The sequence below is a fragment of the Amblyomma americanum genome, chromosome 4 (genome assembly GCF_052857255.1).
Source record: "Amblyomma americanum isolate KBUSLIRL-KWMA chromosome 4, ASM5285725v1, whole genome shotgun sequence".
Taxonomy (NCBI): Eukaryota; Metazoa; Arthropoda; class Arachnida; order Ixodida; family Ixodidae; genus Amblyomma; species Amblyomma americanum.
Genome location: NC_135500.1, coordinates 136783939 through 137360654, shown reverse-complemented (window position 1 = coordinate 137360654; position 576716 = coordinate 136783939). Strand labels below are relative to the sequence as shown.

The following is a 576716-nucleotide window of genomic DNA, read 5'->3' as shown; positions in this document are numbered from 1 at the left end:
GGGTGTTTATGTCAAAATGCTGATATATATATATATATATATATATATATATATATATATATATATATATATATATATATATATATATACTATATATATATATATATATATATACACTGCACAGCTACCATATTCCTCCATAAAGTCAGCAATAAAATTCCAATAAGGAAGGGCGTCAGGCAAGGAGACACGATCTCGCTAGTGCTATTCACCGCCTGTTTACGGAGGTATTCCGAGGCCTGAATTGGGAACAGTCGGGGATAAGAGTTAATGGAGAATACCTAAATAATCTTCGATTCGCTGATGACATTGCCTGGCTGAGTCACTCAGGAGATGAACTGCAAATCATGATCAATGACTTAGACAGACAGAGCATTACGGTGGGCCTAAAAATTAACATGTAGAATACGAAAGTAATGTCCAACAGTCTAGCAAGGGAACAAAAGTTCACAATTGGCAACGAGGTGCCGGCAATGGTAAAGGAATACGTCTACTTAGGGCAGGTAGTGACAGCTGATCCGGATCATGAGAGGGAAATAACTAGAAGGATGAGGATGGGGTGGAGCGCATGTGGCAGGTTCTCGCAGATCATGAATAGCAGGTTACCATTATCCCTCAAGAGGAAAGTGTACAACAGCATAATCTTACCGGTACTCACCTACGGGGCAGAAACGTGGAGGCTAACGAAAAGAGTTCAGCTTAAGTTAAGGACAACGCAGCGAGCCATGGAAAGGAAAATGATAGGTGTAACGTTAAGAGACCGGAAGCGGGGAGAGTGGGTGAGGGAACAAGCGCGTGGTAATAACATCATAGTCGAAATCAAGAGGAAGAAATGGGCTTGAGCAGGGCATGTACTGCGAAGGCAAGATAACCGCTGGTTCTTACGGGTAACGGAGTGGATTTTAAGAGAAGGTAATCGTAGCAAGGAGCGGCAGAGAGTTAGGTGGGCGGATGAAGTTAGGAAGTTCGCAGGCATAGGGTGGGCACAGCTGGCTAATTGAAGAGACGTGGGAGAGGCCTTTGCCCTGCAGTGTGTGTAGTCAGGCTGATCATGATAATGATGATTTATAGTGTCAGTATGGTGTATTGTGGAATATCCTTTACGAAAGTCTGCCAGACCATTTGGTTGATTGAAGTCTAGGGATTGTCTTCACTCTATTGATGATTATCTTAATAAATACCTTTTAGGCAACGGCGAGTAAGCTGATCGGTCGGTAATTTTTTAAGCCCTTGACATCTCCCTTTCTATGAATTCAGATAATATTAACGTTTTTCTAAGCTCTTGGTGTGCTTGAGGTCATAAGGTATTGCGCATACAGGGTGGCTAGCTTTTCTAACACTATCTCCCCTGCGTCCTTTCAAGAGGCCTGCTGTTACCTGATCCTCACCAGTTGCTTTCCCTCTTTCCATTGCTCCTAATGCTTTCTTTACTTCCGATTTATTTACTGACGGGATGTCCCATTGCTATGCGCTGCTGCCTCTATCATTAACGCTCTGATTACATTGGCTACGGTGCAGATTTGTGTAGAACTCTTCGGCTACTTTACTATCATAACCATATTATTGATAATGACATTGCTCTCTTTGTCTCTTAAAGCATACTTCCGTGCTCCTTCGCGCAAGCACAAATACTTCGGCTCGCGGTCGAATCTGCCTCCCCCCGCCGCACACGTCAGCTGGAACACTCGCGCTGCCCTTCTCTCAAGTCCGCTCACTCCGCGACGCACTTCGACCGCCATCATTTCTTCGTGGCCTTCCTGCGTCTGTAGCGTCTAGAGCTGCGTGTACCATTCCGCGCGACACCGGCACAATAATAGACAAACGGTTTTTGAGCCGAAAGTGACAGCTAGGAGACCCACTTAGCTTATTCCAGAAACTGTTTTACACCCAAGAAACTGAAAGACAAGCCAGACGATCAAGACTCTAAAATTGACGAAGGGACACGCTGGCCGCCAAACTTACGCGAGCAGAATAGTATTCGCTCTCTCGCAGTCAGGTGTGCAGTGCGGTGCTCACTTTAGGTGGCCGCGAGCAGCAAAAAGAAGCACAAACACTGGAGGTCTGTGCATTAAGAGTCGTCGGTCGCTTACAGAGAGCGAGGACCCGGTTTACCTCATCCCGGCAAGGTTGAAATACATTTCACCGTTTAAAGTCGTCTTCAGCGTCGAGAAAATCTAGACGGCGCCGCACACCACCGAACTACGTCAGTTGGCTCCGGGGAGATGTCCTCCTGTGCCCGGGGAGGAGCCGGAAGGCCATCACGGTGTCCAGTGCTTTCCCTGGGCTTCGGAGAACTGCAGACGGCGCCGGACGCGTCCAGCTGCCTTAATCCGCTCTCGAGAAAGATCCTCTTGTCCCCTTTGACGAGCTGTCTTCCAGATCAGTGACTGTGAAATCCGTTCTACCGGGTTGTTTTCAGGGATAACGTCGTTGGGAAGCTCCAACGGTAGATCTGCGCGCTCCATTAGCTGCCCCTGGCCAGCGCGATGGCACACGACGCGTCTGAGTGCAAAGCCTCTTTCATCCCACATCCTTCTCGAGAACTGACCCCGAGAAGCAAAAAGAAAACGCGACAGTAGAGAGAGAGAGACAGAGGTTTGTGCAAGAGGGAAAGGTGTCGGCGACGCTACGGCGGCGGCAAGGAAGCGAACGAGTTCGGCTGTCTCGTTTTTTTATTACTTTCTTTTCCGTTAGCTCTTGTCGGCGGCATTGTTATCCGTCCCGTTACGGGCAGGGGCCGGAACAAGTACATTGGCCGGAAAAAAAAAAAAACAAGGATGGCAAGTGAAAAAAGGCTAAGCGATGATACGCTTGCCAACAGAAAGAGCGAGATTCAAAGGTGTGTGCTAAGCCCTCAAAACAGAAAGAATCGGGTTCTTCTAGAGCGAAATAACTTCTATTCTACGCCCAGCAATTTCCACAGTGTTTCGCGCGAAGGAAATGAAGCCTCTGCCACACTTCATATTGGAATCGGAGTGCATGGCAATAGACCAAGCATAGCTCAATTTTGGGGATGGTCCTGGAGGTTAAGGATGACAACGAATGGTAAGACACAGGAGCCGTGTCCCAAACATGATCAGGACCACTCGATAATCGATCTTGGAATGATCTTGGCCGACTTAAAGATGTGTGAGACACAAAGATAAGCTGAATTTGGGGATCGCTTTGCAGGGTAACGCTGGCAACACATGGCATGGCCCACAGAGGCGTGCCAAAAATATAGATAGGACACGCGAATTTCTGTCCTGAAATGACCTTGGCCGAATTTGAATGTCGTGTGCTCGGGCTGAAGAGAGGCGTGACCCAGTCTCAAAATGGAATTGGCTCATCTGCAAAAATGGGCTTGTCCCGCCCCTGAAGTTTTGATGTGCCTCACCCGAAAATTTAGCATTGAGTTGAACGATGTTCTGAACCGAACTGGGACATCCCCAGAATGGGCTTGGCCTAACCCTAAGATCTCAGTGGGTCCCTAAAATTCGGTTGGCCCCACCAAGCTTTCCCTCAATATTTCGTGCTTATAGCAATGCTAAACCACCAGCGGTTTCTCCTAATGCCCGCCAGCAGTACGGCCAGCGTCAAACGCGTAATTCCATACGATCTCGTATCCAGCGTCGATTCCGGTTGTCTGGCCTTGTACGTATCTAGCCGGGTTCTCTCAGACCCTCTCGCTCAGCCTTGAGATCATCAGCCGTATGTACCGGAAATTCACACACTTCGTCCGCACCCTCGATGCTTAGTCCAACTGTTTCCGTGACGTGAGAGAGTCAAAGCGGTTTCGCTGTTACTACGAAATCTGTTGCTAGGACACGAGCCCGTGTGGCAGTGTAAAATGAAACCGTTTGTAGTATAGTAGCTAGAGTTGTGAATATCAGCAAGGAAAGGCCGACCAAGCCAAGAGAGCAGAGAGAATACAAATTTTGAAATTATGAGACAGGGGCCAAATGAAGTGAGCGAATAAGAAATAAAAAATGAAGAACAGGAAAGAAGAAGCGAAGAAAAAGGCAGAAGCGAAGCCAAGAGAGAGTAGAAGAAGAGAAATTGAGATGAGAAAAAGGAAGGAGAAAGCACCTAGCCTAGATTAGCCACTTTTTTTCCCAGTAATTTGTGTCGTATCGTGGACGAAGGTAGGTGCGTTAGAAAACCAGTATTGGCGAAAGTACCGGTAGTAGGAGCCCATCGAGTTCCTAAATATTACATAGAGGGAAAGCTGGCGTCACTGTCTATGAGGGTTTCTTGAAAAGCACTTCATTCACTGCGGGAAGGCCGCGAAGACGAGGTTTCGGGCTTGGCTTCGTCTGTGTTAATCCGAAAGCGTCGATCGCACCTCGAAATTGGCAGTTGCGCCGCGAAGCTCTTCTCTGTGCACAGATGAAGTTATTTCGATACTACGTTTTTCGCTTCTTCAATGGGTTTAACTCCAGTGAAAGTTCGGTGTTAGGCTGGTATGGAAACTGTCACTGCATTGCTTTAAGGTTTGCCTCGAGAAGAGTGGCATCTTAATGTCTCAGTTCACGTTTTATGTCCAACAATAGCCAAGTCAAGTAGGAAGCCTCGTCTTTACGGCATTCCTCGGCCTCTCTGTGGAGGATGATGTGCAGCGCCTCCAGTTCTCCCTCCGTACAGTTATATCATGAAACTAAGGGTAAGAACCTGGATGAAAATGAAGAGCGAAGTGCATGATCCCTTATGAGCACTCCATCCAGGGAGGCAGCTATCGCAGAGAAGCAACAGTCACCTAAGCTTTTCTAAGAGAAACATAGCGGCGCAGGAGTGAGCGATGTTTCTGTTTTAACGTGTCAGCGTCAAGGAGCTCGTGTCGCAAAAAAACCCGGCGTCACTGTCGGCTTCATCGGCGTCGTTGACCGTGAGCGGAAAATCCAGGTAAAATCCCTAAAGAAACAGTCTAGGAGGCTGATGGGCCACCTATGTCATGTAGCCTTGTGGCTTCATTACAACCTGTCCACCGGATTGTCAGCAAACTGTACACCGTGGCAGGCGGCTGTTAAATTAATGATTAGTCGCAAGAGACAGCCCGCGAAGGGCAACCTTGGTAGCACAAGCCCCACCGATTGCACCGCCTCTATTGCAAGTCTATTATGTCATTTGGTGACTGTCTGCAGAGGTCAACTTTTGTGTTCTACGTAAAACCAGTGCAGGGCATGCCTAAGGAAGCGTAGACTGGGATCCATATTTCAAGCAGACATTAGTAGGAGCCGTTGTGAGGTGTTTTATGATTGCAGATGTTGGTCTCCTGATACAGTCATAAATTGTTCCGTTGACCGGCTTGGAAAGTCAGGCTTCCTTTTAAGGTACTTGGTGAAGTTGGCGGCAGTATGGGAAGCTATCAACCCTTGAGGGGGTTAGTACCTTTTTTTTTTTTTTGCATGGAGTGTAGTTCGGCCTTGATCTCCTGTGTTGTGCTGAGTACTCCATGTGGAGCTGGCCCGACGAGAGCTACTCTTTGACTTGTGCACAGCAGTTTTCACTGTAGATATTTCAATGCATTCAACTGCACCAGTAAAGTTCTCGAACATTTTTTATCAGACCTATGTTTTGGTGAACGTAGCTAGAGTCATTCACTGTGGCTATACTCTTGGCTATGTTCAATTATTTGCATATGCTAGCGGCCAAAACTGGCTTCATTGGCAAGAGCAAATTCAAGACGCTAGCTACGCGATATTCTTCACTTGAGCTCTGTAGTTGGCACAATGCATTGACTGACGCTATGTTTACTATTTAGATGCCTAACATGAAACAGACGCAAGGAAACATAACGGGGAGGGGAACTTCATTGTCAGAAAAGAAGAATACGCTGCATGTTGTCACTCGTGCATGTATTTGTTTAATTTCGGGCTGCTTTTGCTAATTGCCAAGTTTATGCAGGATAATTAGATTTGAGTTCAAGTCGCTGTCGAGTTTGAAGTTATGTTATCACCATTCACGCAGTTCGCTTTCATACATTTCGAGCCGGCTATTTATGTTTATGGTTGCAGAGTTTTTTTCTTAAAGATTGTTGCTGACCCTGTGCTGCGAATCCCCGAGCAGGACAATTCACTGACATGCGCAGCTGCTGCCTTTCTACCTTTCCTGCACCTGCTCGCAAAATGCCCAAATTTGCCAGATCTTGTTAGGTAAAATTATGTGTTCTGCTGCTAGTACTCCGACAAGCCACCACAAGCGCCTGTCTGTCTACCCTGCATTACCTATTTCGTTCCGAGCCTGGGACGCATCAGGCAAGTTGGCCTGGCCCAGGATCACGGCCCTCAAGCATCGCCAGTTTTGCCTACGGTGGTTCGGGCCGAGCAATTTCCTTTTTAGTTCTTTTTTAACTGCCCGTTCCACTCTTTGTCCTCAAGCATGGCGCTTAATGTAGGCATAGCTGGTTTTCCTTCGCACTGTTGCATGTGCAAATGCGTGCTTTAATATGTGGTCATTACAGAATGACCTTATATTTTAACAAACGTACAATACCTCTTCTGCAACATGAATTTCAGGCAGCCGTATTATTGAAAGCAGCATTCCACATGTATGTACCCCCCCCCCCCCCCCCCCCCCCCGGTCAAACGTCTTCAGCTACAAGGTTTGCTTTTAGCCCTGTAGTGGAGCGTTCAAAACAGCCGCCAAGCTCTAAATTTATGTGGGGCGAGAAGAATTCTTGTGCTTGCCCTTTAGTGCCCTGCGGTGTTCAATGGTCCCAGCAGTTCGCCGCTATGCGGGTTAAAACTACCTGTGGGGGCCGAATACTTTTGATCAAGACTGAACATTAAACAAGACTAGGCCAGAGTAGTCTAGAGTGTGCGGTGCCTGAAGTAATCTTTCCCCTCTAATATTCCAAATGCGTCAAATCTTTTTGCATTTAAGCTGCGGTTCAGTGGAAATGCTCTGTATACTGACGTGAAATAAACCAATGTTCGGTCTGTTAAGTTTCTTTGACACAATTATCTCTATGAAAGACATAGGCATGGACTTCTCTGGTTAGCGGAAGTCACGGTATTGTTGCACCGGAAATGCGTTCTTGATTTCAGCCACCACACAGCGTAGCTGAACCTTACGGTTTCTCCTGCTCTTCATCCGGCTGCGCTGTTACATCCAGTATTCATCTGTACCAATTGCAGTATCCTTTCCCAGAAAAATAGCAGTCAAGAGAGCTTTGATGCGTAATTGGGATGCGCTGCGTTAACTGGAAGGCATACAAATGCAAGCGCTGATGATGAATCACGACAGTCTTGCAGTGCACCTAAGGCGTTCATATGTATGGCACAGCATAGCGATACGTTTGCTCACTGAACCAGCAAGCAATGCATGTACGTTAATTCAGACACCCAGTTGCAAAGATTTGGTAGTCTGTCACGCATTGCGCGTTTCCTGTCACGTGGGAAGCCACTTCCGGGATTTATTTACAGCACGCCAATTTCATCTCGATGTCCATAGTGCGTCAGCGGCCTGACACCTACGATAAACATATGCACAGTTTAGTAGTCTTCCTATCGTATCTCTCAAAACTGCTATTCAAAGCCTGTTTTGTACCGTTGCGCCCACAGATCAAGCCGATTTCATAACAGCGTTTTTCAGACATATGTACTGAACGCGCTTTTGCAAGTAGTGCGTACGATCGCACGCGGCGATACGCGTGAAAGCAAAGGAAAAAAAGGCGCAATCGAAAGGGCTGAGAAGTATGTGAGCGGCATGCTGTGGGCTAGAGCGGGCAAATTATTCCACTACAACTATCGGAACAGCAAACGGCCACGGTACTACATGCGAGAGAACATATGTGCAGATGATTTAGGGAGAAACAGCCGTGAATTGTACGAATAACGGCGCGGTGTTTGCTGCAGTGCCAAAATTACTCACCTCAGCTGCGCAAACAGCTTAGATTGCATGCACGCGCGAATACACTTGCGAATGGCCTGGCTGTTTGTGTGTCACGATGTTGCAGTGACGACAGCTGACATAATATAAGAAAAATCCGACACTGGTTGGGACGCCGTAATATTGCGAACAACGAAAACTGTTCCCTAAAACCCGCAGCGAAGTGGTACCTCAACCATATATTCCCCTGCACTCCGCGACCGCTGACCTACTCAGAACTCCCTCAGGCCTGGAACGCTTGCTTCTTAGAACTCGCTGGCAAGCGGGTCGAATACCACCGTCCGGTTTGGAACCGAGGCATCTTCATCCGCATCGTCCGCATCGCCATCTTTTTCTGGCTCAAAATCTCAAAATAAAATTCCAACCCTTCTTCGAGTTCGAACTTACACGCACTCGACGACATTGTATCAGGTGGCTTGCGCGCGCTCCGTCTATCCTTGTTCACCTAAGCCCGCTATACTTAGTGGCACGGGCAGGGACACTTTATTTTTCGTTCTTTTTATAGTCCCACAATAGTTTTTGTTCTTGTTCACGTGGTGCGGGCTGGGCAACATTATTTTTCTTTCTTTTTTTCTCTGCCCACCTACGTCACAGGGTCACTGATGCGCCAGCCTGCTTATGACTGTCACCACTTCGCGCACTTTTACGTGCGCTCCCAGACACCATTAGAGCGTGTGGGGTTGCGGTCTCGGTCACAAAGGAGATGCCCTCGACTTGGCGTGGCAAGCTCAGCCGGAGACTAGCCTCCAAGTGACGGGGGGGATTGGTCGTTTGGTGCCCAGCTTTCGCCGGTCGCAAGCCAGAGAATGGGTCGTAGCCAAAGGTTCACAAAACAAAACAAAGTTTATACAGCAAAGAGACAATGCAGGGGATTTCACAATCACTCGTACGAGCCGATACGAAGTGATTTAAAAATGCAAAGCAACTCGTGCAAAGTAACAATAGAGAGAGATTACAATTCAACAGAATCTTTGAACCTAAAGTGCACTAACACAGAGAGAGACAAATAAACAAAACACAATTTGTTCACCGGGCACTGCGGCAGTCCGACGACCCGAGGAGCACGACGGGGCCCTATCCGCAGACTGACACACGTTGCCTCGCTGGTCCGTGGCTGGGCGAGTGGTGTTCTCCCGGGAGTCGAGCGGGCGCGCTTCTCGGAAGCTTAAACGGCGGCTCGGGCTAACAGACAGCGGTTGAAGCCCCAGATTATTAGGCGCAGTCCGCGTCTGTTTGTTCTTCGCGCCAAGGCAGACGCGCGCATACACGCAGTATAAACTGCACAAGCTCCTTCTCCTTCTCGCGCCGGGCGCGAGACCCCATTGGTCGAGCGCGGAAACCGCCTTCCAGAAAAATCTGGGTCAGTCTCAGCGAAGGGGAGAGGTCATCACGTTAGCGCGGACAAGGTTACGCCCTCTCCGTCGACGATGAGTAGGAACTACTCGGACGTTCTAAAGAAATCGACGCCGCGCGCGGCCATGCCTCCTATGGCGCCGCGCCGGCGAGCTGAGTGGAAAGGGCAGCAGCACACGCAAAGTTACGCGCTCTCCGGGGATCCTTTCCCGCTGTTTTTTTTTTGTTTTATTTTACCGCGCGTGGGCGCGATTGCTTACACGCAGCGCCGTTGTTTCGAATATGCGCCGAATTTTGTGACAATGACATTCGCGTAAAAACCTAGCAACTACGAACCGAAAGGGCTGACTACAACTAACACGATATTAAATTACATGACGGAAGCCAAAGCCACCGAAACCAAGGAGCATAGGGGACGTGTTTTTTATTTGTAGTGTTTCTTCAATGGGAGGTTAATAAAAGCAGAAGAAAAAGCATTCACATTCGCCGGTTGGATCCAAACCCACGACCTCCAAATTCCGCGTCCGGTGCTCTACCCTCTGAGCTACCGCGACGGCTTTCCAATGTTCTGCTTTCGGGGGGGTATTTATGTGTACTAGTGTAAGCGAACCTTGAGAGTGTTCACCAGCGCCACTCTCATCCATAGCTGTGGACGCAGCTACGTCCTGTATGCTTCTGTCATGTATGCAATAACGAGCACCACATATACCTTCACTTGTATGCTTAATACAATATTAAGTTATTTAAAGCGTGTATGTGCTTCTTACACTGTGTTTCATATGCTTACGACATATCACTGCTCAGCACTCATACCCACAGGGGACATTACATGAGGGGTGTGCTGACAAAAAAAAAGTATTGGCATAACAGATGATCTTGTATGGCAGATCTCATGTGAACGGGATTGATGATGCATGCTTCTGCGCGTACTTTTTCAAAGCAGACGGCATTAGGGTGATCACTGCGAGAAATGAGACAAGCGCGTGTGATAGGGGATATTCACGGTGGAAAGTGTGATATAATTTGTGATGCAAAGAAATACGGGCCATATTGTGACGACAGGGCTAATTTAGAAAGATGGAGCTGAGACTTTGCGGAAACGCTAGTATGATAAGTATAGTCGGAGCAAATTAATCTGGCAGCGCGGTTCTGGACCGATTCGAGCATGGTGATACGGTTAGCTAATAGGGATCATGTACGGTACATTCGAACTCAGGTTTTGATTGGATAAATATTAGGCAAGCAAGAAGTTTTACGGAAACGGGGGGCTAAGGAAAGGTTACGATGTAAATACCCTAGAACTTGATTAGCTGAATTGGTGACTTGGTGAATGTGATCCGACCAGGTTAAATCTTTGGTTAAGTGAATACGAAGGTACTTGTAGGACTCAACTGACATAATAGGACGGTTGGTTATTGTTTAGGTAGTGTCCTGGTCATTTAGCCGGTGATAGAAAGACAGAAAGGACATTTTAGTACTTGTTAGCGGCATGCGAAGTGCTACACGACTCTTCGACAAGTGCAAGATCTTCTTGAAGGATGGTGATGTCATTACATCTGATGTTTATGTAGATAAGTAATTTAAACTAGAACTACCCTAGGAAACGCCAGACAAGACAGGGGATACTGAGGAAATCGTGCTAAGTGGTACAGGATGACGTACACACAGACAGACGAAGCGCGTACAGGGGAGAGGGTCGATGAGGGGGAGTTGGCATGAACGAATTGATAACGACCAGTTAGGGATGCTTGAATCCAGTCCTTAACTGAGGAATGCTGATTTAGGCGTGTCAATTTAATAATTAGGCGCACGCGAGGGACTTTATCGAATGCTTTTTGAAAAATCTAAGAATACGGCATCTGTAGGAATGTTACGGTCGAGGCGTGCATGTACATCGTGAAGGAAGAGAACAAGTTGTGTGTCACAAGAACCAACTTTACTGAAGCCATGTTGGTTAGCATGAAAAAAGTTGTGCGATGAGAGCAACTGGGCAGTATGCGAATATATTACATGTTCCATGATTTTACACCAAACAGTGATAAATGAGATTGGCCTATAGTTAAGTGGTGAAGACTGGTTACCTTTTTTGAAAGCTGAAATGACCTTCCCAATGCGCCAGTCACGTAGTAGAGAGCACGAAGAAAGTAAGTGCTGAAATACAAAAGATAGCATGACACTAGAAAGGTATTTGGTCTTTTTTAGGATTTTAACGTGATGCTATCAAAACCGGCGGATGAAGAATTTTAAGTGAGTCTATAATCTTTGCGCCACCGGGCCGCTCGAAAAAAAAAAAAACTTTCCATGGGTGGGTGGATAAAACTTGGAGCTTCATGGAGGCTATCAAGAGGGCCTGGTCGGATACCTGAACAGAAAGATCTCAGAAGACGGCACCAGCTTGCGCATGTCCTGTTCGACGAGTGGACACGAGAGCGCAGCCGACGAGGGGCAGACAGTTCAGAATTCGCCTTCAACTCCACCTGGTCAAGTATAAATACACAGATATTCTCGTGCACTTGATTTTTGTATTAAAAGAAAAGAAAGCAACGTTCCTTCATTCACTTGGATCCTTGCGGACATCGCTCGCCATTGCTCATAAGAAAAAAAAAACACACTTCCGCCTAATATGCCGGCGTCAAGAAAGCAAATTACTGTTTTCCGACGGAATACACCGACGGTATTTTTTCAGGCAGGTGAAAAATTTCGGTAAAGGTGCCACGTTTTTTGGAAAGTCCAACGTCAAGACACCATTATTTTCTAAATGTGCAGGAGCATGTCAGAGGACATAATTTTATAACACGCACATGATGTTTTCAATCCAAGAAAATTATATATCTTTGCAGGTGACAAAATATGAGTATGCCGAAAGGGCATGTTACGAGGTGCAGTATTTTAATGCGATAATTTTAGAAGCCTTTCCGGCAAAAAAATAAAAAAAATATGGAAGCCTTCTGTAACTTAATTCCAATTGTTTGCGGGGCGTGACGTCACGCACCACGCCATCAGTGGAGGCTCCTGGCGGGCGAGGCGGCGCATGGCATCTGTGCTCGTCCGCGTGCGGACGGAACATGCTCTAGGTTGCCATGAAGAGAGAGCCGCGTACTGTGGAAAATCCCCGCAAGCGGAGAGCGCCCGTATGTGTGTATTGCGTGTGTTACATTATCAGTGCAGTAACAGTCACACGGAGGCGCTATGCGATCGCATTGTTACACGTAATGATAATGAAGTGTCCCCCCGGGTTTTCACGCGACAGCGTATACAGGTCATTCGGTCGAAAAAGCGTCGGCATAGTCGGCACCGCGTGCCGGAAATAATCGGGAGTTGCGTAAAAAAAATCGTATCCTGCCAACCGTTTGTCGCAGAATGTTCCGGATGGTGTCATACGATTCAGCGTTTCGTGCAGCATACACTTGTTACGTTAGAGTCCACCTCGCGGCAGGGATTCAAACCGGCGATCTGTAGTCCGGGCCTGTGTAAAAAAATCGTATCACGGTAAAAAAAATTGAAAATTGGCTTTTGGGAAAGGAAATGGCGCAGTGTCTGTCTCACATCTCGGCGGACACCTGAACCGCGCGGTTAGGGAAGGGATAAAGGAGGAAGAAGGAGGCGCCGTAGTGGAGGGGAGAAGAAGAAGAAGAAGAAGTGGAGGACAACGGAATAATTTCGAACACCCGGGGATCTTTAACGTGCACTCGCATCGCACAGCACATGGGCGCCTTTTGTGTTTCACCTCCATCGAAACGCGGCCGCTGCGTTCGGGTTCGAACCCGTGTACTGCGTGTCAGTAGCTGAGCGCCCTAACCACTGAGCCACCGCGGCGGCAATGATAATTTGTGGTTTGAGGAACGGAAAGGCACATAACTGGCTCCCTGTTTCAGTGGACAACTCAATCGCGCTTTGAAGTAAGTGGGGTGGTGAGAGAGATGTGCGCTGCATGCGTTGGCGTTGACCATGTTGTGGCAGAAAAGCCGCGCTGGAGCAATAGGCCTCCGGCGTTCATTGGGCTCATTGGCGCTAGCGCCGACAACGTTGTATGCTGATAATCCAAACACTAACCCATTACACTATTGCGCCATACCCCAAAGGCGGAGCTTAAGTGTCCTCTCCAATTTTTAAATCTATTAATTGTTGCTCTCGCTACAGCGAACTTGAAAAGAACATTCCAGTTGCTATATGAAGAGGCTTAATGTCGCCTCGAGAAATAAATCACTGGTAGCTGCGGCACACTAATTGAAAAAGCTGGGAATTCGTAATATAGAAAATAGTATGCATAGCGATTCAAAAGCTTAGAAGTCTACCATCGACTGGTATGAACAATTTAAGCACTTGAATTTAAAAGTAGTGTTTTCTAAACGGTCAATATTTCAGTCATGTGTATGCAGCATACGCATAACCTAAGAGTATAGCCACGAAATACAAGGTGCCTCTCATATCTCCGTGCCATTGAAGTTTGGTAACTTGTGTGAGAGAATATCTGATGAAAGGACAGATAGGAGGATGTATCAAAAGAGATTTGATTAGAGATTTTTTTTATGGCGCAATGGCATCTGTGGCCAAAGAGCGCCATGGCACAAGGTATTTTTTTTTTACCCAAGGTTGGGTCAAAGACTCATTTCCCTAGCGTTTCACCCCTAATAAGCCGAGCACCAGACAAGGGGAAAGCTTTTACCCATTGTGTGACCGGTGGGTACCCGGCGGCACTGGGGATTGAACCCCGCACCTTCCGCATGCGAGGCGGGTGCTCAAACCACTAGGCCACCGATAAGCCAAATTTAGAATGTGCATAGGGAGTGGTGGACAGCATTCCACCCATATTCAGAAAGTGTCAATAATAGGCTTGGTGAACACAAGGCGCCATTAAAAAATGGCACCGGATCCCACCTGCTTATACATTGCAAGAAATGTGATGAAGGACGTTGTAGGGCGCAGTTGGAAGGCATCAGTATCTCGAAGAAAATTCAAGATGTGTTTGCACAAAACTAATAGAGGCATATTATATCGAGAAAAAGGGGGCTAATTTCGTGAATGCTGCTTCGTTGATGATGCATAAAACTGAGTTTTTCTCGCACGATATAGAAGGATGTAGCACGTCATGTCATGAAACACTTTGTCACCGGCAAGCATATTTCGCGCATTTTCTTGAAATAAATCACTGCTGAATGTCACTCCTGTTTCCTGCTCCTTGTCGGCTCATAGAGCTACGAAAGACACTATAAAATCTTAGATGAAGCTATGTGGCATTACAACCTCTCAAGGAGTTTTAGAGTGGAAACGCTATCTCACCAGTTTCGTTGACCGCCGCGGTGGCTCAGTAGTTTTGACGCTAGGCTGCTGACCCGAAAGACGCGGGTTCGATCCCGGCCGCGGAATTCTAATTTCAATGCAGGCGAAATTCCAGGGCCCCGTGTTGATTTCAGTGCACGTTAATAAACCCCAGGTGGTCGAAATTTTCGGTCTTCTTCACTACGGCGTCTCTCATAGTCTGAGTCGCTTTGGAACGTTCAATCCCCATAAACTAAACTAAACTAGACTAAACTAAAATAAACGCCGCCGCGGTGGCTGAGTGGTTACGGCGCTCGGCTGCCGGCCCGAAAGACGCGGGTTCGATCCCGGCCGCGGCGGTCGAATTTCGATGGAGGCGAAATTCTAGAGGCCCGTGTACTGTGCGATGTCAGTGCACGTTAAAGAACCCCAGGTGGTCGAAATTTCCGGAGCCCTTCACTACGGCGTCTCTCATAGCCTGAGTCGCTTTGGGACGTTAAACCCCCATACACCAAAAACTAAAGTAAACAGTTTTGGTGGCCATGTACCTCGCAGAATTTGGCTGAATACCAGGAGAAAAAATGTAGAAAGGAGAACATCATTACAACCAATCTGGCATGACGATGTATTCTCGTTCATTTTCATATCATTAGAACTTGCTTTCAATATACAGTAGTGCAATGTAGCCTTTCAAGCTTTGTCAAGAGCTCTGCGTTGAAACCACATTGCACTACAGTTAATTGCAAAATGCCACGCAATTTTGGTCGAAAAAAGCTGTGAGAATGAGGCCAAAGCAGGTTCATCGCTGCATTCAAAGGGAGATGTATCACGGGAACACGGCAGGGGAGTGATAGGCCAATAATCCAATCTCTTGTATCACACAGCAGGTGGCCGTCGAGCTAGACAACTGAGCAGCGAAGGTAGCGATAGTCGCTGCCGTTATAACCCTACAAATTAGTTTTCACTAGTGGGGCTTTCGCAGCTCAATTTGTTGTATAGAGAGTGTTGAGAATACGAAACCCATTTCAGAATTAGGATTATATTGTGTTGTATATTAGAGTTTGTGGAGCTTTACAACACTAAGTAAAACATGAGCTGTGAGGGACGCCGTAATAAATATAACCTCTGAATGAATTAAGCCACAATATGCTGACATTGCGCAGCACGCATGCGTTTTTTATTTCGCCTCCATCGAAATACTTCCGCCGCAAGCGCGATCGAACCCGCGACGTTGGGGTCAGCAGCCGAACGCCGAAGCCACTGAGCCATCGTGGCGGATAGGATTAGACGTAGGTAAATCTTTCATTTTGCGCCAGCATTCGGCGATGGGCGCATAATAGTGCCTTTTCTCATTTTGTAGCGACATTACGGTAGCATTTCGAGCCTTCAGCGTGGCTGCGCGGCCACGCTGTCACGTGGTTGGTCACGTGGTGCGGAGCAGCTGCTGGCAACGCGGCGCCGTGACTGATCACGTGGTTCGTCACATGGTTGGTCACGTGACCAAGTTCCATTCGGCCAGCTGTAGCTATCGCGTCACTCCAGGTTTAACCACAGCTAAACCACCGCCAATTTTTTTTTTATCCGTATATGCAGGGAATTTTATTGACGTTTAAAGGGCGACCGGAGCCGTGCAACCTACCATCACGGTTGATTCCTCTTCACAGGGCTGCTCTTAGCGGCTCTATGACACCATGGCGACGAGCTGCCTCATGTACAGTCATGGACAGAATATGGACCAAGCTTCCGTGTTCAAACTCTTCTGTCATGTATATGCGTAAGGGAAATAGTAATGTTCGATGGCTTTTTTGCGCAAGGACAAAAGTAACTATCACTTGCTTTTGGTTTTGTTTATGGAGGCTTAACGTCCGAAAGCAGCTCAGGCTATGAGGGACGCCATAGCGAATGGCTCCAGAAATTTCGACCTCCTGAGGTTCTTTAACGTAAACTGGCATCGCACAGTACATGGGCAAATATTACTTGTATATATGTATATAACATCGATTACGTTTCGCTAGGTAGCGCGTAGAAAGACTTCGACTGCCGAAGCGTGGTCCATATTCTTCTGCTCACGACTGTACATACGCGCTGCTGCTGGCCCCACACACAACACGTCGACGGGAGTACAGTGCTTGCCTTTTGTTGCCAGGCGACGTTCGCAGAGGTGCAGGAAGCCCTGCATTACCACCAAATCTGGCGCCCTGCTGCATAAACATAGCATTGCTCGCTCTAAGCTTTACCCATTCTCCCGTGGACCCCTGGTGGTGCACCTGAAAGAACGCGCCGTGTCGAGGCGACCGGCTTCCTCTCTCGCCCGTTGCATCACACCGCCGCAGGGAGAGTTCATTCGCCGTAATGCCAAGGCCCTGAGTCGGTCGCTGGCCGACGAGCTGCCCTCCCTCGTTGGCTCCCTTTCCGCGAACTTGGCTCTGGGGGGAAGGGAAGTCGAGCTCAACGGTGATGAGTACGCTACGCCCGCGAATGACGCCCTCCAAGGACGCCGGCGTAGCGCGGTATCGCGTTTCCAGACGCGTTGAATGCGCGCGGCGACGCGTGCTCTTCTTTGCGTCTCCTTTCTAAGCTGCTCCCTGTAATCGGATGTGATAACAGACTCTCCCGTCTCTTATTTCTCGTCATTTTTACTTTCTTAACCTTCTTCCGGATGGCTGTGTGCTTGGCAGCACAAACTGACGCACGTCTTAAACGGTAAACACCTTAATTTTTATGCCGTTCTAGCCAGCTCATGTCTGGATTTGGCGTACGACGAACGGTGATGTCGCTTTTCTGTGCTAGCGCGCTTGACAGATGTTGTTAGCCTTTCAAAAGATGGCCCATACCCACGCTGGAAGATCGGCCAAGAATCGGGAGGCAGATGTTGCTATTCACCTGTACGAAAGAAGAGCAAGCGGAAAGCAACACCGGTGTTGTTGTTGTTGTTGTTGTTAGCCTATCAAAAGATGGCACATACCCACACTGGGACCCTTTTTATGGAGGAAAAACGCTAAGGCGCCCGTGTGCTGTACGATGTCAGTGCACGTTAAAGATCCCCAGGTGGTCGAAATTATTCCGGAGCCCTCCACTACGGCACCTCTTCTTCCTTTCTTCTTTCACTCCCTCATTTATCCCTTCCTTGACGGTGCGGTTCAGGTGTCCAACGATATATGAGACAGATACTGCGCCATTTTCCTTTCCCCCCAAAACCAATTATTATTACCCACACTGGGGGATCGGCCAAGGATCGGGTGGCTATTCACTTGAACGCAGTTAATAAAAAGGAAAAGCACGTGGGAGCGCAACACCGGTGAATTCTTCGTCATGAACAGAAAAGGGATGAGAGTTTTGATTTCAAAATTATAAGAATAATAATAAAGAGAGGGATTAAATAATAATGATTAAGTCAAAATGTAATAATTGATGGAAAAGAAAAGTTTGGAACACTTAGCAAGGCAGTCGGTGAGATTCTATCAGGAAATTTAGAACAGCGGTACAAACAGATCTGTGGCTGAACCCAAATGTGGTTAAAACCAAATGATGTTGTTCGCCTTCTTCTTTAGCTTCTTCTTCACCTTAGTAAACATGGCACATATCCACGCAGGGGGATTGGTCAAGGTACAGTAGAGAATGCCAATGAGGTATTTGCGCGGGGACAAATAGACGTGAGAAGACTGAATCCAGATAAATTTTGGAAAATTCAAATGAATTAAAGAAATATGAATTACCAGGATTAGAAGCAAGCACTTTTGGACATGCGACAAATTTTGTATACAGCTAACAAGGCAATCGATCAGTTGCACTTATGTAATCATGAAGGTAGCCGAAAACACTGCTTAACAGGAATCCCTTTGCGCTCGCACCGAACGAGAGAAGAACTGGAAGAACCAGAGGGCGTCCTAACCTCGAAACAGGGACCTCCAAATACTGCTTTCCTTGCACTGCGAACCACCGGCAGGAGAGGAGAAAATGATCCATTGTTTCAACTTGCCCACATGATACACAAACATTTGTCGCAGCGAACCCACATCTGCATAAGTACAAATTTAAGTGTGGGATTCTGCATCGCAGAAGCGTCATTGACACCTCAGAAATCCTTGATTTACACCGCCGGATATTCCATGGGTGGTGAAAATCCATGGTATTAAGCAATGGATCACTCAAGCTGGCTGAAATATGTTGGAACCGCTGGAAACGTGAAGTTTCTAACAGAATGAGGTGAGGGACGGGATAGATTACATTAGCGCCCAGAGCTGACCTTGCCAATAAATCAGCCACCTCATTAAAATAGACGCCCGAATGCCCAGGTACCCAGACAAAGCAGATCTCACGCACTGTGCGCGGAACAAAAAGCCTAAGCGAACGATTCAATAAAGATTTTCCCGAATTTTGGAGAGAGACTAGAACTGAAAGGCAGTCTGCAAGAATAAGAACCCGTGCTACATGCCTAGGAAGTTTGACAAAAGCCAAACCAATGTCCAGAAGCTCTGCGAAGAATTTAGGAGTATAACCAGGGGTACGAACGGAATAGCTCCAAGCCAGCTCCTGCGAATATATCCCAATCGCCGCCTTCTCACAGCTGCCGGAGGCATCAGTGGAGATAACAGTACGATGAGGAAAATTCAGTAGGTGTTCAGAAAGAAGACCATTAAGGATATTTGGGGGCATTTGTTTCACATGGGACGGGAAAATATGGTCGTAATAGAAGACGGGGTTAGCCTGCGTATCTGCAACTTGTTGCAAGATCAGATCAACCTGAAGCGGGGCTAACTGATTCTGCATGAACCTAACTTGCGGAAGCTGATAGCGTGGTCAATGATTAGTGAAAATCAGGTGTGGCTGAGATAGAAAAACGGAAATACTAACGCCGGGGGCCGGGTCAAAGGACCTGAGCTTGGTGCAGAATCTGCACAGCAGAGGCTTTACTCTATATTTCCAATGGGTGCCCCCTCACATAAGCGTCAACGGTAATGAGGTGGCAGACAGTCTCGCCCATAAAGCTCTGTCAAGGAATTCATCAAAAAATGTACCTCAGGATTGAAGAAGTCTCTACAGAAAAACGGTGAGCGATCATTTCAGTACCCTGTGGAGTGCGCCCCACAAGCCATGTGTGACCAAGGAACTGAGAAAAAGAGAGAGAGAGAGAAAGACAGGGAGGTTAACTAGGCAGCGCCCGGTATGCTACCCTACACGTAGGAAGGGGAACGGAGGGAGAGATAGAAAGGGGAGAGGACAAAGCGAGATGATCACTTTATCACATGTCCGTTGGCCGTTACTTGAAGGGTACACAGGGCACACACTGATAGTTCACAATCTTGCACTCAGTCCTGAGTCCTTCAAGAACTTGAAAAGTGCCTTGAAAGCTGTCCTCTGCGGTGAAGGCTTACTCCAAGGTCCCAGAATCTTGACTTCAGTAAGGGGCCGAGGACCTAAACGGCGGAGTGTTGCAGCCAGCAGTGCACACTCACGCTGAAACCGAGGGCACTTACAAAGAAGGTGTTCTATAGTATCGTCGCACCCACAGATCTCACACGAAGGAGAGTCTGCCATTGCGATTAAGTGGGAGTAGGCATTTGTGAATGCCACTCCAAGACACAGGCTACACAACAGCGTAGCATTGCAGCGGGAGAGGCCAGACGGAGGAAGGAACTGAGAAGATCCCGGGCGACTCTACTACATCGAATTCGCACGGCCTCAGCTCGCACTCCTGCCTAGATGCGTAAGACGGCCATATCATCGTCTCCGCTCTGTTCTTTATGTGGTGTGTGCGGGGATATCGAGCATTATATTGTGTGCTGCTCAGAGTACAACGCGGAAAGGTATGTGATGTTCGCTTCCTTCAAGAAGACCGGAACCGGTCACAGTACAGTTCAGGACATTGTCTACCCGAGTGGAAACCAGACATGCATAAGGGAGGCTGCACGCCTTCTTTTAACTTTTCTGCGGGACACGGATCTTGTTTCTAAATGGTGACAGCAGGAACGGACTATGGCCTACTGTGATGGAATGTGTGCGTGAATATTGTATTCCGGAGTGGACTACGTTATACTGTGAGTGAATGTGTGTATGGATTGTAGCACTACAATGGTACATGTTCTAATATGTGCATAGATGGTGACTTGTGGAGTGGACTGTGATGTGGACTGTGTGGAGTGATTGTGTGCATATATGGTGACTGCGGGAGAGAATGTGTGCTATTATAAGAGACTGTACGCATAGCGGGGTAGATGTGACAGGTTTTAGGACATTATTAATATAGAAGGGACGCTACGGTGGAGCAATTGCCGGCAGAAAAAGCAAGGCTAACCCCACCTGTAGCATTCAACACCTCAACTCAACTCTTGTAGAAGTTTCTCGCGGACGGAGTGGGGGCATGCCCTTAGCTACCCCTTTCCATTAAATTCGCCCTTGCTCACAAGATTAGCCGTCGCGTGGCATGGGGGCTCCTGTATGTGGCTACGCGTAAGCTCCCTATAATAACTCGAGTGAGGTTGGCTGCTGTGGTTGTGTCAGCTCTGGCGTATGGGGAATCCAGATTTCATAATGACTGTTGTGAGAGAAACCCCGACTCTATGGGTAAGTTTTACATAACATGAAATTCGTTTATTTAGTAGTGCAAGGCTGTGTTACTAATGGTCTTACGGCTGTTAACTGGTGTTCTGTTTACATGCTGGTGTGGGCAGTTGATGATGAAGCCAGCACTCTCCACGGTTTGAAATGGGGTAGGAATCCAAAGTGTGAGCTAATCACCATGTTTCATTGGCGACATAAGTCTGCCACAAGTGTTGTAGACCAAGAGACTTGATTAAGGAAATTGCTTCAAACGTGGCATGCCACTCTCTTGATTCCTATTTACCATGTTGACAGGTCATCCCGGTTTTTGGAATCTTATACAGCCCGTTTGATTTTTTTCCGCTCACAGCCCACGTCCTCTCTTTCATATTCATGCCGCTGCTGCTTGTCTCCCGTGACCCTTCTGTTATAGTATAACGTGACCAAACGACTCGCGAAATGAATCGAAGTGGCAGGTTTCTGTCAGATAGACATGTTAGTGGACTCGCAAACCAACCTCGTCTCAGTGTGCACCACATTCCTTCAGGCAAAGTACCACTTGAACCGATTCGTACTCTGATAAAAAACATGGTCAGTATACATATGCTCTGCAAGGGTGACATTTGTTGCATTTCGAAGTAACCTGGGAAATAGCTCACTAATGCTTTTTACTTAACGACAAAGGTTGGTTTTATTAGTTAAACGCGGCGAGACTGGGCGCCTGTGCTCAAATTCCGTTAAAGTGCACTTCGCACTTCCGCGCTTCGCGCGCACGTTGAGGAGGGGGAGGAGGAGGAAGAGGAGGAGGATAAACTTTGTTTTCATCGACAAAAGTATCAGATGGTGTGGGGTTATAGCCCCATCAAGTGGCCATGAACCCGTGGCGTTCGGCGACTTCTAGGGCTCTTGTCACAACCCGGATCTGTGTGTCCGAGTCGGAACTGAGCAATGCGGCCTCCCACTGTTCTGGATTCGAGAGCTGCAAACCTCGCGGAGAGGAGTCCTGGGGACAAGCCCAGAGTATGTGGGATAGAGTGGCATGTTGGCCACGTAGTTGACAAGAGAGAGTCGACCCCAGGATATATGGGGGCATAAATCGCGGGTTATGTCATCAAATGTAACAATACGATCTCTCGCCGTCCGCAGGACGGGCGACACAACATCCCGGTCGACGAATCCTCGGGCATGATTGTGGGCCGCCTCGTTTTCTGTATGGGATGAGTGCGCTGGGACCCAGATCAATTGGATCGGGCGGAGTTGGTCCTTGGTGGAGTGGAGGAGAGATGCGTCATACCAGCACGAAAATCAAGAAATATGTGCCGAGGCAAAAGGGAAAACAGCGTGGCCCACCTGTAATATTCTACAAACGGTTTTGCACTCACACCGCGCAAAAACCAGTGAGAAGCGCGACTCCGCAATTGCTGTATGGACACGCCTGGCCCGTAACACTTACCCGAGATAAGTGGAGACGTTGTGCGCGATCTCGTAGCGGTGCAATGCGGCGCAGCACGCAAGGCGCCGTCACAGCCGCGCGCACGGCAAGAAATAACACAGACCCTGGCGATCTCGGCGGTCGAGTGGTTTCTCGTGGACAGCGAGCTACGCCCTATTTACTCCACACGTTGATCGCACAATAAAAGAATGGTCGCGACAAGGTTTGAAATGGTCTCTCACTCTTCAACGTCATCGACGGTGTCAAAGTCCAAACGGCGCCGTACACTCCGAGCTCTTGCAATGCGCGCCGCAGACCGAGTCATTTGTCCCCGGCGGCGAGCTGCCTTCCAACGGAGTACCTGTGGCACGATTTCTGGCCTGTTGTTCCGATCGGGGGTTCCATCGATGCCGATGTCCTGGTGGTTAATGAGGTTGTGGACGTTTTCTTCTTCCTGTACTTCCTGTTGCATGGGCCTGGCGGGGGGATGCGTGAAGCGGTTCTCAAGTTGCTGTGGTTGATGTTCATCCGCCATCGTAGTTCCAAATAAATGAGCGTACAATGACGCAACAACACCTCGTGAGCTGACTGCGAGCGGCCCTTTCTTACTCTGGTTCATGCGTATGCGCCAGAGCGCGCCGTGAGAAAAATGAAAAACGAAGGAGGCGAGTCGGCGGCGCACCTATCGGATGCGAGAACGGCCGCTGCATGGAAAAGAGACGCCACCTTGCGGGGGAAGGAGGGACTGCGTTTAGAGCAGCGCACGGGCCGCCGCTGCATTGTAGTCTGTAGTATTAACATTTTATTACAGTGCAAAAATAAAAACTGCAGCCCATGATCCTGGCGTGTTTTGCAGAAATTAACTGGATCATGCACAGTGAAATCCTTATGACACTACAGCGCTCATGGAGGAAGGCATAAATTTAGGAGAGGCCTTTGTGTCACTGTGTTTTGAAGTCGGAAGCGACGGCTCTGGCTGTGCCAGGCTGGTCGGTTCGTCCTCGCAGCAGTCTTGCTTAAGCGCCGATAGCGCCGCGTAGGTCAAGCTGAGCAGACGAGCGCCGCGCCTAGAAGCCGGCAGCTGCGCAAGCGCCGGTAAGCTTGTGCAACGTCTGCGTCGATAGAGAACAAAGGCGCTGCAATGCCCACCTATAGTGTGCCTGGGTGTCACTGGAGCACGCCGGCAAGAGAGCCGGGCGTGACCTTCCACACGTAGTATGTTGCATTTTGCTTTTGTCTTTAACTGACCATCGGCGTGTGAGTAATATGCACGCTCGCAGAACATACCGCACCGCAATGCATGAACGTGGTATTCATACCTCCCCGGCCTGATTCATGCTTCTTGTCCGAGTGCTGTGAATATAAGAGAATGTGCGTATGTCTTATTGTTTTCAAACAGATTTCCCAACGTTCCACGGCGAAGAAAGCAGTAGACTGAGGTCATTAGTTTAGATCGTCCAAGTGACTGGTGTTTTAAAATATTTTATGCGAGAGTCCTTCGACCGGCCATTGATGCTTATAGTTGGCTTACGCAGGGATGCCACCCCTGTCCTTGGGAGAGAGAGAGAGAAGTGGTAGAGGAAAGGCAGGAGGTTAACCAGTAAAATGTTCCGGTTGGCTACCATGCACTGGGGGAAAGGGATGAGGGGGGCGTAAAAGAATAAGAAGTATAGAAATTCGGTCCGTACAAAGCACGACAGGCAATGACACAAGCACTGTAAGTCACAGGCCGCCGCAGCTGTAGCCTGCACACCTTGAGGGCTGCCGACTGCTGCGACCTGAGTGGAACACATCGAGGGCCCTTCATCACAAGGCAGCGCAGACGTTGCAGTGTCAAGAAAGGCTGCTTGCCGTTGAGGCTGATAATGCTAATGACAGCATAAGCATCGGACGTCCTCTCGGAAGGATGAGGCTGGAGGATGCGTTGTGCCAGCTATTGGGCAGCTGCAAGCACGGGATTCAACAAATCCAGCATCTGCAGTGCATTATGTGCAGCTGGTATGTGCACGCTGGAAAGCAGCACACGCATGGCATTCACGGTTGGGTTTAGCATTGCAATCACTTGCTCGTCTGCGACCTGGTCCGGTTTCTGACCTACTACCCGACCAGCAGTAGGCTCAACACACTGGGTGTGCGGTGCTGGGTGCTTCGGGAGCGATGGCCATGTCACTTGGCGGTCCCGGTCTTGGACCGGGGTTGTGACTTGTGCTTGATTAGCAATGGGCTCGGTACTCTGAGTACGCAATACCTGCTTGGTCACTGCGGGTGTGTGTAGATCAGGCAGGGATGGCCAAGGCCTGTCTGCGACAACAGCCTGTGCCTGGCCACTCATATTGCGCCCAGTCCTTAAAGTAGCATGCGGAGGGGCAGGACAAGTTGCGGAAATTCTTGGACGATCATTTCCAATGCTCGCTACACATTTAGAAGGTCTGTGATGAGGGTGACGACGTCATCGCACCTTAGCGGCAGCTTCTCTGTGTGCGGAACTGTCTCTTGTCATTTGTTTGAGTATCGCCCTTTCCCTTTTTATGCGAGGACAATCTTTTGAGGCAGCGTTATGAGGGCCGTGGCAATTGGCACACGTAAGGAATGTTGCCCGGCAAGAATCGCCGCTATGTGGCTGTGTACACCATGGGCACACGATAATTGCACACACTACTCACGTGTCCTATCTTCATGCATTTCCGGCACTGGAGAAGCTTTAGGACGAAAGGCCTAACTGCACGCCGAAAGTGCCCAACCTTCACGTACGTTGAAATGCAGTCCCCTTGGAAGGTAAACTTGATACACTTTGTCCTCCCAATGCGCTGAGCTTGCAGTATGGCTACACCGTCGGTAGCTGGTTGAATCAAAATGGGCAGATCAGAGTCGCGGATGGCTACGTCGACGTCGTAAATGACGCCTGCCGTAGTGCCACTGCCTAGAACGACATGGAACGAGCGCTGATGCCGCCGAGAGTTCTGATGTTGCTCAAACTCTCAAGCGCGTTCCGGTCCACGACATCAATGGCGACGACATTCCTAAAACGATTCACCCTCACATCTTTAATTGCTCCCGGGACGCGAGCCTCCAGGAACGCAGACGTGGCTTGCCTATTGATGTGGTAGAGATTGTCGGTGGGAGTCTCTGGCACAAATAGGACAGTATGTGCCGATGATCCTCGCTCCGTAGTGATCGTGGACGTACTCGATTATGACGAGTCCTCACCTTTGCGCAGTCTCCGTTTGGCATTGTTGCTTACGACTCTGATGAAGCCGTCGTCAGCCGAAGAGTCATCATTTCTGGCCGAGTACACCACGGTGGCCTGGCTGCTTGCGTCATTCGGGAGGCCAAGACGTTTCCTCTAGGCGGCAGCGGCTGACCGACCGAACTGGAGATCAACATCGCCCACTTCCATCACCGCCACCAAAAAAGAAACAATGGTTTCTTGGGAGCTTAATTACATGCTTTCAATGTGCCATATTTAGGTTATTGTGCTAGTTTCGTACCCAGTAGAGAATAAATGGTGTTAGACGTTATATGTGGTACGACTGCGCTGCTTTCGTCGCATGCTGATCGCAGTTAAGGTAAGCGTTGTTACACCTAACTTTAACCTAACTTTACTGCGGTTTATTACTGAGAAACGTTCTAATGAGAATCTAATTGCTGATACAGGCTCATTTATTTCCTTGCGCACACCCTAATTTTTCGTCAAAATAAAAATGTATGAAAAAATTGACGGTGGTTTAGCTCTGGTTAAACGTGGAGTGACGAGGTAGCTACAGCTGGCCGAGTGGCACTTGGTCACGTGACCAAACACGTGACGAACCACGTGATCAGCCACGGCGCCGCGCCGCCGTCAACTGCTCCGCCCCACGTGACCAACCACGTGACAGTGTGGTGGCGCAGCTAAGGGGTGGCGCGCAGCCTCAGGGTTGCGCGCCGCCACGCTGAAGGTTGGAAATGCTATCGTAATGTACCTATCGCTACAAAACCAACCACTGTTACCTAAACTTAATGTGGTCCTTCATCGTAACTTTCCAGGACATGATATCCTTACGCGGGTGCGAAAAATGTTACATTCACCTGACACTGAGACTTTTTTCTGCAAGTTACATACGGAAACATTTCCCCTGAAGACTTGGCTTCAGAAAAAGGGCATCTTTGCGTCATCTGTGAACTGCCGCCTCTGTGATGTTCCTGAAACGGTCGAACATTGCTTCAATAATTGTAAGAACGCAATTGTGTTCTGGTATGTCTCACATAGGACCTCGAAAAAGCGCATCTATTTGCCTTCTCATACCATTCGATACTTCACCGGATTGCAATGTGTTGATAAACCTCTTGATATGTCTTTTTTTATGGTTGGACTACATAGCTTATGAAAAACTAGAATGTTGGAACGCCATTGTGAATCACCTGTTTTGATGAAATATTATTTCTGCCAAAGATTGTTCAACTGAGAGAAGTGTATGAACAGGCCGAATTTAAACCGGATTGACACTCCCTCTTGGTGATGTGCTCTGCCTGAACTCTCGTCTAGTCCTCTGTTGCTCTGTCTTCTTGAGGTCTTTCGTGGCGTTTCTTAAAATCTTTGTAAATAGTTCATGTAAATAAATGTATTTTCAGTGTAATAAATACCATTAAAAAAGCGGTGATGGCGTAGTGCTCTAATGAAATGGCCAGTGAAGCTGATATGCCTCGCCGGCCCGGTCTCGACTCTCAGTTCGGACGAAATTATATTTTTTTTCCTGATGATGTAGCACTGCTGATGATGTCATAAGGTCACGGGGTGTTTCGGTCCGTTTTTTTGTGGACGGTCAGCCGACGCCGGACTTTCTGTTTGATGAACCATATAATTTTTTTTTCGCGTTAATAAAATCAGCCGGCCTGAAGCGTTTTCAACAACCCTCGTATTTTAAAACTTATAATGCATCCCTCCTTCACGAAAAAAATAGCTTCTTAACGACTGGGCTACAAACGCTTGGGCAACACAAGCGCAATCCGGCTGAAAAAAATTTGCCTCTTGTGCTACGTTATTCAAGAACGCGTCGTTATGTTCATGTCTGGCCGGCTATGCGCTAATAAATGCAATAAAGCGGCTCCTAATTCTGATCACAGGCAACAAAGACTGATCCATGCCTGAATCTAAAAGCCAGCCACCTATAAAGCTTTGTGAAAAGTCAGCGCAGGAAGCCAAAGCTGTGCACTGGTCGGCGTGCGGACACAAGGTTTCTCGCGTGACGTTTGGTGTTACGAAAATGGTGGCACGGAGTAAAAAAAATAAAAAGCGGGAAGCTGAAACTTGTCTGGTTCCAGTGCGCATCGTAGTGGCCCCGCACAGTGCACAGCGTAGTGCAACGGCACATCGCCTTTTCACGTTTCAAACAAAGTGCAGCCATTTTAACCCAATGCTGGGCAGCGGTTTCGTTTTCTAAACCGAACCAACATGGCGGGCCTAGTTCTCGGAGCGCCAAGAGATGACGCTGCGCATTTCGCATATGCGGTTTTCGGAATGCGGTTTTGTGCCTTGTGGGGACTCTCCTCGCTTCGTCCTCTTTAGTTTTCTTCTCCGCGGTGTCCCTTCTAGTTGCCTTAACTAACAAGGGAGGGCGCCGGCGTCGCAGCGACACGAGCGCCACGGACGGCGCGATTGCTGCGCTCGCGAGGGAGAAAGCTGTCTCGCTCTTCGGCTAGGGAACTAGACGCACGTTGACGTTTCGGTGTGGTGCTTAGCTCTCCACCAGCGGTGCGAGGCCTCGTGGGGTGAGCGTTTCCCGCGAGCTCGTCCCGCCCGGTCTCCGAGTATCTCCCTTACCCTAGCGTGGGCGAACGTTCGCTCGTAACTTCGCTGGTTAGTCGGACGGCCTTGATTCCTTTGCATATTTTTGTTGCTAGCCGGCGTTTTTGTTGTTGTAGCAATAGCCTTGTTTGTGTCATCCAGTGTCGTTCCTTACCTCCCAGTAGAGCAAGGCCTGCCGGGGTCGGCGTGCGCTCGGTAGCGATCGCGATCACGGGCTGGGGTCCGGACGGCTTTGAACTGTGTCAGCCGTGGATAAGTCGCAAATACGAAAGCTGTTGGAAGTTTAGGCATAGGCGCCCACGACAACTAAAACAGGGGAACATAGGCTGGACATCGTTCTAAGTACGGAAAGCTAAAATATTAATGAAGAACGACTGATGAAATTGGCCAATAACAGGTGGGCAGCTAAGGTATTTAAATATTTATGTGGAAAAGGCGTTGAATCACAATGGCGAAAAAGGACTAGAAAACTAACCTGGAGAAAGGCGAGGCACCTTCCAGAACCGAGGCAAATGGGGGCGGAGTTTGACGCCCAGCGTTAGCCGGTTTTTGTTGAGCGTTGTGTATGAGACGTACATCTGATATTTCAAGCAACACCTACCAATATATTCTCAGGAAAACACACACGCACGCAAATGAAACAATGAAACGCGTCGTTACGTTAATGAATATGAAATGATAGCTGCTAACCGAGTACTATATAACCGGCCGTGGTACTGCCACAGCGGGCGTGCCGTGAGCCTCGACACCGCGCTCTGTGGCGGCAGATGGCGCAACAATAAAATTTCACTTCTCTCCGCCAAGTATCGCAGATCCCGCAAACTTTTGCGACCGACAGCACGTGCAGATTACACAAAAGCAGTTTCAATCAAAACTAGGGATAAATAACAGAGTTAAGAGAAAAGTTGAAATTAAAAAGAAGTTGAAAACAAGCATACAGTGGCCGAAGGCGCAGCAACAGTCCATTCACCACGATACGGAGCGGTGCTCGAAGGTAATCGTCCTTCTAGAAGAGCAACGGGTTTGCAAAGGGAGATGCGGTGTCGTCAGCGGTTTCGAGTCCCTGGAGTGCTCGACAGAGGTTCTACCTACCAAAGAGCGATCTGAAGCGGGTAACAGTCGAGACTATCTTTAAAGAGAAAGCCGTAAGCTGAGTGAAGCCTCATGGCGGGTCACGTGACTCAAATTGTAAAGGCTCTAAAAGCAACTGAAAAGATTTGGCAATGGCCCTCAAGGTTTTTTTAACGTTGAATTTGCCCCACGGCATAAAAGGTGGTGTCAGTAGGTAACGTTATGAAGCGTTACGAAAAATCACGTATTCCGATTATGCGTAGAAGATCACATAAACTTCGGTCATAAATGTTTTTCGTTGACCGCAAGTGGAAATGCGAATCATTAGTGGAAGACAGGCCTTTGTTTCGAAGAACACGAGCGCGCACCCGCGAAGTTCTTGCGCATGTCCACGGTAGGTGGCACACAGTGATGTCGGAAACGGGTGTTTCGCAGTGAGGGCATATTTTTCCGGCGCTGGGATCTTCTCAGCTCGCCAGCGGTGCTGAACTGCAGGTACAACGGCCACTCCGACCGGCAGGCGCCTCAGAGAGACTTCCTCCACCCGTGATTGATTGGGGGGGGGGGGGGGGGGGGGGTGTTATGTACATGGGAGTGTGACAGTGCGTGTACTCTGCCTGAGGGACGCTGAGGATATTAAATGCGTCAGAAGTTGATCTGGGGAGAAAGAGGCGGGAGGGATTTGTGGCACGTCTATTGCACGATAGAGCACAACAGATGCGATGTAATGGACATACGTTATCTTGAACCCAGTGAATGAGTATAGACACCGGGTAAAATTGACAAGCTGTATGTATGGCTTCAGATGCTTCAGAGTTTCTTGAGAATTAGTAAATATAATCACCTGATTATAAGGAGAGTCGGCAGGTAAAGCTGCGATTTCATTTAAGATCGCTTGCAGTTCGAAGGCAAGAGAAGATGAAGTGTCAGTACAGAAAGGGCTATGCAATGCGTGGGCAAGATAATTGATAATCCCTTGGGGTAACGGATTGGATTCCACGAGAAGGGAAGCGTAGCAGGAGCGACAGAAAGTCAGGTGGGCGGATGACATTACCAAGTTTCCAACAATAAGGTGGCTGCAGCGGGCACAGGGCAAGATTAAATTGGCTGGATATTTCCTACTGTGGGTGTAGTTCAGCTGCTTATTACACTGAGGATGATGATAATGATGATGATATAACGAAACCCGTCACTCCCGCACAACAAAAACTCGGATTTTTCTAACGAAAACACTCTTTTCTAATGGTCACCTGTCCACACCGGGTGTTCCTTTACCTACCTTACCCTGACAGCCCAGTTCTTTTCACTGATGTGCACGTTTTGAGCTGGGCTCCTGGTGTTTAGCTCAAAACATTATACATGACGTCCACAAGCTATGGAGAAACTGTAGAGTCCGATACTATGCTTGGGGACAGCTTTATGTGGCTGTCCAGTGGAAGCTACGAGCGCGAAGTGCCAGTTTCCACGAGCGCACTGTTCGCACGCACTCACGATCCAAAGAGACGGGCCTGTGAGCGTGCTCTTAGATTCCACTGCATAGTCATAGAAAGCTGTCCCCGAGCATAGAGCCCAATTTTTGAAAAAATCGATAAAGCGCGCTTCAAACGTGGGAGCGCTTCGGGGAGGGTGTGCGATGGCCTCCCCTGGCCGGCAGAACCTCCTCCCTTGCTCCCTCATTCCCAAGGGCGGCGGCAATAGCGGCGGTAGAGCGTACTAGAATACGTTAGACTCAGTTTTGCAAACGTTACAGAAAATCAGTAACCAATTACAATTACTCCGTCTGAAATGTAACTGATTTCAGCGGTCAATTACAGGCCCAGAATAGCAACTGAACAGGTAGAGCAAAACGGTGGGTCTAAAATTAGTATGCAAAAAACTAAAGTAATGGTCAACAGAAGGGAACAGCAGTTAAGTATCGGTAACGATGTACTGAAAGTGGTAAGGGAATACTCAAGTAACACTTGCTGCTGGGCTAGTTGGTGCACAGTTCTATGTACAAACGTTAGCGCAAAATAAAACACATTCACAAGAAAGGTGGACAAGGCAACGCGCTTACGGGAATACGTTTACTCATGGCAGGCAGTGACCGCAGGAGATCCGAATCACCACAGCGAAATAACTGGAAGAAAAAGAATCGGGTAGAGCGCATTTGGCAGGCTCTCTCAGATCATGAATTGCAGTTTACCAATATCCCCCAAGAGAAAAGTATACAGGGTGGTCACCCAAGGAATTTGCACCATTTCCAAATATAGGCTGTTTCAGTTAGAAGAGCGCATTTTTCGGCATAGTATTCTCAGCGGTGCAGCACATCAGAATACAACTCAGACGTGCTAACTAGCATGCTGTTAACTAATATTGAACTATTAACTTTTTTGTTTATTCCTGTTAGGCTCCTCAATTATTGAGAGGCGTGTAGCCCTCGGTAAGTAATATCCATATCAGTTTTTAGATTTTAAAAAACGCGGTTACCCTCGGCGCTGTGGCCCGACAAATTTTGGCTACAAAGCGTCAAAATACATGCGCTTTCCAATATCTTGGAGGAAACGCAAACTCTCCAATGCACGTAAGTGGTCGAAATAGCCAAACTAATGCTTATAGTCAAAATAGTCAAAATGGTGCCAAGGTGATCCCTGCAGCGTTGGTCGCTATAGGAGATGGTGTGGTTAACCTCAAGAACCCTCACATTTTTCAGGAGTGGCCGAATTCGGCCGCTGTGACCAGCCGTTACCTTGAAATTGCAGAGGTTCGATAGATAGGAGAGAGGAGAATTGTATGCAAGTCATCTTATTTGGATCTCGTCGCAGACTTACTCCAGTGCGCGTCTTTCACCTTAATGCCAGTCAAGCCATTTATTCCCGAACAACTTGCCAGCACTAAAGATATCATCCGCGGAGTGGATCCTTCAGCTACGCCCCAAGAGATTCTTTAGGATTTTCAAGATGCCAATGTTGGCATTATCTCCGTTTACCGCCGCAGCAGGAAGGATGGTGGTTATCGCGTGCCTACCAAATCAGGTATTGTAAGTTTTGCAGGGTCCTCTTGTTCGTACGAGCTCAAGGTATGGCCCACAGTATATCGTATCGACCCACTGCAGTGCAGGAATTGTTGGCAATTTGGTCGCAGCAGCAAATCGTGTACGTCGGCAACGTGCTGCTGTGTTTGCAGTGGAGACCATCCATCAGGTACTTGCACTTTAGAATCACCCAGCTGCTGTTTCTCCCGCTGTGATCACCCAGCTGATGATCCCGCCTGTCCTAAGCGTGCCGATGAGCAGAATGTCCGGAACATTATTCCGCGTGACAGGTGCTCGCGACCGCATGCCTATGCCGTGCTTGTTCAGTTCCGTTCAGTTTATTACCTTAAATGTCCCCCGGAGGGACATTACATAAAAAGTGGGTTCTTATGCATACAGTAAGGATAATGGTAAATAATAATTGAATGAAATGGTCATGCAGAAGCTGCAAAAAGGAAGATGGGCAGGTAGTAGTAGCGATTTCGTGGGGAAGGCCGATCCAGTCGGGTGCGGTTCGGAAGAAAAATGAGGCAGTGAAGGTGGTGGTCCGGGCGCGTGGGCGCGCAACTTGAAGTGAATGGCTGGTCCGATAAGATGTGCGTGCTACTGCTGTGATGTATGGGGCTTGATTAAGTGACGACAAAAAGAATTTGTGGTGCAGTGAAAGGCTGGAAATGCGACGTCGACATAAAAGCGTTGATACTCAAGTAACATTTGTTGCTGGGCTAGTCGGTGCATAGTTCTAGGTACAAACGTTAACACAAAATACGAGACATTCTCTGTCCTATCCACCTTTCTTGTGAATCTCTCGTATTTTGCGCTACAGCGTTGATAAACCCGATTCGGTTTTAGAGATGAAACGTGATGTTATACGAGTACGATGCATGAATAAATCTAACAGCGCGATTTTGAACTGATTGTAATGCGTTGGCGATATGCTTGGTGCACGTTCCAGAGGGTTGACGCGTATTCGGGTTTTGGCCTAACAAGTGATTTATAAGCTAGGAAATCACATTCCTGGTCTCTCCCCTACCGCTTGCGCCGCGCAACCAGACCAAAAACGATTACCACACATCCACTTCACTGCAGAGCTACGCTGCGTGTGGCAAAGCCATCCTTCAAAGAAGCTGAGCTACCTTGCATTTTGTTACCTCCTCCCCAACTAAAAAAAAAAGGAAACATGGCAACTCGGGGTTATAACAAAACAAAGCAAGCTTCGTGTATACAGTTTTCAGGAGAAAAAATTGTGAAAAAGCGGAAGGAAATATAAGTATCGAGAAACTTACTTTGCACCCTTCACAAGTGATAACGCTGTAGTGGACTCCAGCAGACATGTCGCCGCATTTTACACGTGCCGGAGCGTTTCGTAGATTGCGTTTCAGAAAGCCTAAGGTTTTCTTAGCTGCAGAGATAATGTTAGTGACATGTGTGCTCCAAGACAAGTCATGAGATAGGGTTACTCCTAGGTATTTGTAAGACTGCACCACTTCTAGGTGTCTGTTAAGAATTGAGTAAGGAAAGTAAACGGGACTGCGCCGGTGGTAGAAGGACATACATTTACATTTCTTGGTATTTGGCGTCATTAGTGAATTATTGCACTATTCTTAGCCGCAGATTAGATCGTCCTGGAGAGCAGATTGGTCAGATGAGTTATTGATTGTGCGGTAAATGACGCAGTTAGCGAACATGCGTATATTCGAAGAAATACACAGAGGTAAATAATTATAGTATACTGAAAACAACAGACGACAAAGGACAGATCCTTGGGGCACGCCGTAAGTTACTGGTAGGGGGCTAGATAAATTACTGTTGACCAAAACCATTTGCGTACGATTAGACAAAAATTCCTGTTGTAACGGGAGCTTACGTCAGCGCTCAGGCGGCGGCGAAACAACGGCGGGGGCAGAGTCTCTGGTCTGACCAGGTCAGCAGGCTCTCGCTCTGAATGATGGCAGTGCGGCTAAAGCCCTTCTTCTTCTTCACAATGGCCCCGGGAAGAAAAGGAACCATCCTGGCGACTCATGGTGCCGACAACACAACCGGGTCGTAGTATGGCTTGAGTCGTTGGACATGCACAGTCTCGCGACCACTTCGACGGAGATCGGAAGACGGTGTGAGGGGCTCAGTAGTGTAGTTGACTGAACATATGCGCTCCAGGACGCAGTAGGGGCCATGGTGTTTCGAAAGAAGTTTCTTTGAGAGGCTAGGAGCAGTGGAAGGGATCCACAGGCAGACGAGTGAACCGGTAGGGAAATCCGGATCAAGCTGACCTTTGTCATGGCGGTGTTTTTGGCGCCCCTGAGTGTCTGCCGGAAGGGAAGAAGGAAAGTCCAGTGCGACGCAGTGCGACGGTCCAGGTCTTCGAGTCTAGGGAGGCCAGCTGGGGAGTACGGCAGCCTCATGTGATGTCGTCCCACAGCAGTGGCGAAAAATGTCGGAAGGCTGAAGCGCTGAAGCAGTCGACCTAGTCGGAGAGGACCCGGCGTGCTTTTCGAAGACGTTGTTGGTACCGTCTATGTTGGCGCCGTCTGGATAGAACGCAGTTCCAACACCTCTGGTGTCCTCTAGCTCGTGCTTCACTTTGCAGGCTGCCATCAGGCCGGCTAGGTGCTCCTTGAGCGTGGTCGTGTCCTCGGCGAAATTGATGGGGATCACATTTCCTGCACATTTTGCGGCGCTGCCTTGATGGGGTCGCATTCCTTGAGAAAGGCATCAAACTTGTCCCGATGAGCTCGGGTTAAGGTTCTTCTCACCAGCGCAGCTTGATTTGCAGTAGGCATCATCACGCTGTGATGACGTTGAAGTGTCGTCTGACACCAAACTGTCCCAGTAGATCTCGGGGCTGCTGGTAGGCAGTTCCTCACCACACGACAACAGCGAGGGCTCCTGCTCGCCTTCGGAAAGTGGGTCCAGTAAGCCGTTCATCTCAAGCTTAGCCCGACTTTCGGTTCCGGCGGCATAGTCGAGCGACGGCGCTTGTATTTGCTTTTGCGGCCTCGTGTTAGCGTTTGGAAGAGCATCGCCGCGCTTGCCCTTGTTCAGTTTTCCCGTGGGCGACGGGGTTGCTTCGATGTGCGCAGTTAAGATGGACACACCTCTGAACTTGTGATAGCGCCCATGACACTTATGGGTGAGGACGTGGGAGCCAATAAGCGTGATCCGGGAGCCAAGTCGGGATCACCGCGGGTGCCGGAGACATATCTCTGCATGTTCGAAACATGTTCTGGAAAAATGTTGTGCACACCGCGCTGGCGATGCTCAGGCAGATCTTCGAGTCGGTACGTCACGGGGCCGAGCCGGGCAACAACACGGTAAGGCCCGCGGTACCGGGGCAAGAACTTCGTGGCACGGCCAGCAGGGCGGATGGTGCGGCGAACGAGGACCAAGTCGTCGGGTCCGAAGGAGGGGGGTGGCGTAGCTGCCTCATTGGCCGCTTGCACACGCTCATGGGCCCGGAGAAGGTTGCGATGGGCGTCGAGGAGAGCGCGCCGATGTCGTTGGGCAGAGTCCGGTGGTGACACCATAGGATGGGGCAGGCCAAACTGCGTATCGAGGGGAATGGAAGACGTTCTACCATACACGACCGAGAACGGCGTCGCATGCGTTGTTTCCTTCGTCGCAGTGTTGACGGCAAAAAGTGTGGCAGGAACTGGGGCCAGTATTCACTGGAACCAGTAACGGGGAACTTGGGATATTGACACACGACGACGGCAAAGCCAGGCCACATGACCAGGCAATACGCAAGTGTAACATATAGGCCGGTTGTCACTAGTACGCCAGGGATTGCCGAGTTGTCGAAGCGGTCGGAAAAAAAGGCGTCGGTGCGTGAGGGACATGAGGCTCAGACGCTTGAGGTGGATCGTAGGTTGGACGGTAGTTAGGCGGCCGCGGTCGTCCGACGGCGGCAGCGTTGGTCAGGGGTGCAGCGACCGATGCGGGCGGTGGTGCTGGTGCGGGCGGAGGGACCGGTTGAATGCCCTCAGCCACTTGTTCACTGATGGCAGTGCGAAGGTCGGGCGCCTGGTACTGAGGCTGCACGGAGTGGGATGGTAGAAGCGATAGTTGACGTGCAACTTCCTCACGCACAAAATCTTAGATATGTGCCAATAGTTGCGAGTGGTCGGGTGTAGCCAACAGGCCGGCAAGCGACTCGACAGCCACCGCGTGCTGGCGAGTGATTAGCCTCTGCTTGCGCATCTCGTCGTATCTCTGGCAGAGATTGGCGACTTCGGCAACGGTGCGGAGATCTCGTGACAGCAGCATCTGAAAGGCGTCATCCTCAATGCCTTTCCGAATATGCTTGATCTTGTCAGCCTCGGACATCTGGGCGTTGACGCGCGAGCACAGTTTTACCACATCTTCAATGTAGCTAGTGAACGTCTCACCCGACTGCTGAGAGCGCTCGCGCAAGCGGTGTTCGGCGCGTAGCTTGCGCACAGCAGGACGTCCGAACACTTCGGTGAGGCCCACATTGAAAGCAGTCCACGTGGAGAAGTCTGCTTCGTGGTTTCGAAACCACATATTGGCAACGCCGGTGAAATAAAAGATGACGTTGTTCAACTTGGTGGTATCGACCCACTTGTTATATGTGCTCACCCGCTCGTATGATGTGAGCCAGTCTTCAGCGTCATGATCGCCAGTACCGCTGAAGAGGGCGGGGTCCCGCTGCCGGAGGAGGCAGCCGGAACAGAGGACGGGGGAACCCACCTACACGGCTTGGTGGCTGGAGTTTTCGGGCGGGCATAGCGGGGGTAGGTAGCGTGCGGCTGCGGAGGTCCAGGGTGGTACGGGGATGGAAAACCGAACCTCCACCAAATGTAACGAGGTCAGCGCTCAGGTGGCGGCGAAACAACGGCGGTGGCAGAGCCTCTGGTCTGACCAGGTCAGCAGGCTCTCTGAGCGATGGCAGTGCGGTTAATGCCCTTCTCCTTCTTCCCTCTGTATCCATATTATAACGTTAGGGTCCAGGTTCAGCTGTTGAAGTTTTAGTAGCAAGCGCTGGTGAGATACTTTATCAAAGGCTTTCGCAAAATCCAGATAGATTGCGTCAGTTTGCACATTGGTGTCCAAGTTAGTATGCAAATGATGAACGAAAAGAGTTAATTGGGTTGCACAAGAGAAACCTTTGCGGAACCCATGATGCGAGGAAAAAAATAGCCGTTTCAGTCTAAGAAAGAAATAATTTGAGAGCAGACGACATGTTCCATGATTTTGCATGACACGCTCGTTAGTGAGATAGGTCGATAATTTAAGAGTTTCTGTTACCTGTTTTGCAGACTGGAACGACCTTTCCCACTTTCCAATCATCCGGCATGGTTCCTGAAGGAAGTGACTGTGAGAACAGCAATGACAAGTATGAAGCAACCGTGTGTCTCGTGTTCCTTAGAACTTTAGAGTTAATACCATCAATGACAAATGATGGAGATAGCTTTGTCTTTTAGATTATGGATGAAATTCCGTCTGCATAAAATGTAATGCTTGGCACTGTACTTTCCATATGGGCAAAAGAAAAAGAAAAGGGTGTTGCGATTTCTTTCGTGAAAACAGTAGCAAATGCGGAATTGAAAGCGTCAGCACAGTCAGTATCGGTAATCGTTTCGTGTATATCATTGGTGAGAGTAATAGCACGTGTTGGGTGAGGGTTTATCACTTGCCAAAACTCTCTGTAGTTAATTTGTACGCAACAAATTTGGAAGTGTAGTAGCATAAAATGAACGCTTTGCGCTGCGGATCGCGGTCAAATATTCATCTTCAACTTCGTGGTAAGCTTGCCATCGAAGTGAGCTGTGGTTGTTTTTAGCCGCCCGATAGAGACGCTTTTTATAATTTTCTAGTATTTTTAATGATTTAGTAAACCATGGTTTTTGGTTGCTGGTGCGGATTTTGACATCTGAATGTGTCGCATTCAGGCGTGACGCGCGTTTTTTGTGAAACTAATTCTGTTAAATTAAAGTTCAAACAAATGTCAATGAAGTTTCTTTTCTCTGCTGGACCTATTATTGAAGAATATGGGGGGTTACCCTAGTGAATGTTTGGGAAGTTAAAATCCCCTAAAAAGGAGAATGGAGGCATTTGGGTAGCTTGTGATAAGTTGTATTAAGTTATTGTTCAGGTCGTTGCAAAAGTCGGGTGTGGAATAGGGAAGCCTGTAGCAGACTCCCAGTAGCACTGTTTTTGGTGATGCGCGAAATAGTAACCACATTATTTCGAGCTTAGATTTTACATTTACCACAGTACATAAAATTTGCTGTTGAACTGCTGAGTACGCCACCGCCCCTTGATCCTTCGCTGTCAGTTCGAGAAAAAGACGCTCGTACGCAGGTGTTTCCGCAAAACGGGTACTGCTTTCTGGTAGGCTTGAAAACCCGATTGGTGCTGCTGCGGAGAAGGCTTTTGCTTGTATTTTCAACCGTATACGTTCAGCATGTTCAGCGATGCCCTGCCGCAGGTCATTTCAGCGCAGGTTGCAACCTCTGCTGTAACTAACAAAACCTCCCCTAGATGTCCTTCCTCTTTTGTAACTGTTGATTCAGTCTAACCTACTACCTGTTCTGCATTGATGCCGGTGTCGACAAACGGTACCGACTCACTTTCACTAACACTTACCATTCCGACAAAGAAATGGCGCGTATCTCTAAGAAGAGTCGCGCTTCGTCCTCCTTCTAAATCTAATCATTCTCATGTCGACACCAAGAGAACTTCATTAGGCATCACAAAGTCCGCTGTGTTGAAAGGCTGCTGCTGCCTAATTTCTTAAATAACAATCATGGCAAAATTAACAGTCCTTCATTAGAATTGTCGCTCAATCGCATCTTCTTTTCATGGCTTACAGCAGCTTATACTTAAGCACACAGCACAGACATTATTTTACTCCAGAAAACTTCGCTCTCTCCTAATCGGCCACTCTCACTAAAAAAATTCCGTGTGTTTACAGCTGATCGCACCAATGGTAGGGGTGCGGGCTTGTTAACAATTATTTCAAGAAAAACGTTTCATCGCGCGAATGTGTCTCAGATAGTTATGCGACCGGATTGTGAAGTTCTTGCAGTTGATATTTTTGTTTCGTAACGTGTCTCTCTTACGGTTTCGAATATATACTTCCCAGCAGGTATTCGTAGGACGCATTATTCGTAGGGCTGCGCAATAAATTCAACGTAGTTTTTTTTTTTTTGCGGGAGACTTCTATTCGCTTCATTGTATATGGGGTTTCCAACAAACTTTAATGGGCAACTACTTCACTTCGGTCTTGGATGCTCGCAAATGATGTGCGCTGGTACAACAGCCGCGCCATTACTTTTGTGAGGGGTGCACATTCTCGCTCGGAGATTTATTTAACATTAGCAGTTAATGGGGTTAGGGTATCCACATGGTCTACTTTAGACTGTGGTATGTCCAGTGACCATTACCAGATAACTTCCGTCCCCTCAGGAAAAATGGTTCAGTACAAACATTCGTCACCATTGTAATGTGCAAGAAATTTTCAGGTCAAGCCTTATCCTCCACTATCCCCTAGGTGACCGGACTCTCCGAGAGTTTTAACTTCTCTGTTAGAAGTCACTCGACGTTTGGTGTTTACGGTTCATTCAACTGTCAAAAACAAGATTCCTTCGTGCTGGTCGAATGAAGCATCCGAAAAGCCTATCATCGAAGGAAGGCTGCTTAGAAGAGCCTAACGCGTAACCAGTGGCCGAAGAAACGGATATATTGCAACTTATTTGCAGCTTCGTTTAAAGGGGGAGTGCAATGCAAGTTTAGACATCTATTGGTCTAGAACAGGATATCTAAAAGCTTTCTTCAGATACATGGAACGCAATAACTCTTTTCCTTCCACTCACGTGACCCATTCTATAGTAGGGATCTCTTAAACGATAGATATTTCTTTTGCAGGGAGAGTAATTTAGATTCCAACACACATGCCCAGTCGGTAGGTGCGCCTCACGGTTCGGTCCTCTTGCCATTCCTGCTTAATATACTAATGCGAGATGTCCCTACCAACGCGGAAGACACTGAATTTTTCGCTTTTGTTCACGATATTCATTTCCTGTATCAGATGTTGTAAGCGTATCTCAGCGCTCTGCAAGTTTGGACGGATAGTGTAAAGTTAGTTTTAAATCTAAATAAGGGCGCCCTTCTTGTTCTTCCACCGGCATCCCCTCTTTGCATCTTCTGGCTGTATGGCTGCAACCAAATCCCACAGGTTGATGAGATAAAATAACTGTGTATTATCTACGACCCGTGGTTAGCCTGGCGACCATAAATTAAGAGCAATGTGCTGAAAGGTTAGCGTGCTCTTGGCAGATCGGTGAGAATCAGCAAGACAAAACTCGGTATGCGTCTTGACATTTTGCTGTTTCTTTATAAAACTTATGTAGGGGCGATATTTGCATTTGGTTGCGTTCTCTTTTCTGTTTGTCCTAGATGTAAGGGGAACGTTTGTTATTTTGGAGAGCGCGCTGTCGTTTTGCCTTGGACTACCAGAGACATTGGCAAACATACTACAGCACTTGGAGGAGAGGATACCTGATTTGAATTCACGGTTTCATCTCCTAACTTTTCTTATTTTTCAACAGGCTTTAGAGTCTATTCCTGAATAGGCCAGCCCTGTATTTAGGACCAAACCGGTTCTCTTCTCCGGCAATATTTCGCCTAGGTATAAGCTCTCACAGATTGTGTACACCAGTTCCCTTCTGTAAAAAAAATCAGTCACAGTCAGGCCATTAGTACAGGTAAGGAACCTGCGGGCTGAATCTGTTGTCTGACCCCACACACCGAAGGAATGCAAATAATTTTTTTGCCAACGTGTTAAATGGGCTGGGTAGAGGCGCATGTGGACAATTTTTTTTAACTATAGTGTAATATTCACAGATGTCACCCAGCAGAACGAAAAGGTGGCTATTGGCATTTATTCCAGGTCTATAGACTGAAGCTACTCACTTCAGGTCACACATTTGACCCCTATATTTGTTGGTGAGTGTCTTGCAATTGAGTTGGTCTCATAAATATTCCCTGCAATATCTCTCAGGTTATTTACACTTGCTGACAGCCTTTATACCTTGGCAGCGCTCGAAGGCTCTAGGGACGCTTTTCTGAGCACAAGCAAACGAGGTTCGTTTTCACTGGGAACCTAGGCATTGTGGCATTGCATCTAACGCGATGGCTGATTTTTTAACAAAGACGTCTTTTTGTGGATCTGTTGTCCAGTTTATTCCGAACACTTCGCACTGGGCAATAGCACGCTCTCAACGTTTCCAGCATGTACACTCTTTGAGCAATGAGCCTCTCCTTGCTACAGCGGATTTTCAGCATTGGCATACTCTTGAAGTGTCCGCCTGTGCAACTCACGGTAATGCGAGGAGTCCATGGCCCTCATGCGCCACATGATTCCACGATTGAATCTTTATTTATGCCATTTGAGATTCTCTCTGTTGAACCTTTGTGAGACATGTGGTGAAATTGAATCACTTCATCACTTTCTGCTTCCTGCCGAAGATTTGCTTCTCTGCGAAGAACTTGGAGATCTCCCTCTCTCAATTAGGGCTCAACCTTTCTATTCCGGTTCTCCCCTCCTTTGGTGCAAGCGCCAGGAGATATGTCCTGAAACCAGTGTGTGATTCTCTCCATGATTGTGGCGCTATGACAAGATATTCCTGCATTAGTTATAATTTTCTAAATTGCATCCCTTTAGCTCAAAAGCTATCCAATGACTCGCCAACTTAACTGTAAGTAAGTGTATTTCTCCTGTTTTAGTTTGCAAACCACCTGGCCCATCCCCTACCGTGGGCACGTGCCACTCCTACAGAGGCTAACAAGAACAGGCACACAGGGAACTTGGCATCCAAACCCTATTGTTCCTGAAAAACGACCTTAATGAATATTGAAGGATACTTCGGAAGCCTCACGACGTCTTTCAAAAACTTATGGCATGCATACATACGTGAATTGAGGAGGAGGACACTACTTTGAAGTGCCCTGTGAGTGCGAGGACTTGTCTTGAAGGGAAGCTGAAACGGTTTTCAAATTGCATGAAACGCTGTGGTTGGGAAGAAAGGTCGTTGAAAATTACGTGTGTAAATTTTTTCCCGATTCTGTCCGCAAAAAGAGCTGCAATCGCTTCTTAAAAACCCTCCGCCGGCACGCCCTCATCGCTTCGGAAGCATCGGGTGGGGGGGGGGGGGGGCAGAGAGGGAGAACTAGCGGAAGTGACGCCATTCACGGAGAGTCGGCCGGCCGTCCGGCTGCGCGTGCTTCGCTGCGGCCCGCGCTTTGGCGAACCACAGATCAACGTAATCATCTGCCAGTGCCGTTTGCTCTCTCTGGTTCGGGAGTTCTGTGTAATGCTTGAAGCCTGTATATAAACCAGTTTTGGCATGGCACTTCTTTCGAACAGCGCTCAGCACACAGCTTGGTAGAATCCGTCGATTGTTCTCCCTCAGCCTCGTCCACGTTAAGCAGACAATCTGGTGGTACGCAGCATGCCGAAACTGCCTGCACAAAATATGTGCATCAATATTTTTCTTTGCGCTATATTACTTTTTTATCTGTTTGTAAACTATTTGCCTTTTCTAGCTGGTTCACATCCATGCTGAGCCAAGACCACTTCCAGCACTGTCTTTGAGGCACACACTCTTGAACTCTTTTGAGCTGGTTACGCACTGTGTGCCTTTTTGCTTGTTCCTGATTGCTTGCACGTCCTGGCAGCACAAGCAACTCTCTTAATCTTTCACCAGCGCGCAGCACATGCAGCTGCACCTAACTGAACAAAAAACCGATTATATAAGCCTAGTACACGTGAGCAATGCAAACATTTGCATTCATGAGCGCCTGGTCATGGCTGACAATCGACAATGGCTCCGGAATTGATGTAAATTTGTCCCTGAGTCAGAATGGAAAAATTGTCGAGCCGAGGTACGCATACATGTATGTCATCCACAAGTAATTCTGATGGTTATCTCGATATGCTCAAGCAGCAACTATATCTCGCAGCACACTAGTTTTGATGAGCAGCACTGCGAGCTCCGAAACGCAGCCATAACTTTTGTTCAAAACCGTACGTTCAGCATGCAAAAAACAACGCACGGGGGCAAGTGCAGAAGTTTCGTGGTTGAACAGTAGTAGCCCGAACATGCGACAGAAGGAATAGCGCGCACGAGAGCTTCCTCCCGGTCGCCTCGTCTCTTCGCGTTGCAGTACAGCAGTGCACCCAATCCAACTCATACAGTTTGGCATTCTTGTGTAGTTCTAAGAGGCCTTCGGGCGTAATTAGGCAAGTAACTATAAATAAATGAACAAACAAATGCTTTACCTCGTACGACTCGTGTAAGCGTGCCGGTCTAGATCTTGTTTACAGGTGTTACAAGAAGTTGGTGGCCAGGCATTTATGCAGCAGCGGTACACGTTTCGGCGCAATTTCCTTTTTTTTATGCCACTAGCACATGCACCTACATAAAAGGTATGAACGCGCATGCACCTACGCAAAACATGCGTATCAGTCGAGATTCCGTTTTCGTGTTACCCTGGTAGGACGTGAAAGACCCATACTGGGTTAACGAAATTTCCGGCTTGCAGGCGCCGCCATGCGGTCGCTTCTCTATTACTTAGCTTCTTATCTGGCGGTGGCACCAGTTTTCTGTTTTCTGTAGTTCTCAATGATTTCGGAATAGGTTTGCGCGCGTTCATGCAGGTTCCGACAGTCCGGCGGTTCCACGGTTACCCGGAAGTAGAGAATATGGGAATGCGCCGACTACCCCGGAGTCGATGAAGATATTGATAGCAGTCTAGCAGAGAAAGCTGGGAAGCCCTGCTGCGCAGCGAAGAACCCACTCGGCAGGAACAAGCCAATCCGCCTGGCGGCTGAGGCCGCGAAGAGATAAAATCTCTTTGTTAGCCTTTAGTCGCGGAGGCTCCGGCACCCGCCCACGAGGCCTGCGTGGCGGGGGTGGTGAGTAGTTAGGGGTCTCCATTACCGGTAGAAATAAAATCTGCCATCCATCCATCCATCCATCCATCCACCCACACACACACACACACACACACACACACCCATCCATCCATCCATCCATCCATCCATCCATCCATCCATCCATCCATCCATCCATCCATCCATCCATCCATCCATCCATCCATCCATCCATCCATCCATCCATCCATCCATCCATCCATCCATCCATCCATCCATCCATCCATCCATCCATCCATCCATCCATCCATCCATCCATCCATCCATCCATCCATCCATCCATCCATCCATCCATCCATCCATCCATCCATCCATCCATCCATCCATCCATCCATCCATCCATCCATCCATCCATCCATCCATCCATCCATCCATCCATCCATCCATCCATCCATCCATCCATCCATCCATCCATCCATCCATCCATCCATCCATCCATCCATCCATCCATCCATCCATCCATCCATCCATCCATCCATCCATCCATCCATCCATCCATCCATCCATCCATCCATCCATCCATCCATCCATCCATCCATCCATCCATCCATCCATCCATCCATCCATCCATCCATCCATCCATCCATCCATCCAGTCGAGATTTGCAACACGTGAACATGACGCGACTTGACGTTCCCTGCCGGCGCACTCCGCGGCGTCGTTGGTTCCGCCGTTTTCTGAAGCTGCTGATGGCTCGAACATGCGTGGTGAGTGTCCAAACTGTTCAACACTAATTGAATTATCCATAATTTCCAGAACGTAGTCCTTAAAAGCCAGATGAAGCAACGCGCTACGCAGCAACGCCGTCGGTGCCGGCCCGAGATCGCCGTGGATGACGTCACGACAGTACCGGCCTATAGCGGGCAAGAGCTGCGTTCGCTCGGCGCCCTGAGGCGATGGGGCGCGTTTTCTTCTAAAAAACAGCTTTTTGCATTTATTTCCGCTCTTTTTGAAAGAGATATTCTTTTTCAGCGGACTGAAAGCTATAAAATGACGTAGGGAACTCATTTTTTTTTTCGAAAAGTGCTTAAGCTTCCCTTTAAGCCCCATAAACCAACCGATATGAGAAGTCCATTCACAACGAACTTCGGATACAACGAACGCCATATCAGCATCACATCAGGTTCGTTATAACTTGGCCGCTCTGGAGAGAAAGAATGCACATCAGAAAGCTGAGCAAAGAAAAGAACGTCTTGCCAAGCGGAGACGCCACGAGGCGGAGCGTAACAAGCGGCGCATAGCAGCTCGCATGGTTCCTTCTCAAGAAAATCAAGATGATGCAATGACAACAACATCATCATCAACTACAACTGAAGAGGAGGATGTAATGGCTCGTCGTATAACTGGCCACGCGATTAGACCAGTGGGAACTGCAGCTCTCGCTACGTATGTCCTGGCATAGCTGAGCTAAGCCACTGCCAATTTTTTATTCTATATATACGCTACTTTTTTCCTTAGGATGACGGACCTTCCGGCAGGGCAGGAGAAGTCTGATGGTGGTAGTCGGCTTGAGTATTGTTCGCATCCCTTCCTTTCCGAAGTTAGGATCCGAGGTTTCGCTGATGTCTTGTACGTGTGGAATGCTTACTGGTCTTACCCGTTGACGTATCCTTGTGTAAGGCGTGGGACTGTTTTGGTTGCGTCTTTTTGGTTTCAGGCGACACGTAGAATGAACGAATTGGGGTATCCTTTTGTTTAGGGGTCAGCGAAAAAACCGTCGCCATGATCACTTTTACAATACCTTGGAAAGCTGCTACCTGCACTCAACACAGCGCCGGATTCGTATCGGCCGTTTCTCCAGTCCTAAATGTGTCGTCACGACCTCTTGACCAATCACAGGCAGCGGCGAGACCAACGGTGTGCTCCTAGGCACTGGCTGCATATTTCTGCTAAAAAAGATAGTTCGCGCTTGTTTTTTTCTTAATTTGGGTTCGATATGCGTGTAGGCAGCGTTTAAAATTGTATGATGCCGTTGCATGCCCGATGTTCACAAAGAGTGGTTCAGTGTTCCTTTAAATCTGGGGCCACATTCAGGCTTATTTGCAATGCACAGTGCCAGGTAGGGTGCCCATGATGTGACATAGAATTGTGGCGGGCCATTTTTAAAGCATAAATGCTAAATCGAAAGAGGGCAAGCGCCACAAGAACTCAAGGTGTTGTTTGGGGGCATTCGACGAGGAACGTCAGTACGCGGCGCTGGGAGAGGAAACATAAGGCTGAAATCCTGTTCAGAATGGCATCATCATCATGCTTCTCAGCATAACATCAATTTTTCAGAAGAATCCTGCACGCCATCGCGGCCAAAGTCGCCATTCCCATCACCGCTTCCAGTAATAGCGTAAACAATTAACATAGTTTACCCAAGTGCTCCGTACGTTCTAATACGTAAATCGGGTCGTATTGACAAAAAAAATCACTCTTGAATCCTTTTAAGTGATTCCGGAGGTGCGACTGCCGACATAAACTCTAAGCCTAACCGTGCCTGCTCTTCAGCTATATTTCCCACATCCCGCTCTATCCGAATGGGACCGGCGGAGAAGCCGCCGCCACGCACCCGAACTGCCGCGATTCTAACAGCAGTCACACAATTCCTTTCGCTTTCTTCATCTGGCATGCGCAACAATTATCAGGAAAATTAGAAGCAACCGCTACATAGGAGAGAAGGCCGTTGCTCCTCATAAACACATTATAATATATTCGTAATGTGATAGACTAAGAATGGACAACAGATCTTTCATTCCCAATTACTGAGTGAAGAAACAACAGCTACTGATTTCCGCAATAGCAATCCAGCATATGTGAAACTGGAACTGAACCATTTCTTGAAAAAAAGGGGAAAAGTGGTAAGTGTTTAACGTAGTTAAATCGAGTAGGCGTGCGAAAGCAGACGTTAATTCTTCAATTGGAGGGGACACATAAGCGCCGCCTTAAGGGTATGACGCGAGAGCTTTAGTGGGTAAACAACCATACATGCAGAATTGGTCATTCTCTGCTTAGCATTCATTGGTAGCGGCGAGTCCTCATACCACACCCAGCGCAGTCGCGCCGCGGTTAATCGATGCGCCACTGCACTGGCAGGTGGCTGTTCCTGTCACAGCCACGGGTAGAGATTGTGCGACCCTTGCTGCTCTTCCCTAGCAACCTCTCGCAACCAATGATTAATTTTAGCTGCTACCAGGTTTGGATGACGCCACAATGTTACGTGGCCTAGGTGGCGTGACGCCCTCCTCCCGTTGGCTACAGCCGGTGCGGCGCTCCTCCGAACTTACCCGAGCTTCCTCCCATTGGCTGCAGCAGGCGCGACGCTCCTCCGAAGTTACCCGAGCTTACCCGAGTAACTCGGGTGAGCTCGTGTTAGTTCGGAGCGCAAGACAAGATGACAGGACTCTTAATTGCTCGCGGTTTTTAGGTCTGGAATAATGTTTTCGCAATAAAACTTTCCCTAGCAGGCACTGATGCAATAATCCATGTTCAAATGAAAAAAAAATCACAACAGCACAGATTCGATCACTCGTCCTTGCGATCCGGCAGTAGCAGCCTAGGACAACTCGGATAGAGATCAACAAACATATGCGAGCGGACAGGTTGCCTAAAAACCCTACTGCGCTGGAGTTATTGAACTTGCTCTGAAAATGTGAAGTTTGGACACTGTTCTCCGTTGTTCAGACAAACAAAACCTTGAAGAACAGAAAGCTGAGTCCCTGTTCTGTCTGTTTCCGCCGGCAAAAAAAGAAAGAAAATGGCGGTGGTTTATCTCTGGTTAAACCTGGAGTGACGCGATAGCTACAGCTGGCCGAGTGGAACTTGCTCAGTTGAATTGCGAAGTCAGTCTTTCGCCGCTCCGTTTCGCTGGGCGTTCCTCTTTCATATTCGTCCCACTTGACAACGCGCGTGCGCATAGCTGTGGCAGCTCAGTTTCACCGGCGCGCCGCGCCGCCGGCAGAAGCGGCTGCTCCGCACCATGCTTCCTCCATGGCACCATGTGGCTGGTCACGTGACCAACCACGTGACGAACCACGTGATCAGCCACGGCGCCGCGCCGCCGGCAGCTGCTCCGCACCACGTGACCAACCACGCAGAAGGCTCGAAATGCTACCGTAATGTAGCTATCGCTACAAAACTCACAGGACGGTTACGACTGTGTAACAAGAGGTTCAGCGATAGCTGTTTAAGCGTGTAGTTTTGGGGACATTTGGTGGCGCACTAGTGTAGAGGTCACGTGATGCACCCCTGCACTGGCAGGCGGCTGTTCGAAACAGAGCCGTCCGTAGGCTTATGCGACCCAGGTTGACTGGCTCAACCGGGGGGTGCTAGCGCACTCCCCGGTTGCGCCGACGACGGTGGGCGACTACGACGAGAAAGCCAGGGACGGGCGCCTAACAGCTATCGCTGTAAAAGCTATCGTATCATCAGGTTCTTGACAAATCATGTTTTCGTCTATCAATACGGCTTCGAATCTCAGTCGTTTCCACGGACAATCATCGTTGAAACTTTCGAGAGCGTGGGAACAAAAACTCGACCGTACACTCAGGCGTCACTGCCTCTGGCCTCTCCGGAAGAACACCAAAAAACATCAATTATCTGGGAAAATGCAGGCTGTTGTCCTTGCGATCAGTTATCGGAAAACATCTTTTTCTCACATTTAGCAGTACTCGCTCAACACTGTCCCGAATTCCTGCTGATGTAGTGGTAAGGGGGCCCGCAGAGGGCAGGAGGTGACGCACTCAAGAGCACCCTGTTCGCGATGAGGGTGCCTCGATGCCCTCTGCCTTCCCCCTACTCCGACAAACAAGCCTCTTCCCGGTAACTATCTTTTGCACCTTTGCGCCTTTGCGGCCTTTGCGGTAACCTTAGACGCGACTGCTGAACACCTTAGCCTGGTATACTGCATGTCACCTGATTTCGAGGCCACCGGCCACTGGCCCCTCCTCAAAGGCGTTGTCGGTGTAACGGCTTTTGTATCTCGCTCGCTGCTTTCTTTGATGGGTTAAGGTTAATCACCGTCCGGGCCAAAACTCGCGTCGAGAGGATGCGCCCACGGCAGACACGCCTTCGAGCTGACCGACCACTGTCATAATCAACGTTTTTTTTTTCCCGTGCCTTTGGAACACTTCGACGCTATTTCTTCTCTGAGGAGGACATGAGGGCAGGGCATGTAATGCGAGGGCAAGATAACCGCTGGTCATCAAGGGTAACAGAGTAGATACCAAAAGAAGGCAAGCGTAGCAGGGGGCGGCAGAAGGTTAGGTGGTCAGATGAGATTAAGAAGTTTGCGGGGATACGGTGGTTGCAGCTGGCAAAACACAGGGTTAATGGACAGACAGGGGAGATGCCTTTGACATGCAGTGGACGTAGTCAGGTTGATGATGATGATGACGATGATGACGGGCGGCCTTCTTTCCCAAGACTACCAGCCGCGGGGGATCAGTGGGTTTGGCTTTATGCCACTGATCCAAATATGGTCGGATTGGAGCTCGGCCGGGCTGCCAGCATTATATTGAAGGCGATATCGAAAAACGCCGGTGTGCTAGGAATGAAAATCGCCCGTTAAATAATCCCAGGTGATATAAGACACTGCGAAGCCATCTAAGTTGCGACTAAAATTTCCTTTTGGCAACAAGCGCACTCACAGGTGGCCAATGCTTTTAAAAACGCATTTTAAGTGTTCTAAGTGGTCTCATGCTTCCATGAGGGCGCTTCACCTCAGCCTAAACGAGAAGAGTGCTTCGCCGCATAGCATATTAAATTGCTCTTTACTCCTAAAGTAACGCAGCGATTTTGTTGATATGTAGCGTGGAGTGAGGTTGTGATATGTATTTTCATATCCTGTTACAATGGGCTGACTGCAATGCCGCGTTTCAGAGAAAACATTTTTTTTAAAGAGAGGACCGTTGAAAATACGAAGCTCTCTAGAGCAAGCGACCAGCTGTCGACGTCCGAGATTTCTTGACATGAATTGCAGCAAGTTAATAATTATATAGAATAGACGGAAACTGAACACAATAGGAAGCATCCACGAAAGTACGAAACTGAATAAAGGAATTAAAGGCAAACATTTACGCTCCCAACAACTCCTTGCGGAAGAAGGGGCCATTATTGCATCAAAATTCACTAATGAAAAGAAAAGAGGTATTTTATTTCCGTGGTATTTCAAGCTGAAAATAAATTCCTTTGGGGCCTTGTTACCCACATTCATAAAGAAGAAAATACGATAGCATTTAGGTTGGTGTCTAATGTTGTTCTTAAGATTTGCCCGCTAATACCCCTGTCACACGGGCATTTCGAGGGCCCTCGAACCGATAGTCTATCGACTCAAAGGCGATCGAGCGCTGCCACACGGGCAGTTTCAATGGCGATCGAGTCAATAGCCTATCGAGTCAACGGAGCCGCGCAGAACTCCATCGAGATTTCGAGGGCCTTCGAGCGCTGCCCAAGGTTGCTAGCGTTGCTTCGAGCGGCGCCAAGCGCACTTTCGTACACGACACATTCACGATGCAAAAGCATGAACAAACATTATTCGCATAAAATTTAATGCAAGCAGCCTGTAAAATTATTTTAAAATTATATTAGACTGGTTTTAAGCGTATTAAGCGCATTAATTTTGCGTTGCAGTCTTTGCGTTGCTTGCGTACTTAACGTTGACAACATGGCGGCACCCTGCCCGCCCGCTTCACGGCGATAACAGCTTCGTCGCTAATCCCTCAAAGCAATATCGTGTTCTAAGCTGTTGTATTCGCCTTCGATTTGCCCATTCTTACCCTCGCATAAAGTTTCAAGAGGCAAATAGCTCTTGTTTTTCAGATATCACGGCGATTTCCCAGGTCTTAAGCCTGACGAAGCAGCGCTCCGACGCAGTTGGACTGGCTTGGTTTTGGCTCGTATTGTATTAGTGTGGCCGGTGTGGCTACAGCAGTGTATGCATTTGTCCGTCGCGTACGTGCAATTAAAAGGGTTTTGAACGACTTTCGCGTATGCCTGTATTTCAGCATTTAGTATACATTTATCAAATATTTTTGTTATTTTTGCAAAATCCAAAGTAGCGATTGTGGCGCCACACATCCGTGGCGTAAGACACGAGAACCATTTCAATGGCCATTGAGATTTGCCGTGTAGCAGCGGCGAGTTCGATGGCGATTGAGAATCTCGAAGACCCTCGACTCGAGGGTGATTGAAACTGGCCGTGTGACAGGGGTATAAGACTCCGGTTAGAACCGGTTCCACTGCCCATGCATGGTATGTATGCGTCCTCTCCTTATAGAATGTTCGAGTACTTTCCGTTGGGCTATCGTGTGGGAATATCCTCATCCGACCCACTAATCCACTTTAATTCATTTGTTTGTTTGTTTGTTTTTTTTTTTGGGGGGGGGGGTACCCTACTGAAAGTTTCCACAGGACGAAATGCATAATTCCTTACTTTTCGATATGGATTATATTGAGCCTGTATGCAGCATAAGGAGTCAATATAGACTATGTAGAAAGCGCTTATGAAAACCTGTCAAATCCATAAGACGTCATGACCACTAAATGGAAATCGTATAAAAATTACATTAATAGTTGTTAGACATCACACAGAAAGCATATGGATGACATATGAATTTAAATATATTTCTTTATATGATGTGGACTCCATATTTCCAAGATTCCATATGAGAGGCTCATATGGCACGTTTGAATAGGGTTCTTCCAAATAGGGCCCTTACCAATTTTTGGGGATGGCACAAGTTCCAAATTTTTGGGGTCCTTTTATTTACAACCTTGGCGGTGCCCTATGACAGGTCCACTGGTGGTCAGGCGGTACTGATGACGTCACGACCCTCTCAGTAGCATTCGTAGATCGCTGGGAGTTCTCATCCCCCCAATGGCGCAGGGGTGCAGCGGTTAAGCGATGCGCCACTACCCCGTGTGCATTAAACACAGCCACCGGCGGGGCTTGTGAGACCCAGGATGCTCTTCCCGACCTCCCGTAAGGCTCACTCGCCACCACGGTGGGCAGGTGGCAACTTAATTGAATTTGGCAACGGTGAGCAGTTTGCACACAATCCGGTGGACAGGTTATGACGATGTCTCAAGTTCGATTGACCTATTTCGATAAATGAGGGAATTTCTTGGGCATTTTCAAATTTCGCGATGCTGCCTGATTGGCTAATGAAGTCACGTGGTCCTGATTACGTAATCAGGGAATTTCGTTAATGAGAAGCAGGATATTTTGGGGGGAGACGACAGCCTAAATGTTATCGCATTAAAATAGAAAATATCAAATCTTTTTGTTCAATAGTGCATCTTACCTTTTGCACACGTGCACTTCGCGCACATGGTTGGTACACCAGAGAAGGAAGATTTCTGCAGGTCCTCACGTTGAGGAACGCTAGTTGAAAACAGCGATTATATGCAACTGAGGGCAGGTCGTTTTATAGAAAGTGCCGCTGACTGAACATGTAATAGAATAATCAGTGGCCTAGGAATCAGGGAGAGTTTACTTTCGGTGTTTTCAGCGTTTTAGAGCACAGCTCTTAGGCATCCGCTCCTGCGTTTCGCGTCGTGGTCGGCGTCGGCGTAACCGGTTGTCCGAGTAACAGAGCTAAGCGCCACCTGGAAGGTGGCTGTTGCGGGAAGACCTCGAGGAAGCCGAACCTGTCCCTAGAGATTACTCGGCAATCTTAAACCACTACAAGGGCTGCAGGAAACGGTACCCCCCACCACATAAATCTCTCTCCAGGGAAGACGCCGTTGCCTGGAAGCTGCTACAAACGGGCTCATGCCCGAATCTAAATACGCTCAACAAAATACAACCCACACAATACACAGACAAATGCCCATGGTGCCATGAAACATCCACGCTCTATCACATAACGTGGGCCTGCCAGAAAATAGAGGTGGCACCAAAAATACCAAACCCGAGTGCGGAACAATGGGAAGGAATGTTCTCCAGCGACCGTCAGGACGTCCAACTTGGGCTGATCCGGCGAGCACAGCTGGCAGCGGCATCCAGCGGAGCCCTGGACCAGGGGCAGACGACCATTGCTAAGAAGACGGAAGACACACCTGACTCCGCCAGTTTGCTCACCTACTATCTAGAGCTCAATAAACGTTTTCCTTCCTTCCTTCCTTCCTTCCCTTCCCTTCCTTCCTTCCTTCTTTCCTTTCTTCCTTCCTTCCTTCCTTTCTTCCTTCCCTTCCCTTCCTTCCTTTCTTCCTTCCTTCTTTCCTTTCTTCCTTCCTTCCTTCCTTTCTTCCTTCCCTTCCCTTCCTTCCTTTCTTCCTTCCTTCCTTCCTTCCTTCTTTCCTTCCTTCCTTCCTTCCTTCCTTCTTTCCTTCCTTCCTTCCTTCCTTCCTCCCTTTCCTTCCTTCCTTCCTCCCTTTCCTTCCTTCCTTCCATCCGTCCTTGGTTCTTGCTTTCTTGCTTCCTTCCTTCCTTCCTTCCTTCCTTCCTTCCTTCCTTCCTTCCTTCCTTCCTTCCTTCCTTCCTTCCTTCCTTCCTTCCTTCCTTCGGTGTGTGGCTAGCAGCTTAACACGCCACCTGCAAGTACGCGTCGGCGTAACACCCAAGGTAGAAGCAGAGCGAAACACCACCTGCCAAGGCGAAAGCGGAGAAGTGGACAGTTGGAAGGTGGTGGCCACAATCCCGAAGGGCGGGAAAACTAAAATACGCGTAGAGCGGCGTCCTGACCCGAAAGACGCGGGTTCGATTCCGGCATTGGCCGCTGAATTTCTACGGAAGCGAAATTCGAGAGACTCGTGTACTGTGCGATGTCAGTGCACGTTAAAGAACCCCCCAGGAGGTCGAAATTTCCGGAGTTCTCCACTACGGCGTCTCTCATAGCCTGAGTCGCTTTGGAACGTTAAACCCATCATAAATCAAAAATGTTTGGCGTTCTTGTTTTCTTTTTGTTTATTTTTGTCAAAGTTTGATATCTGAAGTGAAGCCTGTTGCTGGCAAAGATTGTGAGTTCTCGAGTTCTCGTTGCCTGTCATTTTCCCACGTTCAAACGGCGGGCAAAGATAAGCATTGAAAAACGACTACCGTCGGTGTGGTTTCCAGCGGACTTGCTCGTGGGAAGCCCACTACCTGAAGTCAGCAATACCACACAATAGAGGACAGACCACTGTGAAAGGCGGTAGCTCGATTGACAAGTGGCGGGAAAACCCGTCGCTTATTCACAAAGCGATAAGCGTCGGTCTTATCGTTTGGTTTTTCTGTAGGACACGTCGCCTATAGTTGACTTCCGCCGCGGCCAGCGATAAGAAGACAACGATGTCGCAGGCCTGCCTATATATACACCGGCGAGTCTCTCTGCTGGGAGGACACCTCTCGCAATGGCCCTCTACACGGTGAAAGTGCTTTTGCTCTGTGCGGCACTCGCAGTGTCGACAAGCGCTCAAGATGTGGTGCTCAGGCATGCAAGAGCCAATAATGATTTCGGCATTTCCCTCTTCAAAGAAATCTGCTTTGGGAATCGGGACAAAAACGTCTTCTTTTCTCCGGCGAGCATCAGCATCGCGCTAGGGCTGCTGTATGCCGGCGCCAGCAGCAAAACTCTATCGGAGCTCTCTGCCGTTCTCGGACTCACGGACGCTGGACTCGTCGACCGGGACGTAGTGCTGCCTGCCTATAAGTCGCTCATCGAGACGAGGTCTGAAAAAGCCACATTGGACATAGCCAACACGGTTCTCATTCAGCATAGCACCGAAATACTGGACCAATACAGGAAGGACTTGGCCGACTTCTTCCACGCTGAGGTGCGCTCCGTGGACTTCCTGCGCGATGGCTCCAAGGTGGCTGCCGAAATCAACAGCTGGGTGAGTGCCAAGACCGGAGGAAAGATTCCTAAGATTCTGGACGGCCCCCTGCCGATGAACACAGTGGCGTTCCTCATCAACGCCGTCTACTTCAAAGGAACGTGGCTGACCAAGTTCAAAGCAAGCCAGACCAAGCCGCTGCCTTTCTACAACCACGGCAGGGACGAGGTGAAGGTAGCGACCATGTCGCTTCGTCAACGCTTGCGGTACGCGTTCGTCGACGAATTAGGGGCCCGAGTCGTGGAGGTTCCTTACGCAGGAGACAGGTTCAGCATGATCATTGTGCTTCCCAGAACCAGGACGGGACTGCCCACTGTCGAGTCTCAGCTGACAGTTGACGCCTTGGAGAAGATCACCAACGAGCTCGCGAGTCGCAACGTCAATTTGTGGCTCCCAAAGTTTAAACTGGAGACAGACTACGATCTAGTGACTCTACTCCGTAAGCTCGGCCTCGAAAGCGCGTTCGGCGGCGGTGCGGACTTTTCAGGAATCAGCGCGAGAAATAACCTCCAGGTGTCCGACGTCAAGCACAAGGCCTTGGTCGAGGTCAACGAAGAAGGGACCGTAGCAGCCGCCGTCACCTCGATTCGTATGAGGATGAAAAGCTCCAGGCGAGCGCAACCACCACCGCCAGTGGAATTCCGCGTCGAGCATCCTTTTGCTTTCATCATTTGGGACAGAATCGATAAACGTGCTTTGTTTATGGGGGCTGTTAGAAAGCTATGAGTGGCCTGTTACCTTGGAGCAGAGCTCGTTCTGAGATTGTTTTGAACCTGTTTGAGACTCCTCGAATACACCTAATGGCATGCTCTTATCATAGATATTCAAAGTCAAAGCATTCTTTATTTTGAAAGTGCAAGGTATTACATTTGGCATTACATTCCTTTTTGTGTTGAAGTTGAGCCTGTATGTATCTGAACACTGAAATAAATCGGCTGTTTTGAGTGCTTAACTGCTACGTGCCTCTCAGAATGAGTTTTTTATTCTAAACATGACAGCGAGGATGGCGGCTTTGATACGGCTTTGTGCTGTCGTACACCTTTGCAGTGTACGCTTATAATCCTTTGCAGTGTACGCTTATAATTTTTACTGTTTACTTATTGTCTGCGCATTATAACAACTAGCAATGTTTCAACATTTTGTTATTCTTTGTATAATACTACCGACATTAGCCTTATTTTATGTGTTACTTGATTGTTTTCGTCACAGCTCGGTTGTATTTTTGTTTTACCGTTTGTTGTTTTTCTTAACATGCTGACCAGTTGAATGTTCCGATTATGCTTGACCGCGTTCTGTTAACCTTACTAAGCCCTCCTGCCACAATCCCAATTGGGATTAGCAGTATTTGTAATAAAATAAATAAATAAATAAGCATTGAACCAATAATGAATTGATATTTTTGCATTATAAGCATATGTATAAAGTGCGTCAACGTCCAGCACCGACCCTCTTTACAACATCCAAAATGCGACCGCGCATCTGCGTAGTTGTGTAAAGGTCGCTCAGCTAACAAAACGGAAGCAGCTTATCTTTCTCTTTGTGTCAACCACAATACCTTTCAGAGCAGCCAAGTGCAGATAACCAGAACTGAAGGTGCAACGACCTGTATGAACCATGGCTCCATGCAGCCATTGGAACCAGAACGTACGAGATTAGTACCAGCGCAACAATGCTGCCTATATATGTCCACTCTGCCTTACCAGGTGCTCCAGGGAAGACTCCAAAGTTTTCAAAAATAGACTTTTGGGGGTAAAAATATGGCTTTTGCGGCAAAGTATTACTACCAGTGTTGACGGACACCAGAAAAACAGTGAATCGTTTTAAGTAATAATAAGGTTAACTATTTTTTAATAATTAACTTTATGACTATTAAAGTTAGGCACCTAGTTGCAATCAGAGACTTGTAGCCGGTCATTAGTAACAGCCATATCAGTTTCTAATAATAATAATAATTGGTTTTTTTGGGGAAAGGAAATAGCACAGTATCTGTCTCATATATCGTTGGAGACCTGAACCGCGCCGTAAGGGAAGGGATAAAGGAGGGAGTGAAAGAAGAAAGGAAGAATTGGAGGTGCCGTAGTGGAGGCTCCGGAATAATTTCGACCACCTGGGGATCTTTAACGTGCACTGACATCGCACAGCACACGGGCGCCTTAGCGTTTTTCCTCCATAAAAACGCAGCCGCCGCGGTCGGGTTCGAACCCGGGAACTCCGGATCAGTAGTCGAGCCGGAGTTCCCGGATTCGAACCCGACCATATCAGTTTCTAGAATCTCGAAAACGCGATTATCCTTGGCGCTGTGGCTCGTCAAAATTTGGCTATTTCGGCTAGTTATGTGCACTGGAGAGGTTGATTAGCCTGCATGCTTTTCGAAAGCTCATGTATTTTGACTCAATGTAGCCAAAATTTGTTGGTCCACAGCGCCGTGGATTATCGCGTTTTCAGAATTCTAAATAAAAACTGATACGGCTATTACTAACGATCGGCTACAAGTTTGTAATTGCAACCAGTTGCCAAGCTGTCATCGTTAATTATGAGAAATTTGTTTACCAGCTCACTTCTTGAGACGAAGTGTACGCTAACACTGGTAATACTCTGCCTCAAAAACCATATTTTTGCCCCAAAAAGCCTTTCTTTTTAATTTTTGAAAAATCTTTCCTGAAACACCTGGTATTATGTCCACGCTTGATAAGGCAAATTCGAGAAACAGCCTTAGAAGCAAGGCCTAAAATTATATTGCAATTGTAAAGCGCTCAGTGACGGGTCTCAAGAAGGATGCGGAATGGAACAGCAAAGAAACGCCCCTCGGCTCGCTTAACGCCCATTACGATGACTAAGGTGCGCTTGCCTGTGCTCTCGTTCCGGTGTTTATCTCGGTATCGATACCATATCTTCTCGCATGTAGCTGCATGGCGTCACCAGTGGCCTTGGGTGTCGCTCGATCATTTATCAGGTTATAGTGTCCGTGACCGTACCTACGTATGCATAGATTATTGAGGTAAATACAGATGGCCCCTGGAGACACGCGGCTAATAAGTGCTGCTTAATTGGTGCATCATTCTGAATTTTCACCGACGATCCCCTCTTGACATCTCAGCGGTATATACAGAAATATAATCTGCACGAAACCCACGCAAAGAGGATGTTTACTACAAATGGATGTCGCACACAGGTTTCATAGATGTCTCGAAGTCGATGTTTTATATTGGACAATTTGTAAACATCACATGAATATCTTTGGTCACGTTGCTATCCTCGTCCACCAACCTTCTAACCTCTTTTACTTAATTATTTGCGTAGATTAACTCTAAATTTATCGTTCTTGAGCCTCTTAGTACACCCAAGCTATCATTCCGTATATTTGGGGCAAGAGGATCTTTGTAAAGTTTCGCGACAACTGTTGTAAATAAGACTGAGGTGTAGGTTGGCAGAGTCGGCGGTCAGAATGTATTTTTAAAAAATACCTATTACTGTCGCTTGCGTATGCCCGATAAGTGTGCAGAGATGTTTCAGGCGAAGCGTCACTCAGAGAAAATCAAAGAAAAAGTTTCCTGCCTAATTACTGGCTTCTTCGCGCAGAGGTGGCACTTAGGGGTTACATGCATGCGTGTTTTAAACTACTCTTGGATCAGGTTCGGGAACTGTCTGAATCGGTGACAATTAATCGAAAATTGGCAACGTATGCGGCAATGCTGTACCAAAAAGACGGTTTCGCAGCAGATGCACTGGAAGCGCCAGAAGATGTTGGCGGCAGAATGACAGAAACAGACGAACGCGAGACGCGAAATGAGCACTCTCCCAATATTTAGGGGGCAAGAGCCCCTGAATAGCCCCCGGAGCCCTCCACACTACGGCGTCTCTCTTGAACCCGCCGCGGTGGCTCAGTGATTAGGGTGCTCGGCTACTGAGCCGGAGTACCCGGGTTCGAACCCGAACGCGGCGGCCGCGTTTCGATGGAGGCGAAACGCAAAGGCACCCGTGTGCTGTGCGATGTCAGTGCACGTTAAAGATCCCCAGGTGGCCGAAATTATTCCGGAGCCCTCCACTACGGCACCTCTTTGTTACTTTTTTCGTTCAGTCTCTCCTTTATCCCTTCCTTACAACGCGGTTCAGGTGTCAGCCGATATGTGAGACAGATACTGCGCCATTTCCTTTCCCCTTCCCCCACCCCCGAACCCCCCCCCCCCCCCCAAAAAAAAAAAAAAAAAAACTTTCACTCCCGCCTTCCTCGTAAACACTGTGACGGATGTGCGACCATGGTACACATGGTCTGGACATGCCCATGCTACAAAGACTACACATGCACACCAGACACATGGGAGGCTCTGATGCGCAACCCAGACCCAGAAGTCCAAAGAAATATTGTCAGTCAAGCTTTGGCCGCCGCCGAGTCCGAGGGGGTCACGGCCGACGCCTAGCGAAAGGGAAGCGCACAAAATCCGGCGACCCTCTGATCGATTGACCCAGAAATATATCCACCCTTCCATCCCTGACGGCGCAGTCTAGGTGTCCACCGAAAAGTGAGAGTTACTGCGCCATTTCTTTTCCTCAAAAACCACTAATTTCGGAATAATTTCACCACCTTGTGATCTTTAAAGTGCACTAACATCGCACAGCTCACGGGCGTCTTTTGCGTTTCGCCTCCACCGAAGGTTGGAGGAAGGAAATCCACCGAAGGAAATCAATTAGGAAGCATAATCCGTGGGTTAGCCAGGAAGTAATTCACATGAAACGTAAAATTAAGAGATTACGGAAAAGAAACAAACAGCACGCAAACACAGAATAGAGTATTAGCATAATAGCTTTTTCCCTCCCAGTTTGTACGCCGGACATGCCATATACTCATTGCGAAAAGCATAGATAAGAACCGGTTGAGGACTATAGAAGGGTACCGCAACGTTATCAGCCTGACTACGCCCACTGCAGGACAAAGACCTCTCCCATATATATCTATTTAATTCTCCTGTTCCAGCGGCGGCCACCCTACCACCATAAACCTCATAATCTCATCCGCCCATCTAACTTTCTACCACCCCCTGCTACGCTTCTCTTTCCATGGAATCCAGTCTGCTACCCTTAATGATCATCGGTTATCTTGCCTTCGCAATACATGCCCTGCCCCAGCCCATTTCTTCATCTTGATTTCGACTAGGATGTCGTTAACCCACGTTTCACCCCTGACCTACTGTGCCCTCTTCCTGTCTCCTAGCGTTACACCTTTAATTTTCTCGCTTCTCGTTGCGCTGTCCATAAGCTGAACCCTTTTCATTAGCTTCCATGTTTCTACTCCATAGGTAAGTACCGCTTAGATACAGCTGTTGCATATACGCTTCATCTGTCTTCCTAACCTTACTAAGCCCTGTGACATCCCATTTAATACCCGATAATTCATCTGAGAGCACTGCTAGACTAGCTTCGCTGGATAAGGTTCTAGCGATAAACGTTGCCGGGTCCAGTTTCCAATGGCGGCCTGTCCGGAGCCAGAGATTATTAGCGCCCTCCGCTATGTCACGGGTCTGACCACCGCCTTGGTCAGTTGCTCCGCTGCCGCTGGGGACAGAGGGCCGGGGGTTAATTGGTTTGTTCATATAGTAGGTTGTGGCCAAACACTACACGAGGGTGGCCAAATCCTGCTCTGGTGAGGGAGTGCTGTCTAGGTTCTGGTCCCCGAGCTATCATTGTATAACGCAGAGTATAAAATACTTAGAAAAATCACTTCCGGCGTGCAAATTGTGGCACTGGGCTTAGGCTCTCATCAAGCATGTGGTATTCGAGGCGCGTTCGGTGTTGAGTTAGTAACATATGAGGCAGGTCAGGTTGCTTTAATTCAGATTGATCTTGCGAAGGCCTTTGATAACGTAAAGTCTTATGAGGGCATAAGACTTCGCTACGAACAGTCCTATACAATGTTGATCGTAAATGAAGAACTTACCAGATCGATTCCGCTAAAGTCTTCCGTTTGACAGGATTCCCCACTATCGCCTCTGTTATTGAGTTGAGTTGAGTGGTTGTAAACTACCGGTGGGATTAGCCTTGCAGTTGCTGCCGGCAATTGCTCCACCGTAGCGACACTTAAATAGAAATCACAGAAACACTGTCCACAAAAACCCAAATAGACACTCCTGAGGTCACCATGTGGAGGCCAAATCCGTGTCCTGCAGGTAAAGTAGAAGAAGGCGAGAAGCATCCCTTCTACTCGACTGGCTCCCGCACGGGAAAACAATGTCCTGAAGAGAACTGTGAGGAACTCTTGCCTTCTTGAGGGATCCGAATAACACAGCCCGTTCCGCGTAGTACAAAGTACAGCACAAGAGGTAATGTTCTATGTCACCACACACACCACACGTTGAACACAATGGTGACAACGCTAGGCCAGTCTTATACATCCACGCCGGCGTACGAGCAGAATCCGTGCGAACGCGGTGCAGCAAAGTGGCTTGGTACCTTTTGAGACCCTTGGTCACACATGGCTGATGAGGAGAGCTCCAAAAAGAACTGAAGTGGCACAACACCACATCTCTGAACATTTGCTTGACTTCATGAGGGACTCCATGTACTGGAATCCCGGAGAGAGCTGTATGGGCGAGGTTGTCTGCTATCTCGTTGCCTAAGACACCTATGTGCGAGGGCACCCATTGAAAACGTATAGAGAAGCCTTTGCTATGTAGATTCTGCACCAAACGTAGGGATCTAAGACTCAAGGCATCCGTGGGGAACCCGTACTCTAACCTCTGAAGGGCAGATTTTGAATCCGTAATTATGACAGTAGGTTGAGGCGTACAACACCGTAGCTTCTTTAGAGCTGCCTCAATGGCAACGCTTTCGGCCATTGTGGAGGACACGACTTTAGTAAAACGAACAGACCAATCATACTTCAAAGACGGAATATGAAAAGCAGCTGCACTAGATCCTCTGACCTTGTCCAGAGAGCCGTCTGTAAAAATTTGAAGATGACTGGCATATTCGGTCTCAAGATGTTCCAGTACGAGCGAACGCATTGCCGTTAAAGGAGAATTCCGCTTAGCGCGAACGTGGGGAATTGTCAAGGAACAATCGAGGCTCGGAAAGGACCAAGGTGGCTTCAACGCCTTAGGTCGATCTCGAAGGTCGAGACCCAGAGAACGAAGAGTATTTAAAGCCAACTACGCCCTGGACTCATATCTCTTTCGAAGGCGCTGTAGAAGCGCTCTCCCGGCAACAGTCTCTCTGAGGCGGCCAATTTGCAGCAAAAGTCTTTGTGAAGCGGCTAGCCGAAGAGGTTTCGATTGAGACTCATACAGTACTGCATTGTTTGGAGCAGCCTGCGGAACGCCGAGAGCCCTCCTTAGTCCCATTCTGTGCAAAACGTCAAGGCGTTCCAGCTTCGATACCGAGGGGGAAATTAAAGGGAGCTGGTACATTATGCCACTTGTCACCAGGGCATCGTGAAGCCTGATCATTGAAGCAGGATGGTTTCCCCATTGCTCACTAGCAACTCTACGAAGCACGTTGAGACGCGAAGATAGTGAAGCCACAATCGAGTCCACAGCTCGTCGCCACTGTAGACGTGAGTAAATAGTGACGCCCAAAAAACGTATGCGGTTAACCTGACGAAGGCAAGACTGATCAAGGTCTACGCTCAGCCGCGCATACCGTCGTCCCCTACCTGGAAACAGGACGAAGCCAGATTTTTCCACCGAGAGAGTCAACCCAACACCTTGAAGGTAACATTTAACTGAAAGCACGGCCTGTCGCGTAATAGAGCTAAGCGTTTGTGTTGATATCCGGTTAACCAAAGACAAATGTCGTCTGCATATATCGACATATCGACATGCCTACAATGTTCATGCACTTTTGCGGGAAGACCAGCCATGACAACATTAAAGAGCGTTGGGGACAGGACACTACCCTGAGGTACCCCTCGCGATACCGCCCTTTCCGAGCTCATTGTACTGCCTAACCGCACTCGAAATTTACGATCACTGAGAAATGAGTGAATGAATCGCAGAAGATAGCCCTGTACACCTATGACCTGCAGACTATTCAGTATTGAGCTCTGGAGGACGCTATCATAAGCCTTTGATACGTCTAGGAAAATAGCTAGTGTTAAAGTCCAAAAGCACTCTGATGTTCAATGTGGCTTATCAAGTCCAGGACGCTATCTTGCGCGCTTAAACCTGTGCGGAATCCAGTCATGCATGTTGGTAGTGCCTCTGTTATTCACATTACATCTCGAACCCTTCTGCTTTACCATCATTAGATCCACAGATATTCGAGGCTTCCCACATGATAATAATAATAATAATAATAATAATAATAATAATAATAATAATAATAATAATAATAATAATAATAATAATAATAATAATAATTGGTTTTTGGGGAAAGGAAATGGCGCAGTATCTGTCTCATATATCGTTGGACGCCTGAGCCGCGCCGTAAGGAAGGGATAAAGGAGGGAGTGAAAGAAGAAAGGAAGAAGAGGTGCCGTAGTGGAGGGCTCCGGAATAATTTCGACCACCTGGGGATCTTTAACGTGCACTGACATCGCACAGCACACGGGCGCCTTAGCGTTTTTCCTCCATAAAAACGCAGCCGCCGCGGTCGGGTTCGAACCCGGGAACTCCGGATCAGTAGTCGAGCGCCCTAACCACTGAGCCACCGCGGCGGGGCAACCACATGATCAGTCTGAAATTAAGATTATAACCAATGCTGATGACGTCGCCCTCTTCTGTTCAGATGAAAACAGCGTGTTGGAAGCTTTGCATTTATCTTCGCGTTTCTTAAAGACTCTGGTGCGGCTCTAAATACGGATAAATCTGAAGGAATCAAGTTGGGTTACCCGGGTACAATACCTCATCTTTTTCGTGGCATAAGCTGGGACTCAGATTCTTTACAATGTCTTGGGTTCCCCTCCATCAGGTCTGGAACAATGGATCTCATTGGGAGTCGCAAATTCGATCTGTGAGACGCCAGACGCACGCTTGGATGAGCCGGGAGCTCTCGATTTTTGCTCGGGCGAAAATTTGAAACATGTTCTTGATTTCAAAGCTCGGCTATGTATTGCAAACGAAGCATTGTGCGAGAAAGACGGCACAAGCGCTGCACAAACTTTTCGCGACCTTTGTGTGGCGCCCTCAGTGGTAGCATATGTGTCGAGACAATTTGTTCCTTCCTCTGGAATCTGGAGGAGCTGGCCTTGTTCGCTTGTTTATTCACCAGCTTGTCTCACGGTTTTCCTTTTTCAAAACTGCAAGCCACCTTTTTCTGCTGTTTATGCTTAAAAGACGACCCAGATTCTACAAAGCGCATTAAAAAATTCTTGCTGGAAGACATTCGCTGAGCGCCGCCCTTTTACATCCCAGTCATACAAAAAAATTCATTAAAAAAATTCACGCACATCACTGCTCCTTTAAGGAGCAGTGATGTGCGTCCTAAGTGGTTCCTCTTAAAGGACTATATACACCAAATTTTTGCTTGCGTGTTTTCTTCTTTCAACCGATGCGTCAGAGGTCAAAATACATGGATTAAAGGGTGGTAGTTGCCTACAACCAATAAATAATTTATAATTTAATTTCTTCTCCCATGCTGTTTCGATATCGATTTCATCAACCAGACGACGACTGTGACGTCAAGTTGATGTTTTGGTCACGTGATCCTCTAGAAAAACTGCGATATAATCACTTAAAGGTCATTTTTTTTGTGTTCTAGGCCTTGGAAGAAGCTGGATTAAATGTCGTGGTGGATTAAAACTACACATCAGCGGTTATATTACAGTTTTTCTAGTGGATCACGTGATCAAAACATCAACTTGGCGTCATAGTAGTCGTTCAGTCGATTAAATTGAAACCGAAACAGCATGAGAGAAGAAATTCAATTATAAATAATTTATTGGTTGTAGGCAAATACCACCCGGTAATCCATGTATTTGATGTCTGACGCGTCGTATGACAGAAGAAAACGCGCAATAAAATTAGGTGTCTATAGTCATTTAAGTGTCTCTTGTCTCCCTCACCTCTCTTTCCTCATTCTTACCTCAAGCTCATCGTGTAAATTTTTTTATAAAGTTTTGTCGTTTTCTCGTCGCAACCACACCTCCGACCTCAACGTCCCTTCTAAGGCCCGACCACGCTACCTGAGATTCCAACATTAAGCAGAAAAATGTTCGTGGCTCAGATCCTGCCTATTCAAAATGGCCGAGATGTAGACATATAATACTAGCGCGTTGCCAAACCAAAATAACATGAAACGCGTTATTCAGAGCAACCCGGATTTCGAAGTAGAGCATCCGAGTAGTGTCTTGTACTCCAAGAAAGAAACTGAGTGACAACGAAATATTTTACTACAGCTCTTTTGTTTACATGTCCGGTAACATGGCGTTACCTGGTGGAACAAGGTAGTGCATTGGAAGATCTAAATTAGCTAACTATACGTTCACTTCCATGACCAGTTCTCCGTGAATAAAAACGCCATTGTCACAGGCCTTCTAAATAGCAAGCCAGGATTCGCTGCTGGAAGACAGCCTCTCCTTCAGGCTGCCTCTATCCGTATAGCTTTAATCTTGATTCAGAAAGAGCCCGCAGCGCCAAGGGCATTATTGTGAGCGGAAAACAGCTTTGTAAAGCCACCCACCGAGTTTTGTTTCGCCACTTCTGCAGGTAAGCCATTCCAGTCTTCAGTGATCTAAACAAAATAATTTTTGAAAAGATTTCTCCTGTAGGCGTGTGGTTGGACTTGACATCTTTTCGAGAACCGGATCGCACACAGGGCAGGCATAGGCCTGACATAAGCATCTTACGCGGCATCTTTCACCATTTTTCATGCGTCCTTTAGACTACATTGTAAAAAGGTGAGAGATCGCCCGTCCATACTAAACATATTATTAACGTGTACCTACCGGCCTGTGAACCATTTTCTGAAAAAAAAAAAGCGCTCGTAAATACTTATGCATACATTCTTTTTAGGACCTCTCCGTACAGCGAACATTGCACAGCGAACATTGAAAAGTTTGTATCGTTATCGCGTGAAGGGTGCATGCACACATTTCTTCACGTTCAACGACATTTGTTTTTAAAATACCATAGTTTAACACGCTTGAGAGCATTAACTAACACGTGTGATCCATTTCCCCCTGACATTTTAGCTTAAAGAACACAATCAACGGCAAACAACCGCATCTTAGGCCGAATGCCTGAAGAAACGTTAACATAAATTAATAACAAAAGTGCGCCAAAAACAGAACCTTGGCGCACTCGCGACGTAACAAAGAGCAGATCTGAACTTATGCCATTAATTACTAGCTGCTGTTTTCGTAATTTTAAGCAGTCATCAGTCCTATGGCGGCGCTATATCCCACCCTATCTTTCAACAACGTTTCATAAAGTTTCCAGAAATTCTTTTTGTTGGCATTGATAAAATATAAAATCACAAAAAACTTTATTCCGGCCCTCCCTCACATTGAGCTTGCAACGCGACGTTAAATCCTGCAATTTATTAAAGTTATTCAATGACTTTTTTTTTCTGGGATATTGCGCGTATAGGGCTTTGCATCGGGCGAGGGAGTTGTCCAAACGCCTCCTCTCTGGTCTGTCGGAAACCGGTTCCGCTGCCGCTTCCACCATGCGCACAGTGTGGCTCGACACCAAACTAACCAAGTTAATATCTTATCAATACTATGTTCGCTACTTGTGAAAGTTTTTGACAAATATGGAAGTGCTACCACTTCCATTGGTCGGTCTTTGCGATAAACATTGCAGAGAAACCGGAAATACCTCGGTATCGTTTATTGTTGGGTCTAGCTATGATTCTGTGCCGATTATCACATTAGGCCCCTGTTTAAGTCCGATATGGTGTCAACTTTGCTTTTAACGCTTCTTCAAATCAAGACAAGCTACGCAATTTATCAGTGGCTCTAGCTTTAGCAGTATGGCCGCCTGAGCAGCACCACTTCCCAAATGAAAGGCTTCCCATCTGTAAATAGTTTGTCGTGAGAGAGTTACACAGAGTGCGCACTTTCATCTTTCTTTGCTTTCGCACAATCTCGAATAACTGTTTTTGAACAGGACGTCACGGCAGTAGTCATCACTAAGGTACTACGTATACCTGTCTAATGCGCCATAAAAAGTACAGTCCAGTCTTCTCGTAAGTCAAAAAGATAGGCTATGGGTTAGCTCAGCTTCTCTGGGATATACAAAACGATAGCTGTCGGCGTTCATTGTGTTCATTAGCGCTGGCGTTGACAACGTTCTAGACAGCGACGGTCCTGAGGAAAGGAAAGGCGCATAACTGGCTCCCTGAGTCAGCGGACACCTCAATCCCGCTTTGAGGTACGTGGCGGTGGTGAGAGAGAGATGTGAGCTGCATGCGTTAATGCTGTGGCAGACAAGCGGCACTGTAGCAATAGGCTGCAGTGTTCATTTGGTGACCAACCTCTCGCGATCAATCATTAATTGCGACCTGCCAGGGTGACACGGTGGGCGCGTTGCCTATCCAGTGTGCGGAACGCCCTCAACGTTACAGATGCCAAGCCGCGTCTACTTGCTCGACACACCACAGCTTTCGCTCTCTAACCAGGTTCAGCAGTAGTTGAACCGCAGCAAATTTTTTTTTATCCAGCTGAGGCTCGGCTAAATCACGTGATCAGGCAGCAGCCGCACCGCGGCTGTGGAGCCCCGGCGCAACGACGGCGAAGACTTGGCTCGGCGGTGCGACGAAGTCACGTGATGCGTTGCTATGGCAGCGGTGCCGCAAGGACGTTCAAGGTCAAACGTGCGGAGACAGCGAAATCCCTCCGATTAAAGTAGTAAGCGCTTTCGCTTTTAAGAGACTGACCTGAGGAGGAGGAGGATGAGGAGGAGGAGGAGGGACTGACCTGGTAGCTTCTATCTGCCAATACGATGGCTTCTTTCTATGCTAGAAATTTTTAGGCCCATCATAGTGGCAAAGATTGCTTGAATGGCCAGTTCCGGCAGTGAAGCAAGTATTTTGTCACCGTTTTCCTAAAACCTATGAGAACAAAATTGTGCTTACTGCATCTGTCTAGGTTATTACGTTGAACGCGCATTTCTTTTACAGCAGTAGATAGACTTCGACCATTTTTTCTTTGCAATGCTGTACTTGTCCAGTGCACCCGGTCAAACGCTTTACCTTGGTTTCAATTGAGTCAACTCTCAATCTGTGCGAGCTATGGTGTCAAGCTTTTCGCTAACTGGCCAAACATTCAAGTATAGTTTTCTGGCCGTCAATATGCACCTGAACATCACCAGCCCTGGGCAATTCAACAGTTATGTTATTTATATTATTATTATTATTATTATTATTTGTTTGTTTGTTTGTTTGTTTTGTAAACAGGAGACGCACATTCGCGACAAAGACGAAGATCAACATGCACTTCAGGTGCCACTCCACCAGAGGCCAACAACACCATTCATGCCATATATCGCTCTCTCCAGGACTACCTCAATGCGCTCGAGATTTGGCTGGATACAATAAATTTGGTATTAAATGTGCACAAAAGCAGTGTGCTAGTTTTTAAAACCAACATGCCTTTATATATATCGCTACACATCGCTCGGAAAGCGTGCCTCAGGTGGAATCTTTGAGTTATCTAGGCGTCATTTATGATGCCAGTATGGATTGGCGGCCCCACATCGAGACTAACGTTGAGAAAGGTGAGCGTGCACTAGGAAGGCTACTACGAATAAGTAATAGAAAATTTGGCATGCACCGGGACACGCTTGTACTTCTTTACAAAGCCTATGTCAGACCCATTTTGGAATTTGGCTTCATACTCTTTTCTGGCTCCCTTAAATATAAGCTTCATCAGTTGCTGCTGTTGGGCGCGCACTGCGCCTCTGGCTAGGTCTACCTAGATCAGTTTCCACCGCAGTTCTGTACCTGGAGGCTCGTATCCCCGACCTTAACTCCCGTTTTCACCTTTTAACTGTCAGGACTTTTTTGCGGGCATTTGAGTCGGTTCCTGGTGTGGCTACACCTATTTTCATCTCGCACCCAGCCCTCTTTCTCACTCCTCATTGGCCAAGGTTCCGCTTCCCTCAAGTTGTTTTTACTCAGAAAATTTTATCAAACATTGGTGTGGATCTCAATTTTGTATGCAGAGTTGGTTGGGCAGCGTCCCCTGTGGATACTGCTTTTGATTATATTGCCCCACCTAATGCGAAGCATCTGCCTGCAAGGACATTAACTGGACTCCTCTTTGATAACCTTCCCATTTCCCGCACCATATTGTGATTGCTACGGATGCGTCTGGGGCCGGCCAGAAGGCAGCGGTTAGTATTTTTTCAGTCTCTCTCTCGAGCAGCTTTTCGGTTAGAGTCCCGGATTACACAACCATATTTCTAGCAAAGTTTATGGTTCTTGGGCTGGCCGGTTTGAAAATTCCCCACAACTGTTTCTCAGGCGATATTCCTCTCAGATTGTCTCTCTGTTTTGTTGGCGCTGGAGTCCACACGAAACGCTTTTTTGAGACGCTCACTAAAGTTTTTTTTCTTATTCCTGGATGGGTGAAAGAAGTGGGCTTTTGTTTGGGTACCAGGTCACTGCCGTATTTTCCAAAATGAAGCAGCAGACTTTTTGGCAAAATCAGCTCTAAATGCACCTGTTGCTTGTAGCGTCCCTAATCTTGTTCTTTTCGGAATGACTCGATTTCAGCGTTTTCAGTTTATAACCGCCGCGTGCAACGATCCTTTACTGTCTACTGTTGACTACCAACACCTCATGTACCCATGGAAGCCTCGTGTATGTAAAACTCGGCAGTGTGAGGTAGCGAAGACACTCATGCAGTTCAGGATTCTCCGTTTAAATCTTTGCTTATGTAGATGCGGGTTCAGTCCCACAAACCTTTGTGCGGCTTGCGGTGAAGTCGAAACATTGGAGCATTAATTTCCTACTCTCTTGCCTGAGGTTAGCACATCAGAGGAGAGCACACCTAGAAATTCCTATTACAAAGTTGGGACTCACTTCGTCGGTTCCCCTCCTCCTCTCTTTAGGCGCGAGCGCCAGGGGTTTTGCATTACATCAAGTTTGCGAATACCTCCACAATTACATAACAGCCACCGGCAGATTCCCTTGCTAACTGTTTCCAAAATTTCCGCATTTAAAAGAGCATTTGGGTATTTTCATATATTTAATTCTCAGATATTCTCTCCCGATATTTTGTTTTCTTCTTTTCTTTTTAATTACTCTGAAATTTCACCCGATGCACAATCATTAGCTTCGCATCAGTTTACCCTATTCTATGGGATCTCCCCACTGAGCCCTGGCGAATCCTCCGCCGTGGGTATGTGCCATGTCACGAAGGCAACAACAACAACAACAACAACAACAACAACAACAACAACAACAACAACAACAACAACAACAACAACAACAACAACAACAACAACAACAACAACAACAACAACAACAACAACAACAACAACAACAACAACAACAACAACAACGACGACGACGACGACGACGACGACGACGACGACGACGACGACAACAACAACAACAACAACAACAACAACAACAACAACAACACTGCTATCGCCGCGTGTCTCTGTGCTCGACCTGGCTGATTTCGTACTGTTTTCACCGCTCCTCCCGATGTCTCGGTTCCTTTCAATAAACACGGCCCCGTCTTACATTTGATGGACATGCCGGCTAACAGCCTTGGAACTCCGCAGCCGTACTCTCCCGACTCCTGCGATGCTTGAGGACGTTCTACATCAGGCCGTGCAAATGGGCCCAGCTGTGATCTGTGCCGGCTCCTTTCGCCAACAGGACCCGACCATATGCAGCGGGACCGGTGACACATCTTACGAACGGTTAGCCTCTACAACAAATGGGACGATGAGACCAAATTCAATAACATTTTTTTTTTATCTCACCGGCGTGGCTAACCTGTGGTGTGGATCCCCGAGGTGGATATCCAAACTCGGTCTGCCTTCAAGACGAACATCTCAGAAGTATTTGATCGTCCGGCTGTCGGGAAACTCGGCGCTGAACAACACGTGTGCGAACGGTCGCAGCAGGCCGGCGAAAGCTTTACAAGCTACTAGAAGATGTCCTTGACTTATGCAAGCGCGTAAGCCTCCACATGTCGGAAGCTGACAAGGTCAAATACATCTTGAAGGGTATCGACGACGACGCCTTTCGGATGCTGTTAGCGCCCGGCTTGCGCACCGTTGCTGAAGTCGTCATCCTCTGCCAGAGCTTCGAGGAACTCTCGTCAGCACCCTGGCAGGTTGAGTCGCTTGCAGTGCAGACACCTGCAGCTGACACCTCCTCGCTGCTGCAATAGATCAAAGACTTTGTTCGCGGGCGCATTAGCTCCTGTCCCCGCTCCGCTTACATACGCCGACGTCGTCACCAAGCGCCGCCTACCTATCCTTCGCATCCAGTACCTGTGCGAGCGCTGGCACCTTATCTTTTACCGGCACCACGAGTCAACAATCCCCGGCGCACCCGCTCCCTTGCCCACCAAGCCCTTTCGACCGCATCGGTATTGATTTCAACGGCCCGGTTCCGTACAGCCGTTGGCCTATCGTTGGGGTTGATCGTCTGACGAGGTATGCAGAAACCGCCGCCCTCCTGGCTGCCAAAGCGACAGACGTCGCCCCCTTGCCTGTGCAGCGCTTCATTTTTCGTCATGTCGAACCTCGTGAACTGCTTAGTGACAGGGCCTTTCGTCTTTTTGTCCGATGTTGTCGAAGCACTGCTCAGCCAATGCACCCTAATTAATCGAACCACCTCCACCTATCATCCGCAGACCAGCGGCCTCACCGAACGATTTAACCGCACCCTAGGAGTCATTCTCTCTATGTACATCACTACTAACCACTCGAATTGGGGTCTCGTGATTCTTTGTGTGGCTTAGACTTACAACACCGCTCCGCAGTTCAATACCGGCTTCTCTCCTTTCTTCTTTACGGCCGTCAGCCGTCTGCTACAATAGATACCATTCTCCCTCACTGCCCTGACGTCTTCGAATATACCCTTGTTTCTGAAGCCTTGCAACACGCAGAACACTGTCGCCAAATCGCCCGCTTCGTCACGACTGCCACCCAGTACCGCTAGAAATCCCGCCACGAAATCACACCCCACCGCACTTCTCTTCTGGTACCCTTATGTGGCTCTGGATACCTTCACACACTCCTGGACTGTACTCGAGTTCATGCCGAGTATCACAGCCCTACCCCGTTCCGGAGCACACATCTGTTAACTACGTCGTCGAACCCCCTCACGCAGTATCCCGATCTCCGCCACCGCAGACGAGAGACAGTTCATATATAGCGCCTCAAGCAATAATTCTACCCCGCCATCTTACTATCGCCGGAAGTCACCAGGATGGCTCCTCTTCTTCCCGGGGGCGACAGTGAAGAAGACGCACGTTCGCGACAATGACGAAGATAAACATATTTCTCGAATTTCAGCCTGCTGGCGATTTCCAGGTTTCAGCGGTTCCTACATATATCAGCCAGGTTACGAGATACCTTACTAAATACCACTGACTATCAGCATTTAGCATATAATTGGAACGTCCGTTCATGTAAATCCAGGCTGTTTGAGGTAACAATGACGCGGTTGCGGTGCAGGATTCCAAGTTTGAATTTATATCTATGCAGGTGTGGGTTGACACCGACGAACCTATGTGACGCATGTGGGAAAGTTGAATCTTTAGACCATTTTCTCCTCTACTGCCCAAAGTTCGCACTTCAGAGAAAGATTTACCTGGAGGTCCCTCTCTCCAGGTTAGGGCTCCCTTTATCTTTGCCAGTATTACTATCGTTTGGTGCGAATGCCAAGGGATTTGCATTGAGCTCTATTTGTGGGTTTCTCCACGATTACATAATTGCAACTGGTAGGTTGATGTGCTAATTCTTTTAAAGTTCTACGAGCTCTTCTTTTTTCACCAAAATGCTGTCTGTTATTTAACTATCAATATTGCTCTCTTGTTTTTATTCATTGTTTTTTCAAAATTCACGATTGGTGCTACATTTTTGTCATCATCTTCCATGGAAACTTTGTTTATTCAACTACACCTTGGCCAATCCCCCCGCTTGGGTATGTGCCATATACCTGGGGTGAAGAAGAAGAAGAAGAAGAAGTTTCAGCGCCATTGCTATCGCCACGCTGCACTGTAGTGCAGACTCACTTCACGTGAACGTGGAACTGAAGTCTTGTGCGCCTCCATAGTTTTGTTCCTAATTTACGCAAAAATATTTCATTGTGTGTGAGAACAGCGTCTGCCTGCAAAAGGTATTAGGGATGCTGTTTTAAGTACGTCGTCAGCACGTCTGTCTAGAGCGCTCGAACGCCGCCCTGTAGCACAAGGGGAAATTTTTAAGCAGGTATGCGGTTCTAGGGACAATGCTTGCGCTGGAGCGAAGCAGCATATTTATTCCAGGGCAAATTATGTGTCTAGGCACACAGTTTGCCCTGGAAATTGCACTGTATCAGCAAAAGATGAGCTGCAGTGAAGATTTCAGTTTCGGTTCCGCAGCCAGACAGGCGTGCTGATGACCGTACGTTCTCAGTGGTTTGCTTTGATGCAACTGTTGCTGTGCGCTCAGCTTGAAATGCTGCGTTTCTTGCCTCAAAACACGGTATTCGGCAAAAGAAAGAAATTAAGCTGACGTGTAGCCAGTCTGCGCTTATATGTAAGTTCTGCTGAAACCGGAGAAAGACTGAGAGATACTGCAGTGTTTCTGCCATTCTGATCATTGAGTAACAGTTACCATTACGATCAATGTGAGCACCAACCTGATTATAGTTTTTGCAAAGATGCCGAGAAGAGTTTTATAATAATAATTGGTTTTTTTGGGGGAAAGGAAATGGCTCAGTATCTGTCTCATATATCGCTGGACAAAGTTGCTTTTGCTTCGTGTGGTTATAATACTGCCCAGCTCGCAATTAGACATTCTAAAACGCTGTGCTCTCCTCTTTGGGTTTATCACACCTGCTGATGTACTGTGGGTACGCCGAAGAAATCTAGCAGGCACAACCGGACCTTCAAGACAGAGACTTGGTGTTCGGTGCCGAGGCTTATGAACATTCTGAGGCCGGGTGCGACATATGCCTACGGGAACCTTGTAAATCCACAGATTAGAGAAAAAATATATCGCGCGCACATCTAGTATGTCCGCGAAGAAGTGTATGCCTGCACATAAGCCACCCCAGCCGAACGAGGAGGGACCATGAGCTTCGTGCAGCAGTCTATCGTCTACACGCACGGACTGTCACGTGCCACGGCGAATAGCACCTTCGATCAGTGGCCAGTTTTAGCCAAAGGAACAGCGGCCGGAGGAAAAGAAAGTGGGCGTAAATGAGAAAGAAAATGGCAGTCAGTAAGTTATAAAAAGGCTATATAAAAGTTCATCCTGCGTATTTAGTCGGTATACAACAATTATTCTTAACAGAATTCACAGCAGCGCACTTGATAACTGTGAATGATTGTGGCCCTTACACGAAACAAAATTTGTTTTTTTATTGCGGCGGTGACATTTTAAAGTTCTCACAAGATGAGTTCACGCGCTAATAACGGCCGCATCTTAACATAAGCACGGAGGTCATCTTACAATGAAGGGGCAGGGAGAAAGGGCGAAGTGAGTGACTTCTCTTTGCTTAAAAGAACTGTTGTATGTGTGCAAAAACCCTGCCTTCACAGCGGTTTTTGTTCCATCAAGCAAAACACATGATCAGTGGAACAAGAAGTTGTGATATGACGTATTCGAGCAAAATTCTTCTACGAGAAAGAGGACAGTTTGCGCAAAATACATCCCTAATTCGCTGCTTAATTTCGTACAAGTACAACCAGTGCGTCAATTTTTTTTCTAAAGAAAGCTGTTTTGAGGCACCGTTTAATGCGTTCGAAACAGACGATAAAACTAAAAGAAATGTTTAGAGCCTCTTAGAAAAAGAGCGTTTTTTTACCGTGCCATTCAAATGAATCTAACAATGTGTACACTTTTTCAAAAACAAATTGCTAAACTATTCTTTATACGCACTATCAGTTGGACAGGTGAATTTTCCGCGTTATATAAATGAAATGCATTGGTTTTTTTTTTCATCTACATCTGGTGCTATGATTTTCATTAATTCGGTTGATTAAAATTTCAGCAAGAAGCCGCCAGACACGAATGCTCTGAAAGACGCCGAAGCGGAGTCTTTCTAGATGAAGGAATCATTTGCTTTCGCAAGATTTCTTAACACTGCTCAGGGGTAGCGCAGCAAACTAAATTACCAGCATTCGCCTTTCAAAAGCTTACAACGAAGCAGCAATCACGACTCGAAGACTGGAATTTTTTTTATTGCGAAGAAATATCAACTTCCTACATTAACGCAAAACACGGCATCATTAGTTCTCGTACTGCGCTAGTTTTATTACTCCGAGGATTATTTAACAGGGTGAGCGTATCCAGGTGAAGCAAAAGCCCAAATAAGAAAATGTGCACTGCCTTCCTCAAACACGGCCTGCGCACAACAAAGAGTCCCCGTGGGCACCACTCGGTGAGCATACTTTTTAAGGCCCAACAGATAGCGGTGAACTAAGGAAATCACTTAAATAAAGCCGGCTAAGAAGCGCCACACACTTTAAGGGGGAAGCATCCAGCACTTTTTCGATGGGTTCATCGGCGAGTCCCGAGGACAGTCGAACACCCGCGCAAAGTCGGCGCTGTGCCTCACAGGCGTGTTGCACAGTTCTTTTCCACCATTCTCGCCGCACAGCAGGTGACATCCGAATATGAAAGGAAGCTTCTCCGCCCTGAAATGCGGCGTGTCCATGAACAGCGGATCGCCGTCTGCCGCCTTCGACCTCGCCAGCTCGAAAAGGCGCAATACGATCCCTGCGCATGCTACGGCGACCTGAAGGTTCGCGTCGACGGGCTTTGTTACTTTGCCGAAAAGGCAATCGTGGTTGGCCCGGTAGACCTCGTTGGCTTTCCCGCTGCCCTCGATGTAGTCGCAAAGCAGGGCGGCTGCTATTCGCGCGCCGAGGCCGCCGTACCGGATCGCCCAGTGAGCGTCGCTGGCGAATACAGGGAAGAGGAGCTCGGGCATCATAAGGCGAAAGCCTTTGAACTTGACATGGTCGTGTATGCTATGCTTGAGGTAGGGAGCTTCATGTTTATCGACCTTTTTGCCGTGCTTTACCACGAGCATCCAATTTCTGAGCGGGTCATTCGTCATGTCCGGATAGTCTGCGTACCGGGAAAGATAACCGCCGGGCCGAGATCTCTCCATGACGCCAAAGACAGTTCCGAAATTGCTTCCGTTCGCTGCCCGTGTCAGAAGAGAAGAATTTCCGCTAAGTAGCTTGGGCAACTCTTTGCGAACGTCTTCTGCCAGTTGCGTTACTTGTTCATAAGGCACGGTTTTCGACCTCAGGAAAAAATGGTTCACGGCGTAACCGAAGATGTCGTAACTGAATGCAAAGCAGTTGCTCTGCACGGCTCTCCTAGCCTCTTCAGCGTTCCCGTAAAAGCTCTCGAGAATGCGAGGTTCAGTGAAGGCGATGAGATTTTCGACGGCAAGTCCTTCAACGATGTCGTTCATAACTGCGTCTCCGTATTTTTGGTGCAGCCGGAAAACGGCCGCAAAGTACTCAACGCCCACGATGTAGACTCCTCGGGCGCCGCCGACACTGACACCTCGGTAGCTCTCGTACAGCGAGTTCCACTTCTCCAGCGACACTGTTGGCGTGAACTGGAGGAATGCCGTTGAGTTGGAATATCTCTTCTTGTCCCTCCTATAAGATTCGTTAGAGTAGCGGACGATGAATTCGGTCATACCTTCAAACTGCTTAATCAGTTCGCTGAGACGAGAATGATCCGTGCCACCGAAGCTTTCAAACAGAACTTGCACGTGATTAGCCAGTCGCTTTGTCCTGCACATCATGGCGAGCGACATCATTTTTTGATTGAACATCGCCCACTGGCCGAAATACAATAGGTACGCCGAGGAGTTGGTTTTTACGGTCGTGAGTTGTATGAAGACAGGCATGTTGGCTCGCTCTGACATGAAAAACATCGCACGGAGGAAATCTGGCTCGGGACTACGTTGCGGCCAGGCAATGCCGGCTCCTTCCAGTGCCTGCTTGACACCGGGTACGTTGGAACTGTTCAGAACGCTCAGGCACGCCTGCCAGTAAAGGGCCGCCTTCTGAACGGACGCCTGCTCTTCCTTGGGCACATAGAGAGTTTGAAACTTGGAGGCCACGGTGAGCGCGAAGCTATCCCAGGCTGAAAGGAGCACAGTGTTTCCACTATCGCGAGTGCTAAGCCACGAACCGCAGACGTGCTGGTAGAAGTCGTCGCACGGATTTTCGTCCTCGTCCATGGCGTCGCGCAGTAGCTTGGTGTAATTCAGGCAAGACTCCGTCGTGCACACCGTCGCGACAAGGGCCTGCGGTCGCCTGCTTCTGTGCCACATGACGTAGAAGGTGGTGCCGACGAGAGCCATGCAGACGAGAGCCACTGCGACAGTTGCAACGAATCTGGAGGGTGCAGTTCGGGGCGATGTCGCCTGCGTAATACAGAGTGATAGCAGATGTTAAAGGAAACCCCGCGAACACAACAAGGTTCTTTGATGCGCTAGCATTACTGGCCGCGGTGAGCTATTTCAGCGATGTGTGTGCGGCTCTTTTAATACACAAACAGAAAAAAAAATCCCAGAAAAAAAGTCACGGATCGAATTCGAACCCAGGAATTTCCCACGGGAATAGATAGATAAATTTAATGAAACGAAGGCAGAGAGGTCGGCCAGAATTGAGATCTGGCCTCGTATACTCTGCGCTGGGGAATGGGAGGAGGAGAAGAAAGAGGGTCGTGATGGGTGACGATGTGGTGAGTAGGAAAATGAGAGTATGTGCACGCACATAAGATGGCATATCACAACCGCGAGTCGAGGCCCGTGTCATTCAAAAAACGCGAAAACGTCCGCATTGCCTGGGCTACTTGCCAACTCTGCGGCCAAGCTCCTAGCAGTAAGTCGTCCAAGAGTGGCCTGCTGTCCACAGGCTTGAAGGAATAAGCCGACTCTCCTCTTTGGCGCGCATCTACCGGACAAACTACTAGCACATGCTCTACAGTCTGGGTCATGCGACAAGTGGAACAGTCCATGGGAAGCGAGTACGGAACCTCATAGGCAGTATGAGTTCTTTTTTCTTTGTTGACCTCATCTGCCCGATCAGTACAGCGTTACTTGGCGGATAGAGGTGAACATAGTCTGTGCGTAAAGGCAGCAGCAGTGAAAAACAAAACAAAAAATAGAGAAATGTTAAAACAAAGAAAAATAAAAACGGGTGGAGGGGGAGACACACTCAAGCTCCACTTTAAGGGTACGACGCGATAACGTAATGTGTTAAATGATGCCCACATGTGCATAAATGTTAATTGTCTACCTTGCATTATAGATCCCTGGTACTCATCATACTCCTCCTGGCACAGTGGTGCAGCGGCTAAGCGATGCGCCACTGCCGTGCGATGGCAGGAGCTTCCGTGCTCTGGTAGGGCTTGTGCGACCCAGGTTGCCCTTTCGTAGTGACCAATCATTAATTTAACTGCCACCTGCCACTGTGGTCAGTTTGTGATTACGCCACAAGGTCACGTGAACTATAGGTAGCCCACCTAGGCTGCTTCTCCGGGGATTTTTCGCTCACAACGCTGACGACGCCGTATTTTTTTGCACAACGGGAACATTAACGCTATCGCGTTAAAAGCAACAAAAGAAGAAGAATGAGGCGGTGTGAACAATATGGTGGTGGCGGTGGTTCAGCTGAAGTAAAGGTGAATAAAAGCAAGTGTCTGCAATTGCCAACAAAATATGGTTTGAAAAATAGCCAAGCAGTCGTTAGTGTGGTCAGTTGGTTGCTAGCGCATTCAAACCTCGCTCTTGCAGAGCATAACCTGTCGTTTCTTTTTTTTTTAATGCGGAAGGCGATACAACTCAAGTCCGACTAAACCCATGCGCTCCGCCTTTCGCGATAATCAGTTTGATGTGTCCGCTGAGAAAGGGGCAAAGTGGGAGGAAGGTACTGCCAGAAGCCGTACCAAAATCTGCACATCCTGTTATGATTTCCTTCGGAGAAAAGCTTATTGCCACCAGGCCATGGGCGAATCGGCACCGCGATAATATGGGAGACATTATGTCGCGAGTGATAATAATAATAATAATAATAATAATAATAATAATAATAATAATAATAATAATAATAATAATAATAATAATAATAATAATAATAATAATAATTGGTTTTTGGGGAAAGGAAATGGCGCAGTATCTGTCTCATATATCTTTGGACACCTGAACCGCGCCGTACGGGAAGGGATAAAGGAGGGAGTGAAAGAAGAAAGGAAGAATAGGTGCCGTAGTGGAGGGCTCCGGATTAATTTCGACCACCTGGGGATCTTTAACGTGCAGCTGGCATCGCACAGCACACGGGCGCCTTTGCGTTTTTCCTCCATAAAAACGCAGCCGCCGCGGTCGGGTTCGAACCCGGCAACTCCGGATCAGTAGTCGAGCGCCCTAACCACTGAGCCACCGCGGCGGGTATGTCGCGAGTGAAGTGCATGCAGTAGAATGTGCGAAGAAACGCTAAACGCAGCGTGTTCTATAGAAGGCAGCACTGGCGTGCGATGCTTCACGGGCTAGCAACATATGTAAGAAAAAAGAACACGGCGACTAACTTAATTCTCAGAGTGGTTGAAGAGCAAGAGTTACCTGATTGTCAGTAATTTTTTGTACTATACAGTCTAGGTGATTTTGGTAGCAAAACCTGGCAGATTGGGGTTCAGCTTCTGAGCTCAAGGACGGAGGGTTCTATCGCGGCCGCGTTTCGATGGATGCGAAATTCAAAGGAAGACACTCGCGTGTTGTGTGACGTTAGCGCACGTTCAAGAGCCCCAGAGGGTTGTAAGTAATCCGGAGCCTTTCACTACGGAACCACTTTTTCCTTTCCTACCACAGACGCAAGCGATCACACTTAGATAATCTTATTCTGCGGCGTCCACCCCTCGCGATCCGAGAAACTCGCGTGTATCGCAGAATTTAATTGTAATTACTCCTAACCCGCGCTAGGCTATATGCCTGTATACAAACTTACCCCTTTCTCCTACGCCGATATGAAACACTGCCTCTTATCTTGCCCCATCTCTCACCTCCCCAGTCACGCGGCGGTTCCCCAGTCTCAGAGTCGCGTGGCGACTTGCCGCTCTGCCATCGGCGGAGTGATACGTAAATTAAAAAAGCCCACCCGTATTACTGTTTCCTAATTTGTGGCTTAATTTGCAGCTATGTTGTCTGCGACTGAAACTATTTACTCACGGACACCTAAGAAACAACTAAAAGCGAAAGCGAAGCCACCACGCGACTGGCTGGAATGCACTCCACGCGTTTGTTGATTCCTCCTACTTTCGGAGGTGAACTAAAAAAATAATAAATAAATGAGGGAGTCGGGATGTTTAATTCAATTTAATAGGGAAGTCTGCCACACATGACAAAAATTCGAAGTTTGTGACAATGCTCGGAGCGTGCAGGTCGAGCTCCCGTGGTAAAAAGACGAGCTCAGAATCCTACTTAGTGCACGTTTCAAGATACCTGCAACTAGGGTCCAGATTTAGAATCAGTGTGTGACACAATAAAGCAGCGTCTCCGGAATAAATTTGGAAAAGCAAACTGCAATAATGCCACTTTTGTGCGAGGGCCGCCGCACCCCGCCAAAATAAAGAGAAAGTGCGGCCCTTAGTCGAATGTATACAGGCTGTTTCGATCTACCTGTTTAGCAGTATAATCAAGTTGCACCACTCTCAGGCCTACCTGATACATACTTCAGAGAGCATCCAATCCTGCAGGAGGTACGTTATCCAGGGTTATCCCTGGTGTAGGACCAGGGTTGAGACACGTGGAATGTGTAGGACCAGGGTTATCCCTGGTCCTACACATTCCACGTGTCTCAAGCGCACTTTGGTCACAATCTTTTTTGGCGAGCAGCTGAACACAGAAGTGCTGTCGGGGTCAAAAGTCTCTGGAACACGTGTTACTCAAACGAAGCCCGTAGCTCTACTATTAGCCTGCAGCTGGAGATCACACTTGTGTAGATGAAAGAACAAAGTCTTCCCTTTTCACCTCCGCTAGTGTGGTCTCCAGCCGCCGACTAACAGCAGAGCTATCGGCTTCGTTTGAGTAACACGTGGTCCAGAGACTTTTGACCCCGACTGTACATAGTCGGTGACGGCACTCTATGCCGACACCAACAGCGGCCGCCATTTACCCCTCATTGCTGATTACCCCAGTGGTATCCCAGCCCTCACACGGCCGCCGCATTAGGATCCGCTCGTCACCAGCCCAGCACAAGTTCCTGCCTGTGAGCGCGATGCTTGTCGCGAGCTTGTCCTCCAAGCAATCTCTCCTGCGGAGGAAGTGACTAGCACCTCCTCTACCTAGGACGTAAGTTCCCAGTGTGTTAATTTTATGTGACCAGTCCAGCCCCAAAGCTCGCATTATCAAGTGTCTCGCAAACTGTCGCTTTAGACCATATTCACTATAGCATATAGCATATAGCTATAGCTTGCTCTAGCATATAGCAAGGCCCTCACCGCCTCGGCCGGAGCGCTTTCTAAGGGAATCGACGGAGAGTGAGGAGGTTCCGGGTAGACGCGCCCGGAGAATCGCAGGAAGCGCAGGGGCCAGTCGACCGCCCGCGGCGAGGACGGAGGATCGGGTGAAGCTGACCGGCTGTACACGGCAGGGGACAGCGGTGACACCGGCGACCTGTGTGCGAAAACGCAACAGGTGAAGCAATTACTACTGATCCGGAGTTCCCAGGTTCGAGCCCGACCGCGGCGGTTGCGTTTTTATGGAGGAAAAACGCTAAGGCGCCCGTGTGCTGTGCGATGTCAGTGCACGTTAAAGATCCCCAGGTGGTCGAAATTATTCCGGAGCCCTCCACTATGGCACCTCTTCTTCCTTTCTTCTTTCACTCCCTCCTTTATCCCTTCCCTTACGGCGCGGTTCAGGTGTCCAACGATATACGAGACAGATACTGCGCCATTTCCTTTCCCCAAAAACCAATTATTATTATTATTATTATTATTATTATTAAGCAATTACTAACACAAAGACATTCTATAGAAGTGGCTGCGCTGTAAGGTTACAGCTGTACGAGACGAGAACGGAAGCGGAACACGAAGACACAAGAGGGGCAGGTCATGTCATCCTAACTGACCCGCTACAGCGTACTCTCTAAAAACCACGCAGCGGTAAAGCGATTAGTTTTCGCAACGGCGAACGAGAACAATGGATTTCTTGGGCTGTGTAGGGGAGCTATGATCGAATATGATCTGCATATTGATAAAGGCTTTCGTACATACTCGTTGCTCGGACGTATCAGCGATAAGTTCCGCCGTCAACAACGTTAAATCCGCCTCGTGCGGTAGAAGCCCATTTGTGGCCATTTTTTCGATGACGCAAGATAGAGTCAAAGACCCATTTTCCAAGCATTCCACTCTGAATAAGCCGAGCACCAGGCCAGGAGAAAGCTTGTACCCATTGTATCACCGTTGGGTACCCGGCGGATACCCGCCGCGGTGGCTCAGTGGTTAGGTTAGGGCGCTCGGCTACTGATCCGGAGTAACCGGGTTCGAACACGACCGCGGCGGCTTAGCGTTTTTATGGAGGCAAAACGCTAAGGCGCCCGTGTGCTGCGCGACGTCAGTGCAGGTGGTCGAAATTATTCCGGTGCCCACCACTACGGCACCTCTTTCTTCCTTCACTCCCTCCTTTATCCCTTCCCTTACGGCGCGGTTCAGGTGTCCAACGATATATGAGACAGATACTGCGCCATTTTCTTTCCCCAAAAACCATTATTATTATTATTATTATCATTATTATTATTATTATTATTACTATTATTATTATTATTATTATTATTATTATTATTATTATTATTATTATTATTATTATTATTATTATTATTACTACCCGGCGGCACTGGGGATCGAACCCCGCACCACCCGCTTGCGAGTCGGAGTTCGTCTGCACTCGAAAGTGCCCAGGGCACATACTGGACTAAATCTACTAGAGACAGGATGAAAAAAAAAAACCACGCATGCTCCCGCAGTCGCTGCGTAGATCGTTAAACTGAGCAAGAGCTCGGTGTGCAAAGCGCTAGCGCGCTGCTTCCCGTAGTGTCCACGGTGCCGCACTGTGCTCCTTATTTTCGTGCAGTGAGGTCACTTCTATCATGTTCATTCAGCGTACATCGTGATTCAGCAAAAGCTCCCCCGTGCGCCACCTCACTATCGCGGTCACTCGATCCGCGCCACGGTGATCCGCGCTTAGCCGACTCCGACGTGATACGACGTGAGAGCCCACAACACCATCCCGTGGCGGCGCCGAGAAGTAGTTGGAGTACTGCTCCCGCGAAACGTGTTAAGGGTTCACGCTTGTGTACCCGCCGCGGTGGTGCAGTGGTTAGGGCGCTCGGGTTCGAACCCGACCGCGGCGGCTGCGTTTTTATGGAGGAAAAACGCTAAGGCGCCCGTGTGCTGTGCGATGTCAGTGCACGTTAAAGATCCCCAGGTGGTCGAAATTATTCCGGAGCCCTCCACTACGGCACCTCTCTCTTCCTTTCTTCTTTCACTCCCTCCTTTATCCCTTCCCTTACGGCGCGGTTCAGGTGTCCAACGATATATGAGACAGATACTGCGCCATTTCCTTTCCCAAAAAAAACCAATTATTATTATTATTATTATTATTATTATTATTATTATTATTATTATTATTATTATTATTATTATTATTATTATTATTATTATTATTATTATTATCACGCTTGTGTCCGTAGAAGCTCCCGTTAAAGATCCTTCGCTCTAAAACGAATGGGCCTTTTGTGCTACCTGGTTCGTTGGGAAGGAGGCTGACATGCAGCCAGGATTTTTATTGCGAAAGCAATACTACGCCAGGTCTGACCGCTCGTCGCGTGTGCCGCGGTCCCCGAGCCGGCGCCGCGCCTAACTGGTGGTCTCTCCGTTGATATGACGACCTCCTCGCCTTGCGCTCGCTCCGTGGCGGTTTCACTGGGATATATAGCGGTGCGCTACACGTTCGTTGGTCAGTCTCGCGATGGAAGTTACCGACGAAGAGTCTATATCAGAATCTAGTTGCTCTACTGCTTCGGAACAGTTAAATTCTAAGACAGAAGCTAAGCAAGCTAGGAAGAATGAGAGAAAGAGGTTGCAACGTTCCCAGGAAACAGAGGAACAACGAGAGGAACGATTGCGAACACGACGAGAAGCCGAAGCAGCTAAGCGAGCTTTCGCAATTCAACCTGGTTTTTAACTAGACCATAACCACTGCCTATTTATTTCTTTTTCGGGAGGGGTCCAAGGCGATTTCTTCTAGCCGGGGCGGGGGGATGCTGGCAGAACAGCAGGGTGGGGAGATGGGTGAGCTTGATTTCGGTGGGCCTGGGCCCCCCTACGGCCCCCCTCAGATACTTGCCTGGAAGCAGCATTTTCTTTGTCGAAGACGACCCTTGTGCGGGGCTTCTTCCTTTTGCCGTGGTGGGGGCTCCGCAGCGGGTCGTGCGCTCGGTGCGAGTGCGACGACTTGTGGGGCAACCTTGGGGATCTTGGAGACGAAGGACTCTTGCCCGCGTCCGCCATGGCTGTCCGACCTTTCCTTCTTTTCTTCTTCTTCTTCTTCACCCCAGGTATATGGCACATATCCACGCGGGGGGATTGGCCAAGGTGTAGTTGAATAAACAAAGAAGTTTCCATGGAAGATGATGACAAAATTGTAGCACCAATCGTGAATTTTGAAAAATCAATGAATAAAAACAAGAGAACAATATTGACAGTTAAATAACAGACAGCATTTTGGTGAAAAAAGAAGAGCTCGTAGAACTTTAAAAGAACTAGCACATCAACCTACCAGTTGCAGTTATGCAAACGTGGAGAAACCCACAAATAGAACCCAATGCAAATCCCTTGGCGTTCGCACCAAACGATAATAATACTGGCAAAGATAAAGGGAGCCCTAACCTGGAGAGAGGGACCTCCAGGTAAATCTCTCTCTGAAGTGCGAACTTTGGGCAGTAGAGTAGAAAATGGTCTAAAGATTCAACTTTCCCACATGCGTCACATAGGTCCGTCGGTGTCAACCCACACCTGCATAGATATAAATTCAAACTTGGAATCCTGCACCGCAACCGCGTCACTGTTATCTCACACAGCCTGGATTTACACGAACGGACGTTCCAATTTTATGCTAAGTGCTGACTGATAGTCAGTGGTATTTAGTAAGGGATCTACTAACCTGGCTGATATATGTAGGAACCGCTGAAACCTGGAAATCGCCAGCAGGCTGAAATTCGGGACGGGATGTGTCACTGACCCGTCAAGAGCCGACCTTGCTTTTCGCGATTGGCTCGTCGTCGTCTTCTCAAGCCTGGGAGCTGAGCACGAACCTCACAAATGATAACCTCCCACAACAGCTCACCATGCCAGGGACTGAGAACACATGAAGTGGTCGTAGGTTAAACGGACCATGAAACGGTTCTGAAGATTGCTGATAAATGCGTTCAATGCGTAGAACAAATGTTTTTGACCATTCTCACCAAGTATCAATCTTTGGAACAAAGTCGACGATTTACTCTTATTCTCGAAAACCGCGCGCCGATCGTTTGCCGCGTGCGAGGTTCACACGAAGCAGAAATCCGCCCCTCTCGAACGGGGAGCTGTGCAAACGTCACCGGGCGCCGGTGCTCCAGGCCTCAAACAAGGGGGAGTGGGGGCTTGGCTCTGACGTCATGCCACGTCACGTTTCGCAACTAACGAATCACGTGACTCGCTGCACCTCGCCACAGCTTCGCATGCGGAGCCGGCGGCACTCTCGCAACTGCCGGAAATTGCGAGCGCCTCCAATCGCGTGAAGCGCTCTTCGCTATATAAAAGCGCGTGGCGTGTGCTTACCTTCACACAAAGCCACGAATGGGCAACGTGCCTGAACTAGTGCTTCGACGATGTAGCGTCGCCGTGGAAAAGCGTCAGATTGGGATAACCATGCCTAACAGAGCTTTCGCTCGTCTTACTACTAGTTCAGCCCAGGGCGCCAGTGATGCGCCCTTCCTTTCCTTAAAATCATCAGAGTCTAGAACGTTGTCAACGCCAATGCCAATGAACGCCGACATAATAATAATAATAATTGGTTTTTTTGGGGAAAGGAAATGGCGCAGTATCTGTCTCATATATCTTTGGACACCTGAACCGCGCCTTAAGGGAAGGGATAAAGGAGGGAGTGAAAGAAGAAAGGAAGAATAGGTGCCGTAGTGGAGGGCTCCGGCATAATTTCGACCACCTGGGGATCTTTAACGTGCACTGACATCGCACAGCACACGGGCGCCTTAGCGTTTTTCCTCCATAAAAACGCTGCCGCCGCGGTCGGGTTCGAACCCGGGAACTCCGGATCAGTAGTCGAGCGCCCTAACCACTGAGCCACCGCGGGCCGACATCTTTCGCTTTGCATATTCTGGATTAGCTGAGCGAATCCACAGCCAAATTTTTTCGCTTAGAAGCCATTTTTTTAACATCAATTTTCGACAATTTTGACCCTTTTGCTGAAGAGTAAGAAACACCTAACCTGACCTAACCTAACGTAGCAAACGCCGGTGGGAGTGTACTGAAGCAAAGTTGTTGAATGAATGCACGGAATTTCAAGCAAGCAATGACTACACGTAACCACTAGTTCTGCCATATGCACCATTCAAGCAACGGTGTTCCTCAGTGAATGAGCCTGCCTTGTTTCTTAATGAACCAGCGAAGCGAGCAGTCGATAACTAAATGTCGCTGCCGCATGTATTGTGATTTACCCTTTTCGGTTACGGCTGTGATAGTTCACCCCTCCAGCAGCGCTGCACCGTACTCCAGTGTGCTGTTTTGTCGTCCTGCTGTTTTGTCGCTGTGCTATTTTGTCGCTATGTCGTTTTGATGCGTGCTGTTTTTTCCTTGCGCTGTTTTTTCGCTGTGCCGTTTTTTCCCTGCGCTGTTTTGTGCGCTGTTTTTAAGTAGTAGTAGTAGTAGTAGTAGTAGTAGTAGTAGTAGTAGTAGTAGTAGTAGTAGTAGTAGTAGTAGTAGTAGTAAGTGGTTTTTATTAAAATAATAATTAAAAAGGAAAATATTCTTGCTAGCCCCGGCATCTGCCATCGATACTGAAGCACTTGAGCTGGGTCAGCGGAAGTAAAGGATAGCAGGCAGAATGGAGAAATGAAATGAAAGAGGTGAGGGGACAGGGAGAGAGGATAGGGGGAGAGGTAATATACACAAACTATTTACACAATAAGAAATGTGTCCAGGTTGTGCGCGTGATTAGTTCATGATGGAGCAATAAAAACACACGCGCACAGCACTATGTTGACTACAACTGAAGTGGGGCGTCCAGTTGCTAATCGTCCAAGGTAGAACTCGCGGAGCGTTGGTTTTGACGTGTGCTGTTATTTCGTGTCCCACACATGGACACCCATGCTATAAAACCCATAGTGTGACCTACTCCCATAGACAACCTTGCATGTATTGGTTGACGGTTCGACGCCCGGCCGATGGTTGGCTCAAGTTGCGATTAGCAGTTCTGTGCTAGATGTTACGCTGATTCGAACGCAGTCAGTCCCGTACTTTTTTTGTGTGTGTGTCTCACCGAGTGTGACAGCGACACAGCACCGGAAAAACGCCTCAACGGTCTCCTTGTGCTTCGAAAGAGTTTGTGTTGTTGGTTCATAGCGTAGGGGTTGCAAAAGCCGACGGAAGACGACACACAGACGGGAGACACGACGCGAGGCTGACTTGTTAAACTGTGCATGAGATCTACCTCAATCTGCCGTCTACTAGAAACCAGGAACATTTATGTCCTCTCCTATGGGATAGGGTTGCTTAAGGTCTTTCATTCTGAACGACTTGCGTTCTTCGCTAGATGATACGCTGACCTCACTTCCAGCTTTTAGCATTTTAAGATCAAGGCGCTTCATCTCATCTTTTTTGTTCCCTGCGCTTATATTAGCTCTCTCTTCTGCTTCGCGCTTCCGTTTTTTCTCTTTCCTCAATTCTTATAGATCGTTCTGATAGATCATAGTCGCCTTCCTGAAGTGCTTCAATAGCCTCCATTGCAGGCGGCTTTTCATTTGGTCCCGAACCTCCAAACCTGCAGCATCCAAAGGACTCCCGGAATAGGGGGACCGAGAACCAATTTTAGGCCCAATTAAGACGTTTTCATCACCATCATCATCCAAGCCTTAACTTTTGGCCGACTCCAGGAAAAGCGGCTTTCTCAGTGCCTTCAAATTCATAGTTGCCTCAAGTGTAGCTAATTCCTTTCATAAACCTTCTTGACGTACCTTAAAACTATGCGCCACACAACCAACTGCACCTTTGTTAACACGACTCAAACACAGCCATGGTAAAATCTCATCGTGAATTCTAATCTGCGAACCAGGCCAAGTTTTCCTGCTCCGGGAAACGAAAATCTGTTTCAATGGGCGATTTAGATTCAAATCTTGAGTTCTGATTGGACCGCGACATGGTCTCCAGGCTCCCTAAACATCTTGCTCCTTAGAGGATTCGGAGAGCTCTCCGGATCGCGCTGTCTCCGGAGAGTACCCATACTACGGAAAATTGTTTTTTAAGTGCACATTAAAGATCAGTGTACGTTAAAGGTCAGTGCACGTTAAAGATCCCCAGGTGGTCGAAATTGTTCCGGAACCCTCCACTACGGCACCTCTTTCTTTCACTCCCTCCTTTATCCCTTCACTTGCGGCGCGGTTCAAGTGTCCAACGATATATGAGGAAGATACTGCGCCATTTCCTTTGCCCAAAAACCAATTATTATTATTATTATTATTATTATTATTATTATTATTATTATTATTATTATTATTATTATTATTATTATTATTGGGGAAAGGAAATGGCGCAGTATCTGTCTCACACCTCGCCGGGCACCTGAACCGCGCCGTAAGGAAATTGAGAAAGGAGGGAGTGAAAGAAGGATGAAAGAGGTGCCGTAGTGGAGGGCCCCGGAATAAATTTGACCTCCTGACATTGCATAGCACACTGGCGCCTTAAGGCGCGCTCACACTAGCGGGGAACTTCCCGCAGCGGCGCAGCGTCAACGTCGACGCTGCGCGCAGCTCCTCGGAATGACGCTCACACTGCGCGCGTTTTCTCACTGCGGTTGTCTTGGAATGTAGAGAGAGGAGGCGTTGAGGGAGGACCCGAACGAGCAGAAAGAGAAGGGAATAGTCACGTGACACCAGAGAAGACTGGAAAGCGCGCTCTTTTCCCGCGTCGTCGTCTTGGTCGTCTGCTATAGCTCTCCTCCTGTCGCCCTTTTTGTCACGAGGATGGCTGGTTCGAACGATGAGCTGTTGGCTACGGTAAACGTACTTATACTTGTTTGTTCGCTGCTTCTGCACCATCGCTTCTGCACCGTCTCAAGTCGCATGTTCATGCTGGCAAAGCAACCGCCAAGTGCCCGTCAGGACGCGCGCAGCCTCCGCCGACGGGGTCACTTAACTGGGACCGACGTCACGGTTCGCGGTCGGCGCCCATTGGCTGTTCTCATCAGCGGCACGGGAAAACTAGCTGCCGGACCCATCGCTCTGCGGGAGAAAAACTGGCTTGTGCGGGAAGCGGCGCGCGGAAAACGTTCTGCGTTGCGCGTTTCCTTCCAGTGTGAGCGCGCCGTTAGCGTTTCGCCTCCATTGAAACGCTGCCGCCGCGGTCGGGTTCGAACCGGTTAGGAAAGAATTAGTAATGTAATTTGTCTTCAAAAGTAGTTTTCCATGTATGTAATAACCCGCCGCGGTGGCTCAGTGGTTAGGGCGCTCGACTACTGATCCGGAGTTCCCGGGTTCGAACCCAACCGCGGCGGCTGCGTTTTTATGGAGGAAAAACGCTAAGGCACCCATGTGCTGTGCGATGTCAGTGCACGTTAAAGATCCCCAGGTGGTCGAAATTATTCCGGAGCTCTCCACTACGGCACGTCCTTCTTCCCTTCTTTCACTCCCTCCCTTGTTCCTTCCCTTACGGCGCGGTTCAGGTGTCCAACGATATATGAGACAGATACTGCGCCATTTCCTTTCCCAAAAAACCAATTATTATATTATGTATGTAATACCCGTCGCGGTGGCTCAGTGGTTAGGGCGCTTGGCTACTGATCCGGAGCTCCCGGGTGCGAATCCGACCGCGGCGGCTGCGTTTTTATGGAGGTGAAACGCAAAAGGCGCCCGTGTGCTGTGCGATGTCAGTGCACGTTAAAGATCCCCAGGTGGTCGAAATTATTCCGGAGCCCACCACTACGGCACCTCTTTCTTCTTTCACTCCTTCCTTTATCCCTTCCCACACGGCGCGGTTCAGGTGTCCAACGATATATGAGACAGATACTGTGTCATTTCCTTTCCTCAAAAACCAATTATTATTATTATTATTACCTCAGGAATACTCGGCCATATTAAACAATTACAAAGGCAGCAGGATGCGGTACCCGCCACCGCACAAATCCTTAAACAAAGAAGCTGTCACATGGAGACCAAGTACAAACGGGGTCATATACCTCAACACACGAAGTAAATTCACCCCACACTTCAACACAATTGTCCGTGGTGCCACGAAAAACCTATACTATATCACATAACATGGGCGTGTCAAAAAGCCGACGTCGTTTCAATTATACCAAACCCAAGTGCGGGGCAATGGGAGCTAGGGCGTGCTCCCCAGCGACTGCCGCGATGACGAGGTCGGTCTGATACGGCGAGCTCAGCTTACGGCAGCATCCAGCGGAGCGCTGGAATAGGGGCAACCGACTGTTGCGGAGATGGATTCATCTGAACCGCATAAAAGCACTTGCGCTAGAGCTAAATAAAGTCATCCTACCTACCTACCTACCTACCTAGCCGCAGTGGCCGCATTTCAATGGAGGCAAGGCGAAAAGGCGCCCGTGTGCAAAAGGCGCCCACTACCACCAGGCCTCGACCACGATGCCCTCGGCCCCATGGTCGTTACAGTTACCGTAAAACTCCCAAGAAATACACAGAAGTAAAATAAATGTGAGAGGAACCCTGCATCGAACCAGAAGTTACCGCGGGCAAAGCCAATTGAAAATAAAAGGGGCCAACGCCCAAAAGAAAATTAAAAACAAATTACATGAAGAAATAGAGGCACAAATGACGTCCGAGCATGGTCGTTTATAGGGCCGAGAGGCCCCGAAAGGATTAGTAATTAACAAGGAGGAAATGAAACATGGTTAGGTCCAGCGTGCTCAGGAGCTTCTGACGTGTTTGCAGGTGGCCAGGAGGAGGGATCGAAGGTGCCTCGATGGAGCCCACTCTCCTGTCCTGCTCCATTGAGCGCAATGTGTGTGGTGCCGGGCAGTTTCGAAGCGTGGAGGCTACGCGTGGAATTTAGCAAATTCGGTATCCTTCCAAGTCAGGGTAGTACCAGAGACTGTTTAAAAGACAATGAATCGAAATTAGTTGCACTAAAGTACGACACCTTTCGCAGTTCATCTGCCGACAGCGCCTTGTGAACAGTTACATTCTTAAAATGGGCGTAGCACACTCCAGTTCGATATGTTGACCCGGATTCGCTACATTTCGATTACTTCTCCAACAGTCAGGATTAATCATTTCGAGCTGCCCATGCTGCGATGCTCCCGCTCCAGCGGGTGGGGCAGAGAATGTTACGTGATACGTACACCATGAATAATATTTGTTTTTTGGGGAAACGAAATGGCGCAGTATCTGTCTCATATATCGACAGACACCTGAACCTAAGGGAATGGATAAAAGAGGGAGTGAAAGAAGAAAGGAAGAGGTGCCGTAGTGGAGGGCTCCGGAATAATTTCGACCACCTGGGGATCTTTGACGTGCACTGACATCGCACAGCACACGGCCGCCTTTGCCTCCATAAAAACGTAGCCGCCGCGGTAGGGTTCGAACCTGGGAACTCTGGATCAGTAGCCGAGCGCCCTAACCACTGAGCCACCGCGGCGGGTACGTACGCCATGGAATGTCCCAATTTGATTGGTTGCTTTGCGCTCCCCGCCGGTGTGCGCGGTTTTCGAATGGGGCAAGAAATGGCCCAAATTAGTTCAGCCACAGCGGCGAGGGTAATCGCGTTTTCGAAAATCTGAAAACTGACGTGGCTGTTACTAATTTGCGGCTACAAATCTCTAATTGCAATCGGGAGCCTCTCGATAATAGCTAAAAAGTTCTTTAGAATTTAGTTAAACCACATTACTAGTCAACATGATTCACGTTTTTTTTACACCTGCCAATACTGGTATTACTATGCCGAAAAAAGTTTCCCTTTAGCTCAGAAATTCTGCTTTTAAAAATTAGTGCCAGGCTTCTCTGAAAGACCTGGTGCACTGAGTGCTCAAAATTAGGCCTTAATTATTAAAAACGAAATACCAATAGGAGTACACAAAGGTGAATATTGTAAATGGGTGATACAGCCAGGTGGACACACTGAATAAAATTGTCATCATATTCATTAACTTTTTATTTACTGCAGTTAGTGTGTGCGCTTATATATTTAAAACCTACAGGAAGTGGCATTCAAAGGCCATTCTATATTTTGTGCACTTTTAGTACACACCTTGGTCCATAGTTATGCATGTTCAAAATTTCAGCTCGGACCGTGTAATTACGCGCGCGGGACAGCGGCACTCAGCATGAGGCTCCTCCCTGGCATGATGCAACTGTTTGCGAATGGCACACCGCCTGACAAAACAGTGGAGTTGCAAGTGACGGTGATAACGTTTCGTTCCTGGCCAGTGAAACCGAAGAATCACTGAGAAGACGGCGTGGTAATAAGACGTATGAAATACAATATAATGGAAATACTTCCCTTTCTTCTAGCTACAACGCTAAGCACACACACATACTAGCCAGCTTCCGATCACTCTCACCGGCCAGGTGTCACACCGTGGTCCTTGGAAGTCCCCTATATGACCATAACAGTTAAACAAGTGATCTCAATAATCACACACAATACAGTGCACTCCAGGGGCTTCGTTTTATTAGGCGCACACGAAGCTTGTCGCTTTCAATACATTCCCTCAGGTTGCAGCTTAATGGCAGTCTCGAAGTATCGCTCTTCCACGGCTTTGCAGCTGCAACCGCTTTGCATAAAGGGCCACTGCGGTGGCGTACTCTCTCTATGTACACAAAGAGTATTGCGTCCGTGCAAATTTCACACCTGCTTCCCACATTGTCGGTGCACTTGCAAAATCCTATTTGCTCAAGGCAGGCAGAAAAGAAAACACAAAGGAGCAATAACAAACCGTGATGCACGCATTATAATATGTACAGGCTGCGTGCTGGTTTGTCAGCTTTTGTGTACATAGCTCCAACCACTTTAAAAGCAACAGCAACATTAGTAGCTTACACTGACTGGCTATGCTTAACCGGAATACTGCAATCTGTCCACCATACTTTAAAATAAAGGCCTTCGTGAGCTCTTTTCTTTGTCAATGTGACAGTTTACACACATATTTTTGCTGTATGCGCACAGCAGATAGTCTCAAAACAGCAGGTGTGTGCAACTTTTAAGAAACTTGTAGTATAAAGTACCCACATATTATATCTAACTCAAAGCAAGGCAGGTGTGTAGTCAAGCTTTCATTTCTGGTATGGCTTAGAACTTAAGCATAGCAAAGCATGACTGCCACATCCTGAGGGCTTTTGTACTATATTTACTACAAAATCTCATATACTATAAATATTATACAGGCCCAAATAGGCAATTCCAGTCACTTTCAGGCAAGCAGAATGTACGCTGTAACTATGTGCATGCTTCTGACGGTTCCTCTAAGACTGCCCTGCTAATAGACAGCATTGCCAACATATACAATCAGTGACCTTACTACAGCTAATGGTCAAACTTAAAACTTCCGCAACATGTAAGCCAGCAAATTACCATTTAGCAACCTTAATCACCCTGGATGCTTGATAAAAAGATTGCAGTATTCTGGTGTGCTGTATGTCACTGGCACAAAGCAAAAGTTATAATTTCCAAGCGAGTGGTCTAAGGAGAGCAATGAAAGACGCATTGTTTCTATTTTTTCCTTTCATTTCAGAGGAAGCAATCAAGAAAACAAGGGAAATGGCCTTTTAAGAACTGGAATGTCGCCGGGCAATATTGGGTCCACAACAAGGTATCATTCATAGAAACAAAAAATAAACAGTGCATACTGACGTCAGCAGCTAATGCAGAAACGATTATCGCCTGGTAGTAGCAGCAAGAGGGGTCGAAGTGATTGGCCCACCGGTACAACAGAGAAAAAAAAATGTACATAAACACAATAACAAACACAAGCTATCTAAAGAGTGTCCACTGCAGTGACAAGATAGAGAGTCAAGGTCTAAAACTTAAAAAAGTCTAAGGCGCGCACACACACACACACACACGCGCACACACACACATAAGGAAAGAAACACTGGTGCAGTGGCACATTGGACTAGCGGTCTTGTCGGGGAGGTCAATTCTTCTTCTTTTCTTTTTGTTCACTTCAGCCCTTCCTTCTCCTTGGGTAGCCGTTAATCTCTCAGCAGCCCCGTTCTTCCCGTGCGTGCTGAAATCATCGTGGCTATGCAAACCTAGCAGAACCGTTGGTCTGAGAGCATGCTTTTGTTTGTGTGTACCCTGCAGCAGAGCAGGCTGATTTTGAAAATGGCATAAAAGATGTTTGCATAATAGAAATAGGCTGACACACAGATGCCTAGTTTCTCGCTTTCGTTCAGGTCAATGTTGCTGATGTGCTACAAAGTCCTCATCCTCTTCACCAAGTAACTTCTCAGGATGGAACACAGGATCGCATGAAGCCTTATCTTAGAACCCTTTTGAAAGCAGCCCGACGGTTGTAGGAAATTGAACGTGGCGAAAGTGAGATGGCATGCGGCCATGTTTCTTCAGCCATTTTTCGCTTCTTCTTGTCACTGGCACTCCTTAAGCCTGTCGTCTCTCTCGCCCGTGAATTAGTTCACGAGGAACAGCTAAAGTGCAGTGAATGGCGTGATCGCCGGGGCATTGCTGTGAGCATGCTGCGTGACGCGAGAGCCTCGCGGAAAGAGATCTGTGCACAGCTTTCGAAGGAGAACCGGCTGCAAAGGCAGTCGCAATATCCGTTCTTCCCTTCACTGCAAGCAGGACTGAATCTTCTCGATCCATTCTTGTGCAGCAGCAGCATCCGCTGCCATGAAGTTGTACATGCGTTTGCTTGTCTTCACCTGCGCAAAAGAAAATTAAGCTGCGATAAGGAAAGAAAACAGTAGTATGTCTGCTCAAACACTGCATGAACGACACAAAACAAGGAAGCAGGGCTTATTTTCCTTTCTTTTTAACTTTTTATTTGCTTTCAAAAGGCCCAGCAAAACAAATCCTGGCAAAGCACAGGGCTGCGACCCTCCAAAGCTAAGAATAACAATGAATCATCCCTTTCTTCCATCCCACATGAGCATGCCTGGGCTGCCTTCCTTGAGGCATTTGAAACGACATTAGACATATCCTTGGGTAGCATGGCACTACATTTGCATACCGTATAAACGCATGTAAGGGAAGCACCCATGTATGGACCACACCCTGTTTTTCCTAAGGAAATATTAAAAATAAATATATGTGTAAAACCCGCATTTAAACTTTCCCCGACCCACCAGGAATAGCCTTCGAAATGCACATGTCGTGGCCGCCGCAATCAGCTCCGGCTGTGAGCAACGGTGCGCTTGATTGTGGAGGTGACGTATGCGCACAGGAGCTTCCAACAGCGGCCCACGGATGGCACCCGAGGTCGCAGCTCATCATCATCATCGTCAACTTTTTCCTCCGCCGCGAGCTCCCGCTATCCATATCGACATCAGAATCACCAGCTCGAGCCTTTTATGGCTGTCAAAGGCACGGGAGTAGTGATAGCGTGTTAGTTCACCGCAGTTTTGGCTTTCGCATGCTGCCGCAGAGTGTTGCAGTTTTAGCACGATGGGCAAGCACCTTCATGGCTACACGGCTGGGAGTTTGCTGTCAAAAACGACAATTGGGCGGCGGGCAGGAAATTCGACGTGGCCGAGAAGTGCGTCCGATGATGGTGCAACAAAAAGGATGCATTGAGAAACACAAGCTGCAAAATGCGTGCTTTCCGAGGCAAGCCGTGCAAGTTTCCCGAACTGGAAGAAGAGCTGCTCTGCTAAGTGATGGAAGCGCGGAACAACGGCTACGTATTGACAGCGGACATGCTGCGCGACCTGCTTGTGGGATGAGCGTGCAGCAGAGCACAGCACCAGCTCGGAGTCAGAATACTCTGCGAGTGACGACTGAACGTAGAATAAATGCCGCTCATGTCTTGACTGGTGTGTTTTTACTCAAAAAAAAAAAAATTTGCACATCGCGTGTATGGGCCACACCCCGAAAATGGGAAAATTGGCCTTCAAAACTGGAAAAAGAAGTGCGGCCCTTACATGCGTTTATATGCTAGTATAGTTTGTTGGAATAAGGTGGCCACAGTTGGCGCAGGACAGGGTTAATTGAAGGGGATATGGAAGAGGCTTTTGTCCGGCAGTGGATTTAGGGCTACTACTGCTGCTGATGATGATGATGAGATAACCTATGATTAGGGATGTGATATTTAAGTTTTCAAATACAAATCGAAAACCAAATATCCATTAGTAGGGAAAAAAAATTTTCAGAAACAAATAAATAGGCAAATTCCGTTGACCTAATTTTTTTCAAAGTACTGTATGGTCTCTGCAACCGAAATAAATACGCAAATGACGTTTACCTTATCTTTTCCAAAGTACTCTATATGGTCCTTGCAACCGAAATGAACAAAACTAGACTGACTCAGCACCGTAATTAAAAAAACATGCTGTCCACAGAAACATATACTGCTTTATTCAACAGCATAACAATATACAAGCTGTAACATGGTCATGCATCCATGAATTAACACCTGACTTGCAAAAAAAAATAACATGATGGGTAGTAAAACATCATTAAATCAAACTGCAAGGAACTGAGAGAGATGCAGAAGCTGTCCAAAGGTCAAGTTACAAAATGCGCCCCCACCCCACCTCCACCCTCGCATCCTGAAAAAGAAAAACTGCCAAATATGCAAAATGTGCTGAAGCTTTGTGAGGAGGCTCCATTGGACAAATAGCAAAAAGCCCACAGTGAGCACACAATCTCACACGTCACGTGTATGGTCACGTGTATATCCCGGAAGAACAACGCTGACAAAAGCGAGGCAAATGCACGTTGGTCGGAATGGCGAGACTGCTTTAAAAAAAAATGATAAGCAACGAACAAAATCGGTGTTCAGATCGGTTTGGACCGCTGGTGGCGAAGCTCAGAAACTGAAACTACACTGCCAGGTTTTTTTTTTTTTTTGACCAAGGGAGAGAGGTCCTCCTATTGTGGCGACATTTACCGTGCCTCAACTCAGCCACCTTGCCCCATGAAAAATTAAACAAGTAACTTTTATTACTCTTTTTAGATGCAGTGAAGGTAACAGTTTTATAAAACCATTACATATTTGTGCTGCAGAGAACACACCACTGAAATATTATGGGCCGAGCAAGTGGACTGTTTTCTCCTCATCGGCTGCCGCAGGGGTTGGGTTTGGTTTGGTTTATGGGGTCCCAAAACGACTCAGGCCATGAGGGACGCCGTAGGGAAGACTCCAGAAATTCCGACCACCTGGGGTTCTTTAATGTGCACTGACATCGCACAGTACACCGGCCTCTAGCAATTCGTTTCCACCGAAATTCAACCACTGTGGCCAGGATCAAACCTGCGTCTTTCGGGTCAGCAGCCGAGTGCCATAACCACTGAGCCACTGCGGCAACAGTGCCACAGGGGTGATGCGCCCAACCGTCTGCAGTGAACACAGTCCGACCAGCAGGTTAAACATTTTCGAAGATCACCCCAAATATTACTCCCCCAAAGGCAGACTGAAAGACACTCTGCACATGTTTTCCACCACGGCAACCATATTGGTTGACTCCTACTCTCCACAGTGAGTTAAAAAAAGGATGACAGCTAGGACGTTTAATTTGACTTAATAGACAAGGTGGCCACACAGGATAATAATTTAAAGTTTCAAAGAATGCTAGGTGGAGCTGGGATGTTTAATCTGACTTACTGTATTTACTCGAATCTAATGCGCACCTTTTTTCCGATATATCGGGACAAAAAATTGGGTGCGCATTAGAATTGAGTACAACACTAAATCTCCGATATCATATTGCCATCGGCATTTCAAAATGGCCGCCTCGTACGCACTTCGAGCCTAGCTGTCTATGCCTAGCCAGCCTAGCTGCAGTAGCGTCCTCCACGTGCTTAGTCTACCCGTTTTCTGCGTTTGATCTACCAGCATGGACGTGCGGACAGCGAAGATACGTCGAGTTCATCATGATGCCGCATTTAAAAGGAAAGTCATCATGCGTGCAGAGACAGACAGAAATCGGGCTGCATCACGTGCATTCGGAGTTCCAGAAACATGCCTGCGTGCGGGACTGGCGCAAGCAGAAGGAAAAGATTTTCGCCAGCAAGGCTACACGAAAGGGTTTCAGTGGACCAAAGCAGGGCAAAGCAGCGGCTCGCAGAATATGTGCAAGAGCAGCGAGCGGCCAGTGACGACTGATCTGCTCAAAGTTCGGGCGATGCAGTTAGCCCTACAAACGGGGCTCACGCGGAGCGACTTCAAAGCGAGCAGGTGCTGGCTGTCAAATTTTATGAAGAGAAAAGGGTTTTCTCATCGAAGGCGGACGGGGATATGCCAGAAGTTGCCCGAGGAGTATGAAGAAAAGCTGCACAGTTTTCAGCGGTACGTTTTGAATTTGCGCCGCAGGAACGGCTACCATCTCGGCCAGATTGGAAATGCCGATCAGACACCGCTCTACTTCGACATGTCTGCCACCACAACTGTTGAAAAGAAGGGGGCGAAGCAAGTGCACGTGTTGTCTTCTGGCCACGAAAAAACACGAGTCACCGCAATGCTTTGTTGCACCACGGATGGACACAAGCTGCCCCCGTATCTTATATTCAGACGCAAGACGCTCCCCAAAGGAATCGTGTTTCCGAGTGGCGTGATTGTGCGCGCAAATGAAAAAGGTTGGATGACGACGGACTTGGTCGCTGACTGGATCGATCACGTCTGGCGCAAGAGACCCGGCGGCAGTTTGGGCCCGCGTGCGATGCTTGTGCTTGACGCGTTCAGGTGCCATCTCGACGAACGCATCAAGGACAAGCTCGCTGCATGCAAGACCGACCTTGTCGTGATACCCGGCGGCATGACATCGCAGCTCCAGCCGCTAGATGTTTGTTTAAACAAGCCGGTTAAAGACAGGATTCGGGCGCTCTACACCGAATGGCTTGTGAATGGCAGCCATGAATTCACTCCCAGCAACAGAATTAAGTGTCCCTCGCTGCAAGACTTCACTGGATGGGCGAAAGATGCGTGGTGCACTATACCGTCTGCCATGGTCAGCAAGGCCTTTAAAAAATGTGGTATATCGAATGCCATGGACGGCACCGAGGATGAAATGCTTTGGTCCGTCGACAGTGATAAGGAGTTGTCTGACAGCGACGACGAGTGAAAACAATCTTGGCAAGATAAGCCGTTTCCTTTTGTGTGTGTGTGTGTTTTATTATCGCAACTTTAGCGCATCGAGATTAAACCTTTGTTTTTCCAAACGAGACAAAGTTGTATTCGTGTATGAAAGCTTGAGGTGCGTGGTACTTTTTTTTTTTTTTTTTGCGAAGGAAAACGGGTGCGCGTTACAATCAAGGAGCTTTTTTTTTTCGGGGGGGAGGGGTCACGAAAAACGGGTGCGCGTTATAATCGAGGGCGCGTTGGATTCGAGTAAATATGGTAATAGAGAAGTCGGCCACAGGGCACAACAATTTAAAGTTTCTAAAAATGCTAGGAGCATGCAGGTCTAGTTCCTGCGATAAAGAGATGAACTCAAAATCCTCTTTCGTGCACCTTTAAGTATGTGACGCATTATGTTAGGATGTGATACGATATGATATTATCTGATATGCGAGAAAGCCCACTCATGGAACTTCATGCGAGGTCCAAGCATAGCAGCGTCTGGATGTGATCGGTCCACATGATAAACGACGCAGAAGAAAGCGGATAGAGTGCCTTTGCATTCTGTAAACTCAATCTGCAGACAATTTTCCCAGCTACTGTGCTTTTGCAAAGGTCAGAATTATGAACGTTGGTGTGGCATTTGATCGCTGCAAGTTATTTGGGAAATTCTCGAATGTAAATTTCTGAAACTGAATATGAACCGAATAATAAACAGATTCGATTCATATTCGAAATTTTGAATACTCGTACACTCCTACAGGCTCGTCATCATCATCATCATCAGTCTGCCTACGTCCACTGCAGGACAAAGGCCCTCTCTTCATATCTCACCAGTTCACCCACTCCTGTACCAGCTGCGGCCACCCGATTCCCACAAACTTCTTAATCTCATCTGGCCACCTAACTTTCTGCCACTCCAAAATACTACATTATTACATCAGTCACCATAGTCACCATGCAGGCAGCCCACCTTGCACAAGATTCAGCAAATGAGGCTCAAGCAAGAAATATGAGTGTTATTTGTCAGCCTGTATCTGACTTGAATAAATATGTGCAAAAATAGGAACAGACCAGTATTCTGTCCCAGCTGCAACAAAGGTGCAGATGAAGGTGAGGCAAAATAACTTTCTACGATCCTGCAAGCTGCATATGACGCACTCTGTACATCGAGTTTTCCCAGCAACCTTCCTCTCCTACACAATGGTTTCTCCAGTGTTATCTGGAGCAACTCTAAATGAAACAAAACAGGACTTACATCAAAGAAGGACTTTTCATCAGCCCTCTTGGGTGCTCCCTGAATAATCAGGGACGGGGTCACCGAGATAACCTCCGACAGGTCAATCAGCCCCTTGCAGTGTGAGTCCTCCACCGCGTCATAGTAGCGCAACTGCAGAGGTGGGAAAGGAACAAAAAAAAAAGCACTCACTCACAAACATAACACATGTTCACGTGCGCTTTACATGAACGCCTTTAATGTGATGAGACAGGCAAATACGAATTAAGGCAAGCTTTAAGTTTTAATAAAGCATGTTTCGCAGAACTGTGGGTGTGCACATGCAATATGCTATGGAACATGCTGTAGAACATAGCACAGGGTGCAAACTGTCAGCATATAAGCGCTCACTCCTAAAAACACCGCGTTGAATGGCAAAGTGAGCGGTGGCATTGGATGACAATTTAATATAGCACGAAGCACACTGCTAAGATATACAGTTAATCCTTGATATAATGAACATGAATACTAAGAATTATTGCATATATCAAACGCTTTTTAAATATTTTTAACAAACAGATGCAATTTATACTTCGTATTCCGAACGTGGTAAGCCATAAAACAGACACATCAAACTATCCCGCACCAAGCAGTGTAATGCGGACAAGCCACCCTAGATGACACTTGGACTTCCGCTGCAGCGTGCTGATGGTGTTGTGCGTAGAAGCCAATCTAACGCCTTCGGCGTTTTTTTTTTTGTGTGGTCTCCGAAATTTCCACGAGCACCTTCGAAACCACATTAAAACTTCTTAAACTTCGGAAAAGGCATTTCCCTGCTGTCTAGTAATGGTAACTTCAGTTGCCGACCCTTCACTGACTAAACTGCATAGCCTTGCGTGTGTTTCTGATGAAATTTTAATTACAAATTTCAGCTATATAAAACTCTTTCGCGATTTTTTACCTGCGTTATAACGAGGTTAAACTGTAGCACAGTGAACTTGTTTTTGAGAAAAACTTTGTCATTCTAAATTCTATAATAAGTAGTAATAAGCAGCATGACCATTTGTTTATAATTTACATAGTAAGGGACCATAGGCTCCCATGTACACAATCCAAAAAAGAAACACAGTCAGCACAAGCCATTACACCTGTGTGCAATGGTAACCAAGTAGTTAAAATAAACCTTTTCAGAGCCACAACCACATAACTTGAGTGAGTCTGTAAAGTCAGGACTTTTGCCTGGATCAGCAAGACCTATGGATGGCCTTAGAAGATAGTATCAGCTAAGGAGTCGAGTTCAAAACACCACATATTACACATGAACAATATGCAATTGACTGAAGCCCCTGTGAAAACCAGTTGCTGCTTGAATTGTCTTAACAAGGCCCCTGATCAGCTGAAGGTTCAGTACAGACACTGTTCAAAAGCTCAACATTGGTACTTTTGTTTTGATGCTTTAGAAACATGATATTTTTCCTCTTCAGCAAAAAACATTTGTGCTACACAAATGTTCTTTCACTGAGATCTTCACATCAGCATAGCAATATCTACTGGGTGTGCCAAAAGCTGTGACGATCCGTATGAAGAGCGGACAACACCAGCACAACCACCACCACCACCGCTTATTCTGTTTTACTCGCTCTTTGTTTCTGCAAATGTGCTCAATAAATGCTTTAACCTCGAAGACAAGCTCTTCCTTGAACAGTCATCATTTAGAGCCTGTAAATAAACACAGCCTGACCACATCACCCACCTGGTGCTTGGTGGAGTCGAGAACAAACCAGCGCTGCTTCCACCCCTTGAGCAGGGCTCCCCGCTTGAAGAGGTAGCCCTCGTGCGTCCGGTTCTCCGGGCAGTTAGACGAGAACTGGTCGTAATACTGGCTGGTTGTGTGCATGCCTGCATCAACACATGGCAACATGGGCAGATATGAGCAATGTTACATTATTCTTGCACGAGCACAATATTTGGTGTGACATGAAAGAGGTAGAAATACTGGCTGGCTGTGTGCATGCCTGCATCAACACATGGCAACATGGGCAGATATGAGCAATGTTACACTGTTCTTGCACGAGCACAATATCTGGTGTAACATGAAAGAGGTAGAAGAACTAAAAAATGACTACACTGACTGCCCCACCACTGAGTCGGTTTTTTCACTGCTCTGCGACGAAATGAGGTGCCACACAACAACAAGGATCCATACTTTTGCGCATCACTGCTGTTAGCGTGCCCACTCTGCCTAATAAAATAAAGGACACCATTTTACCCTGGTCAAATTTCACACTGTATGGTACACACTTACTGCAATTTTTCACAAGGCCAGCCTGAACCAACTGTGCCTCTCCGTGCTTTTAGGTGATGCTTCACTTGTGATTCACTCACTGATGTTTCACTTTTTAGGCATAGCAGCCACACCACAGAAATGCAACCAATACAGTGGCGCTCCGATATATGAAATTACTGCTTATGAAAAAAAAAATGAAAAATGGTTGTTGGGGAAAGGAAAAGGCGCAGTATCTGTCTGACATTTCTGCTATTGCTTATACGGGGTGCTTTTTTTTAACCTTTAGAGATTTTTATTTTAAAACCTGGAAGAGATACGTCGGTGTGATCTGTTGAGCTGGATTGTAAAGCCAGGCGGACATTATGTACCTCATATGGATCAATAATTAAACTACTAATAAACCTAAATTATCTAATAAACTTTTTTCACTTTTGATTTTAGGAGGCAAGGTTATGCAAGGTCATATTGCATAATTGATGGCCGTCAACACTGAAACCGAGTCCTGTTTTTACATTTTTGTAATCAGCACGGGGTTCGAAATATCGAATGTGAAAAATACACACTTGAAAGCTCGTTGAGTTGGCTTTCCTGCATTTCATGTTTTTAAAATGCTGTCTCTTGCACTTCTTATGAATGAACTACAGGTGCATTTGATGATCTAAAAGAAGTCAAATTGATTTCGGCGATGATACCACGTGCAGAGTGGCCATTTTATAATTACGTAATGCAAAAAAGCCAACTCAACAAGCTTTGAAATGCATATTCTTGATGTTCGATATTTCAAAGCACACTGCCAATTAAGAAAACAGGGCTCACCTTCGATGTTAATGGCCATCAATTTAGCAACATAACCTTGCCCCTAAAATCAAAAAGATTGTTATTTAATCAAGTTAATTAGTCGTATAGTTATTGATTCATATGAGGTACATATTTTCACCTGGCTGAGCAATCCAGCTCAACAGACCACACCAGCATATCTCTCACAGTTTCTAAAATAAAAATCTGTAAAGGTTAAAAAAATCACCCTGCATAGCGCAATCAGAACATTTCCTAGAAAATACCATGGACAAGTACAGCGCTAATGTTCGCTTTATTGAACTCTCGTTCAGTGAGACATTTGATATACTGATAGGTGCGCCCCTGAAGGTGGCACCTGCAAGGGCAGCAGGGGCAAAGCAGAACCAGGCACTACTATATAATCCAACATGACCAACAGGTAGTTTCACATACTGAGCAGTAGCTTTTTTAAAGCAAAAGCTTTACTGGCCTAGCAGCGCCGATCTCGCCGTGGGTTGCAGTTTGACCCTCATTTGACCCGAGCTACGCCGCCGCCAGCTGGGCGCATGCGCTCTCCGCAGCTGGGTTGCCGCCTGACTACGTCACTTGCCGCGCGCCTGGCTAAGAGGAGCGCCGCGCTGGCCTAGTCAGTGGGAGCTTGTCCATGCATGAGGGCGAGGCCGGGCCGTCTTCTCTGAGCGTTGCGCGGGAGCAGGAGGCTTTGAGCCATCATCAGAAAGCGGAGTCTGACCACCTCGCGGATATCGCTCGGCGAGCTGCTTCACTAAAGAGGGTCAGGAATGCAAAGTGCATGAAGCTGGCGTCAGAGACTGAGCGAGCTGGCGCACCGAGGTGTGCGAGCACAGACGCCATGGGGGAGAACGCCGAAGAGCCTGCGTGCAGTGCACGTGTGCAGTACTACCGAAACCAGGCAGAGTCTGATCATCCAGCTGACAAAGCTCACCGTGCACAAGCCATGGAGAACAAGAATGAAACTCGAAAGGCTAAGAGAAGCGCCGAAACGGCGGAACAGCAAAAATAAAGAGTGAGACCACAGCTCAACGACTGTGTTAACAATACTCTGTCAACAATACTCTTGCAACTGTGATTAACCAAGCTTAACCACAGCATAATTAAAGCTGTCGCTTGTACATCCAGGCTTAGCCACAGTTAAGCCACAGCCATTTTTTCTTTAGAAATATAAGATGACCCAATAGACAACACATCTAGGGGCATTAACCTGTTTAACTATTTCAGTTAACAGCCTGCATGCGCATTGTACATCTAACACCAGATGGTAATTCCAAGCGCCTGCAATGTTTTGTATTGCAGAAGAAAAAAAATAAAGAGCTTGAATTTGAGTATGTGCTCTTCCCCTCTCCCCTGTTCACAAATTTTTTTAATAAACAAGAAGCTATATGTCAGCACAGGAGTTCAGACTCTGAAGTTCAGTGGTAGGGAAACCACGTGAGTGCAACGGCCGCCTGCACTTGCCCACAGCACTGGCAATCGCAGGAAATCGGCTCCAAGAGGTAAGCTGTCCTTCTGAAAGACGAAATGTTTCACAATGCTCTAGAAAGAGGTGTACCCACCGGAGGTGATGGCAGCATTCTCGGTGCTGGGTCCCTTGGCCATTGCCGCCGAGGCAGGATCTGGGACCACATTCTTGTACTTGGTGCAGTTCTTGGGCACCGACGGCAGGCACCGCTCGTGGCAGTTGTAGCCACAGTCCACGCAGTGCATGCCTGCATAGATCAGAGGCAGTACACAGTGCATTGCGTTAGGTAACAATGATAATGGTGAGCAGAAGAAGACGAAAAGGAAAAAGGAGGAGAAAAAGAACAAAACAACAACTGTGGTGGTGATGATGATGATGGTGGCAATGTTCGCATTTGAAATTGGTTTGGTTTGGTGTTAGTATGTGGTTTAACAACCAAAAGTGACTCAGGCTATGATGGACACTGTAGCAGAAGGCTCCGGATAAATTTGACCACCTCAGGTTCTTTAGCGTGCACCGACATCGCACAGTACACGGGCTTCTAGCATTTCGCCTCCATCGAAATGAGGCCACTGCAGCCGGGATCAAACCTGCGTCTTCCGGGTCAACAGCCAAGCACCACAACCACTTTACCACGGCGGCAGCGCATTTCAAATTAGAAGCCGCTTCTTACAAAGTCAGCTCGATTGGAGCCCACAAAGCAATTAATGTATTGCACAAAGAAATTGACATCAGGAAGTGTTTCACAGCTGTAGACATGAGCAACCATGGATGCTTACATAAAAGCTACAGCACAAGTTTAAGGGGCACTGAGGACAACTCCATCTAACTTTTTCTCATGGTAAAAATCAAGTCCATGACTCTTTCTGGTTATGCCGTTGTTTGTCCGGGGGCAAAAAAATGAATTGCCAAAAAAATTGAATTCCTCCCACCACTCGATTCAACCTCGTGACATCTACACCGAGAAGGACTGCTTACCGCCATTCTGAAGTGAACAGCAGTGTAGCAGAGCAGCAGCGATCTGACCGAAAAAAACCTGTCTCGATGCACCAAAATTTTGTCGAAAAAATAAAGTAGCATGTCATGATTAGGATGTGGTACTTTATTGATAGAGGAGGCCAGCTTCAATTCACCCTCAGTGTCCCTTTAAAAAGGTGCCAACGTGAACAATTAACCTTCTGCATCCCACTTTAGAGCTAAAGGCTCTTCACAAACTTCCTAATGCCATTGCAACATGACAGAGAGCAGTGTTTCTGCTCCTCATCTGCATGCACCCTCACCGGTCTTGACAAGTCCCCAGAGAATGCTGGAGCAGAGGTCACAGTAGGTGGGCGTTGAGTAGCTGCAACGGTCGAATCGGTGTGGGTACGCCTGCGGAGGCACTGCCGGTGCAGCTCCGGGGGCACCCCCAGATGCCTCCAAGGCACCACCAGCCATCTTGCCCCGCACCAGGAACTCAATGGTGGAGCGCTTGTGCAGCGCCCGCCCATGGGCCCGCACAAACTCCGTGCTGAACGATGCTTGGCGCTGCAAAACATAACAAGGTGGCCAGAGATGCACACGCTATGTCAGCAAATGACCAACTCGTGTCGTAGATGTCAGGAGCATCTTCCCATAACATAGCAGAGCTGTACCAGCCAAGCCATTTCAATGGCCATTGAGATTTGCCGCGTAGGAGCGACACAACTCCCTTCGAATTCGATAGCGGCTGAGAATCTTGAAACCCCTCGACTCGACCATTGAAACTGGCCATGTGACAGGGGTATTACATAGTATATATAAAAGCACTACTTTACTGCGATAGGTTGGTGAAAATCCTGGTGTCTGTACGTCCAAAGCCTCCACCCATTTTCACCTTCAGAAAGCCCACTCACCCACTCACCTAAACTTCACCTTCCAGAAAGCTTCCCTACCAACTCCACTCTCTAGAAGCCTCCACCCCCCAGAAGCCCCTACATACCAGAAGCATGCGCAGCAGTGGAACGAAAAAGCAATGGCGAAATCAGAACTGCTATTGCAGATTTGTCGCATCACTTCGTACGATTGCCTGTCAGTTTCTTTGCGCTTGAGTTTCGATTTTCCTTTCTGTTAGTTATGATATCAAAAGTCAGCAGTGATGCTTTAGTGGCTTTGTCATTTGCTTTGAGTGCATGAGACTTGTGGTGGGTTTGTGATTTGTAGCAGACGACAGAGCAGCAAATGTGTCACCATTCTATGAGTGCAAGTGACTTGTGGCAGTTGTATGGGCTGTGCTTTAGCGTCAAAGCCTGCAGAAACCGAAACAAACTGTAGGAGAAAAATGGTGCTGTAATAAACCGTGCGAAGCATAACGGAGCCAGTTATATTGTTTCCAAGACCCTGCATGCTGTTATCAACAAAGAAACAGAACCTGAAAATTTCATGTCAATATACTGCTTTCATAGCATTAAAATGCCTGTCTGGCATGCATTTTTAGAGCCCTTTCCTTTCAGATGTAATAGCTTGCTCCCGTAAATACTAATCCAGTAGCTAGCTAAGTTTTTTCTATCTCCTCTAACCAAGACACACCAATGCCATGCAATCACACCAACTACATTGTGTAGCCGATTACACAACCCCCAAAAACACTCCTTCCTTTCAGAAGCAGTCTTCACTGTATTCCTTCCCTTTACCAGCTGCTCTCCTCCCTGTTAAAAATATTTTAACTAAACAGGCGTATGGAGCAATAAGTCCACTTTGTGAGTAAAATCTTGCTAACAAGAAGCCACAGTAAGAGTGCAGCTTCCTTTCATTGTTTAAAATTTTAAACACAGCAGTCCTCCGTCTATGTTAAAACATTCAATAAAGTCTCCTCAATAAAGTGAAACTTCCTGAAGTTTGTTCTGGAGTGCATTCGTGTTAAGGCACACCCAGTTATAACTCTAAGCAAACGATGACTGCCAACATTAGCCAACAGCCGCAAGCAGACTTTTCTCAGCCTGAATGCGGGTAACATAAATGTGCTATCTCACAAAACTATGCTAAAATGTCATGAAAACGGTCAAGAATGTTAAAAAAAAAAAAGTTTCATGGTATGTTTGTATTACCAAAAGCAACTGTTCATGAAAATATGAAGACACTATTTGTTCGGTAAGGACATTGTAAGAACTGCACTCACTCAGCTGCAACCTGAAGGAAACAAGTTAGGGCATCACAGCAAGTCACAATTATTCCACCAAAAAAATCCATCTTGGTGCAGATCTGTGGAACCCTACCAGTACATCGTCATTAGCCTACCTATGTCCAGTGCAGGACAAAGGCCTCTCATATATCCCTCCAATTAACCCTGTCGTGTGCAAACTGCAGCCCCCTTGTTCCCCCAAAGTTCGTTATCTCATCTGTACATCCGATTTTCTGCCCCCCTCCCCTGCTACATCTGCCTGCTCTTGGAATCCACTCAGTAACCCTAAGAGAGCATTGGTTTATCTTCCACAGTACAATACGACCCAAATCATGCCATGCGTAATGGTTCTACACTAAGCATCTAAGTGACCCCATGGAAATCTGGCAGCCCCTGCAGACTACAGCCTTGCACCAGAAATACAACTTGCCTGCAGGTTGCTTTTTGAGATCCTGTTAAAAACAAGAAGGACAAAATCAAGAATGCAAGGCAATGCCAACACAGAAGTTCTGAAATCAATAAGCATGCTTCTGCACCCTGTACAGAAAACAGTGGTAAAAGTTTCCACAAAAGCTGTTTGACAATTCAATGTTATGATGAATTTATGATAATTACTACATGCACAAAGGGTAGCTAAAATATAATTTACATGGTGACTGCCATAAAAAAAAAGTGATGTTCTTGTCTTTTTGAACTAAAGAAAAAAACACACTTTGGGAATGAGTGCAGTTGAAAACAACCGAAACAACTACAAGGGGGGGGGGGGGAATGGATTTCCAGCTCTGCCAGCTTAAAATTTTTTTTTTTTTACAACCTGCTACCATTCATCATTTCTGTATTTGCTTAAATATAAGTTGGCCATGCTTTTCAGAAATATTGCCAGAAACTAGGATAGCTGACAAAAAACTGTGCCCAATTACAAGTAACCTGTAATAAAGAATCAAGAAGGGACACCGTTACAGTCAGGATTAAGCACAGCTTGGCAAAAATGCAGCCCTTACCGCCCTAGGTACAAACACCAGTCATTGTAAGGCCAGTTTTGTAGAATAGTGTTTCGTTTCTAGCGCGTCAATATCCATCCAATCTTTAGCATGGATGTGCGGCCTATTCCTTGTCTAGTAGCAAAAATTCACTGCTAGAGGCACCACTTGTAGAAGGGGTACAATGGTCAGCTGTCCACCAGACGAACAGGGATCCTCACTAAGCGGCCCCATAGATACTCACCCACACTGCTACCTTACTCTGGCAATAGTGCAGTGCAAGCCATGCTTTGAAACTGAAATTGGTTTTGGGGAAAGGAAATGGCGCAGTATGTCTCATATATCCTTGGACACCTGAACCGCGCCCGCTGTAGGTGAAGGGACAAAGGAGGGATTAAGAGAAGAAAGAAGGAAAGACGTGCCCTGGTAGAGGGCTCTGGTATAATTTCGACCACCTGGGGATCTTATCTTTAACCTGCACTGACATCCCACAGCACACAGGCGCCTTAGCCTTTCCCCTCCATAGAAACCAGGCCTGCAGCAGTCGGGTTCGAACCCCAATGCAATTCCCAACTGAAAACACGACTGGAAACCATTTTCCAGCAAGAATGCACATGTGTATAGTTTGTGGCACATGTGAAGCGCCCCATGTTTTGCAGCATCTAAATAAATTCCATGATCATGCTTGAAATACATGCCATGTTCTTGCATGGAAAAAAATTTTTGGAACTCAGAAATTATTCCACATTCACTCGTCAATGAGTTCACCAAAAAAGAGCTCCAATCTGTAATATTTTTCTTTTCTCGTCTCATGTAACTGCCCCTTTAAACACTTTCCTCTTTTGGTGAAAAATTCAGTTAAAGCAAAATAAAAATTGAGCCTATTTTTTTTTTCTTCCTGGTTTGAACGGTTTCACCTCACCTAAGGAGTTACTTATCCCACCAAATAAACCCGACCATTCAACACAGACAGGAGAAAGTATCGGTTGCCGTGGCAACCATCAAGCTAAGAGCGGGGCAAAAAGCACTGACCACCAGGGTGGTGTCCACGACGGGAATGTCCAGCTTGCTCCAGAGCACATGCCACTTCTGTGGGAGGTGGCCAAGGGCAGCCTCCTGGTCGTGCAAGCCCTGGGAAAGGAGAAAACAAGCACGCCAAACAACAAGGTTAGAAACACAGGACACACAGCAGAATCAGAGAGACAGAGTCCAGGTACAAGAAGCAAAGTACACGAGAAAAGCGAGGCATAAGAAAGATCAGGTTATTTTTTCCAGGCCTGTGTACAACACAGCCTAACCTTACACATGAAGATAAGCGCCCCTAGTACGAGACTAATCTTAACTTGTACACTTAACAGCAAGATTCTGCCTTTCGAAGAAAACAGCAATGCACAAAGCTGTACAAAGCTGTATGAAACATTAACCTTGTTCAGCCAGTTCAGGCTAAAATAGTTTCGAAGCAAAAGAAAAAAAGGACATGGTGGAAAAAAGTATAAAAGACTCAGCAAAGACCTAGCACTAACTCTTCTTCTGCCTGCACCTGCATTTTCTTCTTTTGTACAGTCATCCACAGACCTGTCTAGAGCACTCGAACTCTGTGCCGTCTGTGCTCCGCAGCGCGCAGAGCAACGTCTAGCAGCAGTGCCTGGTTTGAGATACAGTCGAGCCTGCTTATAACCAACATCAGCGTCATGCGGTGTCCATTCGTTATATCCCAAAGTTCGTAGTAAGTGGACCACAGCTTTAAAGACAGTTGCTTGTCAAAACACCAATTTTTTTCTTTGCAAAAAGGTCCGTGATGGACGTCTGTTTTTGCAGCGCAGATCCGATGAGGGAGGTTTCCAGCTTATTTAAAGCAGAAGCGTGCTATCGCCGAGGCCCTCGGGAGACAAGTTGTCTGAGGCTGCTCTCTATGTAGTTCATTGCTACAGGCGCGCTTATGGGTGTTGGCTCCGAAGTTTCATCCTCATCCGATTCCTCCGTGTCACTCTCATCCTGCACTTCAGAAACGATGCACTCGTCCGTGCACGGTTCCGTGGTGTCGGCGTCGTCATGACCCCTCCAATGTCGGAGTCGACGACGCGCTGCCACAAATCGCCGCCGGGCTGGTCATCTTCTGAAGCATCAGGCTCGGTATCAGACACTGTGTCGGCGAAGCCAGCCTTGCGAAAGCAGTTCTGCTCGCCAGCATTGCCCAGGCTGCTTTCATCATCTCTACCGCAGAATAGAATGGAAATGGGCATGGTACTCCCGTCCGCCATCCCGAATTACAACCAGGGCCCGAGATTTGAACAAAGCCAACGAAACGTCCGCACCACAACAAGAGTGACAAAAGCGCGCGATGGGGTAGACGTGCAGCGTGCACAGGCAGCAATCAAGCCAATCAAGCTAAAGGTACAGACACACAGTGCCAGCGGAGAGACCAATGAGGGGTGTCCGTGAGCGTCAGTGCAGCCACCTCTTGGCTCCCACGGAAGGCCTGCTTCACGGAGCGTGGCATCCGCGATCGGCACCAACGGCAGCACGGTTGATCGCGGAGGCAATGCGCGGATTTGCAAGAGAGTGTGAGGAGATGGGAGCGGAGTTGCAAGGAGGGGCGGGAGGGGATCTTGGAAGGCACGTCGGCGGGGAAAGGGTAGCTTGCTTGACAGCGGCACAAAACGGGGCGGGCAGTTTGCCTGCGATGAGGCTAGGAAAAACAATACCGCTCGCCGGGCGCACAAAGGGGTTGGAGGCAGGTTATCTCGCATCGCGGCGCCAGGTTTATGCCATCCGTTCGCTGTAACTGATCAGCAAGGCTTAATGACGTTCGCTATACGTGTGATTTTGTGCCATTGAAACAGTGTATATTTTTACGGTCGCGCAGGTTTCGTTCGTTATATGAGAAAGTTTGTCTTAAGTGGAGCTGTTATATGTGGGCTCGACTGTAGCACATGTCTGATGCTCAGACGACACTCAAAGGTGTGCAATCTCGAACCAGGCGCTGCCGCTAGACGTCGTTCTGCATGCTGCACAGCGCAGATGGTACGGAGTTCAAGTGCACTAAACAGGTCTATGAACGACTGTACTGCAAAAAAAAAAGAAAAAAAAACAAACACTGGACATTGAGGGATGGCATGTTTCATATTGTATCATGACTAAAGCTGAGGTCATATGTTGTGCACTGAAATCTAAATTCCTCATCCTCACTTTCATAACTTGCTCTTCTTGAAATGTAACCACTATCCAGTTAGGTAGCAATAGAAAAAAAAAAAACAAAGGCTCACTTTCAGCAGAGGCAGATATAGGTAAGGCTTGGGGGGAGGGGGTGGGGGTATCCGCCCCCCACCTCAGCAATAAATTTTCTATGTGGGAACTAAGAAAAACTCGGTTTTTTTCGATGAGCAGTTCTAGAAACGCATTATAGTAACAAGACCACTCCGCCCCAATTGACTCCTCCGAGAGTTACCGATAAACCTCAACTTCAGCATCCACTCAAAATTTCCATATTCACACAAACATAACCAGAGATTTTTTCTGCAAATCATATTTTTGAGAACGCGCCTCGCGTTATATTTGGAACCAGGGTAAGGATATAGAGCCATTTTTTTTTAGCTGTTTATCAAGGTAGCTTTACCACTAGGCTCGCGAGTTGCAGGGAGAGGCCAATGTTTTGGCAACCTTGGGTTGTAAAAGCAACCTGCGTGGCATGCACGGGCAAAGCAAGGAGTGGTTATGAAAGTGGAAAGGAGAGGCAAGAGTGACATGGATAGTTGAAAATGGCACTATGGTTGACCCGGAAGGCTCAATCTCGTGTTGTAATTGTAATAATATTTTTCTTTTTTGTAAGGGTGCAAACTCCCCCTCATGTTATACTCTTGGCTATCTTATATGCATGTAAATAAGGCAGTTTGGTACTAACAAAGGTGAACTTGCAGCCGACATCATCTCTTGAATTTTTAATGCCGAGCGCCATCTATGAGGAGCAGGTTTTTATAGGCTGCATGTATTTTTTCCAAACATTACAGCCAAATATTATGCAACAATTCCATTCAAATTTAATATGCTCATTCCTTCCACCTTTCACGACAGGTTAAAGCACTGCCATGCCATGGCTACTACAAGGATTAACCAGTCACAGCTGTGAGTGATAGGAATGAAAAGCACCACAAAACACTAAGCCTGATCGCTACACTGAATCAAGAATGGAGTCTCCTACACTAAACTCAAATGGTTTCAGTCACTTCAGCCATGCGCCTACTACATCCTTTTGAGGCAACATTCTTTGTTTAACAGCAAAGGTATACCTCTGCATAAAAGCAAGTACTGTGCTTTTAACATGAGACCATTAGTGCTTTCATTTCAGAAAAAATTGTCCAGCATCGGCGACCTATGTGGGCCATCTAAGTCACGTGACCTTGCGGCATCATCAAAACCTGCCCACCGGATTGTGAGCAAACTGACTACCATGAAAGGTGGCCATTAACTTAATGACTGGTCGCACGAGGTTGCTTGAGAAGAGCAACCTGGTTCTCACAAGCCCCCACCGGTGGCAGCACCTGCCATCGCAGGGCAGTTGCTTAACTGCTGCACCACCGTGCCAGGCGTGGTATAAGGACTCCCAGTGGTCTATGAATGTAAAGTTGAAAGTTACCAATTCTGCATATATGAACATTAACCCATTAAGGTTATCGAATCATACCCTTAAGGAGGAGCTAGTTTTTTTGCCCCACAAGAACACCTTTGGAAGCTTGCAAGCAAGCGGTTCTGGTCAGTTAATGAAAGACGAGTATTGCACCCACCTCGAGCAGCTGCGTGAAGACATCAGGCTGTGCATCAGCCACGTCGTCGTAGCAGGGGTGCAGCGTGCGGCGCGCGGGGGCATTGCTGCTGGAGCCACCCCCCACCCTCTGCAGGGGCATTGGGTCAGGGCCCCCCTTAGGCCCTCGTTCGAGGACAACCAACTCAGGATCATAGATGGGGCCATGGCAAAGGGTCTCCTCCAGGTAGTACTCCCACACCTCCAGGTTGGACAGGTGTGAGTAGGGACGCAGAACCTGGCACAACCAAAGACACGTCCAGTTAATGGCAGATTAATGAATTTTTACTTGCCAAAGCAGTCACTGCATGCTATGATTCACACTGTAATGGAGGACGTTAACTTAAACTACCTGGGGTGTTTTAGTATGCAGGCCATTTGCATTTCACCTCCATCAAAACATGTCTGCTGTGCATGGGGGTAATGCCCAAAACTCATGCACAGCAGCTGAACATCACAGCTGGTGAAGTACCATGATGGGACAGCCCACTTTCTTAAGTACTTCACTCTCGTGATCAACCATGTACAGTAGCACCTCAATATAACGAACGTGGATATTATGAATTATTGGTTATATAGAACTCTTCCTAAATATTTTTATCTACAGCAGAATCTCAGTGATACAATTTTCAAGGGGAGGCGAAAATATTCATAGCACCACCCGAGACTTCATATCACCAAAAAAGGAGAAAAATCTGTTTTCAAACCATGGGACGTGCACAAAACATTTATTTCCGTGGAAAGAAGTCACACATGTCCCTCTGGGTCTTTTTCTCGATTCGATTCGATATTCGAAGCCATTTTTTCTTCATATTCGTGTTCGAAAATTTCAATATTCGCACACTCCTAGTTTCTTATAATGCTGCTTCAAACTACACAAACTACACACCATAAATGTGGCTGCTCCAACTCATCAGCGACATTCCATAGCACACAGTCTGCATGCTACATCAAATCCAAGTAAACCTTACGTACTCACTGTGACACTGACAAAGCGGCTTGTTTTCTAAGCCGGCAAGAAAGCACTAATTAAATAAAGACCCAGAGAAGACTCAAGTGTTTTTGCCCTACCTGTGGGAATATGAAATGTGCCCATGAAGCTGATATTGATATTTTGGAAAGAATAGCAAACAAGAAGTCCAAGTCCAACTTCAGAAAATGTGAAATATGCTAAATGTATGCTCATATGAGGTGTGTATGCAAATCTAAGTGCCCCTTTCATGATCAATATGTAATGCTGGAATACTGAATAAAGCCTTCTAGAAAACTGTTGCTACAAGTAAACTGCACAGGCACACTTGCCGAGCTTTCAACCCAGCAGCATTGTGCTCACAGTGGTGACAGGACAGAAAAAAACTGCAAGAAAATGAAAGTCGCACCTCATCCTCCAGGTTGGCTTGGTACCAGAAGTTGTAGAAGGCCGACGACTTGCACCACAGGCGGTCAGCGTACTCCCAGAAAGACGGTGCTGCAGAGGCACGGGCAGATGACGACGCAGCCGCTGCAGCGGCCGACTCCTCGTCCGACCCACTCTCAGCTGAAGCCAGAGCTGCAGCAACGTTGCGGCCACTTCGGTGTAGGCTGCTTGCGCCGCTGGGCGAGGGAGTCCAGCCAAGCTCGACACGCTCCAGCTCCGAGTCGAGCAGGAAGGTGCGGAAGCGGCAGGACACATGGTGGTACGCCAGAAACCGCAGGAACAGGTCGTTGAACTCAAACGACATCGGGAACTGCCGTAAAAGCTGCAACAGGGTAGAGGAGAAGGAGCGCGCTGGGAAAAGGCTAGTCTAGGGTATATGGCCCAGGTAGAGTTAGGCGTCTAAAGAAGAAACAATTGCAATAAACAGTCGCAATCAGGAATTGTGCAACAGTTTGGCCTTGAAAATTAGAAGGTACCTACTGCAAGCATCTCTCCAGTGTTACAACCGAACACTAAGCCATGGGCAGCACAGCCCCAATAAAAAAACAAAGCTGGCAGACGACTATGATAGTCGGCAATGCGACGTTTGAGCACACTCTTCACACGCTGCCTGCCACCGCTGAAGGTGGCGTGTTAAGCTGCTAGCCACCCCCAGAGATCTTCCCGTGCCAGCCACATTCCGGTTGTCCACTACTCCGCAAGTTCAACATTTCGGAAAGGATGATGCGGCTGCAGCGAGGCAAAATTTTCAGCTGTTCCAGGTGATGTCGTGGTGCGGTTGTTTGCGAAGTGCAGGATTTCGCGGGACGTGGACAATGGCAGAAGTGTAAACGAGCAGTCTAGCGACTAATACATTTTCGCAGTGGAATGTGCCCATGGGCATGCCCTTCATTTTTTTCCTGAAATGTGATGCGGGGGGTCAACTTACATTCGAATCGACTTACAATCGTGTAAATACGGTAAGACGTTTGGGCTCAATGGTGTCAGATTTCACAACGGAGATAAATATGCAATAAAAATATTTCTGAGGTGAATGATACCACACAATCACTATTTTATAAAGGTCTAAATTACTATTAGAACAACCAAGGCAGAATATAACATCTTAATGCCAGCATGTCACTATTCTACTGGGTTAATAGACAAGCAAGCAAACAAAATTACCCCCGGACATTAAGAACTATTTCCATTTGTCCTGTTGATATTCATGTAATCGCACATCTGCAATTCATGCATAATGACTCTGAAACTGAGATGATCAAGCAAACAGAGTCGTTCAGCTTGGCTAGGTGCTATAGCAAGTCAGCAAAGCTTTTTCTTTGCCTCATTAGAACTGCTGTTTTGCACCATTTAGAAATAAATTAAGTTTGTCATTACCTGATGAACAACGTCAAGGAACTGGAGGAAGATTGGCGCGAAGCCACTGGCAGCAGCGGCAGCAGTCTGGTTTCCTCTGTAGGAGAACCGGTACCCAAACGCTAGCCATTCCTTTTCAATGAGCACCCGGAAGCCCTCATACGTCCGGTAGTATGGATCCAGGCACAGCTGAGCTACAGACGCCACCTGTAGTGCACAAGACAGGATGCATATCTTGTACATGACAGCAGTGTATAAAAGAAAAAAAATGGACATGTGACCATACAATGTGACATGGCATTCCTGCATCAGCAGTATAATTTTAATTTTTGTTTTGCTGCGGTGTCACTAGTCGAAGGATCGGCAGGCTCCATCACAAATGCTAGAACATGACTGAGGGCGAAAACTAGCGCTATGCTGCTTTAGTCCCTACAGCAAGGCCAATCGGGGCAAGGCTTGGCAGGAACCAACCAGAGTGCGCCACACTCTGCTCAAGCGATCGGCACATGTGCGCCATGCTCTTGCCACGCGCACTACATCATGCAGCACACCTGTGCATCAAGCACCTCGTTCTGCATTCCGCTCTATAGTGGTGCTGGTGCAGGCCGACAGCGATGGCTCCCATGCGAGCGCTGGTTCCTCAAGCTCCTACTAGGGGCACGCAGCTGCGTACCTCCTCCTCCGGCTTTCCCTCTCATATTCTTTCGATTGCTCCAACGGCAGCAGCTCCGATGCTCTTGCTCATATCTTTCGCTCCCGCTACGGGCACTACTGCTGTGTGCCTCCCCTCGCCCTTTCTCCTCTCCTCCTCACACTCATCCGCTCCTGTCACAATGCCCACAACAGCACGTTCTTGAGGAAATGTGAGCTCTACTGCTGATGCAGTAAACATAGGGAATTGGATAGGGTGAGGATAAGAGGTGTATGGGAACTTTCCACTGACATAAGCCCAGAGCCCGGATTTGATTACAATCAGACTGCCTGAACAAGCAGCACACAACTAAATCACACACCAAGATGAATGATGAAAATTTTACAAAAAGAAAAAGCTCTACTACATGCTAGTCAAATACTGATATAGCATGTTGATACAGAACGAAAGTAGAGTGCAAGTCAGTAGGAGGCCACTGCGGTGGCTCAGTGGTTGTGGCACTCGGCTGCTGACCCGAAAGATGCAGGTTCAATCCTAACCGCGGCGGTCGAATTTCGATGGAGGAGAAATTCTAGAGGCCCATGTACTGTGCGATGTCAGTGCACGTTAAAGATCCCCAGGTGGTCGAAATTTCCGGAGCCCTTCACTACGGCGCGCCTCATAGCCTGAGTCGCTTTGGAACGTTAAACCCCCATGAAGCAAAAAGAAAAAAAGCAAGTCATTAGGACACCTGAACCCATTTGCACGATACCCCCGCTACTCAACACCTACACGTAGTGTGTATAGACACACGTACGACCATACAGATTGGTCTCACTCAGACTTAAAAGCAGTGTTTTTTACAGATGACTCTGCATCTGAAAAGTGCAAATTGTAATTTACTATACATCTGAGACAACAGTTGAGCTACCAACCTGGCAGGTGAAGTCCCAGCCATCTTCAAGGCACAGCATCACAGAGGAGCCCTGGACGTCAATCAGGTCTACAGCAGCACCTGACAGCTGCAGGATGCACTGCAGCTAAAGGGAGAAGGAAAAGAAAAAACATGAAGACAGTTATAGCCAACTCATTGCAATGCAAAATGCATACATTGTCAAACTCAATGCCAAGCGTAGTGCCAAGCATACAAAGTAGAACTTCATTTATTAAAACCACCTGTTTATTTGAACTGATCGTTTAATCCCATAAGCACCAGGTGCTTTGCAAACGGTTCTCTTTATCTGAACAAATTTTAAGTTTCTTTATCTTTAAAGTTTGCAAGACGAGTGTACTACCACACAGTCTTTCTCTGCACTGACACTGTTTACCAAATGATGCTGTACAGTAAATGGAATTGGCAACGTGCCAGTAAAGCCAATATGATTTTTACGCCTGAAAGGCACTAAGTTCGAATGATCTGAAAATGTCCTCTCCTTCAAAGACAATGGCACTAACTATGCAAATATTGGCTTTTTGATCCCTGTTATCATCCCCATCTTTCAAGCCTGAATCACCCCTTCTCATCACTCTATTCCCCCCCAGTCTCTCTATTCTATTTTGCATTAACTATATTTATCCCGTGCAGACAGAGCTTCTTTACAGCATTTTCTTAGCAACTGTTTAGAGTAATGCATGTTTTAATGAGGTTATAAATTCCAGCCTAAAAATTCGAATGAAATACTGTATTTACTTGAATCTAGGCCGATTGTTTTTTAAAAAACACGGGATATGGAACTCTTATGTCGGCTTAGATTAGATTCGAGGATTTTGTCGTTGCATTAATAAGATATGATAACAATGCATAAAAACGAAAAAAGAAAATAGCACGCAGGTGGCGCCCGCACGAAATGGTCAACAGAAAACGGCACTGTAGCTGTTACTATCTGTAGCTTATGCCGATAAAAGCACACACGAGCATTGGCTGCCATTTTCACCCCCTTTCCTCTTTCTGTGGTGGCGTGGGCACATGATAAGAAGGTTAGCGCTGACGAGGACGAGCGGAAGCAGGTTTGTAGAAATAAATGCTGCTGCACGTTGTTCCTGCTGTCATTCTCAATTTTGTTTTTCGGCTGGCTTACACTCGAGGAAAGTTTCTTTTCTTTTTTTTTTTAATTTGGCCTTCAATTTTCGGGTGCCAGCTTAGAATTGAGGCCGGTCTAGATTCAAGCAAATACGGTAACTGGTTACTTAATCTTGTTACTAAGGAGAGACAGGTGTTCTCTAACAATAAGCAGCAAAAACAAGTTTGCTGACAATAATCAGCACGTCGCTTGCCCATGGTCCTATAACCTGCCAAATAAAGTCCCATGCTTTCTGCATATTCATCACCCAAAGGCAATTCTGAAGATGCTACCATATCAAAGCAGTAACTGGCTCACAGTTCCCACAATCGGGCCCATCTTCCAATCTGAATGTGCAAGTTAAGTTGCAAGAAACGATAAAGCAATAGGTAGGCTATACGGAGTGACATGGCAGGCAAGCTTACTTGACTGAGCCACTCAGAGCCCTCGACCATTTTGTAGAAGCTGAGCTCTGGGCTGGCAGGTGGCGCACTGGGGCAGCAGGCACGCAGCAGCTTCTTGAAGCTGGCCTTCACCTGCCGCACTTCAGGGTACTCCACGGGAATGAGGTCACAGTTGGCGTACGTCTCCGGCTTGATACCCTGCCAACGCCCATGCCACACCCCAAGACAAGCCCACATTTGAGCTCCACTGCATCTCCACATCTCAAAACACCACTCAGACTGTCAGGAACACAGTGGTGCTGAACAAATGTTTTGACACGAAAAGGCCCTTTAATGCACTCTAGTGTTCCAGTGAAAGTGCCTTTTCTGCATTTAAATCTCAACCACTGCCACAGCTAAGGCTGAAAGCTGACGACTCATGGTCACTGGCAGAATCCTTTGCCGCAATGAGCTCTCATCTTGGCCTTCACAACTACTGTGTTTACTCACAATGAATTCACTTTCTTTCAAGAACAGTGTTCTAATTCAGGAGATGCGTTTATTACACAAGGTAAAATTTACGCTACAGTTGAACCTTATCACAGCAAAGTTGAAGGGGCCTGGCGATTACTTTGTTACAGCCGAAGTTTTGTTATGGCCCGTGTTAAGAGCTTCCAAAAGGAACCACCATTCCTTCTTTATAAACTGTTTCATTATAACGAGGCTCAACTGTAAATTAAAAATTTTCTAAAATTTTATGAATAATGTAGAGGAAGCATTTATTACGCGAGTGCGTTCATTACGCAAGTAAATATGGTAATAGCTTAAGACAAGCAGGCCACATTTCAGCAAAGACACTGTGAAGCCGATGAACAATGACCTTCAAGTAAAGGTGCACCTGTAAAGATGGGCACAAAGTCTTCTGAAGTGAACAGCACAGCACATATGCACCTTGATCTGGGACTTCTCTCCAAAGATGTACAGCGCCACCTTGTGCAGTGTGTGCACACCTTCCTGGGAGCCGCCCTCGGTCAATCTCGACGCTCGTAAGGCAAACTCTGGTGCCAGACTGCCTGTTGAGCCGTGACGACGGTCCTTCAGGCTGCCCCAGCGAGACTCTGCGCAGCCATTGTGACGGTGCTCAGTGCCACCATAAGAAAGAGGCACACAAGGGCCGGCTACACAGCTCTGCAACCTTTTCATAAGACTGTGCAAGTGTCTACCAGGTAGTTATTTGTTGTGTTGTGTTGGGTTAGACAACAGGTTAAAATGTTGTGTCAAAAGAAATAAAGGTTTTCAATGTTTCGTGATAATAAAGACGTACAACAAATCTGCAACTGCATTTTCTCCTGAAATGATTTTTTCTGAGCCTGTTAAGTGAAGTAGATGCACCATCGGGGGCCAATGTAACAGACCCCTCTTCCAAGTTCCGACCAGTGCCACTCTTCAAAAGGGCACCACCTGACAAAGCCCTTCTGGTGTCAAAATGGACCCATTGCGCTGGTCTCAACACCAGGAGTGTTTTGTCAGGTGTTGCCCCCATGAAGAGTGGCACGGGCCAGAACTTGGAGGAGGGGTACCGGTATGTTACTTTTGCCCCGATGGTACATAAATTGTAGTTTACTATGACATCTCTGCGTGCTTTGCATAGAGATTTGTCTTGATTCATGTGTATGGAGTTGTATGTGACCAAGGAGAAGGCGGTATAAAGCTTCAATAAAATGTTCTTGGTGTAAGCACGAGTTTTATTTGTCCAGGAGGTTGATTTGCTCCACGTATCTAAACCAGAACAGTTGAAAACATTTAGCACCGCTTCACTTTGTTGGTATCCACTGTTCATTGCTGCTGTGTGCCCATGAGAAAAAGAGACCGGCATTACAACTGTGCTCAGCACAACCTTAAAAAAGAAAAGAGCAGGAACCATTCTCTCCTTGCCTTGCATGAAAGAATATCCTAGCATGTGCTCTGCACGAGTACGAGCCCTTGTGCTGTCTGCTGAGCTCTGCTCCATCAGGCAGCGCAAACCAACCAGCCAATCGACACTTGTGCAATGTTGTAGGAGAAAGTAACATATCCAAATGCGCTTATTTAATGACAAGTTCTTTGTAATTCAGTTGCTGGTGCTGCAGAGCACAGGAGCTGTTAACATATGGTTCTCAAGTACGGTGTGGAATGGCCTTAATGGCACAAAAACAGGGTCCCAAAAGCTGTGTTTCAATGCTAAACTCTTAATTGTCCCTCAGAACTCTTCATTTGTCTGAAGTACTGCTTGTGCCAACAACGGCACAAAGTGAATTCAGCCCGACCAGCAAAGAAAAATAAGATCAGTACAAAATGGACCCATGCAAAGTTTAAATGCATTTGGGGCGATATTTGCCCCATGAAGCTATCATTTATTTGCACACTAACTACTATAAGCTGCATTCACGAAATACTATGCCTGCCATAATTTGAAAACCAGCAAGACTCTTATGAGCACAACATAGTTAGCCTCAAGCACCCAGAACCTAGGCTTTAAGTTTGCGTACTGTAGAAAGCATTTGGCGGCTTTAGTGATCCTGAACTCTGCCAGCATAGAAAATGGTTGATTAAAGCAATAACAGACAAGAGGCATAATGTATAAAACTGAAAGCAAATGAAAAAAACATAGGGAAGAGGCCTTTCGAGACACTGTAAGGGGTGAGCAAGAGGAACAAAATAAAATCTATAACAGAAATATCAAACCAAGGGTCACTCACTCTGAGATGGTAACAGGCCTCGATTTAGGTTCATGAACATTTGGAAGGAATCGGTAATCTCTAGAAAACAAACAAAAAAGAAAGTAGGGGAGGGGAGAGAAATTTAGGAAAACAGTGGGGGCAGAAAACGAAAGAAGTTGGGGAGGTGGGAAATAATCAAGAGCAGGTTGAGTGATAAAAGGGAAGAGGAGGGTGAAAGAAGTAGGATAAAACCTCAGTAATGCAAAACAACTGCACAGGTTTGGGTTCCAATAAAAGCACACAAAACATAAAAATCCCCTACCATCATCACAATAGCACAAAAAAAAAACAAATTGCAATATGCAGGTGGTAACAAATAAGTGCAGCAAAAATAAGAAAAGAAAAGCTGTGAGCTTCTTTGTGCAGACTTGCCCCTCCGAGTTCCTAGCTACATGCCTTTAGATGCAAGGCTTCTCATGGGCCCTTGTGCCTAAAAAAATTTTGAGAACCCCTGTAAAACATGGAGAACCTGACAGGAAACATCAAACTACGGGCTAGTCTGCAAATTCAGGTTTGACAATTGTTTCTCTGAACAGAGAGGCCTCCCTTTTGAATGGTAAGCACCATAGTATGTTTCAAAGTCTGATATGGAAGTAAAGGAGGCTTTGGCTATTAAAAATAAAGGGACACTCCCTTTCACATTACACCACAAAGTAAAAGCAATTTGTCTTGACTGCGAATTCCCACAGCTTTAATCAACGAGCAAAAATGGCCATTAGTGTGCGGGTAATGGCGATGCGATAAATTCAGGAAACCCAAGTGCCGCCAAAGCAAGGCAGCAACTCAGCTGATAAAAGAGGAGCCACAGTCGATTCCCTCGATGGGTCAATTTCAGCTGTGAAGTCGTTCTCTTGCCCTCAGGGAGGCTTAGAGATCAACTAAATGAATGCTGCCCGAACACATGAACCAGGATGCAAATAAAGGGCCCAAGATTAGCTAGTCGAATCTAGGCCCACTTTTGTGCTCTTGCTTCCATTATAACAGTGCTGCTGTTGTGGCTAGGCCTTTTGGAAAACTTGTGAAATGTGTCTGCACACAAAACCTGTGTGTACGTCATGTGATCCATGTAGGGCCAAATGCAGTTTTCAATTAAAAGCCACTTGGAGGAAATTCTGTCATACAATGAATTACGGTTAGTTGGCTATAAAACTTTCTTGGCTGCCCATACACGCTTAAAGAAAAAAAATGTCTGAAAATCGAAGTTATATATCAAGAAAAGTAGCTGTACAGTCTAACATTGCAATTTACTGCAGTGAAGAAAACCAGTGCCTGATACTCCAGCAAGGAGTGCTGACGCAGGGCAGACTATATATAGCACAAAGACTGGCAAGCTAAGCGTTATGTACGACTTTTCTTGGCTAACAAGTTGTCAGCCAGTGTTTGTCCTGTGGTTCTTTTCTCACCCAAAATCTCTTTTGCATTGTTCACAACAAAATGGGTCAATAACTAGGGATACAGGAACTGCACGTGACGTTCACATGACAACGTGTTGGCCACGTTCAACTGGGCTTCCAGAACATCTATGCAAGAGAAACGACTAGATTTCTCATGAGCACCATTTCATTCTCTAGTACGCTGTTGATTGAAAAGAGCCCTAAAATGCCCTTCCTAGCCTTTCCATCATTCATGACTTTCCTTTGCACCATGTTATCACCTGCTGAGGCGCTGACTATGAACTGACACTATGGGCACCTCCCCTGTTTTGGAGTAGAGGAGAGCTCACTCATAGGTGCACTGGCACAAAAGGCACAGCAAGAACACATGGTATATCTTGCAAACCACAAGCACCGCTTAGCCCGCCCCTGCATACCTTCCAGCACACTGGCAACTCTAAATTTAAAGACAACAAAAGCCTCAGAGACAAAGAGATGGCAGCCATGACGTCCCATAGTACTCCCCCACAACCAAGATCCCCTCCAGATGTTTGACTTATAAATTTAAGGCAAAGTGCTGGCACTGAAACCCACCACAAAAGCAACGCTGAGGGGAAAAGCCAACTGAAGGGAGTTCAGGGAGAAACACTCACGTTTTCCCCCCTTTGCCACCCGAGGAGCGCAGGCTGTTGACGGCCTTCTGGAAGGGGTTGTGCGATCGGCGCGCCGTCTCGGGTGTCAGTGTGGGGAAGTTGTCCTGGGCCCCTTCGAGCACCAGGGAGCTGATGCTGAGTGACGAGTCGTGCACGCCGGGCGAGGCACGCGACGGCTGGGACAGGGGGCTGGCCCGCACCAGCGCCGCCACGAGCTTCTCCTGCTCGATCGAGGACGACGTCTCGCTCGCCGTGCCTGCAAGGAGTGGAACCACAACAGCACACTGCATTAAGAGTGCCCCTCTAACTCGTGTTTCTCCGTGTGACTACAAAAGCACTTGCACTGGGGTGAAAATCCCAACATCATGCGCACCATGGGTCTTATTCCTATGAGCCCGATTTATACCAGTGCTTCCATCTCTCAAAAGGATAAAAAAATAAGATGTAGGTGAATGATGAAGATGCAATAGTTCGTGTCTTCGATTCTGTTCTGTTCTATCCTAATATTCTAAGCCAGGCTCAAGGTTGTTCTGTCACCTCTCAAAAGAACCCGAAGGTGACATATAAGTGAGCACTGATTAGCTCTAAATGCTCCTGGAAAAGATCAAAAATGCCAGAAGAAGTGATACTTGTCCTAAATGGATTTTCGCACAGTTCTGGCTGTCCAAAATGACTAAAGACCTTCACTATACCAAATACCCAGTGGGCCAACTGAAATATCGAAGTTTCGTTTGATTCAATTTCAAAAGTAACATTTACACACATTCAAGCTGTCAGGATCTGGCTACAGCTACGATGTAATGGCACTGCAGGCACCGTGCGGACTGACCGACAAGTTGGCCCACAATGAGGAAGGGGGAGAGGAGGAGAGTGGAGGGTGAAGGAGACCCACTGGAGGTGGTCGGGTGACCCTTGAGCATGCCCATCACGCCCTTGCCGTGGAAGCCACTCGCCCGGATCAGCAGTGCCTTGGTGCCTGGATGCCGCCAGCACACCGAGGGAAACCTGCAAAGCCATGTGCAAGAGCATCATTCAAATGTGCATCGAAGCAAGCGATCATATTCCTGTGTGCATATATGCACACAGGAATGTTCCATGGGCCTGACTTTCTTTTCAGTGACACAATATCAAACATTTAGCTCCTTGGCCAATGTTCTGGAAGTGTTTGCATAGTAGAAATGTTCACTAAGGTCTGCACCAGTTTCAAATGTGGAGGTGACACTGGGTGGATTCTAACTATGAGAATCAAAGCTCTCCCTTGGAACAGAACTGACCTGCACATACCTTTATACTTCAAGACGTTCTGTCACAAACTCTGCACTTATCACATCAAAAGTAATACTACACCCATCAGCTCAGTATGACCCTAGAAGCACACCAAATGCAAGAACTGTTACTTCCTAGATGACACTGTGAGAACAGCATTAATAACAATGTCAATTTAGACACACTTTCAATTAGCGAGCAAAGCACAAAGAGTCGTTCTGTTCAGGTGGTTCACAAGTTGACTCAGGTTGCCACAATAACCAGTCCACTTACTTTCCTCTGTTCAGCATCCTGCCAACTGCATTTAATCAATACCTGATGGGCACGGGCAATCTCAAGGTCACAGTAGGACACCAAGCCAAAAAGCAAAAAGAACGAAAGTGCTTCCTGTTAGACCAGGGGTTCTCAGTCTCAAGGAACCCCAATGGCCTCCTAAACGTGCCAAGGAACCCCTATCGTGTCTTGGCTTCTCTGTCTACCTTCCTAATATGATTGCAAAAAAAATGCCTACAGATGCAAAGCCCCTCAGGAAATGCCCAAAAAATGCACAAGGGTTCCGGGGAACCTGGCTCATGAACCCTTCAGTCAACCATATGTGCAGAAAGCTCTCACCTTGCATGCCTGTAACAACGAGACAGCTTGCGGATGCTGTCGTCGGGAACACTTTGCGGGACCACCACAAGTGCCGGGTAGCTGTAACATGGAAACGAGGAAAAAAACAACATGTACTACTGAGCACTCTGCCACACCATATCTGCGACTGCATAATACTGATGAGCTCAAATTAGATGAAACGATAATAGCAATCTTAACGATGCATTCCCAAAATTCCGTGGACTACATATGCCAGTGTATGCAAATAGAGCCCCAAGCTTGTAGAGTATGGTTGGCTATTCAGCTGAGGGAAAGTGCAACAGAAGGAACAAGAGACGCTGTATGCATCAGAGATGACATAACAATCCACCTTTATCACCCACCAAAAAGACGGTGGTGGCATAAAAAAATAAAAAGGGCAAGAAATTATCGATGTGCAACCCTGTAAAACATTCAGTTGCAAAGAAAATGTGAATAATAAACACTGGGCAAGACTTACCTGCGGCACACTGTGTAGCCCAGGTTGACGGAACTAATTCGAAAGCCCTCAGGGCGACCCCGGGACATGGTCGAATTTGCACCCAGTGCACCCAGGTGCAGTCGCTGCCAGTCCCGGCTGTACACTGTGTCACTCATCTTCTCCAGAGACCGGTGCGGAAGGTGTGGCACGGCCGGCAATGGTGGAGGAGGTGCAGACTCTGCGTCATCTGAGAGTAACGAGTCATAATTATCAAATTCAACTCACCACTGCATAGTGTGCAGCTTGAAAACAATTCAGCATCAAAATTGTTAGTCAAACTATCATAGCCTTAAAATGTTTGCAGCACTGCACAGTCTCCATGATGCATTTGCCGCATTGCAGTTTCCCAGATCATTACACTGCATCAATGCTAACTCACACCGAATGGGGCTTTTTGTTAAATTTTCTCCACAAGAACGTGCAATGCATAACTACCAGAGGTATGGCAATAAAATCCATTCCACTGGCAGCAAGCGTTGTAATGAGAGCACTTGAAACGGTGACTTGCCACAGTGATTACCATGCATCATCTTCATATGTCTTTTCCACACGGAGGGCACCTTGATGACTCCAGTAGGTGCGATCACATTTCGTGCAAATGAACACCGTAACTATGTATAATAAATAACAATGTCATGCATGCCTCCTTTCAAAGTCATCATCAAAAATTTTACAGCTGGACCCTTTTATAACAGACACATTCTGGAGAGAAGTTATTCTGTTACATAAGCAGTCTCTTATAAGCAGGGTTCCATGTCTTCCTAATTTACTGATCTCCTATATCAAGTTGTCACCCAGTGGCTAAGATTTCCACAAATGAAGGCTATATCCTATCGAACCAGTTTAATAGCTGCAAAAGAAGCTGTCTGCTTTCAACTGCTTGACATACGGTGTTCCTGAGGACACCATATGTCGAGACACATGTCTTCCTGCTGCCCTGCAGCTGCACATGTTGGCAAGCTCAACTTATCTTTAGACAAATTTGGTGCAACAAAGTACAGTTAATCCTCCATAAGTCAGGGGTGTTGGAAGCGCGCTTCTTCCTGTGTGCCAGCCATTGTTGCCTTGGGAAGCGGACTCTCCTCATGCCCAGCTGTCAGATCTCCACGGTCTCCACCGTAAATTCTCCAAGCTTCAAAGCTGTGAGTGGAGGTGGCACGTGTTAATATCAGTGCAGCACAAAAATCAGCTGAACCTAGAATGGTGGCAAGGGCTGCAGAGCAGAATTGGAGGCTTGCTTGATGGTTTGTGGCACGACCTCTGGACCATGAAAACCACTGGCTGATGGCCCTTTTTTCGATTTTAAAGCTTCCATATCATGGGAGGGTCACAAACAGGTCAGCCTGCCATGCGCTCCTGCTGCACATCTCCGCAATTCTCAGAGCATGTAGACGCCCACACACTCATGCCCGTACCCCCGCCAGTACGTAGGAAGCTTTTCTTTACGTACCGTTCACAACCAACGTGCAGCTAGCTGGCCGCCCACTCTGCATTATTTTCAGTTGTAACAAATGCCACATGAGCGATCGTTCATTGGCATCTCCCTCAAGCACGGACATGACTGCGGTTTGCGAGTACAGAGTGGAGGCGAACAGCCACAAGTAGTTGAAATGTATATTTTAAGTGAGGTTGTTGATCAAAACTTAAATAACTCATCCATCATAACCAAATATTTTCTATTCCCAATATCTGTTGCAAAAGGGGTCCACTTAATGGGAGAAATAAAGCAGCCAACCATGTGCATGAAAAATGTTCCTTATTCACAGCTGTCTGTCACCACTGTGCCTCTTATAACGGGGTTCAATTACTGCTGGGCTTAATTAACAAGGCCACCCACATGGTTTAGCTGCAGAGTACCTTGCGCCTTTCAAGGGGATCACGTGTTAAGCAGCATGCTTGCGGAACTGCAACGTACCAGCATGTCAATCTCAGCATGTGCACATCAGTCACCCGCCTATCATACAGATGCGGTTTCCCTCTTGTTCGCTCAAAAGCAATCACACAGCCGACCACACAATCAAAACCGAAGCAAGGCACTCACCCGAGCCATCGTCGTCCTGCAGAAAGGTGAGGGGCCGGTCGGGAGCCTCGTGTTCATAGGGCGGTCGTGCCCCGGCCGGGAGGGTCCTGGCAGCCATGGGCCCCTGCACCACATACTTCTGCTTGCGAGACGAGGGACGCGGCTTGAAGCCTGCCCTCATGGCTGTCTTGAGCAGCTGCCGTTTCGCTTTGCCCCTGCAAAGAATGAAGGAGGGCCGGACTCTGTATGGTGCTTCCGTCCTTACGCTTCTGACAGTATTCTGTGCCACCAAAGTCAAAAAGCATCTGCAATTAATATGAAACAAGGGATCAAATGCACTGCAACTAGTTCAAAAGAGCTTTGCTTATTGCATCATAGCATGAAATTTCATGCCTTTGGTGAACTGCAGTTTTCCAATACAAATAAATGAGGTAGGTCAATCAATCAGACAGCAACACGAGCCGAATAGAGTAGAACCTCATTAAAATTGTTATGAGGCAGTATTTACAAGGAAATGCATCCCAGCAGTCAAAAGCCAATGGCTCATGCACCAACCTACTCAACCTCACAGTTGTCAAGGCTCACTGCCTAGTGGCTCAGTGCCCGTACATAACAATACATTTCCAGCTCATGCGACTTCCCAACTCATACGCTCAAAATCGTGAGCAATAAAGAGGTCTCATACATGGGTCGAATACAATTCAAGAACAAAGCAGCAAACACCCCTCGAAGGAGCCCCTCCAGCCAAATGTCACGATGTCGAGGTTAACTCCATTTCATAGAGGTGCCCTGCCAGCAATGTTAAGCAAGGGGATTAACTGTGACATCATGATAACTGATCAATGCCATTGGCTGGAAAGCTTCCTTTAGGGGTGTTTGCTGCTTGAGTTGTATCCGACTATAGAGTTACACTGTTTTGTAGCGAGAGCTACACTGGGCTGCCAGTCGAGCATTTCGCGGTGGCCAGGAAAGGCCAGTTGTGCGCATGCGCCGTCATAATGGCAACCGGAGAGGAGCAGCAGGTGCAGCGTGCACTTTGCCATCGCCACGGCTGTGCCGCCGCTGCACGCTCCACCGTCGGAACGAAGCGCGCCGTGCACTTCGTCGCCACCTCGCGGCACTCTCCTCTATCACCCGAACCATGCGTCGCATGCGCGGTATTGCGTATAAAAGGCGGAGATGTAATGGGCGGCTGTATCACAACGTATGACATGAATGCACAGAACGAGAGTCCAAGCACTGCTAAATGGCAGCATAGACAAGAGAAGATTAGCTCTTCCAACCCTGAAGTTGTCGCCTGGCACCTGGCTACTCAACAAAGAGAGAATGAGCGTAAGGTGAAGAGAGCAGTGGAGACGCCCGAACAGAGCGAGGAACAGCTTGCTAAACGGAGATGCCAGGCTGCTGAGCGTAATAGACTGCGCATAGCCGCCGAGATGGAGCCCAATGTCTCTCATTGCTAAACATACAGTGACCACAACAAGCTCAGCCAGGGAAACGTACCTCTCGCTATATCCTGGCATAGCTATCCTGGCATAGCCAAGCTAAGCCACTGCCAATTTTTTTTCTTCTGGTAATATGTTGCCAAGTAATACAAATTCCCAGAAAGCACGTTCGCAATTTTGTCATCCCGTATATCCTGGCATAGCCAAGCTAAGCCACTGCCAATTTTTTTCTTCTGGTAATATGTTGCCAAGTAATACAAATTCCCAGAAAGCACGTTTGCAATTTTGTCATATCTCGATCTTATGACACATATAATAGCACCTGTCCCATCCACATCTGTGTCGTTCATGTCCTTTTTTCGTTAAGTTCTCCCCCCCAAAAAATGATCAAGAGATGGTGCACTACCCCACCACAATTTAAAGTGTAATGTGCACCTTTAAACATAAATTTATTTCGTGATACTTCAGATGTTTCTGCGACAATTCCTGGCATTTTGATTTTGCAATTTAAATCAATTATGACATTTAGAGTGAAATTTTGCACATCCTTGTAATATATCAACCCCTAGAATTCTGCACTGGACAACTAATAAATTATCTTTCTTGAGGCCTTAATTTAATATTTAAATGTAATGTGCACAAAATATTGTGCAAATTTATTCACTGTTCCCCAATATAACATTCCTTTCCTTAACTCATGTTATCATGTCACCTAAAACCTTTCACAGCTGGTATGTAGCACTTTCAACATTACCACACCAAGAGATGTCTAGAATGTATTCTGAAAATTAATACTTCCCAGAACGTCTCACAGCCATTCACAAACACCCAGCGCTCATCCGATGCGGCCAGTCATTACTGCACATGCCTTAGAGGTATGAAAGACATCCAGCTCTCACATAGGGCATTATGAGTCCCATAGAGGTACCATGACAGAGTGCAGTTACTTGAGCAGGAATGTGATGCAGGGAAGGAATGTGCAGTACTCACGTAAGCGTGGCGTGCTTCTCCTTCTTATGCAATGGGGTTGGCGGTGTGGCCATGTGGCCACTGAACGCAAAAAGCTGAAACAGGCTGGGTGGGCAGTGGGCTCGCCCCAGCAGCTTGCGGAAGGCCTCTATGCTTTCAGACGTCACTTCATCCTCGAAGGCCACCTTCATTAGCTGCAGTCAGAAAAAGTGGGCACCCACTCATATCTTTAAAAAAAAATTTTAGGCCATCAAAAGTGCACGTACACATGTTCTTCCGCACATTTAGTTCATTGTTGTAGTGTTAAGACACAGTGAAAAAAAGTGAAAGAAAAAGAAAAGGATGATTGGCACTGCGCAGTGAGTGACAGCACCCTGCAACTGTGCTCTAGTGATGAACAAAACAACACTGAACATTTACGCTAAGAACTCGTTTATTTTTCTCCCTGAGAAAGCCCCTATGGCTTCAAAGTCTTTATACCGTAGCAATGCCACTGCTTCATGAAGCAACAGCGTGGGTAATGGTAACAGGTTATGCAAAATTATATACAGAAGCATCCATGCCGTACTGTCAAAGGCCCATGATCTCATACAAGCGTCTGTACTTGCACTCAAAAGTCTGTTGCAGAGAGAGAACAAGCAGGATGGCTGTAAGAATTACGAAAACAAATAATAACACAGCAAGAAAAAAAGAGCGAGGAGCAGGCACACCTGGAAGGTGTTTGAGCGCAGCTGGAGGCCTTCGGGCAGCACCTGCTCCAAGTGTTGCAGGTACTGGACAGCTATCTTTTTCTCCTTGGTCAGTGTCGACACCGGGAAGCACCGCACCACCGTTTGCTCGCATGCTAAAACCGCGCACAAAACGGAGCTTGAGAATCAAAAGTGTTATGAATCAAGGGACACAAAACACATCCCAAGTGCTTCTCAAATGTGGTGCCTAATCCACCTCGGCCACATTTGACATAACCAATCTTTTCTGAATAGATTAAGGCTGAAAACCTAAAGCTCATCGTTGAAAGCGATATGGCACACATTCTTAGGCATAAAGAGAAGAAACACACATATATGGCATAAAGCACTCTTATCCTCTCCTGTCCATCTGACCTTATTCTTTGAGCACGGTCTAACACAAACAGCAATGTATTTTTCAACAACAAACTATAGTAGCGGACCGATTTTTCTGACTTCACCGACGAACTGTCACGCACCTTGTATATATTCACGACAAACAGTTTGGACCTTTAGGAGTCCAAAAGTAAAATTTTTTTGGTCTGAAATAGGAGTCAGCAGTACTGGGGTAGTTTTTACGACCTGAAGTTGTTTTTTTTTACCACACTTAGATGTAAATGGGCATTGCTATCACCACCAGCTGGCCCTTCGCCGCCATGAAAAGTGTGACCTTGGATTTAAATGGTGTCAATAGGCCAGATTGGCTTGAATAGGCTTGCTCACTGTTGTCACTTGAGTGAATGATATGCTCTTTGTTGCCATCAAGGTTCCCTACAACAACAACAAAAAAAAGCACACGAGCCAGGGCGTGCGGTCGTGTTGAAAATGGGACAATGGCAGCATGCACCATGATTAAAACAAGACCAACCATGCTGCAAGGCAGATGGTTCTCTCTCTCAATCTACGGAACTGTCATTTCCCCTTGAAACAGACTGTGTTCTCTCTCGCAACGTGAGGCGTGCATTGCGAGCATGACCCATGGCCACATCGCACAGACGTGAAGTGGTGCGGAAACGACAAATGCAAGACTCTAGCTGAAATACGAGTACAGTCTAATATTATAGCTTGCAGATGGAATGTGAGAAACAACAAAGTTCACAACTTTTGAGGCCACTTCTTCACAGCAAAGTTTTTTTAAGCTGACAGATTTTTCAGACCATTTGATTATTTAACCACTTTTCGGGTCTCACTGAGTACGAAAAATCGGTCCGTAAATAATCTACAGCCCCTTGAAATACTTTTGTTGAAACTCAAGTCTTTCAGCTTGCATCAATCTAAACCGGTAAAAGAAGAAACACAACAACCCCAGTTTTTTTGCAGACAAAAGAAGAATTTGTTCTACAGAGCTGCATCCAGTCAAGAACCTGAAGTGTTCCATGTGTGGGCATGTTATCAGAAGCAAAAAAAGCGCGAAAAACCATGGACACAAAAGAACTGGAATGCAACAGCATTAGATTCCACATTTGTCACAGATTCTAACGTAATTTCTGTGCACGTTGCAATTGCCAATCTATTAACCACCACAATCTGACTGCTAACTGCAGCAGCAGGTATCCACTTTGCTGTGACGGTGCCAACATTTGCAAATATCACATTTTTTTTCTGGTTTCTGATTTCGATCCTCTATCTAGGTAGCTGTCTAAGGTTGCAAGGACATCACAAGGCCATGTGACTACTTTTGACCAATTATTAACTGAAATGCCACCTGCCATGGTGGGCAGGCTGTGATGATGTCACAAGGTCACGTGACCTCTCTTGACCAATCAGCGAATTTTGCGATACTAGACACTGGCGGGGTTCTGGTGTGACAACAGTACTGCTATCGCATTAAAATCGTACAAACAAGACACACAAAGCACTTGTCTGTTCCAATTTCCGTGCTGATGTTTTAACACTGTGTTTGCACAACAATTCACTAGCCCAAACAGGAATTTCAGGCTGTGAGCGCTGAAGACCCATGGAGGCATAGCAGCCTCTGTTCTGCAGTTCAGATGACAGACTCACCGTATGGGTCGAGGGGGCTGCCCTTGAAGATGACGCGGTAGTTTGTCAGGAAGATGGCGCCCTCTGCAGGAAGCAGCGAGGGCCCACCCAGGGTTGGGGCCCCCGTGCCTTCTTCGCGACCATCTGGAATGAGGTAGGCCCGGAGTCCTTCCATGGCCAGCTCCTCTCCTTGCAGTAGGCAGGGCACCAGCATCTTGGGCTGGTGGTGTGAGGAAGCACAGGCACAGAGCAAAGAATGACATTCGCCACTGAGACAAAAGCAGCTCCAATTAGAAGCAAATAAAGGAGGAGACAAAAGGGAGAGAAGGATTTCCCCTTTTCATTCAAGCTACTCTGACTATAATATGAACAAGTAGAATAAGAAGCTGAAGAGAAATCAGAAACAGCACCAGGGATGCATGTCCCCCACCAGGCTGACATGGGGAAAATTAAATTAGTTTTCTGTCCATTTAATTTGATAAACACAAGTACCTGCTGTTACAGCAACACAGCAACAAGCAACAACTAGTCAATTCCACTGTGTGCCAAAAATTTGGGCCACTCCTACACTAGCTAGCAAAATATCTGTACAAAACACGCAGAGGTAACACACACAAAAAAATGTCAATTGCCAAACTCAGTGCTTCCTAACTGATGGTCGACAGACTCAATGAAATTCTTACATTTCTGAAGTTTCAGAAGTTCTTGTTCTTTAAAGGAATCACAAACACCGATAACAAGTGAATCTAGAACAGATGACCTTTCAGAGATGTCAAATATGCAGGTGTTAGCAGAAACAAAGCTTCACTGACAGAGGAGATAGTGCAAGCGTCAAGTACAAGCTGGCAATTTACTGCACACTTTCCCGCATTAAGGCTAGAGATAATTTTGTGACATAACTGGCTGCACCTCATAAATAGTTGACAAGAAATAAATACCCCAAGAGTGAAAAAAAAAGATCACTTCTGAATAGAAGCATCCTTTTGTCATTCAGAATAATGCATAGGTAACAGAATGCAAACCAAAAAGAGATGCAAACGATGGAGAGAGGTCCTAGTGCTATCAGCATGCACGGCTAGACCAATCATAGCTCATGGATTTGGGACGTTTCACTTGGCACCATTAATCTAACGTCGCAGCATAGAATAAAAATCTGTCTATTCAAACAAGAGTTCACTGGCTAAATAAACGGCTTTCCGCTCTGATCAGACAGCAGGATAACTAACCTGCCACAAAGAAATGAGGTGATCAGGCGGATTCCCGCAATAGAACCCCCTTCCCCCCCCCCCCCCCCCCCCCCCCCCTTTTTTTCCTAGAAGATGATGACAAGACAAGATGGACCAGCAGGTATGCATTAAAGCACCTCAACCTCAAAAGTGTTCTCAACCTTTTTAAACATTAGGGAACCCCAACGGTTTTTGAAAGATGCTGAGGAACTCCAAATATGCATGTCATCTCAAAAATACCCCAATCAAATAATGACTGCTGTACAGTGAAAGCCAGCTACATGCAACTACAGCTATGATTAGTCCCAAAATAAAGTGAGTAAAAAAAAAGAGAGAGATGGGTTGAATTTGAGTCATGCAAGGATTTAGGTGCCTGCATGGAGAGCCCACTGTGAGAACCTTTGGTTTAAACCCTTTGTCCTCAAAACAATTTTGCTTTTTTCTCCTCTCTGTCTATCTCAGGCTCACCTATCCCCCGTCTGGTGTGCACATTGGCTGCGGCCGCAACTGCACCTCACCTTGGGAATGGGTGGCAGGCGCTTGCTTTCCCGGTGCACAGCTTCGAGCATTTCCTGCTGGATGGCCACCACGCCAGGCACCATCTGGTGGAGGGCACGCACGTGCTCCTCCGTGACACCGCTTTCATGGCACACCTTGTCCACAAAGCGGCCCACCAATTTGGTGACACCAGCTCCCACCGCTTCCCAAGCCTCCTCCTCTCCAAAGCCACTCTCTCCATCGCAGGCGCTGTCCGTCTCCGCCACACTGTAAGTGATTACCAAAAGTGGCATATCCAGCATCCAGAAACTGAAATGACTGACCTCTGTCTTAACAGACCGATTTCACCATGTGTTTCCTCAACATTCATGCTATAACAGAATTGATGACTGGCGAGGCATCCTCCTTTTATATACTCTTCCCTTCTTTTCAAACCAGAACTTAGAGTAGCTTGGTTTTAAAATAACACAATTACCACAATATAATTTTTCGAGCCCCTCATGCAAATGATGGAAAAGTTTATGCATTAAAACATACTACAACATGAACACCACGAAGAACAAAACTAACAGATTCTGGTGAAGCCCACAGTGTCAATAGTCACAGCACTTAGCCTCAAGATTTCCACCCACATCCTAACAAAGTTATGGCCCACGAGGCCATGAAAACTATTGATGTCATGACTCTCCATTAAGAGCAGTGCTTATATGCACTAAGCATGACGAAATCACACAAACACGCACGAATTCGTGTTGGACTTTTACAAAGTAAAGACGATGCAGCCAGACAGTTATACATGTTGCAAGCCACTGCAACAAGCCTCGCATTTCAAATGCACAAACAATGGCACATTAGAAGTCAAAATAGATGCAGAAAGAAGGTATAAAAGGTACAACAACCCACCTGAAGGAATTAACTGACCCCATCTTTATCAATAGGCTCTATGCCTACACCTTTTAGCATCGAAAATGTATCAAAAGGCTGTTCACTTTGTTGCCCCGGACTCCCCGCCCATCCCCTGTTTGATTAGCCAGGACAGCTCTGCCCAACGGTGTGACCGTTTTTTTACCAATGGCTAGTTGCCCTAGAGACTGAGGACTCTCCTTGGCTGACCTCACATTTTCGGTCGGACTAGATCAGACAGGGAACAAACGATGATGTGGTTTGTGCTACTTAGTACCATACTGAGAGAAAGTCGTAGCTAAAATGCTTCTTGCTGCGCACAATTCCCTTCCAAATACAATCCTATTGCAATGGCAAGTTATTAAAGAAACTTTTATATCGTTCAAGGCTACTTTGGCACACATTATGTCACTGCAGCAGTCCCAAGCTGTCTGAAGATAGTTCACAATTTGGAAAATCGAATAGTCAAGCAGTGACCTTTCGATGGATTTTGCTGGTGGCAGATTTCCGTCCCAAATGGTTTTTGCCGAATGAGAACGGTGCCAATGTTCTGTTTGAAATTTCATGCTCTACCAAAGATGCATGCTCATGGGGAGGTGCTGTCACCATCTAGGACTTGCAAGAAGCGTGGGTAAATTGCTTATGATACAGTCTTGCAGAGAAAAAGAGAACCGACTTTGAGCTTCAATGTGCAACGCGATTTACGTTCACCTTGCTCTCTAAGTTTACAGAGTTTACGAATGTTAATTTATATTTTAAATAATGAAACTCTCCTTCTTTTAGTTTTTGCTGATGCTCAAACAGATATTTTTGCTCTCAGAGTTCACTGAGTTTCGAGTTGTTCAGATGCATGGTAACACGGCATTACGGCAGCATGCGAAGTCTTGTCGCTTGACACTGACAGCGATGGCTCTACCGACTTTTTGCATTTCTAAGTGATCGTGTAGCCAAAACACTGTCCATAATTTTTTTCCTATTTTTTTTCCTGTCTCTACTCAGTTTGTTTACCCAAAATCTGCAATAAAGTAATTTGACCATCTGGGAAACTTTTTTTCGAGAGAATTCAACCATCAAAGGGTTAATTTACTTAAACTTACCTAAACAACACTGACATAATTTGGCTAGCAGATAGCATAGGCTCTTATTTTATTCAATAATAAAACAATACTGACTGCAGATTACACCAAAAGAATAAAGGAATATTGACCTTAGTTGAGAGAAAACTGACGCCAACCAATAATCTTAACTTTACCCAACGTTTCGGGACCAACTCGGTCCCCTTCTTCAGGGGTGGACTATAAAGTGTGCAGCAGCAGTGGGTTGCTGCCTTCGCCCTCCCTTTGTTAGCACGTGGTGCAGTCCACTAACGTACGCGGAGGGGAGCGTTCCTGCAGTCCTATTCATCGCTCCTTTGTGAGCCGGATGTGCCATGACTCCACATGTCGCCTGTTGAACAGGTTTGGCTCCACGGCCAAGACGCTCACCTCCCCGAAGGCTATCCGGTGGTCGGCGCGCTCGCAGTGTTCAGCGAGGGGGTTGGATTCTGAATTCATTAGCCGGGTGTCATTTTTGCGCTGCCTTATTCTTTGGTGGAGGTTTTTTGTTTCACCGACGTATGAAGCCGGGCACTCTGAGCATAGGATTTTGTAGACGACACCCCGGCTGTTTTTCTCTGGGGACGCGGTCTTTCGATGGAGGCGATGAATAGGACTCCAGGAACGCTCTCCTCCGCGTACGTTAGTGGACCTGCACCACGTGCTAACAAAGAGAGAGCAAATGCAGCAACCCACTGCTGCTGCTGCTGCTGGCACACTTTAAGTCACCCCTGAAGAAGGGACCGAGTTGGTCCTGAAACGTTGGGTAAAGTTAAAAATATTGGTTGGCGTCAGTTTTCTCTCAACTATCCCAAGAACCCAAACAGACGGACTTCCATCGAAGATGTTTTCGTGCAAATTGACCTTAGTGTATTACTAAGCACTTTTATCATCAATGCCTTCACTCCTATGCTACCAAGAGAGAGCACAGAGCAAGCGACTCCTGACCTGTTGGTGATAATGCTGTTGGAGTTGGAGCGTCCATCAGCAGCAACATCTGCAGGGGCAGCACGGCGGGAGGCGTCAAGTGGGACCCGCAGGGCAGCCATGCGGTTGGCGTAATGGATGGCCTGGCTGTACACCGTGGACTCCTCTCGGCTCGAAAGCTCTTCCATCTCCTCCTTGCTCAGCTGCCCACTTTGCTGGAGGCGCATCTGAAGGACGAGGGAAACCCTACATGCAGCATCACACCTGTGCACCTCAAACAAGGAGTGAGGATCAACACACTGAGAGAAGTCACATGCACCAACAGCAACAGGTAGCACAGAACACAGGCTTCATGTGCTTCACTTTGCTGTAAAACCAACGGAAAAACAGATCATATGAAATGCCTTCGAGCATGGGAATGGTTGCCGTCCTAGCCACCCCATGCAAGCAGCATGTGACTACCTCCAAGCTACCAAATTGACTAAAGAGTGGTGCAGTAGTGTTTTCCCCACAATGTATCCTCCTTTCTCCACGCTCAATTTTTTTTATAGCACAAACTCACCCTTTGACATAAATTAAAGGAAAAGGTACAGGCTCATATAAAAGAAGCACTGTGGATTTGCATAGTGCATTTCTTCAACTTCCTTCATCTGAAAAAAGGGTGCCAATGCGGTTTTTCCATATTAACTTCTTGCTTGGGGACGGCGGTCAGCTTCCCTCCCCCCGGCCTCCCCTCAAAGGAGGGGATGAAGCTTTGAAATCCCAAAAAAATGGTCAAGAAATTAATTTTTGGAAAATTGTTATAATCGATTGTACGCCTCGTTTTTTTATGCGGCCCCGGTGTATCACTGCTGAAATCTACTGGAAACTGCACAAAAAAATTGTTTTGTGAACTGCGCAGGCTCTGCATTGTGGGGAAACACTCGATTAATGGGTTTTTCTCCATTATAATTTTCAGCCTAGATCCACACCTTGCGGAGCCAAATTGTTCACGACTGTTTTATCTATTTTGACCGCATTTGTTTCTGTGCACTCCTAGGACCATACAGCAGGTAAAGGCATTCTTTGTTTCTCAAATTTGTGAATTTTAAATTTCCGGCGTGAAATTTTCTTCTCACTCTAGATTTATAAATGGAAACTGTATTGCAAAAGCTCGAAAACTAAAATTTTTTCTTTGCAAAAAAATATTTTTAAGAATGTCTTGACCTGTAGCATTCCAGTAGGAATTCAGTGTATGTTAAACCAGCCTTCAGCCACATTTTATTAAATTGCAGTCTTTTAACAAGATTTGGAGAAAAATATATATCAGAAAACAATTTTCTGAAAATATAACAAGAAATTTTGCGAAAGTAGTCCAAAAATTATTTTCATGCTAAAAAATTCATGAAAATATATCAGGAAATATAAAAAAAATTCAAAACGCTGCATTCCCCCTTTAAAGAGACACCGATGATAAATTGAAGTTTGCCTGTATCCACAAACTACAGTATTCTAACAATAAATAGACAATTCTCAATGAAAATAGAGCTTTTATAAGCTAGAAAATTTAAAAAATTAAATACAAGTGTCACCACCACCAGTCGATTTCGCAATAAAATGTACGCATTGACACAATTTTTTTGGCTCAGATCTCACAGGATATGCTTCATCACCATTCACTTCAATATTGTGGCAACTGGTTTTCCGTAAGGACATCACAAGTTTCAATCGACTGATGGGAAGACTTTCTTAATCCAATTTTCTCACCGGTTAAATGCACCTTTTGCAGCCGGACAAACGTAAACATAAAAGTTCGTATTCCTGCTTCCGAATTGGCAACTTCAAGATCCTACAACTCAATATTTATGACATGCAGGATGACAATCTTATCCTTATTACATTCCTTGATGTCAGGAGAAACCAATGGCATGCACTGTGGCAAGTTCCTTGTGGCAAAATTTCTTAAAAGCTCTCGAACAACAAACCTGCATAACAAATTAAACAAGTGCATAAGGACTTGTTTTACATTAAATAAATGACATAACTTGAATCAGCACATAGAACTTCATGTTCCTGGAAACATTCACAATTGTAACTTCATTAATGAAATTTTTTTCCTGTCCCCCCTCCCCCATTAATCCACTCCTGTTTGGATAGACACAGAACACAGCAAGGACACACCAACCTGTTCTGCAGCAATCTCCAATGCACTCGGCTCGGGTGGCTTTATTAGTGTGGCTGAGCGGCGACTTGATGAGTCAAGATTGTTCCTTGAGTTGTCTTGCCTCAACCAGCTTGATGGGTAGTCTTTGTTCTGTGGGCGATGGATTGACAAAGCAAACAATCAGATGCTTTCAAAGAGTGTTCGTTTAATCACCCAAAAGGTGAAGCTAAGATTTACTTCACAATCTGCGAGACAAACTGGCAAAGAAAGAAGAGATCTCCGCAAAAAAACTAAGTAGCATTCATACATGTGACACGCAGGCAAGTGCCAGGGCAACGGTGTGAGAAATAAAGCTAGCCTTGCGAAAACCGTGAACCTTTCCTGACCAAAAAAAGCACCAGCCCTATGGAGATATAGAGCAGGGAGGCAAAAAGTAAACTACCATGAACGCCGACTGAGAGAAAATTCTCTTGGTTTAAGACTGCATGTCAAATTTTGAAGAAAGACTAAATATTCCCCTTTTCTTTTTAAATATCAGTGTTGTGCACAAACCTGAACCATCAACAAATGAATATATACTCCCTATTGCGTTTCCGTAAATAAGGATCTCAAAGTGGTACCCTCAGTATTGTCATCGCACTGTTGCACCACCTTCAACTGAGACATAGAGCTACCCTATTTCATGCACCAGCAGTGTGTATGCTACAACTTCAAAGTGTTCACATACTACTGTTAGACACCCAAATTTTTCTTCCTTTAAGGGGGGAACCTGGTCTTGAAAACAAAACTCAAAACTTTATTAAAGTAGTCATAATTATTAAATCTTCACGGAACATGCATTCTTGCACGCTGATTCTAAATATGTCATTTAATTTCATGTAAAACAATTTCTTGAGCACTTATGTAATTTTTATGCAAGTATTTTGCGAAGAGCTTTGAAGAAGATATGCTGTGCGAAACTCGCTGAAATGTATGCCACTGGATTCTCTTGATACCAAGGAATGATATAAGGGTAAAATTATCATCCTGGCTATCATAAAACTTGAGTAATAGTGTGATGAAGCGGCCACTTCAGAAATGGGAATACACACTTTCCTTCGCATTTCTGAAGCAACAACTTCCAAACCCAATAACTTAAGCTCTATAATAGGCAGAAAGATAATTTTACCCTTATTGCATTCCTTGGTATCAACAGAACCCAATGGCATACATATCAGCAAGTTTCCCACAGCAGATTTTTTTTAAAGCTCTTCACAAAATACATGCATAAAAATGACATAAGTGATCAAGGGCTTGCTTTACATGAAATTAAATGACATATAGAAGTACGGAAAGCTGAGCAAGTTGGTTACTGTTATCCATGGTAAAACAGCGCGGAAAAAACACGAGGACAGCGCTCGTGTCGTCGTGTTTGTTCCGTCGTGTTTTTTCCGCACTGTTTTACCATGGATGACATATTTAGAATCGGCACGTGAAAATACATGTTCCCTGAAGATTCCTTACCTGTGACTTCATTACTAAAAATTTTTTTTTTTCAAGACCAGGCTCCCCCCAGCAGCCTTAAATTTTTCTAAACGCCTTATGCATATACCTGGCCCAAGTAAATACTACCCTATACACTACAAGATAACATGCACTGCCATCTAGATAAATAATATTACAGCCAAGGACAACACTACAATGCAGTCAACAGCAATTTCAAAATGTAAAGTCACAACCAAGAAAACGCTTTCTGCAAGAGCACGCAATGCAAGTGGCCGGTGGATGTTACTTGAGAACAACCATTTTAAGGCACACAGTGCCAGTGCCACCAAAAGACCAATAAAATGTGTTGCAAGAAAATGACAGGCCACGCTACCACAACCGGAGACTTGTTCCAGGTGTTCCTGGGACTGACTCCATTTGCATGCTGTCTAAGTTCACATGCATTTTCCCAAGCCGATAGAAAGAAACTCATCCACGTGCCAGGGGAGGAAGGACAAAGTACAATCTTCACCACAAAGGCATCTGACACACAAGTGTTTGGACAAAGCGTTCAGAACATGGCTGTTAGTAGTTTACACTCATTGTTCAACATTTTAATGCACAATAGTGAACACAGTTAGCAGGAGCTGTGTTGACAGCACCCTTTGCCATACGTTGTATGCACAGAACTGTTAGCAATATTTTCAGCGTTGCCTGAAACATATAAACCATCAAGTTTCAAACAACACAAAGTGTGCAGTCTTTCCAATGACTTTACACAAAAACTGGAGGGCAAATATTAGTAATAAATAAATGAAAAAAAAAAGCATTCCCAAATTATGCCTGCATTTTCACAAAAATGAGGATACTGATGAGTAACCAGCCGAAAAACTACGAGGCATTACAACTGAAAAATTACTTTCGGATGAAAGTCTGGAAGAAATCTGGTAATCTTGCAATCAAAAATAAGCTTACAAGCTTTATGCTTAGTACCGTTACCCTTCCAACTTAGTTTTAAATGGGCTTCTCATTATGCAGATTAAAATTTCTGCAAGATGCTTCAAGAACATGCCAACGAATTTGAAAAATGCAAAAAAAGAAGCTTTCACCTTAGCCGCATACAGGAAAATAAGGCTTCATGTTTTCAACCCATAAATGCTACATGTAGCCCTATTGAATAACAAATGCATATATACTCCACTCTAAAAGCAGAAACCATTGCTCAAAGACCAGACCACTAGCACTGAAAATCTTGCAAAAACACTTTGAACTCCCACGGCCAAATGTACTGTCGCAACTCAACACATGCTACTCCTCTTGTCGCTTCAAAACTATGTAGAAATAAGGCGATTTTGTAAAGTTTCACCATACGTTTTTTTCACGATAAGGCACCAAAAGTAAATGGCAGACAGAAAAGAACACACGTCATACACAGAACATTCGAGACTCACATGTGTGTCTCGTGTGTTGTTCTTTGTCTGCTGTTTACTTCAAGTGCCTTATCGTAAAAAATGTCAAACCAACTCGCCCAACAGTACATGTCAAGCAATTTCCCCAAATGCCCCTGACTGATAGACAAAAAAATATGGGGACACTTAAGTCATCTTAAGAGTGGAATGTGATAGCATTAGATTTCACATTTGCTGCAGTTCCAATTGCAACTTTTGTCTGTGTTTGCGTCAGTTTCTTTGCAATTTTCACTCCAACTGTCATATTCAGCCTACTAGCTGCAGTAGCAGGTATATGCTATGCTATGACGGTGCCGACGTTTGCATATATCACATCTTTTTCAAATTTTAATGCAAGAGCGTTATTACACCCATGTCAGAAAAAATTGTCCAGAGTTGGCATTGGCGACCGTTTGAAGCCTCGCAGCCGGAGCGAGCGGTCGAAGCAACGGGCCGCTCCGGCAATCTAGGTGGGCCACCTGGGTCACCTTTTGGGGTCATCACAACTTGTCCACTGGATTGTAAGCAAAGTGACCACCGTGGCAGGTGGCAATTAAATTAATGATTGGTTGGTAGAGGTAGCTTGGGAACAACAACCTGGGTCTCACAAGCTCCAGCGGTGGCAGCACTTGCCATTTCAGGGCAGTGGCGCATTGCTTAACCACTGCACACCACTGTGTCAGGAGTGGTACAAGGCCTCCCAGCAATCTATGATGTAAAGTCAAGTACTGTCAATTCCGCATATATGGGCATTAACCCATTAAAGCTACCACGTCATACCTTAAGAAGGAGCTTGAATGTCCCCTCCATTTTTTTTTTATTTCGATTTTCTATCTAGGTTGCTGCCTAGAAACTAGGTTGCTCACAACCCGGCGGGCAGGTTGTCACGACGTCACAAGGCCACATGGCCTTTTTGACCAATCATTAAATTGCCAACTGCCACAGAGGGCAGGTTGCTCACAGTCCGGTAGCCAGGTTGCCAGCTGCCATGGTGAGCAGGTTGTGATGACATCACAAGGTCGTGTGACCTCTCCCAACCAATCAGCAAAATTCGTCTAGGTCATCCAGGGACAACTCAAGCTATCGCATTTAAGGAAAGGTAATGGCACACATAACAACCCACACAACAACAAAAAAAAAGAATACACTTTCTGGCTTTGTTTTGTGTTCCAACCATACAACTCATCACCTTTCCTTTCAAAAGACAGCTACAAGCTGCATGAGGACTACGATAAGAACTACTGTGCCCTGGAAAGCCTTTCATTCCAGTGCTGAGAGAGCTTCACCCATGATGCGCTCTAGATGACTAGACCTACACTAGCATGAAACTGCCGTGAAAAACAGCCACAGCCTGCACAGTAAAAAGAAAAGATACGAAAGCAATTTTCGACAGCTAGTAAAATACAGAGAACAGCCAAAGGTGCATCCTGAAAGCCACATATCAGCTGGCCCTTCATAATGCTGCTTAATATTATATTCTGTTCACTACACCACATGGGCTGCACATGTACACACTGTTCACCATGACCACCTAGTGCTGCCCATGGCATGAATCAGGTAATCACCATTAATTCAAACTTCCAGTATGCTCTAACCGAATCTTCAGTCCTGTCAACATCAAGTGTACTATCAAAAGGGCTCCCATAATTCAAACTCCGTGCAATTCAAACAAGTTTTCTGTCCTCAATGAAATCAAATTATCAAAAGCTGACCGTAATTGAATTTTACGTTTCGAAAATAAACCCTTGTGTCAAAATTTTTCACTAACTGAACTCGCCTGTCTCTTTACCTGCATCATACCATGGTGACCATTAGAACTCTGCATGCTCCACAAGACACTGTTTCGTACAAGTTATTCAGGCCTTTCCTCTAGTGTTGACAGTGTTTAATGAGTTAGTCCATTAACAGATATATGAAATTACAATTAGCCTGGCTTCACTTTGTATGCACTTTGGCATGCTGAGCAATTTACCTTCTGCTTAAGTTGGCTCTTAAAAAAAACAAGTGATGACCTCTTTATGGCCCCATCTTACTCATAAGGAGCAACAATTTGCAGAAAATACGGCTACAGGACACTGCAAGCAAAGCCCTCACGGCTGATGAAAATAAAATCCATGGCCAGATGGCATAAGCAAGCTTCATTTCTTCTTTCCTGAGAACATTTTTGTACAAACGACAAATAGCAGCGCAATACTCTTCACCCAGGCTGGAGATGGACAACAACTGGAATGTCATGTCACTTATGCAATGTAGCAAAAAAATACCAAGCAAAGCCTCTGTTAAACACACCACAAGGGGTTAAAAGAAGTAGTACACATGCCAATCAGCAGTTGCTAATGCTAGTAATAAATGCTGTTAGAACTGCTCACATAGGCCAAGTGCTAAGGGACTATAATGAAAAATCGTAGGCAGCATACTGTTAGCACGTGACATGCGTGGGTGGAAGGAAATGCTGAAGATGGTAGTATGCCACAATTCGGAGGAAGAAGGTGAGAAGAAGGGAGGAAGAAGGTGAGAAGAAGGGAAAGATGGCGAGCATAGAGAAAAAGAAGGGGGGAGCCGGACGTCAACGCACAGCAGAGGCAGCGGAGCCAGTGGCAGCAGCAGCAGCAGCTGCAGCGACGAAAGGGTAGAAACGGTAAAACCTGGGCGCCGGGGCCTCTTTGCATTTCTGGAGGTGCTTCAGGTACCTCTGCATGGGACATACCGAAACCCGACAGGTGCAGGCGGGGAGGATACTGAATGAGGGCAGCCCAAAGGAGAACTACCCCCACAAGGGTACAAAACACAAAAAAAAATGCAAAGAAAATAAAACATACTGAAAGAAAAAATACATCTCATTGCCAACAGAAGGCATAAGCATGAAATGCATTGCCGCAGGTAGCTGAGAGCAATCCAGTACGACAAAAAGAGACTTGGCACATTTAAACCCCCCGTCATCGCCACGTCACTACCGAAGCTCCAATCAATCAACATTTTCTCAAGCTTAATTCTTATCCGCAAAGAAACAGCTTTTTTTCTTTTATCAACAATAACTTCGAGCAGCAATACCTATACCCTCAGAGAACACAAATTCACCATATTTTTTTTTTTTCCATGGGCTGCAGTAAGCGCACCTAATAAAAATAGAAAGCTGGCAGCACATTTCCATATTTGTGGTATCAATGTTTCTTTAAATATAGCTCCATGTCGGACAATAACAAAGGCCTTACTTTAAACACTTAAATTTAAGGTGCAGTAAAATCACTAATATTTGCCCATCAAGAAGTGCTTCTGGTTACTACTTCCCATGCTCTTAAGATATTCAAACACACGTGCACATGCTATATACATATAATCTGATATCAAAATGAGTACTTTCCTCTCATATCGCTTTCCAAGTTAATTCAAACTAGTCTACAAGCATCTACAGAGTGTTGAGGAACAAAACTATAGCAGTAAGCTCTTCATATTAGGCCAAGAATATAGCAAGCATACCAACACGTCATGAGAACAATGGAGTGCCTTAAATTAATTCTGCTCTCCAAAGCCCGCGGAATGCTACCCGTAAGCATTTCATGCTTAGAAAGAGCAGGAAAAAGTTGGGAACACACGAAGGGAAAGGAACACCAACACAATACGATGAGGCCGTGCTTATTCAAGGCATCAATGGCAAATCGACCCCACCTGATGATGTGGTCCCCCACGACACCAAACATGTACACCCATGCAAAGCAAGCAGCTTAAGGAGCACCACCACTCATGGCCCAAATTTTACAGCAATAGCACTGATACAACAATACAACACAATGGCTCTAAAGACGGCAAGAGTGAGACACCAGTGCTGAACAGCCCTTTCAGCTCACAATGGCAAAAGAAAGAACCCTAGTAAAAACGTGAATTTTGCTATCAACAACAAAGATAAGGTTATAATTTCGCTTCGTCCCCTCAGAGTTGCAGAATTATGCCTGCTTGTTCAAAGTTCCATGTACCGTATATACTCATGTAAGGCCCACGCACTTACCTATCTGCAGTTTTGACAGGGAGCGGTCCTTACACGTAAATTTTTCCGACTACAGCAGGGCACCGATTGTGCATCCCTTTTTTATGCTGCCACATGCATTTTTATGACAAATTAGTGCAGTCCCGGTGAAATCTTCAAATACATGACGCATTGAAAGTATGAATGATAGGACGTGTGCCCGACAACTGGCGCAAATTAAGCGCATAAAGTAAAACAGGTTGGTGAATCTGTTTGCTGGCGAATGTCACGTTTTCTTAGTTAACATCAAGATCCTCCGAAGAACTGGCACTTGACGATGCCTAGACCAACAGTTCTGAGCGGCATGCCATGCATGCAACCCGTGATCATCAGTGTAAGGTGGCATTTGCCTAGCCCGCTTTTCCATGTATTTCACTTTCCATATCTAGCGGAAATCAGTTATATGTTCATTTTAATGTGAGGTTATCACGTGATGGTAAACTGGTAACACGGTTCGACCTTTTTAGTAAGCCGTGACTAGATTCAAATTTACCACTGCTGCTGCAGCTTCATGCGAAGCACACTGGGCCTAGCGACACTGGGCAAACAGCGCGCTACTACGGCGCATTGCCGCAAGGAGCACTGCTACCATGGGTAGCAGTAAATATGGTACTAAAAAGCTATTTCTTTCCACACAGCCAGTTCTCAAACTAAGGAGTTCGAGAAATGGTGAACTAAGAGTTTTTCATGAATGCTGTCACTGACCACTTACCCCTTTCCTTGCTGTAAGGAGTTACCAAAATGTTCAAGTGTTTCCAAAACTTTTCTTTTCTTCACACTTCTGTCCAACCACTAGGAGCAGGCACCACAGTCACCGCGGCTGACAACATGCATCCAAAATTCCGAAGAACGAAACCTCTGCTGGCATCTAGTTTTAAGACCCACAACAAGAAGCCAAATGATACAGCAACCTCATAGCCAGCTTAGTTTGGGATAAATGCCAGCCTACGAGAAGTTGAGTGGCGGTGCCACTTCCTTTTAATGCAGCAACTGAGAGTGTGCAAATGAATATTATCGCAATATGCAAGCCTCGAAGCAAGCACTTACAATTATTCCACGTTTGTAGACACCGCATCTCAAGACACAATTTTTCTTCTTTTTTTGCAACCCACAGCTAGACTACTGATCAGATTAAAATCTGCTGGCCTCAGAATGCACAGGTCTCAGGAATAAATGTACATAAGTTACACAAACATTTAATCTTGTCAAGCCAAAAGATTTGTAAAACATCTGCAATCCATGGAAAGCACCAAGAAAGATGAAGCCTGCCACAAGATCTGGAAACAGCAAGCCCCAGATTTACAAATTTCTCATAAAAATAACTCCCGACACACACCTAAACACCCCAGAAGGTTTCTCGGTTCAGAAAAGCTCTTGTGCGGTTAAACTTCACCGTACCAAGTTTGAACTGCATAGCACTCGAGAATGCAAGGTACGGCAATGAGGGGCTCCAACTGCTTAAGATGCACTGCTGACGCAAGCAAGTACCTCGCGGGGGCTGAGTGGGGGCGAGGTGTTCTTGTGCTGCCCTCCTCCATTGGGCAGTGCTGTTGTACTGCCGTGCTGCGGGGACGAGGTGTGGGGCAGGTACAGGGAGCGGATGTCACGCTGCACGTCCTGGTAGAAGGCAGACTCCCAAAACTGCAGCTGCCCCCAGACGGCGTGCTCTTGGATGCACGTGTATGCAAACTGCATCACGCCCGTGCACAGCTTCTGTTCACCCCACAGAGATGGGGTGGACGATGAAGAAGGAATAAAGAAAGAAAAGAGATGGATCAGAATAAACCTCTTAAGGCTCCTTGCCATGCCAAAGAAATGATACTGGCAGCAGCCATTATACTGCATACGCATGAACGACAGTCCTCGACATAGCCCTCACACAGCCCAGAACAGCGAAAAATAAGAATATCTGTATTGCTAACTTATGCATGCAGGCATTGAGCAATCTGGGCTTGCATATGCTATAAACAGTGTGAATCTATAAACTCGAGCACACCAAATTTGCAAGAAACGTGAATTTTTTTTACAAGTCCCATGTTATAAAACATTTCTCGTGAGGCCTGCCAGTAAATCTTAGTGGGCACTCTGTAAAGCAGCAGGGAGACATTACCTAATACGGTGATATACAGCAAGTGACATTTATTTGAGATACAGTGTGAGCATACAAAAAGATGACATGAAACAGGGAACTGCTTGCTGCTCTGCTGGAGAGTGAAGCACGTTCCCTAGAGACATCTACAATTCGTAGCCAAATCTGCAGCAGTGAGCTTCCAATAATCTATGCAAACATATGATGAATATGGATGCTAGACATATACTAGATTTCATTTTTAATATCCAGTGAGTTACAATATGTATAGTATTAAAAATGTTCAGTTATCAAATGTATCATTATCAATCCCACTCATGAATGAAAACCAGCTTTGCAAATGGCATCATATGTAATCAAGACCACCAAGAAAATTCCAATTACCACTTGGCATGGGGACCTAGCATAATAACAGTTCCTACAGCATGCAAGCTCTAAAGCTGGGGGCGATTTATTAATAAACAAGGTTTAATGTAGGAGGTGCAATCAAGATTCATGTGACACTACAATTTGACCCAAATGTCAACATTAATCGCATGAAACTAAATTTGCACTGCAGACCCAGATAAGCCCAAGTGCTGATGGCTTTTGGGCCTCCGTAATACAATGGATTGGAAGTTCTCTGTAAAATGGTTTGTTGAACCCCAAATGTCACTCCCAGTCTTAACTTCAACGAGAATGCAGACTTAAATTCAACCGGAATGCAAAGGTTGGTTTTCAGTACATCCTCAGGTGAGCAGGCATTTCAAAATGAAGACTTCTTCCCACTTTATTCTCTGTCACTTTATTTGGCTACACTTCCAGCTATATTAAACTTTCAAGGCTAAGAAATTCAGCAGACCACATGCCAGTGACTCACCCTGCAAAAGGCATGCGAGAGTGGAAGAATCCCCGCAGCCACGCCATGTTCGTCCAGTGCTGAATCATCCTGAACAAAGAAACAAACCAGGAGGTCAGGCTGGGTTCTGAATGCGATACCTCACACATTAGAGTGATTTAGCAGCACCCAGATATCAAGAACATACATAAGGAAGGAAGAACTCTCTTCTCCAAAGCATCGTGACAGCCGCTTGTAGCCAGTCGCACACTGGCTCCGGCGGCTCAAAACACTGCTGCTTCAAAAGATGTCGTGCATTTATGGTTCCAATTTTATACACTAATGATGCATCAAAACAAGTCCACAGGACTACATTGCTCCCACAGCAACATGTATTGTGGGAAGTTTGTACTCCATATTACAAGGTCATTGCATACACTTTAAAGGAGTACAGACAACAAATTTTTTTTGTTGCACCTTGTCTTTTTTCGAATGGTGCACAAGGCATTGATTTATATGAATTACCACCTTGGTAAATAATTTAATACTGAATTTTTTCTCTTGTGTTGTACTGGTTTTAGTTTTAACACTCAAATGGTGGTTATGACATCAAGTTTGACTTCAGGTGATGCAAAGCATAAAAGAAATATCGATAAAATTGCTGCTTTAGTGCTTAAATTCTTCAATTCAATTCTTATGCCGGCCTTCCCCAAGCCCAAGAGCAGGAATGGCAACATATGAATTAAAAGGTTTAATTTTTTTTTATGCTTAATCCACTTTAGTGGCATAGCCACCATTCGGCTGTTGAAATTGAAACATGAAAGAAGAAATTAAATTATAAATTACAGCCACCGACCAATTTTGCAGACTTGAGGGGACCCGAAAAACGATCAGAATAATCAAACTGTATAAAAAATTTGTGAACTTCAAAGAAAATCACTTTGCTGTGAAAAACAGGTTCAAAAACCACGAACTTCACTGTTCCCAGTGTTCCATTTGTAAGCGATAATATCAGATTGTATTCAAGCCAGATACAAGCTTTCATCATGTTCTCAACACCTTATACCATCAATACCAGACTGTGCAATGCGGCCGCGGATCATGCTGTGAACACGCTGCGATGTACGTCCTGTGGCGCGCGAAGCGAAACCACAGTTTTCCGGGGCAACAATGGTAACAAAGACCGAGAGAGGGAACCTATTGGAAGAAACAAGATGAAGCGAGCCCCTCCAGCTGCATCTCCGCCCTAACATTCCCCCCCCATCTGCACCGCATCATGTGCGGGGTCGTCTACATTGCGGCAGATGCTACCATTGTACCGTTTTCGAAAGCGAGCGCTCTCTTCTTTCTAGGCCCTCCTGATGGCAACGAAGAACGTGCCATCCTTTAACCCAAGTGGCAACAATGATGAGCAAATAGTTAAGCCTATCCAAGCCAATCCACCCTATTGCCTCCGTTTAATTCCAAGATGGCACCGGTTCCAAGAATGCGCCGGAGCGAAGGGCCGACTGTTTGCGACGGTGATTCCCAGTCGTGTCTGTGCTGGGTTGCAAGACAAATGCTGGGCCAAGAAAACGCTCCCCAAAGCATTTCTGGCGCGTATTTTAGTCCAGAAAATCGAGCTTTTGGGCCCCACAGGGTCTGAAATATCGGTCAAGAAAAAAAGCACACATTGTCTACGACGTGCCTGACAATTCCTCAGTAAAGTGTGAAACTTCATGAAAGCCCGAATTATCGGAGTTTGAAAAATCGGTCAGCTACTGTATTTACTGGGGCATAGAAAAATTGCAAGTGGAGTTTATTATTATTAATTACATTCTTTATTCATGGAATGCCAGGGCACACATACAGGCCAGCCCAAGCCAACAGAGGGCTTATGGGGCAGTGCCCGGCAGCATGGGTAAGTCACAGCACACACCATTGTCAGGTAACATCATGAAAAATAAGTGAAGTAAAACCACAAAATTAACAGGAAGCCAAATGGAGGAAAAAAAAAGAAAATTAAGCATGCAAATCTCGGATAACAGACCTCACGTCTTTCCGAACCCCTGAAGAGAAAACATTTGACTTGCAAATCATTCAGAATACTTGGCACATGGAAAGCACGAATATGTTTACCATATCTAGTCCGTACTCTGGGCAAAATGAAATGAACATGCGGACGCAATGTTCAAACAGGGACTAAATGGAAGGCAGAATTCATTATTCCACAGATACTTAAGGATAACGTGAACGAGGGCATGCGAGAGCTCAAAAACAGATTGAAATTGTTGGAAACTGGCCCAACATACATCACAGCACAAATTAGATTTTAGAAAGCAATCAACCTTATTGCACCAGAACAGTGAACCCTGAATGGTTAATATAATGTCTTGCATATCATTACAGAGATCAATCACAGAACCAAAATTTGGTGTATGCTGCACTTATGTGGCACCACTTTTTTTTTTTCCCATGCAAAAATTCAGAAGCGGTGAGAACAGGTAGGAAGGGGAGGGCCTTGCCTGAAGGGCACAGTTGATGAGCCGCACAACCAGGTCAAACTGCTGGTGCTCGAGCACTGCCTTGTTGCCCGTCACGTGGTGCTGCAGCTCTCGAGTCAATGCTAGCCGAGCCGCCTTGTTCTTCAACGCACGCAGAACCGCTGGCATGGCCTGCATTGCATGGCAGAGGGCAAAGAGAAGCTCCACTCTAAGAAGACAGCCTCAAGCAGCTAAACTAGACAACAAAAGGTGTCCATGCTTCGTCACTTAGTTGTATGCATCAGCTTTTGGGCCATAATGAGTAAACGTCATGCCATGAGATATGGCACAGACCATTACAAACACTTCAATAATATTAAAGAACTCTGAGTAGAATCAAATCTTCACAAAAAGAAATTACAGATATAGCACTAAAAGTACCACAAAACATTGCTGTGCCTTCGTACCCTAAAATGCGCCTCAGCAGAAGTAGGCACACACTTCTTTTTTGAATGCACTGTAGAAGTCAGTTTCATCTACAATGTTCTCTATTAGCATAGAGGCCATAAATAATGACAGACAAAACCTATAAATCGAGAAGCTTCCTTGCATGTGAACTTCGGAAAAAAATTTGCAATACGTGTCAGTTCTGCATGTGAAGGCTGAAGCAGTTGGGGAAAAGGCCAACAACATGAAGAACAACTCCTTCAGGAATTAAGAATAGTGAGCCTGCTTCTCTATGCAGAAAGAGCACACTTCCTTCATGAACAGCTGAAGTGGTTCACAAAGAATATACAATACATAACTTAGCACCCCAACAGAGTTTGTTTTCAATAGGGCTCAATAGTAGTAAGGCCTTTCCTATTTACTGCACCTTATTTGTATTATATGGGGTTGAAGTGAATGTAGCACTTGGCTGAGAACCTCAGATCCCCCATTACCTTGCGTGCGTCAGAGATCTTGTTGTCGAAGATGTAGTTGATGCAGTTGCAGAGAACTTCGAGGCGGCGTGCAGAGTTGTTGACCAGCGACCGAGGGTCCTGGGAGCACACCTGACTCATTGGAGGCCCCGCAGGGACAATTCGTGGAAGCTGGGGCCGCAGCGATGACAGCCTGCATGAAAACAGCAGAGGCACTTTAATTGCAGTTCCTGTAGTGAGAAAACATTCACTTCATGTGGCATGCAGTGAGTGCATGTCTCGCAAGGCCTGAAGAGTCAATATTATGCAGGCCTGTACACTGCCATTCATCTCAAAAGAGGCACCTTCCCTACAGCATCTTTTCATCTTCCCTACAAAAGCAAGCATATGATTGATGTGATTAAGAATCCAATTTAAAAAAATTTATGACAATAAAGCCTGGCCTGCTTCTTTTGATCCTATATACAACCAAAAAAGTTTTTCTTGTTTATTTCTTTATGCAATCACTAAATACTAAACCAAATCATGGAACAAATGCATCCACAAAATATACAGTGGCAAATTTTTTTTTTTTTTTGACGAGACAAGTCATACGTTATGAAGTGGGTTTGATTACCTATTCTCTATTCAAGACATCTTACCAATTCCAGTGAGCAGTGCACCTACTTGGATCCCAGGTGGTTCCTGGAGAGTCCCGTGTCCATGATGGATTTCACGAGTGCTCCATCAAGTGTTGGGAACGGAGGCTGGTGGATGCGTGTGAAGGCACCTTCAGTTGGCTTAGGAACCTTCTCTACATATGGCTGTGGATTTGGATTCTCCTGCAAGAGAAGGGTCAATGGTGACTCCACAAGGGTTACTTGGTTTCTACAACACACAAGGAACTACCTAGCCAACATATTTTTTTTCTTCACCTGATACTTACTGTAATCATGAAATCAAGGCATTGGCATTACATTAGAAGGACAACGAACACAGCCTTTCTTTCCATGATATTATAGCTGCTCTGCAAGAGGCAGCCGTTGCCTACATTTCTTTTAAAGCTCCCTTTAATTTCACAGTATTCCATTCCTATTTAGTCCTAAAGATGTTGCCTACCACTGCAATTTGCAATCACTGCTTACATAATAAATACTACAACACTAATGCAAATTTAAGAGGTTCTTTCTAATAATAATATTAATTGGTTTTTTGGGGAAGGAAATGGCGCAATATCTGTCTCATATATCATTGGTCACCTGAACCTCGCAGTAAGGGAAGGGATAAGGGAGGGAGTGAAAGAAGAGGTGCCGTAGTGGAGGGCTCCGGAATAATTTCGACCACCTGGAGATCTTTAAGGTGCACTGATATCGCACAGCGCATGGGCGCCTTAGCATGGGCGCCTTAGCGTTTCGCCTCCATCGAAACGCAGTCGCAGCGGTCGGGTTCGAAAGCGGTAACTCCGGAACGCCCTAACCACTGAGCCACCGCGGCGGGTAGGTTCTTTCTTCCAAATTACATATACCCAATACATGTATAGGCCCGGTGTCCAGTACTAAGGTGTGTTTACATTTGCAGATAATATGTCCTTCAAACAGTAGTAATGCTGCTGCCATATCCTCCAAATATACATGACCACAGGATACTGAAATTTTGTACACTGCTGCCACAGGAGCTAGTTCAGTCTATTTTCTTTCAATAGCTATTTTAACATTGCCACTGAGATGCAGCAAAGATGATCACTGAAAATGGAAAAATCTTTAAACTACAGCCAAGCAACAGAGAATTACAAAAATTTCCTGGAGCCAAGCGCACCCAGTCTAATAGTACACACAATAAGACACAGTGGTGATCTACGCATTGAATACATGAGGCCGCAAATCACAAAACAGCCAGGGTGCAAAAGTGCTCAGCACTGGTGCTCATCCATCAAAATAAGGCTGCCCTGCACCCTCGAATTTGAGCCATTATGATTCAATAGCATCTGACTTCCAGGACAATACTAGGCATTACAAGAGTCAAGGCAGTTCGCCTTTGCCCAAGATATGCTACTACATTCATAGCATCTAGATACTAAGTATAACGAGAAGCACTTCAACACGCTAACTTGCACACCAATTAAAACAATGGAAATGAAACCGAGATTGAAGCTGTAAAGATGTCACGATCCTGTCAGGAAGTAATCCATTTGTGAAGATCACATCTATGTTTTATTTACTCTTTATTTTACTCTGTATAAAAACTAAAGGCCCCTTTTATGCATCAGAATTTTGAGGTACAAGCATTTTCGAGCACTTAAGCCCAGTTTAACCATTTATGTATAATGCCCTCCACTTAACAACAAACATGCGAAATGCAAGAAACTGCGGGCTTCCCACACTTGCAACATCAAGAGAACAAGATGGGCAAGGCCTGGAAATTGGATGGGGTGAAAGAAAAAGACTGACGTTGAGGTAGAGCTGTTGAGCAAGCTGCCGTATGTGTTGCAGGGTCAGATCCGGATCTCGGGCTTCAGTCTTCAACAGGTCATTCATACTGGCATACAACTGCAACAAGCATAAACACAAATGTGCGTGTAAGCTTCTTTCTTTATCCTTCGGACATGACAGCCATTGCAGGAGTTTAAATCCAGTTCACGGCAGTACCTTTCTTCCCCTTCGTTTTTTTTTTTTTCCAACTTGTTCTCAGCTGTAGGCACAATCTTCCATATTGGCAACTCAGATAAGTTTGCACGTGTCCACTGAGTCAGGTGAGTACAGTTGACGACCGATTTTTTGGACCCTCTAGGGACCAAGAAAACGACTGAAAAATCAAGCAGCCCGAAAAGTCAAATTTTACTGAAAAAATTACGACCTTATTACCAATATGCCGGAGGAAGGGGTCAGTTGTATTGCACACATTATAAAGCTCCTCATGACTAAATTTCGCCGCGTGACATGTGCACACACGACGGGCGGCGACCGCTTTCGCGAGCTCGGCCTCGCTATGCTGCCCTCGGCATGTCGCCGATGAATGCACGGATTGGACAAAGCCTAAATGGGAAAGCAAACGCGCTGCTGTGAGAACTGCGCTGTGCCCACAATATGATGGTCCCGGAATGAGATAGCGAAGATGGCGAAACAATAACCGAGAAACAGCCGAAGCAAGCACTGCATCGGCATTGGCCTCGTCATTAGGCCTAGCGACAAGAGCCAAAATCGGCACCGTATCCAGTGATATGCACTCTGCGGTGGCTTGTGTATAATGAGAGGCGTCTTGCCTGTCATCGAAACGCCAGTTGTTTACGGTTTTATGATAGAAAATTCAGGTTTGCGGTGTTTTGCCGTGGGTACGCTGACCTCACTTTGAAATGCACCACCAATTCCTCTCGCGCTCGCCGTGGCCGTGAAGCCTACGCCTCCCACGCACTTCGCTGCTACCTCTTCTCGTATTCGAGATAAAAGACTCAGCACAGATGAGTTCCGTGAACTCTGACTACTGTTTAAGTTCGTGTGGCAGAAGACATTCAAGAACAGTTTGAATTCGAAACCACGCGGGCACAATGTGCCGACTTGCGTAGAATTTCAGCATCACAAGTTAAGAGGCTCCCTTCAAGCTTGAATTTCGTTTCGTTTGATCAAGTTTTCGATCTCTCCTGCAGTTATGAATTAATGAGGTTCCACTGTACACATTACATGGCAGCTTCGGTATTGGCGGCGAGTGCGAACGAGGACCAAAAAATCGAGCAGTCAGTTGTGGTGCGTCCGAAATTTCTGGCACTCTTGTACATTGGCTCTTTGGACCATGTCGCGGTGCTGCGAAAAAGTCTGAATAATCAAGCATGTCCGAAAAATCAGGCGTTCGAATTTTCGGTCGTTGACTGTATTACAGTAGAAGCTCCAAGATACGATCACAGCTAATATAAATTTGTAAATTCCCTGGTCATAGTGCATTGAGTACACTGTGCAGAGTTTAATACGTTCTGAGCACTCTCCCGCGCCACTACAGAACACTCGCCCAAATTCTTGAGCACTAAACGCTGCCCATACATTATCACTGACATCACGGTCACCAATCATACGGTAGTGCAATGAGTGGTGGCACGGCCGTAAATAAATCCCATCAGTCGTAAACATATCCATATGAATGCATTTCCCATGCTTCTGCATACGGGTTTTGTTCGTTCTGGATGAGACTAAATTTAGATAAAAATATTTTTTGTCACAGCGTGGGATTCGCACCATAGAGATTCTTCCGTACATGGCAGTGTGTACACACTATTACATTTAGTAGTGCACATCGCTCTTTTACTTACCTCATCAAATATGTCACAGACACGATACGGTGGGCCCCTCTCAGCCACGAAGGTGTTGAAGAACATGCAGTCCAACAGCTTGGTGACAAATTCGCTTTCGGTGAATCCACGCTGCCCCAGAAAGGCCGCCTGCATCATCAAAGGACATCACCCCAGGAAATTGGTTGGTATTAACCAAAGTTTACATCACATGTATTGGTTTGTAATAGCTTTCACTGCATTAATATGATGCATCAGATGCAGCCCAACACCACTGTACATATGAATGCGCCATTGCCAGGGCCCATCCCTGTTACCTTGTGGAACGTGATGAACGGTTTCGGGTGAATTCGCACAACAGTGAGGCAGGACCGATAACCCTGGAACAGCTGGGCGAAGATGCGCAGGAAAATGGCACGGATCTCCTTGTCCAGCATGGCAGCCTGCGAGGTTGCTGGCGGCGGCGGTGCAAACGCATCATCTGCCGACATCAGTTCTGGCCGAAGCACCTGCGCAGGCAAGTCAGTGGCACTTTTATTAATGATTCCAAAGCACTTTGCTGCAGGAGTGAGTATACATAGTGAATACACACAGACGCAATTTGATGCGCCAACTATCAATAACGATTCATAATCATAATCATCATCATCATCAGCCTGACTACGCCCACTGCAGGGCAAAGGCCTCTCCCATGTCTCTCCAATTAACCCTGTCTTTTGTTAAAGATTATTAGTCACTCTATGCTAAGGTGCTTTCCTTGTTTTCCTAGCACGAGTACACTGAATGAAAGGAGTCATTCCCAAGAATACAGAACCATCCACTTATTGTTTACGTGACAATGTGAACAAGTGAGGTGAGCAGTGTGACACCCACCATACAGAGCTGTGTGTACAGCTGTGAGTGAAGGGGCTCAGGCAGTGTAGACACCGTGACACATTCAGGCACCAGCACCGAGCCTCCGTCCAGGTCCACGAGCAGGACGTCCAGCTGTGAAGAACCCAACAACAGAAACAGGCACGCATTAAAGGAACTTGATGGTCTATCTCAGCACCAAGTGTAGCACACAGAGTAAATATGTTGGGCACATATATGACATTTCATGTAAACTGCACAGCAAATAATGCTAATTAGATGTGTGGATACTCTGCCACCATTTTCGCCAAGCTGCAATATATACTTCCAATTAATCTTATGCCAAATACTAATCAAAGGTACAACACATGCTTCTACACGTTTTGGTTAGAGACCAACCCAGTGCCGCAAATACAAGATAAGCTCAAAACGAAATAATTTTTTTGCTCAAACCTCGTACTACAAGACCAGAACAGGTGAAAATTATATGCTTTTTCATGATGCAACGCAGAAATGAGAATTCCTTTCAAACCATCACGTTATCTGCCATTGGAATGGTAATCACCAGTTTCTGACTCGTGATACCATAATGACTTGCTCTTTGATAACTTTGTGCCAGACACAAGCACCAAACGGAACACCTTCCCTGCTCCATCGCCGATGTTTAAGGCGGCGCAGTTTTTGAGGCTGCCATCAGTAGTCACCTCACAAAATATTCACTGCTACTGAATGTAAATTGACACTAACCAGCTGGTTTCGTCTCGTTTTTGTTTCCACACTGTATTCAAGAGAACACTGTAATAAATTAATGTCTTGTGTTGCTTGCAGGCTCACATTAATTGTTATGATCATTCAACCACCCAAATCAGCAATATTATCAGCTTACCAAGCCAGCATAGCAACAGAAGCAATCTGGGCCTCTGCAAGTAGACTTTCCGAGCTCTACTGACACTGACAGCACTCTATAACCAGCACATTCGCATGCAAGTAACTGACCCCCATTAGTACGCACCACGATTCATAGTATGTGCGTACAAGTACCATAAAAACAGGCGGGGCTCACCAGCTCTGCCACTTCAGAGCGAAGGGAAGAGTGGACACCCATGATGAATGGTGTAGGTGTGCTGAGGAACTCAATCAGGCTTGCCGGAAGTAAGGGTATGTACACATGGCTGCATGGACGAAGTGCCATGTCATGCGAGGAAAGAAGTGCGACATGTTCATTGGTGACGACACAGCAAGTTTCCTTTTAAGTTACATATGCAGTAGGGAATGGACATCCAACCCTTCAGAGCACCTTCCTTCACCATTATTCTTTGTGCCTTTCTTCTTGGTGCTTGATATTCCTTTCTCTCAGCTTGACTAGCCCATCCCTATCCATGCCTCCGCTACTATTTCCATTACATCTTTCTCACTTTCTTCCCACCATAACTAAGAGATTAAGTGCCGCCATGACCTCATATCCCTTTCCCTAGAGGCGCAGGGCACTTATAAGCCACGCCAAGGATGACTACTAATGCCTTGACGCTAACAATGACAAGTCCACATGTCGAAACATTGACAGCTGGCTGCAACACCTAGTTGCCTAGTTGCAGTAGACATGTGATGCCATAGCCTCTGCTGAGGAACATAAAATATTTTAAATTAAGTTCACAAACTGACTGCAATCACCCATGCATGAAAAAGAAAACACAAATAACAAAAACTGAAGTATCCTCAGAGAGTATATTAAGCTATATTCTAGAACATCAGAAAACTTTTCCCCTATAGTGATGATGTTATATAAACCAGCAAAAACAGTAAAAACAGTTTCAAATAATTATTGGGCAATGTCACAAGATTTTAGAAGTTAGAGCCACAGCTACTAAATTAAGAGCAGGAGGAGGCCTTACCTGTATTTGAAAGGAAACATGAGGCTAGTAAGTGCCGAGCAAGCATCGTTAAGACGGCAGTAGCTCCGAGAGTAGAAGAGAATCTTCAGCTCCGTCATGGCAGCGCAGAAGAGCGTGACAACATTGTGAATACCTGGGCAGTAGAGATACAAGGTGTATGACTGCTTACGCCTGTCTATAAAAAAAAAACCTCAACTGATAAATTACAACAAGTAGCACTATTCTGCAATGGTGTTACTATAGGGCTTTTATGAGAATGCACCGCATCCAATGTAGAGCCTATCATTCATGATATATACTGAAAACAATTAAAAAATGTATGCTGTATATCATGGACACCATATATGTATTATTACTGGGCTGACCCCTAAGACTCCACATAGGCCTGCAAAATACCTTAATAGCAAAACTCATTTTCTGAGGGGATCAGTCAGCGCTTCAGGGCTGATAGCACCATCCTGTTTTATTGAAAAAAACCTGCCAGCATGTAAAAAAAATTCAGGCAATTCCTCCATAACAAACTGGTACTTCCAAAGCATTCATTGAAGGAATACTGAGGGCCAGTCGACTGACTGCAGTGTTCTAGTGACAAAGAGACCACTATTATTGAAAGCAGGGCTTTTACGGGATAGAAAAGGACAAAAAATGAAACAAGGGTATTGCTGCCACCACGCATTCTCAGAACTAAACTGCAAAGGCATCAACACATTTTTTTTTTGTCATTGATCACAAACCATAGCCTCAATATCATCATCAACGCCACAAATTCGAATCACGCGACTAGAAGATCCGTTCCATTTTCAGCTCCAAAGTTTTTTGCAGTAAATACGTCTCTCACTGTCCAACAGATGGTGACAGTGCCAGAAAAAGCCAAAACATAAATTGTAACCAAGAACATAAACTGGATGGTGGATGGAGTTATTCCCAGAACCCCTTAAAATCATTAAGGTGTGCATGTGAAAACATGCATGTCCAAACAATTGTTGGCAGGGCTATGAATTCATGACATGCAAAGCAGTCACTTCTTACACTTCATAAATGATGCCACTGATGATTATGCAAAACAGTGTGCATAACTTGCAAGGCGTACAGAGGAACACAGTAATCGTACCCAGCTGCTGGAAGAGCTCGTAGACAATACAAGAGGTTATGGGGAGCAGAGCACTGAGCGGAGGTTGCAACGCCTGCCGGTCACCTGCTCCAATGGAGAAACGCACCTGGGGGCCCCCTGGGAGATAGAGAGAGAACAAGCTCGTAAAGGCGCGGGACATTCACCAATAAAATGTGCATTGCTTGCCATAGCTGCATGCGCGGACACTGCAGAGACAGGTTGCACAGGAGCAGAAATTGCCCTCAAGGGTGATGCGACCGAGACTGTATGTCAGAGATGCTTCGAGCAAGATGAATGCTGGCGGTATCTGGCGAGCAGAAAGGCAACCATCCACGTGTAGCATGCATAAAGACGCTTTGAAGTGCGCCTAACTGCATCCTGCCACTGGCCGAATTTGTGCAACTCAAGCAATACGTTTACGTGTACATATCACTTCACATCCTATGGTAGTCATTTGGTGAGGACTGCTAGGAATACGGACGGGCAAATCTCTAAACCTAAAAAAGCAAACCCAAAGAGTGTCTCTTTCACCTAGCATGAAGTTCCATCAAAAAGGCTACGATTGGCCCCATTCAAAAGAATGGCCATGCAAAAAAGAAGAAAGCAAACAAAAGGGATAAGAACAGGAATAAACAGAGAGAGAGAGATAAAGTGACAAAGCAAAGGAAAGGCAGTATAACTTGTTCGGCTAGCTGGATCATTGCAAAGAAAGCAGATGTGATAGATATGATCATCACAGTGGCATAAGAAAAAAGAATAACAAGATAAAAAAGGATGGAAAATCCAAGAAATGGTGGTCACCTGGTGCTGGCACCTGGACACAACCGAGGATGTTGCCCACGAGGGTTTCAATCTGGACCGGCAGATTGTCTATGTACACTGTGTAGATGATGCCTAGGCAGTTCTGGCTCCACCAACCGGGATGTGGAGTAGGATAACAACGCAGAGCCAACCGGAATGGGAGGAGGTGGAAAAAAAAAAAGAAGCAAGTGGCAATCAGGATCGAGTAGTTCAGCATTTTCCTCCACCTTTGACTTTGTGTCTTTTCCTCTCTCTCTCTCTCTTTTTTAGCACTAGTTGCCAGCAAAAAGTGAGTCGCTTTCATTCAATCAAGAGTAATTGCTGGATTCTAAACTAAACCCTACCATACAAATAAAACCAGCTACTGCCTGCAAAAAAAAAAACAAAAAAAACACAGTACCATAACTAGCTTTTAGTCAAGCAAACTACAGGACAAGGTTCGGCGGCAGCTAACCTAGATACATGGTACAAGAAGCTAGCCGGAACTACTTGTTTCAACGGTTCTTACATAAAATGTTGAAATAACTGTAGTTTCACTGCTCTAAAAAATCTCTTCCATCTCGATGCACTTCTGCTAGTACTTCAAAAAAGCGTAAATAGCTTGGAGAACAAATTCAGACAGTGTACAGCCACACATGCACCACCATGAAAAGCCCGCAATTGTTCCATAACTGCACACTTTGCACATCTATAAAGATGAACCAAAGATAAAAGTCTGAGGATGTGATGTCAAGTGAGTACAGCGTGCAGGAAGTGTACAGCAGCTCCCCAGTTGCTGACAGTGTTGCTCAACCAGTATGTGAACCCCATTGTTGTGGAGGAGGTATAACCCATCTGTCTCAAATCCTAAGCTGTTTCAGAAGAACAGTTGGATACAGATTTTTCTTCCTTCAGTGGGTTTGAGCAGGTGTTTGTGGCCACTGTACTACCTGTGAGCATGGGTGCTGTAGCACTGGACCCCATGATCCTCCCCAGAAAAAAAAAAATAAAACGACTCTGTGTAATGATCACAGTAATCACACTTCAGTTTTGAAATCTCAGTATGGCATCACACTAGTATTACTTTTGCTATGTCTCGTATAATTGCACTTTACTGTTATCTGGAGTGACCACAAGTAACAGAAAGGCTTCACTATTAGCTTCATACTGACACAGAAAACAAAAAAAAGGCTATACTAAAACTCTGATGGGCTCTTATGGGAAAGTTTCCAATAGTAATCCTTGCGATAGAAGCAGTCTACTTGGCTTAGCTCAGTCATATCAGCCTTACTAACATTACAAGATACTGCTTAATTAAGCATTTGGAACATGTGTACACTTAACTGACGTATTCAGATAAAGGAAATAAACAACAGGAGAGTGGAACATTTCACACCCCAGCACACTCACGCCATCCCGACTAATATGACGCTTGCTTTATCACTACACTCTATGCAGTCCATGTAAGCAGTGACAGATTTGCCAAAGAATTAACAACATGTCTACGTTTCAGAAAAAAACTAAGGCAAACGTAAGTTTGCAAAAAAGGTGCTACAACATACAGTCATAATCGAAACTGACTTCAGTATTCCTAAAAAGGGCAGCAACGGCAATCCTAGGAGTGAATTTCAAAAGTATGTTGCAAGGCCCTGCAAACTTTTGAGAGGGAGAAAGACATAACAAAACTGCGTAGGTTAGCTGGCCACAAATACATTCTTGCAGTATGTCCAGCGCAAACTGTTGAGAGCACATGCTCACCCTGAAGGCCGGAACACAGTCAAGGCGTGAGACGAGCACCAGGCACTTGGGCGCATACATGAGCGAGTGGTGCTGCACCAGCGTGCCCGTGCCCCCGCCACTGAGCCCTGCTGCTGTGGCAGCCAGCTCATCTTGCTCATCATCTTCGTCTTCTTCGTCGGGGCGCCGACGCTGCAGCGCCGCGGGCGTCAGGGCCACTGGCTCGTTGAAGGCCAGGCAGGCACAGTAGTGCCGCTGTGCGTCGATGTCGGTGAGAACGGCCACAAAGAAGCTTGGCTGGCGACGCGCCGTGACCAAGGCCCATCCTTGCGGCTGGCAGAAGGACTCGATGCCCTCGATGAAAGGTGTGTCCTTCCAGTCCTCCTCGGGAAAGCGCTGCTCGATGCGCCCACTGCTCAGCCCACTCCCTGCACCAGTGCAGAAGACAGGAAAGGAATTGACAAACGATGTCAGCATCACCCAAAAGGTGGCCCCAGATATCTTACTGCAATAAAGCACATAAATCTTCTTAGTGACTGCACTATTCCCATAAAAAAAAAAAAAAACATTCTCTCATTACTTGTATTCACAGGCATAAAGACAAAAAGCAAATAGGACAGGCTGCAGCCTTCCACCACCACCAGTGGCCAACCTGGCAGAAGTTTTGACATTTACTGCCAGAGAACTAATTTCAAAGTTACGTTAGATAAGCATTTATTGCTAATCAAAAATATCATTCCCAAAACATCATCATAGGTATTTAGTGTTTAAGAAGAACGTGGTCATGCTACATTTCTGGTGGTGGTGTACCATGTAATAACAGCTGCAAGTGGCAGCAAGTGAGAGCAGGGTGCGATTTCATAAGCAAATTACTGTGCTAATAGCCAAAACAATAACACGTCCATTAGGTTGTCCATTGAGTTTGTTGGCATCTCACTGTGGTAATGCTCAAAAGAGATTGAAAAGGCAATTTCAGCAATCAGGCTTGGATGTAATTTGAATCACTAAGTCTAATGATGTATGTGCATATGTGCTAGTAAACAGGAAGCATTTCTATTAGCAAGATTCCTGCAGGCTGATGAAAGGTGCCCGTATATTATCGTCTACATTAACAGAACACAAATACAAAGTACACAAAGTACACTACATGTTTAACATTACTGGTTTAAACAGAAGTAGCCCTAGGAAGGTAAGCCTCGTAACTTTCCTGGTTATGCCCCTCTAGCCAAAATGAAAACCCTCAGTGTAGATTAATTTTGCAAGTACTAATAACAGTGAGAATGCAAATCATCATTAGTTGCAGAGTGTGCACTTCTTCAGGACCGAAAACAATTGTGTAGCACAAAAAACACGGCTGCTTACATTATTTCCACAATACCTCAATAGCCTGCGGCTGCTAATGATGTCACACTAATAGAGTCGTTTTCCGTTAATACGGACAACTTTAATTACAGAAATTTTCTGGAGACCAAACTTTTTCAATGCCTTTACACCTCGTTAATATGGAAACTCAATGTCCCAATAATGGACAGGGTGAAAATGCATAGAACCCGGCCATTTAGGACCATGTGTTTTTGTCGCATTAATATGGACAGTGATGAGAACAAACCTTGACTACCCTAGACAGGTATTTCTTTTCCTATATTACGAGTGCATGGAACCAAGGAAAGGCAAAGCAAAAGCACAAATGTTTGAGCAATAGCCTAATTTTTTGTTGTTTCCTGCTTTATACTGCCAACTTACTGGACGACGCACATTACCTTCTGTCACATTGCATGAATACGCTGTCTGCAGGTTTTGCTAGGTTGAGGCCGACTGAGCACAGATATGTACTAGCGGTGCCTAGAGTGTGGAAAATCGTAGTAGGAGATCCACCATCACACCTCTGATGGACCACTAGGTGGCCCATACTACGCCACATTATTTGGAAGATAATGACTATTAGGATACTACACTTGGAGCTCCTAAGAATTTGTCTTCACTGCTGGTCAGTATGCACAGAAGCGTACCTTAGTCATGAAGCGTTTTCAACATTTTTTTTCTGCACAATTCGTTATTATGAACTCGCTTTATGTAGTTTCGCTTGGAAACCAAGGGGTCCATATTAACGATGCATGACAGTACAGGCTAATATCCAGGGTTAACACAGAGTGATAAGCCGTTCTCACTTTGCAATTACAGAGCCTGCTGTACGCTAGATTGAACCCTTGGGGCATTGGTGCACCGTTGCACACTCTAAGCCAGGGGCGTAGCCAGGGGGGAGGCTTATGAGGCTTCAGCCCCCCCCCCCCCCCAAATTTTTTCTTTTTCGAACTGTCATGCACCGCTGACAAAAACAACCCCCGGCGCTGGAAGTCATTCTGGATTTTGTCACCTACAGTGTCTTTTTCAGAGTAGAAAAGATATTTTGGCGCGAACATTGCTAACTCGGGTTGGATTTCGTGGCAGCGCCCATGCACCTGGAGTCATGCAACGCAAGGGGCCCCATCCTAGCACAAACTTTCAAGGGCCTATCGGTGGCTCGCTGTTGCAACTAAAATTTCGGTGCAATTACTCGCAATACATGACTGGTGACAGCTGCTGCTGTGCAGTACACTGGAACGAAGGACAGCGCCACTAAGATTACGTTTCTCATGTCAGCGGCATGCACTTCTTTGCTAGTTCCGGACCGATATAGTTCTAGACTCCGTGTGATATTTTCTTTACTTATTAAATACATAAAACTGAGCAGGGGACAAGACACAGAAAAGCAAACAGGACGAGCATGATAACAAGACATAAAACTGAGCAGGGGACAAGACACAGAAGAGAAGCAAACAGGACGAGCTCGTCCTGTTCCCTTCTCTCCTGTGTTGTGTCCCCTGCTCAGTTTTATGTTTTGTAATCATGTCTGCCATGATTTTTAAGACATACCAATACATTCTTTTATTTTAAAAATACATACTTCACTTGTATAGACAGTGCATAGCGTTATCTAATACACAATAGCATTGTCAATGGCAATTTCACTTGTCTAGAGAGTGCACAGCATTATCTAATAGACAATGGCGTTTTCAATGGCAATGGCAATGCAGTTATTATTGTTGCGTTTGATCCTTCCACAACTTCTATGAGGAGGCCGTCCTGCAACATGAGCCACCCCCCCCTCCCCCCCGAACAAAATTTCTGGCTACGCCACTGCTCTAAGCACAGGTACAGTAGCTAAATATAGGTACCAAATAGAGCTGTTTAAAAATGTTGAAACTCTAGTAGCCTTATAGCACTGAACACTGCATACGCTTGCTTCTGAAGCTATCAGAGCATAATGCAATGTTGTACACACACAAACGCAACATCAACCACAAGAGCACGATTTTCACATCATCTGGTACAGCCCACCAAGGCAGGACCTGCTGGACCTTGTGTCTGCACCATGCTAAGTAGGACAACCCACTGGAACCATGAGCGTAATTAAAGAAAAGAAAAGATAACCAAGTGGCGACAAAGCAAAAAAAAAGTTAAACTGTAAGGAACATATTAACAGTGTGCTTTGGACCAAGACCAGCCTGTATGTGAGGTAGGAGAGCATTAACCATAAACAGAGATTGGAAGAGTGGGAGATCCGGAGTTCCCAGGTTCCAACCCCAACGCCGTGGCTGCGTTTTGATGGAGGCAAGGCACTAAGGCACGGTGAGCTGTGTGATGTCAGTGTGTTAAAGATCCCCAGGTGGTCGAGATTATTCCAGAGCCCTCCACTCCAGCACCTCTTTCTTCCTATCTTCTTTCACTCCCTCCTTTCTCCCTTCCCTTATACTGCCCTGTTCAGGTGTCCGCCGATATGTGAGACAGATGTTGAGCCATTTCCTTTCCCCCAAAACCAATTTTCATTTTCAAAAAGTGGGACAGAAAGAGAAACCGGGGATGGAAAGGGAGGCGAGGTGGGGGAAACAAACTACTGACACACAACATGGAATGGTCGTCTTGGGTGGCTGGAGAAAAGAAAGAAAAAGGAAGAGGAGGTGAAAAACTAGAAAAGAACAAAGGAATGCAATGAAGCAGGACAAAAAAAAAACGCTGACCACAAACTGACAGAACCCAAAAAGAAACCAAGACGGCTGAGAACGAGGGCGCTGGTGCGGGATACAAAGGAAAACCGGCGCCGCAAGAAACAAACCACATTCTGCAAAGCAAACAGCAAAGCAAACGGAAGCCAACGATGTACGCAGGCAAGCACCGACATGTGACCGCCAGGGCTGCTCCGCGGTGAAGCCGGTGACCCGCGAACACACACACGGTGGAGAGGGAATAGACAACGGAGCACAAAACCAAAACAGCCAAGGTCGGTCGCTCCCCCTCCGAGACAAACGCACACACACAAAGGGGGAAAAAAAGCGAGAGGGGAAGAAAACCGCCGCCCGAGAGCGCGTCGATACGCGTCTCGTCGGCTTTGATGCTCGGTCTTTTGCCCTCATTGTTTCGCTCTGTTGTTTCCCCTCCCTTACGACGACGCGCCCTTTCGTTGGCGACTGCCTCCGTCCCGCGCTGCGCGCACCGTTCGTCTGTCTCTGGGGTCCCACGCGCGGGTCCAGGGCACTTCATTTCGGGTAAAACCCATTTTCGCCCGTTTTTAACGCGACAGCGTTAAAGGAGCTCGTGTCGCAGAAAAGCCGGTGTCGTCGGCGTCTTTGGCCGTGAGCGAAAAATGGCGCATCTCGGTGGACACCTGAACCGCGCCGTAAGGGAAGGGGATGTTCCTTCCCTTACGGCGTGGTACGGGTGTCCAGCGAGAATTGTGAGACAGGCGCCATTTTCTTTCCTTAAAACCAATTTTATTCCGGAGGGGGAGCCCTCCACTACGGCACCTCTTTCTTACTTTCTTCTTTCACTCCCTCCTTTATCCATTCCCTTACGGCGCGGTTCAGGTGTCCAACGATATATGAGACAGATACTGCGCCATTTCCTTTCCTCAAAAACCAATTATTATTATTTCAATTTCCTTCCCTTAAGGCCCAGTTCGGGTGTCCACCGATATATGTGGACATCGAGCGGCGGCTGCGTTTTTATGGAGGCAAAACGCTAAGGCGCCCGTGCACCGTGCGATGTCAGTGCACGTTAAAGATCGCCTGGTGGTCTAAATTATTCCGGAGCCCTCCACTGCGGCACCTCTCTCTTCCTTTCTTCTTCCATTCTCTCCTTTACCCCTTCCCTTATGGCACGGTTCAGGTGTCCCGCCATATATGAGACAGATATTGCGCCATTTCCTTTCCCCAAAAACCTATTATTATTATTATTATTATTAGTCGTTTCCTTAAAAATTTTCATTTTCCTTGCCTTGCGACGCGGTTCGGGTGTCCACCAAGATATGTTTCCTTTCCTTAAATTGTCCGGGCAAGGAGTCGCACCCAAGGACGATGGCGCTCCGTGGGTTCCTTGGCAATGCTGCAACACGCTGTCGCGTCCTGCTCTTAAAGGCGAAGCTTCAGCGCCCTCGAAATTTTTTTGCACCTGGCCGCCACCCTGGTCAGACGTCCGATCAGTACCCGCGTTTTAGCCTCACCTTTATCAACACGCATACTTTCCAAACTTATCTACAAATTATAAGATAAAAAACAAGCGTTAAATGAGTTTAAAATCGTCAGTTGCATCAATTAACTAGACAGTTCCTCTGGTATAACCGCATAATATCCGCTAATTTTCGCATAGGTGTCCATCTTAATGCACTGAGAAATTACCTTCTCTTGAAGGCGCATTTACGGATATAAATCTAGGCCAGATTACGCAACTGTGACAAATTGTGTCACAAGTTATTGACAGTGACGTCAGAATGACGACACGATGAGACGTCACCACGTGACGCAACGAGGAATCAGCCAATTACAGCAGGGCGGCGCCCCAAGAGCATTCGGGGGGCCGTCTGTTTAATTTTTTTTAAACGAAATAAGAAATGAGCAACGATGAAAATTACCAATATTTTATTTTGCCAAAACATTTTGTTTGAAGTTTGAAAATATTAAGCAAAACAAAAAGCGTTCGAAGTCGTGCTATTAAATTGGCTGGTGGGTAACTTTTGCTGCCGCGGGGATGCGCTGACGGCGGTAAAACGTCAAGCCGCTTTGCACAAAAGCAGCCGATTCTACGCCGTGTTTATTGTTTGTTACGCGGCGTCTGAAGTCAAGCTACTGTGCGATTGACCTAAGTGCGTAGAAAAATTTGAACGAATGCGGTGAAGGCTACGTGCCTGCCGAGCGAACTTGCAAGAAGCGCTTGGTACGAAATCGACGAAGACAACTTGTTGAAGTCTGTGTTTTTCGGCTCTTTCGATCGATGACAAAAATGCCAAAAGGTGAGGTGTTGCAGCACGTGACGTGTGGCTGTCTGTTTCTTTTCCCTTGGGAAACAGAAGACGACCACAAAGTGCCATTTGCTGAGAAAATTAAAGTGCTTTGCCGGCTTATAAGCGTGTCTTATTTATATGTAGCTGTGTGTCAAAGAGGTGACGACGGAACCCACCCCTTCTGCGCACTAACTTTACAAATTGCCTCCAATACCTGCCGCACGCATTTGCTCACCGTCGGCTGTGCGATGCCGACGTGCGCCTCGCTACCAACGGCAGCCAGGAAGCCGCCCGTGGCAAAGAACCGCAGTGCACACAGCACCTGCCGCCGCACCGACAGCGCACTCTCACGCAAACCTCCCAGTTCAACAGCCACTCCACAGTCTACTTCTGCAGTCGAAAAATGCGTCGAAACAGCTCGTCCGGCAAGTCAAAACCCGTCTTCGTGCGCCCTCCTTCGCGGTTGGTCGCCATTTTCTGTCACAAAGGCAACGGTCAAATTGACGGGCTCAAAACTGACAAAAAACTGTCAAATAGCGGCTGCATAATTAGGTGTGCAATGTCATCACCTCTGCCACATCCGTGACGTCATCTGCAGCCACCCATGACGCAAAAAGCGATATGGCCGCCGGCCACGACCGACTAATAGGAGCGAGGCTTATTGACACCTTTGTGACAAGTTTTTGACAATTTTCCTAATTGACATTTACGTATAATCTGGTCCCTGGTTTAACCCGATTTTTAATAAATATGTTAGGGGTGCAAGAATCGGGTACAAACGGGTTTTAGCCCTAAACGAAGGGCCTTAAATATACAGGACATTATTCGATGTAACCAGGCGCCTTTGGCACCTCGTGGGGGTGGACAGTGCCCGGACGAACAGGAAGTTGCACAGAAACAAATTGCGCAACTAAATTCAGATCACTAAAGGAACCAGCCCAGACAGAACGTCACACGAGCGCTGCTCTAACGAGAATTCCATAGACTTTTAAACCCGCTCACAATCATTTCGGGTACGGCGAATTGTGTTAGATATCGAACTGGACAGTGTGAAAGGTCCCGTGAGTCGCGACTGCTAGCGCAAAGGAGAACTAAACTTCCTTAACAGCCCCCCCCCCCCCCCCCCCCCCCCCCCAAGAAAAAAAAAAGAAAAACCTGCTCCCGCTCATTTTTCATTCTTTTTACAGTCCCACGATAATGTATGACCCCCCCCACAATTTAGCTCAATTTTGCGCTGTTTCGGTTTTGTTAGGATTTTACGCTGAACGCTCTCTATCGCTGGCTGCTTTCCGAGAAACAAAAACGGTTTGAAATTGCGCGCTGTATACATGTATATAGTGCGCGTTCCTCACCATTTGTCCGTGTCTTTTCCGCGGAAGCTGCGCACTTCCAAATGCACAAATTTCACACTTCTCGGAACTTGCACGGTGAAAGAACGATAGCAACGCAACTCTATGAAGCAAAGGCACGAGCTGAAAACGTTGAACAAGTCCAGCGGGCGTCTGCTCGCGAACATGGGTTGTGCGAAACGCATATGGCTCAGATAACCAGCAGAGTTCCCGAGTGAAGAGAACCGGCATCTGTGAAGTGCAAAACCCTCGTGTCGTGTGAGACGCGATATAGATAGTGGTGTTTAGAAAACGAAAAACCTCGCACGATAACGCTCCGTTCGCGACACCGAAGCCGCTGGCGCTGATTCAGCTCTACTTTCCATTTGCATATGCAGTCAACAGCATATACACATGCTCGGGCTTACACACGACCGCGGGCGATAGGAGAAAACAGAATCAAGCCTGCAGAGTGCTCGATTTCCACCGCATTGCTCAAATGCGCGGCATCGACACGACAGACCAACGAGACAAGCAGTTTCAATCGGCCACGCTCGGTAATCGTGGCAGAGCGGAGGTGCGTAGTGCGCATGCGCACTCTTTTTCCGGTCCCGCAACTTTTCCTGGCAATGAACGGAAGGCTACAGGTGCCCGGTGTCCGTAACTAAGTGATTCCGCGAAATAGTTCTACCGCATGACGGTGCGTTGCTCTCTGCGCGGAAATTTCGCTCCATCGCTGGTAGTAGCTGGCACCATCTATGAACAGACTGGCGCAACAAAAGGAGTTGCGCCAGTTTTTGTGTTTCTCCCGTGTATGTGGTTCGTCGAATGTTTTGCGCACATCGTTCATCTGTATCACCATGCACCAACTAGGCCCAACAGAAGTGTTATTGAAGTACCATCTATGAACGCTTTTTGCAACAAGAGGCGCCTAGCCAACGTTTCGCCTAGCAAATTCGTCGTAATCAATAAAAGCGTCTTATCCTTCAGTTTCCCAGTTCGAAAACAGGGAGTCAGAAATATGCCATAAACTGACTAATACTGACAATATACTATTATATTCCGGTGAGTAAGAAGAGAGGGTGCGTTTCGGCTGCATGCACTTCATTGCCAGAAAAAGTTGTCACGGAGTATATAGTATAATTCTATCATCGAAGCTGCGAAGCGTATACCCGTCGTGCGAAAGCCAGCAACCCAAGACAGCAAAGCCGAGCAACGGTTCTGAGAGAGGAGAAATAAAATATTCTGGTTACGTTCAGAAAATGTATAAAGAGAAAACAACAACAAAGAGACGAAATTTCATTCGAACGGCACCGCGTAGCGTCTAGACACGCTTTCGCAAGCCAACGCAGCTGCTCGCAGACGAGCCCGATGGGAGAGCGAGTTCCGCGCCTCGCTTCGGGCCGATGCGAAGTGAATCACAATGAACCGCCACCAGCTGCACGGCTCGCACGCGCCGCTGCGCCCAGCTTCGCACGTTGCGCCCAGCTTCGCACGTTGCGCCCAGCTTCGCACGTTGCGCGCATGGCCGAAAACTAGCGCCGCGGCCCTCGCTAGTCCGATGGAGTGACTCAATACACGCATGAACCGTTGCGCCTCGCGCCCAGTCCCCCAGCCCTTCCTTTTCCCGAGTTATTCGTTTTGAAACGTCCAAGATCCAAAACTCGTGCCTGAGGAAAACGGAAGGGGGCGGAAAGTTTTGAGCCGAAAGCGAGCGGAGTGTGGCTTCAATTAAATTCGTTTTCGCCAAAAAAGTTCGTGCCTCTCGGCACTGGGAACGGAAGGGATCGCACGCATGCGCACAGAGCCACGCTGTCAAGACAACGTTGTGTAACGGGTGGGGGGCCGGCGAAATTCGCTTTGATCTGGGATAAAAGTTCTACGTGCGAAATCTTCAAACGAGGTCTCACACAGAACGTGCAAGGTCCGTTCCCCTGAGGCTACTGTACTTCGCAATTAAAGTGTGCCGGGATGCAGTCACGCTTATACACCTGCGCCAGTGCGTGAGTAATTAAGTTTACCTTGAAGGTGGGTGATGGAGAACCTTTTCGCCGCACAGACATTTAAACTAGCGATTCTGCTCAATGCTCAGGAATCCAGAGAACAGCGCGAAAATCGAGGCACGTGTTCTCGCGAAAACAATGCACTTGCAAGGAAGTCGTCGAATTGAGACAGACCTTCCGTACCATGCCTCGGCTTCATGGGACCCCACGCTGTTCCGGCAACGCGTACTGGCTCGGCTAGCAATGCTGCCCGGACGCCTACGAGGCGACAAGGACGCGAGACAGAACGAAGGTCGTGCGAGGCAGTCGGGTGAGATGTGCACAACTGCCTCGCCCCTGTCGCCTCAAGCAAGGCGGGTGCGGCGTATCAGAGCAGCTCTCACAACGGTGCACGGAATGGCGTTCGAACCGAAAAATCAAATAAACAAACACTAATTGGTATCGAACACTAAGTGGCACTGGCCGGGACGCTTTATTTGTAACTATTTTTAATAAGCACCACCACTGTAAAACAAAATCGTTTCGAGCACTTAATTTCCAACAGTTTGTTGAGATTAGTTCACGCCAAAAATTAACTATAGCTTGCCAGCACGAGAGGAGGACAGACAAACGGGACACAAGACAGGAGCGGCCGCGGTGGCTCAGTTACAGTGCTCTAGAACCCAAGGTTCTAGAGCACTGTAGCTCAGTCCAGGTTATGGTGCTCGGCTGCTGACCCGAAAGACGCGGCTCCGATCCATGCCGCGGCGGTCGAATTTCGATGGAGGCGAAATTCTAGAGGCCCGTGTACTGTGCGAAGTCAGTAGAACCCCAGGAGGTCGAAATTCCCCGAGCCCGTCACTACGGCGTCCCTCATAGCGTGAGTCGCTTTGGAACGTTAAACCACCATAAACCCATAAACCCGTGAGCAAGAACGTTAAACCCCCATAAACCTGTGAGCAAGACAGGAGCCCATGGTTTCCCGGATAAAGGGCTCGTGCCCACATATAGGTGACCCTACGCAAGCGATGCCTCTAGAACTTACATCGCTGCGGCTAGATGTCTGCGAAGCAGATTACGCAAGTCTGACTCTGACTGCGCAATCAGTCAAACAACAGAGAAACACAGGAGAAAAACAAACTCTGCTACAACGCCGCGAGGCGTGGCCCGAGACGGGCAGCGCCGACACCCGTTCCGGTTCACGACCGCGCTCGCAGCATCCAGCAGAACACGATGTCGTCGTTACGGCCGCCGACAGACGCAAGCGCGCCCATCGTTGGTCGCGACGCACGCCGAGGAGCCGGAACGAGATCCTCGGTCTGCGCGGAGGCCACATCATCGCACGCCCCATTGAGGAGGAGCAGAACCAGAAGCGGCCGCGCCCGCACTCGCTGCTGCTTCGGGGGCCGCCTCGCGTTATGTATGTAGTACGTACACCAGCGTCGATAAAGCGCGAGCGCGGACCGCATTCCTAGAGCATGACGGCGACGAACCAACGACGAGCCGCGCTTTGCGGCTGAGCGCACCGCCGCACGCGCCGCTCCGCACCGGACGGCGACAGACTTGCGGGCACTTATTCTGATAGAGAAAGTAATACTCTGTCGTATTTCAGTACGTTTAATTCTGCCTCAGGACACAGGAATCGACTGATTAAAACTACACGGTGAAAGGTAGGCTATAGGCGAGAAGATGCGCAGTCCGACCAACATCCCGTCGTTGCAGTGCGCTGGATTCTGGCTAGACGCACATGTGGACAAGCTGGCACAACGACTGGTGGATATCGGCTTGTGTACCCAGTGGCGATGGAGAACACGTCAGGGAAATCCACAGCGAGAAAGCAACCCTCGAAAGTGCTCGGCGTTGGCGGCGAATGAACCCTCGGATCTAGTAGCTCCGTGGCACAAGACACAGGGTAACGGTGGCCGCACGACAAGGTGGCTGCGGTTTTCCCGTAGGACGCGGAGGAGGTGGGGGCTTTCGTTACCCCATCTCCCATATTCTTCGTTGGAAATGCTTCAAACTAGTCGCACGTTGTTCGTTTTCGACCAGGCTTCGATTAACGGGCTTGCCGCCCTGACTTCGCAACGCTGCGGCAAAGGTTATAGGTTGCTGCGCTGTGGAGGCATTAGGAGTAGGACGCACAAAAAAAAAAAGGCTTAAAAACAACTTAAAAAGCCATCGTGAAGCAACGCTATTTACCCCACACACACCATTCACGACACTCTTTCAGTTTTTTGGTAATTACTGGTAGACTTAACTGGGCTTTCATCGAATTTTTTTAATGGTCCCAATGTTCCGTAACCTTTTATAAGCGAATGTACAATAAAAAAAATGATATGCACCACGCTTAGGCAGTCAAATTCTTCACACGCGTTACTTGGCGAATATTAATGGCCATTGGATACTTATGCAAGTAAATGAGCATTGTGCATCAAGGCTCCGAACATTTCCATTTCCCTTACGCTACGCAAGGGAAAACTTTGGGAAGCCGCAGGGTGGCTCGTATCATTCCGTCCGCGACTATTGTGCCGGTGGCTCAATTCGCAGGACCTTTACAGTGTAGGGGGCGCGAGAATCCAGATCAGATTTAGGTTTGGCTGGCCCTCGGAAGGCCAGACTCAGTTCACGACTCAAGAACGAAGCGGCTTTTCCCCAACAAAGGATAACCCTTCCAGCCAATGGCGTCGGGCGATTTTCGTGGACCTGTTAGCGTGGCAATGCAAGGAGGGGACTATCCCCTTTCATCTGCCACTCCCTGCTTTGTTCCGCTAGCAGGATCATGAGAATCGGGCGACGCCATTAGCTGGAAGAGGGGTCGCCTTTGACGAGGAAAAGCCGGTTCGTTCTTGAGTTGCATTCGACTATAGTGAACCAATCAGTTGGACGATGGCTGGCTTCACAGTGGTTCAAAATGTGGCAACAGAGGCGCTTATTCATGTTCCTTGTCGCTCAGTGTTTTAATTTAGTTTTTACGCAACACCCCGGGCAGTGAGATACGCCGGGTAACTGAGAACAATAACAATTCGTCACTAGAGAGAGAAAGAAGAAGAGTGGGAGAGACGTCATTCTTGCTCCCGGGTGAACATGTATATCACGTGACCCACTCGGCAAAAAAAAAAAACGCGTCATTTGTCTCTGGAATCAACTTACGCCCCGTCGCCTTTTGTTCGCGCTCTCGCAGCAAACCGTACAAGGCGTCGGTGTCGCGTTCGGGCAACGCCTACGCGTCACACAAAGCAATGGCCGCGGCACGGCATTTCGTACACGACCGTTTAGACAATCGCCCGAGAAAGTGAGACCACTTCGCTTCTCGTGTCAACCAAGACCGCGCCGTTGCCCTCGCGGAATTCAAAAGCAGCAACGACGCTCTTAAATGAACTAATCACGCGCACAACCTGGACACATTACTTATTGTGTAAATAGTTTGTACATATTACTTCTCCCCCTGTCCTCTATTCCTGTCCCCTCACCTCTTTCATTTCATTTCTCCATTCTGCCTGCTGTCCTTTATTTCCGCTGCCCCAGCTCAGGTGCTTCAGTATCGATGGCAGATGCCGGGGCTAGCAAAAATCTTTTCCTTCCTTTCTATTATTATTTTTAATAAAACCACTACCACCACCACGACGCTCTTTCCCCGTGCACTGCTCCTTTGCCTTCCACGGTGCTCCGCATCACGCCAAGCCACCCGATGGTGGCAACAGCGACGGAGGGATCGCATTCCCCCACCCGCGCGCGCGCCGCTACATTGTTTCCCCTTAAAAGGAGGAAGGATGAGGGGAGGAGGCCTAATGAAAATGCGGGGGGGGGGGGGGGGGGGGGGAAGCGTGCCGTGACCGCGTCGGCAACAAGCTCCGCCGCGGTCACGGAGAGAGCGACGAGACACGCTCCCGCTCTCCCGTCCTGCTCCGCCGGAGAGTGGGTCATCCCCCCGAGCCACGACCGTCGGGGCGAGCAAAGCTGTGTTGCGGTGGGAGAATCTCAAGGAAGAGAGGGGGTGAATTATAATCGGGAGAAAAGGACGAGAAAAGGAGGGGGGGGGGGGAGGGGGAGGAGCACGCACGTTCGCTCGACCGCCACGGAAAGAATCCGACGAATCGAAACCAAAAAAAAAAAAAACTAACGTCCCCCCCCCCCCCTCTACATTTCGCTTTGTTTCGAACTACTGCAATGCGGAGTACACGTACAGACAGACCGACTGCAAGCAGCAGGTGGGGAACGGTGGCGGTAGCGCTTTGAACACGGAGGACTTCAGTGCGAGAAACAGCGGCGAGGACACAGGAAGATAGACGGTACACTCCTGCTATGGGTCACTACGTCGACGTCACTAAAAACGACGAACAGCCTCCACCCCCCGAGGCGACTCGGCCTAAGTGTTACGCGCATAAAAAGTTGTACACTGGGAATGTGCTTACAAGAGGGACACAGCCGGACGCTGTCAGACGCTCGGTGCAGCACACCGCGTCCACTTGAGAAACAAAGCCGCCGTAGCCTAATCCTCTAGCCACGTCGCGCATTAGCCACCGAGAGATAACGCCTCCGCCACAGAAGAGGCTGGTCGCAGCTGCTATTCCACGCTTCTGTCAAACGACGCTTCATCTCCGTCCCGAGTTCGCTTTAACGCGAAGCCAAGTTCGCGGCGCCCACAGCGTAGACACTGTGTCACCTCGGCAGTTACGTAGTCGATTGTAGATTGTAGACAAAAATCCGCAATTCGAATCATAGACTATACCTGTTGACGGGACTAGCATCAGTTCGTATAAACCGGAAGTTCGAATTAAGCGGGCTCCAATTAACGAGCTTTCACTGCATCAAGCAAGCTCGAGGCAACGGGGCCGGCTATCGAGGGAGCTTCCGCCGGACAACCCCCCAGGCGGTTGGCGACAAAAGTGAACAGCGCGCCTCAAAGGCACGCGATGCCACAGCGAGTTAAGGAGCGGAAGCGAGCCTTGGACGCCCCTTATCGCCAGCCATGAAAGAAGCTCCCGCGCGCACATTTAACGCCGAGGGAAGAGGCGGAGCAGGCATCTGGAGGACGCCGACCAGCGCGCGCATTGCAATGCTAGCGATGCCGCCTCCCGCAAATGACGGAAATGGCTGCGATGGGCGGCAGAAGAAACGAGCAATCGTCACAAGGAGAAACTGCGCCGCCAGCCGCAGAGCGCAAACGCGACGGATGAGACCCGGGGAGCGAGGAGACACTGCGCAGACCGACACGGGCCTCAAGAAAAGGAGTGCCCGAGCAGAGGCATTGGGACCGAAAAAGCGGGAAGCCTACGGGCGGGGCAGCGGGCGGAAGGACACCCCGTACGCGAAGGAAACGGCAGGACGAAGAAATCAGAGCGGCTAGGCAAAATAGAGAAGGAAAGGACGACTTAAGAAAGAGAATAGACCATGCGGAAGCTTTAGACAAACAAGGACATCCAGGGTCCGGAATAGAACAAACACATTTCACAATTTCACAGTTACAGCCGCACAGCAGACGACAACCACCAACTTTGTGGCTGCTGAGCAGAACCTCCAAGGAGCGCGTGAGCAGAGAACACCCGTTGAAGAAGCCAGAAGGTTGTAAGGCAGCGATTGTCCGGACCCGTGGAGTATCTGTTACGGGTCCAAGTTGGACTTATTTTTGGAAATGTGGCGGAGAGTTTGAAGAATGCTTCACTCCCGCCACCGGTTGGCCCGGTATTGCACTACCTCCGGGATCGGCCTGGGTCTTTAGCGCGTCTTTACTATCCTGTCTTCTATCCCATCTTCCAACTCTCCTTCTATCTGCACGTGGTAGCGATTGTGGCTCGGCTTGAGCCAGTGAGCAGGCCTGTGCACTTTCTTTTCTTCCTGGCAGCAACAGACAGACAGACTGAAGGTTGTCTCCCCGCGGACCCTTCGCAGTGCGAAAGAAAGCTCCTCGCCAAGGTCGCACGTGCAGGAGGGGCATCGTGAACGACAACAATGAATGCGCTCGTTCCTTGTCCCCTCCAAGCGACCCGCACCACGTGTGCCCCCCCCCCCCCCCCCCAACATGGTGCTTCTCGGAACCGCCCCAGTCGCTACCCCCTTCACGGACAACAAAGGGCACGACAAAAAGCAGGTAGGCACAAAAGCCCCTACATAGTAGGCACATGCTCACGAACAAGGGGGGACCCCCGGGTAACGACCTTTAACTGGCGTGCTAAGCGTAGTAGACTGCGGGGCCAGCTTTGACACATGGCCGACCAATCAAGAAACCGGTGGCAACAAGACGCAGAGCCCGGGGAAAAAAAAAAAAGAAAGGTGCCTCTTTCTTTTCCTCAGCTAGGTCCGGGCCCTACTGCGAGTCGCAGACGTCGTGCGTTTGGCCCGACTGCGGTCCATTAGCTACGGTTGTGGAGCGCTCGGAATTGGGGGAACGCAGCGTAACGAATCGGCTAAAACCTGCCGCGCGACCTCTTCGACTCGCCACTGTGAACACTTGGAATTACCACGCGCGGTTTGGAATCGCTTTTTCGCCGAAAACGTTTTCCGCGCCATTCGCAACATGAAGGTCAAGTCTTGGACAAGGTTCTTGCAGCGGATACATACAGTCCCGGAGTAGCACTGAGGCAGCGCCACGCAGACGATCGAGGCTCGAGGTACACCGAAACGCTAGAACTAGCGTGAATCGCCGCACGTGGATCACTGGCCGTGATATTATAGATTTAGCATACCAACGCACCATACAGTGTTACCGATAACGGAGTACTAGGAGCCCGCCCACCGCCAGTGAGCACGCGCCGATTGGTCCCGATGCGGCGTCCGCGCAGCTTCCCGGTACGTGGCGCCATCTGGCACCTTGAAGACGATCTGCGCATGCGCACTGATGGCGCAAGAGCTCCCGGTACTCCGGTAACGGTAACACGATACGCTAAAAGTGTCACTGCAAAATTTTGTAGCCTGTTCGTGCTAAGAACGAGCTGACATTACACCAGATGTCAGGTTTAACAGGTGCGGCCAAAAATAATACGGAGGCCTGCTGAAGGTGGGGATCGGGGTCGCGGCTCGACGGAACCACGGTCAAGACGCCGCCCTTTCCGATCAACACCAGGACAGGACTGCCGTCGAGTAAAAGGAGTTGGGTGATGGGAGGAAGATTACGAGTGGGTTTATTTACATTTTTACAAGTGTAAAGATCAAAAGTGGGGTTTCTTCAACTGCACTCGCTGTCGAGTTTTATATCGCTCCTGAAGACGCCCTTGCCGGGGTGGGAGTGGCCTGAAACTTGGGCGCACAAACTCACTCCACCGCACACATGAACACGCCCCCTTCACATGTTGAGCCCGAGAGAGAGGAGGATGCCGTCGGGGTAGCGTCGACAGCGGTAGGTGATGTCATCTGGCCAGCCGGAGGTTCTTTCTGCCGACGCCTGTTCTTCATCAGATGACAACCGACGCGCAAGGCCGGAACGCAAGGTCGGGAAGAGAGGTCGAAAGTGGTCCTTAGCCCTTAGAGATGCTTGCCAAGGTTGGGGGCGATGGCCGCCAGCCCGCCGCGGTACTTGGCACGCCAAAGAGCCACCGGAAACGAGGCCCTTTTGTCCCCCGACATAGTCACGGCGATTGGGGAAGATAGCGTACGCTTGCTGCGGCGTCGGAGACTTCGGAAAGGGGTCAGGTTGTGCCCAAACTTCAGGCCTCCGCTTTTTTCGGGTCCCACACTCCGACCGGGCAAAAATCGGTAATTGGAACCAGCTGACACCTGGGTCCTCTCGTGTGGTCCTTGACGGCAGGCCTGGCAGCGATCATATCGAGTTGCTCGGAGCCACCCAGTAGAAACAGAAGTGTTGGCTGCCAACAGGCGAGACTTGCTGTCGCCGTTGCTAATAACTAGACTTGCTGTCCGTGTTCTTAAGAGGCCGCTTAATAATAATTAATAATAATTGGTTTTTTGGGGAAAGGAAAAGGCGCAGTATCTGTCTCATATATCGTTGGACACCTGAACCGCGCCGTAAGGGAAGGAATAAGGAAGGGAGTGAAATAAGAAAGGAAGAGGGAGGTGCCGTAGTGGAGGGCTCCGGAATAATTTCGACCACCTGGGGATCTTTAACGTGCACTGACATCGCACAGCACACGGGCGCCTTAGCGTTTTTCCTCCATAAAAACACAGCCACCGCGGTCGGGTTCGAACCCGGGAACTCCGGATCAGTAGTCGAGCGCCCTAACCACTAAGCCACCGCGGCGGGGCAGGCCGCTTCGGTGTTTGAACTTTTCTCACGCGTTTCGTAGAAAACAGAAAACCTCCTAATTTTCGCTGGGTAAGGCGTGAAATGAGTTTTGTCGAGCGAACACGGTTCGCGGCCGCTTCGCATTCGGGCACTTGACGAAACCAAGGTTTACGAATAACTATACAACTCAAGAACGCAGCGGCTTTTCCCCGTCAAAAGACACCCTTCCAGGCAATAGCGTCTGTCGATTTTCATGAGCCTCCTAGCGTGACAATGCAGGCAGTGGCAGATAAAAGGAAATAGTTCCCTCCCTTCATGGACGGCGATGACGCCTGCCTGCATTGTCGCGCTAGAAGGCTCGTGAGAATCGCCCGACGCCATTGGCTAGAAGGGCCATTGGCTGTCGGGGGGAAAAGCCGCTGCGTTTTTGAGTTGCATCCGACTAGTATAGTTACGGGACACAGAGATTACGCCTGACGGAGGATGCTCTTTTTTGTTTCGTGTTCACCGTCCGGTCCATGCAGCAACGGAAGGCCCCGCAGACAAAGACCTGGACCAGCGGGCGTGCGGGGATCGTTCCAGTCAACGCGCCCCGGCCGGTAGCAGGGCGCCCCCCGCAAGCAGCAGGTGGCGGCTGCCGGTGCGCACATGCGCGCTTGGTGGCTCACCGATGAGTCATGCGGGCCAACAAGCGAGCGGGGTCACGTGAACGCACGCCACCCATCTCAGGCCCGCGCGATCGCCGGATGCCACCACCGCGGGTCTCCTCTCTCTCCCGAGACACACGCGAAGTAGGGAGAGGACGGCACGAAGCCGGAAAGGGAGAGGGAATAAGAAAAGAAGCCACGCAACGACAAGTAATAAGCGGAGACCCTCGAGATTGGGCGGAGGGAGGACAGGCTCATAACCTGGAAACGCCAGGTTGCCACAAAAGGAAGCCGAGGAGGAGAAAAGAAACAGATGAGAGAATGAAGGAAAGGGGGGACACCCTGCCCGCTCGCGTGTGTACATAGCAAGGCCACGAAGACGGCAATAATACACCCAGTCAGCTGCCTGCGCTTGGCCAACACCTCCCCAAAAGACAGCTTCAACAATTTTCTTTTTTCCATTTCACACGCGCATGCGTGGTGGCGTTGGCTCGAGGCCATGCAGCGAATGAACGAAGAGATCCGCACAGCGCACGCCTGACAGGTTTGTCCGACCCTGGAAAGACTTAACGGTGCGCCCCAACACGGCCTGACCAAAGAACAGCGCGCACCTTACGGCATAAACGCACGCACGAGCCAGAAGCATGTGGATGCCCCGACTCACCGACCGAAAAGCCCGCCAGGCAATCAGCTCGGGAAGCTACAGCTTCCATTGCAGTGGATGCCGGCCACTCACGCGTCAGCGTACAAGCACTATGCAAACACACGCCGGCTGAGGGCAAATACCACGGCGGGCACTCGACAGCGACATTAGCGGATTACTTATCACAGTCTCACAGACCGCTTGAACTCCTCCAGGTTGTTGCCCACCATGTCCCGAAAGGAAACACTCGCTGAGGCGCGCGGCGGTGTGCGGTGGAGATTATCCCGTGACTGACGTGCGTAAGCAACAGCGGGCGCCCCCTGCCGTATAGCATGCACATTCAGAAACTACACTCGGAGCAGCGAGGAAGCGCCGAATATCCCGCACAAGCTGAAATCATACTACTGGCGAGCGAAGTCTGAGCTTGGTCATGGTATTCGGAGGCTGAGCGCGAGAAATGGTCAGCCATGTTGCAACCGGCCGCGGCGGGCCGCACTTCGATGGAGGGGACATGCCAAAAGGTCACTGTATTGACATTTCCGTGTGCAAGCTAAAAGGAACACGAGGCAGCCCTAACACACAGCTTCTCCACAGCCTACCGCGTTACTATGACATGCGAACATCCGTCAGTCAAAACCATGACACCATTACTGTACCGTTGAAACTTGGGCTCGTTGATTCATTTTTTTTCCAAAACTTGTAGCACGTCAGAAGACAAAACGGACGGAGTCTAGCTTTATTTGGAACGCACATAGATGTTTGCATATAATTGTAGGATCCACAACACAAGGTGACATGCGTGTATGTAAAGAACGAGGCGGACTGCTTGTACTACACACTGCAACACGTGTAAACAATGTAAGCCGCTTTTCGATAAGTGTGCTATAATCGGAAAGAGCAAGCCAGATAGTAGGAGCGAGAAGTGATACCACTGAAGCCGAAAAAATAGCTGGATTAGGAAGCGCTTGCGTATGCACCCCATCCGTCAGACAAGGAACTTGCTCACCTTCGCTCCAGAGCGACTGCTCCGGTGAAGCGGTGGTCCCGGGTTCGAACCCCGGACCAGGACGAATTTTTCTTTAACTGCGAATTTTCTGAGAAAGCTGTATAGCTTTCCTTTGAAGTTATATGGCTGCGCTTGGGTGGATGCCAATGAGTAATTACTCCCTTATTACAATCCTAGAGGAGAAGAGAACAACCTGCATTTAGTATTCAGTAGAATCGGTACAACAAAAGGCACATCCCTCACATTACACTGACGCTCCAAGAGTTACCTTGGCTTGTGTGTATACACTTATACACTGCGATGGCGCAGCACACTGTAACATCGAGCTCTAATGGATAGGCACCAAAGATGGCCGTAACCTTAGCGCACGAAATGCGATCTCCCACCTCGGTGCCCCCGTAACGGCGACGCTAAATGCCAGATAAAGCAGCTACACAGCAGTCGCCAACGGGCTGAGTTACGGGCTTGGCCGGTCGCGTGGGAATCCTGCGAACCACTCCGACGACCCACTCGGCTGCCGCTGTCGGACTGTCGAGCGTGACAGGCAGCGCGAAAATGGAACGACCCACGGAGACGTCGCAGCGGCGGCAGCCTCGAGGAACAAATTAAACGCTGCCCACAAGGACCCCAGCGAAGAACGCGCTTCTGTTCCTTCCACTCTGTGAAGCCCGCCGCAAAATACGAGGCGGTAATCGGGGCAGATGTGTCGGCGTGATCTGCCGGAGACGAGGGTGTGCTCGCCAGCCAACCAAAGATCTGATAACTCGGCACCTGCATTACGCATACGCGCCGAACATGGGCTCGCTATAATATATACTATATATAGTTATAACCCCTGGCTGCTTCGCGCCGCTGCGGCAGCAATTCTCGATAACAGGGGGCGCTTGATGCAGTTCGATAAATGCCGAACGGGATAAAAGCAAGGAGATGATTGGTGCGACGGGGCGCGCATTTTCATGCATATGAGCAAACAGGTATATCTGCGGAGGAGTGGCCGGAAACCGCCCGAGTCGTTTTAGTCCCAGGTCTCGTCCAGACAGTATCGCCGTCGTCTCTTCTTCCCACCGCCGTCCACAAAGCTCTCTGGTGAGGGTAAATCCGCCGTGGGGCCCTTTTTCGACCTGCAATCCTCTTCAGCCTTTCCTTGTACACAATAAACAATTTCTCGCCCATAAAGGTGCACATCAGCTGCCCCCAGACGAACCACCATGAAAGTTTAGAGGGCGCGCATCAATCCAAGCCTTTTGCTTCATGGTGAATCAATGTGGAGCACCCTTCCAACATGCATTCTTTCTAAAGTATCATTAAGTGCACTTTTCCTTAAGGGTGTTGATCTCTGCACCCTTTTTAACACCCAACAATTGGAAATGGGTGTTCATCGGAGGACAGCTGATCTGCACCTTTATGGGTGAGAAATTGTTTCGTGTGTAGGTATGTATGCAAACAACGCGGCTACTTCGCGGACTGACAGGCGTCCGTTCCCCACGAACTCCAAAGGCAATGGAAACAATTATTACGCAAGCAACAGTCACTCCCCTAGTGCCAGCGGGAGGCGTACTACGTTTCTCTCAAATCGGCACTAATGATTCCCGCAATACTTTCTCAAGCTCCATGCAGAAGCAAGAAATGAATCGGCGTCTCGAGCGGGAAAGCCAGCATACAGCGCCCGTTCTTGGGAGGGCACTGGCTGCAGTTACACCCACTGTAAACGCGAGCCGGGTGTCGCCACGGACTTTTTTTTTTTTTTTTTGGGGGGGGGGGGGGGGTGTTCAGCGAACCATGTATCACTGCATCGGGAAGGCCGCTCTCGGTTCGCTACGCTGCTCACTGCATCCGCGACCCCCTTCTCATCAACGGAACTGGTTTCTCTCCAGCAAATCACGTTTCCTCTTACGCCAGAAACACCACGCGAACACATTCACCGACAATTAAATGACACCACATACGTTCCAAACCGATCACACTTCATATCTGCTGGTGTTGCGAGGGGATAACATATAAATGGCGGGGTTAACTGTCCCGCAGTGGCGCACTGGCTATATTAGGGAGAAAAACGCCAGGCGACAGTCGAGCTATAAGAGCATAATGAATCGCCGACAGAGAAAAATGGCCTGGCTTAGCTAAGGTTAAGCCTAGGATGCGAAGCATAATAGATTTGTGAAAGGATATAGCCTGGTAACACTTGGATACACTTGGTTTATGCTTGGATATACTTGGTAATATCTAAGCGGGAGGAGCGGGAGTTAGCCTTGGGTCGCGGCCGCGCGAGTTGAGCCCCGTCTCTCCTCAGCTGTCGTGACGTCAGACCACGTGCTCGGCTGCAGCGCCCCTAGCGGGAGGAGCAGGAGTTAGGCTATGACGTCACACCAAGCGTGTCATTAAAGGTCAATGGTGGTCGCGGCCGCGCCAGGCTGGGCTATGGTTGAGCTAAGTAGTGTCCCTATTATGCTTCGCATAAAAGTCACGCAACTGGCAACCACGCAACCATGCTTCATTTGTTACACCTTCCTGCGTTGTTATAGCTGCGGTTCGACGCACGCGGCCACGGTGTTATCGCAACCAAGAATACTCGAAGCGCTGCACTCGCGCCTCACCCAGCTTCGAAAGCAACAGCGTCGACGCTTTACCTGCGGCTGTGCTTTTTACCAGGCACCTTCCTGGTCGGCGCGAGCAAATGGAGGGGACCCTCGGCACCGCGACTGTCAAACCCGTTGGACACCTACCCGCGGCGCCTCCGGGGAGGAAATGGCCACGGTGGAGGAGGAGGAAGAGGCTGCGAGCAGACTGACCTACTACACTTGGACGCCCGTAAACGGGGGACCATGCGTCGGGAACTGGAGCGGCGTGAGAGGAAGGCAGGCAGATAAATGTATATACACAATGCCGAGCTGGGGGGAGTATCGACACTGCTTGCGAAGAGGACGGACGAACAGGCAGCGGGAAACGATCGGCGGCGGTCTCCGCGTACAGTATAACTTTATTCGCTCATCGGAAAACACGAATGAGGTCGAATAAAAAAAATAAACGGAACGGAACGAGCAGCTACGAGCCCGTTTCAAATCGCACTGACGTGCGAAAAACAAAGTTCACCGCAGTCTTTATTTAACGATCAAGACATCCCTACTCACTCTAAACAGAAGAGAGCAAATACGGAGTAAGCTGCCCTCTAGCGCAATCCGCGCTAGAGGACAGCTTCGTCGTGATCTAATGGCGTTAGCTCGTAGCCGCTTTTCGAGTATTAGCGGCGACATTCTGATTGCACGCCAAGTGGAAACCGAAACTTTACGCGCTCCGGCGCCACGGGTGGACATCGCGCTCCAATGTTGCCAATTAGGGTGTAGTGAACTAGAGCATTCTAGTTCGCTGTTAATTAGGGCAAGAAGTGGTGCCACCAGTGCTCGCGACCCGCTACCCTGAACGATACACGAGACAAAGTGCCAAATGAAACACTGCATATGGAAGAAGTCGAACTGCCCACTCCCATTTTCCCACGTGAAGTTAATAAAACACGTTGCGGGGTTAAGTGACGCGCTTTATTTTCTTGATTATAATTATGTCTGATGATAATCTTTTTTTTTTCAGTCGCTATGTGAATTCCCAGCGGCTCTTTAACGGGATACAGCTATAAATCCACTTGTAGCTCAACATTTTCCCTTGAACCATTTGCGTCGATTCGGCGCAGTGCAAGTCAAGCTAGTAACTTTAGCGACGGTGGCGACACCTACCGCAATGGTTATTTCATTACGATGCAATATCGAAATAAAATAGACGACGGTTGAACTTTCATTTAACTTACAGCGTGAAGAAGTTCAATGTTCGCCTGAACATGAAGTATACATAGTGTTTTAGTGTCTTTTCCCGGGAAAGTTCGCCAAAAACATTCGATTAGGCTGCACTTGCTACACCACTTCAAGGAGTACAGCACTTCCGCATTCGTTTTGCAAGAGCGTCTTGGCAGCCGAGTTCCTGGCTGGCTTGCATTTTCGGAAGGGGGGAGGGGTCCGCTGTAGAGCAGAACAATGGTAGCGCCCGGGAAAAGGCCGTAGAAGACATGACCGCATTGTGAACGCAACCGTGGCAGTTCTTTCTTGAAAGGAGGAGGCCAGTACTGTAAGCCTGAGCGGTCAAAGTCGAGCCCTGCGGGCAGCATTTCAACGCATACTCGTAAATCGTGTATACTTGTGTGTAATACGTGCAGTTACTTCTTTTAGGAAAACGACGATTTTCTGCGGCTGTTTTATCGCAACGCTTCACTGCGATTGAATCGATATTAATGGCCGTTGATGGGTGATGGCATGCAACTGGATGCGATTCGGTGGCGACGCCGAAGCAGACAACCAGGCCTGCACTCGAACACTCGTTTTGGAAGAAACCAGTGCCAAGCTGCACTTTGAGCTGCCTGAACTGCCGCTGCACACTTACGGCACCGCCGAGGGACTTACGGAACAGATGCGGCGAGTGCAGCCAAATCGAACACACAGTCAACTAGAATGTGAGTTTTTCGAGCGATGCGCTACATTAATTTAGGGTAAATGAGGTTGAAAGGTCAGCTGCCAATTTTCTTTCGATCAAAATAAAACATTCGTCATAATGACGTATTCAGCGCGGCGGTAGATGGCCTAAGTGACAGCGCGGCGGATCGCTGAAACCACAAGCCTTACCGAGACTGTTCCGCATCGGCGCTTTAACTCTCTCCTCATCACAGCCTGGTTCTTCTACTGTGTTTTAAATCAGTTCGCACGCAAGACCAACGCAAAAGAACCGATACGGAAAAAGAAAAAAAAAGTCGAAGACAAACGCTATGCTGGGACGGATTAAATGATGAAAAATAAAAGCATCCCAGTACGTGCCAGTCTGCATGACCAGCAAGACACGACACTGATGTGTCGTGTCTACTACAGCCTCATAAGACCCAAACTAGAGTATGCTTGCACAGTCTGGGACCCTTATACCAAAAAGAATATTGAGGCACTGGAGGCTGTGCAGCGGAAAGCCGTGTGCTTCATCTTTTCCAAATATCGCACATCTGACTCTCCTTCCATTTTAATGAAAGAAAATGCCATCCCACTACTGCAAATACGTAGAAAAATCCAGACTAAAATTTCTATTTCTGCTGAAAAACAACAAACTCGCCATGAGTCCCGATGTTAACCTTGCACCCCTTGCAACTCGTCCCACAAGACATCATTATGCACATTCTTTAACGCCGTATCAAACTAAGATTAATGCATTTAAATATTCTTTTTATCCACGCACTATCGAGGAATGGAACAAGCTGCCTTCTGATGTCATCATGTCCATTGATTCCATTGACAAATTGTTGTCGACTACCTCACAGTCGTGTTTCGTGTTTATACATGTTTTATTGTAAGAATTGAACATGTCTCAGTGTATTTTACATACTTATGTTTCGCGCGATGAATTGATATTCAAAATGCTGTATTTCGCCCCTCCTGCTAGGGCCCACTTAGGGCCTGCAGTATTTGTTAAACAAAAATAAAAAATGATGTGGACCAACTGAAGCGGGAACGCCACGCATACGGTAGAAAAAAAGAAACTCCGCACGGAGTTGGCCGTTCCTATCAATACACGCCTACAACTGTTTTCGTAGCGACGTAAATAACGATGAGCGCCGTGCTTCGGCCCGAAATCCGCGAGAGAGGCAATCAGGGCAGCAAAGAAGATTTGCTGAGCTACGCGCAACGGGCAGAAACAACGAACAAACGCCAATCGACGTCCCCAGATAATGGAGAGAACGGGCTCCACCATCCGCGCTACGAGCGTGTGTGTGTGTGTGTGTGTGTGTGGGGGGGGGGGGGGGGGCACATACACATATTCGGCCGCCTTCGCAAAAAAGACTGGCCCCCAAGAAATCAAAAGACAAGGTATCCTCGCGCAAAGACCGCGAACAATGCCTGCAGCCAGCCTCCGAAGGCGAGTCCAGAAAGAGCGCCCCGCGCCGAAAGCGGAGAGGGTCAGCGCACGCAGCCAACAAGCGAGATCGGACGACGGGGCCCAATATAGGCGGTTGCGCCGCCGGCGCGGGACCTCTCGGACGCGCTATAAAAGGAGGGGGGGGAGGGGGGAGGGGGGGTAGAAGGCGGAGCCATATATCTTTTTTGGTCGTTGCGCCGCACGGGATGTGGGGGTGAGGGAGGCTTTCGGCGAGCGACCCGTAAATGGGTCACAACCGAGCAGCAGCAGCTCCCAAGCAAGGACCGGCGAATGACCGAACGCGCGGCGGCGGCTTTCGAACAGCCCACCACCAACCACCCCGCCATTACAAGCCCCGTCGACGACCCCCTCGAATGAAGCCGCCAGCCCGGGGCAGAGCGCGTCACCCCGCGGTTTCTGCACGCCTTCCCACCTCTCCGCCGACTTCGACTCGCGTTTCCCCCCTCCGCTACACATCCTCATTTTGGGAAAATGAGTTCGCCATCGTAACGCGAGCGCGATTATTACTGCTATATTACCGCGGAGCTGACTTGCGTATACGACAGCGCCACAGATTGGCCTGCGGCGGTTAATGTAGACAGCGTATGTAGGGACTCGCAGTAGCTGGCAAATAACTGTGCGCTTACTACACACACTATACACACGGGCGTATTATTGGGGGCGCAGAAAACAGCCAGCCAGCCGGGGGCAATCCAGGTGTGCGCGAGCTCTCGGGACAGCCGAAAAGTGTGCCACTGCCTCCGTGTACGGCCGATTTTTGACGACGCGCGGTCACACGAGTTCCTCCCGAGTAGAAGAGATGTAAGGATAGGTCGGCGAGACGATTAACCAACCGAGCGAGACGCCACTGCGACTCGTCTTCCCGTGGGAGCGACCCGGTGCAAGCGAACGGGTTACCTCGACGAAGCATTGCCGAGCGGTGTCAGCGTCGCTCTGTTGCACTAGTGGCAGCAACGAGGAAAGCGAATGTGAGGAGTAAAAAAAGAAAAAAGATTGGAAGCACGCAGCCGCATATCTTCAAAGAATCGCAACGGTGCTCTTCTGGCTCATGACGGGTGTCCACCCATCGCGGACTGTATACACATCCCTGTATAACGACACAGACGAGGTATACTCCGAGGGCTCGTTAAGCGACAGCCCTGCCAGGTTTCACGTCACACGGTGCAGCTGTCGGTCATATGGGAGCTCCACCTCGTGCTTTCTCTCTGTCGTATTAAACTACGATGGCGCACGCTCGAGAACGCCAGGCGTACGAAGTGGTAGGAGTGTTCACCCCGGACTGTCCCCACCGCGAGCTTTTAAGGCGATGAAACCGCTGCGGGACGAGGCAGCAAGAAACCCGGCATGCCTCGCCACGAATCCGTGTACTGTCGTCTTCATAACGACGCCTGTGGTCCACAACCACTGCGCTTCACTGCAGTACCACCCTCTCCCTCATGCCCGCTTCCGGACGTAGCTGTTAGAAGCGGGCGCGAGCGCATGCTCTGCGATGATCGCTACTCCCGGCGACAAAGAAAATAGAGAAGAGGACCAAAAATCAGTGAGAGCTTTGGGGTGACAGCGACCAGCCCCGCGAGCGGAACACAGTCGCATAACGCCAGCAGAAAGCGTTCGCGCGCGCGCGAGAGAGAGAGAGAGAGAGAGAGGGAGGGAGAGCAAGCATCGCGGAGCATACGCATTCCGGCGGAGACGACGACAACGGGGCCCGCGAAAAAAGAAGGCGGAAATTCGACGCACCCGCCGCACGCGGTTCGGGTCGAAGATGGGGGGAGCGGAGGGGGTGCCGGAACGGCAAGAAATACTAAACGCCGGCGCCGAAAGACGACAAGAGTCCCGCTCCAGCGATGTGCAAGAGCAGCAGCAGCAAGGGGAGAAGAAAAGGGGGGGGGGGGGGGGGGTACGGACGCAACGGGACAAGCGAAGAGCGAGGAGGTGAATGGAGAGGAGGAGGAGGACGGAGGAGCCAGAGCACCGCTTCGGGGCCAGCAGCGCCCCCCAAGTTCAACGGCCTCCCACGCCGGCGCTCGAACACCGGCGCGAGCTCCCCAGGTCCATGACTCCTCGACTGCGGAGTCCCCTCCTTCGGAAAGCGGGAAGAGCAACCCTTCCGCCACCTCATCATTATATCCCCTGATCACATCGCGCACGTGGCATGGAAATCCGGAAAAATGATCAAAGGGGAGCGATGCGGGGTATATAGTGAGTAGCAGTTCTTCACAAAGTGCTTCCATCGACTGAAGACCGTTTATTTCTAGTTCGGTTCACGTTCTGGAAAGTTATCGATCTTTATTTCGAGCAGGCGTCCCAGGCGAAAGCGCCGAAAGAGCTCACGCTGAAGAACCGTAGTGTACAGTAGACATACTGAAGCGGCGAAGTGCTGGAACCGAAATACAGCCCGAAATGCAAGCAGGTAGCCACAGGTTCTCCTTTCTTCTTCTTTGCTAATTTTGCGCAGGCGTTTTGTTCAGTGCGGCAAGAACTTTCGTGAAAGCGATGTTTTCCGATGTTGCGAAGCGACTCCTTGGCTTGGTTTATGGGGGTTTAACGTCCCAAAGCGACTCAGGCTATGAGGGACGCCGTAGTGAAGGGCTCCGGAAATTTCGACCACCTGGGGTTCTTTAACGCGCACTGACATCGCACAGTACACGGGCCTCTAGAATTTCGCATCCGCCGAAATTCTACCGCCGCGGCCGGGATCGAACCCGCGTCTTTCGGGCCAACAGCCGAGCGCCATAACTACTCAGCCACCGCGGCGGCCTGTAAGCGAAATTCTGCGCGCATAGACTTCCCCACATATCACAGTTGGCCAAGATGGCGGAGCTCTCTCACCGGAAGGGTTACGAATGTTAAACGACGATATGAGTGTGAACGGGAAGTACTAAACGGACAATGGAAGGTTCGAACAAAAACCTGCGCGCTGTCACGTTGGGATGACCCGACGCGTGGTCGCGATCACCTTGTGTGAGCCAAGAGACTCTCGCGGAATACCCTGCTCGCATGATTTCGGTGAAGATTCGTCATAAAGACAACTATGCGGAAAACGAAAGAATGCTCAAAAGTAATGGCCCGAACATCGTGTTCCACAACACGCCGCGCTAGTTTTAAGTCCTGGCAGCGCTTATCATTTCCTTCAATAAAATGCGCGTTCTCCTTCTCGACCCCTGGAACATCCCAAGTCACCGAAACTATGAAACGCAGAAAGGATATTCGCGCATACCAGGAAATCACACTATACTACAGACTAAATCGACAAATTCATCCGCCAGTGGACAGAACGGCGCTCACTAAGGAAGAGGAGGTTATGTGGACAAAATTTGAGGCGGGGGTTTTTCCCAACCGAGTACTCTACAGCAAGTGGCACCCTGAAGTCTTCAGATCACAGGGCAAATTTTGAGACGAGGCGGCAACTTTGGTCCACATGGTGTGAACATGTCCGACTAGGTGCGATATAGCTCGCGCACCCTAGAATCCTGGGAGGCTTTGCTCTGCAGCCGAGACCCTACCGTCGACGCTACCATCATCAGTCACGGCCTAGCTACTGCTGTGTCCCAAGGGATTCCGGCCGACGGCTAGGTTCAACGGAGGAGATGGACTTCTCTCCTGGCGTCCATTGACTGGTAATTTGTTTCTCCCTCTCTCAGACGGCAGGCGCACGCCACGTATAAGAACCACATGAACAGATCTCCGAACAGTATCCGAGCGCGTCCTTCGAGACGTCTGCCACATGATAGACAAACCCTTACGTGACGCAGGGCACTGACAGACAACGTCATCGTCAATGACTCTCCATTGATGCCAAGATGACGACGGCCCATCGGCGGCTGCGCTCTTCTAAAGAGAAAGCTGTGGGGAGGGAGGAGCAAAGAGAAGGGACCTCCGCCCGGCAACCCGTCTCGAGAAAGAGACATCTTCGAGCCCTCGCACATACAGAGAGGGCAAGAGAAAGTGTAGAAACTGAGGAGGCACAACGCTCTACGAGCGGTCCACGTGAAAACCAATAACAACGCGCGGCAGCAACGTATCACAGTGCGGCGCCGAACCAAAAAGGAGGGAGGCACACACGGAAGCCAAGACAAGCAGCGCTCGTCCGATAAAAACAAAACAAACAAACAAAAGGAAACCGCGAAGGAAAAGAAAAAATAGCAGCGAGACGCGATGAGAAGCAGGAGCCCAGAGGATGCGCGTACTATATGCAAGCCCGCTCGCAGAGAGCGGCGGGCCCCTGTGATCCAAGCGCGCGCACAACATGAAGGACCAGCGGCGGAACGTCCTTTCCTTCCCCCTCCCCTACTGCAGAAGCCGCAACAGCCACGCGCCTTTGTGTACATCGATCGGGGCGACCGCCCGTCTGAACCGCAGTCTGCCGGTGCTGTCGCCAACGCCGCAGCCGCGTGGTACATTGGGAGACGCGCTGAATTTGGCAGGCCGCGACAGGGTCGCGAGTTCTTGGCTACGTCACAAAAACGGCGCATTACGCCCATTGCACAATGAACGGATAAAAGTGGCAAGAACAGCATGAGGCTCTCAAATGAAGGGTCTGCGGGGACACCTCTATACAATGGTCGTCGGCAGTGGCAGCGAGCCAAGAGCGAACATTACTAAACCGTTGTTGTTGCATTTTTTGTTCAGAGTTTTAAGGACCATAAGAGACATCGCAAGAGAAGCAATGGATCTTCAGTCGAAGGCTGAAAATCGGTTCTGAGGAAATGAAAGGCGGAAGTGAAAGAAGAAAAAGAGAGAGGTGCCATATGGTGGAGGGTTCTTTAATGTGCACTGACATCGCACAGTACACGGACCTCTGGCAATTCTCTTCTATAGAAATTCGACAGCCGCGGCCGGGATCGAACCCGCATATTTGGGGTCTAGGGTGCTTATATGTCCCCTCAAAGAGCCACCCTTTCGGGCCAGCAGCCGAGCGCCATAACCATTTAGCCACCGCGGCGGCCATTTTGGGAGCAAACCAGGAGTCTTCTATGTGGACGCCTCCGGCCCGGACCCCAGGGGATGGTACACGGCCGCGGTCGTGCACGAGGGCAAAACAGTAGACGGCCTTACTTTCAAGGCCCAGTCAGCAATTCACGCAGAAGAGGTTGCCATCGCCCTGGCAGCCTCCGACTGCTCCTCCAATTATATAATCACCGACTCGCGAGGGGCTTGTCGAAACGTCGAGCAAGGGTGGGCTACTACCCTGGCTTATTGCATCTACTAAAATTGAAGCCGAGACTAGGATCCTGCGCACCGATCTCTGGTTGGGGCTCCAAGTCACCAAGACCACGGAAACGAGGCAGCCGACGCCGCCGCCCGCGCTCTCTCTCTCCGGGCATTTCCCACGGGACCCGACGCCGACCAGGACTCCGATTTCAATCCGGTTTACCCTTTTAAGGAAATATGCGATTATTACAAATCCACGCACCAAACTCTCCCCACCCCGTTGCAAAGGAGGGCTGGGGAAGGCCAACGAGCGGGTACTCTCCTGCGGCTGCTCACTAACACGATGCTATAGCCGGCAACTGTAAAGCATTTCAAACCTCAATTCGACGGGCGGTGCTCGCACTGCGGGGAGGTGTCTGACACCTACCACATGGTGTGGGCCTGCCAGCAGAACCCATCCCTACCTCCCATCCCAAACCCCACCCGAGAGGACTGGGAGGCGACCCTGTCCGGCTGCTGCACCCTCGAGACCCAAAGGGCCTTAACGCAGCGCGCCCGGGCTGCGGCAACCGCCAATGCGGTGCTTAACTAGACATCCCACCTAGTGGTTGTAAGGTCACAACCCCCAACACCTCTCTCTACGATTACATAACTGTTTTAACCCCCCACCATCACCAGGGAGCACCTCTACAGGGAGAGCTCGCGATGCCTACAAACAAGGGCGACGAGAAGACAAGAGGTCCAGCGAAGCCGCACAGCAGCAGCCTGAACCAGCCTAACAGCCAAGGCCAGCACGAGCGACTCCAATCGCCGACACAACGGGGCCGAAATCGAAGCGAAGGGCGCGCGCGCTCAACGCATTCGCGACGGCCTCGCGCGCATGCAGTGCGCGGCCGCCGTACCACCACAATGAGAGCGGACACACACGGGGGCCTCCGGACCGGTTTCGCCGCGGCCGATCGGTGGGTCGTTCCAACACCTAATAGTCGACTCCTCGTCGCGGCGTCGGCCGTGGTGTCCGCGTAATGCGAGACGCTGAAAGCCATTGTCGCGTGCCGCTCGCCTCCGAAGCCCGAGCAAGGACACGCGCAATGGGGCGCCACGGGGTGGCCACGCAGCGAAGTGCTTCGTGACAAAGTAGCCGAGATGACGTAATTCTCGCGTCTCTACCAGACACGCCGACGCTGCAGCAGTATAGCAGACGGCAACGCCCCAACGAGTACCCGCAGCAAAATAAATAAAATAAGAGGAAATCGCAGCTTATGCAAAACAACTAATGAGCCATTTGCGAGACACGCGAGATGTGTCCTTGCATGCAGCGGAAGTTTGTGTGCAGGCGGAAAAACACTAACCGCTTTAAGGAGAGGGAAACTAAGAAAAAGCGCGGTTGCGGCGTTCGGATCGTTGCGAATGGCTGCGGACAATAATAATAATAATAATAATAATAATAATAATAATAATAATAATAATAATAATAATAATAATAATAATAATAATAGGTTTTGGGGGAAAGGAAATGGCGCAGTATGTCTCATATATCGTTGGACACCTGAACCGCGCCGTAAGGGAAGGGATAAAGGAGGGAGTGAAAGAAGAAAGGAAGAATAGAGAGGTGCCGTAGTGGAGGGCTCCGAAATAATTTCGACCACCTGGGGATCTTTAACGTGCACTGACATCGCACAGCACACTGGCGCCTTACCAGTTTTCCTCCATAAAAACGCAGCCGCCGCGGTCGGGTTCGAACCCGGGAACTCCGGATCAGTAGTCGAGCACCTAACCACTGAGCCACCGCGGCGGGTGCTGCGGACAACCGGGGAGAGCATTCCGGGGTAAATTTAGGCACAAACATTCCTTTTTACTCTTAAAACGTGGGTCAAAGTGCCGCTGTGCAGAGATAGAAACATTCAAGCCCGCTCTCATTACACACGTGCATCCGGCCCTCGGATTCAGAAACACGGTCGAAGACGTGTATGGCGGCGCGAGATTATCTGCGAGAAGGTTATCTGCTGACTGCCCATCAAGCACCAAGGGGGAATAAGAACGCGATTAGACGGAACCTAGAAAACTGACTATTCGACCAATGGAATTTTAGGAGCCAAAGCTGCATTAAAAAAAATGAAATCAGCAACGAAGCGGAAAATGCCCCCGCCGAAGGAGGCCCTCCAGCCAATGGTGTCGGGCGATCCTCGTCACACCGTGTTTGATCCCCCTGGCATCGGCTAGCGTGACGTCTCAGGAGTGGCAGATGAAAAGGGATTGACCGCGTCGCCATGAAAATCGGTCGACGCTATTGGCTGGAGTACCTCCTTTGAGGCGCTTCCACCGCTTCGCTTTTGAGCTATATCCCAATGATCCCAATATAGCAGTGTGTGCCGGCTACAAGCGGCATGCCGTGGCGGAGGCAGCTCCAGAGTGACAAGACCCTCCGGGCTAATTTTCTCTTGCACCCAACCCGTTAACTCGCGCCCGGAAGCCCAATGAGCCCAGGAAACGTCGCCGCGATGAGAGCATGCGGGCGACCTAGACGTCGCACACGGACGACAGCCGGGATATTCCTCCCAAGGTGACCCATCTGGAGCGACAAAAGGGGGGGGGGGGTATCGGAGCAAAGCTGCAGCCGCCGCGGGAGGCGCGCCCTCCGGCCGGCCTTGGGCGAGAAGAGGTGACGCCGCGGGGCGAGCAGCAGCAGCTCGCGTTCACGCGCCCCCACCAGCATACATCAAGAGCGCTCCTCGGAGAGGGACAGCAAGGCGCGCACTACTACACAGCCGATCAGATTTGGGCGAGGACAGGGGGGAAAGGGAGGCAGCAATCGGCGGACGCCCAAGGCACGGAAGTAGAGTGCAGCCGCCGCCGCCGCAACCGCCGCATAAGTGCCGATTGCGTAAACGTGGTGCGCGCGCTACGCGGAGGCAGGGATAGTAGCACCGGTGGAGGAAATAGAAAAGCAGGCTGGAGGGCGTAGCTGGGCGGCCATGCTGCCGCCGCACTCCGGCGCGAAACGAGGAAGGCGCCACCGCGGAAGAAAAAAAGCCTTTGTCCACGCACGCCTGCACGCCACAGACCGGTGATAACAAAAAAATAAAAAAGAAAAGAACATCGTGCAAAGGACGGAGAACAACACGCAGCGGACACCGATTTTCGACCTCAGAGAAAAAAGAAAGGGAGGGGGGAGGGGGGGCGGCAGCTACTGCACCAGCGCCGGCCGTCACAATAACGACGTCGCTCCACGATGAGGTTAACTAACATACTAGCCCGATATGTGGGACCTGTTGTGAGCGCCGACGAGCCCGTCACGAAGCTCCCCACAGGTAAGGGCCACAAGGCACGCAGCGGAACCGGCGGGGGCGGCATTACGCGTGGCTGCATTTCCGGGAACTCGACGCCGCGCGGAGCGATCGACAGCCGTCCGGCCCACTTTCGCATAACGTGTGTGTGTCTATGGATATGGCGCACCTTCTAACGCAAGTTCCAAGTGTTAGAAGACCGCGCACGAGCGGGTGCACTTGAATTCATGGAAGAAGCGACGCGAATACTAAATCGCCTTCAGCCCTTCACCCGCCGCGGTGGCTCAGTAGTTAGGGCGCTCGACTACTGATCCGGAGTTCCCGGGTTCGAACCCGACCGCGGCGGCTGCGTCTTTATGGAGGCAGAACGCTAAGGCGCCCGTGTGCTGTGCGATGTCAGTGCATGTTAAAGATCCCCAGGTGGTCGAAATTCTTCCGGAGCCCTCCACTACGGCACCTCTCTCTTCCTTTCTTCTTTCATTCCCTCCTTTATCCCTTCCCTTACGGCGCGGTTCAGGTGTCCAACGATATATGAGACAGATACTGCGCCATTTCCTTTCCCCCAAAACCAATTATTATTATTATTGCATGGGGTCTGCTACCACCTCCCTTCGGCGCGAAATTTTCCAAGTCCGAAGGATTCAATATGGAGGCCCCCACAGCAAATCGATATAGCAACCGAATTGGTGATTGATTGGTGACATCATTGATATATCGAACTGGTGATTGATTGGTGACGTCACTTACAAATACAATATGCCAAATTCGTATTTTCATTGGTGTCCGGAATAATTTCGACCACCTGGGGATCTTTAACGTGCACTGACATTGCTGTGCGATGTCAGTGCACGTTAAAGATCCCCAGGTGGTCGAAATTATTCCGGAGCCCTCAACTACGGCACCTATTCTTCCTTTCTTCTTTCACTCCCTCCTTTATCCCTTCCCTTACGGCGCGGTTCAGGTGTCCAAAGATATATGAGACAGATACTGCGCCATTTCCTTTCCCCAAAAAAACAAAAAAAAACAATTGGTGTACCGTGCTTTGATCTCATTCATAACAATTCTAGTAAACCAAACTGCTAACGCTCGTTACTTCAACGTCTTCCAGACGGTGGCGGCATCTTTTTTCCATTTTAAATCAACAGCACTGCTATATGCTACGTCATGAACTCTGGGCAGCACAGTTGAATAAATTTACTGTGTGTGTGCGTGTGTGTGTGTGTGTGTGTGTGTGTGTGTGTGTGTGTGTGTGTGTGTGTGTGTGTGTGTGTGTGTGTGTGTGTGTGTGTTGGCCATGCTCTACATCTCTTCTGGACCTCAAATAAGGATACACGGCGGGGGGGCACCGCAGTAGCGGCAGTAGTTCCGGCTCCCTATCCGATAAGCGCGCAGACGCGGCGACATCACAGGCAGAGACGCGGCGAAAGTGCCACTCAAGTCTACAGAGGAGCCAGGGGGAGAGGAGGAAGGAGCTCGAACGGAGCCTGTGAGAGCAAATGCACTGTGCCGAGTGGGAGGCCGCCTGATAGAGTTACGGTTCGGACCGAGAGCAGTTTGTGAGTCACGTTCAGCACATCGCGAGCAAACGCAGCTCCCGCCATCACGGTGGAGTCGCGCTGCGGAAGGGACTGCGATCGACCCTGTATAGTGCTCCGGCCGCTCCGTCCCCGGCACCGCGCGACGACAGTCTCGCATTAAGGCTGTTTTCACATGAAAGCGACTGAGCGGCGCGGCGAGTAATTTCCGACTTGGAAACTGGTCGACCCGACCGCGGCGGCTGTTTTTATGGAGGAAAAACGCTAAGGCGCCCGTGTGCTGTGCGATGTCAGTGCACGTTAAATATCCCCAGGTGGTCGAAATTATTCCGGAGCCCTCCACTATGGCACCTCCTTCTTCCTTTCTTCTTTCACTCCCTCCTTTATCCCTTCCCTTACGACGCGGTTCAGGTGTCCAACGATATATGAGACAGATACTGCGCCATTTCCTTTCCCTAAAAACCAATTATTATTATTATTAAACTGGTCGACCCGCCGCGGCCGGAATTGAAACTGCGGACTCGTGCTCAAGTGCCGAACGCTACAGCCCAGGCACAGCAGCGAGTACCAGGCGTGCATCAAGACGGACCGCTATGCTCAAGGGACAATTTCAACCCCCCCCCCCCCCCCCCCACACACACACACGTCTTTTTTTTTTTCCTGGACGGTTGCTTCCTTCACGACACAAATGTTTGTTTAGGGCAGCTATACCTGTTGTTTCCTGTAATATTAGGAAAAAAATTGGAGGACGCTTAAGCTTCATGTTTAAGAGTGAGACGCGACAGCGTGTTGCAGCGTTGCCAAGTTGCAGCGTTGCACTGAACGCCAACACCCGTTCGGCGCGACGCCGGGCCCGTTGGACAATTTAAGGAAAGGGCGCGTGTCTCACATATCTCGGTGGACACCCGAACCGGGCCGTAGGAGAAGGAAATTGAAATGAAGATTGGTTTTCAGGAAAGGAAATAACGCCTGTCTCACAATTCTCGCTGGACACGCGTACCGCGCCGTAAGGGAAGGAAAATCCCCTTCCCTTACGGCGCGGTTCAGGTGTCCACCGAGATGCGCCATTTTTCGCTCACGGCCAAAGACGCCGACGACACCGGCTTTGCGACACCAGCTCCTTAACGCTGTGGCGTTAATAAAGCAATTTTCTCCACTCTCTTTCTCTGTCTTGAAAGCCTTTCGTACTCGTTCTTAGTTGCCTGTAAAGGAAAAAAAAATCATAGCTGTATTTGCACTGGGCGTTTAATTTTAATACTGGTCCGTCCAAAAGCAGGAATTGGGAATTACAACGCGTTATGAGATTATAAATGTATAATTTGCAAGTATATCTGAAGAAGATATCTGCCTGGTCCAACTTCAAAAGCGGCGCTCCAGCTTTCGTAACGTCAGTATTTAAAAACATCGACTGAATACAATGAAACGTCCTGTACGCCTCTTCCCTTCCGCACCATGCGCAAAGTGCATACGCCCGTATCCGCTCTGACGGAAGGGTTTGAACAGAAAACACCGACGGAAATTAGACATAACGGCCCAAGTTTCGACGCTCCATGGATTATATACGAAGCATACCGTTTCGACGCCGAAGTTCGCCAGCAAGCACTGAGAGGTATAAGCACTCTGCGATTTTGTTTATGAGTGCTACATAGTTTCGATTAATCTTAGCTACGCAATACCCAAGTCGTTAAAGTACGTGAATAAATGAAAGCGTCGACGCCCCGACAAATATCCCGAAAATCGAGCTGTGTTCGTGCGAGCATTAGGAAATAACAGGGGAAAGTAACTCTTGTTATTATTGCATGCGTGTGGCACGGCCCGCAAAGGGGACGGGGGCGGTGGCACGGGAGGCCGAATGTGACGCATGCGCGTCAGGGCACGCATGCCTGAGCAGCAGCGCCGGCTGCCGGCCGCGGTCATTAAATGCACGCGTTGCACAACAATGCTGCGAGAGGGACAGACAGAGGGAGAGAGGGCGAAGGAGGAGGAGGGAAGGGAGGAGGAAGAGGGGGGGGGGGGCAAAAGCAGCGCGCGTGTCGGACGCACTTTGTGCAGTACACGTACACAGCTGGCTCGATACTGCAGACGTCTAAAAGGGACGCCATTTAGCTGTGCGCGCCTGTCGCTGGTGCGTTCCAACGGCCCGTCTTTTCTGGCGTTACACGCAGCTTTAATTCGATCACCCTTTTTCGAGCACCCCCCTCCCCCTTCCCCATTATCCCTCTCACGATTCGTGCGCAAAATACTTTCTTAATTTACGCTGACCCGCCGCGGTGGCTCAGTGGTTGGGGGGGCTCGACTACTGATCCGGAGTTCCCGGGTAAGAACCCAACCGCGGCGGCTGCGTTTTTATGGAGGAAAAACGCTAAGGCGCCCGTGTGCTGTGCGATGTCAGTGCACGTTAAAGATCCCCAGGTGGTCGAAATTATTCCGGAGCCCTCCACTACGACACCTCTCTCTTCCTTTCTTCTTTCACTCCCTCCTTTATCCCTTCCCTTACGGCGCGGTTCGGGTGTCCAACGATATATGAGACAGATACTGCGCCATTTCCTTTCCCCAAAAACCAATTATATATATAATTTACGCTGAGTTTACACGCTCCGGTGTACTCTTGAGGAAAACAAATTACACAGCCTTCCGTCCGTTTTCATCTCTTTTCATAAGGCGCGTCTTTCGAGAACGCCGGCATTTACAAGACGCGCATGCGCGCAGCAACAGACACGAGTAACTGTTACAAAACACAGCGCGGCCGTGCGGTGTTTTGAAAGCAAGCAGTATCGCGTGGCTGCGGTACGATACAGCGTGCGGTTGCGGTACGCCGTATATCATCAAAGCGCGTAAACTGCGCTGCATGCATGGTGAAGCGCGGAGTTCAACCAGCGGTGGCCGCAAGCAGTGAACGCGCTGCTGCCGCAGCCACCCTTCCCCGCGCACGCATCGCTACTTGCGCAAGTGTCGCCAACGCCAGCTGCGTGTGCAAAACCTTTTCAAGGCCTGTTACACGCGCACCGACGATAGCTTACGCGTGTCCTGTCGAGATAACGCAAAAATCGTGAAAGACAAACAGTTCGCCATGGAACACAAGGGCACCACATGCGTCAAGTGCGCCACGACAACATAATCAGCTTCGTGAGCTGTGCTATAAACGAAGCACGCTGAGTGCGTCAAAACAATATATACATATATAGGCGCAGCTAGGCCGCAAGCAGTGAAGCAGTGTCCCAGCTGCAAGAGCACGCGCGTCTCTCACTTCTTTGTCCTCTAGGCGCCGCCCGGGGACACCTGGAGGCAATATATATATATATATATATATATATATATATATATATATATATAAAGAAAGCCAACAGTCACCGAAAACAATTAGTTGCATATGGGAATGTTTCTAATTTGTTTTTGTTTTTAATTTGCAGTACCAATCAATTAGTTTAAAGAAAATTACTTATAAAGCAGCAGAAAAAACAACCATGCAGCCGGTGGGATCCGAACTCACGACCTCCGAATATCGCGTCCGGTGCTCTAATTATATTCGGAGGTCGTGGGTTCGGATCCCACCGGCGACATGGTTGTTTTTCCTGCTGCTTTATAAGTAATTTTCTTTAAACTAATTGATTGGCACTACAAATTGAAAAACAAAAACATTAGAAATATTCCCCTATGCATCTTGGTTTCGGTGAATGTTGGCTTCCTTAATATGTTTGTCAAACGAGCCCCTCATTTCATATGCCTTCTGTTATATAAGTACACCTATCTTTATCGGGCGACCACGTTTCGCCGCCTAACAAGTGTTATCGCACAGCGCGGGACGCGCCTGCATCTATCCGAAGTTTCTGGCAAGTCAACTTGCCAGAAACTTCGGATAGATGCAGGCGCGTCCCGCGCTGTGCGATAACACTTGTTAGGCGGCGAAACGTGGTCGCCCGATAAAGATAAGTACACGTATATGTATATATATATATATATATATATATATATATATATATATATATATATATATATATATATATATATATATATATATATATATATATATGTATATATATATATATATATATATATCGTACATGCAGCCATTAAACGCCCGTTTTTTTTCATCCTGGGTCTGGGTCTCGGCCCGCTCCTGTGTGTGGTGTGTGGCAACAAGAGACGTCAAAAGCGCAATACAGATAAAGAAGTATACAACCTTGGGGAAGTCAATGGCTGTACGTACTTAAAAGAGCGGATATGAATACAAGGAAGCAGGAACACGGCCCGCGAGCGCGCACTGCGTCCTTATCTTCGTTCGCACTCTTTTAAGTATACGATCAGATAAACAAGCCTGCGCACATCCACACAAGTTCCGCTCTTGACCTTAATCAGTTTTCGTTTAAACGACGCCGACACTAGTATGCGGTGTACCTCGATGAGCAACAATAACGCTGACATCGACAAACACCGGATGCCTTGAAGCCCATTGTTCGGGGACTTGGGAATACCCGGGAGAGTTACGCCGTCTAGGGTTGCAGGACAGAACTATAACGGTAACAATGGGCCATGTACGGTATGCGGCTTCCTGTACTCCCCTGGGAAACAAAACAGTAAACGAAACCAGCTTTTTATAATGTTTGATTACACAAACAAGACAGAATCACCAAAATAATACAGTTTGGAGATCAGCTCCTTGTTTACGTGATAAGAAAAGCTTTAACAGCGGCCTACTTTTTTTGCTGCGGTGGAATTCTGGGTCGTGGCCTTGAACATGGACGGAGCTTCATTGCTGAGTTGTATCGGACGTGGGACACATGAATTATGAGGGAGGCCGTACAGTGGAGGGCTCCGGATTAATTTAGATCATCTGGCTTCTTTTTAATCCGCGCTCACATCGTACAGCACACGGGAAGCCGTTTTGGGTTTTCGCCTCCATGCCCCGCCGCGGTGGCTCAGTGGTTAGGGCGCTCGACTACTGATCCGGAGTTCCCGGGTTCGAACCCGACCGCGGCGGCTGCGTCTTTATGGAGGAAAAACGCTAAGGCGCCCGTGTGCTGTGCGATGTCAGTGCACGTTAAAGATCCCCAGGTGGTCGAAATTATTCCGGAGCCCTCCACTACGGCACACCTCTCTTCCTTTCTTCTTTCACTCCCTTCCTTATCCCTTCCCTTACGGCGCGGTTCAGGTGTCCAACGATATACGAGACAGATACTGCGCCATTTCCTTTCCCCCCAAAACCAATTATTATTATTATTATTTCGCCTCCACCGAAATGCGGCCGCCGGTGCCGGAGATTCGATACCGCGACCATGGGATCCCCAGCCGAACGCCAACAGCCACCGAGTCACCGTGACGGTTCGGATGCTGGATGTAAGGTAGGAGCATCCCCTTTGAAACGGGGCAGTGGTTGTTGCCAATATGCTCAGTTGTTTTTCGTTTATTTTTGTTTACTCTGCTGTAAGTTGTTAATACAATCCGCCATTTCCTTTTAAAAAAAAACGTCTTCCTACACTTTAAAACTGATGTCACCTCTCTGCTTTTGTACCACCAATCCTCCAATCGCTTTTTGCTAACTTCCACCGCAGATTTATTTACATGACTATTGTTATCTCTAAACCCTAAGGCCTCAGGAAGAGTGACTGTGCCTGCATCGACATCGGGATGGATACCATCGCATTTTAAGATGAGGTGTTCTATTGTTCCTACAGATTTACTACAGACAGCACATGTGTCATCTTCTTCGTTAAATTTTTTTTTTGCAACATGCGACAACAGCGCCACCGCTGGACAAGCGCGGATCAACGTGTGTTCCTAGTTTTCTGTTCCGGTACTCGTTTAGTTTTCATCACTGCCGCAATAATAATAATAATGGATAATAATAACAATAATTGGTTTTGGGGGAAAGGAAATGGCGCAGTATCTGTCTCATATATCGTTGGACACTTGAACCGCGCCGTAAGGGAAGGGATAAAGTAGGGAGTGAAAGAAGAAGGGAAGAGAGAGGTGCCGCAGTGGAGGGCTCCGGAATAATTTCGACCACCTGGGGATCTTTAACGTGCACTGACATCGCCCAGCACACGGGCGCCTTAGCGTTTCGCCTCCATAAAAACGGAGCCGCCGCGGTCGGGTTCGAACCCGGGAAGTCCGGATCAGTAGCCGAGCGCGCTAACCACTGAGCCACCGCGGCGGGTATTACGCACTGGAGTCGATCTGCTTTTCGAGCAAAACAGGGCACTATGACGAAGGTCAGTGGCACATCACCATGCCTCTGCTTCCGAGCCGTTTGTTCACATGGGTCCCCGCCAGGTGTTGCCTTCGAAAACAGCCTCCACCTCCTCACCGCATGCAGCTACGTCCAAAGACGGCCACCAGGAAACGGCGCGCCTACGTGCACCCTCCACGGCGGTTACCACGATTGTCTCGGCCGCATGAAAAGGCACCGCGGTTTCGGAAACGACACACGGCGCCACACGCGGTCGGCCCCTCACTTGGCGCTTCCCCTGTCCATTAGCCGCCCTCGAGGAAGGCATACTCACGCGGGCCACGCTCTCGCAGGCTTTCCCCTTTGAGTAATGGAGCCGGTACATCGTCAGCGCTACTCACGGTCGCTCTTCTTCTCCGCGCAGTACAATGTGGCCGCCTATACATCCCCTCGTTTCAGCGGCGGACTCGACCGGCACGGCAGAGACCCGTCGCGCGCCGGTCCAGCGGCCACGACGCTTCGGAACTATAATTCGTAGCTAGAATGATTTTAGAACAACCCGTCCTCTTTTTCGCCTCCATCAACCGCTACAGGAATCATGGTCAATGCTTTCAGAACCTGCCTACATACACACCGCCGCCATTTTAATGCGCATTTAATCGCACTTTCGCAAGTGGCGTTCTTCGCCCTTAGTTAATTGCCCCGGAGAAATAAAATCGACCACCATAATCTTTTTTCAACGGAGACGAAATTCAGTAGCGCCTGTGCACTGACATTGAAGCGCGAACGTTGCATATAACTCCCCAAAATGCTCGCCCCAATCTGAGTCGACCCGCCGCGGTGGCTCAGTGGTTAGGGCGCTCGACTACTGATCCGGAGTTCCCGGGTTCGAACCCGACCGCGGCGGCTGCGCTTTTATGGAGGAAAAACGCTAAGGCGCCCGTGTGCTGTGCGATGCGAGTGCACGTTAAAGATCCCCAGATGGTCGAAATTATTCCGGAGCCCTCCACTACGGCACCTCCTTCCTTTCCTCTTTCACTCCCTCCCTTATACCTTCCCTTACGGCACGGTTCAGGTGTCCAACGATATATGAGACAGATACTGCGCCATTTCCTTTCCCCCAAAAACCAATTATTATTATTATTATTATTAAACCTGAGCCGCTGTCTACCACACACCCCTGCTCCACGGGTCCTTTATGGCTGATGGCTCTGGATGTAAAACTATTTATCCCAGAGTTCCTTAACCCTACCAGTTAACCCTACCAGTTAACCCTACCCTATATGTTAAAAATCCGCCCACGACTAATCAAAGCTAGCCCCGTTTCCAGAAGTCAGCTGATGGTGGCGCCGCCTAAACAAGCTGGGCAGCCAGCTATTTGTGGAGCCCCAGAGCTGCTACTGTTTGGCGCTCAGCAGTTGCTCCGAATGCCGCAGGTGGCGAGACCAAGTCTGCTAACCACCCGGTTTTGGGCTCAACCACAGCGCGCGCCGGTTTTCAGCACACGGGCCCTTTAGCGGAGATACTAAAGGGAATAATGGCGCAGCATCAAGTGACTAGGACAGCGGGAGAGCACACACACGCACAAGCGCCAACATACAACTTAACTCTTTGGCTATCACTATGCCGAATTTCTACGCCATTGTATGCCATTATTCCCTTTAGCGTGTCTGACCAACTTGCCCAATCCTATACGCTTATTTAGCGGAGGGTTTCGCAGCCGGTACGACCCATAAGCTCGGCGCCTTTGCCAGCAGGAGAAGGAGGGTGTTTGCGATTACTACATACGACGAACAAGAAAAAAAAGGAAGAAGACGCAGTCAAAACGACAACGCGTGCAACAAGGCACCTAGCGGCCGCGCTGCCAGGCAGACGACACGACGCGTATCAGGCGGCGGTGGCAACGACGAGAAGGCGAGAGAGCAAGCGCCAGCAGCGACGGAAGGCGGCGGCGGCAGCGCGCGCCGCCGTTCGTCGCCGCCCGAGGTCCTTGGTCGGGGTGTGCCCGCGACACCACGACACACACGCGCCTCCCGCGCTATCTGAACCCGTCCAGTACATCCGGCTGCTGCTGCTCCCGCTTGCAGCCTGCCGCGACCCGCAGGGAGGAATCTTTCCGATCGCGATCTACTGACCCGACATGCGGCGTCGGCGCAATCCCGCAGGATATGCCACGATTACGCAATACACGGCGCGCATCCTACTGGGCGGAAGGAATTAAAAGCTTATCGCGGCGTGGCTCGTTTAAACAGTTTCGACACCGTATACTCTACACACGCGCCAAGTAAGAGATTCCGCGCGGCTCACTCCAGCGCCTGCCACAGCAAACACCGTGCACATCTTGATCCCGCTGGGCGTGAAGGGTTGCCAGGACAGCATAGTTCCGATGGCCTGGTGGTAGAGGATCAGCTACGTACTCCGGATGTACCGGGTTGCCTTGGCGCGCAGGCCTCCCGATGGCTAAAAGGTCCCTCGGGTTCGGTTCTACCAGGGCTGAAAAAACTTTCCGGAAAAGAATCCTGTGCCCGCCGGTCTCTCACAAAACTCTCTTCAGCCGAAGAGGCGTCTGACCACGCTAGAGACGCGTCACATTGTCTGCTTCTGCGTCGACTAGTTTCCTAAACCGTCCAACTGGCGACTAGTGAAGGCACCGGAAGGACCTTTGTTCCGGGCTGGGCCGTTCGAACAAACCCGACGTCGCGCCGCTCGCCCCTCTGACACATGCCACACGCTCATCTAAAGATCCCCAGGCGGTACAAATTATTGCGCAGCTCTCCAGTACGACGCCTCTTTCTCCGCTCCTCCTTTCACTCCCACCTTCTCCCACGGCGCGGTTGAGGTGTCCACTAACATACGGCGAAATTATAGACTACCACCGCCTTAGTCGCAGGGAATACGCAGCCCCTCACCAAGACCTCACTTGTCAGGAAGCCACACAATACGATTCGGCCCGCGCAATACCCAGCAAAGGCATGCCCGGCCTGCGGAGAGATTTCAGACATCCTCCACATGGCTTGGAAGTTCCCCAAGCAACGTAAGGCGTTGTAATGAATGGCCTGTTAAGTCGGCGGAAGAGCTGAAAAGTACGACATATGGTGACAGCACGAACACCAGTGCATTTCCACGGAAGCCAGCGGATCGCAACCAAGGCCTGGAAAACAACACGCCTCAACGGCTGCCGCGCTTTGGAACGTGTGGACGGGACGCCAGTTTGCGTCGTTTCCCGAACCCGTAAGCGGCGGACGCTACCGCGGGTGACCCAACGGACCCCGGTGCGGCGGGGAAAGAGTGATGGACAGCATCGCCGGCTTCGCTTGGAGGTCGGTTTACTGTTACGTCCTTTCAGCGGAGCCGACACGCCGCAGAGGAGGCGCACTCAAGAACGGCGGTGAAACGGACCGACATGCCAGGAAGACCGTGGTTGCCTGCGGACTGCTGGTTGTGTTTGTTTTACGCGGTGATATACGTGCTCGCATCTGGGAGGCGGGTCTCCGTGGCGCCGAGTGGATATGTGCTCGTTGATTGGTCCGCGCCAATTCCCTTACTAGGGACCTGGGGAAATTGAGAGGGGTTAAAAAAAGCCATGGTTCAGGACCAGAGAGCATTCTTCTGAATCTCGCTAAGATTGCAACATGTAAGACGAAAATAAATTCGTTCTGTTACGAGAGCTCCTCTTCTCCGTGGTCTTTCAACGCCGAGCCGGTCTTCACTACCTTCGGCTCAGGCCCTACATCCGGAGTCGCGACAGCGTACAGTTTACAGGAACTCAGCCATGAGCAGTGTGAGGCGAAGCTGGCTCTCACAGAGCTCTCCTTCAGCGCCAGCCGATCTGTCAGGCCTGGAGGGCCGTATTCGCCAACGGCTTCCCGGACCTGGGTGAGCCACCCGCGTAATTACTCTATATAACCAAGTTTATTCTCCCTCCCTCTCCACCGAGAAGTGAGACAGTTACTGCGCAATTTCCTGTCCTCAAAAACCAATTTTTCTTTCGTCCTTCCACCCGCCGCGGTGGCTCAGTGGTTAGCGCGCTCGGCTACTGATCCGGAGTTCCCGGGTTCGAACCCGACCGCGGCGGCTGCGTTTTTATGGAGGCAAAACGCTACGGCGCCCGTGTGCTGCGCGATGTCAGTGCACGTTAATTGGTTTATGGTTTATGGGTGTTTAACGTCCCAAAGCGACTTAGGCTATGAGGGACGCCTTAGTGAAGGGCTCCGGAAATTTCGACCACCTGGGGTTCTTTAACGTGCACTGACATCGCACAGTACACGGGCCTCTAGAATTTCGCCTCCATCGAAATTCGACCGCTGTGGCCGGGATCGAACACGCGGCTTTCGGGCCAGCAGCCGAGCGCCGTAACCACTCAGCCACCGCGGCGGCTCAGTGCACGTTAAAGATCCCCAGGTGGTCGAAATTATTCCGGAGTCTTCCACTACGGCACCTCTTTCTTCCTTTCTTCTTTCACTCCCTCCTTTCCCCTTCCCTTATGGCGCGGTTCAGGTGTCCAACGATATATGAGACAGATAGTGCGCCATTTCCTTTCCCCCCAAAAAAACCAATTATTATTATTATTCTTTCGTCCTTCCAGATATCTGCAAAACCCCAACCCTTCTGCGCAGTCGAAGAACTAGGGAGGACAACCAAGAGTCGCTGGCCATGCAGGACTGTAGCAGCAGCAGCAGCGCAGGTGCTCGCGGAGAAAGGGTTCCCCGTGGCGTCTGCAGGGGGTACTGCCCTCATGCGGCGGCAGTCCCGAGAGCCAGGAAGTGGGGCAGAGAGACTCACTCCTCGTCACCCGGCGAGCAAAGAGGATGGAGAGAGAGCGCGGGCAAGGTCGCGCCTCCAACCAGCGAAGGAAGGGTGCAAGGCGGCTTGGCCAGAGCCACGCGTCCGATGTCTCGCGCATTACACGACGAGCCCATGCGAGAGGCAAACAGAGGAATACGACACCCGGGATGTCGTTCGGGAGACGGGACGTTTCGCGCGTGACGCGACGCGACGCAAAGAGCGGCCCATCGGGGCTGGCCCGGGCGGCGCCAAGACAGGCCGCGGCGCTGCGCTGGTGCATGGGGAGACGCCAGTGGAAAGCTATACCAGGACTGCGTCTATATACACGCGACACGCGAACCGGGGCAATGACAAGGGCAGGAAGCGGATCACAAGTACGTGAGTCAGGCGCTATCCACGCAGGGCCAAAGAGCATGTGAAGCCACGCCAACGATAAAAAAATATCACCGCTGCCGATGGGGGCTGCTGTGCACCATGCTGCCGTTCGCTATACGACGGTGCGGAGTCCGCTTTGTCGTAAAGTGACGTAAAGTGGGCAAGGTCGCGCGGCTATCTGTGCATCATCACAGTTCCGCGCCTCCTTTGTTTGTAGTCTACTCTCCCAGGTTAGCCTATAGTCGTTAGAGCTGACGCGTTGTGCGGCAGACGAATATTGCATGTTTGCAGAACTTTCACGCATTTTGCGTGCCCCGTCTTTGTGACGTCCTCAGCACGCACTCTGAATAACAAACACCAGCTTAACATAACACTCTGCCCTACGCAAAGATATACACGCAAAGGGCGAGGCGGACGGTCAAGGGGGGGGGGGGGGGGGCAGCATGGAAGGGGCGAGTGGGGCGGAGGAGGCAAGGCAACAATTCTTATCACCGGCTGGATAGGGTGGGCATTAAGGATAGAGACAAAGCACTGCACCGCTAACGGATTTAACATCACCACGGAGTCCCCGAGTTCAACAAAGGACTGGCGGTACTGCGACAGCAAACGAAAGCCATGCGCGCCAACATGCGCAAGTGCACCCGAGCCGCTAATATTGGGGAACAAGCGCTGACACGTCCATCACGTGACAGAGAAGACAGCCGCGGCGAAGAAGCGAGCGATGTGGAAATCGTTCCGAACCTCGGCGAGTCTCTCTCTCTCTCTCTCTCTCTCTCTCTCTCTCTCTCTCTCTCTCTCTCTCTCTCTCACACACACACACACACACACACACACACACACACACACACACACACACACACACACACACACACACACACACACACACACACACACACACACACACACACACACACACACACACACACACACACACACACACACACTGCTAGCCCCCCATCATGAGCCTCCGGCACATGAACGTTTGAGTGCAGTGGGGCCGTGCGGGGGCCCAAGGACCTGCGTGTCCTGAACTCCCCTGTGTCCATTTAAGTTTTCACCACCACCCCAATACGCAGTAATACAGCGTACACACATCGCTAATATCGGTGTTTACAAAGATGGAACGTAAACGACAGGCGGTCCCATCAACTGCAGCAAGCCGCGAAACTTCGCCAGTGATGACGTCATCGCGGCTGCTTCCGCGTGTTCCCCTCGCCTACTCATGACGACATGGCGAGTGACCGAAGCGGCAGCGGAAGCGGGGGAAGACTCGCGAGGCGCGTCATCCGTCCGCCCCCGTTGCCACCCGGCCCCGCAAATACACACCGCTGCACTGCGCACCTCCGCCAGGAAGGTGTACAGCGTCGTCATCTTTGCCGGCTTCAGCGGAATGCCGATCGTAAGACAACGCCGTGAGTCACGCGCAGATGGGCTGTTGACCCCGCTCTTCGCCGTGCAAACAGTACGCGCGTAAGCGACATCGGCGACGTATGACAACACAGACTCCCGGAAATTTTCCTCGGTGTATCAACTCCCTCGCCGAGATACGACGCCTCTGACAGTAGAGACAGAACAACGAGGCAAATCAGATAAGAGGCGGCTTGACTGCTAATTGATACCTGGCGCTATGTACAGCATCATTCACGCTACACGAGTTGTCCACTCCCAAGCGGAGTGGGCTTACTTATCGGTGTCTGTGTGTAGAGAGAGGCGCCCCACTTCTCAAGCAGGGCCAGAAAAGTGTCAAACTAGAACAAAGGGATATAAAACGTGGAATGTTTCCTGCCACGCGAGACTGACGCAGAAAGGGGTCCTTGGAGGTCAGGGTGCGGTTTTCAGTCCACGCTTGCGGAGGCGGCTATGAGGCGGAAGCTGTGGCTGTGAGCTCCACGGTCGATATGCTGTTCCATTCCGTGAACGCGTTAAACGCTCCTGAATACAATCAGCTGTCGAGACACGCGCCTTGCTTGCAGGCATCGTACGCATATCTCGGCATATGATTCACAACATACCCGCACACGTTCCCACAATGCCCGAGCAAACTTGACCAGTTCGCTCCAACCTGAAGCGCAGAGCAGTCTGCACGCAAGGCATTCTGCCAGCGCCTTATCTTTCACGAACCTATATGATCAGGAAATTCGTGTCAACCGTGGCCACGTCATCGAAGCACTTCCGTGACTGTACGCCGTTCACACGGTGCAGTGATTACATAATAATAATAATAATTGGTTTTGGGGGAAAGGAAATGGCGCAGTATCTGTCTCACATATCGGCGGACACCTGAACCACGCCGTAAGGGAAGGGATAAAGGAGGGAGTGAAAGAAGAAAGGAAGAAGAGGTGCCGTAGTGGAGGGCTCCGGAATAATTTCGACCACCTGGGGATCTTTAACGTGCACTGACATCGCACAGCACACGGGCGCCTTAGCGTTTTTCCTCCATAAAAACGCAGCCGCCGCGGTCGGGTTCGAACCCGGGAACTCCGGATCAGTAGTCGAGCGCCCTAACCACTGAGCCACCGCGGCGGGGCGTGATTACATTTGATAATAATTGGTTTTGGCGCAGTATCTGTCTCATATATTGTTGGACACCTGAACCGCGCCGTAAGGGAAGGGACAAAGGAGGGAGTGAAAGAAGGAAGAGATAGGTGCCGTAGTGGAGGGCTCCGGAATAATTTCGACCACCTGGGGATCTTTAACGTGCACTGATATCGCACAGCACACAGGCGCCTTAGCGTTTTTCCGTCTTTGTTTTCTCGCTTCCATCAGGAGATGAACGCACTATTCTCCTCCGCATAACATGCGCGGATAGCTAGTGCGCTGGCTGCGGCAAGTGCGTCACACGAAATTACACCGGGACACCGATTGTCTAAGAAGCCTCCACGCAGGCGTGCACAGCATACATAGAACAAGGAAAAGGCACGCACAGCACAGAGTACGAGAGAAAACAAGCAAATTATGAGGACTCGAGAAAAGAGAAAGCTAAGCTTAAATATTTGAGGACAATTCAACAGACGCCAGCGAAACACCAGTCGTTTGAGCACGAAAATTTCAGAAAAGAATGGCAGGAGAGGCGGTTTAGGTTTTTGTCCGGACACGCTGAAGCTCAAAGCAATGTTGCCATAGCGACTACGAATGCGCACGTTCATTCCATCATCCCCGTGGTTGAGGGACGGAATGTCGGCTGCGTGCAACACGACGCGCCGACGTAGGCGACACATATGGCGTCCAATTAAATCCGCCGTCCCGCTTTGCCCGGAACGAAAGAGAACAGTGGTGAGGCGCCATCAGAAGCGAAATGCCTTCGCCAGTTTCAGTTTTAACCAGCTTACTTCCGTCCCATACCATCATGTCATTCGAATGTCGCGATAAGCCAGGCTCAATGAACTGAAAGGTTTCGGGTTCCTTGCCAATCTTCCACACATCTCAAAGCAGCGAACTATGTCTCTTTTACAGGTGCCTGCGGCTGCCGAAATGAACAGGGCGACCGATAACCTGCAGTAGCGTGTGAACGCCTATTTCATTCCAGCAGGATATAGAGTCGGTCCGGCAATCATGCCTGATAATCCATAACAGCGCGACAGACGGGACAGAGAAGAGAGGACACAAGAGGTCGCGCTGTATTGTGTCCTCTCTTCTCTGTCCCGTCTGTCGCGCTGTTATGGATTATCGTCAGCACCAACTCGCCCAGCAATTGGTATTGCCGAATCATGCCTGGCCATCCACACGGTGTCCGAAGGCCGACCCTAGGTCTACACAAGAACTCGACAAGTTCTCCATGTCCGACGAACAGTCTCTACTCATCGGTTCTCTTGAATGCCACAAAACGGGCCCAACGGCTTTCCGGGTTGACATTACACATTCTGCTTCGCGTTGAAGAAGCCATTCATTGCTACGGGTGTAATGTATATATAGTAGCTTCTTTTAAATCTAGCGATAATGCTACAACTCTGAACTTTAAAAGTTTTGAGGTTCAAATAACAGCGGAAAAATCACACAGGGACAAAACTGTTTAACGATAACAAAAACATTGGCTATATTCAAGAGGCATTACACACGTCTTCTTCCGACGACTGTTCTTTTCCCACTGGCCCCGTCCACACACTTTTTCAGCCTCAATACACGAGGCACTCTTTCTCTCTCACCCGCACGTGCACATGGTTTGGTGGTCGCGTCCCCACCCCCACACTTGCGCGGTGTTTGACATCTGGAGTTCATTCGGGAAGGAGACCGCTTGCGGGCGTGTAGCAGAAGCGCCGTCTGTAGCCGACCGCGCGGCTCTCCCCAATGTCGCTGCCAATTAAAGGCGCAGGGCTGTTGGTGGTCTTTTGTCCGCTCTCTTCGGGGCGCCGCCGTTCGGGTGTCTCCAAGGGCGCCCAGGTGTCTGATTCCGTCTGTTTCTGCTTTGTAGCACTTTACCCAGGCTTGGCGCTTCTTTCCGCGGAACTACTGTTTTCTGCTTCTCTGTTTCCTTGTTTCTTTACAACGGGGTCGTGGCTTTCCGGCATATTGCGCAAGTGGTCGGTGGTTCCCCTGAATTGTTGCCAACATTTCACCTTCGTTGAACCTTTACCGCTCAGGGCGGGGACATTCCCAGTTTCGTCGAGTCCGTGCAAACGCCGCTACACTTCCCTTCCTACAGAGACCGCGGCGGAGGCGGCAAGCGACCTTCCGGGAGAAGATGCCATCAGGCAACGGATGCGAGGAGTGCTTCCCTCCTCGTCTGGGAAAAAAGATATACTTCTCACGGCAGCCGACTCGAAAAGGTCCGATCCGCGGACAGCGACATGGGTGACCGCTATAAGCGCACGACACCCCAAAAAGCGCCATCCTGCAGGCACACGCGCCACTATAGTTAAAGGAGCAGTCCGAAAGACACCGATTTGGAAAAGGTAGCGAAAATAGCCTACCACCCCGCTTCTAACGAGTCACAGTTCTTGTCTAAAAAGGACTGTTCGCACTGAGTTTCTATACGATCTCTGTCAGGCGTAACTTGCGCGCCACCAAATGGCAACCAAGTGACGTATACTGGTGACAAAACTCACAAGCTTCTCCGAGGGCACATGGGGGCCTCGCCTTGTCCGGATGGCGCACTATACATCCGGGGAAAAAAGTACCAGAGACGCGTGAGCGCCAACCAAAGCGCGCTCAGCTATGTTATGTGCACATCGCTCACGGCCACATTATATAGATGATCGAGATGCGAGTTTAGCCTCGCATGGACTCTGGATCCCGCGTGCTGGATTCTCCTGTCCCCGACAGTGTACACAACACATGGCAGGCAATCTAGAGGGCGCCCAACACCCGGAGGACAATCTCATAACTTACAGAAGAACGCGTTTTTTTTTTTTTGCAACACGGTATGCCGACGACGACGCGATGTACCTCGGAGAAATGAACGTGTACAGGTATCAGTACCATAAAAAAAATATTATGAGGCCGCTTAACGCACCTTGCGGTACAGCGGCGTATTCTGCTGGATACACGCACAGATGAAAGTTGATGAACACGATGTTACTGATCCGGAGTTCCCGGGTTCGAACCCGACCGCGGCGGCTGCGTTTTTATGGAGGAAAAACGCTAAGGCGCCCGTGTGCTGTGCGATGTCAGTGCACGATAAAGATCCCCAGGTGGTCGAAATTATTCCGGAGCCCTCCATTACGGCACCTGGTTCTTCCATTCCCTCCTTTATCCCTTCCCTTACGGCGCGGTTCAGGTGTCCAACGATATATGAGACAGATACTGCGCCATTTCCTTTCCCCAAAAATCAATTAACAAAAAAGACGACGACATATCCAAAGCACAGCGCGAGACTGCCAGTTAAACACGCGGGACGTTCGGCTGCGGCGATGGCGTGGTGGTCTAATGCACTGTGGCCAGCGAAGATGCTTTGTTCGCGCCGCCGCGGGTTCGAAACCCACTCGCGGCCGACTCCGGTAGCGATGTAAGATACTGCCGCAGCCTCCAAGCTCCTCCGGATGTGAGGGATTTTGAAATTTTGCGCCTGCACGTGATTGGTTCCTAGATGTCACGTGACTGATGACGTCACAACTACATAGACCAATCACTGACTTTCATGACAGAGAACGCCTCGATGAGAGCTTAAATGTTATCGCATTAAAAAGATGCGACGAAGTTACAATTCTCACCGCAAGCTAGGATCGAAGAGCACGTGCACATGATCGAGGGCAGTATATGTAGCGCAAGCACGGGCTCCGTTGCACGTCGACGCGTGCGAATGTCCGGACCCCGTAGAGTGTTACGGGTCCAATTGGACTTATTTTTGGAAATGTGGCGGAGAGTTTGAAGGATGCTTCACTCCCGCCACCGGTTGGCCCGGTATTGCACTGCCTCCGGGATCGGCCTTGTCTTTAGCGCGTCTTTACTATCCTGTCTTTCTATCCCATCTTTCAACTCTCCTAATATCTGCACGTGGTATCGATTGTGGCTCGGCTTGAGCCAGTGAGCAGGCCTGTGCACTTTCCTTTCTTCCTGGCAACAACAAACAAACTCCGTTGCACGTCGTTGAAGCAAGGCAACGGGTCTCAGGAGCGACTACCCGCAGGCACCGGATGCCTGCCGACTACACGGTTCCCGCAAATTAACGGCCGCGTCAGAGCACCCACGCACCGCCGAGATATCAGGAATTGCCACCGCCGCACACGGCGAAAGCAGCGCGAGCGACGTTCGTATCCGCTACGCGTTCAAACTGCGCAGATCTCTTGTCGCCACCCTCTCACCGCTGAACATCGAACGCCCGAAGGCTCGGTGTCATCCAGACAAGCTCTCGCGCAGTCTCGCATGTTGCCGCACTCGGACAGGCAGCCCTCGCGAACCTCGCTCGAGCGTCGTCGCCTATACAAACACGGTCCCTTACCGCATCAGCCGAAAAAAAAAAAAGCGCGCATAAACACGTCACCGCTCGTCTACCTCTTTGATTCAAAAGTAGCACTCAACTGATCATGCCCCGTAGAACCCTGTAGTCACTACCCCCACAGTAATAGTAACAACACCCACAGGAACGAAAAATCGCCTATAGATGTATATCGCTTCTACACACACAATCGCAATTTTGGACAAGGCGATCGAACAAATTGCGTATTCCAATCGGCGATCCGGAGTCAATTTTCTTGCTCCGCGAAAACGAAGAGTGTGTTTCAATGGACGATCTGGATTCAGATCCCGAGTTCTGGCTGGACCGCGACGGTATGGCCCCTAGCCTCCGTATAGCCTATCTCGCACCTTTGCGGATTCAGAGAGGTGCTCCGGATCGCCGTTAGGAATTCGACACAAGACAGGAGCCGTAGTGGAGGGCTCCGGATTCATTTGGACCATCTGGGCTTTCTTAACGTACATTGACATCGCACAGCACGCGGGCGCCTTAGGTATTTAGCCCCCATCGAAACGCGGCCGTGATTTCAGATCCCGCGACCTTGGACTCAAGTAGCCGAATGGCACACAGCAATGCTCCATTCGGAGAATTTTCCCTTCTCACGAAATCTGAGGGGGGGGGGGGGGGGGGGTGGGTGGGGGGGGGTAAAATCTGGAGAAAAGCGAATTTTTACGCAGTTTCAGGGAATTAAGAACCGAAAGTGTGGCACTTTTTTTTTCCAAACTCCTATCACCAAAGAGAGGAGGGTCGTGACATGCGCGACACATCCAAGCCATCCGTTATATATTCCTGAGCCCATGCCACCCCAACGTGTCTTCCAAGCACGTGAATAAAGTTCAAAGCGACTCATGTCGAGCATCTCTACCCTACATGACTTTACATTTTCGCTTAATTAAAAACCCAGCTTCTTATCCTAATCGCACAGCGGAAGGCAGAAAAATCGAACGAATTAAGGCGACAGCTCCTATAAATGCGACTTAAAACACACCACACCGATCGACGCACGAAGCTCGCCCTGCCAACGACACAGTAATAAATTTGGCTCACGCTCCAACGGCAGTGCCAAAGCGCAGTTGTGCCAGCTTGGATGAAGAAAAGAACAGCAAAAAAAAAAAACAATTAAAGCGAGGAAAGAGAGGGGGGGGGGGGGCGTCTCTTCCTGGCCGGAACTCAATTCAGTCTCCTGACTCACGCGTGGCAATGGGGCGACAGCGGACTAGACACCGCCACAGACGGTGCGGCGGGGGAGGGAAGGGCTCTCCCCCGTGTGCTCTTGTCTAACAGCACGCACACGACCTGGCGCAGGTGCGGGGGAGGGAAGGGCTCTCCCCCCGTGTGCTCTTGTCTAACAGCACGCACACGACCTGGCGCAGGTGCGGGGGAGGGAAGGGCTCTCCCCCGTGTGCTCTTGTCTAACAGCACGCACACGACCTGGCGCAGGTGCGGGGGAGGGAAGGGCTCTCCCCCGTGTGCTCTTGTCTAACAGCACGCACACGACCTGGCGCAGGTGCGGGGGAGGGAAGGGCTCTCCCCCCGTGTGCTCTTGTCTAACAGCACGCACACGACCTGGCGCAGGTGCGGGGGAGGGAAGGGCTCTCCCCCGTGTGCTCTTGTCTAACAGCACGCACACGACCTGGCGCAGGTGCGGGGGAGGGAAGGGCTCTCCCCCGTGTGCTCTTGTCTAACAGCACGCACACGACCTGGCGCAGGTGCGGGGGAGGGAAGGGCTCTCCCCCGTGTGCTCTTGTCTAACAGCACGCACACGACCTGGCGCAGGTGCGGGGGAGGGAAGGGCTCTCCCCCGTGTGCTCTTGTCTAACAGCACGCACACGACCTGGCGCAGGTGCGGGGGAGGGAAGGGCTCTCCCCCGTGTGCTCTTGTCTAACAGCACGCACACGACCTGGCGCAGGTGCGGGGGAGGGAAGGGCTCTCCCCCGTGTGCTCTTGTCTAACAGCACGCACACGACCTGGCGCAGGTGCGGGGGAGGGAATGGCTCTCCCCCGTGTGCTCTTGTCTAACAGCACGCACACGACCTGGCGCAGGTGCGTCGCAACAAAAATTTTCAAAAATAGGCTTCTTGGGGTAAAAATGTAGCCTTTGCGGCATATAGTATTACCAGTGTTGGCGGGTCACAGCGCCGAGGGTAATCCGAAAACTGATATGGCGCTATTACTAACGACCGGCTACAAACCTCTAATTGCAACTATGCGGTATTTCTGCTAGTTAATTATTAAAAATTAGTTAACCAACTCACTACTAAAGAAGATTCACCGGCTTTCCGGTATCCGCCAACACTAGTAATACCGCGCCGAAAAAGCTCTTTTTTTTTAATTGTTAAAAAAAGTTCGCTGAAACACTTGGTATATACTATATACCTCCAGCGTAGCGACGCATGATACTGACGACGCATGATACTGAATTTCATTACCCGGCGTTATCGGCCGGTTTCCGACTAAGGTCATCAGCACAGGACGCCGCAGTGTGTGTACACCACTCCGATTACTCGCGCATCAGCAAAAGCGCGCCGCACGATTTCATTGGTTATCTCGGTCACATGCCGCTTATTCACCGGGCGTACGCGAAGCGGATGTAGAAAATTTAATCGCCATTGTGGGCTTTTTTTTTTTCCCACAGTGATAATAACAAATGAGATCCTCTCGCAGGGGTTACAGCGTCGGTGTTGTAACCGAAAGCGTCATCTGCTTTGTCAAGCGCTCTGCTGACCAATTAGGAAGCTATCCGTGCTATCCACGTGGGCCGGGATGTTTCTATGGGTCTATGGAAAGCCATGTGGCCCAAGGAATGGGTGAGGTGCGCTGAACAGGGAGAGGGGTCGGGGGTGGGTCATCGACAAGTATTTAAAAGCTCTTAGACCGCGATTTTACGGCACAAGTCGCCCGCAGCTAATAGTTGGCTACATATCACTTCCTCTCTAAACCACATCTACTACCCTCTTTTTATCTCTAACCTGGGAACTAATCGCACCAAGTTAATGACGCTAGAAGCTATTAGCAGCAGCGGCAATACTTTTTTTTGTCCGTGCGTGTTTAATCTGTAGGTGATGTTAATTGACTGGTCATACTGGCGCGAAGCTTAGTAACGCTTGTTTGTTCATGCTCGAAGCTAACTGCTCACGGCCTTATCACTTTTGTTCTATAGTGTTCGAGATTGCCGTAGGCGCTTTCCGTGCCTTATCTCGAAAGCTCTTCGTCAGCTTTAAATGCATGCGAGCATCAGTTTGTCCTTCAACTAACTTTGGGCACGCTTGCCCTATCGCCGCCGCCGCAGAGTTCAGTTCTTCGCGGATGCTAGTCAACCCATTAGAGAGCTCGTTTTCCACGCCAACCTGCCTGTCCATTGTTCCTGGTGTTTAACCACAGGGTGACTATTTTTTTTTTTTTTACGGTGACCTCAGAACTCGGCTGCGCGGAGGACGCCCTGCAGCGTCACAAAAATTTCCTTCTAAGATATCTTCGGACTGATGTCTAATATACCGTTAAAAATCTCCATTCCACTGAGAAAAAAAAAAGTCCCTGAAATACGAAGAACCGAAGAACGATTCCTTTGCTTTCGATTAAACTCCGTCCTTATCGTATGCCATGTCGTCTGCCAGAAGGAGCCGATCTGAACCAATGGCGAAAGGTGAAATGGATATAGACCGCAGCATTTTGTAACAATTCACGTTTCCAAATTACCTCTTCGGCTATCTGCTAATGGCCACTCCCTTCTTGGAATATTCCGACAGCCTGACAGCATAGCCCACAACGGACACGTCTTGCAAGCTACAACGCCCCGACACCGCAGGCCGCGACTACCAAATAATGACGTCAAAAATAATAATAATAATAATAATAATAATAATAATAATAATAATAATAATAATAATAATAATAATGAACAGAAATAGCGCTGCAGTCACGGCGCGCACTGTCGACTGTTATCTACTTTTTTGCATGAGCATCGCACCTATCGCCCGCTCCTCGCAGGAACCTCTTCTGAATATCTTCTTAAGCCGGGGTACACACGGTGTGTGAACACGATGGCATCAGCCGATCTATCCTTCCAGGGACCCATTTGCCCTCCATTTACGCTATCAATTCACGGCCGCTGACTCTTTCAGTAGGTCATTAATGGAGTGCTCAAACTAATGAGGCCGCGTCAAAATGACGAGGGCGACCCGGCGAAAGAAAGAAAAAGTTCGCTTACGAAACAGGGCGTACACATATACTGACGCTCGTGTCCAGAAGGGCCAGCAAATAGGGCTGCCTGCACGCCGGCCGAGTCTCATCTCGTTCCCAATCTCGTACTACGGCTTGCTAATAATAATAATAATAATATTAATTGGTTTTTGGGGAAAGAAAAATGGCGCAGTATCTGTCTCATATATCGTTGGACACCTGAACCGCGCCGTAATGGAAGGGGGGAAAGGAGGGAGTAAAAGAAGAAAGGAAGAAAGATGTGCCGTAGTGGAGTGCTCCGGAATAATTTCGACCACCTGGGGATTTTTAACGTGCACTGACATCGCACAGCACACGGGCGCCTTAGCGTTTTGCCTCCATAAAAACGCAGCCGCCGCGGTCGGGTTCGAGCCCGGGAACTCCGGATCAGTAGTTGAGCGCCCTAACCACTGAGCCACCGCGGCTTGCTGCTGATATTGCGATGTTGCGTACATACATATACGCTCACCGCAAAGACACTGCGTTTCGCTGCATTCGGGGTATCCAAGGGCGGCTCAAGAGATGCCTCGTGATTCGCCCTGCCAAAGCGCACTCTTTCACGGTCTCGCCACAACCAGCTGTTCCCCGCCGCCGCCGCAAAGTTAGAGAGCGGTTACGGACAGTTGTTCCTGTTTATCGTCCTTTCCCATGCGCTGCTCCTTCGTTCTGCTACATCAGCCTTCGGAGACACGGAACCTGGCTCGACGAGTTTGACCAAATTACCCACTATGCCCAAGCACCCGGAGCAATGTTTTTCTGCGCCTTCGACGGCTGCCCAAAACAAACAAGCGCGCATGCGCAGGAAGACAGAACGGAAATAAACCGCTGTTCCCATCATCCCCTTTGTCACACTTTTTTTCCTTTTGCACTGTGCCTTCGCTGGTTAATAATTGGGTTTTTTTTAGGGAAAGGAAATGGCGCAGTATCTGTCTCATATATCGTTGGACACCTGAACCGCACCGTAAGGGAAGGGATAAAGGAGGGAGTGAAAGAAGAAGGGAAGAAGGAGGTGCCGTAGTGGAGGGCTCCGGAATAATTTCGACCACCTGGGGATCTTTAACATGCACTGACATCGCACAGCACACGGGCGCCTTAGCGTTTTTCCTCCATAAAAACGCAGCCGCCGCGGTCGGGTTCGAACCCGGGAACTCCGGATCATCTTCGCTGGTTACTTTTTCCAAATTCGCACGCACGAGCCGGCTGAGCCGGAGTTCCCGGGTTCAAACCCGGACGCGGTGGCCGCGTTTCGATGTATAGGCGAAACACAAAAAGGCGCCCGTGTGCTGTGCTGTGCGATAGCAGGGCACGTTAGAGATCCGCAGGAGGTCGAAATTATTACGGAGCCCTCCACTACGGCAGATGGACCCGCCGCGGTGGCTCAGTGGTTAGGGCGCTCGGCTACTGATCCGGAGTAGCCGAGCTCGAACCCGACCGCGGCGGCTGCGTTTTTATGGAGGCAAAACGCTAAGGCGCCCGTATGCTGTGCGATGTCAGTGCACGTTAATGATCCCCAGGTGGTCGAAATTGTTCGGGAGCCCTCCACTACGGCAGCTCATTCTTCCTTTATTTTTTCACTCCCTCCTTTATCCCTTCCCTTACGGGCGCGGTTCAGGTGTCCGCCGATATATATGAGACAGATAATGCGCCATTGTTTCCTTTCCACACAAAAACCAATTATTATTATTATTATCCACTACGGCACGTTCACCTTTCACCCTTTCTTCTTTCCCTTCTACCTTTCTCATTTCCCTTACGGCGCAGTTGCGGTCTCCAGCGAGATGTGAGCCAATTACTGCGCCATTTCCTTTCCTAAAAAAAATGATGACAATTGCTTTTTGGGGAAAGGAAATGGCGCAGTATCTGTCTCAAATCTCGGCGGACGCCTGAACCGTGTTGTAAGCGAAGGTAGGAAGGTATGAGTGAAAGAAGAAAGAGTGAAAGGTGCACGTGCCGTATAGAGGAGGCCTCCGAAATAATTTCGACCACCTGCGGATCTCTCACGTGCCCTGCCATCGCACAGCACAGGGGCCTTTGCGTTTCGCCTCCATCGAAACGCGGCCGCCGCGGTCGGGTTCGAACCCGGGAACTCCGGATCAGTAGCCGAGCGCCCGTACCACTGAGCCACCGCGGCGGTTTTTCCTCAAAAAACAATTTCCAATTTTCAACCGGCCTGTCTCATTCGCGAGCCGTTTACAACAGGGGTCTCAAACACGCGGCCAAGTGGTCCTCAATATTTAAACATTTGTGCCAGAACTCTCTGGCCGCCTATAGGGCAGAGGGGACAGCACATGTCATCTGACATGATCACTGCGGCTGCGCGCCTACCCTCTCCTTTCAGTCTTCTCCCCCTCCCCCACTTCCTTCTATGACACGCAGGCAGTGGGCGTGGAGGCTTGCCCTCCAGTAGACAAGCCCGTGTCTTCCCACTTTTCATCCTTCCTACATCGACAGAAGAAGAAGAAGAAGAAGAGCTTGCATCTTCGTTCCTTTTCCATCCACATCGCGGATCTCTTCGTCGCTGTCAACAGTTCTGACACCACCCTGTCGCTCACCGTCTTGTGGTTCAGCGCCCAGGCAAACTCTGTGTGCAAATCGATGGACGGTGTAACTTCCTGTCTTAGCAACATCCGCGGCTGTGGGTCACCGTTTAATTTTCCCAGACTCCGGAACGGCAGAACAATCGAAGTAATCATAGGCAGCACGAGGAGTGCGCTGTCACCACCCCTTTTCCTTCCTTCTCTCCCTCCCGGCCATTGACCCGCGGAAGACCAAAAATTTGCCAAAGCGGCGACCCTGGCAGATTGTGTGAGCCTTCCAGGGGATCTTCTTTCACATGTACATACCATCATCATCCCGCGGCTCCGCCTGTGGCACGCGCCTCGGGTCCACCATTAAAATAAACGCCAGGCGCGGCCTAGCCTTCTTCCACAAACGTCCTGCCGTCTCGGCTTGGCCTTCCTTCACAATATGCGCACCTTCAGGTCAGAGTAAAGCCACTTTACAGCGTAACAACCTCCACGCGTGGGAACGTCGCACTGCCTAACGTATGGACGGGGAACACCGAAGGATACCCGCGCCGAAAGAATCCTTGCCCCCGGAATGCCAGCGGTATACCCCAGGGGAGGTTCCCAGACGCGACCCGAGGAAATGCGTCCTTCCGCTCGTCCCCGCGGAGGGGAAATTTATGGCAGACGGCACCGGTGCGGATTCTGGGGCGCCTTTCCAATTAGGGGCCCGGCCAGCTGCCCCGCTATGACCGCAGGTCGTGGCTCTCGATCGGGGGAAGACGAGTCTGCCACCTGGAAACCACGAGGGAAGAAACGGTCACCCAGAAGCGAGAGGGCAACAACGCACGCTTTTTTATTTTTTTGCTTTAGGTCCTGGTCAACAATCGCGGTAGCCTTGCTCAGGTTGCCGAGCCGGACTCGTCGCACAAAAAGAGCCGCTCGACCAAGGACCGCAGAGCGCAAGAAACCTCGCGTGGCGCCGATTCTAATCAAAGCAGCGAAAAGACAGGGCAAAGCTTGGTGCTAGATCTTGCCCTTTGGGCTCCTCACAGGTACTTGTTGAGTGCGAACCCTGGCTTGACATCAAAGATTAACCCTCTCCCCCTCTGCGCTCAGTCTGTGGAGTGGTCACCCCACAGATAAGGTGGTCGAAATTATTACACAGCCCTCACACTACACGGTGCTGCTTTCTCTCTTCCTGCTTTGACTCCCTCCTTCGTACTTTCCCTCACAGCACGGTTGAGGTGTCCATCGAGAAGCGGCACAGCTACTGCGTAACTTGCTTTCCTTGAGATGATAATAATAATAATAATAATAATAATAATAATAATAATAATAATAATAATAATAATTGGTTTTTGGGGAAACGAAATGGCGCAGTATCTGTCTCATATATCGTTGGACACCAGAACCGCGCCGCAAGGGGAGGGATAAAGGTGGGAGTGAAAGATGAAAGGAAGAGAGAGCTGCCGTAGTGGAGGGCTCCGGAATAATTTCGACCACCCGGGGATCTTTAACGTGCACTGACATCGCACAGCACACGGGCGCCTTAGCGCTTTTCCTCCATAAAGACGCAGCCGCCCGCGGTCGGGTTCCAACCCGGGAACTCCGGATCAGTACCTCTCCTTGAGACCAATTTCCATTTTAATCCCCCCCCCCCCATCCCTCCAAAGAACCCACTTGGAAACAGCCAACAACAAAATGCGTACACGGTGCGCTCAATAGGAGGCCCCTTCGCTTCATGTAGCGCGTCGCTGCCGATCAACCTGGACCATTCACCCATGCCCCAACCCCATCAAGAACAGCCGCCCATACACCATCCACCTAATGATTCACGCGGCCCACTTCAGCTCTTCTCAACCAACTCTCTCTCTGCCGCTGCTAATGGAGCAGAAGTTGTGACGCAACGCTTTCACAACGCTTTCCACCTGGTCTTCTAAACAGCACACCGAGTACTGCCCCTCCCAACAGTAAATGACCTTCACAATGATCGCGCTGCACTTATACACTGAGATATAACGCAGATACGACGCAGTGGCAACGCACAGACACAGCCGCGCACAGGTCGAACACGCCGCTCTCGCAAGTTCACGGGACGCGGATGTGTCACGAATGGCCGGAGAACCTTACGCAACAACCGCGAGCCGAGGGTCACGTCGCGACGTCCGGCAACGACGCAGCTGACGAGCTTGCGCAAGCAGTGCAACAGCCAACAGAAATAAAGCTCATCGCCGTAGGCAATCGGCGCTGTCTCGCGCCCTCAGCAGTATGAGCATAGAATCGGGTTTCGTCTATTTTTTCCCCTTAAGTGCAAAAACCAAGTTTTAACATCGTTCTCATGGTTAGGGCGATCCCCAGGTGGTCGAAATTATTCCGGAGCCCTCCACTACGGCACCTATTTCTCTCTTTCTTCTTTCACTCCCTCCTTTATCCCTTCCCTTACGGCGCGGTTCGGGTGTCCAACGATATATGAGACAGATACTGCGCCATTTCCTTTCCCCAGAAAACCAATTATTATTATTATTATTATTATTATTATTAACATCGTTCTCATTAATCGCGTCAAAGCACTGCTTGCCGTCTGCCTATACCAGTCCTATACCAGAGCTGGGACAATCACTACATAAACTAGTATAATCCACTGCGCGGATTATCTGCCGTTGAGAAAGAGGTTGCGGCTTCGTTTTCCGGCAGCGAAGGTCGCTTTCCAAGGCAGACGAAATGCAAAACAATGTGTTCCTGTTGTTAAAGGCTAATCCGCGGCGGTGGCCCAAACTTAATCCCGGGGCCTTCCACCGCACAGTTCCCCGTATACCCCTCGAACTTTCGCTTCGCTATACGTTAAAATAAACCGCTTACCGCCTTTCCCAATATAAACACCACCACTCTTCCTAATTAAGCGCCCATACGTTCGCTACCAGCAGTCAGGCCCCGACAGTGCACGCGCTCACTTGCGACATAGCCCTACGAGCGAACGCTTTCGGTTTTTTTTTGTCTGCGTGTTTTTTTTTGTTTTTTTGTTACGAGCAACTCAACACAGTGGCTGACGCTGCAAGCGCACATGAAACGGTGCGAGCGACTGAAGAACGTACACGTTCGCTTATCTCACCTCTCTTATCTGAAACACCGCACAGCTGGGCGCAGGAGTAATACGTATACTACCACACTGCGGTGCAGACGACGTGGAGCAAAAGCCGCCCGTACGGAGCAACCACTGCCGGGGATGCGTACTGCATTGATAGCGAAACACGAAGAAATGCGGGGGCAATGAGATGCGTCAATACGGGCACTCATTCGGAGTTCATGGTTCTACGATGGCGACCCCCGACGGGGGACTCCCTTGCGCGTGCAAAAAGGTGTGTGTGTGTGTGTGTGTGGGGGGGGGGGGGGGGGAGATGAAAGCACGGAAAACAGGAGTTTGAATTTTCGGCAAACGGCCGTTTCAGTCCCGCCCGAAGGTGAGCGGCGTACAAACGTTGTCCCGCAGTAACGTTGCCTATTCGTTGTTAAGGACTCTTCAGCGTAACGAAACTGCGCAACAACGCTGTTGCAAGTACGGTAAAGCCGCACACTACGTCGAACAGGCGACGGTACTACAGCGTGTTCACGGTTATGTTCATACATAACTACGCGTAAAGACACTGTACTGCCTTTGTGCGTAATACACAGGCCATCGGTATTACTATTACGCAGGCACCGGGATTCGAACCGCGGTCCTTTTGCACACGAGACGGATGTTCTACCTCTACGCCATCGCTGCGATTTCCCATCCTTACAAACCCTCAAATAAGGGACTTGATCCGCACAGCACACGGGGCGTCTTTTGCGTTTCGCCCCCACCGAAATGCGGCCGCCGCTGCCTGGATTCGAACCTCTAGCTCGGAACTCGGCAGTCGAGCGCCAATAGCCACTGAACCATCGCGGCTAGCCTCTTGCGTTGGGGAAATTTGGAGAGCTAGGAACGCAAAACAAGCCACGCGGAAGAGCTGGTACAAAGCAAACCAGATGGCCCGTACACTTTTGAAAAAAAAGCCGTGCACACACCCCTCGTCACAGGCGTGTATACATAACCACGCGCCGTACGCTGAGAAGCTTTCTTTTTTCACCGCCAGCAACCACGCCATAAACAGCAACCGACCCGGTATACGTATACCCGCAAGTTTGGCAAACCGCAAAATCGAACGGCTTCCAAGACAGAACCCGTTGCCAGCGACGGGGCGCAGGTAAATAAACACGCGCGCCGTGCACGCGAAACCGAGGCGCATTTAGGGCTGCCCCCGCAGCACCGCTGCGGGGCACGTTTTTTTCGCAGTACGGGGGAAACGCGGCTAAAAATAACGCGCTTCGCTCCAGACGCACCACTGTATACGCGTACGAGCTAAGCGATCCCGATAATTATCCCCGTCACGAGAAGAGAGAGAGAGAGAAAATAAAAGAGGCGGCAGTTCCACAAACGGCAAAGAGGCAGCAAGCGAGCGGCCGAAACAAGCACAGGCCTGCGCCACGCTGTCGCAGGTAAGTATACGTGTGCTGACGAAATGCGTCGAACTGCAGCTGATGACCGTCTGATCGGCAGCCCGTCTGTTCTTTGTTCGCCTCCACGAAGACGAATCGACGTGTCTCCGCGCGAAAATAAAAGAGAAACAACCTTGAGCGATCTGGAACGATTTCAAAGTGTGTGTGTGTAGGGGGGGGGGGGGGGGGGGGCACGTACTTGCGATTCTGCTGCAAGCAAAACGCAGTGCGCTCAGTGCTACAACATTAGGCTTTCCTTCGCTCGCATGTGCCTTTTTTTTTTTCCTCCGTAATCCGAAGCTCCGAGCGGTTCGATAAACCGGTCATTTTTATTTGATTATTAGTAGCATTTCCCTTATAACAAGCCGGTGATGTGTAACTTAACTAATCATTCCCAACTTATCCTCTAATCTACTCTGCCAATTTTCTGCTCCCCCCACCTCTTGCTTCCACTTTCCGAAGAAAACTGACCTCATCCTGGCTAACGACGGCTAGTGGATTTAGCAGTGCGCTTTAGATGCCCTAACTTTTCTCTTCCCGCAATAAATGTCTTTGCTACTGCTACTTAGTAGATGCGGGGAACGCCGGTCTGATTCCAGCGTGCTGCTCCAATTTTTTCTTCCAAACCAATAACGCAGCTCCTTTTTCTATTTATTTATTTTAACGCTCATAACTGGCACTGCCCATTAAGAATTCCTCCAAGGTGTCAGTGCACGCTAAAGATCCCCAGGTGGTCGCAATTATTCCGGAGCCCTCCACTACGGCACTTCTCTCTTCCTTTCTTCTTTCTCTCCCTCCTTTATCCCTTCCCTTACGGCGAGGTTCGGGTGTCCAACGATATATGAGACAGATACGGCGCCATTTTCTTTCCCCCAAAAAAACCAATTATTATCCAAGGTGTCTACAAGCCTACACCCTGAATTAACGAACTACGAGAAGGATGCGCTTGTCGTCGCTTGGGGGGGTAGTGACGAAGTGCGAAAAGAGTAATAAGGCGCGGAATGGGAATAGAATCGTTATGTCACCCTGGCCCCGGAACCTGTGCTCCACCTCGCATTGAGCAACCTAACAGGTTCGTCATCGCCGCTGCTTCTGGAGGATGGCCAAGCACACCTAGATACAACACAGAGGGGAGAGAGAGAGGGGGGAGAGCACGCGCACAGTTTTCGACATCAAGGGCTTCTTCCCCCGCACAGACAGACAGCATCTGAGGCGCAACATACACGGAATGTCCGGTGCGTTTTCTCCGCAGGTGGACGCGCCGAGATAAGGGGCCGAATAACGCCCCGGTGAGAGAGCCAATTACGAGTGCTATTTGTCACATCTCTCACACGCGCACAGAGGGAAAGCCGGATGGATGGCCGCCGTCATTTTGCACGCTCATACGAAGAGGATGGCCAGCGGTGAGTGCGGTGTTAAAGCCCCATAAGCAGTGACGTCCCGGACACGTAAACAAAATGATATGCAATGCAATGCATGCCATATACGCAGCCTGCGGAAGCCCGCCGTTCCCGCACTTGCGCCTATATTCGAACTCCTCGACGTCACGGATGCAGAGGCGCGATTAAACACGCAAACCACCCAACGACTGCAACCATATATACGAAAAGCAACGATCAAAAGACGCTAGCCCTGGCCAGCAACTGCATTACGTTGATCGAATGCCCAACACCACTATACGCGAAAGAAAGGCCCGGAGAGAGAGAGAGAGAGAGAGAGAGAGAGAGAGAGAGAGAGAAGAGAGAGAGAGAGAGAGAGAGAGAGAGAGAAGAGAGAGAGAGGAGAGAGAGAGAGAGAGAGGAGAGAGAGACGAGAGAGCGAGAGACGAGCGCTGAGAGACGAGAGAGAGACGAGAGAGAGGAGGAGGAGAGAGAGGAGAGAGAGAGAGAGACGAGAGAAGAGAGAGAGAGTGAGAGATGAGGAGAGAGAGAGAGAGAGAGAAGAGAGAGAGAGAGAAGACAGAGAGAGAGAGAGAGAGAAAAAGTACACGAAGAAAGCGATGAGACGACGCTGCTAAGTGTGTGCCAGCGGTAATGTCTAGCTATTTAAATTCCCACCTACTTCTAGCTGATTCAGAGGCTTCATCATTTTCGTCTCGCTTGAGCCACGAAAGTTTGCTTGGGGAAAGGAACTGGGGATATAATAAACAAGATAGAAGGAGAAAAACGCACAAAATTATGAAGATGTAAAAGGAGGAAAAACGAGTAATAAAAAGAATAAACGGGAACTGAATTTTGCTGAGGTGCATGAAGGAGTAATGCTACTAGACGTTAAAATGGTGAAGAGAAAAATAGGTGCGGACAAACTACACCTTGAACTTCTCCAACCGCCAATTCCCGAGCGCAGGGGTCAGCACTATGCCACTTTCACGCGCTAGCAGAGCACCCCTCTCTCTCTTCCCCCCTCTCCCCCGCTCCTCACCCCGAACACGCTGAAAATGCATCGACTGCACAAAATACGACAACAGCAATAACGAAATCAGCAATAGTGGAATAAACTGACACTTCTTAGATAGCACAGCACCTACGCGGTGCTGCCTATTCCGGAACCTATACCGGAGTCTCCCATAGTGGCCAGTATATGTATACTGGACAACACTGGTCACCATACAACGTACTGGTCAATATTCTGGCTTCTTGCCGAGGGAGCCAAAGCGAGCAGGGCAGCGGAGACGGTAAAGTCCATTAAACTTGCGTTATTAATTTAATAATGATAATAATAATAATAATAATAATAATAATAATAATAATAATAATAATAATAATAATAATAATAATAATAATAATAATAACTGGTTTTTGGGGAAAGGAAATGGCGCAGTATCTGTCTCATATATCGTTGGACACCAGAACCGCGCCGTAAGGGAAGGGTAAAGGAGGGAGTGAAAGAAGAAAGGAAGAGAGAGGTGCCGTAGTGGAGGGCTCCGGAATAATTTCGACCACCTGGGGATCTTTAACGTGCACTGACATCGCACAGCACACGGAATTTTTCTCCCTCTCAATACTCAAGAATTTCTTCTCACTGACCCCCCTCCCTTCAATCGTTCTCCCTTCAGCAGACTTCGGACTTGGATTCGGCGGAAATTTTCGTCCCACTTCGCACAACTTCGTTCACGAAATGTCCGCCACAAACGCACATCGTTTGACGATTCCCGAAAAGAAACGAGGTTTGACTGGATTCGATAACCACCCCTGCCTTCTCTTGGAATCCACTCCACTGGTCCTTAGGGCTAACGGAGTGGATTCCAAGAGAGGGCAAGTTTACAGCATGGGGCGGCAGAAAGTTAGGCGGGCGGATAATAATAATAATAATAATTGGTTTTTGGGGAAAGGAAATGGCGCAGTATCTGTCTCATATATCGTTGGACACCTGAACCGCGCCGTAAGGGAAGGGATAAAGGAGGGAGTGAAAGAAGAAAGGAAGAATAGGTACCGTAGTGGAGGGCTCCGGAATAATTTCGACCACCTGGGGATCTTTAACGTGCACTGACATCGCACAGCACACGGGCGCCTTAGCGTTTTTCCTCCATAAAAACGCAGCCGCCGCGGTCGGGCTCGAACGGCGGGCGGATGGGATTACGAAGTTTGCAGGAATAGGGCGGGCGCAGCTGGCAAAGGCCGGGGTTAATGGGAGGGACATGGGAGAGGCCTTTGCCCTGCAGTGGGCGGAGTCAGGCTGATGATGATGATGATGATGAACCACGATGAGGACAAGCCTTCCAAGATGTTTCTTGGCGACAAACGGAAAAGAAATTTCACGTCTGCACACGGTTAGGCCTGCTCCTTTATCCCCCGCCTCTATTTGTTTGCTTCTACTTCTGCCACGCCCGAGTGTACAGTGCGTGCGTACGACAATGCGACTCCTTATGGAGGTCCACATTCGTCATCGCTAGCCCCGCGTGCTAACAGCGCCAAGCTGGACGCAAGAATGCAAGAAAGATAAAATAAAAATAAAACAGACGAATAAACCGGAAACGAGGCTTCTGAACTGATAGGTTGCGAGCCAAACCGAAAACAGGGATATGGCGCAGTACCTGCCTCCCATCGCGGTCGACAATACTAACTGGTTTTGGGGGGAAAAAATGACGCAGTATCTGTCTCATATATCGTTGGACACCTGAACCGCGCCGTAAGGTAAGGGATAAAGGAGGGAGTGAAAGAAGAAAGGAAGAGGTGCCGTAGTGGAGGGCTCCGGAATAATTTCGACGACCTGGGGATCTTTAACGTGCACTGACATCGCACAGCACACGGGCGCCTTAGCGTTTTGCCTCCATAAAAACGCGGCCACCGCGGTCGGGTTCGAACCCGGGAACTCCGGATCAGTAGCCGAGCGCGCTAACCACTGAGCCACCGCGGCGGGAAACGCGGTCGACACCCGAACCACGCCGTAAGGGAAGGGATAAAGGAGGGATTGAGAGAATAAAGGAAGAAAGAGGTGCCCGTAGTGGAGGGCTCCGGAATAATTTCCACCACCTGGGGATCTTTAACGTGCACTGACATCGCGCACAGCACACGGGCGCCTTTTGCGTTTCGCCTACATCGAAACGCGGCCGCCGCGGTCGGGTTCGAACCCGGTAACTCCGGATCAGTAGCCGATCGCCCTAACCACTGATACACCGCGGCGGGGAACGCGGTCGACACCCGAACCACGCCGTAGGGGAAGGGATAAAGGAGGGATTGAGAGAATAAAGAAAGAGGTGCCCGTAGTGGAGGGCTCCGGAATAATTTCCACCACCTGGGGATCTTTAACGTGCACTGACATCGCGCACAGCACACGGGTGCCTTTTGCGTTTCGCCTACATCGAAACGCGGCCCCCCGCGGTCGAGTTCGAACGCGAGAATTCCGGCTCAGTAGCCGAGCGCACTAACCACTGAGCCATCAAGCAAATTTTCGCGATTTTCTTGCACTAACTGCAGGTGCGAATCATCAGTTCTAATTACAGCCAGATGGCCGCGCTGTCTGAAGACGAGAACAGGAAGTTGAACAGGCATAAAAAAAAATCAAATAACGATTGTAAAGAACAAGAGAATACTGAAAATAAAGCGCCGTTTGCTAGACACCGCCTAGCTCAGCTCGTGAAGGCGCACATCGGAAACAAGTCCACAAGAAATGCTCTTCTGCCGCCGTATGGCTGCATAAGGTGAAGGCATTCTGCCTTAGAAACAGAAGTGTGATACATATTACTTGCAGGTTAGAAGCGAGTACACAACCAGTTATTCAATTTTTTTTCTTCTTCAAGCTGACGCCGATCAGGAAGAAGAGCTCCTTCAATCGATGCATGTCGCGAGCAGGTTACGAAATTACGGCACCTTTTCCAGCCCCTTCATTCACTCGAACATTTTCACCCGCTGCAAATACAAGGACACACAAGACTCAAATGAGAACGGTCTTCCACGGCGAAGGAGCCGCTGACAACTAATGGACGCCAAAGAGTTACCTTAGCGTGACTATAAGGTTTGTGCAAACATATGCGCGACTTGTCGCAATTAACCTCACCTACACTCCAGCAGCGTGTCTACCATCTTACTCTTCCCAAATTTTAGGATACTCAAGTACTGAACGTATTCTTTCTCCCTTTATAAACCGGATCTAATTTGATTCAATTTCTTTCAGTCTTAATCTCCTAAGCGAAACGTGGCTTAATATTCCTAGATTCATGGGAATAGGTATAAAAGCACTGAATGCATTAAGACGGATTTGAACCTGCGACCTCCCACGATCCCGGAGGTGATTATTCACGAAATCACGGTGCCATGGCGGCATCACTGCTTGTGCGACCATGTTCGGATGAGCTAACGGATGTGTGCGCTCTGTCGGGCTCTGAAAAACGGCGGGAAAGGATACAAAGATAACCAGGCCAGGACACTGACGTTGCAGTTGGCCGCCTACCAGAATGGGCATCTGCTAAAGAATACGTCGAGATAACTCTCGGCGAACCAATGAGCCCGCATGTCTTCTATTTACTGCAACGGACGCCAGTCGTTTATCGGTTTAGTTTGCCAAATCGCGTCGACGACGCAACGAACACGCATGTCTTGCTGCCCACACTATAGTAATTACCCGCGGATCGAACTGTGCGCGTGACTCACTGGTGCTCAATCAATTATCTGCGCATGCCTTCCATTACAGCCATTTCCAACTCTGTTGTCTTGAAATCCGATCAAGCATTTAATGATACATTCTCTGTATTTTCGCCCTCCAATGGCCGGCGATAAACGCATTTCTTCCCTATCGTTTTCAATACAGAACTGACGAAAGGCCACAGCTATGTGCTTAGTAGAACAATACGTTTCAATTAAAACCCCATCTATTAATTGAAGCACGCAGGTCTGTGAAACAGTTACGCATTCCGAAGCGACTGTATGGCAGCAATTAAAATGGCCTCAGCTTTCAGTGCCCTCAACGACGCTACAAATCGACACAGTGGTTTTACACATCTCGACACGGTGTATTACGCTCACAATTCATGACATTTTACCAACGCCTTCTGCAACTGACGATGCTCCAAGCAACTTGCCAGTCGCGGTCAACAAGTCTAGCGGCTGATGCGAAGGCTGTTTCTTGTTTCTGTTTTTCGTTGACGGCAAAGTAGCTACAGTGTGTGCACGAAGGAAGGTTTTGCACATTCACGGGTAAGCGGAATTTTCCGCGGTTTATCGGCAAACGCAGCAGCCATCCAAACCCTGGGCTATCTACTTCAAGCAGTCTCATGATTTCAAGACAACGAGCCAGAACTCTGGCCGCTATAGGCATCGACAGCAGCCGCTATCTTAAGGAAAAAGAAAACAGTGACAAGGGTCGAAAGTTTAACCCGTTCCCGACGAGACAAACAGCTGGTAGCCAGTTGACGAACGGACCCGGCAGCGACGACGCTCGAAAGAAGCCGTCGTCACGGCTACACGGTGTCCCGGCACACAAAACACATGTCGATGGGAAAGACGTTACGGTCTCGCGGCACTCGACCGAAAGAACCCTTCCATCAACACGAGTCGGCTGACCCAAAACAATGCTAGCGAATGTCGACGGTAGCAGAACAGCTACTGGGTCCAACCGACGAAGCATCGGAGGAGTGGTGACGCGCGGCGAGCGGGTTCTCGACGAGCGAAAAAAAAAAGTAATGTATAAAAGCACGAAAAAAAAAAACGGCCCGCGAACCATGCACGAACAGGAAAGTAAGACAAAGACAGGTCTGCCGGAGATCTGCCCAACGACCGACCGCGGAGCAGCCAGACCTCTCGTCCGACTCGGGAGGAAAAAAAAATCACACACTACCAGTTAGCTCGGACAATGGGCTAAATATGCAAAGGAAACTCAGCAAGATCACCACTTGCTCTGGTATTACGTGCGTGCGCGCGTTTCGGGAGTGCGGATCGACGCTCATTTTATTCTTTTTCCGACGTCGTCTCTCCACGCGTCCGGCCGGATCGTCGCCGCGATAGACCGCACCTGCCGCTGAAGGTCGGTCGGAGAAGCGATATACCGGATGATTCTTTTTCGCCCCCGGACATTTCGCCGGTGAAGTACCGGTAGCGGAGAGGCGCCGCGACGGCGCCGAGTTCACGTCGAGAGCACGACCTGTGTGGGCTAGCGACTGCGGTACAAAACGTCTGTCCAGCTGTGCGCGATGACGACGGGGCGAAGCTGCGACAGAGGTGTGGCGACTACCGGCGAGTCGGTCACACTTGCCGACGGCAGATGCGGCCCGGAATAGATTTCTCAGCGTACACGCGCGGAATGACGCTGTCTAGACCATTCACTGCTGACACGCCCTTCGGTCTGGTCGCTGTGTTTGCGCGCGGCGTGCCGCAATCTCGCCTCTGTTTGGGGGCAAGCCCACTAAGCGCGGTCTGGTCCGAACCAGCACCGTCCCGCAACAGCCGTTAGCAACCCCCGCAGGAAAGGCGAAAGCTAGCGCACACACGAAACTTTACGCAAGCACTAAAGTCCGTCCCTTTTGAGGCGAGACGAATAGAAATCCAACTATCCAAGCTGTGCCGAGAACGGCGCTACGAAGCGAAAGTGCCCCGAGCCTACAGCAGCGGGCCCGCTCATTTGGCTTTGCGAGCAAAGCAGGCCGAAAGCACCCCTCGGCACCGCACGCCGCGGACGCAGTTAGCATGACGCCTTACAGATTGAGTGAGAAACGAGTACTCACGCTCCTTTTCATGATCGAATCCGACTACCACAAAATAGTCCGCCAGCCGGGACATCCTATGTTCAGGTGGAATCCGAAATCCATCGAGGTGACAATGACAACCAACACACAGTCTCCATGTTCCCCACCGAGATCACTGGTGGAAAACTAGAGCGCATGCGCCGCGACCGCGTGTCGGAAGTTGTGAAACGCGTTCAGCTCTGCCCGTTTCCTGTTTCGGTTTTGTGCACCTCACTTCAAAGTTTTTTATCATTAACAAAATAAAAGTAATTGTTTAGTGTATTTACTATTAAACAAACTTTGACAGTTTAAAATGATGAGTTGTTTGAGAAATAAACAATAAAACAACACAATTCGCAACTGAAGTATTCGACAAGAGATGGCGCGCAAAATAACTTTTATATTGTGAACAAAATTATAAACTTATATAAAATTACACACTTTATTAATATTATTAAAATATTATAATAAAAACATAGTATATTGAAGTATTTAATCTGCACGTTATCGTAACAAACTTAACAGCTTAGCAGTGCCCCCACACAGCTTTCTTTTGGAAACTCGCACAAGACTCGTCCTGTTGCCGGTTGAAATGTTCTTTCTGTGTTCGATGTGAGCGAGGCAGGTCGCAAAAGCCACGTGTTCCGATACGAAGAGCTGATTACCCTACTCGCCAGGTGAGACCACAAGTAATCCTTGTGGCACATTTCTCCCAATTATTATGGGATTCGTCAAAGTTGTCAAGAACAAGGCCTACTTCAAGAGGTTTCAAGTCAAGTTCAAGCGAAGGCGAGAGGGTAAGACCGACTATTATGCCCGCCGCAGGCTAGTTGTACAAGACAAGAACAAGTACAACTCGCCCAAGTACCGCATGATTGTCCGCATTACGAACCGCGACATCATCTGCCAGATTGCTTACGCTCGCATCGAGGGAGACGTAATCGTGTGCGCCGCCTACGCTCACGAGTTGCCGCGCTACGGTGTCAAGCTAGGCCTAACAAACTATCCTGCCGCCTACTGCACCGGCCTGCTGCTAGCGCGCCGCATGCTGCAGAAGTTCAAGCTCGACGAAGTCTACAAAGGCTGCGAGGAGGCCACGGGCGAGGACTACTGCGTCGACAGCGAGGAGGGTCAGCCTGGCGCCTTCCGCTGCTACCTGGACGTGGGCCTGGCCCGCACCACAACCGGCGCGCGCATCTTCGGCTGCCTGAAGGGGGCCGTCGACGGCGGCATGGACATCCCGCACAGCAACAAGCGCTTCCCGGGATACGACAATGAGACCAAGGAGTTCAACGCTGACGTGCACCGCCGCCACATCTACGGTCTGCACGTGGCCGAGTACATGAAGGTGCTGCTCGAGGAGGACGAGGAGGCCTACAAGCGGCAGTTCTCCCGCTACAACAAGATTGGCGTGACGGCCGACGAGATCGAAGAGATCTACAAGAAGGCACACGCCGCGATCCGCGCCGACCCGTCGCACAAGCCCAAGGCTCCGCGCCCCGACGTCGTCAAGAAGAGGTGGAACCGCGCCAAGATGACTCTGTCCGAGCGCCGCAACAGGGTCGCCCAGAAGAAGGCTTCCTACCTCAAGAAGCTCGAGGCTGGCGACACCGAGTGAGCGGAATAAAGCGGCGCTATCTGGCTGCCACCGCGGTGCCGAAATGCACTATGTTGTCATTTGTCTTTTTTTTTTGCCATCAAGCTCACCGCGTTTGCTGTTCATCACGTGGTTCTATCCTTGCATATGGCCGCAGGCAAGTAGCGAGACGCGCGTTTTTAAAAACGCGCGCGACATGAATTGTCACATTGCGCAGCTGTTGCTCGCGTTGAGGCGCGATGCTCTATTGCATGTCCAGGAATGCGAGCCCTTGTTAACTTTGTTTTCATTGTCATGTGCGTTGGGAGTGTTCAACGAGTTTTGAATACCGCATTCAGCAGAATAGAAGATGCGGCCGATATGTATGTACTTCCGTGTTAAGTATCGCCAATAACTTTTAGCTTGTAACGTAACGGAAATCGGCACCTGCTGCATGTTTTTGTTGACACTTGAAGCAACCCAACCATGTTAGGGTTACCTGAATCTGTCATGCATGTTATACGCAGTTCCAACATTTCCTGTGGGCTTGAGTTCTCATGCTTTAATATTGTAGCTGTGGAGAACTGGCTTATTGGTTGTTACTTGTAAGCTTCATTTTTGTTTGCGTAACCAGCTACAAAGAATCATCTCTGTGCCTTTGAGCAGGTTCTAAGAACCTGAGCTGGTATGCTTAATTGCAAGGTGCATGGTGTTTTGCAAAGCAGTTTCGCTGCGCATCTGTGCCTGCTTCCACCTGCATCAATTCCTAAAATTTGCAAAGCATGTTTTCCTCTTCTGTGCATGTGTTTATCTGCAGTATGATGAATTCTAATGTAAGCATAGGTTGCCTTGTCTGTAGTGTGTCATGCATAAAACTGATCATAGATGGTGGGAGAGCGACATTTTAAATAAAAGATTCCAAAACTTCATAAGACCTACATATTCCTACAGGCTCAGCTTGGATTGAATTCATCTGCATAAATTTGTCTGGTGCAGGGCAAAGGTTTGTCCCACATCCCTCTTTATTTACCCTGTCCTATATTGCTAATCTCGTCCTACCAACGGACTCTGCTGCTCCCTCCTATGCTTGCCTCTTGGAATCCACTCTGTTATCCTAAAGGCTTATCAGTTATCTTCCCTTTCCATGCTCATTTATTTGTTCCATATAGGACATTAGTGATGGTTTATTGCAAAGAATAACAGGCACGATGATGGGTCCCAAGCATAGCTTCCGCAGTACAGGCCGAAGCAGGTGCGAATAAGTGGATTAGAAGGCCTGTTTTTCACTGCTTGAGGTCCCAAATGTGGCGGCCACCATGACACCAGTGCAGGCCATCTGTTGTATGCATTGCAGCTAAGTGTGAACCCAGTGATGATAAAAAGAAAAGCTTCCTCTTCACACGTCAAGCTTGCCTTCATTTTAATGGCATTGAAAAACACCGTTTCAGTTGGTAAAAACAAACCCATGTTGGCAGAGAGTGGATTCTGTGCACATCACCAGCAGTTTTTAAGTGAAATTGAGAAACTCGACCAGTTTTTGCATTTCCAGCAACCGAGCCGATACAACAGCATGTGGCGAAGGCGTTCTCGAAGGAAGTGTCCAGAAGCTACTTACGCGGATCATTGGTGTAGCGCGGGGGATCGCCAATGTTCAACGTGGGCGTGCCAACATTTTAGTGACCGACTTGCAACTCGGGCTTGGGTGCTAACACTGCCAGCTGGTCGCGTTCTCTAAGCCACTCTGCCATTGAAGTGTATCGCATGCAATGTGTGGGACAGTTTTGAACACCTCCAGCTGAAGTGCTGCAAAATTTCCTTGGCAACATGCCCCCTTCCTTTGTGTATACCCGGAAGCCGGCCATTTATTCCAACATTGGCAGTAACAGGAAACTTCTTTTGCTGTTAGGAGCAAAGAACTGCTGGCGAACAGTGTAGGGTATGTATTCTAGAAAAAAATAGTGTTAGCACGTGCAACCACAGAACGAGGGACAAGCGTGACTCTCATTCTGTGGTTGCACGTGTTATCGCTGTTATTTTTTCCAGAATCATAATGTACGAACTCGCCCAGGAAGTTTTAATGAAGTGCGTGTATACATTGCATGCTTTTGCATTTCAGGTGTCCAATATGAGGATGGCCTATTGCAGGTAGTGGTTCCTTTTTGTGGTCTCAAGCAGTTTGCATTACAGATAATGGCCACATACAAAGTTCTAGAACACAAGGATGTTGAAATCATTTACAACTGAGATCAAAAAATTGCCAGGCACGCAAGTCATGATAGACGAGCTTGGTTGCAGCGGCACTGTGGCTGGAGCCCCACACCTTCCGCATGTGAGGCAGGTGCTCAAACTATGTTGAACTACTAAAGTAGTTCTACTGTACGCCTGAGTGGCATGTTGCACTGGAGAATAAGCCTAAATAAAGTTTTATTAGGCCGGCTGCAGTGGCTCAAAGGTTATGGTGCTCGGCTGCCGACCCGAAAGACACTGGATCGATCCCGGCCTCGGTGGTTGCATTTCGATGGGAGGTGAAATGCTGGAGGCCCGTGTACTGAGCGATGTCAAGCGGTTGAAATTATCCGGAGCCGTCCACCATTGTGTCCCTCATAACCCAAGCCGCTTTGGGATGTTAAACCCCATAAAGCCAAACCAGTGTTTTATTAATTAGGAGAATTGCAGCACTGCCACTGTGCACCTTATATAAGGGTATAAAAGATTACCAGAATTTGAGCCCTAGCTGAAGCTGGATGTTTTTGCTAAATCCGATTGGTATCTACTTGCTAATTTGGCAGTCTACCTGCATGTGTCTTCGAATGCTGCTGCTTTCAAAACATTTACATATGGGAGAAAGACTGAGCCACTTCCTTAAGCCCTTAATTGCAAGTCAATCTGAAAGACTGCTTCTAAACCAAACATTATTACCATTCTCTGTGGTAAGGCAGGCAACAGTACGCAGCATAGGTGTCCTTAATTTTGAATGCAATTCGTTTGCTTTGTCTCAGTTCTCATGGCCTTAATGTGGCATGACTTTTTTACACCTTTACTGCAACATTGTATGGCTTTTTGCTTGAAATGTACTGTGCTTTAGTGTAATGCACTGCTTGGAGAGGGATTTCCTGTGCCACTGAAACATGTCTTAAGCTATATGGCAAAGTTACGTTTGAAAAATAATTAAATTACATTACTAATTACTTTTGTAGAAATCTCTTAAATTAAGGAATTAAATTACAAATTACTGCTCTCAGAAACTAACGACATTACAATTACTTCCCGAAAATAAAGATTACTTTTAAATTACTTTTTAGTTTCAACGCATAAAATGCTGCACATTGGTTGTAGTCCCTACAAACTTTTCAGATCTCTTTGTTTGCACGGCCACTGAGCTTCAAAGTGGGTGTCGGGAATTTTGACCCTCTTTGAAGAATCGTAGCTGTAGTCCATTGAACAGCTGCTTTGCTAACGTAGATGAGGTAATCTCAATCGAAAAATTTGTATACACTCTTTAATCAGGAGTTCATCGTTCAATGCATAATATGGTCCCACCATCCTGATTTTGAAGAATTTATCGTACGCATAAACAATGGGAGTGCATAGACTGCTTGTTCACGCTCATCATCCCGAAAGTGCACCAAGGCTTAGGCAAGATACAATTCTCCTGTTCAGTTGACTTGTTCTGGAGGTACGTTGTCAGAAATAAATAGCACAGCAAAAATCGCCCATAGCATTCTTAAAAAAGCAGCCCAACCTCCTAGACTGGTCGAACTGATGTGTGCCATCCCACTCACGCAATCCGGGGAACGAGGCAGCTCACAATAAAGCCCGAGGTTTCGTCAGCCGGGGCAGGGAGCTCACCAATTCATCCGGGGTTTACGAGAGACTGCATGACCTCTTTTCACGACATTACCCACCATCACACCTTGGGCAAGCGAGTTTATCCCCTTCCGGCTAAAACGCTGTCCGAAGCACAAGAAACCACTTGGAGACGGCATCAAACGTGCTCCCTTACAAACCCTGCGCAACTGTCACACGTGTACCCCTTGCAATACGAACCCCAATGTTTCTGCTGTGGCGAATGCGCCACTTATGGGATTGTAAGGAAGGACCGCCTCCGGCAGAGCTAGTACAAATCCCTTCTCTCGAGCGGTGGGAGGCTGTGCTGGCCAGCTCAGACTCGAACACGCAAGTCCGGGGCCGTCGAGTGTGCCAACCAGGTCGCCAACAGTCATGGAGTAACGGCCACCTAAGATGGCCCTCCGATCACAGAGCTCTTCTTGATGAAATAAAATGTTTTTCATGTCCAATCCAATGTCGCCTGTGTTGCCCTTGAGTTAAAGTAGGGCTTAATATCCGGCCACAGAAGCTAGTTCTCCCCAAAACTCGCATCAAAGTTTGTTAGATGTCAGTTGAGACTTCTTGTCAGTGCGGTGATGTGACAATTTATATGAAGCAGTCTAGAGGGAACTACTCGCTCAAGCACTCGCAGTGCATCTGTGGGAAGGTGTAATACGTCATGCCATGCATGGTCACTGAGCTTTGCTGGTGGCCCTGTGGTGCGTCTGTGTGTGCGACCTTACGAAGTGCTGGAAGATTCGTAGCAGTTCTATGACTCTTCACCAAGGCCGGGTGGTGATGACCCTGCACACATCGCCTCTCATCCGTGTGCGCCGCTTCGCTGAAGTGCTGGCTATTGCTGGCCACACGTTTTTTTTGCTTTGTTGACACTAAACCCAGCAAATGCGAGGCTAGAGCATGGCCGATATAGGGAGTAGTATGGACTCAATACTCTACAAAATACTTTACAAAAGTCATTTCGGTAGTAATTAATTACTTTGCCATGAAATTACTGCCCCAAATACTAAACTACGAGCCCACAAAAGTGATGAATTACATTACTAATTACCGAGAAAAGTTTAGTTACTGTAATTTCATTACTGTTATGTCTGATATAGAGGAGTGTGTTTGAAAGTAGGCGTTGAAAGTTATCAAAAGTGTACAAAACGGGTGAAGCAAGCAAAATCAATTTTTTTACACTAGTGATTGTTGGAGGCTTGGCGACTTTGTTGGTTAGATTCTTAAGTGCCTGTGTTAACAGCACCTAACTTAAAAAATTGTAGTTCATTATTAGTGCTCGAGATGTTAAAGGGACACCAAGGACAAATCGAAGTTGATCGGTATCGATAGGTTGCCACAATTTAAGCACGAAAAGGCCACTGTTACTGAAAACGGACCCTTTATAAGCTAGCAGAGACCGAAAAATGAAATACAGGTGTTGCCATCATGGGCTGATTTCCCAAGTAAAAGGCATTTGTTGACATTGATTTTGGGCACGGATCCCAGAGCCTACACTACTCCACTGTTCACTTAAAAATGGCTACCTGTCCTCTTCGGTAAGACGTCAAGAGTTTGAATCAACTGGCAGGAAGATTTTTAAATCAAATTTTCGCACCGATATATCCATCTTTTGCTGCCCCGCATAAACGTCAGCATAGTCCGAGAGGGCCAGAGAATAAATTTTTACTGAGAACAATAGTTGGATGGCATTGTCTCCGCGGTGTCCCTTTTCTTAAAAGACGCTTACAACAATGCAGTCTAGACACACGTTCAGTTTCCAAAACAACGAAGCAATAACAGCCTGACCCTACACGATGGAAAGTCTGAACCTCCGGCTGGAGCTTCTGCAGACTCCATTCATCCTGCATTACCACTCCATAGGTCTGTTCACAGTACATAATTTCCTCCAGCAAGTCTGCTTTCCACAAACGTCAATAATTTGAACATAAATCTAGGGGTTACCTGGGAACTGCAAGTCATAGTAGGTGTTCCGCTGTACGTTCTTAAGCAACTTGGGTCTGAACAGCTAATAGAATGCTGTAAAAATGCTGCAAGCCAAATTCTTAGGTCCTCGTCTACCACATTCATTACGCTATGCACACTTTAGTGGCCTTCTGCTGTTGCCTGATTCAAGCCCTTTAGCATGGCGGCACCAAGGAGAAGATGCATCTCATACATGGGGTTCTTGTGGCTTAACGAGAGAGTTGGTGATACATTTTAGGGGGAACAGCACGAAAGACATGAATGATAAGAGAGGATCGATTGATGCTCATCCTGTTTTTCCTCTATCGTCCATGTCTTTCTCGCTGTTCCCCTTTAAAATGAGAATATTCTCCAACTGAAGCATCTTTATAACTTCAAGTAACAAGTCAGACGTCTTGAACTAAAAGGCCATTCTAGGGAGTCTTCGCAATTATTCTAGAGTTTTGAGCTTTTGGCTCCTTTCTCTGACAGCATCAGTGCGCTCCTGAGAAAAGGCTAAATTGGGCACTAATGTTCGCAATATCACTGAGAGCCTGATAAAAATCCACAATGATGGGTGGGGGGGGGGGGGGGGGGGGGTTGCTGTGGAGAGCCTCCTTTGCTCAAGACCTAATAAGTGAGTGATGGAGAGTGCTGAGCGTAACACTGTAGCTCCTGGCAGCTCCTCGCGAGAGCTGTGATCCAATACCCTCCACCGAGGTGGCTGATGCTTATGCCCATGAAGCTTAGCCGAACCCAAGCTTTTGTAGCCATAGATTAAAAAAAAAATGGTTGCACAAGTAGACAAGTTAAATGCACTACTAATGACGAAAAAAATTAATGTGAATAAACTCAGCTAATCCAGGATATACAAACCAATGCGAGATTGAGGGTCTCCACTGACCCACCGAGCCAGTTGTGCGCCTTTCCTTTCGTGAAAATGAACAGCCTTTGCAAAGTTGTCAGGGTCAATGAACTCTATGAACGCCATCCGCTCACTTGTTTTTGTTTGGTTTTTGAGGAAAGTAAATGGCACAGTAACTATCTCACATATCTTTGTTGGTTTTTGAGGAAAGTAAATTGGCACAGTAACTATCTCACATATCTGGATGGACACCTGAACCTCACTGTAAAGGAAGGGATAAAGAAAGGAGGGAAAGAAGAAAGAGAAAACTGAAAATTGAAAGTTGGATTTTGAGGAAATGCAGGGGTGCTGCAGCAGGGGCTAGGTGCTAATAGTGGAGCATGGGCAGTTGTGACTAGGGAGCGAGAGAGAAAGAGTTGGTGGTGGTAGTGAAGCTTTTTGCTTCAAAACTTTCCTAGAATTGAGTCAGCTGCCTGCACTTAAGTGTTCTCCTAAGTGTTTGCTGCTTTCACAGTTCATTGTGCTACTGGAGGAGTGAGCAGTGGGTTGCAAAACAACAAATACACTTGATCACAACTAGATAAAGCTATTCCAACAGAAAGGCAACTACACAAAAAATGCCTGGCTCCTCTTGCTAAATAAAGCAAATGTGTTGCTCCCCAGTTGCTTTTGTTTGTTTTTATTTATTATGAAAACAATGCATACTTCTATTTATGTTCTTATCTTATGGCCTGATCAATTACTCGCTGTTACTCTTTTTTTACGGCAATAGTATTATATATAGCAGTCGCTACTCCAAACACATGCATGGTCAAAACTATTCGAATAAGACACGCCATTGTTTTGTTTGACAAGTATTCCAAAAAGGCTGCCCACTAGGACGCCACACAGCTTTCTGCTGCGAATGAATGTTCTGTGCAGGGTGGAGAGTTTGTTGCTGCAACAGAGTACATTTGTGCGGCAGGATTCATTGCTCATACTTGGCCCCCCCAAGATTGGAAGATGTTGCAGAGCTCAGGTAGGTTTAGCAGGCCCTGCTTTGATGCCCCAACTCGGAGGCCATGACTCGCTTAGCTCCAGCCCCTTTCATTTAGTGAGCTGTCGAACTAGTTTATGCTCCGTCATCATCAGCAGCAAAGGTAACTTTCCTATTGATGTAACGTGGTGGCGTTGCACCTTTCGACAGCTATGGCTGTAACAAGTTATAGCACCACATTTGTGCTGCCGCTCACACCAAGATGCTTTGCATGGTTAACCATTTTGAACAAATATTTGAAAAAATTTGGACGAATGGTATTTGATTCGGTAGTAAACATACACCATCTATATTTGCTCTAGTTTTGATTCAGTGAAATTCATACACCCATACTAATATTAACCCATACCCATACTAATATTAATATTATTCATACACCCATACTAATATTAATAGTTTAACAGGTAAAAATAAATTGAAGCTACCGGAGTGCATTAAGCGTCCTCTAGTGAGAAGGACTCTGAACGTTCTTGAACATTCACTTACTCCCCTTTTCGCCAAAACTAACAGTTATAAATACAGTTTTTTCCCTAGAACAGTGCAAGATTGGAATTCGCTACCGGAATCTGTTTTTTCCTCGCAAAATTTTTCTGATGCGTTAAATCGTCTATTTACCTGCTAATATTGATTATATGTATGTTTTGTATACGTGTGCTGCTGATATTGTATAAGTTTATTGTTTGGTTTATTCTTTTGGTATCTGTGCACTGCTAACATTGTATAAATTTATTCTTTTGGTTTTATTCTTTTGGTCTCCGTGTGCTGCTAATATTGAATAACTTTATTCTTTTGGTTATGTATCATTATATGTTCACTCCTGCTTGGGCCAAGCAGTGGCCTGCAGTATTATGAAATAATAATAATAATAAATACATTCAGGGATATGGCCAGAAACTAGGTGGGGGAGAGAGCACTTAGAAGTCTGCTCACTCCGCCTTGCTAGCCTAAGACTAACCTACCTCTTGCACCAGCAGCACCTCAATACTGGCATTTCTGCTGACAAACGCCACCACAATGTACCCAGAAATGCATCAAATGACACAAAACACCAGAGTGTTTAACAGGACATTTTTTCTTTATGTTGGTCTTAAACCCTGAAAAGAAATGCAGACATCACACCAGACACAAGCATAGATAGGAGGAGGGGGAAGGAACGACTTGATACATGTGCACAGGGGCTGGCATACAGTCTTTTCAGAGAACGGGCTGCTCTGTGGTACGAGAAGAACAATAAATAGAACAGTCTTGTCCACAGAAGGCGGGTGGGGTCCTGCGTAGGTCGAGGAAGAAATTGCCACCTCTTGATGCAGAGGGAGCAGCATAAGGGCTTTGGAAAGCTTGCATGGAAGCCTCGCAGTATTCTCTACGTCTTTGGCTTCTGTGTGTCATCTGCAACAGATGCAAGCAGACAAAGAAAATAAGAATTCAAGGAAAACCACAGTGGCCTTAAATTTGTATATAGCACATCATTTCACAGTGAAACCTCGTTGATACGTTCCGGTTCATACGATTTCACGGTTCGTACGCTCAAAATCGCGGACATTAAAAATGACCCATAGAATAACACTATATTTACCCGGTTAATACGTTCCCGGAAAACACAATTTCCTGGCTACTATGTTCAAACTGCACATGTGCAAACATACAAGTGGGCCGAACGAGAGGGCACGCGACATGTTTTTTGCAGCAGTCACCCGCCGTGGTGGCTTCTCTGCAGTTCCTCTATGCAACGAGGCGAAACACCACCGCCACCACCAAGAACAAAAAAAAAACGGCACGCTAGCATTCGCGACGGCCGTTTCTGCAGGGACGCGATATGAAGAGGGGGAATGCTGAGGTTTTTTCGCGGTGCATAAGGAAAAGGAGGCGGAGCTGATACGAACTACAGCGATGCGCTTACATACGAACGGGCCGGGTCCGGGAAACGCAGCTTAAAAAGCAGAAACACTGCGACAATCGGCCGTCACGGTGGCTTTCCCACAGCACTTGGGAGCAAAGGGGCGAAGCATCCAAAAATGACGAGGAAGATATTTTGGTCACTGCCGTCGACGGACCGGATGCGTTACGAATTTCCTTCCGCGATAAAGAAAGCGCAAACGCGGAGTACTAAATTCACCGACACTGGAATGGGATCTGTTCATCGCCTGTGCCAAGAAATGCCAATCTACATTTTTATTAAGTGAAATTGTCGATAGACGTACCTCTTTTACCTCATTCAGCAGTTTACATTTCTCAAAATCAGGCGGTTTGGATCATACGTTTTCCCGGCTAATACGTTTTCCCCGCAACATATTAACAATGTTTTGCTGAAGTCACGTGGGTATGTAGTGAGTAAATGAATGGGAATGCCAACAGCCACTGCTGACTTCTCCGCCTGCTCCATCTGTGAGGCTTGCAGAGAACTAAGAGACCCCATGTCCTATTTTACTTCACACTAAAGCTGTCACACACAGCATGATTTTCACTGTAACAATCTTTGCTCCTGTCCCACCCACTGTATAAATTGATTTCAGCAGCTCTGTCATGCATGTACTGCACCCAGTGTCATCATTTCCTTGCAATCCAACTGGAAGCCCATTGCAGATGGGCTAAGGTTGGAGCAAGAGCCTTCAGAATGAGGCATTTTGCTGTCAGTGTCCCTGTTTTTGTGAAGGGTGCTGCCGCAACATTCACTTCATACTTCCTACTACCAGTATTAAAAATGCTGTTTTGGCAGCCCTGTGTGTCCTAAGTTTATTTCAAATTCATTTTGACTAAGCAAGCTTATTTTGGCATTACTTTCGAGCTTAGCACAACTACCCGTGCATGCTGCAGATAACCACGAAAATTACTTGTATACAAGTTGTGCAATCACCGAGGCACATGAAAGCATTCAGCAACAACTGCATTGTTACCTCTAATTAGGGGTGTGCAAATATTCAAAATTTTGAATAGCAAATAAAATGTTCTCGAATTCAATTTGCTGAACCATTCGAATATAATCCATGTTCAAAATCATTCAAATAAAGTTGAGTACGTATGCTGTCAGGTTTCCGAAATTTTTTTTATTAATCGGCGCGAAGTTCAAATCAGACAGATCTCAGTTTTCCTGACTATTATTTCAAAAACGGCCCACTCCGAAGGTGTACAGTATGTTTTTGCGATTGGAATGCGCGGAATAGAGGCTTTAACACCACGATGTGGTCTAATCACATGTCAGCTCTCGCACTGCTCATAAACACACAGGTCCTTCCAAGTTTGTGCGATGCAGCAGGGCTCAGTTAGGTTTAGCAAACCTTGCCCTGATACTCAAACTGAGGCATTGGCTCATACGTAGCTCTCGCCACTCTCATCTACCAAGATGTGGCGCTAATTTATTCACTTTTGTCGTCAGTATAGAGTAGAATAATTTTCCTATACCTCTAACACGACGGCTGTAAAGGTAAAATTCACACGGACATCTAATCACTAGGGATGTGTGAATAATGGAATTTTCTAATAATAATTGAATTTGAAGGAAAAATGCCAACGAATGTCGACTCAAATACCGAATACCTGTTTAGTATGAAAAAAAAAACCATAAGGAGATAAAAGGGCTGATGTAATTTTTCTTTTTAAATAGTATAACCAATTTGCTTCCAAAGATGGTGATTCGCAGCCTTTGCCTTACAATATTTGCTTTAAATACGCATCAACAAGTGGCACCAGATCCTTGGCTGCTAACATTTAAGTACTAGTTTTCACGCCAGATGACACTAGTTGGTCACTAGTTTCAAAAATATATTGCAGGAAAAAATTATTTTTTCGCCACTTCTTTTGAACATGACCATGGCGTCACCAGATGATTGGCAGTTCGGTGGACGCAGATGGTAATGAAAGCAGTGAGTGTGGCTTCATCCGCAAGGTGAGGATTATTACTCGGACTTTGAGCCTGGCACTTCGGACGTAGCTTGAGCCCCGGCTTTGAAATTTAAAAGTGTGCAAGGAAATATTCTGTATTTGGTTGTTTACATTACCTATATATTCTACCAAAAGTGATTGAAAAAGAATGTGCTAGGCCGAGAGAAAATTCTGTCACGTCGAAAAAAATTGGTATTCGACCGCCGCCGAATATTTGAAAATTTTCTAATATAAAATCCTGGAATATGAATATGAACCGAATAACAAACATATACCATTCATATATTCGAAATTTGGGATAGTGGCATGCCCCTGTTTATTACATTATGTGTTGGCAACGCAACAGCATTAGAAACTCTTGATCGAAATGTATAGTTGACGTCACTTCTGGTCCTGGGAATGTCTTCCAAAAAGCTCTTGCAAAATTTTTTTCAGATTGCTTAGTAAAATATAATCTTTTTCTTGGCACTACATGTTAAAAAGCATAATCATATCTTGTTGGCCAGGCTAAAATAATGCTCACACAATTTGATGAGGTAAAAACTTGGAAACCTAAATCCTACACTGCTTATGCTACGGCATGCTAGCTGTGTGGACCATCTTCTCCAGAGGGAAGAGTAAAATGGCCAGACGTGGCCCCTTCGTTACAATGCCACCCAATCTGGCATTCAACAAGGGCAGTTTTGGAGTTTCATTCGATACCCACTTGACAGATGTGAACTAATGTTTAGAAAGAGTTTTTTTTTTTCTTACAATACAAAAAGATATGATGCTTTTCAAAAGTTCCCAGGCCACACTGTGGACAGTCGGAACAGTCTGCAAGCTGGGTGGTGGATGGAGAATGCACAGCAAAGAGAAGGGTGAAGGCACTCACCAGGAGATAACGACGGTTTGCTCGGGGGGTGAGGAGGAAGTGGAGGCAGTGCGAGGCTTCTTCCGGCGCTCGGGGTCCGATTCATAGTCTGGCTGCGGGTCGGGCTGCGCATCTCGTAAGTCGGCGTAGTGCTCGGGCAAGAACTGCTGGACCAGGACGTCAAAGTCCCGCTCCAGGGTTCGTGCCTGCTGACACACCTGAGACTCCTTCTGCAGAAACACACACGTGTGGAGAGAGAGAGCAGTGACAACTCTGCTCAGCACCTGTGGTACACCAATTGTCCGCATTACACAACCAAAGTTAGTGGCTCTAAGCACTCATACCCTGACTGTGACCGCATGAGTGGCAAGCAATTTAGGCCCATTAACATTTGAAGCCAACAGACCTAGTAACATTACTGAACCCAATACCTTGGGCCTTCTCTGATCCTGAAACATAGCTCATTAAGACCAAAATGCTCAATAAGCACTGGAAATTGTGTGGCACTATGAGCAAATTTCGGACTAAACATTATCTTGTAGAAGAAAGAGCCACCTTTAACTTGGTACGTCAAGTGTGTTAGCCAACACATCCACTTCAAAATTTGTCCAATAATTGTTAAGCTGACCAGGCTGACCAACTAGCATCTAAAGGCAATGAATTTAGCTACATGGCGCTATATAATGCCATTAGCTCTGCTTGTGTGGTGTAAACAAGGACTAGAGCACACAAGAGCTAAGTGTAAGAAGCAAGCAACCTCTTCCGTCACAAATTCTAGTCTATCAAATGCAATTTCATGTGGTAAAACTACACAGATGTCTGCCAAAAAACAGTAGAAGTCGCCAACAGGCAGATTGCATAGTGTGCTGGGTTCATCTAATGAAAAAAAAACGTGATCATTACTTGCTTCTTTCCACTGCAATAGGAACAAACCACATATCCGCACATGCGCATGATGGTAAAAGCTTTCAAAATGAGTGTACCTTGATAGGGCTGTTTTCTTGCACAAAGTGCATGCAACTATAGAATTGAAAACTTTGCTACCTTGATGCACCCACAAATTCTAAGCTTTAAGTTCAGGCCGCATGAAAAGCTAGGTTGTCTATGGGACCTGATTTATCTTTTTTTTTTAACTTCTGCAACCACACGTCAGAAAAAACTAACACAATCGCTCCTGCATGCTTCAAATCCAAGGCATGCTAGCGTTCTCATGAGAAATGGGCACATAAACTGTCTGACTGCACACACCGCAGCAGCTGGTAACACAACTTAAGACTGACCAATCACCCCATACATAATTAAAGTTGCTTTCATTTTGTGACTGGTCACCTCTACTTTACAGCAACAGATGTTAAAGCCGTGTTACATATTCATGCTCTCTTAAACCGCCTGAACTGTCCAGCAGCGCCTGGGTAACACTGAATCCCTCAAAAGAAGAAACTCCCACACTTTTCATTTTCGCCTTCATCACTGGGAAAGGAGTGACACAGCAGTGCCTATTCTAAACCCCTGCCCCAAAGATATTGCCCATTCGAATGCCCACATGAGCCAAGCCTGCCTGGACCAGATGAGAATATGGGTACGTTCTTGAGTGCTCTCTCCCCAACCCAACTTGGTAATGTTCTCAAGGGCCAGCAAGGGACCTACGGTCATAAAATACCACAACAGAAAAGCAGCCTACCCCTTAGGAGGTGCCACATACAGCTGCCTCTATGAAACGTTCAGAAAACAGCTTTTTCGATCTCACCACACAAAGACTAACAACAAAGACAGTAACAGGGTGGGTTTCTAAGCCCGAGCTCCCTTCACTCTTGTACTCTCCTTGCCCTATTTTAAAGAGGTGCTCAAAGCACAAACAATTCACTGCAAGCAAACACTCATTCAGGGAGGCCAAAGAAAAACTACACTTGGCAGCAAAAGAAAAAAGACGAATAAGGGCCAATGGAGCATTGTGCTTAAAAAAGAAACAGCCCTGTTAAAATTGTACCTCGAGCAAGCAACACAAGCACTCTCTGCAGCTGTGTTTGCTTGGGTCTGTTCAAGCATTCTGTAACCCTTCGTTTAGAGTAAATGCGTGCCAATTGTGCACAATTATCAATGCCTCATCATCCATAGGAAGCTGTGCCCTACAAGCAAAACAGGGCCCTTTTTGCACACCAACATGCCCAAAAGTGATGTGGTTCCAGCCTGAACGGACCAATCGCAAGAACATGTCATGCTCATCATAGCTTTAGCTAGGCCAGTGATCAGCTGAGTAGGCTAAACGATTGTGCCAAAGACCCTGTAGATTGGCTCAGATATTCTTCATGGAGTGCTCCAGCAGCCTCATAAGCCTCATAAAGCACAGTGCGGCGAAAATAGAGCACCACCGCTCATAACCAATGCTGCCTCAATAACATTTAACATTCTCCTAGCATGCGTCTCACCATCCCATGAAGTGTTCATATTATTTACATAATTAACAATGGTAACCACATGTTCGGATAAATTTGGCACAACTTTGCTAAGCACCTTCATCCCTAAAATTCCCATTACATAAGACGTTAGTTCATCCCAAAATAAAAATAAGCTGCATCTGTTTGGGACCAATATCAAGACTACCTCATTTACTCATTAGAAATGGCACAAAATAATTTAGTTTAATACTTTCCAACCATAACTGAACAGCCAGTACATCCTCAAAGAAAGCCAGCCATCTGCCATCTCTAGCTTCTTGCCATGAAATCTTATGCCACCCATATTTGCTCAGTCAACTTATCTATCCTCAATGTCACATGTTTTTCTCACATTGATCTCACTTAAAAATACGGTATTCCATCCTGCAGAGCTAGCTAATGATTTCTTTCAGTCAATCCTAAAACGCAAATTAGCAGAGTGGAAACACATTTCCACACAAAAAACAACCATCCAAGGTCGCCCCATCTTCAAAATGCTTTAGTTAATACTGCACACCAGCAACCACTTTAGCTGCATTAATAACTGCCCCATTATATTCCGGTATTCACTTCATGTTAGAAGCCATGCCCCTCCTTAATTCCATTTGACCTTGAGCATATAGTCAATAAATTAATAGAGAAAAGGAAATCAGCCATTATTAACTGTTCAATCATAAAAACGAAACTGCTCCCCCAAAAGTTATCTCTGGTACACGTGTGAGCCACACACGAAGTTAAGTTTTGAACATTTCTTCTTTATGAGAGAGAAGAAATTGTTCAATTTGCTGACTACAACACAGTATAGCCCAAATTTAGAAAATTTTCAATGCTTTCAGTTCTGTACTTTTTCATTTCGCTCAGAGTACCCTTTCTGCAGTTAGCAAAAGATCTCGCCATTTGACCACAGGCTCAATCAAGTCAAGCTCTACTGGTCCTGGCATTTTACATTTGAACGCCGGAAACTTGAATTGTTGTATGTACATTCAGACAGTGTGCAAATGTTCACATGTGTAAAGTTCACTTTTGAAACCTGCATCTACAAAACCAAAGGACCATGGACACCAAATTTTGTGTTAAGAATGTTTTTTTTTTTTAAATGCTGCATGAGAAATTGAAATGCATAGGTCACCACGTGGAATTTGCCTACACCTGTTAAATAATTTATAAATAAACTCTGAAGCTGTTTCGATTTTGGTTTCATCCACCAAACGGTGGCCATGACGCCACGCACGAGCTGACACAATGTTGAGGTCACGTGAGCCATACAAAAACTGTGATAAAACAGCAGCTGTGTTATTCTAACTTACTCCACCTTTTTCTCCGGTCTTCTTCAAATGAACAAACAGCTATTACTTGCAATTTTTGTATGCTTCACCTCAACTCAACATTGTTTTCACTCGTCTGCAACATCACAAGCATCGTTTGGCTGTTGAAACCGAAACAAAAAGAACAAAAAACAACAAAAATTGACTGTCTACTCCTTTCAGTGGAAGAGCACTTCAGGCAAATTAAACCAGGCACGTTCAAAGCACACAAGTCTAACCAAATTTGGTCATATTAGGTAAATTTGGACTGTTTTCACATAGAACCACCTTTAGGAGTTATTCCACCCTTACAAATTAAAACTGAGTCTTACTTCAATTATACTTCCTAAAGGGAGGAGAAGTAACGTATTAGTTTGTGGGAAGAACGTTGAGTGAGGTGGAAACTGTTTTATTTATTTATTATTTTATTTATTTATTGATACTGTCAGCCATAAGGCTGTTACAGGGTGGATGCATACAACTAAAGAAGTACACACAGCCACAAGTACAAAATTTATACTAACTTATATGAAATCATCAATCATCTTGCAGCAGATAAAGCCAAAAGTGCGCCAGATAGGTAAGTGTTCATAATAATACGCTCGGTTTCAGACCACCGAGGATCGGAACCGCAAGTAAAGAACATAATGAATGATAGCAATGGCAAATGGCTTCTATAGGCTTAAACAACGGGATAGATAAGTTTCAAATTGGATGTAGATTGTCTTCTTGTAAAAGGTCCCGAGGCAAGGAATTCCATTCAGCTATGGTTCTGGGGAAGAAGGAGTATTTAAAGGAATTGATTCGGGCTGTCATGGGTGTAACCTGATCTTTGTGAGAAGACCTCACAGCTCTAGAGGAACGCTGTTTCAAGTAGATGGTTGTGTTCAAGTTGAAGTGGTTATTATATAACAGATAAAACATTTTTAGCCTGGCAACCTTCCTTCGCTTTGAAAGTTGAGGCAAGTTTAGTTCACGAAGCATGTCAGTCTGTAAATCTGTATTTTGACAAAATGAACCTAGCCGCCCTTCTCTGAACTTTTTCGATCCTGTCAATTTGTTTTTTCTGATGTGGATTCCATATGACGCTTGCATATTTCAGTGTCGGTCGTACTAGTGCGAGATAGGCTGTTAGCTTTGCTTTTGTGGAAGCAAGCTACAGTTTTCTTCTTATCGACCACAGTTTTCTTTTGGCCTTTGAGCATATGTTATTGATGTGTGTATCCCAGTTTAGATTTGAAGTTATAGTGATGCCTAGATATCTGAAATGGTGGACTCGAGTTATATAGTGCCCATCTATTTCATAATCAAAAGAAAATATATTTTTCGTTTTATTAGAAATTGTAACAAATGAAGTTTTTGCATAATTGATTTCCATTTTGGATAATGTGCATCATTCATTGATAGCGCTCAATGCCGAATTTAGTAGCAACTGGTCTTCTTGGTTTGAAATGACAGAGTAAATTAAACAATCATCCGCAATAAGCCGGACTGTAACATGGGGCGGAATAGAAACTGCGATATCATTGACGTAGCATAAAAATAACAAGGGACCCAGCACAGACCACTGAGGTACTCCCGAGGGTACCCCCAGGACGTCTGATTTAGCTCCATCTAATTCCACGAACTGGGTTCTGTTAGTTAGATAAGCCTGTATCCACCGTACAATATTCCTGTTTATACCAAGCTCGAACAGCCTATCAATGAGTTCATCATGTGGGACATGGTCGAATGCTTTAGACATGCCCAGGCAAACTGCATTTACTTGATCCCTGTTGTTTATTGCTTTAGAAAAATTGTGCACCATTTCTACAAGCTGGGTAACAGTAGATAACCTCCGTCTGAAACCATGCTGATTGGGATTTAGCTTGTTGTTCTCCTCAAGATAGTCGGATAAGCAGTTTGCCAAGATATGCTCTAGTATCTTGCAACAGGCGCAAGTGATAGAAATAGGTCTGTAATTATCGGGAATGTGCTTGTTTCCAGATTTGTGTATTGGTACTATCCTAGCCTGCAGCCAATCATATGGTAAAGAATGCTGCTCTAGAGATGCCTTAAATATGATAAGTAAATATTTAGCTACCCATTCGGCATATCGTCTAAGAAACTCATTTGCAATAGAATCAGGGACAGAAGACTTTTTCGTGTCTAAATTAAGCAGTAAGGAAAATATGCCGTGCTCAGACAAAGTAACATCTGCCATGTCTGACGGCGGTATGCACTTTTCGCTACTAGAATTCTCAGGCAAAGATGTAGGGTGGCTGAACGCAGAATGAAAATAAGTATTGCACCTGTTAGCAATTTCTGATTGATCAGTAATAACATGACCATCCACTTCAATAAACCTCATTTGTTCACACAAAGGTGACAGGTGACGCCAAAAACGCTGTGGGGAAGTTTTCATAAATTCTGTTAGCTTTTTTCGAAAAATATTGCTCTTTCGCCGTCATCAACACCTGTTTAAGCATTTTGATTCTTATCTCGATTGCGTTTTCTACGTTTTATTTTGCGATTTAGTTGGATAATTTCATGATTTGTTCAAGGATTCTGCTTTCTGACAGTTTTAATTCGATGGGGAACGAAATTTTTCAGGCAAAAGTTGACAATACGTTTAAAATTTGTCCACAATGTGTTGACATCACGCTGCACATCAAAGGAGTCTAAAGACATTTCGAAATAGCCTAAGATGCTTTCATCCTCAGCTGTTGAAAAATCTTTAACGAAAATAGTCCACCTTTTTTCATGTTTTGAAGGTCTAAGTTGTTTTAGGGTGACTAATACCCCTGTCACACGGGCACTTGTAAGCCCTTAGGAATTAAAGTCCTTTGCCCCAAAGGCGCGTGACGCACATCTACACGGCAAAGCTTCGAGACCTTTGCGAAAAATGTCCGTAGCCGCAAAGGCGGCCGTCAGCGGCCTTAAAGTTGCTTAAAGGAGTAATCCAGATGCCAGCGCCAGCTAGTGAGCTCAAAGAATAAAAAATTGACGCAATTTTTAGTTTTGAAAACGTAAAAAAATATCTAATTTATCTTATTTAATGGTTAATTTTGCGTTACAGTGCACTTAACCGTAGAGGAAACTATGACATAAGACATCTACACTGCTAAGAAAGGACTTGAACGCTTTTCAGCACCGGCATCGACACACACGTGCTTGCGCTTCTCGCTCTGTTGTTTTTTCTTCGTTTGCTCTTCATGGCAATTACATACTTCGTTCTAGCGTCTTGCGGTTCGTCGCTCATGATTGCGGCAGCACGCTAACCAGGCACAACCTAATTTCTTTGAAATACGCACAAGGACATAAGAAACAAAGCACACTTCTCACACACAACAAGGAGCCGAACGGAAAAGTGCGCCTACCGTGGTCGGACCGGGAACGATGAAAAAAAAAACAACTTTTGTTTCAAAATATCCGTTTCTCACCGTCCGAACGCTCGTTTATTATCGTGATAGCTACTTTTTCAAACATACACGAAAGCACTCTTATTCTCTTAGCTAAGTGTTACCGTCTGCTCAATTTCATAATGTTACTAGCGACGCTTCACACACAGCGGTGACTTTTGGCATTCACGGAGGCCGCGTTCTAGCTCCTTTGGATTTGTCGTGTAGCAGCGCCGCTGCTCCTTTTCGGTTTTCCTCCTTTAGTGCAATAAGACAACTTTACGGCAAAGGCCGTGAAGAAGTCCCGTGTGACAAGGGTATAACACAAGCTTATGATCAGAAAGCCCTTCTAGGATAGATACTTCATATTCGATTATTTTACTGCTTATAAAAACCAAGTCCAATATCAATTATCTAGTTTTTCCTATCCTTGTTGCTTGTTTATCAATTTGTGTGAGCTCATTATTAAAAGCGATGTCCAGCAAGGTACCACAGTGTTTAGCATCAGTTGTATCTGTGTCTAGTGACTCCCAACGAACGTGTGGCAAATTGAAATCACCTGCAATGATTACTCTTGCATTGGCAGATACATTACTTGAAAGATAATCTTGCAACGACTCAAGAAGCATGACAGGGGTGTTAGGGGGCCTATAAACCGCTGCAATGACTCAGAAAGAAATGCCAAGTTTTAGCTTGCACCAGATGCTTTCTGTGTTGGAGAAATCTTTCATGGGAACAAATTCAATTCCTTCTTTAAAAATAAGGGCTACACCACCACCATGTGAAGCACGATCCTTCCGAATCATTCTATATGTGGGCGGTATGACCTCACTATCAGCAATTTCAGGACGCAACCACGTTTCCGTAACTGCAATGCCGTCTGGCTGATGAATCATGATATGTTCGAGTTCAGCGGTTTTATTCAGGAGGCTGCGCGCATTGACATTTATCAGAACAAAATTCCTTTCCTCTGTCCCACACTGTCACGTTGATTTGCTATCAGTTACGAGCGCCCTTCTGCCTTGACAAGGCAGTTGTTTTCGTCATCCCAGAAAAAAGCTTCTTTGTCAATGAAAATCCTATCGCGTTCGAGCCGAACCTTTGCGCCATTGTCCTTTTCATGTTTCGCACTATCCTACAGTTACTTACGCTTTTGTAAAGTTGCCCGAGAATAATCATACGATAACGAAAATTTACTGCCTTTTAATTTCTGGAAGTTATGAAATAATTTCATCTTTTCGTTGTAGCCAAAAAGTCTAATTATCACTGGATGCACCTTGTCCATACGCTTCTTTCCAAGTCTGTGCATCCGCTCCACTATGTTAACTTCAACACCAAGGCGTTCATGGAAGACGTCATGCAACACTTTCTTCTTGAGATCATCGGTTGAGAATAATCATGTGATAACGAAAATTTACTGCCTTTTAATTTCTGGAAGTTATCAAATAATTTCATCTTTTCGTTGTAGTCAAAAAGTCTAATTATCAATGGACGCGCCTTGTCCATACGCTTCTTTCCAAGTCTGTGCATCCGCTCCACTGTGTTAACTTCAACACCAAGGTGTTCGTGGAAGACGTCATGCAACACTTTCTTCTTGAGATCATCGGTGGTTTCTGTATCTGTTTCGGTTATGCCGAACACAAGACGGTTATTTCGGCGTTCATTAAAGTATTTTCAATCTCATGCGTCTTTGCACTGGCTTTTTCCAGTTGTTTAGAAAGAGAACTCTGATTTTCTTTAATTTCCCTGACATCTTCCATTAGCGTTTTCTGCCCTTTCATGAGTTGACTAAACATTTGCTTGACAGTTTTTGGCCCAGGGTTTAGCTCAACATCCCCGGAAAGCATCCATAACAATGAAATGCACTCCAGCACAATATCAGCACACAGTGCGGGGCACGGCAGAACCATGATGAACCTATCATCACTTCTAAAACATTTTACATGCTTACTAACCTGTAAAAACAGGATAAACGGCTCAAAAGGCTTCATTCTGGAGACTTCGCCGTGCCCACAGAGTGGCTCGATATCAACTGAGCTTAAGTAGCTGGTGCTGTCCGACAAAGTCAATTGTGGCGAAACCGCCTACGCAGTTCCACTGGCGCCTCCACTTCTTGCCGCTGCTTCCCTGTGCTTCGCGCTGCCGTGCTACCGACGCATGCCCTTTTCTTTCCTTTTCTACTTCTCACTGCACTTTCACTAGCTTTCTTTTCTGAGCGATCCGCGCCGCCTTCTTCCTACGTTCATAGCCTGCTTTAATTACTTTTAACGTGCGCACCGCGCGCTTTGCCTCAAAGCCTCAAGGTCTTCAAAAAGTTGGCTTCTACTCGCGGCTCTTGAGCTTGGTGGTGAAGCCACCTCAACGAGTGCATTCGGTATTTGCCTCGCGATCCTAGACTTCGCGCGTGCCGCGATGCCACCATTCCGCGGGAAGTACATCGGCACGGCCAGACACTTTTTACTGTAGCCGTTTCTTCGAAAAAAATCTTAACTATAACCGAAAAAAAATGTACAATCGTCTATGGAAAGTGAAATGGGACCACAGCTTCGTTTTACTATATCCAAGCAGCCGGTCTCACAGCTGCGCCATCTGCCGGACGGCGAAGCATACAGCGCACTTCTCGCATCCGCCGAGTCGTTTGCCTCACCGTACGGCAAATGGCGCAGCCTCTGAGACCGGCTGCTTGGCTCGCGTCTGCAAAAACTGTACTCGTAGGCGAGAACAGTTTCTCGCAAATTCCACCAAATACAGGCAAGTACCGATGTTTATTTGGATCTCTAGCAACTTAGGCAATAATATTCTACCTTGTGAGCGGCGTTTGCTCTCGATTAGGCCAGTATATTGCGCACAGGAATTTTTTTTTAAAATCCGGCACATAAAAACGGAAGTCCCTGTATGCTGTAGCCGGGAGCCTTCCGTTCAGGTTGTGAAAGCATTTCTGTCCGTTTTTTGGTGCAAAAGTACTAATGCGGAGGCTGCTACCCCGAGCAAAATCTTCCTTTTTTTTTTGCAAAAGCAACACGACGCCAGCTAGCTCGGCTCGTCGCATGGTCGCACTTCAGCCGTATGCCGTTGCTAGCAACGCCGCAGCCGTGCTTCAACAGATGGCGTCGCCATCACCGCTCGCTCCACCAGATGTGCTCCGCCGGGGTAGAGGGAGAGGAGGTGTCGCCTCGTGGTGGGTATTATATATAAATGCGCGCTTCGCCTCAGTGGATCCTAGTCGTTATGGAGAGCGCGAAAGAGAGGCAACAACGAAAGAACGCGCCGCACGACTCGAGAAGTGTCGTAACGAAAATGGTGGTGGTGGTGAAAAGCATTTATTAATCTATATGTACAGAGAGGTGCTCAGGGAGAGGCCCCTAGTGTGTCTCGCCCCTTACAATAGAACGCGGAGTCCCTCATTCCGGGACCCCGCCGGTCCTGACCGCTGCGCAGGTCCGCCGAACCAGGGCCTGTTGGGCTTAGTTCCTGCTGGCAGCCGAGCAGAGCCGCCTCCCAGTCCTCCCGGGTAGGGGAAGGGGTGATGGGGTGATGGGGGGGGGGGGGGGGGGGGGGGGGGAGGGAGAGAGAGAGAGAGAGAGGATTTTGCCGGCATGCCCAAACCATGCGAAAGGTGTCGGCCACCTCCCCAAAGAATGAACAGCGGCCGTCAAAAGAAGAGTCAAAGTGCTTGAGAACCGCCGGGCACAGCAGGGTGCTTGGTTTGTAAAGAGCCTAAGGAGAGTTCGTTCGCCAGCTTTACCCAGTCCCTTCATAGGAACCGGATAGCGCCGGTGTTCGGCACGATAGTGCTCAGTAATGTCTTTAAAAGAAAGAAGAGGGCTGCGATCTGGGTTAAGGTCCTCCAAAGAAACGCCTGGTGCCCGGTAAATGAGTGCACGGGCTGCCTCATGGGCGGCTTCGTTACCTGGCATACCTTGGTGGCCGGGGACCCATATGATTGAGCGATGAGTTGGATCGCAGTTGCGAGTACTGTGGTGAAGAATTTGGTGAGCAAGTGGAGTGATCCAACCGAACTCAAAGTTATGACAGGCTCCGCGAGAGTCTGTGAGGATGAATTTAGAGTCGGGATGGGAGGCTGCGAGGGCAATCGCTACCTCCTCCGCATGAGTTGAGCTGGGCGCTCTGAACGAGAGGCCGTCCGCCTGTTTTCCCTCGTGTATGACTGCAGCCGTGTACCATCCTCCTGGAGTGGTAGTGGCCTGCAATGTCGACGTAGAACACGTGTTTCTTTGAGCCATAGTGGTGGTGCAGGGCATCCGCCTGCGCCTGGTGCTGGCCATTATGGTCCTCCTTGTTCATCTTAGTCGGAAGGGGTCAAACGTAATGTCTGGCAACACTGCGCAGTCGGCGGCAGCCAAATCCGTAGCCAAATCGGTACATCTGCGTCACGTTTCTAATCTTGTGGCGCATCTCTGCTGCTGAGCGATGGAACTCAAGGGTCCGCAACGCCTCTGCGATTTCTGCATAGACTGCGGCGTTTCTCTTCTGGCGCCGCAATTCATTTAGGCGGTCCTGCCAGCAGTCGATGAGAGCGGCTGTCTCGTGCTCGCTGCATAGTTGGCGCGCCGACGAGCAGGAGGACGCCATCTTTGTTTACATTGACGGCGAAGCTTGGAGCATGGTGTGGAGATTATTTTCAAATATGTGTGCATATAAGCAGGCATAGTACCTGAAAATGTTCTGTCTTGCATTTTAATCAATTACAACAACAATTGGTGGTTTTGTTTTGTTAACTAGCGTTTATTTTATAGCTTTGTGACAGCGAGAGTGCTTTCGATTGTGTTTGGAACCTCAAGCACTCTTGAGGAATCGACATCGAGTCAAGCAGGATCGAACTCGATTGCGCTTGAAAGTGACCGTATAACAACCGTCGATCTGCACTGAGTTCGATAAGCATTGACTCAATGAGGATCGAAAGTGCCCGTGTGACAGCGGTATTACATGGCACAGAGAGTTTAGAAGCTTCAAATCCACGAAGAAATATGTTTTGCACAAGAACGCCCTATTCATACGGCATAAACAGAAACTAAAACTACCCACAAAGTAACTTACAGCATTACCAACGCTTTTACCACCACCTATGAAGACTGGCTAACTCAGTGAGGCCCCCAGCCAGCCCCAAAACACGCGCCAGCATTCAATGCTGCGGATGGCCTACGGGCGCCTGGACGAAAAAGCATAATGTGTGCAGCGTTGGCAGCCGGCGCGCGAGGAGAAACGAGGAGGAAAGCGCAGCGCGGAGGAGAGTGTCGGTAGTTTATATTATCAAGGGGTTTAAGCCAAATTGGTCACCAGTGCCACATGGAGTCCAAACAAGTAACACAAACATCATTCACAGGGTTGTTAATTCAGACTCCCAGCAGGTGGCAATGCCAAACAATTTGGCTGACCACGCTACCCTTCCTCAATTAGTTTTGTAGATAGCAGTGGCCCCCAAATGATTTCTAACATGTAAGTCTACACTCCATTTCATACATCAAGTGCAATGCTGGGAAAGATGCAGTAGTTAGCACGAGAAAAATAAAGGGAAGCGTGTTACTTCACGCTTGTTTTGTGGCCAAGTGGTCTAAGGCATGAGAAAGCAGCAACGTCATCAGCAATAAGAGTGCATTTAACCAAGCTCATAACAAATGTGTCATGTAGTAAGCCTGCAAGGCAAAGCATTTCTTATTTATCACTCACCACAAGAAACGTACTACTTTTTGATTGCAGATGTAGGCAGCGTAAACAAGAGCGCTAGCTTTGACAGCATTGCACCTGATGTATGAAACAGAGTACAGTGCAATGCGGAGTGCATAAGAAGGGCATCAGATAGCAAAACACCCAACTTTATCTCAGTGAGAAATGAATGAAAACGAGGTAGTGCTGCACGCATATTCCTTTCTTCAATGTTACTGAAGAAAGTGCTCAACTATCCATGTAACTAGCAAGCTGTTCTACTCATTATTTTGTACCACAGTTCATGGCGCTGAAAAAACTTTTTGTCCACATCCTGGTTTTGCAGTCTGCACCATGATATATGAAGGTAACTGGCCAACTATGAAAGCATTTAGACACTTGAGCTCACAGAAAGAATGGCAGTAAAACTGTGGGTACATCATTCATATTACACTACTGCTGGCTGTTTCTTGAGTGGTCAGCACGCATTTCATGATACAGGTTATTCATAAGTGCACAAGAATAGCTTACTCCGCGTGTGGCATTAAATCATCACCAAGGGTTTGTTCTGTTGCCTGCAAAAATGAGCAACAGGTGTTGATGGGCTAACTGGCTTTTGATCATTTCATGGCGAGTAGCACTGGGAGACAATTGACGAGTACAGTTCACTCTCGATAATTCGAACCCAAAGAGCATCGAAAGTTCGAATTAAAGAAGTTCAGATTAATGAGATTCCACTGTATAAGAAGAAAGATGAAACGCAAAGGTGGTGCGATTTCTTCCTTTTTGTACCTGTTTGTTATCTCCAAGCACTACAGACCAAAAAGGTACAAATACGCTGTTAAGAGTCGAGGTCAATGCCTCAACCATCACTTTGTTGCTATCGCCCACTGGAAGTCCAACAAACAGCTCCAAGAGTGGAACCCGCACCTTTGATACAGTGCACATCGTAACTAGAAACGATGCGTGCAGCCGAAAAAGATATGCAATGCATCAGAAAACAAGACTGCTAAAGGTGTTGAAAAGAATGACAGGGAAGGACAGTCTGGGCAGAGCAGATGGATAGAGAGAGGCGAGGGAGGCATAAGCTAGGACTGTGTGAACGCCACAGTGTAAATCAAAGCCACAGGGTGACTGCTAAAAGAAGAACATTCCAATGGGACCTTTACTAAACTATAACTGATGTGCACAGCCTTGAGACATAAGCACAATTTTAAGACAAAGTACATTTTTTCGTGCATGTGTCTTCAAATTACCACTAAACTTTCTACTTGCGCCCAAATGGGTGAGTTGCTAGCATCATAATGCTCAATATCTGAACTGCACTCTGTGCATAAGAAACCACATTTCCAGCTTTCAAGTTTGCATTTTTCTGTTTATATGACTTACAAAACACCAAAAGAGGAGACATAAATGCCAAACACGCACCACTACACTTGACAGCCGAATGACGTGTGCCTCATTTGTGCCTGTGTTGTACCGGTATTTTCAGATATTCACACAGCCCTAGTAACTTAGAAAAGCTACATCGATAGACAGGAAGTAGACTGAGCTCAAACGTAACACCACGCTGTGAAGATTTGTATCAGAAACAGTGGCCACAGTTGAAGCGCATTATCATTAAGTGCAGAGCATCAGTGATCCGATCCCGCCGCACCAAGCTCAATTTAAGAAGTCGCACACAAGACTTCTGTGCCACTTTTTCGGCGCATTGAAATAGACGGCAGCAAAATGGAGAATCAGCAGATACTCAGTCTGCACTTAACTGCATATGCTGCGTCCAGAGACCCTGGCTGCCATTTCTTGTGGAGCAAGTTTTTGCACAAATGGCCGCCGTTCTTTCCAGCACCCACACAGATGTCTAAATGCCGAATTCATACACGCACCTCGACTCAAAACTTCTACCCAAAGCGTTCCTTTAGGCCTGTTTTGCGTTTCAGAAACCAACCTTGACTTGAGTCCCTGCTAGAGCGAGAGAAAAACTAAAGGATTTCCTCAGAAGAGGCAAGGCCGCACCAATGCTACCTTGAGTGCTGCCCAACAGCCAGTTTGCCAGCAAACATGGTGGACATTGCATCATTCACTCGCTGTGTCAACCTCGTTCCACACTAAGACAAAGCTTTTCATGAACCCGCATACAATGTGGGCACAGAAAACTATATGTTGGAGTGTCGACCGAGAGGGCCTCAGTCTGGTTGGCCCGGAATTTCTTGCAATTTATCATTACACGAAAACGCCCGTGCCTAGCCTCAAATTGTCCTTGGCTGCTGATGCCAGGGAGGAATAATTACTGTCATTTGCTATCTCCAATGCTGTAGCTGCTCATCACACTACACATCTAAGGCACGGGCGTAGTTAAAGTTGTCACTGAAAACCTGAACAACATTTTACAGTCTACCACGTACAGAGTAGTACAGCGCATCTTAGTTAATCACGAGCTTGCTCTTTAGCAGCGTGATGAAGTTCCTGCGGACGTCGGTGCACTTATGAGGGAATGACATGGTCACGAAAATGTTGGCACACACACACATTGAACATTGGCGATCCCTCGCACTAGACCAATGCCCTGCAAGTAGCATCTGGACACTTCCTTCGAGAACGCCTTCGCCACATGCAGTTGTATTGGCTCGGACTGGCAGAAAAACTGTGGACAACGGCGGCAAGTGAACATGGTCGGCATCAACTTTCATCGCAGCATAGGGGGTCCGCGGAGGTATTGGCGATGAAGAACGTGTGCGGAGGGTCAACCTGTTCCTCCCTACATCTATTACGGCGCCACACTCACGGGGAAAGTCCATGCCAAGGATAACATCCTTAAAGCAATTTCCAATATCACGAATGTGGCGAGGCACATCTCACCGTGAATCTCGACGCGGCCAGTGCACTTGCCAACATGGTTTACGAGGTGACCTCCTGCGGTACGTATTGGTGGGCTGTACCACTGGGGTGGTAACATTGCAAAGACGCTGAGAGAAGTTCCCAATGAAGACCAAGTAATCGGCGCTGGTGTCAACAAGCGCCGTTACATCGCGACCATCGAGTAAAATGTTTACACTGCTAGAGGCCACAAAACCGTTTTCGCTTCCAAGGGTGCCATCGGTCAAGCTGGGACATTTCAACGCAAGTGGACGTTCTTTACTGAGCGCGACACTGGCAAAATCACCTCCATGCGTCGCCATACTTAGTTTTCCCGAAGTGGCGAAAGACTCTCATAGCGAGATCCGCGAGAAAGGGGTGATGGGCGGCGAGGTGGCGGCGACCGGGAGGTGCGAGGTGGAGCTGACATTGGCGAAGGAGAGTGCCGAAGATAGTCCTGTATCTCGCGGGGCTGTTCACCATAGCGAGGGCGCAGATCAGCCCGTGTGAAACGTCGAAGGCCGAGTTCGCAGTACAGACAGTAGCGATACATGTAGTCAGGCTCACTGCAGTGAAAACACAGCGGCCTTCGGTCTGCAGTCCTCCAGATGTCAGTTTTTTTGCAGCACAGCGGTTCCAGGTGAGTCATCTGACAGGGGCATGAACTCGCGGTGTCGAGGGCCGGAATCGGTAGCGTTCTGGTACTTGCGATGGACGGGAGGTGGACGATGGACAGCGGCGGCGTAGCTCAGAGATGGTTGGTCGGCTGCAGCCACAATCGGCAAGTCTTCTGGCGCCAGCGCGTGTCCCAGTCCGTCCCGAACAGCCATCGCGATGGAGACAGATGCAGGCTGCTCAGAAGATAAGAACAGCCTTTTCAGCTCCTTGCGGATGATGTTGCGAATTATTTAGTGAACATCAGCGAAGCCAACACCGCTCAGGCCAGACGAAGTAAGACTTGAGATGACAGGAAGTGTGCTCAGTCGCTGAAAGTGACTGGTTCTTGTCACCAATGCGTGCTCGATGTTTGTCGCTTCAGCGACAAATTCGGCTACTGTGGTAGGAGGATTGCAGATGAGGCTTCAAAAGATGTCATTCCGGACACCCCTCATCAAGGCCCGCACTTTCTTCTCTTCCGTAGCCCGAGGGTCAGGGTGGGCACTCAGATGCAGCACGTCTTTGACGACGAAACTTCTGACGCTCTCGGTGGGACCCTGAATATGAGCGTGGAGCAGATCTTCAGCACACTGTCGCCGGTGCTGGTTCGCAAACGTGCGTACCGGTTCGCTCTTGCATGTCTCCCGTAATGTTAGCAAAGCCTCATGGTTCTCGAACCAGTATGTCGCTGTGGCATCTAAGGAGAAGGACAGGTTCTGCAGACATCGGTCGGGTGCCCACCCATTATGTTGGGCCACCCTTTCATAGTGCTGGACCCAGTCTTCAACATCATCAAGGCCATCGACACGGAATGGGGTGACAGATCTTGGGGTAACAGGCACGCAGACAATCCTCGGCGCAAATCGTGGGGTCAGTTTGTTGCGACTGGGACGCCATGGTGACATTAGCCCTAGATGTCCTCGATCCCTCGGACAAGAGTCCGAATTCCGGCGCTTGGCCTTGCTGACGTCGGCTAGCATGAATTTCTGTTTCTGCCGAGGGCTCCAAGAACACCCGACAGCCAGGACTTAATACAGGGCTCGAATTACGAGGCGGGGTGCACTGCACGAGATGCGTCACCCAGCACCTCCACCAAATGTCACTGCTTCATGCAGAGGCTGGCGGTGAGCACAGGTGAAAGCAAGAGCACAAAAGCAGGCAGGTCCACCAGCAGCAGCGTCGTCATAGGCGTGCGGCTATCGCGCCTCATCTTTCTCTTCTAGTCGCTGCAATATTGCATAGCAGAAGCTGAGGGGCTCAGGAGGCACAGCTGAGCAGTGCAAACATCTGTGGTGCTCACATCCACAGGTTGCCCGGCACGTCAGGGTACATATGCCTTCTGAAGCGACTCAACATTGCTGAGGAAGTAAGTCGTTTTGCTCGTCCCATGAAAGGAATATTAGCAATAGGTGGAAGGGCACGGCTTTTGAAGCACATTTATAATTGCAGCTCTCAACTGGCTTTCTAACTGCAAGTGGCGTTCACTTCTGGGGAGTGCAATTTGTTTTCTTGGGCCCACGCATTGCAGTGCACTGCGTTGAACCAGACAACTTTTCACCACCTTGCCATCGTGAGTGAGAGAAGTTTCAGACAGATCCCAACTAGAAATATTGAGAATCCCTGCCGCTCTACACAAACATTACATCACCGGCAGTGAAAATTGCCAGACATTAATGAGTTTCCAGGCAATTTACACTGCTCGTTTGTTCACATAGCACACCACATGTAACTTACAAGGCTGCGATTGTTGAGGTTCCTTGCGAATGTTATTCACAAGGCATGATGTGACAAAATGTGCATGTAATAGACACTGGCATGTCATTTTTGGGCCAATCTTTTGCCTTAATCTCGTCACCATATGCCATTCACACCTCCTCAAGGAAAACACGGTCGAGAGAGATTCCTCAAGGAGCTCCTTGTTGGAGGGAATGCCAAGGGGCATTCGTGACTCTGAACCGGCCCCCAAATGGAGGTGTAACTGCTTCCTCCACTCGATGGAGTGAAGGAAATGTCAAGCTGGAGCATCAAGTCGAGACGCGTTGGTGTATTCGGGTGTAAAGACCCTGGCTGCCACTCTTTCAGGAGTAAATTTTTACCCCTATTGCCTCCGTTCTTACTAGCACCTGTACAGATGTGTAAAACACAACCCAAAAACGAATGGTGGCGCGAAAGTGTGCGCCGGGGACTGGCACTGGAGCAAGCCAGCCTCTGCCTCACCCGCTCTCAAGACCAGAGTTTAAGGGAAGCACGCTCACCCCAGACTTGACCTTGGGAGAGAGGGGAGAAAAAAAAGAGGAGGGGAACAAGAAGGTCTCTTGAACACACTACAAAAAAAAAGATATATTGGGCAGGTGAATATGCATGCATCAGGCCTGCCTCGCAACACTGCTACTCTCACAAAGACACACGCACAGGCAAAAAGAAGCCACATAAAAATAAAAAAGACCCAGGAGCATGCTGAGAAACACATGAACAGAGCTGGGTGGGAAACCTTGCCACTTCCGTGAAAGCTCTCATTCCCGCCCGTAGGCAGGTTTGCTGAATGCTCAAGTTGGCTTTCCTGCAAAGCTGGGCTTTTCGCTCGGTGCCTGAGCAGTGTGTTTTTGCAGTGATGATTCTGTGCAGTGCTTGCATGTAGAAGCACCTGGCACTCATGTGCAAACTAGGCATGCGTCAAGGGTGGGCCTGCCATGAGTATTATCATCCAGCAAGAACTCTGGCTTCAAAAAATCCCCTGCTCCGCCAATGTGCACGGTCGTCCATGCGCGCAGCATAGCCCAGGTACACAGGGCAGCCAACTCACGAATTAAGTAGCTGAACTGTACAACCACTGAGGGACCAAAAGCTGTGCAGAGTCAACTGCATTCAGAAGCTAGCTAGTGGTATGACAAGATCTATAGTGAGCAACTGTGGAGTAGAAACCAGCACTAAACATCAGAACATGACCAATGACTGCTATCACCCCGCCCCTCACCTAACCTGGTAAATTACAACGAAATGGAGTGCGGTTAGAATTAATGCTCACCTCAAATGCAGCAGTTAGGTCCTAGGCTCTCCTTGCTTTCAAAAATAAAGTGTACAAACAGCCAAAGAATATATAATTCTAGCTTTTAATTTTTCTTTAATGAAAGGAGGCTCAAACTGTCGGACTCTTCTCAGTCACTGTCATCACGGTGCCATTATCGCACATGAACTGATTCGGCATGTTTGTGCGCAAACATGCTGTTGTCAGCCTCATATGCCAATATGATCTGAGCCTTGAATCGCACATCGACAAATGGTATTGCTTTTTAATTGAAAAATACACTCGCATTAAAATACTGAAATATATTGTTTAGCATATCCTGGCATGTCTGATAGCTACTACTACGGTTTCCTAAAGTTCTTGCATCACAAAGCTGAGAAAAAAAATGAAAAGAAACAAAACTGTGCCAATAATTACAAAAATATGTTTAAAAAGTGACACACATTTACTGGACAAGGTCAGCAGTTCACTGAAGATATACAGCAGCATTAAAAAACCACCAAAGCTAGCTCACATAGCCAACAGCACGATCCCACACAGCAATGTTCACGTGTTTCGCTTGGCAGGATTGCATTTGTACCACTAAAGCAAGGTTGTGCGCAATGTACCTTGAGTGGAGTGAAGCAGCACTGTTATTAGTACAGCAACAGTGGCGAATAATTACTAGGCGAAAAGTTCTTACTCATGTCATCCGTTATGGGCTCAAATGCTACTCACATGAGAAGAAAGGCGGATTTTCAGATTTACTGTGCACTATCTCAACAATTTTGACGGCCTTAATTTTTAATTGTGTTTTTAAAGGACTAGCAGGACTAAGGTGGTGACTGCAGTGCACTGAACACTCGTCCGGACACTTTTGTGCACCAACAAAGTCTTCCATGGAGCATACAGGGCTTGGTGATGCATCACTCCACACGGTCAAGGCCATATCATTTGAAGCAGACTCCATGATTTGACAACCAGCACTGCAAGTGGTTTTTTTTTTTCTTTTTCCCCGGGTTGCTCATTTAAGGCTGGCACTGAATTCCCAATGCACACATCGAGATTAATATAATTAGCACTTAGATACTAAACCTTATGAGAAACTTAATTACTAGCTTTGCTGCCTATGCGCTTAAATGTTTCCTCAAAGAAGTGATACAGCAGAAAATTAGCATACAGCACGACAAAATGTTTCACAGCCAACTAATTAAAAAAGCGCAAAAGAACTCGACTCTACTGCTAAGGCACAGGTGTGCAAAAGACATTAGCGCAAAACAGACAATCACAAGGTGAAAGGAGCAGACAATACACAAGTGCTTGTCACTTGTCTCTCTATGCATTAACTGCCCTGTGCTATCACGCACAGCTTTCTATCTCTCTCTTTCTTTCATTGTTTTGTTTTCTGCTGTATTGCACACAACCTTGCACCCGTACTGCACCACAACCAGCAGCCATCTTAGCAGACAAAGCAAAGCAGCACAACAATACACCCACAAAGCAGGAAAACACCATGGAATGCATGCTCACTTGAAAAAATAAATCAGGAAAAAGAGGGGTTAGTGTGGCATCAGACAGCAGCGCACACATTGTGCAAAATGAAAATGACTTCCGGTAGCAGCTCAGCTACTGAGTAAGCGCCGGAAAACGGACCAAATGATTGAGATTTTCCTGCTTACACAGCATGAATGCACCTCCCAGTGGAAGTACAATCAAATAGTAGTTAGTTGCAAAAGAAATGCGTTATACATTTATGGCACGTGCAAAGAGGGCAGGGCAATAAAAACAAGCAACAAGAAAGAAACAGGAGGAGACATGCACTATACAAACACAGTCCTCAATCAGAGTAATGTGTTTGTAGGTCCCGCAGAAGTTGCACACTTCTGAGCAACTTCACGCACATCTAGGGCTGAGCACCATTACATTTTGTTTGTTGGCTCCACATCCAGGGGTCAGTTGTAAGCTAACCAAGTGAAGGCAGGCACGAGAGTGCTTCAGGGCGAGTCTCTAGCCAATTTTCCTCTCACTGATCCTACCCTGTTCCCACTTTGCGTTCCCACTGGACCCCTCCCAGCAATGTAAAGAAGTGTTGTTCTTGTGTGACGGTGCAGGTGAGAAGAGATGGCCAGAGGTCACCAAACAACAATAATGTGTATGGCATTCCTTTCTGGCACCACAAGCCTTTGCCACGAGATATATAGTATATAAAAACCAGAAGTGTGGCATTTTCGTCTCTGGCTCTCCTTTCAAAACGAAAAAGAAAGAAAAAGGAACATGTGTGGCAAAATACTAATAAACAAAAAGTAACTAATCTTGCATGACTCGTCATATTTGTTGTATGTAGATGTACTGTGACAGGGCATCAGACTGCTCTTAAACTATGCTGTTATGTGTACTAATCTGGCTTCAGTCAGCACCTTAATAAAATGTTTCTTTCGGTTTAGAGTGCAACACACGACAATGACAAGGAACGCGGCCTGAACTTCCCTACTGTCGAAAACAGCGGCCAAAGCCTAGGCGCTGATGTGAAAGTCAGAGCCAATTTACTTTTCTTCAAACAAATATTCTTTCCTATCCAATATTCAACTGAGAATCCAGCCTCTAACATGTGTTAAGCAGTTTTATACTGTGTTACAGTCCAAGTTGTTTGCAAGGAGTATATGGCTGGGTTTTTTTCTCGCAGGTGAGCAAAGCAACATGTTTGAGAGTACAGTTTAGCAAATGCAAATCTTACGCCTGAGTTTCTTTAAAAAACCTTTAGGTTGTTTATGATGTCTTCCGCACCGCAATATGCCGAGTTCAGCGACTGACAAATACATATCTTCTGTTCTGCTAGGTACTGATTGTTCGCCAGATTTGGCAACCTGACATTGCATCTGGCTAAGTAACAAACATTGTTCCATGGTGTCTGTCACTTCCATTATCAGCTGAACCCCAAATGAAAGCTTCCTCCTTCTGAACTCTCAGCCCCTGTCTGACCTTAGCACAGAAAACAAGCTCGGAATCGGATAGCAGAAAAGACACTGGATCCCCTGATAGAAGGAAAACTCGGGACACAATCTACAAACAATCAGCGAAAGTGCTCAAGTAATGAGAATGGCCTCAAGCAGAACAAAAACTACCCTGCATTGTTCTCATCCTTGGTTCTTGTGCAGCAACTGCTAGCCAGACTACTTGATGACAAGACAAATAATTACTTATCCGTACAAACTTCTCCAACTCTGGCATAAGTTTCTTTAACTGTATCAAACCACCTAATATGCCCACTGAACGGTACTACTTGCAAGACTATAAGCCACTGCTTACAGTGCTAACACAATACTTTGTCAATATGTGAGGCATCTCGTTGCCACTGAGGAGAAACTGAAATTGGTGAGCATGAACAGGTTACTGCATTCTAATGACAAAGACAACACCTGCACTGAAAACGCAGCTTTCATAGGCTAAAATAGGCGAAGAAATAAATACACGCGTTGCCATCACCGACCATTCTCGCCAGAAAACTGTGGAACGTCAAGAGAGATTTGCAAGTGCAGATCCCTGAGGCTAAGCTGCACTGCCATTGATTTCCATATGGTGATCACGGAGTCTTCGGTTTGGGCATAATGGTTTTGAATCAAGAGGCAGGAAAACTTTTAAATCCAAATTTTGCAGCAACAAATGAACCTACTGCGCTGGACAAACATCACCACAGCCAGAAAGAACCACAGAATAAATTTCTATTATGAACCAGAGTTACATGGAATAGTCCTCTGTACCCCTTTAAATCCTCTTGATGACAGATTGTGAGCACTGAGATTGCCTCACAAACAGTGGAAAATGTACGTCACTTAGGTGCAACTTCACTCAGCAAAGGGATAAAGTCTGTTAGTTTGCTTCAAGTGTGGTAGCATTTCAGCAGAAAACAAGTGATCCTCACATCAATCCAAGCCTTGCTTTGCACAAAGCACTACAGTTCCACCCCACTACAATGAACGCTGCTACAGCAAAACTTCTGCCACAGTGAAGTATTTCCCATTCCCCGTCAGCAACCCATATAAGGCAATGCAATTATTTTCCTCCACAATGAGCGATTTTTAGGGCGTGGTTCCCGTTCAGTGAAGTTTTCCGGTTAGGAGCCGATTTTTTCTTGTGCACACAAATACACCTGCAGAGTTCAATACCTCATATGGTTTCATCAAAAACGACCACCAAGGTCACTTTACACTTTCAGTTTTCCCGCTGACATTCTCAACGAAATCAAAACTGATGTGCAGGCACATGAACTTAGCGATATAATCCAGCGTACGACAGCCTGAGATAATTTTACCGATGGCTCGGACTCTGCGCATGCGACCTGCAGCTGTTTGTGCGAGGTGGCCTTTCGGCTGGCCCAATTTTTCACTCACTTTGCTGACAAAGGCATCATGAAAATTGACTGCATGTTCATTTCAGTGTGAGGTTACTGTGCCAATGGTAACTGGTGACAATGTTAGACCTTTATGATAAGCGGTGGCTAGTTCTATATAGAGCTTTCGCTGCGGCTTTTTATGGAGCATGTGAAGCCTAGCAGCACCAGGCAAACCACGTGTAGCCAATCCACTGTCGCCCGGCGTGCTGGCGTTCAACACACCATTGCAGGTTACGCATTGTTTTCTCAGAGTCGCTCGGTGCTTGGTGTCCAAATCAAATTTTTATGCGCATGCAACGAGCACAAACACACCTCGTTGAAGTAGCGTGCTCTCAGCACAAAGTCCCGCAGGACAAAAAGAGGTGCTTTTATAAAGCGTATGGAAAAAAAAAGCATTTTAGTAACCAGTGCAGCAGGTCTGTTTATTATGCAAATACATCCATTGTTCAAGATTTTTGGAGTACCACAAAAGTCGCGCCAAGGCACTGGTTTCGAAATGGCGAAAGACCGATGCTGAAAGCTTTTTGGACATTAAAATTTCCGAGCTCTTCAGTCCTAGCTGTCAATGTTCTAGTCAGATTTCACATCAGCAAAGTTTTTACTTCAGCAAAATTTTCTGCGGGCCCCGTACATTTTTTTGTAGTGGGATTGACTTACTCAAAATATTAAGTCCACAAAATGAGATTTTCTGCCCATTCACATGAGGATGCATACTAGACGGCTACCTGATGTCCACAATATGCTAAAACAATCAAGAACCCATGCCAATGCCCAAGCAAACAAAATAATCTAGGTTTTCCAATAGTGATCAAACTTTCTCCATCACATCTCACCAAATGTAGTGATCTGCTTGACAGGTATTTTTGGCCAACATCTGAGAGAACAATGCCGTGGTTTAGAACATGAAGTTGATAGTTCCAACAAGAACATCTCCTCACTGCATGCCACACGGTGGTCAAAACATAAAAGTCAAAACCGAGGCCCAAATTCTAATTTCTTTTTTTTGTTCATTCACTTCATTGAGTGCACCTTAGGACTTGAATACAGTCAAACCTCATTCTAAAGAAATGGTCTATAATGAAATAATGAATATAACGAAGGAATGACGATTCCCCTTGGAAGCTCATGGTCAACACGGGCTATAACGAAGCTACAACTATAACAAAGTAATCGCCAGGCTCCTTCAACTTCGTATAACGAGATTCAACTGTACAACTTCGCAGCAGCAAATACAAGAAAGGCTGAAAGACCACATTCAATTTTGTGACCCATCATACAGCGTAGGTGCTGAACTTTCTACAGATACTCCTACCCGATAACTACCACATTTGCATGATTGTAAGTCGACCTATTTTTTAAAATTTGAAATCTGAAGTGGGGGATCGACTTACAATCGAAACGAAAACATCGCACTATAAGTAAAGGCGAGACAAGCGAGATATAAGGCGTGCTACAGCGTGGTTGAATTTTTGCTGCGTGGCTCCGTCACATCGCTCTTGGTGCTGGCCTTGAGCAGCTGCTATGTCAACGCGCAGAACTGGCATCCCCTCCCAGCGCACGCGGGCGGCGGCCTATGGTGGCCATCGATAAACAGCGAACTGCCACCCCACACGGGGCTGCTGACTGCGGTTGCTGATGAGCGGCGGCGGCCCGATAATGCAATCGCGTTCTAAGGGAAGCTCAAGCGTCCAACAAGTTTTCTTTTTACTTTCAAATGAGCGCTCGGCACTCAAGGGAGCGTTGATAGTTGATGGAAGGGCCGCTGTTCCAATCGAGGCGGCACCCCCACTCGGGAACGGCAGTGGTGCCGGGGAGTGTCGGTAGCCGACGGAAGAGCCGACGCCATTCACGCGTAGTTTCTCTTTAGCTCTGAAGCATTTGACTACTGCCGGCCGTGTTTCACAAGTTTTTAATGTAGTGCTTTGTCAGTCATCATTTGTGCTCCAGGTCTGGCAAGCGACCGGCGCTCGTTCGCGGCTACATTCAAGATGGCTGCCATTTTTTACGCTGAAGAAACGAACAGCTGCGCACCGGGCCGCAAGTTCAACGTTCGCAACAGTGATACAGGCGTGGCAGCTGCAGCGAGGAAAATTTTTAGCTGTTCCACGTGATGTCGTGATGTCGTGATGTGGCTGTTTGTGAAGTGCGGGATTTCGCTGGACGACGACATTAGGACGACGTGCTGTGGTACAGCAGCGATCACAACGGCAGCGCTAGTGAGGACGATGGCGCAAGTGTGGACGAGTAGTCCAGTGACTAATACATTTTTGTTTTAGAATGTGCCCACGGGCACACCCGCACGCAGCAGTCGATAGCGGCTGGCGATAAATGGCGGCCACTGGATAATGCTATCGCGTTCCAAGGCCAAGCTTAAACAACCTCGGAAGTTTTATTTTTCGGAAATGTAATTTTGGGGGTCGACTTACATTCGAGTCGACTTATGATTGTGTAAATACAGTAACTCACAGTGGGACAAAAACTTTAGCTTCATATCATGCCCAGTACATTTCAAACAGGTGGCAGAGTTAACACCTCACATAGGGGCACTTCATAAACACCTTGCTTATATACACCTCCCACACCTTGCTGATCAAGGCAAGGTGTGGGGGCACCACCACAGCACCATCAAAGGATGAGCCTTGAAATTGAGAAGCGTCCATTGCAAATTGAACAAAACCTTAAAATCCCACCTCTTACACACACATCAAAAGAAGGTCTCCCCTGCGACCCCACCCAAAGCAAAGGTCAGACCAACCACCGAAACGATGAAGCGCAGCACAGATGCCACAAAAAGAAAGAGAGAGTTGCAGAGCACGACTCACATGATTGAAGGTGTAGCAATTCTTGAAGATGAGCTTGACATCAGAGAGGAACTCGGGCACATCCTCGTAGTGATTGAAGTGCGATGGTGAGAGTTTCTGCTTTATCGTCGTCAGATCCATGGGCTTGGTAATCACTTTGTAGTAGTTGGGCACCTGCAATAGATCCCGACACTGCATATCAAAGCAACCAATGATGGCAGGAAGTTTTTCTCTTACAGCTTGTGCATTAACGCAAAATCAGCCGAAGACCAGTACAATCCAACAGGAAAAATCAGAAATAAAAAAAACGGAGAGACTCCAGAGATAAAATCATTTACAATGTTTTCGAATAGCACCCTCCTCCATGTAGTTTGCAAGATGGTGTCATTACACAGTAGAATCTCGGTGATACGAACACAGCTGATACGAATTTCATGACAACACCAATTCGTAAAATTCCCTGGACGAAGTGCATTGTGCACAATGTGCAGAATTTCGAATGTTCTGAAATTTTTGCCACGTCACCACAGATGATACGAATGTGCGAGCTGCGACCGCATCCTCGAGCGCTAAGTGCTGCCTGCCCATTGCTGACGTCGCAATCGCTAATTGTGCGGTATGCATCATGAGCACCGAGCAGCAGTGCGCGGCCCCACACATCGCCAGCATCGCGATCGCCAGTCACACTGTACACACCACAAGTAGCGAGCTGTGGCCGCTCTACCGTGAATAAGTCCCATCAGCCATAAACAGATTTGTGTGAATGCATTTTTCATGCTTCTGCATATGAATTTTGTTTGTATGGATGATACAAAATTTCGGATGAAACAAACTTTTTATTTCGCGACCCCGTGAGGTTCATATCACTGAGATTGTACAGCACCACCTTTTAACCACATTTTAGAGGACCATTAGAAAATTTGGCCTTCTTTTATTACACCGAATAAAGATTTTTCTCAGTCCCTACAGCACAGGAAAAAAAAATGCCACTAAGATGTTTCTTGATCAAGAAATGAAGCAAATAACAAAAAAAAAAGCCTGGGTATTTCACCCTTTCCCTAAAGCAAGTGGCAGCAATAGCGGAAACCCTGGTCTCCTATTATGAAGATTTATGTTATCCTTAAATATACATACAATAGGTATAACGGCAGCAAATCTTCAATGCACTGGGATACATCCAACACCTAAGGACTGACAACATGAGGACGCAGAACCGGAACAGTGACCCTAAACAATGACAAGCATAACACTACAACACTAAACTACAGGACACAAAACTACATTTCTCACTGAATATGAGTAGCAGGCCAAAACAAGAGCCTCACCCTAGCAATCGGAAAGAACAAAGATAATCGAGATTCTTCACTTACCGTCCTGCTGACAGGAATGTGGAACGGGACGCTCAGCTCGTGGCAGAACAGGTGAAGCAGGATCCTTTCGCATATCTTGGGGGGGAAAACACAAGAAAACGCATTGCACTCATCACTACTCCACGCAGTTTTTACTCCAGTTATAAGCCTGTCCACAATAAAAATTAAGTTGATTCCGGCAGCCATGTGATACTAGGTTCAGTATGTTTCACATAAAGCTGTCCACACAGCAGCTTGGGTGGCTAGAGTTAACTCACATCTTAAGACGTTCCACAGTCATGACACATCAATGACAGCTGTTTGACAAAACTTATATGAGCTGAACAATGCCCCAAATAATTTAGGTACTAGGCATAACGACAATGGCTGGTAAAAGGTATAAAACAAAAATTTAAGCAATCATTACAAACAAAAATGCAAGCATGCATATTGTGTTTGATGTAGCAATGTCTCATTCAGCCAAATCCAGACCACTGGCAAAGGAGGATGCTTGTCTCAGCCGAAACAGGAGCAGAGAAATTGGGGTCACATTAACATCAATCAGAAAGAAAAAAAAGTTATGGTGAATGCTGGGTTTTGTCTCGGTAATAATAAGGAACGACAACAAAAGCGGACCAAAAAAGCACGAAATGGAGGAATGGACAAGCAAAGGATAAAAAGGGGGCAAGGAACAACCCAAGGCAACTTACTAGCAACTCCCGCCCACTGAGTCCCACAGGACTCTTGCGCTTGGAGCCCGCTGACTCCCGTGGGATGTTGCACTTCAAGATATCAAGGCAGAGAAGGCACGTCCAGTCCTCACTGCATTGAACACGTGGCCAAAAAAAACAAAATGAACACAGGGCTTCGCTGACAGCTTTTGGGCTTTTGGGCAACATGTACACAATTATGTGCATGGCATTACTTGAAGCATGCTACGCCAAGTAGTGATTTCCTTGTTCATAAAAATTCAAGCACTCCTCATATCGTAACTTGGGGTGCCTGTAGCTAGCGAACACTGTAAATAATATCTCTAGATGCAGTGAGCACAGCACCACATGTTTTGACATATTTACACAGACCAAGTATATCAAATAATTTTATTCTTGTTTTCTTTTTCATCATGTGCTGCTCAAAAAAAAAAAAAAAACAAGCGATAGCACGGTACCTCAGCTGTCTACTTCCTTCACTTATCACCAAGTTACAACTTCATAACCATCGTGATGATGCATTTTACACAATTATGTGCACATTTAAAAAACAAATTAGCTGAGTGTGTTTCGTTTCAATGTATATTAATTGGAGAATTCTTGATAGCACCACAGAGATCATTTACATGAAAAAAAAAAAGTTATTTGAATGCAAATATGCAAATGATGAGCAAGAATAAGCGCCCCATAACAAAAGTAACAAAATGGTCTGTAACACGCCTCGAAAGCGTTTGCAAAGGTTTTTCAACCACATGTCAAACACGTGTTGAGGAAGAGGGCTGCCACTGACCTGGGTGTGGCCCCCAAAGTGGGCACATGGCACTGCAGGTGGTAGACACGGGGGCAGGAGCCACAGCAGAGCAGCTCACCGCCATCATGGCACACCGAGCACCAGTCCTCATTGGGGTCCGTGCTGCACCAGCCAAGGAATACACGAGCACCAAAAATGTCTTGAAAGGCTCCACTCATGGGAATAAAACAATCTGCTCACATATGCACACACGTACGTGCATGTACGCACATGCTGACGTTCAGTGCTTACAATGAGCTTTTAATTCGTGCAGATTCGTACACAGGCATGCACACAAGGAGGACCGCAAAGTGCATCACCCACCTCTGAAGGCTGTGCGTCTCTACTATCTTCAGTCCCGAACCAGTGTCAGCAGCAGCATCAGTGCCATTGTGCTGCGAAGGTGAGGTGCGCGAGGCAGGCGAGGCCGTCCGTGGTGCGGCTGAAGAGCTGTTTGAAGAGGCGGGGCCGTTGCCGACCACGGTCGAGGAGGAGGAAGAGGAGGCGTCCTGTGCAGGCAGGTCAAAGCTTTTGTCACCGATCTTGAGCAGCTCCTCCAGAGTTGAGAGGTCCTCGAAGCAGTCCTGGACGGCTCCCGACGATCCTGCCGATGCCGACGTGGACGCGTTGGCCGTGGTCGTAGTGGACGCTGCAGGTGCGGTGCGGGAAGAACTGCTGCAGACCGGCTCAGCTATGGAGGAAGGGCTGCAGCTGCTGTCTGCCTGCGGCTGGCCACCCTGTGCACCCTGGAGCAACAACCGCGAAGAGGCAAAGTGTTCTTTATTGTTACTCCATACTTCATTTATTATTACTTCTTTATTGTTACCAATGGCCCAACAAAATGGCAACTCTTTAGGTGATGTTGCAGTAACCCTAGTACACTAAACATGCTGTCCCAGAGCCAACAGTTTTCTAACTAGGTTCTGCAGGACCCCTGGGTGCCTTGCAGAGCAGAAAGGTGGACAGCTCGGTAAGTTGGCAGGTATTCATGTTGTTTAAAAGCTACAAAGACAACAAAGAGAAGGAAAGACAGGGCCAAGCACTATCAATTAACAAGATTTTATAAACACATGAAATATATAAGCTATAGGAGTACATACACAGACAAATCTATGATAAAAAATACCTTTTAGGTTCCCTCGAACACCAAAATTCCATGAATGCCTCAATCTCCACCTTCCCTTTGCCCACTTTATTTAAATAGACACTGCAGTAGTATCTCAAAGGTATGACCACGGCCGATAGGAATTTCAGGATGATACGGATCTGAAAAATTCCCTGGCCAGAGTGCACTTTGTAACCAGGTGCAGAATTTACGATGTACCGCATAGACCCCGTGCCAATATGGCTGATACAAAAACGTGACCCGTGACTGCAGCTTTGAGAACTAAGCGCTTCGCACATATCGCCAACACCGCAATCGCCAGTCACGCGGCACCCACCGGAAGTAGTGAGCGATGGAGCAGCTGTAAATAAATCCACTCAGCTGAAAACAGACCTGCATGAATGCATTTCCAGTGAGTTCTGCATATGGATTTTGTTCATTTTGGGTGATGCATACAAATTTTCAATGATACGGATATCGTATTTGCTCGCTTAATGCATTCGCCCCCCAAAAAATATTTGGGGGGTATGTCCATTACGCAGAGTAAGTCATTCAGAAAAAAATTGAAGCGGCAAAAACTGGACGTAAGGCAGTAGAATCAATACTTCACCCACTACCATTCTTATAAATAAAATAAAATTCACTCTTCAGCACGATTTCAGTTTTCGAGAACATAGTCAACAACTTTTATGTATAAATCCGGTAGTGGCCCATAACGCTGTTCAAAGAGAGCATAACTAGAGTTCACTTTTGCATAGCTCACACCATTCAGCGCGAAGCTCAATTAACCGCAACAAGTCGCTACAATCCTTAATACGGCAGAGCAAAGAAAGAAACCCTTTGTGACCAGGCACGGTTTCCTAGGACTCCTCACGAAACATTCTTATTGGCTGTTCGCCTTGTGGGGTAAGGTATTAAACTCTGATATTCAGCAGATGGTGTAGTTGTTTTGTCATTAAAAAAATGAAGCCTGCTAGAATTCACTACCAGCAGCAGAATATGTGCGAAAAGAATGGGGAGTTTATTATGCAAAGGAACGATACATTTCATTTTTTTGACAGCCAAAGTAGGAGGCTCATTATTAACTGCAAGTGGGAATTTTTTGAAGGGCTGCACTGCTGCACACTCTGTTCTGCATGCATGTCAGACAGGGTTCCTCAGTACTTTTTCAGAGCTATTTGGATTCCCTAAGGCTAAAATAATAAAGAAGCCGTGCTGCAAGAATTGAAAACAGAAGCTACAATACTAAAGCAGAAGATGTTCGATGTCTTTGGCGATTTTTATGCAGCATATATTGGCTGGCAGTAACATAGCGTCACTGTATCCTTTGATAATATATGCAAATTTGTATTGCTATAAGGAAGAAAGCAAAAGAACAAGATGATATGCTGACAGGATAAAATATGATTTGATGGTTGCGGGTTTAACACGAGCACTCCGTCCTGTGGCACTGCCTGCTTCATCACTGTCTTGACTGTAGCAATGCTCCGGGCCACTGAGTAATTGTCCCGGTCAATTTTTTGTCATCTGAGGGATGATGTAATGGAGGGGATGATCAGGAAAAGATAGAAAAGAATGAAATTCTTGCCATCGTGATGAATGAGATCATCTGAAGAACACTTGCCCCAGAGATTCACGTACAGTGGTCACCGAAAACCAAAGGCCAAGCAGGCGAAAGGAGCAGTGCTGAAAGCGAACTACTGTGCACGGTCGCCGACCAACCAATAGCACCAACCTGAGACGTTTGAATACCAGTCATGTAGCATTTCTCAATGGCCCACCAGGTTACGCGGCATGCGTTGCCTGCCCTGCTGGCTGTCCACATTCTGCACTGCTACCATGTGCAGGCAGTGCATTGCACTAGCTTCATCACTGTATACAGGTCCAGAAATGACAGAAGACACTGTCGATCAACCAATGTGATCTGTCGCATGCGAGATTGTGGAGACGAGTCATTGATGCATAGCTCGCCGGACATGATTTCTCCTATCAACACAGAATCACAAGTAGAAAAAAGTCATTATAAGCGAAGTACACGCACTCCCCTACTGCCAGGAATCTCATGAAGATGATGATGAGAGGGGTGGCCTACCACGAGTTGCGTTGAACACTTCAACGGCAATTAGTTACTTCGCGTCACTGAAGCAGCTTGTTGGCAGCGAGGGTCTTGGCGAGGAGCATATCACCGTGCTGGTGAACCTAGAAAGCGCTGTGATGGGTTGGGTTTGTGGGGATACACGCGAATCCCCTGTCCCATAGTAACAGCCACGCGTAATTATCATGCGATGTTATGCGCGCGCCGTTCGGGAGGTTTGCGAGGGAGGGCACTTACACCGCCCCCGCTTCCTTTCGCGACCCCGTAGCGACGCCGCCGCGGAGACTTTCCCTCTTTCCCCTCTTAGCACAGAGACCTCCTCTCCACAGCCTGGGAGAAGGCGCAGTCGCGTGGTTGTCCCAGGGCCCGCTTGTCTTCTGGCAAGAGCCGTGCACATGCACGGACGCAGATCTGCCACGGGGACCGCTGCCATTATCGCCCGGCCACCGTGTGTGAACTGACCGCCTCGGGCCGTGAGTGAGGAGCCACGCGAGATGAGCGGAACCTTCCTCCCCCACCATTTTGTGTGCGTTCCACCCTTTTTATGCATTTCACCCCCGTATGCGTGCTGAACACTCCCTCGTTGCAGCGAATGCTTTGTTGCTTGCTGCTAATTGTATTGCTCGAGAGCAATAAACGCTCGTCCGAGTAGAATACTCGTGCTTGTCCCCTCTGGCCCGAACCCGCCGCGGTTGCGACTTACCGCACCGTGGGCTGGGGTCACAGCTCTGACTGCTAGGGCTGGCACGCTGGCGCTAGAGAGCGACTACTGCTTCTAGCCCTTTGAGCGTTATTACAAGAATAACCCCCATATTCTTCGCGCCCAACGTGGGGCTAGAGGCGAGACAAGTCGAGTGTCTGTGTGACCGACTGCCGACACACAGGCTAGCCATGGCGGCCAGGGGGATTGACTTCCAGTCCCTGCTGTGGCTGTCCGATAAAGCATCTCAGCAGCAACATGTTGACACAGCAGCAACATGTTGACATGGCAGTAACAACTACTGCTGGCGTATTCGCAGAGGCTGACGCTAGCCCCTGCGATCTAATAACGTTTTAGCGGAGCGGTGATTCATGCGACACACTGGCTCAGACAAGCGGAGACGCTAGGCACTTCTTGCCAAGCGCTATATGCCGCCAGGTACGGAGAGCACGGCGCAACCTGCGCAGCCTTGCTTATCCCACGCGGCTCCTCAGCCAGAACTTCCTGGCCAGGCCAACCCCCAAGAGGCTGTGTTGCGCAACGCCTTGCGCCTCATAGGGAGCCTCACGGGTATCGTGCAGAACAACCTGCAAACACCTGCTCCAGTGGCGAGACGTAGGCTACGGGTGGACCTTCCCAGCTATGGCAGCTACCATGATCTTGTCAGTGCCAACGAGTACATCGATCGCATGCCGACCTAACAGCAGGCGACGGGCCTCACCGATGGCGAGGTTTTGGCGCGTGCCGTGCCAGTCTCACTGACTGATCAGGCTGCCCGCTGGTTCCGCCTCGCTGGCCACCAGTCACGCACAATAGAGGAATTCCGAGCGAGGTTTCGCGAGGAGTTCTTGTCTGCAGATTACGACCGTTGTCTGCGGCACGAGTTGGAGCTGCGTACTCAGCATCCAGACGAATCTTTGCTTGAGTACGTGAGGACGATAACTTTATCGTATCGCAGACCTCTCAGCTCCGAACGGCGAGAAGGTAGGGCGCGTCACGCGACAAGCTCGCCCTACCTTCGCAGCCTTCCTTCGAGGCGTGCAGTTCAGGGACTTGGACGAACTCGCCTCGGCAGCCAAGCGCATACAGGCGGTTATACTCGCCTCCCGCGCGTATTGGCCACCACCACCAGCGTCGCAGGCACTTGAGTCGCGTTGCGCCTGGAGACACTTTTCGCATTCTTTCCCGGGGTGCTGAAACGGTTGCACTCAGTGACGGGCAACTGAGAAACGGTTGGGAATTGTCTGACCGAGCTCTCGACCCGTACACGTATGCTATGCGGGCAGCACACGCTGCACGTAGCCAAGGTACGCAGAATCGGGACCGACATGCCGACCCGAGGAAGCTAGAGCAAAGGGCAACTGCGACGGTACGCCCGGCAGGTAGGAACGGTCAAACACCCTCTGCTACCGGTGTAACCAACGAAGGCACTACGCCCGGGAATGCAGACGCCCCGTGAACCGAGATCATGCGCTTTCGGGAAACAAACGGAGCCGCCGGTGAGCAACGCTGCACAGCCGGCGGCGTCAACAGCGATGCTCAGTGAGTCACACGAACCCCTAGCCCCGCTGGCTTGTCGTTTGGAACCACCCAGTGACACGCCAGTCCCACTTATTGAGCTTACGGTTGCTCGACGTAAGTTCATGGCTTTGCTGGACACAGGAGCGACCGCATCACTGTTTGGCGACGAGGTATGCGAGCATCTCCGTCCGTCGGAATGGACTCTGACTGCGAGCCAGCAACATCACTTTCCGATTAGCCAGCGGCACAGCGCAAGCGAGCGGTGCCGCGCGGCTTGTGGTGCGGTGGGAGAAACGAGTGAGGCGACAGCGCTTCGCTCACCTCCCCGGCCTATCAGTTCCAATTATTCTTGGTAGAGACTTCCTCGCCCAGATGGGCATTGTTATTGACATCTGCAACGGAGGATATAGGGAGCTAGCATGTGGCACCCTGAAACCTTTCGTTAAATCCCCAAAAGCGTCAGAAGCACATTAACTTTCCGATGCTACGCGCAGACGTACGCAACGATCACCCGAAAAAGCCCTCGAAACGCCCTCGGCCGAGCTGCCATACCAGCCGGTCGACCGCGCCGAGAGGGAAAGTGCGGAAGGGAACCCCTCCCTTCCCGCGCAACCCCCTGTCCCCCCCTGCGGTGGCACTGCGCCGTGGCAGCATGCAGGCCTTCCCACCCACTCCTGAACAACTCAGGCGGTTTGTCGGGGGGGGGGGGGGGGGAAGCGCGCTTGTCTCTGTTCCTGAACGAATACGACGCTGTATTCACGGAGCGGCCTGGCTGCACTATGCTGGTGAGGCACAAAATTGAGACAGGCGACGCCGTTCCATGGAAGTGCAATCCTCAGCCAGTCAGCTTGGCTAAGAGGAAAGCGCTCGATGACGCTCTGGACGAACTCCTCGACACAGGCGTTGTGGAACGTTCAAACAGCCCCTGGGGGTTTCCAGTGGTGCTGGTGCCCAAAAAGGATGGAACTATCCGCCTTTGTGTGGACTATCGACACCTGAACGAGGTGACACGAAATTACGTATACCCACTTCCGAGCATTCCCTCGATCGCGTCTAATGTTGGTGGAGCGAAGTACTTCACTACGCTCGATGCCAGCAGAGGATACTTTCAGGTGGAGATGACTCCCAGTGACCGAGAGAAAACAGCTTTCACTTGTCACAGGGGCCTTTTCCAGTTTACCCGAATGCCGTTCAGCCTGGTCGGAGCGCCCGCGACGTACCAGCGTCTGATGGACCGTGTCCTAGGCGATGCAAGGTGGCACCACGCTCTTGCTTACCTGGATGACATTGTGGTGTATTCAGCAACCTTTGATGAGCACTTACGCCCTCTCAGGGACGTACTGGAAAGGCCGAGGTCAGCGGGAATCACGCTGAACCCGAACAAGACCCAGATAGCGGCGACCCGAATAACACTGTTGGGGTTCACGCTAGACAAAGGACGCCTTTTGCCGTGCGAGGACAAGCTGCGGGCTATATTGCAGTTCCCGTCGCCGGCAGACATAGGCGGACTGAGACGCTTTCTGGGGCTGGTGAACTCTTAGTGCCAGTTTATCCCAGGTTGCGCAGCTCTGCAAGCCCCCTTAACGGCATTGTTGAGGAAAGGTGTGAAGTGGCATTGGGGACCCGAGCAAGAGGCGGCACTACGCCATCTCACTTGTGCGCTTGCGGAAACCACAGAGCTGAGGCTGCCTGACCTGAACAGAGAATTTGTGATCCACACGGACGCTTGTGACCTGAGCTTAGCAGCAGTCCTGCTTCAAGAGCACGAAGGTAGCCTGAGACCGGTGGCGTTCGCTAGCCAATCATTAACTCCCGCAGAGAAAAACTATTCCGTGACAGCAAAGGAATGTCTCGCGATTATCTTCGCTCTGCAAAAGTTCAACTATTACGTCGACGGAGTTGCCTTCGTGATTGAGACTGATCACATGGCACTCACGTGGCTGAGGCACCTAGGCGAGCCGAGCGGACGCCTAGCGCGATGGGCGCTACTCCTCCAGCGTTACGACTTTACCGTGCGCTACAGGAGGGGTAAAAACAACGTGATGGCGGACGCACTTTCGCACGCGCCCATTGATGGCATGGGAAGTAACAACACTGCCCACTCCGCCGCGCCCGACAGCCGGAGCAGCGCGACTGTCGCGAAGCTCACCCAACGCCCCGAGGGAAGGGACTACCCACCTTCCCAGGGTGAAAGCGTGAACCACTTGGAATTCGTCAGTTCAGTGGTGAGCGTTTTCAGCAGAAAGGAGCTATTGGAGGCACAGCGGGGGGATCCATTTTGTCGAAAAGTGTTCGACGGGCTCAGGGAGCCAGGCGGCGCGGCCGCGGCACACATGGAGGCAACTGGTATTGTTGTTCGTGCGGGACGCTCGAACGCAGCTGGTAATGCTGTGAGCGCAATGGATTCCTATCTGCTCAACTGCGATGGCATCCTGCTGAGATATACGTATCCGCTCCGAGAAGGATACACACGAGTCCTTCAAGGTGGTGATACCACGCATGATGAGAGGAGCACTTTTACGCTACTTTCATGACACGTGCAACGCTGGGCATGCGAGTGGCCCTAAGACTTACCTCAAGTTGTGCCGCCTCGCTACCTGGCCTGGCATGAAGCAGGATGCGATTAGCTACGCCCGCTCGTGCGATGTGTACCAAAGGGTCAAGCCGCGTGGTGGACGTACACCCGGGCTTATGCAGCTGATCAATAGCCAGGGTCCTTGGCAAATTGCGGCTTGTGACGTCATGGGACCTTACCCAAGACTCCGAGTGGAAACCACTTCCTGCTCGTTGTCACAGACCATTTCAGCAAATGGGTGGAACTGTTCCCACTTCGAAAGCTGACAGCACGCGTAATTATGGGGAAGCTGATCGAGGTGTTCACACGATTCGGCTACCCCGGGCAGTTGATAACGGACAATGCATCGTACTTCACTGCCAAACTCTTCGTGGACTCCTGTGCGGGCTTTGGCATTAAGCACAGGACAACAACCACGTACCATACCATGCCTAGGCGAATCCCACAAAACGCGTGAACCGCAACATCAAGCCCATGCTCGTTGCATTTGCGGAGACGCAAAGCGACTGGGACACCTGTCTCCCCGAGATTGGGTTTGCTCTCAGGTCGACCGTGAACCACTCGACTGGGTACACACCTGCCGCTCTCAACCTTGGCAGGGAGCTGACGAACCCGGTAGAACTTACTTTCCAGGTTCGCAGCAACACCCCGATTGCTTCGTCGGCATGTGCAGACTACGCGACCGGGCTGCGTGCGAGGATGACGGAGGCTTTACACAAAGCCCGCTGGAATCTGAGCACTGCTCGGGCCCAGCAGAAGGCGCAGTATGATCGCTCTCACCGGGAAATTCACTACAAACCGGGCGACCTGGTGTTGAGGCGCAATCACGTCCTGAGCGACGCCAGTAAGAAATTCTCTGCTTCTCTGGTGCCGAAATGGACGGGTCCATATGTAGTTTGAGAGAAACTTTCCTCTCTCGTCTACAGGCTGGCGGACTTGACGCTAAGACCGACCGGCGGACCGGTGCATGTCTGTGATCTCAAACCCTACCTTGACAGAGGGAACGAGTGGCCAGTGGAGGACACCCTCCCCCACCAGCAGGAAGCCGCACCGAGAGGCAAGGCTCGACAACAGAGCCCAGTGCCTCGTTACCACTTGCGCCCACGGCAGAACTAACTCTGGCCAACGCACAAGGAGTAATTTCTCCAGCTTAATATGGACGGAACACCCCTTCCATATTTCGCACTGTCGCTTCCAGAGCGAGCACACGCTTTCTCTTCGGAAAAGGCCGAGCGGGGTTAGATTAACCTAAATTTAAAAAAAACGTTAAATGTAAAAATAACTAGAAAGAAAAGACAGCCTTGCAGACGCAGGCCAGCCTTCGCAGCGAGGCCGGAGGAGAGCTGACGGACGCGGAGATGACCATTGCTGCTTCAAACATCCAAAGCCAGGCCGTTCTCCGAACGACCGCATTCCAGAGCCAAAAGCCCGCTGTCACCACCGAGCAACCAGGCCGAAAACAGCTTCCGGTCGGCCGCGGGACGAGCGAGCGAAAATTCGGGGAAACCGGCGCCTGTGTCTTCCACAGCGGATGCTGCAGCAAAGAAGCCGCCTTGGAAGTCCCCCGTTCCACGTGGCAGAGGCTTCGTCCACGAAAGCAGCCTGGTACTCCGCTGGGCCTGCCTCGCAAGCCCTCGGCGGCCGCGGGAAAATGGGTCGACGAGTCTTTGCTGGCCCCGCCGAGAGGAAAAGAAGGCGAGTCAAGAGCGAATAGTGCAACCGGCTTAGTGGGGGCCTGCTGTACGCTGTGCAAAGGGACAACACGGTGTGTAATTGCCCCGACTCTGCTTGCCGCCCGCGCGTCCAGGGAAGGCTGCTCTGGCCGACTGACCCCTGAAGCGGGACATGCTGTCATCGAACCCCTTCAGTACTTGGCTCCACGGTCGTCCATTGCGATCCTCTGCACTGCCTTCCTGTCCTGGCATCCACGGCCTTCGACGACGGCACCGGTGGCTGTGAGCTGAAACTTTTCTTAATTGGTTTTAAAGTTAAACGGCGTTTCGCCGGCCCCACTCGGTACACCCCTCAGTGAACGAAGTCGCTTCTCGGCTGTAGGGCAGTTTTAAGGAGGGGGGGGATGTGGGGATACACGTGAATCCCCTGTCCCATAGTAACAGTCGCGCGTAATTATTACGCTATGTTATGGGCGCGCCATTCGGGAGGTTTGCGAGGGAGGGCACTCACGCCGCCCCCGCTTCCTTTCGCACCCCTTTCCCTCTTTCCCCTCTTAGCACGGAGAGACCTCCTCCCCACAGCCCGGGAGAAGGCGCAGTCGCATGGTTGTCCCGGGGCCCGCTTGTCTTCTGGTGGGAACTGTGCACACGCACGGATGCAGATCTGCCACGGAGACCGCTGCCGTTATCGCCCGGCCACCGTGTGTGAACTGACCACCGCGGGCCGTGAGCGAGGAGCCACGCAAGGTGAGCGGAACCTTCCTCCCCCACCATTTTGTGTGCGTTCCACCCATTTTGTGCATTTCACCCCCGTACGCGAGCGGAACACTCCCTCGTTGCGGCGGTTGCTTTGTTGCTTGCTGCTAATTGTATTGCTCGGGAGCAATAAGCGCTCACCCGGGTAGAATACTCGTGTTTGTCCCCTCTGGCCTGAACCCGCCGTGGTTGCGACTTACCGCACCGTGGGCTGGGGGTCACAGCTCTGACTGCTAGAGCTGGCACGCTGGTGCTAGAGAGCGACTACTGCTTCTAGCCCTTTGAGCGTTATTACAAGAATAACCCCCATAGGTATGATGCACATAATGCCCATTTTTAAGAAATAAATGCTGCGAGTACCTGACTTGGTATCTTGGCTTTAGTATGGGAAGTACAGTTACTACGAACATTGGATACAACGAAAGCAATCCACGTGACCGTCAGGATCGTCATAAGTGGGCTTGACTGTACTTCTAAGACTCTTGCTCACCGTGTACAGAGAAGTGATTGCCACTTGTAAATCATGGCTCAGTAAAATCTACACTCAAAAGGTTCACCGAAAAACACAACTGCTGTCCGTGCCATACAAGTACACTTCTTTTTATCTTCAATCCCCATCCTTCCTAAACTTTGTCTCCTCTACAGAAGCTTGCACCTAGTAGAAAGGAATTTTTACATAAACCTACAAAGAGAATGTAACTGTTACGCACCTTCTCCTGACTCGTGTCCTTTGAGTTTGACGACTGGAGTAGATTTCCTATAGACCGGTTTGCAAAGTCATTCTGCAACAGACACACATCGCCACCATTAAAGCTTCTGCCACAAGGAATAACACACATACACACAATATACAGGGCGAACATTTCTTTTTTCTGTCACGCTACTTGCAGACCAATACTTCACTTCTTCTGGCATGCGATTTCGCAGCTGAATATACAAGGAAACATTCCTGCTTGTTTAAACAAGACGAGAAAAGGACTGTTGGCGCATTGAGGTGATGCATTCATTGACATCAAAAGCAACACAGAGCTTCACCTATGCTTTGCTTAGTTACAGTCAACTTCCATTAGCGAAGAGATACAGCACAGCAGAGAAGGGACATGAGAGACATAGTGACCTGTCTCTCCCGTGCTGTATCTCCTAGCTTTGTCACACCAACTAGCCCAGAAGTGCCATATTACTGAATTTCAATCTTGATTAAGGGGGAATGCGGCTTCCAGCAAAATTTAAAAAATTTATTGATGCATTTACATTACATTTTTGAGCAGACAAGAAATAATTTCCTGACTACGGTCATAAAATTTCATTGTTATATCTCAGAAAGCTGTTTTCTATTATATATATTTTTCCTCTGAACCTTGAAAAGGTTGGAGAGTTAATAATATATGGCAGAGGGCGAGTACAACACGCAGTGTCTTCCTACTGGCGTGCTACAGGTAAAGACATTCTTAGAATTTTATTTTGCAAAACACAAATTTTGGTTTGGATTTTTTGCAATGCAGTGTCCGTTGACATATTTTCACTCCTAAAAGAAATTTAAAATCCACAGATTTGCAAAACAAATAATGTCTTGACCTGAATTATGGTCCTGAGAGTGCAACAAAACAAACGAAGCCAAAATAGATAAAATCATCATGAAGAAATCTGCTTCACAAGGTGAGCATCCAGGCAGAAAACATTGTGTAGTTGTGTGAGCTTTTTCCGCAATACAGAGCCGCTGCGGTTCAGGAAACAATTTTTTGGTTTGTAGGCTTATTTGGGGTTTAACGTTCCCAAGTGGCTAAGGCATCCTTTACTTCCCGGTCGATTTCAGTAATGAAACTTTGGGACAGCATAAAGAACGAGGCCTACAAGTGGATACAACAATTTTAAAAAAATCTTTTTTTGGCCATTTCTGGGGATTTCAAGGCTGCCTCCCTCCAGTAAATTTGACCTGTCATGGGGCATGCAATTGCAGCACGAGTTAAATCCTGCATTTCGAAGTATTCAATGAATTAGGCTTTTATACTGCCTGAAACATGTTTAGAGAGTGCTCTGTACTCTTTTACCTGTACCAGTACCTTTTCCACACTGATATGACTACTGTTAAGCCTGATAAGCACTGTCTGTCCATGCTTGTCTCCGGTTTTCTACTGCACTTTATGAAGATCACTGCCACTCCACAGTCCCACAAGCAGTACAGATTTTACAACTCTCTAAACGTGAATACAAAAATGATGCTCCCATAATCACTTTCCGCTTTTTTTTTTTCTGGGGAGAGGAGGGGGTGCACTCTGACATGTCTGCAGGCAAAATTATCAAGGCACATTTATTTACCAGTCGGGGCTACTATACTGGCTAGTTAGGCTATGGGTCCAACTAAGCCCTGAAAAACTTTCTGAAAAGATGGAAAGTGTCAATTACAAAGCAAATCACAAATGTTTACACTATGTTGCTTCACAGATATAGCACAGCATAACAGCTATTCCACCCCCTTGCCTACCCCACTCCTCCTCTCCTATCCCACTCGCACTCCTTCACTGAGCACAAATGTCGCAGATCGGGAGTTGCTGCCATCAACAGCTATTGCTGCCAAAGATAAGCACACCGAGCAGTGGCAAGTATCGAAGAATGATGACACGCACCAGAGACCTCGACGCGATTCCCGCGACCGTCTCGGCAGGAGAGGACGAGCTGCGAAGGGTGTTCGACGACGAACCAGCGTCGCCGCTGCACGACGGCAGCTGCTGCTCGCTAGGTGACTTGGGCTCCTCCTTGATGCGCACCACGGACACCGAGGGTGACGCAGTGCGCGACGAAGAGGAGGAAGATGAGGAAGGCCCCGCCCCAACTGGGGTGATGGTGATGGCGCTGTTCCTGCCAGACAAATCAGACGCATCCCCGATGGCTCCTAGGAGGGCTCTGATGGGTGGTGGGTAGAGAGGAAGGGGGTGCAGGCAAGGCAGCACAGCAGAATGATGGTGATGGGAAGGGTTTGATTTAAAGGTAGGAAGAGGAAGCAAATGCCCAAAAAGTCCACTCTCAGGTTGACCTCTCCCGTGAAACAAAAAGCCGGCATGCCAAAGCGGGTGGGGGTGTCAGGAGGGTGTTACGCAGCCATTTGTGGCTCCCTCCTGCCTGTACTCCAGCAGCCAAGTGTGCCAAAGCCCACCATGTGCGGGCGGGCACCCAACACCCAGATCAAAGTACGAGTGCTCACACTGTACCCAAGCACCAGTGAAGTATGCAGCTCCATGCAAGAAAAGGTTAATACGTCACAAGCATTTACTTCCAGCAGTGACAAGCCAAGGATTAAGCTTATTACCCAAGCTTATGCTGCTGTGGAAGCAGCAGTGGCTTTCCTGAACACGAAATTGAGATGAAACTATAAGATGCTTCTAATACATCATTATCTCGGTTCTACGAATTGGCAACTTCAGCTCCCCTGTTTTCTTAACAGCCCCCTGCAAACCAATTATCTTCCAGGAATTACATAAGCACTGGTGGCAAGCTTACTTTCAGACCAAAGTGGAGGCAAACAACTGCAAACTGCTTCCTTTCTGACTGCTTACCAAGACAAACGGGTTCACCACTTGATGCTCTTAAGCTTTATAAATAATGCTTACATTAATCCTCTTTGATGACCCCGCTTCTAAACAAAACCTGATATTGAAAGTGTTATATGAAGCAACAGCCATTACTGTGGTTTCCACATGGTCAATAGCAGTTGTTCCAGATATTAAACCCACAAAGAAAGTTCTCCTCTTACTCAAAGTGATCAGAACCAAGGGAGTGTCTGTGATCACTGCACGTACACATTTTTACTTCCGCCACCTAATCTTATCATACATGTATTGCCTTTGCCAAAAGTAACTGGCAAAGGTGGTTTGTTTCTTAGCCATGTAGCGGAGCACTTATGGCGGCCCTTAAGCTCCGAATCTGTGTAAAGTAAGGTGAACTCTTGTCCTCATATTTTGACAAATTTCAGTCTTTAGGGGTGCTGTAAAGACTCTATTATACGGTTGAGAAGCAAAAACGTGTTTCTCAGTTACTTCTGGCAAAAGGGGTACATGAGTGTGTTGGCACGTGCAAGGAAAGCAGAGACGATGCGAGAGGCTTGGAGTCTCGGTGCCAACTGGCTGTATTCTTTTGTATGCCAGCTCCTTCTCGGGTGGCCGGTTGACTACAGTCGACTGCGGTCGACCACGCTCATGTGCTGGCAGCGCCACTGCTTAACCGCGGCGTATTTTGTGTTCACCACAAGGGCACGAGTCTGCAATCTTAGTTTTTTGAAATTGTGCCTGAAAATCTAAACAAGGTTAGATGTACATTTCATCGTATAATAAAAAATGGTACTGAACTCTGAGTCTAATTCTACTGACTGTCACTTAGTATTTCTGGAGCTGGCTAACTCGACCAAGCCAAGCATAAAAACATTTTTGTGCCCCGAGGGCAAGTTCTTGGAAGCTCAATGCAGTTATGATCCATAGTGATTTCATGCATTGAAATGAATCTGCTTATGCATTGTTTTGTGTGAACAAACAAACACCATAATGGGTAACAGCTGACAAGACTTATTTAAATATTGCTGGCCTGCAACGCTAGCACTTTATCAGAAGGCTCCCTCATTAAGCTGTCAACACAAAAAAAAACTATGACATGCATGCAAGTAGCTCCCACGCTGCATTGTTAGCCACAGCACCAAACAAGAAAAAAGTAGCTCAAATTATCCTGTTCATTCACACAGTACTGCTTTCTCTAAAATTGCTCATTAATTCAACCCCATTAATTTAGCACTACTTCTTCTTTTGATCTGCTTATCCCTTCACAACAACCAGAGGCCATTTCAAGCATCTTACACCATTCTGGCATAGTTTAAAAAATTTCATGTTAATGCCTACCAGCAGCCAAAACTACAGCACACAGCTGCCATGTGCCCAATAAGAAGACTATGTCCACTCTCAGCTGGTGACTTTGGGAAGCAACAAACCGCAGGTGCAATGAGTGCCAGACAAGAGCTTACCGCTCGAGAACACTAGTCTCAGGCAGACGTGGCGAACCAGACCGCGAGTTTGTGGTGCTGGCCACAATGTGCGGTGGCAGTCGGTTCATGGAGGGTGGCGTGCCGTCCCGAGAGTTTGATGACACCCGACGCATTTGCTGTTGCTGCTGCTGCTGCTGAAAGGCAGCTGCACGAGCAGCTGCAGAATCCAGCATAATGACCTTAGGAGCGGACTGTGCTATGATCTGCAGCCCTGAGGCGAGTGGTGGTGGCCTGGGTAGGCTGCTCACAGGCACTGGTCTGCAGCAAGGACATCAGCAGGATGAGTCGTGGTTTGTAGCTAGCACAGTCAGCATGAAACGCTGAAAGCTCTCAACAGCCCTAAGCCCCTAGCACGACTACCAGTTGCTAGTACAAATGAACCACTATGGCCTTCCTCATGCAAGTAAAGTCTTGTGCCGCCCACCTTACCAGCAAAAAAGGTATGCCTAGCAGGCGTGTATCCACACAATGCTCTCCAGCCTGAATGAAATCAATGTGTGCTGTCCAGCTGACTACCACGTAGTCAATGTCAGTTAACTCTCATCTACCTTTGATTCTTTAACAGGATTCAAACATGTCGACAGGCAGCCATGCTTTTCAAAAAAAGTCTAAACTTGTAAACTTGAGCCCAAAATGCCAAATACCATCAGATAAGACAAGTTAGAATAACAGCCTAGCTGAAGGCGCCGGCACAGAAACTGCCACTGATAAGGCCCCTAATTTTCTGTGGTGGAAAATTTTAAATTCCACACATTCAGAACAAAGAACCCACAATACTCCACGGGAAACATAACAAGCATTAAACAAATACTAGTATATGCATATTTTCGAAACATGCCTCCCGTACTCCAAATGTTTATTCATTAAAATCTACGGTGGCTATCGGAGATTTCCAAGCACGTTACATACTGGTTGGGATTTTTTCACATGAAGAATGGCTAGTTCGACTCAACGCCGCCAAAATGAATGAATTACTACATATCAGGAAGCTCACCTGGACTTGTCTGTGGTGACCGGTGATATGGTGATGCTCGAGTTGAGAGTAATGGGGACACCACCGGAAGAAGCTGGCATTTGCTGGGGAATGTGGTGTGGCTGCTGCTGCTGCTGCTGATGGTGTTGCTGTTGTTGCTGTTGCTGCTGCTGTTGTTGCTGCTGCTGCTGGTGTTGCTGCTGCTGCTGCTGTTGCTGCTGCTGTTGCTGCTGCTGTTGCTGCTGCTGCTGCTGCTGATGGTGGTGTTGCTGCTGCATGTGCTGCAACTGTTGTTGCCTCATGTGCGCTGCCTGCTGAGCAGCAAGTGCCTGGTGCGATGGCACCCCCTGCAAGAGTGGACACATGCAGTGTGCTCAAAAAAGTAGCACAAATAGGCCAAACAAGCCACTGTCTGCACCAACTGTTAGTGATTGAAAAAGCGGCAGGCTAACTACCATGAAACAAGAGTAGTGCACAGGAAAGCAAAATTTCTGTCTGGTTGATGATGTCTAATGATCAAAACATTGGCTGTGGTTCAACCCAGCTGAACCTAGTAAGAAGAGCGCTTGGCTATGCCTGGTCTTTGCCAGACAACCATTTTTTATTTTGTCCCTCTCCACTCTGAGCATGTAACGTGTCAAGCGGTGGCACAGGTGTTACTCAAGGCAAGGGAGGCAGCGGCATGGCGGCGAGCGAGGCACGTGATCTGACCTAACAGCCACAACACCTCCCCCCTCCTCCTGGTTGACGATTATTGTCAAGCGGTTTTGACCTTGATCTTTGCACGCGGAGAGTAGAGCCTTTCGCTCTTAAAGAGAACTGCCCTCATGTATTCGTCACACTTTCTGCAGTGCAGACTTACCAAAAAGCAAATATGGCTAGTGGTTCGGAGCACAAGTAGAGTTGGATGCATTCCAAGAGGTCTGCTTTGCCACCACACATGTCGCATAACAGTGGGAGAAGCTTGAAGCTAATCCCAGCAAGCGTCACCATGGTACGCTACATGGGCCTGCTGCATGCCCAACACTGAGCCAGGGCACTCGTGCTCAACAACAAAAGCTTTGCTCGGGCTCAGTCAGTTCCCCTTTCTCCCCTTTTTTTGTCTCCTTGAGCACTCGCTAATTAATTAGCCCAAAACAGACATTATGCTTGTGCCTACAGCAGAACCGGGACTGCTCAAAAAAGCACCAAGCTTTACAAGCTCATTTTGGCTCAGTACTACAGAGACAGTAGGAGGTACCGTATTTACACGACTGTAAGTCGACCTATTTTTCTGACATATGCCAGTCCGCCACCTCTAAGAGAAAAGCCTTTCCTTTTCATAAACTTTGATATCCAGTTTCTACTGGCCTTAAACTCGCTCGTGGACAAACCGCGATGGCTAGCCAGGTCCAGCGCTTTTACTTTGAGCATTTTAGTTGTGACCGGCATGTGGTCCTCTCGGAGTTTTTTGACAAAGTCCTCTAATGTATCCTCAATTTCAGGCAATCGGCCTTTCCGAGGTCCGTTGAACCCTTTGCGGGTAGACTTGCTGAAAAAGATGTGGTCTTTCTGCTTTCTCCAGTCCCGAACACGTTTCTGGCACGCAGTAAGCACGTACGGCGGCTCTATTACCATCGACTTCGGCGCACAAAATGACCTTTTTCTTAAAGCCAGCCTCGTAGTGGAAGCGGTAGATCTTTGGTGCAGTCCCTGCCATCTCAGCCAGGAAGCGCATAGACGCAACGTTTGCAATGCTGCTACACAAAAAAAAAATCCGGGCTCCCAGCTTCAACAAGCGCTGCTGCTGACACAAGCAAAAACAAACAGCTTTGGCACCATCTTGAAATGGAAATGACGATGGGTGGGACGAAATTCGCACCGTTTCAGTTTGTGTCCGATTCTAACGCGCATGCTACTTTAGGGTTTATTTTTTCAGAAAAAAGGTGCGCGTTAGAATCGGGTAAGTGCGGTAGTCATTTGAGCTCCAGGTACAGTAAGCAACCAGCGCTCGTTCACAGCTACATTCAAGATTGCTGTCGTTTTTTAAGCCGAAGAAACTATCTGCGCGCCAGGGTGCAAGTTCGACATTCACAACGGGTGATACAGGTGTGGCAGCCGCAGCGAGGCAAAATTTTCAGCTGTTCCACGCAATGTCGTGCTGTGGCTGTTTGTGAAGTGCGGGATATCGCTAAACAATGACGTTAAAATGACATGCTGTGGGACCGCAGCAGTGGTCACAACGGCAGTGCTAGTTGGACGATGGTGCAAGTGTGGACTAGTGTGGATTAGTCCAGTGACTAATGCATTTTTGTTTTGGAATGTGACCAAGCGCATGCCCTCGCGCGGCAGCGGATAGTGGCTGGCAATAAGCTGCAGCCACAGGATAATGCTATCGTGTTCTATTATTAAAGGCCAAGCTTAAACGACCACCAAGTTTGTTTTTTTTTTTTTCTGAAATGTGATATGGGGTCGACTTACACTGATGTCGACTTACAATCGTGTAAATACAGTAACAAATAAAAAGAGAGAGAACCAAGAACTGTTCCTATTTTTTGCTGCGGCAACATATCCTGCAAATGAGGGAAACTGGTAGTAGCCATCACAATGACATGAGCATCAACAACTAATCAAGACTCAGCATGGCTATCTGCACAGCTCAGCACTACTTGCATCACCAACACTGTTGCCATGGCAGCACTGCTTGCACAGCATGCTATAATCCGGCACACATTTCACTCACACAACAATTTGATTACAATCAAGCGTGCGATGAGAGACACTCGGAAAGAGAGCCATAAATGGCTGCAGCCACAAAAAACTCACATGCTGCTGTCTCATGCCCGGCTGAGGGCGCATTCCCTGTGCCGGGTGCGGTTGTGGAATGCCCTTCTGGAGGGTGTATGAGCCACCGGCAGCAGATGGACCCATGCGTGCCATATGACTGAGGGCAGCCATGCTTTGTGGCGTCCCCTTCTGGTTCATGGGGCCCTGGTTGAGTAGGTGGCGCAACTGTGGCGGTGCACCGGGGCCTGGATAGCCCGGGGGCATGGTGTATGGGGTACCCGTGGGATAGGGTGGTGGGCGCACACCGGGGGGAATGCCATGCACCATCGGCCCTTGCCGCTGTTGAGAAAACTGCATGAGAAGGAAAAAAAGACCGCAATGGCGCTACCTCACGAGCGTGCCACTGTAAGGCCTTATAGAACAAGGGGGCAATGAAAGTGAGGCAGCACATATGCTGGCACACTTTCTAATTCTGAGGACTCTCTTAGTCTGGTCCAGCATCAATAAGAATACATCACTGGTATGCAACCAAAGATTGCTATCTACACAGTAGTGCACACACTGGCATTTTCCAAGTAGCTGTCCCCTGGATGAATGAGCACAAGTTCAACTGAGAGATAAAAGTAACTGAGCATCTTAGAGTTAATAAAGCGTTCCTTCTTATTCAAAAGTGCCAAGACCTTTACATAGGCTTTCAAACCACTGTAAAGATGGCGCTGCAGCTGCTCAAAGTCAAGAGGGCAGTCTTTTTCAACTGACAACAAGAGCAATAGACTTAAATTCTACAAGGCAAGCTGATTTGCTAGATCTATCTGAATTTAAAGTGCACTTTTATACTCTGCATCTGCCCCTCATCTTTTGACAGTCGCATTTCACAAAAACAAGAGCGAAATGCTGAAGCCAAGCATGTTTCAATTCTAGGTATGTGCCCTAGGCTTGAGGATTTGCAGTTTGGAAGGAAACAGTTCCTTAGACCTGCACTGATGCTATACTTTAACAGCCACGAGGCTGAAGTATGCTGGAGAATTGTCACATAGGAACATGTCATCTAATTAGATTCAACAACCTTGGGAGATGCAGAAATTATATGACAAAGCAGTGATAATGGCAGGCACAGAGTGAGTCACTGTTACAAATTCCTGCATAAAAAGCATTGCAGATTCCAAGAAAAAGAAGTGACAATAACTTAGAGAGGCTGCATATATAAAAACCTAGAGTCATGAGCACAATTTTGATGCGCCGCCTTAACAAAACTTCAGCCAATGCAATAACGAATTCCCAAGACAGCGGTCTCAACAAGTAATCATACATCACCGATACAATCATATAAATGGATAAATCAAAATGATTATCTCGCGTGACAGTGACAGCAAGATTTTTTGATAGGCCTAATTGCTTAACATCACAGAACATTAAAGGAAAGCAGAACAGAAAAATTCCGTAAAGCATCACAACAAGAGTTGGCAAAGCCTACGTCCCTCTCTGACGTGGAATAGAGGCTACAGACTCACTACATGTTACTCTAGTTGCATTCAACACACTTCTGCATAACGATCAGCTTCATTACAGCCAAGACAGGCAACATTCGCCAGCCCGTGTAAAGCAGATCAAAAAACTAGCAGTCCATGCATTTTCCCACAACAGCCGACACATACCAGAGCGTGTCAGTAGAAAGTAGTTATCAAAGGAATGAAGGTTCAGCTTAGTGTTCAGCCGACAAGACACAAGCAGGGATCAAGCAGTCATCCAAGACAACGTGCCATTGTCAACTCTTTGGAAGGTAGAGAAGAGGGACAGCTACTGGTTGAACAGTCAACACTAACACTGCGGCAAGAGGTGCAACACAAACAGAGGTCACTAGACATGTGACATGGACAAGAGCTGACTAACACCTTTTTGGGACATGTGGCCCTTGGGCAGAAATGCACATATACATTATGAGTATGTGGTATGCAGGCATGAAAATCATGCATTCAATTAGGGAAAAGCGAATCAATCTTTCAATTAACTAGCAGCACTAAAACCAAAACACAGGAGGGCATAGTTCCCTACATCGTGTTGTCAGCACTGCTAATACCTTTAAAACATGTGCCAAACAGGACCTTCAATGCCCCATTCAACTAAGCCTACAGTTTTATTTGTGGGACAGCTTTGACATAAAAGCAGAACATGGCTGACAATCCTTAAACGCAAACAAGTAGGTCATGCCTGCACTCAATTTTTTTGTTCTTGTTGTTTTAGACACCGTTTACATGTGACAGACTCACTTGGTGTGGGTGTTGCGACCGATCAGCACTTGTCCATACATACAGGGCATTTCGTTTTAGTCAATATAGACTGTTTCTTTAATTTCTCCAGAACACAGACTTTGGTGCTGGACATCTTGCTCAAGCATATTCCTAAATGCTGATCAAATTTCTACCTAATATGTTTAATTACCTCTTTTAAACCACCTTTTATGCCAAACCTGTATTGAATAAAATGAAACGCCCTGCACATAAACTGCTCTTTCATTGTCCTTTCAGAACTACCCATCTCACCGGCATCACAACCATCATGCATCGAAGCTACCACAGCCATGAGGCAACCGACAATGGCACGAAACAAGTGGCGGTGGCCCGTAGGCAGGGAGGGTTTCCTGAGCATCTCGCAGACAAGCCGAGGCAGAAAGGAGGAGCTACAGGGGATGATGAGAGGGCAGTCCTTTCCTCTCGGCAGTCCAGCAATGAGTACATGAGAAGGGGCAGGAGGAGGAGGAGGAGGTTAAGGCTAGCAATGGCGGGGGGAGGGGAAGCGGGCTGAGAGTGTACCCACATGGTGGTAAAGTCCAGGCCCTGGGCCGGTCGGCATTGACGCAGGGTGGTAACCTTCAGGGTACCGGGGCACAGGCTGCAGTGGGCAGCAGCCACAGGGAACGAGAACATAGCAGGACGACACTCTCAAACACAACTCTTTCTCCATCTCAACTTTTCACAGCCTCGCTTTTTGCTTGCTTCACTGCCTCGTGTCTGGAGCAAAGGAAACGGGGACTCCACCCCCTCTTTTGGACATCTAAGGCCACAGACAAAACACTGACTACTGTGGTCTTGTGCAGACAAAAGGTTGTTAGGTTTAGCACACAAGCGTTACAGTACTGCCACAACACATATGCAGTTCTAACGGGCAGACAGATTTTTGTCCAGATATTTAACCAGGAATTACATGCAGGTCGCATATTGATACAAAGTCACAATTGCACTAGCAAAAACCTGTCACCATCAGTAACATTATATGGCAGTTTGCTTAGTTAACACCAGCTGGCCATACTAGTTCTAGTACCTGCAGATTTAAGACTAATAGTATCATGCACATCACACGTGCTACAATTTCGTGCTTTGAAAAGTTCACTTCCTATTTATTCTTTTTCGCTGGTTTCCAGTGAAGAATCAGACTTCTGAGCATGACTTTGACACTGACTAGTAATGCCCAAGTGGAACAAGCTTTTACTGTCCCAAGTAAGAACAAATTTGGATATCTTTTTTCTGACAGCAAAAACCTCATATGCATTACAAACAAGACCAGTGCATTCTTTTAGACATTTTTTTTAATCGTGAGAAACAGGGTGTACATTACAATCAAGGACATGCTAGAATTTAGTAATTATCGGAAAACTGGATGCTTTTGGATGGACCCACAAGGGCTTGGAATATGCCTAGCCAAGAAGGCTTCAGTGTCGCAGCTTACTGTCACAAAAAACATGGCGAAATCTAAGTTCACATTTAAGTAGTGACTGAGCTGCCATCATGCCCACACAGACCTACCATGAAGAAAGCAGCAAAAGAAGATTTAGGAAATAAGCTTGCACACCACCACCAGCACGAAAAAGATAAAGAAGGAAAATAGAATTCACCAACAAAGACTACAAAAACTAGCACAAGATGCAACAGGGTTAAAGGCTCCGGCATGAACAAAAACATGTAAAGCTGAGAGTTATTCATATGAGAGCCCAAAGTGCAGAAACTTGCCTACTGCCAACAGCCCTACTGTCACCCGACAAGTGCTTCTATGCCCATTTGCTGCTATGCTGGCCGCTATACTAACGAGGAGAGGTCTATGCCCATTTGCAAGTTGACAAATCAGGCTTTTCACAACTTCCTATCTTTCGAATAAAAATGGCAGCTCACACTAGGTCTCACTGCTTTAGTTCAGCATTGAACCACTCAGCAATAACAAGACTTCTAGCTTTTGAAACACATAAATTCTGTCAAGTGCCCGCTGCTTCAGTAGTAAAGAGGAGCTACGTGACTCTACCTGCCACAGCAGATCAACGCTAGCACTGTTTGCTCCAGTAGTGAAGTTCGTGCCAAATACTGACCCTGGAGAAAAAAGAGAGCCATACTCCCATGCACAACCTCACTCTCTCTCCCCATTCTGACCCGCCACAGTGGCTTAGTGGTTAAGGCGCTCGGCGGCTGCGTTTTTATGGAGGAAAAACGCTAAGGCGCCCATGTGCTGTGCGATTTCAGTGCACGTGTGCTGTGCAATGTCAGTGCAGGTTAAAAATCCCCAGGTGGTCGAAATTATTCGGAAGCCCTCCAGTACGGCACCTCTTTCTTCCTTTCTTCTTTCACTCCCTCCTTTATTCCTTCCCTTACAGGGCACACCCCACCAATATATGAGACAGATACTGCGCCATTTCCTTTCCCCAAAAACCAATTATTATTATTATTATTATTATTCCCCATTCTTGCTAACCATGGCAGCAGCCATTATGGTGGCATCTCCTCAGTCTACTGCTTTTGTGCAGACCAAATGCATGGCATGCTAATCTGGCAGAACTTGCATAATATTGGCTGCTATTATCATGAATGTTAGGTTGCACAAGGCACCCCTGTAACATTTTTAAGATCAGGGTGCCTAGCACCAAAATGTACAGGCTTGGCTGAAGCAGTGCATCATTAATTTTGTGTCCATTTTGGTGCAAACATTCTCAGCGATGGCATACATTCCTCTCCGTGTTTTGCTCCCCTGCACAGTGCACTATGTATATTCACCATATAGAGAGGTACGAATATTGGATGCTGAACAAATAATAAAAAGGGGCAGACAGGTCTTTGCTAGTGGCAGAAATAGTACGAATATTGGATGCTGAACAAATAATAAAAAGGGGCAGACAGGTCTTTGCTAGTGGCAGAAATAGTACGAATATTGGATGCTGAACAAATAATAAAAAGGGGCAGACAGGTCTTTGCTAGTGGCAGAAATAGTACGAATATTGGATGCTGAACAAATAATAAAAAGGGGCAGACAGGTCTTTGCTAGTGGCAGAAATAGTACGAATATTGGATGCTGAACAAATAATAAAAAGGGGCAGACAGGTCTTTGCTAGTGGCAGAAATAGTACGAATATTGGATGCTGAACAAATAATAAAAAGGGGCAGACAGGTCTTTGCTAGTGGCAGAAATAGTACGAATATTGGATGCTGAACAAATAATAAAAAGGGGCAGACAGGTCTTTGCTAGTGGCAGAAATAGTACGAATATTGGATGCTGAACAAATAATAAAAAGGGGCAGACAGGTCTTTGCTAGTGGCAGGAATAGTACGAATATTGGATGCTGAACAAATAATAAAAAGGGGCAGACAGGTCTTTGCTAGTGGCAGAAATAGTAGGAATATTGGATGCTGAACAAATAATAAAAAGGGGCAGACAGGTCTTTGCTAGTGGCAGAAATAGTACGAATATTGGATGCTGAACAAATAATAAAAAGGGACAGACAGGTCTTTGCTAGTGGCAGAAATAGTACAAATATTAGATGCTGAACAGATTAATAAAAAGAGACAGACAAGACAGACAAGTCTTTGCTAGTGGCAGAAATTAAACGTACAACACTTGGTCATCAGAACTGAGACTTGAGAGCTTTGTCACCACTACAGGATGTTTGTGCCATTATATACAAAAAAAAATAGACACGCTTTGAAGATGTTCAAAACACCCATTTCAATGTAGCGAAACAAACAACTTTTCAGACAAAACCTCCATGCACGTGTGTGCGCATACAAATACACACACACAAAACCTTTCCAAAGCTGAATGATCAGAGTGTACCAAGCCAAATTAAAAGAGGCAACAATAAAAGAAAAAGACACAGCCCCATCACAGCTGGTGAGGTGAAGAAATTAAAGAGAGAGAGAGGGAGAGAGGCTTAACGCCACCTGGTTGGGCTAAATCAGAAACTTTCCATTTATAGTGTCACAGTTCACATTAAGCCATATGATAAGCCTAGGTACTGATGTTAGTAATTAGGTGCCAAGCAGACACATGCTACAATGCTAGAAATGCCACCTGGTACAGGCACAGAAATGACGTGATTAGAAAGAAAGCAAACCTTTCCCTGTGAAAATGCAGGTTTGCAAGAACACAAGGCATGTCATGAGATGACGCAGTAAAGAAAGAGAATCCATGGAAAATTGCAACTTTATGAATGAAACCAAACAAACTCTCCAGTCTCTTGCCCAACAAATAAACAAATAAACTCACAAAAGCTTATGCTGCGTAATGCAAGAACCCAGCTGTAGCCTTTACACTGTGCTACATGCACAAATGAAACCACATCCGTAAAAGGAAGCAACATTGCACACATAGCACAAAGTAACAGTATGTTAGCTACCACTACCAGCCCCAGCCCTCCTCCTCTCTCAACCCCCATCACACTCCTTTGCTGAGCAGGTGTCTAGGCCAGCATCGCGAATCCAGAGGCTGATGCCACTAACAGCTGTCACTGTAAAACACAACATATACTCACTGGCTGCTGCTGTTGCTGTTGTTGTTGTTGCTGCTGTTGTTGTTGCTGCTGTTGTTGCTGCTGCTGTTGTGCTGACTGCACCCCTTCAGGAGGGGCAGCAGGAGGACCACGATGGTTGAGTGTTGCGGCAGTAACCAGCGGTGGCTTGGCCGCCCAGGGTGGGTTGCCCACAATAGGCTGCTGATCCACCAGGATGCAGCCAAGGTCCCGAATGTAGTCCGTAAGAAAGTCAGCCTCGTATAGGAACTTGATGTCCACCACGTGCTGTGGGTTGGGGATCTCGCAGCGAGTCTTCAGCACCGTCCGCATCTGGCAGGCCGGAATAGAATGTTTGCATTACTTCCGGGCGGCAATGCAGGTTCACAACCGGGGTGCAAAAACGGGACACTCAAAAGATAGGAAAAAGCAAGTGACAACGCATAGCCCTATTGCACAACAATAGCGTGTGGGCTAATTGGTTCATGACTGGGCTAGGGTTGGTTCGTTTCGCACTGTGCACTGTTGTTTCCCTATCTTCCTTGTGCACCGTTTCACACACAAGATTGCTAAGCACTGTCCTCACAACAATGCAATGCATTCCAAGTACAAATCCTACCCTCAATCAAGGCCACGAAGTTGCTGCCCATGCAATGTGAGAGATTAGTAATTAGCTCTCTACACACAGCCAAAGCAAAACGAGAATATGGTTCAGACACAAGGTTATTTTGTGTTTGGAGTCACTGCATGTATACAGAACCTCCACTGAGCTCAGTAAAGTTGGCAAGACAGTTGGGGACAGGTGGCAAAAATTAATCTCAACAAAAGGCAACACAACATGGACAAAAAGGAAGAAACCACCAGTCAGCATCCTGCAATTTCTTCTTTCATGCCCATGCTAAGTCACCATTTGCTAAGACGCCACTGAGTGTTCTCGGCCTGTACAAAGGGGGCAGTAATTAAAAGGCAGGTTTGGTCTTTTCAAGGCACAATAACAGTGCACCCGCGGACTGAGGCAATGAAAATGTAGCCAAGCAGCAAATTTGCAAATTACACACATGGTAACCTAGGCAATAACTTCCCTCCATAGACCTCCATATTTTTATGCTGTAAGAAAACCATGCATTAATAAGTTAATAAAAAAAGATCTTGTGAATCAAGCAAATTGTCAGTTCATTGTGTTTTCAATGCATCTTAAGTTTTCTGGCAGAATGAGCAATTAAACAGACAGCCACTTCAAGCATGATTCAACCTGCATAACCTTAGCATTTGCTCCAGAGCATTCCAATTTCATTAAAAACTTTAGCCATCACCTAAGCCTCTTTTCATAGTTCACACTAGTACAGATCTGACTTTTTTCCTCTGAAGACATTCTGACCAGCGCAAGGAATGACCCAAGTTTTTAGGTGCCATTGGAGTGCACACCTCGATGTGTGCACAAGTCACAATGGTGCCAATATTGAAATGCATAGAGCAATCGGGTGCTTTCTATGCCCTCTGCTTTCAACCAATGAAGAAGCTGCTTTCTGCTAAGAAATGTTTTCAGTTTGTTGAATGTTCAATTTCCCAGAAGGTTAAGTGAAAGCAGTCATAACAGCATCCACAAGCAGTCCTTACAGAGAGGTGCAATCAAACCACGCTCTATGGGTCATCCCACTGTGCTCACCTGATTGCAGATGGTTCTCTTGCTAAAAACAAGTGCTACATCACTTCCGCGGTTAATGGCGGCCTCAGCGAACTTGTGGCACTGGGCGAGTTTCAGCGAGAGAGCCATCAGCTCCTCATTCTTGGACGAAAGCTGCATCTTCTTCTTGTGGCAGATGTCGTTCAGCTCCTGGAGCAGCAGCTTGCCCCGCTTGTTGATCTCAGTGATGAACCTGCAAGTGCACCATCAACAGCATCATCAGCCAACTGTGCCCACTGGAGGGCAAAAACCTATCACACTGATTTCTATTTAACCCTGTTCTGCGCCAGCTGCAGCTGAGCGTATCTGCAAGCCCAGATAACCTCCAAATGCGACAGCTATTGTCACTTGCAAATATTATGCACATTCTTTTGCCGCCAACTCTGTCGTAGGACATTATGGGCAATCATCTTTCATAAACCAGGCTGTGATCTGCTTCATAGAAAAATCATTTTAGCACAGTGTGTACGTCATTCTGACACTTTTTTTTTTAAGTAAAATGAACTAGGATGTGAAGGTTAAGTCTGAAACTAATCTTGTCCTTTGCCAGCTGCGGTCACTGTATTCCTGCAAACTTCATAATCTCATCCGCCCATCTAACTTTCTGCCGCCCACTGCTACGCTTACATTCAATCTGCTACATAATGAAAGGCGGACACAGTGCAGAATAACAGGCAGAGAGCGAGAAATGTGTGACAAGCAGCACTTAACAGCCAACTTAACGGCTGGCTTGTTTTAGTACAGAACTGCAATAAGCCACAAAGAAATGAGAAAGAGAACCAATCTAAGCCTTCCCTAATCATGCCAGTCCTTCTTTGTCAACACATGGTCCAACATCAAACATGGTCCAACATCAAACAATTCTGCAGTTCACAGTGTAAGTAGCACAAAGCTTCGTCTGGCAATTTAGTATTTCTGTCAAAGGGGCATCTTAGTTACCTGACAGCAAACATTTTGATGTCACTGGTGACCTTCTGCTCCTGCTGGGTGATCTCATGGTGCCGTTTGCTCACCAGGTTGCGGGCACCCTCAATGTACGACTGCTTCTCACGGATCTTGGCCAGCAGGCCATTGAGGTTGCTCTTTTGCTGCTCACACGCCGATGAAATGAACTGGTATTTGTGGTCCTTGTGCTCCTGGAGCTGGCAGTCACGGCACGTCAGCTTGTCGCATGTCTCACAGTACAGCTTCAGTTGCTCCTGTAGAGCAAGCCAGCAAGCAGAGAAGCATGAAGTGCAAAACTCCCCTAGCATACGTCAGGCACCAGTTTCTCTCTCTCTGTCTAACAACTAAAGCCCTTTTGCTGTAAGAAATACAATAGCACAGACACTAACTTGCTAAATGCATGCATAAGGCAGAATAAGTATGCAGAGGACCTTGTCGTTATGTCACTACCTGGATAGCAGCAGCCTGACTACACCCACTGCAGGATAAAGGACTCTCCCATGCCTCTCCAATTAACCCTGTCCTTTGCCAGCTGCAGCCACCGCATCCCTGCAAACTTCTTAATCTCATCCACCCACCTAACTTTCTGCCGCCTCCTGCTATGCTTGCCTTCTCTTGGAATCCATTCCATTACCCTCAAGGACCAGTGGTTATCTTGCCTTCGCATTACAAGCTCCGCCCAAGCTCACTGGTTTAGCACGTTGCACATTACACAGCCAATGTGCATGTAACAGTGAAGAAAATGCTACATTACTCATATCTACAGGTTTGGTTTTCCGGCTGTTATACTATTTTGACAATTCGGCAGACATTTTTTTTCTAGTGTTCATTTTAGAAACTTTTTTTTTTCGAAATATTTCCCAGCAATAAATTACCTTTTTTTTTGTAATATACTACGGTATTCATGTGCAGTGAAAATTCACTTAACCTTGGCTTTTTGTCGGCTTGAGAGTGCGATTTACCTGTAATTTATATACAAGTAGTCGTTAATTACTGGTTAAGTGCTTGTAAGTAAGTGCTTGTAGAAGGAAATGCCAACACCAATAAAAGAAGTAACAAAAGGTAAATGATGCAGCTGTAGAACGGTGTAAAAGGTAGGTTGCTGTGTTTTCTGGGTTTTTAAGCTAGCTTGAGTGAGAAGGTGGGGCACCACGCGGTATGTGTGTTGACAGCAGTATTGGAACTTTCGCTTAAGCGTCCCAGCAGGTGGAACATCACACTTTTTCATAACACTTGCACATGGTTTCGAGTGTCCTTGATTGCAATCGAGACATCACTTACCAAAGTAACTGCCCCAAGCGGGTGATGAAAGTGAACAGTGCTATACCAGCAGAATGTTTGGCGGTGAGGTGGAGCCTCCAGTCTGCACAACTAAGCTGCTTCATACAATGGCCCACCACTTTACCATGCCCCTAACAACTACATTGTGTTAATTTTAACCTCTAAGTGTAACCGCTACTCAATAGGCAGCTAGGTGTGGTGCAGCTCGTCAAGAATACTGATCTTTTTCTGGATAAAACCGAATTTCAAAAACTGAATTCAGCATATTTTTTTTTTCCATTTAAACCAAACAGTCCAACCCATACTGATATCTTATGCAGCCAGCCGTTGAAACCTTCTTATTTCATTCGAACGGTATGTACTCTTACAGTATGTACTCTTTCCTCGTTTGCATGTCTAAGCATAAAAATACAAGACAACTGCAATGAAAAATGGAGAAAATGTCCATGCCATGTCGAGCACCTCACAGAAACCACTAGCACATTAATTATGAACAAGGCAGCCAGATCATATGGATCACTGCACTTGTCAGAAATCAATGCTTATCCACTTTCACAACGAATGAAGTTTCTTCCTTCTTCCACACGGTGAGTCCCCATTATGTCAAAGTGGAAAAACCAATAAGTAAGCAGACTCGGTGCCTATTATTTAAAGTGCCTATACCTTGCCTATATGAATATGCCCCACCGCAAGCTGTTTATAGATGAAGGGCCCAGAGTCAGCCAACCAGCCAGCAAACACTGACCTGCTTGTGGTTCTCACAGAACATGTACTTCTGGCCCAGAGCTGCAGGCTTGTCACCCTCACACTCATCCTTGGCACGAATCGTATGGTCCTTAGTGACACGCACACGCTGGTGGGCGTCAATGCAGGCCTGGCACAGCCAGTCCTGGCAGTCCACACAAAACCCAGACGCAGTCGCACTGTCCTCACAGCTGGTGCATGTGTGCGTCCGGCTGGCCTCGCCCGTCTTGGTTTCGCTGTTGCTAGCCAGGTGCTCCATCAGAAAAAGGTGGCTGATAACATCTTGGCTGGAGATCTCCTGCTGGCACTCGGCGCACCGGACTGCAAATAAGGGCAAGACAACAACGGGGTGCGAGTCAACCATGTGTTGCCACTACCAATCCATCTATTCCAATGACATTATTCTTGCAGCCTCCTCAAGTGCATTTTGATAACTTCTAAAATGTCACACTGAATCTTACTGAATCAAGCTAAAACAAACTTGAGCAAGCAGGCACATCTTCATGATCTTCGGCAGATCATAAACCACAAGAATAAATGGCAGAATAAGCGCTATCCTTGCTTTCCTCTGCCCTTGTTTTCTGTAAACTTCTAAAAATTATCAATTCACTTCCACAGGCAGCAACACTAGATTAAATGTTAGAAAATGAAAAATTACTTCCCAAGCATTTCTCTTCTCTTGCTGCTACAACTGTGCACAATCTACCGAAGTGAGTAGCTCTTGTAAAATTCTAGACTGCATGGCACAGACTTGCACCTTTCACTGGATTACCACCATGTGAACTGAACACGTTTCTTTTACCTCGGAGTGGCAACGATTACTCTATGAATATTTGGTAAGCTGCAAACATCCGCTAATATTCAGAACATTACAAAGAACAACACATCTAAGCGCTGGTTTTCACCATTTTCTTGCATCGCCACCTAGCCTAACTACAGAATTTTATTTAGCAGATACTGAGACCAGAAAAGGTAGCAGGAGTGTTGCTAACTACATTGAACATTATAATGGGAGGTACTATATGCTTTCAGCACTGACATACAGCCAAGCCAGCATCTTCAATATTGTACTCTGCGATACAGAGCCACTTCCAATACAAAAATTATATATCAATACTTAAAATGTGGCTTGTTGCTGGAAACACACTGACTGCTGCAGATTGTCTACTAAAGGCTTATCATCACAAGACTAATATTAAGCTCATGCCCAATCCCATGTCCACAAAATGTTCAAAGCAAAAGACCATGCTTTTGGCTTCCTTTTTTTGTGTACGACACATGCAGGTCACCAAAATAAAATATTTTCAACAATAGGTCCACTAGAACATAAACAGACAACTCTAATTTTTAATACAAATTACAACTGCTGCTTTGTAGCACTGTTGTGGCTCACTTTATATTTGCAACACACCTATCACAAAAATATTTCGAGAACCTTTAACTGTGTGTGTCTCTAACTGTCGACTTTTTTTTAAAATCCGTGTTCACATGGGTTCTACTCATTTTGAAAAAAAAACTCAGGTTTCTCAAGAGGATTCCCATTTCAGCCACTTTATTAGAAAATGAATGACCAAAATGTAAAGGCCACAGCATGCTTTCTCCATCTGATAAGGCAAAATGAACAGCAAAACATATATCATGAAACAGAGAATGCAATGTATTAAGACCTTAGTATTGCAAAAATTATCCTTTTCAATACCCGGTCTTTCCTTGAAGCAATGCAGACTATTCGTCATGTGCATAATTTAACGATCATGTTAGGCTTAGAAGAACGTTAAGCCTAACGTACCTGCGCATAGGCATTTCATTTCGGTCCGAACGCAAATGCCCACTCCGCGAATCAGTAAGCGCAATATGCATACAACTGAAGGATATGACGGCATCCTGTGAGCTAACATCTGCGGGCTAAATGAAATAAAGGTTTGGTTTATGGGGATTTAATGTCCCAAAGCCACTCAGGCTATGAGACACGCCGTAGTGAAGGGCTCCGGAAATTTCGACCACCTGGGGTTCTGGTTTGGTTTACGGGGTTTAACGTCCCAAAGCGACTCAGGATATGAGGGACGCCGTAGTGAAGGGCTCCGGAAATTTCGACCACCTGGGGTTCTTTAACGTGCACTGACATCGCACAGTATACGGGCCTCTAGAATTTCGCCTCCATCGAAATTCGACCGCCGCGGCCGGGATCGAACCCGCGTTTTTCGGAACAGCAGCCGAGCGCCATAACCACTCAGCCACCGCGGCGGCCAACAGAAATAAAGGCTTTTCGCCGCTAATTATAGTGCTGAACTAAAGTCCACGTAAGTACTTACAAGAACAAATAGTGCGTTTTCATCGTATTCAGCGCCAGACAAGCAGGATAATCAAGTCACGTTGTTTCTGGAAATCTTTCGAAGTTCGCACTATATCGTGCACTTCCTTTCAAGCTATTACCGCGGCTAAGTACGGAGCGCTGCTATCCAACGCCCAGCTAGAATAGACCCAAGACACGCGTGGCACAGAGCAACAGAAAAAAAAAAAGTCTGCTGCGCCATGTACGGCCCGGCCTTCCCCGAAGCCCCAGATTCCCCTACCGAAGAGATGTCCCGGCACAAAGAGACGACGAATCAAGGGGGATTACAGAGGCCCGAGGGGGAGGCCTATCATCAAAGCTTGCCTTCAGACAGCCAGTGATGTGGGTGCATCAAGGCCGCGCAAGATCGAGAGGCGCGCCCCAGGAAAGAAGAGAGAAAATATAGTCTTCTTTTCCCGCCAGTGCTAGCCTCAGCCGCGGCCTCCAAATGCTGCCGCCCGTGTCAGTGGGAAATGAAAACAAAAATAAAATAGGCGCTACGAGAGAAAGCGCAGGGAAGAAGCACTGCACGGAACAAAAGAAGGAGCGCTCCGAGGCCAAATGCCCTTTTTCCATCATGTAAGTTATGAAAAGACGGCAGAAAAAAAGACAAGAGCAGGAGAGGAGTCGCATACCGCGAGAAAGGAAAAAGCTGAACGAAACGACTGGGAACATCATCCAACGGCCGCACCAGATGAGGAAGGGAGGGGACCGAAAAGCCTCGCTGCAAAAAGACAGAACAGAAAAGGAACTAACGAAAAAACGTGCCATCGCGAGACAAGTGGCCGCCGGGGCGAGGTGGAGAAGGTTGCCGGGCGGGAGCACGAAAGGGAACCGGTTCTGCTGGCGCATGGCCAAGCGAAGCTCAGCTACATGAAAGAAGCGGCCCTTCCCCTAATCTCCCCTCTCATCCTTTCCTCGTGCAGAAAAACCTACAACCAAAATGGTATCGAATGCCCAAAAGCACAGCGCACATCCCGGCGATAGCGGTTCCCCGGCACTCGTAACGAGCCCGACCTGAATCACATACCGCGCGGGCGAAGCAGTGCGCAAGCATGCTACAAAATAAACGGAGCAAAAGAAGCCGAGCAGCAGCCAAAAGCGGCGGGGAGAGAACAGGGAGGGGGGGGGGGGGGGGGCGAAACCGGTCGCCTAGCAACCGCGCTGATGAGCTCCAGCTAAGCTCCCCTCTCCGACCCCGTCCCCAGCAAACCGCTTTCGAGCCTGCCTCCTGATACAGGCAGCGGCGCAGCTGGCCCGAAGCAGCCCAAACACGCATCGATGGTCGCCTAGCAACGCGACAGACGAACGGATCGTAAAAACCGATCCCCGACACCCACCCCTCCTCGCTTCGCAGACCCCAGCTCAACGTTTGTTGGCTGAGGCCGGGGAACGACAGTCAAGAGACCGGTCCAACGACAATTGCCCTCCCCCACTTCCATTTGGCGCCAACGCTCTCCGATTGCGCGCCGACGAGAAAACTTGGCCATTTGTACCAAATGAGCTTGCTGATCGCCATCCTGAATACCTAATGAATGAACGGGCGCCCAGCCCATTCGCTTTTTCTCCCCTGCCCTGAGGGCGTTAATCATAAAGCAGCGTTCCTTTCAAAAGGCCTGCTGCGCACTGAATACAAAACGAGCGAGTGCACAGATGACAAGCAAAAAGCAAGGGGATTTCTAGTTCACACATCCATATCAGGCCACGTCAAGCGCTCCAGGATGTAAACCAGCCGCCAATCCTTGGTTGATAGAGGGCGGCTTACTACTTAGTAAACAAGCTCACTTGGGGCCAAGCACCGAACCAGAATGCGATAGCCAGTCTTCACTAAGGCTAAGACTTTCAGAGTGGTCGTGGTTACGGTACTCACCAATGGAACATGAAACTATGTTGCCCCACAGAATGACTAAGAATGACCGTGCATATCCATCAATATAGTCACCGCTACCATAACAGCATTTAATACTAGCAGTAGGTGTCAGGGACGAGTGAAAGGACATGATAGCACACGTCCACGCCACGTCGCCAACTCGGTTCACGTTCGCCAGCGACCAAGAGATGTCGCCAGCAGCACCAATGGGACAAGTGTGACTTGCTTCCAAGGCTGGCAGTATCAACAACTGCTGTCACTCCCGAGCCTACTGTCCAAAGAGAACCTCAATACGCCAAAGCGACTGGGCGGTGACCTCCTCAAGCAGTTTTGAAGTATCTGCCCTTTTGAAGAGATCTTATCCCAGTCTCAAAACAAATAAAAGCTGTAGGCTCCAGAAACGCAAGTAACCATAAAAGTCCGCCCATCCCTCAAAGGTCGTTGCCCTTTACTAAGGCACCAAATGCGTCATGCAACACACACAAAAACAACATGGGGTAAGGACGTCGAGCGAGAAACGAGAGAGGCAGCCAGGAGAAGAAAAAACAGCCAACATGGCCGCCCCCCGCCCTCCTGCGCAAGCCAGCCATGGCGCGGCAAAGTCCTTCGCAGTCCCCATTCTGAGGCCCGACAGGCGGTAGCCATGGCAACCGGGCACGGTCGACGGGGCCGGGAGCCAGAAAAAACAAGATAGAAGCAGCAGACGCGTACAAGAGATTTCCGGACTCCTGCGTCAGCAGGAAGCCACAAAACCCCATCGCCCGCTCGCAAGAGAAAGGGAGGAGACGAATAGGTCCCATTTCGCGTTGCCATGGCAGCCAGAGAGGAGGAACGGTGGGAGGCGTGCTTTTGAAGCGTGACTCAGAGCGAGTACAGGCGTTGCTGGCGCGCGTGACCTCGGCTGCCACATGCATGCGCCGCCGCCGCGGCGCCATCATGCCTGACTGCGTCGTGGCGGGGAGTGTTTCTTCTTTTTTCGCAGCGCCTGTAATCCCAAACCAACACAACAGCAGAGATAAGAGCTCATTCCGAGGCGACCTCCTTCGCTCACACCGCGCATGTCCGGACTTCTACACCACGTCGCGCACACGTTTATTGCGGCATGTTGCTAATGCGACTAATTATCAGTGTTATCTTAACGCATCTAAACGAAAAGATAAAAGTCAGAGCCGTGAGCAGGCATTCACCACCCTGTCAGCAGCACGCAATCCCACTACACATCAACTAACTGATAAGATAACAGCTCGGGAATACTACCTTTAAACAGCAATTAGATCTGCCGCTGTCAACTAAAAAACACCGTTGCCCTTCCTTGACAGTTATAAAAAACCCGGATTTGGTTCACAACAGCGATAAGATAAACGTGAGCGCACTCAAGCTTACAAGCATTCGCTTAGCTACACGACTCCCCTGTCGTGGTTGAGCGCGCCTCCAATACGCGCACACAAGTTCGTCGCCAATTCCGATAAGATAACAACGCAACGCGGCACTAATGAATGTTGTGAAAGCGGAAATCAATTACCTTTTTTTCCTTCGCCGAGGGGCCTTTATTAAGTCGCGCCTCAAAAGAGCGCCAGCCAGCATCAAAAGAAAACAAGCACCGCCAGTGGGACAGGAAACGCCTCAGCAGGCAAAAAAAACGGGCGCGATGGGGGAGGGGAACCATGCGTTGCAGCAGCTAAAACGTTATTTTTCAACAAACGAGCTGGGACAAGCATGAGCGAGGAAGAGCGCGAACAGAATCCGTGAAAGCACGACGGGCGAAACGCACAAGAGGATAAGAGTGAAGAAATAAAGAAGATACTAAAGAGAGAACGGTGAAGGCAGGCAAGGAGCAGAGGGGGAGAGGAGACGCGCCGAGAGACAGACAGACGAGGGAGTGGGCAAGTGAGTGCGAAACGAAGGGCGGCGGGATCTAAACAGGGCGCGGCGTTGCTAGGCAACCACGGCGGGGGAGCCTCGATAATTCACGAAGCGCTCATACAACATTTGCATTGCTGAAAAACTGGCCTGTTATTCTTCCTCGCTCGCCTCCACTGGCGTCCCTCCCCCTCCTCCTCCTCCTCCTCTCCGTTTCTCATCGCTGAAGGCTCCGACTGCCGGCCGCCTTGTAGCGCGCCGGCTCCCCTCTTTTCATTTTTTTGTTTTTCTCTCACGAACAGCATTCGTCCTCGCTCTCCGGAGTTTGCCGCGCTCGCCCGCATGGCCGCTCAGGGAGAGACAGGGCTTCGCGCCACTCGCTGTGTGCTCAGTTGGCGGACAGGGCGAGCATAACGCAATATGCTTTCCTGTCCGCGAAGGCTGTACGGAGCTGCCATGCGTTGTTTGTTTGCTGAGTCGCTGCGCTGGCTCGCCGCAGGCGAGTCGAGAGACAGCTTGCGCCGGCGCCGAATCGGCGCCAGTTTCTCCCTCTCCTCCCTGCTGACTAGCAGCTCCGCGCTGGGAAGGCTCGTTCGCTTTCGCAATCACGTGCGCAGCAGCTGCTAATCACGCCCCGGCCGCCTGGAAGGGAACTGCTGATCACGTGGCCGAGCTCGTGTGGGCCGAGGACTGCGCGCGTTATGAGGAGGCGCCAGTCATGAGGATGTGGGCGCTGAGCTCCCGGCGTGGTGGAAAGCGAGCGCCTTCAGCGGATACACGCTCTTCACTCTCGGAGCTCTAGCATTAGATAACGCGCTGAATTTTCTGCATCCCGAATGCAATAAAATCTCAGTGACTACTCACTATATCCATGAGTACATAAGAACAGCTTAGTGAGTATGGCTCGAAACATTCATTCCTTACACAAGCGTCTTCCACGTGGCAGACGCTTGTTGGCGCTAACCACGTGGCGACACTAGACTATTGATCACTGTAGTTGCAACATTGCATTTCGTTGCGAAACGTTGCATGACCAGTTCGCAAGAGATTCCGCACACGTCCTCGGCGCGGCTCTCTCTGCCCTGCCTTTACTATGGATGACGTTTCGCCATTCCTGCAAAGAGTTTTGCCAGAAGCGTGACTACGTGTGTATAGTAGTAGCAACCGCTCCACGCACATGCTACTAGACTGACGTGGAAGAAACCCCTACGCTGTGGATGACATCAAGAGCCTTGAATTAACCGCACGGCTGAGGTGACTTGAGAAGCACCTCAAGAGGTTACTAACAAGGGCAAACTTCGTGACTCGCAGAGAACACTAGCGGCGACGGGCGCATTCTCGAAGTCTCTCCTGGATAAGATGGTCAAGACAGTCCTGCGGCCAAACAACATACGGTGTGTGATAACAGGTGTTTTTGGCAATTCGAAAAAGGAAACAGTACGGCCGCCAGAAAGAGGGCCTGACTACCCACGTTGACTACCACTATTCTTGAAAGCACAGTCCTGCACCAAAGCTGTGGTTTCGTAAAGACAACGATAACGGACATTTACAAATTCCAAGCTGAGGCCGTGCAGTGTCTCCTGTTTTTTCCCCATTTTATTTTTTTTTTGTCCTATCACCGACGTCATGTAAGGGCTGCCCGGCTCCAGGATTTCATCAGCAAATAGGGCGACACAAGCAAGCGACCGATTATTGTTTGTCAGATACAGCAATCCCCACGGGTGCTGTGTTACCTTTACTCTTTAGTCGCCCATCTGCAACTTCCACAGAACGAAACAGGAGGCGACAGCGACGGTTACAATTTGTTTCAAAAGCGCTTTTAACAGCCACACAAAGAAAAGGTCATTATCATCGTCTTTCAGCGTCATTCTACAAAGTTCAGACCTCACAGGGGATTATACCGGAAATGCCGGGTCGACGCGCTATGGTGATATTCAGGGCGAGAAACATTTTAAACGGTGAAATTTCACGGCGCTTGAACCGGCGTACGAGTCTGGTCGGTAGACCAAAAAGCGCGGTAAACTATAACCACTCTTACTTTCCTGTGCAATCTACAGTTCTGCGAAAGTAGAGTCTATTATTATGCTCGAAATTATTAATAGGCTCGCTATCTATTACGCGTCACCACAACCATGCATCAATCATACGACCACCATATCACACAACCTGATGACGGCAGTCAATGATACTTGAAAAAATAAACTGCAAAGTGAGGGACACGCGCACAATGAGACTGGAATATTGAACGTACAGCAAGCGATGCGCAAACGAGTGTACAAAGCAATTGAGGCATGCTCAAGTGAGGATCGTCACGGAACGCTTGGACATCATGGCATTCTCACTCACTGCCTCGCTATGGTAAACGTGAGATCACACATCTGCTAAGCGCTTACCCATCGCGCGCAGTGAGTGAATAAACATTTACTGGGGTGCAAATTAAAAGTCAACGCGCAGTGTGGCTATCTGCATACGCATAAACAATATAACGATGACTGTTGTTGCTGCCGACAAATGAAGCAGAGCTTACTCGGTCCTTATATGGAATTGAGAAGTGTGGCTGGTCTCGAGGCACCTTAACTGTTTTATATGAAAAAAAAAATCACGGAGGCAACAACCCGTGCTGCGCAATGCTGCATGCTAATTATGAACTATGCTTGCAAGACGGTTCCTTACTCATCTATAAATTAAAGGTTATCTGAAGGCATGAGGCAGTGATTCCGGATAGGCCTAGCTAGGCCTAACGAGTGCACGAAAGCCAAACCATTAGCATGACCACGTTGGAGATGTGCTTCTTCAATATTATAGCGCTTTAATCACAAAACCCAAACTCAAGTCATTGTGCTAACATGAGTGGGCATTAAATTAGCACACAGACCAACATGGCGCCAATAAAGGTAAGGCCTAGCTATGAAGTCGGAAACACATGACACTCCTTTGCCCACCCATGCTCATTTACCGCGAAAGGTTTCCCACAAAGGGGACAAAAAGCAAATTCCATTTTACTGTGAACAGGCAAGAGAAACGGAAGCGGACATGAGGGAGCACAAAATACCCGAGCAAGCGGCCGTTTGCCAGTCGCCCGGTGCCAACATGGCGCCGCCGAGTCGGGTTGGGTGGGAGCGCTCAGCCAACTGCCCGGAAGCAACGCGGCCTCTCCCGCGAAGCAGCTGCGTGGCGAGCGTTCCGAGGCCCCGGCCCTTCGGTCCGGGCGCGAAGCGAGGCAGCAACGAGGGGCGGATTCCCGGGAGGAACGTCCGCGAGGCCGGGCGCCCCAACCGGTTCCGTCCGGGAAGCCGAGCGAGACAAGGGGGCGCCGAGTAGACGGTGGCAGCCGAATGACTCGCGTGGCCAGTCGCCTGAACAAAAGGCTCGATGGGAAATGTATAGTGGCGGTTGTCCGACGGGCGAGGGAATGCTTCTCTCGTGGGAGCTGCTGCCACTGCCGCCGTAATGACCGGCATTGCCGGCTCTTTTTATGCTGCGCGCCCAACGACTGAGCAGGCAGGATGTATTAAATTGTTTTTGTTCAATAAATAATACAATCAACCAAAGTGGTCGCCTTATCGCTGAACTGGCACACTTGTCATGAACGCACCTTACTGTCGTCGCAAATACAAAATTAAGTATAACCCTCAGTGAACATCGAGGGACTCAGGTTGGTCCATTCCAGAAAACATGCAAAATCAGAGCGCACAGCTCAAAGGAACTGCGGGAAACGGATTTCCAGCAGGATTTCCGCACGACTCGGGATGAATCATTGTAAGTGCAGATCCCTAAGTGGGCCTAAGTGCCAGTACAAAGACGTTTCGCCAAGAGACGGATGTCATCGGCGCTCAACACTGATGCGAAACACTTCATGGAGCCAGAAAAGGAAGCGCCCACGGGAGTGCTTTCGAGTTCCAGGACTGTGCGCTGTCAGAAAGTGCCGCTGGACAACCGCTGAAGAAAGCATTCTGCTTCAACTATCCACTGACTTCCCGTTGGGAACGGCAGCGTACAGCTGCTCAAAATAAAGCAAACTAGCCTCTGCAACCTTTGATGATTCATGACTAATATGACAGAAAGACGTCCGCTTTTAAGACCATCAGGTTCAGATCCCTCCAGGAGGCTCCTGCGTGGCAGGTTCTCAAGCAGAAAGAGCATCGCCGCGAGCGGTTTGAGTCACAAAAGCGTTAAATAAAGTAGATGGGAGGGGGCAAAACCCTAATAGACGTTGGCGCGGGCGGGTTGAAGTTTTGTCCTATAGGCTATGCTGGTTCCCAGAAGACGTGAACTGGATGAAACTGGCAAACCTTGGACCCTCCGCCACACCTAAGTGGGTCCGACCATCGACGTTGACGACGATGATTCCGCTTGCTGTCCCTTTGGATCGGGAGACCAACGGTACGACACAGCATCACGCCAAATGAAAAATGAAACCAAAATTTAAAAAAAAAACAATTACACCGCCAGTGCTCCCGTTTTGGGTGCCCAGAACCCTCAAGGAGGATGCTCGTCTCGTGTGCGTCAAAGTTCAAGACGCCTCTTGGTACTCTTAACTCCCACTGCGGTGGCTCGTCATGCTGCAGCACGCCATTACTGCCTCAAAAGGCCGTGTTGTGTCCCATGATCGTAGACGGTTTCCGGACAGGAACGACGCGGCAGGAGACGAGAGTAGCGAGATCCGGAGGGCGCTGAAGAAGACTGTACAAATTTATTTACATTCTGTACAACTTAAAGAGCATATGGGAGAACCTCTCGGCTACACTCGAGGCTATCATTCCCTGAAGTCCCTAGATGGCGGACGGCCCTGGCGAGGAGGGAGTGTCCTGTGAAGGCCACCTTGGCGCCCGATCACACACCCCCGCACTTATGGACACGCCCCCAGTGACATGTTGAGCTTGCGGCAGAGGAGGATGCCGTGGAAGTAGCGTCGACAGCGACTGGTCAGCATGTGATGTTCCACGGCCAGCTGGTGGTAGACGCGTGTTGGTGCCGAAACATGTTCTTCATAACGCCCGATGCGCAAGGCAAGTACGTGACAGAGGAACCGCCGGAAACGGGACCTTTATGGACTCCACACTTGGTAGCGACAGTCGCGGAAAATGCCCGCCCGCTCGCCGCGGCGGGGCTTGGGACGTGAAGAGATCCAGCGCGTCGTCCTTTTCGGTTGGTGACGGCCGCACTGGGACAAGGACAAGCACGGTGACTGGACCCAGATGAAAACCGGATCCTCTCCGGGCGGTCCGTTACTGCAGGCCTGAGAGCATCTTCGCCGAGCAGACAGAGGATCACTGGCAAAGACGTGCTGTTTGCTTCCAGACGAGAGACTTGCTCTCGCATCCGCAGTTGTGGCTACGCCGGAAGTCCACACCGCGTGCTGATCCCCCGATCATAACAGCCGGTCGCGCAGTTGATGTCTCATGAAGGCTTATACAAGCAAAAGAGGCTGGAGAAATACATACCAGGTGCCGCTATCAAAAACTTGGGGTCTTCTTAACCACATTCTTGAGGGAAATGCTATAGCATCTGGAAGTCGGCCTACCCCCAAATATTTTAAAGGGTCCCCCAAATTTTGGAAGTAGGCCCTCCCTAGAAACAGGATTAAGGTGGATCAGTGAGAATCATTGGAGGGATTAATGCGGTTATTTGGTATCAGCAGGTGGATCAATGTAGAAGTGTGGGTCGGGTTAGTATAATGCCTTATGATAATCCAGTGGTAAGTGCTCAAACATTCTAGTTCTAAGATGTTCAAATTTTTCAGTGCTAATGACGTCACGACCCTCTCGACCGATCAGGGAATATCTTTACGGAGAAACCGGCTGGTTTTTGCAAGACGACAACCTAAATGCTATTGCATTAAAGAAACAGAACAGAAATTTGCAGCGCTAAATTAACAAGACTTTGGGATAGGCGATCTTCTGACTTGGACCACACAAGCGGGAGCGTTTCTGGACGCTGCCTGTGGCCCACAATTACGGGGAATGTCTCCAGCACATGCCTAGCTAGCCGGAATGGCTGCAAAGAACACAAAGGGTCAGAGACTCCGTCCAATGACGCAGTCGTTGAAAAACAACGACGCGGAAAGGAGATAATGTAAAGCGTCCCCAATTCTACAACACCATAACGCCAAGGCTCAGCCTTCTGGACGGTGGGATGCAGACAGCACACTAACGCTTCTACCGCTATTTTCTTTCACCACAAGCATTGACGGCAAATGACTGCGGTAGTTCGTGATGGCCACTGCGTCCTAAATAACTAGCGAAAGGGCTAAACGGCAAGTCTAAACGGAACAGCCAGCTCTTTTTACGCTGATGAGGAGGAGGAAAAAATTAACTTTGTTTACACAGATGAGTCACGCAAATGCGACCAACAGATCTACCAGAGGATGGCTTTCACAATATCGCACACTGTCACTGTATTCGACTGTGCCGGTAAAGGCCCACGAATTACAGCAACGGCTGGTCGACCATGCTGCCGAGGTGGCCGCCACCAATGGTTCCACGTACTATGTGCTCCTCTAACAGGGACTGATCTAAGCCCCCCCTCCCCCCAGCGAGAAACTGTACATTCCTAGGAAAACTTTGCTGAAGCCTATTTTTCTTTCGACAAAAAACGTCCAAGAAATACATGGTTCCAATGGGACCGCCCCACCAACCGCCGCCCTTTCCAAGAGCGACCCATACATCCACCTCAGTATTGCAAGGGGCTCAGCACGCCATCATAGCTACTGCTACCAGCAAGACCATTACTTGACAATGAAAATAAGGACGACGGCCTGTTCGCAAACGTCGACAGCATGACAGATCATGGAATAACTCATCATAGCTGTGGTGCCCAGCCGTTGCTAACCGAAACACCGACTCGGATTTTTTTCGGACTAGTTAGTGGTTTAGAGGTGCGCGTAGCGGTATGGGCACTAGGGCAATAACACCTGCCTCGCTGATCAGTGATTCGTTCCCGAAGAACTTCTCTGAGCATCCATTCCTGGCTCGACAGGACGTCCTCGAACAGTGTGGGAGACAGGCAGTAGAGAAGGCGCAACGCTGAACCGGCAAGACCCTGGTGTCGAAAGAATGAACCTACAGTAACATACTGGCGCAGTCGACAGGACGTCCTCGAACAGTATGGGAGACAGGCAGTAGAGAAGGCACAACGCTGAACCGGCAAAGCCCTAGTGACGCAATAATGAACCTACAGTAACATACTGGCGCAGTCGACAGGACGTCCTCGAACAGTGTGGGAGACAGGCAGTAGAGAAGGCGCAACGCTGAACCGGCAAAGCCCTGGTGTCGAAAAGGATGAACCTACAGTAACATACTGGCGCAGTCGACAGGACGTCCTCGAACAGTGTAGCAGACAGGCAGTAGAGAAGGCGCAACGCTGAACCGGCAAGGCCCTGGTGTCCGCAGGCATGAACCTACAGTAACATATACTGGCGCAGTCGACAGGATGTCCTCGAACAGTGTAGCAGACAGGCAGATAGAGAAGGCGCAACGCTGAACCGGCAAGGCCCTGGTGTCCAAAAGAATGAACCTACAGTACCATATACTGGCGCAGTCGACAGGACGTCCTCGAACAGTGTGGGAGAAAGGCAGATAGAGACGGCGCAATGCTGAACCGGCAAGGCCCTGGTGTCGAAAAGGATGAACCTACAGTAACATACTGGCGCAGTCGACAGGACGTCCTCGAACAGTGTAGCAGACAGGCAGTAGAGAAGGCGCAACGCTGAACCGGCAAGGCCTTGGTGTCGAAAGAATGAACCCACAGTAACATACTGGCGCAGTCGACAGGACGTCCTCGAACAGTGTGGGGGACAGGCAGTAGAGAAGGCGCAACGCTGAACCGGCAAAGTCCTGGTGTTGAAAGGATGAACCTACAGTAACATATACTGACGCAGTCGACAGGACGTCCTCGAACAGTGTAGCAGACAGGCAGATAGAGAAGGCGCAACGCTGAACCAGCAAGGCCCTGGTGTCGAAAGGCGCAATCGGCAGCAGCAAGCCTCGAAGAAGCGTACAAATGCAAAGCCACAGAATGTAGACGGCTAGTGGTAGCTCATCACAACGTACACTTTGCAGTGCCAGTTGGTTCATGATCAAAGTGCACGCGTCGCGAAAACCTTCCTTCGTCCGTGTATTACAAAAGCAAGGCTGCGCCTTTTTCCCCTAACCTGTGTTCGTTCTGTCAGAGTTACGAGCATTGCGTCCAGCATACTGAGAATTTCCAACCAGCTCAATCGCACGCACTGTTTACCTAACGCGAGTGGCGACAAGCGACGACAGTGGACTATGGGGACGGCATGATGAGGGTTGTCCCGGTGACTTCTAACTGTTCATATGCATTAGCACTACAAGGCAAACGGACATAGGTCTCAACGGAGAGCTCACTGGCAAATTGCTAGGCAGAATAAGTTGTAGATGAATTCCATTTCCTATCCTGAATTTCGAGCGCCTACTTTGCTTCTTGCATGTTCCGTACATGGCGGGTGCACTTCCGGTACCTCACTTCCGGTGCTGTTCTGCTCCCTGTCAAGAACACACGTCAGCCTCGGGCAAGAGGTTGAAAATAACCCCCGTGATCTTTGCTAACGCCGTAAACAAGACGTCGCACTGCCTCTCAAAATTGGTTGCACAGCGCCGGTATCACAAGTGCTGGGACAAGAAAAAAATGAGATACTGCAAACCCCACACACGCACGCGATTAGCCGGATCGATTACCAAAAGACGGCTAAACATTATCATCGAGAGTGCTTCATCGCTCAAAGCAAGTAGCAAAGATAACCGGTCAGAAAAACACATCACGATTCTGCGGTCAGAAGTGTAGCAAGAAGAAAATACGTAAAGATAAACAACAACAAAGCAAAGAAAAGCCCGATCTCAAGCGGCCTTAATTCAACGGTTATGTTTGAACAGCCAGCTGAGATGAGAGACCCGGAAAAGAAAATTCGCCCCAAAGTGCGACACTTGTTTACACAAACGCAGGCCCGTGCATAAGCACGCCACACGCTTTTCCGGCCACCGCGGGTGGACTCAGGCTTTTCGCCAATGCAAGCCCTTTGATCCGATCGCGCGCGTGCCCTTAGAAAACGCAACAATATCATCATGCCGCCGCGACGACGCCCATCCGCCCTGAGCAGGATACCAGTACAGAGAGCAACGAACTCCCGCGTCTACTTGCGCCGTGACGTGTGCAAGACATTTAGTGCGAGGCGGGGGAGATTACGAAGGAAGGAAAAGCGCGTTAACTCCATCGCTCCGGACGGATATCCGCGCCGCGCGCTCATGCTTCCGCGCCCAGAGCGTCGCCGGTGCTTTCTCGTTAGCCGTGTGTCTGTTTACACCGGCACCGGCGTGCGCGGGGCATCAAGTGATCCGGGCATCCGGCTGCGCCGCCGCACCTGATCGCCTCTTGGCAAAGGGGCGAGCGTCACGTGATCGCTTCGCCCCCTTCAGCTCTCGCCCGGATCCCCCACGTTTCGTCGGGGGGAGGGAAGGGGGAGGGGGCTGCCGGAATCTCCCTCTCTACTCGTTGGTATTCGCCTAATACACAAGACCTAGTTGAAACGAAGGAGGGACCTAGAAAGCGCAGGAGCAAACCACGAACCACACCAAAGGGAAACCTTATACACACCCTTCCTTTCTCTCCCTGAACGATCGCTGCCAGGCACTCCATAGGTGTCAGAAGCGTTGCTGATGCTATTATGCGCTCAGCGGGTTTTCATTCCCCCCCCCCCCTACACACACAAAAACAAACAAACAAACACAAACACACACACACACACACACACACACACACACACACACACACACACACACACACACACACGAGCAAGAATCAGTTGCGTCGTCCGGATCGGCCAAGCGAACCTGCTGCATTCCCGCACACGTTACAACCAGGTTCAAGGGCACACGGCCACAAAACTTATTCACATATCTCGTACGCCTTGCCATGCCCTGTACGCTAACCACCGCTATCGAGCGGGAAAAAGGCACTGCGTTCAAGAGAGTCTGATGGCCGCTTTAACGCTTCGTATCTCCGATGACTCAACGTTCTCTTTTTTGCCTTGCCAAAACCGAACCACCAACCGCTGCTGGAGCTAAGTGAATTTTTCCCCAGAAGAGCGTGTGCGAGTGAGCGTTTGACAGGAGCTTAACCTCACAACTTGGCCGATCAACTAACAAAAAAAACAACTAAAAAGTTGTCTCTATCGCAACAAGAGCGAAACGTGGGGAGTCGAAGGCAAAACAGCGAAAAAGTACCGGATTCGTAAACAGAGAGGCGATAAGGGAGACCGGGGCCGAAATGAGTCCCGCCGCTGGAAGGTCGGACAGACTGATAAGCGCGCCGAACCGCGCCTGCTGCAGCGCGGCTCAAAAAGCAGGGCCTCCGCGCGCACGTGTCGCCGCAGTTTGCTGGCTCGGTTGCTGGGCGACCAAAAGCGAACACGATAGCCGAGTCATAACAGCCGTCGCCGCCGCACGAAGCATCCAGCACGGCGACAGAGCCGCGACGAAGCGGAAATTAAGCAGACAGCTGCGACGCACGTGCGCACTTGTTGGTCCGAGGTGACATTATGTCCCGAGGTCACTGACCTGAAACCGAGAGCCCAATGGCAGTGAATAAAGCAGTCAACTCAACAGCATAAATGCCGACAGAACAAAAATGGACAGGGCGATATCGCGTTTGTCATCCAGTTCAACCCACACAAAAAAAAAAATTGCACAAGTAATCCACCTCTCAAGTTCGGGTAACGTTGACACAAGTTGATTAGGTACAGCTGCACAAACCACAATAACAGCTGCTCCGCTCCACGCTAGGCAGCAGCGTCAATCGCTCAGCGCTAGAATTTTTTTTCCAGTGACTCTATTCAGCGCGACTGGCGAACACGATAACGGCTTCTTTAAAAAAAAGGTGAAAAAAAAAGTACGACTGCAAGGCGGCAACGGTGGAGTATGTCAGATAACGCACTACTTTATCACAAAGTGCTTGTACTCGGCGCAAGGGAGGCGTAAATGGCAGTGAACAGGATCCTGCGCAAAAAGAAAAATTAAAAAAAAAAGGCTACAGGATGCTCCTAGCGTTCGCTCACGCTGCCAGGCAATTAAGCCGCAGCAAAACGACAGTGAGCACACGCGGAAAGCGCGCTGGACAGCTTTTCGTGCTAACGTCGTCCTTGTTTATGGCACCGGCAAAAGTCGAGCGCTTCTGCTGCAAGTCCACAGGGACGCGCGCTACACTATAGCTTCGCAAGGGCGCCGTCGAAGTGCACGCACCTACGGGGGAGTTCCGAGATTGCCTCGAACTGTATGCAAGCCCCGCTTTCAGACTTCCACTTCGTGCGGCGAGATATAAAACACGCATTTCTTGTTGTTGCCACCCAGGTAGTGCACATCGAGCTGGTGCAAGCAACGGATCCGGCCGCGATGCTATCTGCTGAGCAGAAGAAAAAGAACAGGAGCATATCTTGCGGCGCAAGGCTACAGACACTCCTTCTCAAGGGGTGCGGCCTGTCGAGCCGCCGGTGGCCTTCTGGAGTACCTTCAACGGAGAACAGAGCTAAGCCCCGAGCTCAGGGTCACACGTGAAGACGTCTGACCGCGGGTGTGCAGAGGCGCGCATTCCCAATCAAGCTCGCTGACAGCCGAGTGCTCGAGTTCCAACCAAGACATGGCTGGCCAAAGATGACTAAGCACAACAATAAGGCAAAATGCGCGGACATCATAGCATAGCGTATACAGCCAACGCGCATGCGCAGATTGCCCTAAAAGAGAGCGTTAGCATGCAGTGCACTGTCTACGCCAATGCGCACGCGCATATGGCGTCATGTGCCTGGACCTGGCACATCTGCGCATGCGGACTGGCTTGTTACGGAAAGCGGTGACCGTGCACGCAATGCTAAAACTCTCTAATAGCAGCTGTACCGCCGCCCGGACCACTGTGGTGTACAATCTTTACCAAAAAGTAAGCAGGTTCCATGGTTTGCTTCTGGCTCGTATGGCGGAGTCCCTACAGCTTCCCTAATGACGAAAAGGTCTTTAATGGTGAAGGCAAGTGTTCTCCTTAGCTTACAGAGATTTCGAGCTTCAGGGGTAGCATAAGTGCTCCAGTATACGGCTGAGAATCAAACCATGGGGCCTGGTTACCTTTGACAAAGGCCGTACTTTTGCCAGTACTGAAGCAGCAGAAGCTCCCATACTAGAGCGTCGGAACGCTTCGTTTGATACGGCCTCTTCTGCAGGCTTTGCACTGCATCGTGGACAGGGACTCGAGAAACGATCACCCATTTCAGAGCAGCATTTTTCGAAGTAGCAAAGAGCGCACACGAGACACTAGTGCACGCGAAGCGCACTTGGAGTCAACAAGGGAACCACAACAACGACTGGCGGCTGCTGCGTGAGGTGGAATAACGACTATTACGTCTCTTATCACCTCGTCACTAGCTGCAGCAACTCAGTACGAGAGGTGATAAATCTTTCACGGCGACCGGGGAAGACCGGCACAGGGAACATCGATCGACCGCCGATCTCACTGCGGCCCATCAATGCTTTACCGGTACTACGACCGAAAAGCATGTGAGGAGGCGAGTAAGCCAGAGGGTGGAATTGTCCGCCAAAGGTACTGCTCTACGCGACAGCATCCATCGCTACATAGAAAAAAAACAGGGAAATAAACATTTTGTTTGGTTTATGGGAGTTAAACGTCCCAAAGCGACTCAGGCTATGCGAGACGCCGTAGTGAAGGGCTCCGGGAATTTCGACCACCTGGAGTTCTTTAACGTGCACTGACATCGCATAGTACAGGGGCCTCTAGAATTTCGCCTCCATCGAAATTCGACCGCCGTGGCCGGGATCGAACCCGCGTCTCTCGGGCCAGCAGCCGAGCGCCATAATTACTCAGCCACCGCGGCGGCTTGAAAATTAACACATTTACAACAACGATGACGAGCTGCGCGATAGCTTTGCAACGCGTGCTACAGAAAGAGCTGAATGAAGTGGTATCCCAGCATTCTGGACAAACTACAGAGGGTGAAGCATAAAAAGAAAGGTCATGCAAAAGCATGAATATAACGCAACAGTGACAGTCACAAAAAAAAAAATGTTAATTCTGGCTTAGTACACACCGGTGATTAAACGGATGTCACTCGAATAATCACCGGCAGTAGTTTCTGATGGGAGAAGTGGACCTGCTACACTTGATACACAAAGTGGTCTGTGAATTTAAAAAAAAAGAAAAGAAAGGCTAAATGGAGTTGGAGGAGAACGTAATGAGATCGACAGAAACGCTCTAAAACATAAATAAATAAATAGCCGCACGTAGCGCAGCCCAGTGCATCGACAGAAACACGGTTATACAGTCCACGCATACGAGACCGCCCATTGGCCAGCTGAAAGCACGCGACGCGCTCCCTCGCAGTATGTACCAAAACGCGAGCGTCGTCACAGCAACGGAACCGCAGAACGACGCACATGTGGCCATTGCCAAAGCTAGTGCGCGGCTCAAAATACCACGCCGCGCGCGGCTCGTACAAAAGCCATTTCGACGAAGCACCCTACAGCGCCGCCTTGTGGATCGATACGCCAGATGGAAGGGGGGTAACGACACGCAATATCTGGACGCAGCACTTTATTGAAGCTATGAAGAGAAAAAAAAATGATAAAGCCACCGACGATCACCACACACACCCCCACGGATTCTGAAACAGTCCTTCCCGCCGCCTTTATTACAATTTTCTCCATTCCCCCTTTTCAGACACATCCCCATTTGCAGATCCGCTTCTCCCCCTCTCTCTGTCTGCTAACCTCCTCTCCGCACGCCACCTGCACGACACGTCCACATGATGCGTAGCTGGCTGTCTTACACACCCGCCCTCTAGGACGGAAACGTCTGAACAGGCTGAAAAGCATCGATCGGCCCGTTGCCATGGGAACGCCTGAACAGTCCTCCCCTCTCCAGCTCTCTCCGCAACACTATCACGGCGTTCCCCTCTCAGCTAGAGGGAGAACTAATCTCACTCAGCGTACTTCCCTCTCCACGAAAGGATTCCCAATTTCATTTCCCGGCGAGGATGTAATTTACAGAGCAGACGAGCGAGCATATATTATATGCTGGCTCCGTTTTCGCCCTCGCGCAAGCACTTCACCCCCTTTCTCCATTTCACTGCCAGTAAGCTGCTTAGAGTAAACCAGCTGCGAGGAAAGCATATATGGACTGCAGGTTTTCTTTGCTTCTTCTGTCTACATACTTCTATGCCTTGTGAAACACCGAGGAAAATGAAAGATAAAGCTTCGTATCAGGCTCACTAAATCAGCCTGCAGTCAAAAACGAAGCACTAACGACAAAGAGCCTCAATCGCTCACCATGCCTTTATTACACAAATGCAGCTGCAAAAGAAAAGCCGCGCACTTTCCCCCTCCCTTCCATCTGCCCGTACTGCGATCGCTCAATCCCTTCTCGCCATCACTTTCCAGGAGAGGACTTTCCTGTCTTCCCGAAAACACTTCTCTGCTCCTTTTTTCTCCCTATCTGCACCTTGGCCCCATCCCAACTTGCTGCTAGTGAGCGCTGAAAGCAAAAAGAGATAAAAGCAAGCGGCAGGCACGACAGGCGCGCCCAATATAAAGCAGGGGGGGGGGGGGGGGGCGCCTGCTGTGCAGCCTCACACGAGGGAGCCCGGCTGACCGACAGCCTATCTCCCTCCTCGACGGACCAACGAACACACGCACACACATCGTTGGCGGCCTGCCAAGCCGCGTATCAGGGCGGAAACTGATCGATCCGCCATCGCGTCCCCCCTCCCTCCCACATCACCCCCCGGGCCGCCAAGCTTTGCCAAGGCCGCCGGCGAGCGAAGCCACGCAGGCACAAAGAGACCAGCAACTCGAAGCCGCACATGGCGGCGAGGGAGGCGCGAAGCCTTTTCCTCCTCTGTCGGAAGCACTATCGATGCGGCGGCGGCGCAGGAGCCAGCCGGCCTAGTCAGTCGCCGCAGTGCGGCTCACATTCCTTGCCCCACTTCTTCCCTCCTTTCACTGGTTCCCCCTTTGCCCTGATCCGTTCCCAATATCCCAACCTCCATTACGCTTCCCCAGAGCTGCCGCTGTCGTGCCGGTGTAGGCTTTCCGGCAATCTCCCTAGACAACGGAGCACGCCGAAGCTTTCAGCAACGCTTTTCCGATGCCCAGCCCGGAACCCGGCGACTCGTCACACTAACGCACTGGTACAGCTGGGCGCCCAATGCTTTCCCGTTCTAATATCGCTGCAGAGGCAGTTCTAAGAGGGCCGCAGGCGAGGTAGCCTCGCTAGCGTTTAGAATGCGTGCTGCCGACGACGTCCCTTATTCGTCCCGCGAAGCTATCCTTCGAGCAAACGCTGGAGTGACGGGTTGAAACAAAGGCTTTTGTTTAGTATCCGTCTTCCTGGGGGCCTGCGGATGGCGACAGAAAACAAGACGTGCGTAGATCGGCTTACTGTTTGAAGAGCCTACAGTAAGTCCAGCTTCAAGCCCACTTGTCTGAAAGGTCAATGCTATACTGCAGCGCCGACACAAATAAACAATCAATCGGCAGTAATAACGACACATGGCGAGGCCGTTTGGAGATGGCCATGCTCCCAAAGGCCTGCATGGCCCACCCAGTCCCGAGAACGTCCGATCGGCAAAATCGCACCGCAGAGTACGAGGGGGCTAAATGTCGAAAATCAAGGGGGCACAGCACATAAAGTCCATGTCCCAAAAAGCAAGCGCCAAATGTGGCCCTCGCAATAAATCGCTACGCAGACCACGCATCCCAAGGCTAAGGTGCAGGACGGCCACACGCCAGCGAAGGAACTCCCATTCCGACCCACGGCGAACCCGTCCCACTTTTCTCTCCTTCCTGGCCGCGGTGGCTTCCCTCAAGAACGCGGTCGCCGTCGTCACATCGCGGAACCAAACCGAACGGAGAGGGAAAAAAAAGTAAGACACTAGAAGAAGCGGGGCTGCGAGGCGCGCTTTCAACCAAGTCGACCGCCAGCTAGAAGAGACAGCAGCACACTTCGCTCGCCGGCGAGGTCAACCACACTTGGCGGCGGCAGCCGTTGACCCACTTCGGTGCATGGGCGTCAGGGGGCCGGCCTCAGCGATGCTGCAGCTCCGCCGTCGTCCCACCGGCGGCTTCTCCGGTGCCAGCGCGACGCCCTCTCCCGCTGAGGCCATCGCGAAGGACTCCTCTCACGCCTCGAGGACTCGACTGCTGCACTCGGCAAGCAGCCAATCAGTCAGCGCACGCAACACGGGAAAGCAAAAGCAAAAACTAGAGATACATCAGCTCGCATTGCAGAGCTAATGGCCTGCGGCGATTCCCGGCGGGCAAAGGGCTGCCAGGAGGTCGTCGTACGGTACAGGGTACGCTGTCTCAAGACCGTTGCAGCCGGTCCCTGAACGCGATGACCGACTCACACAGTAGTGCAAGGACCGCTGCCGGGCATCTCAGAGCGGCTGTCAATGGCATAGTGGAACGGCAAGCTTTATTCGACCACTGCCGCAACCGGATTCACCACAAGCGCACAGGGATAAAACAACTAGGACAAGCGCTTCTAGCCACGTGACCGGTACCACGACCGACTTGGAACATGCGGACTGAGCTACCCAGGGGCGAATTCTCTAGTTTCGCTGGTTCCACCATCTGCTTACAATAGGCGAATGGCTTGCTATGCTGTGGTGAAGATATTGCACTTTTTACAGTATTATGGCATGCCCGTCCTGATCTGAGTAGACTCGCAAGACGGGCCGCACATCAATCCAGTGGTATAGCGCTGAACACAGCTAAGGCTGCCATACGCTCCGCACAGCCCGATGGCAAGCCAATAACTGCTCACTGCTGTCATCGACAGCAAGCGCGACACGGCACCTTGCGGAAACTTCATACATGTTCGGGTCGCCGCGGACAGAGCGACATTTTCGGTGCATCGGCTTAACCTCAGCTACGGGTATACAGGCGCGGTCTGATATGAGTGGACCAGCAAGGTATGTTATTTCGCTGCCACATGCATTAGCGGGTGGCAACAACGTATCCAGACGCGGAGCAGTGACGAATGTTCTGCCAGCAGTCATGCATGAGAAACGAAGACACGGACGTCTGTATACCACAAGGAACGACTCCCGCTAACAGCACTCCAGTACTATGAACTGCACAGCACTGCAGCAAAGAAATGGATGAACAGTACTTGCGAAGCATTAACAGACACGCTTTAATTATAAGAATTATGAAGCCCGTCTTTCGCAAAACGAGCGAGTGCACGGTCCATGAATGCAAGTCGGGTCTACGTGTCAGTGCACATCTGGAACCAATGCACAGGAGAAAAACAAACACCGTAGAGGTAGCAACAGCTGAGGAGCAAGGAGCGCTGCCATTATATGCCCAGGACGTTTTTAATCTCCAGGCGCCATTCACCAGAGTTCGCCGACAGCGGTGCATATCGGCCTTCAAGATAAAGAGCCGGCACTTCGTTCTGCCCCGCAACGTAAAGATGTACAGTCTTTGCCAAAAGTACAAAGCCCAAGCGGTCTGCCTCTGAGCCCTACAGCGCGGCCCCCTTGCATACTCAGGGACCCTGAACTCACGAAGGCGGGCGGAACTTGCATCCTCAACCTATCCAAGCTTACGACTGCCACGTGCGCGAAATAGCCTCGCTACACGGCTTGGAAGCAAACCCCTTGGGATGTACATTTTTGACAAAGAGTGTACACTGCGCAGTCATGGCTCTTGCCAGTGGGCCCAACATCTTCACGGATGCCACTGTATAAGCAAGCTGGCCCATGGGAGACACGCCACTGCCTGATACAAACCAAGGGAGTTTTACAAGGAGGAAATGGGAACGATGCCAACAAAATATTGACATTTTATGTGACGCTGGAATTTCCATTGTTACCACCGCCAATAAGGATAAGCGGTATTTTATGCAGCCACACTTTCCTGGCACCCACCAGCTTCGTGAACGCGCCAAAACACACAGTAGGCGCTAGAATCAAACAAGCAACCTTTGGAACAAAACAACCCCCCTAGACAGATAAAGAGCAGGCATAGTGGATGCCTTAATCAGAACTACGGACCGTGCCGTTGGCGTACGTAAGCCAAGCAGGGCTTTACTAGGTGAATCGACAACGACCGGGTTTCGCTCGGCGCTTGCAGTTGTAGCCACAGTCCCGATAAAATGAGCAGCTGCCCTAGTAACATCGAATAATTGTTTTCTTCAAGGGCCGGTACATGACATTTTACCTTCTGATAGGTGCAAAAGCAATCGATAAAGCCGAAACCCCTGAACGCTTTGTTCCCCTACCCCGCACCCTGCGCGAACGAACAATTCGCGTTTAATAAAGGCCTATCTATAACCATGAGTACGTTACAGGCGCCGTGCCCTTCCGCTCCTCAAGAGCCGGGTGCGTTCGGCCACTCGATGGACAGCCCGCTAAGCGAGTGAACAAAAAAAAAAGGAGATATCTATGGAGGGCAATCGAGTCTGTATCTAAAGTAAGTCTATACACCATTTTCGATAAGGGCCACAGACCGTGCAAACGGAGAAATAGATGAGCGCTCAAAGGTCACGGCGCCCCATCTTCAGCGAGGCAACGTCCACAGTGAAACACGGTGTAGCTACCACACACACACACACACACACACACACACACACACACACACACACACACACACACACACACACACACACACACACACACACACACACACACACACACACACACACACACACACACACACATTGCCTTGTTCCCAAAAGAGGGACGGAGCTCGGAGCGGCGGGTGTGCCGTACACCATTCGAACGACGACGCCGCAGTTGGGCAGCTGGCGCCAAAAGTCGCACAGACGGACAGGCACGAAGGCGCCGCCGAAATCGCACAGCGCGCCAAGCATGCAGAAGAAACGGCGGCAGCGGCAGCCGGTCCCGTAAAACAAAAACAAAAAGAAAGCGTGCGTCTCGTACAACCGCCTCTAGCCGTGTCCGCAGGTGCGGCCGTTGGAACAGCAGCAAGCTCTTCTCGCCCCTCCACAGCAGGCGGTGTTGGCGCCGCTGATCCGACAGGCGGAGGGCCCACCGTCTGGCGGATGCACCACGGACGGCCGTTCAGTCATGAACGCAAGAGGTACTACGAACCGGTAGCGCATGAGCGTTCAAAAGCGCCCCGCTACGTCCGGGTCTGGCCGCACCGACACTCACAGACGAACTGAACGTCGAGTGAAAGGCTCAACATCCACATCGCTCACCGCGTACAGCAGAGCCAGTGCTCTGTATCCCCCATCCTTCTCCGCGCTGTCTCAACGCCACTTGCTGTCTCCGCTGATTTAAAACGCTACTCGTACAAGTGCCAGCAGTTCGTCTCACTGATAAACACTGATCGACTAGCGATCTCTGCTTGCGTTCCCTTGTCGTGCTCACAAAGAACTGGGCGAAGAAGGCAAGGCATCGAAGTACACCATCTTGGGGGCGTAGGGCGCGGTAGCAGCCCAGCCACTTGAGCTTCCTCGCGGCTTCACGGCTCCCCGGACTTGCTCGCGGTTGTGGTGTATTTTCAACTCCGTTCCATACAGGCTGCCAAATGTGGACCTCCTCAAGGCAAGGATGCCCTCTTCAGATCCAAGGTTACGCCCATCGTAGCCCACGACTCATTTGAAATCGTGTGAGCACCCCTTGCTACTTTCAGCCCGGCTCTTTCCTCACAGCTTCCGGAAGACAACACCCTGCACCTCTTTGTCCCACTGCAGGAAATGTGCGGTCATGCTGTGTCATCCGTCACCTATCTCCCCCCGCCCCCATCCCCAATCCAAACACGTATAAGCACGGGGAAGCCGACACCGGCTATATGGTGTAATGCTTTGCCGCTTGATGATTGCGCTGCGTGGTGAATAGAAAAGGACTCACACCTGGTTTCAAAACACATATGGTACTTCAGCAGTAGCGTTTTTTGACCTACTTCAGGAATATTTAAGAAGCTTATTTGTTGAGCATTATGGCGCGTTGTACACTCAATGCAAAGTATTCTGTATTGGAGCATGCATTGCGCCAGTTGTTTCAGGTCTGGTTTTGGAGGTAGAGGACCGGATGTTGGAACAAGAGCTGAGAAGCCGTGAGGTCGTCAAATGCTTCCGTTACATGGACGATTGCTTACTCCTAGCACCAGTAAGCCTTACAATTGAGCCGGAAGGGGTAGTGGGGATTTTTGAAGTTGCGCACGAAGGCATGAAGTTTACAGTGGAGGTTCCAAAGAAAGGTTGCTTGCGATTTTTGGACATCTTCATCAATGCTGGCAAAGATCACATGTGTTGGTCGTATATGGTTACAAGCGCGAAGCCACTCCTGAAATTCGAGTCAGGGCATTGTAAAAAGAGGCATGGCAAATGCGCGCTTGTTACAGGCGATTAGGAAGCCTTGCCACCACCAGGTGCAAATGAGCACTGACAGCCAAGTTTCCAGGCTCACTGACAGCGGCTCCCCAGCACACACAATCAGATCGGCAGCAGAGGACAGCCTAACAAGTTTAAAAAGGGAAGAGCCCTCCGTTGCGAAGCAGTGCACAGGAAAGAAAAAGGCCAGTCGTCATCCCGTATGCGCATAAGGTTTCTCACCGCATCAAAAAGGTTGCTGACAAGCACGACGTCGAGCTTGCCTTCTCCGCTCTCAAGTCCACGACGGAAAAAAACAGTGCTCTTTGAAGATGGGACAGATAACGAGACAGACGCCAGCGCCGACTAGCAACCAAAATGATTTATTGTGAAAACTGAAGCAGCATACGGACACCTCCTGGCGAGCAAGATAACACGAGCAATAACGAGAAAAAAGGAAAAGGGGGGATAACACGCCACGCACTGTCCCGTCTTCAAAAAGCGCTGTCAATTCTTTTACGTCAGCATGTACCAGCCAGCCAGTATTATCCCTCTTCTAGATTGAGGTCGATGTGTGGGAAGGTAAACAGACTTGAAACGCAAGGCAGTCGCCGTTCTTGTGATCGCCAGTATAAAGATCCGTTTCTGCGTCGCCAAACAGCAGTTATCTACCGCATTCCTTTACATGTCTTGCGGTACCAGTAACGTAGGTAAAACTGGTCGCTGTCTGAATGCTAGATTGCAGGACCATTTAAGAAGACTGGGAAACATCAGCGCGCCTGATACGCTTGCAGATCCCTGCAAAAGAAGCGAACCCTGCCAGAAAAGGAAACCATATTTAGGAAAAACTCTTGTACTGGCCACGTGCAAAGACAGGGTCGGGAGGGAGATCATAGAGCCTTTCTTTATCGTCCAACACACGCGAAGGTTATGTCAGCACGCCTTCAACAGCGCTGTCACCGAGTGAGATGGCGTTTGTTGGAAAACAGCTCCCGTAATTGTTAATGAAAACAAATGACACGCACGCTCAGTGATGGCTCCCATTTCCCTTAGTATGAACATTTTATTTTAACAAACTTTCAGTTGATAGTTGCGCCACGTCAAGTCGCCTCGTTTCGTCCTTGTCACCACCCATCGCAGTCAAGAAACAGAGCAATGCAATTCCAACTATCCCGTATTGTGGCCTTGCAAGTGGTGCAAAGGACGGAGGTAGCCGACACCCCCAACCCCCCTCTCCAGATTAAGGGAACCACACTTTCCAGTCTTAACGAAATAAGCATCTCCCTCTTTCTGAACCCCGCTCTCAGACCTGGGCAGTCCTACTGTGCTGGAGCAGGACGCATCATAATCACTACCAAGGGGAAGCATTTGTGACCCTGCCGATACGGCACGTCCAATACGCCCGCCCCACTCATGACGGCCTTGCGAGAGGCCACTGCGGAAGTGGACCCCAGAGGCAGCGATGGACCACACGAAACGTCAGGCCTCTGCCTCTGGTATTCGGACGTCGGCAGGTGGTCATCGAGACAGAGGCGGGTCGAGGAAGGGAAGATCCCAATTTATTTACACGATGGCGATGAAAATGGGAGGAGCTCTTGGTACAGGGTTGAACGCGTGCTTAAATACGCTACACACCGTGGCGGCAGAAAAGTTCGATATGTGGCACCACCCAGAAGAACGCCCGCCGTTGTTTTCAGGAGGGGGTAAGCACATCCTTGCAGATCACGTGAAAGACACCTGTCCGTGCTGTGCGTACGATGCATTTCTGGTAAAAAAGCGCACTTCGGACGCGTCCGAATGTAGCAGCCGGTTGAGGCAGGACTTCCGGCTTTGGATCGAGATCCTTCGCCTTTGTGTGTTTCAGTCCGAATTCACCCAATATGCGGAGGTCTCTCTCGAGACTTCAGTCGCAAATCCGCCCAAATTTCCCTTGCTGCTGTAGGCAACTTATACCCCTGTCACACGGGACTTCTCGGCCTTTGCCGTAAAGTTGTCTTTTTGCACTAAAGGAGGAAAACCGAAAAGGAGCAGCGACGCTGCTACACGGCAAATCCAAAGGAGCTAGAACGCGGCCTCCGTGAATGCCAAAAGTCACCGCTGTGTGTGAAGCGGCGCTAGTAACACTATGAAATTAAAGCAGACGGTAGCACTTCAGCTAAGAGTGCATTCGTTTATGTTGGAAAAAGTAGCTATCACGATAATAAACGAGCGTTCTGACGGTGAGAAACGGATATTTTGAAACAACTTTCTTTTTTTTCATCGTTCTCGGTCCGACCGCGGTAGGCGCCCTTTTCCGTTCGGCTCCTCGTTGTGTGCGAGAAGCGTGCTTTGTTGCTTGTGTCTTTGTGCGTATTTCAAAGAAATTAGGTTGTGCCTGGTTAGCGTGCTGCCGTAATCATGAGCGACGAATCGCAAGACGTTAGAAAGAAGTGTGAAATTGCCATGAAGATTGCCGCTGTGGCATCATTACGCGCGGCGGCGGATGCGGCTAAGGCGCACGGTGACGCACTGGAAGAACAACTTCTCGCAAACATTGCCCATTGCAAAGCCGTCGAGTTCCTTCCGCGAACTGTGCACCGCAGTAGGTGGGTGTATCCCCGCAACGAGCGATGGTTTGAGGATACTTTGCCGAACCACGGAGACCAGCATTTTCGACAGGCGTTCCGCGTTGGCCCGGCTGCTTTTCGGTACCTTGTGGAGCGGTGCCGACCTGCAATGCAGCGTGAACACACAAATATGCGGGAGGCCATCAGTGTGGAAAAGAGAAGCGGCATCGGCCTTTTCAAGCTCTGCTCAGCTGCCGAAGACCGGGTGGTAGCTATAGTCTTTGGTGTTGGGCGGTCAACTGTGAACACTATATATAGGGAGTTTGCCGAGACTGTGGTGGATGTGCTCGAACCGGAGTGGGTCCGAATGATGGCACCAAACGAGATGGATGAACATGTTAGCGAGTTTTACGCTATGACAGAATTCCCGCAAGCAGTGGCGGCCTTGGATGGCTGCCATTTCCCGGTGTCTCCACCCCACTTGAATGCGGTGGACTATAGGAACTACAAAGGCTGGCAAGTGTTTTTTTCTTGGTTTTCTCTTGGTTTTTCCTTAGTGCATTACGTAGTTGGCATAACTGATGTGAAACAAGGTAGTTTTTACAATATGTGAATTTACCTTCATGGCTACTTACAATGCTGCATCATTCTTTCAATGTGTATTTAATTTCCATGGATCTAAAAAAATCCTTCGCAATCTAATATCACCTTTACAGCCTGTCACCTCTATTTATAATCTTATTTTCAGTAATCATATGTATACAAGTTCGGTTTCATCCACACACAGCCATGTATACTGTTCCACATCTAAGGTGAATATGTGTGCTAATTCTATTAGATGCTCACAAACTATTGAGCAGGTGCAGGCAGGGCATGGAGCTGTCACTGCTCTCATGCGTCTTGCACAGCCACAAGGATGTGAACATTACTCGCGTTCGATGTCCTGAAGCGCTTCTGTTTTCACCTTAGAAGTAGACGACCCGCTACAGCATTAGGCTTCTTCTGATCTGTTTTTAAATACACGCTAAATAGTTCCATCATGTAACCTTGTGCGTACAAAATGTTCTTTTCTTTTGTGCAGGTACAGTGTCATCCTTCTGGCCCTTGTGGACCATAAATACCGGTTTCGGTATGTTTCTGCAGGCAGCCCAGGACGATGCCACGACTCCCATGTGTACAGTCAGTCGGATCTGGCTGAAACAGTTGAAGGGCCATTATTCAAGACGCTGGTCACAGTGATTAATGGCACTGCTGTGCCAGGCACTGCTGTGCCCCCGATTATCCTTTGCGACCAGGCGTTTGCCCTGACAGGGCATCTCATGAAACCCTTCCCGCATAATGGCCCTTTACAGGAGGAAAAAAGACTGTTCAATTACCATCTGTCCAAAACACGAAGGATTGTTGAAAATGCCTTTGGGAGAATGAAAGCCCGCTTTCGATACACCATGAAAAGGATGGAGTGCGAGATCAGGCATGTGCCTGTGATTATTAGAGCCTGCTGTACACTTAACAACATGTGTGAACATTTTGGTGCCCGGCTACAGCAGCAATGGTTGGATGAGGTTTCTCAGCATGACAGAGCTTTTGAACAACCTGCTCATACTACGCAGTTAGAAGTTGAGAGTGGGGCTAGTGTTCGGGCAGCTCTTGTGCATTACTTTCAGCAGCTGCAGTAGAAGGCCGCTTAACATGACGAAGAGGGCTGCCCATGTTTTGTACCTATAAGCAGCATACCTAATCCTAGGTAGCATTTGGTGCCAATGTGGGACTGCAGCAGGTCTAGTTTTGTGTCTTGCTACCTTCCGCTGCAAACCTTCCTGAAGGAGTGGTTTTCTTGCACAAACAAAATCAGAAGAATGGGTTACCCCAATCACCACGTCAACTTCTTAACCTATATGTCTAACAGCCAGGTTAATTAACTGACTTCAGTGGGGTTTCCCAACTAATTTCGTTGGTGTGAGAAGCACTCCTTCAGGGCAATTTCTGACGTGGCATGATCTGGACATGGTTAACCTTGTGCAAGACACGCAAGCACTGATATGGATATATGTGTCAATATGCGTCTTGTGTGAACAAATGTCTTTGTATACAGTGTCAGTACTTTCACAATTAGTTATTGCTAGTGCAAGACAGTGCGCATCAATTTTGCCTTGTTCTTTCGCCCTTGCCTTTTCTGAGGTACTTTTTGTCGCTTTGTTGTTAAACTTGCACAGCTGTCAGTACTGTATCGCAACACTGCCTTGCGCCTTTCACGCAGCCTGTGGCCCAATAGTAGCATGTACATGAATGCAAGCTGAGATTTATACATTTTATTTGTTCAGGAAGTCCTTCAGCACCTGAACGAGGTCTTCTTCGGCTTTTACTTGTCGCTCACGAAGCAGAAGCTCTTTTTTCTCTATATTCCTTGAGATCCTGCCGCAGGAGACGCTGCTCCTCCAGCAGACATTGCTGGGTTTCTTGGGCTGATGAAGGTGGTCGCTTCCGCTTCTGCTGCTGGCGGCTGGTAATAGCCACAACTGTGGTAGTGCTTGCTGTGGCCCGCAGGTGTGGTGGAGGGTCTTGCACAAGGTCTTCTGCAGCAGCAGATGTGTCAGCTACCTCAGTCGTTGGTTCAAGCTCAAATGAGCTTTCATGAATGTCGCCAATCTCCATGGCGGAGATAATCTGCATGAAGAGCGTTTGAAACAATGATGAAACAATAACAGGAGGTCAAGCACATGCTCACAAAGAAATTGAACAAATAACCCTCAAGCTATGCTTTCTTTCAGGGCTCTGATAAGTGTTGTCCATGAAAACATTTATGTTTACAGTGGTGAATCATTTTTTGCCTGCCGTCGCAAGAGTGTTACAACCGAAATGAGCCTCTGTCCATTACACCTCAGTAACAAACAGAGCTGTGATCACCTGCTGATATGTTTTAACTTGCCACTTAGCGTGATTTACAAATCGTGTATTATTCATATGTTTGATACACCTTCATGTCATAATATATATAAAGGTGTTGTCATCCAAAATAAACGATACAAAGCCTTCGATCAGCAACTTATGAACAGTGGTTTGTTGTGCAGTGTGGCTTCAGACTCCAACCAATAAAAATTTACAAATCTGGTATTATTCATATGTTTGATACACCTTCATGTCATAACATATGTAAAGGTGTTGTCATCCAAAATAAATGATACAAAGCCTTCGATGAGCAACTTATGAACAGTGGTTTGTTGTGCAGTGCGGCTTCAGACTCCAACCAATAAAAATTTACAAATCTTGTATTATTCATATGTTTGCTACAACTTCATCTCATAACATATGTAAAGGTGTTGTCATCCAAAATAAACGATACAAAGCCTTCGATGTTGAGAAGTCATCCTTGCAGATGGAGATTCATATTCTTCCAAGAAAATTACCTCTTCGACAGTGCTGACAGGTTGGCAGCTGCTCTCTTCCACCAGAGAGCGGTCGTTTACTGGCAGGCTTCCCAAAAATCTGTGCAGCTCCCAGTAGAATGTCCAGGGTATGGCACCCTGGCCAGTGTGCTTTCGTGACCACCTCCTGCAAACAGTCCCATGAGCACTACGATCCCAACACTCAGGTAGTCAAAAGAGTATCTCGTACAAATGCCCATTTTAACTGCTGCTACTGAATAAACAAGGCTACTGCGGCAAGTACGCATTTTCGCACACTGCACGTTGTGTGAAAAGCAAGCTGCCCCAAACCCAATGCAGCAGCCGCTCGCGCATAACGTGAGTCAAAACTATGCCTCACCTGTCGCATGTTTTGAAAGCTGCCGCGCGGTTATCATAGCACAAAATTTCGCAACACTTAGGAGTCTAATATAAATCCGCGGTATATATAAAAGTAGCACTTGGCTAAGTTCACTACTCACCGATATTCTGTTGTCAGGTTTTCTATTTTTGAGTGCACCTGCTCCTTTGTCTTTGCGATGCCTTGTTCGGCCAGTGAAGTAGCAATGGCCTCGTAAACGGGCCCGTTCCGTTTCTCGCCGCGCAGTTCTGAGAGGTGGTCTTCCCAGAGACGAATAAGTGCCCAGGTTTCGCGCTCCGGCCAGTGGGTGCGCGGTCCTCTCGTTTTTTTTGCTGAGCACTTCTGCGCGCCCAACTCGGCTGTTGCCTGAGCGGCCTCAATACTACCTGCTTCCATTAAAATTTTGTACAAAATTAAAATTAAATACGGTTAAAAACAAATCACTTTAAATATATAAAGGAGTTCAACTACATGCGCGCGGGAAAACAGAAAACACAAGCAAACGAAAAACACGCACACAACAAAGAGCAAACGAAGAAAAAACAGCAAAGCGAGATGCGCAAGCACGCCTGTGTCGGTGCGGCTGTTGAAAAGCGTTCAAGTCCTTTCTTAGCAGTGTGGATGTCTTTAGTCATAGCCTCCTCTACGGTTAAGTGCACTGTAACGCAAAATTAACCATTAAATAAGATAAATTCGATATTTTTTTTACGGTTTCAAAACTAAAAATTGCGTCAATTTTTTTACTCTTTGAGCTCGCTAGCTGCCGCTGCCGTCTGGGTTGCTCCTTTAAGCAACTTTAAGGCCGCTGACGGCCGCCTTTATTGCTACGGGCCTTTATCGGTGTCGATGCTTTGCCGTGTAGATGCGCGTCACGCGCCCTTGGGGCAAAGGGCCTTAATTTCTAAGGCCTTACAAGTGCCCCTGTGACAGGGGTATAAGGCCCGTTTCGCATGCTGTGATTTTCACCTGCCGACGCTGCGATTTCCGTCGGTCTGCGGAAGGAAGGAGCGTTAAGGCGGGTACACAATGGCGAGTCGCGGGACAGGTTTAAATCGATTTGTTACGTTCCCTCCCCGCTTTCCCAGTTCGGAAACCGTACTAAACGACTGAAATCAGTCGCGCGATGTCTGAGACCCGACAGTGTGAACCCGCCTTCAGTCTAGCTGCATACGGCTTGCGATGGGTTTCCGTCCAGCTGGGATTCAACTGCAGCGATTGACTAAATGGGGAGCACACGCTGTAGGCGCTCAGTCACACTAGGCGTTCATTTACCCGTGCCGAATTGGACGCCTTCCGCCATGCGGGATTCTTTCTTAGCATTGCTGAGCAGGCAACGGCCGGAAACGTTCGGTCATCGTCTACTGCCCTGGCCATGCAAATGGTGTCGCGCCTTGACGGTATTATTTACGGGAGGGTCTCTTAACAAGTGCGTCTGGAGGGCGGCACTCCTCGCGGGGACACGGTCCGACAGCTGCTAATCCTGTCTGTGAATCTTGCTTTCCACTAACATGTAGCAACGCTCACATGAACCACACAGGGGGCCGGTCACGGACTGGCCCGCGGACCGGTCACGTGGGGTCGACCGCGCGTGGCCCGGCCGGGTCTGGCCGGCGACAGCGTCCACACGACGGACCAAAAGAGCAGACGACAAGGCGGGCCAAGCCTCTGTGATCAGCCTGCAGCAACGCTTGTCTCACGCTTCGACATTTGGCGGCGAGAACAAGCGGAATCCGGGGCCGCGGCAGTGATTCGGCCTAAATACCCAGCGGAAAGCTCCATCGGTACGGGACAGATTTATGCCGCGGTGAGGAGGAGGTAGCATTCCCACGGAGGCAACTATGGCGGCGCGCTTCCAAGCTGGACCACTCGCTAAGGACTGGATTCCTCGTTGTTACTGCCTTTTTCGTTGCGTTCACTGGCAATAAATGGCGCACCCATTTCTCGCTTGGTCTCACCTCGCCTATATGAAGACGTATGAGTAAAATATTTGCTTTATTTTTTATTTAGAGTGACGATTGTGCCCCTTCTAGGCTTAAGCGGAGCGTATGTTTGTTGACAGAAATAGTTACCCGTCCTAAAAACTAGATGGCGCCACAAGGCTGAGCGTATCCTTCCGTGTGTGTTTGCATACGCTGAACTAAAAGTGGGAAATGTGAGAAGTGCTGTAACGTGCCGAAAAATACCTGCGTTTAGCGTATATGATAGTGCGTACGCTTATGGCACGTAGACCGCATCAATTGTTCTTTTCTAACCATATCTGTGTACGTCGCGAGCGCCGACGTTGCTACTAATTTCGCTCGCTGTCGCCGCCGAATGCCCGACTATGAACGAGCCATCAAGCTGTACTAAGGCTAAAAAGTGAAACGTAGCGCCGTCCGACCACGTTGACAAGTTAACAGTGGAAACAAAACTACTTTCGCTGGCGTCGCCTCGACTGCCGGGAGCACCGAGCCGGGAAAGACCAGTGTGATGTAGTTGCCAGACTGGATGTGTGCGAATAGGCTAAAAAGTCCGTGGTCCACCGCCAGAAAAAATGCTCTCGCATTTCTCGCGCGATCCGGCCCGCGGACCATGCGCGGACCTCGCAGACCGGAAGCGAAACCCCACGTGATCGCTAGTCCGCGGGCCAAAACAGGTCCATGGTCCGCCGTCTGGATACACCTTTACTGTCAATCGCCCTGTGGAAACTACCGGGGTTGCACCGCTGCCTCTTACCCCATCACTTCTATCTTTTTCACCTCCCTCCTTCCTACGAAGCGTTACAATAGAGACCTTTAGAATAGGGTGACCCTATCGGCTAGGGGCATAGTGTAACCCTATCCTAAAGGTCCCTATTCTCTACGGATTGGTAAGGGGTTCCCATTGAGTACGGGGTGGCTTCTATGACTGCTTCAAATGGAATGTGAAAGCACTGCTTTCAGTTTGCATGCCATATTCACACATTTAGCTCCGTTCATGTCATGATTACGTGACCTTTTACAGGTCAACTTTCTGCGGCACTGCAGCAGAGACTAGGAGGAAAGGGAAGGAGACAGGCCTTTATCCACATGCCTTGGGGAGTGGGTTGTTCGTTGTTTGGGCCGGGTGTGCGGAGGTATGACAGGGAGTCACCTTCCAGTGACTCTAGCGAAAGAGGGAACGGCAAGGGGACAATGGCCCGTTTCCTCACTATTCCTGCCTAGCCTCTGCTGCAGGGCCACAAAAAGCTGACCGCGAGTTTAGTTGTTTCCTGGCAAAGCGTATGTTTGTCGTAGTATAGTAGTTGCATTCAAAAGGAGTCCTTGTAGCCAAGCCTGACAGGAAGGGGGGGGGGGGGGGGGGGGAAGCAAACAGGCTGCCCGATCACGTGACCACCCCGGCGCACATGACAGAGCCAAGGCTTCCGGAGAAGGTATGCTTGTGCTCGTAGACATTTCGCGTCCGTGCAACAGAACGCGACCTGGGGAACGGGAGCAGGGATCTAGCACAGACTGAATCTTTCTGTGCGTATAGTCATTATAGCATGGTAGCCAGTGCGTTGATTTATCGCGTCACCGCTTGCGTAATCGCCTCTCAATCTCATTCTACTTACGGCAGTGCCTCCCGTGAAGGCATTTTCAAGTGAACAGGGAACGCCAGGCGACAACAGAGCAAGAATGTGTCCGCTGGAGCTACCCACGCAAAGGCGGTGACTCGCCACCGAGTTCTGGAGAAGACAGCAGCAAAATGCGGGGAGAGGGGGGGTACAGACCGTTCCTTTCGCCAACAGTTCGTCGCTGCGGACCGCCGAGGGAGACAGCATGCGTGAGCACGAGGCCCGTGGAGGAAACAGCGGCGTCTTTCCTTCCTGCAAGGTATTTTCACCGGAGGCAGGCCGCCCCTTTTGGCGCTCCTAACAAAGGAAACGCACGTGAAGAAAATCCCGGACACACTTCCCCCTAGACGACGAGGTGACGCTTTCCTCGAAGAAGGCGTTTTTTTTATGTTATTCCTTCCAGCTTCGACCTACAAATTTAACGAGTAAGTGCGAGGTCAAGTAGACGATACTGTTCTCTTTTTTTTTCTCTCCTTTCCACCAGTTAAAAGCAAAGGGACCAAGCAACCAAGCAAGGCTGTCGTTTGTATCCCTTCGTTTGTCCTTGTACATTTCGCGCAAGACTCGATACATTCAAGAATGTGGCAACAAGCCCAGACCAAGGGTTACATGAAGCGAGTTCTGTACGACAAAGGCGCACAACACAGGAAGGCACCAGTTTTGGCGATCGCAGACATGAACGCAAAAGGCGTCAGGCGATCGATGCTTAAAACTCACATGCAGATTGCGAGAAATCAGAGGAACAAGCGGGAAACTACACAGCTCATCCAGTTCACAAGTCGGATGCCACGTCTGTAAAACAAACGCTCGCCCATATGCGACAGCAGCGCGTCATATTTCCTAGCGTACCTCGCCGAGCCGGAGCGCCACCGTTTACACGCACCACGTCGTCTGGCGGGACGGTGGCGCCACGCCCAGAGCACGCCGCGGAGGAGCCAGCCGCTGCCATTTTTGTGCCCGATGTACTTTGTTACTCGGCTGCAGCCAGGGCATTATAAGCCAGCGCTGGTGAAATGGCAGGGAGGCTTACGCATAATCGAACTGGTTACGCGCCACCTGCTTCTATTCGCCGCGGAAGTCGATTCGCTCCCTCCCCTCCTGGCGCATTTCCCCCGTTTACATGAGTGCGATACGCCAACAAGCTGATAAGGTGCGCTGCTGTCGCATTCATGTAAATACGGCCCAGGGGAGATCCACGCAACACAACGCGCTAGAGTCGTGCAACGCTTCGGGACACCACGGAATGGCGACCAACGACTGGGAACTGTCCTGTTGGGGACCGTGCAACGTGCTGCGACACAGACCAGCGTTCAACCGAAGAACGACTGTACAGAAAGCCGCAGGGAGGCTCCAGTACTGTAGAAAAGGCTGCTCTCGTGCGGAAAGTAAAGTGTTTGCCGAATTTCTTTCCCTGGTGGATGACCTCAAAGGGACACTGGAGCACTTTTTGTGAAAATCGGGCTTGCAGAGGCGTCCTACAGATTTTCATGCTGCGTACACGAATACCCAACCCAAATTTAGTAAAAACAAGCGCGAATTGTCTTTTTTAGCAGAAATATGCGGCCGCCGCAGCGGGGCACACAATGGGTCGCGCCGCCGTCTCTGATTGGTCGAGGTCATGACGTCCCGTTGAGGAAAGGAGAAGCTGCCGAAATAGGTCCGGCGATGCGTTCCGTGCATGTTTGTCATTTTTCGCACGCGCTAAAAGAACACGGACAAAGAAGGAACAGACAGGTCGAGCGCTACCTCCAACTGTTCATTTCATGAAACCGGAAGTGCTTTATGAAGTGGTCAAAGGCTACTATATGACACGGCAGACGACTGTACGTGCGCGATAATAAAGAGCAGCTGCCGAGAATGACAGAAACCAGAAAAACACGTGCAATATTACGTTCATACACTGAGGAATGCGAGTTCTTTTTTTGACAATGACGCGGTGTCATTAGAGCCGAGTAGGGGCCTCCCCTAGTGTTAGCCAGTTACACCTTTTTGTTCTTTAACCTTTTCACCGTTTTCAATTTGTCTCATGTATATCAAAGTGCTTGCAATGTAAACATCTCGTATAATACAGTCAATTCATACTCCCCTTAACGCCTGCATTCTGAGTCGTCGCAATACCGTCTACGACGGAGCACCCCGGGTGCGGAAAAGAAGTCTGCGGTCATCCAACAAAGCAACCGTCTCGGGCGGTGGGCACCTCTGGTGCGGAGAAGAAGCAACTCAAAGAACCTAGTAAGGACTGCAGCAAAGGAAGAGACCTTACGACGAAGAACGTTTAGTGTGGGTTTGCGGTAACTGCGTTCCCGCGGAACGCAGTTACCTTCTCAATCACGGGATTACGCCACACGCCCGCTACTAACAAAAAAAAAAACAAAACGCTTCTTCTGTACTGTAAAGTAACTTTTACAAGCAAATATGCCATAAATGCATATTTTTGTTCCTTGAAAAGCCATTCCAGCTCGAGATTTAAATAGCACGTGTATTACATGTGAACACCATGGCCAGCCAAAACAATAGCACAATAGTGTGTTTGAATTGAGCACTTGGTCACACTTTTTCTAATCTCCTCATACTTGCTTGTTTTTACAAACTCGTCTACTTTGAAGTTTTAGCTGTGTGTCGATACTTGTCGACACAGAAATTTTTAGCGAGATCACAGAACAAACAATACCTGGAAATGTCGTCGAGTCTGCCTGTACAACGGGACCGTTGACCGCGATGATGTCGTCTCGACTGGGATCACCGATCTGAGCTGAAAGTTCACCGGCACCGCATAACATGGGTAAGCTGCGATTCAAGCAAACCTTCGCTGGCAAGACGTGCAGTTGTAGCACATAGTGAAGTTGACTATGAATCTACGCTGTAAAATATGTCGTATAAGACACTTGTACACCATTCGGCCCCGCTGCGGAGCTGTGCCTCTTTGTGAGCGAAGAAATGGAACAGATTCGGAGAGCCCATCGCAGCTTACGTGAATTACTCGCGATAAGAGACTGCGCGTCAATTCCATAACGCTATCTCCGAACACACGAACCCGGGCCGCTCACGCAGTTTCTATAAAAACAAATGCCTCCCCAAACTCGTCCATCACGATTATAAACAATGATGTCGCAGATGAAAACGTGAGCCGCGATTCAAGGGGCTTTTCCGAAAAAAAAAGCGTCCAGAAAGCACTCTACAGAAATTTCAAGTCCGCATTTTGGAACATGGACCAAGCATGAAATCGTCCTTAGCATTCCCCTCAACTTTCGTTCACACTACAACCAGTTCGGGCGACAAGTACGGTTCTCGTTCCACTCATGAATTTTTTTTTCTTCATTCGAAAGTCTTATCGGGGGTGAGTGTGACCGCCTGTATTCTCAAGCCACCTGAAGGCAATTCAATGGCTTATCATCGGCTCATATAATAAAAGGCACGAAATTGCGCCCAGCACCATGACACGGACGTAGCCAACACATCAAGTTGTACCATTTTTGCACGACCGCCAATTGACTTGAGAGGCATCTACACCACCCGGCACAAACCAGGACTTGGACGGGACAGCGAAGACCGCCGAAAGGGGGCAATAAAAGACCTCGGCAAAATGCTTGGGGAGGAATTCTTGGCAGCCAGGCGCAGACTGCTCGCAACTGCAGTTCCAATTGCCGAAAAAAAATAGTTATAAAAAAGCGCAGCACAGCCACGTCGGTCGCGTGCGGAGATACTGAGCGAGAGGAGATGAGGCAACCCCCTGCTCGTTGGCCCGAAGCCAAGAGTGCGGGCGAGTCAGTGCGGCGCAGGCAGCGTTGGCGACGAGAAACCGTGGCGGCTGCGCAACAACCCCCCCTCACACACACAAACACACATGGCACGCACGCTCATGGCCACTGGCGCGGTTCGCAGACGTATCCCGTGCTCTTCCTCTCCCTCCTGCACGCCGCCATGATCGAGGAACAGTCCCCCGCCCTCGTCTTGGAGCCGGTCCAACGACGACATCGTCTCGGAACCATGGAGGCAGAGTAAGCGCCGTCCCGGGTACGGGCGGGCTCCAAGGCCACGACAATGACGTAGACGAGCCAGATCTGTTTTCGCTGCTTTCGAATCTCGTCAAGATAGGAGGCTGACCACTGCGCCCAGTCGGCGCCTTTCAACGCTGACGACAGCCAAGGTCCAGTCTGTTGGAAGGGCGAAGCAACGCCGGTGCCCGATCAGGTGTTCCTCCCGTATTCTACTGCCTCCTCCGACCAGCTTACAACTTACCGGCGATTATACTCTCGCTAACGTGGATGATCAGCACTACCTTATCCACGTGGCGCCTTTGCAGTTGTCGCATCTGCTTCAAGTGCTGCTGCCACGCATTAGTGGGCGACCGTTGCTTCTGTTTTGGCAGGCTTACAATGAGCGCTTGATGGTGCGAGAAATGCGCTTATAATGAACTGTGACGCGTCTCCGACCTGCTATAATTCATCAAGCTCAACCAGACAGGCAATTCTGTCCAAATGTTTACTTTTCAGGTAAATCTGCTGGCATGCACTTTAGCGTCCTTTCATGAAGCACGTCTGCGGCCAACGTACCAGGAGGATTGGTCCTATGGTCGACGCACGTCACGTTAGTGGCTCCTGCCACCGCATACGCGAAGCGTTCAGAGCACGAAGCTCCGCCCATGGCTACATCCACGGACCTCCCGCAGTGCGGCCTATTTGCCACGAGACGCCGCTCGTAGCTTTGTTATTAGAGGCTTCTAGAATAGGGTGACCCTTATAGGGTGACCCTTAGCGGGGCGTCAGTGCGTAGGCACAATGATAACGCCTCTCCCTCCTGTTACTGTCCTGCGAATGAGCATAGCACCCGCTATGCCCGTAACCGATAGTGTCGCCCTATTCCAAAGGCCCCTATTGTCCTGCGCGTGCGCACTGGCACCCCGCTACTCCCCTACAGCCCTAAAGGCTGATCCACAGTACGAACCGTTGGCCCGCGGACCAGACGTCACGTGACGTCTTACTTCCGGTACGTCTGGTTCACTCTTGTGGGCAAACTAGCATGGCGGATGACCATGAGCATGCCGATTCCGATTAACGCCAAGTGAATACTAGAGGAGAGGGGATTACCGGAACAGACATGAACGCGACCTTTGCCCCTACATGGACCAGGCCAGAGAGGGTTCGCCAATCGGCCATGCGCATGCCCCGCGGAGCGGAACGTCACGTGACGCCTGGTCCGCGGGCGAACGGTCCGTCGTGTGAAGCGGCCTCAACCGATAGGGTCACCCTGTTCTAGGAGTCCCTATTACTGCTACTGCGCAGTGGCGCTTTGTGCCGCGGTAGCCAACCATTTCAGGATGTTTTCTTCAGTGGCGTTGCATGACGTTGACGGCCACAGCCCGCCTGATGAAGGCGTATTTCGCGCGAGGTACGGGCTATGTGCACGGGTGGCCACGTGATCGCGGATACACTGCCGTCCTTCGCCCTTTCCTGGCGACCTAGCTCAGTCTCCCGCCCCGTTTGCTGCCGCGAACGCTTTCTGATGGCTCCGACCACGAACGCAAACACGCCTTCAAAACCGGAAACCTCAACTTCAACAGTCGGCGCTGCAAAAACGCGTAGCAGCCAAGCCACAAACACATGTATAGCCAGTCACCGAGGTTGCACTCCGATAACTATAATGACACCGGATCGAAAAAGTGAGGTTCAGAAACCGCTGCACAGCTGCCTGAATTCCCGTGAGAAGCCCGTCGGTGCCGTCATGTGCCACGTCGGTTCAAGGGTGCCTGAAACAAACCGACGAGATTCCCCGCGGTGTTGTTCTTCGACCCGGTTGAAAGCGTCGCTATAGGTCGAGATCAGAAATGCACTGAAACACAATGAATAGACGCTACGAATTTCCACAGCGAGCAACAACGCCAGCCGTCCGTCTGGATTTTTCTGGCATAATTAAACGACAAAGGAAGACAAGTTCATCGACACGAATTGAGATTTCCAACAGGTTTCAAGTGAGTGCAAGCCACGGGTGCATCACTCACGTCCCCCAACTCCTTCCACCAAAGGGAGAAAGGTCAGTGTCCCCGACTGCTGTCTCGAGGATACGGACTCCTAGAAACTGACTCCAGGTGGCATACAGTGATCCAAGAAGAAGGTAAGCGCCACCTTAACGCAGCGGTGCTACCAGATGCGCGGTGTGCCATACGCTTCCAGCTTGAAGAGACAATGCGCCGTCCACGCACAAGTTCACAAGTCCACTCACAAAGTTGACCTTTGGCGAAACTGCACGGAGCTATCGTACATGCTATTGCACCGGGAGCTTTTAGGACATGAGTTCGCGCAAGAAGCGAGAAAAACAAAGGACGGATAAGACCGTGGTTGGCGAAACGCAGATAACGCTGCGCCATCGTAACCACGACAGCGCAATCAGTTAGTGCAACCGTCGCTAAGGCGCCGCGTTCTGGCTAACGCACCGTTCCCCTACGGGTGAGGTGACGCCGCGCGCACTCGAAGCACGGATGACACGAGGCCGCGCAGCAGCTGAGCCACCAACGCTCGCGGCTAAGAGCCTGAAAGATCGTGCACTGTAGCATATAGCGTCCAGATCAAATGTGCCCGCTCACCCAGAACTTTGTACGGTGCACAGCTACCCTGGCGCTTCAAACTCAAGGTCTCCTCCGCGAGAACAAACGCTCCACGTGAAGCGGGACCGCGCGCCGAGGTTATACGCCGCCTCGAGCCTATCGGCCGCTCAAGCATGAAATGCCTGAGGCCGCCCCGCGCGACGCTGACGACGTGGTTGAAGGGCAACTGCACCACTTTTTGAGAACTCCGCGACATTCTGGAATTCAAATCTATAGATAGGCTGCAGGTAAAGCATGCGAAGTGTTTTTGCAAAAGCGCTTAAAACAGTGACGTAATCGACGACGGAATTTTGGGCTTGTCCTCAAAGTACCGCAGGAGTGCGGGAAAGCTCGGTGTGACGTCACGGAAGGTAAGATTTCAAATTACTGCTGTCGACAACCACATCCTCGTTGGATGCTGTCACACAACGCTCGGAGGGCTTCGCCTGCGGTGGCGTTGGTATTTTTTTTTCCTCCAAAGCAAGCTTTATGCGTTGGAAATATACGTGTACCTTCGATGACGTCATCATGCGCCCCCCCCACTTGGCGAGTGCATCAAGGACTCTCTCCGAGGGAGGAAGGCGGTGATTAAATTCCAGGATGCAGTCTCCACCAGCATAGGGCATGGGCAGCAAAGGTGCCCCGCAAGGAGCCGCACTGTCCCCCTTCGTATTTACCATAGCGGTTGGAGAATGATGAACAAGATCCCCGATCTAAAATTCAGCCCATAAACATGTGGACGAATAGCGGTAGCGACGCGGAAATTGAGTGGAGTCTGCAAAGGGCAGCAGACGCACTGGTGAAGTAGGCGGCCGAAAGAGGCCTGGCGTGCTCACCGCAGAAGTCAGAGCTCTTTGTGTATGATAGCGACGGCAGGAACAAGAGAGAAGTGGACATTAAAGTGGTGGCGGGAGGCCTGGAAGTGCCCAGCGTCGAGGAAATGAGGATCCTAGGCATGTTTACCAACAAGGAAGGCAACGACACCAACACCGTAGAAAAATTAGCCACATATGCAGACCAAGTGGTAGGCGTATTCAGGAGGGTATACCGGTAAAAGCGAGAGGACCAAAAGAAAGGAATCTCCTGAGAATGTCGCAGGCGTACGTAATAAGTAGGATCTGCTACGCGAAGCCGTAAGTACCTAAACATGATCAAGGCAGAAATTGAGAAGGCAGACAGAATGTTGAGGAAATGTGCCAGGCGAGCTCTGGGACTCCCCATATCCACGTCGACGGAGCGGCTAGACAAAATGGGGGTGCAACACAATAAATGGGTTGAGCTAGCAGAGGGGGTGAGAATATCCCAATTAGAACGGCTCGGCCAGTCTGAAACGGGCAGGACAATACTCCAATGGGTAGGAGGAATCCGGCCAGAAAGTAGTAAGCACAAAGTGGTAAACATCCCGGCAGGAATCAGAGCCAAGGTATGCGTCCCACCCATGCCGCGGAACATGCACCCCGAGTATAACAAGGAAAGGCGAGAACATAGGGCTAAGGCCTACGAGAGGGAGATGAGGGAGCGACCGGCTGACCTGGTGGCTTATGTAGACGCGGCTTGCGGACAGCTGTATCCGCAGTGGCCGACGGGGCAGGAGTGCCAACGGTAGCGACTTCGAGCCGCACGAGAGATGCCAACGCGGCGGAAGAGCTGACGACAGCGCTCGCTTGCGTCGGTACCAAGGCCACGACGATTTTAAGTGAAAGCAAGAATGCAGTGAGGAACTTCGGGAAAGGAAGAATCTCGGAAGAGGCCAAACGCGTCCTCGAGGCGACGCCGATATAAAGTAACATAGAGATCATATGGATACCAGCGCGCGAGCCTTGCAGGACATGAGGCTGCACACGAGCTTGCCTAAGATCTGTCACCGGGCGGCCGTATACAGCAGCCCTCTCGCATAGACGCGCCTTAGCATTCGCCGCCTCGCTCACAACCATCGACAGGACACCGACGCCTTCCTCGCCCAGATGAAATGCACCTATACCACCCCCGGTCTCCCTTGCAAGCACCCCGATTATGCGGGCCCACACGGCCCGAGCTTGACTCTCTTATTACAGATTCAGAATTTAGCGCCGCCCTATCGAAATTACGGAATACCGCTCCCGGAGACGATCAAATTACCTATGCAGCTATCCGAAATCTTGACGATGCTTCTATATCTGACTTAGTCAACTACTTTAACGAATGATGGGAGGCAGGTACTCTCCTTGCCTCGTGGAAGCATGGAAAAATCATCTTTATTCCAAAACCCCACAAGCCTATCACCCTAGAAAACATCCGCCCCATTTCTCTTACATCCTGTCTGGGCACGGTCTTCGAGCACATAATTTTTGCTCGGCTAACAACGTACATGGAAGACAACCACCTTTTCCACCACAGCATGCTCGGCTTTCGTGCGCATCTATCTGCGCAGGACGTCCTACTTCAAATTACGCATGACGTTCTTGATGATATCATCCCCCACCACACTAAAGCTATCCTGACAGTTAACCTCACCAAGGCATTTGACAGAATTCGACACGATGTCATCTTACGGGAACTGCAGGCTCTACAGGTAGGCCCTAAAACCTACAACTACGCTCGCGCCTTTCTCTCGGGCCGCACTGCCTCCCTGCACATAGATCAGCTTACCACATCCCCTTATACACTCGGAGAGCTCGGAACCCCTCAAGGGGCGGTCCTTTCTCCCCCTTTTTTAACGTTGCTCTCATCCCCCTAGCTCAATATCTGGCTCTAATCCCACACCTAAAGCATACCCTGTACGCTGATGATATTACCACACCGACCACTCATGGCTCTGACGGGGAAATTGAGGAAACTCTTCAGTTAGCAGACCACACCATCTCCTCTCACGCGTCATCCATCGGGCTCGAATGTTCCCCATCTAATTCCGCGCTCTTCCTAATTAGGCCAAAATATGGAGCTAACTCGCCCATCCAAATCAATTTAAAAATATCCCCTATCCCCATCACACCCGCCCTCCGCATCCTTGGCCTCCACTTGGAGGATTCTGGACGAAATGAACATACCCTTAAAAGACTCAAGGCCTCCACGCAATCCGTGTTGCACCTTCTACGCCGAGTATCCTCCCTTAACAATGGTTTAGACGAAGCGGACATCATGAAAGTAGTGCATGCATTTACGCTTAGCCGCGTTCTATACGTAACCCCATATCTCAAATTGAACCGCACGGAAACCGAACGCGTGAGCGCTATGATCCGCCTTGCGACTAAAGCAGCCCTAAACCTACCTCGTAGCACTAGCACAGCCAAACTCCTTGCACTAGGCATGCATAACACCATTCAGGAACTAGTTGACGCGCACCTTCAGACACAGTACCTTAGACTTGCCACGAGCGCCACTGGCCGCCATATACTCTCTTCCCTTCGCATCCACATACCCGCTAACCAGTCAACCCTTATAGCCATCTCTCGACACATCCGTACACCTCTCGTTGTGAAACCCGTTCCTCGAAACGTCCATCCCCAATAACATATCCCTCGCCGCGTAGCTCGCGCTAATGACCTCCATAAGTATTACGGGCAAGCCCACTATGCCGTTTGGGTCGACGCCGCATGTACAGCGCATGAAGCGGTAGCAGTTGCCTACAATCCAACCCTACCCCACACCCTAACTCACCGTCTTCTCTCGGGCTCTACGCCCGAGGAGGCAGAGGAGACCGCCATCGCCCTAGTCCTTGCACATTCGGACGCCCAATACATCTTCAGCGACTCCAAAACGGCCCTGTCCAACTTTGCCAGGGGCAGGATTCACACCCCTGCCTGGCAGTTGTTGAACACCCATACCCCAAGTTTACCGCGAAGGGTAGAGCTCCAGTGGGTGCCGGCTCACTCCGGAAACCCTGAAAACGAGGCAGCCGATAAATTGGCCCGAGGTTTGATTTGCCGGGCTCAGGACAGTCTCGATCCAGGATTCTCAAGGGAGCGGCCGCACACCTTTGCGGAGCTCACGCAAATACCCCGTTTGGACCGTCGGACTTACCCCCTCCCCATCCCTCTCTTACGCACTCCCAATCCCAACAGATCCTTTTCAGACGCCTCCACACCCGCTCTCTGTCATCCCCTCAGCTGTTATCCCACTATTGTGGCACATCCCCTGCATGCTCCCTATGCGGTGACCCTCACACCACACACTCCCACATCATTTCCGGCTGCCCCGCTGACCCTTCCCCGCAGGGACAGCACGCCATCGCGAGCTGGAAGGTCCTGCTCACGTCTGCAGACCCGACATCGCAGCTTGCTGCGGTTACTCGGACTGCCGAAGTCATGTCCCGACATGACCTACATGATGCAGTACGTGTGGGACCGCGAAGTGGCCCAGGGACCCAGCAGGGTCTAAAACTCCCTTGCGAAATAGTTTTTCTGCCTGTCTGTCTCTCGCATAGACATGAAAGATAGCTTGATTTCATACCACGGAATCACGGAACATTATAAGCTGAGCAGAAGGGTCTATTTGCCGCCCGACCGTTCCCTCGGAAACGAGGAGGCAATTGCGTGGAGAAGACAAGGGGGAAATCATATAAGTCCCTTCTAGGTATGCATAACAATCTCGAAAGACGAGAAACACCAATATTGCATAACGTGCGGGGAGAGGGGCACTCTCGACCACGTAGTATGGAAATGTGCTGGCAGCCCGGGCGCCGAGCAAAAGATAGAAAATAGAGAAGCCTGGGAGACCTTGCTGCGGAGCGAGGACCCCGCTCAACAGCAACAAGCCAGCTGCCTGGCGGCTGAGGCGTGAAGCGTCAATGCATCTTCACCAGACCTTAGTTTGCGAGGCTCCTGAGTAGGGCTCCCTTAGGCCTGCGTGCCGGGGGGTCCAAAAAGGAGTATCATTTCAGTGTAAATAAAAGGTCTGATGATGATGATGGGCGCTGTGCGCTGCGAAGAAGCTTGAAGACCATCGTGGTTTTAATCGGCGATTACGTCACCATTACCAATGCTAGACTTCGCATGCTTTACTTGCAAGTTTCACGCATTCGACCCCTTTAAGCTCGTTGATTTCTAAAACGTATGCAGATGCCCTTTAAGCTACCCCAGGACTGCGACAGCTCGTTGCACCAAATACGAGGTACTAGACACTTTCAGCATAGCGTGTGCCGTGTTAAAGTTAGCGTTACTTGAATACTAGGAGCCCGTCCACCGCCAACGCGCATGCGCAGATAACACCGAGGGCGCCAGATGGCGCCAGGTACCCAGCAGCTGCACGCACGCCTGCCGCATCGGGACCAATCAGCGCGTGCTCACTTTCAGTGGGCGGGATCCGGTACTCCGGTAACGGTAACACGGTACACAGGCTGCTAAAGATGTCTACCTGTAGCATAGCGCGTACCGCTGCCGCTTGCTGTGTACCAAGGTCGCTTCATATTTGGATGGGCGTGGCTGCTTCCTGCTTTTCTGCTTCCCTCTGCGGGGATCACTGCTTAGAGCCGGGGGGTCCGAAAACGGCAGCACAGCAAGCACACACCAGGCTGGTCTCTTCGAAGCTTGGCGGGTAGGACTTGACTGATGAGTAGAGGTGGTTCACCACGACACTACACAACACAATATGAACACCGCACTGCCATAGAGGGACGTGGATGGGAAGGTTGCCCGCACAGCGACTGGCCGGTTATGGTTGGGGAGTGGTCCACTGACAGCGCTTGGAGCACTGAGCGGGTCACTCTTAGGAATACATGTGTACCCTTTTATTGGTCCATTCAGGAAATACAAAAAATAAATGAAAGAGAGAGGGAGCCCGGACCAGCAACGCTTTACCGGGCTTAGAGCGAATACAAAAAAAGGAGCGAAACGCTAAAAAATCTTTAAAAATACCAAAAAAAAAACCGTGAAAAGCCAAAGTCACGGAACAGTCAGCGGCACAGACCAAAGTCACAGAACAGGACAGAAAAAAGGGAAAACCACAGGCACAGCACAGTGAAGGTCACTCTTACAGTCAGGCAGTCAAAGCGCAGTGAGTACAGCACGACGAAAAGCAGAGAAGTAAATAAAAAAAAACGAACAAGAAAAAACTGCAGTCACTGTCACAATCAGACAAGACACAGTGGGCAGACCACAACGAGAAGCACCCAAGCCCTACAAAGGAGCACACAGCCCTCCTACCTGTGCAAAGGTGATGACTGATGACACAGCACAAACCCAACAGTCACAGTCAGTCAAATTACAGTGACAGGCCACAACGAGAGGCACCCATGCCCCACAGAAGAACACGGAGCCCTCTTCCCTGAGCAGAGATCAAGCCACAGCAAAGATAATACCACAGGCACAGCTGGTCCAAACGCAGTGTCAGGACATAGCGAGAGGCATCCATGCCCAGCAAAGGAATACAGAGCGCTTCTCTGTGCAGAACTTGAGCAGGAGAAATGAGAGTGACGAAGAAACTCATCGGGTATATGTAGGAATTGTGCTGCTTACGGGGTGAACCATTTCAATCAGAAGAGCACAAGCAGCAGGGTTTTTCAGAAGAGAGAAGCAAGTAGACCGTGCAATGTCGGATGAGCAGAGACACTTTAAACGGGAAACGAAAGGAGCAGTAAGGGAACAATTCCGGAAGTAATGACTGACATCGTCGCACAACGTACCTACCACATGGACAAGTTGAAGATGGAGGTAGGGCAATTTTTTTTAAGTAGAAAGAGAATCTACCATGCCCAGTGAGTAAAGTAATAAGAGGATTCCTAGGTAGACGGATGGGAGGAATATTGAGCGTATCAGGCATCCAATTAAATAATTCTGTACCGGCATTATTCTCTTGCCAATAAGTTCGCCATAAAAGAAGTGAGGGATGGTGTAAACGGGGACGCATGCAACGGCGCGAAAGGGTAGAAGTGTGTAAATGGCCATATTGCCCAGCACTGCCAGCAGCCTGGTCGGCTAACTCATTTTCGAAAATTCCAGAGTGACCCCGGATATGAAATAAAAAAGAGACAAAAGAAGGCAAACGATAGAGATATTTCTTAATAGAAATAATTGTCGGGTTAAATGAAGTAACTAAGACAGGGCAGAAAGCAGAGATAGAGAATCATTGTATAAATAAACGGGCCTAGAAGGAGGGTTATTAATAGCAAACGCAAAAGCAGAATGGAATGCTGCAAGCTCCGCGGCATAGGCACCAGAGGGTGGTTCTAAGGATATGCGACGAACGCATAAAATATTTTGTGCGGAGCTAAGAACAAAAGCAGCACCACCACAGTGATGAGTGAATGACCTGTCAGTGTAAATATGCAGCCCGCGTTGACAAGAAAAGGCCAAGGCTTCCTGATAACTAAGTTGAGCAAAAGAAAATTTAAATTTCAATGAGGGATGGTCAGACCAGATGGCGCCAAGTTCCCGTCAGCAGCAGTCTGCAGCGCGCGCGCGCCTTGAGTGTCGGCACCAATTAGCGCGTGCGTAGTTGAGGGCCGCGGTACGCGGCAAGCGCTACGCTAAATGAATCTACTATCGAGTGCACGGGACGTCCGCTCTCCAATGAAAGGACAAGAGCATCCCACGGCAGGCATGCCCTTCGCAACTCGAACTGCGTGACTCACCAAACAAACGTGCACCATCCGCCTCAAGAGTTCGATACCATACGATCTCTGACCTAATGGAGGCACAGTCCGCATCCAGTTAGCCCGTCCATCACACACTATGAGAGCCTCACTCCAGAGCTTCGATACCACCAGGGAGCAGTGCCTTTTTTGGCCCACCTCCAGTAGCGGTTCACGCAGTCAGCCTTTCGCCACTCTCGGATGAAATAAAATGAAATCTTTTATTTACCACCAAACACAGATGGGGGGATTTTAGAAAAAAAATCTGTCCTTGGACAGCTTGACGGCTCCACAATCCCTTATTTAGGAAGAGTGGCAGCATCACATATGCAAACATATTCTTCATACCCAAACATACATACATACATATTTAATATGATGCAGATATAGTACTCATAGCACAAATGTAAACGAAAGCAACAGCGGAACTTATTGCTACAAATGCAAAAGAAAACAACAGCAAGGCTAGACAACATTACGTAGAAACCAAATACATCTGCCGGAGATCTTTGTAGGATGCCGTGGAGAGATCAAAACGGGCCGAATTATAATAATTTAAAAGCGTTGGTATAGCGTACTTAAGGCACTGTTTGCCGTAATTTGAACGTGACACCGGCGCTGACCAATCCTCGAAGTGTGTCTCGTAATCTAACTTGGAGTTCTGCCCTGTAATTGGGATAGGTTACGTATACTGTTGATATGCCTGTGGATTTCCTGTTTATATGCACGACTAAGCGATATCTATACAGATTGTAAGCTGGAATTACACCAGAGTTCTTAAAGAAAGTTGATGTGGAAGCAGTATAAGAAGCATTATATGTGTCGCAGATACTTTTTCTGTAACAGGTGGATGTGTTCTATATTAGTGGATGGTGTGTTTCCCCATACTGGCAATAGTTCAAGTGTGATTGAAAGGGCAAATGATAAAGCAAACGTTTGATGCGTGCGGGAAGGACATATCTCAAACGACCTATTACACCAGTTATTTGACTTATTTTGCTTAGACCACGCTTGACGCGATTATCCCAGGACAGGTTTTCGGAAAAGGTGACACCCCGACATTTGAAATTCTCCACTAAATCGATGCATCGTGAGTTTATCACAATATCTCGTTGCGGAGGTTGTTGTTGTGTGTTGTGTTTTATGGCACATAGGCAACTGAGACCATCATGCGCCAAGAACAAGGTATAGGAAAAGTCTTTTGTTGAATATTATAGAAATGCAAGAATCATCCCTCCTCTAGACGCCCTCAAACGTTAATATTACCCAGTGAACACATACACAACTTTTATAAATGGCTACAAGTAAAAGCTTTAAAGAGGGCCGGGTAACCTCAGTAGCTTTCATTGGCTGCGCAAGGATATCGAGACCCCCAGCCAATTCAAAATAAAAGCGTCAACTTTCTTCTCAGGCATGAGAAAGTAGTTGAGGTGTACTAAAATTCAAACAAACCAGTGGGAAAAAATTTAGAGTCTCTTGAGAAATCCCGTTTCGTTAAGAAAGCTAAAAACACATTATATATCAACAATTGCATAATCTCCTAAAAGCAGTGCCGGATGATAAGGAATGCATTTATTATAACATTCAGTAAAATACGTTTTTCTTAGTCCTTCCAGTTCCACACAAGAGAATAAAATGTGGTTAACCGTGAGTCCATCTCCGCATTCTTGGCAAACAGGTTTGTCGTTGCGGAGGTGTGTGCTTGTTTTTCGGCCTGAATATAATCGATGGGATCAGGGTAACGCCGCCCATCTGGGCACCTCATCTTTGGCCTTCTGGAAAGGCATGTGGGACAGCGCCAAGCTGGACGAATGACAAAGGATAGCAGCAATTATCTGCCACTCGTTAGCCAGCGATGCCTGATTCCATATCACGCACTAATTAGTCAGAGTCGGTATTTTTTCGGAAAGTCCCTCTGCACCTACTAGCTTTTGCCAACACACAGTAAAAGACAGCGGAGCAGAAAATTTCACGTATCTGCGTACGCGAGTGTCAAAATGCGAGCACAAGTCACATCATAGTAGGAAGAAATGCAAGAGCACGTCACGCGCTACTCACTCGGGATACTCAGGACACGGGGTCGCTTTTGGTTACCGCGAATAGATGTCCGCAAAACAACAAGGCGAGCGCTCAATCAATTCTGATCTGAGAAAGGGAAACCTGCCTTCCCCTTCTGGTTGAGCACTTCGGAATATAAAAACAAACAAAATAAATGGACTGTTCCACGAAAGCTTCCACACGCTCGCGAGGCATGGTACATGCGTATATAAACAGACACGGCAACCTTGAACGCGCTACGTGAAAAGCACGTTAGAGCCGCAATGGTCTCAAAAGCACCCCCCCACCCCCTCACCCCCCTCACTTCGGCGCGCGCAGGCTAGCTCGGCCTGCCGGAGGGATATTTATGGGAGATCCAAAGACCGCCGGGGCCCTCGAAGCGCCTTCCCATTCGGGCTCCCCGGGTCTTCCCGACTCTGGCTACAAGTTAAGCTCACCTCAGGACCGTCGTGGCTGCTGGCACTGTCCCAGCAGCATCGTTAACTGCGTCCGGAAAGCCCCGAGAATGTCCGCATTCCCTCACGACTGTCTGCTGTACTCCCCCCCTCCCGCCCATTCAATGCAGAAATAGATAGCAATCTAACTCGAAGGCCACATTTCCCCCGCCTATTATACGCCCACACTGAAGGCATCACCTGGATAACAACCCCCGCCCAAGGTTCTACCCCCATATTAACAAAGAGCGCCTGCCCAGGTAGGATGATAAGTTATAACCAGGTGAGCTTGGAAGGACACGAAGATAATTAAAATAAACCAGTATAAAAGCGAACGAAAAAGAATACAGCCTCGATAGGAATAGAGAGGGGCGGGGGCTCCTATTTCTGTCCTTAATTTCTGCCCTTAGACCGATCAAGTTACCCGCAGCGGAGCCTTCTTCTACAACTCCCTCCTCCCGAGCACGATCAGACGGGAAATCAAAATTCACCTGAAGTAGATCTGACTTTGCAGCAGTCGCACCCAGCCAACAGCCAGCGCGTGTGTCTGCGAACTCTCATTGAAACTTCTGGGTCCGCAGGCCTCCGAGACACCGCGTGCCACTCTGCCTGGCCCATCGGGACTGGCGACACTCGGCGCGCTTTGCGATAGCGCGCCGCTCTTCCAACGGTAGCGGCGTTTCCGGGAAGACGCGGGCTGAGACCAGTCATCGCGCCTCTAAGGGGCGGAACCGGGGTGGGAGGCTCTCTTGGCTTGGTGCCAGCCCCAGCGAACCCACGCCGGAAACCCGATCGCCACGGCAGCCGTGACGTCAGCGTATCTGGGGCGAGGAGCCTCGGGGGTCCGGTCCCCTTAGCGAGAAATTTCCGACAGGAAGACCATGCGAAACCCCCTTTCCTTTTTCGACCAAGAAAGCGCGAAAAAATAAGTTGCGATAATCGCAGAAATTTTCGAGGTAAAAGGATGTCGGAAATGGACATACCAAGTCTCGGAACTTGGAACATCCCGTCACCGGAAATAAAGCGCAGAGTGCTAATTGCTCTTACTGAGACATATCAGTGTAATATGCTTGCAATTTTTCCCGCTGCTACGTGAGGATCGTCACCTCCCTGCGCTGTCTGTTAATTGTTTTTGTTTAATAATGGAGTAATTGCTCAACGGCATCCACCCAAGCGCAGCCATGCGGCTTCAAAGGAAAGCTATACACAGCTTTCTCAGAAACTTCGCAGTTAAAGAAAAATTCGTCCTGGTCCGGGGTTCGAACCCAGGACCACCGCTTCACCGGAGCAGTCGCTGTACCAATATGAGCCAACCAGGACGGCAAGCTTATGGTAGGGCGAGAGCGAATTGATCCGTGACTCGAAGCGAGACCAGTGTTGGTCAAATTTTTAGGAGAATCCCTCCCTCAAGGGGGAGTATGTTTGTAATAAGGGAGTAATTACTCAATGGCATCCACCCAAGCGCAGCCGTATACGGCTACAAAGACAGGAAAGCTATGAAGCTTTCACAGAAACTTCGCAGTTGAAATATTCGTCCTTGTCCGGGGTTCGAACCCGGGACCACCGCTTCACCGGAGCAGCCGCTCCACCAACTGAGCTAACCGGGGCGGCAAACTTATGAGAGGGCGAGAGCGAATTGACCAATAACCGCAAAGTTTCTGAGAAAGCTGCATATCTTTCCTTTGTGGCCGTACGGCTGCCCCTGGGTGGATGCTACTGAGTAATTACTCCCTTATTACAAATATATTCCACCTCGGAGAATTCCTCTAAACATTTGACCAATTACGTTTTCTTCTGTCGTCAGTGCGTTTTTTTTTTTTGCGCTGCGTTTTTCCTCTCCTGTGTTTTCTGAGCAACATGTCCACGAATCGCAACAAGCATGCGAGCTAGAGATACCGATACTTTGTGCACATGATGGCTGCTCAACAAATGAAATGAAATCATTTATTGGCACAGTATCGCAGCTAATGACAGTATATATAGAAGAGAAATGCAAGAATTACTCGCTTCGAGAACCGGGCACTCCCACGTTCTAGCATAGTGTACTGCCTATTGCTGAACATATCATTAAACGCTGAATGAGATAAAAATCGACGAGGTGGGGACAATAACACTAACACTGAGTGTTATTGTCCCCATACGAGCTTAAAATATAGTGCGGTCTGGCGGCAACCACAGACAAAATGCTACATCTCACCCAACCTCCTTCAGCGCTACCACCCTGCGATGACCCTCCCATTCTGCTCAACATGTGAGGCGGCCAAGGCCACTCTAATACACTACCCGTGGGAATGTCCCCAACACAAGGAAGTCCCCCCCCCCAATCCCTCTCCTCATGGGAGACCGCTCTGAGAGTTGCTCAAACGGCTAGCGAACAGAGCTCTCCGCGAGGCCCAGGCCAGTGGGCTCTTGGACACGCAGGGAGCCCACCCCTGAAGAACTTTTGTTCTCTCGCTAAAATAAAGTTGTTGCCACCACCATACGAGGTTTGGGCAGACGATACAAGATGGGTCAGGGACGCATGCGCCCCGGACGTAAATTATTTTGTGCATAACTGTTATTTCACGGCCACACCGCATGAGACAAAAAAGCGCGCAGCGGTTCAAATGACACCAAACGTAGAATAGAATAAAATTTCAAAATATTGCTCGGCTAGACAGTTTCTAAATTAACTGAAATGCCGATGAAGAGCTGACTGCGCTTACGATACGTTGCCGCGAAACTAAGCGACAGCGAGCGAAGACGCCGACCTTTTTTGTTTTTTTTTTAAAACCTCTGCTCCTTTCCTTAATCTCCTCCCATCACGGTGCTGTCCAGGAGTCCACCCACTCTATGGCTGCTACCCTGCTGTTGGACGCGGGTTTCGGGGTGGCGACTTGACGGAACCACGGTGAAGTCGACCAGGACCAGGACAGGAGCGCCAGCGAGTAGACGAGCACGTTAATGGCGAAAGAAGACGACTGCGTTTATTTACATTTCGCACATGCGTAAAGATCAAATGTGAGAGTCTCTCGGCCGCAATCGTTGCCCAGGGCTCTCATTCCCTAAAGAACATAGGCCTCGACGAGGAAGGAGTGGACTGAGACGGTCACTTTTGCGCACAATCTCCCCCCCCCCCCCCCCCACTTATGTGCGGACACGCCCCCGTTACGTGTTGAGCCTGAGGGAGAGGAGGATGCCATCAATGTAGCGTATGCTGCGGTAGGTCGGCACTTGAGTTGTTCCAAGGCCGGCTGGTGGCCGAGACGTGTTCCGGCACCTGTGCTTCACAATACCCGCCGCGCGATGCACGCACGCCGGAAGGGAACCACCGGAAAAGAGACCTTTGCCTCCAGAAATGGCCGCGGGAATTGGGGAAACGGCCGCCTGCTCAGCGAGGAGGGTTTCGGCAAGGGAAGAGACATCGGAAATTAAACCCGTCGCTCTCTTGGGTCGAAGACGGCAGCACTCCGCCGCGGCAAAGCTCCGTGGCAACCCGGTCATCTCCGCGCGGTCTATTACTGCAGGCCTGCATGGGAGCAGTCGTCGTCTAGCGGACAGGGGGTGCTCGGAACCTTTACACAGACACGCACAGTGCTTCCGAGAGACGAATTTTGCCGATTACAATGAAGGTTGCGCGAGGCGCGAGCTGCATGCACGGAGCGGTCATGTGATCGCAGGAAAAAGCTATACGCATGATCGGTGGCGAAAGCTATCCCACATACTAGGCGTTTACATGAGCCCCATAAAAGTCGGATCGAGTGGGCTGTCGGGCTGAAAACCGGCTTTCGGGCTCGTGTACGCGACCGTCGAGTCGGGATGGGCCAGCCCCACTGCAGAGCCTGGGTTGATTCGCAGCCGCCTCCGCAAATTACACTTAATTCTCTTTCACGCTTGGGGAGAGCATCTTCTGCAGGGGAGAACAGAAGCGGGCGCCGGTCTACTACTCGCGAGAATCGACTCGCTAGTATCGAGTTCATGTAAGCAGACAGTCATTTAGTTGGGTTGACCTGGCTCAACTCGACGCCTGACTCGACCCGCCGCTGTCGGGTTCATGTAAAGAAGGCTATATACAGCTCTCCCTGTAAAAAGTGAAATTCGGGACGCAACCTCAAGACGCGAAACGGTTTAATAAGTCTACGGCCTGAAAGCAATTGCTAATCAATATAGTTGCGGCGTATGCATGTGCAAAACTGGCCGGCTTTGCTAGTTAAGCACTAAGCCTAAACATTTCCCGCATCCCGTGAGAACGCTGAAAGGGCGCTCTCGACGTTCCACGCCGCGACGAAAATGAAGCGCGCTGCAGCTGCTGACGTAAACACTGGAACATCCGCTTGTGTCTGTCGCACAAAGCTGGAAAAAAAGCGGTTCTGACAATTTATTTAGCGGAGCTTTATATTGTGCGACACAAGTGTCACTTCAAGGTCGCAACCAAAGAAATTAACCGCGATAAAAAAAATGGCAGAGGCTCAGGTGGTCTGATGCGATGAACTGCGTAAGGCGAATGTTCTTTTAGGACGATGCTTTTCCATTTGATGACTTACCTTCCTGCCTCATCCCACTGCCTGAAAGTCGCGCCAATCAATTTCGATTTACTTTGGCTGCCTTTTTTTGGCATGCTAATGATGTTATATGATTTACATTAACTGCATTTACATTTCCCTTCGCTTTAATTGTCTTTATGGCTCGCAAATTATTTCTGTTTTTACATTTGTTGCTGTACGCATAAATTTTGCCTTATTTGGCTTGCCGCGTTTAATTAGTCGATGACGCGCGTTCGCTTTCGGCGCCGCATTCCTTTTCCCTCTCCCCGCCTATCGTTTTCGCCTAACGGCACTCACACTGCTTAGGCAGTAAAAGTGAATTTTACGAGTCATAAAACGAAAACCTCGATAATCTCCCAAGTTCCAAAAACACGAATCATCGAAAGAACCAGGCTTCGAATTTATCCGGAAAAATAAACTCCGAAAAACCCAGAAACGTCGACTCAAGTTTACCCAAGCTTCAGTCTCAGCACCGCGCGTCTTGTAGCCGGGAAATGAATGCACATGTTTGACTGCCGCGTCAAACTGAATCGCTGCCGCGCGCGGATCATTGCGGACTTCGATTACTGGCCGCTGATGCGAGAGAGGACGTGAACGCGGTGTGCAGGCCTCTTTCCAACCGAGCACAGTGGACGGTGAATCCCACCACGCTTCCCTTAACTATTCTAAAAATTCTTTTACACTGTCCACATGGGTATATGGAGTGCGTATAGCGAAATTCTTGCAACGGAAGACGCGCGCGGCTTCATTGCGGACTTCAATTACTGGCCGCTGATGCGAGAGAGGACGTGAACGCGGTGTGCAGGCCTCTTTCCAACCGAGCACAGTGGACGGTGAATCCCACCACGCTTCCCTTAACTATTCTAAAAATTCTTTTACACTGTCCACATGGGTATATGGAGTGCGTATAGCGAAATTCTCGCAACGGAAGACGCGCGCGGCTTAGCCCCATTGCGTACACGGTTACAGACTTCTATCTCTCTTTTCTCCCTCCACTCTCACCCCCCTCCCTCCCTAAACCCCTCCCACGCTGCCCGACAGTACAGGTGTCAAGTTCTGCTCCTCCTTTACCCCACTCCCCCGTACCGGGACGAAACCTACGTCATTTGAACGCCTCGTCTTGTCTACCCATTCTCGCTTCGCTCCTTCTTCAGTGGCGTAGAAATGGCGCTCCTTCTTCAGTGGCGACTCAGGCGCCACCTATGCAAAACGACTGACTGGCGGCCGCCAAATAGCAATCCCCTTCCGGGGCGGCGCATAGAGGAGTGAGGGATTACGGCGAACCCCTCAAGGTGTTCCTCTGCCAACCGGGGACGTACGCAGTGAGCTTGCGCACGCAACGACCACAGCGGGTAACAAATGCGCATGCGCAGAACGCAACGTATCTAGCCGCGCGTTGCGGACGCCCGACCGCTGTAAAGCACAGCGTAGCGTACGCAACGTGGGACGCTACGTGCTGCGTAGAGAACATGGCGGCCAGCATCTCGCCCGCTTCGTAATAAATGCATGTTGCCGCTGGATTCTCTTACGCAATAGCTCTCTCAAATGGTAGCGGTTCGCTTTTATTTCGCCTACTCATGCCCACACCTAGCGGTATAAGCGATACGTCGCCCCTGTTTTTCAGATAAATTGGCGATATTCAAACTCCTAGGCCTAAATGAAAGCAGCGTGTTTTCCTCGTAGCAACGGCACCTGGCGAAGCAGTTTTCTAGCTTTTAGTCAGTTTTTACATTTTCTTCGGTTTGCATAGTTTTTATTCTTGGAACAAAAAAAAAAGGCTGCCAATGCACTCACACCAGTTATCAGTAATCACGGATGAAATTTTCTTCAACCGAGCGTTGATGTGCTTTGACGTCTTGTCACTAGATGGCGCTACTGTTTACGCGTGCGCTTGAGGGACGCTACGGCACGGCCAGCTAAATCTATACTTTGGAGCGGGCAGCGTAACACGTGTTCGTGCGTCACCAAATTTTTAGGCGTCCTGTCGGCCCGCGGACTGGACAACCAGGGAAGTTCAAGTGCCTCGCCCCTCGCGGGAATTAGCGACGGCCCGCGAAGATGCGCGCGCTAGCTCTGGCAACCACCGCTTTTGCCAATATTTCGGCTGCCGCATTTCACTGAGTGACGTTGAGCTGGCGCTCTAGCTGTTTTGACAAGCTGCACTGCGTTCGCTACCATGACAAAGCGAACGACTGGGCTAGCAAGACAGCCCGGGCCATTGAGGAATTGGACAAATGCTGCACCTGCACCTTTTAGTCGCAGTCATGGGTCGGGAGGAAAAAAGCAGTTTGACCAGCGTTGCCAAACGCTTTAAAATAATCTGGCAACGGCGGCACATCCAGCGCGTCGTCTGCTCTTTTGGCCCGTCGCATCCGCTTGACGTCATCGGATCGTAGGCCAGTTTTTTGTGGCGCATGAACACGTGATGCGCGGGCCGCGGGCGAACGGACCGTCGTGTGAATCGGCCTCTTGCGTACGCATAGCTAAAACAGCCTAATGCCGCGGCACACGCAACCACAGCCCTGCAACTAGAACAGCACTACGATAAGCCCGTGCGCTGTCAGTCAACATCACGGGACGACAGAGGCACCCGACCTTGTGAGTCTCCTGACACTTCCGGCAGTAGAGGCACGGGCGTTTCGTTCCGGATATGCAATCTGAAGTGGCTTCCGGCACTTCGGGCAGTATGGAGGAACGCGCGCTTCGTTCCGCATATGCAAAATACAGTGATGAAAAAGTACTCCGGGGAGCAGGGCTGCAGCATGCCCTTATAAAAATGGTCTATAGACTTCTGATTGACTCTATTGCCTTCCTATAGATATATCTTTTTGTCTATTCATAGTTAAGACTTTCTATTGACAAATGTCTACTAAAAGTGTATGGCCATAAATCTATAGATTGTCTATAGACTGTCTATAGGATTTGTATTGCCTATAGACTGTTCTTTAGGGTTTGTCTATAGAGAGTTTATAGACTTTATAGACAGAAGTCTATGGACCGTCCATAGACTGTCTAAATAAATTTTTGTAAGGGGTGAACACTTGAGGCTTGGCTGATCACCGAGACCAGAATTACTGGGTGGCCACTTTTTCTTATTGTCAGAATTTAAGAAAATCTACGAAAGTTACAAATATATGTGAAGCAACAGTTCAAAGGCCGAGCACGCCGATTTCACTTTTTTTCAATTTTTTTTCAAAAGCTTCATTTCTAAACGGCCACAGGAGGTGTTGCTCGATGTGATCAACCACCCCCTGGGCCCTTTCGCAAGAAGACCCGATATGACCGCTTACAATGACTGAAACATCACCGGCTGCTGTGCCGGGCGACTTAATGTCAGCTCACTACGTGACGGCAAATTGAAAATTTGATTCCGCTACAGCGCACGGGGAAAACAACACCGATGGCCAAGTAACAGAGCTACAGCCGAAAAATCGCAAAGCAGATATAGTCGGGTACAAATTAAAGAGAAGCTGAAGCACTTTTCGATAAAAAAAAAATGAGTTCCCTGCGGCATTTTATAGCTTTTAGTCCGCTGAAAAAGAATATCTCTTTCAAAGAGGGCAGAAATAACCGCAAGAGGGTGTGTTTTAGAAGGAAATGCGCCCCATCGCCTCAGGGCCGTCTCACATGCTGCGAATTTCACCGTTATGGAGGAAAAACGCTAAGGCGCCAGTGTGCTGTGCGATGTCAGTGCACGTTAAAGATCCCCAAGTGGTCGAAATTATTCCGGAGCCCTCCACTACGGACCTATTTGTTCCTCTCTTCTTTCACTCCCTCCTTTATCCCTTCCCTTACGGCGCGGTTCAGGTGTCCAACGATATATGAGACAGATACTGCGCCATTTCCTTTCCACCAAAAACCAATTATTATTATTATTATTATTATTATTATTATTATTATTATTATTATTATTATTATTATTATTATTATTATTTCACCGTCCGGCACTGCGAATTCGTTCGGTCTGCGGCTGGTAAGGGCCGCCGCTCTCGCCGCAGACGACTTGCAGACGATTTCCGTCCGGTTGCAATTCATTCGCAGCGTCGGTGTGTTCGCTCTGCGACTGACCAATAGGGAGCATCCTCTGCTTGGCTCCCCGTCAGGCTTGGCTTTGGCCATTGTTGGCCAGGGTTGGCTTTGGTCATCGTGTACTTTTAGAATAATTCTGAACTGTTTACTTTGATAAAAAGATACGAAATGTTACCTTGTATCTAAAAGTGCGCATGACTGCAACAACATAGACACATTCCATGTTACATTACTGCCGCATTTATTCACAGGTTGGATAAGCAGACATCTAGAAATCCTGTTGTCACAACCGAACGAATTCGCAGGTTCTGCGATGCATGCGAAAGGACTGAGCGGCAATCGCATTGCGGCGTCAGCGGCGGCACCGAATTCGCAGTGTCGGTGCGGCAAACGGGCCTCAGGGCGCCGAGAGAAAGCCGCTGTTGCCCGCGCTTGACCGGATCCGTCGTGACGTCATCCACGGGGATCTCCGGCCAGCACCGACGGCGTTGCTGCGTAGCGCGTTGCTTCGGCTGGATTAAAGGGGCCCCGGTACACATCATCAGTTCTTTGTTTTGCCTCTTGGTTGCATAGAATGAGTTATAGTGATAGCATCGGTTGTACCGCGTATACTCCGGTCTCTAATATTTTAATTAGCTCGCAAAAAAAAATTCATGCCGCTGATGGTGTCACCATACAGTGGCAGTTTTTAGCAGTGGATATGACCTACCTTACTGGGAGCTTGATGATTGGACAAAGAGCAAACAAACTGCAAATTGTGGTATAAATACACATAGGTTCTGCCAAGTTTTTGTGTTTTATATTACATCAACAAAACCAACTTGTTTGCCTTAGACAAAAGCACTGTAAAGCAATTAAAACAAAAATACAGCACCAGAGGCTCTGGCTACTTTTTGCATCGAAGGACTTTGCGCCTCTCTCTAAACATCCTACGACCTAGCACACAACACTTACGGCTACTCTCTATGTATCTGTACCAACACCCCCTGGACAGGTTTTGCAGGCCTGCGCCCAAAATTCTGACGTCACGGCCCTCCGGCCGACGTTCCCGGCATCCCTTCTTCCCGTCAGGAATGTGGTTAAAATTGAGCCGTCACGGAAGCGGCGACAGTGGCCAGAGTGACCCTCGACCTCGCCTTGACGGCCGTGCTTTCTCTGTGCGATACTGTAGTCAGCGTCTCAACGCTTGCTACTTGCTGGCTTCCTATGCGTGTTATAGGAGGTTGAAGGTGCGATGCCCAATAAGTGCTGCGTGCCGGTTTTTTCTGGCAATTACCTGAAGGGAAAAGAGGTGCCGATGTTTTCATTTCCGAAAGACGAGAACACCGTGAGAAAGTGGATACGTGCCATTCCTCGGAAGGATTTTGTGCCGACTTCGCACACCAAGGTGAGCTCATTCCTGCATATCTGTAGCTTTTCTAGTGCCACTTCATCTGCGTTAATCCTGCTTTATTGAAAGCGTTAATTGCTGATGCAACGATGTGGCAGGATAACCGGTAGTGGTAATGTTTGTGACACTGAATGCGTACTCCGTATTTGCGCAGGTGTGCGGCGATCATTTTGATCATTCGTGCTTCGAGCGAAAAGCAACGTACACCGATGTGAGGACAGGGAGAGTGCTTGAGGAGGACTTGCCAGTGCCTCGTTTACGCCTCGGATCTGTGCCGAATTTGTTCCCCGGATGTCCGTCACACCTATCAAAGGCAGGTCACAGCACATGAGAGGCGCCTGACGTGAAAAGAAGCCGACAGGAAGCTTCAGAACTAGCTCGGGCTCTCGAAGAGTCTGTGACGACATATGAGGAACTGCACAAGTACCCAAAATGTACCCTTGATGCTCTAAAGTCGCATATGCGAGTCATTGCTTATGTTGGCGGCTATTGTGCTCATGCTGCATTAAAAGCCGTAAAATGCGACAGCTGTCGAGACAGCCTGATTGTTGGTAGCGTTGAAGGTGTACCAGATGATGATGGCGATTCATTAATAGCCCAGCTTGATCGCGGTGACCTGAAATTCCCATCAGCATTTGTGGTCACCGTGGTGATGCACGCAGAAGGAAGCCGTTGTCAGGAAGCTTCTAGCAGAAAGCACCTACGCACACTTTCTACGAGCCGGAAATTAAAAAAAAGCTTGTAAGGTACCTGACAATGAAATCACTCCCAAGCTTTGAAGAGGTGTCGACTTGCGAAAAAGGTCACACATCCGATTTGCTGGTGGCGTTAGTGACTAACTGTGCCACAAATATTTTGCTCAATAATTCGTGTAAGCAGAAAAACGATCTTGTCGCACGAGAGGATAAGTTGGAAAAAAAAGGAAGGCGAGCATTTTTGTTGAAAAGTAACTTTTGCCTGTCTTACGCTTTGTGCGCCGAGTGGTATATGTAAATACATGTTATACTTATTTGGCTGTTTTTGATTCACTGCTTGCAGAAGACGTGTACGCTTGTCCTTCTCCCCCTCATATATTTTGAGTGTTTATTCTCACGTACACTTTGCAATAACGTTAGCATCTAAACAAATTTGCCGATCATTTTTGGTTCATGCGTGAGTGATGCTCAAAATAAACAAGGATACTTCTGTTTGATTCCTGCCTGCTTTTTAAGGATGTGTGGCTCGCTGAAATCTGAAACCGTAAAAAATGTGTACTCTCCTTACCAAAAGTTTATCTGGGGAACAACCTCTTTCTTCGTGGGTCATCAGCCCAATAAATGAACACCAAACGGATGTTCAGCCGGCGCGTCATCAGCTGCGTTCGTTTACATCTCTCAAATTTCTCTTTTTATACGTAAAACACACGTCCGTATATGCCGATGCTTCCCTGATGATGCTCATGCGGTAAGAAAGTAATATAACGAAAGAGAAACTCTGATGCAATAAACTTATTTTGTGCAGGCAGTTTCGGTACGCTGTGTACCGCCAGTGTGCCTGGTCAACGTGGAAGAGGCTGGCGGAGAACAACCGACGGATTCTACCAAGCTGTGTGCTGAGCGCCGTTCGTAATAATTACCGTACCAAAACTGGTTCGTATACACGCTTCAAGCATTGCCCGAAGCAACGCCCGAACCACACAAAGCCCCCCCCCGTAGGACGCGCGATGCATCCAGCGACCGCTCCCTCCGGAAGCCCACAGGTAGACCGGAAACCGCACCTACGAGTGCATAGGCGCGGCCAGGATGTTTCGAAGTGCCGAAGGTGGGTACGTTTGAAGAGTTCCGCAGGCGGGACACGAGCTGCGACAGACATCCCGGACGGCGACCAGCGTACAAAATATTTTTTTTTCTCTTCCGCTCTCTCTCTCTCTCTCTCTGCGAGAGTGTACGCGCGGGAGAAGAAACTGATTTTCTACCTCCAGAAGCTCCTATTGCTGTCTCGGCAATGCGGCCCCCACGGTCAGGACTACCCATGTCCGATTGATAAAGAACGGGTGTCCTTGTGGATCATGCAAGAAAATGGGACAGGGCTCTGGCAAGGCCTATACTCCGGGACAACTTTTTTTTTACAATGAAGCAGAGGGAAGGAAGGAAAGAGTAGGTGACGGGCCTTTGCTCCCGTACTAGAGTGGACTCCTTAAAGCACTAGCAATTCCGTACCATCTCTACAACTTCCCTTCTTTTACCCATCTTGCACCCTTAGCACGAACAACAAAAAACGCACCCCCCCCCCCCGCCCCCTCACGGCACAGGGACAAATGTCCGTCACTTGGCCTTTCCTGGCTAGCCTCTGCTGCACTGCCAAACAAGTCCCCGAGTATAGTGACCCCGCGCCATCTCTCCAAGCTCCCCCTTCCGCACCTCCAGCCCGAACAATTCAACAGCCTACTGCCCACGGCACTGAGACAAAGGCCAGTCACCTTCCCTTTCCCGCCTAGCTGCTGCTGCAGGCAGCGGGACGATTTATTTCCTGTATTGGATGGCCACCATAATGACACCAGGCACGCAGCCACAATGCCCTATACAGCATGATAATCTCCACCGTGCATAGGCGTGCACAATGGGGGAAAATAATCTTCCCCCACCCCCCAATCGGCAAGAGGAAGGGGGTATGACACTGTCTTATATTGTTCCCTGCTACCCAGAAGACTTCAAAAGGCGTTACCTTGAACGTCGCCCTCCCCTCCCCCCCTCCCCCCCCCCCTAAATAGAGACCTGTGAACGCTACATATCAATTTATTGCGAAAGCAGTACTACGCCAGGTCTAATCGCCCGTCGCGTATGCCGTGCTCCCCCCAGAGCCGGCGCTGTGCTTGGCAGGTGGTGTGACGTCAGCTTTCTCCGTTACTATGACGATGCGTGACGTCAGCTTGCTCTCCGCCGCAGATAAAAGGGAGCCGCTCGTCGCATGTGCCGTCGCCCCCGAGCCGGCGCCGAGCCTAGCAGACCAAGACGTTAGACACCGACGTTGTGCTGAAGATTTAGCTAACACCAATAAGCGCCGTGGCCGTCAAGTAGGCTTCACCGAAGAGCCGCTGGCTCCTGTCCAATCATTTGGAGGGAAGGTGGTGCACGAGAACTCCGCAGCCAAAAGCGCTTCAGATGAAATCGGAGCAGGGCTCCTCGCAGTCCGACGCCCACCGACCAACGTCCCTTTCAAAACTCGGTTGGATGCAACAAAATCTCGCTGAAGTTTTCCAACGCTGTTGCCGTTGCCTGAACGCCGAGAAGTGCCTGACTGGCTACGTGCCAAGAGAGAGAGAGAGAATCACTTTTTATTCGGCGTCAAATCAAGCGCGAGCAAATCTTCGGCCCTCTGCACCTTCAACCCTCTGGTCAGCCAGCTGAACCGGCTCCAGTCAAGCATGGAAAGTGGAGCGTGGAGCAAAGTAGAGGGGGGTTTGCAGGACGATATGGCACCGGGAGAGAATGTTCTAATGGCGCCCTCCAGTGGGCGAAGAGGTGCAGAGGCGCCGACAGGAGGGGAATAGAGCAGTAGGATGCCGAGGGATGGAGTATGTACTTGTTCCGCCACTGGAGCGGTCACCGAGCTGCGAGAGTACACCACGTGACGACGCTTGCTTCCTCACTATAGACAGTTTTAGCTGTGCGTACGCAAAGAGTTAGCGTACGCGAGGAGTTTGCGGGGACGGTAGTGCGCATGCGCAGAACGCAAGCGCAAGCCTTGCGTCTTGCGTACGGTAGCCTTGCGTACGGTAGCCAGCGGAGTTTGCGTTGCGGCGCTTGCGTGGCTTGCGTACGCTAACTTTGACAAGATGGCGGCGCCCTGCTCGCCCGCTTCGGAATAAATACATGTCGCCGCTGGATTCTTCGACGCAATAGCTCGCTCAAATGGTAGCGGTTCGCTTTTATTTCGCCTAATCTTGCCCACACGTAGTGGTATAAGCGATAACTAGCCCCTGTTTTTCAGATAATTTGGCGATCTTCAAGCTCCTAGGCCTAACTATATTCAGTGTGTTTTCCTCGTAGCAACGACACCTGGCGAAGCAGTTTTCCAACTTTTAGCCAGATCTTGCATTTTCTTCGGTTTGCATAGTTTTTCTTCTTGGAACAAAAAAGGCTCCCAATGCACTCACACTAGTTATCAGTAATCACGGATGAAATTTTCTTCAACCGAGCGTTGATGTGGTTTGACTTCTTGTCACTAGATGGCGCCACGTGCGCCTGAGGGACGCTACGGCACGGTCAGCTAAAACTATACTTCGGAGCGGACAGCGTAACGCACGCAGCGCCGTAGCTCTTTGGGTACGCAAGCACTTGCGTACGCACAGCTAAAACTGTCTTATAGTCCGCGTGTGTGCTAGCTAACGTGACTGCTTTTGGATCCTCCGGTGGTACCCTGACAATACAGCACGTGCACTGCGACAACAGCCAGCGGTATGGGAGAAAGGAGGCGCAGTGACGTGTTTATAGCGTCATTGGCCCCGATGGGGGTCCCAAGTGCCAAAACACCATCAGTGCAGAAGCCGCATATCATTCGCAGCTCAGGCCCACTTTGCGCTGGAGGCAAACGCAGGAGTTTTCGATTACGACATAAGACGTTCTTCGCCACCTTTAGAAGCGGGGGCTCCCTTTGCATCCGAGCACTGCCACTACCGGGCAAGTACGAGCCGAGGGTTGGTCAACGCCGAGCAGCTGCCCGTCGGAAGCTGATGCCCTGAGGAAGTCTGAGGACGTTTCAGGTTTGCTGTACGAAGTGCGGAGGTGAGGACGAAAACCGAGCTCAAAGAAAATCACAAGCAAGTGGTGGACGAAAACCACAAGTTGAGGATAAACCGAAATGCCCGAGATGTCCACTCATTCGACGCTAGCTTTGGCAGAACCTTGGCACGGGCCCTGTCCAGAAGATGTGGCACCCTCTTCACGGCGTGTGAAAGTTGGTCCCAGACCTCTTCAAAAAAATTGGCGGTGGTGTAGCTCTAGTTAAACCTGGAGTGACGCCATAGCTACAGTTGGCCGAGTGCAACTTGGTCACGTGACCTACGACGTGACGAACCACGTGACAGCGTGGCGGCGCCGCCACACTGAAGGCTCGAAATGCTACCGTAATGTAGCTATCGCTATAAAAGCGCGCCCTGCCGTGTACACACGGCGCAACAAGCGCAAGCATAGTGGAAGTGGTAGCGCGAGCTTCCTGCACCTGCTGGCAAAAGTCCAAAGAGCAGGTGCTTTGACATCTGCGTGTTGACGATGAAAAGGTCTACTGAAACAAACAAAGAAAAACTCAACAAAACATGCACGTTGGCACCGCCGTGTCCGCCACAGGAGCGAACCGGAGGCGCCAACTGGGCGAACGAAACGGCACGCTTGCACATGTCTCTTCCACATGTATGTAAACATGAGCTGAGCAAGGGCCTGCTTTCCGGCTTTTCGGTTTGGCGGGGCCAAGCTGGCGATTTCCTCTCACATAGTGCAGCCCGAAAGACGGCAAAGGACTTCGGGGCTCGTACAAAATATTTGGCCTGAAATTCAAGACCACAAGGGGCAACCACCAAGGAGGGCAAGGAATTGTGGCGGAAACTGGTGGCTTTGAAAAGAAAATTAGGCCAATCCATCTTGGTACCCTCGAAGAGACTATCTACCGACTCCAGTAGAAATTTTAGCACTTTTTCTGCAGTTTTTTTTTTTTGTCGGACTTCTCGAGCTGCAGCCCCAGTGACTTCCTTTTCCGAGTTGCCTGCCGACTTTATGCCACGTCCTCTCGGTCACGTGCAAGGCGCCGATCCACACACTGCCACCACATCAATCATTTTCTGGCGCAACATGCACTTTGCTCTACGCTGATTGCTCAAGTCCGTTCTCACCCGGCCGCACAAATCCACATGTTCAAGACAGGCAGACTGAAACTTCATTTTCCACTTGGTGTGACATTCTCAATCGCATCTCAAAGCACAAAGGCGAAATGGTGAAGCAACCAACCAATTCTAAAGCTCGATGACTTACTTCAGGGACACCGTCACTGGTCTTGAAAAAAGGAGAGCTCCCCACAGATGGTATACCGCGGAAGAGAAGGAGAGGACCCGGGCAACACAAGCACCTCTGCCGAACGAAAAATTATCGAGAGAACGATGCGCTAGCGATGGGTTTCCGCTTCCAGGCTGTTTTATTTACAACAATTTGCGACAGAAGTCGACTCCAGTCAACTTTTTGTGCGAAAGAGCAGATTCCGAGGAGGCGTGACTCGACCTCTACTCTCTTCCTCGATGTTTTTATACCTTCCCTAAAAAAAGTGAACTGGGCTTGACGTCAGTCGCATTCATGTACGCGGTCAGTCTAGGCAAACAAGAAAACGCAATCAGGTGTGCTGTGCGATGTCAGTGCACGTTAAAGATCCCCAGGTGGTCGAAATTATTCCGGAGCCCTCCACTGCGGACCTATTTGTTCCTCTCTTCTTTCACTCCCTCCTTTATCCCTTCCCTTACGGCGCGGTTCAGGTGTCCAACGATATATGAGACAGATACTGCGCCATTTCCTTTCCACCAAAAACCAATTATTATTATTAAAAAGAGGAAATTGGGGAAGAAGAGTGCGTCTCTATAGATTCATGACCTGTTAAAGAGAGAGAGAGAGAGAGAAGGAAGGCCCTCGTAAATCTGGCCTAGACGGGTGCCGCGTTGTCACTTCGGGTTTTGCACCTCCTCTGCCCGTTTTCCATACTGCTCCTTCAGAGGGGGCGCTCCAAGTCGTAGCCTTGCTTTCTACAGCCAGATCAATGCATTTTTTTTAAAGGAATATAAGGAGCGCACCAAATTTTAAGGAGTTACAAAAACATCTTTTCGAAAATTAAACTTTTGCAAGGACTTCAAGGGCCTGCGCGAAACCTAGAGGACAGGCGCGCATGCGTAGAGGGACCTCTGCCTCCTCCAGGAGAGTGCAGAACCGCAATCGCAAGCCACCTGCGCCCGACGCGACCTATCCGGCAGACGACAACCGAATCCCTTCCCCTCTTTCCCTAGCACAAAGAACGACGAAAACGACCATCCAGAAGAAAACACCCAAAGCCCAAACCAGTACGACAGATTTCAAATATATTTTCGTTTCATCCCTCCCAGGTCCCAGGCATGTCATCCAAGGAGCCAGCAAAACAAAAAGCGAACCCAACAGCCCCCTCCTTTTCCCAGAAGCACGGGTGTCACCCTACCGGGCGGGACCGGCGCGAACAATCGTTTGCCTGGCCAGGTGTAACGAAGACCTCACTCACGGGAAGACTGCGTTCCTCAGTAACCCCACGCCCAGCAACGCCCCCCCTGCCCCCCCCCCCCCCCTGCCCCCGAAGGGCCATTCTTGTTCTTGGAAAGGGCGGCTGGAGGGGAGGGAGGGGAGGGGGGGGGGGCTATTGTTGGCATCCGGACATCCTTCCTCAGAAAAGCGGGGCTCGGCTGAGAAATTTCTTGCTCGGGTGGGACGCCTCTCTCTTAAATCCCTCTCAGCACACGAGGGCCGTCGTTTTGTGGTGTGTGTGTGGGGGGAGGGGGGAGGGAGACACCCCTCCCTAAATGCTCCCACCAGTCCCACTTTTCCTCTCCCAGTTCGCAGCTCCCACTGTTTATGAAGAAAGCACGGTTTTCGGGTGTCCTTTTCCTTCACGCCGCGACGACATTCCGAGCATACTGTGTTGGAGTTTTTTTTTTGTGAGTGTGTGTGTGTGCTAGTGCAGGGATAATCTTCGTGTAGAAGCCAATTCGGCTGAAAAAGTAAGAGAAAAAGCACCATTCGATTCACAGACGCAGATCACAACCATCAATTCGTTCTCGACGTGTTCATCCCAGGAAAGAACAGACCGCACACTGGAGTGTCAGGATGGTATACATATTAACCCAGTCGAGATGCATAAAGACACCGATTCAAAGAACAGATGGGGTAAAGGCGGGCCTTGCAACCAGCCAGCGCTGGCATATTATGATTCCTTTTTCAATTCCATTCGTATTTCTCTCTTTGTGACTGCTATCGCACCGCCATCGCTTGGCGCGAGGAATAGGCAGTTTTAGAATAGCGGGACCCTAACGATCAATGGGATAGGGAAACAGCGGGGCGCCACAGCACGTGCGCAGGAAAATAACGTCCCCTTGATTATTAGGGAGTTTTGGAATATCGGGACAGTATCGATTAGGGAGATAGGAGAATACGGGGCTCCAGTGCGCATGTTCAAAACAATAACGCCCTTCCGGTTGCTGTCCTGCGCCTGTGCAGGGACGCCCCGCTGTCCCCTTATCCCCTTCATCGACAGTGTCCCACATTATAAAACTCCCTAATGATAAAGAGCGAGAACGGGGCGAAAACGCACTGAAGTCAATCGCGAAAAAAAAGAGGGTGGGGAGATAGAATAGAACCGCATACTATATGGGCTCCGGTCTAAAAGAGTTCACCGCGAACACTAAAGGTGAAAACACAAAAAAGACAAAGATCTGATAACAGATAAGGCCACAAGTACTATAAAATGTCTTTTGAACACACAAACCACGGTGGCTCAGTGGTTAGGGAGCTCGACTACTGATCCGGAGTACCCGGGTTCGAACCCGACCGCGGCGGCTGCGTTCTTATGGAGGAAAAACGCTAAGGCGCCCGTGTGCTCTGCGATGTCAGTGCACGTTAAAGATCCCCAGGTGGTCGAAATTATTCCGGAGCCCTCCACTACGGCACCTCCTTCTTCCTTTCTTCTTTCACTCCCTTCCTTATCCCTTCCTTTACGGCGCGGTTCAGGTGTCCAACGATATATGATACAGATACTGCGCCATTTCCTTTCCCCAAAAAAACAATTATTATTAATTATTAACACACAAACCACAGCTCCCACCCTTGAAAGAAACAATACAGCGTAGCGAAATGAACAACGTACAAAAATAAGGTCACCGTGAGTCGACAATCATCGGTTTCCGGTTCATTATAGATTATTACACGCGTCCTATACGTCAGACACGCTAAGTGAAGTGTGGCCGGCACACTTGCTGCACCTCGGAAAGCGATCGTCGCTTGTGAGGTTCAAAATTTTACGACCGCCGCTTCAACCTGACGGAGCGAGCTCAACTAATTTTACAGCTGAGCGGCAGAAACGACAGGAGCGGTTTCCTTTTTTTCTTTTTTTTTTTGCCTTCTGGGACGGGACCGTCACGAGGCACAAACCTCGCAGTGAGGGAGCCAACGCAGTCGACCGTGTCGCCACAACTGCCCCAGTTTGAAAAGGAAGTCGGGGACAAAATGAACGAGCCGCAACGCTAATCAACGGAGAAAGCTGCCCGTCAAGCAAAACGAAAGAGGAAAGGGCATTAAATAAACATTTCATTCTTCAATTTAACCGCTGCAACCAAGCGGGTACTTCCCTATAAAAACAAAAAACAACAAGCACATTTTTCAGAATGATTTAACTTCCCCAAGCGGGGACACAGTTTTCCTCCCACACAGCCAGGGACATGTCGCTCCAGCAGAGTATAAAAGCCGCGGCGAAAGACGAAGGCAAAAGGAATTGCGACCCGAAGTGATGCGAGAGATACACAGCCCTCGCTGTATAATTTCCCGCGACAGGAAGCCATTAGCGAGCGTACGCCAGCTGCGAACGTCAGGTCCACGAAGAAAGGAGAGCTGAAGCATGCGAATCCGAGATCAGCGAAAAAATGATGAAGCTCGATAGCGACGCGTGCCCAGAATGTAAGCCTACGCGCGCAAGACCTAGACTGTGTACGGCTGATGGGAACACTTCTGAGTGCCCATCTCCGATGCAGAGGTGACAGGAACTTAAAATAGATGCGGCCTCGTACAAACAGGTTCAGCAAAGTACAATGACTGTCTCCACAGCGTCGCAGGATAAAATCAGAATTTCGCTCACTGTCCAACATGACGTCAAGTAACGAAGGCATCCCGTGGGAAATACTTCGCAACTTATTTCTTGAGAGTGGCCTGCCCTGCCGTAACAAGGTCTGCCTTCGGCACACCGACTTCGCTGGGAACTCTGCAGTGGGGTTGGCTATCGAGCACCATCCAAAGCACGAGGCCCAAGGTGCACAGCACAGTTAAGTGGTGCCAAAACAACGACGCCCAGGGAAGAGCAACGCACAAAAATGCACACCCGACTGACAGCGCCCGAGCAAAAGTTCCCAAGGAAGTAAACACAGTGAAGAGTTCACAACGAACAGCATCCACGCAATGCCTCCCAAGGAACGGACCCGCACTGCAGAAGCACTGAATGGACGGCTCGCGAAAAACTGGCACAAATGAACAGCGAAAGACTTTTGCACTTTAGAAAGAACAGTGTCCAATGAAATGCATCAGAAGTAGAGTTCAAGGAGGAGAGAGTTCAAGCAACGCTGCTCGTGGCAGGGTTCAAGGAGCAGCGTCAACGGTTCCCAAAGAACAGCGCCCCACGTATGGGGACTATCCACGAAACAACGCCCCAAGAGCATTAGTAAAGCAACAGTGTACAAGTACAGGCCTATGCACAGTATCCGGGAACAGTGTTCCCATCTGTGTCATGCGACTCACGTCAGCAGGAGCTTGGAAGCAATGAATTATCCCACCTCCAGTGCAACTCCTGGACGCTTTAAGTCAGTTCAGTTACGTGGCACGCAGGTGGATGGTACCACTGACAGCCAAAACTGTGATACTGGAATGTCGCCAGAAACGCCGTGGTTCAGCGGATGATACACCGTTGCTGCAACGCATGTATTATTACACTCAACGTCCTTTCCCTGTAGCCTTCACTGGTTCCCACAACTCTCAAGTAGCTGTTATCAATGCGTTAGCAATAGAGCCTCACTGTGCAGAAAAAGTGCCCGGCGTCGTAGTGCTCTGTACGCTTGCCACCTGCCACGGTTGGCAGGAGGCAAACTGGAGAGAGGGAAGTCCCCCCTCTCTATTTACACGGGAGATGTGGAACAGGCCAGACGGTGGCTGCCACGGAAAGACCCCCCCCCCCTAAAAAACATCGTTAACATTTATAAGGGCTAAGAATGACAATGAATGACTAAGCATGGAACACCAAAAATGAAAGACTACGGATTACTCACAGCACAAAGAGCACAGCAGAGTTGAGCAAACAACCTCCAATGAGCAAAGAGGGTTGAAGTCAATGTTAAGAGAGGACAAGAAGTAGAAGACAATCAATTTAAAGGAAGAAGACCTAATGCTAACGCACTGTATTCGCACTATGGTAATTAAGCGCCCATGCATTTTTTTTTCCAACCAGGCTTTATGGTTTAACCGAACACTATAGCGCAATGCCACCTGAGCATCTTTAGCTAGTTTTTTTTTTTTTTGCGGCATCCTTTGCTCGCGGACCGCCACAGTTCATAGAATGCGCATATTTTTCCCGCGCGACGGTAAGACACAGACGGCAGCCAGATAATTTTCCTATGCTTCTGTTTTCCGGGCGATTCGTCGCAAGAAATGTGGCTGGTGGCGGGTCGTCGAACACGCCAGAAAGCTGTTGCTGAAGCCGTGGGGGTGGAGCAGGTAAGGGCGTAACAGGCGAACCACATCCGCTTGATTCCCCAGCTTTCAGCAACGCCTCCCTACATTTTTCTTTTCGTGGCGCTCTTTCGTCCTTGTTGCTTCGAGCTGCCGCTTTCCATGATGGTTCGCCAACTAGCCCGCACCAGGATATTATTTTTTCCTTCTCTTCACTTTGCGCGCCATTCGGCTTCGTACGCCAGCGCAGCAGAAGAGTTCGCCGTGGTAAGGTCCGGTCGAATGCTGACAAGACAGTCGTCGAGATCGCGGACGTAATGAATCCGATGCGACGCGACGCGGCAACGCCGACGAGCCAACAAAGGTGATTTCCTCTTTGTTTACCGCCATTCATGCGAACGACGTTCGCATTGTACCTCATTTGGCAACAGACAATTCTAGGCAACCAACCTCGACAGGGTGAGCTGACCTAATGACCGCTGTCGCACTGCTGCCGAGGTTAGGCACAAATGGCAAGGAGACAGGCTTCTGTACCCGTGCGCGGTGCCACTGCACCAAGTGGTCCGGCTAGTAAACGAGGTACCCCTTCACCAGGAAACGACACATTGCCTTGTCCGGGGGTAGAATCTTTCGGGTCGACTATAGTCGGATACAACTCAAGAACGAAGCGGCTTTTCCCCCGTCAAAGGACCCCCTTCCAAACAATAGCTTGGGACGATTCTTAAGACCCTGCCAGCGTGACAATGTAGGGAGGGGCATACCCGACCATGGAGGGAGGGGACGATCCTCTTTCATCTGCCACCCACAACATTGTCTCACGCTAGCAGGGTCGTGAGAATCGGCCGACGCCACTGGCTGGAAGGGCGTCCTTTGACGCGGAAAAGCCGCTTCGTTCTTGAGTTGTATCCGACCTCATCACCGTGGCTTCGCTTCAGCGTCACAGAAAGTTGTCCCCGAGTATAGCTCCCAATCGCTCCGGCTGAGGATGCTCAACAGAAGAGGCTTACGGTGACGCCTTTTGTATCGTGCGGGAATGCTTTCCTTACAGTGGGCCTCAGAACGTTTATCTTCCTTTCAGCTGGAGGCCGACAGCCACAAGCGGACGAAGTTCCCACGGCGCTCCAGCCAGAAGGAAACGACCGTTGTGGTGGGGACAACGCATTCTCTTCGTCGCCCTCGTTCACCTCACAAAGAGGTGCGAGGGTGCGCTGGTAATTCCTCTCGGTGTGGAAGGCGCCCATGCGCGTATCCAAGAGAGCCCCCCCCCCCCCCCCCCCCGTACAAAATTTGCCTTGGGCTCCTCCCTAGAAAAATTCTTACGTTCCGTGCTTGACGGCGCCTAAGGTAAAAAAGCGAACCCCACATTGGACACCACTTCCCCAACTTGATTCGCCAGATAGGGATCTAGGGATCGATCGTTGGCCCTATTTACAAGCCAGTTGGTTTGTTCTATGGTGCTTCTCGTTTGGCTGTGCTTCTCTCCTAGCCGTGTAAGTATGTAGAATAAACCCTTTTTTTACCAGTGTGTATACAATGCCCTCTTGCTTCTCCAAGTTCCACACCCCATACCAACCCTTTGACCCGAGACCTGGAGACCTCAACCTGGCAGCGAGGCCTTCCAAGGGTCCACTGCTCCTTGCCCGTCTCACACTCCGTCCATAAAGAAGGTTCGCTGTATCCCAGAGGGGGCCTCGCGGTTTGGGCATCCGAATCACATGCGGGAGGTGCGGGGTTCGATCCCCAGTGCCGCCGCGTACCAACCGGTGATACAACAGGTACAGGCGTTTCCCTGGCCTGCTTCTCGGCTTCATGGTCAACATCATCTTCATCCCGACTACGCCCACTGCAGGGCAACGCTCTATCCCATATCTCTCCAATTAACCCTGTCCTGTGCCAGCATCGGCCACGCTATCCCAGCAATGATTGGGAAATGGGTCTTCGACCCCATCTTGTGCAGACGAAGATACCATGTGCCATGGCACTCTCCGGATGTAGGCTGCCCTCTCGCCACCGTCATCATCAGATGGTGTATTGGTTAGTGTCTGAGTTGACACTCACGCACTTAGAAGCCAAAAAGCGTGCACAGAGATACACGGATTTAAATACGCCCACACTGCCACACAATGCTGTTTGCCGCTGCCCGCTCCCTGTAACTCTCGCGGTTTCTCGCACTTGTGTCGGCGCTTCGGTGGATTCGGGAGTCCGACCCAGACGCCATGACGGGTCCAGGAATCTTGGTTCTTGTAAACCAGCGCAACGGCTCGAAGCCGAAGGAATACTGTCTTAGGTGCGCCCCTGGGCCGGTCAAAAATTTGAATACAAAAACAAACGTCCGTTTACATTGAAAAAAGGGAAAATGAGGAGCCAAGCCTTTCGCCTTCAAAAAGTCAACCCTCAAGCGAGCGGAAGACACTGACGCAAAGCTGGACGCAGACCGGGAGTTCTACCGATTAGCCAGCAACCCAGCCATCTGGAATGCACGATTCCAGCCGCACCAATAAATCTACCGAATAACGAGAATATCAGAAGGAACCACGACCGTGGAAACCAGGAATCGGTGGGGAGCACAGGAAGAGACCGAATCCGAGCTTATTTGGCTAGCGAGTTCCAATAAAGCGGGAGCAAGAAGTACAACCTTTGCCCGCAAAGTTTCGAGAGTGATTTATTTTCTTCTCTAGAAATTATTCGCAAAAACAAATGTTGGTGCGTATGTGTAGCGCCATCTTTTCGGGCTAACCTGAGCTATTTATGTTAATTGCTGTGGCAGCCGCTAGATGACACGTAAAAAATACGTTGTCACTAGTCGTCTGCGCATTCTACTATGAGTGAATGTGGAGAGATGGACGCCCATCTCGAACAGCGTGTAAACATAAAATTCTGTGTAAAGCTTGGCAAGAACGCCACACAGACGTATGAGTTCCTTCGTGATGCTTACGGCGAGATATAGCGGGCGCGAGTTTTCGAGTGGCACAAGAGGTTGGTTTCGGGGAGAACGTCGGTGGAAGACGACACAAGGCAGGGGCGCCCTTCAACCTCACGGAATGAAAAGAACGTGGCTCGGATCAGGGAAATCGTACAGCAAGATCAGGGAAATCGTACAGCAAGAACGCACCATTACAGTCCGCATGCTATTAGATGCTCTCGACGTTAGTAAGACAACATGCCACCAACTTTTGCGTGAGAACTTGAGCAAACGAAAGCTGAATGCGTGCCGCACTCCCTCACACAGGATCAGGACACGCGGGCATCAGTGAGCGCTGATTTGCTCTCCGAGGCAGAGGAGGGTGCTGCATTCGTCGACAGCATCATTGCTGAAGACGAAACATGGTGTTTTCAATACGATCCTCAAGCAAGGAGGCAGAACGCCGAATGGCGGTACACAAGCTCTCCGGCGTCGAGAAAGGTGCGGCGACAGAAGGCCAAAACAAAGACGGTGCTGATAGTTTTTCTTCGATGCCAGAGGTATCATACACCACGAGTACGTCCCACAAGGGCAGACGGTGAATCAGAGTTATATATCCGCGTGCTCCAACCCATGCGTGATGCACTGCGACGCCGTCGCCCTGACTTACGGGCATCTGGACGTTCGAGTCTTCTCCACGATAACGCAAGGCCGCACACTGCTCTCAGCGTGACAAAATTTCTCTCCAAGCACCACATTACTGTACTTCCCCATCCGCCATCCTCTCCCCATGTGATTTTTTTTCCGTTTCCTCGTGTGAAGTGCCCTAAAAGGTCGCTGGATGGGAAGCGTGGAGGCCATTCAAGACGCCACGACAAAGCTGACAGCGCTGCCAAAAGAAGCGTTTTCCAACTGTTTCCAAGACGTCAAGAAGCGTTGAAAGCTGTGTATAGACTGCAAGGGAGACAATTTCTAAGGGGTGCTGTACAAACGATTCCAATGTTAAACGAATTTTTTTAATGAACTCAGTCTCAGAACTTTACGGACAAAGGTTGTATGAGGGAAAATTTGCCTTCGAATGGAAAAAACTGGCAGAGCAACCACCCGCTTACCCAAAAAAACGAGAAAAACCAGTTATGGGAACTAGGGGCAAAGCAGCTTCTTTTCCAAGAACCGCAATACCATCCGGTCTTAACAGCAGCCTGGCACAACAGTACCCCCAGGTACGGTGGTGCACGCGCTTCTCCTTGTTTCCATGCTTGCTAAGCAAGTTGTGGAATCTACAGCCAAAGTATCATTGGAAGCTTGTGAAAAACTGCTGTTCCTATTTAGGGACCTATGAATTAGGGAGTAAACTTTAAAAAGAGAAGTCAAGCTGGACAGCGGCTAAAAACACCTACTTTGGGGAGGGGGTGGGGTAAAGATACAGAATGGAGTAAGAGAACTTTGGTAGTTTTCCTCTTGTCTGGAGGGGAGTACAAACCATGGTACCCGACAGCAAAACCGGGCTAAAGCCGAACCACAAAGTAGCACTCATCCGGCGACCCACGGAGACTCGAGAGATCTGGCGGTTCCAGATTCCAGCGTCGATGCTGGAAATGCCTCGGAGGTGGAGACCAATGACAAACCGCGCACAGGCAGCGACTTCCAGATTAAGCCGCGCTGCTCTGCCTACCACAGCCACGGTTCGCTACTGCGAAGGCAGAAGAGCCGTTGCTATCCCCGAGCCAGCTGCACCCCCCCCCCGGCTTAAAAGGACATAAAGTAGGTGAGTCCGAAAGAAGGAAGGATGTCTTAATAGGACAATCAGCTATACGGGCAGAAGATAGTTCTTCGAACCTCCACGATATCTCCACAACCGCGTCTCGTCTGTTTGATCGCTCTCTCCTGCCTGGCGCCAAGCGAGGACGTTGGTAAACAAGAGTGCAGCTGGAACAAAAAAACACAAGGAAAGCAATACCTGAGAGCGTCGTACACAAAGCTACTCAAAAGCACTAGGAAAACGGCAGGTAAGCATTATCGGGCCTTTGTGGTCCTTCTCTACTACAGCACCGCTGTCAGGTGGGATAAGGAGCTTAGTGCGAAGCCTCGGGAGCCAGAGAATGATGACACCTCATCAAACCATAATCATCCGGTAACGGCAAAGCACCCCGGCACTCCTCCGTCCCCAGCAGCACTGAGGAGTGTGGCGGAATTGGGTTCGGGCGCGGCGGGGCTACAGCTGGTTCGGAGGAACAGAGGCGAGCATGAGACAGGCCACATGTCGGACCTCACGTGGGGCTATTTATTGGTACGCTCGACGCCTGCCGCAAGGTCACCTGAGAACCGGAAATGAGCGGCTTCCTGGAGCCAGCCTTGGTACAATGAAAGAACGATCCCGCTCGGGTACGGCCGGTCAGCAGAGTACGTGGCGGCGAGACGCGCTCGTGAGAGCGAAGCAGCCGCAGTGTTCAGAGGCAGTGACAAACCAACCGCACGTGGTGGCGGCAAGTGCACAAAGGCGAGTCGTCGCCAGAGCCTAAAGGGATTAGCGCTGGTGTCGCGCAGTTGTGACCCTTTCCACCCAATGTGCTGGGCGGGGGCCCAGAACGGAGCTTCATGTGTGAAGGCCACTGGCTTGGCTGTGGTGCTACTACCGGGTTGCGCCATGTGGCTCAAAACTGGTGAAGACTCCAGCACCGACGTCCTTGCGCTGATACGATACGCGAAGGTTCGCGCCCGACCTTGGTGGAGGCGGCAGCGGTGCCGGCAGCGGTGATGACAGCAGCGACGGCAATACGAACTCTTGCCAGAGTTGCATAACACGCAGATGAGGACCAGCTGTGCGATGGTGCGTATACGATGTTGATTTGCAGCCATCTCCGATGGGAGGGCGGCCGTCGACGCTCCGCTCCGGGGCTGAACCTCAGATCCTATCGGTGGGCATTGTGTGTGAAGGGCATTTAACCACGTAGCATGTAAGGATGGAAGGCTTTTGATTCGGATGATGATGCGAACGAATAAATTTCAACCTGTAACCCGATACCTGGCTGGGAAGCTTCTTCCACGTGCCGACCAATAGAAAGAAAGTATGGAGAATTATATCTGAAGGGCAGCGAGACGAACAACCGAGCCAAGAGATACACTTTAAAAAAATTTGGTCATTAGAGAGTTTTAGCACCACCGTGCGGTAAACATGGCAACTACGGCAACTGCTACCGTTCGGCAAATGTGGCTACGCAGCAACGTCGGCAACGGGAGCAACGGCAACGCATTGCCGTATTTACCGGACGGGTGTCCGGCTACGCTAAAACCTATTTGAAAGTACTCTACGCACTCATTTGTAGTGAATTCATAAATGGTGCCGCCGTGTCGTATACGGTAAGGCGTCGACCTCTAGTGGCCCTTTTACCCCAATGGCGTGGTTTAGGTGTCCACCCAGAGCAAGTCAATGCCCTTTCACTTCATCACAATCTGCATTTCCATCGACATTACCGTCCAGCGGTCCCTGACAGTACAGGTGGACTGCCAAGTAAATCAGGCTTTTGCGTCGCAGAGTTTTCGTGACGCACGCTGATGGGACAGATTCCAGCTGGAGGTAGGCAGCCATTCCCGCTACTAAAGGACGGAGACGAGGAAGCACACCTACCTGCTCTTTTCGCGAAATCGCGGGCAAAATTCGATGTAAAACTGCACCTCCGGAGGGAGGCGCCTGTAGTACGCCCGCCCGAGAGGAGTAGCAACATTGTGTACCCAAGGCACGTACAGTCTGGGCCCGCCCACGCGCAGGCCATGCGCTTATGGCGGCCTCCCCTCTGGGTGTGGAGCCCTTTCCCTCTGGGTGTGTGTGGAGCCGCAGAGGGGAGGCCTCTGGGACAACTTTCTGTGGCTCTGCAGCCAAGGCTGGTTAGGAGAGGGGAGAACAGCCTTTGTCCCTGTATCGTTGGCAGTGGCCTGCTCCGTTGTTCGGGCTGGGGGTGCGGAGGGGTGAAGTTGGAGAGGCGGTGTGGGGTGGCCAGGGTGGAGACAGACCACTCCTCACGGCACGGAGAGAAAGACCAGCCCCCTTCCCTTTCCTAACCAAACTTGGCTGCATAGCCACATAAAGTTGTCTGGAAGTATAGCACCGGGACCGATAGGTGGTGGCCACTGCCTCGCAGATTCCACCGGCCACTCCTAGAGGACCCTTCCCGCACGCAAGCAAGCAACCGTTCTGAACAAGCAGAACAGAATTCTTGCTACCGCACAGAATGGAAACAAGACCACCGCGTGAGAGTCGCGTCTGGTGCACCACCTGCGAACAGCGTGGCAAGTCTTAAAGAAGCGCCAGTGCACAGACGACCGCAGTGAACGCCAGGACGAGGTCGGTGGTGCCGCATTCTGCGTTCTCACTCGGCCATCGACGTGACTGATCGAAACATGGGCGGTTCTGCCGACATCTAGTGATGCACGCAGTTTTGCCCGTGAACGTCAGGGTTAGTCCTTCCCCTCATCCTCTGGAAGTGTCAGACAACGTACGAGCAAGACGCGGTGCTCAGCGGTGTGGCGTCAGTGACCTTTTATTGTCAGCAGAAATCCCCGAGCAGAAATCTCGCGCTAAAAGCCGTCGGCGTAAACGAGCGGCGTAAAAAAAAAAAAAGAATGATCCGTCCGCAGGTAAGCGACCGATGCACCGTCCGCGACGCGCCGTTGGTAGAACAGTGTCCCCTCCGCGTCGAGAGAAGCGGTCCCCGGCGCAGCCACTTTGCGCACATCTGCGACGCTTCTTTTCCCGGACACCCTAGGCGCGTCCCGCCACAGACGCTCGCCACCCGATGCAGGCTCTGGAAAAAGAGATTCGACAGCCTCAGACAAATCGCCCCGGGAAACTCGGCGCACAGACAAGCGGCCCAGAAGGCTAGCGCTCTCTCTCTCGAGTGACGCCCTTCATGACAAACGCGCCGCGCCATTCACCTCCGAAGCTCGATGCTATACAGTCACACACTGCCTACCAAGCAAGCAGCTATCTCGGGAGACAGGGTGAACGCTCCTGCAACTTGGATCCCGCGCGGCAGTCATTATGGATGCGGCGCGCATCTATAGACGGAACCTTACGGGATCCATTCAAACGCCAGAAACATGAGAAACGATTTTGCCAGACTTGAATAAAAGCGACAAGAAATCCTATCAGGCGACAAAGATAAGGGCATAGTCACATAGAACCGACAATGCACCCTATAGCAGTACAGAACCGATAAATGCAAAAACGATGATCGCAAGAAGCAAATGCACAGCGGGTGACAAGGTTTCGCAGGAAGCTTTTGCCACTAGAAGGTGAGGTCAGGCAAGCTCAACGTCTCAAGACTCGAAAAGTACGTTTTGTTGAGTTCACTGCGACTCAGGAACGGTGATTTTTACCTGAAGCAACGAAACAAACCTAAGCAGGTCTATTGCGCACGCATAGGACAAGGATAACGATCTAAAATATACATAACAGCAGCAGAGTGAATAGCCGACCTAGTTGGCACATTCTTAGAATGCTGCAGAACACACGAAACAACGAGAAAAAGGGGGAACAAATGAATATAGAATGGGCCCCACCCCAGCAAAAGAACACTGTACCAGGGTCTCAGAATACAAGCTATAAAAAAATTAAAACTTCAGCAACACCATGCCCCTAGTTACTAGTGACATCACTGATGGGTGATACTGCGAAACAAAGGAACTACAACAATGTAGCGCAAACGAAGAAGAGGGGCGGAACAAGGTGCACTAAGTTAACTGTCTAAAAGGAAACGTTTTAGCGAGCTTTTGAATCCGAATAAGATGGACATGACATTATTAAAAATGACAGGCCACTCCAACACTAAATTTCAGTGAATGGCAACATCACTGACGCCACGTAGTTAGAAGTTTTGGCAGAAGGGAATCGTTATCTGTGGCAGATCTGGTTGGAGGGCTATCCTGACTCAGGTCAGTATCAATAAACTTGAGAGAGATTTTGCTGTTGGAAGAGCTGACAATGCACAATGCCAATATTATTGAGAAATACACTCCAAAATGATAGAATGTCTTTCTCACAAAGAATAGAATACTGCCCCAAAGATAACAAAGGACTGCTATTGATAACGCGAATGGCTTGATCTTAAATGCACAGGATAGAGAATGATACTCGTGTTGCCTAACTTGGACGAGCGCGAACCGAAGGAAAATATAGATTTAGCACAGCAAGAAAAAGCAGACCAGCTTTGATATAGCGCTAAAGTTTAACTGCACCTTGGGTTGAATTAAATAAAGACACACGGTCAGCTGAAGGAATTGAGGAATGCGACCGTTGTTGAGTGTAAACCACTGTATTTTTCACGGGATCAGTGATTAGAACGAAAATAAGTGTTGTACTTTGAGTGGAAAGTACACCCACGAATACATCGATCACAATGAAAACAATGGGAATCAATAAAGGTCACAGAGTCGCTGCCCTTAAGCGTCTTCACACTAAATGCAAAGAAAATAAAAAAAACTAAGGTTAGCTACGCGCCAATCACACGTACAAATGGCAAGGTTTGCTGAAGTTCGTCCAGCACGCCACGAACCGCAAATATCGCACACAGCAGACTGCTCGTTTCGCCTCGCTGTTTTTATTCTCTTACATTTGGTTTCAAGTTAATTTAATCTTTCTTCCTGCCGAGCCGCTCTACCAGCTATCGAAGTAAAAAGCGCGTAAAACAAAGAAGGCGCTGGAGTGGGCGCGATCTACAGAACGCTGAAAACGTGTAATCTCTGTCGCTGCAGCTTACTCATTTATCGCCACTACCAAAGGTACCTGCTGACCCGCGAGAAAATGGAGTCGAATTTTCAACCCGTCATCTGCGAATGTCAGCTCGGCTTCAGGGGTCGACAGAGATTGACAGGACGAGGGCCGTTGCGAACCGGCGCCGCTATAAATAAGCACACTAAGACTGAAATGATGAACGCCGAAGGCCACGCCTCCATGCCCCGTGGGGACACCCGCCGCTAAAAAAAAAAAGAATGAAAAGGAAGGAACAGAAACGTAATTCCCCCTTCCAAAAAGGACAGCGTTAAAATTTACTTTTTGTGCGACACTCGCGAGAGAGAGAGAGGGGGGGGGGGAAGCTTTGGCTTGCTTTCCAGAAGGCCACCAGCCAAACAAACGCGTCTCCAACAGGGAGACCGGTTTCCGTGCCAGCTTTTCTGAGAATGGATTCCCATGGTCCGTGGTGGCAGCGGCGAGCAGAACAGCATGCCTCGAGAACCGGGGCCGAAATTGAAGACGGCGCATTTCTGCTTTCGCACGGGCGCACTCTTTCCTCTCTTCGGTCGAGGCGGCGCCGGCTCAGCTAACCAACACCGACCGCCAATACAGAGATGAAAGAAAAAAAAAAGGGGGGCGGGGGCGCAGCCAGCAAAAACCAAACACAAGCGCCGCACAGCAAGTTACCACCTTCGCGGACTTGTTCTCGAGAGAAACGGGGCAAGTGGCAACAGTCTCCGAACTGTGGCCTTCCCACCCCCTTCCCCCGCCCTCATGAGCGGATGGCCGGAAGTTGTGCAACAAATGAGAAACTCGACAATCCCCGAGACAGGTCAATACAGCATCAAATATAACCAAGGTGTTATTTTTTTCCCCTCTTTTCTTCACGAGATGAAAATGAAAGTACGCAACGTTCCCTTTTGCCCGAAGCGCACCACTTTTAAATACAATCCTCGCCGGCAACGATGCTCTTCCACAACCGCTGGACTAGTCTGTGGTTGCCGCCATACATGTGTGAGGGCGCCAGTTGACACCAACGGACTGCGCTGTCGGGCTTCTGGCTGTTTCCCAACATGAAGAGACACATCTGAAGGGCACATGCTTCGCATTCAACGATGACGTCACGAATGCGCCGCCCTATTAGTGTCGCCAAGAGCCGCCACCTCTACTGTACCACAAGATGCAGAAACTGGCGCAAAGGCGCCGCGAATGCGTCGGCGGCGGTGGCGACTGCGTCGACGGGCGATGATCCGCTTTTGGTGAAGATATTCCAACCTTTCATTTCAACGACACTCCAGACTTGGTGTTTCTGAAGTTCTATATAAAGTTCATGAAGCGTTTTTAACTTCTTTCTATGAAGGCCTAAAAAGTTATTTTCTGTTTTCAATTCCGCCACTTAAAAAGAAGAAACAGGACGGCATTCAAGTCTGCTTAAGGGCGGAAATACGAAAGCATTTCCCTTTTCTCTCTTCCTCCATCAGTTCTTTATTTCCGACGAACTTCACGGACTCGAACCCACGACCTCTGCGGGAATGGAACCCACAATCTTCACGGGAGTCGAACCCACGACCTTCTTGCTATCGCTATCATCACTACGATCATCACCACTCTGACCACCATCGCTATCATCAACTATCGTTATCGCTGTCAGCATCACTATCATCATCATGGCTATCGCCAGCGACCGCTCTGTGAACTGAACTATCGCTATTTGAACTAGGAACCCAGTGACGTCACAGCGGACCGACTTCTGGCGACACGTTTCGCTGACACTTCCGGCGTGAACAGAGCCATCTAATGCTTTCGCATTAAAAAGAAGTTCACTCCTCGGAGGGAAAACTTATTCATCACCACTGGCACTTTATAAACTCCATGCGACAAGGGTCGAGCAACCGATGACGCACGCGCGCACGCCCCGCTTTAAAGCATAACTGGGTCCTGTACCCCGGACTAAAGACGGCGAAGGCTATATCAAACCAAATCAAATTTTATTTCTGCATTGAAAAGGTACAGACAGCGGAGGCGCAGAAAAAGCTGTAAGATACAGCTTGAGAAAGCCGCAGGCCCCTTTCCAGCGACCTTAAGGCTTATAAAACAAAGGCAATTGGTCAACGTATTAACAGGTATACAATATTGAATCGACATTCACACTCGATAAACACAGATCGATAGCAAGGAAAAAGAATAAACATATTCTACATGTCAAAGTACATAGCACGCAAAGATTTTTTTGACGAACTAAAGAGGTAAAAATTTTTATATGCGTACGTATTCAACAGACAAGGAATAGTGAATTTCAGGCGTTCTCTGCCTGAATTTATTCGAGGAGTCGGCACTACCCAAGAATCCGCATACCTTGTCGTGTAGCTGGCTTATCGGGCATGTAATTCAGCAAGGTTACGTACGTAGGGAACATTCCTACGTGTTTCAAGTTTAAACCAGATAGTTAGACGATATTTACACAATTTGTGAATTTTTACCACACCACTCTGTAAAAAGAGATCCGCGCTTGGAGAGTCCCAGGAAACATTGTAAATAAGACGAAGGAACTTTTTCTGCAGTAATTTAAATACGAGCAGAGAAGGGGATAATAGAGCAGTAGCGTTATTTTTCTTGGAATAACATATCTCAGCCGACTTATGTCTCCGGTTAGTTGAGTCAGCTTCGTTGCTATATGGTCCACTTGGTGATCCCAAGTCATGTTGGAAGAAAAAACTACTTCTAGACATTTACTAATTGTTCAACCAAATCGATACACCGCGAGCTTAGTTTAATCTCGATGGAGGAAGGAAGCACTTTATTTTTAGGACGACAAATAACAGCTTGTGTTTTCTTATCATTTATACGCATACATTTGGATTCAGACCATTTTTGTAATTCAATCATGGTTTCATGGCATTCCTGAACAAGGAGATCAAGCTCATTTCCAGTGAAAAAAATGCTTGTGTCATCAGCGTACATAATAAATTTCGCAGCGGAGTTGATGTTAGAGATATCATTTAGATACATGTTAAAGAGTAATGGTCCCAATATACTGCCTTGTGGGACACCAGAATTAATACGTTTTAGTTCATATTTCATATTGTCTATGCATACAGATTGTTTTCTGTGCGACAGGTATGATTTCAGAAGCACCTGGGCCTGTTCTCGAATACCATAACACTAAGTTTTTTAGGAGCATACAGTGGTCCACTACATCAAATGCCTTCGAAACGTCTACGAAGACACCAATAACGAAGGCCTTCTTTTCAAACTTTGTTAGTATATATTCCTTTTACTCGAGTAGCGCTAATACGGTTGATTTATTTTTACAAAATTGATTTGGTGACAATATCCCCACCGTGCTCAACTCTGTCAGTCTTCGATGAGGTACGATGGAGCTCTTTGACGTCAAGCTACTATGGGAGAGTACAAGCGCAAACGAAGGACGGGGAACAGCGAAAACTGGCAATGCATGCGCAAAAGAGACACACAAAAAAAAAGCTTCCTCAGAGAAAGGCAACAGTAGAGCCGAACCGAAAGTGCGGCACAGTGAAAGCCAGGCAACCTCGCGTCCCGACAGGCCGATCGACAGCAGAGCGCTGCATTAGAGCACGGAAAATTCCACCAGGCGACGCCTTCCTCCACATCAGGGATTACACACTCAGCGTTCGCTCCTCCGGACAGGCTTGGCTGCCTGCCAGAATACAGCGGACAAAAGCCATTCGCCCCTCTTCACCGCTCTCCTGCTTGCGTGAAGATTACCCCGGGACCCTCCTCGACCAGGCATACCGCCGCGCGAAAGAAGAAATGAAAGGGCGCGAAAGAAGAAATGAAAGAAGGGGGGAGGGGGGGGGGGGGGGGGGTCGGCGACTAGACGCAGCTTTTCCCGAGGCACTGGGAATCGCACTCTGACCATGTACACCAAGTACCACTCAACTTAAAACATGACTGTCCGGTGCCTTTGGCTTATTAAGGGCCACAACATGCAGCACATGTGACGCAGCGCTCCGTGCGTTTTGCCATTTCTTCGACTCCTATCCCACGTATTTCTTGGTCTTCTACCGTCTAAAAATAGAGTTCAGCATGATTTTCTTTATGGAAAAATTTCGAAAATTTCTCGCTTTGGGGCACTGGAATGGCAGGCTTCCCCTACCCTTAAATCCGCCCCTGCATGTGGGCGACGTGGTGGGTCAGCAACCTGCATCAGCACCTGCTGAAATACCCGCAGGCAGGAGGGGGGGGAAGGCGCGACGAAGACGCCTGCCGCGTAGTTGTGCTCTGCCGAGCCAGATGGATACCAGAGCGGCGAACTACTCGGAGCCAATCGGGCCGCGCGATCTACTGGTGTTCCACCAGGGGAGGGCAAGGGCCGCGAACAAAAGGGCATTGTACCCGCACCCGCCGACAGGAGTGAGTGCTCGAGGCAGCGCACATGGCAGCTGGTTTCTCAAGAGCCGCCGTTCACCGACCGCTACGGTCAAGTCCAGAATTGCTTTCTTTCCTCCTTTCTTTTTTTCTTTTTCCAAACGGCAAGGAATGACTCCCCAGAAGGCAAGAAGGGCAATCACGGCTGCTTTTGCGTATCTTCCCTGATGGTTCTGTGGTACGGGTAGAAACCTCTTCTGTCTTCTAGGTCTCCAACTACTGCATGTCTTTTGCATGGTGGTTGCCGAATGCAGCGCACCGAGCGATCGCTAGAAGCGACCGACCGATTTCACTCCGACAGAGCTACACTCGCTGTTCAATAGGCCAGGAGCGTTCGACACACTCATGGGGCACAGCAAAGCGCGAATAAGCGGACCAGTTTGAAAACGCACACGATTATGACGACGCGCTTTTTGTAAGGCGCAAAAGCAGCTTAGGCCAATGAGCGCTAGACAAAAATCTAAAAGGATATCCACAAGACATAAAATTTGAAACGGATAGATTAGACAAAAAAAAAAACTCAGGATGGTTCCGACTGTGTAAAGCGTGATTCAGCGATAGCTGTTTAGGCGTTTAGTTTTGGGGATATTTTGAGGTAGAAAAGACTCAGTGGTCACATATCGCACTGGTGTAGCGGTCAAGTGATGCATCCCTGCACTGGCAGGCGGCTGTTCCAAACAGACTCACCCGGAGGATTATGCGACCCTGGTTGACCGTGATATAATGCGAGTGCGTTAATGACCGGTTACGCCAACGACGCGCAAGCCAGGGACGAGTGCCTTACAGCTATCGCTGTAAAAGTGCAGCCAGGATGGGAAAAGGTAAACGAACAGGCGTGGACAATTCTTCAGACCAAAAGTACATGCAGCGTACCTTGCAAATAATTTTTGTTCGTGCGAACAGACGACAAGCCATATTATATGCGCAGGATTGTGATCAAGCTCGCCAATGAGCAGTGATCACAAATGCCTGCACACCTGCCGCTAGCAGGTGCAGGTGCAGCTGACTCTGAATGAAAACATCTCCGACGGAAGTCCGTCTGGTTGGGTTCTCGAGACAGTTGAGAGAAAACTGACGCCAACCAATATTTTTAACCTTACCCAACGTTTTGGCACCAACTCGGTTCCTTCTTCAGGGGTGACTAAAGGGTGCCAGCAGCAGGTTGCCTTCGCCGTCCCTTTGTTAACACGTGGCGCAGTCCGCTAACGTACGCGGAGGGGAGCGTTCCTGGAGTCCCATTCATCGCCTCCTTCGTGACTAAAGGGTGCCAGCAGCAGGTTGCCTTCGCCCTCCCTTTGTTAACACGTGGCGCAGTCCGCTAACGTACGCGGAGGGGAGCGTTCCTGGAGTCCCATTCATCGCCTCCTTCGTGAGCCGGATGTGCCATGACTCCACATGTCGCCTCTTGAACAGGTTTGGCTCCACGGCCAAGACGCTCACTTCCCCGAAGGCTATCCGGTGGTCGGCGCGCTCGCAGTGTTCAGCGAGGAGGTTGGATTCTGAATTCATTAGCCGGATATCATTTTTGCGTTGCCTTATTCTTTGGTGGAGGTTTTTGCTTCGCCGATGTATGAGGCCGGCCACTTTGAGCATGGGATTTTGTAAACGACACCCGGTTGTTTTTCTCTGGGGACACGGTCTTTCGGTTCGTGGTGCGAAGCGGCTTATTGTCGAAACAGGTCTGTGAGCCACGTGGATTCCATGTTTTCCGGGAATGCGTGCCAGTGCCTCGCTGGTTCCCCTCACATATGGAAGCACGACGCGCGCGCGTTTCGTTGTTTCATTGTTGGCTGGTCCCACTGTCCTCCGAGCTTGACGGCGACCAACGCGTTGAATAAAGCCACGTGTGTAGCCATTCTTCTGTAGGTCGGCGAGAACGCTGGCTTGTGCTTTTTTCCTTCGCATCGGAGGAACAGATTGACTTTGCTCTCCTAAGGAGAGAAGAGACAACAGATCCCTTGTGGCTAGTAGGGTGGCTGGAATTAAAATTTAGGTAGCGGCCGGTATGCGTTGGCTCCCTACAGACACCGAACTTCAGATCTGCCCCTTTTCTTCTTATTAAGACGTCCAGGAATGGCAATGTGTTGTTCACTTCTCGTTCCACTGTGAACTGAATAGGACTCCAGGAACGCTCCCCTCCGCGTACGTTAGTGGACTGCGCCACGTGCTAACAAATGAGGAGCGAAGGCAGCAACCCGCTGCTGCTGCTGGCACCCTTTAGTCACCCCTGAAGAAGGGACCGAGCTGGTCCCGAAACATTGGGTAAGTTAAAAATATTGGTAGGCGTCAGTTTTCTCTCAACTTAAGCTGTCTACCTCCACAGGCGGATCCCAACGCACGGACCTAGGAACGCATCACACGCGATTTTGTGTCCTTGCCCAGAAAACAAAGCAACGGCCGAATCTAAGACTCTTCACACGATGCCGCCGTGTTCGCAGACCACTGTTCCTGCCTTCGGAGCTCTACCTCCTCACCTGCGCCTCCAGCTTCTGCAAGCCCTCAACAAACCATGACAGCCTGCGTCAGAAAACCAGGCCACGGCAGCACACCTTCATCCCTTTTAATGCAAATGCGAGTCTCGGCTCCCGTCAGCGGCGTCTTAGTAGGCGCATGTGGCCACAAGACCGACCGTCCAATGATAGCGCGCTCAGAGCACGTGCGTCACGACAGACCTTTGTACTGTGTACACTGTGTACTCCCGACATTGGGTACTGCCGACGTTGGGTACTGCTAACGCTGGCGACATTGGGTACTGCCGACATTGGGTACTGCTGACGCTGGCGACTGCCGACGTCGGATACTGCTGACGCTGGCGACTGCCGACATTGGGTACTGCCGACATTGGGTACTGCTGACGCTGGCGACTGCCGACATTGGGTACTGTCGACGTTGGGTACTGCTGACGCTGGCGACTGCCGACATTGGGTACTGCCAACGTTGGGTACTGCTAACGCTGGCGACTGCCGACATTGGGTACTGCTGACGCTGGCGACTGCCGACATTGGGTACTGCCGACGTCGGATACTGCCGACGTTGGCGACTGCCGACATTGGGTACTGCTGATGCTGGCGACTGCCGACATTGGGTACTGCCGACGTCGGATACTGCCGACGTTGGCGACTGCCGACACTGGGTACTGTTGACGCTGGCGACTGCCGACATTGGGTACTGCCGACGTTGGGTAATGTCGACATCGGGTACTGCTGACGCTGGCGACTGCCGACGTTGGGTACTGCCGACATTGGGTACTGCTGACGCTGGCGACTGCAGACATTGGGTACTGCCGACGTTGGGTACTGCCGACATTGGGTACTGCCGCCGGTGGGTACTAAAGACGTTGGGTACTGCCGACACTGGGTAATGCGGACACAGTACTGCGGACACAGTGTACTGTGTGGTACGTCAGTGGCGTGCGGAAAGGAGGCCGAAAATCCGTCGGTGAGGGCACGTGGCCTTTGATTAGAACTGCAGGGCTCCGCGCGATGTGTATGAAAGCAGCAATGCTTTGTCAAGATCAATGGCCACTTGGCTTTGTTTACTGGGCCCTGACGCCCCGCCAGGTAGTGCGCGCGTGACGTGAACGCTCCGTGTGTGATGCTTCGTACTATATGCGGTCCGGCGCCCCACCCTGGCCGCTTGTGGAGTGCGCCGCGTGCACGATTCATAAACGACAGGCCGTTACGTGCCCGCTGCTTTGTATATACACTGTTTCTATATTGTAAATATGTGCAGTGGTCGCATGGGTGCGGTTAAAATTCGGACAGTTCCTGAACACTAGCGCCGATCGGCGCGAACTTGTTCAGCTTATATTTAAATGCGAGAGCGTTAGTACCTCAATGTCGCACAAAATTGTCCTCCGTCGGCGGCGTTTGCGACCATTTGAAGCATCGCAGCCGAAGCAACCGGCCGCTCCGACAACCTAGGGGGGCCACCTAGGTCACGTGACCTTGTGGCGTCATCCAACCTTCCCACCAAATTGTGAGCAAACTGACCACCGTGGCAAGAGGCAGCTATATTAATGATCGGTCGCAAGGGGTCGCGACGGAAGAGCAACCTGGGTCGCACAAGTCACACCGCACGGCAGTGGCGCTTCGCCAGGAACGGTACGAGGATTCCCAGGGACATACACGAACGTATAGCCGAGAACGACCGGTTCCGCATATGTGGGCGTCAACCCCTCCAATCCTTTTTTCCTCACTGGTGGCCAGCCACGCGACGATCACATGCAAATATTAAACGTGCCCAAATCCACTCGTCGAATAACTTTCACTCCGATGCAACGCACGAAATAGAGGCGACGTCTCAACTGCGCACAGGAACCAACGAGGAAAACAAACACTCCGTAAAAGCCGACGACCAGTCGCGGAAGCCCCACTCTATACACCACGGAACAATCGAAGGACACGTGCCCTTAATATTAATAATATAAATGGTTTTGGGGGAAACGAAATGGCGTAGTATCTGTCTCATATATCGTTGGACACCTGAACCGCGCCGTAAGGGAAGGGATAAAGGAGGGAGTGAAAGAAGAAAGGAAGAAAGAGGTGCCGTAGTGGAGGGCTCCGGAATAATTTCGACCACCTGGGGATCTATAACGTGCACTGACATCGCACAGCGCACGGGCGCCTCAGCGTTCTGCCTCCATAAAAACGCAGCCGCCGCGGTCGGGTTCTAACCCGGGAACGCCGTATCAGTAGTCGAGCGCCCTAACCACTGAGCAATCGCCGCGGGTACGTGCCCTTCCTCCGAAGCAGAATCTGCCTTTCACGCTCTCCGAGAAGTGCTCGTGCAAAAACCCCGCAGAGTTGACACCCAACAGACCTCGAACCTCCACATTCTTTTCACAAAGTGCAGGCGACATCGCAGCAAACGGGTTTAGCAAGCAGCATTTGCGATATTCATTAGCTCGTGCGGACCCGAAAGGGCAACGGACCGACTATTTTCCCAGATGTCACTCAGTGTCTCCCATCAGCGACAACGTCGGCGTTATACGACATGAAGCACAGAGAACTGTTACGAAGCAGCCTGCTGAAGGTCGAAATTGAATAGAGCTGCCGGAAAAAGCGTGGGGTTTAATGTCCAGAAGCGACACGTGGCCTATTAGGGACGCCGTTGTGGAGGGCTCCGGTTCAATTCAGACCACCTGCGGTTCCTTAACGTGCGCCGACACCGCACAGCAAGCACACAGGTGCTTTCGTGTTTCGCCTCCACCAAAATACGGCCGCCGCGGAGCGACCTTGCACTCAGAACACGAAAAGGCTTATATGGGAGTATGAAGGGAGTAAGCCGTCTTGTACACCCTAAATCGTGTGCGCTAGACGACAGCTAACACCCATTTTAAGAAACTTCAGCATAGGCGGGTTCGCTTTAAAAGTGTAACGCACATTACAAAAAGGTTTGCGCTAGAGGACGGCCGACTACAAAGCCGCCTACAGAAAGCAGCCGAAAGCCAAAGGCAGCGCGACGTGTCTAACACACACACACACACACACACACACACACACACACACACACACACACACACACACACACACACACACACACGCACGCACGCACGCACACACACACACACACACACACACACACACATTTTATACGTAAAAAATACGAAGCCTGAAACGATGACCAGCCATACAACTAGAAAGCGTAGTTCATGGCTTGGCGCAAATAAACGGTCGCTCTGGAATTTCTATATGACGGGGCACATGGAAAGCTTCTGTCGGCAACCGGAAAGCTAATCAACGGTTTCCGTCACGTCGGACATTGCCAGCAGCATTTTGAAACGGCTCCGGCAGATGCGAGGAGCGGCGATAAGACGGCACCGCTACGACTTTGCCGGGCATTCAATTACGCACATCCTTTCTGCACACTGCCAGCAGACTTTTCGCTATCGCAGGGACACCTCCGCCGGAGATAGTCGGCTTGTGGCACGACTCTTCGCGCACTTCACGATTGCTGAACTTCAAAGCGTGGGACGGGCGCCGGTCCAGGAGATAAGATTACGCCGGCCCTCGATGAGCACCGCCAGTTTTTTTTTTTTAAAGCGCACGGAAGAAATCGCGAAGGTCATTCAGCCAGATACCTGTCCAAACGCGGCGCCGCCCAAGGAGACGAGTAGTGGGGGAAGTGCTTCAGCTGGAACCGAAGGGAGGGAAGAAGGCCAGAGCGGTAGTAGCCTGCTGGCGCAATACAGATGACAAACGAGGGAACAATAAAATAAAGACGAGGTTAAGGAAGAACGAACTACGTACACTGCCCGAGTACCGGATGCCATCAAGAAACCATGAAGGAACCACGAGCTTCGCAGCGGTGTTCTGCGAAAGAGCATGCAAACTACGGCACACACTTCTTGGAACACATCCTGTTCTCACGACCCACAGCTCTACGATCCCTTTATTGGCCAAACTATCCTCTCCTCCAATGGCGGATGTTGGTTGGCGTCAGCGGCCCTCGCCGACCAGCTGACCATGGCCCATCATCGAGGGTCACCTCCAGCAGATCCTGCTCCGGAGACGTACAAGGGCACAGCCAACGTGGTCTGGCCACGCCCACAGCATTCCCAAAACACCCCAACCGCCACTGACGCCGACTCCGTCCCCTACGACACGTAAAGTCAAAGCCGCGCTACTCCCTGCGGAGCTACAAGGACGTCGTCCAAAAAGGCATCCAAGAATTGACTAACAGCTGAAGAACAAGGAGAACCGATTGACACTTCTGTATCGAAAAATCTTTGAACATTAAGAAAAGTTGCAGAAAAAGGAACTAGATATGAACATCATGTGGAAACCTTAGGCCTGTATGTATAGCCAGGCAAATATCGTTCCGAAAGGCATGAGAATAGATTTAAAGCCAGCCACATCGGACTTGTCCCCTTCTCTAAAAACGCATTGGCAGGACACACTTCAGAAAGCGTCAGGAGACCCTATGGATATTGTAATCCAACATGATAAGTCTTGTCTGGACGCTTTGAGGCTCAAGGAAGCTCAGCTACGCAAAGAAGTTCTTCTGACCGATCACGAAGCCGCGCTTTTAGAGCTGTTTCTAAAAATAACTCGGATGGAAAAAAAGTTCCTTAGGGATGGGGTTCCTCTGCAGCCCCATTCGACAGATTTGGTTTGTTTTATGGGGGTTTAACGTCCCAAAGCGACTCAGGCTATGAGAGACGCCGTAGTGAAGGGCTCCGGGAATTTCGCACAGCACACGGACCTCTAGAATTTCGCCTCCATCGAAATTCGACCGCCGCGGCCCGGATCGAACCCGCGTCTTTCGGGCCAGCAGCCGAGCGCCATAACCATTTAGCCACCGCGGCAGCTTATTCGTCAGATTTAGAAATTTGTCCGCTCCTTTCAACCTGTAGTCCAACCTCTGCATCAGATATAAAAATCAGTTCACCCCCTTCACGCTCATGCCAATCAACCTTAACAGTCACCAAATCCACATCGAAAAATGTCGTGAATTTTTCGTCGGTAACTTTTCCACGTGATAAATGCATGCTGCAGTCAAGGGGCCTCAACTTCTGCCCCACCAGCCGCGTAATTAATGAACTTCAACTTTATAAAGGTCCGGATAATTCCTCCCGAAACCTTAGACTGAGGGAGTACTACCACGATCACCCCCAAAAATCAGATCCTGGTCCAAAACTTCCATCTATTGCCCAGTGGACACCACCTCCGCACCGCTATAAGTGTCTTAGATTTATATATAAGGCGGTGCAAAAAGATATCCTTACGTCTGTCTCTCTGTTACTGCCAGGAAAAAAAGAAAGGAGAGTGCACAGGCCTGCTCACTGGCTCAAGCCGAGCCACAATCGCTACCACGTGCAGATAGAAGGAGAGTTGTAAGAGGGGATAGAAAGACAGGATAGCAAAGACGCGCTAAGGACAAGGCCGATCCCGGAGGTGGTGCAATACCGGGCCAACCGGTGGTGGGAGTGAAGCATCCTTCAAACTCTCCGCCACATTTCCAAAAATAAGTCCAACTTGGACCCGTAACATACTCCACGGGTCCGGACAATCCACCTGATATCCTTACGCAATTTAAAAAAAAAACGACGCTCTTAACGCCCGAATCTTACAATGCTCGGACGCAATGCATTGCAGGCTCTCAGCAGCCGACCTGACATTGCGATAAAACAAGCGGATAGAGGTGGAGCCACCGTAGTTATGGATGAAAAGGACTACCTTGATGAGGCCCAAAGGCAATTATGCGATTCCTCATTTTACAAGGCTCTCCCTATTGATCCCACGCCGAAGCATAACAAGGAGGCTTCAGAATTTATTTTAAGCCTAACAAAAAAGAAGAAAATTGATGACAACATCGCACAAGCTCTAATTCCGTTACGTTCAAGTCCAGGACGTTTTTATCTTCTTCCAAAGATTCATAAAGAACATCCGGAAATACCAATTGTCTCTGGAATTGGAAGCGTTACTGAAAACATATCGAGTTATGTCGGCCTCATCAGGGACATCCCTCCCTTATATCCTTCCTATGTTAAGGACACCGCCCATTTTTTTTTGTGAAATTCTCGACTTAGTCATTCCAGATGATTACCTTCTAGTGACCTTGGACGTCGATTCACTGTACACCAACATACAGCAAGCTGATGGCATCAAAGCAGTCGTCTATGCTTATGAGCGCTTAGAATCCGAACAACCGGTTGATGGCAACACGCTTGCAGAGCTGTTAAAACTGATACTCGAGTTAAACAACTTTGAGTTTAATGGCCAGCACTACGTGCAAATAAACGGAACGTCAAAGGGAATGAAAATTGGACCAAGTTAGGCTAATATATTCATGGCTGTACTTGAGACGGGATTCCTCAACAGTTCTCCACGTAAACCAATATTTTACAGAAGATTCATCGATGACGTTATGGTCTGGACACATGGCGAGAAAAAACTCGCTAAGTTTATTTCCGACTTCGACAGCGCTCACCCTAACATCTCGTTTTCCTCGTCGCATTCAGCCTCGACAATGAATTTTCTTGATGTCCAGGTGACCATCACGGAAAACAAACTTGAGACAAGTCAACAGAAAACCCGCAGACCGACACCAGTACTTACACTACCAGAGCAGTCACACTGGACATTGTAAAACTTCCATCGCTTACAGTCAGTCCCTACGTTTCCGCAGGATATGCTCTGAAGAAGGCGACGTTGAATCATGCTGCGAGCAACCCCGTGTGGACCTAGCACTGCAGACACACCCGTTGTGAGTCATCGACCATTCAGTTAAGCTTCAAAGCATGATCGGCGCGGACCCAAATGGCAAAAAGCAGCAACGCCCGGACTATCAAGTCAATCTGGTCCTTACACATTCGGCATCAACGCCCAATGTTAACGCAGTCCTTAACCACGACATCCTCCTACACAGTGAAAGGATGAAGGAAGTTGCGGCGGCACACTCTGCGCACATTTCCGCGCAGCCTCCGCCTTGTTATCATCCGGCCCAGCGACACGGTCACACGCCGGACTGCGTTACCGATAAAACACAGCGCCACCCGAGGCATGCGTCACCGACGGTGGTTGCAAAAACAGGCAGGCTGCCCGGCTGGGAAGAGCAGCGTACTTCCTTCCGCTACTGAGACGAGCGTAGCGTTGGTGTGCTCGTCCGCTGCCATCGCTAATCGAATAAAGAGTTGTTACGTTTTATGTTGCGATTCGTCCTTCAGCAGAAACGACATCCCACAAAGTTATCCCTGCTCCGCCACGTGTTGAGTACAGGCGTGCAAGAAACATCCGTGATGTGATAACATCGCCTACAATCGGCAACCGTAGCTACAGAGGATCACCGCCATGCAATAAACCTAGGTGCAAACTCTATCCGATGATGATGACATGCCAAGAGCACAGCGTCATCCTTCTCATTTCAGATAAAATGTGCTTCTCATGCGAAAGCGCTAATGTTGTCTGCCTCCTGTAATGTGGCACCTCTAAAACTCAGTACGTGGGACTAACAGTTACACCGCTCAGAATTCACATCAACAACCACAGATCACATGCACGCACGCAGCCAAGACTCCCATTTTCAAAACACATCCAACAACCTTGGGCGCCCATTCGATAACTTAGCAGCTATTGTACTCCAATCGGTGTTCAAAACATATTATGACCGCGAGAGCTGTGAATCGCACCTGATTCACAAATTTAACACAGTCTCGAGCGGCATCAACGAAACAGAAGGCCGGCTATTCATGCTTACACACTTAACAGATGTAACAAATAATTATCCCAGTCGTGCTGAGTGTAAAGACTGATAGAACGGGCGGCAGAATGCATAGCAAGCATAGCTTCCGACGTGTTTTCTTTCTTTTTCCGGTGTCACTCGTATTGTCACGCATTTACTGTTAGTTTCCTTTTTCGCCCTCTTTTTTTGCCCTTTCTGTTGTCAATTTTGCTGTTATGTCCATCTTCCCTTCATACATTGATGAAGTGCCATGCTGTTCTGCGCGTGGTCACGCGCAGCAGTGACAATTACATTTTTTTACCCTGAATAGTCTTGCAGTTTCATTTGTCTTGCGGAACAATGTACTTGTGACTCAGTTCGTTTCTGGTGTTCGATTTGTTGTTAGTTTTGTTCTCTGTCTGTGAGGTGTGTGTGTGTGTGTGTGTGTGTGTGTGTGTGTGTGTGTGTGTGTGTGTGTGTGTGTGTGTGTGTGTGTGTGTGTGTGTGTGTGTGTGTGTGTGTGTGAGTGAGTGAGTGAGTGAGTGAGAGAGAGATGATTATAAACTTATTTTTGCTGGTGTCCTATTTTGTACTCTGTCCTGTTGTCACCACCCTTGTGAGAAGCATTTTGCAGTCTTGTACAATGGCTTTTCTTTTTATTTTCATCTTTTGCAGCGATAGCTACATCACGCTAGCATTTCGAGCCTTCAGCGTGGCGGCGCCGCCACGTGTTCATGTGGCTGGTTACGTGGTGCGGAGAAGCTGCCGGGGGCGCGGCGCACCGGCGAAACCGAGTGGGAGGAGTCGACAGGGGGAGAGAGTGAATCCATGTCCTGGGATGAAGATGAAGAAAGAACGCCCAGCGAAATGGAGCGGCGAAAAACTGACTTCGCAGTCCGACTGAGCGAGCGCCGGACGAGGCGGAACACTGCTGCTGTGAGCCTACGGCAGGAGGTCGCTGCGGTTTCTCCAGGCCGAACCCCCTGGCACTGTCCCCGTCTTCACGGATGGCTCCGTACTCCCAGGACCCTGCCCATCGCGGCTGCAGCCTGCACTGCCCCATCGCTCCTCGTGAGCAGACAGGCCAGGCTCCAATTGTGGCCTCGTCCACAACCGCCGAACTGGCCGCCATTAACTTGGCTGCTGACATCTTGAGCGAACGCCCTGGGATCAAGGAGGAAGCCTTCTATACTGACTCCAGGGCAGCCTTCCAGCTCCTCCAGAGGCTCTTCAAGGGCCCACCATCGCCCGCAGGCTGTCTTGGCGGCTTGGCGCATTTTGCACCAGGGGAACCCGCATCCGGCTGACCTGGGTCCCGGCCCATGTCGCAGTCCTGTGCAACGAGGATGCGGACTCCCTGGCCAAAGCGGCACACTCCCATGGAACTCCTCTCTCCAGGAAGTTCTGCCCCCTCGACCTGGCAAGGAGCATAGTGGATCGCCACCTCCTCCTCGATCACCCAGATCCCAGAATGGCTAGTGGCCAACCTCCACACCCTCTCCCATCTGTTGGCCTGGACTGCAAAGAGCGCAGCCTCCTCCCGAGGCTCCGAGTAGGCTGCGCCAACACCGGCTCCCGCCTCTTCCGCATTGGCTTCTCCACCTCCCCTGGGTGCACCCTCTGCAATTACCCAGAGGAGACAGCCCAGCATCTCCTATGTGGGTGCCTTGCCTTTGTGCCCGCAAGGACAATCATGGAGGCGGGCTACCGCTCCTTGGGCCTCCCCTGCAGCTCAGCGGACCACCTTCTCTTCCCCGGCGGTCACCATCCTGCCAAGGACTTCCGGCACCACCTCTCCTTCCTGGAGGCCACCGGCCTCTCGTGCCGCCTCTAGGCCTGAGGGGGCAGCACATGTCGCCTGACATGATCATTGCAGCTCCGCGCCTACCCTCTCCTTTCAATCTTTTTCCCCTCCCCCTCCTCCTACGACACGCCGGCAGTGGTCGTGGAGGCTTGAACCTCCAGTAGACAAGCCCGTGTCTTCCCACTTTTCATCCTTCCTTCAACCACAGAAGAATGAGCGAGTTCCCCACGACCAGCTGGAGCTATCGCGTCACTCCAGGTTTAGCCACAGCTAAACCACAGCCAATTTTTTCACTACTGTTCTTAGAGGTCTCGTTGGCATTCCTCTTTAACCCCACCCATACCAGTTTCTCTTGAATGTTGCCTCATGGTTGCACAGGGGTCAAGCGCTTCACCCTTGTCACCAAAATGCAGTGACGAGCGACACCGTGAGTGTTGCTCCCCTGCCTATCTAAGGCAGCCCCGCGGTGCTGGGGAAAGGAATTTTCCTGCCCCTTTTTATTCTTTTTTTTCTGTCCTTGGCCCCCTTCTGAACACCTGCATCCAGGTTAGGGATCGCCTTCTGGTGTGTGTGTGTGCGTGCGTGCGTGCGTGTGTGAGTGTGTGTGTGTGTGTGTGTGCGTGTGTGTGTGCGTGTGTGTGTGTGTGTGTGTGTGTGTGTGTGTGTGTGTGTGAGTGAGAGAGAGAGAGAGAGAGAGAGGAATTTTCCTGCCCCTTTTTATTCTTTTTTTCTGTCCTGGGCCCCCTTCTGAACACCTGCATCCAGGTTAGGGATCGCCTTCTGGTGTGTGTGTGTGTGTGTGTGTGTGTGTGTGTGTGTGTGTGTGTGTGTGTGTGTGTGTGTGTGTGTGTGTGTGTGTGTGCGTGTGTGTGTGTTTTTCACTGTCCGTGGCACGGGTTGCCTGGGTGAAAACATACCTCCTGCATGCGTCACACAGATATGGCGAATTCCTTTCCAGGAATGTGGGTGAGAAAGAGTGGGAAGGTCAGTTCCTGCCCTTTCTTCGGAGGGGCTCAGACCTTTCCCATCGAGGTGATTCGGCTGTGATGAAGCAGGAGACGACCGGTGATGCGGATCATGCGGTACATTTACAGAACTTACAACAGTGAAAAACTTACATGTTACATAAGCAGCAAGCTCACACAGACAATTACAAACAGCAACTTAAACACAAAACGACCTCCCACAGAGAAAAAAGTCTACAGAGACTTACTTATCAACTGATGAACAGTTAAAACCTCGGCCCTGTCGATGTGCATGCCAAGCACGGAGTCTCTACTGCTGCCTGGTGCTTTTTGGGCTCAATTTTAAAGGTTCCTCGGGGTGACCCCAGAGCCTACGCGACAAAATATTCGAAACCCTTCTCCACGCGTGAGTTGCTCCCTTTCAAATTTGCTAGGAGCCGTCCTTGCCTCTGACATGGGGCCACTGCTCCCCCCACACTTTCCGAGTCTCCACGGTTGTCACCGTGTTTGCAGACGCTGACATGGGAACAGGAGACGTTAGCCAGTTATACTCGGTTTCAAACATCAATGTGCAACGCTGTCAAAGCTAGCACTCCTGTTTGCGCTGCGTACATCCGCGACCAAAAAGTAGCACGTTATTTGTGATGAGTCAAACATGGTAAATGCTTTCCCTGTAGGCTTACCACATGGCACATTTGTCATGCTCTTGATTAGATGCACCGTTACTGCTGACAACACGCTGTCGTTTCCTCGTGCCATAGACGGGCACAGCGCAAACGCGGAGTAACACGCCTCCCTTTATTCTCCCGTCCGGACTACTTGCGTACCTTTCACAGCGTCGCGCCTGATGTATGAAATGGGGTATAGGCACTTGGGTACCGACGGACGCGATGGGGGAAGGGGCCGTGAGGCGATGGGGTCGTGACGCGTTTGACAAGAGAGACATTGCTGGAATGCCACAAGAGAAGCGGATGCGTACCACGACGTTCTCGCAGCTGGGATGACAGACAGACAGTTGTCAACAGGTGCCCGTCATCACGCTTTGTGCGGGCTCATTCCTCGGTGCTAGAGACGGACCGGGCGGCCTTAAGCCGTAAATGGCTTAGGAATGCGCCGCTTTTTTGAGCACGGCTGCGTGACCCATGAGGGGAGGAAGAAGTCGGGAGCGGTGCAGCGACCTCAAGCCAAGGCAATGAAACCAAAAGCGAGGCTCGGCCCTACACGGGTTTACAGGGGTGGAGTAAAGGCGGATTCACTAATCCCGGCAGGTCGAGGGACAGGTTTGAGCCGATTCGCTACGCTCCCTCACCGCATTCCTGGCGCGGGGGGTACCGCGAAACCGACCGGAAATCCACCGTTGAGCGTCGGTAGTGGTGCGGAAATGTGGTGGACGGGTGGACTCGAATAAAAGTCAGAAGTGCTGTTCACCGTGTGGCCAAATTAAGAAAATATCATGAAGGAAATGTTTATAGTGGTTTGCGATAACGTTCTGCCCGGAAGTCCTCCTCTAAGACAGTTATGAAAGTATTCGCACAATTAGGCCCTATCCTTGTTCCCATAGATATGCCGCTAATTTAGATGTATTGGTCGCCGTCGAAATTGAATTGCGAAGTGCAAGATTCAGTGTGAGAAAAGATTTATCGGACAGGAGCCGCCGTAGCTCAGTTCGTAGAGCACAGGACGCGAAATTCGGAGGTGGTGGGTTCGGACCCCACCGGTGGCATGTGGTTGTTTTAGTGCGCTAGCACCTATTACAGTGGCCATTTCTCGCCTTTAGCTGTTGAGTGTGTGTGTGTTTGCCAGAAGCCTGCTTTGTGGCGGGCTGCCCACCGGTTCGTGAGTGACCTGCCCATGCACACCTGGCAGCCTGCCCACCGGACTGGGAGCAAACTGCCAATCGTGGCAGTTCCAAGTAATGATTGGTCGCGGAGCAACCTGGGTAGCGCAAGACCCCACCGATGGCACCACCCGCCATCGCAGGGCAATGGCGCATCTCTTAACCGCAGCACCACTGCGACGGGAGTGGTATGAGGACTCCCAGGTATCTATGAATGTGAACTAGAGAATGGCCGATCCCGCATATAGGGGCATTACCCCATTATCGCTAACCGAACAACTTCCATCCGTGAACAGTGGATCCGAACACTGGAACCAAAGTGAGAACCAAAGTGCTAGCGCACCTAATTAGCATTTGGCCTAACTACGCAAATCGACCGTCATCTTTGTTTTCTATCTTCTTATCTGCGAGCGGGTGTGTGCTGGCGTGTGCTACCAACTTCGTCGTCTTCGGCGCTGGGCCGGCGCTGGCCACAGCTGCGGGCGACCGACTACTATAGTCGGATACAACTCAAGAACGCAGCGGATTTTTCTTGTCAAAGGACCCCCTTCCAGCCAATGGCGTCGGCCCTACAAGCGTGGCAGTGCAGGGAGCCGCGCCACAATATAGAGAGAGAGGTGTGTCCCGGACCACAGAGGGAAGGGATTATCCCCTTTCATCTGCCACTCCCTGCATTATCAGGCTAGCAGGATCATGAGAATGGGCCAACGCCATTGGCTGGAAAGGGGGTCCTTTGACAAGAAAAAGCCGCTGCGTTCTTGAGTTGTATCCGACTACAAAGGACATCCGGGATGAGCTTCCTCTCTCAGGCGATCACGGGATTTTGATCGCAGTGCCGTTTGCATAGCGATTAACTGCAGGGCCATGGGAGAGGCCTTTGTCCTTCTATGAATGCAGCCGGGCCGCCGACGATAATAGTCGTAACAAGGTTTCGGTGCCCCTGGAAACCTTGGAGTTTATATAGGGCAATCCCTCCGAGGAGGCCTAGAGGAGGCCTCCTCGTCACCGGGCCTTCCTCCTAGGAGGGATGACCCTATTGAAACCCAGCCAATGACGAACGCTTTGCTCAGACGAAGACAAGTCCTCTTGTCGAAACGTTGGCAAGCACCCTGAGGCTTTCCCCTTCCTTGTTCACTTCGTGATTCTTCTGCCACCAGTGAGTGGATAAAGTTCAAAATAGCCGCTGCCTTGACTGCGTACCTCCGCCTAAAATCGTCCTACACCACACCTTGACATCCAGCGGATAGACAACAACACCGTAGAAACATCCCAGCCACAGTCCTACAGACGAAGCGAATAGCGCCCACAAGCAAAGGTAAATCCCTCCTTTGTTTCTCAACGCGACCTTTCGGCCTGATTAATGCTGTCACACCAGCAGCCACCCATATGATGTTAGCACCCTTCAGGCTAATGGCGACAGAATAGAAGAAGAGAGAGAGAGATCGACAACACTAGCAGGGCTGGTACATTTCATTCCTTGTACTTTAGTCTACCTCTCGTCGCAGTATACCCCTTCTGGCGGTTTGAATCTTTCGACTAAGGCTCTATCCCATAGGTCTCTATAGCGCTATCGGTATTCCGCCTTTGTTCTTCCTGAATAGTTCCACACTGCCTGCGGGCATATTCGGGGGTCTCCGATGTTGGATTCGACCAGCTTCACAGTGTTGTATGTTCCTTTCTCATTCAAGAGCCACATCCTTGTTTCTTCACAAGTCAGTGCATCACAGGAGGGTCCGGGCCCTTCTTGAGTTCAGTCCAGGAAAGCGATTAAGCAGTTCCAGTCCAGCCATTCTCCCATTTTCCTGGCATCTTAAACGGTGGCTAATGACGAAACCCTTTGTTATGTTTCTCTTCGTCCAACTCAATCAGAAGAGCCAGTCTCTGCCCAAGCATGGCACACCAAGTGCATATAAGGGCTTTGTCGTCGAGCGAAATACGACGGTCCATCTTCCAGGAAATTGCATACAGCTTCAACAACCGAAACCTAAAGGGATTCCGTTATCCCAGTACAGCAGCTACTCTTCGAATGTCGCGCGTGACAAGATTGGAAACGGTACGGAAAGAAAAGATGTCAGAATCCTCTTGCGTGTTATCTGAAAACTCACGCAGTCGCACGCCATGTGTAACCACAACCATTAGGGAATGCATTCGAACAAGCTGGCAGAAAACAACAAAACGGCACGACGGCCGCGAGAGGTCACTGTAAAGGATCATAACCGATCCCAGTAGGACGCTTGCGTCGATTACTGGCACCCATCGCAGTAACTCGTTGCCGTTGTTACCGTTCTCAGGCTTGCCTAGCCACATTTGCCGTACTGTTAACAGTTGCCGTAGTGACCGTGTTTACCGTACGAGGCGGCTAAAACTCTCTATTGGCTGCCTCCAAGATTGCGGAACGGCACCGCTGTCTCGGAGGCACGATGGCGCAAGCAAAAAACAGGTTCCCATAGCGCACCTCCCCTCCCACTGACCTGACTCTTCGACCCGATCCGGGGTACATGCTATCTGCCGTTGGGGTGGATCGACACAACCTACCCCCTGCAGAGGAGTTTACTGGACTCGCTCCCTCGACACCCGGGACCGACTGTGCGGTGTTTACATGAACCCAGTAACCGGTTTTCAAATCAACTCGTCGACTCAACCCTGTCATGTAAACGCCGCTTGTATCGAGGACGCAGGCTTCAGACATATGAAGGGGACCGACTACGGACCATGGACCGGTTTTCGCCCGGCGATTAGGCGGCACGTGTCGACCCACTTCCGAGTCCCCGACTGGTCCTGTTAGTGAACCTAGCCACCGCTTTTCACCGTTCTATTAGCCACCATAAGCCTCCTTTACATGAATCGTCAGCGATGGGTCGAGTCAGGCGATCGAGTTGAGCAAGGTCAGCCCACCTCGACGACCGCGCGTTTACATGAACTCGATTTTAGCGAGTCGAGACCGGTTCAACTTCAGCGATACCAAGCGTCAAGCAGGAAACCGGAGAAGGCAGTGGCAGCCCCCAAGATAGTGGAACGACACGGCTATCAAGCGTCGAGCAGGAAACCTGAGAAGGCAGTGGCAGCTCCCAAGATAGTGGAACGACACGGCTATCTCGGAGGCGCGACGGCGCAAGCGACAAAACAGGTTCCCATTTACCATCTCCCCTCCCACTAACCCGACTCTTCGACTCGATCCGGTTTATCTACTGTTGGGGTCGAGCAAGTCAACCCACCCCCTGCCGCGGGGTTGACTGGAGTCTCTCCCTCGACTCCCGGACCCGACGCAGCGGTGTTTACATGAACCCAGTAACCGGTTTTCAACTCAACTCCTCAACTCAACCCCGTCATGTAAACGAAGCTATAGTGCAAAGTTCAACATGACCGCTGGCGGACGTGGTCCGCAAGTGGGACGCCACGTCACGACCCAGTTCCGGCTCGAAGGGTCACCGCCTGGTCCTGTTAGTGAACCTAACCACCGCCTTTCTGTCGTCGTCTCTCCTTTCGTCCCTGTTATTTAGCGCTACTACTGTCTCCTCTCAATCTAAACACCAACTAGCCCAGATTTCTGCCGTAACTGCCTTTCACCGTGCTATTAGCCACCACAGTGCCAAGTTCAACATTTAAAACTAAACATTTTGACAGATTTGCCTGTCTGGTTGGGCTTGAAGACATAAACTGCATAACTCCAACCAAAAATTTTTAAACTTTAACCCAACTTTTCGAAGCCGACTCGGCTCCTTCATCAGGGAGTTGGCGACCAGGTCAGAATGGTCCGGTGGGGGTTGTTCGGGCCGGCATTGAAGTTTCGACTTCTCTGTCTGCTTGGTGCGGTGTTTGTCGGCTTCTGATGATGCGGTTCCTTTGGCAAATGCCTCCATAGACGTCACTAGGTTGGGCATCTTGTGCTCGAGTTGTCGGCAGGCGAAGAAGGCGTCGATTTCTTCCTAATCACGCTACGGCACTCATGTATCCGTGCCATCACAAGGTGCTGTTCTGACTTGATGATGCTTCGTCCTTCCGGTGTGGGGACCAGGCATCGTAGTCGTAGGCTCTGGGGTACACCCTTGGTTTCCTTGCATTTCTTGGCGAATTCCAGGTGTGTCGAATACCAGGCAAATCTGTCAAAATGTTTAGTTTTCAATCTATCCGTGCAGACTTCGGGCTAGAAGCTATGCAGCTTTCCAAGAAGTACATCAAGACCATGCAAGGCATCTCGGTGTTCAAGACACACCTGGAATTCGCCATGAAATGCAAGGAAACCAAGGCTGTACCCCAGAGCCCACGACTACGACGCCTGGTCCCCACACCGGAAGGACGAAACATCATCAACATGGCAGAACAGCAGCTAGTGACGGCACGAATACATGAGTGCCGTAGCGTGATTAGGAAGAAAGAAATCGACGCCTTCTTCGCCCGCCGACAACTCGAGCACAAGATGCCCAACCTAGTGACGTCTATCGAGGCATTTGCCAAAGAAACCGCATCATCAGAAGCCGACAAACACCGCACCACGCAGACAGAGAAGTTGTCGAAACCTCAACGCCTGCCCGAACAGACCCCACCGGACCATTCTGACCTGGTCGCCAACTTCTCCTCCAGGAAGCTCACAACCGCCGAAACGTCAATCCTAGCCAAGGGGCACAAATTCAACCTCCAGGTGAACAGACCCCCCTTCCAGCAATCGTTCTGCGCTTTAAGTCGGTATCCGGAAACTGGAACCTGGTGTACGAGAAGAGGTAGCACATTGTAGCACATTTGTAGCACATTGTAGACAAAGACAATGAGGGAAACAGTTCATGCGCAGGAAGGTGACCGGTGACAAGACTCTAGAACGGAGCAGCAACTTCTGCATTTCCAAGGAGGCCCTTCAACCAATGGCAATCAACCACCTTGCACCAGCTGGCGGGAACAAGTGCTACTGTCAGGTGAAAGCGTGCCTAGTGGTATAAGAGCTTTTCGAAGAAAAGGCGACCACCTGGAGGCCGAAGGCAGGTGCTCAAGTGCGGTTCATATATCATGAGTGAGGCTAACCGGCTCAGTGTGCAGATGCATGCAGACAGGCAGCAACATTCGAGCTGGAGACCTCCTAACAAAACTGTTGAAGGTCTGTGCCATATTCGACCCTGGAGGGTGGGACGCACCTGCCAACACCTCTGCTTGTAGAACTGGAAAGGGCTGAGATGTGAAGCTCCGTACCCCCCACCCCCCTCACTGTCTAAAAACTACCTGCTGGGAAGGTGGTGAATATCCTCTTGTGGGGCCAAACAGTTTTGGGCTGCAGTTCTGTGAAGGAATCCAAATAGCTTCCCTGCAAGGATATGGGGAATCCCCATTGGCCGACAGTCATCCAGACAGGAGCAAAGAGAGGGAAGGGAGCATCTGGCCAGGGTGCTGACTTGACTGCCCCTTCTTTCATCCACTGTTCCTGGAATACATTTTCCAGGCGCCGACTAGCTGGTTTTAAGTAGACTGACTTCATCTGACTCTGAAAAGGGTTGCTACCCCTTCCGGACTTCCATTTCAGAAGAAACTTGCCACAGTACCTATGAAATGCTGTGTGGAATGCGTGGAATGTGTGGAAAACCACAGGCACTTCAGGCATAGTGCACAAAGCTCTCCCCTGTCCTTTCTTGCTATCCCTCCCTCTATACTTCACCTGGCTATCCTGTCTTGCCCTTTCACCTCCGCTGGCTGCAGCTGGCACCTGCTGCTGCCGCAGGTGGCAACATTCTTTTCCTTCATTTTGAAGCGAAAAGCTTGACTATGCCAGCTTTTCGAGCCGTCAGCGGGGCCGCAAGTTCGACCTTGAATGTAGCTAGAGGTCAAACCATGAGCATAACTGGTGGTAGTCAGGTTCGACACATGACGTCAGCTACAGCAGCGACACCGGCGGCTGTTAAACCAACTATCTCGCCTTTGACCATTGACCTTCGGTCAAGCGGGAAAGCGTCTGCCGGCATCGCATACGCAGGTCATGAAAGTGGGTTCTGCATAAAACGCCGGTAGACTTTGATGCGTTCATCGGAACGCTAGGTGTGATCGACGCGACGCCTGCCGACACGTTCCACACCGCGTTGCGGAGAGAAGGCATCCCAGGTGTACTACCTACTCCCTCCGTGACGTCACACGCCAAGACCGAGCGGAGCGGGAAAGCGTCCGCTGGAATCGCATTAAATTAAATTGGTATTTTGGGGAAAGGAAATGGCGCAGTATCTTTCACATATCAGCGGACACCTCAACCGGGCCGTGAGGGAAGGGCTCCGCAATATTTCGATGACCTGCGGATCTTCAAGCTGCAATGGCATTGCACCGCACTCGGGCGCCTTAGTGTATCGCCTCCATAGAAACGCAGCCGCCGCGGTCGGGTTCGAACCCGGGAACTCCGGAATCGCATGCGCAAGGCATCAAAGTGGGTTCTGCATAAAACGCCGGTGCACTTTGATGCGTTGAGCCTAACGCTAGGTGTGTTTGATGCGACGCCTGCCGTGGAGACCTCCAATCGCTCGACCACAAATGCAGCCAGGGAGATGCAGCTTTTCGCTTTCGACCAGAGTTAACCTGAGCTAAACCACCAGCAATTTTTTTTTAAAATAAACCACTACTACTACTACTACTTCAGGGGATAGGCTCACCATTACTAAGAGCAGCAGATTCCAAATTGAAAAAGAAATTTGATTTTTGGGCAAAGGAAAGGGCCCAATATGAGACAGGCGTGATTTCCTTTTCTTAAAACCCACTTTCATTTTCGTTCGCTTACGGCGCGGTTCGGGTATCCACTGAGATATGCAAGACAGGCGCAATTTCCTTTCCTTAAAACCAAGTTTCATTTCACTTTCCTTCCTTTACGCCGCGGTTCTGGTGTCCACCGAGATATGTGAGGCGCGTCACTTTCCTTAAAACCAACTTTATTATCCCTCCCTTACGGGCGCGGTTCGGGTGTCCACCGAGATATCTGAGACAGACGTAATTTGCTTTCCTTAAAACAGATTTTTATTTCACCCGAACGCTGCGGCTGCGTTTTTATGGCGGAAAAACGCTAAGACGCCCGTGTGGTGTGCGATGTCAGTGCACGTTAAAGATCCCCAGGTGGTCGAAATTATTCCGGAGCCCTCCACTACGGCACCTATTCTAAGGGAAGGAATAGAGGGGAAGGAATAGAGGGAGTGAAAGGGAAGGAGGAGGAAGGGAAGGGAAGGAATAGAGGGAGTGAAAGAAGAAAGGGGTGCCGGAGTGGAGGGCTCCGGAATAATTTCGACCACCTGGGGATGTTTAACGTGCACTGGCATCGAACAGCACACGGGGGCCTTAGCGTTTCGCCTCCATCGAAACTTTGCCGCCGCGGTGTTCGAACCCAGCACACAAACCAGAGCCACCGCGGCAGGGCAAACAGGCGGTTTACTCAGAACCCACTTTCATGACCTGCGCATGCATTGCTGGCAGACGCTTTCCCGCTTGACCCAAGGTCAAAGTCGAGATAGTTGGTGTAATAGCCGCTGGTGTCGCTGCTGTAGCTGACGTCCTGTGTCGAACCTGATTACCACCAGTTAAGCTCATGGTCAGCGAGAAACTTCACTACGCTAGCTTTTCGAGCCGTCAGCGGGGCCGCATGTTTGACCTTGAATGTAGCTAGAGGTCACGGTGGCCGCAAGTTTCACCTTGAATGTAGGTAGAGGTCAAACTATGAGCATAGCTGGTGGCAGTCAGGTTCGACACATGACATCAGCTACAGCAGGGACACCAGCGGCTGTTACACCATCTCGACTTTGACCTTGACCTCCGGTCAAACGTGAAAGCGTGTGCCGGAATCGCATGCGCAGGTCATGAAAGTGGGTTTTGCAAAAAAACGCCGGTGCACTTTGATGCGTACAGCGGAACGCTAGGTGTCATCGATGCGATGCTTGCCATGCAGACCAACACTCGAACCGCGCCCATAAGGGAAGGAAAATGAAATGAAAATGGTTTTAAGGAAAGGAAATTACGCCTGTCTCACGTATCTCGGTGAACACCCGAACCATGCCGTAAGCGAAGGAAAATGAGTTGGTTTTAAGAAAGGGAAATGACGCGTGTTTCACATTGCGCCATTTGCTTCCCCCCCCCCTCCCAAAAAAAACATTTCTTTTTCAATTTAGCTATCTGAAATTATCTGCAGGGTTTGCGCGTCGTTTGGTTTGGAACCGGATTTGGTTCCATATCTCCGCATACGACAGTAATAAGTTGTAAATACCACCGAAGCTATATTAAATATATACTGTCTTGTGTGAGCGCCTTTAACGTCGTTTCGAAGAAAGCAAGATTTTTAACAAAAAATGCTTCTACTGTGTGTGTGTCAGTATGGCTATATATGCAAAACCGCCAGTCGCTAGACCACAAACGTAGTCAGGGAGATGCAGCTTTTCGCTTTCCACCAGGGTTAACCGGAGCTAAACCACCAGCAATTTTTTCTGACCCCACTGAGCTCCACGTGTTCATGATGGAGGGGGATGGGGTACAGCATTGGGGAAAAAAAGAGCATCAATCACGGCCCCCCTTCTTGAGAGTGCTTTACGGCTGTCAGAGTGCTATTTATGTCCCCCTGAGGGACCTTCTCTGGTACTCCCTTTTAAAGCAAAAGCTTTACTGGCCGCGAAATTGCGATTCCTCCGTGCTCCGAGGAGGCACTTGACGTCGCAACGTGCGCCTCGCCGCGGATATTTCTCTCTCTCGCTCCCTAGTCACAACTGCGCATGCGCCACTAGTAGCACCGAGCCACAGGTGTTTGGCCGCTGCGCAGCGCCCGCGCCTTTCCTCAAAATGCAACTTTTAGTTTTCTCTTTCTTCTTTCCCTCCCTCCTTAATCTCTTCCTTTACGGCGCGGTTCGGGTGTCCACCGAGATATCCTAGACGGTTACTGTGCTTCGCGCGCTCGCCGCGCCATCTGGCATGACGTCACACCGCGCGGCTCGCCACCGCCACTATTTTGGTATGACGTCACACCGCGTTCCTCGTGGTTGCGCTCGCCTCCGCGACAACATAGCTAGACAACCAGACTAACCTGGACTTGCAATCAAGATTAACCCGAGGCTAACCAAGCTATGCCTTAGCTTTCGCTACGTATACCCTGGCATAGCCGAGCTAAGTCACTGCCACCAGGAATTCGCCTGCGCAATGGTTCGGAAGGGTCCCTGGTCCTTGTGCAGACCAAAGCCGCAACCATCAAGACGTGTGATTGGCACCCCTAACTCATGGCAAGGCAAGGTGTCAGCATGACCTCTAGACATGTCTCCAAGAGTGAATGTAGAAGGCCTGGCCTCTCAAGGTCAAAACGCAAACAAGGAAGACACAAGATGGAACCACAGGCTGGCATTCCATTGTCATACATGACATGGAATGACCCAAAATATTCCAAAGACAAAAGTTATTTTCAAATGGTTCTAGAAGCAGCCCACAGATGAAACAGCAAAACATTTATGTACAAGAAAAAAGCAAAGAGGGATAAAATTCGAGACAGCTGCTGTGCTGACGCATTCATCGGTTAAAAATCGACCGCACAAAGCTGTGATGGATGTATGTCTTCATTTTCACCTGAAGTGTCAAACACGCCCCAAGTCACTCGTCGAGGATACGCCGCTGTCATCGACGCACTTTAACACAGTGTATGATTGGAGGTTAAGGAAGAACTACGCCCTTACAAAATGGTCTATAGACAGTCTATATACTACTTATACACAACATTGCTTTCCTATAGATATTTCCTTTTGTCAACTCATAGTCCATAGACTGTCTATAGACAAGTCTACTAGAAGTATGGCCATATATCTATAGACTACAGAAACCAAACGCAGGTGCCGCTGGTAGCCACCTCGAACGAAAAGCACCGCGAGATATAAACGGCAGTCATCGCGAGAGGAAAATACCGTTAGATGTCAAAGGCCCTTGAAGACATGCGGTAGGCTTCCATACTAGCGTTTTTCCCAACGGAGATGTGTCGTCGAAACTTGTTCGCAAAAGTGCACACCTCGCTTCCTAAACTAGCTCGAAGGGTCGCCGGACTCCGTTATGTTCAGCAAACAAGGGTGCAGCTTCGCGCCTATTCCTCTGATAGGCTGGAACACACAGCAGCGTTTCTTCGGCGTCGCAAAAACCAAATCACCAACGCAAAAAGCGCAGTGACGCGCCTAGATGAAGTGTTGTTGTCCCGGAACCAATGACGCACTGCTTAGTATGTGGGCCTTTTGAATGAGAAAACACGGCGCAAGCAGCCGGCCAAAGAGCCCGGGAGTGCCTGCCTTGACAGCGCGTCGGATAATGATCATATGTTTCCGTTCCGCCTATTTTTTGCTTTGTCATCTGTATGCAAAGCCAACCAGGCGGGACATGTGTTATTGTCCCTCACATTTTGTCCAATGTTCAAAAGCACTCGGTAAATGTCACCGTTGATCTGAGTGAAGAGGAAGGGCGGATGCCACATTTATAGGCGCAGCGCGAACCACGCCGCGCGACAGGTGATTTTTTTCGCGCGCCGCACGATGCCAACAGTCGACGCACGTGCCGCGCTCCGGAACGCCGGAATTACCGCCTGGCGCAGCTCGCGCTCGACCAGTCTTCTTCCGCGCACGCGATCGCACGCGGGAACCGCTCCCCACCCCCCACACACGTTAGCACGTTCTACACCGATCGCTTCTGTTTCGTTCCAAATTCTCCAGAGTACTGAAGCGCCAGTCTGCAGCAAATACCGACACACCACTTCGGGAAAAGCATCAGTTGTCAACCGCACGTTCGCCGGCACCTAGCTATGCGCCAGCGAACGCTGGGAAAGTGAGCAAATGCGCCGCGTAAGTGACAGATCGCCTGTTGCCGAACGGAAACTTGACATCTCGTTCGAACAAGCATGCTAGAGGCAACACATTTGTGCCGGACGAACTGTGCGGAGGTTCTGGCCGGCAAACCCCTCGAACGACGGTGCGTTCGAGGCAACGCAATTTTCTTGCTGCAGTTTTTCAGGCAGCACGCGCCGCCTTCGGAAGCGCGATGCCAAAGAACAAAATTTTGCTGGCTTTCGCTCACCGGCGGGCTCTGTCGGGATGCATAGCTTGCAGGCGGTGTGGAGGCATGGTAGCAGTTGCGGCTCGCTGGTCTCCGAAACGTCCTGCTTACAGAACACGCACTTGGTGTCCAGTCCGGCGTCTTCGGCGGGGCCGCCCGTCACCTGCTCCGTCGTTGTCTGCGCGCCGTCGTGCGCCTCCATCTCGGCATCGGTGCCTAGCGTCCACAATCGCGCACACGAAACAACGGAAACAACACACGGGTCGCCGCGGTCACGTCGAGGTACCGTACATTGCAGGACACCGCTCACATTCAACCCGAACCAGCAGCGCTAACCGAAGCGCGACAGCACCAAGCCTACCGCCAAAGCGATGTGGCTGGAAACGTCGCGCCATCTAGATTTTCTGAAGCGCAAATGTGGAGTACACCGCTCCACAGAACGACCTATCAGGAAGTTCACTTTGCATCAGGCGCCCTCTGATTGGACGGAGTCTGATGTAGTGATCATCTCGTGGCCAATCACCGTCTGATATATGTTTCAAAGGTTGCTTCTGTGGAATTGTTTTATTGCTGTTTTGTCCCTGAGCATCTGGGTGTTCTCTTGCAAGTGTTCTGTTCTGAACATTTTTAGCCTTCAGCCGCTAGGATTGTAAACAAGCGCAGTCCTTGATGACGTACGAACTGTCCTTTTGCCTGATTAATCGCGCATGTTTAGTTCAAGCGCTGATCCGAAAAAAAAAATAGTTTGCGAGAATTTTTGTAATTCGGCATGTTAAAATAAACCGATAAACGATAAATGCTCTATCTGATAAACGTGACAAAAAGAGATGGAGATAGTTTGGTCGGTGGCACTGATAATAAACAACTAATACATTTCTTACCGTGTTAAGGGGTCAGGATGGTGTGTAAACGTCAAGACGTGTAAATTTATGGTGTAGAAGATATTCTCTCCTTTAAAAAAAAGCTTGATGAAGCGTTTTTCGCTGCGACATCTACCTAACCTGGCAACTCTGAGAGTTGTGCTTCTGCCGCAAATCTTGGATGAGTTGAGCTTGGGCCTCTTGGGCAAATGCGTAGTAGTTCTTCGATTAGTGAAGATAACCACAACAGCTTAGTTATTCACCCATTGCGTTTCTGTGTTTCTAAACGATATTTTAGTCCCACGAAATCGTTTCAAGCCTTGACAATGACCTAAGCCTGTGCGCGAGTCGAGCGGTGTCTCGCGCTCAGCTGTTCCTGCCCTTCAAGACGTAAGGTGTCTGCCGTTTTATTCGTAGGATTGGTTGCTGTTGCGAATTGATTCATACTGAGGTGCTTGTTGCACTTGTGATATGACCTACGACCTCCGATCCGAACGTTTGTTTAAAATGTATTAACCCGCTGTTATGCCCGCGAAGTACGGTTTCCAAGGCGGTTTCTCAGATGCTTTCACTCTTCACTTAACGGAATATGGTACTTTCAATTCACAGAATACGTGATCACTACTTTCTTTGGCGACGGTTGTTTACGTGTTAAATTTCTTCGCACTGCCTACCAGTTCACGATGAAAAAATGATGCCTTGAGCTGTAGCAAAGATAGCGCAGCTTGCTACGATTCGCCACATTTCGGTGCTTACTTCAGAGAACCCTTTTCTTTGTATTCATAAGATTATTGCGAGCCGCCGCGGTGGCTCAGTGGTTATGGCGCTCGGCTGCTGACCCGACAGACGCGGCTTCGATCCCGGCCGCTGCGGTCGAATTTCGATGGAGGCGAAATTCTAGAGGCCCGTGTACTGTGCGATGTCAGTGCACGTTAAAGAACTCCGGGTGGTCGAAACTTCCGGAGCCCTCCACTACGGCGTCCCTCATAGCCTGAGTTGCTTTGGGACGTTAAACCAAACCATAAGGTTATTGCATCCTGTGCCTTTTTTACGGCAAGAATTTTACGTAGCATTTTTAAACATGAGTGCTTATTATTTCTCCAAATTAGAATTTGCATCGCTCATTTGGAATCCTTATCAAGCTTATCTTAATTATTAATTAATGCCCTCGAATCTGTTCAGAATCGCGCCGCTCGTTTTATTCATTCATCGTATTCTTATGACACAGCGTCACCTCCTTAAAGCAGCATCCAGATTATCACGTACCCTTATCGCTCCGTTATCGCATTGCCAGCCTATCTTTGTTTTGCAAAATTTTTCACAACCCCATGCACGTCGCATCCTTCCCGCACGCATATCACAACCCCACCAGCCATCAGCTACAATTTACCTGTCATCGATCTCGCGCTGTAACATTTTCAAATTGCTTTTTCCTCGCACAACTGCAGACTGGGACGGTCTTTCAAACAACGTTACTACATCATCACCTGCTCATCACAGTTCGTTGAAAATGTAAAAATTTCCTGTCATTGTGACGATGTTTTCTTAATCTTGCCACCCCTCATGTAGCAACCCCTTATTGGGGCCATTAAGGTAATGAAATGAAATGGAATGAAATGCAGTGTGCTTTGAAACATCAAACTTGGAATTGTTTTTTAATAGAAGGGAGGAAGTATTATGCAAAAACAATTCAAAACCGAGGAAATGCAAGAAAGCAATGCGGTTACCTGAGGAGTCTGCGACACGAAAGGTTTTTTTTTTTTAAGGTAGAGAAAGAGGACGGTTGGTTTTTTAATAAACAAAAAGCATGACTGTAGTTTCAACGTTGCAGTAAATGATATGACACTGTCCATACCCTAAAGGTGTATATGTCTTAAGGTTCTCAAATGCTGTATTGACCGTATCAAATGTCAGCATTACTCCAAAGGTTCTCATGTCACTAAAAGATATCGAAACCAGAGCATGATTGCTTAGCCTTGCAAATGAATAAACCTGCACAGTGGACTGTGCTGTATGTATTTCGTGCTGGTCCCACAATCTTAAAAAGCAGTCTTCCATCAGTTGTCATAACAGTGGGTTGTGTTTTGAGAAATTAAGAGCTGCTGCATTAATGTCGTGTTCACAAGCGGATACATGTCTATCAACCGCCGAGAACGGGGGCCTGGGAGTGCTATCCGGCTGAATGGGCACCAAGGGTGGTCACACATGAAACTCCTGGTTCTGACATTCATCGCATGTGCCTTGTGACTGCAAATGTTCCAAGCTTCAATGCTGAACTTTAGAAACTGAGAAGAGCATAATTGAGGACCTATACAGGCAAAGCAGAGTGGTTGGTTTAAAAATGAATGTGCAGAAAACTAAAGTAATGTTCAACAGTCTCAGATGGAAGCAGTTTACGATAGGCATATAGGCAGCAAAGCGTAGGAAGGAGTAAAGGTCTATCTATGTGTCTTAGGGCTGGTAGTGACCACAAATTCCTGCCACTAGAGTGAAATAACTGGGGGCGTAAAAATGGGGTGGAGTGCATTTGGCAGGTACTCTCAGATAATGGAAAGCAGTTTACCAGTATCCTTCAAAAGAAAACTATATAACAGCCATTTGTTGCATGTGCAAAGGGTGTTCCCTACCAGCTTGTTATAAGTTGTTTAAAGTTCTGTGTTAGCCAAACTAGGGGATGCATAAATGAAAGGTCAAGGGCACAAGCCAAGAATGTAAAAAATGCACATGAAGGCAAAGATTACGAAGCTTTTCTCGCAAGCAACTGCTTATCCTGTACCAGTGACAATTGCACCCCTTATTTTGAGAACGCTGTCATCATCAAAAGAAGCAAAAAACTCATTAAGCAAGAAATCATCGAATACTAACGCATCGCTAAACTGTGAAAGACTATACGAGCACCGGTTTCATTTCCCTCACAGAGAAAGAGCTGGCTTTTTTGCATATGGGCAGTTGATGCATTTGCATTAGACAGTATATGTATTCATGTCAACTGCTCAAAGTGAACCTGTTGGATGTCCCTTCATCTGTCATCCTGTTTTTTTGCACTGCAGTCTTTTTCTGTGATATGTAACGGCTGCATCTTCCCAGTACTCACCTATCGGGCAGAAATGTGGAGGCTAACGAAAAGGGTTGAAATGAGGTTGAGGATAGTGCAGCAAGCTGTGGAGAGGAAAATTACAGTTGTTGGATTAAGAGATGAAAAGAGATAAGACTGGGTCAGGGAACAGACATGAGTTAATGATATCCTAATTGAAACCAAGAAGAATAAATGAGCAGGGCATGTGACGTGAAGGCAAGATAACTGATGGGCCCTTAGGGTAACGGAATTGGATTCCAAGAGAAGGCGACCTCGGCAGCAGCCTTTGGATGGAAGGGAAACGCAAAGGCATCCATGTGCTGTGCGATGTCAGTGCAGGTTAAAGAACCGCAGGTGGTCAAAATTGTTCGGGAGCCCTCCACCCTCCACTATCCCTTATGGCGCTGTTTAGGTGTGGGCAGAGATGCGAGACAGATACTGTGCCATTTCCTTTCCCCAAAAACCAATTTTCATTTGCCAATTTTGAGAGAAGGCAAGTGTAGCAGGTGCAGTAGAAAGTCAGGAGGGCGGATGAGATTAGGAAGTTTGTGGGTATAAGGTTGCCTCAGCTGGCACAGGACAGGGTTGAGTGGAGGGATATGGAAGAGGCCTTTGTCCTGCATTAGACATAGTTAGGCTGCTGCTACTGCTTCTGATGATGATGATATAAAGTGACCAGGAGGGCCATTGAATTCTGGCAGCCACCTCCAAAATCATGGAGTGTGTAATCTGCCACTTTAATGTATTGAAAGCTAATGTTTGCTGTCCTCCTGCACCTAAACCGCCTTCCCTTTCCATGCACAGGAGGCTATGGCCTCTTTTCGACAGGTGAACGAGCGCCATGTGTCAGCCGAAGTGGAGCTGATGCTGTGGTCCCCACGGTTGGATCTGATTGCACTGGCACTGGTACATGGTGATGTGGCTCTGCACCGACTATCGTGGAAGCGCGTTTGGCTGCGTGCTCCTCCTGGTGGAAAGGAGCATGCCACCTCTGTGCTCAGTCTAGCTTGGAGGCCTGACAGCAAGCTACTCGCCATTGGCTATAATACAGGTGAGCCCTGCTGTACTGAAGCATGATCACAAAAAAGTGTACAGTGCCTTACAGAAGGTGCCATATGTTGTGGCCCTTTGTATTGTCAAATGATGTTATTTGCTTTTATGCTATCTCTTTCTTTTTCACCAGGCTGTTGTGAGACACTTGTCTGCACAGTTGACATTCTTTCCAATACAGCACTGCAAAAGAGTTTCAGCAAGATAACTTTAAAATCACAGTGCACACAGTTTGCTGATAACCATACATGGTGTCTTGTGAAAACTGGGTGCCTGTACTTACAGCCCAGTCTTTCTTGTTGCGAAGCTATCTTTCATGGGGGTCCCTGGAGCTCCACAGGATGGTGTAAAGCATTGCTTGCTCACTGTTCTTTGCAGGCACCATCATTCTATGCAACGTGGAGAATGCAGACATTGTCCACACCCTGTCATTCTCATCTGAAATAACGTGCCTTTGCTGGTCAACAGATGGCTGCACTGTAGAAGACACAGAACACCGGTCGTGTATATATCAGGATTTTTCTGCTGGATTCCTGCCAAAGCTGCCGAGCCTGAACAAGAGCTATGGTTGCATCTCGGCAGCAAAATCTGTGGAAGAGAATACTGATGACTGCAAAATGATCAAGGGCCAAGAAGACTTTAACATTCTTGTTGTTGGAACAGCTGACGGCCATATTTCCTTATACGCCTACGGTGTGCTCCTATGTCTTGACTTTGAGGTTGTCCTGATGGACGGCACTGGGGACCAAGCGAAAAAGGTTGTGTCTGCATGGCTGTCTCACGAATTCAGCAGGCTCACTGTTATTGCGGAAAGTGCACGAGATAGCTCTGACAAGTGCATGTACCTGCAGACCTATGCCATGCCGCTGCTCAAGGAGAAGAGGAGGGAGCTGCGCATCATTACTCTTAAGTATGGCCAGGTGACCTCACTGGCAACTTATCTGGCAGCTACCATGACCTCTGTCAAGGAAGCGTGGGAGGACATTCTACTCGAAGTGGACTCAAAGCTTGCCAACTATGCGCAGGAAAAACAACGTTTTTCCAGTGGCACTGTTAGTGATGACTTTCTTGAACTATTGATGTTTGGTACGCTATCAGATGCACTCGAGAAGTTCCTTATGCACGACCTCACAGAGAAAGGGCTCAAGAAGCTGGGTCACGCTATTGAGCTCTGCTACTCTAATGTGCAGAAGTATGTGCTAAAGCAGTTGCAGGGTGTCACACAGGCATTGTACTACCACTTGGCTGACCTCAAGGGCATGGCATTGTGGCAGGACAGGTTTGGAGCCTTAGGGCTGTGCAGGAGCTCTGTTGATGATGGCCTAAAGTGTGCAGGTTCCTTCCTCCTAAAACTCGCCGAATTGCTGCAGGTGATAGAGGCAAGTATCCGTAACTTCAGAGCTTTCTTCCGCTGGTTATACATGGTCATTCTGCGACTGTCTGACGATTCTGTACCAGTTGAAATAACTCGTTCCTCTCAACAGGACGTTGTGTTTGTTGCTGAGTTCCTCAAAGAAAACTTTGCAGTTGGGTGGAGTGAAGAGAATCGACTCTCATTCAGCATGGAAAGGGTCGGGCAGTACCTCAAGGATGAACCACTCACTTTTCAATCGCCAGCGCACCTCAATGCCTGGCAGCAGTTCCTGGAAGACAACCCAGATATGCGTGATTTGGTTGTTCCTCATCACCCAAAGAACTCTCTTGTCCAGGAACATAAACAGCTGGAACAGGCAGCCACAAATGCATTCGTGGGTCTCGCTGATGCCCTCAGACCTTGTGTTTCAAAGGAAGCACAGATCAAACTTGCAGCCATGGTTCAGCTTGACAAGTTTCCTGCGGTATCACATGTTGCATCAAACAAAGACAAATGCATCTACACCTCATTTGTGCCTCATCGCGCTACCGGACGATACCTCTATGTAATCAAGCACATGACAACAACAAATGAGTTCCTTGCGGCCTGTATTTACTTTCACAGGTTTCGGTACAGAGCAGACAGAGATGACGCGAAGTGCTCTGTGGTTCTAGATGCTCAGTTTTACAATGATGATGTACTGTCAGTCCTGCTAAGCGAGGAAGGGGAGCACGCAGACTCCAGTGTACCTTTATTGGTCCAGTTTGGACTAAAACATATTCAAAACCGTTTCCAACCTCTGCCAAGACATGCACCTTCTTTCCCAATCCTTGTGGAATTGGGCATCCAGCCAATTGACGCAGCTCAGTGTCTCGAAAAGATGGATTTCCGACGACTGGAGAAGATGCGCGCTGCTTCATTCGCTGTTAGTGGGCCACGGAACGTAGTATCTGTGTTGTTTCATTCTCGCAGACGTGTGCGAACGTTTGAGATGGACGTTGAAGAGGAAGATGAGGAAGATGGTGAGGAAGATGAAGAGGACAAGGAAGCAAACTTTACTACTAACAAAAATATGACAGACTTTCAGGACGATGACAAGGAGAACAGTTTTTGAATTAAAGCTGCTCACTTGTGTTCCTTTGTGTGTTTGGCTTGTGTTGGCTTTAAGCATCTTGCTGGCGTTATAAATGCCTTTGCCACATATAGCATGCATGTTCCAAAAGAACAATGCTTGTGGCTTAAAATATTTTTTGGTAACGTAAAAACGATACACTTTACCAAATGTGCATCGATACTATAGACACAAGCTCTATTACATTTAGTGCGAAGGTATAATGTGTATAAATTGTAATTGAGTCGTTCCACATTCTGATTGAATTCTTGCATTGTAGGTTGGGTGAGAATGGATCAGGTAGTATTAGCAAACTGGTATGTTATTTAAAAAGTTCGTTAGTGATGCACTGAAAGTGCAGATGCACGACACAGTGATGAGCAGTCCATTGTCGCTGCTATGATTGCCAGAAAAAAAGGCTTTGGTCATGCTGTAATGAAGGATGGTGTGGCAAAATGTCTTTCTCTCTGTGTATTTAACCAAATTCGGTACGTATGCAGAGTTAACATGTATGCTGGTGTCCAGCAAGAATTCCTTTGATACACTTCGTAAATTGTAAGGGCAGATCCCACACATACTTGGCTGTAGGTGGTTCATGTAGAAACTCCATGCATTTTTGATGTCTTTCATTCAAATTATCTATGAAGGAAAGCTGCTCATTCATTTGCCCCGAGTGAATGGCAAAAAAAAAAATGGCTGATATATATATTGGCATTATATTTCTGCATGAAAGCCAGAATTTTGTAGGGACAAAAGCAAGAACAGATACATATATTTTACATTTCCCAATAATATGAAGACCAATCTGCAAACAACATTTCATCTTTATTCATTCAGAAAGAGTGAAGGGCTGCTGCATATAATTCACATGGCAAAATTGATGCCAGTGATGATATGGCATCTTTCAGCATGACATGTTTTGGGCCAGACTAATTGGTACAGTTCCAAAGTGAAGTTTAGCACAAACAAAAGAGCCATGCACATGAAGGCACATACATGGTGCTAACTGTCAACAAAATTTGTTAAAACATGATGCAGCCATGCACAACAGCTCTAGAAAAACTAGAAACATATCTTGATAGTTACTTGCTGCTCTCCCCCTTTTACTTAGCACACATGAAGTAGGCATGGTTTCTAGAGAATAGGAGAGCAGAAGAAAGGGTATTTAAATTTAATTTAATTTGGGACATGCTACATTCTAAAAATGTCAAGCAGGTAGGAAGATAGATAAAAATATGTGGTATCGATGCTTAGGGAAACCTACTTGAAACATGCACTTGGTTACAGAGAATCCGTCACTCAAAATGACAAGGATGTACCAAGTGCAGAAGAAGAATACGTTCAAGACAAATTTCTATAAGGTTGTACACATTGCCACACACAAGAAAATAAATGATAAAACTTCACAGCATCAAATATAGAACTATGCTTGCACAAGAAGATGAATTTAATTTAGAGCTTGATTTGGCTGGCTTTGCAATCTAGGAGGCATTGTCCAGGCCAACGCTTCTGACAGCAAAGAACTCTGGGGTGAACTTAAAAGCGATAGCCATACTGCATCCCTGTAAACCGGGTGGTTTGGCTGGACTTGCGGGTCCAAATAACTAGCGACATACTATGGGAAAAGGGCAAATTTTTCATCTCGAGGCAGACGGGCCAGCAGCTAGCACTTACATAAACCACCTGTCCCAGCACCATTAGAAGTAAATGAACAGAAGCATCCAAATGGGCTACATCCAAGGGGAATGATGTGAGTGGCACATATTGAAAACGGAGGAGGTGTTCGCCTGGATAATGCGGGCAGGCCGGTGAGTGGGCCCTTTTAAGGGAAGGAGAGTGGGATGCAGTACAGCTATCGCTTTCAGTTTGCCCCAGAGGGGATGCATTTTGTGACTGTTATACAAATGTGCTTGTTTTAACGAAGACTATCGTTGAAAGTTAACACTCTCCGTTCGCCCATGTGCTGAACTTTATTGTCTTTAGGGGTTCCTCAAGGTGGAGTAAATTTGTAATAAGGAAGCAATTACTCATTAGCATCCACCCAAGCACAGCCAAATGGCTTCCAAGGAAAGCTGTCCAGCTTCCATAGAAACTTCGTAAAGAAAAAAATCATCCTGATCTTGGGTTCGAACCCAGGACCGGGACAAATTTTTCTTCTAACTACGATATTTCGGGTGAATATCATACAAGAACCATGGTGAACATCAACCAACTTTCAACCTGACTAGCATTTTTACTGGCAGGAATTCCCTCTCCACATCACTTGGAAGCTGCGGCATCTGGATAAAGTGCGTGCTAAAAGGGGCTGGGGGGAACGGAAGGGGGGCGTTCGCGCCACCAGGGTTGTGTTTGTACGAGCCACAGCTCGGGGCTAAACAAACGCACCACGTCTTTAGAAGAGCACATAGCATTGTGTTTTACAGCGATCCGCAATTCCAATTGAAACACCTTTATTGTATGGATGGCTCTCTACGGCGGCCGCTTCCGTTGTGGATCCTGCGACGCTCTTCGGTGGATTGCGGACCAGGCCATATGTGAAAAGAGCCTAACACCTCGTATTAGAAAGCCCACATGCCTTCTTTTTGCTCATGGCGTGATCTGCGAATCAAAAAAGGCGTTTCATTTCTTCGACATATACATATTGTGGTCTCATTTGGATGTTAATTTCGTCACTGCAGTAGAACCTCCACTCTTTCTTTCCACATGAAGCTACTGAAGGTCTCCAGTAGCTGTTTCTTCAAGGCCTCCTATGCCGGGAGGGAAAGCTCGTGGTTTTTAAACCCCATTCTGGCTGGGCCGTCCAATGCAAAGTAAATGTTTCGAAGCTTCTCATTGTTGTCCCAGGCTTCCATATGTGAGGGGAACCAGCAAGGCACTCGCACGCATTCTTGGAGAACATGGAATATACGTGGCCCACAAACCTGTTTCGACAATAAGCCGCTTCTTACCACGACCGAAAGACCCCGTCCCCAGAGAAAAACAACCAGGTGTCGTTTACAAAATCCCATGCTCAAAGTGCCCGGCTCCGTACATAGGCCAAACAAAAAACCTCCACCAAACAATAAAAGGCAGCACAAAAATGACATCCGGCTAATGAATTCAGAATCCAACCCCCTCGCCGAACACTGCGAGCGCGCCGACCACCGGATAGCCTTCGAGGAGGTGAGCATCTTAGTTGTGGAGCCAAACCTGTTCAAGAGGCGACATGTGGAGTCATGGCACATCCGGCTCACAAAGGAGGCGATGAATAGGACTCCAGGGACGCTCCCCACCGCGTATGTTAATGGGCTGCGCCACGTGCTAACAAAGGGAGGGCGAAGGCAGCAACCCGCTGCTGTTGCTGGCACACTTCAGTCACCCCTGAAGAAGGGACCGAGTTGGTCCCAAAACGTTGGGTAAAGTTAAAAATATTGGTTGGCGTCAGTTTTCTCTAAACTATCTCAAGAACTCAACCAGACGGACTTCTGTCAAAGACGTTTTCGTGCAAAGTTCCCGGAAGAGGTTTGACCTTTCCCGTATTTCTGCTGGGTAGCGATGACTCACCCCCTCTGCCCTTGTGTGGAGGGCAAAAAAAACACTCAATGGGCATTCCTTTTCCACGAACCCAGACACGGCGAACAATCCATAGCGGCGCGAACTTCACTTCAACATTTATAACAAATATAAAACATCATTATGTTTTGTGCTACCAGGGATGTTTGTAATGTTGTTTTATAGTTCTGACTAAAACATTATAACATCTAAAACACAATAAGAGCAATGTTTAGTTTGAATGTTAAGCTGATATTTACGATATAACATTTTTTTTTATTTTAGCTTTGTAGTAACATTTATACCATAGCATTAACACATTGTTTCCTTAGAATGACAACCTAATATTTATGATTCAACATATAACAATATTTTTAACTTTCTAAATACTAGTAAAACTAAATATGTCATTTTTAAGCCAATCAATAAAAAGGACTCGTACGCAATGAATATAAAGTTTGAAGACACCCTGCTCAGCCAAGTAAGTGAACAAAAATTTCTGGGAATTTGGTTCTCTGAGGATCTTTCGTGGACATGTCATACCCTTAAGCTCTCCAATGATCTCTCCAGAGTGGTGGGTAGCATATGTAGAATACAGAATCTATTGCCGACGTGGCTAAAAATGAAATTGTATCACTCTTTATTCTACTCCAGGTTATGTTATGGCATCTTAACGTGGGGTACAACGACATTATCTAATTACAACAGGTTATTGGTCCTGCAAAAAGAATGTTAAGAATGTTTGAAAACTTCCACGGAAACATCAGAAGCTTACCCACACAACCTCTTTTCATAAAATATGCTATGCTCCGGGCCGACCAGGTATACTAATTCAAACTACTACTATGGATTCATAAACACAAACTTTATCCTACGTCCCCAGGTAATTCATCTCGCTATTCAATCCGAAATCCTACACTTAGGCTGCCAGCTATAAGAACAAACTACGGGCGACAAACGTTAAACTTCCCAGCAATTAAGATGTTGAACAGAACAAATATCAGTGTTGATCTCAACAAAAGATTTGCTGTTTTCAAAAAAGAATGCAAAAATGTTTTCGTTTCTGGCAGTATTTTCTTTGCTTTGCGAAGACAGTGTGTGATTTCGTGTGCGTGTAGTTTTCTATCAAGAATAAACGCAAGACAATAAAATATATTCTGTGCGTTCCTTTGTTCTTTTCTGTCAAATGAGACGTTTTTTTTTGTTTTATTTTTCGTTCCTGGTGCAATAGCTTTGCCACTTCCGTTGTCTGCTTTTTTGTTTTGTTTTTGTTTTCTAAAAAAAAGATCATTTTGTACAACATAAGTTCTAATCAGTGAATGTGCATTTGCATATGTGTTTTTCATGTGATTTTGTTTGTTTACTTTCCTTTTCTGATCACCCAAAATTTGTTTGGCTCACAATATGCAATGCTGCTTGCCGAACTGTAGTAATTCATTTTTTGTGTGATGGATTTGTATTGAGGGGCCGAGGCCCTGTCAGGTGTTGTTACGCCTTTAGCTTCGGCCCCCCTTAGACATGTTCTAAGAAACAAATAAAGGAAAAAAAAGATAATGTTCCAGTTTAATATTACTGCAACTGACATAATTTTATAACGTTATTTTAATGTTCGATGCCACCTGGGTACAAGCAGAAAATCTTGGCACCTCATGAAACAGTCTAACATAACTAAATACCATATATACGACAGCATGTTTCAGTTCTAGTCAAATTTTTGGACCACATTTACAGCTCTATGCAGTATGAGCAGGCACGGGAAAAGCCATTTATATGGCTCGACCTTGTCGTGGCATAAGTGATGCGACATCTATAATTAGGCAATTAAAACAGTTCACACGAATGCCTGTGCAGTACGTTAATAGGCATTTTCGCCATTTCCGCATTCTATATTAAAATAAAACAGGCCTACAGCACAGGTCAGTAGAAATCATGAAAATTCACTTGCCCCTTTGAGGTGCCATTTACCATTGCAATACAAAAACATTTTTTGCTGTGTAATATAGCTTATATATACCAATTCCTTAGTTTTCAAACAGAAGGCACCAGTGGGTTGTGTTTTACATGCACATACAAAATTTCTTACAAAGCACCAAAATAATAAACTAAAATTAAAACACCAGGATTTGTGTAGTCAACACTGCAGTACTTGTCGAATCCTTTTGTGTTTCGAAGATGCACATGATGGAAGAAATCCAGGAAGAAAAAAATATATTAGTACTGGTGGCAAAATCTGTCAACAAGAAAATGGCACAACACATGCTGCCAAGTTCATTCTTTAGCTGATTATTTTATGGCGTAAGCCTTACTTGCCCCATTGAGCAAAAACCCGTCTGTGTGTGTTAACAATCAATGGCATCCACAAAAAGATGGCATCCTCATGTAACCTACCAGGTGGCGGTTAAATTAACGATGCCTTGCGAGGTTGCTCGGGACAACCTGAATCGCACAAGTCCCACCAGTGGCAGCACCTGCCATCTCGGGGCAGTGGTGCACCGCTTAATCGCTGCCACACTGCGCCAGTGGGGCATACGAGGACTCCCAGGGATCTATGAATGTTAAGTAGAGAAAGACGAATTCTGCATATATAGGCACTAACCCATTAATTACCACGTCATGTCCTTAAGGCCGAGCGCGGCCCATGGTATGACGACGGCTACGTAGAGCCATGCACAGGTTAATTGCCAGCTGCGTTGCATCAGGTTGCATCACGTCACAACATGTGGTAAGTGCATTCACAAAGTGAGTGGGCAGGCTTAAGTCTTCGTACATGTAAGCAGTCTGAAGTGCCTCTGCCAACTTTTTCGTGCATTCACTAGTTGGCATAAAAAGGTATATTTCAGATGTCGTGGATGCTAAATTTGCTTGAAGCAAAGAAATTGGTGCTAGCCAGAGCACACTCTAGGAAATGCTGAGAGTTCACAGTGTACACGATTACGTACAAAACACCTTAAAGGGTTAATACACAAAGCAGTGTTGTTCCAATGGATCACAGTTTGCTATTAACAGTCCTAAAGTGACTTCATGCACTTTTTTTCTCTTTTCATGACAGACATTGATAGTACGCTTTCACATGCAAAGTGTGTCAGCAATGAAGTGATGCAGTTTCTATGCATATTTATGTAGAAGATCCAAACAACAAAGTGAACCACAGTTTCACTTTTTATTTACAAACACATCACAGTGTACACCAAAAGAGCTCATCATGTGGAAAGCTAAAAAATAGTTCAGTCTGGGAGACTAGGTCATAAGGAGCAGTAAACCCCAAAATGTGTGACACAGAGAGGAACAGCCATTCCTTGCAGGCAACAGAAAAGAAAGTTTCACAAGTGGCATGGGCTTTGTCTCAAGGAAAAAACAAGAATGCTCAACACCCTTTACAAATGCTGAATTCTGAAAGATTTAAACAAGACTATAAACAGAAGCACAGTAGTGCGTTGCACTGGCAGCAAGCAAAAAAAAAAAAAAAACTTCCACAGAACACAGAATTATACCTGCACATTTCATAGAAGATGCAGCTTTTAGAAATCCAAATGCAACTTTCCAGTGCTCAGTAAATGCTGCCAAAATGAGAGAACACACAAATACAATCAAATTATACAAAGGGCCGAAAATGCCAACCCAAAGAAATGTACCTGAAATAGCAACACCAAAAGTGGCAGTAGGCTTGCTTCAAGTTGTAAAGCATGACAATGTGCAAAAAAAAAAGCAAGTGGCATGAGTGAATGCAACTTACACTACCAGCTGTACTTGCTACATCTCTTACAATGAACTGTAATGGAGCATCGGTTCTAACCAACTCAATAACATTTGCCCAATAAAATGCTGCCTGTGGACCAAACGTGTAATTTCATCCAAGATACAGATCACAATGTAGCATGCGCAGGTACAGGTGTACCCAGGCATTTCTTCTTAGTCTACATACCCCTCACGTAAAGCTCGTTTCAGGAAATGGTGGAATGTGGGCAGTGGTCAACGCATACGGAACAATGTCATCTTTGCTATGCAGAAAAGAAAAAGAAAAATCCAATCTGCTGCATGCATGACCCGTCACTTTGGTGGAGAAAAAAAGAATACAGCATCGTAAAAAATGCTGTGACTAGAGCACTGTCCTTGTTTCAGCCAACAGTTAGGTGCATTCTTCATTATTTGCTGCACTTCCTTCACAGCACCACTCAGGCTTAGTTCCAGATGACACCTGCTCCCAGTAAATCATGCACTACTTGCACCCGACATCTTATGCAACCCACTTACAGAAAGGCACAAAAATGCAAGGTGTTATGCTGGAAGTGCTGGTACAGCTAAATCCATACAATTGACCAAATTGACATTCTTCTCACTGATTCCAGCACTGCAATGCCTAGTGATAGTAGTGAAAAGCACTGCAAATTGCTCATCCACTTCCCCTACACGCAGGACGCGATTCAGTGTTGCTCAAGCAAGCAATACGTGGTCTGTGGAAGAAAGCAGTGCAATTTGGTGCATTGGATGAATTCCCCTTCCAGATTTAACATATTTTGTGCCTCTATGTCAGAGCGGTGCAATGTCGCACCTTTGATCCACCACACCCATTCACATCCCTTCCAAAGCAAGGTTCCAGCGAGTGTGGCGCCTACCTCCTTCGATGTTTCCCACACACAGGCTTCAATGCACCGCAGAAACATTCTCCTTAGTAAGGCACACGCAGTGCTTTTTCTTTTCACTCAAGATACCCGACCCCCGAGGTTGCATCAAAGCTTATTCGAGGAACCACTGCAATAACAACCATGTGCAAGACCTGGTTATGTTAAGCATGCAAAAGAAGGGTCAGCAAAAGCCTTGCTTCCCGAGTACAACAGGTTCAAACAGACAAAGGTGTGTCAAATTGGGGTCCTCAAGCCGCACCAACATGACCTGCCTCCACCACCTGTTCAAAAAGCAGACGGCAGCACAGTCTGTGGAAGCAAGTTCGGCACATTCCCAGCAAATCATGGCGACACCTAGGAAATGCTTGTCGCACATTTTCTCCTCCCCCATTGGCACACAGACACAAAAGCAAATAATGTCTCTTGACGGTATAAGTGCACCGAGAAGAAGGAAGATGACGATATGGGTCCCTTTGTTCTGTCCAGCCAAACAAATGAGCCCTCACTGAAATGATAGGAGAGATGTGCAAGGAACACACACTCGAGTCCCTTTCACGTGGAAATGGAAGCCTTGCCTGCAAAGCAAACACACCGCATGTGACTGACAGGGTTCAGCTTAGTCGGGTCAGTCTTGCCACCACACCAAACATCAGCCATTGTGTTCATGTTCAGTCGGGAGGGTCACACTGACTTTGAACTGTGGAGGCAATGGGTGCTACGGAAGTTGTCTTCCAAGCTGCTCAGTCACTGATGATTTGTGCACATCTCAGATGCGTACGTGGGGATCAAAGAGAAGCGAGCACCCCAGGAAGCTACGTCTTGACGGCTTTCTGTGAAGAGTGGTTTGTGGTGGGTGATGAGTGCTCTTCGTGGAGAAGTTCCTGCTTCAGCACCATGAATGCATCAAGACGAGCCTGGCCATATTCCTGCGAGCACAAAAAAAGGGAGGGACGACAATGACTGTCTCAGATGTTCCATATCACACTCTGCTCAGCAGAAAAAATAAAAGGCGCCAACAATAACTGCACTTTACTTCCACTGAAAATCCAATACAGCACACACTTGCACCACATGACAAAGATGGTACACTGTCATCTGCCAGCTGACAAACACACAGCAATGCTCTGTTCTTGCACAGTGAGCATACAATCCTGGAGTGAAAACACTTTCTAGTGCGCTAGCACTTATAGGGGCTACTGCTCGCATTCAGCCATTGTGTGTGTGTCTGTCTAAAGCCTGCCCACCGTGTCAAGCTGCAGCTTAATTAATTGTGAGAGGCTTCTCGGGAAGAGACACCTGGGTCGCAACACAAGTCCCACCAATGGCAGCACCTCTCATAGAACGGCAGTAGTGCATCGCTTGAACGCTGCACCATTGTGCCAGGAGTGCTAGGAAGACTCCCGGGGATTTAAGAATGTGGAGAAGGACCAATTCCGCATATATGGACATTAACTCAGTATTGCTATCTGAACAACTGCCATCCGTGAACAGTGGATCCGGACGAAGTGAAAACCGAACTGCTAGCGCACCTAATTTGCAGTTGGTCTAACTACGCAAATCGACCAACATTTTTTTTTCTGTTACAACAGTGTTGCCACTGCCACCACGATACCGTAAGTAGCAGTATATTTCTCTTACACTGCTAATGGTGTGAAGATTGAAGACGCATCATAAAAAGGCAAACAGCACTAGCAGCCAGCGTTCGTGGTGTATCCCAACAAAAAGCGTATGATGGCTCCTTTTAACAGCAGCAAGAAAGATGGGATACACGCTATCTCCTGATGCATAGTTCTTTTCACATGTTTGTTTGTCTTTTTTCTCATTTTCTCACCTTAAAAGAACAAAGGTAGTACTGTGCAGCTCCAGATATTTTACTTCTAGATATTTTGTTGCAGTTCATGCTATGCACTAAGAGGAACTTTGTCCAATTCCACAAGGGGGTCAAATGTGCCATAAAAGCCGATATGTTATAGTATTGAAAACGAGTCTAATTGCAAGCACGCTGCATTCTGAAGGACTCAAACAATTAGCATCGGAGATTGGTGCAAGCAGTAGGACAACGACTTGCTGGCACAAAAGCAGCAAGCCCTGGCTTCTGCCTGAATTAATGTACTATCGGCATAAAACATTGGTGGAATGCTGAATCTGCAAAAAGCACGACTCCCTGTGCGTCCTAGGCAGGCATCCCAGAAATGGGTGCGTATTGTTTTAAAATACTTTCGGCCAGCCCTAAACTACCAAGTGTCATTGTGGTAGGCCTACACTTGGGCGCAATTTTCTGCGATGCTGCTGTGGAAGCTATGAGCATAAGGCGACAGGTTCCACAAGCACGCTGTTCTGATGCGCTCATGCTCCAGGTACTGTAACCTCATGCTAGTAGCTTCTACTGCAGAGCCACAGAAAGTTCTCCCAGGGTAAAGTTGATGACCTTCTTCCTTCATCTGCATTTTTTGTGCACGGTGTTTCATTATGATTCATTATGATGATCACAACAAGCAGTTCCGATTCCAATGTCGTTATGCCAGCTTGTTCCTTATCCAACTTTTCTGGATCCTTCCCGCATCTTGTTTTACACAAGGCAATCCAAATTTGCAAATAGCAAATTGAATATTCACCTATTCGATTCGCCAAAACAAATTGCATTGTGCGTGTTCAAAATGACTCAGAACGAATCATATATGTTCTCATATTTTCAAATCCTTTTCAAATAATTAGCATGAAGTTTGAATAAGGCACGCCGTAGTGTTCTTCGACGAGTGTTCCAAAAACGGGCCCACTCTGGTGCCGCACGGCATGCTGCCACAGTTGGTCTGTGTGCGATGGCGGGTTCAGGGTCGCGACGTGGTCCATTTAAGCCATGGCGTTCATAATGCTCATACATGACCTCCAAGATTAGGAGGAACAGCAGGGCTCATGCAAATTCAGCAAACCCTGCTTTGGAGGCCATGGCTGTCACCATCAGTAGCAAACACTAATTTTCCTATTCGTATGATATGACAGTAATAGAATTAACATTCTGACAATGTTGTGCACCCCTAATAGAGGTCACTTTCACTTCTTTGGCAGTAATTCCACAATTTACTGCACTGTACCGCAGCACCATCTCTAATGCTTTGCAGTTTAAAACAACTATATTCGTTTTGTTCGAATATATTTGCACAAGTGCTAAATCTTTGTGAAAACATTTGATTCGTATCTGATTTGGTTCTGTAACTGATCTATTTGTATTTGATTCAGTTTTTAGCAACGCTATTCGTATTCGATACGGCAGCAAGGCTACACCATTCCCACTCTGTTCAGTTTTGTGGAAGTACTATTCCCGCATCCCTAGCTGCAACAAGTGAGCTGGCATACCCAGTAGCCAAACTTGATCTTCGACGTGTGGGCATTGAAGATGCTCCATAGTGTCCAGAAGAGATGTGAAGCCAATGTGAAGACGCGCGCCTCTCGCAGCACATAGTCTGCCGAGTACAGCTTCGATGTCGGCTGGGCATGATCCTGGGTGAGTGTCTGGCACATGGTGTACGTGGACAGGTACCGGTCAATGAAGAGCCGCTGTAAAGCAAACACAGCAATGAATATTGAGGTTCGCGGTGCTCGTGAAAAACAAAAAAAGCAAAAAACAAAATAGCCAACAGGCAAAACTAAGCGACACAAAGCAACAGAAGTGGAAAGTACAGTAAAACCTTGTTGATGCTTTTTTTCTTAATTCCGGAGAAAAATGCGTTACCCGGGAAAACGTATGATCCAAACCGCCTGATTATGAGAAATGTAACTGTTGAATGAGGTAAAAACACATTTATAGCAATTACACTTCATAAAACTGTTGTTTGGAATTTCCTGGCACAGGAGATGAACAGATCCTATTCCAGAGCTCGCTGAATTCAGTACTCCGCGTTTGCGCTTTTTAGCGCGGAAGGAAATTCGTAACGCATCCGGTCCGTCGAAGGCAGTGAGGAAAGTAACCAAAATCTCTTCCTTGTCATATTCGAATGCTTCGCCCCTTTGCACCCAAGTGCTGTGGGAAAGCCACCGCGGCTACTGACTGTCCCAGTGTTTCTGCTTTTTAAGCTGCATTTCCCAGTCACGGCCCGCTCGCATATAACCGCATCGCTTCCTTTTCCTTATGCACCGCGAACAAACCTCAGCGTATCTCCTCTTCATATCGCGTCGCCGCAGAAACGGCCGTCACGAATGCTAGTGCCGTGTTTTTATCTTTTTTTGTTCTTGAGGGTGGTGATCCTTCGCCTCGTTGCATCGAGGCACTGCAGAGAAGCCACCACGGCGGGTTACTACCGCAAAAAACGTCGCGTGCCCTCTCGTTCGGACCACTTGTATACGGCCACAATTTGTCGAAATTTTAAACATAGTAGCCGGGAAATAGTGTTTTCCAGGAACGTATTAACCCGGAAAAATATGGTTGACTCCATGGGACATTTTTGATGTCCGCGATTTTGAGCGTACGAACCGGGAAATCACATGAACCTGGGGACATATCAACGAGGTTTTACTGTATTTAACAGTGCACCATCGTGAGCTTGCTTTTAGTGCCCGCAAAACGTTATCATAAATGCAAGGAAGCCAACTCTTAATGAAATAGTGCAGAGACTTGACAGTGTTTGGTTTGGTTTATGGAATTATGTCCCAAAGCAACTCGGGCTGTGAGGAATGTGGTAGTGGAGGGTTCCGGATGATTCCGGCCACATGGGGTTCTTTAATGTGCACTGACACCAGACTGTATACGGGCCTCGAGCATTTTGCCTCCATCGAAACGAGATTGCTGCAGCCAGGATCAAACCTGTGCCTTTTGGGTCATAAGTCGAGCACCATAACCACTCAGCCTTTGCGACTGCTTATGCACAGTGTGCGAAGATAACACATGTAAAATATCACATCCCTTGATAGTGTTCAGCTACTAATCAAAAGCTATTAATTAATCCATTCAAACCTCGTTACAACGAACACGGATATTACGGATTATTGGCTATATCGAACTGTTCCTAAATATTTTCAACAAACACATGCATTTCTTACTCTATATATCAAACGCGGCTTGCCATAGAATGAATACATCGAACTGCCCAGCACCAATCTGTGCCCAGTTGGATGGCAGGTGGCACCAGTCACTACATGGGCGACTTGTGGTGGAGCGGCAAGTGTCTGCACCACAGCTCACGCTTTACCTCGCTTTGCCAACAGCACACCAAAGATATAGCGGCGAGAAAAGCAGATAGACAGGCAGTCGGCACCCGTTTGCGCCTCTCACACCCGGCGATAGTACCCGGGACCAGCGACACGGCCGGTTGTTGTAGCTTCGAACAGCCATTCTCTGCTCAAGTCGACTACCACGGATGGAGGCGGTGAAGACATGAATAGCTTTAGTCCCAGTGTCCGAGTTTTTACGCGACACCATTGTAATGCGAGGAAGCCACCTTGGCTGGCATTTGACTGCCGCCACATGAGACACTTAATTAGCATTTGCTGCTCATTTTTTTTGCGGCCTCCACAATCGCCGCGAGCGGCTTCGAAACAGTGCTGAAGCTACGGAGAAGGTCTCTAGCTGCCGTGCTTTCGCTGAATAAATTTAGCTTCTCCTTCGAGAGTTTTTTGGTGACATCTTATGCTACAAATTACCGAACTATTTTACGATTTTTACCAGTTCGCTATAACGAGGTTTCACTGTATCACTGGTAGACACCATGTTCCCCTAGTGAGTGCAGCGCGGCGACCCAGTAAGTCATATGACGCAGCCCCCAGAATCTCCAAACAAGTAGAATGGTTGCTGTTGGTCAGCAAGTGTCACACTAACCTGGTGTTCTACGGATGGATAGTCTTCAGGCAGGGCCTTGAAGTAGGGATGCTCAGGATATGAGTAGTCGTACATCCACTCACAGAAGTGGTTCGCTATGTCAAACCCCCTACAGCCACACAGAGACAAGTGGAAAAAGAAAAGAAAGATAAAGCTTGTAACGCACACCAGCTTATCACCCGTGCACCCAAGTGAGTGGTGACTGCATAGTAAACAACTTACCTGTAATTGTAAGCACAGTACTCATAATCGATGAACACCATGTTCTCCTCCTTGGGGCCTGGACCATCCATGAAGAGAATGTTGCCTGCAAGAAAGTTACAGCACTCAACCTGCATGCCAAACACTAGCAGTGTTGAACAACCAGTAGAGCGCAGCCGACTACATCCTGAAGGGTCACAAGACCTGTCGGAAGGTTGCAGTGGAACAGCAGCAAGTGGCACTGGACAGCACTATGGCACATTGTTAAGTTAGCCACGCACGATGCTTTCAGAACAGAGGCTGCTGTAGATATTCCATTGAGATGGGCACTGCTTCCACTAGGAGAGGCACACAAGTCACAATCCTTAAAATCTGTTATTCCGGAGGTTTTGAAAAAATATGCCTCTCCTCTTGGCCATACTGGCACAGTGGAAGTTACACAGGCAACCTTCCGGAGATGTGCAACCAATCGATGCAGTTTCATACCGTGCCTTTTTTTTTCTTTTTAGATGCCAAACTTGCTCATGCATTACCCTTTCTTCTCAATGCAACGAAGCATAGTGATGGTAGTGTTAGGAAAAATGCCAATGTAAGCCATGAAGGGTGGGGCAAAGGACTACAAGATACTCAAAAAAATGGCCCGTGGTTTAGCACTGCTAAGCACTAAATATTATGCGAGAGCATGGTGGGCCACCCAAATTTCAGGGGGTGGGCCAAGCCCATTCTGGAAATGTGTCAGGTCGGTCAACTCAATTTTCCAATATTTCAAGGGTGGGCCAAGCCCACTTTAAGTATGTCCCAGGTTGGTTCCTAATATGGGTCCATTCAATTTTCAAAATTTTGGGGGCGTGGCACCCAAACTAGCCACACAAATATTAGAGGTGGGCCAAGCCAATTTTGGGGATGTCCAGGTTGGTTCGGAACATGGGTCAACTCAATTTTCAAGGGTGAGCAAACCCCATTTCTGAAGGTGGGCCAATTTCATTTTGAGACTAGGTCATGCCTGTATTCCACCCAAGCACACCCGGATTCACCGGCAGTCCAATTCAGCCAAGGTCATTCCAAGGGGGAATTCCAGGTTTCCTAACCATATTTGGAACATGCCTCATGTGACATACCATGTGTTGCCATCCTTACCGTGCAGGGCCATCCCCAAATTGAGCTTTGTTTGGCGTCTCACATGTCTTTTAATCGGCCAAATTGCCTCTCTGAATTGAGTCATGTGACCAGTCAGGAGGCTTCACTCATCCAACGGCTTTCACCGAGAATGCAGCTAGAAGTGCTTTCATACTAAAAATGCTGACAAGGAGCACATGAAGGTTTAGGACTGCCACATATACTACAATGCTTGTACAATAAGCTCACAACACTAAGCATTATTGCATGAAATTTCCTACAGGATTGTAGAAACTATAGTATGTGTTCATTTCCAGTGTTACTCGACATAAAAACTTCACTGGTGGCACTTTCTTTTTTGCTGATGCCCATCAATGAATGGGCAGAATCAAACTGACATCACTACCACAGGGTAAGAGCGGCTTACCTTCTTGAAGGTCGTTGTGACAGAACACAATTGGGGACTCTGTCTTTGCAAGGAACCCCCTGCAAACAGACACCATATGAAATGAATGTGAAAGTCAGTGGCATAAAATTTCAAAAAGAATTATAAACTATATATGGCATGGGTTTTTGTGCCATTGGCTATAATACACAGCACTTTTTTTTTTGCAATTCATTACAAGCTGAGGTGTCCCAAAGCTCAAAGACGCACGAGACATACTCCATCTCATAACTTCCTTGCGCAGCTATAGAAGGTAGAGACCTCCTCAGCAAATCGAGAGAGCATGTCAAATGTGTTCTTCCGTGGAGATGCGTCGTCTGCTCATGATGTACGCAGATATGGTTAGAAAAGAGCCTAAATCAACGCTGTCTATACACCCTAAGCGTAGGCATGCTTACGTTTGCTAAAAACAAGCATATTGCGGTATGTTAAACCATTTGTCCCATTCGCATTTTTAGTTCAGCGTATGCAAAGGACGCAACGCAAGCTCAGCCCAATGGTGCATCTGGTTGTTAGAACGGGAGCCATTTTTGTCAAACCGACGCTCCTCTTAGGACTACAAGTGGCAGAATCATCACTCTAAATAAAAAGTAAAGCGAATTTATCACTCATATGTTTTGTTATAGGAGAGATAAAACGAAGCAAAAGCCCAGTGGCCCATTTACGGCCAGTGAACATACTGAAAATGGCAGTAACAATGACGAATTAAGTCAGAAGCAACGAGTCCTGCTTTAAAGGGGACTGCCATTTTGAAAACTATGTTTGAACGCATGCAAGAGTCGCGTATGTTAAACTCTGGAAAATTGCGAGCGTATGTTAAGGCTCGATGCGAAATAGCGTTTGGCACATGCGCACTTTAAAGCACGTTATCCCAAATACCCATATGCCTATTTTATACTGGCATTACATTCTGCAGTGTCAGAACGTCGCCTGTGCACTCACTGCAGCTTTCTTAGTGTTGCGAGGAACTACTGAGATGTTGTGTGCCTCCCACAACTAACCTAGAGCAGAACATGCCTGTCTTACGACACAGGCAAACAAATGCTTAAAAGATCAAATAAGATGCTTTAGTCAATCAGCTTCTGTGGAGTCTGTGCTAAATCAACACAGTCCAGACAATATTCTGTGTTCAACCTGTGTTGTTTTGTGCACCATGCCCTTTGAATGCATCGGTGTGAAAAACACCAAGCTGAATGGTGACTTGAATTGTGATGTTAATGCAAACTCTTCAGTAGAGTACACAGACATCTATGTGGATACTGTTCTCGAAAGCTAACAAACTTTTTATCACACAGCGACAATTCTGACAAGGCACTACTAACACCTGGACACAAAGTTTCGCATGGATTACGTTAGCCAATCAAACGAGCCAAGGTTAACCGAGGCCCCGTACCTCCGGACCATGACCGGATAGAAGGGCCACGCGGTAAAAGCTACTACTTACTTCAGCCAGCTGACCTCGGCGGCAAGGTCAAAGGTGAGCAGCTTGACGGCCATGTTCTGGTTCTTGATGGGCACCGTGTCCACCTTGATGGAACGCGCATACTTCAGCCACCTGTGCATGCAACATGCAACGTGCCACAGATTTGCCATCAGCACTCTTGCAACTTTCAAGCAGCAAATGGAACTCTTTCTGCACCCTTCCATTCTCACCCCTTCAAATCTAAAATTAAAAAATTTAAAAAAATGAAAAGGTTCATTTTTCTGTCTCATACTTGTTTGCTTGTGAGCTTGCTAGCAAAACGTTGGATGCCTTCTGGCTACCAAGGCCAGGAATGGTACATTACACAAACCGGGCACTCCAAAGCAGCCCTTTACCATGACGGAAGCAAAAACAACATAAAAGCCCCATTGTGATTCCATGTAGATGGACAGATTACAATACAAATCCAAGTATAAATTGAACATGTCAACCATCTGCATAAGCAGAGGAATACACGCAAGTAACAACAAAGTGAAAAATAAAATTGCAGTCTCAAACCAAGACAGAGGCAGGTAGGTGCAGAGAAAGAAAGCATGCACTATATTCACGAGAGGAGTCAACACACGACGTGAAGTCGCCTACAAGTAAATGACTACATGTTGTAGTTGCTTCTTCTAGACCCCTCTTCTTATGGAACAAAAAAGGAAATGGTGTGCCTTCGTTCCAGTTCCTTGAATTAGCGTAGTCCTATCAATGTTTCCTACATGTGTCTTGAAATTCTGTTTGCTCCTACTTTTAACCCTTAGTCTGCAGGTAACATCCAATTTTAACCGATTCTTTTGGCCCAAACAAGTTTTTAAAAGTCAGTAAATACAACTCCTGCATGCACGCACGCACGCACACACACACACACACACACAAAATTATAATGAAAATGCACGTGTGGTATGTTGTTTGCCATCCTAAACCAAAACATGGGCTATGAGGGACACCACAGCTCCACCATGGACAAGTGCGCATGGTATTGTAGTCGTGGACAAATGTTTACGGCTTGCGTATGTACAGAAAAAAACTTATTTCTACACTGCCCTGCTAGCCAGCCAGTTGGCATTCATTCGAGCAGATAAACCACACATGTGCCCTCAATCTGCTGTGCATTTCACTGACCTGCTTTGCCTGACCTTGCAGAAAAAGGGGGAATGAAGCCATCAGTTGGTAAAAATTTTCTTGCTAAACTGCAGCTCTCATCGCTTATTTGTAAAACTGAGTACCCTATGAACACCAACAAAATGAGTGTTCATGCTAGAATTTTTCTCAAGGTAAAAATGAAAAAAATAAAGCCCAGTTAAAGAAAACATATTTCTGCCCAATTTTCGCCCTGAAAAACTCTACCAAATTTTCAACACCTCTTACCCTAAAACTATATGAAAATAACCCAAATGTGAAGAACCAACATACTATTAAGCTCCCAATTTTGATTTGTAATTACTCAATATATGAAAGCCACTCTGAGGCAGAGAATTTGCTTGCAGGGCTCAAAAGCTAATAGCACTACTTCAATGATCAGTCATTCAGAAGGCCCGCAGACAGCAAGCAAACAAATAAGGAGCGGGTACTCAGCATGGCCCTGTTAACAGGCCACTTCTCTTATCCCTAACTCCCAGATGAGAAAGCTATCGATCAGGTTGCGTTTACCATATACTGCTGCATATGAGTCAACGTTTTCTTCCAAAAACGACCTTCTGAACTTGAGGGGGTCGACCTAGGTGCGGAGTCCACCTATCTGCGGGGTGTAAGGCATTTCAGCCCAGCCACGGGCAGTACACGCCTCGCGCCGCTGACTATTCTCGGAAAATCCGTTCCGCTACACAAATTCGAAATGCAGTGCTGTTTACCCGGCTCGCTCATGGTGGCAGTCGCTTTCCCTCATGAAAGGTAGACAGCAAAACTTCCGGTAACCTCTGGAGCATACGTCACGACGGAGTCCGAAACTACATGACCATCGGCAGTTCGATGGTTCAGTTTGCTGCAATCAGACGGCCGCACACAAGCATGGGAGGCAGGATGGAGTGCAGTTATCGCCTTCAATCTCCATTTGTGTCCAAATGCTGGCCTTGCAATAGCATTGTTACAACTTTTTTGCTTTGAACTGCAAACGCACGCGATGCCGTCCCACGAAAGGAGGGGGAAGGGGGAATAGACTTATACTTGGAGTCAACTTTTCCTTGGCCAGCAACGGTAGCGAGTTGGGTGGGTCGACTTATATTCCAAATTGACTTGCACGCAACAATATATGGTATTATGCCCTGCACAGATACAAGCCCCGCAGCATGGAATGTGATATCGTTCCCACCAGAAGAGTGAGTGAAGAGTGGCCAGCAACGCCTTGAAACACAGGCTCACAGAGTGCCAGTTGGACAAAGGTATATTTTTCAGTCCATGTACACTGTGCCCGAGTTCCCTGAAATATGCTGCGAGCCAGAGGGTGGCAGAATGAAGTGAGAAACAGAGATGCCCTACAGCAAGAAGACGAAGAAGAAAGTTGAAAAGATAGGGAGGAAAGAAGCAAGAAATTAGAACTAAATCTTGCCAGTTCTCGCCAATTTTTTACCATACTCATTGTTCTGGTTTATTTTATGGGTGCTTAACGTCCAAAAGCAACTCAGGCTATGAGGGATGCCGTAGTGAAGGGCTCTGGAAATTCCGACCACCTGGGGTCCTTTAACGTGCAGTGACATCGCACAGTACACGGGCCTCTAGAATTTCACCTCCATCGAAACTCGACCGCCGCGGCTGGGATCAAACCCGCATCTTTTGGGTCAGCAGCCAAGCGCCATAGCCACTGAGCCACCGCGGCGGCCGTACTCATGGTTCTGTCGCACTCACTAATTGTTTTCACCGTTTTGAAGTGTCACTTCATTGCTACACGCCACGAGCTTGTTCTGAAATTTTATTCCCATTTTAGTGTTGCATACCAGTCACTGTGAACCAAAGTTAAGCCGGAACAGAGGGAAATAGAAGGCAAAATAGAAGGATGAGGAGGGCCAGCACACCTTTTCATGTTGTTGAAGAGCCACGTGGGTTCCTTGACCAAGGGGGCCTGTAGCACATGCACCCGTGCCAGCTTGTTGGCGATGAGCAGCGATATCTCCGGGTCCTTCAGCTGCTGCAGCGTCAGTGCTCGAGCCTAAAAGCACCCAGCACCATGCAGTCAGACACATTTGCAATGTTCTGATAGCGTGAAAACATGCTAACTGCTACACAATCATTCTTCTCAATCCTATCTTTACAACAAATGGACATAAAATGTAATGAAAGCATACTGGGCACATGGTCTGCATACTGCAACTGCAGACCACATTGACTCACGACAGAGTCACACGTCCAAATGACATTGGATCTGAATGTCCAGGTGGTCTTGCTGTCAAGAGGATATTGCACCCAGATAGTGCTGCACATCCCAGAGACATTGAATCGGAATGGTCGAATGTTTTTACTGTCTAGAAGACACTGCGCGTGAACAGTGCTGTATATCCAAGAGACGGTGAATCTGGATGGCCAGTATTCTTGCTGTCAGGAAAGGCCGGGCTGGTTCTACTTTGGCTTTGGCAGGTGTCATGACAAGATTTGTGTGTTCTTAGTTCTAACAGGGCCTAATACATACTTCCAGTTCTAAGCTAATTACCCATGTTTCTGACATCCTTAGAGATTGCTGCCTTTCATAAGGAACCCAAGGGGGGATGCAGCTTTCAAATTACAAAAATTTAGAAAAAAAATCGAATTTTAGAAAACATCAATTTCGCATCTATAACATCTATTTTCCCTGAAAACAGCCCAGAAGTGACTTTAAAATGTGTTTGTGATCATTGGCAGCAAAAAACTACCTGAAATCTCCAAGAAAATACGCTTTCTCAAAGTGTTTTTGGACCCGACTGCCCTACTTGAAGAGAGCGTAGCATGACAATTGACAATGGCTTCCCGAATTTTCGTGTGGTTTGTTGTGTTGTGTTCCTAGATAAATTGTTTATGCAGTCATGTTCCTATATTTTTGAATTACTTTCTGGTTTTTTAAAATCCATCAGCCATTTTGCATGACGATAATGAGCGCATTATACAAGCGTAGTTAACATTCTGTGCATAAAAATATAAAGCTGCTAAAAATATTTAGAGAATGTTAATGCATCAACCATTCCTTTGAGCAAAACTTGAAAACAACTGCAGTCTCCTATTGCGTATTATTGTCACGCCAGGCTTCCTGCATCTTTGGTATATAGCAATCAAGCACATAAAAATTTATGATGTCAAAACTCCTTAAGATATTTCAGTGTAATTTTGTATTTAGGCATTCAGGAGATTTTTTAGTCAGCATGCTACATTTCAATGCTCTATGCAAAAAAAAATATGAATAAATAAAAATTTCACCACCGAAACCCACGTCCCTCTTTTAACAATTAAGCTGAGAAAGAAACCTCCGAATGTTGACAAGGACACTGAGTGAATCTGCAATGCTACCATTAATAACGTGCACCACCTCATAACACATACTCTACTGCCACAGCTACTATTTTCTTAGCACACAAGGGTGTTTTTCAAAGCAGTTAAAGTATACATGCATCAAACAACACCTCTGTAATATTTTTGCATGCGTGCATGCAGATGAAATAGCAATGAAAGAAAGACTACCTTGGTAAATGTGCATGACGTTTTAAGACAAATGAAAATGCAAGAAATTCAACCGGCCAATAGCAACAAGACAATCTTGGATCACAGCAATTCCACAAGAGAATGATTTCTTTATTTTACTCAAATGAGCTTCTACAAAACATTGCAAAGTTCCAGAAAAAAAAAGCACGAATTTCACCCCACTGTGATGAATTACTGCAACCTGAAGATAAGGTATCCTATTTCCACTACGAACATATATCCTCAAACAAACACCCTTATTACTGCCCACTGCTCCCCCGTGTCCAACGCAATTTTTCAGGGATACAAAAAATAAGTGCACACATGAGAACTGATATGCCAGTGTTCAAGTTATTTTTCTGGCAGAATGAATGAAATGCAAGCCCAGAGGCGGAACAAGGCACAATATCAGCACTGTTATAAATTATGTAGCTGCAATGCTCGAACAAATGGATAGTATTGACGCATCTTGTAGAAAAACCACTCCACTATCCAATGTTGTGCCCCAGTTAGTTTATTTTTATCTATTACATGCAACCTTTAGTGCACTAGCACTGAAACCCCGAATCTCAGATCTTGTCGATGTTTGTATGACCGAAGCCTCTGACAAGTGGCAACCTGCCCACTGGGTCGAGGGCAACCTGCGAGCAGGCTTTATGGACAAATATGCAAAACACTCTATGGCTGCTAGTGTTTTTCGAACCCGCGGCGGTGTGAACAGATCAGCTTTGCTGGCCACTGCATTAGACCACGTCATCGCCGCAGCCAAACGTCCCGCGTGTTTAACTGCCAGATCGCCTTCATCAACTTTCATCCGTGCACAATGGATCGAGAACACACCACCATTGCACTGCCCTCTTAAACTGAACCTTGAACCAAAACCAAAAGTGAAGTGAAAATTGAAGTGCGAGCGCATCTAATTTGCATTTGGCTTAACCAGGCTAAATTGTCAGTCTTTTTTTTTTTTTTTAGCCACACACCAACCTTACAGCAGCTTTACAGCCAGTAGACAAGAATGATGATGCAACATGCCAGTCATGAAGATGCTCGCACTGAGTTGCACTAAAATATGTTCATTTCCTGCATGACTAACCTAAACAATAGCTGGTTTGATGTTTAGGAGAATCCTTCAAGGTGGAGTAGATTTGTAATAAGAGAGTAAGTGCTCATTAGCTAGGTGCAAAAGCTGTACAGTCTTCATTTGTAGCCATATGTCTGTGCTTTGGTGTATGAAAATGAGTAATTACTCCCTTATTACCGAAGAATAACTCATCTGAATTCAATGTTGCTACCAGAACGCACACAAATGGAAAAAAAAAATCACAGGTGATCAATGCGATTGATGCGGAGGGGAATGTGTCAGCAAGTGAGCTCCGATTACTTGAATGCACTGACTCCTGGCATCATCTTTGCACAGTCACGCAAACTAGTGCATGCACCAGGGATTCGCGGCATCCTCTGTGTGCAGATGCGCCAACTGGTGCCACAGAGCAAGAGGCAGGCAGTTTAACAAGCAGGGAGGGAGACTGCTTGCCATTTTTGCAATTCTTTGAAATCGTTCGGGGTACTGTCCAATTTGTTCAAATGAAATGTCAAGCTGAATCAAGCATTTGATCAAGTGCCATCAGACAGTGTAGGTTTCAAACCAGATGTGCATTTGAACTTCGTCTGCTACGTGCAAGTGGCCGCATGCTCTTACGTTTGGACTGTACCATGCACTGTTGGAAGCTGATGAAGACAATTTCCAAAGCACAGCGCAGAGGCATTTGCACTGTATCATACACGAATGAAAGTGGTGGAGGAAGGAAACAATATTCAAAGCACAGCACGAAGGCTGGCAGTTAACATGCGGGGAGAAGGGCTGTGGCTATGGACGAGTAATCTAAAGCAGTGGCAAGTGAAACTAGTATCAGTTAACGTCATTGTGGGTTCGAATCCCGCTTGAGGCCATAAGTCTGGCATTTCTTTTTCTGCTCCATGCTCTGAACAACAATTACCGAATGCCACCGTGTTTTCGTGCACATAACCTATCTAATGCTAACGCATTAATAATGAAGCATCAAAACAATTGGCAATCATATGCCCATACATTCCAGACACAAGCAATCTCACTGCGCTTCTGTTCCAGTCAGCCACAGCTACAAGCAGCCAGAACTGACCTTCAGAATGCCGCTAAGGGGCACTCACAGCTAGCCAGCCACAAATGCATTTGAGCTACATGCTGCGAGTAATGAGAGCTGCCAGCTAAACAATGGTGTTGTAAAAATAAGAAAAAAAAGGGAGAGCTGGCACCATGTTTATAGCAGTACAAACTCATTTCTCTGGATATGATGGAGACAAACTAATTTCTTCACAGTTTTTAGTTCACAGAGGCACTTTAAGCAAATAAAAAAATGCTAAATAGTGGGGCTTAACATCACGAAGCAACACATGAGCTACGAAGGAAACCACAGCGGAAGGCTCCGAATTAATTTAGACCACCTGAGGTTGTTTAACATGAGCTGACATCGCACAGCACTTCAGAGGAATTAAATAGGGCCAGCACAATGGAACAAAACAGTAAAAATGTTCGTATGGTTCTACGAGAACAAGCAAGTCGATGTCTACTGAATTCGGCAACACCATCACTGCTGAACGTTTAACCAGCACACGCTGCGGAGAGCGTAGTATAGCTTTTCAATCACTTACAGCTGCAACTTGACAGCTCCAGATAGGTATTGCACTATCCATGTCGGGCAACACAGACGGCAGGCTGCCCTACCAACAAGCAATAAATACAGAAACATCAATGTGAGCAGGAGAGCAATGGACCACTTACAGGAATGTACTCCTCGAGGCGCCCTCCCGGAAAAACGCCATACAGCTTGGGTCCCAGGTTGCGCTCGGACAGCAGCGTGCAGATGACACTCTCAGTGACTGTGGTGTCGCTGCCCTCGCTTGGAATCTGGCCATACATGCGCATCAGCACCTGGCTGGGCTCACCGTACAGAGGCGTGTGCGTCTCGGGGAGCGAGCAGTAGTACAACAGGTTGCTCAGGCCGCCACTGCATTTGGGAAGGTGATTGCAGAAGGTCATTTTTTTGCTCTTCCAAGTCAGCAGTGCAGACAATCGTGGTGGCCACTGATGGCCACATAAAAAGTTGAAAGAAAAAAATCCAACTCAAAAGTAGGGGTATGGGTTACATGCGTGCTGTCTGTTGAAAGAAATACAATCCCCACCATCACTGACACACTGCTGTGCTGTGAAATTGGATCATTGAAGTATGAAGGCTCTATGGACACAAGAGTTCAGAAGCTTCGTGAAGTTTTCTATCAGCAACAAGCGTGATGGATCAGAAACCAGCAAAACCTTACAACTTTAGAAAAATGGCAATGGCCGAGGTGACTGAATGCGATTATGGATTGTGCAAAGGTGCGAGCACCTGGATACAAACTTGCTCCAATAACAAATTGAACATTGTTTGCACAGTTATGAAAGTGTAGAATCGCACTTTCTGCAGGCAAGCGTGTAGGCAATATGAGTGAAAATTTCCTTCCATCATGAGGGTTCAAATTAGAGGTGTAGATTATATGCTCGGCACGGGTAACATGGGCAAAAGTGTGGTACTGCAGAGTGCCTATGCAAATCCTCAGTCCACAAGGTGGGTACCAGCCTTCAAAACTGCATTCAGAGCTTAAAATATGAAAACCATCTATTAACTGCTTTTGTTCGCACATAAACGTGTGACTTTTGAACAACACTAAAATAACATCAGAAAAGCTTGTTGCATGCCATTACATGTGGTCTAGTGCGCGACTATACACAGGCCCTTCATTTTCTGGTTTTATTTGTTGCACAATTCAGGGGATAAAAATCTGGCGGTATTTTTTTACTTGAATACGGGTAAAATTATGTTCATTCAGCAAATGGTTTCAAAATTATTGCTTTGCTGGGTCATTTTTTTGCAGCCAAGGTCAGTTTACTAAGGCAAAAGACAAGAGCAATTAAAATTTACTAAAAATATTCCTTTATTTCTTGTTGATCATTTGTGCAAAAAATGTCGAAACGGCAGTCTGCCTTAAATAATTCACTAAAGATATCTATCACTTAAGCTTATAAAAAAATGTCCTTCCTGTGCAAAAAAATGTCCTTCCCGCTCAGCACTTTAGTGCCCCTACAAGGTCTGCTTGCCTTTTTGCCACTGCGTAAACATTCAGTTGCCACCAACCGTTTTAAGCGCACAAGAGTCATGGAGCAGGACGTCGTTAGCGTGGGTAACATTTGACAAAACGATATCAACAAGACGTACAGTTAGCACCCATGTTTCGGTCTGTTGCTCCTAAAACATATTTTCAGAACATCTCAAACTAGATCGCATCATATATAATAAGAGTTACAAGAGGTTTCAAATAAAAGGTGACTAAAAACACCACTCTGGAACAAACATGATACACCTGCTATAATATTTAAATCTCGGCTGTTAAAATCTTATGTTAAAATCTAGCCACACTCCTTAGTTGGCTGCAAAGAGGGGCTAAATGATTCTACCAGGCCAGATTATTGTCAAAGAGTACACAAAGATATTTCATTGCACCTACACATTCAATAGGACTACACTGACATGGCAGAACAAACACTGTTGTACAGGAACAGCAGTGTATCTGTTGTTATAGTCTTTAGGAGATTTCTAGAGAATATCATTTAAACTCATTGTGTTTACAGTCAAGCAGTTATCGTTGAACCATTTCATAATGCAGCATGCATGATAATAAAGAAAACCTGGACTTTCTTTCAACCACCTAATAATTATAAACAACAATGTGCCATACGTAACGCTGAAGTAAAAGCCAAGCTTAACATCACCTGAACAGGAATAGAGCCCAAGGACCACAATACAAGTGCTCTCAAAAAGTCCAACAAGCGAAGCCAAGATAAAATGGCTCTTAGGCGTCCACACCACTGCCCTAGCTATGAAACTGCACTGGCACACCTTGAAAACAAATGCAAAAGCAAAGCCGCAGCAGAAGCGATGAGGCGACAAGATAAGCGAACAAGTGGACGATAGCACGGTGCACTGAAATAAGCAACCACAGGTCTGCGAAACAGGAAAGAGGTCGAGGAGGAGAGAGTCACTGTCAACACCATGTAGCGGCATAACAATGTGCGTACAGTAGAATGAAGTGTTTGCTTAGCAAGTGCTCCGCAAACAATGTGCCATGAAAACTGTTACAGACAAGGTCACAGGTGACAAGTGACATCACTGAACTGCTGTCCTTAAATGATGGAGGACCTCAGCGAGCTTTGTTAGAAACACAGCTATGAAAGAAAAAAATTATGTATAGTGCTTGATAAAAAACAGGTTGCTGTCATTGCAAAGACACATGAAGTCTTGAAAAGGCCTTGCACAAAGCATGCAGGGAATAGCAAGAAAACTTGAACGGCTGATTTACAGTACAATTAATTCAAACTTGCTTAAAATGAACTGCCAGTTTAATAAAGTGGTGCCTTGGTTCCTTCAATGTTAAGTGCATTAGCCCATATATGTCTAGCATCCTACATGTAAAAGTCTATTGTGCAAAAACTTGCACCCACTAGTGCAGGTCCATGGCGCTCTAAACTTTTCCTGTGCAAAGGTTTTGTTGTGTGCATACAGTTTTGTGCATGCCCAGGAAGATCTACCAGTTTTCTCTGGACGCCATTTTTCAGATTGGACCCCATCGACTACATTGTGCTTCTGCAAGAAAAACAACCAACAACCGCTCGTGATCAGAATTGTGATTTTAAAGTTGATGTATAATATATATCTGAAGCTTTACCACACGTAACAGGTAGCAAATTTGCCTTGTATCCTACATTGTAGGACAGCTCAAAAATTGGTGTTGAGAAAAATATTTCCATCAATAAATGAGTGATTCTGAATCCTGAAGTGAAGTCACATTTTATATCAAACAATATTTAATTATTTTTTTTCTTCAGATTTCTGAAGTTTCGGCACATACATGGGTGAAAAGGGGCCCTCATTAATTCAAACCCCCCATAATATGAACAAACTTTTTGCCCCTTTCAAGTTCGAATCATAAACAGCTGACTGTATTTACAAGATATGCTTTCGTGCAAAATCTTGACACTACAATCAGAATAAAACATTTCAGTTCGCAACTTCAAAACTTTGCAATAATGTATTGAGGAAGTTCACAATGTTGCCTATTCCTTTTTCACCAGCTCTGAGCAGCGTATGAAAATAACAATGGTGTACAACTTTTAGAATAAAGTGAGAAAGGTTGTACACTTGCCACAGGCTCACATCAAGTCACTTTTTCTCTCTCTCCCTGACCTCAGCTATCTAAACACTATCAGAATGTCGAGGTATAAGATAAGGAATAAAAGAAGCAGCCTCGAGCTTGACTTCTAGTAGAAACCACTCATTAATGAAGAAGTATATGCAAATCGATAAAACACTGTTTGGAGGCACTGGCCATGCCGGCAGAATCCACAAGGCTAACCCCACCAGCAGCTTGCAACAACCAAAGCCTCAACCTTGTGCAATTTCTTGTGCAAATTCTTCCTAGCACTGAAGTTTAAGCTTTGCAGCAAAGGAAACTCCCCACCAAAACAAAAGCAAGAAGTGAGCTAACAGGCAGGGGCATACAGCTGCTGTCAGCATGGCATAGCCAAGGATGATGCCGAGGCCAGATGTTTGTGAAGTCGGCCTAATCAAGCACGGCACAGCTGTCACACAGTGGCATTGTGGGAAGAGTCAATGTCACCAACAGCAGTTGCAAAAAGAGTATCGTGAAGTGATTTTTCCCTTCAATACCATGTACACAGGAAACGAGGCAAAAGATGGCTGCCCAACACAGAGAACACCTGTTTGCCCTCCCATTTTTCGTTTGTTAACTGCACCAATTTAATTAACGAAGAAAGTGCAATAAAGTATGTTTGTCTGTTTGTCATTTCTATAGTCCTTCAGTTTTCTAGCCCATAACAATCTCCAAGAGAATCAAAAAGTGTGCTGCATTCTATATTTATTGGTTTATCCGAGACAACTTTACAATATTATCCTGAGGGACAAGGCTAAAGATGAACAGCTGTCTGACTATGTACGAATGAGGCCCGTAAGTGCTAATATTTTTAGTGTATATGTGCAATGAAACCCAGACGCTCCAGTGAAAGTAGCAGTCAAATCTCAAGACTTGCTTGCAATGCACACACAACACATGAATCATTCACTCCAAGGACAAATCGCTTGAAAAAGGGGTGACAGGTCATTTCGTATTTCCATCTGGTTACTTCTTACTAGCTAGCTGATTGTACCAGAGCCTCTTTTTTTGGCAACGCAGTCATTACTATAAGAAACAGCTTCAGAGAAAGTAAAACACCAGAAAAGATGCACAATATCACTGAAATGGCTGAGCCAAGAGTACTCAAAGCAGTACCAGTTTTAAAACACTATTCCATACACTCAACCCGTTGTGTACAATGGAACATGACAAGAACTTTGCAAAATTTTCCAGGTAGTACTCCAGAGCTGCTGTCACCACGACCAAAAAAGCCAACAAATGGGATGCGACCAAACAGAGCCCCTGCGGCACCCTGTGCAAATACTTGCAACTGGAATCCAGCTGGCAGGCCTGGTTTCCAGACGTATCTTTGTAAGATATATTCGAAAGATATGTTGAGCTCATTAGTGGCTTCATTAGTGCATTCAACACCATGTTGTCACAGCTTGCTTGACGTAGAGGCCGGCGGCAAGCGCAGCTGGTGATAGCCGAAGCACAAGAACACACGAACCAGAACGCAGGTCTGCCAGCAGCAGCGTCGTCCTTGGCACGCAGCAATCGCACTTCAACTTCCTCTTCGCTACACTACCTCCCCCAATAGAAGCATCGTCCCGATGCTAATCCAAGAGCAAAAATCACGCGGCGGAAAACCACACAGGGGCCCAGATATTTTGCTGGCCGATGTAGAGGGCAATGGAAAATGCAGGCGATTATCGCGTGTAATACGGCTTAAGCCGGACAACGTGCACAATTTCAGGGCGGGAGGAACGGCGAGACGACGGTCGCAGTCCTTCGGGCAGCACCTCGTAGTTCAGCTCACCGATGCGGCGAAGAACCGTATACGGGCCAAAGTAGCGCTTCATGAGTTTCTCGGAGAGACCTCGACGCCGTACCGGCGTCCACACCCATACCTTGTCACCAGGGTAATTATCCACTATGATGATAGTATGCCTTCATAAAATCTAAGAATGCTTGATCCCTTTCAACATCTGATACATGACCACAAATTAAAAGCAAAACCGAGAAAATGACATACATTCCAAAGCACAAAGACTGATGATTTCATGCACAACTGGATTTTGGAGTTTATTTAGTTACATCAGGCAACAAAGATGAATGTTCTCACTTCTAGTTGCACAACAAAAATCAGGAAACTGTTTTTTGGTTGTCTTTTCCATGTCCCCATCACTTTCCAAACAATATGAAAAAGCATTGGTGTTAACTTCCCCAATGAAGCAGGCTTACAAGTGTTGTAGTAACTGGCACAACTACTCACACCCAACATTGGTTTTCATGCTTTAGGCTTTTTGGGTACAAAGATTACAAATGCAAAATTCAAGTTTGTTTTATATCTATGACACTAAATTACGGCACTGTTGACTCGAATTAAGGGCACAGCCTGAGGTTTTTACTGGACTTAGGACCCTGTCCCAAAATCCACAAAATCCAGTGGCAATTAAAGTGAGACTAGTTCCCAACAAATTATTTGTTTAACATCTACATTTGCTTATGTGGCATATTCAATGCTATTACAGGAAAAGCACACCTATTTCATTCCCTGCATGCCATCCTTATTTCCGAGAACAATGTTACAAATCTGGACATGATACTACACATGCAAACTGCCGCAACAGCACCGTGCCCAACAAGTGCGAAACTGACCGTCCACAATGTTTGTATCCATACTACTCTCAAATACAAAATTCAGAGCGATACCTTTTTGGCTGACCTTCACCAAAAAAGGCACCCATTTAAAAGCTGGAGACTATGCTATCCGATTTTAGTAGGTCATCTAACTTATGCGAACAACATGTTAGTGGCCCCTGATAATGGGTAAAATGAAAACCCTTCCCGGAAACAACAATGCGCATGTTTCCAGAATTCATTTGCTTTTTCTTCTGCAGTGTTGAGAAACCGTTCTTTACTAATTACACCAAAACACAATAACATGATATATTCAGTTACATGCTCCTACTCGAAGCCAAGAAATTTTGCACGCGTCAATACGCAAGTCAACACTAAACACTACTGATGGTATTTTTTTTTTTATATGTGCCAAGGCATTTTCTAGCATGCAATTTACATGGGCCTGACTAAACCTGGAGGATAGTGTTTCGTGACAGAGAGACACTTTATTTGGCAACAAATTAGGCATCTACTATTTCTGCTTCATGCCAGCTAACCCCACCAAAGAGGTTGCATCACAATTTGACATGTCATTCTAAGAAAGATTTTCCTGTTCAGTAGATCAAAGTCAGCACCATTTGGCTCATACAGACACAAGAAACGAATCAGAAATGGCAAAAACCATACCTAAGCAAACTGTAAAGCCGCACCACTAAGAAATAAAATTTTAAGGTCACAAACATGGCAAGGAGTTCCCACACACACATCATGGTACACACCCAATGTACCAATGCAGTTGGCTGTTTTTCTTTGCAGTTTTACAAGAGAATGAAATAAACCTCAAGAACACACCTGCTTTGAAATCCCTCATATTTCACACCAGTGTTTTTCATAAGTGCATTACTTGTATGAGACATACATGATAAGCCAATGTAAATTACAACCCATTTGCTCCTATCCTGCTCCGAGTTCTGTCTGTACCGAAAATGACATCAAATTCTGATGATGATTTTGGATTTTTTATGGCGCAAGGGCACCTATGGCCAAAGAGCGCCATGGCACAAGGTATTTTTCAATTACTCAAGGTGGGGTCAAAGACCCATTTTCCAAGCATTTCACCCTAAATAAGCCGAGCACCAGACCCGGGGAAAGCTTGTACCCATTGTATCATCGGTGGGCACCCGGCGGCACTGGGGATCGAACCCCGCACCTCCCGCATACGAGGCGGATGCTCAACCACTCGGCCACCGCTGCGGTACGACATCAAATTCTCACTTCTTCACTTCTGATGCAATCCCATTCCCACATAGCAACCTGGGCAACAAGAAAACTATGGCCCTGTCAATTGGAAAATAAATGCAGATTTAATGAAAAACAAGGTCCTTTTGCCCGTATGGAAAGGGAGGAATCCGTATATATTATCCGATAGTAGCCTCACATTTAATGTACCTTGAGATTTCACTTCATAGGAATCTACATGACTGCGATAAGTGCTTGTTTTGCTATGTTTTGCCGATATAAATTTCTTGCTTGTGGGTATATGCCTATATAACAGGCTTTTGGAAAGCTATGAGTAAGTACATGAAACAAAATGCTTGAGCTTCAGAAGCTATTGCTTAACACATAAAGCACAAATTGTTTTAGACAAATGACTGCTCACCCATAGTGTGCGCAAAACTATGATTTTGCAAATTTGCTGCACTTCTTGTCCCATTATTACAATAATAAGATGAGTGATTTCTCCCCTATATTCAAAGACAACCTGCACTCCAACAAAACAGGTTGCTTCCCGCTACCTAGGATGCTTGCTTCTCGAAACGAGGCAAGTTTCGCTGCAGGCTTTAGCAGAAGCAGACCAGTGAGGGCGTGAATAAGAAAAAACAATTTCATGCGGTAACCTTAACTCACGGCATTGGGGACATACAGTTAGGTGCAAGCTTAACCTTTCATCCATGCCCCTTTGGTTTTCTGAGCACCAAATCATACCCTTGCCCCTTTAGTTTTCCAAGTAGAAAACTAACCGGCTGGGACCCAAAGGGTGAACCTTACACAGCCGACACACATTCAGACCGAAGACTCATTTCTGAGCAGAAAACCAGAGAATAATCGCTTCAATCTATTTATGGAGAGCATGCACTCAGGCCAGGAAGGGCTCAGGCAGGCGCAACACATAACACGTCAGCAGAGAGATCAGTGGACTTGGGGCAGTGAGCAGCTGCATTGCGCGCCTGTAGCCGCCGGACGCGACTCGTGTGACAGGATGGCGCGCTAGTGGAGCCGGGTACGCAACGCGATACCCTCAAGGCCTGCATCGCGCCGCATGCAGCAGCTCAATCAGGACCACGGCACGCCCGTGCGCCGAGCACGGTTCGAGTTAAACGCAGCGGCATGCGATGTAGTACTGACCTGACCGACTTGAAGACCATGTCTCGGCTCGAAATGCTTTTCCAGGTGCCACTCAGGAACTCGCGACAGATGTTGTACGCCTTGTCGCGCATGTCCTCCGTGATGTAGGCTTCATCAGGCTCGCTGTTCCACGGCGGGGGAGGAGAAAGAAAAGGTAGTCGAGTTAAGCAGAGCGTCGGCAATGCGGCAGGGTCGTGCGCATAAGTTAAGACGGCTTCGGAGCGCGTCAGGTAACGCGGGGAACGACCGCGAAACCAACGAAGGCAACAGAAAGAACAGGCGAAAAAAAAAACTAAAAATGCAGATCAGGAAGGTCGGCGACATGAATATATATCTCGCCCTCGCCTGTCGAGCACGCGTACTTGAACTTGAGGGTTTCGAACGCCCTCTTCACAGCCAAGATGCCACTGTACAGTTTGGAGGTGATAGTCGGCGAGTCGAATCCGGCGTACATGTCATCATCTTTCGACCGCGATCACAATGCGCGCACGGCTCGCTGGAAGCTTGAGATCGATACGAGATGCGGCAGGTGCCGAGACGCGTGGTGACCGCTGTAAAGCCCACGACCAGCACCGCAGCTATGTTGTTCAGAGAACGCGTTTGCGGTTCTCGTGTGGACACGGACGCCAACACAAACATTAAATCTTTGCGCGCGCACATGTCTCGTCTTTAAACCACCGTGTCGGCCCCCAAAACGGCGCACAGCAGCCGCATTGTCAGCGCCGCCAGCGTCTTCCGACCAGTTTTCGTCGTCCTCTTTCGGTTTATCGGCGAGTGGCATGCGGCGTAGCCGGCTCCCGAAAAACTGTGAGACGCGCTTTGTTTATATTCGTCACGGTCATGTGGTGCAGGCGACTCCGGGTTAGCAGTGCCGATGCCGGTTAGCGTAAACAAGTAGGAAGTGTTGCCAAGTAGAGCGAGGGGACTCAAGGCGCCCGGAGTTTGCGCTATGCGTCGTGAGAGCCATGGCCAATCCTCCGATGGTGAAAAAAAGATGGGAGGAAGAATGCGTACGAGAGAGAATCCCGCGGCTCGGCTACCCTTACCTGTCGGGATGGAACGCGAGAAACGAGATCTCCTTGCCCATGTGCGTATACATCTTGTCGCCAGTGGTAAACACGGTGTCACCGACGGTCCTCATAACACAGCGCCGTAGCAGCCACGCACGCACGCAACGAAGGCCCGCGCTCTACTGATGCCGGCGACGAAAACGTCCACAAAACGAGACCCGTCACAGCCGCCAGGCTGGCGGTCGGGCCGGTCGTGAAGGTGGCGTCGTCGTCTCCACGATGACGTCGCGTGTGACGTCATCGGGTCACGCCAGCCAGCACCGCACTCAGCGGTAGTCATTTGCGCGCAGTAGTGCTGGACGGCTCGTTTCTGACGTGCCCCGAGGAAGCCTGAGCGGCGCCGTCGCCCTCTCGCGGAAGAGAACCGGCGTGGGGCTTTTCCCCAGACGGTGTGCTGCGTGGCAAAGCCTGCAGCGCAATTTCCTTTACTGAGCCGTACGCTGAGTTCCGCTGGGGCTGACAGTTTTCCTGTTCGGATTCTTGGAGCTGGGTGGAAGTGATGACAGCCATGAGCGATTCATAAAGGCCGCAGTAAGGGAAGAATCGACGGACGTCACAGCGGCTTGTTGCGTCCAGTCTGTATTCCGCTGGCTAAAGAAAATAAACGTACATTTCTTGCGTCTTGTTGCCGAAGGTTTTTCAAGGCAGGTATGCGACACGGTGGTCTGTTTTCTTCGGTGGTTGTTCTCTTTTTCACGTATTATATAACAACTAACCATGAAAACTGACGTGTTTGTATACGCATATGTTCTGTTGATATATAAATAGTATCCGCGGGAAGAATGTTTCTTTTCTCCTTCCTTGCAGCGCACCAAAATGAGCAGCACGGAAACCAACGGCGCCATATCCGTTCACTGCTCCATAAGAGCAGAAAATGAAATCAATGCTTCGACAAAGTTACTTTCTTGTTTTGGTCAGAATGTTAATACGTTTCATCTGTTGGAACAAATATCACCTCGTTGGTTAGCGCCTGCGAGGCAACGCAGACGTGATTTTTTTTTTTGTCCCCCGCAAATTCGCACGCCGCAAATATTTGTTCATGACTTAACATTTTTGCTCACTCAATGGTTATCGACAGAGTTAAAGAGAAACTAAAGCAAACATAACCTTGTGGCCGTGGTATGCGTTTCAAACCGGTGCGAAAACCACAAAACGAGCATTACGGTCGAACTTCGTCGCATGCGTACGTTCTCTTGCGCTTCGCGATGAAATGCGCGGCGTTTTTTTCCTCGTCTAAGAACAGTCATCCGAACCTCTGTTTACGACATACCACTCTCCACGTGACGGCGCGCGTTCGTGACGTGCTACGTCGTCGCTGTAACCAGAAATACAGAAAAGAAAACAGCTAGATGCATGCATACACATACTCGCAACGTGTGGTATCAGTGTGAGCTGTCCACCGAGACGTACTGAATTCCCGACCGAAAATGTACACTTATATGTGCCCTACTTAACGCAGACCACGTTTCTGAAAATAGGTCGGGCTTTTCATCCGTAATGGAAACTTAGACATTTCTTTTTTGTTTCTTTTCTTGTTACCTCGTAGCTGCAAGAATGCTCTCGGCAAATATCTTCCATTATTAGCTACATGAATGACTTTAGGTTTTCTTAATGTGTGTGCGTGCGTGCGCCCGCTCACGAGAATCTCACGAAATGAACCGTATAGTCTCGGGGAACGGGGCCCCCACTGCAAAATAAGTTTTTCGAGAGTTAGCAAAAGAAAACATCAAGGCTCTACTGCAGCGTAGCGTGGCTATATAATTTGTAACACCATCGTGGTTGCAGAGCTAAAATCGAACTGCGGGGATTGGGTTGCTGCATCTCCTTGCTTAGAAAAAAAAAAGTGCAATTTTTTTTAATTCGGCGCCTACTACTTCGCTTGCGTACACACCTGTCGCATATTCGCGTATGCAAACCTTCAAAGTGAGGATGAAAACACAGTGGTATTAGATGTCTGCTCTATCTATACGAGCGCATCTTTTATTTTTTTTTTTTTTGCACGAAGCATGTCTTCGCGAACTCGTTCCCATTCCGTGCACTGTTCCATGTCCTTTCACCGCTGATGCGGAGGCCGTAAAAGCGGCAGCAAAAAAGGTCAGTTTACGAGGCTTTCCTGTGTCCGTGTTTCACAGGACGTACATATACAAGCGTCAGGCATTTTCGATCGCGTACTAACGACGAATTGTTCGCACAAGTACCTGCTGTGGATTCCTATATTGCCTGGACACAGGTCCATATCATCGTTCACTACTTGATTTCATTAGATCATCCCACCTTTTTTTCATTTGTTTAAGCATCTTACTCGTCTCTCATTTCATATCCTTTATGCCCTGAGGCAATAAACATCGCTTGAAAAAATAAAAAGAACAATTTATGTAGGGATAGCTGTAGAATTGTTCGTTCTCGGAGTGTTTTGAGGCGTGGCGCTTTCTTGGTTCGGCTCATCAGCGCTTATTGTTTTATACTCGAGTATCGACCGAAAACCCTTATTGTTCAGCGTAGCCCATATGAGGCGACAGTTTCGCATTCCTTATTTTTTTTCTCCTGTTCACACAAGCGGCATATTGGGCAGACGTGCTCTTTATAAAGTTGATTTCCCGCTCGGTCTCCTAATCCAATAACAACAGGCGCTTAACATTTCTGATTAGAGCTTAAAACCTTTCTCGATTTTTACTCCCTTAATACATGTGTGCATCATCATTTGGACACTGTGCTGACCATTCACTGTGTGCTCAGCTTGTAGCATCATGACGTCATCATCTCCCATCTTCGCTCTCTCCCTTATTCTGTTCCCCTTCCAGTTGAGAGGACGTAGTAGTAGCGCTAAAAACAGGGACGACAGGATAGAAGAAGATAACACAGGCACTAGACATCAACTGACTTTATTCTCGGAAATACCACGCATTTATTGCTATTTATACGTATATCAGGCCCTGGACACTTGCAAACGGTGCGAACGTAATAAGGACTTGTACCCCATTTTTTGAGCACACGTGTGATATGCAGACCAGAAGGAGCGGGCGGTACTGGAAGCCTTTCTTGTACACGTGGAAAGGCAAGCGTGCGTGAGCAAACCGAATGTTTATCTTTCTACCAAGTTCATGTATCGGGAAGTGCCGTCACACATGCGGTTTGACTGTTGATTTTTTGGCACCTGACCGTCGCCTATAAATGCGTGCTATTTTCGAGAATAAAGTCAGTCGATGGCTAGCGCCCGCGTTGTCTTCTTCTATCCTGTCGTCCCTGTTTTTAGCGCTACTATAGTACGTCCTCTCAACCTAAACACCAACTAGCCCAGCTTTCTGCCTTAAAAATCCCTTTTAGTGCAGAGTAGCCCGTCTCTCCGCGTTCTCCTCGTACTCGCCTACAGTTTCCCGTTGCGTGCGATACAGCAAGAGCACTTTCCTCGAGGCATCTATGGAGAATTTGCGCTGAAGTTTGTGGTGCCGATTGCAGCGCCATAACACACTGCCTAGCGAGAAGAGCAAGCAGTTTTGGGTAGTACTATTAGTACTTTTCCGCGCCACCTTCAGGCACTTATTGGCGTGAGCCTCCGCGCTCTGTCGAAGGCGCACGTGTCGTGCGTCAGCTATCTGGGCTACGCCGAGAGAAGCTAGGCAATGAATGCTGTCAGCCAAACGCCGGTATCTAATCGCGCAGAATGTGTTCTCGCGTTTGCAGCGGCCCAAGCGGCTGACAAAAGCAGTTTTTAGTCACCGAATGGAACAATTGCAGTGTCACCTTGGCAGCGCAGGTTCCCCATAGCATTGTCTGGACGCTGGTCTCGCACGGTGGACCGGCACTGCCGCGCGTGCATCGGCTGATAACCACTCGGGAGTCCTCTGTGCGCTCCGGCACGCACATGTGGCATCAGCCAGCTGCTGCAAACATATGGCAGAGACGCCCACGCGGGGCCCGCAGGCGGCGTTCGAGGAAAGGAATGCGTGTTCGAGGCTATGAGCAGCAGATCACCAACATTCTTCAAGCGAGAAGTTTAAAATATAACTGCAACAAGCCAGTACTCGCATATGGGGCTAATTGACAACCTTGGAATTGCATTAAGGAAAGCACAACCAGCTATGGAAGGGCAATTGCAGGGTTAACGTCGACAGACATGTAGCAGGGTAGATCAGAAGGAACTGCGTAGTGAAACGCTAAGGACGTGAAAGGAAAGGGAAAGAAGCCGTCGTCGTCATTTCCCGACACTCCCTACAGGGTGTGTGCACACCCCGTTGTTTTTCTCTGGGCGCCGTCTTAAGCCTGGACTCCATGTACGCGAAAACTCACGCGAAGGCGACGGCGGCGGCGACGGCTGGCGTTCGCTCTGTCGCTTGTGGGCAACCTCCATGCAAGCGAAGGCGGCAGGCGACGCGAACCCGCGACGTGCGCAGCGGACTCAAGCTTAGAAACACGCCCGTAACCTGTTCTCTCTCTTAAAATTTTGTGAGTGTCCCTCACAGTCAGGGCCAAAGGAATATTTCCTCTACAGCAGCGGTGTAGCGGCAGTGGAGATAGCCACAGGCGTGCTTGCGGAGACGAAGTCACATCACGGGTTCACGGTGGAGGTGTGCTTTAGTTCGGTGCCTGTGCACTCCGGCTTAGTAAAAACACTCCCATAAACTGTCACCGCAACCTGATTGTAAGTGAGCAAACTATAATATACCACTGAGAATGCGCGCCGCGAGTGTTTCTGCAAAGTTGGAGCGCAGCGGCACGGTGGATCGAGCGCCGGTACCCGCGGCTCGACACGCATCTCTCCCTGCAGTACGCCCGCTCGCGTAGCCCGCTCCAAATGCTGTTAGCCCTCCGCACCCAACAAGTAGATTGTTTTAATTATTTAAATCGTGCGGGTCTGCCTCTCAGCTACAAAACCAAATATTTTCTCGACGGTGGCGATGACCAAGACGACGGGCGGGTTTCGTGAGATGTACCCGTGAGAAACCGTGGACAAACCGGAAACGGCTTTGGGGGGCTCTGGTTGGCCAGTCGCGTGGGGGACTTCCGGGCGACGAGCGAAATTTTCTGTGGCTGCAGATCCGAGCGACACGGCAAGCGACACATGCATTTTGCTTCGCGCGACGGCGTCGCTCGTCGCTTGCCGCCGTCGCCTTCGCGTTCGCGTGAGTTTTCGCGTACACGGAGTCCAGGCTTAAATCTGTAAGGATTTTTTTTTTACACACGACGGGGAATTTTGTTCAATTGCACCTTAGAAGGGTATGTACGCGAAAGTACATATTGTCTGTATAGACGGCTTGTGCTGGAAGAAACCACGAAATAAAAAAAAGATAAAAATTGCCACAGCTTCTTCAAAACGTGGGCATGGTTCTCGATGTTTTTTTGTTTTTTTTCTAAATCTGCACATGGTGCAACGGCAAGTGGAGAAATCGGAAATAAAGTGCGCCTTCGCTTCTACTGGTAATGCCTAAAATGATGGCCACAAAAAGTAATTGGTGGTGGTGGTGATGATGATGATGATTTGTTGGCGCAAGGGCAGCTTTGGCCCAAGAGCGCCATGCACCAGGTAGTCTTCATTACACAAGGTTGGGTCAAGAACCCAATTACCAAGCGGCGGCTGCGTTTTTATGAAGGAAAAAGGATAAGGCGCCCGTGTGCTGTGCGATGTCAGTGCACGTTAAAGATCCACAGGTGGTCGAAATTACTCCGCAGCCCTCCTCTACGGCACCTCCTTCTTCCCTTCTTCTTTCACTCCCTCCCTTGTCCCTTCCCTTACGGCGCGGTTGGGGAGTCCAACGATATATGAGACAGATACTGCGCCATTTCCTTTCCCCCAAAACCAATTATTATTTTATTAAGCATCTCGCCACGGATAAGCCGAGCATCAGGCCGGGGAAAGCTTGTACCCATTGTATTACCGGCGGGTAACCGGCGACCCCGCCGCGGTGCCTCAGTGGTTAGGTCGAATCCGACCGCGGCGGCTGCGTTTTTATGGAGGAAAAACGCTAAGGCGCCCGTGTGCTGTGCTATGTCAGTGCACGTTAAAGATCCCCAGGTGGTCGAAATTATTCCGGAGCCCTCCACTACGGCACCTCTCTTCCTTTCTTCTTTCACTCCCTCCCTTATCCATTCTCTTAGGGCGCGGTTCAGGTGTCCAATGATATATGAGACAGATACTGCGCCATTTCCTTTCCCCAAACACCAATTATTATTATATTAACCGGCGACACTGGGAATCCAACCACTCGCTTCCCGCGTGCTACAGAAAGTTCTTCCCGAGTGGAGTCACAGTATAATTTTATAACACGCCTGGCCCGTTGCTCATGAGCGCACAAAGCCTTCACCAGCTTAGAATTAAGATGGGCCGTTTGTCTGTCGTCCGTTCTGCTGGTCCAATACGCATTGAAACAGCTAACACAGGAATATCGGCCGCTGCTCCCTGTGTCTGCATGGGAAATTTGAACGTCACATGACGGCGTGTACATACCAACTAGTTTTCTCATTAAAAATAAATATGCCTTATCGTACATAGTTTCTGAATTCAAACGCAGAAGAAAGAAGCCCACGCTGAGGCAAACCAGATTCCTTCACCTGACAGCAACGGGTCTCTAAATGGGGAGCGGAGCACCTTACGCTGCTTGGACACCACAGTGACACCATCACAGGTCCCTTCCAGAGTATACTTAGCGCGTTACAAGTAATTTATTGTAATAAATTACATTTTCTTCGAATTTATAAATGAAATCATTACTTTTGAAACGGTTACGTTCTCGTTAATCCAATTATTATTTTTTTTTCAATAGTCGGTCACTAATAAATTACTTCCGATTGAAAAAACAAGTTGTAACAATGGTACAACATCGATAACCTGAATTTGGTGGCAAGCTCGATAGTGTTAGTGAGGAATGTTCATTCGCAATAGAGAGACAATGGTCGGTCTGCGGAAAAGGATGTCCCTACATGCTAGCTCGAGTGGCCCGAATTTGACTAGCCCCATGTTCAGCGGTTCACACTTATTCATGCCAGAACAACAGAATGTCATATTTAGTGAACTTAAGCCTCGTCCCCTTTGAGCGCGAACAACAACAACAACGATATGCGCGTCGCTTTGCGTGACTAGCTGACCGCAATGTCTTTTCTTTGTATACGTTACAACTGCGCCCTTCTCTCCAGCTCGTACGCCGAAAAAGTCATAAGTGTCGCTGCTGATGACTGAAAAAAAAATGTTTAGAAAAACAAATGCTGCTGAAAATTAGCAGTGCATAAGCTGATTTTCCCTCTCATATGGTGGCAGAGGGAGATAAGTAGATTTATTATTGTAGGATGCTTGATGTCTTGCAGGTTCGATGTTGCTAAGTTACATTACTCGAGTACAACTTCGAAAAAAGAGAGTTTAACTGTTTATTTACGATCAATAAAACAGAAAGGAATATACAAGCAAGAAGAAAACTAATTACATTTGAATGATTCGTACAGTGACGTGGCGAAAACCAGTCATCGGTCCCACCAGAACAGAGCTTCTTTTTTCCGCTATGCCCCCGCCCTCAGTGGGTTAGCAATCAATTATGTAGGTTCATACAGTCAGCCAATCAATATTGGAGAAAGGAAAACAAAGCCAATACAAATAACGTGCAAAGAGGACAAGTCCTCCCAACCAATACTGTACAAGTACTTTCACTCTTCGCCTAAGGGATCTCAGTGAATTCTACTTCCTCCCAAGGGTGCGGCATGTTTACAGCTTCAAAGAGCAAGCACGATAAACACGGAAGGCTATCTACAAGGAAGACGTCGCTCACAGATCCTCGGGGACGGTTTCACATACACATTAGGCGGATGGGCACAGAGCCTCTCGGAAAAAATCACGCTTCCCGTGTCTCCACTACTCGCGCATTGACGCTTCGAGCAGCAGCGCCACAGACTTGGGACAAAAGGGCCGCGACTCGGCTTAAGATCATTCATTGCCTTCAGCGTGTACGGTAAACACGCACGGCGGCTGAAACTTCACTGCATGAATTGCAACAGGCAACGGATCAAGTATAAGCCGCACCGGCTCATTCCAGGTCATGCACATTTTGCCTCACGCTGTTATTAAAAGTGGGAAGAAGAATAACGTAGTAGTGATCGATGACTTTTTGTCATTGTTCAGTAGCTTTTTGGTGCCTTGAATGGACCACTGAAATCAGTTACATTTCGGATAAAGTAATCGTAATCGGTTGCTTCTTTTCTGTAACGTGCGGTCCCTTCCGGACTTCATTTCTTGTGCATGTCTTTTCCCATTCGCATAATTCGTCCCTTCTATGCCATTAATACATAATCACCACTAAAGAAATAATTATGGTCGTTTAAAATGGGTGTTTTTTTTTCACACAGGTATCCAACCCAACAACTCTATACGTGTTCACAGACAGCATTACGGCCGACGCCATGTTGCACATTGTAAACAATGGGAGACGAGCACTCCGGAGAGTTGAGACACAATTAGTCTCCCGTGCGCGGTCGCCCTTGTCCAAAAGTCACGCACGTGCCTGGAGAGTCTGGAAAAGGTCATGTCATAGTCGCGAAGATAATGTGCATACACCTACGTCATACGCGTCTCAAAGGTTTCCCTCTGGGGCACTCAGCGTTTCGATGCAGTACATTATTCGAGCTGTCGACGTATGAGAGTTCGAACTTACTTAAAATAAATAAAACGTAAATGTGGCCAACCTTGTAATGCTCATAGATATTTGAATATATAGGAACTAAATAACGGGACAAGCGTCACAGGGATACATTAGCAACAGCTTTCAGTATTAAACGACGCATACGTTGACAAAAAAAAAGACTGCGTAGCGGCGGTCTCTTCCTTTTTCGCTGTTAACATTGCTGGAAACGTTTATTTTTATAAATTAACAGACAAAAAGAAAAAATAAATGGATTTTCATGTCATTCGTTCGGCTTCTTGTGCATTGGAGGTGTGTTCATGTTGTAGCTTCATAAACCTCTGTCAGTGCGTACGTAACAATTCACCGCGTTAAATTTGCCTGCGCACACAAGCCTGTAGTACGGACGGTTCAGGAAGGCAGCGGATATACGAGTAACGGATCTAGGCTTAGTTTAACTTCAGACAACGTGTCTTAAATGGAACCGGTAGGGCTCGGTTGGTATCGAAAGAAGACAGGAAGATAAAGTGCGCCACTCTTGCTGTCATTGCAACGGTCGTGCACTCAGAACCTCGCGCGGTCGCACATGCATATCAATTCACTACCGGCTCTGAGTACACGGGCGTCTTACTCGAGCCTCCACGCAGTAACTCGACTTATAGCGAGTACCAGCTCTTGAACACCGCGGAACGCTGGTAATGGAATCGACGCTGGAAAACGTGCTCTGCGTATTACTGAGAAGCCGCCGCGGTGGCCCAGTGGTTAGGGCGCTCGGCTACTGATCCGGAGTTCCCGGGTTCGAACCCGACCGCGGCGGCCGCGTCTTTATGGAGGCAAAACGCTAAGGCGCCCGTGTGCTGTGCGATGTCAGTAATAATAATAATAATAATAATTGGTTTTTGGGGAAAGGAAATGGCGCAGTATCTGTCTCATATATCGCTGGACACCTGAACCGCGCCGTAAGGGAAGGGACAAAGGAGGGAGTGAAAGAAGAAAGGAAGAATTGGAGGTGCCGTTGTGGAGGACTCCGGAATAATTTCGACCACCTGGGGATCTTTAACGTGCACTGACATCGCACAGCACACGGGCGCCTTAGCGTTTTTCCTCCATAAAAACGCAGCCGCCGCGGTCGGGTTCGAACCCGGGAACTCCGGATCAGTAGCCGAGCGCGCTAACCACTGAGCCACCGCGGCGGGTCGACGCGATGCGATGTCATCAGTGCACGTTAAAAATCCCCGGGTGGTCGAAATTATTCCGGAGCCCTCCACTACGGCACCTCTTCCTTCCTTCTTTCACTCCCTCCCTTATCCCTTCCCTTACGTCGCGGTTCAGGTGTCCGCCGATATGCGAGACAAATACTGTGCCATTTCCGCTCCCCCCCCCCCCAAAAAAAAAAAACAATTATTATTAGTTATTACTGAGAGCCAGCACGGTACTGTACCAGGCAATGCTGCAATATTTGAATCCGGCTTTTAACTGGGAGTGCCCGCATTGTGGGTGTGCGTTCTCGGACATGTGCCACACGGTGTGGGCATGCCCATCTAACCCTGCTTGCCCCCATTTCCCCTCACCTACCCGAGAGAAATGGGAGGCTGCCCTGCTCGGCTGCTCTATACGCCAGAAAGCCAGAGCCCTCGTCTCTAGAGCCCGAGCTGCCGCGGAAGCTACAGGGGCCCCGGGACCTCTCCAAGAATTTGTAAGGGGCTGGCCCTTAAGGCCAGTCCCCACTTTCTCCTGTAAATAGCCTTGAGCAAATGTTTTCCCACCACCAGCAAGACGACCGTGGCACAATGCCATTATCTGTTGCGAGTGACAGGACCGAATGGTAGCGCTAATTGGTTATAATAATTAATAATAATTGGTTTTGGGGGAAAGGAAATGGCGCAGTATCTGTCTCATATAGCGTTGGACACCTGAACAGCGCCATAAGGGAAAGGATAAAGAAGGGAGTGAAAGAAGAAAGGAAGAGGTGCCGTAGTGGAGGGCTCCGGAATAATTTAGACCACCTGGGGATCTTTAACGTGCACTGACATCGCACAGCACACGGGCGCCTAATTGGTTTATTGCGCTAATTGGTTGAAAATTGATTTTTGAGGAGAGGAAATGACGCAGTAACTGTCTCAGATATCTCGGTGGACACCCGAACCGTGACGTAATAGAAGGGATAAAGGAGGGAGTGAAAGAAGAAAGAGGTGCCGTAGTGGAGGGCTCCGGAATAAAAACTCGGCCGATACGATAGTGTTCGAAACCGGGTACTCCGCATCAGTAGACGATCCTTCCCGAAAGCTTGCTCACTGGTGGCGTAACTATGGCAGCGCTCTTCTAAAGGGCGCTATATTAATACGCTTAATATCTTTGAAGGTATACAGGTGTCAAGAGAACCTGCCTGCTGGAGCAGTATATGCGTCGTGAAGTGATTTTATATTAAAAAATGTTATGAAAAGCAATCCAGAAAGATATGAAAAACGTCATTATTAACCCGTCACTCACGGTCACGATCTTCTGCCTTAAATATCCGTTCGCAGCTCAGGCGCTGATTCCATGTGATGGTGACTCAGTTCTGACGACGTCACACTGACGGATTAACAGATTACACCAGGTCAAGATGACTGTCAGCTATGTATACAGGCCCGACACAATGGCGTGATTGTTTCGAAGCGCCTACGGGCGAGATGGATCACGCTCTTGCTGGGTCGGTCTTTCCGACTCGATAACAAGCGCACGTCAAATTCGATTCTTGTCGCATTACCTGCTTACGTAGCGTCGAACAGGGGCGACGTTAAGCCTGTCGTACGACACGGTAGCTTGGCACATGGGAGGGAACGAGCCGCGCGTCGAAAAAACGCTGGCGCTCAACTTGTCTTCGCGAAGACGCAGCAGAGCGCGTAGCGTCTCGAGCGGCACCTGCCGCATTAAGCGGCGAATAAAACACACGGCTTCATTGTTTGTTTTCGAAAAATAAGGACGTGGTGAGAAAGCCTCATATAGCTCCGTTTGCTGCAGCTGCGTCCCTGTGAACGTGAGGGCTAGGTCCAATCGCAGTCCCGAGAGTTGATCGACGTCGAAACACCGCCTGCGCCGCCAACACCGCCCCCTAGCAGCCGGCGCCTTCACCACGCGCACAGCGTGTGTTGCCTGCGTTTCTTCGAGCTCAAAAGACTGACGCCAGCTCGGCGCCTTCGGGAGTACACGTAGTCTAACAACCACATAACGCGTAGGACGCGTGCTTCTACTACATACAGGCACTATGTGATTCTGGATCGAATAAATCAGCGCTGAGTGAACGCTCCTAGAACGCCGAACAAGATGGAGCGGCTGCCTTTTGGCAAACTCATCAGCGGCAATCATCCGTGTGCGCAAAGTGTACTAACAGACGTGGGTCTAGCGAGCGCACGTAGCATTCGAGTGAAGTGACTAATGGCTGCGCAAAGCCTCGTTTATGCGTGCATGCTGTTATTGACAGGGGAACACAGCAAAATGAACGCGTGACAAGCAGCTGGTAAATAATAATTAATGCTGTTATTTCTCAGTCAGAGAAGGAAATGTGTTAACAGGTCTGTTCGCACTTGCCTTTGCGACGGAAAAGAGAATCAAAAAGGGGTGAATGCTTACTGTTAAGCGACTTTCCGCTTTGCCGAGCGTATCGGGACCTATTCCGCAATTGCAGAGCACGTGTGTGGTGTTTGCTCGGCCGGGCGTATAAATGTCAGAGTATTTAGATGTCATTATCAGACATGTATGTCTTAAATGTCCGTCTCTATATACCTAACAATCTCCGCACCTTATATCTTATAAAAATTAATCGGGGCGAATTTGCATCTCATGTGATAAATAATGGTAATTTTCGTCTGCGTATATTCACACGCGAGAAATGAGTACCCACAATCCTGCGAGCTGTTTCTATTGCAGAACAACTTCATACTTCCAAGAGTTCGTACTAACTACGGACCGCGCCATTCTTGGTTTCATCTGAACAAGAACTTCGCTTATTCATTTCTGGCTGCTGCTATTCTCGCTTGTCACTTTGGGCCTGTTGAGAACGGCGTCAGAGAGTCTCGCTTGGAAGCAGCCAGCACACATGTTTCTCCTGGGTGGCTCCGAGTACCCGCTGTCTCGTCGACGGCGATTGCTTCAAGGCCTGCCGTAGTGGACCGCCAGGAGAGGCTCCGTTCTCATATGGCTTCAATCAACGCGCTTTGTTGTGTCGGAGTGCTGCCGTCTTCGACCCAGAGGAATGACGGTTTGCATTTTGGACACAAAATCGCCCGATTTCCGACGACGGGCTGAAGTTTGGACACAACATCGCCCAATTTCCGACGACTGGCTGAAGTTTGGACACAAAATCGCCCAATTTCCGACGACGGGCTGAAGTTTGGACACAAAATTGCCCAATTTCCGACGACGGGCTGAAGTTTGGACACAAAATCGCCCAATTTCCGACGACGGGCTGAAGTTTGGACACAACATCGCCCAATTTCCGACGACGGGCTGAAGTTTGGACACAAAATCGCCCAATTTCCGACGACGAGCTGAAGTTTGGACACAAAATCGCCCAATTTCCGACGACGGGCTGAAGTTTGGACACAACATCGCCCAATTTCCGACGACGGGCTGAAGTTTGGACACAAAATCGCCCAATTTCCGACGACGGGCTGAAGTTTGGACACAAAATCGCCGAATTTCCGACGACGGGCTGAAGTTTGGACACAAAATCGCCCAATTTCCGACGACGGGCTGAAGTTTGGACACAACATCGCCCAATTTCCGACGACGGGCTGAAGTTTGGACACAAAATCGCCCAATTTCCGACGACGGGCTGAAGTTTGGACACAAAATCGCCCAATTTCCGGCGTCGTACCAAGAGCCACCGCAGCGAGCAGGCGGTCGTTACCTTCCCCATTTGTCGCTAGCATGTCTAGGGACAAAGGTCTTGTTTCCGGTGTGTCCCTTCCTGGTCCGGTGTTATGAAGCACAGGTTTCGGCAACACTTGTCGACCACCATGGAACAACACGTAGGCTGCCGCAGCCTACGCGACCTCGCCGGCATTCTCCTCACTCTCAAGCTCAAACACGTGACGGGGGCGTGTCCACACGTGCATGAGAAAGTGCGAGATTGTGCGCGAAATTGAGCCTTCAGGCCACTCCCTCCTGGGCGAGGCTGTCCTCTGCCTAGGGACTTTAGGGAATGGGAGCCCTATATGCCTCGGCAGTGAGTGTGACCGAGGGATTCTCCCGTTTGCTCTCGACGGTGTACAATATGTAAATAAACCCACTCGCAGTCTTTCTCCCATCACCCAACTCCTTTACTCCACGGCACTCCTGTCCTGGTACATGGTGGGAACGGGCGTGCGGTTCGTCTAGCAGCAGCAGCAGCAGCAGCGGCCTCGAACCCCCGTCTCCAACAACTGGCGACAGCGGTGGGATAGAAGCACAATCCCAACAAGCCTACTAATTACTTACTTCATGCCTTTTGCATTTTCTTCTAGAAAAATAATTGAACGCTACTTATTTCAGACTAACGTGTTTTATTAAGCTAACCTTTTGCATTGTCTTGGAATTTGCAGATATCGGTCTTTTCATTGACTGGGTGTGACTTGTCGTCTTAATCGTCTTATACTTTTTGTGACTGTCGTAGATTAACAATTTCATATTGAGGAGTACTGTTGATTTGGTTTTCTTTTGCAACTTATTCTAAGAGGGCTCTGTCGGGCTCAATTGTGGGACCTCTTTCTGCATATATGTCTATCTTTAGGCATTTGTAAGCTTTGTACCTTGTGAATAAATTTTTGAAATTTTTTTCAGCCCGCGAAAAATCTGTCCACAATATTTACACCTAGCAGGCGTGACTGAACCTACGTAGACACAACTGTACCATTGAGAAGTGAAGGACCAGTTCCATATCGACTGGACGACGTGGGGCCACTCGCGAGCAGGTTGTGTACCACTGGCCAAAATCCAACGGCGAATACCGTCTCTGGATACGACACAACTTTTCACCTTGTTGCAATCTGCCACAGTGGCCATCTATCTTGACTCAAGTGTGCGCGCGAAGGGTTGCCGTGAAAGCACATATTGATCACACATTTCGCGCTACATGCACTCCTGAATAATAACAGAATAACATATCTGAGCGCCGAAGGCAAGTACTAATTGGTTTCTAATGGCCTCCAGAGTGCGCCGGCAAAACGTTGCGCCGTTCAGCAGCCGAAATATACCGGTCCCCTGAAAGTGCGGGGAAGAGGGGAACGCTTTTGAAGATAGCAAAAACGCATACCCAGCAATTCTGGACAACCGCGGCGGCTGCGTTTTTATGGAGGAAAAACGCTAAGGCGCCCGTGTGCTGTGCGATGTCAGTGCACGTTAAAGATCCCCAGGTGGTCGAAATTATTCCGGAGCCCTCCACTACGGCACCTCTCTCTTCCTTTCTTCTTTCACTCCCTCCCTTATCCCTTCCCTACGGCGCGGTTCAGGTGTCCAACGATATATGAGACAGATACTGCGCCGTTTCCTCCCCCCCCCCCCCAAAAAAAAACCCAATTATTATTCTGGACAAAAGCGTTTGCGAGCATTAAACCGTTCACGGACGCAATTTTTTTCATATAATGTAAGATTTCACTATAACAGTCTATGTATCCGCAGATCACCCGGCGGCAGTCTCGTATTTTTTTTCTATTCCCGGTTTGCTATCGTCAACAGCGTTCCCCATAGGTTTTCTATGGCAGTCTTGACTATTCGATGCGATCGATGGAAACACTTTAAAAGAAATATTTTGCAACATATTCTTAAAAATGGACCAGTATATATACCTTCAATATTTTCCTAACAGTGTCTTACAATTTTCAAAATTTTCAACAAAAAAAAAACAAGACTGACGTCGGGTTATCTGGGGATATATTGATTCTTACAGTGAAATATTCCATTATATGAAAAAAATTACGTTCATAAACGGTTTCCCACTCAAAAATGCTTTTGTCCAGAATTGTTGTGTGTGCGAAGGAAAGAACTGACGCGGGAAAAGGAACGGTATGACGAACGCAATGATGGCGCTCCTGACTTGTCGCGACGGTGGCAGGGCAAAGACGACGTGGTTTTGCATTTTGTGACGCAACGTAGAAAAACAAGATAATTATTAGCACCTAATTCAAAGAGGAATACGGGAAGCGCGGTGTGACGAATAAGTATGGGCTTTCGGAGAAAAGCATTCGTTTCATTCGTTGGTAAAAAGTTTTGTCGCTAAATACGGAGAGTTCCATAAACGGGCTTCTATGGGCACGAACAAGAGGAATTGCTTTTCATCAGTGAGCCTTTAATTAGCATCTTAGACATTTTAGCGAAGACTAAGCCTAGTAGGAAGAACTAATTCGCTGACCAACGTGTCATGACGAACGTGGCCGGAGTCGTACGCTTGAAACGGCAGATAAATTCTCTAAGAAACCAAATTTTCTTGACTGTAAGCAGCGATAAAAATAATGAGAAGTGAGCCCTTACATGTGTCTACACAAATCACCGCAGTACACCGTCCACAGACTCCACTGTGGCAGTAAACGCCCTAGAAATCACGGTGCGCTTTGTTGCATGTTTCTTTTTCTTTTGCCTAGTTCACATCATCAGCTCAGGGTGGTCAGATTGCCTTTTATAAATTCTTCCATGCCTCCGCCTGCAGTGCGGTGCTGGAGATACGCTATTATTTAACAGGCTGCTTCGAAATCATATTGAAGCGGATCTTCTTATGCGATTAACAATTATTGGGTACATTGACATATACTAGGTATTCTACTTTTGTATGCAGAATACGAGCACTGCCAAACGACATCGATGCCTCGTATAGTTCTCCCATTGAAGGAATCGCTCCGATGTAGTGATCCGCTCGTCACAAACATTCGCGACATGGTCTCCAGAGTTAGTCGCATTCGCAAGTTTGAAAACTGAAAATTGTTTTTTGGGGGAAAGCAAATGCGCAGTATCTGTGTCGCATCTCGGCGGACACCTGAACCGCGCCGTAGGGAAGGGATAAAGGAGGGAGCGAAGAAGAAAGCGAGTTTCCCTTTGCGCACTTTCGGCATATCCCCACTTGCCTCTCCATGCATGCTTGTCAACGGGTCTTCAATTTTTCAGCCATCCGAAATAGGCGAGAAAAAAAAAAACAGCTCTATAGCTACGCCGCTGGAGTTGCACAACAGCATCGCACAACAGTGCCGCGATACACATACGGACTTACTTCATCGCTCTCGGCGCGCCCAGGCCAGCTCACAGCGCTCCGCGGTCCACGACAGCCTCGGGGACGTGTACGCAACGCACCCGGTCCCACGAGCGCGTAGCTCGCCTCCGGAGAACCGAGCCGACGCCAGACGAACCCGAGATGTGCCGCGCACCCCCCCTGGCTGCTGGTGACGAAGCGGCCCCCGACAGACGCAGCACCCGCGGCATCCGCGGCGCCGGCCAAACACTACACCGAGGGAAGGATAGTGTAATATATCCCACGTGGTATTTCCGATATCACACCACGCTGGTCTGGGAACGCGTGCACGGTTCCAGAAACCGCCTGCAGTGTGTGTGTGTGTGTGTGTGGGGGGGGGGGGGGGGGGAGGGGGGAGAGGCAAGGGTGGATGACTGTATTCGAGGGTAAGCGTGGGTGTGTATTTGTAGGTAAGGACATGCAACGTTACTAGCACTATACTAACGTTGAGTGTACACTGGCAACGTTCATGCACACGTTGATTGTGGGTGTATGCGTGGCAAATGGGGACAACATAGGAGGCGTGTACACAGGAGAGGAAAGAAATGGAGCTCTCCCCCTCCCCCTTACATATAAGAGCAAGCCCTACAATGACTTCCCCCCTCCCCACTTATGGAGAGACCTGTGAACGCCTACGGTGGGGAACTCTACTAGATCTTTATGTTTGACTATGGTATATGGGTTTGTGGGTATAAGTGCGTGTGTGTCTGGACAAGTGTGGTGTGGGTGGGCGGATGATGTTTGAGTGTGGCCGCGAGTGTACACTGCGCGTGGTTAGCACATGTTAGGGCAGACGACAGAAAGAGTGTCGTGCATAACGGAGGCAGCCGAGACAGAGAGCGGTTTACACCTCCAAATACACGAAGCTCTTGGTATAGTCACACGCTTCATGGGTCGAGTCGGATTTCATGTGTTGAATCTAAAATGAATGGGCGAATCTGGGGACAATTAATAGGAAGGAGCGGAGTAGATGCAGGAAAATGACGAGGAAAGAGCACGGGCCTGTCGCCCGGCATCACGTGGCCACTATTACTGCTGCGCGCAGACAGGAGATGCGTAGGAGGAATCGGTTGTTGATGGGAGTCTAACGTCCCAAAGCCGACTGAGGCTATGCGGGACGCCGTAGTGAAGGGCTCCGGAAATTTCGACCACCTGGGGTTCTTATTAACGTGCACTGACATCGCACAATACAAGGGTCTGTACCATTTTCGCCTCCATCGAAATTCGACCCTGTCTTTTCGGGTCAGCAGCCGAACGCCATAACCACTGAGCCACGACGGCGGCATAGGAGGAGTCGGAGACAGAGTAGAAAGGAAGAGAAAAGATGCTCCTCATCACCCCGTGACCGACGGGAGGTGTCTGGAGACACTACTGTACAGGACTGCTATGACAGTGCGACCGTAGCTTCTCACCGGCTACAACTGCTCCCTTAATAAATTGTTTGCTAACTGGTCACTATATTCTCAAAAAAGCACTTCGTAAAACTAGTACAGTTGCTAATCAAGTTACTACATCCAGCTTTTTGTTAACTTGTTATAAACTGTTTCTGCGCTCGTTCAAAATAATTTTATAACACGTTAACGACATAGATTGCAGTGCGAAAAACTAGCTTGTTTTTCACACAAAAGTTGTTTCCAACTTGATGAGCGCAGATGTACAGAGTGCACAGAAACTTGCATTCCGCAGTATCTGAATTGAGCTGCGTAGTGAGTTATTTATGCGACACATCTTTGCAGCAGGTAGGAGAAGTATTGTTCTACCGCTTAGAACTTGGTAGCTTCATAGGCATGTTAAGTGCCATAATACATTGCTGAAAAGCAGACCTTGTGTCCTCCATGGGAACTATCTCCCACAGCCTCTACCCTATCCGTCTCTCTCATCAAAGGTTCGTGGAAATCTTTCCGCAAGGGCTAAATGCCGCTGGCTTTAAAAAGGGTCATTAGACGAGTAAGTAACATTAAAGAAAAGACGTATTTTGCGCGTAAACGTCCAAAGCCCTCATAAAAAGGTTCGAACACTGCAGATATTTAAACTTAATTGAACAGAGGCAGAATTTTTTTAAATCAACTGTTGGCTCATATTTAGATGCAGTCATTGAGCCAAAGTTTTTACCTTAGCTCCATTGTGGGCAGCGAGCAGCGGAGAGCACCGCAGTGCGGGCGGGACAGAGTAGGTCACGTGGCCCGTGTGCCATGGAGTGGCGCATGGTTATGGTGGCTATTTTTCATGGCATGGTTATGGCATGGTTATGGTGGCCATTTTTTCGTTCACAACAAGAATGCTCGGTTTTCGAAAAGGACGCGCAAGGGCGAAAATTTGTTGTGCCATAGCGCCGAGGGTAATTGCGCTTTCGGACTCTAAAAAATTACATGACTGTTACTAACAGCCGTTTACAAATCTTCTATAGCAACTAGGCCAACGGTTATAATTAAAAAGTTAATTTTTATAAATAAGCTAACGAGCTTACTAGTTAACATGGTTCACCTGTTGTCTAATGTCCGCCAACACCTGTATTACAGTGCCGAAGAAGCCATCTCTATAGTTCGAAAAGCCTATAGTAATGCGACAGCAATGAAAGAGGTATCGGGGAAAAAAATGTGCCGTCGGTCATAAAATTCATCCATTGGCTTGAAGTAAGTGAGGTCACTTCCGGTAAAAGCATCAACAGCCTCTAATGCTATCGCATTGCCAGCACATAAGGTACACTCTAAACATAGACGCCTATACAGCAGTAAAAAGGGAGTAAGCTCTCCTATAGCGCCCTACCTTTCACAAAAGGGAGTGCGCTCCTTCCTCTTTAGCGCAAAGGTGTCCCTGTGAATTTTTAAATAAAAATTCTACTTCCCATTCGCTGAAACACCCTGTACTATATCCAAAAGGGCGATCCTGACTTGTCAGACGTGCAAGTAGGAGTGACAGGTGCTTAGCGATGAATAAAGTGCCTATAATACACATAAAAGAAGACTCGTTGCAAAAGTAACTGTTTTCAGAGGGACGGCACGAAAGGCGGTATACGTAATGGGGCGAAATTAATTGAACAGGGGCTAAATTGTGCAGCTGATATAAGTGCTTTCAATGATTGCACCCGGAAACAAACGCCACTTGCCGCCATGCGACCCGCAAGCATATGCGCTCTTGTCTCGTACGACCTCGTACCTTAAAACAAAAAATGTGCATTAAACTAAAATAAATCAAAACAAACCACGCCGCTCTCGTATACTTCCTGACAGCTCAGGCCCGCATCTGCGGCACAACGTCGAACTTTGCATTTTCCGACATGCAAGAGCCCATGTCCCTTCTATTGTGTCGCACAAAATATTAGATTGTGTCAAGGTTGTACACATGTGCAATTATGTAAAAATATCTAAAACATTTAAATGTGTATAAAAAATAAAGGCATGTACGCAGCTGTTGGCCTAAAATCAACCCGCCGCCTCTTTCTGCATACTAACAATGAAAAAGGGGAAAAAAATCGGAATTATACAGTGGCTCTGAACGAATAATTTTGCCGCCTAACTAAAACGTCAGTGCGTCTATCACCGCTGACTACAGAAGTAACGGGCTCATTGCGGTAAGCGTCGCGGCATTCATGAATGTTTGCAGACATTCGATGAACCTACTGAGGCGCAGAAACGATTCACCGCTGTGTTGACGAATTTGGAAGATCGGAGCCGAAGTAGACGTAAGTATGCACAGCCTTCGTCACAAATGTACAGCGCACCGGGTACGCTTCTAAGCCATCCAGTGTAGCCTGTTTTTCATTGCCAACGTCCCATATATCTTGAAGGTAAGAGTAACTCTTGTCCTCGTGCCTTCTGAAAGTTGCGACTCCTACGTGTGTCAAAAAGGCCCACTTATGGCTTCGGAGTCACAGCTCCTTGGGCTTTGCCGTCAAATGTCAAGGAAGTAAAATTAATGGGCGCATGCGCTGTACTGATGTGGAAGGGTTTCAGCGACGTATTTGCTCGCCAGAAATACTATACACATCCCTGAATGTCGAAGGTTCTGGACCCCAGTGCTAGCAGGTCACGGAGCCATCTTCCATACATACTTTTGATACGACTTGTGGATGTTGCTGCGAACGCCACTGTTCATAACTAAGTGTCTGCGTGTCTATATAGACCTCTATTTCTCTCAGTCCTTAGTATCTGTGTGCTCTGTCGCTTAACCCTCCTTGCTCTCCCGCCGATCACGTGGGCGTATATATCTTCTAATTGATGTATAAACTCAACGACAACCAGACAAACGAGCGAGTTTGCTTTGCATTGTGCTCAAAAAGCTTGTGGCAATGTAGAGCGTGGTGGTAATGAATTTGCACCTTGGCTCGGGCAGATATATATAAATAATTGGTTTTTGGGGAAAGGAAATGGCGCAGTATCTGTCTCATATATCGTTGGACACCTGAACCGCGCCGTACAGGGAAGGGATAAGGGAGGGAGTGAAAGAAGAAAGGAAGAATGAGGTGCCGTAGTGGAGGCTCCGGAATAATTTCGACCACCTGGGGCCTTTGACGTGCACTGACATCGCACAGCACACGGGCGCCTTAGCGTTTTTTTCCTCCATAAAAACGCAGCCGCCGCGGTCGGGTTCGAACCCGGGAACTCCGGATCAGTAGTCGAGCGCCCTAACCACTGAGCCACCGCGGCGGATGCATACATTCTCGGAAGATATCAACTTTAACTCGCTTCCGGTTCAGACGTATCACTTCCTTTTTTTTTGGAATATTTCCATATTCGCTAGAACAGACACAAGTTTTCGTTTTTTTCCACGCACAATAACAGATTGGAATCAGCTAATTAAACCATTGTCCCATGAGTTTTAACAAATTATTAGCTATATTGTGCTCTTTTTTTTTAAGTGTTGCGTTTTCCTTTGTGGTTTGATTGACTTGTTCACCCACCCTGCTTGGACTCAGTGTCCGCAGTAGATTTGTACAGTATTTTGTAAATAAATAATAATAAATAAAGTGCTTTTTTTACGTCAAAAATGACCGCTAATGCGATCACATTTCCTTACCCCCCCCCCCCCCCCCTTTCCACCCTCGTACTTGGATAAAAAAGAACTAATGAAGTGCTGTAAAGCACAATTAACACATTTGCGCGATCGAGAAGTCAGAATAACGGTGGCCATTCGGAGCAATATAAGTTGCTTTAAATTTCATGCCAAAATCATGTTGCTGTCTGTTTCTGCGGGTGAAAATCGTGACGCCTCTTCCTTATCAAGTAAAGCCAAGTAAAATAACGAGCTGGAAGGCGGGTTAACGCCCCCAGATATAAACAGCGGGAAGTCCGCTTGACACAGAGATATGACGCAACAGTCCCCCCCCCCCCCCCCCCCCCACCCTAAAAAAAAAAAAGACGATGTCTCCGCTTTCACCTCTTTCTTTTCCTAGTAAGTTTAGGTTCGGCATTTTAGCACTGAGGCCCAGCCACTCATTTCCGACGTCACTTTCAAGAGATCACCCTTTGAAATAACAGCACATCACTCAGGAGTAAATGATATAACAAGTAAGAAAGAACAAACAGTGCGAATACTCGTACGGCCGTAGACGGAAGAGTGGATGTTTGTCCCCGTATATCTTCGTGGCAACTTGCTTTCTTTAAATACGCGCCAGATATGCAAGCAGGAGCAGCTTAGAGGTCAAAGGAACATTAAAAAGGGAACACTTAATAAACACATCGTCAATGGTCACAATTCCTGGAAGGAGTGAGATGCACGCTTAAATTTTTTTTTGTCCTGTGTAGTTTTCGTCGATACGCGTGGTTATAGATGTTCTATCAATAACAGTAATAATAATAATAATAATAATAATAATAATAATAATAATAATAATAATAATAATAATAATAATAATAATAATAATAATTGGTTCATGGGCAAGGAAATGGCGCGGTATCTGTCTCACATATCGTTGAACACCTGAGCCGCGCCGTAAGGGAAGGGATAAAGGAGGGAGTGAAAGAAGAGATGAAGAAAGAGGTGCCGTAGTGGAGGGCTCCGGAATATTTTCGACCACATAAGGATCTTTAACGTGCACTGACATCGCACAGCACACGGGCAACTTAGCGTTTTGCCTCCATAAAAATGCATCCGCCCGCGGTCGGGTTCGAACCCGGGAACTCCGGATCAGTAGTCGAGCGCCCCTAACCACTGAGCCACCGCGGCGGGTTATAGATGTTATATAATAATAATAATAACAATTGGTTTTTTTGGGGGAAAGGAAATGGCGCAGTATCTGTCTCATATATCGTTGGACACCTGAACCGCGCCGTAAGGGAAGGGATAAGAGAGGGAGTGAAAGAAGAAAGGTAGAAAGGGGTGCCGTAGTGGAGGGGCTCCGGAATAATTTCGACCACACTGGGGATCTTTAACGTGCACTGACATCGCACAGCACACGGGCGCCTTAGCGTTTTTTCCTCCATAAAAACGCAGCCGCCGCGGTCGGGTTCGAACCCGGGATGTTATATCTCAGATTTTATATTCAGGTTAAATTCAGAAGTAAAAATAAATACTATATGACCCGTAGGCATAAAATAAGCGCTACGTTCCAAATAGCTCCACCTTTACTTGAGTTAGCTTCGGAAAACGCACCGACCCCCTCCTTCAAGATGCCAGTGAACACGGCTCCGATCATCCACATCGCGCCTCGTTGGAGGTGCACTAAAGAGGATTCTGAACTCGTCTTTTTACCGCGGGAACTCGATATACACTTTCCGAGCATTCTTACAAGCCTCGAATTATCGTCCTGTGCGGCCGATTTCCCCAGTTAAATCGGATTAAACGCCCCCGGCTCCCCGCCTTCTTTTTTTTGAACTCAACGCTTAAAAGTAGGAGGATTCAACCAACGCGTGGAGTGCCTTTCAGCCAGTCCCGTGGCGGCTTCGCTTTAGCTTTTATTTTGTTTTTAGTTTTCTGTGAACAAATAGTTTCAATCGCGGACAACACAGCCGCAAATCAAGCCCACGGAATAAAAAAATACGCGTGCGCTCTTTGATTTACGTATCACTCCGCCTATGGCGGAGCAGCCCATTCCTGGCGTACAACGCGGGCGTCTGATGCGCAATACGCCGAGCCTGCCCCGTCCCGCTCGCCGAGCGTGTCAACAGTTCACTCACCTGCGCTGGGCTCGCCGCTGCGGGAGCCGCCTCGCGAGTCGTGCCTTGACGCGTCTGAACAAGCCCTTGGCGAAGCCGCCGCCGCACGCGAAGAGCGAGGAGCGCATGTTGTTACCTCCCGCGGGCACCCGCAGCCGTCTGACCCGCCACTGCCGTGGCCCGCTGACGCTGCATGACCGTCGCTTCCACAGACACAATCGCCTCGGCGTGCACACACACTCACGCCCACCACTGTGTCAGAGATCGCCAACGCCGGCACACACACGCTCGTCCTTTCTCTCTCCGCCGCCTCTTTCGCCGTCCGGTGATAGCCGAGAGTCGTCGACTTCGTCTGGGGGCCGCCCCGAATGCCGCTCTTTCTTTTGTGGCGGCCCAAGATAAAGAGCGCTGCCGCGTTCTCTCCCCCCATCCTCCCCCTACGCACACTCTTGCGTCTCTCTCTCTCTGGCCCCTCCGTACTTCTACGTGGCCCAAGATTGTGCCAGCTAGAGATGGGCGAACTCGCAGCTCCGAGACATAAGGCGAAGAAAACCTGACTCCGGCCGCTTGAACAGGATCGCTTTGTGCACGTGATGTTCGCAGAACTCAACGCGAAGTTTACGCACTTTTGACGTAGTGCTACACGCGCTTATCTCTACGTCAGCCGCGAGGTGCTTTGACCGCGTTCGCCTCGCGCATGTGGAGCTCGTGGAAACCTACGCAAAGTTTACGCGCGTTCTGGACATAGTACTACGCACGCGTATCGTTACGTCAGCCGTGAGGTAACGGTGCGGCGACCGCGTTGCCTTGTTTGCGTGTAGACAGTCGAGGATGTCACAGCCCAGCACTGACAGCGTTGGGTGTCCCGTACCGTTCTCTTAACAGCGCATTCTTATTTCTCTCTCGGCCTCGTTGCTCCCAGCCCGTATGGCTTATCGAGTAGGCTTAGCACCTGTGGCACTGTCCTGGTCAGGGCGTAAGAGAGAGGTCGAGAGAAGATCAGAGGTTCGACACGTACTCTCGGTGGTCACATTGATGGGTCCGCACTGCATCCCCTACACTCTAAACAAAAAGGAGTACTTACTCCATTTCACCCCCACATAGAGTATTCGTATTTAGAGTGAACGTCGTGTCCGTCGTTCGCCACATGTCTTCTTGGTTTTGATTGAAGGAACGCCCGAGCCACCCAGACACGTCGATAGAAATCGCCGCCTCGCGCCCATAGCCTCCACTACTCTGCAACAAGTTGCAAGGGGGAGTATCGGTTCTGAACACGAAAATGCGCAATGACACCCACGATGCTACGAGCCGTTGGGGACGTGGGTGTTAGCGAAATACTAGACACTACTAGGAAGAGTTATGTCTTCGTATACTTTCTTCGTTCTTGCATGCATCCTGTGCAGTTGTTCGCCATCAGTGACCACCTCGAGACATCAAGCGCGCACACCTGTTTGATGCCCGCGCGTGATTATCTGCGCACAGTGAGTAGACGTCATGCCGAGCCGGATGTCTTCAGATGAGACGTCTGTATTCCAAGAGGCTACGATTAATCTGATTGTTCAGGAGGATTACTGGTTGAAAATCACAGCTGTCATGAGTATTCCATTCTCTCTCATTGTACACTTTCACCATTCCATTTGGTTCACGTACCCAGCAGTACAGAAGACTGTTGCGGTAACGCAAAAGGCGTAGATTCGATTTAAAATTATATGGGTAATACGAATTTTCGGATGATACAGATTTTATGAACGCTTCGACGAGATAACATTCTGCACATGCTATGACTGATGTTTCGAGTTCAGCTTAACACTTTTTTTCAGGCCTCAGCGAATTATATTAATGTTGACCTGCCGGACCGCGTAGCCCCAGCCACTGTGCTAAACTGTGCCAAGCCCCCAGTGGGAGTGTGTTCAAAGCTGACCTCTCTAAACTACTCCCTGAAACTGTCTGAAAACTGAGGAAACTCAGGGTCGAGAGCACCGGCGCCCTTTTTCGTGTCGCCTCCACACACTTCTACACCTGTAAAATTATGGTGCTAGGCTTCTTCAACAGCACTTGAAAAATCTGCTGATGGCAATTGGCGCAGCAACAAGTATACGGCAGCTCGAAACGAGCATATACGTTTTTATGTACTCTACAGAAGTGTAATAGAATCAATTGACGCAGGAAATGAACTACTACCCTAGAAACAGCTGTTGAAGTACAAGTGCTTGGACAAGAAGCGCACAGCGTTTCACCATTCACATGGTGCGATTAACCGATAGCTCCGACGAAGACAAAGGAGTCCCTCAGAGGAAATTACGGCGCTGGGAAGAGAGAACCGTTATCAGAGTTGCTACCACCAGATCGAGATACCATTGTCTTCTGACGTAAGATCGGCGCAGTTGTTTTGATCGAGATAAGCCTGGAGTTCCGCCAACGTCAGTGCGTGAGTGTGTGAATAAACATCGTTATTGTCGAAAACTAGGTGTGTTCCTCTCGTGACGGCTTGCAAAAGACTGCCACCGTCAACAATCCTTCAGGACAGACACGCATACAGAATATCGGGATGCCAAGCGCCCCCAACGCCTTCACGACTAAGCTTTTGTGCTGTTACTGTTTTCGAAGAAGGTGCTATCGGCGTCAAATGAACTGCGAACAGCGGAGCGCGTGGCCAAAGGTCCAGCTTAGGCCGTCTGCCTGCCGCTATCAGTTAAAGGCGCGCTCTTCCGGTTTGCGATAGTTTTCTGTCGTTTTATTTGACTTTCGCTTCGTCGCTGTGCCGCTGGAGCGCCACATTCATGTTTTTCACCGATCACAACTTGCACAGCGTGGTTTCGCTGGCGGCAGCGAGCGAAGCGAGCGGTCCTATCTCTCTGGTTTAACAGCGTGCTGTGTAGGGCGAGCTGTAACCAGTTCTATTCTAAAGCTCCTTATGGGGCACCTGCGCTGTCAAGGTGGCACTGCAATGGTTCCATTCGGTGACTCAAAACTGCTTATGTCAGCCGCTTGGGCCGCAGCAAACGCGAGAACACATTCTGCGCGATTAGACACCCGCGTTTGGCTGACAGCATTCATTGCCTAGCTTCTCTCGGCGTAGCCCAGACAGCTGACGCACGGCACGTGCGCCTTCGACAGAGCGCGGGGGCTCACGCCAATAAGCGCCTGAAGGTGGCGCGGAAAAGTACTAAGAGTACTACCCAAAACTGCTTGCTCTTCTCGCTAGGCAGTGTGTTATGGCGCTGCAATCGGCACCGCAAACTTCAGCGCAAGTTCCCCATATGATGTTTCGTCAGGCAGCTTGAAATTTCTCGCCTAATGCACCCCACCTACACATCGGCAAGGCCTCCGTGAGAGTGTCTCGGAAGTGTGGTGTTTTGTGTTCGCAAAATCCTTGCAGTTATTGTGGCAAAATCATTTTTCTCCGCACGGAGAAAGTGCGGACTTGAGCGCACGTTTGGATCCGCGTATATACTGCGGACAATACCGCCATTGCACGATCATAAACGACCGAACCTCTTTTCCTGAACTGGTCAACATTTATTTGTTCGCAGAACAGGCGCTAATAGCACCACGACGATGGAAGAGAAAGCAAAGCGCTCCATGCCAGGAAGCTACCAGCGCTCGCTTTACAAACGCGGGTGACAGGCGCTTCCGGCATAGAAACTGCGCTGCGCCACTCGCGTTCAGTTCCGCTCCAGTGGCAAAGCGAGAAAACGAACTCAAAAGAAAACAGAACCCGCCGCGGTGGCTCAGTGGTTAGGGCGCTCGACTACTGATCCAGAGTTCCCGGGTTCGAACCCGACCGCGGCGGCTGCGTCTTTATGGAGAAAAAACGCTAAGGCGCCCGTGTGCTGTGCGATGTCAGTGCACGTTAAAGATCCCCAGGTGGTCGAAATTATTCAGGAGCCCTCTTCTTCTTCTTCTCCTCAAGTAATATGGCAAGAGCCCTCCACTACGGCACCTCTTCTTCCTTTCTTCTTTCACTCCCTCCTTTATCCCTTCCCTTACGGCGCGGTTCAGGTGCCCAACGATATATGAAACAGATGCTGCGCCATTTCCTTTCCCCCCAAAACCAATTATTATTATTATTATTATTATTATTATTATTATTATTATTATTATTATTATTATTATTATTAAAGAAAACAGAAGCAAAAGTGTCGATAACCGGATGCGGGCGCCTATCCCTGATAGCGACACGCAGACGGCCTTATAAGCTGGACCGTTCGCCACGCGTTCCGCTCTTCGAATTTCATTTGCCACCGATAGTACGTTTATTGGAACAGGAGACACGGTTGACGACTACACGCTGTCTATATATAGAATACGAACTACAGCGAAAAAATGGAGCGTAGTAAAAACGCACCTATGGCGGCGTAACGCTGATTAAAGCATCACCCACCAGAGATCCCCTGCCGCTTGCAGAGAGCGTTGCGGGCACAAATTTAGTGTCAGGCTGACTTATATGATCCATGGTTGTTCCAGTTGAAGTGACCTCCAGTTATACAAAAGGGTGATTTAAATTCCTAACAAGTATACCGATTGCTTAAAAGTGTGCTAGTTGTTTCTGTGATCCATGCACTATTTAAAAGAATGATGGCAGTCACTATATAAAAAGTTAACGGCTTGTCACACTATGCGATATGTTTATGGCAACGAAACACTCGTCTTTCACGCCTATAGCTGTTCTGTGAATTGGTTCCAGTCATAAATTTCTCCAACATCAGCACAATTCCACTCGCGTTCATCGCGGCACGCCATAAGTGTATACATATACGCTCCCTACGGGCAGGTTACTGTTTCGTCATCCTGCTTCGCGGAACACTGCGCCACCCCGCGGGATAAAAACCAGCTGCCTTCTCCCCTGTGCCCTCGTTTCTGTCTCAAGCGGTTTGTACAGTATACTATACAACTGTGCTCGAGGAGAACGAACGAATGGTCGGTTTGAACTGCCTCTTAAAAAATATAAATAAAATAATGACTGCGCAAAACGTTTGGAGCGCACGCCTGGCCGTGTCCCTGATGGTCAGTGGATGACGAACGCACATCGTTTCAGGAAACGAAACGTTGTCTCGTCTACGTGCACGCAGTGTACACCGCCAGGCAGAAGTGAGCACGTACAATGGACCGTCCTCATTCGCAGTCTGAAAGGCGGTGTGTTCAATTGAGGGCACTTATTTCTAAGAGCGGCATTAAGCATGCTAGCGCTCTTATTACTCTGGTCCAGACTACAGGGCTGCTTGTATTGTTCGCGACTGTGGAAAAGGGTCATGAACTACGCGGTATTCAATTACTTCTACTTTTTGAGCTGCTTCTTGTTATTTGACATATTGCACGGAAACACTGGTGACACTGATATTACCTGCACCGCCCGGAAAGGCTCAGTGCCTGCAAGGTGAGTGACTGTACGTGTACAGTCTTCTCCCAGTGGTGAGAGGTCCTATTGGGTCTGTTTCTACTCGTGAATAATTTTAGGGGCTTCATAATAATCTTTTCCTGCGACAAGCATTTGTTTAGTACCCTCTACGTGCAAGCAAGCAAGCAAGCAAGCAAGCAAGCAAGCAAGCAAGCAAGCGCGCGCGCGCGCGCACACACACACACACACACACACACACACACACACACACACACACACACACACACACACACACACACACACACACACACACACACACACACACACACACACACACACACACACACACACACACACACACACACACACACACACACACACACACACACACACACACACACACACACACACACACACACACACACACACACACACACACACACACACGCACGCACGCGCGCGCACGCGCGCGCACGCACGCACACGCACGCACACACGCACACGCGAACACTTCCTTTCCTCTCTCGCTCTTCGACTTTCACAGACAAGACAGCTGCAAAATCGGCTCGGTATTTGCAATGTATGCCACGGGCCCCAAAAGTTCCTAAAAACAATCGAAAACGAAGGAGTGGCCCTCAACATGTTCTCCCAAGGCTTTCACTCTTCCATTTCACTCTTCAAATGACGAAATCGCGTGTGCAGAGTGGCGACGGGGCTTCGCGTGTGCATAAAAGAAAGGGTTGAACACTGGTGGCCATCCTGTGTTCACTGCATCGTGTTCGCCCCTTCTCGGCGTTGACGTTGCTCTTCCAATGGTGCATTCCAATCAGCGATCCGGAGGAAGTTTTCTTGCTCCGCGAAACCTAAGAGCATGCTTCAATGAGCGATTTGTATTCAGACCCTGCGTTCTGATTGGACCGCGACGGTATATAATATACAGTTATATATATGAACCCTAGATTCCCTCGACACCTTACTCCTACACGGGTTATTAGAGCTTCTCCGGATCGACGATTGGAATACGCTTTAAGCACGCTGGTCGGCATGTTCGTGTCGTTCACCGAATGTGCTGCGCGGCAACACAGTGGTTCCTTGGGTGAGGAGACACAAGCTACCCCAAGAAAGGAGCCTTACAGACGAATCACCATCTTCTGAATATTTCCACGATGCTTGTTTAATATGATTGTAAAGACCAAGGGTTCACAACAGCCACTAACCACCTTTGCTCGCAAACAGCTTCGCAGAATTCACCGCCGTGATGGGCTGATGAGAGCTAGCATTCGAGTGACGATATGCCAGATCTTCATGAGACAGAGCATGGGATACAAATATCACACGACGCTTCCATCCGGGTTTTCTGCCTGTATGGCGCTCATTTTGACCCTGGCAATATTGACTGAAATTGTTACTTTATGGTCACGGTGGCTGAGTGGTTATGGGGCTCGGCTGCTGGCCCGAAAGACGCGGGCTCGATCCCGGCCGCGGCGGTCGAATTTCGATGGAGGCGAAATTATACAGGCCCGTGTACTGTGCGATGTCAGTGTACATAAAAGAACCCCAGGTGGTCGAAACTCCCGGAGCCCTTCACTACGGCGTCCCTCATAGCCCGAGTCGCTTTGGGACGTTAAACCCCCATAAACTAAGCCACTTTATGGTCACTGGATCAAATGCATAGTTAGCCAGTCGAGCACGCTTGCGCAAGAAGTTCTCTGCGAAAATGTTCTTCATACAGGTTTAGCTGTGCGGAACTGCTCACTGACGCCAAATCAACAGGTCCGACCGAGTCCGGGATGCGTGGCGGAAGTCACGTAGCACGCACAGCACCCATGTCGGAGAGCGTAAGCAGACCGGCATGTGTCTGCGATGGCTGAAACACGAGTCGCTGCACTGACGGCCCGATGCGGGCAGACGACGACACCACGATACGCAGCTCCTTCCGCCTTCCTAGACATGCGAAGCTCGGGCGAACCGCCGCCGAAGCTAGGCCGTGCTTCTTCCAGGCAGACGTTTTGTTACGTTTGCTACATTTCGACTGTCCATAGACTTCTTATAGATTGTACTGCCTTTTCATTTCATTTCGTCTATTCATAGTCTACATACAGACTGTCAGTAGACAAATGTCTACTAAAAGTGTATGGTCATAAAGCTATAGACTGTCCACAAAGTTTGTATTGCCTATAGACTAGTCTATACAGAAAGTCTATACACTTTATAAACAGAAGTCTATGGACAGTTTATAGACTGTCTGTCTAAAGAAATTTTTGTAAGGGTTGTTTGTTTCGGGGTGGCACTGAATGCCTTCCTGATTCACCGTGCTCGATGCCAGGACGTCAAGGTTTGACACGAAATGTAAGCACGGTATTGAACTTAGCCGGCTGGCGCAGATCTAAGTGAAGATTTACAGCTGAATTCTTAGAGGAGGACAGATGTAGAATACAAGAACTCGTTTACATGTGTAACCTTCTGTTCTTGCCTACAAATTCGGCTGCGTATGTTCATCCTGCCATCGAAAGCCGCGGTCGCGCATGACGTCGGTAACACTGAGGTCGCGCTGTGTAGTGTGACGTGGCAGCCATGGCTGCTCCAAAGCATGCTGAGCGTAATGCAGTTCTGAATGGTACGCCGGTCTCTAACAACGTCAGGTTGGCGTGGCAACAATATAATCTGGAGGGAGATACATATTATTTGCCGGGACCTGTACATTTGCTGGCCGGTCTGCAGGCAGGCGCTCTTTTCTAGGCTGTTTGCAACCCCCCCCCCCCCCCCCTCCCAAAGAACTTCCTTTGTTTCAGGGTGCAGGCAAACAACGTTTGACTCTGCCTGACGGGGGGAGTGTCTCGGCTTGGCGATGCTTGTTTTTCTTGATTGCAATGGGCAAGAACAAAAGATAACTGCTGGAATTAGAATCTATATGTGAGCTTGTGCAGTTGCAAATGCTTTTACTATCATCTTAAGAGCCACTTTTGTATTTTTTTCCTTTCGTCGCTGTACAAAGCGCTGCGCTCTCTATATACCAAGAAGGAAGAATTGATTTCATTTTTTTTACCTGCGGAGCCGCTTCCACGCGTGTCAGCCTGCGGGAAGTGAAATACAGCGGTGGGTACCGAAGCTCTGAGTGTCCTGTTACTTGGAATGAAGAGTTGGCATTCATGAGACATAAGTGCGCCTTTGAGAATACGGCATACAAAGTGTTGCTGCACTTGCACTATAGCCTCATGCTTGGACAAAAAAAAAAACATCTATAGCTAGCTGCGCTGTTAGAAAGCGCGGTACCATCAACCGCCATAATCCCTCTCCTCGTATAAAGTTCCGGCAAAGTTTCTAACAGTACTGTGCAGAACCACATCGCCTTTGTCTATCCACAGTTCACAGCAATGAGGCGTCGGGGATGTTCCTTAAGGGGACAATGAAAACAAATAGAAGTGGTAGGGTACCGCGTTCTAACCACAAAAAGACCATTCTCACAGAAAACAAATCTTTTACGAGCTATAGAAAAGACCAAAATACGAAATGCGTCAACACCGACTTTAGCATCGTGACGCGCTTATATATATATATATATATATATATATATATATATATATATATATATATATATATATATATATATATATATATATATATATATATATATATATATATATATAGTCATGTCTTTCAATACCGGATGAAATGTGCTCTGGAAACTGAATTAATGCCCTGAGATCAAAGAGGTTGCAACACCGTGGGCATGCTATGCCGTTGAACGACCGAGCACGGTTTCTCCTTCCCTGAAAGCTGAGTAGTCACCGCTGGCATTTTATAAGCGGGAAGAACGTCAGCGTCGCCGACGTAGCTGGGCATTCTTCATTGGGCTTCGCAGTCAACCCTGTATACCCTACCTAATGGAGTGATGGCCGGATGATGACCTGTGTCAGCCTTCAGAGTGGCTGCAGTTCCGTGCTATCAAACTACAGATAGTGCACCGTCAGCGCAGACAAACAGCAACAAATCATTGCTGGGTGTTCACTCTTTCCGCGAATTTCACTTCAGTCGCTATATATATATATATATATATATATATATATATATATATATATATATATATATATATATATATATATATATATATATATATATATATATATGGGGCATTGACACCGTGAGCAGAAGAAAAAGCTTCGCAGCCTTCGTCTTGTGCGAGTTCGATGACCTCTTGTGTTGTCTTCTGCAGCGGGAGAAACCGACAAAAGCGTCTGAAGTGAAATTCGCGGAAAGAGTGAACACCCAGCAATGATTTGTAGGCGTTTGTCGTCGCTGACGGTGCACTATCTGTAGTTCGATAGCACGGGGCTGCAGCGCTCTGAAGGTTGACATAGGTCATCATCCGGCCATCACTCTTCGAGCGAAAGCCACTTCAGGAGACCCATTGAGGAGGAGGCGCGAATTACAGGCATTTCGCCTTGCTGTCAAACCTCAGTTAGCATCGAAGATCACCCCTTTTGCCCTTTTTCGTGCAGTAAACAAAGGTCATTGCACTTTTAATATATACAAAAAAACATTAGAATCGACAGCGGACGCACAAGGTCGGCATTAAACACGCAGCGATATTCCTTGAGCGAGAAATCAATCTCAGGACAAAAAAAAAAAGATGCAGATGCAAGTGTTTTATTAAGTGCTTAAGCCAGTGATTGTTTTAATACCCACATCACCTCAGCGCGAAACGCAGATTCAGTTTTGATGCGCCAGGTTCTCTCCTGTGGTTGGAAAGCTTGGGAGAGGGAACTCCAATACCACGTACGCTGGCCTAAATGAAAATTATCCACAAATTGAAGACAGGCCTGCCCAATCGTACCTGCGAACTTAAATACTGCAAGTCTGAAGCAGAATAATTCGCACACAGCGGTTTTCTGGAAAAGGTATCCACTGACCTCTCAGGTGCTCATGTACCCATATTTTCCTCATATCGCGTGAGTGTTTTTGCAGGGGCTGCTGCTTGGACGGCCGGGTCGCGGCTATTTGTGCAAGGTCTTGACAGTGCGTATCACAAACGGACGAATACTGCGAAAATGGCTGATGCATAAATGGAGCCAATTGTGTACGTGTATCGGTGTCGATTTTTTTTTGTTCTTTGTCTGGTGTCGGGAAGGTGCGAGTATCTTCCGCCAAGTGCAGTCACTCATCGCATCGCTTATCTGTCATTGTTGCACTAGGGCGTGATTTGCACCGAAAAAAAAGCCTCAGATGTCATAAATATACACATCACATGCTTATGCTAATGCACGCATGCGCAGAAACAGTTCAGCCTCTTACACACCACTCGCCAGCACATCTGTGCTTCCTCGCGTACAAGCTTTCAAGAGCACTGCACATTAGGAATACGTTTTACACGAGCAGTGTGGTAGACTGAAAAGTGCGCAGTCATTTTCTACAGCGCCGGATTCGGTGCACTTTAATGCAATAACATTAGAGTCCACATCGACAGAAAACTCGGTGCCGTCTGACACGAAATTAGCTAATTGGTCGAGAGGGCGATTACGTCAGAAAGTCATGTGACCCTGTGACGCCATCACAATCTTCCCACCTTGGCATTTCACACCATGCGATTTCGCGTCCTGCGTTAGTCCCAAAGTTGCTTATAGGTTTAGATGGCGACGACGTCGCAACGTCACGGGACCACAGCGCGAAAATTAAAAACTGAAAAACAAGAGGAGACGGGCGCAAACGGAATATGGCTAGACAAGCAGTTCGGAACAGAAACAATACGATGACAGTGCCAACGTCGTGCATATGGTGAATTAACTGACACAGATACAGAAACGTGCTCCAGCAACGTTGCTTCTAATGCTGCGCATCTCATTCTAAAGGTGACTTAAGCGCACGTCCCGATAATTTTTATTGTTTTTTAGGAGAATTTATTCCTCCTTTCCGTTCCCCACTGAAAAATGTATATAGGTTTGAACGGGCCAGCAAATAGGATTATGGCACATTTGGTTTGGCTTTATAGGATGGACGTACCAAAGCGGCTCAGTCTATGAGGGACGCCGTAGTGGAGGGCTCCGGATAATTTCGACCGCCTGGGGATCTTAACGGGCACTAAAATTCCACAGTACACGGAATTTTCACATTTTTTCTCCATCGAAGTGCTACCGTATTGGGCGGGTTCGAACCCACGAACTTGCATGCACTGTGTGATGTAAGTGCATGGTAATTAACCACGGGTAATGGTAGTTATACGGAGCCCTCCACTAAGGAGTCACTCAAAGCTGAATCGCTTTGGAAGCTTCATCCTATAATGTTAAACGAAATGTGCCATAATCCTATTTGTCTGCTATTCAAACCTGTACACATTTTTCACACGTGTTGTTTGATCTACGCTGCCATCTAGGCTTTTCCCTCTTTGCATCTCGCAGCGGCAACGACGTGTCCGGTATTGCACTTGCTCCGGTGTTGCGGCTCTCCATTCGACATATCATTGCAAGCTCAAGATAAACGAAGCCGTTGCCGCCCTGTTTGCAGTCGAACCTTTCCCACGCGCTACCGCTCTGCGATAACCGCCAGTCCTCGAAGTCTCTCTCTCGACGGCGTGTGATCTGTGATCGGTTACACTCGTAAACACAATGTTCGCCTATGGCCTTATTCTCTTACACAAAACCGTGCACCATTGCGGAAGGCCTTCATCCATTTATTTTATTTAATAAGAACCTCAGTAACTAGCTAACTAGGAATAGCGGACCTCGAACAGCACGAGAACCTCGGTCAACACACGCTGAAAAGACCACCTTGGCTATCGGTAGAATGGCTGGAATCAGCAGCAATGAATCGTGGGATAGATTATGGACAACGTAAAGAGCTACGGAAAGGCAAATTACAATAAGCATATAGGCAGAGAAAGAGGACGCACCGTGTATTAAAGAACGAATTCTTGTTAACGATAACTTAGTAGGAGACAACCCTGTTGGAAAACAGAACAGAAAATGTTCTGTCATCACAACATATTTATTGTAGCATTTCTGGACGATAAGCTTGTAGTGACAGCAGGAAATTTTGTATTAACAACAGAATTTTCTGTAGTATTAAGCTGCCCTTGTCTTCGTGACAGAAGTACAGAAAAATACTACAATACTAAAAAAAAAATGTCGTTACAACGAATGTCGGGATTCTGTCGTTTTGCGACTGGGAAGAGGAGGAAATTGAAATAGGCGGGACATGTAATGCGAAGAACAGACGACCAAAAAGATATTTGGGTAACGGAGTGGATTCCAAGGGAATAAAACGCAGCCTATAGGGCGGCAGGGAGTCAGATGGAGCGATGAGATGAGGAAACGTGCTGGGATACGTTGGCCGTGAGTCGCGCGGAACAAGGCTAATCGAAGACCTGTGGGAGAGCCTTTGGCAGGCGATGTATACGTGACCTCGATGATGGTGATGGTGACGATCATGGACAATGACGGTTTTTGCACAGATTTCCTTACGACATCTGTTTGTCCCATCTCTCTTACTGTGCGCTGTCTGTTTTGCCGCTAATCCTTTTACGAAAAAAAAAAACCCGTGAAGTCAGTCTTTGATTGACTGACGCCTATAGCTCCCGAGCGCTGTACGAGTTTAAAGTTGGGGAAGACCTTATCTCTCGGCTGGAAATGCTGTGCAGGCCTTCCGTGCTGACAGGCGGTAGTTTTCCGCTACTGCCGACCCACGCGACGGAATTGCCACGCGTTGGCTCACGAGCTAGTAGTGCGTGTTATCGCCCGTCGTCTGAGTCGGCCCCGAGACTTCCGAGGAGGTTGTTATCACTGCGTCGTACAGAAACATCAAACGTCTTCCCGAAGGCGGCGTGTCACGAGTGTCGGGCTCAGCGCTTAGTCTTGCGTCGATCAAGAAAGCGGGGTAGTAGGTGATGGGGTTGGCTCGCTTATATGGTGCTGCGGTGCACCTTTTTATCTGCTCCTTGATAGCTTTAGATCTGGATGAAGGCGACGAGAGTGGTAGTTGAGCCCGAATGAGGGAGAGAGTGACGCTGTGTATGATGTAATCAAAATATAGGGTGAGGAAGTGGGATGTGGAGAGGAGCTTCCTGTTCGAGACACCAAGCCTCTGCCACGTCACTATCCGTCGCGGTGGCTCAGTGGGTTTGGGGCGATCGGCTGCTGAGCTTCCGAGCAAAAGCTCGCCGGTTAAAACGAGGTTATGGCGGCTGCGTTTAGGTGGAGGCGAAATGCAAAAATGTCTGTGCACCGATGTTTCAGTGCGCTTTGACCTGCTGTAACGCATAGCTTATCATTTACCGTAAAAATGCCAATCATTTCATCTTCTCTGGGGAAAAGCGCAAGCAAGCTTCATAGTTCTGCACAAACCTCATATTCCAACGTTTATGAGAACGAAGCCTCAGCTAACAGAGATGAAGAAGACATGCTCAAATATATCTTGTTAAAAATAACTGTGCCTAAACTTTCAGTGAACCTACTTTTATCCATCATATTCAGAACTTTCATCCGTCACATTTATTGTCTCGGCAGTACAGGGTTGAAGAACCTCAGGTGGTCGAAGTTAATCCGGAGAACCTCGACGCATGACTCAGAGCCCATATTACATCGTTGGTGCATAAAATCTTAATAACCGGGCACATTAGCATCGCTGTTATTAAAGACAGCTGCCGGAAGAGAGTAGGGACGAAAACATTTTATCTGCCTTCAGAATAGGAACAATACAACGACATTCAGCTACTAAGGACGCGAATTAAGTGCCCGACATACTTAGTCGCTTCACAGTTAGCTTGTTAAAAACAGTTGAATTACTTCTCCCTCCACAGTTGATTGAGGCCGCATTCAACGTTTCTGCATGTCTTGTGGCTGAGAAACGCACACCGAGCAAACCGTGAGAGAATGCATGAAGACTACAGCTGGTGATTCCGCCTCCCGAGCAAGAAATTTTCTGCTAAAGCACTTTAATAATCTGATTCTTGTTTTTCAAGAAATTCCTTTTTGTACTGTTAACGATTGAAGATATTGACAATGAAGACGTGGACACAGGAACAACGTACAAGACACAAACATCCCCTTTATCGCAACTATTGCGACTGTTATGACGAAACATTTATCAGAATTTCGAGAACCCTATCACTGCTATACTTTGTGTGTGAGTGAGTGAGAGAGAGAGAGAGGTGTTGGGCGAACAAATCCTGTACGCATACCGTATACGGCGGGGGTCCGTGATTGGTCATCAGGAGAAGGACATAGTGCAAGGAAAACCGTGCATCTCTAGTCGTTCTGGGATTTCGAGGGCTGGAACTTTGCCGACTGGGCTATGAGATCATAAGCACCAGCGTGGGAAAACCGTCAGGCGTTTGGCCTCTTCTGCAACGAAAAAGTGACGGTGACAACTGTGTTGTCTTCTCCCCTCCCATCTCTGTGGATGGATAGATTTCAATGGCATCGCCCCTTAAATCGAGGCAGCGGTGAGCTCCACCTTGGTACTAAATTAATGTGGCAGTTTTTTTTATTCCGAAACATTTCGCATTGTTCTGCTTGTTTGCCATTCCAAGCTTTTTCATTTCTACGTTCTAAGCAATATTATTTTGATTTCCGAGACGGTTCGCAGAAATTTTCCATTTGGCTTTTACGGCTCTTGCCCCGCCGCGGTGGCTCAGTGGTTAGGGCGCTCGACTACTGATCCGGAGTTCCCGGGTTCGAACCCGACCGCGGCGGCTGCGTTTTTATGGAGGAAAAACGGTAAGGCGCCCGTGTGCTGTGCGATGTCAGTGCACGTTAAAGATCCCCAGGTGGTCGAAATTATTCCGGAGCCCTCCACTACGGCACCTATTCTTCCTTTCTTCTTTCACTCCCTCGTTTATCCCTTCCCTTACGGCGCGGTTCAGGTGTCCAAAGATATATGAGACAGATACTGCGCCATTTCCTTTCCCCAAAAACCAATTATTATTATTATTATTATTATTATTTTACGGCTCCAGTACGTGTTATCTCCTAATCCCTACTGCTATTTAAATTTTGCTTTCATTGTCCCTAAAACCCAGAGCTTCAGGAAGACTGACCATGTCCTCCTTCATATCTGTATACGTATAGCTTTACAATCTCTCAGAACATGTTGAGTGTTTTCTACACTGCTCCCATAGACTACACAAATACCTTCTCATTGCTCATTCTTACTCTCGTGTTGCCTGCATGGTTGCAAGGCAACCTGACCTAGCCTCAGAAAGAAGGGCATTGCTTCTTGAATCGTCATGCAGCATTTCCTTCCGGATTTCACTCTTTCCGTCTCTCTATTCACGCTGTGAGTCTTTTGTTTCCGCTTTTTGTCTCCAGGTAGCAGCCTCGGTTTCGTGGACTTCCTTTTTGATGTTCGTGGTGGCTTCCTTTTCTTAGCTGCTGCCTCCGTACCCTGTCGAAAGCTTTCTGGTCCTTTTCCTCCACCGCGTGTCTACGTTATTACTGCACGAGTATCTGAAGACTTCGGCTATCCACTTCTCACCCATTTGTCTTATTCTCTTCTCAAACAACACTTTGGTCTGTTTCCCATGTTTCAAAGTACGACCAACCGCTATTTCTCTGTACATATTCCTTATTGTCTTTCCATGACAGTATAGATTTAATCTGTTAATCGATTTCTGGTTAATATCCAGCATTTAAAGTACATCTGCTTCAAGTGCATTACCGTCGACGTTCGTAGCTGTAATCCCCGGGACCATTACATCCTTCCGCAGTCCTCGTATTACTTCCTGACTATTGTATCCGCATAGTGCTCGATCCTTAATTATGGCCGTGTTCCTCTTTCTTTTCGTGTTTGGATGCTGTTCATGAGCCCTTAATATTCTATTTCTTCATCAATCCACACCCCCAGTTATGTGTGTTTCTATACGCTCGGTATTTCATCTCTCTGTTTTCATACCGTTTCAGCTCCGCTATCGGTAAATGTCATATCGCCTGTTTTTTTTTTTTTTCAACACTGAAACCAAATCAAATGTTTGCTGCTACCGTCCCACAGATATCTGAGAGGAGTTGTAGCTGGCTTTGGCTATCTGAAAAAGTACCAGATCATCCGCATAGTCTAAACCCGGAAGACATTGGATTGTTATTAGTGCTTGTCGACTTTACGTTAAGTTAAACTCACATCTACTACACGTTAAATATACGCTAAATTAAACTCGCCGGAATCATTACACCTTTCCACAGCACTCGCATCACTTCATATCTATTGTATCCCCACATTTCTCTATGGTGGTGGTGGTGGTGATGATGATATCCTCAGGCTTAATGGTATATACCCACGGTAGGGTATTGGCTAGGGTGTATTGCAGATACAAACGCACTCATGGACAAGGAGTGGAGTATTTGGACAATATTGTGTCTTTGAGTAGAATTTGTACAAAAAACTGAAAAACAAGACGGAAAAGAGAAAGCTGATTCATTGTAGCCGCGTTCCTCTTTCCTTTCGCCTTGAAATGTTCTAATAAATGCCCGCACTGCACCATCTCGTTGTTCATGAAAGAAGCGCGCTTGAAATTCGTAACCACATTCCCGGAACAACTGCCCAGCGCCCGCAGTACATGCCCTGCGTCACCATGGCGTCCATTAAGACTCATTCATCGAAGCCGGTTACGCCGTCACAGCACTGCGGTCAAGCCGCACCATCGGGCTGCGGGATCATCTCTTTCTGAGCTATTCCCGTTCCTGGTTCCCACGAAGCGTGACCAGAGGGCAGTGCTCTCGCTACTCAACCTCATCACTAGTGTCGTGAAACAAGCGCATCAGCCTCGAAATCCCGGACAGTGCGGTCCCTACTGGGTGTGCCTAAAACAGTGCACCTACAGGGACCAAAAACGCTTAGGTGCCGTTGGGCCGACATCCATTTGAGAAAAAAAAGTAAACGCCAGTGGCAAAGGCATTCAAGACGACCTTACACTTATTTGGACGACACGACCGGACGACCATTCTTAAACGGGCTCCGAAAGGAGCTCTAAATAAAGGTGGGGTATTCTGGGATGTTAACGTATTCCGCTCCACGAATATATTCCAGCAAGAATTTTTTTTTAATGCGTTTTGTAGAAGCTGAGTTATCTGTTGTCAAAATTTGAATTTCAGCGTCTTCGCGCCTTTCCCTCTACTCTCGTCACTTTTTACACGCTCAAAGGTCGGTGTTCCTACCACGACTCCAACGCCGAGGTGCGCGCGGAAATTTCCTGGTTGGCGGAGTTTTCTGACCAACCAGAGCGACGCTATTGATTGGCCGCGGACGTGGTAGCTATGCGACGCCTGGAAGAACCTAACCAATAGTCATCTCTGAACAAAATTACGCAGCAATGTGCGACGGTGGAGGGCGCGAGCATGAAAAAGTCGCCGGAAAGGACTCGCCAACTTTCCCGCACGACTGTGGGTTCTCTGCTGCATGTAGAAGTGAATTACTTGGCTCAAGTGTTCATGACGAGAGAAAGTAGTGATTGAGCGAGTTTATGTACTCTGCTCAGAAGGTGTTTTGGAGACCCTTTAAGAGCGTCCACTAGAATGGCTGAGATGGGTAACATTCTCGTACGACAGGAGGCGGAGGCGGAAATTTAGAGAAGACGCATTCCAAAGTCGACTTAGGCCAGGCTTACCTGGATCGCATAACTGCAACTGACGTCACACCACGTCACGTTACACAATGAAAAGAACGCGCAGTCCCCGTGACCCACCTGGATACAGTTCTCTTCGGCCACTAATTGAATTGCGGGAGTGTTTGGAACTCGACATACGACGCCGACCTTGCTTACAACAGAGTAAGTCCGGTATACAACTATCGCTGCAAAATGGTTGTCCCTTTCAGTAGAACATAAAAAGGCGACTTTCATGGAGGTGAACCGTGACACAACGTATGAGCGAAATAGGACGCCGAAATGAAAATTGGTTTTTGAGGAAACGAAATGGCGCAGTACCTGTCTCGCATCTCTCGCGGACACCTGAACTGCGCCTTAAGGGAAGGAATAAAGAGGGGGTGTGAAAGGAGAAATGAACCCGGGCGCGGCGGCTGCGTTTTTATGGAGGCAAAACGATAAGGCGTCCGTGTGCTGTGCGATGTCAGTGCACGTTAAAGATCCCAGGTGGTCGAAATTATTCCGGAGCCCTCCACTACGGCACATCTTTCTTCCTTTTCTTTCACTCCCCCTATATCCCTTCCCTTTCTTGCGCGGTTCACGTGTCCGCCGATATATGAGACAGATACTGCGCCATTTACTTTCCCCCAGAAATAATAATAATTATTATTATTAAAGAAGAAAGGAAGATAGAGGTGCCGTAGTGGAGGGCTCCGGAAAAATTTCTACCACCTGGGGCGACCTCCTCCTGAGGCTTGTCACCATAGATGCGTTCTATCACCTCTGCCCGCTTTTGTCTTCTTTCCTTGTTTATTTCTGGGTGCATGTTCTTGGGTAAGGGGGGAATCCTGAGATTGCTCCTAATCTCCATGTCGATATCCTCCCTCTGTCTAGCTCCCCTGTCTGTTTGGAGTCCGACTTCGGCTAGTGTGGCTCTTGTCGCATGTGTTGTGCTGTGTCTCTCTAGCTGTGATGTCTGGACTGCTTCTGCGAGCTCTGTAAGCGTGTTGTGTATGCCCAGTGCTAGGAGTTTTTCTGAGGATGTGCACATGGGCAGGCCTAGAGCTTTCTTGACGCACTTCCTTATGAGAGCGTCGATTTTGTTCCTCTCTGCTGCTTTGAGATTTAGGTACGGCGTGGCGTAGCCGATTCTACTTATTATGAAAGCGTGTATGAGCCTAAGTAGGTTTTTTTCTTTAAGACCGCCTCTTTTGCTCGAGACACGTTTGATGAGATTGAGGGTCTGCATCACGTGGCTCTCAAGCTTTTTGATGGTTATCGTGTTTCTCCCATTCGACTGCCTATGAAGGCCTAGGATTCTGATTGTCGCCTACGTAGACGCAGCGGGCGATAGACATAGTCAGTACACGACCGTCGCGGTAGTGAACGGAGCGGGTAGCCCCATCACGGTCGCAACTATCCTAGGGACAAACACCGAGACGGCGGAGGAGGTCGCAATAGCACTAGCTTGCGTCGGTTCCAAAGCTAAATACGTCATAAGCGACAGCAAAGCCGCAGTCCAAAATTTTGGTACAAGCGACATTGAATAGAACAATCAATATAATCTGGACCCCCGCGCACGAATCTGTCCGTGGCAACGAGGCGACCCACAAGGTAGCTCGAGATCTCTACCACCGAGCTGCACAAGACGGGCCACCGTTCGCAGATCACGGGAGAGAAGGGAGACTAATCTCCTGTCAGGAAGTTTCAGAATATTATAGACAACATCGCAGGTACTTTCCCCCACCTAGCAAAGCACTCAACAATCAACAGGCGGTGGCGTGGAGGCGTCTACAAACAGATGTCTACCCACACCCAATTCTAAGCAAACATATCATTCCAGAAATAGAGGACGATAGATGCAAGAAGTGCGGGGCGAGAGGGACCCTCGACCACATAATATGGGAGTGTAGCCAATCCCCAGGCAGGGCAAAGAACATTAATAGTAGAGACGCCTGGGAGACCTTGCTCCGGGGCACGGACCCTGAGCTCCAGCTCACCGCCGTCCGACTGGCTGAAGAGGCCGCCGGGATACAAGAGATCCTGGCCAGCATCTGACGCGACTACCCCATGCGGCCGGATCTCTCCTGATCCTCCTCCCTCAACTGAGGGTATGGGACAGGGGAGGTCTGGATGAGGTGGTCTCATTCTGTTGGACAATAAAGGTTTTTTTCACTCACCACCTGGGGATCTTTAACGTGCACTGGCATCGCACAGCACAAGGGGGCCTTAGCGTTTTTCCACCATCGAAACGCGGCCGGCGCGGTCGGCTTCAAACCCGGGAACTCCGGATCAGTAGCCGAGCGCCCTAACCACTGAGCCACCGCGGCGGGTAGCCGTGGGATCCATTCATCCACTTCATGATACCCGATAGACCGTAATTTCTTTTAATATGAAGTTATTCTTCGCTACGCCTTTCACATTGTATAAATAGCATGTACCCTGCCCTGAATTAGGGACTTGCTCTTTCTCAAAAGGCATGTATGCAGGGATCACTGTATGACAGGATGGCTATAGTGAGCGCCATTGCATCATCTTACACTAAGGCCGTTGTTTCCCTTTTGCTCTTTTATCGGCAGACGACCGGTAGCGGGTCAGAATGGGACGCCAGTATGGTGAGCGGCTGAGGTCAGTGTCCGTTATCTTATCGGCCGCGTGTTCGTCGTTTCTATACGGCGGCCGCAGACCGTGGGTCATCAGGATGGGGCCAGGCAGAAACAAACACTCGAGGAGAATCGAGTGCACGCGTGCTCCTACTATGCGCTCCAGGGGAAGATTGCAGCGGGTCGTCGAGGGTTGCCTCGGCGAGGCGACAGTGTGCACCGGCAGTGACGTACGGCCTTGTGAGGCCCTCTCGCTACCGCTGGAGATCTTCGGCGTTTATCTCAGGTCGCCAACGTGGGTTTTGAGTGACTGCTCTCATGGTGCGGACTGCGTGAGAGTATCGGCGACTCTGCGTGAATGCAGGACACTCGAGCGTGCTAATTTGTTCTGAACTCGTGTTATGAATAATAATAATAATAATAATTGGTTTTTTGGGGAAAGGAAATGGCGCAGTATCTGTCTCATATATCTTTGGACACCTGAACCGCGCCGTAAGGGAAGGAATAAAGGAGGGAGTGAAAGAAGAAAGGAAGAATAGGTGCCGTAGTGGAGGGCTCCGGCATAATTTCGACCACCTGGGGATCTTTAACGTGCACTGACATCGCACAGCACACGGACGCCTTAGCGTTTTTCCTCCGTAAAGAGGCAGCCGCCGCGGTCGGGTTCGAACCCGGGAACTCCGGATCAGTAGTCGGGCGCCCTAACCACCGAGCCACCGCGGCGGGTTATGAACGCCGAGTTAATTTTTAGAATAAATTCGATAGACCTAATCTTAATGGCTCGAAAACTATTATCGATAGCACTCACATGTTATCAACGTTAACCCCCTCCTCAACCCTTTTACGTAATGACCCAACCCAGGGGCCTTTAGGGAGAACATATGATGATGATGATGGACAGTCCCAGTTGGAACAAGAATAAATTAAGTTCAGTTGAAAAGAAAAGAGTTTTCAAAGATCTTCATCATCCCTCACTTAGCGCGCTAATGCGATAAAATTTAACAAGTTGCTTTAAGGTTATCGAAAAAAAATGTAGCCATAACAGTCCCAACATTACAGGTCTTTCACTGCAAAACAAGTTTTCATTCCCAAAAAGCTGAATTAAAGAAAAAGCTTTGATAACTTTTCAATATTAAATCGGTACCATTTATCGGTGATCACTTCTCTCCTAATTACATCTATCGCTAAAATATTTCTTTTGTATTCGGCCTGTGAGCACCTGTGAAATACCTGCTTATGTTTAATATTGTAGTGCTATAATTTTCCAGCTGTCTGCGCTGTGTTAATGCGTTCGCTAACATGCTATTATGTTAGAGTACTCCTTATGTTAACGCTTGATGCATTTTTTCAGCAATAAATCGGTGCCGTCGTCGCTATTGTTCTCAACCGGATGAATTTTTTTTTGCGTTTACTTAATCACGAAAGGTACCGTAGCATAGTGATGTTTTGCAACCTCTTTTGTGCTTGATACTCATGGTCTTTACTTCTCTACAGTATATTAATAAACTTAAGACTTGAAATACGATCGAGGAAAAATGGCCTCGCCTGCTACAGTGCCGATGGAGACTATGCCAGCACAGAGGCCACCGAGTGTTTGAATCGCAACTTAAGATTTGAAGGTTTAAGGTCCGTGAAGCCCGGCGTTCATGGCAGCTAGGGCAGCTGCATACATACGGCACGAGGAGTGCGAACAAATGCTCGCTGGCAAAAACTCTCATTTTTTACGTTAAATGCAACAATGCACTTCGCATTTCGAGCCGAAGTTGCATTTATTGTGCCGTGCGTTAAATTCACGTCGTTCGTTTTATCGCACCCTCTCCCTCAAGTCTAAGTCAGTTATGCTCCATTAGAGAAATTTTTCCTGTTTTAGAGAAATTGAGGGGTGACATTTAGCTAAAAGGGAACTTTCACGTAGTCTCAGAGAATTTTAAGTACCAAAATTGTCACATTTTTTTCCAGATAGACAGAGTTCTCGAGCTGCTGCAGGGAAAAATGGCCTAAAATAGGGAGCTAGGGAAATGGCCTCGCACTACAAGACAGGAAGCGAAGAAGTCGTGCTCACAACCGCAACAATTCATTTATACGTTCTTCTTAAACACATTTCTATTTCTATTCACATTTCTATTTACACATTTCGATTTAAAAAGCAGACCACGGACTCTTGCTGCGCCATGCAGCGCAAGTCTGCTGCGCTACGCCTGACACTCCGAAGCTTTCGAAGGGTGAGCAGGAGGAACATTATCCTGACGCTGAAAAATGATTAGTGCTAAGGTGTTACGTGAGCCGTGAAAATGATTCGGGCTGAATGCCAACAGCGCGCGAACTCTTCAAAATGATACGCGATCATCGCTATCAGGTAACGGCTTTTTTATGACATAGAATATTCCACGTGATAAAAAATAGAAATGTTCGCGTCGTATTTACGCGAACATTTCAGTTTTCAAGATCACATGCCAATCATAAGCTTGCCACAAACTGGTTCTATAGATCTAATGACTGCTAAAAAGGCACATTTATTACACGGACGGCAGTGGTAAGAAATTTTCTTGAGCGCAATACCTACCATTCTTCCCTAAACTGTACTTCCTCCTTCGAGTAGTATCGGCAAAAAATGAAACCAGAAAAAGACAATCGAAACACGAACCGCAAAATGAGAAGACCTTAGGTGGGGGAGCTCAATACCAGCGCAGGTCAGTTTCAGTTAGAAGACGCGAAGGCTGTCCTCTAGAAGTGTTTGTATTGTATTTCATCCCTTCGTTTGTACTTCATCTCCGGGAGCTAATATATTTGTGTTTTGTCTTGGCATTTCAGTTCTCTTGCATGCGTTTCATTTGTTGCTTATAATATGCAGACTCGACGTTGTCCTTTTGCTCACCTTGGAACGAAAGTCTTATCGAAGCAACCACGTCTCTACAACTATTGATCGTTAGACGATTAGCTTGCATACTCAGCATCGCTTAACTATGCAGCACCACAACTGACTAATCAGAATAACTAACAATGGAAGCTACAGCTAGCTTGGCTGACATGAACCAAGATTGTTCGAGCTGTTCGCAACTGAGGATGGTTTGTTACTGGTCACCTGGGTTGGTCGTGGCTCCTGTCAGGTGCAAAGCACTTTTCCTTTGTCTATTCAGCTCCTGGTTTTCTGCTGCGCTCAATTCTGTGAGACAGTGTACGGTTGATCTATCGCAGAAGAGAGCGCATGCGTGGTACTTCAGTCTAAGCTCAATACAAGGTGGGTGACTGTCAATAAAACGCCAGTCTAAGCTGTCGGAGGACGAACAGTATTTCTCCTTGGTCTCTGTACGCACGATGGTTGATATAGATGATGGGAAATCGTCGCTGATCCAAGAAATCTGCCTTCAAAAGGCGCCATCACCAGCAAAGATACAGACTACTATGGGACAACAAGGTTGTGTGGGTGCTGCAAAGACCAGCAGACTCTGTTACTGCTTCCCCTTTCACTCAGGGAACGTGAGCGCGACAACTTAACGATAAATATCTGCACGGCCGCTTTAACCCGAAACCCTGCGCGTCAGCGATTTGACCGGGCGAACTTCCTCAACGCAACGGCTTTGTTTACAACCTCCGGCCGTAGCGTGGTCATTGTCAGGACAAGCACGTAGCACATTCGCTCTCGACTCCTGGCCGGTTTGGTCATGCAGCTCTCAAATGTTTTTCCGCTTCTCGAACGAACCTTATTCCTAAGCCTCGCTCTCTGCGCGCATGCACGCTCTCCGCTTTCCTCTCACCCAGCGGGACGACCTCTTCCGTTCGCCTCCGCCTTGGCGCCGCCGCGGCGAGACGTCCACAGGGCACGGCACTCGGTCGTCCAGGGCGTGTTGGGCGCCGGCCTGCACACGGCAGAAGTGGGACGCACGCAGCGCGAAGGAGGCACCGTGGTCGGGCCGGCGACCGCCGAGGCGACCCGACGGGGCCTCCCCAAAGTGCGCGCCCAAGCAGGAAGGAGCGCTTCCGCCACGGGGGCCATGACTGCCGTGGAGGCTCGCTCGTATATAGAGTGTATACCAGCGCACGGAGGAGCCGCTACTAGAGCTGATGACGAAGGCGCTGTGAACTCGAAACAGCGCGGCGGTGATGATGGATGGAAGAATACAGCGCGACGTCCTGCAGTGTGCTGTCAGAGAGGCAGTCAGCCAAGGATTTCAGGGTGCTCCTGTATTTTTCCACTCGAAACAACCGCTCGAGAGGTTGGCTACAAGAGAGATTGTCTGAGGATGCCGGATTCCTATCGGAGAAAGCAGGGGTCGGCCAGGACGGTGTTGCCAGTCAAGATGCCCTGGAGAAGATTAACTTACAACACATAGTATGGTCAACTCTCATGCAGTCATTAGACACCGCAGTCGGATTAGTTGCATGCACTGCTGTTTAAGCTGTCTTTTAGATATCACCGGCGGGACTCAATGCACGGACACTCCTTTCGCGACGACGTGCTGCGCAAGGTCCGAACCCCTGGTCGCCAGCAGTTCACCAGGTCTGTGCACTCCAACGAAGATGTTACGCACAACTACAGGGGCACGGCTCAACAAGCTGCACGGTGAAACGAGGAAAAACACTGCCCTGGGAGTCAGGAAGCGGCCGGCACGGCTCCTCTCCACGCCCAGTCGTATAGATAGGTACACAACGACGGCTGTGCAACGCCGCACCGGTCTTCTTGTTTGCAGTGCTGTCCACTCTGGGTCGTAAACAGGAAGACACGACTTTGAGCCTCTTCCGGAAACACGAAGGCTGCGCGGATTCCCGCAGTTGTGACCGGAGATGACGGAGGCGTCTCGACGCGTCCGTCTCTTCAGTGGCGACAAAGGTGGTTCTAGCGCAGCAGACCACGCCGTCCACCACAGCAGCCGCGTACCGAATCAGTTGCAGGAGCAGTTCCGCCAAGAGTGGCAGTCAACGAGAGTACGACGTCAGTCCTCCGCGTGCCGTGACGCACGCACCCGGTTCAGGCTGGTCGAGCCGGGCTTCGCTCCCACTTCGTCACGATGCGGGCGTTGATCGCGGCCAATCGTGACCCATTTAGGGCCAATTGCGGGCGTTGCACAGAAGCACGCGCAGACGGCGTGCCGCGTCTGCGCGGCTGCGTCCGCTCCTGCGTTGCTCTATAGGCGCAGCCTCTTTAAACCGCTCGCTCGCGCACGTCCACGCACGGTGAGCGAATGTCGAGACACCATTTTTTTTCCCCGCTTATACGTTTCATTTCCTGCCAGACGATGTCCGAAGAGACTCGCGCGAAGTCTTCGTTCCGAGCCGTCCGTCTAGCTATCGCTAGCTTGGTTAGAAGCTGCGAGCTGCGTGCTCGAGCAGCTGCGTACGAGTGTCGAACAGGTGTAGGCTGCTTGAGATCGAAAGATCCAGAGGCTTGGCAAGCTGTCGGGGCGAATGGATTGTGCGCCGTTTTGATCTGACATCGAGAGTATGTGGGGACAAAAGAAGATAAAGTGTCCCCAACACTACATTCAGTGAGGAGTCGTCGACTGGGGGTAAATACACTAGCAGTCAGCAGTGGAAGCTGTCGTTTAAGTGCAGACGTTGAGCCCGTGCCCGTACTCTGGGTTCGTCACACGGCTCCCTAGTCCTCAGCGAGCGTCAGCGTAGATCTCGGTCACATTCTGGATCCGTGCGAGCTGCGCTGGTCTGGTTTGGCATTGTGGTCACCTTGCGGGGAGAAACCGGCCTGCGCATATAGTCTTTGGGCTGACGGGAAGCGAAGTGTGCTCGGATTATGCTTGTCCAGAGCGCCCCAAATTATCAGCAGTTCAAATCAGGCCAGTTGGTTTTTACAACAGAAAAAAGTCGGCTGACTACGGCCAGCCATGTCTTTCATAATCGTTAGGCGTATACTGCGTCGTCTCCTGCTGCCCCGAAATCGCGTCTCTAAAAGCTCCCGCTTCTTGTCCTCTTGGCGCGCATCCAACTTTTACGTGTGAAGTCAGCTGCTTAAGATCCGCCCGCGACCCGAGTTCAGGAAATGGTCACCGAGAGCACATGTCCACTTCGGCCCGTTATAATTTGCTGGATCCCCAAGCGCGGAGGTGACGGCTGCGTTAAGTGACCTGTCCTTCCTGTTAGGTCATCTCGGCTGAGCCTACTCTTGTAATCGTATCAGCAGCGCAAAAGTGAACGGAACGTAACTACGCGCAGTCACTTAATATTTGTACTAAAGCGTTCGAAAGCGGAAACAGGCGGCTGGGCTTGAATTGAAGGCGGTGGCAGCTCCCCGCAAATAACGCGATCCGGTACATAGGCTCTGGTGTTTGTCGCTTTTAGGAGCAAGAGAAAGCATCCGCTTTAGCCACGCCCATTTGGACATGTGCACTTCGTGGACACTTGCAGTATGTTGGCCCGAGTGTCGATGCTCCAAGAGCGTGCATACCTGGCATTCAAACGCCTATAACACCTCATCATGACTTGCGATCGCAGACTGTATCACGTGGTCATGCTTGAAAGTATCAAAATGACTTGCGATCGCAGACTGTATCACGTGATCATGCTTGAAAGTATCAAAAATACATTTTGCAAGCGCTTTTACTTGCGTTTCAAGCGTGATATAGCTGACAAAAGTGTCCTAGAAAATCACGCCTAAACTGCAAACCTTATTTCTGCTACACGCTGCTTCGAAGCTATATACTAACGATCGCTAACAGACTGATCAGTCTGTTAGTGGTCGTTAGCTGACAGACTTATCAGTCTGTTTGCGATCGTCATTTTCATTTTGTGCGTGTTTGTTTCCATGAGGACCATTCCTCCTCTGTACGACCAGAGCGTGCGTGTGGGGGGAGGGGGGGAAGCTTTTTTTGGTGCCTTAGCACTAGAGCTTCCACTCAGCCGCTTAGCCGTTGTCTGTGAGGTCCCTCTGTGTGCCCACGGGGTTGTAGGCAACCTGCCACCCACAAGTGAACCACCTAGGTCACGTGACCTTGTGACGTCATCAGAAACTGCCCGTCGGATTGTGAGCAAACTGTTCACCGTGGCACGTGGCAGTTCAGATAATGACTAGTCGCGAGAGTTTGCAAGAGCAACCTGGGTCTCACAAGCCCCGCCGTTGGCAGTGCCTGCTATCACCGGGCTGTGGCGTATCTCCTAATTACTGCATCACTGCAGTGTTGTGCTTAGCTCAACTTGAAGGGCTTAAAGGAACGACGCGAAAGCGTTAAAGTGTTAATGCCCACATATTCAGAATTCGCCATGCTCTACTATATTCATAGATCGCTGGCAGTTCTCATACCCTTCCTGGCACGGCCGGGCCACCGTCTCTTCTATTATGTTTTCCTGTGGTCACAGCGCAGGGTTCAAGCACACTCCTTGTGAGAAAAGACTCTGGGCACAAAAGTGGGCTTATGTTTGCGCTATCCGCGCGGAACGCAGTTTGTTCTGTATGTATGTACGCGGGGTTTAACGCCCAGAAGCTGCTTCAGGGCTGAGGGATATGTCGTAATGGAAGTCTCCGGATTTATTTGTTCCAGCCGGTGTCCTTTAGCATGCGCTAATATCGTACAGCATGCACGGGCGTTTTCGCATTTCACCTGCGTCGAAATGCTGCTGCTGCGTCCGAGATTCGATCCTTTGACCTTGGCACAGCAGCCCAAGGTCTACCGTGCTTTGAGGTCCCATGGCTGCCTGTGCATCTTGCAGCATCCGGCACATCAGCGAGCGCAATGTGATATACCTCCTTATCGGGTGGTCCTAACATAGTCAGGCAGGTTTGGGTTTCTGAGGACACTTCGTACCCAACAATTCTGGACAAATGCATCTGTGTGCAGTGAGGGCAATTTTTTCATACATAGTAACATTTCAGTCAAATGTTTAGTGGGAACCCCCAGGTGGAGTAGATTTGTATTAAGGGAGTAATTACTCATTGGCATCCACCCAAGCGCTGCCATACGGCTAGAAAGGGAAGCTGTACAGCTTTCTCAGAAACTTAGTAATTGAAGAAAAATTCATCCTGGTCCCGCGTTCAAACCCGGGACCAGCGCTTCACCGGAGCGGTCGCTCTACCAACTGAGCTAACCGGGACGGCAAGCTTATGATAGGGCGAGATCGAATTGATCAGTGGTGGTGGTAAAACTTTATATCCCACAGTAGGGGTCCTGAAGGACACTCGGCTAGGCGCCAGGTGTAGAGGGCAGCTCCCACGTCGGCACAGAGAGCCCGAAGCTCTCCGCCGCCGCGCGGGCCTCCTGGACAGCCCGAAGCTGGTCGTGTAGTGAAGCACTTTTTAGCACTTTGTCCCAAGGGTCTTGTTCTTGGTGTAGGCGTCACTCGATGCACAACCACACAGCATATGGTTCAAGTCTACACGTCACTGCACTGTTCACACACATGTTGTCCGTCGTAGTCTGGGTCGATGTGCTTCATGCGCCAGGGGTTGGGGTATGAATTCGTTTAGAGCAAGCGTAACGTGACAGACTGGCTGCGGGTTAATTTCTTATCCGAGAAAGGAAACTCTCGTCTGCCTAAATAAAAGTGCTTAGTGAGCTCGTTGTACGTGAATAACTGATCCCTGTACTCGATATGAGGGGTAGCGGAGGAAACCGGAGGGACGCGGTCGATAAGTCCTCGCGCCGCCTCGTGTGCGATCTCGTTGAGATTCCGCAGACCGCCCCCTAAGCTACTCATGTGTGGGGGGAACCATACGATGGAGTGATCGGTGATGTTACTTCCGCCTAAGATTCGTAGCGTCGTCTTGTCTATTCTGCCCTTGGCGAATGCTCGTGTGGCTGCTCTAGAGTCGCTGTAGACAGTTGTGAAGCTCGAGTCTTTGAGAGCTAGTGCTATCGCTGCTTGTTCAGCTACCTCTGGCTTCTTGGTGTAAAGCGTGAGTGAGATGCGCGTTCGCCCGTGTCCGTCGATTACTGCTACCGAGTAGGCATGCTTTCCCGGTATGTAGGCTGCATCCACGAAAGCTGTCTCGTAGGGAAACCTTGCCGCGTCCACAGCGAGGGCTTTGGCGCGGACAAGTCTTTGTCCTTGATTGTGGGCCGGGTGTACATTACTTGGGAAGGGGAGCACTTTAATGGCTTCTCGCATGACTTTAGGTAACTGCAGGATGTTGTCCCTTTCTGCTATGGTGTTCAGGCCCAGCTTGACGAGAATCTCTCGGCCCGCTTTGGTGCTTGATAGGCGTGCCATCTGTGCCGTGTGCTGAGCCTCGATGATTTCGTCAAGGGTATTGTGGACTCCTAGCTGTAAGAGTAGATCAGTGGAGCCATTATCGGGGAGCCCCAACGCTGTCTTGAAAGCTCGGCGTATGTGTACTTCGAGCCTTTTCCGATGTTCTTTTTTCCAGTTAAGCATCGCAGCCACGTATGTGATGTGACAGAGTACAAAAGCGTGGACCATTCTAATGGCGTTCTCCTCGCTCAGTCCCCTGTGTCTATTCATGCTGCGCCGAAACATTCGGATCGCGTTCGCAATCTTGATCGTGATGCTGTCCAGCATCGCCCAGTTGGAGCTGTTACTTTGGATGATTAGTCCTAGAATTCGAATTTTGTCAACCGTAGGTATGCGATTTATGTCCATGTCGTGTAACTCTATGCACGGAGTGTGGTGTTTGCGCCAGTCGTTGGACGGGCGCCCTGGTCTTGGGGCCTGATAGATGAGCAGCTCAAATTTTCTAGAAGAGCAGCGAAGTCCCATTTGGGTGAGATGGGCCTCGGTAACTGAGATGGCTTCTTGCAGGCGAGCTTCCAATTGCGCATCGCTGCCACCGGTGCTCCAGATGGTGACATCGTCTGCGTATATGGTGTGCTCCACATCGGTAATTTCACCCAGTCCGCGAGAGAGCTTTGTCATCGCCAAGTTAAATAAGAATGGCGAAAGTAAGGAGCCTTGTGGTGTTCCCTTATCGCCCAGATCAAAGCTCTCCGAGACGTGCTCGCCTATCCGGAGAGTGGCCAATCGATCCTCCAGAAACGCCTTGACGTAGTGGTAGAAGCGTGCTCCGAGATTGTGGTCAGATATGGCTTTGAGAATGGCTTGATGGTCTCGAAAAACGGAATGTAATAAATACCCTTTGAAACGGGGTGGATTGCCACTATGCTCGGTTACGCGTGCACGAACGCCGCCTAGCGGAACGATGGCCGCCTAGCGCCATCTATAAGAGAAATTGCGATGCACGTCTACCCATTGTCGAGTTGCACCTCCTCAAGATACGTGCCAAACGGAATTTTCTTCGTTTGGGGGGTCCAGGTGGGCCTAGAATTCGGCTTGCGGTGCGATATGGTAGCGCTTCAATTAGTAATTGCATGTGTACAATGTATACCTATTATTTAATTCTGGTTTTATTTCTGCAACACAGCCCATAGAATTTTATTTGCCTACCAAATTCGGTATACAACTCTCCCCGGATGGGTGTCCGTTTTTGTCGGGATATATATAGCGGAACGAATGTATTCATTTATAGCGGTCTCGTAACAGGACAGTTTTCCTACCCGTTTCAGAATATTTTTTTTTGTTAAGGGGGGGGGGGGAGGAAGGGATGAGAGGACACAATAAATTTTAATGGCCGCCATCCTGGATTCGAGAAACCAAAACTGGGCTGCCATTTCGTCCCCTGACGTAATACTCACATAGTTCCACCTCTATCCACCATATTACACCGTGACGTAATCATTGGCACGCGGCAGGTGGTTGCGCCTACAATGCTATTGTAGATGGCGCTAAATGTCTGAATGCGAGATGCGCTGTTTTCTAGTTGCAGCCACAGATGGCGCTTTGATCTCAGGGTGGTAGGAGACTTCACGAAATCTCGAAACGTGACGAGTAGTTGCTGCCACAGATGGCGCTGTGATCAAGGTGGTAGCAGACCCCACGAAGTCTCGAAACGTGATGAGTAAGAGCTAACGGTCTTAAAATTCGTCCTGGTTAGCTCAGTTGGTAGAGCGACTGCCCCGGGTTCGCACCCTGGTCCAGGACGAACCTTCTTTCCGGTCAAAATAACTGGTCTAAAGTGGGCAGCGTGAACCGCTCTCTCTGTCAAGAGCACCGTGGCTCTCCGCTCAAATTTCCCCGCAGCGAAATAATCTTTTCCAGCCCCTCCCCCCCCTCCCGCCCAACCCGGGACAAAAAAAATTCTGGGTATCATTTCGTCAACTAGTATGAGATAAGCTGGTTTGAGTCAATCACTTGTTTTCCTTCAAAACTGAACTAATAAATGATACGCCGGAATCGTCGAAGTTTTTTACCCGCGAACAAAATTTCGAGCCGTCGCCGACCTCACCTCAACCTCACCTCACGACGTGAGGTTTAGGTCATTTTCAGGTCGACCTCATGAGGTCGAAACCTCATGAGGTTACCCACCTCTGATCCCCGGATATTCGTCCCCGCGCGGTTTTCTTTCAACGTGGCTGGACGAAACTCTGTTGTGCAGCCATATAGCACTACACGCCTCTTCCGCTACGCGTCCTCACGGGTACCATTCAGCCTTCGAATGGCCATGCGTGCTCCTCTCGGAATTGGGTTACACCGGCCGAACAGATTTGCGTGGTGAGCTTTTACCATTTGTCAAGCTTACTTTACCTAACCGTGCGTTTCGTCTCGCACTTTCTTTCTTTCCACCTGAAATCGTCTCGATCTTCCGTTATTCCCTCCTGAAATTGCTTTTTTACATCTCTTCGCCTTGACAACGCGTTTTCAATAACGTGAGAAACTTTTCGAATTGCAACGAAGTTTATTACATGTGAGCCAGTTAAAAGCAAAGTTAGTCGAAAAAACCCGATATATGCCAGGCGCTTTGTTCTAATTTCGTCTGCGCTATCGTTCGCCTTGGCAGGTGCTATCGCTTTCAAAGCCGTCAGCCCGCGCGCAGCAGTTTATAAGTTCGCACACCACATTGGGAGCGGAAAGAGTAGCCAAATACCATTTCCACTGCGCACACATTCATAGGTGTCATTCAAGAACTTTTTTGTTTTGGTGACGGTTACTGCAGTGTGAAGGTTACTGTCGGCTGCATCAAAGCACGACCCCCCCCCCCCCCCCTCTCCGCCCCTCCTCCTTGAAACTAAAGCGATACCTCTACCGGCTGCGATCCTGAACGTTGCCGGCATGGTCAAGGAGTAAGGAGTATCCGTGCATTGGGCTGCGGTTTTCCAGAAACCCTACGAGGGCCTGTATAGCCTTTTCCGCGCTAGAAAACATTGTTTGAGAGGTCTGAAATGAGTACGCAGAGACCATGGGTCAGCTGTGCGAGGAGAACTTCGAGAAAGCAAGCATCCAGGAAGCGTCAAGAAGGCGAACGCGGCATGAGCGCGGATAACGAGTACGGTGCCCATGCTCTCCAGGGGCCTCGCCATGAAGAAGCCCCCAAATATTGTATACGAACTCTGCACTCATCTATTCTCATATTCGATGGTCCGGACTGATCCGGAGAAAGGAAACCAGGCAAAACCTGCATGTTATCTATACGGCTGATGGAAGCGCGAACCAGGTAGTTTGCGACATTTGGACCGCGCACTCGCGCAATGATTGTAGCTGTCCACCTGCTACTATCGCCCACCGTCCATGTGTGCTTGTCAGTCTTCTTATCCTTGTCCTCAGCGTGTTTATAATCTCTTCTTTTATTGCAAATAAGGAACCGAATTCAGCTTAGTAAAACTTTATGCACGGACGCGACTATTTCTCTTTCCTTCGCCACTTCCGACTCCATTTCGCTGTATCAAAGGAAGATACCTCTTTGCTATTTCTAGTTTCCAAACGTTCTTTTGGCCGCTCATTCCATTTTTGTAGCCGGCCTGACGTTTCATAGTTTGAATGGAAGCGTATTGTCTTTGTTCTTTTCATTTCGGAAGCAGGAATCCAGCAAATGCACTCGGGCTTTGCCTGCTGTAATGTGCAACTAAATGGGACAGGGAAAACAACACGCGCGCTGTGGTGTTGGTTGCCTTCTCCCTGTCTCTACTGCGCTGCATTCAGATGCCGTGTCGAACCGACAAGCTACCTCAGTGGCTTGACCTCAGAGCTTCCGGAAACGAGGAGCACGTTGTTACATTTGTCGAATGGTTGATCTCTACGGTAAAGCCTGTCTGTGCTTCATCCACCCTTATAAAAATGCTCTATATACAGTCTATAGACTTTTTATAGACTGTATTGCATTCCTATAAATATTTCTTTTTGTCTACTCATAGTCTGTCGACGGTCTACAGACAAAAGGCTGCTAAAAGTGTAAGGCTAAAAATCTGTAGATTGTCTATAGACTGTCTATATGATTTGTATTGCCTTTAGACTGTTCTCTAGGGTTCATCTATAGCGTGTCTTTAGACTTTATAGACAGAAGTCTATGAACAGTCTATAGACTGCTGAGAGAAGTTTTTGTAAGGCCAGCGGTAATTTATTCATTTTAGAATGGTTTCTCCGAATTATTTGTTATGCGATCTTGGGCTCGTCGCTTATGGGCGCAGAAAGCGATTACAGCGCTGGTGTTGTACCTGAGCCAATAGGCTTATGAGTAACGTTTGGAGTCAAGTATTTAAGTGCGACGCGTTTCAGCGTGCTGTATACCGCGTGTCCTCTAGATCTTCCAATTTTTACGCCGTAGACGAAGAAATTTAAATGTGGGTAAACGAAAAAAAATAATCCAGCGCCAACAAGATGAGGACACAACAGAGGTACACAAAAGACACGTGCTCTGTTGTCGTCTGTGTGCCGCTCTGGCACCGTTGCCTTGTTCGCGCTGAAATTCGTTCCATTTAAACTTTCAAGCTGACCCGAGGAGCGCAGGCAATCTTGCTGCTTTCTTGCAGTTCGTTGCGCCTCTGCCTGCGTGAGAAGGCCGCGTTATCTCTGTACAGAACGCCCGGCTCCGAAGGCTTACGGTCGGAGAAAGCAATCCCACTGCAAGAGCCAACTGTACTACTTGTAAACCCTGAACAGCGTCCTGTCCTGTAAGCACGGCGCATTCACAGAGCCAGCTTTTAACACCAGTTCTGTGTCCACTTTCCATTTCAAGACACTCGGCAACAGAAAGGTAACGACAGAGTTTTCAACCCTTCTTTCACAGATGGAGTAGTGCTATATGCAAAGAGAGAAAGGGATGTAAAGAGATCCTGAAATCTTTTGATGGTGATATTGCAATGAAATGAGTCGGTAGAGGTGCTCCCTGGGAGTACTCGAGTCAAATTTGAAAGCTTTGCGTGAATTATATAATATACAAATAATTTTTAAAAAATTGCTGTTCACAAATTGCTGTTTCCCACTCACAAGCACCGAGGTGCTTAGGTGCGGCCGAAAATTAATGTGCAAATATTGCGAACAACAAGGCTTCTGTTCTATTTTATTCTAAACGATTAGCGCGACACCTCATCGCGCTCTCTTATCCTCCACCACCACCCTCCTACCCTAACATAGAGTGGCGAATCTAGGCCAGCATTCTAATTGGACGCGCCCAAGTGACGTGGGTAGGATGAGGCGCGGCGGGGTGTAGTCTCGACTGTTTTCTTGATTTTTTTCCCCCCTGGCATCATCGTGTACGAGTTGAGGAGGGAGCGGACGGGCACCATTTTTAAACATCGATACATTCGGCGATAATGAAGGTAGCTTAAAAATATTTGCCGTGAGATGACGAATGATGGAATACCTATCACTCGAGTGCTTTTCTTAATCTTAATAAATATGATTTCTTGGTCACTTTAGTGATATAAAGTGCGGAGAGGTCGGTCGGAGGAGCAAGCCTCTGACCTCATGTTGCGCCATAGCAAACACGGCGTAACGTGAAGATGAGTTTAGAAACAGCACTGGCTCTCCCTTAGAGTTCATTCTTCCGGCTTATACAGCACAATAATTTTTACAGAACTGGAAAGCATATAGCCGGCAGGCTGAGTTGTTTTCAGTTGCGAGTAGCGTCCGGCGCCGATAATTTCTTCCTTCTATTCCAATCGCCTTTCTGCGCTGCTCCCCTCCAATCTTGGATCCGATCACATGTTCCTACCCTTAATATTGAAGTGAGGGAAAGGTTGGCGCACAGTTAACAGTAGTGGCCTTCGGGCAGAGCGATGCCGCAGGTGTCGCTCCGTTCGCTAGATCTACGCTAATGAAGTGGCGCTGTTCTCGAAACTAAAGGCGAGCTGCGACGATTCATTATGTATAGATGCGTCAACCTGATGGTTTATCGCTCACGGATTGTGAGCAATCACAGTGTGAGCGCCGCTAAAGTGGACAAGTGGAGGTCGCTATAAGTTTCGTAGATTGCATAGTGCATGTGTGTGCATGTGCATGCGTGTGTGTGTGTTATGCCTTTTTCTCCTTCTCTCTTCCTCCTTTTAGTCCCCTAATCCCTCTTCCCCAGTGCAGGGTAGCCAACCGCAACCACTTTCTGGTTAACATCCCTGTCTTTCCCTCCTCCTCTTTATCTATCTATCTATAGTGCATGTGATCTATGCTGATATCATCATAAGGTCTGTATTGGTGCTTCGAGATAATTCTACGCTGCAGGCCCGTTCGGATTGTTATGCATACTTCGCAATAACATTCACTCTGCACTCCGTAACGTGAAAATTACAGCCTACCCTCGAAACAGCGGCAGAAAGGAGGAGTGCGCACCTCAAGTCGCTTTCTTTAATACCGCGCTCTTTGTGATTTTACAGTATTTGCTTTATCGCGATCAAAATCTTAGCAGTTTACTACGCTATGCCATACCCATCATTACAGTCTTTGTCAAAAATTATACAGCCCAAGGGGTTTGCTTCCCAGCCGTGTAGCCAGGCTGTTTAGCACATCTGACAGTCCAAAGCTTGGGACTATTTATGACTTAAGTTCCTCCCGCCTTCTTAAGATTAGCGTGCCTGAGTACGCAAGAGAAGCCGTGCTGCAGGGCTCAGAAGCAGACCCCTTGGGCTGTGTACTTTTGACAAAGACTGTACATAGAGGCTGCAAAATTGCGTAGCGAGAAAGCACGCTGGGAATAATGTGCTTATGAGTTTTCTGATACCGAGACCCGATGTTTTCAGTTCGAAGTCGAAAAAGAACAGCAAAAAAGTAGCGTGTGCTTAAAACAGCTAATAGTAGTAACTGCTACTCTGCATTGATACTTTATTGAGTATTGTCTTAACGAAATTATTCCTCCCACTGCTCCAGGAACACCGCTCCTCCTCACGAAGGAAAACTATTGTTACCCACAGGCATTGTTTGACGGAGAGCAATTTCTTTTTCTTTATTCCAAACAATTGTAACGAAAATGAAAGTTAGGTGTTCGAGAAGCTCTTCAGGGAACCGCACATGGATAGTCATTCATACACACCCGCCAAATACCTCCGCCAAAAAGCAATCCCTCTAGAGTTCCTGTATATTGTTTTAGTTGGCGCAAAAGTACACTGAGTCCCCCAAGGAAATGCAATCCTCTAGATAACGCCCTTCCTGTGCGCGCCTTCCGTTCAGAACAATAGTGGCCGCGATTGAGCGAGTTGGTTTTCCATGCTGAACGTAAAAGCGCAAAAAAAAGACAAGGACACTCACAGGACACAAGGTCAAGCACTCGTGTTGTCTGTCTTATTCTGTGTCCTTGTCTTTTTTGCTCTTTTTCGTTCCGAACAATGCCCAGTCAGCATATCACCGGAAATGAATGAATAACATACACCGTATCATCACCGTTGCTATCGCGGTCGCCCTTGTTCGCTGCGGTTCACAACGCGCTTGCGAGGCGCCGATGATGGCAGAGCAGTGTAGCGACATACTGAGTGATGTAGTCAGAATTGTTACTAGTGTATTAAAACGCACTTTTCTTTACGACTAATTGATTATGAAATCTATCAGCAATTACTATCGGGCGAAAATGGCGAAATTAATAAGGCGAAATCCTTTAATGGCTCATCGTTGCCTGTCCGTCCGTTCGTCCGTCCACGAAATATGTCACACTATAGCTGCCAATCAAATGACGTCAATTCGATAAGAAAGAAACAAGAAATTGGAGAAATAAAAATAAAATGATAAAAATTTAAAATAGAACTAAAATAAATGAATAAAAATGAACAAACAATTAAAATGAAATAAAAACTAAAATAAGAAGTTGAATAGAAACAAAAATAAATAAACAAAAATAAAAATAAAAACACCGAGAACATGCAATGCCTATAGACCTCCTGCATGTTTGTAAACAAACGAGGTGGCGCTGCAGTCGCTAGCGAGCTCGTGGTAGGCAAAAGGCCAGGGAGTGTCGTCGCGGAGAGGTGTTGAGCACGGGTTTTCAAGGCTTGTAGGCGCGTTTTCAGTTTCTGCGAATCACAGCAATGATTGATGTTTACAGCTTAGTAATTTCTTGAAGTACACGAGCTCGCATTGGCCACGTGCGGCGTATTCAGAGAAATAGTTCGCCGCTGTGTATTGTATATATGGTTAGTAGTAAACAGAAAGCGTTTCTGCCGTTGATTTCTACGCTAGGCATTGAATAAAATAGGAAGCTTGTGGCACTCTGCTCTAGCCAGAATGATTTTGCTTCGGGACAGTAGTGAGAGGATGTGCTGGCGATCTTTCGGCGGAGCAGACGTCTGCTGACATACGTAGGTGTCGTGCTGTGCGAAAAGTGGGGACTGCGTCGTGTACTTACTCTCCTCTAGCTGTCCCGCTTAAGCGCTGTTTTTATCCGCAGGATCACGCACCAGCCAGGCCGACTTCTCCCCTTGTTAAACTGGTCGATTTGGGGAAAATTTTTGATTTCTGGAATTATTTTCTTTCTTAGCCCGGGGTGTTCTGTTTCGTGACGAAAAATTATAGCAAAATATTCAGTAGAAATTTATAAAGTACGCTTTCGAGATGCGGTGTCGTCGAAAATTGTGAGGTAATTCTTTGAGGCTTTCTTTGTGTTCAGGGCCGCATTTCTTTGACCAAAGCGCAAGCGAAGAGGCCAAGAACGAGGAAATAAACGTTAATTATAAGGTTCGTTTTCTGACCTTTCACATTTTCTGTGATTGGCATCACTCACACCTTCGTAATTTCGTAACGCACGAAAATAGAATGATTCTATTTGTCGCAAACGATTCCTGAGACGTTGAGGAATGTAATTTATCTCTCGATTTTTTTTCCTACAGGTGCAGTATTATGTCCATTATTTTTGTAGGAAACGTTTTCACGTAACTATGCATGCATAAGTACATCGAAAAACAGCACGCTTACACGGGACACGAGAAAGGAGACACGCACACACACAGCGCTCGTTCTCGTGTCCCGTGTAAGCGCGCTGTTTTTTCGGTGAGATCATGTACCAACTGGCCCGCCAACTGTCCTTAATGCATAAGTACATGATCATCTAAAAAAAGAAGTAATAGCGTCATATACAGAACAAGGCTTTGTAAACATGCTGGCAAAAAAAATTTGCGCACTTTCTACTCAATTAGTCAAGACCTTGAGGTGACTTGACGAGGGTGTTAATTATAATTACCCAAGAACTGCACCAGGTATAGCTAAAAATAAAAGGCATTACTGAAACTAGCGTAGCAATTTCATATTTGCACCAAATTTAGTTTCATATCGCGTGCATAAATAACGAAAATACTTTTCATTGCCGCACCCCCTCTCAATCTCGACACGTCTGTTAGTAGCACGCCTGCGGCTGCTTCTTTCCAAACAAGCTTCGCGGTCATGGACTGCATCATGAAACATGACACATGCATGATGCAATGAAAAAGCATGTGGCTTTTAGCACACTTAAGGTACGCTATTCTAAGCAAGCCAACGTGACCGCGCATGAACTTACCAGACTTCTTTCTACTCGAATTAAATAATTACGTCTGTCATATTAAGAAACACTTTCTAGTAAATATCAAATGCCACAAAACGTGCCATTAAAACATGCTGTGCTATTAACAAAAGAACGCACTCCTTGGGGCGAGTGAACCTGCCGGCGGGGGCCCCGTGCGCAGCTAGATACGTGCTTTTTTTCCGTGCGCAGTTATAAGCGTACTATGCTGATGTTCAGGTGAATGAAAGCGGTAACTTACATGCTATTAAGTACATTGAGTGGCAGTGCCGATCGACTCCCAGACTTCGCGCTTTAGTACCGCAGCCCATTCCCCGTTAGCCAGTTTACTAATGCGGTATTTATCGCGAGGAGCCTATCGGGGCTAATTTAAATTTCCTTTTATGCTACTACGTGGATCGAACAGTGACGCAGCTGATCAATACATGCGGCTTCTGCAGTGCGCAGGCATGATATGTAGCCGCCGGTAGCAGCAGCAGCTGCGGTAGGCACCGGCTGGCCGTAGCTGTTTTGCCTACCATGCGAAAGTCGCTGCTGACATCAGCGCCACCGCGTCTTCGTGACGTCGCGGGGTGAAGGAGGTCCATAGGCGCTGTGGGAAAAAAACCTGCGTTCTAGAAAGTTCCATGCTTTCGCATTCGTGCACGTAAGCAGACTTAAGTGCCCTCAGAATTTTTCGAAATTATGGAGACTTCGCTGAAATCCGAGTGATGTAACTGGGACAGGTTAGAAGAACTCCAGATCCGACATCGTGCGGTCGCCGTCAAACGATCCCCTGCATTTTGATGACCGTTAGCGGCCCTGCTCTTCCTTAACCAGAGAAAGGGCCTCCGCTAAGAGTTGATATATCTTGCGTCAACTGAATGGGGAAAATACCTATTCTGCGCGATTTCTCCACTCCATTTGGTGTTCGTCTGAAGCTAGGTGTCCGGGCTCCACATTCGCAGTAGCAATGGGCATACTGGAACATTTAATGTAATTCGAGTCGAGTGGCTTTCAATCCACCGAATGTCATTCGGTCTTTTTCGTTGCCAGACAGTAAAAAAAAAAAAACAGTAATCGGCAAATAATAGCAACGACGATCAGCGAAAACAAAATAGTAAGAGACATCAGCGCACATAGGAGATGCTTGAAATTGTTGTGCGGTATTTTGAAAGCCGGAAAAAACGTTTATGTGCAATATTATAGGCTTAAGATATTATATCTGGCCATGATGCATCACTTAAGCCATCAAAAGCCAAGCCAGTCGAAAAAGTATGCAAGTTGAAAAAGTAGCAATATATTCGCGCGTGTCAGCACACAGTCCGAGGGTATCTGTCAGAAGATCCGGTAAAAATGGCTCCATTCGCATCAGAAATGTAATAGAGGTGCCTTAGTTGACTGAAAGTTGTGAATAAACCGTGGAATGTGGACGACAGACGAGAGTACGCATTTCTCGGTCTTATGAGTTGTGGCAAACTCAGCAAGTCGCGAATCGCAGTAAGGCTAATGCCATGAAATTTGAGTGTGTGGTATCATGAGAATGGCATTAAAACGTAAGGGAGTAAGAACTTGATGGCATTAAATTTGCCCGTGTGGCACGGGTGCGGCTGAGGGTATGGCAACCTCTGTGAAGCCAATTTCACTGGCTTTCTGTTGCCGCCCTAAGCAATTTCGAAAGCCTTATTAATGAAACTGGTGAAAAGCGACCATGTAGTGCCTGCTTCTAATACCGTGACCGTGCGCTTTGAAGAACCTGTTATTCGATGGCTGGAACTATTTTTCTCACTAACAAAATCTTTGGTCTTTCCCACAGCCCTATGGCTCTGTCCCCCGACTATAGAGACTGACTGACGTGTTGGCTGCGAGTATCTCTGTCTGTCGAGCTGCTACGGCCATGCGGTCAAGGGTCTGCCGTCAACGTTCCGCACTTTACCTTCACACTCCATGTGGCGGATTATTTGTGAAGGCTGTGGCGTGAAGGCTGCTCCGACTTCACACCTAGTTTACACACCCGGTGTGAAAGTACCCCAGGACCTGGCTGGCCTGCTTAGAGGCTTAAAGTCAAGGGGTTCTCAGGGTCTCATGCCACCTACCAATATTGAGAGGGGATCTGAGCACCCCCCCCCCTCCCACCCTGTGCTTGAATGTAGAGACTACATGAATCCTAAACAGGCAACCATTTTTTACCCGGTAGATCGGAATCCCCACCGAAAACTGTTGAATTAAGGCTCCCGAGGCAGAGCACTGATGCACTACGTTCGCACCAAAATAAAAGCAGACAGCAGTCTTCGATCATTGGAAGGAACACAACACACAACAACTAGCACACAGTCACTATCAGGGCGCGGGGATCGTTTGTTTCAGGTCTGTGTCATAAGTTCAGCGAGTAGCGACTTTTAAAAATGATTTCTCCCCTGTGTATAAAACGATGTGTAGAACAGGCCGTCAGCCGCTTTCTCTACCTCCGTGTCTATTTCCCTCTCCGCCTGCCCTTGAATTACTATAGAGACATCCTCGATGTAGCTGCCGAAGGCACGTGGTTGTCTGGTATCTGCGTTGTACTCGTGTTATGGAGCACGTCGGAAATTCCCGTTTACAAGCTCTCCCCATTTTCATGCCGGCCCTTGGCGCCTGATAAACTCGCCAGGTTTATTACCGTTTTGTGCTGGGCGCGCGCGTTGCCATACGGGCTCCCTTCTCCAGAAAACTCCCAATCTTGAGAGTGTTTTCGTTCACGCATGGGCGAGATGAAAAACTATGCCACAAACAATAAGCGGCTCGAACATTGAGGAAGCACTCGAGATGTTGTTGAGCCCTTCCCATGGCGATTCCATTTTCGCCGATGCGATATGGGTCACGAGCCTTCTGCAGCCTGCGTCGAGCCTCCATTGTGGCAGGCGAACAAACCGGTTCGACACGTGGGGTTAGCATTCTGCGTCAAGCTCCACTTGCTATCTGTGCACATAGCCAAGTGAGACGGCAAATATTGTCCATTCGTGTATACATTGTCCTCGGTAACTATCCATTAGATTGCAGAATGGGGACGCAATTATGTTGAAAGTCGTTTTTAACTCCGAGTTCCCATACAAAAATGTCCTATGGCCGGCTATAGACATTTGGCACAAGTAGCTATAAACCTTTCTATCTATAGCTGTAGATACAGGTTGATATATTTTTCTATAGAGAGCTTAAGACAGTTGTATGGTTCCAAAGCTATAGCTTTAGTGGCATAGATTTTTCAATATCTGGCAATAAGCACCTCTGTGGGTGCTTATAGACGTTCATAAACGGCCATAGACGGACATAGCTTTTTCCATAGACGCCCATAGGACGTTTTTGTATGAGTATTCTTTTGTCTCGGTTTAGGGAGTGAGCGATTTAAGAAAAAAAAAATAAAGCTTGCCTTAGATTCCAGCTGAGATAGAATAGTATATCATCGCTTTACGGTTCGCGCGTGCTACATATACTACATACTTCCGCCGCCACAAACTGGGATCGTGTCGGTCCTGTGCTAACAGGACGTATTGAGCTCAGCGTTGTGTGTAGAGACGAACGCTGTGTGATGTCGCATTTTGGAATCCCCTGTCAGCGCATGAAAGTAGAAGAAGCTCGTTTTTTTTTTTCTTTTCGTGCGCTCATTCATTAAGCGAGAGATAAAGAGAGAGAAAAGAAACATACGTCCGCTGTGTCTTCTCCTGGTTGCTCGCCAAAACTTGGACCGGTTGCTTAAGACAGTAGTACATCCTTCGTGTGAGCCCGTGACACGCAAAAGTCACAACGTATAGCCAGAAAAATTCTCGGCTTTCTCGGAGGCAGAGGTTGGTTGGAGGTAAGGAGGGAACTGTTCTAGCTCTGATCACTTTTGGACTAAAGGAACCTACTGCTCGCCTAATCCACTTCCCTCCACTTCCCTATATGCGCGTTGACTTCTGCCAGTATCACGAAGTGCTCGTGAAGGGATTTGAATAAGGCTGCTGCTTGTCGTAAGCGATCTGATAATAAATATCTCCGCTTCGTTGCACAATCTCTCTCTTTTAAAATAGAAAAAAAAATCAAAAGCAACCGAAAAAAAAAATGTTTCCGCCCGGGATCGAACCGGGGACCTTGCGCGTGTGAGGCGCACGTGATAACCGCTACACCACGGAAACGAAGACGAACGGGTATTCATTAGACCGGTATTGTAACCTTGCTGAAGTAGGTTTCCAAACAATCATGATGATGGTTACGATTATTTTGAATTTTAATTCATCAAGGACAACTTTAACCAAAGAGCGCGATAGCATAGGATATATTTCCTTACACAAGTTCGGGCCAAAGACCCATTTTCCAACAGTTTCACCTCAGAGAAGCCGAGCAGCAGGCCAGGGCCCAGGGCAGAACTTGTAATGATTGGAAATCAGTGAGTAGCCGGGCTTCCAAACAATGGAGTTGCATCGAGTCGTAAATAAATAATTAGGTTCACTCATTGAGAAAGAAATGCCGTTTCATGCGACAACTTGCCCTATGCAAGTGTAGACGAAAGAAGAGCTAGCAAACAACACGATGTCAGGCAATTTTCAGACAAATGCGCAAACTGCGAAATTAGGGCCACTTTTGACCACCTACTGTGGGAATGTCCTCGTGCCCCCTGGGAGGGACGAGGCATAAAGACGAAAGGTCAATGGGAGGCCTTACTACACTGAGCTCCGACTCGGCAACTCAGCGACAACTCTTCCGACTGGCCGAAGCCGCCACCGAAAGTCAAGACCGCCGAAAGTCACGCGGTGGGCTTTCCCGCAGCTTCATCATCATGATCATCATCATCAGTGTCAACACGATTACACAAAAACGACCATAATTATCTTCCTCGCTACAGGGCATGTCACGTGGTACATACGGCACGGAGTCGGTGTGACGTGATTCGACGGATGCCGCTTTGCGCCCCCCCCCCCCCTCCCCCGCAGGCGCACGGTTTTTGAGTGGCCCGAGAAATGGGCGGGGTAATCGCATTTTCGAAATTCCAAAAACTTATATGGCTGCCACTATCGGCCGGCTACAAGTGTCTAATTGCAATCAAGCACCTATCTGTAATAGTTAGAATTTAGTTAACCACTTCACTAGTTAACATGGCTCGCCTGTTTTATGACGTCCGCCAACCCTGACATTATTCTGCGACAAAAGCCTCTCTTGATCTGAAAAAAAAATCTATTTTATAAAATTAGTGGCGGGCTTCCCTGAAATATCTTATATATTGTACGCCAAAGCACCTCTTTTGACGAATCTGGTACATCACTTCCTCAACATTCTCTGTCATCACTCATCAAAACTTTCAAAGAAAGCGTTCTATATTAGCATAAGCATGTGCATGCACCATAACGATTGGCAAAAATACAACGAAACAGCATTTGAATTAACCGTGTTCACAGTGCAGCCTTCAGGGAAGCTGAAACATCAAGCGCGCATTTTATCGCTGATGTTAATCAACAGTGAATCTGTAAAAAAAAACTGCGCGAATAAAACTTTGATTTTTGTGTGACGTAATCACGCAGCTCGCAAATCCTGTTCGTTGCGTTTGTTCTATACATTTGACGATTCAAACTGGTCGAAAAGGTAGTGTTAAAGGTGAGAAAATTTTAAACCTTGCAGCAGACATATATGTTCAGAATAAAAAGTCTCCATCCAGAATATTTCTGTCTATTAGAAAAAAAAACATTTCTCGAGTAAAGTCGTGAATGCAGCACGGATGGTGATGCTCGCGGTTACTATTTGCATAACACTTCAAATCAGTTTTTTTTTCTACTCGTCACCCCTATCTGACAGTGCATTCACGTTGAAGGACTCCGATAACGAAGGATAAGGGACAGCAGTTGGACAATGGGCTCTGTTTATCTTTGTTCCGGCAGGTCGAGGCACGGTTCTAACCGGATATGGCAGTACTGAACTGTACTTGACAGGCAGTGAGAGTTTACTAGATTACTGAAAAGCGGATTTTTGCCGGATGCGCATCTGCATCGAGGTAACCCGACGGATAAGGACCTCTAGATTACCTTGATGCTGTTGTATTCAGTATAGGTGAATATCCGTTGAATGTCCGACTCAGCATGCATTGCGTTCTCTGCGTATAAAGGCCCGAAATTCTGCGTCGTTCATGTCAACCTCATGCGCCATACTTCCGGGAATACGCGAAGCGTGCGTTGAGTTCACAAATCCTCTTTCTTTTCCAGGATGCCCCTTTCCAGGAACTCTCGATCGAGCCGGCCCACCGTTTGTGAACTTTTTTCTTCGTGGGCTGATGTCACTGCGTTTGACGTCGAGCATCCCGTGATGTGTCTTCCGCGACGGAAAGCCATGTTGGTCTATAGTTCTGACTATAGCCTACGTCTGAGCCACATTTTGTAGGGCGCCGTCCCCACAGGTCTCTGAGGTCGTGACGCAGTTCTCTGAGGTCGTGACGCAGTAAGGCGGCGCTTATCTCGGCGCCCTTCGCGGCTACATGCTTTGAATTGAATAGTAAGTATGAACTGCTACTGGCTTCAGTTCTCGACGAACTCAGTCGTACATCGCCCCAAAATCTCGGCGCAGCTGGCGCCGAAACTGGCGCCGAAATTAACGCGTCCTCCAAAGTCTAATGTCTGGTCCGGGTCATTTTCAGCGGAGAAAAAAAAAATGACGGTCGATTTGCGTAGTTGGGCCAGATGCGAATTAGGTCCGCTAGCACTGTGCGGCCATTGTCTTTAAGGCGTAAGCCTTTCTTGGCTCATGAGTGGCATGGGCAGAAGTTGTAGATGGAAGTTTGTGGACAGACGTTGTCCGCACGAACTGTCAATCAGCACTTGATAAACGTCATATATGTAATGAAATAAAAAGCAAGAGAAAAATAAAAAAAAGAAGATCAAAATACAAAGGAATAAAATAATAATAGCAGGAATAAAACAGGAAAAGAAAAATAATAAAAATGAATGTAAAAGAAAACAAAAACGTATTCAAATAATTAAAAAAATAAAAATGAAAACAAGCTAAGAAATATAACAATGAAAATTGGAGGGAGACAGGAAAGGAAAAGGTTTTCGCATTTCCGCTCTTAAGCAGACTTAAGTGCAATCCTGTAATTTTTCATTGTTTATCTTGGTTTAATTTGCATCGTTTATCGTGGTTATGTTTTATTGTAGGCCTCTTCAGGCATAAACTGAAAGGAACACCCATCCAGCAGCGTCAAGAAATTGACATATATATCACTTATTAGGCCTAAACTCGAATATGCAGACATGGTCTCGGATCCCCCCACACAAAGAAAGACATTTTCGAACTGGAGAAAGTGCCGAGACGCGCAGTTCGTTTAATATCCAATAAATACAGAAATACAGGCTCTCCGTCGTTTTTAACGGTAGCTAATCAAGTGCAGCACCTCCGCATCATACGCAAAATTTCTAGATTGATCTTTCTTCATAACCGTTGCGGTGGCTCAGTGGTTAGGGCGCTCGGCTACTGATCCGGAGCTCCCGGGTTCGAACCCGACCGCGGCGGGGCGTTTCGATGGAGGCGAAACGCTAAGGCGCCCGTGCGCTGTGCGAAGTCAGTGCACGTTAAAGATCCCCAGGTGATCGAAATTATTCCGGAGCCCTCCACTACGGCACCTCTTTCTTCCTTTCTTCTTCTACTCCCTCCTTTATCCATTTCACTGCGGCGCGGTTCAGGTGTCCGCCGATACGTGAGACATATACTGTGCCATTTCGTTTCCCTAGAAACCAATTTCCGTTTTCATCTTTCTTCACTCACTCGAAATCGGCGAGGTTCAGGAGTCGGCCGAGATGTGAGACAGATACTGCGCCATTTCCTTTTCCCAAAATCAAATTTTCAATTTTTTTTTGTAAAAAAAAAACTGGCATTTCACTTAGAACCTTACGCCACGCATTATGTAGCTCGGAAAACCGGGCACCAACGCTTTTTACACTTTGACCTCCCCCGGAATTGCTCACGCTGATGTGGATGCTCGGACAGCGAGGGACTATTTCATCGAAAGTGTGACCTATCACTGTGCTATATTGCCGCAACCGATTACGCCTCGTGTTGTTGTTGTTGTCCACATACTATGGCACATGCCCACATAAGGGGATTGGCCAAGAATTGGGGGCACAGAGAGTTTTTGAGGTAAATAATTGCTGGACGAAATTAAAATGAATGGTAAGGACGGAAGAAGAAAACAAAAAGGAACAACGAAATGAAACGGGAAATGCGGAACGCACGCAGGAGATCGAGACTCGTGTTAAACTGACACACACTCCCGCTTTGCATTGCACATCGTCGTCTTCATCAACTTCCATCTGTGGGCAAAAGTCAATGAAAGGAAAGGAAACGCACATAACTGGCTCCCTCTGTCAGAGGACACAGGGCGAATGATGATTATTAAGGGATGCTTGTTGTCTTGTAGATTCGATATTGCTCAATCACGTTACTCGAGGACACTTCTGGAGAGGTAAATAAAATTAATAAAACAGAGAAAGATACAAGCAAGGAGAAAAATATATTTACATTTGACTGACTCCTAGTTTAACCTGACGAAACCAGCCCCCGGTTCACTAAGCCGTTAGCGTTCTATGGTTTCATTGGCGTTGGCGTTGGCAACGTTGTAAACTCCGCTGATTTTGAGGAAAGGAAAGGCGCATAACCGGCTCCCTGGGTCAGTGGACACCTCATTCGCGCTTTCAGGTATGCGGCGGACTCATTGACTATCACCTATAAATGTTCAGTAGTGTGGCTTTCTAAACTATAAAGACTTCAAGACTATAAATGAAAGGCATTATGGCCCAATTTCTCAGATTTGCAATGAAAAAAAGTACTGGCGACACCGCAGTTTGCATGTGAGAACAGCCACTTGTGAGGACACCTGTATTAAATCTTCTGGTCTTCACTATCTTATAAAAACTCAGTTTTCAGTGAAAAAAAGCTTATTTGTTATTAGAACAAGGTAATCAGTTGATACAGCCTGCTTAAATTTCTCCTCAGTGGGTCCCTTCAAGACATGAAAGAAATTCGCCATAAAGTACATTGCACACCAGTCTGTCCATAGATGGGCAGACTGTCGTACCTGGAAACTGGTGAAAAGAGGCCGATTTTGGTTCGCAATAAACGCGAGCAAATTAACTAAATCAGCGCTTCTGGTCAGTCGACACGATTTCTTTAATTGCGATGCTGTATTTAATTGGCCTCGCGTTCCAGCGCCCAACGTGTTTTAGGATTTCGAAGCTCGCTTTGTTATCACAGAAGCAGCATGTGAATAGGCTTAACGTATACCTTACAGGGGCGACCAGACTCTCGTGCTGATAACCCGACGGCCGTGTGTCAGAGTGAGAGCGCTTGTGATAAAATGGTGATGAAATAACAAGTACCATGGGACGACAGCTTTGGACGACACTCAATGGGAACGTCTTCTATCGTGTGAAGAGGGATAACAAATGATATCAAGTGCCCTCCATCGATGTTTACGGTTCTCGGCAGAATCGCCGAACGATACATGAGCATCACTACGCTCACACACAGAGAACGATAGATTCACCAGCGGTGATAAGTGACGGTCTGATACAAGCTCGTAAGAGCACGCAAATAGCGTTGTCTTCTGACGTTACCTCCGGAGGACCCTATTAAAGAGAAGCAAGCCGAGGATCAAAGGACTAAGCCGCCTGGACCGCGCCTTCCGAAGCTCGAGTGCTTTGAAGCGAAAGAGATCATGATGCCAAACTTCTTGAAGTTGAGGATGTCGTTGACTGTTAACGTTGACCTGGATTTTCGCTTGATATAGAAAAGTCGCCCCGCTTGGAAAGAAGAAAGTTCTCGCCATGCGTTCGCAAGGAGCCTTAGGGTTTAGGAAACTTGCGCTGCACAAGCGTTTTGCTCAGGGTGCTCTACGGTGAAATAAGCAGCACTTACTAAAACGAATGACATGCACGTAACTTCAAATCCCGACGCTATCTGGGGAGGATTTGAGGCCTGCCTTGCCCTACTGGGGCTCTACCTTTAAACGAATTTTCAGATGCTGCCGTTTGTAGCTTATAACAATGCTTTCGCTTGCAGAGAACCCTAATCAAAATTTTGTGTTCGTCTGGTGCAGCTCTGCGCGTTGTGTGTGTCTATACGTTGAAGATGTGCATATAAGTATTCTTAAGTAGTAGACATTAATGAGTTGCTACATGTCATATCCCTTTGATGACTGCTGGAAGCTTGCGCACGTTAGTAGAGCTTATTGCTGAGCAAAGTGGCGCTGCAGGCCAAAAATAAGGGGAGCGCTTGTGATGACCGTATCTTGATCGTCTCTTCATCTAGTTCCTTTTGCGCTACCTTGTCTTCAGCATAGTCGATCGAGATTTTCTTTCTGAAAATCTGTTCGCTTCAATTAACATTTCGAAGAAGTTGAAGTAGCATAGATCATCTGCGCCAAACGATGTCACGGCCAAAACAATGCCACAATGTGCGTCTGCTCTGTTTGATAGCTCAGGGAAAGCAAGAAAGATGCAGGCATGAGGAAAAAACTTGGACGACGCTTAATCTTCCTTTCAAGGTACAATGCGATAGCATTAAAGATCTCTCCCGCGCAAGCACTTCTTCTCTTTCATAGATTCACAGAACGCGGGAAGTTCTCATACAACTACCTGTGCAGTGGTGCAGGGGGTTTAGCAATGCGTCACTCCCGCGTCAGGTGGCTGTTTCAAACACGGCCAACGTTGGGGCTTGTGAGACTGAGGCTGTTCTTCCCTAGCTCCCGTAAGGCTCATTTTTGCACAGATTGTTCTTCGGGAGGCTGTCTATGTCTCGACTAGTGAGCTGATGCGCAATGCCGCGGTGTGCAGGTGGGAACTGCATTGAGTTTATTCGAATTAATTTCATTGCCATTTGCCATGGTGGGCAGGCTGCTCACAGCCAGGTGGTCAGGTTGCCACCTGCCAAACACGGCAGGTGGGCCACCTGCTTTTTCGTGACACGGATGAACGGACGCCAGCATTTCTCGTGAAGGGGACCTCTAATGCTGTCGCATTACCATGAGACGGAATATTTTGTTCGCGCACAAAACCCAGACTTGGCATCGGAATTTCTTAGCATGCGTTCAGAGGAGAAGTGGCTGGAAAAAAAATTGGCGAGGGGCTTAACTTGGCTAACCCTGGAATTCAGCGAAAAGCAAGGACGCTTGTTATGAGTCTGATGCTCGTCCATGGCAGCTCCGCTACACGTTCGCGACAGCCGTTCTGTATATGCCCACACGGCCATATGTGTCTATGACGTGGTATCACATGGTCTTACGACACCCCCATCTGATGTCATCACGCCGCTTCACATCACCCCATCGGATGTTCTTAAGCTCAAAGGTCGAAGTGCAAAGGTCAACTAAAAAGGTCATGGGTCAAAGTCTGGGTTCAAGGGTTCGACAACATAACTGTACCACATATGGTCATACACTGACGTGGTTGGGCTGACGGTCGTTCAAGGTCATTCTCCGGCCTACGCGACGACTGCTGTACCCTTTTTTTTTTAGGGGGGGGGGGGTGATAAAGGAGAGTGCGTCTTCCACGAACGGCATCGTTTACTCGTGCCTGTGTTTCGAGTTGTCGCCCGTGTGCCCTCCTTTGAGTTTGTGTGTGTTTCCTACACTCGTGTCCACGACGGGGTGCCAAAGGTGACCGGAACAGTGCGGGGGGACACTCCTGGTTTTGGAGTGCTGGTGGCTGGCCCGGGATCGGGTTTCGTCGTCAGCGTCCGGGAGTCGAGTTGGGCAGCGAAACGGCCGGGTGCAGCATAATAAAAAACCAGCCGGGCGTCCTCGGACGCTCGGCAAGAGAGTGGCCTCTTCGATGGCTAAGAAGAGCGACGATTGCATCGTGTGTTCCGCCAGACCACTCTTTGTGTATCCATAAAGTTTTCCCTTGATTGTTTGTTAAAGAATGCGTCCCCGAGTAGTCACTGTTTCCTGAGTATTCGCCGTCGCTCGATTTGAGTCTCACATTTTACAACTGCTTTACCTAGCGTAGTGAAGCTTTTCGCTTCAAAAGCTTGGCAGGCCAATTCATTCTGTGCCTGGATTATCATAACGCATGAAATTTAGGCTGTATGCACATGGTATTCCTTCTTGCATCGCGCCTTTTAACGAAGCTCCTTAGAGACCCTGAGCGGACAGCGAGAGGCCGGGAATTTGAAAGTGAGAACGCAACCGTACGATACCTTTCATATAATAACACTTTACGCCTTAGTGTCGTCATATGAGGACAGACAAACAGTACTTTTTTTAAGCCCTATGTTGTTGAAAGTCACCAAGATCAAAAGTGAAACCGTTACAAAAGGCGCACTTATCGATATGGGCTCAACTTTCCACTCTTTCGTGATTTCCGTTGCGGTTAAATACGAGGAGGAAGATGGCGCACGACAGAATTCAAGGACGCCGTAGGATGTGCGTATTCTGGCCTTTTTTTTTCTCCCTAACTACTTACTCGGGCATGATGATAATTCTATAATGCTTTTCAAATTTCCTGCAGACGATAATCTGCGTGATGATAATTCTGTAATGCTTTTCAATTTTACTGCAGACGATAATCTGCGTGATTATAATTCTGTAATGCTTTTCAATTTTACTGCACATGATAATCTGCGTGATGATAATTCTGTAATGCTTTTCAATTTTACTGCAGACGATAATCTGCGTGATTATAATTCTGTAATGCTTTTCAATTTTACTGCAGACGATAATCTGCGTGATGATAATTCTGTAATGCTTTTCAATTTTACTGCAGACGATAATCTGCGTGATTATAATTCTGTAATGCTTTTCAATTTTACTGCAGACGATAATCTGCGTAATGATAATTCTGTAATGCTTTTCAATAGACGACAACCTAAGTAAAATATTTTGTCCTAATAATAATAGTAAATGAAGTGCAGGATTCTTCACACGTCCTCGTGCGAGAGCGTCGGGGTTTGATGGTTAGCCTACCGCAGCAAAATGCATCTGCAGAGAAACTGAGAAGAAACTTTGAGGTACTGTCTTATGTACACAAGCTCTCGCACAACTTGAAGAGGGTGTCGGTGAAATTCGGAGTTGATGCCGTGTTTACACTACCCCTCACGCTTACAAGGCTCTGCGCTTTAGCGGGACACGTGAGAGCGCTAAGAATCCGGTATGCGGAATAAAACATAGGAAGCCGCCAGTTTCCTGCGCCACTGGCATTGGGTGCCAGTTTCCTCTCCGTTGTGGCAGCGTGTACTCAGGGCAGGAGGAGAGATGCCATGCTTCCTCAGATAATATAGCGCGCCGACTGTGCATGGAAGTGTCTTATCCACCTGTGGGAACTAAGAAAGTGATGTGCATCGGAAAAATATGATCCAAAATCTCCCTTCAACTTTCTGTTTCATCACTCATTTGGGCGATAGGAAAGTTTCAGCCCGACAGGAGGAACCTATCCAACCCCTTCGTATTTATGTACGCAAGGATGATCAGCACATGTAAGGACAACTACTGATTACTTGCAGTCGCCTTTGTTACATGTAGTCTAAGGATGACCACACAAGTTTTAGATTTCAATTTCAGAGGGCAACAAAAGCGGAGTCGCCTGCAGCCTCCTATTTTCTAAATGTGGTTTTAAAGAGCGTAGCTCGTAGATCATTGCAAATAGAGCTTTCCAAATGCAGGGGTCATGTTTTCGTGAACTTTGTTTTCTTTCACTTGTGGGTTTCGATGAACGAGGCTTTCCAGGGCTACCTCTGTGAAAGTGGCTGGCTGCATAGTTACTTATAGATCGTTTCTAACGTTGTGCGTTCTCCCGTTATTACTCATGAACACTCCAGTATCTTTGTCTTTGTTTTCACTGTACTACGATGAGGCTAGAAACAGTGACATTAATGAGTGCAAACCTGTACGAAAGTTATATATAAATGCCGCCAACAATTCCTTTTTTTACTACTTCATATATATGGCTCGCAATGACTTGCTAAGGCGAAAATTAGAATACGCATCCTTCCTTTGGCGCCCCCACCAAGCATATCTCGTTGATGCACTTGATGATGTTCAAAATCGTGCCTCATGTCTCATTCATTTTCAGTATTCATACGAACTCAGCGTCTCCTCCTTGAAACCGCCGTCCAACTTATGAAGTATTTGTTGCCGTCGCCGCATCGCAACGTTCTTTCCTAAATGTTTTATTACAGCTCACTGGATCAAGAAACTTACATCTGCACACCTCCAAATCGCATATCCCACGCACCGGCCATCGCACTCAAGTTACTCGTCCGCGCCCCTGTAACGTAACCTTCTCGATCAACCTCCATTTTTCGACGAGTCATGTTAGACTGGAACGACATATCCCACTCCGTCGCTGCTATAACCTGCCCATCATCCTTCAACGCCAGCGGTGAAATTCATATATCGTAGTGACAATTTGTATCGCAACTTATTGATTACCCCATCTCTCATTTAATACGCCGAAAGAAGCATTTACGGTAAACAAATGAAAGAGTTAAGTCTTTGCTGCAGCAGGCGTGCAGGAAACGCAGGAAGACTGTCACAAGGCCACGTGTTATATTTACTGCGGAAAGCACTGGTGCGCAAGCGTGTGTGTGTGCGAACGTGTGATAGCCGGGAGAAAATAGGCGAATGCATTCGCAACCCCTGATACCGAGGAAACTCGCGCTGCCTGCTATCGCGTGACAGTTATATCGGTCTCACGAGGAGGCTACGCAGTGCAGCGCTTGTCACGATGCTTGGAAGTGACGACACAGGGTGCATGAGCTATCACGACTTTCACTCAATTAACATATGCAGTCTTCCCTTACAAAAATTTCTTCAGTCGGCCTATAGACTGTCCATAGACTTATGTCTATAAAGTCTATAGACTCTCTATTGACAAACCCTTAGAGAACAGTCTATAGGCAATACAAATCCTATAGAACTTCGATAGACAATCTATAGATTTATGGTCATACTCTTTTATTAGATTTTTCCCATGGACAGTCTATAGGCTATGAATAGACAAAGGTAAATATATTTAGTACATAACAAGTCTATAGACCATTTTTGTTAGGGTTAGACCCCAAGAAGCAGCGTGTCATGGAGATAGGTCGAGTTAGGGAGGTACAGATGGGCCGGGTATGAACGTGGAGCGCGTTGTACGGATAATTAACTTTTCCACTGAGTAATCGCGAATGACGTGCCCGCCGAATGAGTAGGATAAAGATGGAGAACGAGGAAGATAAGAAAGTGAGAGCAAGACCAGCAGCAGGCGAAGAGATCAACGCGATTCCGCGAGAAGTGTCACTTTGGACACCCGACCTTTCTTTGGTCGTCGTCCAGGATATGTGCCACGCGAGCAGAGCTTTATTATCTGTTGAGATGGGCTTCCTACAGCGCTTCTATGCTTTACAGCTTGACGCTTCAACGCCCGTCAGATGATGTATCACGGGCGTGGTGACGTTATCAGTGGGTCTCGTGCCACTAGCGTCGCCTTGCCGAGGCGGCGTCAGGCGTCCAGTCCGCAAGAGCAGGACGCACATTTAATGCATTAGACACGCGTAGGACTGCGTCTCTTGATCCGCCCTGCGAAGAGCCGCTCGCACACGCCGCAGGGTGCGACGACGATGGCGAAACTGTGAGGGACGTTTGGGTGCTTCTGGGCGCTCTGTTACACCATCGCGCGAGGAATGGGATCCCCTGGGCTCGTGCGACTCGCAGCCGCTCAAGTTCTTCTCTTGCGCAGTGCCACCCGAAACGAGACGAATTGGTCCTTCCTTTCGATCGCCGTGCAGGCGAGGTTAACGTTTATGGTTGCGGCGAGCTGCCTAAGAAATTTGTGTGTTGTTTATGCCCGGAGCTTATACTCTATAGGAGCGTTTGCATATTGGTATAGTGAGAGAATGGGGAGTTGGGCAAGTTGATTTTCCACGCATGCATACTGCTTGTAAAAAAAATAAAAAAGGGACGGAGGAAAGGTAGAAAAAATGGAAGAATGCAACAGAGCTGCCTCCTTTTGTTTTGTCCATGTAGAAAAAAAAACCGACGCAATCAAGCCGGTCATTCGCCTTAAATACACGCAAGAATGGGGGTAGGAGTATGTTCCATATGGGGCTATCAATACAAGGAGTCTGGGTCGCAAGGCAGCGCTACAGTAAATTTCTTCCAGAGCACACGTAACTCCCGTACTTTTGCAGCCGTATGAACTAGGTTGGGCAACCTAATCTAAAATGACGGAGCAATGGCATTTGACCTTCGATTGATCCCTGCAGCTAGATAACAATAGAAACGTAGGCTAGATAGGAGAGAAGCGCCTCGCTCCGTTTTGGGTTCGTGTTGCCGCTACTGCACGGAGCCGCCATTGATTTTCCCTGTATAAGCACCATCATTTCAGGCTAGGTTGTCCAGCGCCCTCTCCATTTCGTAGGCTTTCGCAAACGCGGTTGAAAAATCGCTGTTTTCTAGCTCTTGTTGCCATAGAGCAGAGAGGGCTGCTCGGTCAATAACATCTGTAACCTCCTGATGATTCGTAACTTTATAAGTTATTATTATCGCGATCGTTTTATTAGTGTAGTTACTGCTGCTTCGCACGTAGTGAGCTTCGAAGTATACACATATGACATAAAACAGCTTTTTCCTTACTTCCAATGATTTACAATGGCTTCGGCTGTAGGTTTCATTACCGAACATTTTTGATACGAGCACTCAAAATAAACATACCTGAATTTTCTGGCGCCGCTGTGTTTCGCTAAAACATCCAGACACGAGCCGTCTCTAACCGGTTTGAAACGTTATTTTCGCGCCGGAGTCGAAACGACGCTCAATCACTGAGTCGGGTTGTGCCATTCACGTCCATCGCATTGTTAGCTAGCGTGCTTCCGAGCAATCATACCTATCTTCTGCTCATACTGTCCTGATTAAACACGCTTGCTAACAATACGATGCACGTTGCCAAGCCACACAAGTGATTTAGGGCTGCGGCCCAGCCAGATGTTTTTATCACGACTATGCATTCGCAAAAGTGTGCTGAGTTGTACATGAGAGCCTAAACGGGGACCCGATGCACACATTTTCGAGAACAACCTGTTGTACTTGTACTCTTGTAATCAAGTAATTCTTCTTTCGTTATCTTTTGCGTTTTATTCTTCTTCGCGTCAGGAATAAACCTTCAGTGTGTAGTCTGCGCCTGACCGTGTTAACCGTCTTTCCTGGCTTCTTTTCTTTTCTTTAAACCTATGCAGCGCCTGCAGTTTATTCCAGTTTTAAACAGCTATCTAATCCGAACACAAACTAAACTGATTGTTGTTCCCTTCAAGGGGCAGGGTGCGCTGTTGAAGTCCTGGGGTAGATTTCCGTTACTAAATATGCGGAATACTTTCGGTTGGCAATGGAAACAGATTCCCCCATGAAAACATGTGAAGTTCTAGCATTTACGAAGATTTTAGCCGAGCTTTCAGCCAACTCTATTTGCTAACCTCAGGACCTCCGACGCCGCGTTTAAAAGCCTCCTTCTATTTGTAACTGAAATCAGTTACTACGCTTTGCATTGGGAATATACCTCCGTTGCCAAGAGTAAGCATTTCGCACAGTTAGTGATCGAAATCAACTCCGGAACTTGGTCAGCATTCCCTGCCCCTGAAAGGGAGCGTGCTAGACGACAGATCACCACCTTTTTACCCCCAGATGGGCTTATTCGTGTGTCGATGTTAATTTCGGCACATGGTCCCTGAGGCTACGCCACACCGCGATTTCCTTCCAAATCACGGAGTCCTTCTCGGCCCTGACGGCACTAGTTTGCATCAAGTAGCGTGGAAATTCTTAAATAAAAAAATTCCGAGCAATAAATGGATCTTTGTAGCCGAAAAAAAGTTCAACATAGGCAGAAAAAGGCACGAATGAATAGTGTACGTATTGCTTGATATGCTATTTCATGAAGCTTTGCTTGATCAGCGGTGCGGAACATAAACAACCACCCACTCTAGCAACCGCGTAACGGAATCTTTGACGACAAAGAACCCTTCAGTTCCGCATTAAGTACGGCAGACATGGTTCTGGTGTCAAAACCGGGAAGAATTTTGCCTTCGTGTCGCATGACTTCCGGGTCTGGATTGTGGAATGCAGAGATTTACAAGATGCACTTGTTGAGTGTCTGCCAACGCCGTTCTCTGCGACTCTCCGCTTGTAGTACGCGATGCATGTTACGCAAGGTGCAACTTTTATATCTGAATGTTAGAAAGCAGTTGCGCGCGCGCCAACGCCACAAGTGGTGTCCTCTTTCCGCCTATCGCCCTACCGAGGTCAAAGGGCATCGGGACCTGATACTTGGACACACTTACGTCACAGTGCAGAGTTGGCTTTGTCGTGTCCTTGGAACACGTGGAAGCCAACTCCTGACACGAGTCACGAGAGGCTCATCTTCTCCTGCTAAAAAGGCCATCGCGCCTCGGCTCCTTCATTTGGACAATTTTACCCTCCTTTCATCAAGAAAGGAACTCCTCCGGCGCCGCACACGTGCTCTCATCCCTCCGTGTGCGGTAACCCTCCCCCGCGGTCTTACCCGGGAGAGGAGGTTGCGCTTAGGAGGATCCGGGTCGGGGTTGCCCTCACACCAGCCATCACTCGGAAGTGGCCTCAGTACCGAGAATTGTTTCCTCGGCCAGGGTGTCCGGTATGTAAACACGAGGACATTGAGGCCGACATTCATCACTTACTGTGGGACTGCCCAGCTCTCAAGCCTACAAGGATCCGGCACCTGATGGTAGCAGGTCTTTCACCAAGCAACCCTGCTTCATACATTGCCTGGACGCAGGGACCGTACCATCGTTCTCTACTAGACTTCATCAAATCAGCTAACCTTTTTCCATTCATTTAATCTCTACTACATCATTCATCACACCTTCACCCATCATTGATGCCCTGGGGGAATAGATTTCGCTTAAAAAAAGGCCATCGAAATTGTACCAGAACAAAACCGAACCCGGACCTCCAGACCGCTGGCGCAACGTCCTAACGGCTGAGTGGTCAACTACGGAAATGTTTTTATTATTATATTTTCTAAGTGAAACATAATGTGACTGATCAGTCACCTTTCCCCATAGAGACTCATCACAACTGAAAAAAAAAATGGCAGGGTTTTAAAGTATTTAAACCGAATAGACATGCGAAAGCATTTGTTGGCCTGGTTGGTCATAAACAGTATTCTTGCAATGTGGCGCAGTCAGAACCACTCACGGCGGTTGAGGTGGCTGTAATATATTCAGCTAAGTGTGGATGGCGCAGTGCGGTGGCTTGGAGTGGAAGGAAAACGATAGCAGGCTGATGGGAACAGGCCTGCTGTGGATTGTGATATTTTGCCTTTCTTTTTTCATTGTACTGTAAGTGGACGGCTCTGTTCCGTTCGTATTTTTAGTTTCGAGCAGTGTGTTATTTTAGACCAACCGAAACGCGCATGAAAGACTGCCCTTACAAGAAATTATTTATACTATATAGAGAAATCCCGTAGACTAGTCTATAAGCAATCCAAACTCTATAGACAGTCTATAGACACTCTGTAGATTTATGGCCATAAACTTTTAGTAGAATTTTGTCTATATAAAGTCTATAAACTACAAACAGGCAAAAAGAAATTCTATATTAACGCAATAGAGCCTGTAAGGAGTCTATAGACAGTCTATAGACCTTTTTTACCAGGGTGTACTCCTGACTAGTCTATAAGCAATCCAAACTCTATAGACAGTCTATAGACACTCTGTAGATCTATGGCCGTACACTTTTAGTAGAATTTTGTCTATAGAAAGTCTATAGACTACAAACAGGCAAAAAGAAATTTTATAGTAACGCAGTAGAGCCTGTAAGAAGTCTGTAGACAGTCTATAGACCTTTTTTACCAGGGTGCACTCCTGACTAGTCTATAAGCAATCCAAACTCTATAGACAGTCTATAGACACTCTGTAGATCTATGGCCACACACTTTTAGTAGAATTCTGTCTATAGAAAGTCTATGGACTACAAACAGGCAAAAAGAAATTCTATAGTAACGCAATAGAGCCTGTAAGAAGTCTATAGACAGTCTATAGACCTTTTTTACCAGGGTGTACTCCTGACGGAGCCGGCGAGGCGCCCGTCTAGGACACCCGAAACTAACAAGAAAGGCCCACACACGTACAAGAGACCGCGTTCCGACTTACGAGAAGGAGTGTGGGTGAAATAATGCGTGGATCTCCAAGCACTGCGCGTGCGAATGCGCAAATGTGCAGGTGTTTACGAGCGAGATGCGCGGACGTGATGCACACTCTGTAAAGTTTCCTACGTGAGTGAGTAACTATCATTAAAAGGGGGCAGGCGCGAAGGCGGATTTACAGGACAGGGGAGTTTTCTGTATGTATATACAACCGTTTGGGTTTTTATACGTGAGCGTCCAACTGTCTTATTTCGTGAAGGATGACAGTACCGACTGTAACACATGATCTGCATGTATCTATAGCTATGTCATAGCGAACGGAGAAGATGACACTAATTTGAATTAGCTAGTTAATGTGTAGACGAATTTCGCGGTTAGTCACGCACCCATACGTGTTTATCTGTCAACCGGTGCTGCACATTCACCCGCAAATGTTTTATCAGCCCGTGACTGATTTTACCCTGGCGTCTTGGACGCTGAAGGGGACGACAAAGGTACAGTTAGGCATATAGATTAGTTCCTGAAGATTTCAAATGTGCTATTTTCAGTGAGAGCAGACCTTCGATAAGCCAGAAACCTACGTAAACGCGACAGAATGCAGAGGAAGCTCTCTTCGAGAATTCCCACAGTTTTGCCCCCGGCCAGACGTTTTTTTCGCACGCCAGGGTTCGTTAATCGTTTTCGCATGCAACGCCATTTCAAAAGACAAGTACCGTCCTATTTCGATTGGAAAAGGCTGTCGAGATATGAGGAAAGAAGCTCGGCGAGTGCTGTCGAGAATAATAATAATCGGGAATGCGAAACGTCGATAACTACGCATCTGCCAAATCGGCCGGCGTGAAGCCGTAGTAGGCAGTAGCTTCAGGAGGACAAGCCAAGCACAAGCGCTCAGAGCCCTTTGAGCTCAAGGAGCAGGGATATGGTTGCTAAATTTCCGACCCGTGACTTCGTGTTTTTTTTTTTTTTGTTCTGGAAACCTTAAGTCGAAGCCTGATATATAAAACTAGTTCTATCAAAAATATATCAGAAATAGTTCGATATATCGGTAATTCAAAAAATGGTAGGGCTTTAACGTAGTTAAACCTACCAGAGGAGTGAAAGCATGTGCTTAGCATGATAGGCTCACGGTTTTGCTTTGCTGGGTCGCCGGCACGTTTGGCGACGATATTATTTTATTTATTTATACATAATGCTAATCCCGCTTGGGATTGTTGCAGGAGGGCAAAATAGGGTTAGTAATAACAGTTCGAAAAATACATCATTTTGGTGAAGATCGTAAAATAGACAACTAATAGTAATGGTAAAGCAAATTAAGGCACTGGAATTAACTATGGAAATACAACCAAAAATACAACAACGCAGAATAACAATACAACGAACTGTATCATAACCATATCGAAACAAGGCAAATTAATCTCTTAATCTCGATCAGAGTTTAATCTTAAGCTCGATCTCGATCAGCTTAATCTCGATCAAGCTTAATCCCGATCAAGCTTAATCTCGATCAGAGCTTAACTCTGATCGAGATTAAGCTGATCTGTTCACGCCGCAGATGAAAGTTGATGAAGACGACGATGTGCAATGCACAGCGCGAGAGTGTGTTGCAGTTTAACACGAAGCATGATTTGCTGCGACGATAGCATAGTGTCTTCTTGCAGTGGCGAGCGAAGCTGATCTGTTCCCGCCGCCGCGGGTTTCAATTCCAGTCGCCGTAATATTTATTTATTTCTTTATTTATTCTATGCTCTTGGCACAAACCAGAAAATGTCGTAAGATCTTGCTCGGTGTTTACCCATCGAAATAGCGGTTTGGCACTAATATATGAAAAATGCTTATCTATAACTTAGAAGCAAGAATGCATTGCACTGACGCTATATAGCTACGCGCTTCTTGCAGCCACGGCAGCGCACCGCTCGCTAAGCGCTGCTCGACTGGTTCCAACGAACAGACGGTGCGTTGGAACCAGTCAATGCTAATCATAAGAAGTTTAATTCTGTTGCCAGCACACAAGAAGAATAATAGCTCTTTAAAATGGGGTTGCATTTGGTTAGCACAACGCCTTCAGCAGCGAGGCGAGCGAAGGACGCCAGGCGAGAGCCGCAGCTAGGCTTTATTTAGTTAGTTTTTTGCTTCACAACATGACAGCACCGCTTGTGACGTGGAGAATGAGTACAAGAGATCCAAGGCTACTCTCAAGCACACCACACGTTCACATCGTCACACGGTTTGACAGCGGTAGCGCTGTCAACACGTGCCTAATGTCGCGCAGTAGACCTGTGTCCGCATATGAAAAGTAATCGGAGGAGGCCATTAGGAGAGGCTTCACTTGCAGCTGCGCGGCGCGCAGTTCGGTATGTTGAACGGCCAGCGAAATTGTACTTCGTATACTGCGCGACATTCCAATAATTTTGCACCAGGCTTTGAAGGAGATAATCTGTGTTTTCTAAGTAGACAATAATTCAAAACATCCGCGTTCGATATATCCGGTATCCACTAATTCGTAAAAACAATTAGCTAACGTATAGATTAATGGTGTTAGGAATAGCAGAAGCAGCAAATCGCCTTGAAAAACAACCGGGTAAAATGTTTGCACCAAGGTACATGCGTTTATGTAGCTTTTTTTTTACCGGCCTTAAAGATAGCCCACCAAATAGAAATGCTACCACGTGAAAGTGGTGCCGTTTCAGCGTCTCAAAACACGTCTCGAAGGACAGAATCTGCTTTTCTCCGGAGCGCTGTCCCCGACGGTGCTTTGCTTGTGCACTGGGCGACAGATGTGCGCCAGCACCTGCTAGGTGGTAGCTTTTTCAGTGAGGTAGCACTAAAACCCACAAGCTCACATTTCGCCGATGTTTGTCTGCTCGAAGCCTCTCTACGTAACCTTGATGCCTAAGTAACTGAGCTAATCGAAAGCCGGAGATCGGAAGCATAGGCAACAAGTTCCTGCAGAAAGGCGTTATGTCCCGCTCTAAGAATGAAGATGGCGTAACTCTCTTTTGGTGTAGTGTGTGCTCGAATCCTCACTACGTAACCTTGATGCCTAAGTAACTGAGCTAATCGAATGCCGGAGATCGGAAGCATAGGCAACAAGTTCCTGCAGAAAGGCGTTATGTCCCGCTCTAAGAATGAAGATGGCGTAACTCTCTTTTGGTGTAGTGTGCCTGCCACGAAAATGGGCCCTGCACCGCCGACCCCGTCACTCGACCGAGCGCTACTCGGTCTAGCGGCCTCCGTCTAATCAGTTACTATAGACAAGAGTAAACCTGGTGTGGTCCCGCCATCTTCCGGGAAACTACGGAGGTTTCTGCTGAAGCGCTCGCTATCTGCGCTGAAGTGCTCTAGGTATCCGCGCTGCGGTGCAACCGTCTGCGTGTGTTTTGTGTGTTGTGGTAGAGTGTACTAGAAAGATCCCCTTTCTAGTACACTCTAGTTGTGGCATAGAGGAATAGAACCTCCATGGCTGTGGCACACGAGCGACGCTTTTAAAGGTAGTCATGGGCGGCTGAAAGGGGGCGGCCCCTACAAGGTAGAAATCTGAGTCCCAAACGACGCTGGTTCCCGCTTTTCGGTTAATAGATCTCAAGGGATGTATGGTGCAAATACGACCGCCATCCCCCTCCTCTCCTCCACGCGCCCCCTCCAAAAGTAAAGCGATAAATCCGCCTCTGCAGAGCATACACAGAATCAGGCGTGTGCGTGCGCACGCGCGCGCGCGTGTGTATGTGTGTGAGAGAGGGACACTCGGAGTAGGCCTAGGGTACAGTGAACTAGAATATTTTCCAGTGGCGCGACCGCGCCGACCGCGCCTCTCAGCTTGACGCACGCCGTGTCCCCTGCAGCGGCGGCGCTGCGATCGACCACTCTTGAACGCTCGGCTCGCCTCCGCAGCGTGCGATGCCAGCACACGAGACTGGAAAGCGTGCTTCGTTATTTAGCTGCACGTTTAACGTAGTTTTGTTTCGCGCTTGCTATGTGTGTGTAATATTTGAAGATATCTGGCATGTGCGGATGTTGACTGAATTGAGTGTACAATGTCGATCCCGCCATAGCAAGCAATAACAGACGAAGGCTATTGAGCGCACTGTAAACGTTTCTTTTTTTTGAGCTAAGTATTACACAGTTCCGACATATTTCGGGAGACTAAATTTCGCAAAGTAACAGTTATTCGTGGGACCATTTCTCACTGGGTATACGCGATATATATATATATATATATATATATATATATATATATATATATATATATATATATATATATATATATATATATATATATATATATATATATATATATATATATATATATATATATATATACTGTGTTCCTTATCAACGAAGACACAAATTCACAGAATATTAGGTGCGTAAAACTGATGATTTCCATGCTGATAAGAGAATGCACTTCAGTCAAGACATATGGTATACACAATAAAAGCCATTGACGCAAAAAACAGTCGAAAAACTGCTTCATACGATTTTAATGCAGGTGTTTGTAATTTTCACTGAGATCAACTTGAAAGCTCCAATGCACGAAGCAAACACTGTACAAATACAGTTAATTTAATCTGCTTAGCTTGAGGTGCTGCGCTGCCTTTCGCTTCGACAGCATGTTTGACTTGTTCAGTCCTTTGATAAAAAAATGAAGCCGCGTAGTAACATAAACACTCACTATGCGAGGAGTGATACTCTCAGCATGTGCATTGCATCCTACCTTTAAAGGAGCAGCACAATGGATCATGTGCAAGATGTCCATGACACTTTCGGAATGAACTTTGCGCGCACTAAAGCAATTAGTAAAAATGTCCTCCAGCCTTGTGATGAAACGGAACAGTTCAACCGAGGGGTAGAGTAAGCCTCCTTCGTCAATATGCTTAACAAATTCAGCAGCATGCATGCGGCGCCCTTGCTCTGCTGGCAATAAGAGGCAATCGATGCATGCAGGACATTTGGTGGGTAGCACGCACTTTTTCGCCATGTACCCAGAGATGTGATAGATCAACCTTGAGTCACTTCTTTGGGTGTTATTGTCATGTTGCACAGCTGCACTGGCCACATGAAGCCGACGGTCCCTCTTTTTCGGAGCAAACCTTCACTTTCTCCATCAGTTGCTGCTTTGCAGTTTCCTCTTTGTCCCCCGCGTCAAGAAGAGAACTTAATATGTCGCTCTCTGCATTTCCACCTGCAACGCTGTGTGCCAAGTTGTAATAAGAGAGGCAGTGAACAGTGATAACAAACTGTTGCGGTGTTGGATGGGAGTTGCAGCCAGATGAAAGCCTTACCAATCCAAAGAAGTTCTCCACTTTGTCCTGGCTCAGTCTTGATGTCAACAGGTAGCTGTAGCCAACTTGGTCGTGCAAGTACTGAAGGAGCTCAAGAGTACTTGTTAGCGTGACTCTTAGGCCTTCCGCGGTAGATTCGCTCAGAAAATTCTTTTTATCAGCGTGGCGCTCCCAGGTGTCCAGGAAACCTAGGGTTTCCTTTATTAACTTCACACCATCAGAAGCAGGCCTGACGGCTTCAGCTGTATACCTGCCAGTCATCACAGCAATCAAGGACTTCATTCTTATGAAAAACTTTTCTGTAGCTTGAAGTTTACCGCAGCTCTGCTCTAGCTGAGTGCGGTAAAGAAAAAAGGCTCGCAAAGGACCATGCCCGAACAATTTGAATGCATAACTTGCCCGCATTTTTTCGAAATTATTGGGGCTGATGTGCGCGGTAGTTATGCCAGGCATTGCTTTCATCGTTACAGCATTTCTGTCCAGTTCGAAAGCTTTTCGAGCAAATTGCATTGAAACCGTTCCATCGGGGGTGTCAAAAGTCGTGACAAGAAGCCTGTTTCGAATATTTTTGACAAGGTGTGGGAAATCTGAAAAAAAAGTAAGAAACGGCTGCTGTCAATAGGATGCGGTTTCTTGCAGACCACTTCTTTCAAGGAAGCTCGAATATTAAACATGCGCCACATTTTCCGGTTCCAGGCCGCTGCATCACATGTGACGTAGTCCACTAAGAGGCCAGCCCTTTCTGCAAGAGCTGTGGACTCGATTACAATTTTGGCCAGCAGGTCACCTTTAACGTTCTCGTTACTCCCGAAAACACCAAGAACTTGAGTCCAGTTGCCAACGAGTGGCAAAAACATCACAACAAGACCATGATTGCATGGCAATGTCGTTTTCGGGCGTATATGGGCCAAGGTCGACAAAGCCTTCTATCTTCGCACCTGTTGTCACTGATAAGTGTTCTGCTAGCTTCATTTCATCTATTATTATTCCACCGTGTCGGTGGAACACATCGAGGTGGGCAACCTTCTTTTTCAACACGTTCAGCATTTTTCCATTAAATCCGTAGCCGCTCCTGTACTGGGCAGTGTATTTACGCAGCGTTGTGTCACTTGGGAGGGTCAAGATGTTCTGCCTCCTCATATACCGGTACAGTTTAGGGCTCCTCATTTTAAGCAATATGCATTCAAGCATCCATTCCTTATCGTACTTCATGCCCCGTGGGCTTTTTCTCTTGGATGCTTCGAAGCACTGCATTATAGCCAGCTGCTGCTTTGGTGATAAGGAGCTTATCTTCCGAGAAAGTATTTCCTCAGCTGTTGCAGCGCACTTAGTTTTCATTTCCTGAAGGTCCACTGCGAGCTTGTCTAGCTTTGATAAAAGCCGTTTGTTTTTTCGGCAACACGCTTGCAGCTTCTTGGCAGGGGGACCGCGGCATCGCGAACCAGTATTTTGGCTGTTCGTTCCTTGACGCCTTTTCAGGCGTGACTGCCGCTTAAAAAGCGGTTTTTTTAAGTACTTGCAACTGACGCATGAAGTACCATCTTTGGTTGCCTTGCCTTGACAGCGAGTACTATATGCTGCTCTTGATTTGTACTCAATTTGACTTTGCAAGGTTGCTGTTAGGCTGGTCATCAGGGAGTTTTCATCCCTCGACGCTGCACCTTTGCAGATATGAAAATCATGTGCTTCTTGCATTGTGGTTACAGCATCTTGCATTGTTGCCACTGGTGCTCCAGCTACCTGCTTGCCCACCAGGAACGTCTTTGCATGCAAGGCACCGACACTGTCTGCAATGAAGAACACGGCCTTTTCCACGCTCACCTCACCTGACAGCGAGTCGAGAGCACATAATGTAAAACATACCCCATCTGCGTCTTGAAGTTCATGCTGCGTCCATCGCTTCCCTGGGACTTCCGTTCTCCTCACCGCAGCGACAGTCGCGGCCGCGCATACTTCGTTGCTGGCCGCAAGTTCATCTTCGATCACCTCTGTAACCTGCCTTCGCGCCTTTTTTCGTGGTGTGACATCGTCATCACCGCTCCTTTTTCTCTCATTGCTCTTGGGAATGGGGAGCTTGCTCAAGTAACTTGGCAGATTGGGTAAAATTGTGGGGACTGCATCTGCGGTAAGCGTAGGCGTCCCGCGTGGAATTCGAACTTCCTCACCATTTATGTGGTGCACGTAATCCCGAACAATGAAGCGTGGCTCAAAATGTAGCTCACACACCGCGCAGTCTGCGGTTAGCGGCTTGTCGCCTCGATGTAGGTTCCTCTCCCACGTGGATCTGCGCTCAGGATCAGCAGGCACCTTGAATAGCGACAACTTTGGCGCGTTTTTAGTTCTTGCGTATCCTGTGCTACACCCTGGGGCGTAGCAGTGGTTGAGCCGTTGCTTTGCACTCATTCTTGCAAGATGTTAATACACTCACATCAAAATACTCATGCAATGCAGCCACACTGAACGAAAAGCCAGCGCACAGCTGAAGCGCCGTCAGGCGTGCTCTGACCCGCCGCCGCCGGCCGCCTTCAAGAGTGGTCGACAACAGCGCCGCCGCTTCAGGAGACACACTCGGTGACGTGCGTACCAAGGCGCTGCCCCCTCCGCTCGCTTCACTGGAAAATATTCTAGTTCACTGTGCCTAGGGCACACGCAGAGCGTGGTATGCTACCCTAGACAGGAGTATATATTGCGACCTCAAAAGCCCGAGCATCCGTCTGATGAAAAATCTCCCAGAATACAGCGCCGGTGACCGTGGTTTGGACATGGCGCCGTAAGCTCACACTTGAACGCTACCACTGATTAGTTTCTTCATTAGCGGGATGGTTCAGAGCGGAAGGGGGGGGACGATAATAATAATTGGTTTTTTGGGGAAAGGAAATGGCGCAGTATCTGTCTCTTATATCGTTGGAGACCTGAATCGCGCCGTAAGGAAAGGGATAAGAGAGGGAGTGAAAGAAGAAAGGAAGAATTAGGTGCCATCGGGGGGACGACGACAAAACGCACTTTGTATTTCAAAATCCTTAGCGTTTCGCCTCCATCGAAACCCAACCGCCTCGGCCGGCTTCGAACCCGACCGCGGCGGCTGCGTTTCGATTGAGGCGAAACGCTAAGGCGCCCGTGTGCTGTGCAATGTCAGTGCACGTTAAGGATCCCCACGGGGTCGAAATTATTCCGGAGCCCTCCACTACGGCACCTCTTCCTTTTTTCTTTCACTCCCTCCTTTATACCTTATCTTACGGCGCGGTTCAGGTGTCCGCGAAATGTGAGACAGATACCGCGCCGTTCCCTTCCCTCCAAAACCAATTTTTAACGCAACAGCGACGACACTGGCTTTTCTGCGACACGAGCTCCTTAACGCTGTTGGTGGTGGTGGTAGTGGTTTTACTATTATTTTTAATAAAACCACTACCACCACCGCCAACAGCGTTAAGGAGCTCGTGTCGCAGAAAAGCCAGTGTCGTCGGCGTCTGCCGTGTGCGAAAAATCCCTCCTCCTCCTCTCAATGTACGCCACTGCCCCAACAGAGAGAGAGAGAGAACAACTTTATTTGCCACTTGAGGGTTGAGAGTTAGGGCAGGCGGCCCCCAGGTGTGGCGACCCCCAGTGTGCCCCCAGGTGGAGGCGACGTCTAGAGAGAGACCCGCCGCGGTGGCTCAGTGGTTAGGGCGCTCGACTACTGATCCGGAGTTCCCGGGTTCGAACCCGACCGCGGCGGCTGCGTTTTTATGGAGGAAAAACACTAAGCCCGTGTGCTGTGCGATGTCGGTGCACGTTTAAGATCCCCAGGTGGTCGAAATTATTCCGGAGCCCTCCGCTACGGCACCTCTTCTTCCTTTCTTCTTTCACTCCCTCCTTTATCCCTTCCCTTACGGCGCGGTTCAGGTGTCCAACGATATATGAGACAGATACTGCGCCATTTCCTTTCCCCAAAAAACCAATCCAATCCAATCCCGTGTGCTGAGCGATGTCAGTGCACGTTAAAGATCCCCAGGTGGTCGAAATAATTCCGGAGCCCTCCACTACGGCACCTCTTTCTTCCTTTCTTCTTTCACTCCCTCCTTTATCCCTTCCCTTACGGCACGGTTCAGGTGTCCAACGATATATGAGACAGATACTGCGCCATTTCCTTTCCCCAAAAACCAATTATTATTATTATTATTAGTCCACGAGGCGAGTGCGAGTTGTGTCTTCTTGTCTGGTCTTGCAAGAAGCTGGATCCAACCGTCCAAGGAGGGAGCTGGCAGTAATGTTTGTGGGGGCGGGTTACTCTCACATCCCCAGAGGAAGTGTGCCTGAGTGGTAAACACTCCGTGGACGCAATTAGGACAGACGGGCTCATATTCACTGTCAGTGATGACATATAATCTAGAATGGCTGAGAATCAAGTTGGTCTACAGTCTGCGAAGCATGGTGGCTTGCGCTCGGTCGAGGTCGGGGTGGGGACTGCCGAAGAGTGCCTCAATGCCAGCGCCGCCGTTCCCGGGTGGAGACAACTTAAGCGACGCCGCCATATTGAATCACAACTGGCCTCTCCCATGTACCGCGAAACGCTCGACTGGTAGCCCAGTGTAGCTCTCGCTGCAAAAGGCCGTTCAAGTTAAAGCACTTTGAAGCGCGCCGAGAGCATGAACGGCGCCGTTACAGACGCTAGCGCCGCTGATCCCGTGTGATTCAATATGGCGGCACCGCTTAAGTTGTCTCCACCCCGGCGCTGGCATTCAAGCACCCACCATAGACTACCCCAACAGATAGCGCGACGGCAGCGCAAGGAAAGGGACGCCTGCCACATATTTCGGTGGAAAACCCGGACCGCGCCGCAAGGGAAGGAAAATGAAATGAAAATTGGTTTTAAGGAAAGGAAGTGAGGCCTGTCTCACATATCTCTGTGGGCACCCGAACGGTGCCGTAAGTGGTTTTTTTTATTAAAATAATAGTAAAAAGGAAGGAAAAGATTTTTGCTATCCCCGGCATCTGCCATCGATACTGAAGCACCTGAGCTGGGGCAGCGGAAATAAAGGATAGCAGGCATAATGGAGAAATGAAATGAAAGAGTTGAGGGGACATGAAGAGAGGATAGGGGAGGAGTAATATGTACAAACTATTTACACAATAAGAAATGTGTCCAGGTTGTGCACGTGATTAGTTCATTTTAGAGCAATTAAATCACACTGCGCACAACACTGTGTTGGCTACAACTAGAGTGGGGCGTCCAATTATTAATCGTTCAAGGTAGAACTCGCGGAGCGTTCGGTCACTGCGTGTAACTACCTGACGGAGAACAGACGGGACGTCAAGCGCGTGTGTTCGAGGAATGCACAGAGGCTCACCAAAGTTCGCTCACGAGTGCGCGCGAACGGCGCCGTAAAGAAAGGAAACTGAAATGAAAATTGATTTTAAGCAAAGGAAGTGACGCGTCTGTCTCATCTCTCGTTCAGGCGCAGTGGGGCCGTGCGGGCATGCAGGAATCACGCGTTGAGCGGCGAACAACGCAGCGCACATCCAAAGCGCGTTCACCACGAAGCTTGCGGCTTGCTGCCCGTTCGTTCGGCGCGGAAGCTGTGGTAGCGTTCGTGGCATCGGGTTTGTCGAGAACGATGTGCCGACGACCTACGACTGCAACTTGAGTCCCGCGCGTTTCGGCAAGGCGCCTGGCAGCGCTTCTACGTGGTTTGCCGCTCCGCGCGTCCGTTTCACGGTACGTAGCGGACCGATTTGTCTAACGGGCAAGGCGTCGCGCCGAACGGGCGATGGCGTTCTGTGGATTCCTTAGCAGTGCTGCAACACGCTGTGGCGTTCCACTCTTAAAAGCGAACGAAGCTAAAGCGTCCTCCAATTTTTTTTATTTTCATTTTATTTTGAAATCCTAGGAATAAAATACGTGAGAATCTGCTAACATCTTTGATACACACGGTTTTTGTTGAGTGTTTTCTTTATTCTGGCAACACAGTGATTTAAAACAAAACGAAAATGAAAATTGGTTTAGAGGAAAGGAAATTACGCAGAAACTGTCCCACATATCTCGGTGGACACCCGAACTGCGCCGTAAGGAAAGGTTAAAGGAGGGAGTGAAAGAAGAAAGGAAGAAAGCGGTGCCGTAGTGGAGATCTCCGGAATAAGTTCGACCAACTGGTGAGCTTTAACGTACGCTGACATCGCACAGCATACGGACGCCTTTTGCAGAACAGTTCTGTTAGACGCCTCCGCAGTGGCTCATTAGTGACGGTGCTCGGCTGCTGACCCGAAAGACACGGGTTCGATCCCGGAGGCGAAATGTTAGAGGCACGTGTACAGAGCGATGTCAATGTACGTTAAAGAAGCTCAGGTGGTCGACATTATCCGGAGCCTTCCACTGCATCGTCACTCATACCCTGAGCCACTTTGGGGCGTAATTGCCCATGAAGCACCAATCACTATCTGTTTGAAAACAAGCTTCGAAAGCTGGCGCGTCACCTGCACCGGCGCCTTAACGAACACTGCACGAGGTGCTTCGCCTGCGGCGCTGCGTTATTCAAAGCCAGCGCGACACGAATATTGATTGTAAAGCATTTTATTCATTGGAAAGAGCTTGATGCTAAGAGGTCGCGTTAAGTGGTCCAGAGTTGGCCCTTTTCCACGCACTGTTTCATCGGAGCTACCTCGCTTTGTGGGCTCACATGGTTCATAAACTAAGCCCAGTCGAGGAATGAAGGAGGGCATGCAATGAATCTAAGGCCGCTGTGATAGTTTTTCCGCCCGGTTCTATTCAATTCTTAGCATCAGTCTATCTGACTGACTGATTCCAATGACAGCAAATTTGATGCCAATCACGAAGAGACAGGAACCAGTATGAAATGGAATTAGATTTAAATCTAGACTCCCCCCCTTCCCCCTCCCCAACTCTTTGGACAAAGAAGCATGCATGTCGTTATAATACGCGTATGTCATAGTAAGGGTCCGCACTGATCATAGTGTAAGGTGGCGTTTATTCGCAGAAGCTTCTTAACGGGAGAAGAGCCAGCAGCAGTCTTAGGGCAGCTAGTCCAGCCAGGAGCGTTACAATAGTTTTAATACAGGCTTGGTGGCTGACAGAATCTGCGCCGTCACTTCCTTGGCAGTAAAAAAATTCGTTTTATTTGCCGAATGTAAGTATACATACAAATGTAAGTATACATACAAGTCCTAGGGTTAATCTTGAGCAGTTAGATTTTTTTTATCGGGTAGCGAAATATCAGCTCATGAGAGCAGAGTACGTGCTTGCCATATTGTTGGTTGATACCAGCCTGTCATCAACCGTAGCATCGTTGCGAAAAGCGACGGTACCGCTCAGTGTGACAACTATAATGTATCTGATTATTAGACGAGAATTATCCTTCGACCAAAGCAACCTACGTTGAGGTAGTATTTGGCATGCTGATTCACCTCGATGAAAATTCCGCTAGCTTTCCACTACAGTGTGAAAACTAGCTCTTCCCAACGCTCTATGTTTTGCTGAGGCGAATAAACATGCTGTGATACTTGGCTACTCTTCTATATCCTTACCGCGCAAGCATCTATGTAAGAGGTCTCCCATTCCATTTTACCGTGAAACTGTGCCTGCGAGCCAGTCGTACAGCAAAGCAAACGACGCGGTTTCGCGCGCACCCGTCCTCCATGGACTAGTTCACGGCGCTGCCGCAATGTGGCGTCGATTTCGTGATAATCGCCAATGGCTCAGCTGCTGTTTCAAAGGCATGGTGCCTATGCCGGAGGCCGCTTGAATGTCTGAGCATAAGAGCAAGTATTGTCTGTGAAATCCAGTGACCGCTTTAAAATGTCGGGTATATTGCTGGGCTAGTTGGTAGTTGTTGAACATCATGGAATCGCAGCGCTGGCAGACAAGGACACAGAGAGAACACACACAATTGCGCAGCGATTCCATGAGTTTAAAATGTCCATTCCTCTGCTTCGCAGAACGCCACTGGAACTCTTGGTAAAGATGTGCGCACGGCTATTTGCTTCCCATGCACTTCAAGATCGAACCACCGTGTCTAGGGCCAGGGCGACCGTAACTTCACCGTCTGTGAATGAGACGTGTTTAATTGGAGAACCGCACTGACTTCCGTCCTTTTTTCGAATATACACAAAGAAAAAGCATTGTACATACTGGGACTGCCCGCAAGGAGAATTTCTCTTGAACGGGGAAATTTTAAGTGTGGGCATTTGCGATTTATGTTGCCATCTAGTCTTGATTAAGACAAGATGGCAATAGATAAAACCATGTCATTAACAAAATAAATGCACCTATGTGTTCTTAACTGGCATTTTCGTAAAGTTCAATCGTATCACCATATGAAGATTAATTTGTTAAGTTACGGTAGATACTCTTATTCAGTTGACTTTGACAGACTAAATAGTCTGTCGATTAGTCTAGGTGCATTTCTCTTATTAATCATTACGCTTCAGGGCGCCCACATTTACATGAATTTTGAGATATTCGCTCAGAACCTTCCTACAGGGGAAGACGGAGGAAAACTACTAAAAACCAGTAACAGGGCCTGGCGAAACAAAGTGCTTGCTCCGTTGGGACCCGTCGGTAATATGCATGGACCCAAACACTCCAGGAAGCCTGGGGGGTGTGCGTGGAAAATTGAGGGAAGTAACTGCAGCGATACATGTGTACAGTCCGTGTTCTGCATGGGCCCCGATCTGCGGAGAGTTGTGACAGTCAGCTAGCTGCTTCCCATCACCCGCGCAGGATGCCTCACGGGAACAGCCGTTAAAGGTATTAATGCATTCATTAATGCATTAGTACGCGACAGGAACATTCCTTGACGCCTAGACCGGCCCATGCCGACGCTTAATTGACTTCGATGCCGCTTGGTATCCCGCAGACGCACCGATGTCGCAGGCTGCCCGCAGCGAAATCCTAATGGACGTGCTTTTGTTTGCGTTGGGACTCAAGTAATATTTGCTTGCTGATATCGCTATATTGTCTGAGAGCTTTTGAAGCCTCTCTCAGTTGACGTACGAAAGCTAACGAACGTTCAGCGTCATCCTAATTTTCGAGCTAGGAATGGTCGAGATCGCTGCTCGAAAAATTGAAAAAAAAAATGAAACAAGAACGCAGCTGTAAAACGTTCCAATACACTCTCGTACAACTTTGAAAAAGGACCTTGGTGTGGCATAACCTGGGATCCTTGGGACAGACGCACATCGCCGAGAAAAAAGGAAGGGATGATACAAATTTGCGACTACATCGAAATTTTGACAAATATATGACAATAGCTATGCTTAAAGCGAAAATTTCTCGTAAACTGACTAGTCAAAGACGCAGTGTGTGATACATGTGTCCCGTTATACCAAGCGTCATACCTTTGGTGTAACGCGCATATCACACATTATGCGGGGACACGTTGTTCAGGTAAACCGATGCGCAGAGTACACATGGTATACACGGAACACGTATGCACGATATTGTCGAGCTGTGCGACGGCCAAGGACAAGAACCCCGAGACCGTTATCAGCGCTGTGCCGCCACCGACAGCAGCTGTGAGAATCGAAATGCTGCTGGCAGAAGCGTCTTCAACTTTGAAGAACCGCTGCAGACGCTGTGGCCGATGCATCGCTTCAAAGCTCATTCGCAGAGATGAAGCCCACCCGCCGCGGTGGCTCAGTGGTTAGGGCGCTCGACTACTGATCCGGAGTTCCCGCGTTCGAACCCGACCGCGGCGGCTGCGTCTTTATGGAGGAAAAACGCTAAGGCGCCCGTGTGCTGTGCGATGTCAGTGCACGTTAAAGATCCCCAGGTGGTCGAAATTATTCCGGAGCCCTCCACTACGGCACCTTTCTTCTTTCACTCCCTCCCTTATCCCTTCCCTTACGGCGCGGTTCAGGTGTCCAACGATATATGAGACAGATACTGCGCCATTTCCTTTCCCCCAAAACCAATTATTATTATCTCCCATCATAACTGACCTGCCTTCTGAACAGCGCAAGGATCCCCGGATTCGGGCGCTTCTCGACTTTCTCTCCGACCCATCGGCGGTTAAACCATCCCGAGCGCTGCGCCGTCAAGCTTCGCATTTGGAGATCAGAGATAACCTGTTTTATCGCCGTAATTCTCATTCTGATGGACTAAAATGGCTCCTCGTCATTCCTCGCCACCTCCGGTCCTATACGTGTTAATGTTTTCACGCTGACTTTCAATGCGGTCACGCGGGCCTTTTCAAGACTTACACACACCTCCGCTACTACTGGCGTGGCATGTACAATTTAGTTTTGAAATACGTACGGTCGTTCCTCGGCTGCCAATGCCGCAAGACACCCACTAACCGTACTGCTGGGGAGTTGCAGTCGCTATCTTGTCCGCCTCGCCCTTTCGACCGCGTTGGCATTGATTTATATGGGCCTCTCCTGTATACTGCTCCTGGCAAAAACTATGGGTCATGCATCGGACTTGCACCGCTTACCACCCTCAGACCGACAGCCTCACTGAACGCTTTAACCGCACTCTGGGGGACATGCTGGCTATGTACGTCCGTTCGAACCACACGACCTGGGACCTTATTCTCCCGTATATTACGTTTGCGTACAATACTGCTACGCAGTCTGCAACAGGATTTTCTCCTTTCTTCCTCCTTTATGGCCGACATTCCTCCGTTCCCATTGATGCTGTTCTTTCCTACCACCCTGAAACATCTGAGTGCACCACGGTTTCCGAAGCCGCCAGGCACGCCGAAGATTGCCGCCAGATCGCCCGGTCGCTCACGACAGCTACCCAGTCCCTTCAAAAAACCCGCTACGATGAAGACCAACCTCCCCAGCATTTCTCGCCCGGCTCTCTTGCCTGGCTGTGGATATCTTCCAGTACTCCGGACCTCTCCCGGAAACTGCTCGCTAAATATCAAGGGCCATATATCGCATCTTGAAGCAAACGTCTCCGGTCAACAATATTGTTGAGCACCTCACACCGTCACCCGATCTCAGACGCCGCGATCGTGAGACTGTCCATATCCAGCGCCTCAAGACATACTACGACCCCGCTCTCTTGTCCGCCCCTAAGTCGCCAGGATGGCTCCTCTTCTGCCCGGGGGCCATTGTAAGGAAGACGACTGGCATACGCTCGAGCCGCATGGCCATCGCGTGGTGCACGCTCCTGGCTTCTCCGAATAAACCCCACCTTACACTGAGCATATATTTTGTGACGCATATGCTAATCGATGCAGGAAAGCAACGAGTACCTATTGAAAAGAATAGCGCATAATAGGTCCTGCTGACTATAGTTGAAGTGCACAGTTTACAAGGGACGGCTGTACAGAGCAGTGGTTGATGGAGAAGAGAGCAGACTTTTGTTCCGTGTTGTTCAGGGAATGCAGTTCGAAAACCACAACAGCGCCTATGCATGCCTTTCGCTCACTGTGCAGAACACTTATATACCTTTAACGAAGTGGACAAAACTTACTTTCGTATTTCAATGCATATCACTAAGAGACTTGTGACAAAAAAAAGGCTGAAATCTAATGGCATACACAGTTGCAGAGATTGCTCGCTCGCTATGTCTTTTAAAGCTCTGAGCCGCTAGAATCATCCTCGCGAACACTAAAAAACAAGGAGATGCATGGCGGCTTTGAAGTGACGCGAGCTAGCAGCAACACAAAAATAAAAAAGGGCCTTTGCTGGCCATAAAACGCCATTATGGCAACTGCTATTTTGGGAACTGTTCACTGCCACGTGCAGGAAACATCTCCTTACGAACCTCCATAAACAACTAAAATTGATATGCAGCATCTTGTTATTAGTGTCATCCGTTATGTCTAGTCTGGCTATAAACGGATGATACATTCTGTTCCAAAGAAATACTGCTGAACCCGCCACCACTTATCCTGGTGACCTTCGTCACCAATTTCCTTGGTTAAATTCCTTTTCGCTTTACGCGATGTTTCGTTTGATATCATGAAAGCTGCCTTGCGTAAGTTCGGTCTGCCTTAAACAGTTAAGATGAGTTTTCTTGACGAGTCATCAGTTCAGAAATCAAGAAATGTTTTATGGTTATACCGTGGTTTTACATTGCATATTTTATAAAGGAGGGGCCCACACACAGCACAGGAGTTGTGTGAGGAATACTTGAATTAAACAAAGTTAGTACATCAGCGGTGATCCTTAAAAATTCGAAATTAGCGCAAAGAAAGAGTGCACAAAACTGAGAACAGTAGAAAGAAAGAAAATGCGCACAATTTTGTATATTTTTTGTTAACAGACCGGAGTTAAAGTGTTCTGATTGCTCGTTTATACGAACGAAACGGCATATCTCTCATAACAGGTTTTGGTTGCGTATTCTACAGCTTTGTTATCCTTGGCTATTCGTCTGAGTCATCATCATCATCATCATCATCAGCCTTACTACACCCACTGCAGGGCAAAGGCCTCTCCCATGTCTCTCCAATTAACCCTATCCTTTGCCAGCTGCATCCACCCTTTGCCTGCAAACTTCTTAATCTCATCCGCCCACCTAACCTTCTGCCGCCCCCTGCTACGCTTACTTTCTCTTGGAACCCACTCCGTTACCCTTAAAGACCAGCGGTTATCCTGCCTTCGCATTACATGCCCTGCCCAAGCCCATTTCTTTCTCTTGATTTCGACTAGGATGTCATTAACCCGTGTTTGTTCCCTCACCCACTCTGCCCGCTTCCGATCTCTTAACGTTACACCTATCATTTCTCTTTCCATGGCTCGCTGCGTTGTCCTTAACTTAAGCTGAACTCTTTTCGTTAGCCTCCACGTTTCTGCCCCGTAGGTGAGTACCGGTAAGATTATGCTGTTGTACACTTTCCTCTTGAGGGAAATTGGTAAACTGCCACTCATGATCTGCGAGAATTTGCCATATGCGCTCCACCCCATTCTTATCCTTCTAGTTATCTCCCTGTCATGATCCGGATCAGCTGTCACTACCTGCCCTAAGTAGACGTATTCCGGGACAATTTCTAGGCTCTCCCTGCCAACTGTGAACTGTTGTTTCCTTGCTAGGCTGTTGAACATTACCTTGGTTTTCTGCATGTTAATTTTTAGACCCATCGATCTGCTCTGCCTGTCTAACTCGTTGATCATGATTTGCAGTTCACCTCCTGAGTGACTCAGCAAGGCAATGTCATCAGCAAATCGCAGATTATTTAAGTATTCTCCATTTATTCTTATTCCCAACTGTTCCCAATTCAGGCCCCGAAAAACCTCCTGCAAACATGCGGTGAACAGCATTGGCGAGATCGTGTCTCCTTGCCTGACACCCTTCCTTATTGGAATTTTATTGCTGACTTTATGGAGGACTATAGTAGCTGTGCAGTTGCTATATATATCTTCCAGTATTTTGACATAAGGCTCTTCTACCCCCTGATTACGCAATGCCTGTATGACTGCTGAGGTTTCCACTGAGTCGAATGCTTTCTCGTAATCAATGAAAGCTATATAGAGAGGTTGGTTATATTCTGCGCATTTCTCTATCACCTGATTGATAGTGTGAATATGATATATTGTGGAATATCCTTTACGAAAGCCTGCCTGATCATTTGGTTGATTAAAGTCTAACGTTGCCCTGGCTCTATTAGCGATTACCTTAGTAAATACTTTGTAGGCAACGGATAGTAAGCTGATCGGCCTGTAATTTTTCAAGTCCTTGGCGTCTCCCTTCTTATGAATTAAGATAATGTTTGCATTCTTCCAAGCTTCTCGTACAGTCGAGGTCATAAGGCATTGCGTATACAGGGTGGCTAGTTTTTCTAGCACGATGTCCCCTCCATCCTTCAACAGATCTGCTGTTACCTGATCCTCCCCAGCTGCTTTTCCCCTTTTCATTGCTTCTAAGGCTTTCTTTACTTCATCTTTCGTTACTGGCGGGATGACGCATTGCTGTGCACTGCTGTTCTCATTAGCGCTCCGATTACATTGGCTACTGTACAGGTCTGTGTAGAACTCTTCGGCTACGTTAACTATCTTATCCATATTGCTAATGACATTGCCCTGCTTGTCTCTTAATGCATACATCTGGTTTTTACCTATGCCTAGTTTCCTCTTCACTGTTTTTATGCTACCTCCGTTCTTTATAGCATGCTCGATTCTCTCCATATTAAACTTCCTTATGTCGGCTACCTTGCGCTTATTTATTAACTTTGATAGCTCCGTTAGCTCTATTCTATCGGTAGTGTTAGATGCCTTCATGTTTTGGCGCTTCTTAATCAGATCTTTCGTCACCTGAGATAGCTTCCCGGTATCTTTTCGAACTGTCCTACCGCCTACTTCTACTGCGCACTCCGTAATTATTGATGTCAGGTTATCGTGCATTGAATGAACATCAAGATCATCTTCCTCAGTTAAAGCCGAATATCTGTTTTGCAGCGCTATCCTAAACTCTTGTGCTTTCCCTCTTACGGCTAACTCGTTAATGGTCTTCTTCTTCGCTAGCTTCTTCCGTTCCCTCTTCAAGTCTAAGCTAATTCTAGACCTTACCATTCTATGGTCGCTGCAACGCACCCTTCCGAGGACGGCCACATCCTGAATGATGCCAGGTTTAGCGCATAGTATGAAGTCGATTTCATTTTTAATCTCACCATTGGGGCTCTTCCAAGTCCACTTCCTGTTTTCTCGTTTGCGGAAGAAGGTATTCATGATCCGTAAATTATTTCTATCCGCGAATTCGACCAATAACTCTCCCCTGCTATTTCTAGAGCCTATCCCATAGTCACCTACTGCGTGGTCGTCAGCCTGCTTCTTGCCCACCTTCGTATTGAAGTCGCCCATCAGTACAGTGTACTGCGATTTTACTTTATTCATTGCTGATTCTACGTCCTCATAGAAGCTTTCAACGGTCTGGTCATCATGGCTGGATGTGGGTGCGTAGGCCTGCACCACTTTCAGCTTGTACCTCCTATTCAGCCTAATTACTATAGCTGCTACCCTCTCGTTAATACTGTAGAACTCCTCTACGTTACCAGCTATATCCTTATTAATGAGGAAACCCACACCTAGTTCTCGTCTATCCTCTAACCCGCGATAGCACAATATGTGTCCGTCCTTTAGTACTGTATACGCCTCACCGGTCCTCCTAACTTCGCTAAGCCCTATCACATCCCATTTAATTCCCGCTAGTTCCTCAAACAGCACTGCTAGGCTAGCCTCACTAGCTAAAGTTCTAGCGTTAAACGTTGCCAGGTTCAGATTTCAATGGCGGCCTGTCCGGAGCCAGAGATTCTTAGCACCCTCCGCTGCGTCACAGGTCTGACCGCCGCCGTGGTCAGTTGCTCTGCAGCCGCTGGGGACTGAGGGCCGAGGGTTAATTGGTTTGATCATAGAAGGTTGTGGCCAAGTACTACACCAGGGTGGCCAAATCCTGCTCTGGTGAGGGAGTGCGTTGTCGGTTTTCGTCACCGAGATCAGGCCGCACTCCAGGCCTGGTTATGCAATTCCATCGACACGCAGATTTTTTTTTTTTAAACCCGGTGGAGAATTGCGCGGCACCAGGATTTGCCTGAGTATACGCCTGAGTATTTCGTCTGAGTATACAACAGCAGACATCGGCTCATGTGCTTTTCTAGCGATAGCTACACTACGCCAGCCACTTCGCGAGGTCAGCGTGGCTGCGCGCTGAGCCGTGGCAGCACCGCTCCGCCAGCTGTGCGCATGCGCGTAATGATGTCATAGACCGCAGATGGTGTGCGCGCCGCGCGCTTCGCCGCTGCGCCGACGGCGGAGCAGACGCCGCCCGCCTCGTAAGTTGTGCGCATGCGCGGAGTGACGTCGAGCACGCAGCTGGTGTGCGCGCCGTGCGCCTACATTACGCTAGCATTTCGAGCCTTCAGCGCGGCGCCGTGGCCACCGTGGCAGCTGCCGGAGGCGCGCCGCGCCGGCGAAATCGAGTGGGGGGTGGGGGGGGGAGAGGGGGAGAGAGTGAATCCACGTCCAGGGATGAAGATGAAGAAGGAACGCCCAGCGAAACGCAGCGGCGAAAGACTGGATTTGCAATTCGACTGAGCGAGTTCCACTCGGCCAGCTGTAGCTATCGCGTCACTCCAGGTTTAACCAGAGCTAAACCACGGCCATTTTTTTTAATTTCATCGTTAATTTCTTGCAAGTGTTTCAACCTTTGAGTATTAGGCACGACTTTGCACACTGCGCTCATAAGACATCAGCGTTGTTTGCTTGAGAGCGCAATTAATGACGGCTGTGGTTAGATTTCATACTCGCTTACTTAAGCGATATTTTGTTTTACCACTTATTTGACATTCAATTCTTATCACGAGCGCATTTCTGCCAAGCTTCGGTCAGAGTGCCGTCAGCAGCACTGCCAGGAGCTTTTCACCTGGGAAACACGTGCACCTGGCCAGAGGACGCCTGTACTGATATGAGGGGCGTTCAATAAGTTCTGAGTATAATATGTTAGTGACTGCCGCCATTGCAAGGGTACGTGCATTTTATATAATCCTTCTAGATAGTAACCAGCAATCGCGTGCATTGCCGCGCACATTTGATACGAGGTCTCATCATGTATAGAGGGTCACTTAGTGTCAGATCTGAAGCGAAGGGCAGCCTTGAAGCATTTTGCCGTCGTCGAATTCTTGACGGAAAGGGTGACACTTGTACTAAACATTATTGGACGCTTGACGGATGTGTACGTAGGCAGAGAATCGATATAGGTCACACCTAGACGTCAGTCGCTCATTTTGGGAAAGGCAGGGAATCTTTGTGAGATGGCCAGTGGGCTCGACGATGTTAATCACTGCTGAGGAAATGTGTTCAGCAGTGAATAATGTGTTTACGAATAACACGCTCATGGGGGGCAGGCATTCATAGTTCGTTATAAAAAAGATATTTATGCCGGGTTTGTGGAAACGATCTAGCGAAAGCTTTTTTGTATGTCGAAGGTCTGTTCGTATTGGGTGCCCAAATTTTTGACAGGAGAAACGAAGACAGATCGCATTGATTGTTGTTGTGATAAAATTGTTGTTGCGCCGAGAATTGCTTTTAAAGACAGTAGGGTGCCAGTAATACTTCTTATACATCTACCTCTATAAACTCTTAGTGAGGACAAGAAAAGCATGTCCTGGAAGCGCAGTCGTCCTCGGGCTGACCTTTTTCGTAAGATGAATGTGATGAATACATGAACCCATAACTACAAAAGCACAGGCTTATTTCTAGAATTTGTTCAGCGTCATGAAGCTATCAAGAAAAAAAGTCTAGATAAAATGAGCACAAATGATTTTGTTCTATCAGAATGGCTGCTCAGTCCTCACTACCACGTTGCACAAAACCTCTTCAGTTTTCTGGAGCATGCGCACAGTGACCCATTTTTTCTATGGCCATCTTCATAGTGAGGACTAGTTCGAACAGCCAGGAGAACTCTCTTGTCAGCAGAGCGAGTGAAGTTTCTCACAGCGTCATCTGTACGGGCGTTACGCCGTTACCGTCGTGGTCCTCGCGCAACGCCACACACGCCGCACCCCTACACCCCATATCCGTATCACTAAGCCGCGAGGTCAGCCTGGGTTTGCAACACCCACTTATGCGCCATAAAACTCCAACTTCCAATACAAATCCTACACCGATGGCTTTTGGCAAAAGTGGGATGCGAATCTAGTACCTTTCGCCTGCAGGATGGATGCTGGGCAACTAGACGCTTACTGTGGTCTACACGTGCACAAATGTGTTTCACTAAAGTGTCCGGTTTGCTGTCTTGGCTGAGGTGCGCTAGGTACGATGACTTATACACACACAGTGCATCCATGCACGAAACGCTTTTTCACTGACAACGCGGTTTCGATCTACTGACAACCTTCATGGCTCCACAAATTGGGTTTTCACTCTGCGTTCGTGAGTTTCCGTCTTCGCATTCGGCAAGGAACAACCATGTTGCCAAGATGTTATTAAAGTCACTAGCACAGTGGCCGCTGCGCTCTCGACTGGATAAAAGATGTCTCCTTCGAGACCGCATGCAGTCAAGCAGTGAATCTCGTCGTGTGCAGTCTATCAGGGTCCCTCCTTATAACGTGCACCTTTTTCTCCTTCAGTCGCTGTTGCTGAGCCCATCATGACAGCGACAACGCCTCAACCATTCTATGTATATGCTACATCACTCAGCGCAACATACAGATTGCTCGCGTCGTTATCGTGCAACGGTTCGTGCCAGTGTCGAGGACAAGCGCGTTATCGAGGACTGACGGCCGTCATTGTAATTCACTCGAATTCGACCTTGCCTTGTCAGACACAAGCTTACAGCGGTGGATACACGGTAATTCGGACCGCAGAGCAAAATAGCGACTTTGTTCATCGTCACATTACGGAACACAGCTAGCGCCCAACGTGTCATCCTCTATGCCAAAACTTTCCGCCTGTCGGAGCTTTGATGCATGTCGTCCGAGGTAATACGGAGCTGGGGGCCGAATTACGGGGCGATCAAATTACAAACCGGTGACGAACGAACCCATTAGCCGTGCTCTTATTGGTCTACATGTACGCCTGTCCGTGCTGACCATCAGGAGAAGGGACTTATGGGTATTTTGTGAATGTATTGAGATAGTGATCGCTCCGTAATTCTACCCCTGGTCTCCTACACAAGTGACTCGATGAGGAAGCCATGAGCAAAGGTATATGCAAACTCACCGGGCCGCTGCAATTCCTCTCGTCGACATTTCTTCGCCTTTCCCTTGAGCGGTCGCAGCCGGTCGATCACAGATTCACTCCTGAGAGAGGGCCGCACGGCACCAAGATGCAGTGGACACTGGCCCCTACGACGCGTAGAGCAGGCTCGGCGATCAGGTTGCGTATTTTCCCCGTCTTTATCTACAGATGTCTTGCTCCCTCTTCCAAAGATCAATCAGCCTCGAGTGCACCTCCAACTCGCCGATAAAGGCGACAGATAAGTAGGCGCCGAAGTGGACGTACTCACTGCTGCTCCTTGTGATCATGAGCATGCCTTCAGTCCTGCCAGACGCCTAGCCTGCGCTGTCAACTGCATGAAGAATCTAAAAGGAGGTGCCGGTCGACGTAGACAACACAGCTCTGGGAACAGGTACAGGCGGTGTCAGTCGTGGCAAGCTGGTGGATGGGCTGTTGCGTCAAGCATCAACTGCAGATACACAGCAGTGCACTTGTGTGCCTTTATCATCTGTACGCAAGTCGGCAATCGAGGACAGTGTACTCCAGCGACATCCTTTCAAGCGGGCCCGGGTCTCGTCTAATCAAACATTTTGATTGTGTACTCCAGGGCGCACGTGTACGTACAGTGACCTTGTTTCGCTGGTATCGGTGTCTTTTATTCGACTACGTTAATTGTGTTACCAGATAACTGCTGGTAGCGGATGTAGTTAAAAAAAGGGGTCAAAAGGCCGAGGTGTCCACGCTTCAGTGGAAGAAAACTTATCGCTGAGAATAAAAATGTGGAGAGATGATGTGAAGCAGTTGTGTGTTTTATTATTGCGCTGTTTTGGCGCCAATTCGCTGTAATTATACGTCTTCTCTTCAAGTAAGTCATGCAGGAAGCCTAAATTCAGGGACTGCATGTGACGAAAGATAGTTCTGTGATTCCGGGCTGAGTGGAAAAGGCCGACAGGCAGTGTCTTCATTTACAAACGATGCGTTCCCATACGTATCGAAACTGGCAAGATTCCACGCTTCCACACGCATATCCGGCTTGCACGCCCGAGCGACGGATGTGATCACAAAGGAC

The 576716-nt window shown here is 48.4% G+C and overlaps 6 protein-coding genes, 1 non-coding gene and 1 pseudogene across 16 annotated transcripts; 3 read left to right on the top strand and 5 right to left on the bottom strand.

Annotated features, from left to right (window-relative positions):
- Positions 1-54570: 54570 nt before the first annotated feature.
- On the top strand, positions 54571-56023 carry LOC144128419 (iripin-2 pseudogene; annotated as a pseudogene). The gene has a single exon (XR_013313783.1). The product of XR_013313783.1 is annotated as an iripin-2 pseudogene (transcript).
- A 19626-nt stretch (positions 56024-75649) lies between these two features.
- LOC144129857 (uncharacterized) lies at positions 75650-84720 on the bottom strand. The gene is made up of 4 exons (XM_077663920.1): positions 84557-84720; positions 81652-81826; positions 80215-80269; positions 75650-77532 (listed from the first exon to the last, which is right to left on the bottom strand). The coding sequence occupies exons 1-4, from the start codon at positions 84718-84720 to the stop codon at positions 75650-75652; spliced, it is 2277 nt and encodes a 758-aa protein (XP_077520046.1).
- Positions 84721-93105: 8385 nt separating this feature from the next.
- On the bottom strand, positions 93106-238948 carry LOC144128417 (myotubularin-related protein 13-like). Its single transcript, XM_077661805.1, is given in 39 exon segments — positions 93106-95333; positions 100944-101075; positions 102655-102800; positions 105558-105710; positions 106744-106990; positions 110615-110713; positions 114364-114618; positions 115760-116119; positions 117175-117360; positions 118720-118824; positions 120270-120446; positions 121179-121345; positions 122966-123023; positions 125009-125268; positions 125905-126017; positions 126891-126971; positions 127372-127579; positions 129434-129627; positions 131848-132020; positions 132537-132670; positions 134559-134757; positions 136282-136528; positions 139207-139412; positions 141350-141478; positions 149750-149974; positions 151210-151278; positions 153672-153821; positions 154571-154742; positions 155216-155370; positions 156976-157074; positions 158823-158951; positions 159119-159310; positions 159675-159788; positions 160717-160825; positions 161546-161678; positions 162657-162773; positions 163458-163560; positions 165195-165601; positions 238808-238948. Coding segments are annotated over 39 exon segments (6351 nt in total). The 5' UTR covers positions 238863-238948; the 3' UTR covers positions 93106-95240.
- A 448-nt stretch (positions 238949-239396) lies between these two features.
- On the top strand, positions 239397-240473 carry RpL5 (ribosomal protein L5). The gene has a single exon (XM_077661804.1). The coding sequence runs from the start codon at positions 239529-239531 to the stop codon at positions 240423-240425; it is 897 nt and encodes a 298-aa protein (XP_077517930.1). The 5' UTR covers positions 239397-239528; the 3' UTR covers positions 240426-240473.
- Positions 240474-249128: 8655 nt separating this feature from the next.
- LOC144128414 (E3 ubiquitin-protein ligase TRIM33-like) lies at positions 249129-427289 on the bottom strand. 5 transcript variants are annotated; one of them, XM_077661799.1, is made up of 19 exons: positions 366156-366298; positions 351718-351798; positions 312749-313068; positions 310717-310976; positions 309760-309970; positions 308118-308426; positions 304148-304222; positions 301373-301684; positions 298589-298914; positions 297574-297852; positions 295196-295427; positions 293282-293353; positions 282471-282892; positions 282147-282269; positions 281357-281468; positions 280668-280742; positions 279319-279471; positions 252828-253036; positions 249129-249463 (listed from the first exon to the last, which is right to left on the bottom strand). In XM_077661799.1, coding segments are annotated over exons 1-19 (3699 nt in total). In that variant the 5' UTR covers positions 366283-366298; the 3' UTR covers positions 249129-249462. The 5 variants fall into 5 exon arrangements, with proteins under 5 accessions (XP_077517925.1, XP_077517928.1, XP_077517926.1 ...); XM_077661802.1 differs by lacking the exons at positions 351718-351798; positions 366156-366298 and adding an exon at positions 426897-427269; XM_077661800.1 differs by lacking the exon at positions 304148-304222.
- A 453-nt stretch (positions 427290-427742) lies between these two features.
- On the top strand, positions 427743-434352 carry APC4 (anaphase-promoting complex subunit 4). 2 transcript variants are annotated; one of them, XM_077661793.1, is made up of 3 exons: positions 427743-428125; positions 431616-431862; positions 432240-434352. In XM_077661793.1, exons 2-3 carry the CDS (start codon positions 431622-431624, stop codon positions 434327-434329), a joined length of 2331 nt encoding a protein of 776 aa, XP_077517919.1. In that variant the 5' UTR covers positions 427743-428125; positions 431616-431621; the 3' UTR covers positions 434330-434352. The 2 variants fall into 2 exon arrangements, with proteins under 2 accessions (XP_077517919.1, XP_077517920.1); XM_077661794.1 differs by having other exon boundaries at positions 427992-428130.
- Positions 434353-440998: 6646 nt separating this feature from the next.
- LOC144128413 (choline/ethanolamine kinase) lies at positions 440999-575791 on the bottom strand. 4 transcript variants are annotated; one of them, XM_077661798.1, is made up of 10 exons: positions 575651-575791; positions 467449-467571; positions 458975-459200; positions 454527-454660; positions 451495-451605; positions 450033-450091; positions 448511-448595; positions 448289-448397; positions 445834-446034; positions 440999-443405 (listed from the first exon to the last, which is right to left on the bottom strand). In XM_077661798.1, exons 1-10 carry the CDS (start codon positions 575677-575679, stop codon positions 443292-443294), a joined length of 1191 nt encoding a protein of 396 aa, XP_077517924.1. In that variant the 5' UTR covers positions 575680-575791; the 3' UTR covers positions 440999-443291. The 4 variants fall into 4 exon arrangements, with proteins under 4 accessions (XP_077517924.1, XP_077517921.1, XP_077517922.1 ...); XM_077661795.1 differs by lacking the exon at positions 575651-575791 and adding an exon at positions 516704-518045; XM_077661796.1 differs by lacking the exon at positions 575651-575791 and adding an exon at positions 492467-492815.
- Positions 535709-535781, bottom strand: TRNAV-CAC (transfer RNA valine (anticodon CAC)). The gene has a single exon. It is a non-coding gene; the product is annotated as a tRNA-Val (tRNA).
- Positions 575792-576716: the final 925 nt, after the last annotated feature.

Bases quoted from the DNA above. Each gene is read 5' to 3' on its own strand.
- LOC144129857 (XM_077663920.1), bottom strand. From the start codon at position 84,720: ATGGCGGACGCGGGCAAGAGTCCTTCGTCTCCAAGATCCCCAAGGTTG. The intron at 81,827-84,556 runs GCAAGTATCTGA...TTTCGCACACAG, and splicing joins AAAGAAAATGCTGCTTCCAG to GTCGCCGGTGTCACCGCTGT. The intron at 77,533-80,214 runs GTGAGAGATGGG...CAACTGTCGCAG, and splicing joins ACCGCCGCGTGACTGGGGAG to TGGCTCTCGTCTGCATGGCT.
- RpL5 (XM_077661804.1), top strand. From the start codon at position 239,529: ATGGGATTCGTCAAAGTTGTCAAGAACAAGGCCTACTTCAAGAGGTTT.
- LOC144128414 (XM_077661799.1), bottom strand. From the start codon at position 366,282: ATGGGCCAGGCAGAGTGGCACGCGGTGTCTCGGAGGCCTGCGGACCCA. The intron at 308,427-309,759 runs GTGAGCACAGTG...CCGGCCTGCCAG, and splicing joins AGAGAACCATCTGCAATCAG to ATGCGGACGGTGCTGAAGAC. The intron at 281,469-282,146 runs GTCAGTGGCAGC...TGTTCAATGCAG, and splicing joins ACTTTGGGGGCCACACCCAG to TGAGGACTGGACGTGCCTTC.
- APC4 (XM_077661793.1), top strand. From the start codon at position 431,622: ATGGCCTCTTTTCGACAGGTGAACGAGCGCCATGTGTCAGCCGAAGTG. The intron at 431,863-432,239 runs GTGAGCCCTGCT...TGTTCTTTGCAG, and splicing joins CGCCATTGGCTATAATACAG to GCACCATCATTCTATGCAAC.
- LOC144128413 (XM_077661795.1), bottom strand. From the start codon at position 516,942: ATGGCCCCCGTGGCGGAAGCGCTCCTTCCTGCTTGGGCGCGCACTTTG. The intron at 451,606-454,526 runs GTGTGCTGGCCC...TTGCATGCACAG, and splicing joins CTCTTCAACAACATGAAAAG to GTGGCTGAAGTATGCGCGTT. The intron at 446,035-448,288 runs GTTAGTGTGACA...TTTGCTTTACAG, and splicing joins ATCCATCCGTAGAACACCAG to CGGCTCTTCATTGACCGGTA.